Source organism: Canis lupus, chromosome 1, assembly GCF_048164855.1.
Source record: "Canis lupus baileyi chromosome 1, mCanLup2.hap1, whole genome shotgun sequence".
In the NCBI taxonomy this organism is placed as follows: domain Eukaryota; kingdom Metazoa; phylum Chordata; class Mammalia; order Carnivora; family Canidae; genus Canis; species Canis lupus.
The window spans coordinates 28,768,315-29,324,244 of record NC_132838.1 but is presented as its reverse complement, the minus strand read 5'-3'; the positions used below and the strand labels follow the sequence as shown (position 1 = coordinate 29,324,244).

General features: G+C 37.1%; 3 protein-coding genes, 3 long non-coding RNA genes and 1 pseudogene across 65 annotated transcripts; 4 read left to right on the top strand and 3 right to left on the bottom strand.

Annotated features, from left to right (window-relative positions):
* Positions 1-93,864: 93,864 nt before the first annotated feature.
* LOC140632534 (L-lactate dehydrogenase B chain-like) lies at positions 93,865-261,207 on the bottom strand. Of its 31 annotated transcripts, none has more exons than XR_012030175.1 (12): positions 260,859-261,207; positions 254,802-254,981; positions 236,117-236,159; positions 215,501-215,574; positions 212,918-213,001; positions 211,773-211,866; positions 204,186-204,248; positions 203,587-203,705; positions 111,536-111,659; positions 109,386-109,464; positions 96,957-97,102; positions 93,865-96,624 (listed from the first exon to the last, which is right to left on the bottom strand). XR_012030175.1 is itself a non-coding variant. In XM_072824699.1 (10 exons), exon 10 carries the CDS (start codon positions 201,568-201,570, stop codon positions 200,584-200,586), a length of 987 nt encoding a protein of 328 aa, XP_072680800.1. In that variant the 5' UTR covers positions 201,571-201,986; positions 203,587-203,705; positions 204,186-204,248; positions 211,773-211,866; positions 212,918-213,001; positions 215,501-215,574; positions 236,117-236,159; positions 239,669-239,757; positions 254,802-254,981; positions 260,859-261,189; the 3' UTR covers positions 200,320-200,583. The 31 variants fall into 31 exon arrangements, 13 of the variants coding, with proteins under 13 accessions (XP_072680800.1, XP_072680752.1, XP_072680768.1 ...); XR_012030177.1 differs by having other exon boundaries at positions 203,587-203,632; XR_012030178.1 differs by lacking the exons at positions 93,865-96,624; positions 96,957-97,102 and adding exons at positions 104,389-104,572; positions 136,172-136,267.
* On the top strand, positions 182,777-227,732 carry LOC140632612 (uncharacterized). Its single transcript, XR_012030225.1, has 3 exons — positions 182,777-182,918; positions 224,721-225,130; positions 226,702-227,732. It is a non-coding gene; the product is annotated as an uncharacterized lncRNA (long non-coding RNA).
* Positions 260,712-459,714, top strand: AHI1 (Abelson helper integration site 1). 24 transcript variants are annotated; one of them, XM_072824484.1, is made up of 28 exons: positions 260,810-260,960; positions 261,857-261,919; positions 265,554-265,783; positions 266,379-266,446; positions 268,112-268,236; positions 276,522-277,087; positions 279,974-280,155; positions 288,689-288,908; positions 289,831-290,023; positions 292,862-292,957; positions 297,983-298,168; positions 299,717-299,869; positions 302,920-303,052; positions 306,694-306,817; positions 311,831-312,060; positions 314,487-314,593; positions 317,705-317,823; positions 320,398-320,528; positions 322,297-322,437; positions 335,188-335,384; positions 339,136-339,162; positions 349,891-350,005; positions 381,031-381,086; positions 413,110-413,272; positions 416,922-417,019; positions 437,050-437,108; positions 449,600-449,736; positions 458,880-459,714. In XM_072824484.1, exons 4-27 carry the CDS (start codon positions 266,437-266,439, stop codon positions 449,703-449,705), a joined length of 3,537 nt encoding a protein of 1,178 aa, XP_072680585.1. In that variant the 5' UTR covers positions 260,810-260,960; positions 261,857-261,919; positions 265,554-265,783; positions 266,379-266,436; the 3' UTR covers positions 449,706-449,736; positions 458,880-459,714. The 24 variants fall into 24 exon arrangements, 23 of the variants coding, with proteins under 23 accessions (XP_072680544.1, XP_072680585.1, XP_072680596.1 ...); XR_012030072.1 differs by lacking the exons at positions 260,810-260,960; positions 265,554-265,783 and adding exons at positions 261,347-261,536; positions 455,325-455,353; XM_072824478.1 differs by lacking the exon at positions 260,810-260,960 and adding an exon at positions 261,359-261,536.
* Positions 316,796-317,332, top strand: LOC140632606 (small ribosomal subunit protein eS12-like; annotated as a pseudogene).
* On the bottom strand, positions 334,189-337,658 carry LOC140632619 (uncharacterized). Of its 2 annotated transcripts, none has more exons than XR_012030237.1 (3): positions 337,267-337,658; positions 336,707-336,836; positions 334,189-334,324 (listed from the first exon to the last, which is right to left on the bottom strand). It is a non-coding gene; the product is annotated as an uncharacterized lncRNA (long non-coding RNA). The 2 variants fall into 2 exon arrangements; XR_012030233.1 differs by lacking the exon at positions 334,189-334,324 and adding an exon at positions 334,405-334,626.
* A 6,161-nt stretch (positions 459,715-465,875) lies between the features above and the next one.
* On the bottom strand, positions 465,876-549,613 carry MYB (MYB proto-oncogene, transcription factor). 6 transcript variants are annotated; one of them, XR_012030116.1, is made up of 17 exons: positions 549,338-549,611; positions 544,648-544,765; positions 542,604-542,675; positions 541,036-541,128; positions 540,568-540,788; positions 538,603-538,837; positions 537,265-537,345; positions 536,699-536,803; positions 535,164-535,418; positions 533,925-534,287; positions 532,257-532,399; positions 531,191-531,305; positions 530,974-531,099; positions 529,664-529,774; positions 527,655-527,762; positions 518,094-518,555; positions 515,122-516,414 (listed from the first exon to the last, which is right to left on the bottom strand). XR_012030116.1 is itself a non-coding variant. In XM_072824613.1 (16 exons), exons 1-16 carry the CDS (start codon positions 549,358-549,360, stop codon positions 465,910-465,912), a joined length of 2,400 nt encoding a protein of 799 aa, XP_072680714.1. In that variant the 5' UTR covers positions 549,361-549,613; the 3' UTR covers positions 465,876-465,909. The 6 variants fall into 6 exon arrangements, 5 of the variants coding, with proteins under 5 accessions (XP_072680714.1, XP_072680733.1, XP_072680719.1 ...); XM_072824613.1 differs by lacking the exons at positions 515,122-516,414; positions 518,094-518,555 and adding an exon at positions 465,876-466,140 and having other exon boundaries at positions 549,338-549,613; XM_072824618.1 differs by lacking the exon at positions 518,094-518,555 and having other exon boundaries at positions 549,338-549,606.
* On the top strand, positions 528,304-538,933 carry LOC140632615 (uncharacterized). Its single transcript, XR_012030227.1, has 3 exons — positions 528,304-528,537; positions 530,995-531,115; positions 532,276-538,933. It is a non-coding gene; the product is annotated as an uncharacterized lncRNA (long non-coding RNA).
* Positions 549,614-555,930: the final 6,317 nt, after the last annotated feature.

Genomic DNA, 555,930 nt, shown 5'->3' with positions numbered 1-555,930 from the left:
CATATCTTTTTTTCTATTTCCTCTCTAAATGCATAAGCAAAGTATAAAGATTAAGTCCCTAACAAGTCAGATTGTAAAACTATTTAAACTCTTGGCACTTTAAGTGGTCCCTTCCAATTTATCAACTACTTATTGAGCACTCACTTTGTACAGGTACATTTGAAATAAAAGGGGTTCAAGAAGATAAATTTCTCCTGCCTTTTACTATGGGCAGCTTAGGCCTGATATCAATGATCAGGATGATAGATAAAATATTCTCGGTGTATAAGAAACCATAAAGACGATTAAGGTATTTCAAATATCTTAAAAAGTCATCAGGCAGATATAATATATCCTAAAATTAGTGGAAATTTTCTCTCATTAGTATAAATTATATTTAGTTCTAACATATTATCTTTATAAGTGCAACAATAATTGCTGAGCAAATTTTGTAGCCAAATAGCCTTCTGACACGAAAACTGCCATTAAAATTAAAAAGCTTTTTTTTTTCCAGAAAATTTATAAAAAAGTTTACCAGACATCTAAAAGTTTTATTCAATCATTAGAATACCTGGATGCTGATGTTTATTGGTTTCTTCTTACTTACTTGAAATCCAACTAGAAACCATCAGGATTACAGAATTTTGAGAAATAGTGTCCTATCAACCATTTTCTTCCAGTTTCATCATAAAGCATAACCAAGGAAATATGGAAAATAACAGAATTATGATGTTTTCTTAGAACACAATCTCTAAGACTGTTTTGACAATGTATGAAGGGGGTGTATTTGTCAGGGATCCTACCCTTCCAAAACTCAATCTGTCATTTTGAGGGAGAAAATATTCATCTAAATTAAATAGCACCTCTGAAGAGAGTTTTACCCTGAATCTCTGCCTTTTTTTTTCTTTTTTGTCCTAAGTCTCTCTGAAAGTTCTCTTTCTCTACCTGGACGGGAACAGACTTAATGATGGCAGCTAAGCCTGCAAACCAGGGCTAGCTGATGACAGAACCGGAGGCCTTGCTATCTTTGCCTGTGACAGAGTGTCAGGGACACCCACAGTCCTAGAAGAATCATACACCTAGATCCAGGTCAGGGTAGAGAACACTGGAACTAGATGGGACTGGTCTGTCCCTTCACAGTAGGCTGAGCAGGTCCTGGAGGTGGAGATGGTTCTTTTCAGATGCTCACCACAGAATCAAGTCCCTATGACTGTGCTCCAACCAGGCCTCTAGGTGGTGTGCCGCTTGGCCATGGATAGCTCCTTCCAGAGCAAAGGGTTCTTCCTCTTGTAACGTTACGGCAGCCCAGGCCAGGGCATGGAGGTAGAAGGAAAACCCATTCCAGATCCTTATTGGGCCACCGATTCAGAATGCTATGTGCCAAGCTACTAATTGTCAGGATCCAGTCAACCCTTCCTGAGAGGGTATGTACAAGGCAGACATTGTTCTCAGTCAGACCTTGCATCAGAAGAAAAAATTCTATAGCATATCCACAGCCAGATTTCCTCCCTCTCTGAGATGCTATGCTGCTGCATCTGCGTCCTACGTGGGCCAGAGGAATCTTATTTCCTTTCTCGTAGTGTCAAGAAGAAGCCCCAGCACAATATGAAATGCATAGTTTCCTTGCTGTGAGTAAGGAGATGTTCTCTTATCTACCTCCTGAAACTGAAAGCAACTGTTTCAGGAAGCTTTCTAATGAAAACCTTAGGGAGACAGAAGGAAACTTTAAATTTTAATGATTTATTCCCCTCTGCTTTTGATTTTTTTGCAAGAAGCACGCATTATTTTGCAATAATAATAAAAAGAAGGTCTAGAAGGAATGAGTTTGTTGCACCATTTCACATAAAATCATTATTATAAATGAGTTGAAAGATACTAAATATAATGCATGTGTTTTATTGAGTGCTGAGGGAAGTGGTACAATTTAATTGAGGATTTCCTGTGCTGTCTGGAGCTGAGAATAAGGGATTGCATTGTGGCCTCTCTGCCCCTGCTTTCTCTTTCCCCCAGAGCCTAATCTATCAATCAAATAAAATTAGTGTAATTAGGAAGTGAACGAAAGTCAGAGGGGCTCTTCCTCTGAATTTTTCAAACGAAAACCCAAGTGCCATCATAAAGCAAACAAATTTATCTGTTCATTGAAACTAAGAGAATATGATCATTGTACCTTTAAGGAACTCAGGTAATTTGAGATTTAGAGCATTTATTTTTATTTTCTTTTAAGATTTTATTTATTTATTCATGAAAGATACAGAGAGAGGCAGAGACATAAGCAGAGGGAGAAGCAGGCTCCCCATAGGGAGCCTCATGTGCGACTTGATCCCAGGATCATGACCTGAGCCTAAAGCAGATACTCAACTACTGAGCCACCCAGGTGCCCCAGAGAAATCTGTATTTTAAATAGAGCATTTAAAATACAAATGAATTTCCAGAGAAGAAATACAGACTTTGATGACAAATGGCCAGAGGTTTTGTTTTTTGTTTTTTTTGTTTGTTTGTTTGTTTGTTTGTTTTTGATCATGGTAACTAGTGACTTCCAGGTATGGGTCATTTGTCCTTTGGATGACTCCTGCTCCCATCCCCTAACTCACTTCAACTCCTGCTGCTTCCTAACTCCACCGGAAAAGGTTGGTAATGGCGGGACCACTGGTGGGGCTTGCAGAGGGCTGTTCCTTTAATATCAGCTTCGAAGAAGGTAGACCCCTGTGGGGGGCTCTGGGGTGGTCCCCTCTCTTAAGTCTATGATGAGCCCCAAGCAAGCAGCTCCTTCCTCTAGCTGGATAGGGACAATTTCAAGAGAGTGGCAGGAAGTTCAGAAGGTTGAATATGAATAGGAATGGAGAAAATGGGTACAGTCAGAGAGGATTACATGCTCTTGGCTGCAGCAGCAGCAACTTAGTGGGGATGCCAAGTCATCATCAAGTTACCTTAGATGATGAATTTAGCATGTTTATGGCCTGAGGGAAGCAGTTAGAGATAATGGGGGCTTCAAGTGTCATGCTTACCCAGAATTTCCACTGAGTTACTTTAGATTACAAAATATTTAATCTGTTATCTACATAAGTTTAAGAGGTAGAATGAATCCAACAGATGGGAGCTCAATGCACCTCACTCCCAAAATGGCAGGAGCTGGGTCTCCATGGACCAAATGAAAAGACAAACCCTGGCAGTCACTCAGTGGCAAACAGTGACCAAAAAAAAAAAAAAAAAAAAAGAAAAGAAAAAAAAAAACCCACACACACAAAACAAAACAAAACAAAACAAAACAAAAAAGCCAACCAACCACAAAGCTTAGCATGTGGCTTTTAATATGATTTAAAAGTATTTTAAAATAATGTACTTTTTCCTGTGCTTCTACCCTTTCCCTATTCAATGCACTTCTAGTACTTTCAAAAGTGTCTGTGTTTTTTTCTTAGAACAGTACTCACTGTCCTTTTCTGAAACCAATAAAGCAACATAAAGCTTCTTTACAAATTCTGAAGTTCTTTTTGTTTTTCAATCACTGCTCTAAACAGACCACCGTTATGAAATGTGAAAGTGGGAAAGAATTAGTGGCTAGTAACTGCCTAACTATATGCTGATAGTACTAATTTTAAAAGAGTTTATAATTAGTGCTAACCAGTTGCTGAGGGATCTCTGGCTCATGACGCCAATTGGTTCATTTGGTTAACAAGAAATGGCCTTGATGTCTCTGCAAAAATATTAGCCAGTAGGAATTAAACCCTGGCTCTGCGGCTAGTGTGTTATCTAAGCTCCTTTCACTCCATGAAATGAGCATCACCAGGCTCATTTATGCAGTAGAAATCAGAGGCTCAGAAGCTATGAAACACACACAAATCACACACTGGCTGGTATGCATCAGAACAGGACTCAAATCCAGACATGGCTGGCCACAAAGCATGTGCCCTTTCCAGTATGCCACAGATCTGCCTTCTAAGGGAAGAAAGGGAAAGTTAAAGCACCAAAGGTTGTGCTGTGCAACAGCACAAATGGGCTTGTTTCAACAGGTCCCCTTTGGGATAATAATTCTGTACCAAAAAGCCACACTTGATTATCTAAGGACATTCTGGCCTAGCCTGACAGGGACTACTTAGATTGGTTGAACCCTGCTATTCATGTAAACTGATGGCTGAAATTCTTTCCCTTTTCCTCTGAAATTTCACCTGACATGCATGAAAATGCAGCTAATCCAGAAATACGAGATATGCTTTCACGCATCTGATTGTGTCCCTCTGTGACTTCGAAATCTTTGCAACTTCTGTAAGTCCTATTTCATATTCTAAATGGCTAATACTCAGGTTATCTGATACACTAAAATATCCCGCTTGTTCTTTCAGATAAAAATTAATGGTGGAATTAGAGTTGCATAGGCTTCATTAAGTTTCTACACTATGGTTACTGGATAAAAATTTAAATCTGGGAGTGTAATGTCCAGCATGGTGACTATAGTTAACAAAACTCTATTATATGTTTGAAAGTTGATAAGAGAGTAGACCTTAAAAGTTCTCAACATGCAAAAACATTGTTTCTGTGTGTGGTGATGGATGTTAACTAAACTTACTGTGGTAGTCATTTTGAAATATAAACAATTATCAAGGCATTATGTTGTATACCTAAAACTAATACAATGTTATACATGTCAATTATGTCTCAATTAAAAAAAAAAATCTGCCTCTTAATTAAGTTGGCCATGGCTATCTTCTTTGATAAGAGTTCAGTAAAGACTTACCTAATGAATGAACAAAAATCAGGCAAGCTTTGATATGACAGCATATTGCAGCTGAAACGATAATCTGAAACAATCATGCACTGATACACCAGAACTCTGCAAAATGGATTTTTTTTTGGGGGGGGAGGAAATAGAAGCGTCAATTGCCTTAAATAATTTCTAATTTCATATGATAGATAAGGACAAGAAAGTTTTGCATATTCTGACAGCACTCACTGTGAAAGTACAATTTTTAGACTTTTGCTACCAGATTGGCGTTTGCTGAAAATGTTTTCACAGTCTCCAGTCTTCACGCAACGGCCTTCTCTGATCTGTCAGGCATGGAGCAACTTTGCTGTGAAAACAAAACACTTCCCGAAGAGTGTTCTCAGAAATTCTAGAAACTTTAAAGGAGCATCCTAAATCCTGATGTTCTGATGGTTTCACAACTCTTGCGCTCCTTCCAAGTTCCCCTGTCCCTAATTTGTTCTGGTGAGTTTTTGTTTGTTTTCACTCAGAAGGTTTTCTTAACTGCACTCTATAGCTCATGTCAGCAAAGAGAGAGTCAAAAATATCCTCCATGAGTGCCAAGAAAGCAGTAACCACACACATACAAAATAGAACCGTTCTTCGGGCTTTTAACTCTACTGAAGTCAAAGCAAATTACTTGGAGGCTAGCTGAAGAATTTATAAAATCATTCTCTTCTACATAGGAAAGGTAGTTTAGTTATCTTAAGTCTTGTCTTTATTAGCAAAGAGAAAAACAAACAAAACAGGAATTGGTGAGTTTTCTTTTGGCTGCTCTTGGCCATTTATGTAGAACACATCTTATGAAAATAGCATAGGCAAAAATGTAGCCACAAATATGTTTTGAGAAATAAGCTATGGAGGATGTACACAATATGGCACATAATTACTATGTGGGAAAGTCAGACTCCCACTGAGAAGCTTTTGCATTTACAGTGTCAGTGATTGGCCTTGTGTCTCCTCCTCTGCTCCCTCCCAACTACATTTATTCCCTAGCACCCTACCCCCCACTTCACTCCTTTACTCTAATTGTGTTTTTATGGCAACCACCCCCAGCCAGACGGGTAAAAAAAGTAGCCAAATGGTTCATTCATTTACTATTTCAACAACTATTTATGAAACCGTTATTCCTTGTGGATGCTGCCTTGTGCTATGCTCGCTAAGCAGGAATGCACTTCCATACCTTGCAAACCTAGGTAGGAACCCACCAAGCAGAGCACAGTGCAAGCAGGAACAGAGGCTGGGAGGTGCGGGAAGCTCTCTCTCAGTCACAAATTCGGGAAATTGAATTTGGACCATGACTGTCATGTCACTAGGTCTGTTGTTTGCTTTTTATTTCTCCTCAATAATTAGCATGAATTTCTGTTTTAAGTAGAGAGAGAGCCATTAACTCCCCTTTGGTGCAGCAATTCCAGGGATGTGGCCTAGGTTCTAATCTGCAGTCAGCTGTGAAGACCAGCTACTCAGGGATAAGCTGCATCGCAGGGCCTTCAGGTAATATGGAAGGGTAAGAGCTTCTGGGGATGGCCTGGGCCACCAAGGGGTCCCATTGTCATATTGGTAGAAAAGTCTGCTCATGTACCTGACAGCTGAGCTTTACTTATGAATATTCAGTGACTCTTTATAAATAATTTTTTTCCTTTCTGAGATAGATGTCTTAGAGAATGTGTATTCAACTTTTGAATCAATTGCTGAAAAATGTAAAACTTAGAGGAAACTTCTCTATCATATTAAAGTTCCTATGCCAGGCACTATGTGAGATACAGAGGACCCAGAATGGAGTTATACATAGCTCCGGTCTTCATGCAGCTGACATTCAGGATGGAAAAGATAGCTGCACAACCCAACATACAAATATGGCTGGATTTAGCTTAATTGATTCAGTTTTCTGCTCTAATTAGTTAAGTTCAAGTTCTGAAAAACAGATTCCTTTGTGTCATAAGATGAAACGGAATATTTTCTTGAAAAGATACATATATTGATAACTTGTGATATCTTGCACTTTTCTTAAGTGATTATTTTTCTGAGAAATTCACGATCAATTTCTCAAATTTTCTTGGTGTGGGTGTGGTGGACAAGAATCATTCATTTTGGAAATTTGTTTGCTAAAATATTGAGAAACTAAGATTGAGAAATTTCACCCTGATTTCTTTGCTCATGCTTGCATCTTTTGAAGAGAGAAATAAGCTTGGATACATTAATTTGCATTGGGAAAGAATAATTTGACACAGCAGGAAGAAAAAGATGTCCTGGAAAAGTAGAACCAAGGAACCAAGGAAAAGAAGAAGGAGCAGAACAAGTTGGCACAATATACAATACATTCTATGAATTTAAATTGAGATTCCAGCCAGTCATGAGAAAAATTATTGATAGATTTGATATTAGGACAGTTTTTTTTCTAATTTGTTCTGCTCTATTTTTACTATGCTATGTTCTTATGCTAGTTTTTTAATACTAAAAGGTTAACATTTGGGGAAGCTAGCTTAAGGATCCACTGAAAGTCTTTTTTTTTTTTTTTTTTTTTTTAATTTATGATAGTCAGAGAGAGAGAGAGAGGCAGAGAGAGAAGCAGGCTCCATGCACCGGGAGCCCGATGTGGGATTCGATCCCGGGTCTCCAGGATCGCGCCCTGGGCCAAAGGCAGGCGCTAAACCGCTGCGCCACCCAGGGATCCCTCCACTGAAAGTCTTGATAATTTTTGTAACATTTTTGTAAACCTGAAACTACCCTAAAAAATATGGACAAATAATAGCTTCAAACAGAAACTAATGAAGCCAAGATTTGGATCTAAATATATTTGACCTTAAAACTACGCATTTGAACTACCATTTAAAAAAATTTTTTATCTTTATTTTTTTTATAGTAAGTGATCTATTTTTGTATTTTTCTACCAGGAACCCTAATTTAAGGAGACCCAACTTCTAAATTATGACCTCCGCTTATTTCTATGACTGGGTTACCTATTTTGGGATCTTCTGTCATCACTTACTATTGAAGCTGATTTACTCACCCCTACAGAAGAATTCTCTTCAATCTTAGACATAGTATTAGTTATCCATTGCTGTGTAACAAATTTTCCATATCTGTAATGACTTAAAACAACAATAAACATTTTATTATCTTTTTTTAACATTTTATTATCTTTGTGGGTCAAGAATTCAGAAATGGCTCCTCTGGGTGGCTCTGGTACAAGGTCTCCCATGAGGGTTGCAGTCAAGACATTGATCAGAGCTGTAGTTATCTGAGGGTTTAACTGGCACTGAGGGATCCATTTTGAAGATGGTTTGTTTATGTGTCTGGCAGGTTGGTACCAGGTGTGGGCAGCAGTCCCTCTCCATGTGGGCCTCTTTCAGCACTGGCTGATTGTATACATTATATGGAGTCTACATTCTCCCAGAGGAAGTGATCCACAAAAGAGAAAGTGAGGTGGAAACTATTCATTTTAAGACCTAATCTCAGAAGTCATGTAACATCATTTCTGCCATATTTTACTTGTTAGAAACAAGTCACTGTGTAGGGTCTATATTCAAATGGAGAGTAAATTGTATCCCATCTTATGAAAGAAGGGTTTAATGTCAAAGAATTTGCAACATATTTTAAAGTCCCTATTTGAGGGTTGTGGCCAAGGGGATAACCCATTTATCCATCATGCCATGGATACATGTGGCTATGGATTGGTGTTTCTAATTACTGTTCCTTCAGTTAATCTGTCCCAAGACTTGTTTCCATATTCACACCAAGGAGTTGGCCAAATTATCTGAATAGGACTCCTTATTTAAATGACTAATAACCCAAGCAATACTCATGTAGGACAAGTGGGCATTTATTGTTTTAGGTAACTCAAGAAAGTTGAAGTAACCAAATCTCAGGAAAGGCAGTGATCCAGAGAAAGAAGTGGAGCCAGGAGCTTGTATATTGATAGGACTATTCCTCCATGTCTTGTCCTTGCTCTTCTTTGGATGCCAATCTTAATCTTTTACATTGTCGAGGAGTTTTCCATGTATGGCAGACAATATGGCTGCCTATACCTTCCAAAATTACATTCCACAGCTTCTGCCATGAGAGGATTTTTCTTGTACTCTATTTGGATTCAAGCTCAACACACCAAAGGAGAGTCTAGGTTGCCCTAGGGGCCAAAGAAGAGACAGGATCCTTTAATCTGGTAGCCTCTGCAGTTACCACAATGTGGCTGGGGAGAAATGAATGGTCAACTTTCAGAGGAGCTAATTAGGAATGGTGTGGAGAGTGATGGAGAAACACAGGAGTCCTTCAAGGGTTTCTAGAAAAAATATCGATGTTGAGAAGGATTGATGCTGAAAGTAGAAATAGCATCTTATTTGCACTTATATCCTGCATCTTCCACTTAATATAAAAACGGTGATAGTGACAACATTTATGTGGAATCCGTATACTCTTTCTTTTGATGAGCTACATTTGTATGGCTATTCACAGTGGAAATTAGAATTAGTGTTAATGTATTTTAATTAGAACAACATGGTCACTAGATATGTTTTAAGATTTTTTTTAAGTTTTAAAGTTTCTTTTTTTAAGATTTTATTTATTTATTCATGAAAAATACAGAGAGAGAGGCAGAGACACAGGCAGAGGGAGAAGCAAGCTTCCTGTGTGCTACTCGATCCCAGGATTCTGGGATCATGCCCTGAGCTGAAGGCAGTTGCTCAACCACCGAGCCACCAGGTGTCCCTGTTTTAAGTTTTAATTTAAACTACCAAGCAAGCACTAAGGACTGATTCTAACCTTTTGTCAGTTATAAAATATATTTTCTCCCTTGAGCCTTTTAGCGATGTAAAAGATACTTTGACAGTATTTCCATCTATAGAAGGTGGACCTCATTTCCCAGAAAGGCAATGAACAAACTGGTAACACCCAATTTCCAAGAAGTGAAAACCATCAAACTTTTACAAAACAATAACTCTGCTATTAGTCATGTGTTTGTGTGTTAGGGATTGGGGAGAGTACTTAGAGATGCAACTCTAGGTAGTTGTACACACAAAAATACACCTATTTCTTTTTGAATTTTAAATAGTTAAGTATGATAAGTCAGTGTGAGGAAAAAAGGTCTATGAGTGCTAATTTCATAAATGTTTTAAAAAACACACACACATACTTCTTTGTATTTTCTTCATAAAATACATTTTCTTTCTTTTTTTTAAGATTTTATTTATTTATTTGTTCATGAGAGACACACAGAGAGAGGCAGAGACATAGGCAAAGGGAGAAGCAGGCTCCCCACAGGAAGCCTGATGTGAGACTCAATCCCAGCACCCAGGGATCACCACCCTGGCCAAAGGCAGACGCTCAACCACTGGGCAACCCAGACATCCCAAAAACATTTTCTTTCCAAAATTATATTTACTTTAGACATTTGACTTTTGAGCAGGCAGTTTCTTCAACTCTTGTTATGGCATGGTTCACAAGCATTGCCTCATATAATAGTTATTAGTCATTCTTTTTAAAAAAATTTATTCATGAGAAATACGGAAAGAGAGGCAGAGAGAGGGAACATAGGCAGAGGGAAAAACAGGCTCCCTGTGGGCACCCCGATGCAGGACTCGATCCCAGGACCCTGGGATCACAACCTGAGCCAAAGGCAGATGCTCAATCACTGAGCCACCCAGGAGCCCCAGTTATTAGTAATTCTTGAAAGGGGTAATAGCTGTTTTTAAAAATCTCTATACCAATCAACTGTTTCCCACTCCCAGCTCTCAAAGGAGCTTCCCAATATCTCCTCTTTCATTCGGATCTTTCCACAGATTCTCCAATGATTCCATGTATGTTTTACATTGACACCTCAGCATCCATTTCTGGTCAAAGCTTCTGGTAAAGCAATAGTTTTCTCTTAGACATGTCTTCTCAGCAGACCTGGTTTCTCTGATAGCCTACATGCTAGCTGTCTACTTCCTGGCTTCCTCTCACAGTAACTGATGTACACAAGATCGAGCTTCATTCAATACTTCCCATTCCATTCTGTGGTCCAGCTCCTACCAATTCCCAAAGGATCATATAGCTGTTGATTGTTCTTCACCTCCCTTATCCATTTACATTCCTGCCTTCCCACTTCAACTGGAACCTTAAATAATAAATTCATTCATTGATATGTAAGCCTGGAAATAATAGACTAGAAGGGGAGGAATGTTAACACATGGCAGAAGTATCCCGAATGCCCCAAACTCCTCAGAAAGGTGACTTTTTGCCACTGGAATATATAACATTGATGTTTTATAGTCATCAATTATAGAATGGATTCCACTTCTAAGAGTGGAGTCAAGGACCATAGGTCTAGCTCTCCAATTTCTCTCGTCTTGTCCTCAGGAAAATGGTCTTATAGAAACTTTGAGATGGTATAAGGCCTCTTTTCTCAACCACTGCTAAGACTCGTCTTTCTTCACAAGCACAAACAGCCTAAGGCAATTCTGTAAGGACAGTAAGGACAGTGCACTGAGAATGCTGTTATGTCAACCTGAAGAGAAGACTCCCATCCTCAAGATGTGGGCCCTTCATCTCATTAAGGAAAAGCTTCAATTCAGCCTGGGACCAAGCCCACTCCCACCTCCAAGTGGCAGCATTCCTAACCAAGTTGTTTCTTGGGTATGTTTTCAAGGGCAAGACAGACAAGGCCCTGGCTAGTATCTTAGCTCATATTCAGATGTATCTGGGGCTTCAGCTGCAGGCTTCTCCACTGACTGCCTGAAGTTGGGGGTTGTAGTCAACACTGCTTCACAAAACTGTCCTTGGCATGGTTAATGTGCTGGTTGGGGCAGGGAAATGTTTACTAGTTACTTCCTGGAATTGTTGGTCAAAGTCAAGATGGTATTTAAAGACCCCGAATATTGTGAGGCTGCTAACTCAGATTGAGGACCTCCTCTCCTGGTCTGGCTCAGGAATAGAGCCCTATGTCCTGGTCAGATATTTAACATAAACAAAATTGCTCATTTAGTCGCTGATTTATTTTTGAAAACCATATTGAGTAAATATTAAGTACACTTCACTGTGTGAGGTCCACAGGGGCTTAATCATTGTTCTCAGATGATTGTCCTAGGTAAAAGTAGTTCTTGTCACTCTCTAAATTCTTCTACCAACTCTGTCAGATCAAGGGGTCATTGTGTTCCTTTTCTGAATTCTTCTGCCAGGAGTCAGCTCAGGGTCTGGGGTCTCCTCACTGGCAGCCCACTTTGTTGCCTACAAAGTGCAATCTTTAAAGATAGTTTTGAGAAAAAACTGAAAAGTGACATGGCAAAGAGAGGTTCCCTTCAAAAATTATTTTTTGGGGATGCCTTGGTGGCTCAGTGGTTGAGCATCTGCCTTCAGCTCAGGGCATGATCCTGAGTCCAGGGACTGAGTCCCACATCGGGTTCCCTGCAGGGAGCCTGCTTCTCCCTCTGCCTGTCTCTGCCTCTCTCTGTGTGTCTCTCAAGAATAAATAAATAAAATATTTTTAAAAATTACTTTTGGTCAGGCCAGATACCAAAGAGTCTTGCCCTGTCATATGATAAACCATGACCCTTCTGCTACACCTACCCAACACCTCTAAAATATAGATCTATCCTTTTGGAAAATCTGGAAACTTTATGGACTTGGTATTGATACTATGGAAATATAAGCCTGTGTCCTTCCAAAAGCTTGCCCTGGGTGGTAAAAGTCTTTTTGTGAACCTATCAAATATAAAACTTTTGTTGAACATAAGACTTTTCACACACATTACTACAGTAAGGTCATTCAAAGTCAGACTCATCCATTTAACCTTCAGGTTTTAACACCCCATACTAATATGCAAAAACTTCTATTTCTAAAGCCACCAGACACTAATCAGAGATAGTTTAAAAGAAAACACATTCACAGTTATTATCAACAAACCCATTTATGGAACTGTCCAAGACATTTAGATAAAATGAATCAAAGAAAAAAAATGTTTTCATGATCTCAAGGAGGTTAGCCATACTAGACTGAAAACACTCACAAGGACATACAATGTTTGGTCCTCTCTTTTAAGAAGCCCTCAGGGTTTGGGTTAAAACACTGGAAAAAGGTCAGGGAAATCCTCCTTAAGCTGTGAGAACTAAGTATACCTAGGGTGTTAAGCCTAAGCCAGGGTCCCCAGAGAGCTCCAGAGGATAGGACAAGCATGTCAATAAATCAATTAAATAGGTTTTGGGCTTTCACATTTCATCTCTAATATGCTCTATTACCCAAGATATTACTTGCATGTAGTTTTAAAGTGTATTAATAATGTTAATAACTAAATTTATAGAATACAGATCACGTGTGTGACACTATTCTGTTTCCTATGTATGAATAATACAAGAATGAAGAGAGTGTCAGAAAGTCAGAGTGAGAAAGGGACATAGGACAGAATGTAGAGCTCTTGTATGGCCCGGAGAATTTAGAAATGGACATGAAAAGGAGAAACTTGGCAAGTATGAATTGGGTTTTTGTTGTTTTTGTTGTTTCAGTTATGTCCAACTTAATGTCACAACATGACTTAGACCTTCATGATGCTAAAGAATGATCTACCCAATGGTGTGATACTAGCCATGGAATACTGGAGACCTTCTTTAAAATGGTATTAAATGGGACACCTGGGTGGCTCAGCGGTTGAGTCTGCCTTCAGCTCAGGGTGTGATCCCAGAGTCTCTGGATTGAGTCCCACATCAGGCTCCCTGCAGAGAGTCTGCTTCTCCCTCTGCCTATGTCTCTGCCTCTCTCTGTGTGTCTCCCATGAATAAAGAAAATATTTTTTAAAAAAATAAGATAAAATGGTATTAAGTGATGGACAGATCTGGATTTTTCTGTTGAATCAGAAAGTTGATATTGATAAAGTCTAGGGCTAGATATAGATTTGGTGGGCAGAATGAAGCAATACTGCTTCATACTGGCTCACAAATCCTCTTGAAAATGGAGGAATTGGCTGAGTAATATTCCATAGAATATATGTACACATCTTCTTTATCCATTTATCAGTCAATGGACACTTGGCCTCTTTCTATAATTTGGCTATTGTTGATAATGTTGCTATAAACATCAGGGTTCATGTATCCCTTCAAATCAGTACTTTTATATCCTTTGGGTAAATACCTAGTAGAGCAATTGCTGGATTGTAGTGTAGCTCTATTTTTAACTTTATAAGGAACCTCAATACTGTTTTCCAGAGTGGGTGCACCAGTTTGCATTTCCACCAATAGTGTGAGAGATTTCCCCTTTTTCCACATCCTCACCAACACCTGTTGTTTCTTGTGTTGTTCATTCTGACTAGTGTGAGATGGTATCTCATTGTAGTTTTGATTTGTATTTCCTTGATGGTGAATGGTGTTGAGCATCCTTTCATAAAAAAGAATGAAATCTTACTATTTGCAATGATGTGGGTAGAGCTAAAGAGTCTTGTGCTAAGCAAAATAAGCCAGTCAGAGAAGGACAAATACCACATGATTTCACTCATACGTGACATTTAAGAAACAAAACAGATGAACATGGAGTGAAAAAAAGAAAGACAAACCATAAAACAGACTCTTAACTATAGAGAACTGAGGGTTTCTGGAAGGGAGGTGGGTGGTGGGATGGTTTAAGTAGGTGATGGGTATTAGGGAGGGCACTTGTGATGAGCATTGAGTATTGTATACAAGTGATGAATCACTAAATTCTACACCTGAAACTAATATTACACTATATGTTAACTAATGAGAATCTAAATAAAAATTTGGAGGAGAAAATATGCAATACCTAAATAAAAAAATAAGTCAATAAATAGGGGGAAAAAAAGAAAATGGAGGAATTGACACTAAAAAAAGAAGAAAATACCAAAAAAAAAAAAAAAAGAGTCATAACTGAAAGATAACTGTGTTGCAGGTGATGCTAGAAGACCTGTTTTCTAACTTTCACATGCATTAGAACCACCTGGGGAGAAGAGAGGTACTTGTTCAAAAGGTGTATTTCTAGGTCCCTCTTTCAGAGAATCCAATTCAGTTGGCAGTGAGTAGAGAATGAGGATCAGGAACATTTTGAACAAGTACACAAGTGGCTCTGATGCAGAGTTTTGATAATGACCACACAGAAATACTTTGAAAGCCTGAAGGAAAAAAAAGATAATAGAGTAAATAGTCATCATAAAGCATGAAGGAAGAAGGGCTGGAGAAATAGGGGATCCAAAGTCCACAGGAGCCTAAATAGGAATTATATTACAAAATTATATAATCAGTGGTGTATTATAATGAGTAGTTAAAATTTCTTATTTAGTTATTGTTTATCCCCTGCCTATGTCTATTAAAGCACTAGGAAAGAAGAGGTTATATATATATATGTATATACACACACACACACACACACACACACACACTTGGTAGAATAAAACATGTTATCTATTTTAAGAGAAGGTATCTAGGACAAGGGGAAGGAATGATGGAAAATATATCACCTGTTGCCCAGTATGACTGCCACATGCCTTAGAGGACTCCAGAGCCTGCTTTAATTGCTTACTTATAAGTCTACATTCCTGAATGATTTCATAGCTGCCGGGGGCCTGGGGTTCATCTCAGGTGTGTGAATCTGACTGGATCAAGCCTGGTAGGGTAAGAAACACACAAGAAAATGCATCACTACTGATAAAACTTGATATTTGAGGAAAGGGAAGGTAATGAAGAATTCACTTTGAAGAGTGTAAAGGACGGAATTTCTGTTTTAAAGTTTTCATTATTGGAAATATTAGATCCAATAATTACATGTGGTACTCTATAAACTAGATAAATTATTGGCTGTTTTGAAAAAATCAAGTAGTGATAAAAACAATGGGCATAATTATTTTGTCGCTGTTCATTTTGTAGCCTTTCAAGCATTGAACATGAAGAAATTCGCTACTCAGAGGAACACACAAAATGAATATAAATGACTGATTAATATGAACTAAAGGAATAATATAATGTGCTTAATAACATATTAACTAAGCAAAATATATTATTCCTTATATTTAAAAAATTTTTTCAAAATTCACATTTTTCAAAAAATTTTTTCAAAATTCACATCTCAGTGTCTGTTCTGTCCCATGTTTAGTGAAGAAAGCTACGGATATATTTTCTCTTAGAGTCTTCTTGGATTATTTCCCCAAGACTCACTACATAATGAAATAAAGTTCCTTAAGAAGTGCAACCAACCATACTTGATGGAAATAGAGGACAAACTGTATGAAAATATCTTAGAGTGGAAAAAAAATAGACATCAGTAAACTGTTGCCTTTTTAAGCATCATTTCCCCCTGTAATTCTAAATTCCTTTTCTGCTTTCTGACCCATGGGCCACTGAGCTGCCAGCAAGAGCCATAATCATGGGCAACCCAAGCCAGACACAGGGTCAGGGCAAGCACGTGGCCAGCAGAGGCTGATGGAGGGACTGGGCCTGGTCTCCCTGGATGAGTGGCTGCCTCCTACACTGAAGATTAGTAGAGACCTTATTTGAAAGCCAATTACTTGTGAAAGGGAAGTGAATGTGAAAGGTAAAGCTCAAGGAGACATGGAAAAGTAGTGACCATTGCTGCTGTCCCTTTTAATTTAGATAGCAAATACTTGAAAAAGGAAAATAACAAAAACACCACTAACAAAACAAACACGATAAGAAAGTCCAAGATGACCTGTATCTTAGGTCAAATTATTCTTTTAAAAAATGCTTTATATAAATAAAGAAATAATGAAAGTGCCTAGATTGAGAGTACTAGACACACCTAGATTGTGATAGAACAGAGTAAATGCGTGGGAATTAAAAACACGAAAACTTGCCCACCACTGATTTAAAACCAAGTGGAAATAACCAAGCAGAAGGGTTGGGCATGGTTTGGGGGTACAGAGAATAGTACTCCAGGGGCCACTTACCCTCAACCTATTTGCAAAACCTACTATTAGTGGTAAATGACAGGGGCAGGAGGTGGGCTGGAGCAATGTGAAGACTTTTCCCTTAACAGCATATTGGCAACTAATGTTATATAATTTCCTCCTACTGACCACAGAATAGCTGGTCATTATAACTTTTAGGCACTAGGCATTGCTGTTATCATGTAATATCATACACAATAGAGTTTACCACAAATACTGCAATGAAATTTTACACAGTAAAAATCCTAGGAAAATACTATGATTTGTAGAGTAACAGTTCAACAGGAAGGAAACATGTGACTTTCTCTGGGTATTTACAATTACTGGGAGACCATAATGATGATAAAGACCATTATTTGAAATGTACCTTTGAATGGAAAATTTCAAAATAAAGAATAGTAAATAAAAATACCATACATTAACATTTTTAACCACTTTATGCAAAAGTACTTATTTATACCAGTAATCTCTTACAATTCTGGGTACAAGTATGAATTATGTGAAGGTTTTCTCTCCTTTATCTTTTCTTTCTTAATTCCTTAAATATCCAGGTTATATGACCTGCATCCTACTCCCCCTAACACAGGCAGATTAAAGTTTTCCCTTCTGAAAAGGGATCTGAAAAGCTGATATGATAATGATCTTTATATGCTACCTATTTCAAAATACTGGCAATTTAAATTTTAGAAGGTTTAAAACAAAAGATTGAGTCAAAATGTTTTATGTTAAGATTTCCTGGATAGTTTCTTTGAATCTCCGGACACTTTCCCTATTGGTCTCCCCTTGCTGCCTTGATAGGATTATTACAGCTATAATTTCTCACTTTTCCTTTCCAAAATGCCAGTATACTTGGGGAGGAGCACTTATTATGTCTTATTAGCCAATAATACACAAGTTGGATTTACATGATCTTTTCTGAAAATTAATTAAAAGTGGGCTTGTTAGGAAACAAGGTGGTAAAATAATCTCTAAGAGGAAGGAGAGAGAATAATCTGAGAATGATTATTATAAGGAAAGCACAGTGCCATATCTATATGGTACAATGCTATGTACATTATTTCTTTCAGTCAGCATTTAGGTGGCATGGTATAAGTTGTTTCTCCATTTTATCAATAAGAAAATTGAGATCCAGAGAGGTAAATCTAATAGTTGATTGGAAATTCAACCCAAAAGATGTGTGAATTCAAAGGTCTTGCTTTTTTAAGGAGTACTGAAATTTGAAGGCTAGAGGCATGCAAGCCCCAGTAGAGTCCAACAAAGCTGGCCCTGCCACTTGTCCTCAAAACTGGACCAGGAGCAGATCTCCGATTTCCTGACTCCTGGCCAAGTGTTCTCTCTATGAGACCACACACAGGCTCTTATGCAATGATCAGGATCAGGACTTGGCTCTTTTGCCCAGCAGCCTAAGCCAATCTCCATGAATCAAGCCAGAGTTTTTTATACTGGTCTGGAGCAACCAGAGATAAGAGTCAACCTGTTCAAGTCATCTTCTGGAAACAGGAATTTGGCTCCATCTTCAAACACTTTTTAAAAAGTACCAATTAATCCTACAAGGCAATTGCTCTTCTATGTGGTTGTTGAGACATAGGGGTGTGTGGTGCACTTTTGAGAAGCATGGCATTGTAGGTGAGTCTTCATCAGTCATGGGATCATGGTCCTGAAAAGGACCATAGTTGAGAGACCATAAAATCTCACCCAAAGCAGGGGAAGGGAGAATTAGGGTTGAAACACTTGACGGGATGAGCACTGGGTGTTATTCTGTATGTTGGCAAATTGAACACCAATAAAAAATAAATTTATTATTATTAAAAAAAGAAACTTTTTAAATAAGTCACTGCATAGGAGTTAACACAATAGAAAGTCTAGAACAAATCCACTTTTTATTTATTGGTGTTATAAATCTTCTCCAAAATGTGTTCCCATAAATCAACTTCTTTAAGCCATGTAGTGTTACCAAAACATCTAATCAGGTTTGGTTTTTATGAAGTACAAAGGCAAGGTAAACAAAGAGGTTTCCTTCACCAACTGAACAATTGTTATCATTGGTTTTGGAGCCAAGCCTCTATTTCAATTCAGTTCAATCTATTTTGGATTGTGAGATCCAAATGGACTGTATTTTTTTCCTTTAACTTCACATTCCCACATATCCTACATATCTTTCCAGTATAATAAGTAACTTGTACTTCTTTCATCCATCTGACTCCAAAGAAGCTAAGAGTATTATATGATCCCTTTGCTATTTTTTTCTCCTGGAGTCTTAGACTGCTCTTAATTTGTACAAGCTCATCATATTTGACATATACTATTATGTATTATATAATAGTATATTATATTTCTCAGTTATCTTTAACACTGGGAATTTAAATGTAATCGATATTGATGTTTTGTAATTTCTTTAATGATTTCTAAGCTAAGGAAGTCCTTCCTACTGAGGAATAAGCTAAATATTTATCTATAGATGAATCTGTATTATTTCTTGAATTTGTGTGTGTGTGTGTGTTTTCAGCATCTCATTTCTAAATCCTAGGAACCAATCCTGAAATTTGTGTTGCATTTGGAATAAAGTGATGATACAAAGTGATTTTTAAACAAATAATTAAATAACTTTTAAACACTACTTACTGAATAATTGAGTCAACTTCCACAATGATTTATGATGTCAACTTTTATCATATATCACTATGTATATTAAGTGCTATTTCTGGGCTACATATATTTATATCCTTAATTTTTCTGAATCCTCTGGTACACTGATATAAAAATATATTCTCATATGAGTTTTGGTTTTTCATCTCTTTACAAAATTTTGTAATGCATTACTTTATTTTTCATGCTACAATATCTAAAATCAAACAATATATTCAACACAATATTAACAATATATAGTAGCTAACATTTGTTGAGAGTTTGTTTATGTCAGGCACTTTTCAAAGTACAACATACAGTACAGAGGAAGAGAGCTGGAGGTATCACAATCCCAGATTTCAAGATATACTACAAAGTTGTAATAATCAAAACAGTATAGTACTGACCCAAAAATAGACACAAAGATCAATAGAATAGAGAGCCCAGAAATATATCCAAGTTTATATGGGCAGTTGATCTATGGCAAAGGAGGCAAGGATATATAGTGGGAATAAGACGGTCTCTTCAACAAATGGTGCTGGGAAAACTGGACAGCAACATATAAAAGAATAAAACTGGACTACTTTCTAACACCATACACATAAATAAACTCAAAATGGATTAAACACCCAAATGTGAGACCAAAAACCATAAAACTCCTAGAAGAGAACACGGGCAGTAATTTCTTTGATTTTGGCCATAGAAACATTTTTCTAGGTATGTATCCATGGGCAAGGGAAACAAAAGCATGAGTAAGCTATTATGACTACAACAAAATAATGGCAATGTACTGAGTGGAGAAGATATTTGCAAATGCTATACCCAATAAGGGGTTAATGTCCAAAATAGATAAAGAACTTACACAAGTCAAATAAAAAAAATTCCAAATAGTCCAATTAAAAAATAGGCAGAGGACCTGAATAGACATTTTCCCAAGGAAGATATACAAATGGCCAACATGCACATGAAAAGATGTTCAACATTACTAATCATCAGGAAAATGCAAATCAAAATCACATTCTTACACCTGTCAGAATAGCTAAAATAAAAAAAGTCAAGAAATAACAAGTGTTGGAGGAGATGTAGAGAAAAAGGAACTTTTGTGCACTCTTGGTGGGAATGCAAATTGGGGCAGCCGCTGTAGAAAGCAGTATGGAGATTCCTCAAAAAATTAAAAATAGAAATGCCATATGCTTCAATAATTCTACTACTGGGTATTTACCAAGAGAAAACAAAAACATTAATTTGAAAAGTCATATGCCTCTCTATGTTTATTGCAGCATTATTTACAACAGTCAAGATATGGAAGCAATCAAAGTGTCCATCCACAGATTAATGGATAAAGAAGCAGCAGCATACACACACACACACACACACACACACACACACACACACACAATGGAATTTTACTCAGCCATATAAAAGAATGAGATCTTGCCATTTTTAACAATATGGATGGACCTGGAGGGTATTATGCTAAGTGAAATAAGTTAGAGAAAGACAAATACCATACGATTTCACTCTTTTGTAGAATTTAAGGAACAAAACAAAGGAAAAGAAAACAAAGTGCTTAATATACTGTAATGGTTAATTTTATGCATCAGCTAGGCTGGCTATGGTACTTAGCTAAATATATGAGCAAACACTATTCTGGATATCCCTGGAGAGTTTTTTGAATTCATTTTTTTAAAAATCAACACTTAAGTGGGTGGACTTTGAATAACATAGCATCCTTTATAACATGAGTGGGTTTCATCCCATCAGCTGAAGGACTGAGTAGAACAAAAGTCTGACCACCTCAATGCAGATGGCCTTCAAACTTGAACTTCATCAGTGGTTCTTCCCTCACTCTCTAGCTTATTGGTACACCCTGCAAATTTTGGATTCTCTAGCCTCCATAATCACATGAGCCAATTCCTTAAAATAAGTTTCTCTCCCTCTTTCTTTCCCTCCCTCTCTCCCCTGATATAAAATATATTTTTATAATATAATATAAAATATTTATCTATTATCTATTATATAACATGTTTTTAATTAAATATAATTTATCATATTATAAGATATAATAATATGTATGTATATATACACACCTATAGACTTATACACACATATATACATATACATCCTATTGGTTCTGTTTCTCCGGGAAATTGTGACACATGTATAAGGTCATTTGTTCATCACAACTAGGTATATTTTTACCATCTTTATTTTACAGATGAGGTCCCTGAGTATGGAAAGCTTAAATATCTTGTCTAATGTCATTCAAGCAGTAAGTGGCAGGATGAGGATTCAAACTCATTGCCCACAATTTTAACAATACAAATGTATTTTTTTCAGATTGGTGAAACTAACTTTTAAAAATTTCAAATAACAGGGATCCCTGGGTGGCGCAGCGGTTTGGCGCCTGCCTTTGGCCCAGGGCGCGATCCTGGAGTCCCGGGATCGAATCCCACGTCAGGCTCCCGGTGCATGGAGCCTGCTTCTCCCTCTGCCTATGTCTCTGCCTCTCTCTCTCTCTCTGTGTGACTATCATAAATAAATAAAAATTAAAAAAATAAAAATTTCAAATAACATACTGTAGATCCTTACACTTTTTTTGGAGATCAAAATATTGGAGAGTAAGTTCTCCAAGTGGTTATCAAAAAGCTCATGAATTAACAATATAGGTCTTTAGTAACTATATGACATATGACACCATTGCTTTGATATTAACAAGTAATGAACCTGTTTCTATTAATTTTGAATTAATAAATATTTTAAAAACTTCTTTTAATACAGTAAATAGTTTATTGATATAATCCCTGTAAACAAAAGCCCTTTGGTGTCCTAAATAATTTATGAATTTAAAAAGGTCCTGAGACCAAGAAGTTTGAGAACTGTTGTTTTAGGTTCAACATAAAAATTAAGACATTTTTGTGAAATGAGCACATTTATCAGTTAGCAGATGTATTTTTATTGTTTTTATAAAATTCTTTAATTCTTCTTATACTCAAGTCTGGGTAAGAGAGGGGGAAAAATAAACCTAAAATGAATCTTCACAAATATCTTAAATGCCATTTTCAATTTTTAATGTTTTTACTTGGCCATGGTCAGAATAACCTTAGGTCCCAGGTCTACAGTCCAGTCATAATTTCTACCAGTTTTATCCAGTTCCAGGTGGATACATGTTATCTTACCTTCTTAATGGTGAGTAAAAGACTTAACAGGACATTTTCCCAACTTCTTGAAATGTCCAATATCGGGCATTTGCAAGAGGGTGCACTGAAAATGCACGTAGTGGAGAAAAGATCTGCGCGCTGGTGCTTGGGTGCACGGTGACTCTGCACTTTCTGGTCCAGCTTCCTGTGGGCTGCCTGGGGGCGGTCCACATCCCCTGGGCATTCTCCCAAGGGTGGGGCAACAGCCATAACAATTTAACATCACTTTGCAGAGCATTTCAGAGGAGCAGCAGCAAAGCTGGGCAGAATGAAGGGAGCCTCCTGACCATTCTTAAGATCAATAACATCCTCTGGATATACAGAATGGCTCAGCTCTAGGGCAGAAACAGGAGGGAAAAACCCGTGTTCTCCCAGCCCACCAGGGACAATACAGTCTGAAGTCCTTGCCTCAGTGTTTTTAGGTGACTCAATGAGATGGAACAAAGGAATCCCAGGCTAACTCTTCAGTCTCACCACTGTTATGGAAAGCCTTGTCTGTCAAAATCAACACCATCATTTCTTATGTTTGTATGGAACCATCGTACTTTAAAAGCGCTTTCACACTGATTACCTCTCAAGGACACTGTGAAGTAAACCAGGCAAGTATTGTTATCCTTATTTCTTAGATCAGAAAACTGAGAATCCAGAGGGTCAAGCAATTTACTTGAGATCACAGGTAGCAAGAGCCTTGCCAAGACCTGGAAGCCAGCTCATCTGGTTTCAATCCCACATAGCGTCCACTGACTATGCAGATGGAACACATGGCAGGCTTCCTCATTATACCTGACATCACCTAACCACAGGCATGTTTTTTGCACAAATGTATTTGGAAGAAAGGTGGAGAAACAAAATGAAAAAAGTAAAGATGAAAAAGGAAGAGAAAAAATATCAGGGGGAAATGCACTTATGTAAAATGTATGACTGCTCTCATTTCTTCACTCATTACATATAGGAAGTCTGTGGTCATCATTGTCAACTTGAGGAGGTTAAAAGAATTTTGACTACCTACCAAAGTCATCATTTGAAGTAGTATGAAAACATCTATTGACACAAGTTTTTCTTACAGGTGTCAACGGCCAAAATTAATGGGGGTGCAGAGAAGACTCTCAGATTGAGGCAGGAGTCTTCCAGCATGTACCAGGATACTTCCTCGGGGTCCAGCAGCCCAAGAGGTGGCCACTTTGGGTCCACAGCTTGTGCTGAATGCAGAATGGCCTTCTGCAGGACGTGCTGGAGTTTCTTTAGCCATTAATTACTTTTACAGCTGCTGCTCTAAAAACAGAAGGGATAAAATTGCACTGTTTGTTCCACTGAAAGTGCAAAAAGGACCAGCATAAGGAAATTCACTGACTCTGCCTCGCAAATGAATCAAATGAGCTTCTCCTTTAATGTGTGTTTGTTTATTTGAAAATCACTTATGAGAGAGTACTGACAAATAAAATATGAACATACTAAAATTACTGACCACTAGACACTTCAATTTCTGATTTATGTGCCCATTTTTTAACCTCTTCTCTCATTAATTTGGCATAAAATAGTTGTTTACTGTTTATACAGTCAGACCTCTTTATGAGGTATACTGTAATACACTGACATTCTTTCTGTTCATGAGTTTACACCTTGAAATTACTTTGTGTTTACCTGGATTAAAAATAATGAATCATTGGATGGAGTTCAATACTTTCTCAATCATACCAAATTCTCTTTCTTGGAAATATGTTGTAGCCATGTTCTAGTGCATTAAATTGTGGTAATGGTCTTCAGATCACATATAAGTCTTAAAGAAAACCATGGAAACATTCCTATTTGACAGGTAAATTATAGCATAAATAAGCCAGTGTGTGAAAAAGAATGTCAGAATTTTCCTCATTTCTCCTCCCAGTTAGAATATTTTTTCAAATGAATTTAGAATCAGTTATTAAACACCATGATCAATAGTGGCTAAGAGTGTGGGCTCTGGAGGAGACAGTCAAAAGATACAATGTTGGCCTTACCACTTTGGGCTCTACGACCTTGAGTAAGTTCCTATGCCCTTCCAAATCTCTGCCTTCTTCCCTGTAGAATGGAATAATAAAGAAACCTATCTCATAGAGTTGTTATGGGTATTTAATAGATAAAACATATAAGAAACTTGGCACAGAGGTGGATACATAATAAGAGTTCATAAAGGAGAATTCTTGTTCTTAATTTTAATCTCCAGAATCCCTTTTTGTGCTTTTACTTACAGAGAGATGGCGGACAGTGCAAGCACACCAATTCTGCCCATTAATAAGCCTATATGTAAATATATATTTGAGAAATGGTAAAATGAGAGAAACAATCATATCAGGATCATTTAGTATAAAGTGTAAACAGCAATGTTTAAATTGAAGACAACAAGCAAAGAGGACATTTAAGTTGAGGAATATAAAATTTTGGTTCTGACCAAATGGTTTATTAACTATGACTTCTTAGTTATCTTTGGGGGTTTTGTTGTTGTTTGTGTATTTGTTTTCACTAATTCTTCTTATTATGTAATCTCAAAACCAGAATCCTTGCTTTTCCTTTCAATCTGTCACCAGGTTGTGTCAATGTTTCCTGACTGACATCTAACACTTTTTTTTTCATTCCCGATATTATGTCCCAGGCTGAGTCCCCACACTGCTACACCTGGATTAAGGTAATATTCTCCTAGGCATTCCCTCTGTCTTTCAATCTCTTCCTTCTAGTCAGTCTTGCATTTTGTCTACAGATTAATTTTCCTCAAAAACTTCTTTGTTTCAGCTCTCTGATTTTCCACTTCCTACATGGTAAGATTCCCTAGTTTAGCTTTAAGACTTGATACTATCCAACTCTAACCTACCATTCTAGCCCCATCCCCCCTATTTCCCCTCCCCCCCCCAACCCAGGGGAAGTGGTCTGGCCAAATAGGAATGTGGTCTCCAGAGCAGGCTGCCCATGAGTCAGCTCCAGCCCTACCACCAAACCACTTAAACTAAAAGTTCAGGTTTTCTAAATTAGGGAGCAAGCATTACACGTATCCACTGGAGGTGGAAATGTGGGCTTGACCCATTGGTAAGGGTCCTGCCTAAATCTGTGGAGTGGGCACCTAACCAAATTTCCATGTTTATACTAATCATCTAGATGGAGACTGCAAATGTTCCAACTCTACAGAGTTAGAGGATGGCTGGCAGCCAAAGAGGGATTTAGGGCACCAATAATGAGAATCTTTATTGAGTCTTTTCAACAAACTCAGGAGCTCTGCAGTCCATGGAGGAGGAGTTTGGGGATGGGGAAAGCCAGGTATGGTGGGACTGAGAGAATAAGCATGCTAGAGGGCTGAGAACCTGCCTCTACATTCTGTACTCTACTCTTCCTAGCCCCACACTTTCCCAGTGGAAAGGCGTGCCCCCAAAGTGCAAAACATAGGCGGGGTCTGGACTAGGCTGCCTGAAGGTTGCAGTGACTTGCTAAACTGAGGTGAGAATCAGTTGAGTGGGTGCTGATATCACAGGTCTAGGGAACCATCTGTTTGGATCTGAGTCTCAGCACTGGGGGCAAGAGTTTTCTCTCAAGCTCCTCAAATCCTGTGGGAGAACATTCCTCACTGTTCCCTTAATGCTAAAGACCTCAACAGTTCCCAACGTTCCTTGGCCCCATTGCATTTCCTCATGGATAGGCCTTGAGTGTAGTGTTTAGACTATAATCTACCTAGAATCTTCTAAGATTCCTGAATGACATTTATTATATTTTTATGTAGCTAAAAGTTTTTGGGTGTAGTGTTTAGACTATAATCTACCTAGAATCTTCTAAGATTCCTGAATGACATTTATTATATTTTTATGTAGCTAAAAGTTTTTGGAATAATGGTAACCTTTTTTGAGCCCCTACTGTATTTTAGAACTTAATCACATTGCTTCTAATCTTCAAATTATCAACCCCACTTTATAAATGAAGAAACTGAGGCTCATTTAGGTAGAGTGGTAGAGTCATGACCTAAAGCCTGAGGTCTTATAGGTTTCTTCACGGAGATCTACAAATCTATTACCTTTCTTTCTCATTTGTCCTCCCACCTAGCTTTGACCTTTCTGTCATCCCCAGCATAGTTCTTTTTTTTAAAAAAAGATTTTATTTATTTATTTATTTATTCATGAGACACACAGAGAGAGGCAGAGACACAGGCAGAGGGAGAAGCAGACTCCCTGTGGGTACCCCGATATGGGACTCAATCCCAGGACCTTGGGGTTGCAACCTGAGCCAAAGACAGACATTCAACCACTGAGCCATCCAGGTCTCCCCCAACCCCCACCATAGTTCTGAACTCAGTCAGGTTCTGGCTTTGAGCTGAGACATACTACATGAAATTTTCTGTTGCTCTTTCTCCACTCTCTGAATGTAGGATGGAATTAGAGGATGCTAAATGTAAACATTATATTTTCATGTTATTCCTTATAAAGATTTAACACAAAATATAGAAAGCAAAGCAAAGCAAAGTTAATAACTCAAGGTCATAACTGTTAGCTATAACAAAATAGTCAGTCACAGAATATAGCAAAAGCTACATTTTGAAGATAAATGCAAGATATTTACAAAGCACCCTCATAAAAAATTTATGCTGTGCTATTTTATGGCCTTCAAGCCAGGTATTCAATGTGTCAACAAATCTTTAGAGGGAAACTATTATGTGACAAGCATGGTGTAGGTGGCTGCTTTACATCTGCCTTGTTTTATGAGTTTCATCTTTCCTACTGAGTTTCTTATAAACTTTGCAACATTCCATAATCAGGTTAACTATTCTAAAATTTTAAATAAATTATGTTAAATGACATGCAAGCAGTATGAGTGAGTAGTTTTGTAAGATTCCTTTGGATTTATTCACTTTTATGACTTTCTGGTCAGGAAAAATGAGACACTTTTTCATGTATAATAAAATTCTTATAACTTACAATTTGGTTAATAATTAAATAATTAAATAAAGTTTAGAACTTTATTTCTTTTACTCAAAAAATGATATTTGGGTGCTAAATTGCTAATGGCTTTGCTGCAGCTCTCATTTTTCCAGATCTACCTCACTGAAAAAACAAACCAGGGGGCACCTGGGTGGCTCAGTGGTTGAGCGTCTGCCTTCGGCTCAGGTCGTGATCCCAGGGTTCTAGGATTGAGTCCCACATCGGGTTCCCCACAGGGTGCCTGCTTCTCCCTCTGCCTATATCTCTGCCTCTCTCTCTCTCTATCTCTCATGAATAAATAAATAAAATCTTGAAAAAATAAATAAAAATAAAAAACAAACCAAAAAAAGCCAAACACTATCTCTGTCACTAACATTTTATCAGATTAGTGATCTAAATCACCTCACAATGGGTATCAATAAACAAACAAAACCCTAAAGCCCCAATTCTTAATATGTTTTACCTATCAGAAAATATTTCATCAGCAAGCATCTTGTCTCATTCTTTAAAGTCAACTTTAACTACTTTATCCATGTGGTTTTTGTCCCTTTGATGCCTAAATTATCCACCTAATTTGGCCCTGTGCCAACATGCCCTGTAAAATCCCACTGAATGGCACTTTGACTGATGTTCTACTTGTCAGGAGGCATTCTCCTTGGCTCCTCTTTTTATCTTTTCTTGTCCTCCTGCCTTCCCAAGAGAGCTCTATGACTCTGTGTCAGGTTATAGAACCGAGCTACACATAGAATGTGCACACACACAAACAGGTGAGTGCTCCATCAGAACTGAAAGGGTCTTTCTGATCTTGGTTAAAAAAAAAAAACATCAGAACTTTTGCACTGAAAACCAAGCAGCCATCCAGATGTACACAGTTGCTCTTTTTTTTTTTTTTTGTATCCATTCTAAGAAGTTACCATTTCCATGAATGAGGTGCTTATTCCACCATAGAAATTTCAACTTTGGAAAGCATCTCTTTGTAGTTCTAATTTCTTTGAGGACAGTATTTTTCAGGCTTGTTTATGTCTTCCATGTTTGGACATCTGAGGTGTCCATGTTTAGACATCACTTTTTGAGGCTCTGCATCCTCAGCGATGTATCCCATGGCAGATATGCCAGAGCTCTGTAGCTAAAGTGAAAGTGGAAATGATTAGGAACCTAAACCTATTCATGCCAAATCCTGTGTTTCCTAGTTTAACAAGTTTTATTTTGCTATATCTCTAACATTGCTTCAAATCACTCCTTCATTTTGGAAGTGCTAATTTTTTATTATTTTTAAAAATTTTTATTTATTCATCCATGAGGGATACAAAGAAAGAGGCAGAGACATAGACAGAAGGAGAAGCAGGATCCTTGGGGAGCCCGACGTGGGACTTGATCACCAGATCCTGGGATCATGACTGAGCCGAAGGCAGATGCTCAGCCACTGAACCACCCAAGTGTCCCAGAAATGCTAATTTTTTATGCAGTGCTAATTTTTTATTTTTGCTTTTCCTGCAGAGCAGTGAGTGAAGTATATCTATTACAATATGGTTTATTGCTATCACATCGTTATACCTCCTCTAATAACAATCCCTAATATATTGGGTATTGCACTGAAAGGTACTAAAATATCTTTTTATAAATATTGCTAACAAGATAAGCTTCTGCTGATATATTATTCTGATATACGGTTTCTATCATTTTTAGATAACATCTTGAACATGAAATTATTTGTTTGATCCAAATCTGGGTTGCTGATGAGAACCCCAGCTTTGAGAATCAAAAGTTGCTTCATTCTTGTTAAGTAAAGCAATGCATTACTGATTTTGGAGTTAATTGAAACTGACATTTTCATGACTACTATGAGCTAAAATGTTTGCCATCCACCCAAATTTACATATGGGAGCCCTAACTCCCAGTGTGGCTATATTTGGAGATGGAACCTTTAAGGAAGTGATTAACAGTATACAAGGTCATAGGAGTGGGACCCTGATCCAATAGGATTAGTGTACTTAAAAGAAGAGCCATCAAAGAGCTCACTCTCTCTCCATCTACACATGCCAAAGAACAGCACCTAGCAAGAAAGTGGCTGTCTGCAAGTCAAGGGGGGAGTCTTCACCAGACACCAACACTAACCGGCACCTTGAGCTTAGATTTCTGTTCTCTAGGACTATGAACGAATAAATTTTTGTTGTTTAAGTCACCCAGTCTATGATATTTTGTTATAGTGGTCCAACTAGACTAATACAATGACTAACTTATTTTCTTGAAAAAGCTTAGCTAGTTTTTCTTCAATTAGGAAATGTACAACATAAAGATAATGCCATTATTAAGTTTTCCAAAATAAATTTCTATATTGGGGTACTTCAAAATTGGGATTACTTTTGGTTTTAGGTCTTTCTCTAAAATATCACTATATAATGAACATGACTGTTGAAATCTATTAAATCCAACTTAAAACAACTAATATAGGCATAGCTCAGCAATGACATTCAAGATTTGTCAGTTTTGAATGTTCAGATAAGGTGTAGCAAGACAGTTCATTGTCATATATAGATCTGTAGAAATTGCTAAGATATTGAAAGTAAGGAAAAATATTCATGTGTTTGAGACAGTTTTTTAAATAAAATCTTGTTTTCTGATATTTATTTATTAAATTATTTTGAATTAAGGAGTATCAGCTATATAGCATTATAGGTTAGCAATATAGTTATATGACTAAGTCAATAATGTCAAGCAAATTAAGTAACAATTGCACTGCCAGTAAGATTGTAGCTAAAAGAATCAGACAAAACTTGGAAGAATAATATTTTGTTTGATAAGGAAACATTTAGATTATTTAATTGTTATAGAATGCAGAATGATATCAATCCCTAGCATCTTGCACAATAAAACACTAAGTTTTTTCATTGTTTCTCCTAAAGAATGAATAAACACAATTTTCAGAAGGTCAAAACTTCTTATCTTTCAAGATGTCATTAGCATTTAATAACGATGTATTTTATCTGTGGACTTTTTTTGATTCAGAAAATAAGAATTAAAAAAAAGAAAATAAGAATTAACTTTGTACTTAATTATTGGAAAAACAACCTAAAAAATGATAGATGAAATTTTAAATCAAATTGTAATATTTGTAATCCAAACAATACAAACCATTTCTACTTTGGGCAAAAGTATCAAATCATTATAGTACTGTTCAACACCAGCAGATGGCCTGGGACTAAAAAAATGACACTGCTGTCACAAAGTAACTAGACCTGAAAATAGCATACCTGTAAAATTTAAACTAATTCCTGGCGTTAGATGAGAACTTGATTAATGACATTTCCATATGCGACCAGGTTTTTCTTCATGACATTGGTCCTCTTTGTAATTAAGTCATCATTTGTATAATTGTTTGTGTGACAAGATGCTCTACGCTCCATCGGAGTGGGACTACATCTGTCTTGTTCACAGCTGTGTCACCAGTATTTACAACAGTAAACACTCAGTAACTATTTGACAGATTCATGAACAAATGGAAGGGAGAAGGTATGAGCATCGATAGCTAAGTGGATCTATAAATGAATGTAAGTTGTAAATGTAACAGACAGAACAAAACAGAAAGAAGACCACACTTCAGGGTCATTGGGATGTTGGAAAGTGAAAAAACAAAACAAAACAACAACCAACAAGGACCAAGGACCTTCAGAAAGTGATTTATCCTTTTTCCTAAAGGAAATATCCCACTTAGTAAATTCAGTCTATTTCTTTTTTTTTTTTTGTCATAGGAAATACCCGGAGCTCCTGGGTGGTTCAGCTGGTTGAGTGTTGGACGCTTCGTTTTGGCACAGGTGGTGATCTCAGGGTCACAGTACAGAGCCTCCAGACAGCCTCCTTGCTTAGTGGGGAGTCAGCTTAAAGATTCTCTCTGCCCCTCTGATCTCTCTCTCTCTCTCCCCCCTCTCTAAAATAAATAGGGACACCTGGGTGCCTCAGTGGTTGAGTGGCTGCCTTTGGCTAAATGGGTAATCCCGGGGTCCTGGGATGGAGTCCTACACCAGGCTCTGCACAGGGAGCCTGCTTCTCCCTCTGCCTGTGTCTCTGCCTCTCTCTCTGTCTCTCATGAATAAAGAAATAAAATCTTTAAAAATAAATCTTTGTGCTCGCTTCGGCAGCACATATACTAAAAAAATAAGTCTTTAAAATTTTTTTAAAAAAGATAATAAAATAGCAAATACCCAGTTCATAACAAGTTTGGTCAGAAGGCATTCTGTAAGAATATTCTCCATGTTACTGTGTGGAGTGGCTACAGGATATACAAATATTACAAACAATTTAAATGTTTGAATCAAGAATTTAAAAAAATTCACAGCTGTAGCCACCTCCAAAAAACATGGCTTTCTAGACAGCTTAAAAGAGGACATAAAGCTATGATTTAAATATATTTTTAACTCACTAGATTATTAATTAACTTGATTTTTTGCAGGAAGATCTATGCTATTGAGAGAATTTTCCTGTGCCGTTGAGAGAATTTTCTGAATGAAAGCAGTGTGTTCCAAAGGCTTAAATTGTTTCTTAATATGAATAACAGAGTTACCGGTTTTAAAAAAATTCAGTGCAACTTGTGTTCAAAGGCATCTTGTAATAATAGAGATCGAGGGGATATTATATGCTTCATAAAGCATGCCTGTGGTTGTGCATTTTCCTTCTCATTATCTTGTTTCTCTTTCTGGTTTTTTATTTGCTTTTTCTTTTTTTCTCTTTTTGCCTTTTTTTGTGTTTGTTTTTGTTCTTTTAAAAATTGTAGGTTTTTTGTTTTGTTTTCTTTCTCTCGCTATAATTAATTGGGGCACTGCAATTTTTGTTTATTGTCCTAGGAGTCGATTTCATTCATTGATTAATGAATGTATGGTAAAGTCATTCATTCATAATGAATTCAACAGACATTACAGACACCTGTAGGCAGTATGAGTGATTGCGAGGTTTGACAGCACTATCAGCCCCTCACAGACCAGGTGGACATTGTAGCCCAGGGAAGCAGAACATGAAGATAGGCTCTGAATCCAATTCTCAGTGACAAATATACAACCACCACAAGAGGAATCTTACTATACATAAAGCTGCCCAACAAATGAGAATTCATGCTAGATAACTCCCCCGGATTTGCTTAGCTTTTTGCAAGTGATGAAAATTTTTTTGATATATTAGGAATTCAGCCTGGTAGGAGACAGTTTAACTTGACATGCAGGTGAACTTGAGTAATAGTTATGCATAATATCCTATGGATCGTTTTGAGTTTTCTGATTTTAGTAACTTTAACCCTTGAGTACATAGTCAATCACAAGAGCCCAGTGATTTCACCCAGAGGTACTACTATTCTGATACCCTCAGTCATTGACTACCGGAATCATACAGTATGTATTCATGTCTGGCTTCTTTCGTTCAGCATAATTTTTTGAAGTTTATTCATATTGTTGCATATATGAGTAGTTAGGTCTTTTTATTGGTGAGCTTCTATCAATATGTTGTATAAATATACTCCAGTTCCTTTATCCTTATGTGGGTATTTGGATTATTTCTAGTTTTTAGTTATTTATGAATTAATCTGCCTGGAACATTTTTGTACATCTTTTTGTATACACGCAAGAAAACATGTATCTTGGGCAAGTGTCCAAATGTATGATTGCTGGGTCATAGGGCAGATATATGACTAAATTTATGAGAAACTGCTAGATTCATTTCCAAACTGGTTATATGCCATTTTACAGCCCTACCAGCATGTACAAAAATTTCAGTTACTCCACACCTCCTCCAACATTTGGTATTATCCATCTTTTTAATTTTAACCATTTCAGTGGGTTCATTGTGGTGTCTTACTGAGTAAGAGACAGGGTAGGGAGAGATAGGTAAGGGGCCAGAGAATCAGGTTCACAAAAATCTCAAAAATGTGGAGATGGAAAGAAAACCAAAGATAAACAAACTAGACCACCCTAGATGTCAGAGGTGGGGTCTTGTTATAATAGCTACTTGTGACCAACAAAGATTACCAGGACACCAAAAAGGAAATAAGCAATTGAAAGTGTTATCACTTTAATGACTCCTTACTCAAAGCAGTCCTCTGAGTCCTTACTCAATGGTGGTATCAATAGAGATGTTAAGAGGACTTAGGTTCCCTGGTTAGCTTTCAAAAAAAGACCAACTCTGTAAGTCCCCAATGGCAACCCTGTTGGGACCCCTCTCATTCCCTAGAGCTTTTTCTGTATCCTTGCTTAACAAACTTTACTCGCTCTCCTTTGTGAGATTCATGCCTCGACTCTGTGAGAACAAAACCTAGCTCTCCTGTTTCTTACTGTGGTTTTAATTTACTGCACTGAAAATTAGTGAAACTGAGGACTTTTTCATGTACTTATAATTTTACATGCAGGATGCCTGGGTAGCTCAGCGGTTGAGCGCCTGCCTTCAGCCCAGGGCGTGATCCTGGAGTCCCAGAATCAAGTCCCATATCGGGCTTCCAGCATGGAGTCTGCTCCTCCCTCTGCCTGTGTCTCTGCCTCTCTCTCTCTGTGTCTCTCATGAATAAATAAATAAAATATTTTTAAAAATTAATTTTACATGCATGTATCTTTCTCTATGAAGTACCAATTCAAGTAATTTATTTTTATTGGGTTGTTCATCTTATTATCATTGACTTGTAGAAGGGTTTACATGTTTTATTTATTTATTTTGTATTCTTAAAAAGATTTTATTTATTTATTTATTTATTTATTTATTTGAGAGAGAGTGAGCAGGGAGAGAGAGAACACAAGTGGTGGGAGAGGCAGAGGGAGAAGCAGACTCCCCACTGAGCCCGATCAGGGGCTCAATCCAGGGACCCCAGGATCAAGACCTGAGCCAAAGGCAGATGCTTAACCAACTGAGTCACCCAGGCACTCTATGAGTTTTAATTTTTGATATTGCAATTTTTTTAATCTGTAATATATTCTTTTTTTATTGAGCTTTCATTTCCCTATTGAGATTTATCATTTTCTTTTATCTTCTTTTCCCCCCTTTAAATCTTTGAGTATTTTTATAATAGCTTTCATAAAGACACAGTCTACTAATTTTGTCATCCATGTTATTTCTGCATCTATTTTTATTGAATAATTTTTATTTTGGTTATGGGCCACATTTCCCTATACTTGGTAATTTTTTTATTATACACTGGACATTATAGATGCTTCTTGTTGACTATCTGGATATTACTGACTTTCTTACTAGAATGCTGGGGTTTGTTCCCATAGACAGTCAAATTACTTGTGGTAGAGTTTCTTTCCAGCCCTGTTGCTTGGGTAGGTCAAAGGTCACCTTTTCTTTAGAACTGGATGTACCCTACTCCTAAGGCATAGCCCTTCTCTATTGAATCTGCATTGCTTTCATGTGGCAGGTCAGAACACAAAGGTCTTCCTGCTCCTCTAGCTGTAGGAGTTCAGTCCTCAACTCTTTAGGATGTGTTCTTTCCTAGTACTATGCTTTGTCTCCCTTCAGAATTTCAACCTGCATCTACACTGCTTGCTATTCAGCCAAAGATTCAAAGGGATTCCTATTCAGATTTCTGGAATTCCTTCTCGGCACAGCTCATGTCTCTCCAGCAATTTGCCCTACAAATCCCAACTACCTCACTGGCTCTCCATTCTCACCTGTGTTTCCTTGGCTCAGGGAGACTAGTGTGCTCTGTCTAGGCTCCCTGTCCCTGAGCCGCAGTCTAGAGCGTGACACCAGGCAGGAAGCTGGTATAATTGCACAGCTCATTTATTCCCCTTCCTCAGGGATTGCAGTTTTGCACTGCTTTTCTTTTCAATGTCTAAAAGCAGTGATTTCATATTTATTTTCTCATTTTCTAATTGCTAATGGTGAAAGGCCTACTGATACCAGCTCCTTCATCATAGTTGGAAGTACAATTTATTTGTTCTACTCCTGTTTAATCCTGACAACAAACAAATCTACTTGCATATATTATGTTTTTAGAGGCTTAACATGAAACCAAATGGAATCAACTCCACAGCAAGCAGAACCACTTAAAATCGTTCTTTCACCCCCTTCCCCACCCGAAGGCTGCTCACGATTTGATAATCAAGGGCAGAGTTATCTGAATGCTCATTTATATGTAAATTTTTATTTTGTTCCTTTTGTTCAGCTCAGTGGTTGTCAAAATTTACCGTGCATAAGAATGACTATATGAATCAATGAGCCCCTACTTAATAGGATATTTAAAGGTTGTTCTAGGATAGTTTTGACTATAATGTATTCAAGTTCAATTTTAGCCTCAATGTAAAATGTGGATCTATTGTATGTCTTTCATGGATATTAGGGTTATTTGATTGCATTTGGATTTGTTTATTTTGTGAGAATTTTCAAGGGCAACTCAGTTCTGTGGAAAGGATATGGAGTGAAGTCATGTTGTATAACAGAGAACCTAGAGGGGGAAAAAAATCCAAAGAGAAAACTAAAACTGAGACACTAGGATGGAAAAGAAAATTTAATCTGTGTTTTAACTTTTCTTTCAATTTTGATTTCAAAAATTAATATATATAAATAAAATAACACACACACACACACACACACTCCACTCAAGTAGTGTTAAAGATGGTCTCAATTTAGTTTGACATAAATAGCATGAATCTTAAGAAAAATCACAAAAGTAAAACAAAGAATTCTCTTACACTTTCACTCAGATTCCCCAAATTAATATTTTATCATATTGCTTTCTCTCTATGATGGGGGAACATGGCTAGCTGAGGACAAGGCATGAGCTTGGGGCAGCACACTGACAAGTCCTTGAAACAGGCAGAGGGACCTTCCTCTACAGACTCAATGGCCTTGGTGTTCATACTTTGCTAAGGGCAAAAGGCAACCTTAGCCTGATCTCTGGGAGCCTGTAAGTCTACTTTTTTTTTTTTTTTTAATTTTTATTTATTTATGATAGTCACAGAGAGAGAGAGAGGCAGAGACACAGGCAGAGGGAGAAGCAGGCTCCATGCACCAGGAGCCCGACGTGGGATTCGATCCCGGGTCTCCAGGATCGCGCCCTGGGCCAAAGGCAGGCGCCAAACCACTGCGCCACCCAGGGATCCCTGTAAGTCTACTTTAATGTATAAAAATTCCTTTAGAAATTTCCATTTATCTCTAAACCCCTGAGATATATGTTGGCAATAATCATCCAAACACATGGCCCACCGATATACATCTGAAGGGTCTCATGACTCAGGTTTTATTAGATGGTAATAAGTGACCTTTTCCCAACAATAACCAGCCCCCTCAAGGTCCTGGAAACCTTGCTTCCAAAATTCCTTACAGAGTGCTCTATCTTCAAACCCCTCCCACCTCCCAAGTATATAATCAGCCACCCCTCACAGGCCTGGGGCAGCAGCAACTCCTGCCCACGAGTCCTGTTCTCGTGCTTTAATAAAACCACCATTTTGCACCAAAGGCGTCTCAAGAATTCTTTCTTGGTTGTCAGCTCCAGACCTCACCTATATTCCAGAACTTTATCATGTATGTGCGTGTATGTGTGCGTAATTTTTCTGATTTGAGAATAACTTACAGAAATAATGACACTTTGCTCCTAAATACTTCATTCTGTTTCTTAAAAACGAGCACATTCTTTTATACAACCACCATAGGTATGGATCCAGGATCCAATCCAGAACCACAATTTACATTTAGTTGTTTGTGCCTTTAATCTCATACAGTTTCTTAGTCTTTTATGGCTCTGGTGATCTTGCTACTTCTGAAGAGTATAGGTCATTTACTTTGCAGGATGTCTCCCACTTTGGCATTGTCTGATGTTTCCTCATAAACTCAGGTTATACATTTTTGGCAGAAATAGCACAAAAGTGACCTTGGTGCATTATGTTAAGAGGTTGTGAAATGGTGATTTTTTTGCTGATTTTTAAAAAAGATCTATCCTTATCATGATTTCCATGGTCCTACATGATCTGGCCTCTGCTTACCTGTTAGATTTTGCTCACTAAACTACTTCTCTCATTATGTGATCCAATGGACATATCCATTACTTAAAGAAAAATATTGCTGGAAAAATCCAAGTTTTACTATATTTGCCATTTCTAGTGAAAGCTGACATATATTTTGATTTGGTTCATGGCATGTTCAATGATGGTTGCTTGTCTCATACAAGAAATAGAGAAGAAATATTTGGGCACAGAGAAGATGATACCTCCTTCTGTCTTATAGTATGTTATGATGTCATTTTCTGTGAATCCAGTCAGATAGACTGGTTTTTTTCTCCTTTGGTGGAGTGGAAGTAGGCTGAAGTCATAGAAGAAAAGTGTTGATATGTGTGTCTGGTACATTTTTTTTGCTTTTGTTTTGCAAGAAGAGTTGATTTTTTTTTTAATATAGTTGACTTACAATGATATATTAATTTTAGGCGTATGACTTAGTGATCTGACAAGTTCACACATCATGCTATATTCACCACAAGTGTAGCTACCATCTGTCCTGTTACATTGCTCTTACAGTGTCATTGACTGCATTCCTTATGCTCTGCCTTTTATTCCCGTGACTAATTCATTCCATAACTAAAAGTCTCTATCTCCCTCTCCCCTTCAATCATTTTGCCCAATCCCCATCCTTCTTTCCCTCTGACAACCATCAGTTTGTTCTCTGTATTTATAGGTCTAATTCTGCTGTTTATTTATTCTTCTTCTTTTTTTTCTTTTTTAGATTTCACTTATGTGTGAAATCATATGGTATTTGTCTTTATAAGTTATAACTCAGTCTGAGTTATATGACTTAGTTAAATGTACCTTCTAGGTACATCCACATTGTTTCAAATAATATGATCTCACCCCTTTTATAGCTGTATAATACTTATATATATATATATATTAAAATCATATATTATATGATTTTCCTTATCTATTCATCTATTGATGGACTCAGGTTGTTTCCATATCTTGGCTATTGTAAATAATGCTACTATAAACATAGGGATGCATTATCTTTTTGAATTCATGTTTTTGTATTGTTTGTTTGGGTAAATACCCAGTAGTGAAAATTGGATTATATTGTACTTCTATTTTTAATTTTTTGAGGAACCTCCATACACTGTTTTCCACAAGGACTGCACCAATTTACACTCCCACCAACAGTGCACAAGAGTTTTGTTTACTCCACATTCTCACCAACACTTGTTATCTCTTGTCATTTTAATTTTAGCCATTCTAACTGGTATAAGGTACTACCTCACTGTGGTTTTGACTTGCATTTCCCTGGTGTTTAGTGACCTTGAACATCTTCTCATGTGTCTCTTGGCCATTTGTGTGTCTTCTTTGGAAAAATGTCTATTTGGATCCTCTGCCCATTTTTAAATCAGACTGCAGTTCTTTTGGTAACATGAGTAAACAATTGAAAATGTTTAAAAAAAAAAAAGTCAGGTTCTCTCTCTAAGATCCTTTGTGTCTATGGTCTACCTGAGATACTCCTCTCTCCTCCAACTTCCTCCTCCTTTCTATTCCTGCTTAGATACTCTCTTGGTGGAACTGACTCTGAAGTCATGGGGTTTTATCTGTCGAAGGTAAAAGTAAATACGTGATAAATGCCAGCTCTAGGCACAGTAATGATTAAGCAAAAGACAAAAAGGGGGTTATGACAAAGGCCACTCAATCAACTTTGTGATATCACATTTGATGTGCTGCTTCCTGAGTAATATATGCCTAATCTGATGTTAGGATTGTCTGGCTGGAATCTTTAGTCTCTGTATCAGAATATGTATGTATGTGAGATAGCATTGCATAACATGGGGATGTAAAATCACGGGCTCAGAACTCAAAATGCTTTTAAGACTTTGGACATATAATGGGGCTACCTCGTGTGCCACAGTTTTTTCCTTTTATCTCTAACATGGTGATAAGAATAGTTCCTGGTTTATAGGATTGTGAGGATTAAATGTGCTAGTCTATGTAAATCACTTAGCCTAGACAGAGTAAGTACTCAAAACTGTTAGCTATTGTTATACTGCATGTGAGTTGTATTTGAGTTTGTATATGTATGACTACAGGCTCTCTTGTCTTCAATAATGCCACATCATCCAGAGACATCCTTGCTTTTCCATTTTATGTTAATATCCTGGTCTAGTGCTTTAGTTACAATGAGACAATGTGTAGATTGCATTCTCTCAAATATGCTCATTTAGGGATTTAACCATCCTTTAGCAGAGAAGCACTATATTTTTAAATGCTCTGTTTTGGATACAGTAGAGGCATCTGATTGGAAATATGCCACATTTTCTGTCATAGGCCTATAATCAGCATCTGGCATTCTTGGCTAAATATTTGTGGTAATGTTAATGTGAAGTCTTTTAATGTTTAATAAACAAATAAAAAGATATAAATAAATTCAACTTATGGAAGTGAATTATTTTAAATAATAAAAAAATTACTTCAAGCTTATTTTCTGAAATACACATTAATCTAGTTGAACACTGTATACTTAAGTTTACAGAATGTAGCTTTTTTTCATTCTTTCCTGCTAGAAAGAAAACATTTGGGTATGCTTATTTCTATGCTTTTGGGAAAATATTTGTCTTCAAATCGGCCAAGATTACATCCAGTAATTGTAATCACAGCTAGTTTGTTTATTAGTTCTGAGAAAAAGGTAACGCTGTTTCTTAATGGGTTTAGTAGAACCATTTCTGTATACACAATCTTCTGTTTTTACTGTTTTGAAAAGAATTATATACTTTTTACAATTCCAAGAACTCAACTGCTGTGAAATACTGTGCTCTGAAGGAGAAAAAACAAAACATGTAGAGATTTTTACACATTTGCCAATTTATATTAATTTCAAGGGAAATTGTTTCAGACAGTTTTAAAACATTAAAATTGCAATGAAATCACCACAGGGGGAAAAAAAATCTTTGTCTTGCTACCATACTTTTGATTCAGGTTGAGTAAAGAAATAGAAGACAGATTTTCTAAAGCAAATTTCTCATCTTGTGCTTGCAGAAGTCAGTAATTCCCAATCCTAGTTCTGTATGCTCAACAAATGTTAACAGCACTGGGATGATTTTAGAATTAACTATATTTATTATGTCCAAAATATGAGGATGTATTTTTTTAATAAATTAATTTTTTATTGGTGTTCAATTTACCAACATACGGAATAACACCCAGTGCTCATCCCATCAAGTGTCCCCCTCAGTGCCCGTGACCCACTCACCCCCACCCCCCGCCCTCCTCCCCTTCCACCACCGCTAGTTCGTTTCCCAGAGTTAGGAGTCTTTATGTTCTGTCTCCCTTTCTGATATTTCCCACACATTTCTTCTCCCTTCCCTTATATTCCCTTTCACTATTATTTATATTCCCCAAATGAATGAGACCATATAATGTTTGTTCTTCTCTGATTGACTTACTTCACTCAGCATCACACCCTCCACTTCCATTCACGTTGAAGCAAATGGTGGGTATTTGTCGTTTCTAATGGCTGAGGAATATTCCATTGTATACATAAACCACATCTTCTTTATCCATTCATCTTTCGATGGACACCGAGGCTCCTTCCACAGTTTGGCTATTGTGGACATTGCTGCTAGAAACATCGGGGTGCAGGTGTCCCGGCGTTTCATTGCATCTGTATCTTTGGGGTAAATCCCCAACAGTGCAATTGCTGGGTTGTAGGGCAGGTCTATTTTTAACTCTTTGAGGAACCTCCACACAGTTTTCCAGAGTGGCTGCACCAGTTCACATTCCCACCAACAGTGTAAGAGGGTTCCCTTTTCTCCGCATCCTCTCCAACATTTGTGGTTTCCTGCCTTGTTAATTTTCCCCATTCTCACTGGTCTGAGGTGGTATCTCATTGTGGTTTTGTTTTGTATTTCCCTGATGGCAAGTGATGCAGAGCATTTTCTCATGTGCATGTTGGCCATGTCTATGTCTTCCTCTGTGAGATTTCTCTTCATGTCTTTTGCCCATTTCATGATTGGATTGTTTGTGCTGTTGAGTTTAATAAGTTCTTTATAGATCTTGGAAACTAGCCCTTTATCTGACACGTCATTTGCAAATATCTTCTCCCATTCTGTAGGTTGTCTTTTAGTTTTGTTGACTGTATCCTTTGCTGTGCAAAAGCTTCTTATCTTGATGAAGTCCCAGTAGTTCATTTTTGCTTTTGTTTCTTTTGCCTTCATGGATGTATCTTGCAAGAAGTTACTGTGGCCGAGTTCAAAAAGGGTGTTGCCTGTGTTCTCCTCTAGGATTTTGATGGAATCTTGTCTCACATTTAGATCTTTCATCCATTTTGAGTTTATCTTTGTGTATGGTGCAAGAGAGTGGTCTAGTTTCATTCTTCTGCATGTGGATGTCCAATTTTCCCAGCACCATTTATTGAAGAGACTGTCTTTCTTCCAATGGATAATCTTTCCTCCTTTATTGAATATTAGTTGACCATAAAGTTCAGAGTCCACTTCTGGGTATAGATCCTTTACCTCTTTGGTTAGGTTTATTCCTAGGTATCTTAGGCTTTTGGGTGCAATTGTAAATGGGATTGACTCCTTAATTTCTCTTTCTTCAGTCTCATTGTAGTGTATAGAAATGCCATTGATTTCAGGGCATTGATTTTGTATCCTGCCACGCTACCAAATTGCTGTATGAGTTCTAGCAATCTTGCGGTGGAGGCTTTGGGGTTTTCTATGTAGAGTATCATGTCATCGGCGAAGAGGGAGAGTTTGACTTCTTCTTTGCCAATTTGAATGCCTTTAATGTCTTTTTGTTGTCTGATTGCTGAGGCTAGGACTTCCAGTACTATGTTGAATAGCAGTGGTGAGAGTGGACATCCCTGTCTTGTTCCTGATCTTAGGGGAAAGGCTCCCAGTGCTTCCCCATTGAGAATGATATTTGCTGTGGGCTTTTCATAGATGGCTTTTAAGATGTTGAGGAGTGTTCCCTCTATACCTACACTCTGAAGAGTTTTGATCAGGAATGGATGCTGTATTTTGTCAAATGCTTTTTCTGCATCGAATGAGAGGATCATATGGTTCTTGTTTTTTCTCTTGCTGATATGATGAATCACATTGATTGTTTTACAAGTGTTGAACCAGCCTTGTGTCCCGGGGATAAATCCTACTTGGTCATGGTGAATAATTCTCTTAATGTGCTGTTGGATCCTATTGGCTAGTATCTTGTTGAGAATTTTTGCATCCATGTTCATCAGGGATATTGGTCTGTAATTCTCCTTTTTGGTGGGGTCTTTGTCTGGTTTTGGAATTAAGGTGATGCTGGCCTCATAGAACGAATTTGGAAGTACTCCATCTCTTTCTATCTTTCCAAACAGCTTTAGTAGAATAGGTATGGTTTCTTCTTTAAACATTTAATAGAATTCCCCTGGGAAGCCGACTGGCCCTGAACTCTTGTGTCTTGGGAGGTTTTTGATGACTGCTTGAATTTCCTCCCTGGTTATTGGCCTGTTCAGGTTTTCGATTTCTTCCTGTTCCAGTTTTGGTAGTTTGTGGCTTTCCAGGAATGCATCCATTTCTTCTAGATTGCCTAATTTATTGGCGTATAGCTGTTCATAATATGTTTTTAAAATCGTTTGTATTTCCTTGGTGTTGGAAGTGATCTCTCCTTTCTCATTCATGATTTTATTAATTTGAGTCTTCTCTCTCTTCTTTTTAATAAGGCTGGTTAATGGTTTATCTATCTTATTAATTCTTTCAAAGAACCAACTCCTGGTTCTGTTGATCTGTTCCACAGTTCTTCTGGTCTCGATTTCGTTGAGTTCTGCTTGAATTTTAATTAACTCTCTTCTTCTGCTGGGTGTAGGGTCCATCTGCTGTTTCTTTTTTTAGCTCCTTTATGTGTAAGGTTAGCTTTTGTATTTGAGTTCTTTCCAGTTTTTGAATGGATGCTTGTATTGCGATGTATTTCCCCCTTAGGGCTGCTTTTGCTGCATCCCAAAGATTTTGAACGGTTGTATCTTCATTCTCATTAGTTTCCATGAATCTCTTTAATTCTTCCTTAATTTCCTGGTAAACCCTTTCATCTTTTAGCAGGATGGTCCTTAACCTCCACATGTTTGAGGTCCTTCCAAACTTCTTGTTGTGATTTAGTTCTAATTTCAAGGCATTATGGTCTGAGAATATGCAGGGGATGATCCCAATCTTTTGGTATCGGTTCAGACCCGATTTGTGACCCAGTATGTGGTCTATTCTGGAGAAAGTTCCACGTGTACTTGAGAAGAATGTGTATTCAGTTGAGTTTGGATATAAAGTTCTGTAGATATCTGTGAAATCCATCTGGTCCAGTGTATCATTTAAAGCTCTCGTTTCTTTGGAGATGTTGTGTTTAGAAGACCTATCGAGGGTAGAAAGAGCTAGATTGAAGTCACCAAGTATAAGTGTTATTATCTAAGTATTTCTTCACTTTGGTTAATAATTGATTTATATATTGGCAGCTCCCACATTCGGGGCATATATATTGAGGATTGTTAAGTCCTCTTGTTGGATATTCTTTTAAGTATGAGATAGTGTCCCTCTTCATCTCTCACTACAGTCTTCGAGGTAAATTTTAGTTTATCTGATATAAGGATGGCTACCCCTGCTTTCTTTTGAGGACCATTCGAATTGTAAATGGTTCTCCAACCTTTTATTTTCAGGCTGTAGGTGTCCTTCTGTCTAAAATGAGTCTCTTGTAGACAGCAAATAGATGGGTCCTGGTTTTTTATCCAGTCTGAAACCCTGCGCCTTTTGATGGGGTCATTAAGCCCGTTCACGTTCAGAGTTACTATTGACAGATATGAGTTTAGTGTCATCATGATATCTATTCAGTCCTTGTTTTTGTGGATTGTTCCACTGAACTTCTTCTTAAAGGGGAATTTTAAGAGTCCCCCTTAAAATTTCTTGCAGAGCTGGTTTGGAGGTCACATATTCTTTCAGCTCCTGCCTGTCTTGGAAGCTCTTTATCTCTCCTTCCATTTTGAATGAGAGCCTTGCTGGATAAAGTATTCTTGGTTGCATGTTCTTCTCATTTAGGACCCTGAATATATCCTGCCAGCCCTTTCTGGCCTGCCAGGTCTCTGTGGAGAGGTCTGCTGTTACCCTAATACTCTTCCCCATAAAAGTCAGGGATTTCTTGTCTCTTGCTGCTTTAAGGATCTTCTCTTTATCTTTGGAATTTGCAAGCTTAACTATTAAATGTCGAGGTGTTGAATGTTTTTTTTTTAATTTTTATTTATTTATGATAGTCACACAGAAAGAGAAAGAGAGAGAGGCAGAGACACAGGCTGAGAGAGAAGCAGGCTCCATGCAGGGAGCCCGACGTGGGATTCGATCCTGAGTCTCAGGATCGCGCCCTGGGCCAAAGGCAGGCGCCAAACCGCTGCGCCACCCAGGGATCCCTTGAACGGTTTTTATTGATTTTGGGGGGGGGGGATCTCTCTATTTCCTGGATCTGAATGCCTGTTTCCCTTCCCAGATTAGGAAAGTTTTCAGGTAGAATTTGTTCAAATACATATTCTGGCCCTCTGGCCCTTTTGGCGCCCTCGGGAACCCCAATTAAACGTAGGTTTTTCTTCCTCAGGCTGTCGTTTATTTCCCTTAATCTATCTTCATGGTCTTTTAGTTGTTTGTCTCTTTTTTCCTCAGTTTCCCTCTTTGCCATCAACTTGTCTTCTATGTCACTCACTCGTTGTTCCACCTAGTTAACCCTCGTCGTTAGGACTTCTAGTTTGGATTGCATCTCATTCAATTGATTTTTAATTTCTGCCTGATTAGCTCTAAATTCTGCAGTCATGAAGTCTCTTGAGTCCTTTCTGCTTTTTTCTAGAGCCACCAGTAGCTGTATAATAGTGCTTCTGAATTGGCTTTCTGACATTGAATTGTAATCCAGATTTTGTAACTCTGTGTGAGAGAGGACTGTTTCTGATTCTTTCTATTGAGGTGAGGTTTTCCTTCTAGTCATTCTGCTCAGTGCAGAGTGGCCAAAAGCGAGTTGTATTGGGAAAAGGAGCAAAAGAGAGGAGAGAAAGAAGGAAAGAAAAGAGAAAGAGAAAAAAGAAAAAAGGAAGGAAAAAAAAAGAAGAAAACGAGAAAGAAAAAGAAAAAAAGGAAAAAAAAGGGTGGGGGAAGGAAACACATCAAAAAGCAAAACAAAACGAAACAAAACAAAACAACAACAACAACAATGACAACAAGAACAACAACAAAACCACGGGGGAGTATCTTCTGATTCTGTATACTTTAAGTCCCTTGACTTCCCCTGGAACTTGTCCCTTTAGTTGGTCTTCTGGGGCAGGGGCCTGTTGTGCTGATTTTCAGGTGTTAGCACTTGGGGGAGCTGCTCTGCCCCTGCCTGGTGCAGGGCTCAGTGGGGGTTGTTTACCCTGTGAGGCCCCAGGAGGAACAACCCCAGTGGCGGGGCCAGCTCTGGAGCCCTGGAGTCAGCCCCCGCAGTAACTCCGGAGCTCTCGGTCTGCAGGGCCTGGAGGCTCCGGGGCGGGGCCGCTGATTTGCTCAGCTCGGGGCAGGAGCGTCCTTGCTGTCCTGGGCCCTCCCGGCCTCTGCCTGTCCCGGGGGGAGGCCGGATCCTGGGCTGTGTCCCGGTGCCCTGTGCTCCGGGGCCTGCGCTGTTGGATTCGTGCTCCTGCCCCGCAGCCCCCTCCGTGGAGATGCGCAGCCCCCTCCGCACGGAGCCTCTTCCTCTGCCCGAGCCCCCCCGAGCTGCTCCCACCCCGCAGCCCCCTCCGCGGAGCCGCCGCCCGAGCCCCTCTGAGCTGCTCCGGGTCCCCCGGTGCGCGCTGCAGCCCTTAGGGAGCTCGGCGCACTCTCCCGGGGCGTAGGTGTCTGTTAGTCCCGGGGAGCCCGAGGGCATCCCCGCCCTCCTGGGTCCTGCTCCAACTCCCTGCGAGCCCCTTTCCGCCCGGGAAGGTCGGTGCAGCTCCTGCGTCTCCGGGACGGGGCTCTCCTGTCCTGGGGACACTCGCCCCGGCCTCAGCCCGGCTCCTCGCGGGCCCCTCCCCCTCGGAGGCCTTTTGTTTCTTTCTTTCTTTTTCCCCGTCTTCCTACCTGATAGAAGCGCAAACTCTTCTCACTGTAACATTCCAGCTGTTCTCTCTTTAAATCTCAGGCCGAATTCATAGATTTTCAGGATGATTTGAAGGTTATCTAGGTAATTTGGTGGGGACAGGTGACTTGGGGACCCTACTCTTCCGCCATTTGCCCCTCCTCCGAGGATGTATTAATGAGAATACTTAGTGGAGTTTCATAGTTTGAGTTATTTTGCAACCAAATATTATTGCTTTAAAATGCAAATACAAAAACACAGGCTCTACAGGATTTTCCACTAATGAATAATTAAGCATTAGTTAGCAGAGTGATAGGTACTCTTCAAAACATGTTATTTTGGGACGTCTGGGCAGCTCAGCAGTTGAGTATCTGCCTTGGGCTCAGAGCATGATCCTGGGGTCAGGGATCGAGTCCCACATTGGGTTCCCTGCGAGAAGTCTGCTTCTCCCTCTGCCTATGTTTCTGCTCCCCCCCGCCCCCCCTCGTGTGTGTGTGTGTCTCTCATGAATAAATAAATAAATACAATTTTAAAAAATGGTATTTTGACAAAATAAATAGCTAAAAACCTAATATTTTGATGCAAATCTATATATATACATATATATTATATAATATATAAATATACATATATATAACATAACTCTCCTGCAAATACAAATTTATGTGTGTGTTGAGAACAATTAGCATTGGTTAAATTAAATTCCAGCCTTACTGAACAGAATTATTATGCCCATATTTTCTAGTCAGAAATAGAGACGTATATTGTGTCCTAATGAGTCAGGCAAAATGTTTATAGTTTAGAAATATGTCAACCATAAATTTAATTTATCTGTGATGACAATGCATTGTTGGGAAATATGTATTTGTTAGTAAAGTAGACAATCCTTGAATACACAGGCTTTGGAACATATAGACTTTTTCTGAACATTTTAACTAATTTGTGAAGATCATTATTTCAACCTGTGGAATAGGTTTAATAGTATGAATAAGCTCTGCCTTTTACTAAATTCAAATTGGGTGTAAAAAATTAAGCTTGTTATCTCTTTAATTATAATTGAAATGGGTCATTTTTAAAAACATATGATGATAAAAAAGGCAAACAAAAATTATGATTAAATTTATTTGCTTAATTTTTTTAAATAAAGTTTGTGAACTCATTATTTACAACTCTTTCCCAATGAAATTACATAAAAATGTATGTTACAGTGACTAGCACTTGATATTTTACAATTTTCAAAAGAAAATTACATATTTTAGAATTTATAATTCCACTTGATTTTTACCACAGCCTTTGGAGTGAGCCAGGATGGATATTGTTAGCTAGGTTTTATAGATGAGTACACCATTCTGGAGGTATATGTTATTTTCCTCCCTAGCAGATGTGTGTGTGTGTGTGTGTGTGTGTGTGTGTGTGTGTAATACATATGTAAATGGCAATTCATACTACCGTAGAAATAACTGGAATTATATGACAAGCAATCCTGGATTCTCCAAATTCCACCAGCATTAAAAAAATATTCACCACAAAACATTTAGGTTAAACACTTATTCTACCAACATTTATTACTGAGAGGCCAAAACTACTTTTGCTGTATTTAGTGAGAATAAAAAGATCTATTAAACTCCTTACACTTATAGAAATAAGGAAATCTCCCGGAATCTGTAGAAAGAATTCATGCATGAAAACATGATCATAATCCATTCACTCAGTCAACAAATATGTTTTGAATGCCACCTCTGTACCAGGTAGTATTCTAGGCACCAGGTATATAGTAGTGAACAAAACAGACAAAAATCCTGGTAGTCATGGACTTTGCATTGTTTCTTGATCAAAGTTGACAAAGGTGATTTTCTGGGAAGTGTGTCTATGTAAGGGATCAATGTAAAAAGCTTTAGACTCATGATTCCTATTTTTTCTAACTGGTTCCCTAGCAGCCCTAGGAAAGGAATATTCAGGAGGAAAGAAATAAACAAAATTTCACTCCATTTATGTAAACATGCAGATTGATTTCTGCACATGGAGCAGAAGTGGCAGTGTTTCAGGAATGTCACAGCAAGGCATAAATTTAAACACTAACAACTAATAAATGGTATTGAAGAAAACTTCATTCTTTCTACAGTTAGAAAATGGAGTCTGTGAATATCATCCCTCATCCAGAAACACCATAACGTAAAAAGTCCAATCTATGTCCCATTTCCAGATGTAGGATCATGTTAAATTTCATCTCAATAAAGGAAGTAATGATCACGCACGGTCTGCAACAATTTTAGTTGGACATAGAAATGGGAGACATGAGTCTCCCTCAGTTTACAAACATCTTAGTTATTTACAAGAACAAAGCATTTTTATCAACAACCTAGCTTCCAGAAGGAAATGTAGATACAATTAAGTGTCCTTATTTTTTTTTTCTTTTTTTTTTTTTTATTAAGTGTCCTTATTAACCTGCTGCCCAGTGACAGATAGTTGAAGTGGACAGAGTGTAATGTTCCTCCAGGAAGATCCCAACTATCTTCATGTTAATGCTTTGCAAGAAGTTAAAAAGACCTTAACTTGACAATAGCAAAGCCTCCAGTATCCTGTGAGTCTACTTTAACTTATGAAAATCCTTTTGAAACTTCCCTTTTCCTTACTTACCCCAACTCCCTAACAATCTCGGGGCAGCAACTCTTTCTGCCCATGGGTCCTGTCCCTATGCTTTAATAAAACCACCTTTTACATGCCCCACCCAAAGAAAAAGAAAAAAGAAAATAAATGAAATGAAAGACCAGATCAAGACCTTCCCAACTGACTCCATCATTGGGCTAAATATTTGGAGATATTTTAAAGGTCCTTTCCCAGGAGACTCCCTATACAAATAAAAAATTATTTTAAAACATTGAATGAAAAGATAATGAAGATATGTCTGATTTGCTTAGAAATTGTTTCTAATCACAAAGGACAAAAATGAAAGGAGAGACTATTTCTCTATGATGTTTATTATTTGGCCTACTTTGGGGGCTCTAATCTCTGATATGTATGCTCATAAATGTTCCTTCCTCCCTTCTCTCCTTCTTCATCTTAAACTATTACCATCTTATAGTAAGAAGTGAAAAGTCAGATGGAAGTAAGTGACGAGTCCACTTTATGCCAGGGCCACCCAAGCTCCTGGAGAGAGATAAAAGCCCAGTCTATTAAGAAGATCAAAAGGAGCCACATAAACCTTTCTTTGCAATCTATGGTAATATTTAAGAATTCATTAACCTGAGAAAGTTAGCCTTATATTTAACCTAAATTTCCAATTCTGTTTATAGAAGCAGAAAATAGCTGGTTCTCATGCTCCACATAAAAAAACAAATCACTTTTTTAGTGTCAAGCTGAGTAATCTTGTTTTCTTTAAACTTTATTGTGGAATATTTCAGAAATGCCAAAGGGCAAAGGGTACTGTAATACACATCCCCAAACCTACAATTAGTAAAAAAATAAATTAATGTTACCAATATAATCAAATATTTTTGTGTCCATCTGTCTCTGGATATTATTCTCTTTCCTCCTTCCCCTAATATAAACACTTCTGATTTCATGTTTATTGTTACATGCATATTTTTATTCTTATATCTGTATGTATCCAGTAAAAAATGATGTAACTTCAAATGTTTTTCAACCATAAAAATGATATCATACCAAGTGCATCTCCCTACCACTTTTTTCTCCCCCTCAATGTAATGTTTTGGAGATATTTGCTATTAAGCCAAAGTGTTCTCCAAAGTGGTGGAGACATTTTATACAACTACATCTTTCTTTATGAATTTTTGAAAAATTTCAGTTATCTAATACTGCTCATGTTAAATAGGAAAAGAGAGGCAGTTAGAACTGAAAAAGAAAGACTTTTATTTCCCTTTTATCTTTTCTTACTTGATTTAACTTATTGAAGGAGAGGAATGGAAGAAAGATGACTAGGGAGTAATGCCTTCCTATTGAATATTAAATTTTCTGTCTATTTGGTGCTTACATTCCTAATGATTTGGTCTCAATATTGAAACAAAACAAAATCAAACAATAACGATCAAGAATCTTATCATTGAAAGTGACATTGAGATGTCATCTGGTTCATTTTTCTTATTTAGATTACATATCTCAGGATAATAGAATAATGGTATTTGAGTCCGTTGTGCCTGACTAGTTGAGTTGCTACATATTAGTGATATGAGTTGTTACATATTAGTGATGTGAAGACAAAGGCCAAAGAAGCTAACGGACAACATTTTCATGTCCACATGGGACAAGTACTTGAGCCACTGCAAAAAAAAGACAAATGCCAAATTTATATTCCTGATTAAACAATCAGTGCTATCTATAATTTCTGATTTATACCTTTCCTTTGTTCAATGGTTCTTAAATTTATACATTCCACTCAAATGAGTCTAGATTCAAAATATGGTGAAATATATATTTGTGATTTCTAACATGTTGTTTGTTATGTGTTCATTGAATAGCTCACTAGATGTCTTTGTATTTTTGCATTCCTCACACGCAAGATTATCATTACCACTCCATATTTTTAAACAGGATTTTTGATCTGGTATTTCCTAAGATGATTTAGAATTTTCACAAGAAAGTGTTAATCCATCTTTGGAAGCTTTTACTCCTAGTATAGGAACAGAATAAAATCAAAGTAACTTTGGGTAAACTTGCACATTTGGAAGCATTTAGCTTTTTAAAAAAATCTTAACCCTGGAGGCTGACATATTTCTAATTTTTGGCTTCTTTGGCTTTGCAGCCCCCAAGAAAAATGGCCCTGCCCATCACTAGCCATGAGAAGCATTATGTTCTAATGTTTATATTGTATTTGGGTTGCTTCTGAGCTACTCATCAAAACCTTGACTTTGTGGTTTTAATATAATTTTCATAGAAACATTAAGAACAGATGTATGAGCCAATCAAAAGGAAATATGTAAATATGGCAATTAAATCAGCATAAATAGGAGTAGTCTGCATTTTTTTCTGATTACCACAAAGAAACATAAGATTATTATTTACTCAATGGTATAGAAGTATGCTCTGAAATAAAAACAAAAGTAACATGCCTATGTTTTTCATACTCTTATATAATTCAATGGTATTAATGGAAATTATTGTAACTATATGCTAGCTTTTCCCTAAAATGTAATCAGTATCAACTTAGTTTTAAATGATTCCAATGTCATGGATCACATTTTAGATATTCAAATTAACTATCTACCTATATTTTAAAATGTCTGAATAAAATTTGTTTAGATAATGTAATAAACTCTCTAAGTAAATTTGCATCAAATGTGCATATTGGAAAATACTTGTTTTTTTTAATAATAAATTTATTTTTTATTGGTGTTCAATTTGCCAACATACAGAATAACACCCAGTGCTCATCCCGTCAAGTGCCCCCTTCAGTGCCCTTCACCCATTCACCCCCACCCTCCGCCCTCCTCCCCTTCCACCACCCCTAGTTCGTTTCCCACAGTTAGGAGTCTTCATGTTCTGTCTCCCTTTCTGATATTTCCTACCCATTTCTTCTCCCTTCCCTTCTATTCCCTTTCACTATTATTTATATTCCCCAAATGAATGAGACCATATAATGTTTGTCCTTCTCCGATTGACTTACTTCACTCAGCATAATACCCTCCAGTTCCATCCACGTTGAAGCAAATGGTGGGTATTGGTCGTTTCTAATGGCTGAGGAATATTCCATTGTATACATAAACCACATCTTCTTTATCCATTCATCTTTCGATGGACACCGAGGCTCCTTCCACAGTTTGGCTATTGTGGACATTGCTGCTAGAAACATCGGGGTGCAGGTGTCCCGGCGTTTCATTGCATCTGCATCTTTGGGGTAAATCCCCAGCAGTGCAATTGCTGGGTGAAAAATACTTTTGGATGCTCAATAAGTGGTAATACTTTTGGTATTACTTTTCTTCTACTCTACATAACAATTTCATGTAGTCAAAGAATTATAAAAGTGAAAGTCCTTCGAGAATAAAATCAACTACCTATTTTAGGGGTCAGAGAGTTGAATAGTTAGTAGAGAAAGGAAAATACAGATGAACTGACCTCTGGTTCTTTGGTACCTCTTACTTAGTGCCTGTGAAAGGGAACAAAATAAATTTCTGATGATTAAATTTCACTCTTTGATCACAAGTCTAATAGCTTGTTTGTTTGGTGCCAATGAGAAAAGTTTCAATTAAACTCCTTTACTGTTGTCAAGTATGAATTAAACATTTTTATTGTTCTCAAACATGAATTCAGTCACTACTTTCCATGCTTCCTGTTGATACAGATGAGAGGAATGAAGCAAAATAATGAGACTCAGTGGCCCTTAATTAGTAATCAAAACCAGAGGGCAGAAATAAGAAATACTTACAGACAAACAGGTCCTTTAGTATTTCTCTGTTGTCTACAACAACAAACTATGTTTACTTCTAGAGTCACATGCAAACAAAATGATCTGTTCGATTTTTTTAAAATTTACTTTCAAATTAAATGTGGGCAACCTCTTTATACCTGACTGATTTTTTTTAAAGATTTTATTTATTTATTCATGAGAGACATAGAGAGAGACAGAGACACAAGCAGAGGAAGAAGCAGGCTCCCTAAAAGGGGAGCCTGATGATGGGACTCAATCCCAGGACCCTGGGATCACGACCTAGCTGAAGGCAGATACTCAACCACTGAGCCACCAAGGTGCCTTGTTGATACCTCACTGATTCATTACATCTGTCCTATTTCAAACTCAGTTGCCAAACAATTATGATACTTACTATATACCATGAAGCTGATCTGACTTATCTCAAGAAGGCAAATTCCAGCAAATTTCATTGCCATCTCTCCATGCATTGTAAATAGTCTGAAAAGCTGCAAATTGACAATTTTAAGTACAATTACTTCATGCCACACATTGTGGGACCCAAGGAATTTAACAAAAATCCCCTATCCCTGGACAAGCAGAGCAGGACTAACTCCATTTTGTGCTACACCCGCCATCTCCTATATGACCCCTACATGACCTGGTTATTGCTTAAGGCACTCCCCACCCTAGTCAAGCCGCTGAGCACACCCTTACCGGAAACCGGCTCATAAGAATGTAAACCCTGCCTTTTGCTTACCAAACCTGCACGCCAATTCTAACCAGAGTGATAGGCTAGTTCAAAGGGTCACTATAGGGTAAATTGTAATTCAATTGGCCACCTGCGTGTGGACCGATATGACTGTGCAACTTTCTGTGTGTGCCACTGACCCCTATAAAACTGCTATGCTTCTTAGCCTCCGGGTCCAAGTCCCTGCTCCGCTGTGTCGGGCATACTTGGACCCAAGCTCCAGCTTGTTAAGAAACCCTCGTGTGCAGGTGTCCCGGCGTTTCATTGCATTTGTATCTTTGGGGTAAATCCCCAACAGTGCAATTGCTGGGTCGTAGGGCAGGTATATTTTTAACTGTTTGAAAGGGAGACAGAACGTAAAGACTGCTAACTCTGGGAAACGAACTAGGGGTGGTAGAAGGGGAGGAGGGCGGGGGGTGGGAGTGAATGGGTGACGGGCACTGGGTGTTATTCTGTATGTTAGTAAATTGAACACCAATAAAAAATAAATTAAAAAAAAAAAAAAAAAGAAACCCTCGTGTACTTGCATCGGTGTTGGCTCCTTGGTGGTTTCTTGGATACGTAATCTTGGGCACAACAACATGTAACTGTCACTATCTAAGACCCTTGGGGAAAGTGGTGACTTTATTTGTAACTAACATGAAACTTTGAAAGATATTTATTCATTAGTATTTTGGTGAGGGACTGCTAGGGAAAGAGAAAGTTAAAGATACTAACTGCCTCAGATAAATGTAGATTTCTTCCAGATAGGCAGTTTGAGAGTCCAATAATAAATGGCAATATTAGCTAATACAGAATATTAATTTATATACATTTTTATTATGAAACATTCTATTGTATTATGATTTTTTTAAATCAACTTTATTGAAGTATAATTTTTATATCAATAAAATGTGCTCATTTATGTGTCACTTGATGAATTTGACAAATGTAGCATTCATGTAACACTACTCAAACCAAATTATGGAACATGTCCATCACACCACCAGGTTCCCTCCTGCTATTTTGCACTCAATTCCATACCTCCCTTTTCTCAGCCCCAGGATAAAACTGGTAGGCTTCCTATCACTCTAGTTTTGCTTGTGGTAGAATTATATTTAAGTGGAATCACAGAAGACAGACTCTTGAATCTGGGCTCTTTGGTTCACTGTAATGACTTCAAGATTCATCCACGTTATTGCATGTATCAAAGTTGGCTGCTTTTATTGCAATTATTTCATTATATGAATATACCAGAAAATCTTTATCCATTTCCCTAATGATAGACATTTGAGTTGTTTCCAGTTTGGCTATTGTAAATAAAGTGCTATGAATATTCTCAAATAAGTCATTTAGTAGACTGAAGTTTTGGGTAAATACTTTGACGTGGTCATATAGCAGGTTTTATTTAGCTTTATAACAGACTACCAGAGAGTTCTCCAAGGTGGTTGTAAAAATTTACACTTAGACCAGTAATGAATGAGAGTTCTGATTGTGCCATATCTCTTAAACATCTGTGTTGATATTTTTTTCCCCTAAGTTTTAGCCATCCCAGGGGATGTGTGGTGGTATGTCATTGTGATATTAATTTACATTCTCCTGGGACACGTGGGTGGCTCAGTGGTTGAGCATCTACCTTCAGTTCAGGGCATGATCTCAGGCTCTGGGGATCAAGTCCTACATCGGGCTTCCTGTGAGGAGCCTGCTTCTCTCTCTGCCTATGTCTCTGCTTCTCTCTCTGCATCTCTCTTGAATAAATAAATAAAAAGTCTTTTAAAAAATTTACATTCTCCTCATGACTAAGAATTAAAACCATCTTTTAGTGTGGTTATTAGCCAAAGGTCCCATTTTTCTTTGTTCCTTCTATTTTCAATTAATTGAATATTTTCAGTATTTCATTTTATCCTGTATTAGATTATTAGCTCTACTTCACTGTTTTATTTTTTAGGTGGTTATTCAAGAGATTACAATATTCAACCTTTGATTTTCATGATCTACTATCAAATATTATACCCCTCCATGTGAGATATATTTCTGTTTCTATCCTCTTGTCCTTTGTAGTATTATTTTCATATACCTTAACCTCTAATACAGATTTATTATTTTTAATGTAAACAGTCCATTGCATTTTAAGGAGGCAAGAAAAGGGAAGAAGGTATTATTTATTTACATATTTATATTTCTGAGGTTCATTCCTTTCTATAGATCCAAGTTTCCATCTGGTATCACTTAACCTGAAGAAGAGTGTCACATTCTCTCAGCTTTTGTTTGTGTTAAAATGCTTTTATGTTGCCTAATAAGGGCATTTTAACTAGATGTAGAATTCTAGGCTGACAATTTTCTTTTTCCTTTCATTACATTAAAGATATTACTCTGCAGCTTTCTGGTTTATATTCTATTCCATGATTACTCTTGTTTTTGTTCCCCTATATGTAATATATCTTTTTTCTCTTTCTGTTTAAGATAGTCTCTACATTACTGGTTTTTGAAAACTGATGAAATGTGCCTTGTATATAGCCCATCCAGAGTATTTTTCATTTCAGCTAGTTTTAATTATAGAAATTCTATATAATTATTTTTATAAATATGTTTCATTTCTTTCATAGCCAAATAAAATTTCTCCCTATTTTTTCCCACTTGGCCAAAATGTCCACTGCTTGAAAGAAGAATCTTAAAGAATATGCTAATAGTTAGCATTATGTTTTTATTTATATGTTTGTTTTGCCAATTGGAATTCCTATCTATTGGAGTCAGAAAACCTGCCTGTGGTTTCTGGCTCAGACTCTTACTATTTATTTGATCATGGACAATTTAACTTAAGTTTTAGTATGCAAAATGAGTCCACAAAATCTCATCCTGGCATGCTGATTCATTGCAATAGTGTGTGTGAAAATATTTTGTGCAAAAACGAAACAAGTATTGGCTATTCATTTTCCAATAAAACTTCCTAATAAAATATTTACAATGAATAACTTTCTATAGAACTTTTTTCTACTTAGAACATACCGAGTGTGATTGCTAGCTATCCAACCACTAAGGAATTGCCTGAATATTAATATTAGCTTTCATGTATTGCCAGGGAAAAAACTAAATAATATGAAAGGGACTAAATAATATTTCCAAATATAAAATTACTTCCATTGGCACACTCTAAATCTGTATGTTCCTATCATGAGTTTTCACGTGTCTTGAAAATTTTAAATAATTCTCCTTATGTCCAAAGAATACCAAACTTTTCTTGGGGGATGCTGTAAGAGGAAGATTTCTTGCCACTTCAAAAGAGTTTTGAACACATATTTCTTCAATGAGAAGAGATTCTATATTCTATTTCAGTATTATAGAATAGTGAGAGTCTACAGTCTAGGAATAGGGTGATATTGATGATTTTTACATTTTTAACATTTGGTCCATTATTCTTAGATAAGAGAAAAATCCCAACACAACTTGCTTGCTTACACAGTACCTTTTCATTCTTTGTGGAATAAGGTCTTTACACACACACACAGACACACACAGGGCATACACAAAATGATATTTGAAAGAATATCTTAAATGTTTAAATAGATCTTCAAATTATTTGAAACAAACCAATTTATGTACTTTTAAAAAATTTAAAAATATAAATTTACTTACACATAATTTATTTGTTAATTACAAATCACTTTTACCAGTCCTGGAGCACATAATTCCTACAAGGATCTCTTATTTAATAAATTTACCTGATTCCGACTTGCTCCATAGGTTGAAAATATTAATTCTTCCTCTCCCAAAATACTTCTTTTTTGTCAAGTTATGTAGATTTTGTTAACCTTCTTGTTCCCACCCTTCATTATTTTCCCTTTTAAAAGAAAAGTTATCGGGGCACCTGGGTGGCTCAGCCCCATTATTTCCCTGGATCTCTGCTTAAGGGATAATTTCTTAATTGTTACACCGGGTCCTAGCATAACCCATCAGGAATCAAGGAAGTCAAATTAAGAAAATGAAACAGCGTAAGCGGTGGAATCTATGAAGTTTGACATTGGAAAAGAAAGAAATATCTTAGAATTCTATGTGGAGGTCCTCTGCAGGTTCCTGAAGGAGGTCTGGGCTGTATCACAACAGGCTTAGAATTAAACCAAACCCTATGTGAGTTCAAAATGAGTGAATTCCTGTTTAATATAACAATGAACATTCTTCATAAAAAAAAGAACAGAATCTAGAATATCTAAGGTGTATTACTTCTTTCTAATGTCCAGTGTTCAATAAACAATTCCTAAGGTATACAAAGAAATAGTGACCCATAATCAAGGGGGAAAAAAAAAACAGATGACAGAAATTAACCCAAGACTAACAAGATAATGAACTTGATAAAAAAGTTAAAGCTGCTTTTACAAATATGTTCAAAAATTAAAGGAAAATATGGTAAATAATTAATAATAATTGGCTTACTATCCAATAAAGCTGCCAGAGGAAAAAGGACACATTACATGTAAGGGAAAGAAATAGGTTTATTGCATATTTTCATTAGGAAAAAATGGAGCCCATAAAACAATGAAATTACATCTTCAAAGTTCCAAAAGAAAAAAACTGCCAATAGAGAATTCAACATCTGGGAAACTTTTCTTCAAAACAGGATGAAATAGGGACGCCTGGGTGACTCAGTGGTTGAGGCTTGTCTTCGATGTGGGGGCATGATCCCGGAGTTTTGAGAGAGCCCCTCATCCGGCTTCCTATGAGGAGCCTGCTTCTTCCTCTGCCTATGTCTCTGTCTCTCATAAATAAATAAATAAAATCTTAAAAAAAAAAGAAAAAACAGGATGAAATAAAGATGTTTTCAGATAAATGAAAGCTGAGCAAATTTTCCACCAGCCAACTGCATAGCCAGAAATTCTGAAGGATGATTATAAGGCCAAAAGAAAATATATCCCGGGATCCCTGGGTGGCGCAGCGGTTTGGCGCCTGCCTTCGGCCCAGGGCGCGATCCTGGAGACCCGGGATCGAATCCCACATCGGGCTCCCGGTGCATGGAGCCTGCTTCTCCCTGTGTCTCTGCCTCTCTCTCTCTCTGTAACTATCATAAATAAATAAAAAAATTAAAAAAAAAAAAAGAAAAAGAAAATATATCCCAATAAAACTTGGATCTAAAAGAGAGAATGCAGCATCCCAAAAAGGATAAATAACTGCATAAACATTAAAGATGAGGTTGGCTTTCTTTTCACAAAGTAGTTAAAATGTGGCTATATTAGTATCAGACAAAGTAGACTTTAAGACAAAATACACAATGATAAAACACAAACATCCTCAGTAGGTGAGTGATTAAAGAAACTATGGTATATTCACACAATGAAATACTACCCAGCAATACAAAGTCCTACTTCCACATATGAAAACATAGATGAATCTCATAGGTATTAAAATGAGTGAAAGAAGCCAGGCAGGAGTGCCTGGGGGGATCAGCGGTTTAGCACTGCCTTCAGCTCAGGGCGTGATCCTGGGTCCTGGGATCAAGTCCTGCATCGGGCTCCCTGCATGGAGCCTGCTTCTCCCTCTGCCTGTGTCTCTGCCTCTTTCTCTGTGTCTCTCATGAATGAATAAATAAAATCTTTAAAAAAAATTAAAAAGAAGCCAGGCACAAAAGAGTATATATTGTATGATTTCACTTATGTGAACGCCTAGAATAGGTAAAACTATTCTATAGTAAGGAAATCTTTGGTTTTGGAGCAAAAGGTAGTGGATACACTATAAAAAGGCACGAAGAAACTTTCTGGGTATGTGGAAATAGTCTATATCTTGATTTGGGTGATGGGTGCACAGAGGTATATACTTGTCGAAAGTAAGTATCTTTTCATATAAAATGTATGAATTTTATTGTATATAAATTATACCTCAATAACATTATTTTTTAAAAGTAGAGTATGGGAGCCCTGGTGACTCAGCGGTTTAGCGCCACCTTCAGCCCAGGGCGTGATCCTGGAGACCCGGAATCAAGTCCCATATAGGCCTCCCTTCATGGAGCCTGCTTCTTCTCAGCCTGTGTCTCTGCCCCTCTCTCTCATTCTGTGTCTGTCATGAATAAATAAATAAAATCTTTTTTTTTTTTTTTTAAAGTAGAGTAGAGTAAGAAGAAAGATTTCGGTTGATAAGCTCTCATAGAGTGCCCACAGGTTTTGGTTAGTATCCAGTTAGAGACAGTCGAATGAGATTTAGCTCTTAACCTACTGTTAACCTACTGTCTGGTAGAGGAGGCAGAGAGCAGAAAGAGTGATTTCAGAAGATTGCAATAAACATTAAGAAAGATACAGACAAAGGCAAATCTTTATCAGCCTGGGACATCAGAGAAGCTTCCTAGAAGGAAATGTGTGTTTAGATGTTGAACTCAGGTGCTGCCAGTAAGGATGAAAACAGATATGAAATATATCAGCTGGCTAAACTTTGAAGATTTGAGTGGTTCATCCAGTGCACTAATGTGGGGTATTACTTGAACAAAACAGGAGAAATCCTATTCCTCAAAGCATCTTACCATTGCACTAGAGAGAGATTAACATGAAATTCTAGTTCAACATGATTTATGTAATAGATAAACATGTAGAGATGCAAGAGGAACCATCTCAGCAAGATTCTGAAGGATAAATGGGAGTTTCCAAGGACCAAAGGAGCAAGCACGTTTGAGGGAATGGAAAACCCTAGTCAAAGTCAAGTTATTGTGAGGATCAGGTGAGCAAATTTAGAGGTACTCATGATAATAACTGGCATATAGTAGGTACTCAAAAAGTATGCTATTTTAATGGGGAAAGTTTTCTCTCACTAGACTGTGAAATCCTTGAGAGCTGCTGGTTTTGTTTGTGCTAAAAGCACTCTATAAGGAGATTCTAGCCCATATTAGGCAACAACTCTTTGAAAAATGTGGATATTGAATTCTTATGGAAGGAACTGTTGTTATCATTCATATTAATAATATTCTCAATTGTTTACATACTCCTGGCTGAATTTCAGGTAGGTGTTTAGCAACTACAGCATAAATGTAAGACCCAAACTGCACAGCAAAATATCTAGATTGTTAGTATTAGAGGGATCAGTTATAGCTTTGTCTAAAAATACCAATTTATGTCCCCAATATATGCCTAAATTCAGATTTTGACACATGAGGATTTGGCAAAAAGATCATTAAAAGCTCTAATCTCCTGGCACCTAAGATAAAATGTCTAATGATAGTCTTTAAAGAGAGAATGCTCAAGATACATACTTTAAATGGTAACTGTTCTTTTTTAGGACAAGAAAATTTTACAAGCATAGTTATCATCTTAGACATTTTAAATGGTTGCACTTTGTGTTTGCACATTCCTAACAGAACTCGCCCAAGACAAAGGCTCACCTTTAGCAAATATAAGTTTAAGAAAAATAATTTCACTAGTAGGCTGCATAAAATCATAGAATATTTTTATGACCTGTGTTATGGAGAAAAAGTGATGAGTTTTATGTCAGAACATGTGACAAAATAACATGGTGCTTCCTGGACAACGGCTCCTCCCCAGAAAAATGGGATTTACATTTACAGCTTCAATAGGCATTCATGAACAAAATACAATGACATTTTAAAATTGCTAGGACAAACACATGCACAAAGCATCACTTCATTTACGTTTACTCTTTCCTTTATAGGAAAAGAATTACAGAGTTGTATTTATTTATTTTGCTTTAAGCAGCATTTTTAAAAAGCTGACTTGCATGAGAGAGTAACTCACATATAAATTTAATGGAAATTGTATAACCATCTATTTAGTAAACATTCTTAATATTTTGCATTCCAATTGCCCCCAAATTAGTTTGATTTTGTTCTAAGATTTTAAGTCTAAAAATTAAGAATGAATACTTTTAATATTTTTAATAAATAAAAAATATTAATTTATGGCTTTTGGTAAGATCAACAGACTAAAATGTTCAAAGTTACTCTGAGACTTAACATTTTCTCAAACTCTATAGTGCAAAAAAAGGGATCTAGTTCTACCTCCCAGGGGCTTCATGCTGGGCATGAAGCCTGCTTGAGATTATCTCTCTCCCTCTGCCCCTCTCCACCCCTCTACTTGCATGACTCTCTCTCACTAAAAAATAAATACATTGATAATAATAATAATAATTTAAGGCAACTAGCAATGAAAGACAGATTTGTATAGCAGAAACAGAACAATAAGATTCTGGAGAAATTTTTAATATTAAAATGAAAATAAAAAATAAAATAAAAAATAAAAAAGTAATTGGGCATAAGTAAAAAATTGGCTTTGAGGGAATGAATTGCTTCTTTTTGGTCATACACATACTTTCACTAAATTTACTGTACCCATAAGGGGACCAGTGAAATTATAAGATTAAAATCCTAGAGATGGCTAAGAGAGATTCTCAACTGTATTATAAACTTTTGCTACCTAAAGTTGTTCTATGACTACTTTTTATTTTCTCAAAACTTTTCTGGTTTCCTCTTGTATTATGTATCAAGAGATGAAGTACAATCTTAAATATACCTGTCTAGCCCATAACTGACTAAATGTCATCAGAAAGATGGTTTTGAGAGGAACTCTAATTATAGGAAAGACACAGAGATGTGGTGACATAAGGAGAATATGTGTTGAACAGGTAAGGCTTGTCTGGATTGAATTTCTATTTTTTAAACATACCAACCACAATGAGTAGAAAATTAAATATATAAAAAATCCCACTATATTAATGAATTTAGCACCTACTTTCTATTTATATTAATCAATGGATTTTTCAAGGGATGAAGTTCCTAATAGGTTACTCATTGCTCTGATAATGAGGTAGATTATGTTTTCTTATGTTATGTATCCTTGATTCTCTGGAATTGGGGCCTTGCTGACTGGGGAAAGACTACCCCTCCCAGGACTAGCTAATTCTTAGAGATAACACACTTGAGCATATCTTTGATATACAAACCAACCAATCCCAAGTTTATACCCCCACCTGCTTCCTTGTGTTAGAATCCTGGGGTTTGGGGCACGGTGCCTCTTGCTGTAAATCACCTCCAGGTTGAAAGTACTAGACAATCAGGAACCACCCCGGTAGCTCAGGTTTAGCTAAAATTATTCAAACTACCCAATTCTAAACTTGCTCAGCTTGCTTTACTCTGCTTCTTCCATTCCTTCTTGCAAAAACCACAGCAAAGTCTCTCATTCATACTTTCTTTCCCCTCACTTCTGCCTCCTGACTTGGTTCTTCCCTTGGTATTTGGAGTGGTGTGCCCACAGAACCTTCCTGGAACTGTGCATTTCAAACTATCTTTTCAATGACAATCATGCACTGATCTGTTGGCCTCAGCATACCTGAAAAAAATTAAAATCCTGGGTATATTTTATTTTTATTTATTTATTTATTTGAGAGAGAGAACAGAGGGAGAGGGAGAGGAAGAAGCAGACTCCCTGATGAGCAGAGCATGACACCTGGCTCAATCCCAGGATCCTGAGAAATCATGACACAAGCCAAAAACAGACAATTAACTGATTGAGCCATCTAGACGTCCCCAAAATCCTGGGTACATTTTAAAACCTTAAGTAAAGCAAAAGAAAACAGAAGATTTTCCTTAGTGATAGGCAGTTTCTCAGTGGATTTTTTTAGTATGATGTGTTGAGGCAATAGGAACATACCTTTTGTTTGCTAAGTTTTGCAATTCTAGGACAGTAAAAATAAAGAGATGTCTGACATTGTTTCTTTCCAATATTGAGTTTCCAACAAATTCAAAGATAAATCAGAAAAACTTGTAGAAGGCAGGTAAGAAATTTGTAGAATTATTTGATACATGTTTATGATTTGGGATTAGATGGCTGTTTGCTAAATCTTCTCTGTCCTATAAATAATCCAGAATGTGTAGACAGCTATGAAATTTGATTTTTTTTAAATGGTAACGTTATAAAAGTGTTGCTTTTTCACAAACAGTTGCCATCATAATTGATATAGACTCTGTCCTCCCCCATGGGAGGAATATTCTCAGCCAGAATCCCTTCTGGTGCCCTGTGTTTACTGTGTTATTAGTGGCAGATTTCCCTTGGCTCTGATGAACTGAGTTAAACTGAGTTTAGGCCTTTGAGTCTACAGGAACCTTCAATACAAGAACTAAAGAAAAATGATTTGGAAAAGATCCCTAGAGTTATAACAAATGTACTCATAGTTAAGTCAAACATGCCACCTAAGAAATTTAGTTCTGTTCAAAGACAGAGCTGTAAAATATCACATTACACACAGAGTCAAGCCAAATTCTGTCTTTAAAAAGATTCATGTAAAGTATAAAATTGCTTTGTATCTTGCAAATGTAGAATGACCCTTGATTGTATAATAAAAGGAATTAAACCATTGCTCTTTTTATTTGAACTTATATGATCTCTATCTACAATATTGAATCTCAAATACTTCCTACATACTGAATCTGAAGTACTTCCTACATTACTTGCATATAAAGATTATAATTTAGTTAGAAGTTGAGTTAATTATTCCTATTTGTAACTCTGTGTCTTCCCAACAATTTTCTTTTTTTCCTACCATCTGCAGTCCAATCTCAAAACCTAAAGCTATATTTTTGTTTTTCTTTAAAACATTATATTAGGCAAACCTGCATGAGTTCAGTCCTCATCCATATGTCAGATGCTCCGTATCTATCTGTAGATTGATTGGTTGAATGACGTGGAGTGTTCATAGCATAGAAGCATAGAACTGTTGCTCTGCAAACCTCCATGCTCTGTGCTTGATCATGCCAGCTGAGTTACATAACAAAATATCGCTGCAGCACCAATGGACACATGTTCCAGAAATTCTCTACTGGGCATCCCGCCTTGAGATTCGGCGCTAAGATCTGCATGTAGGTGATGATGGGATCTGTAGCACTAGTCAACATATCTTCAAATCTTCAAAGCCTGTCTGGCTTTTCGAGGCCAAAGTTATTTGTATGACAGTACCAGGCTTAACATTTCTCTGCTTACACAAAGTAACATTTAAGAAAATATTTCTACTTTGACTCATCAAATAGTATCCCATTTTTGTTTTGAATTTCATATCTTTCCACTGGCAACACTTCTGAAAATGTTGATTAGTAATGCATGTTTATCTTCCTGCTTTCAAAATATCTATCAGAGTAGCTAAAGTACTTCTTTAATTACCTTTTCTGGTGTTCACTCATATTCCCTATAATATTTTAATATGGGAAAGCAATGAATCAAAAAGACTGAGTATATCAGAGATGCATGTACATTTGAAATCACAGAAAAGCTACTGAGTGAATTTGAAATTGCCCTGTAAAAGAACTGGCCTTGGATTGGACTCCCCTCGGCCAAGTAGCAAACTCTAGCAACCCTCCTTCTCTCCTTCATTCTTTACCTGGTGTTCCTCTCAACTGATGCAGCAACTCTGGGCCTTTGCAGAGGTAAAGAACATCCAAGCATGGTTCCCTGGCTTCCACCATTGGACCCATCTCTGGGATTCAGTTCGATACTGCCTCTCCTCTCCCCTCAATCCACACATCCATAGCTGTAGGCAAGAGGCAATTCTGCTTTTGTTCTAGGGCCAATAGGGAACCTTGTTGCATGGCTCACTTAATCCAGCCTCCTCATCTGGGGTAGGGAAACCAAGCCAACACATGCTTATTGATGTATAGAAAATCCTTAATGGCTAGTCAGATTTGGGGCATTAAATGTAAATGGATCACTTAACTAGTATTATCATATAATCAAAAAGGTATTATAGTGGTTAACTGATAGTATAAAGGGCAAAATGGAGTATATCAGGAGGGAGTTCTGAGAACCCTCTGAAGACCATTTTATTCACAGCTCAGGGTATTTCAGACAATTGAATTTACTTATTTTCCAAAAGAGGTGCTTCTTAGATGTAGTACTGGCATAACAGATGGCACCTTTGATCCATCATTTACTTTAATGAAAATATCATTAATGTTTCACAAGTAGGAGATATGTTGCCAGAGTCTTCTTGAGGTTAGTAATGCTTCCCTTTTCACTCATTTCCTGAGTTTTTATTAAGTCAAGAGTAGTTGTTATCTTATAAAATGCTTCATGCTCTTTTACATACATTTAAATGATCATATAATTTGGTATCAGTAATACTAGATATAAGGAAAAATAAAAGAGATATTTCAAAACTAAAATAATCTGGTTTGTGAGAAATTGGGGTAAGACAGAAGTGAGGATGAGGGAAAAGATGGTGCCAGTGATGCTATTCAACATGTTCTTAGAAAAACACTGAAAAAATTATTCAATTGTAAGAGATTGGTTTACTGTATCATGAGGCAAATAAGTCTGTTATGTTAGATCACAAATAAATTAAATATCTTACTTATAGTCAGTCACACAGCTAGTGACCTGAACCCAGAAAATTTTGTCCTGTAGAACGTATCATATCCTTAACCACTACTCTATACTACCTTCTATCAAGAGGACAATATTTAATCAGTAAAGACACAAATATATATTTAGCAATCTGGCTTAATGTTCACAATACACTGTGAAACAAAATAAGGATTTTTTGACATTTATAATTATTTCATAGTATTATACCTTTTATTTTTTTATTTTTATTTTTTAAAGATTTTTTTTTTAATTTTTATTTATTTATGATAGTCACAGAGAGAGAAAGAGAGAGAGGCAGAGACACAGGCAGAGGGAGAAGCAGGCTCCATGCACCGGGAGCCCGACGTGGGACTCGATCCCGGGTCTCCAGGATCGCGCCCTGGGCCAAAGGCAGGCGCCAAACCGCTGCGCCACCCAGGGATCCCAGTATTATACCTTTTAATAAAAACATACTAATATTTACATAGGAAACATGTAGAAGGAAACAACAGCACCAAAATGAAGAATAGATAATGAGAATCAGGAATGTAGAAAGTTATTTGGATTAGTCAGTTTAAGGTGTATATGGTAGTTAACAAATAACCCGCAAATCTCAGTTGCTCCCCAAAATACAGGTTTATATTTCATTCACTTTTGCTCTAAGAGTACTTTATTTTGAGGTCAAGGCAGAAGGTAGCCCCTCTATAATATGCTATTCTAGAAGAGGAGAGGACAAAAATGATGGTATAACCAGGGAATTACTCCTAGGATTCTGCTTGGAAATGTATCATATTACTTCTACATATATTTCAGTGACTCAAAGTATATTGCCAAACCTGAAGTCAATGGGGCAGGATGCATAATTTTGGGGCTTAGAGAAGAGCCAGGTTAAAGACCCGGTAGGAAAAAGCGGCACATTATTTCCACAATAATACAATCTATAAAATAATTGCCAGGATTATCTGACTAATTTCCTGGAGAATGTTCCTTTGTCTTGGATTCAGTTTTTTGATCGGTTAGACACATAAAGATAGATAGCATCTTAAAGGACATAAAAATTAAGTTCCTTTTACAGAATAACTTATTGAAGACTAATTGGCAAAAAAGATCTATGACACACATTATAAATGCATCATAATTATCATAAGCTAAATATATATAAACATAAATACAGGAAAATTTTATTTTATTTTATTGAATCTTCTCCAGGATAATTAGGCTGTTTCTCAGCTTTTCTGATTGAGTGTTCAGGAACTCTCTTTCTCACATCTAGGGTTAGAGTTGGAGTTAGAGTTAGGGTAAGAGTATGTGCCTTGTGTCAGAGATCTCTCCACGTCGTTAGGTTTAGGGATAGGGCTATGGTAATGGTTAGAGTTAGAGGTTGGTGGTTAGGGGTAGAGTTAGGATCAGATTTAGGGTTAGAGTTAAGGCCAGTGTATGTGCATGGCATCCTGGAGTTCAGTCTCTCCAGAGACTAAAACCCTAGACTTCTGCTGTGGTGAGAAGCAACACGGCAGGCATCCACTGAGCTTAGGTAAGGAGGGGATGTGTGACTCTAAATACGCTTTAAATTACAGGATAATTTTAAACCAAGATAGGAAGAAATAAACTCAATACATCTATAAAATTTGTATCACAAATTTTTAAAGAAAAAATGTACTCTGTAAATGGTGTGCCATGTCCTTTAAAGATGTCAAAAATATGGACCAGATCTTAGGAAGTTCCAAGATTAACAACAGTTTAAAAATGATTAAAAGTACAAAAATATACAGACATACATGTAAAATAAAATCCCCTGAAGCATTTGAATAGAACATTGCTAGCATAATCAAAAGATCTATTTGTTAGAAAGCATTAAATCTAGAACTGCAAGTTTTTGATGTAATATATGATGCATAGACAACTGTTACTAGATCTTCCATAAGATTAATGTGAAAGTAAAATATAACTTTCATATCTAAAAATATCTTCTTTATACTAGAATGTTATTACATTTCAAAATCATCCAACTCTTGATCCTACTTATTAATAATTTCAAATTTATGTCAATACCTGACAGAAATATTGCTTGTATTTTAGAAATGATAGAATGATCATTGAAAACAGCAAAAGATGATCTGGATTATCATAGAGATTTCTGATATAATGAGCAAATTTACATGCTAAGCAGGTAGCCAAAGCTCCAGTTCACACAAACATTATGAAGGCTTATATAATATGGGCTATAATAATAATAATACAATATATAATATTATATATCTCAGAAAAGATTATATATAAATATATATGGAATATTAACCATAAAAAAGAATGAAATCTTACTATTTGCAATAAATGGATGGATCTAGAGGGTATAAGGCTAAATGAAATAAGTCAATCAGAGAAACACAAATACTATATGATTCCATTCATATGTGGAATCTAAGAAACAAAACAAACAAGGGAAAAAAAGAAAAAAAAAAAACAGACTCTTAAATATAGAGAACAAACCAGTGGTTGCCCAAGGGGTGGTGAGTGGGTGGATGGAAAAAATGGGTGAAGGGGAGTAAGAGTACACTTATCATGATGAATACTGAGTAATGTACAGAATTGTTGAATCACTGTATCTTAGACCTGGAATTTTTTTTTAATTTTTTTAATTTATTTATGATAGTCACAGAGAGAGAGAGAGAGAGGCAGAGACACAGGCAGAGGGAGAAGCAGGCTCCATACACCGGGAGCCTGACGTGGGATTCGATCCCGGCCCTCCAGGATCACACCCTGGGCCAAAGGCAGGTGCTAAACCGCTGTGCCACCCAGGGTTCCCTTAGACCTGGAATTAATACTGTGCATTAATTATGGTGAAATTAAAAAATAAATAAAAATATTATATATTTCATATATATATAATAAAGAGACCCAAACTGTGTGGAGCTGATTATTACAATTGAAAAGTAGGAAATTTATTATAGGCTCCACGTTTTCACAAAAACTCCTGATCTTAACACATTTTTCTTTTCAAACCTTTTCTCCTGTGTCCCCTCTCAATAAGAAAGGCACCTTCTCCACTATTCAGACTACAAAATGTGAGCTTATCTCTTATTTCTCCTTCCCATTTGTTGCCTTAATAAATCACTGGCCAAAGCTTGTTGACCCTATTTTGGAGATATTTTCTCTTTGGTAGAAGACTCCCACTTGTTTCCTAACTGGTTTGCTTTCCCCCAAGGTTTTTCCTCCTCTCCAGGTAATCCTACAATTTGCTGCAAGAGATCTCATTCTATAATTCATCCGATACATAACATATATCTAATAATCTTTACTAGGTCCAGGCTGCATATGGAATGAATCCAAGTCTCTTTGGTTTAGCATTCAAGGCTCTCCACCATCTGGCTACAGGTTATGTTTCTGCATGTATCTCTTTCTAAATCCTGCCTTCTTCCTACATCCTCATTCTTAATTATGTGGGAAATCTCACCTTTTAGCCCTATTCCACCCACAGTCTCAGCCTCCAGACCTCTACTTATGCTATCCCATCTGAATGTCCTTCCCCAGTCTCTGCTTGTCACTGTCCTTTTCAGACTGCAAAGAGCAATTCAAAACTTCTCTCCCTCAAATGGGTTTCCGAGATTTATATCAGAATTCTTCTTTCCCCACTAAATATAATGAAAAAAAAATTTTTTTTTAAATTTTTTAAGATGTTATTTATTTATTTGAGAGAGAGAAAGAGTGTGCATGAGCATGGGGGAGGGGCAGAAGGAGAGGGAGACGGAGAGAGAATCTTAAGCATACTCCATGCTCAGTATGGAGCCCAACCTAGGGTCCAATTTCACAACCTTGAGATCATGACCTGAGCCAAAACCAAGAGTCAGACACTTAACTGACTGAGCGACACAAGCATTCCCCCAAACATTTTTAACTGAAAAAAAAAAAAATTAAAGGGCATACTAGCTTCACTTCAAATACTTTGTTGGCTGTTACAGCTATTAGTGTACATGCTACAGTATTTTGTACCTATCATATTCTCAGTAAATGTTTTCCAAGATGAACATGAGGGAAATAAGACCACCTGGGTTCAAAACTCAGTCCTGCTCCTTAACAGCAGTGTGACTTTGCATTCCAGTTTCTTACTTACAGATTTACCAAGCTAATATGTTACATGTTACATTAGTTTTTGGTGTTTTTAGATATTTGTTATATATACTTTGAAAAGCACCAACAAGGAAACAAAATATTCCTTCTTTTGAATAATCCAAAAATTGAGCACAGTTGAAAACTGGAAATAAGACAATAGATTGCCTTAGGAAACTAGTCAATTTCTTAAATCAAAAAACACTAAATAAGAATATGAAAAGTAACAAGAATATCAGACAGAGCTCTACAATTGGGGAAAGAACTCCCTAGAAAAACAGATAACTAACTGGCTTTCAACACAAGTTTCATTAACTATGAAGTATAGAAGAACATAAAGACAGTAAGAATGTAAGAATAATAAAAAAAACTAGCTTGGAAGCCAGTTAAAAGAAGGGGAGTCCTAGGTACAAAAGTGACGCCAACATTTTGTCTCTTAGGCTTTTCTTTATTGTATTTTCTTTGACTTCCTCTTTTGCCAAGTAACATGTGTCATGATCTAATTCTTGTTCTTGTCTCAGTCTCATTTCCTTTGCCAAATATTGAAGTGGAAAGTTTCCTTCGGAAGTTTCAGTTTCCATATGCTCCATAGTGTCATGGTTAAGTTTCTGAACCTCTCTGCACTAACCATAGACTTTGCCTGAAATCATGACCTTGACAGAGTTCATATCATAAAGGAAGACTCCCACTGACTTTATCTGCTGTCGTTCTAATATTGTTAATGACTTGTATATAAAAAAAACTCACCATTCTTATGCTCTATCCTCCCTAGAAAGATGCTGGAATGAGGAAATAAAGTATAGAATTCTCTTAGGAAAAATAGTCTTCTAAGAAAAATAAAAGGAGGCTTTTTTTTGAGGGGGGGGCGGGTAATATTGACAAGGCAACAAGGTGAAAGAGCCACCAAGGCCAATGAACAAAACATACTTTTTAAAGTTCACAGAATGCTGCCAAGTAGCTTTTCTGAGTGTGTTGAGCCATGTTTTCCTTGTTTCATTTCATTTTCTGTCTGTACATTTTGTGCCTTTTATCCCCAAATGCATACCCATCATTGAAACTCCAATAAAAGACACAATTTTAAATTGAGAAAATATCTCCATGGTTAAAGTTTTTATACACTAAATAATTACTAAATATTTACAGCTCACATTTTCCTCTTTACTTGGCCCACCCTGCCCCATGGGGATGCTCTGCCTATAAAATGGATGAGCTCACCATTCTTTTCTACTTGCTCAGTAGAGACAATTATTTAAATCATCTGATGGGCAGCTGACTTTAGTAGGTACTTTCTCCAGTTAAAATGGTGTCTGTAACTATGAGTCTAACTTAGAAATCAATTTGTTGAAAATATTTCCTAGGTGTTTGTTGTTCAGATTTGTGAAGATATCTCTTCTCAAAAGTGGGTACCATAACTGTGATCCAGGTTGCAAAAATCAGTGAACCGGTAATGTAATTTAGATTTATTTCTAGTAGAAGTAGGCTTAGTTCAAGTCTCCTAATGGTAGAAGCACACTTGTCCTGGGTAAGAATAGGAAGGGGCAGAAAAAAGTAGAGAGCAAAGAGCAAGAAGAGATAAATGTTGGAATTTCTCTCACCTTAATTAAAACCCATCTTAGACAAAATTTTGAAACAAGAGGCTGATGTGCCGCCACTTTGTGTTTTTTTCTCAACTCCAGTCCCAGTTTTCATGCTACCCTAAGAATTTCCCACATCTTTGTGCCTTCCGATCCTCTGTGGTCTCTTTCTCTCAAATTTAGAACCTCATTTTTTCAGTGGATTATCTCAGGTAGGAATTCAGATAAACCAATTGCTGAAAATAATTTATGCCTATGGTAAAGTGATTTATAAAATTATTCTTGACTGATGATATTTGCAATCTTACAAGAACACATTTATTAGTCTAAATGGTCCACTAATTTATGATGTTTCCACTGATGTAATAAAATGGATATTTCAAAATTTATAAGCTTTTTCAAGAAGACATCAATCTCATTTTAGAGCTAGAAAGAAAGTTGCTATCAGGGTGTGGCTGGGAACAGAATGGGGGCAATCAAATTATGGTTCTTTGAAAACATCTGGAGTTTGTTAGTAAATAATAGCTCATAAATCATTTCAACATAAATACTTATGTATTCAGAAGGCCCCTTTTGGCCCCTATTGGCACTTTATAATGGGGGGAAAGGGTATGGAGGTTTTTTCAAAGACCAAAATATTTCTATTCTAAAGGTAGAATTGGAGTCCAGGGGAAAATACAATCAATATAGTGATTTTCTAGGCTTAGAGATGGTTGCTTATATTTTATTGGGAAACTTTTAGAGAACATCTAGAGTAAATCTAAATTAAAATACTAAAGAATGGCTAAGTATTATCCTCTTAGGGATATATGTATCTTAATAGAAAATGAGTAGTCAATCAAAATGACAAATTCTCAATTGTAGTATTTAGGGCTCACAGTGTTTGAACCTCTTATGGTTGTGATGGCACCTGAAATCATCCCACCTATGTAGCTGTGTATTTAATCTACTAGTAGAGTATCCAGGCTGCTGTATTGGTCACTTTTATAAAATATTTTGCATCAGTCACCAATAATGCACTCTATAGATTCATTATGATTTTTGCCAAGCCCTACAGCATTAATGATGTTTAACTTAATTGACTTTTATTTTGTGTTAGAAATACCCTGTCACATGGATTCTCTAGTAATATAAGAACAAGAATCTTTATTTAATAGGAAAACTTTCTCTACAGTGCTTTTGCAATTTATTTTTCCAAACCAAAACCTGGATCTAATACTATTTATTCTTAAAAACTTAATCTATCATTGATACATTCACTTCATTTGTATTTTAAAAATAAGAAATCTGGCAGATTTTCTTTTTAAGAAACATTTAACTTGCAATTGCAAATTCTAATAGATGCCGGACAGAAACCTCATCTAAACATTTCTGTCTGCGGCTACCCAAATTTCAATTCTGTTAATACACTTTCAAGTTTTGTGTTAAAAACAAGCTAATTTTCTTGTTACATTTCTCTACTTTTAGTAGATTCTATTCCCAAAGAACTTAGATTTTAGAGAAGTCTGAATCAGAGACATAAGGTAAAAACTGATATTTGCCAGCAAAGTTCAATGTAAGTATATTACACGTCACTGATTTCCTTACTTTGGTAATTAAAAGCAAAGTTCTGGAAAATAGAATTTTGTTATCTAATACTGAGGAAGGAGGAGAAAAAAATTGGTATCACTTTTTTATGGGAAATTATTTCATGAAACAAATTGAATTACAATTATATCTTATCATTTTCTTTTCCTTCAAGGGAATCCATTTTTTTAGGGCACAATAGTAAAATGACATTTTAAACTTTGACTAGCTCAAGTCAATTTCACAAACATGGAGCACTTATTATGTGCAAGGTACCATGAAATACCCTACAGGGGATTCAAAGATAAGACAAAATCCCTGCAGCTAAAGAATTTACCATCTACCAGAGAGAACAAGAAAAGCACAAAAATAAGGAAACATAGGGCTGACTAGAAAGAGCTATTTGGCTTACTGCAAAAAGCATGGTCTTTACACCCAAACTTTTCTTTTCTTTTCTTTTCTTTTCTTTTCTTTTCTTTTCTTTTCTTTTCTTTTCTTTTCTTTTCTTTTCTTTTCTTTTCTTTCTTTTCTTTTCTTTTTTTTCTTTTCTTTCTCTTCTTTTCTTTCCTTTCCTTTTCTTTTCTTTTTTCTTTTCTTTCTTTCTTTCTTTTTTCTTTCTTTCTTTCTTCTTTCTTTCTCTTTCTTCTTTCTTTCTTTCTTTCTTTCTCTCTTTCTTTCTTTTTCTTTCTTTCTTCTTTCTTTCTTTCTTTCTTTCTTTCTTTCTTTCTTTCTTTCTTTCTTTCTTTCTTTCTTTCTTCTTTCTTTCGATTTATTTATTTGAGAGAGAGGGCACCAGCCAGAGAGGCAGAGAAAGGCATCTTAGGACGACTCCACTCTGAGCATGGAGCTAGAGGCCAGACCCACATCTCTCAACCCTGAGATCATGACCTGAGTAGAAACCAAAAGTCTGTGGCTTAATCGATTGAGCCACCCAGGTGCCCCATATACCCAAACATACCTGCTTTCAATTTGGCCATGACATTTAGTGACAGTGTGCCTTTGCACAAATTACATAAATATTTTGAACATAATTTTCTTTTTGAAAAATATTGCTATTAATTATCCAAAAATTCTTATTGCAAGACTTTCAGGGAGTAATAGGTGTAAAGCACCCATTGAACAGTAGTAGATGTTCTAGGTTGGTTTCCCTAGAAAGAAGACCCTGAAATGAAAATTTCCAACTAGAAAGTTAATTATGGTGTGCTCTCAGAATTGACAGCTGTGGAGGGAGCAAAGGAAGCAGGAATGGGCAGAGGGAAAAGGTGGGCTACAGAACAGTTTCAACAAAGGCCTTGGCTAAGTACACAGAGAGCTCTGGTGCTGGATCATCCTGTAGCATTCTCTCAGGCTGGGACAAGGGAGGAAGGCCATGGAGTCCTACATCTATAGTCATTGCAAGCATACTTTCCCAAGGGAGTGTGACCTTGGTAAAGGCAACTCTCTTCAGTGGCAGCTTTTTTTTTCAGTGAAGGGCAATTGCTGGAGTGGAAGCTTTCAGCTGGGAGCAAACAGCCTAGAGCCCCTTGAGTAGCAGGGATATGACAGCTTAGGTCCTAATAGATGAGACCACTGGGAGAGGAAGAAGAATCTGGGTGGCATACCACACAGTCTATTTTAAATGTTAGCATCAATTTTCCTTACACTAAAAAAATATAAAATTTGGAAAATATAGGATGCACAACATTTAAAAAATTTATATCAGTCACAATCCCACAACACCATTAACATTTTGGTCCATAACTTTGTGATGTTTTTTAAACATATGTGTTTTCTAGAATATTTACTCTCTGAAATAATGGCATTATACTGGAAAAATTGTTTTGTGTCTTTTTTTCATACTGAGAATATTTTCTTACATAAATATTCTTTTAAGAGATTCTTTTGGTTTTATTCTCTTCTGTTATGATATTCCAAATTTTGCTGAACTAAAACTATATTGCTAGACACTTAGGTTTTTATAATGTGTTTTTGTTTTGTAAAAAATGCTGTAATATGTGATATTATATATATAATATATATAATTATAATTATATAATATATATATATATATATTTCTGGCTGTTTCCTTAGGGAAAAAATATAATAGAAATGGAAATTGTTATGCAAAGACTTTTTAAGGTTTTTTAAAGGTTTTGATACATGTTGCCAAATTATACTCTGAAAATTCCTACCAACAGTGTTTGAGACTTTCCCTTCCCTCACCCTTGCCAACATTAGGAATTGTCATTCTTCTTCTCTGTTCTAGTTTTAAAAATAAAATTTTATCATTGATACATACAAATGCAATGAGAGTAGCAGAAGTCAAACAGTATCTATGGAGATTTAAAAGTGGAAGAGATTACGACAAATCAGAGCGAATGAGAAAAGACTTCCAAGAAAAAAAGACAGATGATATGGGCTGTAAATCATAGGATTTCAATGAATAAAAATGGAAGGAATCCCAGATAGAGAAAACATCAGGAATAAAGACAACATTCAGAAATAGTGATTATCCTGGTTTGATTAGAATGTAAGCAAGAAATGAGCCAAAGTAGAATGAGACCATAATATAACACAAAAAAGGTAAGTCGAGTTAACAAGTACACTCCTTAATCCCCATCACCTATTTAACTCATTCCCCCACCCATCTCCCCTCTGGTAACCGTCAACTCTCTGTAGTTAACATAACTATTTCTTGGTTTGCCTCTCTCTCTTTTTTCCCTCATTTGCTCATTTGTTTTGTTTCTTAAATTCCACAATTGAGTGAAATCATATGATATTTGTCTTTTTCTGACTGACTTATTTCACTTAGCATAATACTCTCTAGCTCCAAGCACATCATTCCAAATGGCAAGATTTCATTCTTTTTTATGGCTGAATCATAGGGCAGTTTTTGGTTTCTCATTTGTTTGTTTGTTTTTTAGAGACAAGGAGGTGAGTGAGGGACAGAGGGAGAGGGAGAGAGAGAAAGAATCTTAAGCAGGTTCAATGCCCAGTGTGGAGCCCATCTTGGGGTTTGATCTCACAACTGTGAGATTATGACCTGAGCTAAAATAAAGAGTCAGACACTTAACTGACTGAGCCACCCAGGTAGTTCTATTTTTAACTTTTTAAGGAACCTCCATACTTTTTTCCAAAGTGGTTGCATCAGTTTGCATTCCTACCAACAGCGCAAGAGGGTTCCCCTTTCTCTGCATCCTTGCCAACACATGATGTTTCTTGTGTTGCTGATTTTAGCCATTCTGACGGGTGTGAGGTGATATCTCATTGTAGTTTTGATTTGTATTTCCCTTATAATAAGTGATTTGAGCATATTTTCACGTATCTATTGGCCTCTTTCGAAAAATGTATGTCTTCTTTGGAAAAATGTTTATTCATGTTTTCTGCTCATGTTTAATTGAATTATTTGTTTTTTGGGTGTTGAGTTTTATAAGTTCTTTTATATTTTGGATACTAACCCTTTATCAGATATGTTATTTGCAAGTATCTTCTCCCATTCTGTCAGTTGACTTTTACTATTGTTGATTGTTTCCTTCACTATGCAAAAGCTTTTTGGTTTGATGAAGTCTCAATAGTTTTTATTTACCTTGCCTCAGGAGACATATCTGGAAAGAAGTTGCTAGAGCCAATGTCAAAAAGGTTACTGCCTGTGTTCTTCTCTAGGATTTTTATGGTTTCAGGTCTCACATTTAGGTCTTTAATCCATTTTGAATTTATTTTTGTGTTTGGTATAAGAAAGTGGTTTAATTTCACTCTTTTGCATGTTGCTGTCCAATTTTCCAATGCCACTTGTTTGAAGACTGTCTTTTTTCCCGTCGGATGTTCTTTCCTGATTTGCTGAAGATTAATTGGCCATATATAGTTGTTGGTTCACTTCTGGGTTTTCTATTCTGTTCTCTTGATCTATGTGTCTATTTTCATGCCATTATTAGCATACTCTTGATCACTACAGCTTTGAAATATAACTTAAAGCCCAGAATTGTGATGCATCCAGCTTTGCTTTGCTTTTTCAAGGTTACTTTAGCTATTCAGAGCCTTTTATGGTTCCATAAAAGTTTTAGGAGTGTTTGTTCTAGCTCTGTGAAAAATGCTGTATTGGTATTCTGATTCTTAGCCACTTATTTCTCTAATAGAAAAAGAGTTTTGTTACTGAACAGGAACAGTGGTTCAATGAGTTCCCAGACTGACAGCATCAGCATCATCAGGAACTTGTTAGAAATCCAAATTCTCAGGCCCTGTCTCAGACCAATGGAATCAGAAACTCCAGGAGGAGGTCCACAGCCCTTTTCAACAAGTGATTCTGATATATTTTAAAGTTTGAGAGGCACTAAGCTAGAAGATGGGAGGATCATTGGGAACCTGAAGTAGGAAAGAGAGATACTGATTGATTAGTAGAAGTGAGGAAATAGATGGAGCAGGAAAATAAAATTTGTAGGAAAAAAGGGAAATGTTAGAGTTTGAGATATTAGCAGCAAAGTAGTTTTAAATGATGAGATTTAAGTTATGATTATAAATAGAATAGCTAAAGTGAATGGAAATGGAACTTGGCTTTTATAAAGATCATAGAGGTAAGACTAGAGAGTTGGAAGAAAAACCAAGACTAGTATTGAAGTCATTGTGTTAACAAAATGAATGAAGATTGGGCATGTGCTCTGTATTGAAACTATGGAGAAATGGTGGTTCCTGGGAAATCAACTGATTGTGAAAATCAAGGATAAATATTCTCATGTTAGATGGAATTCACTTAGAAAAGTCTGGGATATTCAGGATGTGGAGGGACAAAGTATTCATGAAGATCATAAGAACCTCATTTCCATGGTTCATGAGTCTATAAAAAAGAGACAAGAGGTTTCTATTTGAAGATTTTTATAATATCGCATGATATTGAACATTATAACAATTTTATTAATATTAAGATACTGATTATTGATACTTGTTATGATTATAACATGATATTGATTCCATTTTATTGTAAGCATAATAATAATTTTGTATCTACTGAACATCAATAGTTGAAAACTATAGTTAATGTTTAATGGGACATGTTAACCAAATAGATGCCTTCTCCCATCCATTGATTCTCATTCCCTGTGTTTCAGATTTTCAATAGTTTAAAGTTTAGGGAAAAGTTAAAAATAAAAAAGTTGGAAAATTGAACTATTTCTACTCTTAAATATTATTCCTTCAAACACCAAAAATTTCCAGAGGTATCTTGTTCTGATATATGTTATCAGATCCTTGGTTTGTGCCTTACTATTCCTATATAAGTGGCCCAATTAGAATACTCTAATGATAATCCTTATTTTAGACCTGAGGGACTACTTCTTAGAAAGACATCATTTATAACTGAATTCTTAATCTTTAATTGTTAAAGATTTATAAGAAAAACTCCAGTAGTGTATGTGATAGGTCTGGGTCAATCACCAAAAAGAAGCAAGAAATAAGTGTGCTACAGCATGGCAGCACCATCCTCTATCAGGGGGTTAGTAACATGGACATTGCAATGTTCAAAAATCCACAAAATGTCACAGTTTCAGGCAAAAGTCTTCAAAATGCAAACTGGCTGCTGTGGATTGTAAAGAACATTTTAAAAAGGAGAACCACCAAAAGTTTTCTTCCCCAAAGACTATGGAGCCAAATTTTCAATGCTCACCATCAAACAGTATATATAAAGACTGCAAAATCAACCCTGGAATTAAAAAGCAAATAAACAAAACACTTTATAGGACCAAACTCAAAAAGCCTGTACTGTTCTCTGGACAGAAGTGAGGCTGCAGGCTGGTATTTCAAAAGAGCCACAAATTCTCTATCTGTTCCAAATGAGAAATAATAATTTTATTGAGTAATAAATTAAAAATGAATCCACTTCTTTCTCCTTATAACTTAGTATTTTTGACGTAGTTTTTGTAGCCAGAGTGTAATTCTTCAGTTAATGAATGAAAGAAATGTGAGTCTGTGTATACAGTTATCCAAAATGAAAGAGTAGGAACAAAGAGAAAAAATATTTCAAGAAACTTAATTTTTGAATAAAAACCAAGTTAACATTCTTTAGCATTTCAAGTATGCTGGTCATGTTGGCATTGCCCTATAAGATATTAGTTTCCATGAGCAAAAAGCACAAGCAGTTATGAGTACCTCCCTATCTCCATTCACAAGAGGAAAATATAAATACATTTCTCAAGATCAGTTTAGGATTTTATTGCTTTTGGCTAAAGACCATTTGAAGACTTACAGAGTAAAAAATCTATGTCATGTAATTATTTAAATAAGGATCAAGAAACAGCACAGTTCAATTCTTCCTTAATAGGTAGTACTTCAAAATGCATTTAATGAAAAGGACTTATAAATGAACAAGTAATTACACCATTTACCTATAATATGAAATTTCTATTCTTATATTTAAAGGGGTCAGGGTATACTATATTAGAGAATTTTGATAGTATGATACAGGTCTTATCATACAGTAAATAACTTAGCTTTTCTGCTTTAGTTTTGAGCAGATGCTAATTTTATTTACTCCCATGAATATTCTGTTGTGTTCCAAATGTACTTAGAAAACTAAAATTTAATGTAAAAGGCCTGCTAATGCAAAGAATTGATATAAATTCAGCATCTCTGAAATGAGAATTTTGGAGACATCTACTTTGAACAGAATTTAGAACAGGTTACTTACTGAGGGACGCCTGGGTGGCTCAGTGGTTGAGCGTCTGCCTTTGGCTCAGGGCGTGATCCTGGAGTCCCGGGATCAAGTCCCACATCAGGCTTCCTGCATGGAGCCTGCTTCTCCATCTGTCTATGTCTCTGCCTCTCTCTGTGTCTCTCATGAATAAATAAATAAAATATATTTAAAAAAAACAAAACAGGTTACTGGAAAGTAGTTTTCTTTAGGCCTTGGGAGCCACATAACAGTGTGAGAATTTGGTGAAAGATATGAATCCTCTTCTAAGAACAATATATATGCAAACACACATGTAATATGTAACATTGTACAGAATGTTTCAAGGGGTTAACAAATGCTTTGACACCTACCCATGGAGCCCAAGTACTCCAGGTTAAGAATGTCTGATGGTTTATCTGAGTTCAAAATATCAGATTATCTGGGCACTTAGGTGGCTAAGTGGTTGAATGTCTGCCTTTGGCTCAGGTCATTATCCTGAGGTCCTGGGACTGAGTCCCACATCAGGCTCCTCACAAGGAGCCTGCTTCTCCCTCTGCCTACATCTGTGCCTCTCTCTCTCTGTGTCTCTCATGAATAAATAAATAAAGTCTTTTTTAAAAAATCAGGTTATCTAGATAGGATAATCTACTGAAATATATATTCATTGTTGAAAATTTAGAAAATATATTAAAAAGCACAAATAATCCCATGTGAATCCACGTGAATGGTAAAATCACCATGATCCCATCACCCACAGATAAACCTGCTTAACATTTGTATACCCTTCCAGTCTCTTTTATGAGTAAAAATATATTTTTCCACAGATAGAATTATACTGCACATATTTTATTAGAGCTTTTTGATTTAAATATGATTATATCTCCATGCTATCAAATATTCATTAACATCATTGCATTTTATCAAAATGCAATTATTTATTTAACCAATTTTTATTATAAAGCATTAATTATTTATTTCTTAAAATATCATTTTTAATTTTTTACTCCTGTAATCACTACTGGTATGAGAATAATTTCTTTAGGGGGGAGGGGATAATTTCCTGTATTACTCATGCTTATTTACCACAATCACTTTATCTTACATCTTATAAAATCATCTTGCCCCAATTGCCAACCTATTAAACACTGGGTTTTGATCAAAGTATTTGTTACTTATTCATGAAATATCATGTAATTGTAGGAAGGAATATAGCTAAATTTGTCTGCAGTGCTTTAACCTAAAGATTTACTATTTTAGGCATAATATAAATTGGACAGCAATTCTCATGGATCACTTTGATGCATAAAGTGCATGGCAGGATGAGCAGGATGTTTGGTTGGTTTGCTTTGGTTTGCTATAAATGGTTAGGATTTTGAATTATGTAACCAACTACTAGTAGGTTCTAATTGAGGGGGGGGGGTTCAAACTCTTTACAAATTCAACTTCCTATGATGCTGAGAAATAAATGTTGACAGGCAGGGAGACAGGAAACCTGACTTAGAGTGAGCCTTAGGTGAATCTTAAGGGCTTTCTCAGTGCTAAACATCTTTTTTTCTAGACATAAAGCAAATTAATATGCCAAAAGATGAACACTAGTTGGTTCTGGGTAGGGGGGTATCTGTGATATTTTCTTTCTCTTTACATGTGTATTCTTCCTATATTTTCTAAATGAGTTTATATTAAGTTGATCATGAGAAAAAATACAAATGAAATATTTAAGTGCATTCTATGACCCTACTTTAACAATGTTAATCTTATGTTCAGTTGCTCTTTTGGTTTTAATGCCTCCTAGTCATTCAGTCCTAATGTCTCCTAGGGTCATTTTTCAGAAAACTCATGTTTTACATTCTTATAAATGGACAGAATTCATAAGACCAAATATCTATCCCAGCTTCAAATTCCCAGAATAGGTCTGTCCAAGACACCATGGCAGAAGCCAGGAACCACTAAAAGTAATCACAATATGTCTGGCCCTTTCTTCATTTTATGCACATTTTGCATCTGAATGAAGACATAAGAGATGTAAGAGATGAACCTGAAAACTCATGAACAAAAACAAGAAAGATTTCAACTTACACAAATGGCTTGTCCTAGGATTTAAAGCAGTTTCATTCCAATATGGCTCATTCATTCTCTCATTTATTTTGTATCATCTGGGGTGCTAAGTAGTATGCTAGGTGCAGAGAGTATAAAATAGAAAATAAAGTTGACATTACCCCAGCCTTTATGGAGATAATATTTTAAGCAAATAAGTGTGCATGTAAACCCATATTTATAAATTCTTATTATAGGAATGGATTACATTGCTTAAATGCTTACCAGGCACCACGAACCATATCAAGTACTTTAAATAAATGATCTCATGTATTCTTACCAATTTCTCTCTGGGATAGGTATTATAGGCCAGAAAGCTGAAGCTTACAGAGTCAAATATTTTGCCCGGAGTCACACCATGGGACAGGGTTTGAATGCAAGTTGTTCGATCTCCAAATCAGTGTTGTGATAAAGAATAGGGTGCTGTGAGAGAGAGTGAGAAGGGAAAATAACTTTTCTTGGGTGTCTAGGGAAGCTCTTCAGAGGAAATGGCATTCCACTGAGGCCTGAAAGATGAGGAGGGGGTTAGGGAGGCTAGCTAGCTGGTAGGGATTGTGTACTCATGCAGCATTCAAAGTGTTTCTGACCTTAATTTCATCCAAATCAATTATTTATAAATAATGGATACAAGTTTTTCTGATACAAGTCTGAGATTTATTAACCACAATGAATTTGGAATAATGAGTCAAAGAAGTCTTAGCTTTGGAGTGTTCTTTTATTCCTCTTGTTGCTGTGCTTTAAAATAGTGTACTCTACAAGGACAGCTGCCTGCCTATAGCCCAACCAGCCACATCCTTACTGACCTGGTGCTGGGGCACAATGCCATCAGAGGCCTCTTACATTCATAACAAGTTCTGTCAATCTAGTGCTCTGTATCCAACTCAGCACATGTACCTCTATCCTGTAGGATCCAATAAATAGTTGGGTAAAAGGATAGGGAAAAAGGATGGTGGGTATGGGTGATAATGACCTGAGGAAAAACAAAATCTGTTAAATAGTCACATATGTCGAGTATGCTGATATCAAAGAATTTAGGACTGTCTTTCTAGAGTCCTATAAAAAAAGTGAATTGATGGATATAGAGACATATAAACAAACATTGACTAGAAAAGAATTTGCAATCTCTCATATGCAGTTTCTCCAGGTGAAAATATAATACTCGTCACAGACTATAGAAATCCATCACAAATAGGCAAATGTTAAATAATCAAATGCTCCATTTTTTAATGCCAAGGTTCTACTGTATATACCATAGAAAGCAGGTGTATCCTGCTTTTCTTCCACTAAATGCTATTTTTTTTTAAAGATTTTATTTATTTATTCATGAGAGACACAGAGAGAGACAGAGACACAGAGACACAGGCAGAGGGAGAAGCAGGCTCCACACAGGGAGCCCTATGTGGGACTCGGTCCCTGGACTCAGGGATCACACCCTGGGCCAGAGGCAGGCGCTAAACCACTGAGCCACCCAGGGATCCCCTAAACGCTATTTTGTAAACATTTTTCTGTGTTACTAAATAGTAGTCTAAAAGTTCCATTGTGTGATTTTATAATGTACTTATCAGCTGTTCTATTATTGCAAATAGAGGTTTATTCCTAGTTTTCATTTATAAATAAAAATTTTAAAAGGTCTTATGGATAATTCTTGATATAGTTTTTTAATTGTTTCTTTGGGCTGGATTCACAGTGAGTCAAAAGTATGACTTTTTAAAAGCTTGCTTTCTAGAAATGATGCACAATTTCTACTTCTGGCAGCAACGTGAGAAATAGTCACATTACTATAATCTTGTCTGAATTAAAAGTATTACTCATATTTCTTATACTGACAGAGGAAAAAAATAGAACTTTGTATGCATATTTTTCTTACTAGTGAGCTTAGATCCTTTCTATTTAATGGATTTTGTGTTTCTTATTTGAATTATCTATGTTTTTAGTGGGATATTTGCTTTTTATCAATTTGTAAAACTGTTGCCATATCATGTTTAACCATTTGCCACTCATATTTGTTGCCTTTTGTATTTTGTTTGTTTGTTTGTTGCATTTAAGTCTTTAAACAATTCTGGAATTAATTTTGTTTTGTAATATAAGTTGAGAGTCCAATTTGATTTTTTTCTAAAAGGCAATTTCCCAGAATCATTTATAAAATAATCTTATCTCTTCTCATTGGTAATGATGTGGCCTTTATATAGTCAGTACATTTCAAGATATATTACAAATTTGTAGTAATCAAAGAAGTATGCTACTGAGAAACAAAATTGCCCTTGTTTGTGATGTTAATGGTTCTAATCTTCTATATGCCTTGCAGAAACAATATATCATATAAACTTATTAATTATTCAAATGCCCTGTTATTCTTTATTCTATTGAATCTTCCAAAAGCTGAGACAGGTATATTAGAATCTGCTGAACAATTTTGTTTCTCTCAATTTCTACTTGTTTAATAGTCTGATGCTAAATTACAGTTCATAATTTATATCATTCTGAGTCATAACTTGATATGATAAAATTACTCTCTATCTCATTTTAGTGCTGTTTACTTTCATTTTATTTTGTCTAAAATTCATTGGTGTTCAATTTGTCAACAAATTGAATAACACCCAGTGCTCATCCCGTCAAGTGCCCACCTCAGTGCCCGCCACCCAGTCACCCCCACCCCCACCCCTTCCACCACCCCTAGTTCTTTTCCCAGAGTTAGGAGTCTTTCATGTTCTGTCTCCCTTTCTGATATTTCCCACTTATTTTTTCTCCTTTCCCCTTTATTCCATTTCTCTATTTTTTATATTCCCCAAATGAATGAGACTATAATTTTTGTCCTTCTCCGATTGTTTTGTCTAAAATTCAAAACACTACCACTGCTTCTTATTGGTATTTCCCAGGTAAATATCTCTTGAACCTTAATTTTTAGTCAACTAGGGGTTTAACATAGAGATCCAGCCTAGGATAGTGGTCATCTCAAGAGTGCTAGAGTCCCGTGACCCACTTTTACATTCTGGCTCTGAGGTGGAAGTAAAAGAATGTGTATGGGGGAAAAGCCTTAATAAATATAAGAATAAAGGGAACTTCCTTAACCTGATAACATTTATTTTTAAAATGTACTTAAAATTGAATGTTACTGAGCAGTCCCGGTGGCTCAGCAGTTTAGTGTCGCCTTCAGCCCAGGGCGTGATCCTGGAGACCCTGGATCGAGTCCCACATCGGGCTCCCTGCATGGAGCCTGCTTCTCCCTCTGCCTGAGTCTTCTCTCTCTCTCTCTCTCTCTCTCTCTCTCTCTGTGTCTCTAATGAATAAATAAAAATCTTTAAAAAAAATTGAATGTTACTGATATTCCTTTTAAAATCAGGAATAAGACAAGGCTACTGTCTATTAAGAGCTGAATTGTTTCCTTCTTCCCTCCAAAGTTCATATATTGAACTTCTAACCTACAGCACTTCAGAATGTGACCTTATATAGAGATAGGGTCCCTACAGAAGGAAGTTAAAATGAGTCCACAAGGGGGCCCTCTGGGTGGCTCAGCTGCTTAAGCGTCTGACTTGTGATCTCAGCTCAGGTCTTGATCTCAGGGTTGTGAGTTCAAGCCCCACACTGGGCTTCACTCTGGGCATGGTTCTACTTAAAAATAAATAAATAAATAAATAAATAAATAAATAAATAAATAAATAAATAAATAAAATGAGCCCATTGGGGTAGATCCTAATCCAACATGACTGATATGCTTATCAAAAGGGGAAATTTGGAGACAGACATGTAAACGAGGGAGAAGACTAGAATCTTGGTTTACAACCAACCTTGTCAATGCCTTGATCAGACTTCTGACATTCAGAAATGTAAGATAATAAATTTCTGTTCTTTAAGCCACTCTGTTTGTGGTACTTTGTTACGGCAGCCCCAGCAAACTAATATACCCTTTATCATTGTTTCTACCAAAAGTTTAACTGGGGAGGTGTCTGGGTGGCTCAGTCAGTTAAGCATCCAACCTCTTGATTTCATTGAGGTTATGAGCTCAGAGTCGTGATATGGAGCCTGGAAACTGGCTCTGCATTCAGCAGAGAGTCTGCTTGAGATTCTCTTTCCCACTCCTTCTGCCCCTCCCCATCATACTCTCTGTCTCTCAAATAATAAATAAATACATCTTAAAAAAAATGTTTAACTAGAGGTACTAGTCATCCCAGTAAGAATAAAGAAGAAAAATGTACAGATTATAAAGAACCATAACTTCCAGTTTTACAGAAAATATACTTATATTCTTAGAAAACCCAAGAATTATCAAAAGAATTACCAGAATTAATACAATTGGTTAGAGAGTTCAATAAATGGAGGTATAAATCAGTTGAGAAATCCATTACATCAATAAAAATCAGCAACAACAACAGAAAATGAAATGTTAAAGACAATAATGTCATTTATCCTAATGAATTATAAAATACTTAGGAACCTACAAATCTTTACATGATCTTTACAATTTAGAATTCACTAATTTGCAAAAAAAACCCCCCCAAAAAACAAAACAAAACAAAAACCAAAAACAAAAAACAAAAAACCTCTTTTGCAAGTCATTAAGAAGACAAATGTCATTGTGAAGATTAAATAAAAGAATCCACACAAAGGGTTTAGAGAAGATGCTGACCTGAGTGGGCACTCTGCAGGTAATTGCTATTATGTTTATTATATTATGATGGTTGTGATTTCAATTAAATATATAAAGTCCTCTTGTTTTTGGTGTGTTTTTTGTAAGCAGTAAAGAGTTGCTATTCCTTTGTTTTTTGGTTTTGCCAAATTTGTGAATCACTTTTCCAGATTTATCTACCATCTAATGCTAAACCCTTTAGATAAATATTTGTTACATCCCACAAACATTTATATAGGCTATAAAACAATACTTTCTAATGCTTAAAAATACATATAAACATAGCAAAAATGGAAACAAACTTAGGTTAGTGTAACTCTCTGTGCAGGGAAGGAAACAATCGGAGAGAGAAGAGTACACAAGTGGTCCAACTGAATGTACAGCTCTATTTTTTTAAGCTGAGGGTGGATATCTGGGTATTCACTATTTTATTCTTCTTTGATGCTTTATATATCCAACATATGTCATAATAAGTTAATTGTAAAGAGGTGTGATAACAGTTCATTCAAAACAAAGGTGGGGGAACTCCCTTTAATGATTATGAGTCAGTAAGATGTAGTTTTACAAAACTAAGGCAATCTTGGGCAGCATTAAGACAAACGCTGTCTCATTCAAGGATGATACTAGGGACTCTATTTTTTACAGATTCTCATTTATTTTCTTCTGTTAGAATGTAAGCTTGTAAGTGTAGAAATCTTTGTCTATTCTCGGATGTATCTAAAATTGTTATGCTGCTGCTTGTTACATATTAGCTCAAAAATATTTGCTAAATGATGAATGATTTTTTTGCATATGTATATAATACAAATCTATTTTTGTTGAATTCAATTTGCAAATATTTCATGTAGCATTTCTCTGTTTCATAAATCTTATTCCTTTCTCATACTGTTTTCATCAAGTGTTGGTATTAAGGTTATTTTAGCCTTTTTTCCTCTTTCTATTCTCTAGAATAACTTATGTAAGATTGGAATTAGGTGTCCCTTGACATTTGGTAGAAGTTGCCTGTGTAATTATCTGGGATGTGTGTTTTGCAATGGAGGGGATTATAACAACAACTATTCAAAATATTCTCTAAATTTCTAATGTTTCCCTCATAGTTTTCTTCTATTCAGCATTAGTGTAAGCAGTTGGAGGTTGGTCTAGCACCTATCCTGGATAGCTTTCTTCCATTTTTTTCGATTGCATGGCACACCATCTAAAATTTCTTTACCTTCAGCTGCAAGTGAAAGCAAGCCAAGAGAACCTTAAAAAAAGATTTTGAAGGACAGTCTTGTGATTATACTCATTCTTGTCCTTATTCCACTGCTTAACACCAGACTTGTGGCTTCAACCTAACTGGAAGGCAGGTGTATTTCTAGGGAAAGAAAACAGCCTAGTGAGTATTCAGTGAATCTCTGTTGCATGAGCGATTTCAGTTTCTATATTAATTTTAATTCCATTTAGGTCTTTCATTTATACTTGTGTCGATTTTGTAATTTTATCTTTCTAGGAATTTTTTTCTAAATCTTAAACATTGACATAAGGTTGTATCATATTATGAGAGGGTAAATCTTTGCTATTTCTGTAGTTATGTTGCACTTTTTATTTTTAATATTGTTTATTTGTGCCTTCTATTTCTTTTTTCCTTTGCTCAAATTTATTGCAGTTTTGTTTATCAGTCTTTTTTACAAAAAGAGCTTTGGTGTTGTTTTCCAATTCTTTGTCACATACCGAATTGGTTTCTGTTCTTACCTTTATTAATTCAACTTCTCCTGGTAATTTCCATTGGTCTTTTTAAAATTTCTTTTTTTTTTAAGGTTTTTTATTTTTTAATTTATTCATGAAAAATACTAAAGAGAGAAAGAGGGACACAGAGACACAGGCGGAGGGAGAAGCAGGCTCCATGCAGGGAGCAGGCGTGGGATTCCATCCCGGGTCTCCAGGATCGGGCCCTGGGCTAAAGACGGCGCTAAACCGCTGAGCCACCCGGCTGCCATAAAATTTCTTAATTTAAATGTTTATCTCATTAATATTCAGCCTTTCTTCTTTTCCAATGCAATCTCTAGCTCTCAAAATTTTTATAATTTAGCGGTATAACAATGTACAGTTCTAAATGTTTCTTAAATTCCATTAGGATCTGTTTTTTAACTCACAAATTAATTACAAATTCTTAAATGTTTGTTTCCAAATGAATAGGTTTATTTGTCTCCATTATTTATTATCAATTTGATTGATTAGGTAATCAAGTCTCTGTAATATAATTTTTTATATTTATTATGATTTATTAATGAAAGTAAATGATAACATCTTATAAATATCTAAGATGTGATTGAGAATAATATGTATTGCCTTATTGGGGACTATTGGCTTTTCTAGAAATCAAGCTTATTAACTATGTCGTTCAAGTTACTTAATTTTACTGTTTGAATTATCAATCATTAACAAATCTGTTAAAACTTCCTAGGATGATGATGAAGTTGTTCATTTTTCTTTGAAATTTGCCAAGGCTTGCTTTGGAAGTTCCAAGGGTTTGTTGTTAGGTATGTAAAAGCTTGAAATAATCATGTATTTAATTAGATTATATTTTTAATCATTATGTGGTGATTCTCTTTGAACCTAATAATTTTTTACCTTCAGTTGCTTGATCTGATTTTAATATAGCTAACCAACAACATGCTTTTATTAGTATTTTCGAAGTATGCTTTTTTCTTTAATTTTATTCTTAATTTTTTTAAAGATTTTATTTATTTATTCATGAGACACAGGCAGAGAGAGAAGCAGACTCCCTGTGGGGAGCCCAATGCAGGACTCGATCCCAGGACCCCAGGATCACGCCCTGAGCCACACCCTGAGCCGAAGGCAGATGCTCAACTGCTGAGCCACCCAGGAGTCCTATTCTCAATCTTTTTGTTTATGCTTTAGATACATCACTTGTAAATAGCTATAGCTAGACTCTACATTTTCATTCAATTTGGCAATCATTTTTAGCTGTTGAGGTTTGATCTATTTATATTCTTATTATCACTACTGATGCACTTGAAATTATTTCTACCACCTTATTTTGTAATTTCCATTTCATCTTTTTTTCTGTTTTTGTTTTCTCTATCAATAATCTCTTAGAATTTGTAGAATTTTTTATTACATTTTTCCTTCTGTGGTTAGAAAGTTATATATCCTATCTATTCATTCAGTGGTGTTCACAAAAGTGTAATATGCACAGTTCATTAAGTAAATTAATCAGTATTTCTACTTTCCTCCCAAAAAAGGACATTTTAAAATAGTTTAGCTTCAAATGCCTTACTCCCTTCCTTTACATATTGGTATCTGTATTAGTTTTCTATTGCTGTTGTAACAAATTATCCCAAGCTTAGCAGCCTACTCAAAATCATATCATTTAAATTCTATAGAGCATAAGTCTGACACAGATCCCACCAGACTAAAATCAAGATTTCAGCAGACATGTATCCCCCTCTATAGGCTATGAATGGCTTTCTTTTCTTTGCTTTTTTCAGCTTCTAGAGGCTACCCTTTCTTTATTCCTTGGTGCATGGCTCTTTCCTGTGTTCAAAGCTAGAAATGGCTGGCCAACTCCTACATTACTCTCACTCTTTATCTACAGTTACATCTCAAAACGGACTCTCTTCTCTTTCACCTTTATTTTTTTTCTTTTTTTTTCTCTTTCACCTTTAAAAACTTTTCTGATTACATTAGGCCACAGAGGTAATCCAGGATAATCTCTTTTAAAGTCAGCTGATCAGAAACCTTAATCCTTTCTGCAACCTAAATTTCCCTTTGCCATATAATGTAACATTTCCAAATATTAGGACATGGGCATTTTCAAGGGTTCTGCCTACCATAGTTATCTTGTCTTTTTCTTACCTTCCAAAATTATATATTTTAGAATACGTTTATTTAGCCTTGCCACAAGTTTAGAAGATTTCTTTGTTTCCTCTTCTTGCATCTTAGACTTTTCCTCTGGAATTATTTTTCCTCTTTCAGAGAAACGTTAATTATAAGAAGTTGTTAGTAATAAACTTTCAGTTTGAGTTTATCTGAAAACGTCATAGACAGCCCTTCAATTCTGAAAGTTAGTTTTCTGAACATACTAATATAAGGTGATAGCTTTTTCTTTTCAAAAGTTGAAAGATATTTTTACACAATTTTCTGGCTTCCATTATTGCTATTGAGAAGTCAGGCCTTGGTCTAATTGTCAATCTTTTATAAATAATCTCTTGTCTTTCATTTTTTTTGAAGATTTATTTATTAATTTTAAAGAAAGAGCTTGCAGGGGAGGGGCAGAGGGAGAGAATGTCGTAAGCAGACTCTATACTGAGCACAGTGTCCGACATGGGGCTCAATCTCACGACCTTGAGAACAGGAATCTGAGATCAGGACCTGAGCCACATCCACGAGTCAGGTACTTAACTGACTGAGCCACCCAGGTGCCCCAATCTATCTTATCTTTCCGACTGCCTAAGATTTCATTTTTGTTTCTGATATTCTGCATAATTTATCATAATAATTCAGTAGGATATGACTTTTAGATATATGCACTTCTTTTAGCTTGTCCTCTTTGGAATTTGTTCTGCTTCCTAAATTGAGGATTAAAGTCTCTCATTGCCTGTCCTAAATTCCCACTTTCTGAAATACTGAGGTGTTTATTGCACCAAATTATTTTTTTTGTGTGTGTGTGTCCCTTAATCTCTCTTCCAAGGTTTCTATGTCTCCATTTCTTTCTGGTGCATGCTGGAAAAACTATTTAAATTGATCTTACATTTCATTAATTCTCTCTTCAACTAGATCTTATCTATTTAACCTACTCAGTGGAGAATTAATTTCAATAATAATTATTTTTTTTAATTTCTAGAAGTTCTATTTGGTTCTTACATATGTCAGTCTTTTTTATCATACCATTTTCCTTTCTAATGTTATTAAATCCCTATATCTTTTACTAAAGTATTTTAACATATTTATATTTTAGATATAGTAAATACAATATCTAAAGTCTTTGGAGTCAAATTTTGCTAAACAAGCTCAAGGTTGGTTGTTTCTCTGGGTAAGCTTGCCTTTGTATTGCTAAGTCACGTTTTTATGGGCTTTTATCTATATGAATGAATCCTGGGAGGCCTAAATTGTAGGTGTATTTCTTCAAGAACTGGTTAGATTTTGTTTTTCTATCAGAAACTTTGGGACACTACCGGCTAAGTACTGCCTAAATAAATGCCTCCATTTGGGGTTTCCAAATTGCCTGACAAGAACAAGCCTGCTGTTACCAAATTTTAGAAGGGGATTTTCACCCATGCATACTCCATGTGAAGACAAACAAGTTTCTTTCTCTTTTGCCTTTATTAATAGTCCAAATGTTTTTGTTTTGGCAATCCACCATTTTGCCGACTCAATACATAGATTTTGGAGGATTTTGGCTTTCTGCAGGGATACCTTTTGCCTTGCACAGTCCTAAAGTCTTGACTGCTTACATATATGCATCCATTAAAATCCAAGACTTTAGGGTTACTGAGACTGGTTTATTTTCCCAGCATAGGAAAGTATGTTGAGTGTCAGTTTATCGTTCTAATTTCAAACTTCCTCTTTAATTTTTTGCTCTGTGGAAAGTTACCTTACTTTCTTGCATGACCAACTGTGCATTTAAGAAGAAATTTGTCATATTCTATCCAGCTTTCCAATATATTGTTGGAAAGTTTCTAGAATATCTCATCCACCCTATGTATGGAAATGGAGCCTTCCTAAGATAAGGTATTAATCTTCTGTAATCCCTATTATATATTCTTAAATATTTTTATATTTTTATCATATTTGACTTGTACTATAAATGTATCTCTAAACATCTTTGCATCCCTATGCAGTGGTTAAGTTTCTTGAAAAGAAACAAAATGAAAACCAATGGTTTTCATTTATTTTGCTAATTTTAATTATGAGTGTGGAGAAGTGAATGTTTGCATCTATTTCTGAAATGTTGACATTTTCAACTTTATCATTCTATTCTTGGGCATTTTAAGCAGAATTGTTCTGCTCTACAATTCAAATGATGCCAGAGTACAGATCCCTAGAGAAGAAATATTACCAAAGACTAGTTCAGGATGTGGAAGAAGGCCAGAGAAAGGAGAGTTCTTTATTCTTTCCAAATACTGAACTTTTATTTGATACAAAAATTTGACTAAGAAAAACAAACTTTGCACTGATAGCTTGAAGGCAGGTCAAGTGAATCTCTATTTTATATATGCCCCACAGCCAGGCTACAATCTAAATGCTACTTTTGTTCCTCTCTCACATAGATATTTGTGATATCAATATTCCATAAGTATTTAAATACATACACACATTTGCATGAAAGACATATGTAAGTTAACCACACACAATGTGCTTATTCTCAGAAGGACTTTTTGCTTCTATGATAGAGTCTTGCTTTCCAATACAACCTATAAGACAACTGTCAGCATTTCCTAAGCTGAACTACAAAGTGGGCAGGCGTTTGTTAAGCAACAAGAGTACTTCAACTGACTGGGACTTAAGCCATTGACGTCAGCACACATTAGTCAAAATATTTTCCCTTGTCTGTGGCCTCAAACTGTAAACACCCAGCTTGTATGCAGTTTGTTTGACTACTTCAAGAGTGGCACAAGTGAATCTGAAAGATGCTCTCCCAGCACTCGGCCAGGTTGCCAGAAAAGCATCTTCATTCTCCAAACTAATGCACATAATTGTCCATCTCTACTGGGTGCACAGCATGCAACAGAAAGATAAAAATAGAAAGAATGAAGTTCAACATATATGCAGGATGATCCTAGGAACCAAAAGCCTGATGCAAACAGAACAATGCCTTTCCTTTTTTTTTTTAATAGATTCTTTTTTAAAAAATTTTTATTTATTTATGATAGTCACACAGAGAGAGAGAGAGAGACAAGACAGAGACATAGGCAGAGGGAGAAGCAGGCTCCATGCACCGGGAGCCCGACGTGGGATTCGATCCTGGGTCTCCAGGATCGTGCCCTGGGCCAAAGGCAGGCACTATACCGCTGCACCACCCAGGGATCCCAATGCCTTTCCTTTGTGAGCAAACATCATTCATTCATTTCAATGTTCCTGAATTTTTCCTTTTTTTCTTTTTAAATATCTTATTTATTTGACAGAAAGAGAGAGAGAGAGAACAAGCAGGGGAAGTGGTAGGCAGAGAGAGAGGAAGAAGCAGTCTCTCCTGTGAGCAAGGAATCTGATGCCTGGCTCGATCCCAGGACCCTGGGATCACAGCCAGAGCTGAAGGCAGATGTTTAATTAACTAAGCCACCCAGGTGCTCCCTGAATTTTTTTTTATTTCCCTTTCTGCTTTAATATTTTAACACATTTATATTTAAAAGATGAATATATTTTTTTGCTTCTATGCAGCCTGATTTATTTCCTATAGGATTTTTATTATTTATTTATTTATTTATTTATTTATTTATTTATTTATTTTTAAGATTTTATTTATTCATGAGAGAGAGAGAGAGAGAGGCAGAGACACAGGCAGTGGGAGAAGCAGGCTCCATGCAGGGAGCCCTATGTAGGGCTCAATTCCGGGACTCCAGGATCACGCCCTGGGCTGAAGGCAGGCGCCAAACCTCTGAGCCACCCAGGGATCTCCCCTATAGGATTTTTAATCATAGCATTGCCTTTGTATAAGAGACCCACAGTAGGAAATTCTTGGTTTGTGGTTCGGTGCAATACAACAAAGATTACATCAAATTTGCAGGTACTTTACATAAGAATGGCTCTTGGGCCACAAACATGGAATGAGCTGCTGGAAACCTAAAGGTATGGGCCAGAAACTAGGAAGGTCTCAAACCTCCCAATTTTCAGAGCTCTAGATGTGGAAAAGGCCAAGTGGTTATTATCTATAGTGAACTTGCTCTCCCATAGTCAGGATATACCTCCTACAGCCATCTGCCCTGTTGGGTATGGACCAAAATCTAGCCGGTATGCAAACAAGAGTAGAAAGCAGGCAAAGAGAGAGAAATCTACCACTGGGACATTTTCTTTAATATCAGCTTGCTAAAAACATACCATGTTTCTTCTCAAACATTTTTGGAACTTTTTGTAAATAAATATGAAACTCTTCTTAACTAAATATGCTAGAACCAAATCTAATACACAAGGTCAGGACAATGTATGGAGAATCAGAAATTACATCATGCTGTTTTAAAAGGCTCACAAGTTCTGGAGTTAGAATCACAGCTCTGCGTCTTACTTCCTCTAAGACCTTGGGCAAGCAACAGACCTGCTCTGCTATTTAACTTATAGTTTGTAAAATGGGGATAATGACCCCTAGAAATGTTAATATGCATATGGAAAAAAAAATTCACGTCAGTATCTGGCACACAGCACATACAAAATAATTGATAGATTTTATTGCTATTTCAGATATCAACTGTTAATAAATTATGTAAAGTTCTGAAATTTTTTTTTATATTTGAGGCATATCTCCATCATATAAGGGTTCTTGAACACTTGGAGAGTACAAAAGCAAGCCAGATTCCCAAAGTCCACTTTAGAGATTGTGAGTTCATGGTCTGGGGTAGAGGCCATGAAGCTGTATCTTTTCGTTAAGCTAGTCATTCCTGCTGACTAGATAAGTTTTGGAACACCAGGATAATGGATCCATGCGAAAACTAAGCTCCAAAATTTGGTTTTCAGACAAAGACAGAATTCAAGCAAGTCATCTGGGGTTATAGGTTAGAGTTCAACCTTGATTAATTCAGTGCAAAAGTTAATTATATTCATTAAGGTGATTTAATTCCTCTCAAAGGGCTCATTTCTAATTGAGTCCTTTTTTCATTAATATAATCATCTTGCTTAATCGTGGCAGCCTAAAAACTAGCATACATGCCTCATCCTCCGCTCATGAAAGCTATACACTCTTCCTTTGAAATTTCTAGAAGAATGGCATATACCTCAAGCCTGTCACTGGTACTGTATTATTAGTACCTTGCATGATTTTCAAGCATAATTATGACAGGTAAGAATATGAATTTTAAAATGTTATCAGCTGTTATTACCACTCCTGGATATACTATGCTAGGGATCATGTTGGATTCAGATCTTTGTTTATATTTTTTTCTCTATGTTTCTACTTTCATAACTTCCTTCATCACCACTTGGTTAAAATGCTTCTTCTAATTCTATCTCCTGGCTTTCCTGATTGTCATTCCCTTCTAAAAGATTCCCATCTTTGATCACAAATCTGGAATTAATGAACTTCTTTTATTCTGAATATCTCAAAGTGCTCTGCAGGCATTAACGTTTACATAATTTTAATGTAGTAAGTGATAGAGTAATAGGAGTATTGTCATACTGTCATCCCAGGTTACAGGTTCCAAGATTGGATGTAAGATCCAAGCAGGTCATATTTATAAAAATTAAACATTTTAAAACACGTATTATATGTCAAGTAATTATAATGGAAAGTTAGTTCAATCCATAAAAGAAAAAATTTATTTTAAACATCTAGTTTCATCAAATTCTTAAAATGTTAAAGAACGTTTTTGAGTCCAACTATTTATGTTTCAGATTCTTGGTCTTTTTCCAATAAAGAATTGTTTTTGGAAAATTTGAGTAAGATCTATTTAGCAGCTTTCAAATATACCATGAGCCAAAACAAAAAATGAACAGGGATGCAACAGGATGATTCAAATCATATTTTTTAAAATGACACTTTGAGTGTAGAATTATTTCTCAAAGGAAATACTCTTTTCTTCTGAAGACCAGAGACTTTTCTTTTAAGGTGAGATTTAAGGAGTCCCATCTGAAAGTACACAGAGGCTGAATATATGAGGCAGAATAATAAAGCTGCTCTTATTCCAAGTTAGCATTCAAAAAAGTGTAAGACTCTTTTCATGCAGAAGTGTTAGCAGAGAGGCCATTTGCTATCAGAAACATCTTGCCTTTTGTACAGAATATTAATATGGATTAACAACACAGATTATTATATCTAATCAAAATTTTCAGGAAGATTTAGAGCAAATAAATGTTCTAGATTTGCACTTGAGCAACTTTCATTAAGTAAGAACAAATTTTGGATTACTTCTTGAACTAAGTGTTCAAAATTTTTAACTTAAAGCAACACATATACACACACACACACAACCACACATCCAACATAAAGTCTACTTGACAATCATAGGTAAACATCCAGGGCTATTTAAGTGTTTCTTTTGGCTTCAATTCTCATTCACTATAAATGCCATATGATGTGAATTGCATGGGAAGTCCTGTGGGTTTGAGTTCCTTCCAAGTTGGTGCTATCACAATTGATCAAGGGAACCAAAAGAAACAATTAGATTTTATACTTTTTTTTTTACTTTTATCCTAAGAGTACTTTTTAATACTTTTAATAACTTTTTTAATAATAGTACTTTTATAACCTACAAGAAACAGAAAAATATGTGTATATATTTATGTAAGTTGGAATTTACTCTTTCCTTTAATCACTTCTGATGCTACCAAATGAAATGTATAAGAAACAGAGCTAAGCCACTAGAATCATCATAAAAAGGCTAGAGAAGCTACTCAACTTCTTTTAAAACTTTTTCCTTTTAAAACTAATTATATTAAAAACATTATATTGGGGCACCTGTGTGGCTCAGTCAGTTAGGTGGCTGTCTTCAGCTCAGGTCAGGATCTTGGGGTCCTGGGACAAACCCTATAGCAACCTCCCTGCTCAGCGGGGAGCCTGCTCTCCCTCTTCTTCTGTCCTCCCCCTGTTCCTGCTTTCTCTCTCTGAAACACATAAATAAAATCATTAAAAATATATATTAAAATAATGACTAAAATATATATAGAATAAGAGAAAATCACCCATGTTTTCAACAGCAACTGCAAATTGGTAACATTTTCTCATATTTGCTTTTCTCCCCTCCAACAAATACTACAGATACAGTTGAAGTTCTTTTCGACCACAACCCTCCCACCTCCCTCTCCCAACCACTACCATGATTTTGATGGGCCACAGTCTGGCCCTCTGGGTTTCATGGCTCCAAACTTGGGCTTAAATTAGAGCCTTGGGGATTCTGCTCGACACAAATTGTGCAATTTTGAACTCCATATAAGCGATGTGGGCCAGGCTTCAGTCCATGGTGATTCTTCCTCTTCATTGAGTGGATCTAATTCAGCAATCCCCTCCTTATAACACTCTACCCCCAGCTTTACCCTGGTGGTTCCCCTGTGGCCCTTTACTTCCTCCAGCATACATTCAGCTCCTCCTCCTGAGCAGACCCTGAAACCCCAGACCTTATTGCCTAATTTGGTGCTGGCTTGCCATTCATTAGGCACATAGCTTTAGCTCCCACTCTAATGTACTTTTTCTTCTCTAGCCTCAGGTGATTTTCCTCTTTTTTTCTTAGCAGAATAGTTTGTTTTTGACATTTGTAAAAATAATTCTGTATGCTTTTTGTTTGTTTGCTTTTGGGGTGTAACAGGTGGTTTTAAATATATCTTCCCACTCCATTTTTGACCTTTATAACTCTATTATTATTATCTAAATGATTAAAATGAGTTTAAAAAGAAATAGGCACAGTAAATGCTAAATTGTACTCTTGAAACTTATATTACACTATATATTAACTAACTAGAATTTAAATACAAACTTAAAAATGAAACTAAAAAATAGGAGAAAAGAAAAAGACTTAGAAACAAAACATCTCAATTTTTTAAAAGAAAAATCTATTGTACAAGTGCTATAGAAAACACTTCTCATTCACTACATCAATATATATGAAATGAAATATATATACTATGAAATACATATATATATATAGTATATATATATATATATTCTATGTTTCAGGCACTTAGTAAAGCAAAGGAAAAAACTCCATTTTCTTTCAGTGGGAAAATATAGATGATAGATGATAGGTCGATAGATAGATAGATAGATAGATAGATAGATAGATAGATATAGGAAAAATATGTAGAAAAAAAGAAGGAAATTGGAAGATGCTGGGGGTTGGAGAGAACTTTGCGATTTCACATAAAGTGGTCAGGAAACCTTCAATGAAAATGGTGAAGGAGTAAGCTTGGCATCCATGTGACAGAAAACAATTTTAGGCAGAAGAAGCAGCAAGTGCAAAGGCCCTCAGAAAGGAGCTTGCCTGGTGTGTGAGAGAAATGGCAAGTGGCCAGTATGAGTTACAGAATAACAGGAGGTAAAACCAAAGAGTTTAAGTGGACAGACTCTAGGGAACATTTTACACCACGATAAAGACTTTGACTTTTACTCTGAGAACGATGGGAAACCAGATGAGAATTTGGGGGCAGAGAAAATACATATGATTTGACTTATGTTTTACTACCATCACTCTGACTGCACTTTTTGAGAATAGACAGTACAATGGTAAGTATAGAAGTAGGAGACTGATTATGTGCCTATTATTCCATCTAAGCGAGAGATGATGCTAAACTACCTGGAAGCAGTGAAGGTGGTGAAAAAAAAAAGATTCCAATATATTTTGAAAATGGAAAAAAGATTTGCTCATAGATTAAATGTCAGGTATAAGAAATAGATCAAGGATAAAAGTTTTTACCCAAGTGCCTGAAAAAATGGAGTCAGCATTTAGTAAGGTAGAGAGATGGTAACAGGTTGACATCTGGTGAAGGAAATCTGAAAGTCAGTTTGCAATGCATTAATTTTAAAATGCCAAGTGAGGATATTAAGTAAGTGATTAGAAAAGTTGGGGGCCTGAGAGAAGGTTTGGTTCTGAAGATGAGAGAGAGTATAGATAGCATGTAAAACCAGGAGGCTGGAAGAAATTACCAAGGGTAATGTAAATTTAAAAAGGAAGCCCTATACAGACTAACACCTAACTAAAGGATGTTAGAGCATTCAGAAGTTAGACAGATGAGAAGGAACAAGCACAGGAGACAGAGTAGAAGTAGCCAGTGATGTAGGAGAAACACCAAAGAAAGTGGTTTCTGAGAAACTAAGTAAAAGAAAGTATTTTTAAAAGCAGGAAGTAATGAGCTTTGCAAATGTTACTGATAAGTCAGATGAGAACTGGGACTCTACCATTAGATTTAGCAATATGGTATTCATGGTGACAGTGATAAAAGAAATTTTAGTAAGAAGATAGAGACAAAAACCTGTTTGGAGATGGTTCTAGAGAGAAAGGGAGAAGTGGAATGGCTAAAAGGAAGAAAGAATACAGAGTTTTATAATGTTTATCTGTTAAGAGAATGAGCAGATAGTTGAAGAGGAGAAATGAGATCAGGGGAGGGATTTCTTTCTTAACTGGATGAATATGAAAGTTCTCTTCTGATTGATTTCACAATGGTAAGAGACGGACGGAAGGCCACCAGCTGAGGATGAGAATGGGGAAGGAGTTTAGTAAAAGGATAAGGAATATTGACCAAGAATAGTGAATAAATTTAAAGTGAGACTGGTCAACAGGATTGTAGTTATTCCTCAGCTGTATTCATCTTGGAGAATATAGGTTCAGAAGAGGCAGAATTGAATTTTTCCAGGGTAGGGTTTTACCAGGTGAATAATATAATGTGAAAGCAGGGCAAGAAACTTGACAGTATGTACAAGGAATGGTGAGCCATGAAATCTAAGCTGTTTAAAGAGGGGGAAATAAGGAGAATGAGTTGCAATATTAGAGAATGAGATGTTGAAAGCTGATATTATGGGTGGAAGATCACAGGTAATCATAAATTCTAGGGTGTGACCATGGGAATAGGGTCACTAAATTAGAAAAAAAGAGTAAAATATTTGGGGGAGAAGAGATCAAGAAATTGAGATGCCACCACATGGGGAGGATCATTTAGGTAGAGTCTGAAAGTGTCTAGGGCTGCCTCCTAAAAAAAGAATGAATAACATGTAGATGACTGTCACAAGGTTAGAGCAGTGCATGGAACAGGCTGATAAAATTAAAAGCTAGGGATTTGGGAAAGGAAGCTAAAAGAATCTAGAATAGTGCTTCCATACAACTTTGTGCATTGATGAAAATGTCCTATATCTGTTCTGTCCAATATAGTAACCACTAGCCACAAGTGGCTATTGAGCACTTGAAATGTGACTAGTTGGGGTGCCTGGGTGGCTCAGTTGGTTAAACATCAGACTCTTGATTTCGACTCAGGTCATAATCTCAGGATTCTGGGATTAAGCCCCATGTCAGCTTCCACATTCAGTGGGAAATCTACTTGAGGATTCTTTCCCTCTCCCTCTGCCCTTCCTCTCCCTCTCTCTAAAACAAAAATAAATAAATCTTTAAAAAAATGTGGCTAGTAGAACTGAGGAACTGAATTTTTAATATTATTTAATTTTAATGAATTTAAATTTAAATAGCCACTTGTGACTAGTGGCTGACATATTGGACAGTGTGGCAATGAGAAGCAAAATGGATATCTTCCTTAAGATCAATGGGCCAGGGATATAGAGAGAAAAGAGTTTGTTCTTGAGAAGCCTGTGGAGGAAGCCATGTCAGATGAGAGCTAAGCTTCCATTAGAGAAAGATTGAGAATATAGAAAATACTTTTTTATGAGTGACTGTGAACTTCAGAGGGCAGAGTGGAAGAATTTCAGGAGTGGGAATGGGAGGATAAATAGGGAAAGAAAAAGAGGTATATGCATCATTCTTTCCATATGTGTTCTAATTATTGTGGTTTTTGTTCCTTTTGAGATCAAGGTTTATACTTCATTAATTTATTGTTCCTTAGAGAAACCAAACACTCATAAGGTATGTGGCATTTATTTTATTTTTTTTTTTAATTTTTATTTATTTATGATAGTCACAGAGAGAGAGAGAGAGGCAGAGACACAGGCAGAGGGAGAAGCAGGCTCCATGCACCGGGAGCCTGACGTGGGATTCGATCCCGGGTCTCCAGGATCGCGCCCTGGGCCAAAGGCAGGCGCCAAACCACTGCGCCACCCAGGGATCCCGGTATGTGGCATTTAAAAGTATTAAATCTGTGGCAGATAAGGGGATTCTTAATTGACAGCCTCTAAAATATAGAATCTGGGTGGCTCCGTCAGTTAAGCAGCTGCCTCCGGCTTGGGTCATGACCTCAGGGTCCCAGGATTGAGCCCCATATTGGGCTCCCTGTTCCTTGGGGAGTCTGCTTCTCCTGCTGTCCCTCGCCCTAACTTGTATGCATGCACTCACACACTCTCTCTCAAATACATAAATAAAATCTTTTAAGAAATAAATAAAATAAAATGTAGAATCTGGACAATATTTGAATCTTCCTCTATACTCATTGTCCAGGTGATAAATGATAGATAGGATCTCAAATGTTCATCAAAGTTTAACTACATCAACAGAAGGTAGCAATTAACTCTTGGAGATCAAACAAAGTTGTTTAGGAAGCAAATACCTAATGAGATGTAAAAAAATAGAAAACAGTTATTAAATACTTTCTACATGCCAGTTACTATGCTTTAGAGATATTATTCATTTAATTCTCCTATCAATCCTACGGTAGGTGTTAATATCCACATGTTATAGAGGAGACTACTGAAGCCTAACAATATAGTCATTTGTATAAAATAGCATATTTAATAAGGATAAGAACTAAGATCAAAAGCCAGATTTTCTTTCCTTTCTTTTTTTAAGAGATTTTATTTATTTATTTGAGAGAGAGAGCAAGAGAGAGGGCAAGCCAGCCAACAGAGGAGGGGCAAAGGGAGAGGGAGAGAATCCCAAACAGATGCCCCAAGAGCATGGAGCCCTATGCAGGGCTCAGTCTCACAGCCTTGAGATCATGAACTGAGCCACCCAGATGCCCCTAAAAATAGATTTTCTATTGCAAATGGTTACCTAATGCTTCATAGATAATTAAATCAATGTTCTTATTTTTAGTATATTCTGTGGCCAGAAAAGAAAGTGTAAAAGAGAAAAGAAATACATGAAGAATGTAATTTTTGTTCTGCTGTTACTTGGCCTTTACAGTCATAATAGTGATGAAATACAAATAATATTAGTCCATGTTTGGTAAAGTTAAAAGAAGTTTAGGATTTCAGATAAATCAATCAAATACAATCAGTTTCCAATAACAGAAAGTTATTTATCACCATATTAACCCAAATAACTGAGTAATAATATTTGCAAAAAATTAAATGTCAGATTAAGTCATATTCAGTAAAGGTCACTGCATGAATTAATAAATCAGATCCTACAGTTCTATCTTGAAAATACTTTTCTATATGCATATTTTCCTCTTGTGAGAAATTATAAAATTACAAAGCAAAATAAAAGGTAAATGTTCATGGAGTCTCTAATATATGTTCCTAGCATTGAGCTGGCAACTTTTGTCATGATTTGCCACTAGAAACTAAAGCTCAGCAACTTTTCCTAGGTCAGAAACTATAAGTTTCTGAGTCTAGATTTAAACTCAATACAAAAGCCTTCTCTATTAAAATACAGTTTAAAAAATCTTAATGCAGATGGATAAAGAATAAGCATGTTCAAGGACTTGTTTTCATGTATCAATTTGGCATTTTCTGTATAGTGCCTATTTTGAGAGGTTATAACTTATAATTTGCTTACTTGAGACAACTTTTGGCAATCTACAAAGTCTTAGGGAATGAGAGAATAATTTCCTGCAATGAGCTTGTTACTTATCTAGGTACCCAGAGCCTAATATAGTGCCTGGCACATTGGAAGCACTTGGTTATTAGATGGATAAGAAAATTGGAAATATAGTCACTGGATTTGGTGATCCAGTGATCCAGAAACCATGGTTTCTGTTCTTGTTCTGCCAATTACCCTTTTTTTTCATTTTTCATTTCTTTTATTTTGCATTCATTTCCTTCTTTCCAGCCCACCTTCTGCAAAATAAGAGTGACTTAGACAAAATGGTCCTTTCTAATTCCAAAGCCCTATGACTTTAAGTACTGCCTTTGATTCTACATGCTATTTAGATAATGAAGAAACTTAAAGATCTTCAGCTTTGACTTTAAAGACATATGAAAACCGCTTTGATTGGAGATTCACTGATATAAAAATATTACTTATAACAAAAATTATATCCAATATCCCTGAGTTTAATTTGCAATCAAGATGTTTACCCAAAGTGGGGGTGCCTGGGTAGCTGGTTGGTTGAGCATTTGACTCAATCTCAGGCTTTGATCTCAGGGTCAAGAGTTCAAGCCTCCTCCCCTTAATTAAATTAAGAAATTTTTAAAAAGATGCTTACTGAAAGTGAATATTTGGGAGAATCTAAGAAAGCTGATTTTTTTCCTCTCTTAAGTTTTAACCCCAGTTGAAGAATGAGGGTAAAGTGAGAGACATGAACATATAAAAGCCCCTAAAATGACTAAAATTTTATTCCAAAGTAATTTATTTCTAAAGCATTTATAGCTTCCCCCTCACTCTGGACTGTTTTTTGTTGTTGTTGTTGTTGTTATGTCTATATTTCCCCTGTCCCCAACTACTGTAATAGTTGCTTTCATAATTCAATAATTCATAATCCAGATTTTTTTTATTATTGCTGTCATGTTCCTCCACTTCACCCTACCCTAGCCCCAAAGAGACCATTGGGCCATACATACCTCTTCCAGTCACTCTGTACCTATTATTCTTTATTCTTTTCTTTATTAAGTGCCATGGACATTTATCTTCTTTCTTTACCTGCTTATTGTTTTCTTGCCTCTCCCTTCACTTAAATGTAGCCTGCCAAAGCTCGGAGTCTCTGTGTGTTTTTATTCTCTGCTGCATTTCCACCATCAAATAAGCACATGCCCATTAGCAGGTGGTAAATAAATATTTTATTGAATGAATGAATTTCTCAAGAGAAGCAGCCTTATTCATCTTTGTATTCTGATGCCCAGCACAGTACCTGGCACATGATGGACATCCAATAAATTCTTGTTACCTAGAAGTGCCGTATTAAGAGATAATCCTAAGAGTAATTTTGAGTGAAGATAAGTATATATATTGAACCAAAGAAATAATAAAATATTATTTTGGAAGGTTTTTTTTTCCATCCTTCTTTGGAAAGAGCAAAATTGATTTTATTGAAGCAAAATACTTCTTTCTTTAAAAGAAAAAAAGTTTATTTATTTACTTGGAAAGGGAGAGAGAGCAGGGGAAGGTGTAGAGGAGAGGGAGAGAGAGAATCTCAAGCAGACTCTGCACTGAATGTGGAGTCATGACCTTGAGATCATGACCTGAGCAGAAATCAAGCTGGATGCTTAACAGCTGAGCCACTCAGGTGCCTCGCCTCGCAAAATACTTCTTCCTTAAGTGTGAAGAGCTAAGAGAAAAAAAATTAATTTCCCATAATTATCTCTACGATATAAACAATTTGGTATACAAAATACAAATTATACTTACAACTTTAGTGTTACTCTTCTAGCCCTTTTTATAGTCATAGCACCTTTTATTTATTGAGCTCAAACTATGTGCTAGGTATCAGTAGGCACCTTACATTTATTATACAGAATTATCTCATTTAACCATAAAACTCCTTAAGGTGGCAGTAATTAACCTTAATATGTGGCTCAAAGAAGTAATACAGTCAAGGGCACATAAATTAAGAGAGCTTGGGTTCCAACTTAGGTCCCTTCATGCCACAGACCATTTGCCCACATGAGGTCCATGCTTCAGAGTTAGATCCTCAGAATTCTGTACACTCCACATAAACTGATTTCTGCAGTTTTTCTTAAAAGTGCTCTGTTCATCATCCTACCTCCAAAAAGATAAACGGCATAAAGCAATTGAAAGGGAAAATACCAAAGAAGGAGCACAAGGACAGTTTATAGTTGACAAATACTAATACCTCCTCTTCTATCTACTGCTTGAAAATCAGTGTATTTATTCAAGAATTAGATCTCCTTCTCCAGCTTTCAAAGGTCTTTCTGACCAATTATACCTCTTCATATGATTGCAACTACTCCTTAATGTGCTACCAGTGACCCCACCCCCCACCCCTGCCTCCACACCACATTGCCAATAACTATCCAAGTTTATAAAGGCGTGTCTAAAGTTGAACTTGGCATCTTCACCCATAAAGTGTCATGCTCCCTATTTTTTATACTTTGGCCCATGGCATTGCTGCATAATCAGCATTGAAGCTAAAAACTTTAATAGTTCTTGAGTCTTTTCTATCCTTAGGTTTTAACATCCAAACATTCACCAAATCTCCAATCCATTCCACTTCCTAGATATTCCATTTATTCACTCAAAAACATATGCAATTATGGAGCACTCATTCTGTGTCCAAGATGCTGCCCTGATCATCTCTATATGCCCTCTGCTCTACACATCGCCTGCCCCCACCCAGCTGAAGGTCTTCACGGCCATTTCTTCCAATTTATAAAATATCATCCTAGCTTGTGTACAAACTTCCAGTTTCCTGACATACCCCATGTATATTTTCTGTACATGTATATATACATACCCCATGTATATATACATACCCCATATATATATAATACACATACCCCATGTATATTTCCTGACATACCCCCTATATATTTCAGAAAATATACATAAATTACTAAAACAGAAATATACATAAATTACTTAAACTAAAATCTAATTTTATAACTATGGCTTGAAAGCATTCCTCTCTCCCCTGGAGTCCACAAGATTACGTTTAGGACAGCATTCAAAGTCCATTACACTTTGGTTCCAACAGTTCTTTCCTAGCTCATCTTCTGCCCCCACCCTCTTATGCTCAAGCTTCTTTAAAAGGTCACTGCTTCCTGAACTCATCATACCCTATCTGCTTGTTTCTTTGAAAATGTTGTAATCTCAGGTAGCAATTTCTTTTCATATTCCTTTTACTTAGGCTTCAAGATTAATCTCAAATATTGCCATCACTATAAAGCCTCTTCAGATACTCCCAGTTATGATTAATCACTGTTTTCATTATACTATCAGATTGAAGGGTGTGTCTCTATATTATTTATTACTGAGAGACTGAATATATAGATGATGGCCAGATCATATATAAAAACAGAACTTTGACCCACAACCTGACTATAAAACCAACCCCCTTATCTATAATAAATAGTCCAGGAAGTGAGCCTGCTATAATTCAGACTTGTAGGAAGTTTTTAGTAATAATCCCAGGAAGTTAAACAATTACTTCACAACCAGCCCCAAATGTACAGGACTTGATCAATAACTGACCATTTCCTTTATTTTTGTCACTACTTCTAACTTAGGACCAACCAGAGAAAGCCAAACTTGCACTCCTAACCAATCACATAGATGCTCTGCTTCTAGGTAGCCGGGCTACTGCTTCCAATTAGGATGGACATGAAGCAAAATCTTTTTTCCTTTTTTTTTAATAATAAATTTATTTTTTATTGGAGTTCAATTTGCCAACACACAGAATAACACCCAGTGCTCATCCCGTCAAATGCCCCCCTCAGTGCCCGTCACCCATTTACCCCCACCCCCCGCCCTCCTCCCCTTCCACCACCCCTAGTTCATTTCCCAGAGTTAGGAGTCTTTATGTTCTGTCTCCCTTTCTGATATTTCCCACACATTTCTTCTCCCTTCCCTTATATTCCCTTTCACTATTATTTATATTCCCCAAATGAATGAGACCATATAATGTTTGATTGACTCATTTCACTCAGCATAATACCCTCCAGTTCCATCCACGTTGAAGCAAATGGTGGGTATTTGTCATTTCTAATGGCTGAGTAATATTCCATTGTATACATAAACCACATCTTCTTTATCCATTCATCTTTCGATGGACACCGAGGCTCCTTCCACTGTTTGGCTATTGTGGACATTGCTGCTAGAAACATCGGGGTGCAGGTGTCCCAGCATTTCATTGCATCTGTATCTTTGGGGTAAATCCCCAACAGTGCAATTGCTGGGTCGTAGGGCAGATCTATTTTTAACTCTTTGAGGAACCTACACACAGTTTTCCAGAGTGGCTGCACCATTTCACATTCCCACCAACAGTGTAAGAGGGTTCCCTTTTCTCCTCACCCTCTCCAACATTTGTGGTTTCCTGCCTTGTTAATTTTCCCCATTCTCACTGGTGTGTGGTGGTATCTCATTGTGGTTTTGATTTGTATTTCCCTGATGGCAAGTGATGCAGAGGATTTTCTCATGTGCGTGTTGGCCATGTCTATGTCTTCCTTTGTGAGATTTCTCTTCATGTCTTTTGCCCATTTCATGATTGGATTGTTTGTTTCTTTGCTGTTGAGTTTAAGAAGTTCTTTATAGATCTTGGATACTAGCCCTTTATCTGACACGTCATTTGCAAATATCTTCTCCCATTCTGTAGGTTGTGTTTTAGTTTTGTTGACTGTATCCTTTGCTGTGCAAAAGCTTCTTGTCTTGATGAAGTCCCAATAGTTCATCCATAATGATTTCCCACTCCTCTGCCTGTAACTGAGTATCTGCCAAAACCATTGACAGTGGGGCACCCAGATGGCTTAGACATTAAGCATCTGACTCTTGATTTCAATTTAGGTCATGACCTCAGGGTTGTGATCAAACCCCATGTTGGGCTCTGTGCTGGGATGGAGCCTACTTAAGATTCTCTCTCCCTCTCCATCTGCCCCTCTGCCCCCTAAAAAAATGCAATTGACAGTGGCTGACTCCCTTGGTATAGCTAGCTCTGAGTAAATAGTCTGTTTTTCTCATTTGGTTGGTCTCCATTTATTTCTATCTTGCCAAACCAGGACCTGACACATGAAATTCCTTAATAAATGATTTGTTTGTGTTGTTGTTATACTGGCTTTTGTCAAATGGCTACTGGATACTTACCACAACAATATATTTTTGCTATCATAAATTTTTAAAATAATGTTCCCTTATCATTCAGTTAAAGTCTATAGGATCTGTAGTGATGTCTACTCTTTAATTCCTGACATTGGTAATTTGTGTCTTCCCTTTTTTTCCTTCATCAACTTAGCTAGATATTTATCAATTTTATTGATGTTGTCAAAGACCCAGCTTAGAACTTCATGAATTTTCTTATTGCTTGTTTTGTATTTTTTAATTTCTTCTCTTACCTTTTTTATTATTTTCCTGTCCTTAATTTCTCTTCTTTTTCTAGCTTCTTATAGTGAAGACTCTAATAAACTTAGACAATTTATCACTGATATTTTTTTCATTCCTAATATATATATATTTAGATATTTTTGAGGCTTGTTTTAAGTTTTGTTTGGGGAAAAAAAAAAGTTTTGTTTGGGGAAGTCTAGAGGAAAATTTACTTCAGGAATAATGCAAACTAGTAGTAAAGTACAGCAGTTTCTGGAGTCTTTACAACATACCCCAAGTGATCAATAAGAGCTCTCCATTTTATTTGGTGATAATGCAAATGATTCCCAGGCTTGTGTGACTTATGGAAGCCTGTTCCACTCACAATCTCCTAGTTGTTCTTTGCTCAACCTTATAAAGTTTCACCTTATTTATGCATGTCTTAATATTTTCAAAGACTTCTGGGACTTTGTATATTTCTGGCACTCTTTTTCTATGTATTTTCTTACTCTGAAGATGTTTGAATCACCATTTAAAGACATTTCAAATTTCCTATACATCAAGCTCTATCTCTTCAATTATGTAATAACTGTTCCCTTCTTGGAATCTCCCTCTCTTCTTTGTAGTGTGGAATGTGCCTCCAGGAAGGAATCCTATGCAATTGTAGGACTCACCTTATTTCCCTTCCTTCAGGATTCACAGTCTTTTGCTGACTATTATACAATGTCTGAAAAGAATTACTTTTATATGTTTTGTTCAGTTTTACAGCTGATTAAGGTAGGAGGGTAAATTGAGTCTCTTTTACTCCTGGTTATAAGCCCTGCCTTCACTCTTGACTCCCTCAACTAAATTTTCCATACTGCTTTTAGAAGGATCATTCCAAAATGCAAATTTAAATATACCTTTCTTGCTTAAAGTTTCCAACAATCCCATAGCCTGACCATGTTCATAATCCCAGATAAGTGCCAAAAACTTTAGTATAATATGGAAGATATTTGTGCTTCAAACCCTGCCTTCCTGTCTAGTCTTATCTCCAGCCATGCACCCCCTCTATCTTCTCCCCTCATACAGTAAACTTCAACCATAGCTGTAGCTTCTCAAATTCTTACCTTTCTTTTTCTTTCTTTTTCTTTTCTTTTCTTTTCTTTTTTGTCTTTGGGCCTTTATACCTTTTGCCGCTCCATTTATCTAGAATACAATATACCCATTTAAAAAATTATTTACTTATTCATGAGAGGCACAGAGAAGCAGAAACATAGACAGAGGGAAAAGCAGGCTCCCTGCAGGGAACCTGATGTGGAACTCGATCCCAGGACCCTGGGATCACGCCCTGAGCAGAAGGTAGATGCTAACCATTGGGAAACCCAGGCAACCCAATACACACACTTTTAAACTAACATGTCAGAACTTATCTTAACTATTAGTTCTTCTAGGAGGCATATCTGAGCCCTGAATACTATATTCATGGTCCTTTCTACATGCTTTCACAAAACCCTGTGATATTGGACTAGAATATCTGTTATAATGTCCCACAATTATCAATGTTCTCTCTGAATTCACTATGTTACTATAAGTTTCTTAATACAATATCCTTATCTCATTTATTTTTCTGACCGAGCCTCACACATATCCAATTGTCAATAAATATCTGTTGAGTAAATGAAAAAGTGAATTATTCTATCAGTTAAAATAGGCATCCAATTTCCAGGAGGCAAGCTGGTTTGAGAATATAGAAGGAAAAGTGGCTCTAAAGTATCAGTCAGCAAACATGTGTAAAGGTCGAGATGTAAATATTAGAACTTTGAAAGTCACATACAGTCCCTATCCCATTTTATTTATTTTTTATTTTTAAAAATATTTTATTTATTTATTCATGTGAGACACAGAAAGAGAGACAGAGACATAGACAGAGGGAGAATCAGGATCCTCGAGGGAAACCTCATGCGGCACTCGATCCTGAGACTCCGGGATCATGCCCTGAGCCAAAGGCAGATGCTCAACCACTGAGCCACCCAGGCGTCCCTATCCCATTTTCTTTAACAGCTAAAAGTGTAAAAACATTCTTAATTTGCCAATCTCTATTCCAGAATTACACAGACCTGGGTTTAAATCTTGACTCTTGGGAACCCTGGGTGGCGCAGCGGTTTAGCACCTGCCTTTGGCCCAGGGCACGATCCTGGAGACCTGGGATCGAATCCCACGTCGGGCTCCCAGTGTATGGAGCCTGCTTCTCCCTCTGCCTATGTCTCTGCTTCTCTCTCTCTCTCTCTCTCTCTCTGTGACTATCATAAATAAATTTAAAAAATTTTTTAAAAATTTTAAAAAAATCTTGACTCTTAATCTTATTAGCTATGTAAATATGACCTCTTACCAAACTTCATCTGCTGCATGAAAATAGTAATAATACTTATCCTCCAGTGATATTGTAAAGATGCAGTAAAATCATGTGTGTTAACAGCACAAGAGTGCTTGGTGATTGGCCCAAAGGAATAAGGAATGTTCCATACCATATCTGTGTGTGGTTGTCCAAAAGACATTGGATGAAGATTCACCAAATGAGCTCCATATATTTTAACCTATGTATTTGTCACAACTTTCAAAAATCTACAATTAATGTGGATAAGAACTAGCCACTGATTGTCAAATAAAGGTATAAAACTGCAAAGAAAAAAAATAATATCTAACACTCTGTACCAAGCACTGTTCTAAGTCTTTCAAATTATTAAATAATGTAGTCATCACTACAATCCTGTAAGACAGACACAATAATTACTCCATTTTACAAATGAAAAGAAGAAGGCAGAAATTAAATAACTAGCAGCAGTAATTAATAAGTTGTAAAAATGGCATATAAAATTAATTAGCTTTATCTTCTAATCCTTTGATAATCAATCTAAACTGTTCTTGCATTCCTGACTATCAGATTGTGTGAGATTTTAAATGTTTGTTTTAAGCTGCTAAATTTGGATTTATTTATTTATTTATTTTAGATTTTATTTATTTATTCTTGAGAGACAGAGAGAGGCAGAGACACAGGCAGAGGGAGGAGCAGGCTCCACGCAGGGAGCCTGATGTGGGACTTGATCCCGGGATTCCAGGATCACGCCCCAGGCCAAAGGCAGGTGCTAAACCACTGACCACCCAGTCTGCCCTTGGTATATTTATAATGAAGCAATGGATAGCTAATACATATATCCTTTGCCCCTCCCCACCCTCCACCCCACAACTTCCCAGAGTATAGATATATCTCTAAGCTCACCACAAAATCACTGCTTGCTTTTCTGTTGGCTCCACCTGTAGGGACAATGAACTCACATAGCCTCTAAAGCAACAAGTTGGAGAAGAGGAAGAGGTCAAGAGAAGTGATGTAATCACTATAGGTTCTGGTGGAAGAGGGAAAAACATGCGAGAAAAAATATGTCAGAACTTTCCTTACACAATTCTCAAATTGCTACATTAACTTTTCTTGGAACCTGCTGACTTGAACATATCTAGTTGGTTTCTTTCAGGATACTTCCTACCATTTACTTCCTCAGTTTCATTCATCTTCTTCCTCCCAACACAGGTGGTACATACTTTTAGATAAGAGCTGGAAATGTGGGAGATTCAGGGTTTATATAACATTGCAACATCAACAAAGAAAAAGGATGCTAGCATAACTAGCTATTTTTTTCTAAACTGCATCCTTTTCATAAATATGTAAATTTTGTTCCAATAAATTTCACCATACATATTCTGGGGTCCACAGCCAACAGGATATGTAGCATTCAACACTTTACCTTATAAAGCCTTCATGTTCTCTCTCTCCCTCTCCCTTTCTTTCTCTGTCTCTCTCTGTCTCTCTTTATCTCTGGGTCTCTCTCCCCCTGAACACACACACACACAGCCCACTTACCACCCCCATCTCCAGCCCCATCTTGTGATTTGGTAGTATTAACTCTGAAAAATTCTTTGTCCCTCAATGGAACTGCACTTTTAAAAAATTATAGAAGTTTTTCCAAAGTTCAAAACTGACAGAAATGTATTTCATACTGCTAAGGGCCATTCTGAAACATACAGGAAAGCATGGAACTTTAGAATCATTCCCTGTGACTTTTTTTTTCCAGTTTTTTTACTACTAGAAAACAATGCTCCCCAGGTGTAATTTCTGCTGAGACCCACACATCATAATTTGCTCTTGGTTCAGCTGCTGTTTCACCTGACAGAAGAAGGAAGCTAGCAACCTTGTTCTTGCCATTATGATTTGAAATCATACCTAAGCCAATAGAGCCCTTATTCAGAGTGCCAGAGATGAGGCTGCACTCATGTAGCCACCAAACTGCTACTCCCTTCCATCCACCATGCTTTTGGGGCTCTCACCTAGTTTCTGTGTCTAAGATACTATTTTGCTAGCAAGACCACCAATCTTGCTTTGAACTCTTACCTGAATGATTAGAAACTGATTCTATAAACCAGGAGGATTATGCCTACTGCTGCATAACTGGTATTCTTCTCCCGGACATTTTGCCCTCCTATCAGGCTGGTTCTAATGCTTATGCTTATGCTCTTGACATCCTGCTTTCAGATGCAACATAGTAGAGGCCCAGTCTCTGAGGCAATCCAGGGATCCTAGCTCTTGAATCTCCCCAAATCTGGGTTTCTCCCCACCCATCACAAAGTTCTGTGATTGAGTTGCCAGCATGCTTTGTACCCAACATAATTCCCATTACCTAAATATTTACCCAAACCCAAACTGCCTCTTGTGATCCTTCCACATAGAGACTGGGCACAAAAATTTAGTCATTTTCCCTATTGTCCTTTTGATGTTTTGCTAAAGAAAGGGATTTTTGAAATAAAGAGGAAGGTAAAGAAGATAGAAGTAAATATAAGCAGTGCACATTCTCTTTTAACAAGATTGTTGCATTAGTGAAACAAGAGCACAGAACAATGTAAGCCCTCCACTGCCACCACCACCTCCCTGGAAAAAAACTTTGAAAGCCAAAGCGTGTCTTCATGTTACTTGATTATTTTATTGTTTCTCACATGAGGCATGTTTCCAAATATCATCAAAAGGGATAAAAAATAATTATACATATCTAATTAATAAACATTTCTATTGTAGTAATGTTTTATCAGCAGGAGAGTGACCTGCACGCATCTGCTCACAAAGTTTCCATAGCTTACAACTGTTCACAGCACAAAAAGATTATGCCTCTTCATGCCTCCTTAGGCCTCTGATAGGTTCTGACTCATCTTTCTTGCCATTCGTACCCTCCCATACCCACCAGGACCTATGCTTTTAAACACAGAATGATTTGTAATTCTCAAAAGGTACCATACTCTTCTCTGTCTCTTGGCTTTTGCATACTCTGTACTTTCTGAAATGCTCAACCTTGCCATCATTGCCATCCTTCCCAACCCCACCTCATTTAGCTGGGAAATTCACTCAGTCTTCAAGGCTCAGCTTATGAATCATGTCCTCATCTAATGCTTTCCGGACACTTCACACTCTAACCAGAGAGAACTGAACTTTCCCTCGTATCATCTTTGTGCCTGATGCATGCCTTTAAATACATACATGCCTCCATTTTAATCAGTGAGACTATCTCCTAAGGTCAAAGCTCACACTTTACTCTTATTTGTAGCTCTACCAAGAGAAACAGTGGCTGGCACAAAAAAGTGTTCAAATGGCATTTAGTGAAATAATGCATGGATGAATGGATGGATAAATGATGAGCATTAGGAGTTTTCTAGGGTTTCCCAAAGTAGCAGAAACTGTGTTAGGTTCTATATAAATGCCTTTTAAATATGTATGCTCCACAGGAAGATTTAGAAACTGAGGCTCAAGAAAGGTATAGTCACATGTTCAAGTTGACACATTCATAAGTAGTAGAGTTGGAATAATTTGGACCTGGGTCCTGTTTACTGTAGTCCTGTAGTCTGCTTGACTACAAAGCCCATGGCCTTTTCACAGCACCATATTTTTTTTATTCTACTGACTATAGTTATGGCAGAATAATGTATTCACCAGGATATCTTAAAATAGAAATGTCCCAAGAAAAACAATTTAGGGAGCTACCCTATCTCAAAGAAGATGGTTAATACTTAAACACCTTTGCTTTTGCATCTGTTCACACCAAAACCCTACCAAACTATTAGGTGGCCTCCTAAAAACTTACCCATCAGGAAATCATACCTGGAAAGTGACTGGTGTCTAGTTTTATCTCTTACTACAAATTAGTATATATCTTATAGCCGAGCACACACAAGTTACTAGTTTTTAAATCAGGTTTGTTTGTCTCAACACAAACTGGTAGCATATAGGGTCATCGACAATATAAGAACTAAGAGCAGGATGAGGCTGGGGAAAGAAAGAGTTGCCTAGTTTCCAAGGCTGCAGGCCTAAGGACTGTGCTCTGGATCTACAGGATGTCACCTGAGGTCTGTCTGAGAAGTAAACCAGTGGGCACCATTCTCTTCCAGGGGCAAAAGCTTTTAGCTATAACAAGCTGGAGGGCCATGAAACAGTGGTCAGCTGCACTGCAATTTGTTTCTAAGATGACAAGGAACAGAAAGTACAAACAGGGTAAGGTTGGAGACCTCAGTTAGAGGCACTGGGCGATCCCACTGTTGCTGGGAGGCTGAACTTGGTAGCGTAACTTCTTTGCTCAGAAGCCCTCAATCAAGCAGGACCTCTGAGGCTACAGCTGTAATTTCAAACCACAAAAGAAAACAGAACCCTCTCAAACTTTTATTTTGCTGAGGAAGTGGATGATTTAAATAAGTCTGTTTGACACATGCCTATCTGACTTCCCAGTTCCCTTAGGTTTCTTGCAAATCAGCCATAAAGCTATTCCCCACTTGTTCTGACAGGATTTATGCATTCTACATCTGGTATTCGGCAAGCATATTTTTCTTCCTTTTTCATTGAACTTCTGCCCATACACACATACAGGGTCTCATTTTAATAGCGGGATTATTCCCTGTGTATTTAAATACACAGGAAACAGGAAATCATCTAAAAGAACACAGTGATCTCATGGTTATATCACTTTTCCCCACAAGCCCATTTGAAATCAGAGACAAAGACAAGATTCTGGGGCTTATAGCTTAAGAGTTTCTCAACCTGAGAGACTGACTGACCTTAAGTTCCCTCTTCTGGTTCTTAACAGAGTACAAATTAAGAAAATGAAATAGCACATTTATTCCAAGGCACAGGAAAGAAAAGATTTTTTTTTTCAAAATAAATCCATATTCAACTCTCAGAAATGTAAGAAGTAAAAAAAAAAAAAAAAAAAGAAATGTAAGAAGTCACTCTTATATTTGGTTGGCTGACTAAAGCAGGGGTCAGAGGGTCTGGGGAAAGCCCTCTGCTGGGGAAGCAAGGAAGTTCGTAGACATTCAAACAGCTCACACTTATTTGGAATGTAGAAATTTATATTTATTGAGCACCAGCGTGTCTTGACCATATTTTATTTAATCCTCACAAAACCCATATGAGGTAGTTATTATTTTTTTAAAGATTTTATTTATTTATTCATGAGAGAGAGAGAGGCAGACACACAGGCAGAGGGCTCCTCACAGGGAGCCCCTTGGCGGGACTCGATCCTGGAACCTGGGATCAGGCCCTGAGCCAAAGACAGACGTTCAACCACTAAGCCACCCAGGCATCACTGAGGTAGTTATTATTATCTTCATTTTGCAGAAGCTGAACCTGGACTCCTAAAGACTCAATGTATTGCAAAGGACAGCCTTTCTCCCAATTAGAAGTTCTGTCTATGGAATAAGTTTTCCTAGGATGCTTTACACTGCAGCCTTGGGAAAGGGGATGAGAACATGATCTTGTTAGAGCACATGGGGAATGGAACTTCCCATGCTTCATCTCCAGCTCTACCAGATTAGAGACCAAAAGTGCTCAAAGTGATAGCTCTATGAAACGACAGTTCTAGAAGTCCTTTCTCCATCATATAACAAATAAATTAGGTTCTGTATACTTGTTGTAATTCTGTTCTTTAAGCATTGATATCTCTTTATGCTACCTATGTCAACTCTCTGTTAACTTGAATGTTTGATTAATCTGAATATTTTATTCTCCAAACATGTCAGAAAATAAAGCATTTGTGAAAGCAAGAGGCCTTTGTTTCAGCCAATGATCCTATTCCCAACTCTTCAGGAATGCCAAAGTTTCCCTCACCTTCCTTGCATCAGACATTTTGCCAGTTCTTACCCTACTTCATTTTCTATGAATGTTCTCCTGATCCATGCATGTGAAATTATAACCATCAAATCTTTGTCAAGGTCTCCAGTATTGGCCCCATATGGATTTTAACTCTTTAAACATGCTCCAAAGCCTTGGAACTAGATTACTTTGTACCTATTCTTAACACTTTTTAACTAATCTCTAGTCATTTTCCCTACAACATTCTTTGTTTCCCTAACCTTTGCAGAATAGAACAGCATCCTTACTATTTTAAATCTTGATATAGAGTATGCTTAAAGTCACATACACCCAGTGGAGTGCTAAAGCGACCTTATGCCTGCTCTCAAGAGCCTGTTGTATATATTATGCTGCATGTCTCTTCCCAACTTAGTTTTCAATGATATGGAACTTGGCCATTGTGGGAATATTTATATCATGGAAATTAGCAACAGATCAAAGCTGTGTTTTCCTCCTTTAGAAAGCCACTTTACTAGCACAGCGTCCTTGATATTCAAAATGTGGTTCACAGACCAGCAGCATCGACATCACTTGGGAGCTTGCTAGAAATATGGAACCCAGCATCTCCATCCCTTGCCTCCCAAATCAGATTTTTGCATTTTTTTTTTAACAAGAGCGAGTCTTTGGTGATCTGTTTGCACATTAAAATGTGAAATAGGGAACTTCTAAATTCATCTCTTAAAATCTAGAATTGGTTCATTTTACAGACTAGGCTCAATAAATTTACAACATTGATGGAAATCCACAGTGTGAAACTGTTTCAATTCTCAAGGCCACTTGCCATTTGCCAAGGGCTGAGATGTATTTGTCCTATTTACATAGTTATTGCTGTAAAATTCTGAATAATTAGTTTCTAAAAGTTTGAAATGGAAAATGTCCAATAGCTGGGAGATATCTGGATTTTTAATACTAAATTAAGGACATACCAAACTAATAAAAGAAATTAAAGGATTTTTGGATATGCAAACAGGCAAAGATTTAGGAAGGGGCATGGAGAATCTTTTTTTCTTTTTACATGAAGCTTTGATGAACTTATGCATGAATCAAGGAAATTTTGAGACCATGAGCTAAAATTGATAAAGCAGCTGTATCATGCTTTATAACTGGCTTCTCTAGTGCAGTAGTAGGAGAGTAAAAATCCTGGGTAAAATATTAGGAATAAACCCAGAAGCACATACGAAACTTGAAATATCAAATTCTAATATATAGTAACATAAGTTTCTGAAAAGCTGTATCAGTTGAATATTTGTGAAAGAAGTCTAGATTATTGACAAAGCATGAACTTTAAGGTCAAGCTGCTTGATTTAAATTCCAACTCTGCCACTTATGAGGTGTGGGGCCCTGGGAAAGTTTCTCTGTACCTCAGTTCCTTACCTATAAAACAGAAGTGTAAGAACATTACCTACCTCATTGCATCCGGCAGTTGTAACAACCCCACCCATTGGTCACCATGGTTAAGCTTACTGACTCTGGAGCCAGAGTGGCTCATTTGAATCTTGGCTTTAACCCTAAGTGTGTGCTCTTGGGTAAGTTCCCTCATCTCTAAAATGGGGAAAGAGTAAATAAGTCAATTTATATTGACAATGGTTGGAAGAGCTCCTGGCCAAAGTAAGGGCTATGTAAGTATATTACCAGGCAGTTTTATTTAATATATATATTTTTAGAATTTTAATAATATCTGTCATCAAACAAACCAACTTGGCTTAAAGTTTAAAAAGATATATATATCCACATTTCTGCAGCTTCAGAATATCAGCTAAAACAAACAAAACCCCACAAATTTATAAATGTTTTAGGTAAATATATGAGACTATTACACCTTAAGACACTGGTTCTCAATGTTTGCCATTCCAAAATATGTTTCTTGGTATAAGGATTGTTTTAAGCTGATTATTTTCAAGAAACAGCAGACATTGTAGAAGCTCTGAAAATAATAAAAGTTACCCTTTTATAAGAAACATTTACATTTATAAGGGTGTCTCCCTCTCAGTACCAAAAGGATGACTCTAAATCTCTAGAATTTATCAGTGCAGAAAGCAACAACATAAATCTACATAACAATATTACCCTTGCTTCTTGCCACCCATTTCCTCAAACTTTCATAATTGGCGTTCTTTCCTCCTACCCCAAACCCCCAACATCTTGTTTCTCTCTTTAGCTAGAGATGTTTCAGAAAGTTATTCAGTTTTCCTGGGTATCTCCCTTATATTGAGAAACTATACATGTTGGCTTTTCCTGTTAATGTCTTTTTTTTAAGTGGGGGGGGGGGGGAAGGAAAGAGAGACTCTTAAGCAGGCTCCAGGCTTAGCATGGAATCCAGGGGCTCGATTAATATCAGGACCCTGAGATCATGACCTGAGCTGAAATAAAGAGTCCGTTGCTTAACAGACTGAGCCACCCAGGCATCCTTCTCCCAGGTGATTCTAATATACAACCAGGATTGAGAACTATGGGCATGATCAAGCAGATATAAGAAATAAGCATGTAGTACTTTGGGGGGAGCAGATTGACAAAATGGAATGGACTTTGTGTGGCAGTTATCTTTTCTGTTACTAGGGTTGGCCTGCTAGCTCAGGAGGTCTGGAATCTTGATGATCATAGGTATATTCAAAGCCAATCAGCTTGGGTGTGGGGATGTAGGAGAGGAGGTCACTACTTTACACAGCTTGGATTCACCAAAGACTGATTTGACTTTATTTATTTATTTATTTATTTATTTATTTATTTATTTATTTATTTATTTTTAAAGATTTTATTTATTTATTCATGAGAGACAGAGAGAGAGAGAGAGGCAGAGACATAGACAGAGGGAGAAGCAGGCTCCCTACGGGGAGTGTGATGTGGGACTCCATCCCGGGACCTGGGGTTAAGCCCTAAGCTGAAGGCAGATGCTCAACCACTAAACCACCCAGGTGTCCCTGATTTGACTTTAAAATCAATTAATCATTTATAATAGTAGGGAGAGATAGGTAGGGAGCCATGAAATCAGACGCACAAAACAAAATCCCAAAAATGCTGAGATGTAAGGAAACCAGAGATAAGGGAACAAACCAGACCACCCTGCCCTAGGTATGAGTAGGGAAGATTTTTTTTTTAATTTTTTATTTATTATTTATGATAGTCACACACAGAGAGAGAGAGAGAGAGAGGCAGAGACATAGGCAGAGGGAGAAGCAAGCTCCATGCACCGGGAGCCCGATGTGGGATTCGATCCCGGGTCTCCAGGATCGCGCCCTGGGCCAAAGGCAGGCGCTAAACCGCTGCGCCACCCAGGGATCCCGGGAAGATTTTTTTTAATGACAGCCACCTGTGACCGACAAAGACTAACCAGATCCAAGAGGAAGCCGTTAAAGATGGTATCACCAGTCCTTACTCAAACCAGGACATCACAAAAATGATAAGGCCACAGGCTCCGTGGTCAGTTTTAAATAAAAGACTGTCAGTGGGGCCCACACTAGCAACCCTGTCCGGACCCCTCTCACCTAAGAGCTTTCTCTGTATCCTCACTTAATAAAACTTCTATTGCTTTACTCACTCTCCTTTATGAGATTCATTCTTCTACTCCATGAGATAAGAGCCAAGCTCTCCCACCTCAATACTATCTCTTCCTAGAAGGAATACCTACTTGGGAAATGAAGCTAACATCACAAAACTGTTTAATAAGCCTATGAAATCAGAAAAGGGTCCAAAAGCCTGGAGGAGGGGCATGACTCCGAAGTAGTAATAAAATTGATTCTAGATTCTAGACCAATGGTTCTCAAATTTTGCTGCATATTAGCATCACCTGGCTTGTGCCATACTACAGACCAACTCAGTCAGAATCACTGGGGGTTAGACCCAGGCATCAGTACATTTTTAAAACTTTCCAAATGATTCCAAAGGGCATCCTAATTTGAATTATCAACTAGATTATTCTTCTTCCCACAATGCTCTCAATTTACTCTTTTCAATGCTTCTGTTTATCTGATAACTTTTAAATTTACATTAAAAGTAGTTAATTGACATAGGAAATGTGCTAATATGCACTAATCCACCCCCACCCAAATATCTACAAGTTTCTTTTTTTATACAGATTCTAGATGAGAATGTAATTTTTTTAAAGATTTTATTTTATTTATTTATTCATGAGAGACACACGGAGAAAGGCAGAGACACAAGCAGAGGGAGAAGCAGGCTCCATGCAGGGAGCCTGATGTGGGACTCGATCCCAGGACCAGGATCACGCCCTGAGCTGAAGGCAAACGTTCAACCGCTGAGCCACCCAGGTATCCTGAGAATGTGCTTAATTACTGAAGTTATATAATCCATATGGAAGAATTCCAATTATCAGAGTTGTGGGAAGTATTAGTTCGCATCTGATTTTTAAAAGACAGGAGTTACTTGAAGTTAATTTGCATTTATAGCAGGTATCTTATAAAACTAGAGAAAAAGTGAAGTCACAAGGTTTTGTGATTCCTTTTATGACTCCATATTGCAACTACAAATGATCAGAGAATTGGCATGAACAATTAGCAATGCATCATGTCACCTGATTAAAATGAAAATGCTCTTTTCTTTGAAGAATTGGTAGAAAGAAGAGAGCTTCTGCATCTCTGTTATGTTCATTGCTAAGTGCAATGAATTGAAAATAATAGGTACTCAGTAATGCTTTTAGAATGAAATTGCCTCAAAACCTTTTCTTCTAAGACTAAAGCAATACCAACAAAGCAGATCTATCATTGTTATGACTTGGGTTTTGCTCCTTGAGTACATTATGAATGTTAAATGTGCACATTATTTGAGTAATGTCAAGAATGAGCATTTGGAATTCAGTTTTAGAGTGCTTCATATGGTCTACACAGAAGAGCATTTCCTCTGCTCTACTTCAATGTTATTGATTAAACTCTCAGAAAGTATCAGAAATATAGACCTCTCAGGCTGCCTGGGTGGCTCAGTTGGTTAAGCATCTGCCTTCTGCTCAGGTTGTGATCCCAGAGTACTGGGATCAAAGTTCCATTTTCATAATGGTCTGCCCATTGTCCATTTGAATATTCAACCTCCCATTAAGAATTAGGAAATTCAGACAAAAAGTTTCTTAAACTTGATTGGGAATTTTAGGCAAAATGATTACCTTTAGTTATTTATAATTTTTGTGAAAATACATATAAAGATGGAAATTTTGAAGAGAATGAGCAGTTCTCATTTTTCATCCTTCATATCCCATCATTACTTTCTCATGAATTTGTCTGACATTACAAAACAACTAAATAAATGACCTTTGTGAGCATTGATCTTCAACTGCAAGTAAATAAAGTGATAGATTTTAGATATATTATATTTACTATATTATATTCCATTATATCTCATATCTCATAAAAATATAGTTTTTAAATGTTTATAACATATTTTATTCAACTTAAGATACATAAAGTATTATCATTTTAATCACATTCAATATAAAAATTGAGATATTTTACATTCCTTTTTTGGTACTGATTCTTTGAAATGTAGCACATATCAATTCAGCTTACCCATTTTTCTTTTTTTTTAAAGAATTATTTATTTATTTTAAGATTTTTAAAAATTTATTTATTTATTTGAGAGAGAGTGCATGTGCAAGTAAGGGGTGGGGCAGAGGCAGAGAGAGAGAGAGAAAATTTCAAGCAGCTTCTACAGCCAGCATGGAACCCAATGACCTGAGCCAAAATCAAGAGTCCCATGCTCAACTGACCCAGGTGCCCCCCTATTTCTTTATTTCGGAGAGAGAGAAAAAGAGACAGAGAGTGGAGGGAGAGGCAGAGGGAGAGGACAGAGAATCTTTAAGCAGACTCCCTGCCGAGCACGGAACCCAATGTGGGTCTCAGGACCCTGAGATCATGATCTGACTCAAAATCAAGAGTTGGATGCTTAACCGACTAAGCCACCTAGGCACCCCAAAACTAGCCTTTTTCTAGGGTTCAGTAGTTTCATATAGCTAGTGACTACCATAATGGCTTTAGTCTATTTAGTGCCTATTCTTTGGGTCTCTCAGCTTATTCTTTTCCTCCTCCAGGGAGACACTGCTTCCTATTTTGCCATGGTACTGATGTGGGATCCCTTCTCTCTCTCTCTCTCTCTCTCTCTCTCTCTCTCTCTCTCCATCATTAGGGCAGATTTTTGTATATAGAACTAAGGGTATACATCTTATATCTCTACTATTATACCTATCGGTAGGTACCAGATACATATTTGTGGAACAAGTAAGTGGTCCAAGATCACAGAGCTAGTTGCAAAGCTGAATAATAATGTCATGTGTGGGCTCCCACCACAGAGCTCTTTCCAAGATTGCCACCCATTAAGATCATTGGTCATGGAATATTTACTATGAACTGACTACTTAAAAAGATCAGTTTCCTTTCAAACATTTCTCATTAACATCAAAATCTAATCCTAACTATGAGTCAGTCAGTACATAGAGAAGGTCTGTTTTTGCTGATTTTTGCAGGCAAGTCCATGTAAATTTAGTCCAGTATAAATGGATTACAGAGAAAAGTTGCATGACTTGCAGAAGATGCAGGATTTTATGTACTGAATGCCACTGACAACTTAGGATCTGGCGGGCTTAGGTCAGTTAATTGTAGAAAAAAATCAGGAAGACAAGATTTTAAGATAAAAATCCTTCTTAAAAATGAATTAAGGTCCTCATAGCACAAAGAGGATTCTTTGTGCTGTGAAATCCAACATGAAGTGAAGGATGTTGATTATGCTGTCATACTATTTTAAAAGAATTATGCTTACTACTTTGTTCAAATTATTAGTGTGTAGCTGCAGTTAGAACCCATATTTTAAATATAAGAAACTTTGCAAATTTAAATTTCATTTCATATGTGTATATTTTTTGAAAGAGCACACGCATGTGCACATGTATGCTTGGGACATGAAGCGGAAGAAGGAGAGAGAGAATCCGAAGCAGGCTCCACGCTCAGCACAGAGCCTAAGGCAGGGCTTGATCTCACAACCTTGAGATCATGACCTGAGCCAAAATCAAGAGTCAGCCACTTAACCAACTGAGCCACCCAGGTGCCCCTCAATTTTATTTTTTAAAGTATAGCTGCAATCAAACACATTTTTTAATCTACAGTTTACTATGAAATTTCGTCCCATGTTTTTAAAAATTAAGTTCATTTAAAATGCCCTTTATTCTGGTATAAATTATTCTCAGCTAATAAGACTGCCCTGGTTTGCAGGTGGCTTTTTCTAGGCCCAGAAGATGGGACTGGAGGATGGGGCTAAAGTCAGAGTCACATCCTGGCTGGTTACCAAGCACTTTCTCTGCTCCTTCTCTCCATAGGCTGTGAATGACACCAAGAGGAAGGAGGTAAGGATGTAGCTGTTCTATGTGCACCAGACCTAGAAGCCAGCGGAGCTGAAGAATGAGCTGAAGCTCAGGCTGAAGCAGATGAAACGGTTACCAGGTGAGAGTCAGGACTGTATGTATAGGGTGCCTTGAATGTGACACCTTCCTCTAGAGACCCAACTTAGGAAAGTGGCTTAGGGCAGAAATCAAATAAGCCCTGGGATATTCTCTGCTATTTTAGTAATAATGGAGAAACTGGACACAACCAAACTGCCCAAGACTTTTTAAGACTATTTTTCAGAGCAGTTTTAGGTTCACAGTAAAGCTAAGATGAAGGTACAGAGATTTCCCATATGCCTCCTGCTCCTGTAGCTGCTCCCCATTATCACCATCACCCACCCAGGGTGATACATTTGTTACAGTTGATAAATCTATATTGACACCTTCTTATTACCCAAAGATCATAGTTTAGATTAGGGTTCACTCTTAGTATTGTACATTCTATTGGTTTGGACAACGGTATAATGATATGTCCCTATTTTATGGTATCATACAGTATACAGTATTTTTCACTACCCTAAAAATTTTCTGTGCTCTGCCTATTCATCCCTACCCACACCCATCCTCACTCCTGGCAGCTACTGATCTTTTTACTGTCGCCACAGTTTTGCCTATTCCAGAGGCAAACCATATAGAATGTAACCTTTCCAGCTTGGCTGCTTTTTCACTTAGTCATAGGCATTTAGGTTTACACCATGCCTTGTCATGGCTTGATAGTTCATTTCTTTTTAGTAGAGTAATATTTCATTGCCTGAATATACCAGTTCATTTACCCATTAACCTTCTGAAAGGCCATTGTGATTGCTTCCAAGTTTTGTCAATTATGAAGAAAGCTGCTATACACATCTGTCTGCAGGTTTTGTCTTTGATGTAAGCTGTCAACTCCTTTGGGTAAACACCAAGGAGGGTGATTGTTGAAACTTATGGTAGGGGTATGTTTAGTTTTGTAAGAAACTGCCACACTGTCTTCCAAAGTGGCTGTGTGGTAAACATATAGTCAATAAAATGTAATGTATCAGGCTCATCGAAAGCAATTAAACCTAGAATCTCAGGGCAGAAAGGGAGGGTAGAAAGTGAAAACCCAGAAATCTGTACTTTTATAAGCTCTTTAAGGTAAGTCTAATTTATCAAAAGTTGAGAAATTTTAATAAAATGCAGTATCCTGCTTCTTTTATCTAAGAGTTTGAATAGAGCATTGGTGGCACCAACATCCTTAATTTTTCCATTATAGTCACATATTTGGATTTATAGAGATCAGAAAGTTACTTCTTCCCTTAATACAATGTTAGAAAGGCCTATATTTTCCATTTGGAGTAGAATTATAAATAACAGCAACAGAAAGCTAAAAGGAAGCTTAAAATAGCAGAGTTCATCTCACTTCCACCATCCCATCTTAAGGAGTACAGGTGAAAAAAATTTAAGGAACTTTAGAGAAGTTTTCAAAATCTTTTCCAGTAATATATTCTGTAGCTAAGATAATTTAATTTAAAACAGTTTACTTATGTTAACCTCATTTCTTTTTTTTTGTATCCAAAATTCTCTGAGTTTAAAATATTGCTTTAAACAAACATAAAATCCAATATCTAGGCCTTTATTGAAAACAGGGAAAGAGAGCATTGACCATATCCTTCCCTTAAACAAATCTGCTCTAAATATTAAAATACAAACATTTCAGAAGTCATAGTTTCCAAAGTTCATTTCTTTGCCAATGTTAAAGCATACAACTCTCTAAGGAAAAAAATTGCAAACATGGACTCCAGGTGGCACACAGCATAATTGTAACCTGCCCCCAGAGAGCCAACAAGAGGTTCTATCAGGGCTTTCAAGAAGACAAGTTGGATTAGAGTGTGGGGTGAAGAAAGCATGAAGTACACAGGTATGATGGGCCAGATAATGATGTATTTTGAAGTCATTAGGTTTTAATTCACATTTAATCCAAGTTAGATAGGTCCACTTTCAGATGGTAGCTGGCACCCATCCTTTTAAAACCAAGATTCATGGTGATAATGAAGTTTCCAGAGAGTCTTAGAAGGAAATTTATAATCAAACAATGACACAAAAGGAAGGGGCTGAGTTTAGATGGCAATAAGTGGTAATGAGTTAACCAACACTGCAGTTTTTCCCTCTAATTACAATAAAGTATAAATTCTCCAAGAGAATCCTAATCGAATATGTTGTCTACAGTAGTGACATGGATAGGAGACCAGTAAGAATTCCAAAGTAGTTGAAGACTACCTACTTTGTGACATGGGTAAGTTAATGAATCCTTCTGTATCTCAGTTTTCCCACCTGCAAGTGGAAGATAATAATTATAGCCACATCATAGAGTTATTTAGCTACTAAATGAGATATTTGTGAAGTATAAGAATATAGTATGACATAAGGCAATTATACAATAAATGTTAGCTATTATTTTTATTGATGTGATATCATCCAATAGGTTATAAAGATCAGGCTGGAATTAAAATATTGTACCATGTATTTTACCAACAAAGTATGAGGGAGGGGGAGTTGGGAAATGCCCAAAGTATTTGAATTTAGAGGTGAAGTTCATTTACATACACTTATGACTGGAAAGGACTTAACCTTACCTGAATTTTATTTTCTTTATAGACTCTGTTACTATAAAAAGATATCCCTTAAATTTCTACCAAATTACACATCCAGGACTCTTTAGAACAGTGTGTTATTTCTAATTTGAAGGTGCCCTTGGGTGTTCCCATGTTCACAGGCAAAGCCAAAGACCTCAAAAGTGTTCAAGGCTTGATTGGCTGCTTCCCGTTGGAATGTAATTTGCATCCCATACCTTCCTGAGCTCCTATGAACTGGAACTCAGAAACATTTCCCTGTGAAAGTAACTCAGAATCAACTGCTTGTTAGTTCATTTACTCAGGACCAAATTCTAAACAGATATCCACAAAAGTTGCCAATTTCCCCCCACTGGTTTAAGGAAGCTTCTTTTGTTGGCACAAACACATTCCTTTCAGATTTTATCTATCATATTAATTTTATACTGCTTGAAATAAAATTTTCTGTTCCCCTTCAGTAACCTAGGACCTTATATGAAATTTCTCTAGCCTTATAAATTCATGAGTCAAGAATAAAATGAGTAAGCAGAAAACAGAAAATGAAATTCAAAAAAATCTTGTTTGTTTTCCTGACTGGCTTGGATCCTTTTTTATTTTAATCTAAATTACACATTTTAATATAAAATACTGTAAAATTATTATTAATTCTAGCATATGTTTTCTTTCAATCATTCTTCCACTAGGAAGTATTTATTTGGATGTCCAGATATGTATACATCACTATGGAGAAATCCAAGAAGCTTAAGAAAAGGCCCTAAATCTCAAAAATTTTATAATCTCACTAGAATACAAATAATAGCCTGAAAACAATTTTAACTGAATATGATTAAGTATCAAATGGATGCCAAAGGAGTTCCAATAAGGAACTAATTTGGGGTTAATTTGGTCCTTGGAGAGCAAAAAACATGGAAGAGCTTACCTCTAGCAAGCCCTCAAATCCTGGAAGGTTAGAAGAAATTTGCAACAGGCAGAGATAACTGGAGAGATTGTTCAAAGTGGAGAGAACAATAGAAACCAAAGAGTAAATATTTGGATACTAAAAAGTAGTAGATAGTTTTCCAGTCAATTAAACACAACATTTCCAAACATATAGAAATAAAGACAACATGTGTTTTCAAATTTTAAGATATAGTGGAACTCAAAAGCAAAAGAAGGAAATCCCCACATGCTAGAAATATAGAGAGAATGCAGGAGAGATTACAGTCTCAAAGCCTGTTGTCTCATGGCCATTCAAAGCTGGGACCTAGGATAGGAGGGCAACATGTGTGGGTCTCTGTGTACACAGCAGGAATCAGAACTAGGTTCTCTGTACAAAATCAGCAGAAACTCCCCACTGCACAAACCACAAAGGATTCAGAACATCTCTGCCTGTGTATCCAAGGTAGCCACTGGAAATGAGCCAAGATCCCCACCCCGTGAGTAAAAAAGTCTTCCAGTAATATTAGAACCATAAGACTAAGCTGTCCACGGGAATAGGAACTGACTTCTCATTACCAATGCACTCTGAAAATACCAGGCTAAAAAACAAACACAAAAAATAATTCAAAATGAGTATTTCTTGAAGGTACTGATAGACACACCAGAGGAAATCTCCCCGGAGTGGTTATCTGGGTCTCTAGAAAAAATAATTTTCTCTGAAAAAAAATTCACAAACAAAAATCCTAAAATAGAACACTCAACATGAAAAAGACATTCACAGGACATGAGGAACTAGCAATAATAGAACAATATGAAAGGGAGTTTATAATAAAGGATGTTTAAAATACAAAGGAATAATTTGCACCTGTAAAATAAAAACAGGAAGTTACAGAACAAGTTCTAAAAAGACAAATAAAATTATAGTCATTATTTTTTTTTATTTCAGCAGATTATACAGAAAACAAGTCATACTTAAATTCAAAGATAGAACAGAATATATCTGTAGCATGGTGGAGAAAGACAAAGCAATGGAAAATATAAAAAAGAAGTTAGGAATTACAGAAACTCTAATATCTGCCTCACAGAAAGTCCAAAGATGTGAGCCAAGAGTGAGACAGACAACATTCTAAGATGTAAAAATGGAGAATATTCCAGAAATAAGAAGATATAACGTTTCAGATTGAAAATATCCAACAAGAATCAAGTAGAATAAATAGAAATATAAGGGGAAAAAGATCTAAGTGAGGCCAAAAAGAATTGTGTCAAGGATTAGTGAGAAATGTGGTTGAAAAAGTCATTTAGTGTCAGACTACTAAAGATCTGGGTATCAGACTAAGGAGTTTCAACTTCGTCTTGCAGAAAATGGGTGCTATTACATGTGTGGCTGGGCTGCTAAAGCTATGCTTTAAGGTATTTGAAACAGGAAGACTGCAGTGATATTTTCCATTAAAGAAGAGCTTTCTATCCAAATTTTTGTTTTATAACATTTTTATGATCTATTTTATCATATATAAAGAGCTAAAAAGTCTTCCCGAACATTTTAAAATGTTATTTTAAAATTTATATTTACAAGAACTATTAAATTCTAAAGATATAAAAAAACAACAAGAAAAAAGAATTTTAAAAAATACAAATGAAACCTTAAGATGTCCTCTGGTCTGGATTCATTGACCAAGTATTTTCAAATGAATCAAATAAATAGAAGTCTACTGCTTTTCACAATCTCCACAAAGGGGTATTCATGAACTTGTTAATAATAAAGCCAAGAACCAAGTATAGGGCCAAGGTCTGAGGGAACTGAATTGATGAGCCAGTCCCTTTCCCCAAGGTGCTTGTGAGGAGACAACCAACACATCCATTAATACTATAATGTGGGGTAGGCACTATCAGAGAAGTATTTTGCTGCAGGGTGTCAAAGGAAGACTCCTCCCAGACTAGCAGGTGTCAGGGAGACTTCTAAAGGGAAGTTGCGCTGAAGTTGCAACTAAAAAGTTGAGTTAGCTAAGCAGAAGGCATTCTCGACCTCCAGGACACTGCAAGTACAAATCGTTTGTTATGGCTGACGCGCATGAAACAGACGGACACATCCTGCCAAAAGAGCTGGGGAAAGGCAAGAACGAGCCAATCATGAAGGCTTTCTAAGTGCCATTCTATGAAGTTTAACATTACACTAAAGGGGATAGGAAGTCAATAAATGCCTGTTGAAGCAAACGCCAGGATTGGATTTATGCCTGAGAATGGTCACTTTGGGAGCAGTGTAGGGGGTGGGTTATAAAGGGAGGATGAGACAGGGGGAATCGATGGGAGGAACAATAAAATAATCCAACCAAGAAATGATAAAAGCCTCTTAGGACTAAGGCTTCTTAATATTGTAGATGAGGAGACAAATGTTTTTGTTTCCGTTTGTTTGTAGTGCGAAGTTTTGATTCGCAAGTGAAGTCTTATGATATGAAACAAATAATGGCAGAGCTGGGTGAGCTGGTTGAGCACAGGCCCTCTGTGCTCCTGCCTCGCATCCTGCAGCCCTTCCACTTGCACCTGAAGCCCCTCTGAGAAAGAGTTTGAAAGCCAGTGCACCAGAGAAAGAGATTTAAGAGGTAAAATCAGTGTTTCCACCTGTTTCATTTGATAAACTCCTCCAGTGTCTAATAATCTATGTCAAGTTGCTCTTTACTATCTAAGGTAAATCTCTGCAGGAGTTCAGAAGAACACTTGCTTTATTTCCTTAGGTGTCAAATAAATATTTCACTCAATAAATCTCTCAGTGTGTTTCTAGCCTCTGCAACCATACATCAAAACCCAGTTAATTATAGTCTTGTGTAAGCAGACATTCTGACCCTCTATTTCCTGAATCATTTTGGGGATGATGACTGTGGTTCCAGATTGCATAAACAATTCAACATTTTTCGATCTCACCTCTTCTCATTCTATGTTCTCTCTACAAAAATCATCCATCTGCATATTTTCAATCTCTTGCTGTACTTGTCTGATTGCATATAAATATCAATAGTTAGACCTGGCTCTGTTTTGAGCTCCAGACCTGCAGTTACTATTAGACATTTTTTACTAGGCTCTCTAGACACCAGTACTGGCCAAAAGGAACTCTCTTATCACTCTCTACCCTACACCTACTCCTCTGCCCGTTTTACTCACTAAACTGTGTATATTGGCACCACCTAGTATTTACCCAATAGTCATTTGTGCCAGTCTCTCTCACTCCCCACCACATTACCTCATTTGTTGTTTCTAACACCCTAAGACCTCTCACAGCTGCCTGCCTCTTCTTCAGCCCACAGCAGCTTTTATCTACTTACCTGAACTTACTGTGGCAGAGACCATGGTGCTCAGCAAGCATTCCATCTGCTTTCCCCCATTTTCCCAACCTCCCATGCTTAAGCTGAACCATGTAACTAGTTATGACTGCAGGAAGAAATGACATGTGTCATTTTCATCCCCAAACATAAAAAAGCCATTGCACAACCATGCAGTTGTCTTTTTCCCTGTTTTGGTAACAAAAAAAGCCATGTGTCTCAGATGATGCAACTGACACATGGTGGAGCCGGAGTGGCTGAATGACATTGTAGAACAAAGCCCCCACTGATTTGTGTAGGGCCTATAGAAAGAGTGGAAATTACCCTTTAAATGCACTAAACAACTGACATTGTTTGCTACCACATTATAACCTAACTTATGCTGACTAACACTTACAGATTGGTTTCTTCATCTTCAGGATGGCCCTGCTTCAATCTTCTACAAAACCTCAGAAGGGATCTCTCTAAAGGAAATAGATTATGCCACAAATACTCACTCCCACATCCTACACAAAACTCTTCCGTGGCTTCTAATACCACCTAGTTATATTCCAGAGTCTCTGGCATGATCTATGAGGGGCTCATCTGGCACAGCTTTCCTTATAGCCAATATCTGCCAATAACCCTCAACACATTTGCTGAGTACGCTACCTGCACATCCTCCAGTGAGTTGTTCACTCACTTCTGGGCCTTGAAGGTACTGCTGCCTGCATGTAACATTCTCCCCACCCCCACCATGGTCTTCCTAGTGACCTCTTATCCCTTACTCAGGACTCATTTTTGGGTGCATTTTCTTTGTGGATGCCATTCCTGACTCCAACAGGTGAAGGCAACCCTACCTTAGAGGGAACCCCACAGCATTTTGTACTGAGCTCCACCACATATCATGCAGAAACATAGTCCTTTTTTCCTTTCTTTTTCCTTTTATTCCCTATTCCCTTGTCTTTTGGTCTATTCCATTCTTACCACTAATTCCCAGTCACACAAATTCCTTATAATGAGTGCCACAAAAACAACCAATAAAAAAATAAATAAATATAACACAAAATCAATACTAAAGCTTTTCTAACTGCATTTTACCAAGTAACCTAACAGGTTGTTTTTCTTTCTTTTCAACTCGACTTGTTGAAAATAAGGAATGTAGCTACCACAGCATAACTCCATATACATTAGATATTTAACAGATATTTAGTTCATTTCTTTTTAAGAATGAGCATAACTAAATAACAGAAGAAGACAAGAGGAAAGAGGAATTAACTTTATGTCTAATTTTGCTGCTGATGTGCAGGTAAATCCCAAGCAGTTACCATAACCTACATTTAAAATTAATTTTAAATTAAGACTAAAATGTTTTTTATTCTCCTGTCCATTCTAATTACCTTTATTAAAGAAATAACTTAGTTTAAAAAGTACATTCATTTCATCAAACTCATTCCATCACAAAAATGTTTTGTGCTTTTTAATGAATATGTGTAAAAATATGTCTTGGGCCAATTAGAAGAAATTGGTTTTTTGCCTTATTCTGATCAACCAATTATAAGGACTATAACCAAGAAATTAATTCTTTTTCCGCTTTAATTTTCTGACCAGGCACTCCTAAGGATTTCTTTGCAAGGGATCCTTAAAGTCACTTGCTTTCAGTTGCAAAAATGGAAAAGTCTTTGAAATGAAAGGTTTTATGGCTTGAAAATAGTCCAAAGACTCAAAGAGCTATGATTTTGATTTTTTTATGTTGTTTGACTCCAATGCAAATACATAGCAAGCAAAACTTTGAAAAACTTCAGAAAGAAGGAAAAAACAATTTTAAAAAACTAGTTGATTTCTATTAACTGGTCAGTGAATCAGCTGACACAATGTTAGCACCAGCTAAAATTAAATCATACCATGATGTGTGGAAAATTGTAAATTTAACAAAATCTCCTCACTGTGGGGATGAGGCAGGGCAGGAACCCAGACCCAAATGATAAAATTGCCCTGATTTCTTACTTCTACAATTTGCCATTTGCCTACCTATTTATTTTGTCGTTTATTGACCAATTGTATTACACAAAACATTGTGATGGGTCCTTTAGCTTAAAGAACAGCTGACCTAGTTCCAGCTTGAAAGTTAAAGGCATTCTTAAGACATTAATACATAAAGGCTTAAATTCTCAAATAATTAATCTAAGATCATGCTGAAGAAATGTCAGTGAAAGAGCCAGTGACCCCCATCTGCTAGCTCTCCATGGTATTCCTGATTTTCTATAGTTCATCCATTTAGCTGTAATTTACAAACCTTCTCATTAGCTTGGACCACTTTGGCAAGGATCTGACTTGGCAGCTTAACATATAGCCCTTTTCTGCCCTTAAAAATGTAATATAGTACTCTGCAGCCATAGTATATAACCGTCTTTCATGACCCACATGAAATATGTGAGTACAAATGTAAACGAGTTGGAAGGAGATGGAAGGGAAGAGGAGTGGATATTGGGGAGAGAGCATATCCACAACCCTCCTCTCTCGTTCTGAAATCTAGGCACATGAAAGAGCCTTGGGCAGGGTGGGTGCCAGCTGGCTAGCAGCACTTCTGACTGCAGAGGCAGAGGCCACTCCACAGACCTGCATCCTCTCTAATCCCACGGCTCATTATGCAGTCCCCTCACTTGGCCTTCCTTATGCTGTTTTCCTCATTTCAGAACAGAGGAAACCAATGCTAAAAATGTTTTCTGCATATAACATTATCTTTATTTAATTCTAATTTACCCTGCTGTCTCTCTCTCTCTCTCTCTCTCTCTCTCTCCCCCCTGGAGAAAATGGAATGTAGTTTGTTTCTCTGGTTTGTTTCCATTAAGCTCTCTGTTCTCTATCAGGTCACTTAATCCCAGGAAAGTTCATGATAGGTGTATGTATACTACTTAATGTTATTCTGTACCTTGTCACCTTCGTTTCCTTTTTGAGTCATGTTTTGTTGGTCCTACTTCACATTATGAAACAGATTGCTCCCCAGAGTGCATGACATCATGCATTTTTAATGAATGTGACATGGAAATTAAATGCTTTTAAACCTTTCTAAAACAGTAGTAAGCTGGATCCATTACCATGCTGGTACCATTGCTAGTAGAGCATTTAATTTAAAAGTTTGTAGCAACATGTCAGTAAATGGCAGGCTTCCAGTTAGTTCTTGTGGAAACCACTTTCAGGAGAGAAAAAAAAAAATGTGTGGACAGCAATGCAAGATGCTCTTGTTAGCCTGATCATTTTCTTGTTGTGTATGGCATACAATAGGTCCTGGAGAACTGAAAACTACCTTTTTCCTTTTCCACAACTTCAACATATGGCTCAGAATCTAGAATGCAGGAATGCCTGGGTGGCTTAGCGGTTGAACATCTGCCTTCAGTTGAGGGCGTGATCCCAGGGCCCTGGGATGGAGTCCCGCATCAGGCTCCCCGGGGTGGGAGTGGGGGAGCCTGCTTCTCCCTCTACCTGTGTCTCTGCCTCTCTCTGTCTCTGTCTGTGTCTCTCATGAATAAATAAATAAAATCTTTTAAACAAAAGAATCTAGAATGTAGTGAGTGAGCAATAAATGTTGACTGAAAGAATAAAAGAGTAAAAAGATGTAACATACAAACTTGAATACTTGCTTATTGGTGGCAGAAATGATGAAGAATTCTCTTCTTTCATCTTCTCAAGGTAAACACCTTAATATGATAAATGTTTTTCTTCCAGAAAATGATAATTTATAGTTGAACAATTTCCATCTCTCTGATCTTTCTGGATAAAGTGTCCTTTGGCTACCTCTCTGACCTAATTCCCTACTGCACCCACCCTACCCAAAATTAGTTCCAGGCCCCTAGCCTCTTTGCTGTTCCCTACAAACATGCCAAGAACACTGACACTCAAAAACCTTTGTTCTTCCTGTTCTCTTGTCTGGGACGCCCCTCCTTCCAGTATCCCTCTGGCATGCTTCCTGGCTTCATTCAGGTCCCTGCTCAAGTGTAACCTCAGAGATGTTGCTCCTAATCACACTAATTAAAAAGTACACTTTTCCCATCACTTTCTCTCCAGTATTTGTTGCCATGTGACATCATAGATACTTCATTTATTTTCTGTCTACCTCCTGGGATATTAAGTCCTTGAGAGCAAAGACTTGTCTATTTTGCTCACTGTATATCCTCAGCATCCAGAACAGTGTCTACCAATAAATATCTGGTGAAGGAATAAATACATTTAGTACTGTTTGGGTAGCAAGATGTTTAGTAAAGAGGTAACACCAATGGTGGAAAGATAGCTAGCTTGGGATGAGAAGGATTCAGTTCTACCATTTACAGGACCTTGGACAAATTATTTAGCCTTACTGCGTCTCAGTTTTCCCCTCAATAAAAAAGGTATAATGGTTTCTGCATTGAGAGAACACAGGGGAGCAGCAGTCTCAGGAAGGATCAAGACAGAATGGACATGTTTTCCAGAGTATGAAGCCATGCCTAGCCCAGGGTGAGGAATACTGGATTAGGAATAGAGAGAGATATTTCAAAATCTATATCTTACCTATCATTTGGCGTCTTATTTCTCAGTTTTCTTCAAAGCAATTAATTATGATAGCAAATAAACTTAATTTAATAATTACAATTTAAAAACTGCAAAGAGGGGTACCTGGGTGGCTCAATTGGTTAAGCAGCCAACTCCTGATTTCTGCTCATGTCATGATCTCAGGGTCATAGAATGAGCCCTAGGTCCTCCATGCTGAGCCTGGAGCCTCCTTGAGATTCTCCCTCTCCTGCTCCTCTTGCCGCCCATGTGCTCATGCTCTCTCTCTCTCTCTCTTTCCAATAAATAAAGATCCTAAAGAAAAACTGCAAAGATACTCAGAAAACTTCAAAATATCCTTGCTTTCATCTAACAGCAAGAAGTGCAGGGCACACTTTATCCCTTCTATGTCCCCTGAATCCCTTTAGCACTTCCTCCATCCCACTGCATGAGGTTTGAGGGGAACTTTGAACCTGACTCCACTTTTCCACTAAGGGATGGGCATGTGAACTGGGCTGGCCCATTAGCAGCCTTTAATCTGGGACTGATGTTAGCATTGGCAACAAAGTAAGTCTCTCTCCTTCTCTTTCCTTCTAGAAAGACTATGCATGCTAGTGGCAGTACTTTTTCAATGCACGGAAAGGACCAGTTTAAGTAGGAATGATGCCAACACAGAGAAAGTAGAGTTGAGAGATAAAGAGAAAAGAAATTCTGATGACATCTAAATATGTCTGAAGTCAGCTCTACCTTTCATACCTTTTAAGTTATGTGAACCAATAAATTATCTTTTCTTTAAGCTAATTTGAGTTGTGAGAGGCTTAAGAAATACAGGAGGATATGGAGAAAACAGCAGTAAGATTGAGTTCTGCTTTGTAGAAAACAAGAAGACAAGGTTTGATCTAAAACCCAAAAGAAAAAAAAAAAACCCAAAAGCAATAGGATAAAAAATGCTTAAGAAATTCCTGCATTTCTTAGAAGAAAAATCATTTTTCTGATCACCTACCCCAAGTCCTTATTTTCATCATGTTCCTGCTTCTGGCCCCAGGCCAGGGGAGCCCCAGTAGTTGGTCAGAGCTGAAGAAATTCTAAATTTCCCGGGCTGGTGAGGAGTAATGCAGGGACAGAAGTTACAACAGTATTGCTAGTCAGCAAGAAAAGTCATTTCCTGTCATCCAGGTTTGGACTCTGGATACATTTTCATACACAATCATTAACACTCCAAATAGACTGATTCTGAAATACTATTAGTGCAAGTCAATTGAGTTCAACAAGTAATCAGATTGCTCATATACAAACTTTGAAACATACTACAATTGGAGATCATCAATAATTTATACCACTGTAAACCTGTGTGCAGGGTATTGAGATTCTCAATAACTTTTAAAGTATAATGGGTTCCTCAGATCAAAAAGGTTGATCACTGCTACAATAGAGGAACCATTTGAAGCCATAGGTGCTACCTCTTTATTAAATGTGTGTCATGTGTGTGCCTGATGACTAATTGTTCATTCTCAGTTACAAAAGAGTAACAGCTTTTAAAGTGTGGCACAGAGAACCCTAGATGCCCCTGTGACCTCTTCAGAGAGTCCTTGATGTCAAATGTACTTTCATAATAATTCCAAGACATTATTTACCTTTTTAACTCTCATTTTTTTTACATGTATACAGTGAAGTTTTCCAGAGACTTAATGGCTTATGCTATCACAACAGAGGAATGGAGAAATAGAAAATAATCTAGTTGTTTCCTATTAAAACAGACATTTACAAAATTATATCAAACAATGGCACTCTTTGGAAATAACTTTTATTTTCCATTAAGCATGCGCTATTTATATTGACTCTTAAATGAGTAATAAATGAATATTTTTAAATTTCTCAGTTTTCATTTATTTAAGCTGATAATTATTGATGAATGTGAACCACGATCATAAAAGAACTTTGAGATCCTCAGTTACTTTTAAGAGTGTAAAGGGTACCTCAGATCAAAAAACTTGACAACTGCTATAATAGAGAAATAAGTTGAAAATATACTCAGTAAAGTTTGTAATAACTGGATATTGCACATTTTCTCTCAAATCTAAACTCTACATATATTTTAAAATGAAAGTTATTCGTGGCAATCCTCAGGAAAAATATTTTATTTTATCTCATTTTATATTTTTAGAGAGAGGGAGGGAGAGAAAGCATGTGAGCAGGGTGGAGTGGCACAGGGAGAGGGAGAAAGAATCCTAAGCAGGCTCCACACCCAGTGCAGAGCCCAACCTGATGAGGGGCCAGATATCACAGTCCTGAGATCATGACCTGAGCTGTACTCAAAAATCAGACACTTCACTGACAGAGCCACCCAGGCATCTCAAGGGAAAAAATATTAATTTATTAAAATTCTTAATATTCTTAAAACCTGAGTTTTTCAGTCAGTTGCACTCTATAAATAATAAATAAATAAATAAATAAATAAATAAATAAATAAATAAATTCTTTTAAAAATAAAAATTAATTAAATAAAATGGGTATTTAACATGTCTACATTGATTTTAAAGTCTGTGAGAAAATACTGACTTGCCATGGAATGTTATCTTTAGCACAACTGTACTCATCAACAAAATATAGTACTGTTATAGATGAAGAGGTTAGGTCTTTTTAGCAGCAGCATCTAAAACAGGTGTTGGCAAATTTTTTGCAAAAAAGGCCAGGTTGCAAACATTTTCATCATTGCAGAACATGTGGTTTCTGTCTCAACTGCTCAGTTCTGCTACTGTAGCATTAAAACAGCCATAGGCAATATGTAAATGAATGTGGTTTTCCCAGAAAAACTTTAGTTATGAAAACTGAAATCTGAATTTCACATAATGTTCACTTGTCGGGAAATATTATTCTTCTTTGGGTTTGGTTTTGGTTTTGGTTTTTCCAGAGAGGGAGGCACAGAGGGGCAAAGAGGGGGAGTGAGAGAATCTTCAGCAAATGCCATGCTAAGCTCAGAGTCTAACATGGGGCTCGATCTCACAACCCTGAGATCATGAGCTGAGCTGAAATCAAGAGTTGGACACAACCAACTGAGCCACTCAGGCGCCCCTTTTCTTTGGTTTTTAACTGCTTAAGTAGCTCATAGGCAGTACAAAAATGGGTGATGGCATGAATTTGGTCTGTGGGGTATAGATGGCAAACCCCTGGCCTAAAGTACATTCTACAGAATTTTACTCCTTTGAGATCCTCTGTGACAAAGTGTTCCATGACTATATAAGTTTGAGAAATGTTGCAGCAAAGATTAAAATTATACATGATAACTTAAAGCCTCCGCAATGCCTTTCAAAAAAAAATTTGTTTCACTCTGTTTATCAAACCCTAATGGATCACAGAGACATTTTTTTTTTCAAATAATACTTGCTTATTGTTCTCAAACTACTGTTCTATGCAATTTATACTGAGAATTATTGCTCTAAAGGATCCCAAACTCAAATGCCTGGGGTACAATTGTGTGCTACCTATGTAAGATGTGAGTTCTATGTAAGAATATAGGTATTAATCTGCCCAGTAACACTGCCTTTAAATCATGTGCAGGACAAACAAAATGACCAACAAAACATATCTTCATTCTAGCCCTTACACACCAATTTGCAACCATTGGTATATAGATTTATATGTAGTAGACATGACATTAATGTTTCAAAATTTCTTACACAAAGGAATGGACAGGATGCTTCTCTTGATATGAATGATATCATATTCCGATACATCCTTAGAGATTAATCTGAGAAGGTCACAGTAAAGATATAATCAGAGAGGATACAGTGTACTTTTGCTTTTGCCACTACATAGCTAATTCTGTGTGATTTTCAGGGTGTTTCTCAGACTTTAATGTACAAATTATTTGAGAACTTGTTTAAATGCAGATTCTGATGAAGTAAATCTGTGTGGTACCTAAAAGTCAGCATTTCTAACAAATTCCTGGTAACACCGATAATCCATGGGTTCAGGATTCAGGAAAGGACTTCTTGAGCTGCACAAATTCAATAAAATCCAATGACCTACTGAATAGAAGAATTTATGTGTTCACAAGATCCCCAGGCAATTTATATGCACGTTCAAGTCTGAGAGGCGCTGCTCTAGAGCCAATATCCATGAACATATATTCTTGGTGCATTGGAAGGTCAGTACAGCTGTACTAAATAATCTCTACCAATAATGAAATATAGTGTGAGTCTCTTTGAATAAGAAAGAAGAGAAGAATATTCTTTCTTCCTAAGACTGTTAAAGGAGTATTATTTCACATTGAAAGTCCAGAAATGACTTACGAGGTAACCCTTGCCTAACATCTACTAATGAATCCACATTCATTTCCAGGAAACAAAAAGGAATGCAGGATAGCTCAAAAGTCAGTTATAAAAACTTCTGATATCAGGGATTAGAAAAAAGACTACATAGTAGAGCTACAAAATATCATTTCAAGAATGCTAACTTTTTATGGAAATACACCCATTAATGAAAAATGGCAGGATCACAAGTAGCAAGTAATCAGTAAAGTCACACCCTATGCCTGCAGCACATCCTTTGGGGAGCTGGCATGAAGTGGATAATCAAAAGCTTGGTGTTCTCTCCCAACCAAAGGCCACAGAAGAGGGACACACATCCCAGAAGGCTTACAGGTATTATACAAGGCATGTACCCAAAACAGAAACCATCTGAGGATACTTGATAAATATTTGTTGAATGCGTTCAAGAATATCAGACTTGTGTTCTAAATAAAGAGTTGTAATTTGTATGCTTATTGTCCTCATTTTTGGGTGACGACTGTGACATTCCTTGGACTCAGAAATACTGCATTTTTGGCTTTTTGATTTGGTGGGTAGTGAAGGAGGAGCTTGGGATGGATATTTTGTTTGTAAATCAAGTATTAAAAATCAGCAAGAAATGTTGGGACACCATGCTAAGAGGCTAGGGAGGGAAAGGGCATGTTCCTGTTGATAAGAATACTGAAAGTTCAAGAATGGAACCAAGAAGATTGAGCTGTTGAGAATTATGAACAGTACACAAAGGCACCCACTCAAAGGAAAAAGCAGCACAATTACATTTAGCTCAGTGTAGCTTGGCAGAGTGGTGCCCTTAGAGGCCACTCGAGCCCTAGAGAGCTTTCCCTGGGCACTGCATGAAGGAAAGGACTTGGTACACATGCTTTGTTCACAGACCTGGCTTCCTCAATCACCGAACTTTTTTATTACCTTTCCCCTCATTTATTTTTTTCATCCCTTGGCTTCAGGCCTGGCTTCTCTCCCAACCCATCACAATTATGTTTTTATCCTTAGTCTTGGAGCACATTCTATCTGTTCTGGCTATGACCCCGGCCACTCACGATAATAGTTTTACTTCCTCATTTTTCCAATGAACTCATGAACTTCTTTGGGTAATGCCTCTCTTTATTTCACCAGCCCTAGAATCATTTGGTACTTAGCATCTGGTCCACCTTTATAAGCAGGGTCACTACATTCCAGGTCTGAACAGAACAGACCACATTTAATAGTCTGACCATTGTCCTTGGTTGACCTCAGTGTGCATTCTGCATTCTTTCATATGTATTTTCACTCTTTCTCTTGAGTCCACCACTAGATCATTTCTTATGTGGGAGGAGGTTCTTTTTTTACTTCTTTTAGTCCTCACAGAAAGTCCTATGGTCACCATGTATTTACCAAATTATGATGATTAAGTCTTAGGAAACAAGAAATGTAGACTGAATGCCTTATGCTCTAATTGATAATAGCTGCATGGACTTTGGCCAATATATTCTCTAAAACAACAGAGATCACTCATTCATTATGAAACAATACACACCGACAAGTAGCCAACACATTTTTTACATTTCTTACCTGGGTTAAAATCAGACAGACAGCTAGCTAACTTTAGGCCAGTAGATTTTACAGTTCAGATGACATATTTTATATGTATGTTCATTAAGAGAACAAAGCCAGTGTAAATTTCTTTGTATTTAGTTGAATGGAATCTATTGAACCTTATTCATAAAATAAAATATCTCCAGGTTTTTTTTTTATATAAGATTTTATTTATTTATTGATGAGGGATACAGAGAAAGAAAGGCAGAGACACAGGCAGAGGGAGAAGCTGGCTCCATGCAGGGAGCCCGACATGGGACTCGATCCGGGTCTCCAGGATCACACCCTGGGCTGAAAGTGGCACTAAACCACTGAGCCATCCAGGGTGCGCAATATCTCCAGTTTTTAGAAGAGATACCTTTTCTAGATATGTCTAGTCATTTTTATACACATTAAATTATTTAATTCTCAGGGTCAAAAGGTTACAACTTTACCATTAAAATACAAAATTCTAAACGCAAGAAGGTTTATTCCTATTAGTCAACATCTAATGAATCATACCATTTCATATAACTTTAGCTTATTTCTAAGCTAAAGTCAATATTAAACTTATTTTGTATAACAAGAGAGTTTTACAGCTGTGTTACTCTGAGTATGTGAATGAATGAATGAAGATAGGTTGATAAAGCATATTGCTCATCACTAAAACTGAATAAATTTACCTATTGTGTAAATAAATTAATGATTACAAAATAATTAGAAGCCTATTTACAATTTTTTAAAAATCCTAAGATTGTCTTTGAAGTCATTTGCTTTTGTTAAAATTTAGTATTACTGGGTAATTTGCTTCTTTATAGCTCGCTTGGAAGCTTTCGGGAACTTGAAAATATTCTTATAGCTTTTGATGCATTTGTCCTGATATATCTGGACAAATACAAACTATTTTCATGATGAAAGTTACACCTTTCCCCTTTCACACCCTTACCCAACTTGGTGTTGCATTGCCAACACCCTCCTTTCTCCATCCTAGAGAAATCAATAGATACTGAAGACATCAAGATAACAAAAATCTCCATCTTTTAAGCATTTACTATATACAAACACTTGCATTATTCTAGTGAAAGCACAATACAGCAGCTGTCTGGAAGGTTTTATCATTGTACATATAAATAAACGGAGACTCAGAAATCTTAGCTGCTTTATCTAAAATCACACAATTGGTAAATGATGAACAAGTCAGGCTCGTGCCTGACTCCAAACTACAGTAATTAATGACAATAGTAATAACAAGAAAAACAAGTATTACTATTACCTGCTATTTTACTAAACATGTTTTCATATTATCCCAATTCTCACAACAGCAGCAGGAGATAGATTAATTTTAAATCCCAATTTTGTGAATGAGAGGCTTAGGTATAGAGAGATTAAATAGCTTGTGTGAGTCTACACTGCTGATTGGAGTTCACATAAAGATTTGAATCAGGTTTGTGGAAATCTACTGACTACTTGCTTAATCACAATACTTAGGAATATGTATTTTAAGAATGTATCTTAAATTATTCACCTAGCAATATACTCTTGATAAAATTTATATGTATTAAAATGAGTACTTTATATAATAAATTCATTCTTAAAGAAATGAAAATATGTATGTATTAAAAGTAAAAATATTAAAATGTTCTCTAATATTTAGTCAAATATTTATCATTTTTTATTCTCTTCATTGAATTCTGCAAATTTAAGGTTCTATCTGGTATCACTTTTCTTCAGCTTGAAAATCTCTCAGCATTTTGGGTAGTATAGATTTACTGAAAACTAATACTTTCAGCTTTTGTCAACTGGAAAATGTTTCTGGCTTTTTGTTTTGTTTTTTGCCTTCAACTACTGGGATATTTCTGTCGGACATTGAATTCTAGATTGATTTTTTTTTTCTACATTGACTGACTTTAAAGATATTTCAAGATTTTCTGGCCTAGATTTTTGGCCATCTCTCATTGTTCTCCTTTGTAATGTGTTTTTTTCCTCTAGTCATTTTTTAAATTTGTTTTTAATTTTTATTTTCTTCTGTATAAATACAATGTACCTAGAAATGTATGACGTTCTTTTATGTTTGTCCTGCTTAGGATTGTATTGGGTAGTTGGTAGAATGCTTCTAGGGAATGTGTTGCACAAATCCAAACATATTAAATAGAAGGTAGAAGAATTTCTGGTCTAGGCCTTACAAATCCAGGTTTATTTTACTAGAGGGTAAAAAACTCCTGTTTGGCTCAATAGGTCTGTGAAAATCCCAGGCTATCACTACCTCAAATCATAGTGGCTAGTAACTTCTGGAAAACAAGTTGCCATTTGGAAAAGATGAGACTAAACTTTAAAAATGTGTTGATCTTAAATTACCACCAGAAGAATGTGAAGTCAGACAGGTAATTTAAATAAATAATTTGCATATCTGACATTCTTTGGGGGATTCTCTTTGTTTTGATTGTCACTAGTTCAGCCCTTGGAACTAGTGAGAAAAAAGCATTACACTTCCCATGAGCATAGTAGGTTGTTCTAGTCAAAATACCCCAACAACTGGTGTAGTCATGTCCAGGCAACCAGCAGGGAGCTAGCCATGAACAGCCATAGTAGTGTCTCAGCTTGGAACTGTAGTATATTGAAAGGAAGAGGAGATGAAGGAGGGATAGAAAAGACCTTAAAAGGCATGTTCCTTTCTACCTTTGATTTTGGATTCCTCCCTGATAAATACCTACCCTGCTTTTCGATAATATAGTGGGGGAATAAAACCTTATAGTCCACATCAGGAGGTTAATTTTTAAGCTTCATACTTTAAATAATTATTGATCACATCTCGACAACCTTTCTTTTGAAATTACTAGTCAATCTAAAGTATTTCAAGCTGGAATAACAATATTCTTTAATTTTGCCAGAACTACTAATTAATTTTTTTTTAAAGTCTTGACATAGATCCAGTCTGAAAGGACTGAAGCCAAAGTGAACATCCTGTGAACTCTGGATGAACAGTTCATTTACATCTGGATGTTCTGATTGAATCTAAATAGTGTGTTCTTGTATCCCAGGAGAAAAGAGCTAAGTTCATGTCCATGCTGATTTGTATCCAAACTGAAAAGAGAATAAATATTAATTTTGGCATACAAATGCATTAAAACTATATATTTAGGCATTTTTCTTCATAGGAAACAGTGATTTCAAAATGCCATCTCCTAAATAATAGTAAGAGAAATAAAACTATAAAATGATCTTCGTATTTTTCTTGTACGTTTTAAAACTGTCTTACAATAATTAATGGGCACCAAAATACTCAACAGCTGCAAAGCTAATCTCAAATCAATATTTATATTTGCTCTTACAAATAAATGGGATGATTTTTCATGCTAATAAATTCAAGCCACGGATATTTTTATAACTTAAAATTTCATGTTGTTTGTTACTTTGCTGTGTATTGAAGCTGTATTTTATCACATAAAGCTTACAACACACAAGAGATGGTGGGGTAAAATTTCAAATGTTAAAAACAAATTTGTTTACTGTAAAAAGTCTAATTTTTAAAAGACTAAAATAGAAAATTAGGTTTCCTTTATGTAATGCTTATAGTCATCCTATTCTTGAAGTTGAGAGCAATAGTATGAAAGAAGCAAAGTAGTGAATTTAAGCATTCATTCATTCATTTAACTTATTTATCCCGCCAATTGTTTTTACATGTATTAATGCTGGAGATAAGGGAGTAAACAATAAATATATCCTCTGCCTTCTAGGAGAACTTGAAGTCACACTGGGGATAGATAATAACCAACAAAGTGTGCGATTAATTATGAAATTAGAATTGTGGTAAGTGGGGGTGCACTCAGTTGGTTAAGTGTCTGACTTGATTTCATGATCTCAGGGCATGAGATCAAACCTCCAGTTGGAGGCTCAGGAGGGAGTCTGCTCGAGATTCTCTCTCTCCCTCTCCCTCTGCCCCTCCTTACTCTGCTCGGTGTCTCTCTCTCAAATAAATAAATAAATAAATAAATCTTTAAAAGAATAATTGTGGTAAGTGAAATTAGGCAGAAGTACACAGTACTGAGAAACTTCCAGCTTCTCTGGGAAACAATGTTTTAACTCAGATCTAAGAATGGGTAGAAGTGAGATGAAGTAGTAGTAAGAGGTACATGGGCAAAGGCAAGCTGGCATGAGCCTCAAGTGCAAAGATTAGGAGATTCCGATTAGGAGATTCAAGGGTCTGCATGAATGGAATGCAGTGAGGAAAAGGGAGATGTCAGAGGTGAGGCTTGTGAGGTTAGCAGGGGCCAGATCACACACATCACTGTATGCCTCATTAGGGATTCTGGTCTTTATTTTAAGAGCATTGCACTTATAGTTATTAATGAATCTCAAGCAGAAAGAGGAATGATTAGATTTTGTATTTTAAAAATCACCCAATTGGCAACATATTGAAGAATATATTGGACTGGTTAATAGTAGATAAGGGAGATCACTTAAGGTCTCTTCTGAAAATTCAGCCCAGATAAGGAGAATAGTTGGACTATAGGAGAATAAAAGCAACGACCAATTTAATGATATTTAGGAAGGAGAATCAACATGAATTGGAGATCGATTAAACATGGGGGTTAAAGAGATTGAGTAAAGAATGACATCCAGGTTGCTGATGTGTGCAATTAATGGATATTGGTCAATTTGTTGAAGCAGGCAACACTGGAAGTGGCTCACAATCTTCTTTTTTGAAATGAGTGGTGAGGGAAGAAGGGACACATCATGAATCTGGGTTTCAGCATATTGAGTTTGATATGCTTATAAAATGTTCAAGTGGAAACAGTGAGTAAGCAACTTATATGCCCAGAACTAAGAGGAGGCATATATTTGAAGGAAGATAAGTGAAACCATGACAGTAGGTGAGACTATCTCAACAGGCTTTCTCCATTAAAATTCTGCAGAATCCTAGGGTCTGTGAAATATCACCAGGGCTCCTATGTGAAAGAATTATTGAAAAAATATTAAACATCAGTTTTTGAGCTTCATATGCTGCATGATGTAATGGGCTATGACTGAAAATTCTTATTAGCAATTTTGTTACAGAATTTTCAGCCCTTCCCAGAAGTGGGTAGGGGGAGAGTGTTCATTAGGATGAGTCCATTCTCACATTTTGATGTCAGGTAGGGAAGGCTTTTGATGTCTGATGACTGCTATTGTTGCACAAAGTAAAGTTAGGTGGATGAATGACATCAACCTCTTCCTCTCAAATTGCCTTCCCACCTCCCTTTATGCTCAACCAACTGACTGGAAGCAAATGAGCTTTATTGGTGTAATAGAAAATCAAAGGGAAGTTTTCATTCTAAAGACAATTATACACACCAACAATAAACTGCCCCCTGCCACCTGCTCTTATATTAAATGCTGCAAAATGTGGATTACATAGAGTAAAAGTAAATTGTATTTGAGGTTTTAGTATTTCTCAGGATTTTCTCACTTTGTTACTGTGCCTTTCTGTTTTATACTTTATTTGCATTAGTGTTTCAAAAATATGTCTGATGGACAAGTCTGGTGATGTCTGAAGATGATGCAAAGATGCAAACAAGGTGGAAATGAAGGTTCTAGACTTAGGCCTATGGACAGTTTTGATAAGGTTAATGATGAGAAATTACAATCTTCTGAGTCAATTCACTGCACCAATGCAGCAAGGGACCCAAAGGAAGTTCATCTTTACGACAAAAACTACTTAATGAGTTTGACATCCAATCTGTCTTATGTATGGAGCATTCTGTGGTAAACAACTAAAAAAGCAGCAATAACTCTAGCAAAATTGGAAAGACACCTAAAAATCACAGCCATCTGACAAAAAAGATGTTGATTATTTTAAAAAGCAATTTGAATCTCAAACAGAATAAAGATTTTAGTTGAAAAAAAGATTTAGTTGAAAACATTCAATGAAATGGCTCAGAAAGCAAGTTACTTAGGCATTATTTTTTTAAAGATTTTATTTATTTATTATTGAGAGACACAGAGAGGAGAGAGAGAAAGAGGTAGAGACACAGGCAGAGGAAGAAGCAGGCCCCATGCAAGTAGCCTGACATGGGACTTGATCCCGGGTCTCCAGGATCAGGCCCTGGGCTGAAGGCAGCGCTAAACCACCTGGGCTGCTCTACTTAGGCATTATTAAAAGCATAATTTATAACCTAGAAAAAAATTGCATGGTTGATGAGAACTTAAGGGTAGCAGGCAAAATTATGATTAGTAAAATGTGAAGGTGAGATTCTGCACAAAAACTGAAAAAGTTCCATTCTCAACCAGTATGATATGTTGACCTATTGATGATAAGTCACACAAGGCTAAAGAGATTTTGTATAATAAACTGGAAATAAACAGCTTCTCTCTAGTTTGATAAACAAATTTTACAAATAAATGTCACACTGTAGAATTTGTAAGATTTCTACATGACAGTGAAATTAAAAAAATTTTTCTACTGCAAAATGTTGCTCAAAACAAGTAAAATACAAGATACATTTGATGTTTATGTGCATATCTGAAAACAGAAGTTCTATTTTGTAAGCACTGCTTCAGTAACTGTGTTGACGATGCCAACCCAAAGTCTATATTCACACTGACATCAAAATATACTGATTTCTTTTCAGAGAACTACTGGTGTCAAAAATGCTTGAATATGAAATGAAAACATATATGGATGATATTATAAAAATTATTAATAAACAAAGACCAGGGGGGCACTTGGGTGGCTCAGTTGCTTAAGCAAGCCTGCCTTAGACTCATGATTTTGGGATCCTGGGATTGAGCCCCTTGTTGGGCTCCCTGCTCAGAGGGGAGTATATTCCTCCTTCTCCCTCTGCCCCTCTGCCAGCTTGTATTCTCTCTCAGATAAATAAATAAAATCTTTTAAAAAATAACAACACCAAAAAAAAAAAAAAAAGACCAATTCACTAAAGATAGATTTAAGATAGTGTAAAAATCTGGAAAGGGTACCTATGCCTCTATATACAGAAATCCAGTGACTTAACAGAGGGGTCGTTTTCAACAGTGTTTGAGCTGAAAGGAAATTATAGGAGCATTTTCCAGATATTATTAGGCCAGATTTTGCTGGATGCTTTGAAGATGAAGAATGGCTATAGAAATTAGCCTACCTAGCAAATATTTATCATATTATCCAGTTGAACAAGTCTTTATAAGATCCAGGAACATGTCTTCACTTCAAATAACAAGATTCTTGAATTTAAAGAAATCATATCTTTAGAAAAAACATACTGCAACAGGAAATTTTGAAATATTTTAATTGCTACTTGGGTTTGAGAGGGAAGGGCATAGGACAAGTCTCAAGCCATATTGAAAAACATCCAGAGAACTTCAGAGTAACACTGAAAGTATTCTCCCTTTCAATCCAAGTGTATGACTGTGTGAGAGATCCTTTCTCACTATTTCCTTTCAGAATGAGAACTTGACTTTGAGAGAGGATGAATAACTTTGAGTTGAAGTTTGCTTAATCACGCAAGATGTCAGCTAGTGCTCTGCCTTAAATAAGTTCTGGATTTCTGTATAAATAGAGAATCCTGCCCCTTATAGGGAAATAGTGAATATTTTGCTGTGGTTTTAACTTCTTTCACTTATGAGTGTTTCTGACTTCAACCAGCATCAAAAACAAGGACAGTAGTTTTCTGCTTACAGTGGAAAATTAAATACATGTATGCTTATCTCATATATTTGACTCAGAATTATATATTTTTGCAGCAAAAAAACAAGCAGTTTCATATTACACATGTATATTTCATTCTTTTTTGTTCAAACAATTTTTTATCTAGATATAGGCCTATGAAAGAGATGGAGGAACCGACACATACGCATAATAATATTGCAACTGCTAAACCTATATTTAAGCCTAATCATCTCATTCTGTAAGAAACTATTTTGTCAAAGTCTTATGTAAAAAAGTTTGGCTTTTATATATACTAAGCTATATTTTTATTTACAATGCTTTGGCTTATGATTTTGGGAGGTCAGCATTGACAATAAATCTTTGTGTTGTAATTAACAACTAAAATCAAGTTACTCTTAAAGATAGAGAACAAACAGGATTGGAGGGAGATGGGTGGGGGATGGGTTAAATGGGTGTTGGGTATTAGGAAGAGCACTTGCTGTGATGAGTACTGGGTGTTGTATGTAAGTGATGAATCACTAAATTCTACTCTCGAAACCAACATTACAGTATATGTTAACTAGCTAGAATTTAAATAAAACCTTGAAACAAACTTAAATTAAATTGATCAAGTCTACTTTTAAAAATTAACTCATTAATTAATTTTTTAAAAAGTAAACTTCATTTTGTCTGAGACCAGTTATTTCATAGAATTTATTTTTTGCCTTATGAGTTTTAAAATTTTATGAAAATAAGTAGATTTTTTAAAGGTAAGTCAAAGTTATTTATCCTTTTTCTTTTTAATAAAAGAAAACTAAAAGGTCATTTATAGTCACAACAGGGGAAGAAACTCTTGCCATATACTACACATCATATATCACATCTTTTTTTTTTTTTAATTTTATTTATTTATGATAGTCACAGAGAGAGAAAGAGAGGCAGAGACATAGGCAGAGGGAGAAGCAGGCTCCATGCACCGGGAGCCCGATGTGGGATTCGATCCCAGGTCTCCAGGATTGCGCCCTGGGCCAAAGGCAGGCGCCAAACCGCTGTGCCACCCAGGGATCCCCATATATCACATCTTATTAGCATCTCTTTAAGTAGTAATTTGTGATGTCTTTCAGGTCTTCTAGGATGAGATTTGAAAAAATCAAGCAGAAAAATTTTTTAAAAAGGGAAAAAATTAAAGTTTTTATTCCAAGTTGATATTTTTGGTGAGAAGGGGAATCACACAAAATGAGAAGGCTGATAAGTTGGCCAAAATAAACATATCCATAGAAAACTATCGTTCTGAGGAGGGGCAAGGTGGCGGAAGAGTAGGGTCCCCAAGTCACCTGTCCCCACCAAATTACCTAGAAAACCTTCAAATTATCCTGAAAATCTATGAATTCGGCCTGAGATTTAAAGAGAGAATAACTGGAATGCTACAGTGAGAAGAGTTCGGGCTTCTATCAAGGTAGGAAGACGGGGAAAAAGAAATAAAGAAACAAAGGCCTCCAAGGGGGAGGGGCCCCGCGAGGAGCCGGGCTGAGGCCGGGGCGAGTGTCCCCAGGACAGGAGAGCCCCGTCCCGGAGGAGCAGGAGCTGCACCGACCTTCCCGGGCGGAAAGGGGCTCTCAGGGAGTTGGAGCAGGACTCAGGAGGGCGGGGATGCCCTCGGGCTCCCCGGGACAGTAACAGACACCTGCGCCCCGGGAGAGTGCGCCGAGCTCCCTAAGGGCTGCAGCGGGCACGGCGGGATCCAGAGCAGCTCAGAGGGGCTCGGGCAGAGGAAGAGGCTCCGTGCAGAGGGGGCTGCGCGGCCCCGGGAGCAGCTCGGAGGGGCTCGGGCGGCGGCTCCGCGGAGGGGGCTGCGGAGGGGGCTGCGGGGCCGGAGACTGAATCCAACAGCGCAGACCGGGAGCACAGGGCGCCGGGACACAGCCCAGGATCCGGCCTCCCCCCGGGACAGGCAGAGGCCGGGAGGGCCCAGGACAGCGAGGACGTTCCTGCCCCGAGCTGAGCAGATCAGCCGCCCCGCCCCGGAGCCTCCAGGCCCTGCAGACCGAGAGAGAGCTCCGGAGTTACTGCGGGGGCTAACTCCAGGGCTCCAGAGCTGGCCCCGCCACTGGGGCTGTTCTTGGGGCCTCACGGGGTAAACAACCCTCAATGTACCTCACAGTGGCCTCACCGGATAAACAGGATACACATTACTCACTGAGCCCTGCACCAGGCAAGGGGGAGAGCAGTTCCCCCAAGTGCTAACACCTGAAAATCAGCACAACAGGCCCCTCCCCCAGAAGACCAGCTAGACGGACAAGCTCCAGGGGAAGTCAAGGGACTTAAAGTATACAGAATCAGAAGATACTCCCCCGTGTTGTTTTTATTTTTTGTTTTTTTTGTTTTTGTTTTTTGTTTTTTTGGTGTTTTTTGCTTTTTGATTTCTGTTTGCTTCCCCCACCCTTTATTTTTTCCTTTCTTTCTTTTTCTTTCTCTTTTTCTTCTCTCTTTTTTCTTTATTTCTTCCTTTTTTTCTTTTTTCTTTCCTTCTTTCTCTCCTCTCTTTTTCTCCTTTTCTCAATACAACTTGTTTTTGGCCACTCTGCACTAAGCAAAATGACTAGAAGGAAAACCTCACCTCAAAAGAAAGAATCAGAAACAGTCCTCTCTCCCACAGAGTTACAAAATCTGGATTACAATTCAATGTCAGAAAGCCAATTCAGAAGCACTATTATACAGCTACTGGTGGCTCTAGAAAAAAGCATAAAGGACTCAAGAGACTTCATGACTGCAGAATTTAGATCCAATCAGGCAGAAATTAAAAATCAATTGAATGAGATGCAATCCAAACTAGAAGTCCTAACGACGAGGGTTAACAAGGTGGAAGAACGAGTGAGTGACATAGAAGACAAGTCGATAGCAAAGAGGGAAACTGAGGAAAAAAGACACAAACAATTAAAAGACCATGAAGATAGATTAAGGGAAATAAACGACAGCCTGAGGAAGAAAAACCTACGTTTAATTGGGGTTCCCGAGGGCGCCGAAAGGGACAGAGTGCCAGAATATGTATTTGAACAAATCCTAGCTGAAAACTTTCCTAATCTGGGAAGGGAAACAGGCATTCAGATCCAGGAAATAGAGAGATCCCCCCTAAAATCAATAAAAACCGTTCAACACCTCGACATTTAATAGTGAAGCTTGCAAATTCCAAAGATAAAGAGAATATCCTTAAAGCAGCAAGAGACAAGAAATCCCTGACTTTTATGAGGAGGAATATTAGGGTAACAGCAGACCTCTCCACAGAGACCTGGCAGGCCAGAAAGGGCTGGCAGGATATATTCAGGGTCCTAAATGAGAAAAACATGCAACCAAGAAATACTTTATCCAGCAAGGCTCTCATTCAGAATGGAAGGAGAGTTAAAGAGCTTCCAAGACAGGCAGGAACTGAAAGAATATGTGACCTCCAAACCAGCTCTGCAAGAAATTTTAAGGGGGACTCTTAAAATTCCCCTTTAAGAAGAAGTTCAGTGGAACAATCCACAAAAACAAGGACTGAATAGATATCATGAGGACACTAAACTCATATCTGTCAATAGTAACTCTGAATGTGAACGGGCTTAATGACCCCATCAAAAGGCACAGGGTATCAGACTGAATAAAACAGCAGGACCCATCTATTTGCTGTCTACAAAAGACTCATTTTAGACAGAAGGACACCTACAGCCTGAAAATAAAAGGTTGGCGAACCATTTACCATTCAAATGGTCCTCAAAAGAAAGCAGGGGTAGCGATCCTTATATCAGATAAACTAAAATATACCCCGAAGACTGTAGTGAGAGATGAAGAGGGACACTATCTCATACTTAAAGCATCTATCCAACAAGAGGACTTAACAATCCTCAATATATATGCCCTGAATGTGGGAGCTGCCAAATATATAAATCAATTAATAACCAAATTTAAGACATACTTAGATAATAATATACCTATACTTTGTGACTTCAATCTAGCGCTTTCTACACTCGATAGGTCTTCTAAACACAACATCTCCAAAGAAACGAGAGCTTTAAATGATACACTGTACCAGATAGATTTCACAGATATCTACAGAACTTTATATCCAAACTCAACTGAATACACATTCTTCTCAAGTGCACATGGAACTTTCTCCAGAATAGATAGACCACATACTGGGTCACAAATCAGGTCTGAACCAATACCAAAAGATTGGGATCATCCCTGCATATTATCAGACCATAATGCCTTGAAATTAGAACTAAATCACAACAAGAAGTTTGGAAGGACCTCAAACACGTGGAGGTTAAGGACCATCCTGCTAAAAGACGAAAGGGTCAACCAGGAAATTAAGGAAGAATTTAAAATATTCATGGAAACTAATGAGAATGAAGATACAACCTTTCAAAATCTTTGGGATGCAGCAAAAGCAGTCCTGAGGGGGAAATACATCGCAATACAAGCATCCATTCAAAAACTGGCAGAACTCAAATACAAAAGCTAACCTTACATCTAAAGGAGCTAGAGAAAAAACAGCAAAAAGATCGTACACCCAGCAGAAGAAGAGAGTTAATAAAGATTCGAGCAGAACTCAATGAAATCAAGACCAGAAGAACTGTGGAACAGATCAACAAAACCAGGAGTTGGTTCTTTGAAAGAAATAATAAGATAGATAAACCATTAACCAGCCTTATTAAAAAGAAGGGAGAGAAGACTCAAATTAATAAAATCATGAATGAGAAAGGAGAGATCACTGCGAACACCAAGAAAATACAAACGATTTTAAAAACATATTATGAACAGCTATACGCCAACAAATTAGGCAATCTGGACTAAATGGACGCATTTCTGGAAAGCCACAAACTACCAAAACTGAAACAGGAAGAAACAGAAAACCTGAACAGGCCAATAACCAGGGAGGAAATTGAAGCAGTCATCAAAAACCTCCCAAGACACAAAAGTCCAGGGCCAGATGGCTTTCCAGGGGAATTCTATCAAACGTTTAAAGAAGAAACCATACCTATTCTCCTAGCGGCTGTTTGGAAAGATAGAAAGAGATGGAGTACTTCCAAATTCGTTCTATGAGGCCAGCATCACCTTAATTCCAAAACCAGACAAAGACCCCACCAAAAAGGAGAATTACAGACCAATATCCCTGATGAACATGGATGCAAAAATTCTCAACAAGATACTAGCCAATAGGATCCAACAGTACATTAAAAAAATCATTCACCATGACCAAGTAGGATTTATTCCCGGGACACAAGGCTGGTTCAACACTCGTAAAACAATCAATGTGATTCATCATATCAGCAAGAGAAAAACCAAGAACCATATGATCCTCTCCTTAGATGCAGAGAAAGCATTTGACAAAATACAGCATCTATTCCTGATCAAAACTCTTCAGAGTGTAGGGATAGAGGGAACATTCCTCAACATCTTAAACGCCAACTACAAAAAGCCCACAGCAAATATCATTCTCAATGGGGAAGCACTGGGAGCCTTTCCCCTAAGATCAGGAACAAGACAGGGATGTCCACTCTCACCACTGCTCTTCAACATAGTACTGGAAGTCCTAGCCTCAGCAATCAGACAACAAAAAGACATTAAAGTCATTTGAATTGGCAAAGAAGTCAAACTCTCCCTCTTCGCTGATGACATGATACTCTACATAGAAAGCCCAAAAGCCTCCACCCCAAGATTACTAGAACTCATACAGCAATTTGGCAGTGTAGCAGGATACAAAATCAATGCCCAGAAGTCAGTGGCATTTCTATACACTAACAATGAGACTGAAGAAAGAGAAATTAAGGAGTCAATCCCATTTACAGTTGCACCCAAAAGCATAAGATACCTAGGAATAAACCTAACCAAAGAGGTAAAGAATCTATACCCTAAAAACTATAGAACACTTCTGAAAGAAATTGAGGAGGACACAAAGAGATGGAAAAATATTCCATGCTCATGGATTGGCAGAATTAATATTGTGAAAATGTCAAAGTTACCCAGGGCAATTTACACGTTTAATGCAATCCCTATCAAAATACCATGGACTTTCTTCAGAGAGTTAGAACAAATTATTTTAAGATTTGTGTGGAATCAGAAAAGACCCCGAATAGCCAGGGGAATTTTAAAAAAGAAAACCATAGCTGGGGGCATCACAATGCCAGATTTCAGGTTGTACTACAAAGCTGTGGTCATCAAGACAGTGTGGTACTGGCACAAAAACAGACACATAGATCAATGGAACAGAATAGAGAATCCAGAAGTGGACCCTCAACTTTATGGTCAACTAATATTTGATAAAGGAGGAAAGACTATCTACTGGAAGAAAGACAGTCTCTTCAATAAATGGTTCTGGGAAAATTGGACATCCACATGCAGAAGAATGAAACTAGACCACTCTCTTTCACCATACACAAAGATAAACTCAAAATGGATGAAAGATCTAAATGTGAGACAAGATTCCATCAAAATCCTAGAGGAGAACACAGGCAACGCCCTTTTTGAACTCGGCCACAGTAACTTCTTGCAAGATACATCCACGAAGGCAAAAGAAACAAAAGCAAAAATGAATTATTGGGACTTCATCAAGATAAGAAGCTTTTGCACAGCAAAGGATACAGTCAACAAAACTAAAAGACAACCTACAGAATGGGGGAAGATATTTGCAAATGACGTGTCAGATAAAGGGCTAGTTTCCAAGATCTATAAAGAACTTATTAAACTCAACACCAAAGAAACAAACAATCCAATCATGAAATGGGAAAAAGACATGAAGAGAAATCTCACAGAGGAAGACATAGACATGGCCAACATGCACATGAGAAAATGCTCTGCATCACTTGCCATCAGGGAAAGACAAATCAAAACCACAATGAGATACCACCTCACACCTGTGAGAATGGGGAAAATTAACAAGGCAGGAAACCACAAATGTTGGAGAGGATGCGGAGAAAAGGGAACCCTCTTGCACTGTTGGTGGGAATGTGAACTGGTGCAGCCACTCTGGAAAACTGTGTGGAGGTTCCTCAAAGAGTTAAAAATAGACCTGCCCTATGACCCACCAATTGCACTGCTGGGGATTTACCCCAAAGATACAGATGCAATGAAACACCGGGACACCTGCACCCCGATGTTTATAGCAGCAATGTCCACAATAGCCAAACTGTGGAAGGAGCCTCGGTGTCCATCAAAAGATGAATGGATAAAGAAGATGTGGTTTATGTATACAATGGAATATTTCTCAGCCATTAGAAATGACAAATACCCACCATTTGCTTCAACGTGGATGGAACTGGAGGGTATTATGCTGAGTGAAGTAAGTCAATCGGAGAAGGACAAACATTATATATTCTCATTCATTTGGGGAATATAAATAATAGTGAAAGGGAATAGAAGGGAAGGGAGAGGAAATGGGTGGGAAATGTCAGAAAGGGAGACAGAACATAAAGACTCCTAACTCTGGGAAACGAACTAGGGGTGGTGGAAGGGGAGGAGGGCCGAGGTGGGGGTGGGGGTGAGTGGGTGATGGGCACTGAGGGGGGCACTTGATGGGATGAGCACTGTGTGTTGTTCTGTATGTTGGCAAATTGAACACCAATAAAAAATAAATTTATTATTAAAAAAAAGAAAACTATCATTCTTTCTTCAAAGGAGCATTAACATTATTATTGGTTTACTATATCTACAACTTACTGGTCATGCTAACATATCAGAAGCTTTAGATATAATACTTTTTACTTAGGGATTCCCTGAGACCAGGAAACTATTAAATAAGTTTGATCTTGGGAAAGGAGAAGAAGCATAGGATTGAAGCTTGAAGGAGTTCAGTGTTTACAGTTAGGTGGATAAGGATTTTCTGGGAAGAGAGAATGAGAAGGAGAAATTAGAGAATTAACCAAACATATGAGAGGATCTAGTATCATGGAAACCAAGCTAGCAAAGTTTCCCACTAGGATGGAATAATCATCTGTATTATTCTTTGATATGAGGTCAAGTGATATGAAATTTCAGTAATGTGTGCTGGAATTATCATCAATCAGAGAAATGACTGGTGATCTTAGTTTACCCTTCCAGAGGAAGGCTGATTAATAAATGTGAGCTAAGGAAATGGAGCCATTGAGTAACGACAACTGTTTCCTTTCTATGCTATTTTCTGTGTGCAGGTAAAGAAAGGGAGAGTTAACATGGTAACTGGAGGTAATAACTTTTTTTTAAATGAAAAGACTGTGTATGTTTAAATGCTGATAGGAAGGATACATTAGAGAGAAGATGAAGATGCAGAAGAGCAGAAGGCTAATAAAAAGAGAACAAGAAGGCGATGGGATTCTGAGCTTGCTGGGAGGAGAATTGACCCTTTGGTAAGAAGGGTCATCCCCTCTCCTGCAGTGGGACCACGAGGAAACAATGGATACAGAGGTAGGTAAGCTTCTAATGAGGAAGGAGGGGTGGATTTAGTCTACTGGAACCACATCTTTTTAGCTTCTAATTCTGTGTTCTCTTCATTATGCCTAAATGTAAATTAAAACAAAATTTTCAGGTTTAAAATAACAGCATTTTACAATATTCATATCCCTCTCCTTGCCTTCTCTCTCCCACTCCCCTACGATGCCTCCCCTTGTCCCCAAGGGACCAAGAACAATGAACTCTTTTAGGGTTGTTAAATAGGATCAACAATTCAAGCCCTTTGTTGACTTTTGTAGTGGTGAACATATCTGCCAGGAATCATAACCACAAATCAGGCTTTGAATAAAAACAGAATCCATATGCCACTGCTCTTATCAGGCATTAAATCAAACGAGAGGGGGAAAAAAGCTCTGAATTCAAGAATATACATGTCTCTCCCTATTCTAGCATCATTCTAATTTCCTGTTCCATATGAGTATATATTGTGATTGCTTTAGAATTTAGGAGGTTTCTGATAAAAGAGATTATTTGTGCTTTTGAAAGAACATAGGTAGGGATATAGGAAGTTAAAGATTAATTACTTCTTCCAAGCAGGAACAAAACCCAGGCTACTATTCAATCCTCACTTTACTTTTGATTCTAAATTGTCATTTCAAATCACAACAAAGTGGACAAATAAGTAATTCCTTGTTACAGCACAGGGCTTAAGAATTCATTTGTTACTCTAGGATACTTAATAACAAAAACTTTTCCTCCAAATAGTCTGTATCAGTGCTTACAGTTTCATTATACAGAAGTATTCCTGACCCATAGAATTTTAAATTTCCAAGGCCACAAATTTTCTAATTACAAATAAATACAAATTGAAAATGCATTCATTTTGTTTATACATCTAAAACTTTATATGCAATTGAAAGCTCTTTAAAGGAGACTGTTTCTAAATAAGTTGAGCCATATAATTTTTTTTTAATTTTTCAAGCTAAAAAGACTGGACTATTAATAGTTTCATAGGCTTCAACCTAATGTTAGAAGTACTTGGCACATAATAGGCACTTGATAAATTCTTCTTAATGTATGAGCCTGAGAAGTCAAGCATGTTTCTACTTTACCTGGGAAATGCATTATCGAAAAGAATGTCTTTCATAAAGTCAACTTCAAATATTCAACAAAACAATATATGATTGCAAATTAATTACTATACAAACATAAAAAATTATAATTATTGAAAGAGTTGTTGACAGTTTCTGAAAGTGTCAGTGAAACTTAACTGGGGAGAGTCCCTAATAATCACTTGGTTGGCATTCTAGAAATGCCAGAGTTGTAAAGGTCAATGAAACATTAGCCAAACAGAGAGAAATCCCTGCTTAAGGATTTACCTTCAATTACTGAAAATAATTTTTTTTCCCCCTCAATTTCATTTTCAAACAGAATGAAAATAAAACACCGGAAAAAAGTCCAAGAACCCTAAAATAAACAAAATTTAACTTTCCACAGGGAAATGTTGAATTTAAATTGGAATGTTATTGTACACCTTCTGGCAATTCTGAAGTTAGACATACTTTATAGAAATCAGTTTTCAAATTTAGGCTTCAGGACTAGCTCCCAGTCTACATTGGAGAGCACCACCCTCCTACACAGCCACAGCCCAGTCACTATCACATCACTCTATTTTTTATAGTATGTATCACTATTTAAATAAATGTTTGTTGAATAAATGGGTGGATTTATCATTTTAAAAATATTCATTGAACCTGCATCTTGTAAAAATACTTAATTATCTGTTTCTAAATCATAGAACTTGTTTAGTGATAGCTCTAATTCAGGATGCAGAAAATTTTTGTTCTTTTGATCTCACATTGCAAATGTAAACTTCATATGTGATAAAACTTGATTATATAAGTCTTATTTTATTTTTTTTTAATTTATTTTTTCATGAGAGACACACCGAGAGAGAGGCAGAGACAAAGGCAGAGGGAGAAGCAGGCTCCATGCAGGGAGCCCGATGTTGGATTGGATCCCGGGTCTCCAGGATCAGGCCCTGGGCTGAACGTAGCGCTAAACCGCTGAGCACCCGGGCTGCCCAGCCTTATATTTTTATAAAGCCATCATGAATTACTAACTTTTAACAAAGATTGTTAAAAAGTCAAAAAATAAAAAATAAAAAAATAAAAAGTCATGTGTGTCCATTTTCGCAAGCAAGACTGTGTTGAGAGGCCTCAGGAACTCCTCAGTAACTATAATTCATATCAACGCTGATCCCATCCTTGCCTTTGATCTTTATATTATATTTCTTCTTGGGGATAAAAGCTCATTCCTTTTTCAAAAACTTGATGTTGTTCTAACCTCACTGGATGCCACCAACACCAGGAGAGGTGGCAGGCCATCTCAGGGAAGCCACACAAATCATGGTCCTCTTCCCTTCCCCTAAAAGAGACATGCTTAAATAATGTAAAAATATATTTTTCCCTATAGGCTCACTCTACTTCTTGAAATATGGGGGCTTTTACCAAGTGTAAGAACCTCAAAGGTTTACCTAATTTCCTGGGCCCCTTTCACAAATCCTTCTCTGTGCCTCAGTTCTGTGTCCCACTACAGTTCTCTTCAACTAGAATGACTGTACCCTTCCATCAAAGACAATTCTATGTCTTTTCTCCTCATTTCTTCTCAAGACTGTCCTTCTCAGTGTAGTGATTCCTAAATGGCCTTTCCTCAACTCTTGTCACTACTGAGGGCACTACCAAGCTCTGAGACTACTAAGGCAGAGTCCATCTCTATTACTCTCCCCTGAATGAGTCGGCATTTGTCTTCTCTACCTTATTAAATTGGACCCCCTGAAAGTAAAGGTTCTGTAGTAAGTGTGTTCTCCATAGTTATTGAGTCCAGACTGAAATTTGAGAAGTGATTGTATCATTTTGCTGAAAAGCAAAATTCTGTTGACAGGGTCACTAAATTCTTTCCTGCTTTGGATGTTTGCTTTTACTGGCTGCCTCACAGCCTTGTGCCACCTCCAAAACCAGGAAGCACATGGTGTTTCCTGTTCCTTCTGCTACCTTGCAGGAAATGCCTGGTTTTGGGTCATCCGGGATGCACTGGCTAGAAATGCCAGCACAAGAGACAGAAAAGGAGCTGACACCAAATCTGGACAGTGGAGGGACTTTGGCCTGGCCAGGTGTCTGACTTTCTCTACTTCTGCCTGCTGTTTCTCCTAGAAGTCATGTCTACAAATTAATAGTGACCTTGCACACATGAATATGAATTTTATAAATCCATTTAGAGGTGAATTTTAATATTAAATGATGTTAAAATACTTCCACTTACAATATTCACTTCTTAGAATTCTTCAATTTTAAATCATGACAATCCTGCTAAAATAATGAGTTATTTTATAACAGGAAGATCATTTCTATTTTCCCATTAGAAAAGAACACAAAAAAATTCCAACTCACTTTAATTCTATATCCACCAACAGAAAGAAACCATTCACAAAAAAAATAAAATAAAATAAGTAGGAGACATGGAGGAAAGAGTAAAATAGCTAACATTTAAATAAAATAGCTAATATTTATTCACTTTTATTATTGTGTCGTTCAGACCCTTCAGGAAGCAGATGTCAAGGCAGGATTAGATGGGAAAGAGGTCTGCTGAGGGAAAACCATGTGAACGATTAGGGGCAGAGGAGAGAGTGAGGATGAACCTCTAGACTATATTGCAGTTCCTACTTTTCTTATTTGGAACTGAATGGAATCCTCTGAGTTTTAAAAACATTTTGTTTCATTTCTGATAACCTTCTTTTATTTCAGATTAATCAAAAAATAGCTAGCCAGTTTATCATAAAAATTAGTCATATCTGATACTAATAAAAGAATTTATTTTTAGAGTAATTTCAAAACTAACATTAGCACTCAGATAATCTTAGAATGAAAGTAACTTTGAGTGTCCAGATCCTCCAGGTCATCAGATCCAGCTTTCTAGCCAGAGATGGGTGTTCAACTCTTCCCTGAACATTATCTTTCTCAGGGACATAGCTTTACTACAAGGCAATCCAGTTTATTAGTGGTGAACTTTAATCATTAGAAAGTTCCTCTTTTTATTAATTTTTACATAGCCTTTAGGAATATCTTCCTATAACCTTCCCCTAGAACTTCAAGTAGAGATTACATAATAGTAAAGTTGCAGGAAACTCCATCTTCTATGGCCTGGGATAATGAATCTTAGCTCATCTTAGCATTTCTTCTAGAATATTGTCCCCAGAATCATAAACACTTTAGTCACCCTCCTCCAGATGTGCTATTAATTTTTCAATATACTTCCAAATATATGGCATCAGAACTTGATTGTCCAGTCAAATGAAGTGACTAATGCTGAAGACTGTGGGATGATTAACTCTCTGTATCTCTCTTAATAATTAGATTAATTATTATTATCTTAATAAATTAGATTTGGGGCATCTCATGTCACAGCACTGCTTCATGTTGAATTTGTACTTAGTGAAAATCTCTAAACTACAGAACTATAAAATTAAGTCCAGATAGAACCTCAGAGATAATCTTATTCCAATATCCTCTTTGTCATACAAGGAAATTAAGAATCTAAAAGATTTTGTGCCAAGTCACACAGTTTAACTTGTGACAGAATCAAGCTTAAATTTTTTAAGTCCTAATGCAACACTTCATTTTATTTATTTTTATTTTATTCTCATGCAAAGTGCTATTGATCTTGTCCTCTCTCCTCATTGTCCACTTAAGTACTTAAGTAATTAATCTCTTAAGCTAAATGCAAATTTGTATATTTATCCTTTTGCATGTGATATTTATGGCTTTGTGGAAATCTCCACATTGGACCCTTTTTAAGATGAAGAAAATTGAAGAGTGATGCAGTGGAAAGCCCTGAATCATTGTATTAAAATGGTTTTCTGACCCATTCAGCTCTCTAGTCTTTCTATGCCAGCTGATTTGCCTGGGCCAGTTCTTTTGCCTTGACCATTTCTTAATCTTATAGTAAAACACCTGGGTTTACTTGATAACACTTCTCACCCACTTCTTTTTTTTTTTTTAATTTTTATTTACTTATGATAGGCACACAGTGAGAGAGAGAGAGAGAGAGGCAGAGGCACAGGCAGAGGGAGAAGCAGGCTCCATGCACCGGGAGCCCGATGTGGGATTCGATCCCAGGTCTCCAGGATCGCGCCCTGGGCCAAAGGCAGGCACCAAACCGCTGCGCCACCCAGGGATCCCTTCTCACCCACTTCTTAAACACCAATCATCCTTTCCTTATTGAATATGTGTGTGTCACTTTTGAAAGGATTGCTTCTGCTAACCTTGAATCCTTAAGTATTATCCATATAGTTGAGATCTCAGCCTATATTCTGACTGCCTCTCCTAGTAATGACTGGCTATGCCTTTTTACTTGTTCATTCTACCTTCCCAGAGGGCTGAACTTCAACACCTCCAAGTGGAGCTCAGAGGTTGGCACCATCATTTCATCTGTTTATGTCTACCTATTCATGCCTATCTACATTTTCTTAATTGTTTGTACCATGTCTACTATATGTGAAGCACATGTCAGCTGTCACGTTATTCATTCAGTACTTTGTTTTGACTATTTAAACCTATTGTTAAAGCCTGCCAATTTCTCCCAATTAATATGCAAGTATACATTAAATCAAAGAAAACCAATGTTCTGAAGATAAGTATAGAATGTATACATCTTAAGTGTATATAGATCTTTTGCATCTAATTGCAAGTACTGATTTGCAAAGTATTTAATAGTACTCTTATTATAGCTCCTTGCTCTAAGATACTGATCAGAACCACCCTATAATAACATGGCTTACAGAGCTTATATATTAAGCCATCATTACATAGGTCTCACTTACTAACTCAATAATTTAATTTTACTTTCAGTATGATTGTTGTTGCTGGTTGTTGTAGTTTCTGTTCCTCTTTATATTCTTAGTCCTCCACTGAAAATAATATGGAGATTAAATTATTCCACATTTTATGATAACTGTGGTTAAGAAGGAAAAAGAAAACTATCTAGATAGGACCCCTCTTGCTCCAATTCCTCTTCCCTGTCTGTCTGTTAAGGATTGGAGGGGACAAAGCTTTGAAAGAAGAGCAAATCATTTAAAGATTGTCATTACTTCCTGGTAGCCACAATGAATATCACAAGTCCTGTGTACTTCAGCTCTCTTCTTTCACTTATCCACTCATCCATCTACCCATCCAAAAGCAAACAAGCCTTTAAAAGGGGGGGGGGGGCATCTGGGTTGCTCAGTGGTTGAGTATCTGCCTTTGGCTCAGGACATGATCCCAGGGTCTTGGGATTGAGTCCCACATCAGGCTCCCCACAGGGAGCCTGCTTCTCCCTCTACCTATGTCTCTGCCTCTCTGTGTCTCTTATGAATAAATAAATAAAATATTTTTAAAAAGCAAACAAGCAAAAATATTTCAGAAGCCTCTATGATGGGCTCAGCAGTTTGATCTAGTTAATTTAAGGAAATATTAGGGTGATGGAACCTTTGAATGCTCTGAAATTTAGCATAAATCACATAAGAATGCATGAGAGTTTTTACTTAGTTTCAGAAAAGGGGGGTTCATATGAAAACTTTTAATTACTGGTACCTGATTACATGTAAGAATCCCAGATCAACACAGCCCACACTTGGCTGACATTGCCTGGTGTACTCTGATATGCCTTGATATGCTTAGTGTGACTATTCATCTTGACTTAACTTATCCTCTAGATGGAAGCTTTGTCACTGCCCGTCAGTGCGCCCAAGGAATCACCTGAAGTGTTTAACTGGTCTGGAGGAAGTCAAACATATCAAACACAGTAATTACAAAGCATTTGACACTAAACTAATTCTGAAATCATGAATATATGTGGTTATTCACTCTTTGCAACAACTCAAGATAGTTTTGTATAGGGCAAAGAGTCAGGCTACCTGCATTCAAATCCTGGCTCTGCCACTTACATGTTGCATAATCATGTACAACTTTTTTTAACACTTCTCTGTCTCAGTATCTCTGTCTATAAAATAAGGATGGTAACAATACCTACCTATCAAGGGGATTAATAAGTGAACATATATAGAAAACTTAAATAGTACATGAAAAATGCTATGTTAGTTATCTTTATAACTTAACCTCAATTTTCTAATGATAAAAATGATAACATAGACATACTCCATTCTGTTTAAACTCCACAGTTTGTGAATCCTGAACAGTGATACTGAGATACCGTCTATCTTTGGTTACAATTCCTTGACCTATCTGTGCCCAGACCCTACTCAATATGACAAACCAAAGGATTTTCTCCTGTTAATGAAACTGTCATCAGGCCAGTGAGGCACAAAATGTCTGAAGCTGCTATTCCATGAACATAATGTTTATTATAATTCGTAAGCTTGTAGGCATATAAATGTCTTTCCTTTCAGGGTTCAAGTTTCTAAGTTCAGTGCTGAGTGGGAAACTGAGGCAATCATACAAGCTTGGCAGAATAGTGAAGGGCAGATGAGAGAGGTGAGATTATGATTTTAATTAGTTTATTAATTCCAGAGCAAGGAGGCCATTCTGGAAAAGCTTAAACAAACATACTTAGAATAGCAACTAAGAGGAAACATTTTAAACATGTTGGACTAAACTAAAAATCAAAAAACAAACAAAATTTTTAATTAAAATTAAAATTATTATAGTTTTTATAATTATATATTTTATAATTATTTATCAACTAATTATTAACTGAATACTTATAGTATTTCAGGGACCTTGGTAAATGCAAATAAAACATTATCAGTGTCATAAAGTATTTACTACCTTGAACCTACAAGTATTATTCCATCCTTCAGGTTCCCAAGCAATACATATATTTAAAGCAGGGAGCTCACAAGAACCACAATAGAAAGGAAACAGCTGGTAAGCAGCTGCAGAGTAACACCACAGGCCAATTTTCATTTAAACGAAAAATAACCCATTCAATTAGAGCCTAGAAGCTCAACTTCATATCATTAATTATTTCATGGATAAGTAGGAAGGTTCTCCCATATTTTATTCCCTTCACATTTGGCCTAATCCTGCATCCTTAGATTATAGGTACAAAAAAAAAGACATGAATTTCAGTCATGTTACCTGCTTTCTAAGTCAAAAATTAAAAAATTTACATTCAAAGTAATTATGCACAGCATGTCATGAGAGAGAGTGTTCTGTTCAAAGAACCAAAAGAAAGCATGTTAATCATAATTCATATTTACAGGACACCTAAGTTAGGAGGAGTTCAAAGCAAATGCATGTGTGGCAAAGGTCAAAGCCATTGCCAAACAGGAAAGCCCTGGAGCTTCTTTTCCATTCCAAGTCATCCATATAAGGTGGGGTTTCCTTTTCTGTTTAAGTTTAGACATCATCAGAAAAGTCAAACCACAAAAGAATGATGAAAGTTGTGTTAAAATGTGGTAGATGCTATGTCTTTTATACTCCACACAACCCTTTGCTGGAGAGCCTGTTTTAGCTTCTCTGAGATTTTATTATTATGTTACATAATCAGAAACATCTATTACTAAACAAACAAACAAACAGCAACACCACACTCAATAAAGCTCAGCTTGATACCTAAAGATCCAAATAAATCATTAGTATGGTATACAAAAACTAGTAACAATTATTTAAATCCTGAAACTGTCAATAGAATAATAAATTTGAAACTATTCTTGTTTCTTTCTGATAACAAGGGATAGTAATCATTTAAAAACATGAATTTATGGAAAACTATTGATTGACCACCAATTTTTGCTAGGCACTTTGAGGAATAGCTAGATAAAACTCAAAATTCAAGATGTCCTTAAGATAAAGTAGAGAGCTATCATTTGTATAACCAGAATACAAGGATCTAGCACTATGTGAGTTAACCAAAAAATAGACTTTGGTTCTGTGGTGGGAGAGGTCAATTATATCCTCAGCCCTGGAAGGCAATTCATATACAAAAGATAGAGAAATGGAAGAGAATTGGAAAGAACTTTCAAGGAAGGTGGAATGACAGATAATATGACCACGAAGTAAAAAAATAAAGAAAAAAGTGCATAAACAGATCAGTGAGTTATACAACGTTATGTGTCAATTAGATCTCCATAAGGGCGGAGGGGAAGAAAGAGAGCAGTAAGTGACCCACTGTATTTAAAGATAAGTTAAGGTAAAAAAATGATGACAAGGAGTATAGTATCAGACTTGAAGGTGAGGATGTGATCCCAGCTCTAATGCTGAGGAGTTTTGTGACACTGGATAAGTTATATAATCTTCAAGCCTGTTTTCTTTCTTCAATCAATTGGAGCCAATAATAATACCTATGTCACTTGATATCTGCAAAAATTAAGTGAGATAATCCATGCGATGCTCACAAAGGCAGAATGCATGTTATATTTATCTTTATATGACCAGAAACAGGCACTGTTCTTGAAACAGAATACTCAATAAATGTTAGTTTCTGGATTATTATGAATTTTTTGGCAAGACTAGAAAGGTAGTTATAACAGACCTCCTAGACCCTATCAGATGAAAGGGATTTGTGTTGTGTATACTGAAAAATAGAGAGACACTCATAGGTTTTGAGATCAGAACATTGTTAAAGTTAAGCCCAGAAAATAGATTGTAAGGAAACTAGAGGCCGGACTATCTTTGAAGACATTAATGAGACCCTAAACTAGACTGATGCCTATGAACATGGAAAGAGGAAAAAGGTAGGAGAACTAGCTCAGAGGACTCAGGAACAAACCATAAGAAACTCATAGAACATTCTCGGTATCTTCATAAAAGCAAAGGGCTACATGCAGAAATGACTTAAGCTTGACATTAAACTGACCACTGGGATAATGAAACGAACTCTAGGGCTTAGAAATCCATAATATAAATTCCAGATAAATTAGACTTTTATTGGCAGGAAGTTCCCATCTTAACCAAGAAAAAAAAATCAAGAAAACAGACTATTTCAATGACTTAAATCTAAGTCGTAAGGGAGACATTTATTTAATAAAGTAGTTAAGAGTGTTGACTGGGTAGCGAAACTTACAGGGTTCAATCTCAGCTCCACCACTTTCCAGTTATGTAACAAGTTACTTATAACTACTGCATGCCTCAGTTTTCTGTATTTGTAAGATACTTGTGCCTACTGGTATCTAATTAACACCAGTACCTATTTCAAAAAGTTTTTACGATGACTTATTTAATATACTTTAAACACTTAGGATGGTGTCTGGTATATAATTAGCCAGTGATAAATGTTAGTTATCTTAATTCTTGAGTTATTCCTGGTCTGAGCTGAGATTTACGGGTTACATATGGATCAATCCCAAATGCTATGGTACTTTCCCTATAACTTGCAATGGTTGACCCATATCCCACGATGTACCCCAATAAGACTAATTTTCCACTCCTCCCCATCTGCCACAAACCAAAGGTAAAAGGCTTGACAGTTTTGCATACAATTTGAAATATTACTACTCCTTTCATGCATCATGCTTATCCATGTCATGTAGTTGAAGGATTGTATTATGACTTCAGATGATTAATAACAAACTTATTAAAACAAATCCTTTATTTGGGTACAAAAATCTCAAATACTTTCAATACTTCTATGACTTAAGAAGTGACTATTTCAAATATGCATTACAGAAACAAACTCCATATTAGAAGTTCATTCTGTATAAAAAATTAAAAGAAAATGAACCAACTTCATGTTATTTTCTTGGATAATGACTTAAAATAATACAAAGTGTTCTGCTGTTTATCATCACACAGTAGGCAGATACTACAGAACCATTGTATAAAAATACAAATATAAAATGTAGATAATGAGTCCATACATATTAAAATGTATTTTACTATTTATTGACACATAATTACTGTATAAAATATAAAGTGCATGTTAGTTCAAGTATTTTATATTATCATTCTAACACACAAACTTTTCATTGCTTATTATAGGCCTTTTCAAGCCTTCAGGGATTAATTACTATTTAATGATGGACCAACCATGCCAAACAATTCACTAGATTGAAACTCTTCCTCAGATTAATTCAACAATTGCTGAGTTTTTAACTACCCAGAATTATTTAGTGTCATCATGGACATGCTAAATAAATTAATTCCTTCACCCGCTATTGGACATAAGCTCAGTGCATTAGATATTCCTATTTCTTAATATCTGAAAAAAATAAGAAAGAAAGAATGGGCTACTGATTTAAAAATAACATTCACAGGAACTAAGAGTGGATTATTGCAAGCAACCACAACTCTAATTTCTAACAAATACTTTATTCCATTAAACATTCTCATTTAAAGTAAAACACAGTTAAATGTATTTCAACTTGTGCTACATTGATCAGGAAGTGACAATCATGAATGCCCAAAAAAACCACTGGAAGTCAAGATGACCTTCCCAGAAAATATGCTTGTTATGTGCATAATTATTCTGAAAGTCAAACAAAAAGACCGTTCATGATTATTTTATAAAAACCACATCTGTCCAGATAAAGCAAACCATGTTTTTATGTCAATCCATAATATTAGAAACATGGTTAAAAGATTACATCTAGTTATCATCTTATTCTTCTTTGTCAGCAAATAAAAAGAAAACATGAAAGAAGTGAATTGATCTTTAACCAAAGGAGAAGGGACAATACTCTATATTTCCCTTATCAATACTGGCATACATACTGCAAAGCTCTAGACTCAAGAAACTTTACAAGCACTTGCAACTAAGGGACAGTAACAACTTCAAATTCCTCCTGACTAGAGCTTCCCAGATCTAATTATCTCATTACTTCTTGGAAACAGGATGCATACATCATGTTTGCTGTGCCAGTTCAATCCCTCTTGCTCTTCAGTGAAGGGAAAAGGCAGAAAGCGGGAAAAGTCCTGGCTAAGAACTCGAGCTTACAGTTAGAATGCTCTTAAGTTCAAATTTCAGCAGCTCAACTTACTGAATGGGGAGCCATTTCTCTAAACCTCAGCTCTTTTATCTATAAAACAGATGCATGTAAAGGCGTTTGAAGAAGTGAGAACATACCCTGGGACAATGTAATAAATGTATTGATTACTACTGCAACTGATTTCCCCCCAAATATAAAATAGAGCCTTTTTGGTTGCACATACTCAAGAGTGGCAGCAAAGGCATGAATGATGAGTATAGTTGTATGAGTGGATAAAGACCTTGAATTAGTTGCTTTCAATTAGTAGAGACAGACGTAGAAAGGTAAGCAAGGCCAGGATTCAGTTTTTAGGTACAGAAAATAAAACCTATTGTTATTGAGCAGACAATAATTTTTTTTAATCAAGGAAGTAACAATTCTTGATAAAAACAATTGCAGCCACAGGTGAGAGGATCAAAAAATGAAGAAAATCTTGAAGCCTAGAGGTCAGTCAATTGTAATAATTTAAGCTAGAGAAGCTTAGGACCTGAACTAAAGCAATGTAAGAAGTTTAGTAAAATGTGAAAAACTTCATGCAACTTCAGCACTCAATTTCTTATTAGATTCTGGGTTCTTAGCCTCAAGCCTATGAGGGAGGTTGGTCTATGTTACATAGAGAAAGGAAAGAAATATAGCTTATAGCAAAACTCATTTTAGCTAGAGCAATCCTAAAGAATTCCCCAGTATTAACTAACTTTACAATTAATTTAAAACCGGTACTCAAGTCTTTTTCAATAATACGAATAAAGAGAATAAGTTAATAAAATGGTACTTTAGTTATATTCTCTGTAAAATGAGAATAATGGTACCTACCTTATCATGTTATTGTAAGGTAGTGTAATTCTTCTAGAATCCATACCATAGGGTAATATATATACATATAAAAGAATTCCAGAACAAGAGCAAGACAAGAATCAATATTCCAAGAAATAATAGGGAAAATATTTCCTGATGTAACAAAGAAAGAGTTTAGTCTAAAAAATAAGAGTACACATTGTATTTTAGATGCATGTAGTAAAAACAGAGTTACTCCTGTATGAATTCAGAAATAACCCATATTTTTCAGGAGCTGAAGTTTTAGTAGTACACATGATCCTGGACTACTCACAAATGGACAAGAGATTACTGAGCCAGTAATCATTTGTGCTACACCCTATATACGTTCAAACCATCTCAGGTTCTTCCTGGAATGATTCAGAATAACAACATATGCATGTGTATGTATGTGTGTGTGCACATCTCTTTAAAAATTTTTAAAGGAAGAAAAACTACAGACCAACATCTTCATGAATGTAGTTGCAAATATTCATAACAGAATATTAGCAAATTGAATGCAGCATTATGTAAAAAGATAATTTGCCATGACTAAACAGTTTATTGCAGGATTTCAAGGTTGAATAACATTTAAAAATCAGTAAGTGTAATTTAACACATAAACATAACAAAAGAGAAAAATCATATGATCATCTTAATTGGTACAAAGCCAACACTCCTTCATGATAAAAACTCTCAGCAAACTAAGGGTTGAAACCAGGTTGAACCTAGGGAACTAGGTTCCTCAACCTGATAAAGGGTATTTATAAACTCTTATAGCTAACATTATACCTAATGTCAAAATATTTTTTTTAATTTTTTTTTAATTTATTTATGATAGTCACAGAGAGAGAGAGAGACAGGCAGAGGGAGAAGCAGGCTCCATGCACCGGGAGCCCGACGTGGGATTCGATCCCGGGTCTCCAGGATCACGCCCTGGGCCAAAGGCAGATGCTAAACTGCTGCGCCACCCAGGGATCCCACCTAATGTCAAAATATTAAATTCTCCCCCCACCCCAGCACATAACTGAGAACAGGAAATGATGCCTGTTTTCACCACTCCTATTCAATGTTGTACTGGAGAACTAGATCAATAACAAAAGAAAAAGAAATAAAAGACTTTCATATTGTAAAAAGAGAAGTAAAATTAAAATGATTTTGTTCACAGATGACATGATCATGAACACAGAAGATCCTAAGGAATCTATAAAAACCAAGTAGAATTAATAAGTGAATTTATTAAGGCAGAAAAATGTAAAGTTAATATATAAGAATTACTTTTGTCCTCTGTAGAGGACTGACATGTGAGAAAGAGCAGCTAAAACACAACAGCAGAGTGCAACAGCATATACCAGAAACACTTGCTGAAGCATCAGGCCCTAGGCAGTGTATGACCTCTTCTTAATATAGTATTACTCTCAAGAGCAGAAAACATACAAGGTTTCATAATATGCAAAAGGCAGAAACCTAGACATAATAACAAGAAGGAGGAATTCTCCCCAAAGGAAACATCAAGAAGAAATCACAGCCAGGGATTTGCTAAAAACATATATAAGCAATATACCTGAACAAGAATTTAGAACAACAGTCATAAGAATGCTAGCTGGGCTTGAAAGAAGCATAGAAGACACCAGAGAAACCCTAGCTGCAGAGGTAAAAAAAAACTTAAAAACTAGTCAGGATGAAATAAAAAATGCTATAATTTAGATGCAAAACCAACTGGATGTAATCACAACAAATATGGGAGAGTCAGAGGATCAAATAGGTGATACAAAAGATAAAATTATGGAAAATAATGAAACTGAAGAGGGAAAGATAATTATTATATTATGAATACAGACTTAGAGAACTCAACAATTCCACAAAGCACAATAATATCCATATCATAAGAGTCCCAGGAGAAGAAGAATGGGGAAAAGGAGCAGAAAGTTTATTTGAAGAAATTATAGCTGAGAACTTCCCTAATCTGGGGAAGGAAACAGGCATTAAAGTCCAAGAGGCACAGAGAACTCTCCTCAAAATCAACAAAAACAGATCAACACCAAGACATATCTAGTGAAACTTGCAAAATACAAAGATAAAAAAGAGAATTCTGAAAGTAGCTAGAGACAAAATATCCTTAACCTACAAAGGTAGAGATGTAATATTAGCAGCAGATCTGTCCACAGAAACTTAGCAGGCCAGAAAAGAGTGGCATGATATATTCAGCATGCCAAAAGGGCAAGATACGCAGCCAAGAATACTTTATCCAGCAAGACTATCATCCAGAAAAGAAGAGATAAAGAATTTCCAAGATAAGTAAAAACTAAAGGAGTTCCTGAACACTAGACCAGTTCCACAAGAATACTAAAGGGATCAAAAGCAACAAAGATTAGAAAGAAAGAGAGACAATCTACAGGAACAGAGAATTTACAGGTAATACAATGACACTAAGTTCATATCTACTAGTAATTATTCTGATTGTAAATGGACTCAATGCTCCAATCAAAAGACACAAGGTATCAGAATGGATTAAAAAAAAAAGACCCACTGATATGCTTTCTACAAGAGACTCATTTTAGACCCAAAGACCCCTCAGATTGAAAGTGAGGTGGTGGAGAACCATCAATCATGGTAATGGACATCAAAAGAAAACTGGAGCAGCCATACTTATATCAGACAAACTAGATTTTAAACCAAAGACTGTAAAAGAGATGAAGAAGGGAACTACATCATAATAAAGGGGTCTGTCCAACCCAAGAAGATCTAACAATTGTAAATATTTTTGCCCCCGACCTGGGAGCAGCCATATATATAAATCAATTAATAACAAACTTAAAGAAACTCATTGATAATAATACAATAATAGTAGGGGACTTTAACACCCAGTCACAGCAATGGACAGAAAATTAAGCAGAAGATCAATAAGGAAACAATGGCTTTGAATGATACCCTGAACCAGATGGACTTAACAGACATATTCAGAGCATTTCATCCTAAAGCAGCAGAATATACATTCTTTGCAAGTATACGTGGAGCATGCTCTAGAACAGATCACATACTGGGTCACAAATGAGTCCTCAACCAATACAAAAATACTGGGATCATATCATGCATATTTTCAGACCACAGCACTATGAAACTTGAAGTCAATCACAAGAAAAAATTTGGAAAGACCACAAATACATGGAAGTTAAAGAACATCTTACTAAAGAATGAATGAGTTAACCAGGAAATTAAAGAAGAAATAAAAAATACATGGAAGCAAATGAAAATGAAAACATGACAGTTCAAAACCTTTGGAATGCAGCAAAGGTGGTCATAAGAGGGAATTACATAGCAATACATGCCTTTCTTAAGAAGCAAGAAAAATCTGAAATACACAACCTAACCTTACACCTAAAGAAGCTGGAAAAAGTAAACAAAGCCTAAAACCAGCAGAAGAAGGGAAATAATTAAGATTAGAGAAGAAATAAATGATACAGGAATTAAAAAAAAAAAAAACCAGTAGAATGGATGAACAAAACTAGGATTTGGTTCTCTGAAAGAATTAACAAAATTGATAAACCTCTAGCCAGGCATATCAAATAAAAAATAGAAAGGACCCAAATAAATAAAATCATGAATGAAAGAGAAGAGGTCACAACCAACACTATAGAATACAAACAATTATAAGAGAATATTATGAACTAGATATGCCAACAAATTGGGCAATCTGGAAGAAATGGATTCCTAAAAACATATAAACTACCAAAACTGAAACAGGAAGAAATAGAAAATTTGAATAGATCCATAACCATTATTCAAGAAATTGTATCAGTAATCAAAAATCTCCCAACAAACAAGAGTCCAGGACTGGATGGCTTTCCAGGAGAATTCTACCAAACATTTAAAGTAGAATTACACTTATTCTTGTGAAGCTGTTCCAAAAAGTAGAAATGGAAGGAAAACTTTCAAACTGATTCTATGAGGCCACAATTACCTTGATTCCATAACCAGACAGACTCCAGTAAAAAGAATTACAAACCAATATCCCTGAGGAACATGGATGCAAAAATCCCAACAAGATAACTAGCTAATTGAGTCCAACAGTACACTAAAAGGATTATTCACTATGATACAGCAGGATTTATTGCTCTGCTGCAAGGGTGGTTCAATATCCTCAAATCAAGCAACATGATACACCACATTAATAAAAGAAATTATAAGAACCATACGATCCTCATAATAGATGCGGAGAAAGCATTTGACAAAATACAACATCCTTTCTTGATAAAAACCCTCAAGAAAGTAGAAATAGAAGGAACATACCTCAACATCATAAAGATTATATGTGAAAGACTCACAGCTAATATCATCCTCAATAGGGAAAAACTGAGTGCTTTTCCCCTAAGGTCAGGAACACCACAGGGATGTCCACTTTCACCACTGTTGTTCACCATAGTACTAGAAGTCCTAGCCTCAGCAATCTGACAACAAAAAGAAATAAAATGCATCCAAATAGGCCAGAAAGAAGTCAAACTTTCACTCTTTGCAGACAACATGATGCTCTATGTAGAAAACCCAAAAAGACTCCACCAAAAAATTGATTGAACTGATACATGAATTCAGCAGTCACAGGATATAAAATCAATAAACAGAAATCTGTTGCATTTCTATATACCAATAATGAAGCAGCAGAAAGAGAAATCAAGGAGTCAATTCCATTTACAGCTGCAAAATCAAAAGATACCTAGGAATAAACCTAACCAAAAAGGCAAAAGATCTATATGTTGAAAACTATAGAACATTTATGAAAGAAATTTAAGAAGACATAAAGAAGTGGAAAAACATTCCACACTCTTGGATTGGAAGAACAAATATTATTAAAATGTCCATACAACCCAAAGCAATCAACATATTCAATGAAATCCTTATCAAAATAACACCAGCATCTTTCACAGAGCTAGAACAAACAATTCTAAAATTTGTATGGAACCAGAAAAGACCCCAAATAGCCAAAGTAATATTAAAAAAGAAAAGCAAAGAAGGAGGCATCACAATTCTGGATTTCAAGCTAACAAAGCTGTAATCATCAAGACAATATGGTAGTGGCACAGAAACAGACACATAGATTAATGGAACAGAATAGAAAATCCAAAAATGGACCCATAACTGTATGACAAACTAAACTTCAACAAAGCAAGAAAGAATATCCAATGGAAAAAAAAAGTCTCTTCAACAAATGATGTTAGGAAAACAAGACAGCAACATGCAGAAGAATAAAACTGGACCACTTTCGTACACCACACAGAAAAATAAATTTTAAATGGGTGAAAGACAGAAACATGAAACAGGAAACCATCAAAATTCTACAGGAGAACACAGGCAGCAACCTCTTTGACATTGGCTGTAGCAACTTCTTAGTAGACATGTCTCCAGAGGCAAGGGAAACAAAAGCAAAAATGAACTATTGGGATCTCATCAAGATAGAAAGCTTCTGCACAACAAAAGAAGCAATCAACAAAACTAACAGTCAACCAGAATGGGAGAAGATATTTGCAAATGACATATCACATAAAGGGTTAGTATACGAAATCTATAAAGAAATTAATAAACCCAACACCCCCCAAAACAAATAATCCAGTTAAGAAATGGGCAGAAGACATCAATAGACACTTTTCCAAAGAAGACATTCAGATGGCTAACAGACACATGAAAAGATGCTCAACATAACCCATCATCAGGAAAATACAAATCAAAAGTATGATGAGATACCACCCTATACCTGTCGGCATGACTAAAATTAGCAACTCAAGAAACAACAAATATTGGTAAGGATGTTGAGAGAAGGGAATGCTTTTGCATTGTTGGTAAGAATGCAAACTGGTGCAGCCACTCTGGAAAACAGCATGGAGGTTACTCAAAAAGTTAAAAATAGAACTACCCTATTACCCAGCAATTGCACTACTAGGTATTTATCAAAAGGATACAAAAATGCTGATTTGAAAGGGCACATGCACCCGATGTTTTATAGTAGTATTATCAACACCAGCCAAATTATAAAAAGAGCCCAAATGTCATCAACTTATGAATGGATAGGGATCCCTGGGTGGCGCAGCGGTTTGGCGCCTGCCTTTGGCCCAGGGCGCGATCCTGGAGACCCAGGATCGAATCCCACATCAGGCTCCCGATGCATGGAGCCTGCTTCTCCCTCTGCCTGTGTCTCTGCCTCTCTCTCTCTCTCTGTGACTATCATAAATAAATAAAAATTTAAAAAAAAAAAAAACTTATGAATGGATAAAGAATGGATATATATGTATATACATACACACAATGGAACATTACCCAGCAATCAAAAGGAATGAAATCTTGCCATTTGCAATAATGTAGATGGAGATAAAATGTCTTATGCTAAGTGAAATAAGTCAGTTAGAGAAAGACAAATACCATATATGATTTCACTCATATGTGGAATTTAAGAAACAAAACAGATGAACATAGGGGAAGGGAAGGAAAAATAAAACAAGATAAAAACAGAGAGGGAGGCAACCCATAAGAGACTCTTATAGAGGGAGAAAAAGTTGAAGGTTGCTTGAGAGGAGGTGGGTGAGGGATGGTCTTAAATGGATGATGGGCACTAAAAAGGGCACTTATTGGGATAAACACTGGGTGTTACCTGTAAGTGATGAATCACTAAATTCTATTCCTGAAACCAATATTACACTGAATGTTAACTAACATGAATTTAGATTTTTTTTAAAAAAGAAGACATATGAATAGCCTGAAAGCAAATCAAATGTGTTCAACATCATTAGTCATTAGGGAAATGTAATTTAAAATTCAATGATATAGGTACACACTGGGATGACTAAGATTAAAAAGACTGACAATACCAAGTGTCGGTGAGGATGTAAAACAACTGGAACTCCCATATATTTTGGTTGACAGAGCAAATGATACTATCATTTTGGGTATCAATTTGGCAGTTTCTTGGAGTAAGCTCAGAAATTCATAAACAATCTATGAAGTCCTCTTCCCAAATCTCTCCCTCTATACTATCCCCCATGCCCACCCCACCCTGCCCACTTTCTGTCCCTAAAGCTCTCCCCTCCAGTTCTCCAACTAAAAATCTGGCATTTTGCTTACCCCACCCTGCCACTCATTCCCTGTGACCACATCCACAGCTGGACCAAGTGGGGAGAGGATACAGAGAAAAAAATAGCAGTAAGAGTTTGTCCTACTTTCTTGGGACCATACATCCTCCAAGCAAAGAGAAAAGTGCCCCTTTGAGGCATCTCTGAACCCTTCACTGTCAGCCTTAGCATTTGCAGAAGACCACTTTCTTTCACCTAGAGTCTAAACCAGGAAAATTCTGGAGCTCTAGCTGATACTCCTTACAGTTTTTGGCTGCCTTGAATCTAAGCCAGAGAACTTAAGGGGAAAAAATGGTGAAATTACCATTTGGGATCTCATCTTCTTCCCTACCATATCTGCTTATTTTTTAGAGTCCTCAAATATTTGTTCTATGCATTCTGCCCAGGATTTACATGTACATTCAGTGAGAAATACAGAGTAAAATGTACTCTAAATGACTCTCTCCATATTTATCCTCATCTCTGCACTTACAAAAACATGGCAACAAAGAGCTATACTTCTACTAAGTATTTTAATGCTGCTAAATGATGCTAAATTTTCATCTTAGGGAATAGAAACAATCTGAATATTCACCAAGTACAACCATGTACAACAGCAATTAAACTGTACCCAAACAAAACCCTCTAGCCAACAAATATTTAATAAAAAATTACAAGTAGACTATTGTGGGAGGGGAGGTTCATTGGGAGTTCACATAATTTTTTTTAATTGTCAAAATTTGGCTTACTGGTTAAAATATAGTAAGTCATTTTGTTTCTAATCAGTAATAATTATTTTCATAGTGTGACTTGGTCATGCAGTAAACTCAGTCTGGTGGCACTGATATAAAAAATATGTAGTGTTTAATGCCACTACTTTGTCAATAAATGCCTCAAGATGCCTCCTTTTCACATCACAAATAAATACCATTTTTTTTGTTTTTTAAAAATTTTTTAATTTTTATTTATTTATGATAGTCACACAGAGAGAGAGAGAGAGAGAGAGAGGCAGAGGCATAGGCAGAGGGAGAAGCAGGCTCCATGCACTGGGAGCCCGACATGGGATTCGATCCCGGGTCTCCAGGATCACAGCCTGGGCCAAAGGCAGGCGCTAAACCGCTGCGCCACCCAGGGTTCCCAAGTAAATGCCATTTTTAATTCTAGAGCAAGATTCTGAGGAAGAGGTGGAAAAAATTTGAGAAAGAACCTGCTCCAATACATCTCCAAATTAGGTGGCAAGATTAAACTTTTCCAAATGCAGAGTCATTTCTTTTGACTTACATCTCACTGCTTTGTTGATAACCCAAAATCCATGGAGCCAAGTTGTTGAATATCCAGTAGTTCACCGCCCAGACCCCCACTTTGGGATGAGGCTGCTGAGAACATCCACTGTCTTGCCCAAGGCTTGACCCATGTGGGACAGCCCACCTTGATCTATGAGCCAACGGTCAATGGATGCAGGGCAGAGGCAAAAGGGGGTAGGAGACCCACATCAATTCAAGAAAATTCTGTAGTGCCACCTGAGCTCCTGTGCTGTCTTTGGGATGACTGAAGACTGTTAATGCATTGCAGTTCTTGTTCTGCTCAAACTCGCTTCCAGTGTTGCTGCTGAGAGTGTTCCCCATTAATCCTCTTGCAAATAAATCTGCCTATATTGTCTGTTCCACAGAATTGGTCTAAGACAATTGAGCAAGAGGGAAGGAAAAACTCATATAAGCTAACAATATCCTTTTGTGAATAAGTTTTTCACATCACTTTTGGCTTTATAGAAGGAAATTAGGGCAACCCAAAGTACTAAATCACTAAGAGGCAGAGTGTAGGTGGAAATGCAAATCTTTGACTCAGTAATTTAACTCAAGATGATGTATCTAAAACAGTTACCAGAAAACGACACCAACATTCAGTTTCAAGGATGTTTGTTGCATCATTGTGAAAGACATGAAAACAATCTAAATGTCTAAGAATGGGGTATTTATTAAATAAATTATGGAAATATCATACGATGGCTGTTCCATCAAAGATCACGTTACATACTGTTAAGAGAAAAAAATTAACTAACATAAAAGTTCTCAATTACACTAAAAATGCTTATTTATAGATATCCATTTTTAAGGTAATGATGATTGCTGTCTGATGAGAATATGAATAATTTTTATATTCTGATTTTATGAATTTTTACAACGAAACTTGTTATAACCAGAAAAATCATTTTATAAAAAACTTGTTTCAACAGATACATATCTACAGAAAATTTCTTAACAATTATAATGAAACATAAAAATATGCCTCTTAAATGTTCATCATACTTTTTTGATGAACTTATAGAATATTTTTTTTCTTTTTTTTTTAAAGATTTTATTTATTTATTCATAGACACACACACACAGAGAGAGAGAGAGAGAGAGAGAGAGAGAGAGAGGCAGAGACACAGGCAGAGGGAAAAGCAGGCTCCATGCAGAGAGCCTGATGTGGGACTCGATCCAGGGTCTCCAAGATCACGCCCTGGGCTGCAGGCGGCGCTAAACCGCTGCGCCACCGGGGCTGCCCAATGAACTTATAGAATATTTCAATGATTGGAATTCATAGATACAAATTAAGAGAAGATTTCTTGGTTTATGGGGCTCAGGGGAAGCTAGCTCTATTTTGAAACTGAATTTTCAAAAAATACAAATATTTTTGAGTTCACAAGAATTTCTTTGGTGGCTAGAGCAGTCTGACACTCATGGTTTTAAAATATAGGACAGCCCAGGAGGCTCAGCGGTTTAGTGCTGCCTTCAGTCCAGGGCCTGATCCTGGAGATCTGGGATCAAGTCCATGTCAGGCTCCCTGCATGGAGCCTGCTTCTCCCTCTGCCTATGTCTCTGTCTCTCTGTCTCTCTGTGTCTCTCATGAACAAATAAATAAAATCTTTAAAAAAATAAATTAATTAAAATAAAATACAGAAGAATAAGCACTCCAAGTAACGACAAAATTGTATTAGGAATATAAAAAGACAGGGACAAATTCCTTATGAGATAATCTTTTATATGATTGAATAAGAATATATAAATAAATATACATTTAGGAATTGTACACATTTGTGCATATAAAGTATCAATAAATAAGAAAGGTGCAAAAATGGACCTGTGTTCTTTGAACTGGGTACATAATAACAAAGACAAAATATATTAAATAATGAAAAGCAAATATTATATAAAATTTATGATGATGACCATTACTTAATACATTTGAAATTACAAGGCTTATATACACACACACACACATATATGTGTTTATAGTGTGTGTGTTTATATATATAATGTTTTAAATGTTTATAGTGTGTGTGCATATATACATATACATATATAAACATATATGTATATATATAAGCATATATGTGTGTATATATATACACACAAATTATATATATGTGTGTGTATATATATATATATATATATATATATAATAAGGATATTCTTTGGCACAATGAAAGTCAGTTTTGCTTGAAGCTTAGTAAAAGGTTAAAAGACCAACAAAAGTGGGGGCACCTGGGTGTTTCTTTTTTTTTTTTTTTAATTTTTATTTATTATGATAGTCTCACAGAGAGAGAGAGAGAGAGAGAGAGGCAGAGACACAGGCAGAGGGAGAAGCAGGCTCCATGCACCAGGAGCCCGACGTGGGATTCGATCCCAGGTCTCCAGGATCGCGCCCTGGGCCAAAGGCAGGCGCCAAACCGCTGCACCACCCAGGGATCCCACCTGGGTGTTTCAATGATTGAGCATCTGCCTTCAGCTCAGCTTGTGATTCCAGGGTCCTGGGATGGAGTCCCACATCAAGGCTCCCTATGGGGAGCCTGCTTCTCCCTCTGCCTGTGTCTCTCATGAGTGAATAAATGGAGAAAGAAAGAAAGAAAGAAAGAAAGAAAGAAAGAAAGAAAGAAAGAAAGAAAGAAAGAAAGAAAGAAAGAAAGAAAGAAAGAAAGAAAGAAAGAAAGAAAGAAAGAAAGAAAGAAAGAAAGAAAGAGAAAGAAAGGAAGGAAGGAAGGAAGGAAGGAAGGAAGGAAGGAAGGAAGGAAGGAAGGAAGGAAGGAAGGAAGGAAAGAAGAAAGAAAGAAAGAAAGAAAGAAAAGAAGAAAGAAAGAAAGAAAAAGAGAGAAAGGAAGAAAGAAAAAGAAAGAAAGAAAGAAAGAGAAAGAAAGAAAGAAAGAAAGAAAGAAAGAAAGAAAGAAAGAAAGAAAGAAAGAAAGAGGAAGGAAGGAAGGGATTTTTTTTTTCAAATATTTTATTTATTTATTCATAGAGACACAGAGAGAATGAGAGGCAGAGACACAGGTTGAGGGAGAAGCAGGCTCCATGCAGAGAGCCCAACGTGGGACTCGATCCAGGGTCTCCAGGATCACACCCTGGGCTGCAGGCACGCTAAACTGCCGCGCCACCGGGGTTGCCCAAGAAATGAATTTTTTAAAATGAATTTTAAGCATATCACATATCCTCATATACAACTGTTTTTTCTTGTTTTACTTGTGGCAAATGAATTGCCACATCAAAATGGAGAAAAAGAGATAGCAGGGAAGAAATGTGAGTGGCAGCATATAGCCAAATTCAGGAAAGTACAGGATACATTCATTGAAAGAAAGGAAAGGTCTTAATTTCATTGAGACCCACGGAAGCTGTAAAGCAGCTAATATGCAACATCACTACTTCTATTTACACTGCCCTAACTGACGTGAGACGTCAAGATCATTCTCTTTAATAGAAGAAGCAGGATAAAATTCTCATGGAATTAGCTGTGGGTCACACAGAGGAGTGATTCAGAAAAACAGACTAATGATGGTACAGCAGTGATGAAGGAAACAATGAGACAATAATAGAAAATGTGATTTTGCTGTATCTTAGTGGCAATGGATTTGTATTTCTTAATTCACTTAGCTAGAAAACTTTGGCTCATGGCTGAAAAATAATATTTAAGTTAGGAAATGGATTATGTCTTATCCTGTTTTATCTAAAAACAATTTTGTAGAGTACCATACAGCATCAGTGGATTGGAGCCACTTTTACATAATCATTTTAAGAAGTTAGTGAATCCAAGTTTATGATAAAAATTGCTCTTCATTACTAAAAGTGTGCTAACAAGTGTGTGGCTATTTCCATGTTGGTAGTGACTTCCAATCTATCAGATCTCTTGGTTTGCCTCCTTTAAGGTGTTTTTCCTTTTTTTCCCTAATGATTACAAATGTTTGGAATATCCACCAAACCAAGAAAGAAAAAAAAAATAAATGTGAAAAAGAAACAGAATGTCAGTGAGATTGACTTTTAAACTGGGAGACGGGAAGGTTTTACATAAGTAAACCTAAGCCTCAGCTCCAGAATTTGCTCTAGAATCCTAGAATGCAGTAAATATAAGGTTCTACTGAATAGAGCCTTTATGAGAGACCCATCCTAGTGAAGGCCGCATAAAAAGCTACTTCATTTTCACTGTGTTTTGTGTCACATTTTCTACTCATTAAAAATTAGCAAAAGAAATATTTCAAAAATAATTTCTAAAAAATAGTGGCTCTGTTGGTTCAGCATCTATCTCTTGATCTTGGCTCAGGTTCATGATCTCGTGGTTGTGAGTTCAAGCCCCATGTTGGGCTCTGTGATGGGCGTGGAGCCTACTTTAAAAAAAAAAATTCTCAATGAGTCTGAAGTCATGGAAATTCTAAGAGCTGAGAACATATTCTGACATGTGAATGACATGATTCTTTAGTATAAAGGAATTAACCAGAAAAAAGTAGGTATTCCTCTGCATGGTAATCTCCATTTACAATGAAATAAAGTATGGTCAAAGGGATAATTTAAGGATCAGAGGCTCATCAAGCCCTTCTTTACATGGAAGCATAATCAATTTTCTATGACATCACACTAGGGAGATTCTCTTAAAAGTATACACTGCATAGTGACCTTAAAATAGCAGCCTAAAGCAGCTGACCAGAATAATTCACTGGTAACCAGCCCAACAGCTGTCTGGGGTTCTAGATTTACAAGGTAAGTATAAACATGAAAATGTTTGTGAAACTCTTTCAGCCTAGAGAGCATTTTAAGGGAATTTTTCAAAACAAATAATTTCGAAGTTCTGGGAGAGAACGCCATGAAGAGCTTCAGTAAAATTTAGTTGAGACTTTTAGTCCATTAGTAAAAATTAAAAGTGATTTTTTTCTAGTTTTATTGAGGTATGAGGTAACAATTGTACGTATGTAGGTTGTACAATGTGATTTTTTTAAGTTGTACAGCATGACGATTTGATACACAATGTGAAATGATTACATAACCAAGTTAATTAACATATATTTTAACTCATATAGTTACCTTTTGTATGTGATTGTGGTAAGAACACTTAAGAACACTACTCTCTTAGCAGATTTCAAATATACAGTACAGTATTATTAACTATAATCATGATGCTGTACATTACATCCCAAGTACTTTTTCATCTTATACTTGAAAATTTATATTCTTTGATTAACATTCTCCCCTATTTCCTCTATCCCACCCCCAACCCCTGACAACCACCAGTCTACTCTCAGGCTCTATAACTTAGACTTTTTTAGATTCCAAATATAAGTGAGATTATATAGTATTTCACTTTCTGTGTCTGGCTTACTTCACTTAGCATACTGTCTTCTGGGTTCATCCATGTTTTTGCAAATGGCAAAATTTCCTTCTTTATTATCACTAAATAATACTTCATTGTGTATAGGTATTACATTTTCTTTATCCATTCATTTATCAACTGACTTGTAAGTTGCTTCCATGTCTTGGATATTGTGAACAATGCTGCAATGAATATGGGAATGCAAAGAGCTCTTTGAGGTGCTGATTTCATTTCCTTTGGATTGATATATCCAGAAATCAGATAGCTGGGTCATATGGTAGTTCTATTTTTTTGTAGTTCTGTTTTTAATTTTTTGAGGCAACTCCATGGTGTTTTCCATAGGGGTGGACCAATTTATGGTTCCCATCAACAGTGCACAAGTTTTCCCTTTGTTCCTCATCCTCACCAACACTTGTTATCCCATCTTAATGACAAGTCTCTAATAGTGAGGTGATATCTCATTGTGGTTTTGATGATGATTAACAATGTTGAACACTCTTTCATATACCTGCTGCTATTTGTGCATCTTTTTTGAAAAAATGTCTATAGGTCCTTTGCCCATTTTTTAATCAAGTTACTTGTGGGTTTTTTTTTTTTTTTTTGGCTGTTAAGTTGCATAAGTTCCTTATATAGTTTTTATATTACCCTCTTTTCAGATATATGGTTTGCAAATATTTTCTCCCATTCTGTAGGTTGCCTTTTCATTTTCTTGATTATTTCTTTTTCTGTACAGAAGATTTTTAGTTTGATATAGTTCCATTTGTTTATTCTTGCTTTTGTTGCTGTACTTTTGGTGAAATAGTGGAAAAATCATTGCCAAGATTGATTCAAGGAGACTACTTGCTGTTTTCTTCTAGCTTTATGGTCTCAGGTCTTACATTTAAGTCTTTAAGAAATTTTGAGTTAATTTTTGTATATGGTATAAAAGTCCAAATTCATTCTTTTGCATGTGAATAACAAGTTTTCACAACATTTCCCTTTTCCCATTGTACATTCTTGGTATCCTTATGAAGGATAATCCACCATATATGTGTGGATTTATTTCTGGACTCTCAGTTCTGTTCAACTAGTTTGTATGCCTGTTTTTATGCTGATACCATATGATTTTGATTAATATAGCTTTGGAATAGAGTTTGAAATCAGGAAGTGTGATGCCTCCAGCTTTTGCATTTATTTGTCCTCCTTCTTGTCCTTTCGGGTCTTCCTACTAGAGAAAAATTATTCTGGACAATGCCTTAGCCCCATCGGCTGTCCTCCTCCAAGGTAAAAAAATAAAATAAAATAAAATAAAATAAAATAAAATAAAATAAAATAAAATAAAATAAAATAAAATAAAATAGCTGAAACTTTGTTACCTAATAGTGGATTAAAATGAAAACATGAAACGCATTGCCATGGTATATAGCTATTCATTTTGTAAATATTGTATAATATTATATAACTATTGTATAAAAGATTAAGCCAAGTCTTCCAATATGTTTCATCTTTATGGGTAGCCTGAGTGGCTCAGTGGTTTAGCGCCACCTTTGGCCCTGGGCATGATCCTGGAGACCCAGGATCGAGTCCCAAATTGGGCTCCCTGCATGGAGCCTGCTTCTCCCTCTGCCTGTGTCTCTGTCTCTCTCTGTGTCTCTCATGAATGAATAAATAAAATCTTTAAAAAAAATTTCATCTTTATGTTAAGGCAAAATATGAGATATTTAATTCATTAATATTAATTAATAATAGCATATTAGAATAATATTATGCTGTGGACTACGTAGGTTTTTTACTATTCCATGAACATAATTTTTGCTTTTCCATGGTTCTGCTTTTGTTAATGTCATTCCAGTGCCTTGGTGTCACAGAGACTTTCAGAAAAAGCAAATGAAATTATAACAATCCTCATCCCCATTTAACTATATGGTAATTGTGTTTGTCTACAGGAAACTGAAATTTGGTAAACATATATAATAAGTCCCTGATTACAGTAGTCAGTATTTTTTAAAGAATTTATTAAGTGCCATTTCTAGGTCCTTTCTGTGCAGTTTCTCATTTCATTTTTATAATATCCTTAAAATGTAGGTTCTACTTATATCCTGTTTCACGGATGAGGAAGCTGAGGCACCCAAATAAATTTATCTTGCTTAAGGTCATACAAGTAGTAAGTGTAATATTTGGAGTAATATTCGAGTAATTTGGTTCTGGGGCTGTGTACTCAACTACCTCACTATATTGCCTCTTCCATATGTTATTACCTGGCATCTCACAAATCCTGAAGATATCTTCAAGACATCAGTTTTGCTGTATCCCCAGTGAATACTTTTATAGTCCTACCCCATTCACACTGCTATAGAGATGAAAAACAGCTCCTTTGAGGCAAATGGGTACTTTGTCTATGGAATGACACCTTCATATGTTAAATAAGTCTTATTAAAACATCCAATTAAATTTCATACATGTTAGATAATACATATGAATCTTGTCTTATTTTATGTCTTTTCCTTGCAAAGAAAGAGACATTAATCATTTTGTATTGCTTTGTTATATATAAAATATTATATGGTCAGAAACTTATGAAAAGTTTAAGGAAAACAAATGCCACCATCCTTCAACCCAGCAATAACCCTAGAGAGAATCACAGATTCTCTGATTCCATATATTGTTTTACATAAATCACAGATGTAGAAAGATACATGTCACTTACAGATGACAAAAACATACTGGTAAATATATTTTTAAAGATTCATTCTGAGGGGTGTCTAGGTGGCTCAGTCACTTAAGTGGCTGCGTTTGGCTCAGGTCATGATTCCAGGGTCCTGGGATGGAGCCCTGAGTTAGTCTCCCTGCTCAGTGGGCAGCCTGTTTCTCCCTCCTCCCTCTGATCCTCCCTACTGCTCGTGCTGATGCTTGTGCTCGTGCTCGCTCTCTCTCACTCTCACTCTCTCAAATAAATAACTAATCCAAAAAAAGTTCACTCTGATATAAAACAGGAAATACACTAATATACTGAGCAATCATTTTTCATTAGGAATGTTAGTAAAATGACATATAATTCAAGATAAGTGAAATTTTGCAGTAGAAAGATTATTTTAAATTGGTGGAAGTATAAATTAGTACAATAATGGCATTTATAGGAGTTCCTCTTATAAAAATTACTAAAGGGGCACCTGTGTGGCACAGTCAGTTAAGCCTCAGACTCCTGTTTCAGTTCAGATCTCAGCTGCCATCAAGGCTTCACTCTGAGGGCAGAGTCTTCTTGAGATTCTCTCTTCCTCTGCCCCTCCCCCTCCTGCTGTCTGTCTGTCTCTCTCTCTCTCTCTCTCCCTTTCTGTCTGAAATAAAGAAATCTTTAAAAATAAATAAATAAAAATTATTAGAGATACATGCAATGCTACATGCACTAAGATGGTCATTTCAGTTTTATTTTAAATAACAGCAAACATTCAGAAACACTTTAAGTATTTTACATGTTTAACAAGTGGAATGGTTAAAATCTAGCAGATCTATATAATGAAATATAATGTGGCCATTATCATTTATTTTATTTTTTATGTCTGAGGACAGATAAGAGCTTCACAAAACATATTTCATTGAACCAGGATTCTTAAAATGTGTGCTTTTTCATGGACTCCCTAGTCCCTCAGCAAATAGATCCTTGAGAGACCAATGCAGATTTTTAGGCATATCTCAACTTACAGGAAAGACATACACAATAGCAAAGCCTCAGGAACACATTTCCCCACCCATCATCTCCACTCCTAAGAGTTCTAATTAAATTAAGCAAATGTTTTTAATGAACATACAGAATCTATAGAAATTTAGTTCACTTGAAAGGAATACAATACACCACATAAAAACCAATTTAAAATCAATTATATCACTAATACTTGTGAAAATAAAGAACTTTTATGCCTACAGTAGTTCAGTGTTCAAATTACAGGTTTTTAATATAACTTTTAAAGTTACAAATATACCATTTATTAAAATCTGCTACAAAAGAAAAACACAAAGTAATTTGCACACACACATCCCCACGCTAATCTTGTAAAATTACTAAGTAAAACTTTCATACTGTTCTGAGTACTTACTGGTTAGTGTTTGTCATTATTGGACATATTTATACACAGGACTGTTGTTTTGACATTAATCATTTTAATAATAGCAGTTTCAATGGAGGAAGTCTTTTTTAAATACTATGAATTGAATGCTACAACTTCCCTGGTTTGGAGCATGTACCATAAAGAACCATGATGGAGAGAAGGCAGCCTGGTCAGATAGAAAGTGCTTTAGAGAAGGAATGAGGGCTGAGAAGATGGACTAGGAGTTGAGATGGGCATTCCATCTCTTGGGTAAGTTGTTAAAAAGCCTTTGAGTGTCCATTTCTTCATCTGGCAAATGGTGGTTACTGATACCCATTCAACCTAGGTGACGTGATAGCAGTGCTGACCAAACGTGACAATATTATGAAAGCATTTTGTTCAACTACACCTATCAGGTTTTATTAACCACCGAGCTAGAGCAGAAGCCTACTCTGAATTTCAGTTTCTTCATTGATACACCGTGGAGATGGAACAAATTAATTTCAAAAATTATTTTTGCAACAGAACTCACTTTTTAAGTCAAATCTCATACAGAACTTTGAAATACAGAACCTATGGAACAATGGTCTCAAATCTGCAAAGTCTGTCATTTAAATTTGGATTTTTCAATAAAAATCAAAGAATTCTTCATCTCCTGCATGCCTGTTTCCTTCCCCATAGTCTCTCATTGCTTGAAATAATAAAATAAAAGTACCTGCTGCTCTTTTGCTTTTTAAAAGATAATATGGCTAGTTAAGTTTTAAATTAATTTTCTTACTTTGTACTCAAAAGCAGAAAATATTTAGGGGATCTTCAAAGTGTATAATAAAATGATTCTGGGCAGCCCCCGTGGCACAGCGGTTTAGTGCCGCCTGCAGCCTGGGGTGTGATCCTGGAGACCCAGGATCAAGTCCCACGTCAGGCTCCCTGCATGGAGCCCTGTTTCTCCCTCTGCCTCTCTCTCTCTTTCTCTCTCTGTGTCTCTATAAATAAATAAAAATTCTTTAAAAAAATAATAGTAAAATAAAATGATTCTTAGAGAGTTTTATATTTAGCTATTATTCATGAGTTTACAAATATCTGCATTAAAATAGCAAATGCTCTACATACCTTTGGTTGATTAATGACTCTCATGCTAGAAGGAGGGTCAGTCATCAAAGTCATGTGACAAATGAAAAGTGTAATGAGAAACAAATATTTTCTGACTTCTAACAATGTTCCATTCATCAAATCAGACTTACTTTTTTTATTAAGAATGAAAAAAGCATGAAAAATGTGGAATCCTTTCCAAACTAGGCTTCTCTAACTCCAAAATGACTTTACCATAAACCCTGAAATATTTCCTCCTTTGAGAAAACCAAGCAAGCACAATTTTTATAGAAACCATGGCTGGGTATATATATATATGTGTGTATAAAACAGTGTAAAAGTGTCCATACCTGCCTTACTAATACTCTACTTTCTATACATTTGAATTTCTCTTACTAATTTTATTAAGTCATGTCCCTTTGCTCAAAAGGGAAAAGACTATTATTTGTGGTGTGACTGGATAAATCTTTCCTTTTAGAACTGCAGCAATTTGCCATGGAATGTTTTGACTTCACATTACACATTATTGTTACCCATGTATTTTCCCCAAGCTAATTATAATGAAATCCTCAAAGAACATTTCCAAGTATTTACTATTATAAACAATTTAGTGATTAATATCCTTGCACTCAGAGATGATATTCAAAATATATGATAGGTCCAAGCATCAGGGATCCCTGGGTGGCTCAGCAGTTTAGCGCCTGCCTTTGGCCCAGGAAATGATCCTGGAGTCCCGGGATCGAGTCCCACGTCGGGCTCCCGGTGCATGGAGCCTGCTTCTCCCTCCGCCTATGTCTCTGCCTCTCTCTCTCTCTCTCTGTGTGACTATCATAAATAAATAAATCTTAAAAAAAAATAGGTTCAAGCATCAATCAATCAAAAATGATGTCAACTATGAAATATATATATATATGTATATATATATATATATATATATATATATATACACATACAGATAAGATAGTCTTACGTGTGCAACTGCGTCTACATTAGCCTGGATTAAACTTATGCAATTTCCCACGTTTTAGTTATTATTTTCCTGCAATAAATTCTTAAAAATGGAACTGTTGGGTCAGAAATACACATTTTATTAAAAAGAATTTTGAAGCACATTCCTAAAATATCTTTCCAAAGAGCTTATTATTCATTTACACTCCCACCAGCAATAGGAAATAGGAGTACCAATTTTCTAACACTCAACAACACTGAATATTTATTATATAAGCTCTGTAAAGAATACTAACCGATGTGTAAAAGATGATATATAATAGATTATGATGATCTCAAGTCTTTGTTGCTGCTTAACCATGTCCTCTACCATGTGACTTTGCAATCCCTCCCATTAAAAGATAAATTTCTTGCCTTTTGATTCTGAGTTTGGTCATGTCTTTGCTTTTCTCAATGATATGTTGGCAGGTATGACCCAAGCAGAGGCTTGATACACAATGACTTGTCCACCTGGGCTTGCACTCTTAATACTTTTACCATTGCCATAAGACAAGTACATGAGCTGGCCCACTGATCCCTCTCAAAAAAAGAATGAGAAATACATGGAACTCTAGTGGAGTATGAAAGACATAGGGAGCAGGACTGCCCTAGCTAAATAATCCCAGGCAAGCCTCAACTAGATACAGGCACCAACTACATAGAAACAAAAGCAAGACTAGCAAAGACCAACCCAAAGCAGGCAACTCCCAGTCAACCAAAAAAAAAAAAAAAAAAAAAAAAAAAAAAAAAAAAACAATGTTTTTTTTTAGTCGCTGGATTTGAGAATGTTATACAAAAATGGTTAACTGATACAATATCTCCTTTAATTTCAATTTATTTGGTTAATTTTTTTTGTTTGTTGTTCCTTTACATTTCTTCCTTTATGGTTTCTCTGCTCATGCCACCCATTCTTTTGGTTTAGGGTAGTTACTTTTTTTATTATTGATTTGTAATATAGCTCCTTATGTATTAATGGTATATCTCATCTATTATATATGCTGTAATATTTTCTTAGCTTATTATTTATATGCTGATTTTAGCATACAAAGATTAAAAATGCATGTACTTAAGTCTATCTATATTTTCCTTTATTATTTTACCCTTGGTGACCTACTCGGAGAGATCTTCCTCCTACATCAAGACTTAAAAAATATTTACCTACATTCTCCTTTAATACTTATATTGCTTCTGCTTTTATAGTTAAATATTTATTATAGCTGGAATATGTTGTGGTAAAAAGTTATGAGATAGGGAATCTAACATTAATTTTTTTAACAGATAGTTGTTCCAATATCATTTGCTGAATAATTTATCTTTATTCCATCAATTTGAAATAACATATCCATCATGTACGAAATATTCCCAAAATGCTTGGGTTTGTTCCTAGTTGTTCTATTTCATTGATTTATTATACATTTCTATTCAAGTGCCCCAGTGATTTATATATTATCAGTTTATACAATTTTAAATCTTGATGAGGAAGTGTACATCTATTACTCCTTTTACTACACAGAAAAAATTATAAAGACCATTTTAGAAATGTATTCTTCCCAGTTAATTTTAGAAGTATTTGTAGGACTTCTCTTTCCTTTTTTTTTTAAATTTTATTTATATATCCATGAGAGATGCAGAGAGAGAGAGGGAGAGACATATGCAGAGGGAGAGGCAGGCTCCCTGCAGGGAAGCCTGATGCGGGACTCGATCCCAGGACACTGGGATCATGACCTGAGCCAAAGGCAGATGCTCAACCGCTGAGCCACCCAGGCACCCCTTAGGTTTCATTTAGATATAATTAATTAATCTAATTAATTTAGAAAAAAATGTCTATTTTAGTCTTCTCATTTAGAAATATGGCAAATTATTTAAATATCATTAAATCTGTATCAACATTTTGGAGCTTTTCATCATCTGGGTCTTTGGTATCTCTACTTACATTTTTTCTTTTCTCTTTTTTTTTAAGATTTTATTTATTTATTTGTGAGAGGCACAGAGCAAGAGAGAGGCAGGGGGAGAAGCAGGCTCTACGCAGGGAGCCCGATATGGGACTCGATCCCGCATCTCCAGGATCACAATCTGGGCTGAAGGCAGCGCCAAACCGCAGAGCCACCTGGGCTGCCCCTCTACTTACATTTTTTCTTAAGTGATTCTTTTTCATTAAAATATGGATAGTTATTGCTTGTATAAAGAAGATACTGATTCCATAGCCAGCCATTTTACTAAACCGTTTTTCAACAAATTTTCAATTGATTCTCTTGAGGAGACAACTATATAATCTTGAGGCACTCCTCTAAAATAATATTATAAATAGAAAGGATGTATTTTTGTTTTAAAATATGAAATACTTTTTTCACACTACATATTCCACATAACTATTTTTGGAAATCAAAAGCAGAGGTTAATTCAAAGATTTTCAGTATTTTCTTAGTTATAAATCTTGAAAATATTCTTCATGATTTTTTATTCAAATTGACAGGATCTTCTCCTTACAAAATAGTTGAAGCTTTTGGTGAAGAATTTTGCAAATCTTTATAATTCTATTTTAGATAATAAATCCTGCTGGCAAATACTGAAAATCTCTTGATCTTGAAGCTTTACTAATATCATCCTCTCAGTCAAGAGCTTCTCATCTATATTCCAGTAAAATCCTCCCTCTAGGTGCCAGTAGACAACTTTAAAAATTCAGATCCACTCAACTGTTATCCCTAATATTAAAAAGAGAGCAGGATCCAGATTGCAGGAAGAATGTAAGTAAATGTATAAAATATCTTCCAAGTAGTATTTTGGGGAGCCTGATGTGGGACTCGATCCCAGGTCCCCAGGATCACAACCCAATCCTAAGGCAGATGCTCAACCACTGAGCCATCCAGGCACTCCCAAATTTTATTATTTAATAACATGTTAAGAAGTTCTGTTTATAAAAATTAAACTTTAAACCTTTATTAAACTAAATTTAAATAATTAAATAGAACAGAATGGAGAAGGCTGATTTCTATCATTTTTTGTAATGTACAGAATTAAAACTGTTTTCACTTTAACTATATATTGTCCATAGTAGTAACATTACACTGAAAAATAAGTGAGTGAGATTACATTTAAAGATAATAGAGGAGCTCAGGAGTTTATGTTATTATGTGACATTTTATTAAAAAAAATAATCTATCTCTAATTTAGACTTTCTTAAGTCAATGGATGTTTTCAGAGTTATCAGCTCTTTAAAAAATTAACTGATAATTAGGAACTATTTCCCTTAACATTGTCCACTGACCCAAAATCTCACAAAATTTCATTAATTTAATACAATGACAGAACTCCTTTCTCAACTCCTAGAATAATGGTTCTTTACTTCACCATTGGCTTATAAGCATTTTAAGACTATTGAGGTGCAGAAATCACACCATTAATGATTTGCAGGGGATTCTAATACACAATCAGAACTGACATTGCCTTCTAGCTAGACCAAACTTTAATCTGGATTATCTGCATTAAAATCATATTGTTGGAGCACCTGGGTGGCTCAGTCAGTTAAGCATCTGCCTTCAGCTCAGGTCAAGTCCTGGGACTGAGCCCCACATCGGGATCCCTGCTCAGCAAGGAGCCTGCTTCTTCCCCTCCCTCTGCCTATAGCTCTCCATGCTTGTGTTCCCTCTCTCTCAAAAAAATAAATAAAACATTAAATAAAATAAAATCACATTGTTTCTGTAATATGCATATTCCTGTATTCCACATCATATACAATGAATCTGAATCTGTTCTGGGCTTGGTCATTTTTATAAGCTCTCTCTCCTTGCTATTCAAATTTCATCCACAGGCTAGTAGCATCAACATAACCGAGCTGGTTGTAAAAGCAAAATCTCAGGCCTCACCTCAGAACTTCTGATTCAAAAATCTGTTTTAATAAAATCCCCCCCGGGGAACCCTGGGTGGCGCAGCGGTTTAGCACCTGCCTTTGGCCCAGGGCGTGATCCTGGAGACCCGGGATCGAATCCCACGTCAGGCTCCCGATGCATGGAGCCTGCTTTTCCCTCTGCCTATGTCTCTGCCTCTCTCTCTCTCTCTCTCTCTCTCTCTCTCTCTGTGACTATCATAAATAAATAAAAAATAAAATAAAATAATAAAATAAAATAAAATAAATAAAATAAAATAAAATAAAATAAAATAAAATAAAATAAAATAAAATCCCCCAGATGATTCACATGCACGTAAGGTTTGAGAAGCAGGAGTCTAGGCGATTCCAATGCGTAGTCAGGGTTAAGGATAACTACAATTAAGAACACATCTTCCCATTCTGCAATTTAGTAACAGAAATTATTGTTTCTTTAAAAAGATTCATTTTGCTCCCTAAGATTGAACTTACCATAAAGAGACAAAAGGAGGAAAAGGAAGACCCAAAAAAGAGAACATCTCTCACTAAAATCTTAAATAAATATTAAAATATCAGAAATAAATTTTTAAGGTTGGAGTATCCAACTAGGATACTCCCTTAATTAACTTTATCAGTAGAAATTTCTAAATATCCTTGAATTACCAATATATTTACAACCTGGATCACTTAGCTTGCTTAGTTGTAATGACTCCATTATCTTTCCCTTTTTCCACAAGTTCCTATGAGTTAAAGACCCTTAATGTTTTGTATTACCCTTTCTCCCATCAAAAATACCACAAAATGTTCTCAAGCTTTACGAGAAAAGCACAGCTAAGACACAATGAAAAGAGAGATAAGAGCAGCAGTCATAATTGAGAGACTGTGTGTGTATTTATTGTTTGTTTTCTCCATAGGCTCAAGGGTATTACTCTGTGCTAATGATATTTAATTATTTTTTAAGTTTTTTAATTTGTTCTTTGTTTTTAATCATGGGAAGCCAAACTAAACTTAAAAGATTACTTTGCTAAGCACCAGCATTTTAGAATTTTGCTTTGTTCTGTATCTGGAAAGGTGAACTGACCTACGACCTTTTGTACAATCTGTAACTCTCCAGAACCTGTATGAAAACCGCAGAAACAACCACATTTACGCACATCAGCACCACAGTAAATCCACGTGAGCTACAGGGTGGAAATAACAGGCTTGGGCCGGTGCTGCTGGGATGCATTGTGATAAAAAACATCCAGAAGCATGGTCCTCCCAATAAAGCCCTATGAACAACATTTAACTTGTAGCATATTTTCTCAGTAACATGCTCTAACATAAAGCTGGGTTCTGTGTCATATTTATTATAGTCTTCCTCCTTCAGAGTTTTAATAGAAAATTAACTATGAACTCTTTAACTGATGCTTAATATATTAACAATTAAACTGGTCTTAGCTGTATTACTCAGCTTCTCCAGGTCATCCACAGATAAGTCTTTTCTTCACTATGCAAGAATGTCAATTTTGTTGTTTCTGCCATCTTTGTGAATAAAACCAGTGTTCCTTCGACAGATGAATGGATAAAGAAGATATATATAATATATATATATATATATACACACACACAATGGAGATATATATATATATATATATATATATATATATATATATATATACCTACATATACAATGGAATATTACTCAGCCATCGGAAAAGATAAATACCATTTATTTACATCAACATGAATGGAACTGGGGGGTACTATGCTGAGTAAAATAAGTCAATCAGACCATTATATGGTTTCACTCATATGCAGAATATAAGAAATAATGCAGAGGACTACAAGGGAAGGAGGGGAAACTGAATGGGAAAAAAATCAGAGAAGGAGACAAACCATGAAAGACTCAACTCTGGGAAACAAACTAAGGGTTGCTGAAGGGGAGATGAGCAGAGGGATGGGGTAATTGGGTGATGGGCATTAAGGAGGGTATGTGATATGATGAGCACTTGGTGTTATACTCAACTGATAAATTATTGAAAACTATATTTGAAATTAATGATGTATTATACATTGGCAAATTGAATTTAAATAAAAAAGAGAGAAAACAGTGTTATCAAACTGGGCAGTTGATACTTGAAAGGATAGAATTGGGGCCTAACCAACAGAGAGTATGCTAGGTAATCCTCTGGTTATTTTGTCTAGATAAAGCAGTCTGTTATTTGTATAATCCTGTTCTTGATCAGATTGCTTCTTGGTTCTTGGCTGGGTGCTCTATCAGTTCCCCTGCCTGGGATGCGCTTTCACTGATTTTGCACAAGTGCTTCCTGCTGGCCATCTGGGTCTTCCCTAACTGCCTACTCAAAAGGAGCTCCAGGTTCCTCCCTATTAAAGAACTTTGCTTTATTTTCATCAGAGCACTCATCACCATCTGATACATATAGTTTTAAATTTTAAATACTGTCTAGCTTTCCCGATGAGAGGGCTTGCTCCAAAAGGGCAGGGACATCGTCTGTCTTGTGACCAAGTATATGGTTCTCAGAACCATAAGAGAGCTTGACCCCTTCAAAGGCCTTCAGTGAATATTCATTGAATAAAAGAATGAGCCTTGAAAGCCAGAAAAATCACTATTAGGAATATCTAATAATCTGTATGTCAGATATTAATATTAATCTACAATGAGAAAGTGGCAGTCAGATAAAATAATGTATTCAAATAAAAACCTGGGCATTTATAAAATCTACCAGGCTAGATCTACTTATTCCTCATGGAAAGAAAGAAATGCTTCAGATCCAACTATTAAAAACTTGACTCTGTGGTTCTTATGCCTCAGGCTAATCCAGGGAGAAATATATCAATTAAAAATGCAGGAGATAGGGGATCCCTGGGTGGTGCAGCGGTTTAGTGCCTGCCTTTGGCCCAGGGCACGATCCTGGAGACCTGGGATTGAGTCCCACGTCGGGCTCCCGGTGCATGGAGCCTGCTTCTCCCTCTGCCTGTGTCTCTGCCTCTCTCTCTCTCTCTGTGACTATCATAAAAATAAATAAAAATTAAAAAAAAAACAGGAGATATTTTGTTGATGGTTTCCTTTGCTGTGAAAACTCTTTTTATTTTGATGCAATCACAATAGTTTATTTTTGCTTCTCTTCCCTTGCTTGAGGAGACCTACCTAGAAAAAAGCTTCTACAGTCAATGTCAAAGGAAGTTACTGCCTATGTTCTCTCCTAGGAGCGTTATGGCTTCAGGCCTCACATTTAAGTCTTTGATCTCTTTTGAGTTTATTTTTGTGTATGGTTTAATAAGAAAGTGGCTCAGTTTCATTCTTTTGCATTTAACTGTCCAGTTTTCCAGCACTATTTATCAAAAAGTTTGTCTTTTCCTCATTGTTTATTCTCGTCTCCTTTGTCACAGAATAATTGACCATGTAAATGTAGGTTTATTCCTGGACTCCATTCTGCTCCATTGATCTATGTGTTTATACTGTTTTGGGGACTACAGCTTTGCAGGATATCTTGAAATATGGAATTGAGATAGTTCGAGTTTTATTCTTTCTCAAGATTTCATTAGCTATTCAGGTTTTTTTGTGGTTCCATACAAATTTTAGTATTGTTTGTTCTAGTTTGGTGAAAAATGTTATTGATGTTTTGATAAGGATTGCTTTCTACCTATAGGTCACTTCGAGTAGTATTGACATTTTAACAATATCAATTCTTGTAATCTATGAGCATGGACTGTATTTCCATTTCTTTGTGTCACCTTCAATTTCTTTCATCAGTGTTTTATATAATTTCAGCCTTTCACTTCTTTGGGTAAGTTTATTCCTAGATATTTTATTCTTTTTGGTGCAATTGTAAATGGAAGTGTTTTCTTAATTTGTCTTTCTGCTACTTCATTAGTGTATAGTAAGGCTACTGATTTTCTAGATATTAATTTTGCATCCTGCAATTTTACTGAACTCATTTATTACTTCTAACAGGTTTTTTTGTGGAATCTTTAGTTTGTTTGTTTATTTGTTTGTTTAGTATAGTATCATGTAATGTGCAAAAAGTGACAGTTTAACTTCTTTTTTACCAATATGGATGCCTCTTATTTCTTTTTCTTGTCTGCTTGCTGTGGCAGACTTCTACTACCGCATTGAATAAAAGAGGTAAGAATAGATATCTTTGTCTTTTCCTGACCTTAGAGGAAAAGCTGTTTTTCACCATTGAATATGATGTTAGTTATGAATAGATATTTTTCCAAAGAAGATATACAGACAACCAACAGGTACATGAAAAGGTGCTTAACATTACTAATAATCAGGGTAATGCAAATCAAATGAGATATCATCTCACACCTGTAAGGATGGCTATTATGAAAAAGGCAAGAGATTAGTGTTGGCAAGAACGTGAAGGAAAGGGAATTCTTATGTACTGTTGGTGGGAATGTAAATTGCCATGGCCACTATGGAAAAACTGTCTGAGAAAAAAAAAAAAAAAAAAAGGAAAAACTGTCTGGAGGTTCCTCAAAAAATTAAAAACAGAACTACCGTATGATCCAGCTATCCCACTTTTCTGTACCAAAGTAAATGAAATCACTATCTCAAGGAGATATTTGCACTTGCATGTTTATTGATGCCTTAGTCACAATAGTCAAGACACAGAAACAACCTAAGAGTCTGTCAATGTATGGAAGAAGAAAGAAAATGCCATATAAATATATATTATATGCCATATATATTTATATATAATTCAGGAAGAGGCAAGAAGAAATCTTGCCAGTTGCAACAACATGGATGAAATTTGTGGTCATTATGCTAATTAAAATAAATCGCACAGAGAAAGACAAATACTATATGATTGCACTTATACGTGGATCTAAAAAATTGAACCCATAGAAACAAAAAATGTAAGAGATGTTCCTATTTTTGCAAAATATTCACTGGTTTCCAAACAGATTTTCATATGAAATTTTTAAAAATGTTCTCATATTTTGGGTGCTTACTTTTATTACCTTATAAGTTTATAACCCTCTATAAATGTATCTATTTCCAAATTTAAGTGATATTTATTTGATTCCAAAACAAATTTATTCACTACACAACCTTTCAATCTAGATCAACATTTGTCAACTGTTAAGAACCTCTGTGGTAGCATTTCACACTGCAGAAGTGTGAAAAGTAGCTTCCCCAGAGAGAAATGAACCTTACTAAGACAGAATTTAATTACCTTTCCTGCTCAGTTGAGGCACCACAACTTGTCATTTAATACTTGGTGCAGTCCACATGACCCAATTATCCACAAATATCAGTAACTGAAAATATTCCATACCTTGCTAATTTGCAAATAATAACAAAATCTGTTGCAAGATGCTAAATCTGCACTCCAAAATGTTCTCTACCCAGTCATACTCCCAAAACTCTGAGGAATATGCTATAGATAATGATGGGTTTCCAATGCTCTTCACAAAATATTTGATAATGACCTTTGGTGAGTTTGAAAAGACAGTCTGTCTACACAGTGATTAAGAATGCAGAGTCTGGAATCAGTCATCTGGGTCTGAATCAAGCCCTGCCAGCAGTTTGCCACAGGATTAAGGAAGTTATTTGGTGCTTCTGAACATCAAGTTTCCAAATGAAGGAAATAACAGTGCCAACCTCAAAGTATTATGAGAATCACACATACCAAGGCACATAAACTCCTCAGCACAATATCAGGCACATACTGAGAAAGAAAGAAATGATAACTGCTTTGTGGCCAATATTTTTCAAATTTGGAGTTTATCTTTTTAATCATATTGATTACTTTGGTAATATACTGAGATTTTCAATTTGTACCTTCAGATGTGTACCTATACTTCCTAATTTCTCAATCATAATGATGTCCAGATAACTATGAGTACCAGTGGAGGGCTTAGTCCTAACATCATTTGGGTCCTTTCTGTGCATCGTATCCCTTGTTTACTCTTGTCCCACTCTACTGCACTGTCTCAAGATCTTTGTGCTCTTTCTCTCCATTTTACTCTTTGATCGCTCACCATCATTAGGTGGTGAGTCTGCATCAACCAATTACCATGGAAGGTTCTGGGTCCTGCTGATACGCTCTGTACCCAATAGTCTCACTCAGTCTCTTCCCATGAACAATCTGTCTTCTCATAATGGACAGGCCCATGTGCTTTAGCCACTGACTGAACCTGACTTTTTACAAGAGTGTGGAAATGGAAAGGGGGATTGGTAGAATGACACTTCTTTCAGTAGAAAGAGACATTTCCTGGCTGAAGCTAGAGCTGAAAACAGTCTCTACCTGCCCCCACTCCCACAAAAGTGAATGTCGTAACATTTCCTGTATGACCCATTTAAGTATCTATCTATCTGCCCACAGCAACTTAGGATGTTGCTGTTGGTCTGCTACTTGCTTAATGTCCTGTGATCTCACTCATCATGGATTTGACTACAAATAAGCATGGGCTCATTAGTAGCTTCTATAACCACCAATGACCTATATACATGACCAAGAGGTGGGAATTTTGCTTCTTATTTTCAGGAGTTTTTAGAAAGACCAAGAATTTTCAGTTTCATAAGTATGAGTTGGTATTTTTAGTGAAAAAATATAAACAATACAAACAAGATCAGTTATAATTTCTATTCAGATAGATGTAATAATAATAACTTTATAGTGTAAGTTAATACCAGGCATGGGTACAAAAGTAATACATACTTGTTGTAGAAAATTTTTACATATACAAAGTATTACATATAAGAAAATTTAAATACCTGGCTTTCCTTTTCCCCTCTCTTAGACCATGCCCACAGTTGGCCACTGTCAATCCTTCTAATTATAAGTCTGAATTGTCAAGCCACAAATTTGGGATTTTCTTTTCTTTTTTTTTTTTTTCACACTACAATAGTTAATTTTATTTGTTCAAGGCTCATATTGCAAGCATTAAACCAAGCATGGGCTTTGATTCTGTGAGCCCAGATTCACATATTTAGGAAGATAAAAGCAAACTGTGATCCATGTATATGGATGAAAAACTAAAGGCTCACAGTTAATCACATCATGGTTTTAAATTTCTATAGCCTAGAAGCCAGAAGTCACATCACAGATCTTTTAGGGCTTTCTGGATGTCCCACAAGGTATCCGCACTTTTCTTGAGCTGGGCAAACTTATCATCCTTCAGCTTCTGATTGATCACACTGGTTAAGCCCCGAGCGTCCAGGATACACGGAAGACTCAGGAAGACTTCGTTCTCAATACCATACATGCCCTTTACCATTGTTGACACTGGATGAATCCTGGAGAGATTTTTCAACATGGATTCAATGAGATCAGCCACACTTAATCCAATAGCCCAGCTGGTATATCCTTTTAGCTTGATGACTTCATAGGCACTTTCAACCACCATCTTATGCACTTCCTTCCAATTTTCACTGTTGTTGTCTGTTCCCATTTCTGGATTCAGTTCCTGAAGAGAAACACCTGCCACATTCACTCCACTCCACAGAGCCACACTTGAGTCGCCATGTTCTTCCAAAATCCATCCATGGCAGCTGCTGGGATGAATGCCAAGTTTTTCAGCCATAAAATAGTGAAATCTAGCAGAATCCAGATTACACCCACTTCCAATCACACGGTGCTTGGGTAGTCCACTTAGTTTCCAGGTAACATATGTAAGAATATCCACTGGGTTGGAAACCACAATTATGATACAATCAGGACTGTACTTGACTATCTGAGGATTAACATTCCTTTGCACCAGATTGAGGCGGCTCTCTCCCTCCTGCTGACGGACTCCTGCAGTCACCACCACAATCTTAGAATTGGCAGTCACAGAGTAATCTTTATCTGCCACAATTTTAGGTGTCTGTAGAAATAAGCTCCCATGCTGTAGATCCATCATTTCTCCTTTGATTTTATCTTCTAAAACATCCACAAGGGCAAGTTCATCAGCCAGAGACTTTCCCACAATGCTGATGGCACATGCCATACCAACTTGTCCAACACCCACTACAGTGATCTTATTGTTTGGGATCGTGGCCTCTTCTTCTGCAACTGGTGCAATCAGTTTTTCCTTAAGAGTTGCCATTGTGCCCTGAGACCAGCGGCTGTAAGGGTCACACGAAGGAGACCAGGTTAGCTGCCTGCGTCTCCTCCGGCATAGGATCCGCTCTCCTCCGGCGCAGGATCCGCCTCTTTATTTTCTTGATCACTGTTTTAAGCCTTTTTGGTAGTAGAAACATAATATTAACCAATAGATGATATTCTTAGTTCATTCTAATTTTTTTCCTTCATAACATTAGAATTTTACTGCCTATCTTCTTTTTTTCTTTTTCAGGATTATAGTTGCACTTAGAGGTTTATGTAAGAGCAAGATATCTGGAAGGATGTGGGATGTGGCAGTTGTCTGCTCCTCAGGCACATTGTTCCAGGACAAATCTGATAGATGCTGCATGCTTTCCACATGGCCACCATAGAAGGCTGCTGCCAGGAGCCAATCCTGAGCTGCCCCCATTCAAAAGAAGAATACTTAGAATATTTTTGTTTCCCAAAAAGAATGTCTTAGTTTGAGTTATCATGTCTGGAAAAGAATGAAGGTGCAAACCAGAATAAAGTGGTCTGAGCCAGATTCCATTCCAAAGAGTACTAGTGAAAAACCAGGAAGAATGAGACAAGGAAGGATAAAAGTTCAAGATAAATAGGTGTTATTGAGATTAATGCTGTGAACGGTGGCTCTTCAGAGAGAAAAACAGCCCCCAACAGACAGGACTGGCCTGGAACTATCAGCTAGACTTTGGTTTTGCTAAGAACTGGCCTGACACTCACAGCTAGGTCTCGGTGTTCTGTTAGGCAAGAGTAATTTCACAGACCTTCAGCATCAGAGAAGGGCACTCTGATTGTAATGATTAGGACAAAAAAAAATCATATTATAATTATATCTTAAAACAGATAAAAACATGAACATTGCCCAAGCCATTAAAAACAACCAAGTATCTTCCTAACCATGTTCATATGAGTGCCTGCTACTTCTTTACCAGTTACAGATATAACCTCACTTTATTCCTCCCATCTTATAGGTAAGATTTAAGATACCCAATCATAGAATCAACCTTGCTTCCTGACCACATTCAATCCTGAACAAAGAACAGTTATCTTGAACTCTCCTCCAGAATATCTAACACAGTTTAAAATGTGTAAATCATTTTTAACAGTTTCTTACATAGATGTCCCACAGTTCCCTATGCGGTACTTTCTCTGTAACAAACATTAGACCAAATTTGTTCAACAGCAGATGTATTCTTGCTGGTCTTTGGTTGTAGGGTATTGAGACATTCTTTTCTGCTGGTACCTCTTGATGAGTTTACAGAATATATCATAGACTTGTCCATTTGAAGGAGAGAGGCAGAAGTTGTGCATGGACTCAGACCAAGCAAGTTCCTGCCACCTTTTTTGGTGATGGGGGAGACAATGCCATCACCACAATCCCCGCTATCTCTCAAATCAAAGGTATGAGTCTCCTCTCCAATTCTCTTATCAGTGCCTGCCATAGCATTCTGATCTTCCATAGGTGCTTTAAGCAATGTGGAATTCCATTGGACACAAGAAATCAAGAAGTTGGCCTGGGCCAAATAGAGTTCTTCTCTTGCTCAAGCCTTACTCAATGCTGGCACATTTTTAGGTTACCCAGTTAATAAAATGGGCAGTACTCCAATAAGTGGAATAAATTGCTGCCAAAATTTAAGCAAGCCTACTAAATGTTGAAGAGTTCAGCAATTCATTGTTTGTGAAGCTATCTCTTTTCATGCCCAAGATTCTTGGATTCCAAAAAATTCGCTGAAGTGTCAGACCCCTGTGTTTTTAGAAGAAGAAGAGAAGAAAAAGAAGAAGAAGAAGAAGAAGAAGAAGAAGAAGAAGAAGAAGAAGAAGAAGAAAAGAAGTACATGTATACTAAGGCACCTATCATACAAGCAAATTTTCTTGTCCTATCGACTGATATTATCAATGTAATAAATGGCCAATGCCCCAGGAACTAATTGATTCACTTAGTGAAAAACTAATTCTTTTGGTAACTTCTATATATTGACATTAAAAAAATACTACTCACCATAAAGAAGAATGAAATCTTGGCATTTGTGACAACATGGCTGGACCTTGAAGGTATTAAGCTACATGAATTAAGTCACAGAAAGACAAATACCATATGATTTCTTTCATATGTGGAATCTAAATAAACGAAACAAATAGACGAAACAATACAAAATCTAATAAACATAGAGAACAAATAGAAGATTATCAGAGGGGAAGAGAATTGGAGGGTGAGCAATATAGATAAAGGAGGTCAATTATATATGGTGACAGTAAATAGGCTTTGGTGATGATCACTTTGTAACACAAATGGATGTTGAATTATAATGTTGTACACCTAAAAGTTATGTAATATACTAATTTTATCTCAGTTTATTTATTTTTTATCTCAGTTTTTTTAAAAAAAAACTTCTAAAATGGATAATTTTTTTAAACTGGCAAAGCAAGTAAATGTTTTTTTTTTTTAACTTATGGTCGAACTGTAAAATGACAACCACTTTGGCCAACAGTTTAGTAGCCTCCTAAAAAATAAAATATAAAAGCAAAGAAAATGTGGGCCATTTATATGCATGCACATAAACCAATATTTCCTAAAATTTAGAATATAAACGTACTTACATAAAAAATAAAGCCTCAGAAACACTCCAGAGTCATCTATAGAACAGCTTTCAAAGTATCATCCTTGAAAAAAAAAAAAAAAAGTATCATCCGTGGAAAAGATTTACCTAAATAAATATATTAGAAATATTACAGGGATCCCTGGGTGGCGCAGCGGTTTGGCGCCTGCCTTTGGCCCAGGGTGCGATCCTGGAGACCCGGGATCGAATCCCACATCAGGCTCCCGGTGCATGGAGCCTGCTTCTCCCTCTGCTTGTGTCTCTGCCTCTCTCTCTCACTGTGTGCCTATCATAAATAAATAATTAAAAATAAAAAAGAAATATTACAAATGAAAAGATGAGGGCAGCTAGTTTTGACAAAAATAAGTAAAAATGCAATATTGATTTCAGGTAATATAAATTTTATGGTAAAATACACCAGATTAAAAGAAGAATATCAATATTTATAAGTAGGTTTAATCAAGAAAAATATAGTTTATGAACCTTCTGACTGAAAAATTTTCTTTAACATTTCTTGTATAGGTCTACCAGCAACAAATTTTCTCAGCTATGTGTGTATGTATGAGAGAGAGAGAGAGAGAGAGAGAGAGAGGGAGAGAAAGAGAGAGAGAACACTTCATTTGCCTTCATTTTGAAACAAATTGTATTATAAAATTCAAAGTTTTTTCCTTCCAGAACATTAAAGTTACTTTTAAAAAAACAAAAGTAAAGCTATCTTTTAGTTTGCATGGTTTTTGACAAGAAATCTGTGATAATTCTTCTCTTTGTCCCTGTACATGATGAGTCTTTTTTCCTCTGGTTTCCTTTTATATTCAAAATTGGAAGTATATCTGGTCCCTTTTTGCTGAATATTTTTCTGTTTCCCACCCACCTTCACATATGACTCCAATTACATGTATATTAGACAGCTTAACATTATCCCACAGGTCCCTGATGCTCTGCTCATTTGTCTCCGTCTTTTCTTCCTCACTGTGCTTTTCCTTTTGGATAGTCTCTATGGCTGAGAGCTTGCTGTTTTCTGTGCTGTCTAATGAGCTGTTGACCCTAATCAACTGTATTATCCTTTTTGCATATTGTACTTTTCAGCTCTAGAAGTTCCATTTGGGCTATTTTTCTCTTTTCATCATGTACCCTTTTTGAATATATCGAGCACATATATAATTATTGTTTTAACATCCTCATTTGCTAGTTTCATAATCTTTTTAATTTCCAGGGATATTTTCTAGATTCATTTCTATTTTCATGTAATTATAATCACATGTTCTGGGGGTACCAGGGTGGCTCCGTCAGTTAAGGATCTGCCTTCAGCTCAGGTCATGATCTCAGGGTCCTGGGATCAAGCGTGTTGTTGTCGGGCTCTCCACTCAGCAGGGAATCTGCTTCTCCCTCTCACTCTCCATCTGTGCTCTCTCCTTCAAATAAATAAAATCTTAAAAAAAAATAATGATCACATTTTCTGCTTCTTTGCATGGCTGGTTAGTTTTGTAGTTGATGCCATTCATTGTGAATTTTATGTTGTTCTTTGCTGGGTTTTGCTGTATTCCTTTAAACAACATAGGATTTTGTTCTGGCATGCAGTTAAGTTACTCGGAACGGGGTAAATCATTTTGAAGCTTAAAGGTTTCAAGTTTTATAGAGATATGTCAAAAGCAGCCTTTAGCATAGAGCCAATTTATGACCACAACTAAGCTGAAACTCTTCTAAGCATCCTATCCAATGCCTTTTGTATGACAAATTATTTCCACTTGGATGGTGGAAACATAGACTATTAGCAGCCAGTCTGAGCTCTAAGAATTTTTCGTCCTAGTCTCTTTGTGATATGTTCCCCACTCTGATTTCAGACAGTTTCCTCTCATGCATTATGGAGATGAGTATTCAACCAAACACTTGTGGGAGGTCTCTGCATGTCACTAGAGCTCTATCTCTGTGCTGCTTCCTCCTCCTGGTACATTGTCCTGCAAATTCTAGCTAATTTGGCTTTTGTGGGTTCAATTCTCTTTCTCCTCATTTTAGCAAGCTCTCTGATCTCTGACTGCACCTTCCATAAGCTAAGCAGTAAACTAATATAGTTGTAGACCTTACTTTGTCTCTTTTCTATAGGATATCACAGTCTTGTGTTATCTTTTGTCCAATGTCTAAAAACCATTGTTTTATAAATATATTGCCAGGTTTTCTATTTCCTTCAAATGACAAGTCTTTATTACTCCATCTTGGATGGAAGTAGAAGAAACACATGAAAAGCTTTAACTGTGTTCAAAAACATATATTTCTATTAATTTTATTTCAGTGGTGAAATGCAGGAATAGATAACAGGCCCAGTATTTTGAAGGCCTGGGAAGAGAAATATATTGAGAAACAAGAGAATATGTTATACTTGGTAAATCATCCCTTCAAACAGCCCAGTGTCTAGCAAAACCAAACAGGGTGTGTTTAATCTAATTTAGTTGTTTAAGGGAATGTGGATATTTCAAAGTATTTTTTTCCCTTTAGTCAAATGACATTTCCCCACACTCTGAATCCCTACTTATTAGAAAAATTTCTTTTGAATCAAAGAGATTTAAAATTAGATATCCTGCCTAATTAATTGTTCTCCTCCTAGAAGGAGAAAGACATTTCTAGGAATTCACTTTTGTTCCATCTTCCTCATGGAATCAATTAACTGTTGCACCATGACAAAATGAAAGTCATTAACATAATATTACTATGTCCTGTCTAGCTTCCTGTGTTCCTCTCATGTCAAAATTGCTGTCTAAAAACAATGTATAAGTCTGCCTCTTTCAATTAGACTGGGCAATTTTACCCTTGTGAATTACCCAAATTTAGACCCCCAGAGACTTGTGAGTGACTACATGTTCCCAAAGAGTCATTAAATTCACCAGCATTCGCTCATAGTAACCCATCTTTCTTGCCAAGCCCTTGCTGAGTAATTCATCTCTATAGTTGTTCCAAGATAAAAATTGCTTTGAAAGGTGTTTAGCCCTGTTAGTCTTGTTTGCCAAAATTGTGCCACAACTGCGGCTATAGCAGTAACCACTGTGAGATGGCACTTACTCTCATGGCTGTATTGTTGTTTTTTAGAATGGTTTTAAATGTGCGACAGTATTTCATTTTTCTCACAAAAGTCCCACATGCACAAGGTGGCTAATGCTGTTTGTTTCTCTCCAACTGCAATCAATAGAAAAACACAAACGAAATCTTGCCTCTCAAAAATAAAAACTAGATGTGAACATATAAATAGAAAAATTGCATGTGTTACAAAAAAGGAAAAAAAAAAAGGAAACCCAGAAGCATAGAAATCTTAAATCATAATTTTTTTTAAAAAGTTGAGTATTATAACTCTAATAATATTGTACAAGTAAATAGCATTTGAGTGTGTCTCAATAAATGCAGAAGTCACTAACAAAGAAATCAGCCATCAATAAAATAGCTTGTTTTAAAAAATGAGTTAAATACAACCTCCATCACTCTTCAAATTCACAAGCTTTCCTGTAATTTTATGTAAACTATCACTGATTACCACATTATTTCTTCAAAGTAAGTGACATTGTAAACTTCACCAAAGTGAAATATCCTAAGTTATGAATTAGCAATAATCTTACTACAACAGTTTGAAAATGCTTGAAGATGTTGCATTTTGAATATACAAGAAGGAAATTACATTAAAAAGACAAGTTATTAATCCATCTTTCTAATTACAATAGAGAAATTATATTGGAGTTCAACTTCCAGACTTACCTTTGATAATTTAAATGTACTTGAAATAATTTAAATAGTTATGAAACAATTTATTTGCCCATGTTGTATGAAGCAGTAGCTCCCTATCTCATCACAATGGTAAACCCAAAAGAAGGTTCACATGCAAACATATTTACGTTATTGGGCCATTTTTATTGACCCACTGTAAAGAATGGATTCTGATGGGGTGCCTGGGTGGCTCAGCAGTTGGGTGCCTGTGTTCCGCTCAGATCCTGATCGTGATCCTGGAATCCAGAATCGAGTCCTGCATGGGGCTCCCTGTGAGGAGCCTGTTTTTCCCTCTGCCTATGTCTCTGCCTCCCTCTCTCTCTGTGTCCCTCATGAATAAATAAATAAATCTTAAAAAAAAAAAAAAGAAACTGGATTCTGAAATCATACAGTCCTTGGTTTGCTTTATTGATGATACATTTACTTACTATGCTGAGAATGATGCTTGGTATTAGAGCTCACTAAATATACATAAAATTAGGAAAGAAATGTTCTGGGGAATTAACATACTATCCCTTTCCTATAAAATAGAGATAATATTAAGTAATTCTCCGAATGATATATGATAAATCATAAATAATGCTTGAAGAGAGTTCAATACAAATGCCCAACACTGTTAGTACTCAAACATAGTTTCTAAAAACCCACTTATTGGGGCATAAATAACTAGCACCTACTAAATCCCATAGTTAACTGCTTTCTTTTGTCACCACTCTTTTTACCAAATCCCCCCCTGTAAGCAGACAGACTTGCTTCCAACTTTAAATAGAAAATAGAGGCCATTAAACAGGAGGTAAGAGGCCCCCATATGGTTGACTTGCCACCAACCGTCTATTTGGTCTCCTAAAATAATAATGCTCTATCAGGAGTTCAGCATTGGTCTTGGTTACTGACAAGTTGGACATTCAGAGGCAGCAGTAAATACATAGGCCTTGGTACATGGGAGAGCTTTCTATTGGATCCAGGTATACCCCCATCTCTAGCATCATGGCCACTCTGTTCACATTCCAGAGTGTTCGTATCTATACCCCATCAGTTCCAGAGTGACTGATCATAGGGACTGGATATGATCATGCCAAATGGCCAAGTCATTTTGTCTGTTTGGTTATTTAGTGCCACTTCCATGGTGTATTTTCTATTAGGCATTAGGATCTGGGAAAAATCTTCACGCCTTGTGAGGGACCACTTCCCTTAGCCTTTGTATTCCTTCCTCTAGTGTCTGCCATTTCCACTTCACTCAGGTGATTGTTTCATCTGGTTTCTAAGATCCAACAGAACAGTAAGTTTGTTCCACTGCCAGGGGTCCTTGCTAGAGTGTTAAATCCTACATCACATGGAAGCAACCCCAGGTCAAAAAGGTTTTTTTATACAGTCTTACTTCTGGGGACCCCTGATTGAGTCTCATCAAAATCCAATCACAAACATACTCCTCTGGCTCCTGCCAGTACATGTTAAATAATTCTCGACACTCCTTCGGTGTGTTATTTCTTTCCTCTCTTATCAGGCTCAGCATAACCCCAGTGGGGTTGGGTTTGGGATTTAGATTACCAGCTTCATAACTAGGAGAGAGGGTGGGGAATTCCTGAAAGGAACACTTGTTGTCTTGTAGGGTAGAGGCTTCTGGAACATCTTCCAACAAGAAAAATAAATAGTCCTTGCTAAGAAGAAGGGGACAACATCTATAAATTCTGAGGGTTTGGGGAACTGTGAAGCCAAAAATCCCCAGAGACATTCTCCTAGATGTCTTCTAATCCATGTACTGAGGTCCCCGGACCTACATTGGCTGAGCATTTAAACGTCTCTGCAGCTCTGTGACTTTAACTACAAAATCCTGTGTCTGCTCCTTGGCTGGGTATGGTCTTCCACTGTAGAAGATATGGGGCTGTTTGTAAGCTGCCAGAAATTCCCTGTGGTGCTTACAGTTAACTTAACTATTTGTTAACCATACCTTAGTTTCTCATTATCTCTTGTAGAACATCAATAGAACTTAGCAATAATCAGCCCTCTGGCTGTCTGGTTCCCCAAATCATAAGTGAAACCTTGAATAACTGGGCCTCCAATTGCACCAGGACCCACATTCTTTTCAGGATAAGGTTCTCCTCACCATCTGAGCAAAGAACAAGCCAAACCCCAAATCCTATCTTAGTTTCTGTTTTCTCAGACCCCTCCCAGACTCCCTGTGCCAATTTATGTCCTCCAAGAAGCAGGTGCCAAGATGAGTTCAGACATGAAGGTATAAATTGGGGTTAATGTCTGCAGGGGATAAAGGAAGATGGAGCAGGAATAAGCAGGGAGAGCATTCAGATTGGGATGCCAATCTGACATCTATGAAAGAAGAGAGGGAAGGAAGGACTAGATAAGAAATCCCCAGACCACAGCTCAGTTGTGAGAAAGTTTTGACCAGGCCAACAGGGATGGGCATTCCTAAGCAAAGCCTGCTCATTTGGACTAGGGCAGGAATGAGCCCTAAAACCTCTGCCATGCTCAGTCAATGGCTAAGAGCAAACCAGGGGAAGTGTGGTCTAAGCCTCCCACAAGAGCAGCAACTAGAGATGACCCCTATGCTGCCTAGAGCTAGCTGGCTCTCTCAAAGGATAACTGATCAGTGCAGGTCCATGGCCAACGCATTTGATGTGCTTGAGAGATGAGAGGAGATCTGCATACTGAGAAATGAGAGGAGATCTGGACTTTGGGAATAAATTAATGATGAGTGCATAGACAGCTAAATTTGACAAAGGCAAGTAGTAGAGAAAATGAAAAGTTGTACTAGAAAGAGCTGTCACAATTCACTACGGTTCAGGTGATGAGTGATACTGAATGATCATATCAAGCATGAAATTTAACCAATAAAATTACCAAAATGATTTAATCAAATCTACATTGTAAGGAAGGCAAAAATACGAACAATGAGTGAAGTGAGTGGAGGAAGAGACCAGAATTAATATTTTACATATATGAAGTCACAGAACAATTTTTCTAGGAATAAAGAATCAAGAAATAAGAGTATAAGCATTTTATTCAAAAATTTAAAGTAAATGATAGAAGTAACAAAATAATTGAAAGTGGTGTCTCTAGGGAGCAGAATCTGTGATGGAAAGAGGTTTAGCATAGGACTGCTGTTTTTCTTTTTAAGCCTTTGGTATTATTTGACTTTTTAAACTCTGTCAATATTGAACTTTGATTAAAATATTAAAATTAAATTTTAAAAGGCAAATAAAGTCTACCCCATAGTTAATTGTAAATTCTAATGAATTATTTATGCAATTTTCAGATACTATACTGTTGAAAAGTACATTAGAACTTATACTTAACTCATACTCACTAAAGGGACATATGTTTACTCTCACTTCATATTTCACCAGAAGTGTTTTAGCACGCAAAATTAAAAAGACCATCTACTGTGTTGTTAAGAGATTTTAAAAGGAATGTTTTTAAGTCAGTCAGTGGGGAATTTTGTGGGGTTTTTAGCTCGTTTTCTGATAATATACACTTGGCTTAAGATCCGCATGTGTCAGCTGTTATCAGCTGCCTGTGTGCGTCACCGAGTTGGCTTTGTGGTATTATCTGTAGCCAAAGGAAACACAGAGGAAATCATCACAGCAGCTCCACACATTTTAATCAGTAAAAAAAAAAAAAAATCTGTTCCCCCACTGGTATTTTCATACATACCTTCAACAGCAAAGCCTATTACAGCAATAAAAAATTGCAAAACAAAAAATTGTATATGGATTCTAAGAGCTGCTAATTCAGTCTTAAAAAACATAATTTAACTAAAGTCAATAATTCTAGAAAACCTCCTAGTCTTAAAATTTGCATTGACCTTTTCCACAACAGTGTCACTTACTTTTTTGCTTAAGAGCTGTTTCCACAATCTTTCCTTCTTGCTTTCACACCTGATTCAGGAAAGCCTCATCTTCCAGTAGGCAAAATCAAAGCCCCTCCCCCCAAAGGAAAAATAGGACATGTAAAAATTAATTTTGAATGGAAATTGTAAGCAATATCCTTCATCATCATGTACCAAGCATAAACTGTCCCATAACATGAAGCACTGGAATTATTCAACTTATCTTCCATATCAAATTATTCCCAGATCTGAGCCTTCACTCACCAAGGTAGGGAAGCTGCTGATTGTATCAACCATCATTAGTATTTCCTCCCATGCCCTTCAAAGTGTTATACAAAGACTCTGGGATCCAGAGGAAATGTGAAGTTCCCTGGTTCGTATTGCATTGTGGTTGTCATCTTAACTGTTCCTTCTTTGAGCACACATTGTGCCATGGTGCATTTATCCTTCATCATTGGGCCTGCTGACAGAGCAGCCTCTAGAGATTTACAAAGACAGCTCTTTCTAGCTCCCTCAGTGGGCATCGCCTTAATCACTGGAACTCTGATGGCTTCCAAGACTTTGGGATGCCTGGGTGGCTCAGCGGTTGAGCATCTGTGTTCAGCTCAGGGCACAATCCTGGAATCCAGATAGAGTCCCTCTGATGCAGGGAGCCTGCTTCTCCCTCTGCCTCTTGTCTCTGCCTTGCTCTCTGTGTGTGTGTCTCTCATGAATAAATAAATAAATCTTAAAAAAAAAAAAAAAAAGACTTCCAAGATTTTGCCTTCACAAATGCCTTCATGACAATCCTCCATGAGACCAGCAAGCTTCTGTTTCTTTTCCATTCTTTTTTCAATTAAGTCTGCTCCACCAGGGCAGAGAAGAGGTGGGGCATGGGGGAGTTGCTCCATTAAATTATTAGTACCTTGTCCTACCACAGTTATTAAAATGATTTCAGTTACTTGTCCAGTTTTCCTTAAGGTAATGAAGAGTATATAAATGCTTATTTTCATGCCTGAAATAATTACAGTAATCCTTTGCTAACCGTGCTCTCAGAGCTGACAAAATAGTTGGTTGGAAATACTTTTTCATAGAGAGTAAAAGGTTGGACAGGGAAAAAAAAAGTATATATATATATATATATATATATATGAAACAAATCATACTTATCATTAAAACTTGTTCTGGTAGAAAATCTTCCCTGAGCTCCTCTTTCAATTGTTCTACAACCACTGCTGCTGTCTTGTGATCTGTTGAGGCAGATGTACTCATAAGCTTGATCACTCAGTTAAAGGGATTGAAAACCATCACCTACTTGCTTGAAAATTAATGTCTTACATTTGCCTTCTTCTTCTATATAAAGCCAAAGGCCTTACCCTAAACAAGCATGAAAGGCAACTCAAAGAAGAAATTCATATAGATAGATCTTCACAACATTAAAGGTGCTATACCTATAAAACTTATTTATTTTTCTGGTGATGCATCAGGCTCCCTTCTCCTTGATAAGATTGCTTCTCCCTCTGCCTGATGTTCCCCTTGCTTGTGCTTTCTCTTTCTGTTATATAAATAAATAAAATAAAATTTTAAAACTTATTTCTTTTTCTGAATTTAATAATGCCTGACTATGGCTTGCCACTCACCAAGGATGGCAACAATTTCTACATTACTTATCATTAGTGCTCACCTATTCCCTTTCACAAAATGCTTATGACTTTTAATAAGTTATCAAGATGATTAAGAAGTATTATTTTCCCATACTAGTCTTCTCTGCATTTGTTGAAAGGATAAAATTTAAAAGATCTTTTCTCTCTGGATACCCCTATTGATCTATACCCAGGTCTGAAAGAGAAAAGAGAAATCTGAAGGTTTGGTATTCTTTTGCTGCATAAGGATCCCTGAAGCACCTGTTAAAATACTAATTTTTGGCTGCTGTTCCTGGATATTATGATTTAATGGATCTGGAGTAGGGCCCAGAAATTTGTATTTTGTGTATTTATGAAGTTTAGTAAGTGATTTTGATAGAACCAGATTTTGGAACACATGTAAAGAACTGAACTAAACTTACATATGTAAAAGATCTCAGACTTTAAAAATTTGTTATAAAAGTGTAAATCACGATAAATGTACCCTAGAATTCTAAGAGCTGTGGTTAATAAGAGATTACTATAATTTTATGAGATATATTTTTTATATATGGCTCTCTGCTTTTTGTTATTGTGGTAAAATACATATAACATAAAATTTACCATTTTTAAGTATGCAGTTAAGTACACTCACATTGTTGTGCAACTATCACCACCAATCATCTCCAGAACCCTTCATCTTCCCATCTCAAACTCTGTATCCATTAAACATTAGCTCCCCATCCCCACACCCCTGCCCCCAGCAACCACCATTCCACTTTCTTTCTCTATGAATTTGATCATTCTAGGTACCTTAAGTAACTGGAATAATACAGTATTTGTTCTTTTGTGATTGGCTTATTGCACTCAGCATCATGTCCTCAAGGTTCATCTTGTGTTGTAGCATATGTCAGAATTTCTCCCTTCATAGATGGTATAATATTCCATTGTATGAATATAGCACATTTTGTCTATCTATTCATCCACTGATGAACACTTGGGTTGCTTCCACCTTTTGGCTATTGTGAATAATACTGCTATGAACATGAATGTACAAATGTCTGCCTAAATCCAATTCTGTTGGATATATAACCAAAATTGGAATTGCTGTAATTCTTGTAATACTCCTAATAAGCTAGAGGAATGTGTGTGTGTGTTTGGCAAAATAAATGCCTCACATTTATTTTAGAGTTTCATCTCTACTTGCTCTTTCCTTTCAGGTCTCTGAATCTCAATATGTTTTAATTGTTTTCCATCTTCAACACACTCTCTCATGACAAGTTTATTATTCCCATGACTTCAGTTATTCTCACTAGCTGTTAGTTAGCAAATTCATCATCAAGCTCTGGACTATCTGCTCCAATTCCTATTGCCTGATGAGCCATATCTTTGTGAATGAATAAGCTATCTTCCGAGAGTATTGTTCCATTAGCCTTTCCCTTTCTCTCCTGGCCCTTGTCTTCTCTATTTCAACTAGCTGTTTTCCCATAGGCTATAACTCTGTTTAAAACCAGAAGGAAACTCCTATCTTTAAAAACAAAAACACTCAAGCCTACAACCCTGTTCATGGTCTACCTCACCTATTTCAAATGCTGAACACAGGCACATGCATGCACTCACACACAGAGGCTTGGCCTTTGCTCTAATTAATGCAAAGGATGGTGTGTTCACCTTATACTTTGCCCTAGTCAGTAGACTCAGTAACCAGGAAAACAGTCCTAATTTTCAACCAACACAGAAAATAAGGTCTTTAGCTAAAGATTAAAAGCAAAAAATTAGGGCTATATTGTTTGCCCAATATTACTTAGACAACAAATAGGATTCCAAACCCCATTACTTCCTTTGCCAATGTGCATGCATGAACACACACACACACACACACACACACACACACACCTTTCATAGATGGCAGTGTGTCACAGACTTTCCCTCATTTCTGAAGTACAGTAAGTCCCTGGCCAGGCCCTCTGTCCTGCCTGTTGCCAATGCAGAAGCAGTTGAATTACTTGCTCTAATTGACCAGTGGCCAAATGGCCTAAGGCTGTTTGAAGTGAGGCCTTCCAAATACCAAAAATTATAAAACATGCTTCAGAAAAAATCTACTGGAGTTTCCAAAGCCAGACTTACAATTCAAAGGTTCCTTCCTCACCAGACAGTGCTCAGCATCATTTCCTGGACTTCCCATGCTTGGAGAGCTGTGGCTGCCAGAGAGCACAGGTAGGTTCAGATTAAGCTTCACATGAGACCATATCTTCCACTACCACACACAAAACAGTGTTATGAAAACAAAAGTAATAAATCTCTTATTAAAGTGGCAGGTAGTAGAGATTGTTTCTTTACTTCCAACAAATTCATAATAAAAGCATAGAATAGGCCAAATTTTAAAACTCAAATCTAAAAAGTAGGAAAATCCTGTTTTGTTTTGTTTTGTTTTTTATTAAAAGCCCTTTCACACTGTACTCCACACCCAGCTGGAAAATTTCATCTCACACTCGCCTTACCTTTTACTGCTAAACATCACCAGAAAAGCCTTGAATCTCTTGCTCCATTCTCTCTAACCACAATTGTATCTTTACAATGGTACTAGACTTACTCTGCCAACGCCATCAGTTTAAAACAAAACACGGAAAAGTACTATTACATCTATTGAATTGGTTTATTTTGGTGGTGGTACAGTGAAACTGGCAATTTCAGACATTGCCAATTGCACTCTGAAAGTGTATAATCATTTTCTAGAGCAATTTGGCTATATGTGTCAAGAATCATAAAAAAATCACACATTTTACCTTAGTAATTATACTTCCTAATAATATAATCCAAAGTGGGTAAAAAGTGCTTATTTATATGTACATTTATAAATACATATTCATAGTAGTGATATTTTAATAGAAAAATGGAAGACTGTTCAATAAATGAACCATGTTTAAGCAAGTTACACTATGTCTCTGCCTTTCTGTGTCTCTTATGAATAAGTAAATAAAATCTTTAAAAGAAAAAGACAACACAGTGTTGCAATGATTATGAATACAATTATCTAGCACTATAGTAATTTTAGTTTCTTTTTAATGCATATAGATTTTTTCATTTGTAATTCATCTAAGATGATTCCAAACCATCTAAAAACCTAATGCATTTATTCGATTTATTCTACTAAACCAGCGATTTTATAGTCTATCAACCAAATGGATGTCTCAAATGTGTGCAAATGCAACGGATTTTGAAGCTCATTCAATTCCTAACCATATATCCTTTCTTAAAAGATTTTATTTATGTATTTGAGAAAGAGAGAGCATGTGTGAGAGAGAAAGAGAGAGTACTAGCAGAGGGAGAAGCAGACTCCCTGATTTGGGCTCAATCCCAGGACCCTGGGTTCATGATGTGTCGAAGGCAGATACTTAACCAACTGAGCCACCTAGATGCCCCCAAACCACATATCCTGACTGAGACTTGCAGTTTATATTATTTTATTTCAGATACTAATGAAATGATTTTGACTGTGTAATTTTCAACCAGACCAAATGAAATCTTCACAAATTATATGGCTAATACTCTTATCACTACATATGTGTGAGAATAAGAACAACCAGCAGTAGAAAATATGAAAAATAAAAGGAGTCTAGAACAGAGGTGAGAGATTTTATCCCACTGATTATATTCTGGGCAAAATAAGCGCAAAATGCAAATCAGCTGAGAAGTACTTTTACTTATTTAAAGGTCATAAAAAGTTAGTGCCATATCAGAACAAATGCATGCAATGTCTCATTTCTGTTTGCAGATAATGCTAATGAAAGATGCATCCTGATCAGAGTATAGTATAGGACCACATAGTTTAAAACAAGCAAAAGTTGTGTGAAGTGGCAATTTAGAAAGGAGAAGAATTTGCAAAAGTAGTGAAATCCCTTTTATCGCTCACTCATTCCCCACCTTTTCCCTGAGCTAGAGTAAGGAATGTTCCTTGCAGAGTGGCAGTGAGTTTCTAAGCTGTCACTTCATCTTTTGTAAATGAGTTGTCACTCTCAGAACAAAAAACAAGAAGAAAATGTTTGTGTTTAAAGCACGTTATGGTGGAGTTTCGGCAAATTTCCGTCTGTTTCCTCTTTGCCAGTGAAAAGCTTGGTTGAATCCAGTTTGACATGTCCTAGCCTCTTTATGCCCTATCTGCCATTCCCACAATCACTGGATAACTAGACCACAGCCAAAATGAGGACATGGCCTTTCCTTCCTCAATGTCCCCTGAGCGGCAGTCAATTTAAATTATTTTACAGCATGTTTTAGGATTTTATGATACTTAGTCTCATGGTTTCATCTAAAATTTTTGTTGGTGGTGGTTTCGAGTATTTTTCCAAGAGTCAATTTAAATTTGTTGTCAAAAGCTTACTATTACATCAAATTGAAAGTGATCACTGCACAGTGTTGGAAGGGGCTTAACAGATATCATTTTGTAGATAACAAATCTGATATTTAAAGAAATCAAGCAACTAGCTTAAATTCTGTAACTATAACATTACTATTAGCTGTAATCCATGTGTTCTAGCCTGCAATCCAGTATTCTTTCATCTGTGCCACCCTGTATCCCATTCTTAACCCACACTGGTCTCTTTTTTCTAGTGATTCTTAGTAGAATCACAATGTCTGAGACTGGTTGAAACCAGTGTTATTGCTTAACCCCATGCTTCTTCCTTTTTTAAAAGAAGGAGGAAAGTTCTTCTTAGCAATTAATTGAATTATAGAGTGGTACTACTTTTACCCCAGTCTGTCTCTGATTATATATAATGGTTTAAATGCATTCTCAGTAGGAAAATCCTTTTGTTGAATGAACTCTAAATTTGCTTTCCTCATTAAAATAAGGAGCTGGATAGAACTTAGGTTTATGTTTTTAGTTCTTTTGTTCAGAATGAAACTCTCCTGTCTTCACTGGCTATAAAATAGAACCTCTTAGGAAATAGAAAACAGCATAGGAAGCATAAAGAAGAAGGTAAGAATCACCTATAATTTTACACTTAGAGATTACCATCATCATTTTGATGTATATGTTTATAATTTTTAAAACATTTAAATTTATATAACATATATATGTTGCTATATATATGTGTATATACATCCATACACAAAAAAATTATCAATTTGATCACATGAAATTTTAGATATCTGTGTGGCAAAGAAAAAAAAAACACAGACAAAAGCAACTTAGAGAAATAATCTACAAAATGATAAATGATTAATCTCCTTAATTAATATAGTTATTTAAGTCAAATTGAAAAACACCATAGTCCAATAGAAAAAGGAGGAGAGATTTAATTTAGCAACTTGTCATTACATTGGGAATTCCCTTTGCTACTTTTCTTTTTTTTTTTTTTAATTTTTTTTTATTTTATTTATTTATGATAGTCACAGAGAGAGAGAGAGAGAGAGAGAGGCAGAGACTCAGGCAGAGGGAGAAGCAGGCTCCATGCACCGGGAGCCCGATGTGGGATTCGATCCCGGGTCTCCAGGATCACGCCTTGAGCCAAAGGCAGGCGCCAAACCGCTGCGCCACCCAGGGATCCCCCCTTTGCTACTTTTCTGTGATAAACTCCTGTTTCCTGGATCCTCTTTCTTGATTTATCCTGTCATTTTCAAAGAGCACATCTTCCATTGGGTTTCTGAAAAAGGGTATAAATATTTTGAGGTAAATATTTTGAGTCTGTGGAAGTCTGAAAATATCTTAATTCTATCATACATTTGATTGATGCTTGGATTTCTATGCTTGAAAAAAAAATCATAAATTGAAACAAATAGTTTTATTTCATTCTTTATCAGCCATAATTACTATTAATGGGATGTGCTTGATATTGGGCACTGTACACTTCTCAAACCTTAGAATCAGAGTGGACATTGTCACCCCTGTTTCCTCTCCCACACTGTTTTTCACAGAGTACCTTCTTCACCCCAGTTTTGCAAAGATGATACCAATGAAAGGAATATAGTTCAGTCTGAAGTTGAAACTATGAACTACCTCAGTCTAGTATTTCACAATATATCCAAGACATATCTTTATCACTGGGGTCTACCTTAAAAGTAAAACAGCTGGTTATTTTACCAGTAAAATGGGTCTACTGTGGATAGCACAGGAATTGCAATTCGGAACATGTAAGTTTGGCAAACCATTGGCAAGTCTGGAGATCAAAGGAGAAGAATGTTACTTCATAGAGAACAGAAGGAAGTTCAGAGGGGTTACTTTGAATGAAAGGCCACTGGAGAAAAGTAAGAGATCAGACAATCTCTCATTGGCTGAGTTGTGGTGTTTTCTTATTGGCTGACTTTGTTGCTGGGCGAGTAGACAAGGTACATCTTTTTCTTTTGAGTCTGCAACTGAGTGGGAGTGGCAGGATGTGAGAGCTCCTCTTTCTGGCCTTCCAACTCCATTTTATATGAGTTTTACTTTATTCATTTTCATAAATGCATTTTCCTGAATATTTTTTTGTTTTTTTTTATAAATTTATTTTTTATTGGTGTTCAATTTGCCAACATATAGAATAACACCCAGTGCTCATTCCATCAAGTGCCCCCCTCAGCGCCTGTCACCCAGTCACCCCCACCCCCCACCCCCCACCCACCTCCCTTTCTACCACCCCTAGTTCTTTTCCCAGAGTTAGGAGTCTCTCATGTTCTGTCTCCCTTTCTGATATTTCCCACTTATTGTTTTCCCTTTCCCCTTTATTCCTTTTCACTATTTTTTATATTCCCCAAACGAATAAGACCATATAATGTTTGTCCTTCTCCGATTGACTTATTTCACTCAGCATGATACCCTCCAGTTCCATCCACGTCGAAGCAAATGGTGGGTATTTGTCATTTCTAATGGCTGAGTAATATTCCATTGTATACATATACCACATCTTCTTTATCCATTCATCTTTCGATGGACACTGAGACTCCTTCCACAGTTTGGCTATTGTAGTTTCCTGAAGATTTAAAAAATTCCAGTGATACCCTGTGAGTTTACTCTAGTGCTCTGAAGAATTTCAGTATACAGTTTGGGAACTTCAGAGCTAACTATTAGGGAAAAATAAAGTTAGATCCCTTTATTATGTATTTATAGTTTAAATACCTTCTTTGTGTTTGTGTGTGTATACACTAAATATACTTACTATGCCCTCACACACATATATACATACACAAATGTATGCCATTTTTTTGTGTATGGATGTATATACACTAAATATAGCAACATATATATGTTATATAAATTTAAATGTTTTAAAAATTATAAACATATACATCAAAATGATGATGGTAATCTCTAAGTGTAAAATTATAGGTGATTCTTACCTTCTTCTTTATGCTTCCTATGCTGTTTTCTATTTCCTAAGAGGTTCTATTTTATAGCCAGTGAAGACAGGAGAGTTTCATTCTGAACAAAAGAACTAAAAACATAAACCTAAGTTCTATCCAGCTCCTTATTTTAATGAGGAAAGCAAATTTAGAGTTCATTCAACAAAAGGATTTTCCTACTGAGAATGCATTTAAACCATTATATATAATCAGAGACAGACTGGGGTAAAAGTAGTACCACTCTATAATTCAATTAATTGCTAAGAAGAACTTTCCTCCTTCTTTTAAAAAAGGAAGAAGCATGGGGTTGAAGCAATAACACTCTAAGAAAAATATAGGAAAGATATATGACAAAAAAATAGACTTAAACCCACAACACACACCTCAAATATAATGCCACAAAGCTGGTAAAGACTCTAAATAGTCCTCTTGGGTAGCAGGGGACTTAATGAAACAATGGTCTCTAAAAATACTAGAATATGGTTGGAGTGGTGGCGGTGAAGGGAAAAAGAAGGTCATGACTAAAATGAAAGTCACATTTGGAAGCAACAGAAAGGAGAAGAGAGAAAACAAAATCTGGGTCATGGAGGGCATGCATGAGAACATGAGCCAAAACAAATGAGTTTAAAATGACTAGAGAGAAAACTAAAATGATAGAAGATAAAGGAATTCAAATATACACTTATTTGGAGCTTCTGAAAAAGAAAACAATAAGACAAAAAAAGTATTTAAAATATAATTCAACATTTTTTTCAATTTTTTCCAATTGAATTTTTTCAATTCAGTCATTTTTTCAATAAATATCTGAATCCACCAATTCAAAGGTGACATTATGTCAGTAAAAATGCATGCCACTGATAAAACTGGTGAAGTCTCTTTCCTGGTAAAGATACTAATATGCAAAAATAAGGAAAGAATCTATGAGGAGTTGTCTATGAGGAGTATAAATTAAGTAAGCTTCAACTTTCCCACAGTCACATTATAGTGCTGAAAGATGATGGGGAAATGCTACATCCTCAAGGAAAAGATCATGCATTCCAGAGATTTGTATTGTCAAAGCACTGTCCAGACACAAAAAGATGAACATCAGACATTGACAGCATGGATAAATTAGGAAATATAGTCCCATGAGTACTTCTTAAGGAAACTATCTTTAGGTAATCAATAAAAAGAAGCAGCAGCTATGGTAAAAGTGAGCAATGAATCCATTTGAATGTACAACTGAGATTGAACTACTCTGATGATGGTGGTCACAAGAGAGCCCATGGATTTCATTGACCAGGACAATGGCTATGACCCATCCAGGAGGACAGGTGGTGTGAGAGAGCATGAAGGGCCAGGGGGATGAACTGATAAATATTGTTTAAAATACACGATTCATGTACAGTCTAAATAATATTCTTTGTATACTATTTTTATGGTATAAAAAGACCCACTAGAAACCAAAGAATGTACCTCCTTTAGAAAAAATAAAAGGAAAAAGAAAAAGAAAAAGAATCAGATAAGATCACATAATAAAACATGGTGTGCTGAAAAGCAAAATTTAAAACAAAGTGACACAGTAAAGTTGAAAACAGAAGAATCAGCAGAGACTTATCTGGCAAATATAAACCAAAAGAAAGCATGGTCATGATAGCAGTATCAGACAATGTTGAACACCAGTCGAAAAGCATCAAATACGGCAAAGAGTGGCACTTTAGAACAATGTCTATATTATTTAGACTGTACATGAATCATGTATTTTAAACAATGCAAAAATAGATCTGACAGTCATGCATATTTATGCACCAAATAATAACAAAATATTCTTTAAAAAAAATACAAATGACCTTATCAGTTAAGTTTCTTTGGCTACAAGCAGCAAAACCCAACTCTAGCTAATTTAAGACTAAAAAAAGTATATTGAATCACATAGCTGAAGCTTCCAGAGCCAGAAAGGTTTCAGACAAACCTGACTAGGACATCATCCTTAGGGGCTTCCTTGATGGTTCCTGACATCCCCAGGTTCTCACCTGAGGCAACAGAGGGGATAATCAGCTTCCTCAAGAGCACAAAGGCCCAAACGTTTAATCTTGGCTTTTGTGCTGAAGTAGACACTACAATTATGGGAGTAAAACCATACACTGATGCTCTAGGTTAGGGTCAGCTGGCTTTTTCTGTGAAGAGTCAGAAAGTAAATATTTTTGACTTTGACACATGATCTCTGTCACAACTACTCACAGCTACTCTGCTATTGTAGCACGAAAGCAGCCATAGATACATGAAATGAACATGGAGTATTACCATAAAACTTTATTTATGGACCCTGAAACTGGAATTTTGTATAATTTCCACATATCAAAGCCATTGTTAGCTCATACTTAATAAAATAGGTGGCATACAGGATTTGGCCTACAGTTGCTAGTTTGTCAACCTCTGCTGTATGGTGCCCACAAACTTGAACCTAAAAGACTCAAGAATAAGGAAGAAGCTGGTCCCTCAAAGCAAATTAGGGTAGTGAGTGCTATGCAGCAAACACAGTAAATGTTCACCCTAGTACCATGATGCTTTACAGTTTTGATCCCGAAGGACTTAAGGGGGTATTGCCCGCTGAACTCAGATAACTCATCCCAAAGCTAGAAGTATATCAAATGACCCATCTCCGGCTCCTAATGCCCTTTCACCCACTAAAATTGCCAGGAGGCAGAACCCATGTGACTGTCCACTTTCTGCAGCATCAACAAAACAAGCAAGTCACCAGTCAGGATAGTTCTGCACATTCTCGGTCAGTACCCAGTTCCCAGTGTTACTGACACCAAGCAATCGAATGACTTGGGATAATTCACATGTTCTTTCACTTATTCATAAAGGAGTTAGCTATTGATCACCACCCATTATTCTAGGCTCTGGGGAAAAAACAAAAAGCAGAGGGGTAAAAAAGAATCTGCTTTCCTGGACTTAATTAACTAGCTAATTAAAGGTAAATAGAGAAAACAAAAATAAAACAGGGAAAGGAATAAGAGGATGTTGGGTGACATTTTAAATAGGTAGTCAAGGAAAGCCTACTGTAAAGATGACATTCAGGCAAAGATATGAGAGAGTATAGGGAGTGAGCTCTCCAAAAATCCAGGGAAAGAAAACTTTAAGCAAATGACTAGCTAGCAAGTGCAAAGGTCCAGGGGCAGGAGTATAATTAGTGTTTAAGGAGGTTGGGATGGCTGGAGCCGTGTGAATGAGGAGGCAAATAAGAGAAGATGAAGTCAGAAAAGTAATAGGAAAGGTAGCACACATCATAAACGGCCTTGGAGGCCATGATACTTTGATTTTTACTCTGAGGGGACATACAAGGGTTATGAGCAGACGAAACATGATTTGACTCACTCCCTTAAGTGACCATTTCAACTGTTGTATTGAAGATAGAATTTTGAGGGGCAAAGGCAGGAGACAAGGAGACCAGTTAGGTTGCTCTAATAATTGAGGTGCCTCAGCCCCCACTCTCAAGCAGAAAACATTCCACTGGTCCAACTACAAGTCTGTCTTCAAGCCTCCAAGTGCAACTTAAAATAAACTAAAGCATCCCATAGCTTTGCAGAACAAATGCTAGTACTGCTAGCTCAGACATTCACCCCTCCAAGCTGCCTTCTCTATGAGCAGACATGATCAGGGGAGCCCCAGCTGACACCCCCTGGGACTGCACACAAGGAATGGAGAAAACAGTGGATCTGTGACCTCTTGCCTTGCGTAACCCTCAGCCTCTGCAAATCCACTACTCCATTTATTCTAGAATATGTTTATCCTACGCTTCGGTTCAAATGTCTACCATCAGCATTTACCTAGGCTCTCCACCAAGTTGCCTTTCTCACTGTTAGGACTGAGCAAGGTTAATCATCAGGAATTGTATGTGTGTTAAGAGGTAGCAGAGATGCCACTAGTATATCGTCATCATAGATGGGAGTCCCCTTCCTTATCCAGCAAGCATACAACTTCTTTGAGCTACATACTCTGAACAAATACACAGACATTAACTTTAGGCTATTTTCTTTGACCTTGAAAGAGCCCTACACTATTTGTGGAAAGAAGGGAGGAGATAGCGCGGGCTGCCTCAACCAGTATTTCCAAGTCAAATATGACCACCAGCTCAGCAGCGCCACCTTCAGGGATGCCCTGAGAAGTGCATATCTGAGAGCCGGAAAGAGACTGTGTTTACATCCCAAACACCCATATGATGCCAGAAATGTTATCCTCGAGTAAAAGGATTCCAAGATGGTCACAGATATTTGATGAATCCTGAGGCTCACAAGATAATGGCAGAAAGTCAGCCCCAATTTCCCCAAAAGACCAAAGGTTTGAATGATGCTTCACTTCCTCTTCAAATTTACGGGCTCTGAAGTTCATGTTTCCCACGGACCAGCTGCTCAACTACCCTAACTCACTCTGACCCTAAGCCTGTGTTTTTAAGATAAGGTACGTAATAGCATCACGGGAGGAGAGGGTAAAAAATGCCAATGCTCTTCCCCAGGCAGTTGACTCAGAATTTCTGTGAGTGAGGTCAAGCATCACTGGAGTGATTAAAATGTGCAGACACGGTTGAGAACCTCATCTTTAAGGTATTAAAATTAATTCCTTGGGGCACCTGGGTGGCTCAGTGGTTGAACATCTGCCTTTGACTCAGGGCGTGATCCCTGAGTCCTGGGATTGAGTCCCACATTGGGTTTCCCGCATGGAGCCTGCTTCTCCTTCTGACTGTGTCTCTGCCTCTCTTTGTGCGTGTCTCTCATGAATAAATAAACAGAATCTTTAAAAAATAATAATTCCTTAAGTTGGGGCCAAAATCATTCAGGAAAGTCCAAGGATAAAACAACCTGTGTCCCTGAATCTACTAAACAGAGAAGTGGCCCTGGGCAAGGTCTGTTCTCCCTTTTGGGAATGGGAGTTGTAAGCTACCAAAATTCTCTTTGAGATTCAGAGGTACTTCCCTTTGCCTTTGCTCTGTAACATTGCAGTCTAGGTGAAGCTACAAATCCAGCATCTCCTGTATGCTTCCCTACTCGAAAAAAAAACTGGTTCTGTTTCTCTATCTGCTTCTTGACAAGCTGCTTGGTCATTGGTGTGCTTATAATCCCCTCTTCTTAGAACACTCCCCTTTCTGCAGTGCACTTCACTCCATTCTCTTCTTCACCCAACTAACTTTTGCTCAAGGCAATAAACCTTCCCTACTTATGGGAAATGATCTCCTGTTTGCTTCACAGCATTCTCTGCTCCTTGCTAGTATAGCACTTAGCACACTGTGTTATACTGTTTCTCATCAAGTCAGAGACACTATCAATTAGGAGATACATTATTTCATGGAACACTAAGGAACAAAAAAAGCTGTCAATAACATTATAACAATGCTTCCTTAGAACTTAGAATTTTCAAAAAAAAAAAGAATTTTCATTTCATACATATTGAAAGAATTCTTTTGGTGTAATTTTGAGTTCTATCGAAGAGCCAAGGGACTTGTTAGCATTTCTTCTTTAACCAACTAATAGTCTCAATTTTTCCTCTGTTGCTATGCCACAGAAAGTTAGGCAGTTCCTGTTCAAACCCAGCAAAAGTTGCTTTCTTTCTTCTTTTTTTTTTTTCAGCAAAAGTTTCTGGTATTCATGTTTGACACCTGAATGACAGTTCTGCAGGATGAATGAATGGATTGGTCACATCAACTCCTTGTTATTTTGAAATTTCTTTAATCTTTTCAAAGGGATTTGCAATTTCTCCTCCCTTCAGTTGAATTGCTTGGCATGTAATACTGCTATTTCTCAGAATTTAATACGCACATGAATTACCTGAGAATCTTCTTAAAATTCAGATTCTGACTCTGTAAGTCTGGATGGGAAACTGAGATTCTACATTTCTCACCACAAGTTCTCAGGTGATGCTGATGGTCTTTGACTTGGAGACCACAATTAGTATGGCGAAATGACAGGCAATTCTTTGCATATGTCTCAGTCACAACACCTTATACAACTTATTCTCCTTGTGTTTTCCTTTCTTAGGATCCATCAAGCATCTTATTAATTTGCAAGAAAATAAGAAGAGGAATCTTCCCTCCAATGATAAATATTTTATTTCACTAATACCAAAGAGACAACCCACTGCACTGTTTCTATCCTTTCTGCAAATGTAGTAACTTTTCAATCTAATGCTGAATGATAGCATCACCTTTAAAAGCATTAAAAATGGCAACTAGCTTAACTCACTGTAGTATCAACAATGTATATATTGGTGAAGAGAAGAGAGTATGAACAACCCTGATCCAGTTTGTACCCACACAAACCAAGACTACTTATAACTACCACCTTGCCAACAGCATTTGTAAGATGCCATCAATTGGAACATGCAACCTAATTTCAAAAACATACGACTGCAGAAAACCAATGTATGCCTCAGTATGGATGCAGTAGTGTAGTGGCCCATGGTCTTGTCTCTTTTACTCAAATGTACTGTTACTTAAGTGCAAGAACTAGGAAAGCCTTTGTCCTAAGCTCAGGGTCAAGGTAAGGATGTGTGGTGCAGATGCAACCTTAATGCTCTTCCAACAATGTCGTTTTAGCTGGGCCACTTATTTGTAACATGCATATTTGAAATCTTCTCTGGCTATGCCCACCCAGGGCTTACCGGGAGTAACCTGGGAACACCCATGTGCTTGTCAGCTAACACTAGCCCAAGATGGTGGAGTGGTTAGTAATGGTACAAAAAAGGCTTATTTACTGTGTGATTTCTTGAGATTCTGGTAACTGTAATTTGCGTTTTCATACACTATGACTGGCTTACTCCCTCACTCCCACTCTCCTAGCTGGCCTGCATTTCATTTCTCCTTTTTATTCTGGGTGATGGCTCAAATCAAATAGAAACGTAGTGTCCCTGGGGCACCTGAGTGGCTCAGTGGTTGACTGGCTGCCTTTGGCTCAGGGCATGATCCTCAGGTCCCGGGATTGAGTCCCACATCAGGCTCTCTGCATGGAGCCTGCTTCTCCCTCTGCCTGTGTCTCTGCCTCTCTCTTTCTGTCTCTCTTGAATAAATAAATAAATATTTAAAAAATATATTGCTGAGGAAATCATGCAAAGTCTTAGTAACTGTAAAATTAGATTTTTATGATCTGATTTTTTAGCTTCAAAAACCATGACACAAAGGACAGCTATTCAAATAAGAAAAGCTCTTCACCTAAAGCAATCTCATTGGAATAGAAATGGACATTGTATAGTCCAAAACATGAGAATTTAAATAAAGTCATTACATTTTCAGACTTGAAAGGACTTTATTTTCTTTATTTATTATTTATTTTCTTTTAAAGGTTATATTTATTTATTCATGATTCTGGGACCCCAGGATCATGCTCTGAGCCAAAGGCAGACGCTCAACCATTAAGCCACACAGGCGTCCCTTGAAAGGACTTTAGAAATCATGTTTAAACCTCTTTATGTTCATAGGGTTGGGATCTTTATAGGCCTTGCCATCCTTATGATTCTAATATTCTTGATAATCTTAACATTTTATTCATCTGAAAGCATGAGAGTGTTCAACACTTGATTCACAACAATAAAACTTTGTTTTGTATATGTTAAATCACAATATTTTAAGTTAAATATTCCTCATTTTGAGAAGGAAAATGAAAAGAGAAGTTTCTATCTATATTCTCTGTCCCTATATAATATAGAATTCATTAAAAGATGCATCTAATGACTCTGACTAGGCAGATATACAGCCAATAATCTTACTACTCAAGGCTTCTAAAAGTAACATAATTTCTGTTAAGATCTGGGGAATGGAGAAATCAAAGAATGATACCATTTTTATGTTAAGGTAGTATGTTTATAAGGGTTGGGGAAAATGCTTTTATAAGTGGTAAAAATATTCCCAAACTTTAAGCTAATTTTTTTCCTAAGCTTTATTTCACATTTCTTTCTTTTAATATTCATATTTTCTATAAGGAAAATTGAATTTATTCTTAAAAATTCTTTATAGGAATCTGACTGCCTACATCTAAAAATCTTCCCAACAAATATTTAGATCCAGCCCCAATGTCCATCACTGAGAGTACTTTTAGTATTTCTTCACTCAGTATTATTCCCCAAGCAGATATTTATTGCATGCAAATGTCTTTGATATTTCTCTTCTATCATCTTGGTATGTGTGAGAATGTGGAATAGCAACGCAAGGCCTAAAAAGTCCCTCTGTACCCTGAAAAGGGTCTAATTTATGGATAAAGGAGCCTAGTTATTGAGGTTGGGAGGTGCCTGTATTGTCTTTTCCTTTCTTTTCACATATAAATTATATTAAAGAACCATTTTTGTGAAGTTCATACAATCGATATCCTTAAAATAGTTAGTTAGCTCATACAGCAGATGGCTACAAAAGTCCATAAACTGCTTTGGCCCTAACTACTTATCTTCATGTCTAGCTGGAGCAGACTGGCAGATCTGCCTACTGTGTAAGCAGAAAATCAGGAAACAAAATCTTTTTCAATTCCTTTGCTGGAAAGACAAGAAGTCATAAAGTCATGTTCCATAAAAACTAGAAATTTGGTGACCTCTTGTGGGGTAATTTATTAGCAGTTCATAATAAAGCAGTCCCAGAATGGAATCTGAGACAAGTTTTCTTTGTAGGTTCGTTACACTGACAGGCCTGCTGAGACCCAATGAGCCTGTTATTATTTTTTTTTTTGTAAAGATCTTTTTTTTTTTAAGATTTTATTTATTTATTCATGAGCGACAGAGAGAGAGAGAGAGGCAGAGACACAGGCAGAGGAAGAAGCAGGCTCCTTGCAGGGAGCCCAACGTGGGACTCGATCCCGGGTCTCCAGGATCACGCCCTGGGCTGCAGGTGGCGCCAAACCGCTGTGCCACCGGGGCTGCCCCCAATGAGCCTGTTATAACCTAGAAATGTCTATACATACGTAAAAGTTATCAATGCAGGGCAAATAACTGTATTTGGTTATATATTCAAGATAGCTTATCTATATATAAACACACATAGGGAGTGATTTTTTTATTTTTTTTGGGGGGGAGTGATTTAAATAAAGTATTAAATATATTAAGACACCCTAGAATCTTTTATTCATTAGATAGGAAGGAACTCTCCAATAACCCATTCAACATTTGATGGCTTTCTGCAAGGGATCTGATCATGAGGGAGTTTGGGAAGAGATTATGGATAATCAAAGCTAAACTACTAGGCATTGTAGAAGTGCTCAATAAATGAATTAATGAAAAAATAAAGGATCCTCTTCATACTTAATAGTTAACATTAATATCATGAGGCCTTTCATAAGGCCACATAGTTGGTAAGGAAGCATTGTTATTTTATAGCTCTACCCTGTGTCATTTGTGTAGATTTGTATATTACAATTTGGTGCCTAGTAAAAAATACATAGAAATACTTGGCATATATTTACTGGTATGAATGAATGATTTTATAGAAAAAAGATTTAACTGGACTTGTATTAAAGGAAATGTGTCTAAATCAGTCAGTTTGAGGGGAAATATTCATTCAGAGGGAAAAAAATGCATTTTGATTGTTTGAGAATTTGTACCAACATAAAAAGTGGACAGAAGAATAAGTAATCTTACTGAAAACATCAGAAAATAATGAATAGGAAGAACAGTTCTCTGTCCTATTTAAATAAAACATGCACATCACATACCCTTTAGTGCCTTTTGGTCCTTTTCTACTCTTCATCATTTATATGATAAATTACTTGCTTCATAGAGAGCATTGTAACAAGCAGAAATAGATTTCTGTGGCCCATTGCAATTATGGCTCATTGCAATTAGAGTTGGATAATACTGATTAGACAGTCCAATCTTGACTAAAATAAACTAGCATTCCTTCTCCATTGAAGGCATGGCAATTTGGCATTGGATGACTCCGAGTTACCTCACAAGTGACAACTGATGGAGGAGATAAAGCCATTATCCCACACTTAGAAAAATACTAGAATATTACCCCCCAAAATACAATGCTGTCCTTTGCTATTGAATGAGAAATAAAACAGCTAAAAGTGAATTGAATTAAAACATCAAACAATCAGATCTAGGGTTGTGATGGTTTTAGCATAACCACTTTCATCACTTTCATCACTGGCACTGTATCAGAATATATCTATTCTCCATATCCTCTGGATATCACTTTTCAGAATTCTCTCTTAAAAGTGTTTCCTTAAGAATCATACTTGCCCATAAATTCTTCATTGAAAGATCTGAAATATACATAAAGTTGCTTTTTAATTTTTCCTTTTTAGCTCCTTTTTAGTTTTTTCTCCTTGAAATCCAGTCAGGTATCAGTCTCATAACTCCGAATGCATTAAGTGGGAATCAGAAATGTGAATATTTTAGAAGATAGGTCAATAGAAATAAAGGCTTTTGAATACCATTTGAAAAACTAAGAACCAGGTTATCTGACATAGCTGTCCAAATATTAACAAGATTTCCTTTATTATACTTGTTTCAAAAGCTGATCATTTGTTTAGATGTACCTTGATTACAAAATCATTGGAAACTACACATAAAACCATATTTTCTGTTTTACAAAAGCTGCATTTCAACCTTGCCAAGTACAAGTCTGTTAATACTTACTTCTAGGTTTTAGATTTAAGGTGTAAGAAAAATAACAACTGATATCACAGAAATTCAAAGGATCATAAGAGACTGCTATAAACCAACAAAATGGACAACTGAGAAGAAATAGAAAATTCTTAGAAACATACAATGTACCAAAACTGAATCAGGAAGAAATTTAAAAATCTGAATAGACCAACTATTAGTAAGAAGATTGAATTAGTAATCAAAAATCTCCCAACTAAGAAAAGCCCAAGACCAGATGGCTCCACTGGTGAATTTCACCAAACATGTAAAGAAGAATTAATACCGATCCTTCTCAAACTCTTCCAAAAATAAAAGATTAGGGAACACTCCCAAATTCATTTTTTTAGGGCAACTTTATCCTGATACCAAAACCAGAAAAGGACACTAATAAGAAAGAAAAAAATGACTCACAAATATAAGCCAATATTCCTGATGAATATAGAGGCAAAGTATTCTCAATAAAATACTAGCAAACAGAATTCAGCAGCACATTAAAAGAATCATTCACCACAAGTAAGTGGCATCTATTCCTGAGATGCAAGGATGGTTCAACATATACAAATCAGTGCAATACATGATGTTAATAAGATGAAAGAAAAGAATATGCTCACCTCAAAAAATGCAGAAAAAATATTTGTTAAATTCAACATCTACTCATGATAAAAACTCTTAACAAATTAGGCATAAAAGGGACATATCTTAACCTAATAAAGGCCATATATGATAAGCCCACAGCTAACATCATACTCAATGATAAAAGGATGAGTTTTTCCTCCAAGATTAAGAGCAAGCTAAGGGTGCCCACTATTATCACTCCTTTCAATAAAGTCCTGGTAGGCTTAGCTGGGCAATCAGGCAAGCAAAGGAAATAAAAGATATTAGAACTGGATAGGAAGTAGTAAAATTGTTTTTATTTGAAGATGATATGAGATTCTCTTTATATAGAGAAAATCCTAAAGACTCAACCAAAAACCTTTTAGATCTAATCAATGAATTTAGTGTAGTTGTAGGATACATAGTTAATATACAAAATCATAGCATTTCTATGCACTAAAAATTTTTTTGAAATAGAAATAAAGAAACTGATCCCATTTGTAATAACATTAAAGATAATAAAATTGGGGGGAATAAATTTAACTAAAGAGGTGGAAGATCTGTACACTGCAAAGTAAAAGTCATTGGTGAAAGAAATTGAAGAAGACACAAATAAAGGAAAGGTATTTTGTATCCGTGGGTTGGAAGAACAATATTGTTAAAATGTCAATACTACTGAAAGCCATCTATAAATTCAGTGCAATCCTTATCAAGATTCCACTGGCATTTTTTCAGTAGAAAAAACACTCCTAATATTTATATGGAACCCCAAAAGACTTCCAAATAGCCAAAGAAATCCTTAAAAAGTAGAACAACACAGGGGTAAGACACTTCCTAATTTCAAGCTATACTATAAAGCTATAGCTATCAAAACAGTATGGTACTGGCATAAAAACAAACAGACCAATAGACCAGAACTGAGAGCACAGAAATAAATCCAAGCATATATGGTCAACAAATATTTGACAAGGGAGCCAAGAATGCTTGATGGAGAAAAGACAGTCTCTTCAACTGTTGAGATCATTAGACAGTCACATGTAAAAGAATTAAATTGGATCCATATCTTATACCCATCACAAAAATTAATTCAAAATTGATTAAATACAAATATAAGACCTGAAATCATGAAACTCCTAGAAGAAAACATAGAAACAAAGCTCCTCGATTTGGGTCTTTGCATCCCACCTAAAACACTTTATTTCTATTCCCACGTTTTTTTCATAAGGCTCACTGTAGAGATGAATAATAAATTATCATGTTGATGTAATATCATTTATTAATCATTTGCTTTATGGTTATATTAGTTGTTTGTAATTTATTTGCTATCAAATATAATGCTGTGGTGTTGCAATATATAAGTTTTTAGAAGGCTTTATTATCACCAATAGTTTGTGCTATATCTCTTTTGAAATAGTTTAAGATCTCTTAGGGCCCCAGCAAAAAAAAAAGAAGATGGTTGATTCCAAAGGCTTTTACTCAAGAAAGTTTAATGAAAGGACAGTTTACCAATGTGTGGGAAGGATTAAATGTACCAAGGTAGGTTAAATACATAGAGGCTAACAAAAGTAAGACACCATCACCAAGCCATTAAACCTGAAGTGCAAAGATAGGGAACCTGGTGAGAGGTGGAACTGTGGACACAGGTTGCCCAGTGGTAAGCTGTGGTGTTGGAAGAAAATAGCTACCGCTGAAACTATGATGAAGCTGGGAAGGGTGGGATAAATACTCCTACTTTTCTCTCCTCCTGTCTTCCCATCTCCCGCCATGTGGCCAATTGGCTGAGCCCAACTGGAAGCCATGGAGGGGTATGAGGGTAGGGAAGATACCTGATGGAATAGAGGTCAGCCTCCTGGGTCACAGAGAATGTATCTACATGGGGACTGGGATGGTAGGCAGAAAAAAACTAGTGTAGAAGGCCTGTATTTTATTAATTAAAAGTTGAAGAAACACAATATTCAAATATTTAAAATTGTAATTTTTTCTCAGCATTCCCTGCCACCTTTCCTGTTTTCTTTTACTCCATGGGACTTATTATCCTTTAGCATATTTTATAATGTTATACTTTATTTTCTATCTCTCTCACAAAAAAACTAAGCTCCTTGAAGGCAAAAATTTTGCTCATTTTCTCCACTGCTGTGACCTCATTATATATTTGTTGAATGAATGAATATATTAAGGGTACCTACCAAACCAGAGAAGAAATTTTTATATAGGAATTTTTTAGAAATAAAAATAACTAAAGATATAAAAGATTTACTCTGAATGTGTGAATATTGTAATATGGTTTTTCAAAGCAAACAACTTATGCTTTAAATGATTTTCAAATATTCTGCAATTCACAATAAATGAAACAAAGGAACTCAAATTTAATACAGCATATAAAAATAACTCTAATTAGTAAATGTGCATTAGAAAAAGGAATATAGTGTTTTCTTATTTAAAACTAATGGCATTGGGGATCCCTGGGTGGCTCAGCAGTTTAGCGCCTGCTTTCGGCCAAGGATGTGATCCTGCAGTCCTGGAATCGAGTCCCACATTGGGGTCCCTACATGGAGCCTGCTTCTCCCTCTGCCTGTGTCTCTGCCTCTCTCTCTCTCTCTTTGTGTGTCTCTCATGAATAAGTAAATAAAATATTAAAAAAATAAAATAAAACTAATAGCATTAATATAATTCAATGCCAAAGACTTAATGGTAAAATAAATAAATACTTTTTGTGAGTTAATTGTCCTTTAGAATGGCATATCTCTCAATTGCAAATCAGAACATATAAACCACATTTTTATGCTGTTGGTTTTCTGTGTAAACTTAGAGCTGTTGTTTACTTATGTTCTTCATTAAGGTTAAAACTTTGAGAGACTAATGGTACCAGCATGAAGCAGATGTGTAGTGCATATTCAGTCCCTACTATGTGATAATATTGCAAAAACATCATATACGTAATTTATAGCAGATTGATATTAACTGATGTGTTTCCCACTTTACCCCCACCCACGCTCCCATCACCAGACACTAGAATTTAAGATCCATAAGAATAAAGACCTTGTTTTCCTTGTACACCACTGTATTTCCAGCTACTGCACTAGAACTTGGCACATGGTACCTGCTCAAGAAATATTTTTTGAATAAATATTGTCTGTACTCCTCAGCAGCAAAACTATAGCAAGGAATTTATAGAGCATTTTGTTTATATAAGAATAGCAACAGATGGTCTTTCCCTTCAATGAGCTTACAAGGAAGGTTAAAACATCCTTGTGTAAGAGATAAAATCAAAATAATATTGGAGCAGAGGAAGTTGAGTCAGATTACTCAGCTCAGGATGCCCAACTCCTGACCTGGAGACTATTTGTCCTTAGGTACAAACTTTTCCTTACAGTATCAGCTTCAGTGACGTTAAAATAAAGTCATAATGGCACACACTTCACAGGGCTCTTGGGAGATTTAAATGAAATAAAGTATATAATAAGCTTAGCAAAATATTAACATATAGCAAGAACTCATTAAATGCCAATTGTTAGTGTTTATAGTTGCTACTAAAAAATTCTGTGATTTAATTAACTGCTATAAAGTTGAAAAAATATTTGCTGGTATTACCTCTGATAATTATAGCTCATTCTTATTTAATTAGTTGTATTGGACAAAAAGTAACCTGCATCTGAAATTCATAGTATATGCCTCAACAAACAAGAAATTTATTAATCATGAATTAACATTATGAAGTAAAAGAGATTCTATAGGAATGAGCAACTTTCTCAACCAACTTCTTAATCATCCAAATTACGGGGAAGCAGGGGTTTTTAAAACGATGTACAATTGTTAATGAAACTAGGAACTTTTGCTAATCTGTGTAAATTATCTTTAACAATGAGAGTTTAGCTCACTAATCTGTAGACATGTCTTTTATGTAACACTATTTCCCATTTACTTGCTTCTGGCACTATTCAAGACTATATGCCTTTCTCCACAAGGCGCCTATGCTTTGATCTGTAAAATATTATCTTTAACCACAAATGCCTGAGTTAAGTCTTACAGAGCAAAATACTATAAAGAATATGTTGAAATAGAATTATCTAAAACTTGGATCATTTATTAGTACTTGAGCAAGATTTTCTCCTAGACAGTTAGTCATACAGGTTTTTACATTCATAGATGTAACATTTTTATGTATAAAATCAAAAGGCTGGTATTTCTAATTCAAACATCACACAGATATATAAAATAATGAAAGAGATTTACCTAGTACACCAAATATTTCAATCTGTTTTCCACTATAACGTATCTGAAAAACAAAAGACCCAAATCCTAATTGTTCAAATATGAAATTAAAATTCAACATTACAAGTCTTCCAAAAGAAGTTTGATAGTGACACACTTGGCTATACATTTATATGTATACACACATATATTCTGTCTCTGCATTTATCTCCTTCACAGCAAGGGTGTTAGAATATGTAAATATGTGTTACAACTGCTAGAACTCTGGAACAATATTGTAATCTGAAAAGTCAATGCTGATTTATTCCAGACATCATTTGACAAAAATGGTACATCAGAAAGAAGTAAAATATTATGAGATTTTTATTGCAAATAAGGTTCACATATACTTTCAAAGAAAATGAGTGGGAAAAGAGAGAATCTTTAAAATGCCTTCAAGATTAATGCCAAGACACTCTGAATTGGCCATGTCACAGAATAGCAGAAGGATGTTAAACTTAACTACCATCTTCACAGACATATGCTATAGTTTTTAGAGACAGTTTTCACTTGGGCTTATTTATTCAGACAGTATTATATTCCCAATAATAATGTTTATTTCTTCATCCTGTTTAAATCAGGTTTAAGCACACAGCCGTAGCATGTTGAATTTTTAAGAAACAAAATCAGTCCAGTTTCATGAGTTTGGGCTTTTTATTCCATATTTGAATTTATTTTTCCTGGAAAGGAAAAATAGTTATAGCAGCACCTGGTATGGTGCCATGAACATAGTGGAGGTTTAATAAATATTTATCACTGTTGAAGTTAAAAGAAACACTGATCTGCACTCTGCGTGATAGGTTGGAAAGGACCATACTGCTTGCAAAAAGCATAAACATTTGGTGAAGAATGTGAATCTTGGGCAGCTTTTGAAAATGATTATTTTGCAAGTAGTTTATCTATTACAGAAAGGATAAAATGTTACCTATAACTATGATTAAGAATCATTAAAGTCTAAAGAACTATTTAAAAAAGCAGATTCTACAGAATGCTGAAAAGTCTTATTACTCTTTGTGTTGTGATCTGGTTGGCCTTAGCCACAGATTCAGAAGAGAACCCCAGCTGCAGGAGAGAGGGAGGTAAAACAAGTGGGGATAGGGCCAGCCTAATGGATAGGACTCTAAAATTCCTCCCAATTTCACCTTCTAGGGAGTCCAGTCCAGCTTAATGTTGATAGTCATCATCTGAAATATGCCAGGTGAGAGCATGTCACCAGAAACTGGTTAAATGGGAAATGCTATTATCTCAATAGATGACAGTTTTATGTTTGGAGAGGGAGTGGTTGTCTGGGTTATAAGAGGGCCTTAGCCAGTGGACTACAGACAGGAGAACGGTGGGATAGGATCCAGATCCCCCAGAGAGAAGGGGCTGGCAAGAGTAGTCAGCTTTCCAGGCCCAGACAATATGGCCAGGGTTTGGGGCTGGAATCCATTACCAGTAGAGAAGGAAGTTCAAACACAGAAGAGAGGCAAGAGTCTAGGTGTACAGTAGGATTGGAATTGGGACCAAAGAGCTTAAGGTTGCTGGCCACATAGTCATTGATACAGGCTCACTCAGCAGCAGACTTAGGGCAATAGATAAGTTCCAGACACTTTTTGTTGATAGGAATGAAACTCCTGACAACCTGTGAAGCTTGAGTCTCATCTGAGTAACAATTTGATGATGTTGTGTCTATAGGTTGATGTTAAAGTCCTATCTTGGGCATGGCTATGCAAGAAATGTCAGTTTTAAGTATTAGATTTTTATTTTGGAATAAACTTAAATAAACCCAAACCTATATTAAAATTGACCATTCACTTATATACTGGAATGTCAGCTCCACAAAAAGCATCTTTGTCTCTTTGTTCACTGAAGTATGCCATATGCCTAACTGGCACATAGTTAACATTCACTAGTTATTTGTCAAGATAAACAATAAATTAGCCGAATATTAAGTGCCATATGAATGACCTGAAAGCTTCAATGCCCTGACAGAGACCCTTATCTCCTGTAACAGCAGTGCTGAAATCGTGAAAAATCAAGCACAGAACTTTAAACTGCAACTAACTGAATTGCAATACAAGTTGAACTCCCAGATTTATGGAGTGTCTATTGCCAAAGTCAGGGCATTTACTAGGAAGGGATGGGATCCTAAAAGTTGGAATGTGCGAAGACTCTGTTGATGCTGGGAGCGCTGAACCCCTAAATTCTGATGAGTCTTCTTTGCCAGTGGAAGCAGACCCTCCACCCAAATTTAATGAGGCCTTTAATGAGGAGAGAAGAGAACTCTCCACCCTAGTCTGAGGGGATTAATCCTAAGAAAACTATAGCAGCCTCTCCTGAAGCACTTGCCATGCAAGACAATGCTTAGTCTCCTCAGGACCAACCACTACCACCCCTCTTTGCTTCTAGACCTAATACGTGACTCAAACCACAAAAGGTCCCCAAAATCGAGGTTACAAAGTGTGATCCATAATATGTGTGCTACACTCTCCCCAAATATTTAAACATTCTAATTTATAGGATCAGAAATCTGGAGGACATGTATGGAAATAGATATTGAGGATGTGGAACAATAGTGGAAGGAACATAAAACTAGATCAGGGGCTGATTTTATTCCTATGGGCTCACTAAGCAGAAATTCTGTATTGAACGTTACAGCTTGGGGAGTTAGGAAGGGCTCTAATTGTTTCTTTGATTGGTTGGCTGAAACATGGACCAAGTGGTGGCCCACAATGAGCAAGGTGGAAATGCTGGACATGCCTTAATTTAATGTAGGAGAAGGGTCTCAAAGACTTAGGAAGATGGGAATATTCTAGTGGATTTGTCTTTTAAGACCTACTCACTCACTCACTCCAGAATACGTACCTTTCATCAAGACTGAGAAACAAATTTGTGAGAAGATCTCTAGCATCTTTGAAGATGTGATCACCTTTCTCTGAAAACCAGACCTTACAGTAGGGATGACAGTCACTGAATTGGGAAACCTAAATGAAATCAAAGTGGATCCTCATGTGGCAGGGGCAGGGGTAAAATGAGTGCACTCAACCATCAAGGCAATATGGGCATGGTTATGATAATAGACAGCAGAGTCAAAGCAATAGTCAGAATAGTTCAACTCACAAAGACCTATGGTGCTGGCTAGCTGATTATGGTGTTCCTATAAATGAAATAAATAGGAAGTCTACTAAATTCTTATGTGATCTGTATAAGCAAAAAAGTTCCAAATCAATTGAATAAAAGCCTAAGTACAATCATAAAAATAGAGAGCCGTGGTCTCTCAATCATTTCCCACACTTGAGCTAGTTTACAGACCCAAACTCCTTGAATGAAAGAGAGGCTACATTTCCATGAGGATAGACCCCACTACACTGTTAAAAATGTATACTGTTAATCTTTTTCTCAGTCTTTCCTGCAGGGATTTATGGCTCTTTACCAGAGGACCTGTGCACTAGGGAAAAGGAAATAATCAGGTATTTCAGGGATTACTTGACACTGGCTCTGAGTTGACACTAATTCCAGGAGACCCAAATGGTGACCCAAATGGTGTCAGACCTGAGACTGTCAGGACTCCTTCCTTCTGATTAGCTCCAAGCTTTTTCTTGTCAGATTTCACTTCTTTCTTTTAGCAGTTCTAAGGATCCCTAGAAGAGAAAGACTACTTATGAGGGCTGCTGGCAAAAGACCTTTAGCATGAATTCTAATGCACCTCTAGAAGCACAGAGAGGGGAAATACCTTATGGAGAATACTTTATTTCCTTATTATTAGGGCTCTGAGCACATCAAAGGGTGTTTAGAAAATCTGAAAATTTCCCCTTGGGAAGCCCTGGTAGCGGCACAGTGTGTTGTTTTTCCAGGATAAGGAAAGCACCACAGTGATGTGCTAAAGTTTTCCTTTCTTCTCCAAATAAAACCCAAACACTGGGAACAAAAAAAAATCACTGTGGTCACCAGCCAGAGTAAAAGCTTATAAAAGTCAGGTGGTCAATGGAGTTTCGGGCCAGATCCACCTCACAGTACGCCCAGTAGGTCAACCAAACTCCAAGGGCAGACCAAAATAACCCAGCTTTGGAACTCATAATTAGAAGAGACATACTTAATAGCTAGCAGAATTCCCACATTCATTTTCTGACTTGTAGAGTTTGGGTTGTTATGGTAGAAAAGGCCAAGTAGAAGCCCTTGGAATGGCCTTTACCTAGAAAAATAGTAAACCAACAGCAACACATTCCTAGAGGGGTTGTAGAGATCAGTGCTACCATCAAGGATTTAAAAAATGCAGAGATGATGAGTCCCATCACATCCCCTTCAACAAGCCTATCTGATGTGTAAAAAAGACGGGTGGATCTTGGGGAATAACCGTGGACTACTGTTAAGTCTAAAGATGTGGTTACTTCAATTGCAGCTGCTATACCAGATGTGGTTTCATTGCTTTAGCAAATTAACACATCTTCTAGCACCTGATATTCAGTTATTGATCTGGCAAAAGGCTTTTTCTCCATCCTTGTCACTAAAGCCCACCAGAAGTAATTTGCTTTCAGCTGGCAAAGCCAGCAAAAGACCTTCCTATTCTACCTCAGAAGTATACCAACTTTCCAGCCCTATGTCATAATTTAGTTCATAGAAATCTTGATCACCTTTCTCTCCACAAGATATTACAAGATAATACTGGTGTATTACAGTCTGATGATATTAGACTGATTAGATGTAGCAAGCAAGAAGTACTCTAAACTGATTAGGAAGACATTTGTGTGTTGGCGAGTGAGAAATAAATCTGACAAAAATTGAGGGGTCCAGTGATGTGGGGCATCTCAAGAAATCCCTTCCAACATGAAGAATGAGTTACAGCATCTAGCATCTAGTCCCCTACAATAAGAAAAAGAGGCACAACACTTTAAGGGCCTCTTCAGAGGCCCTTCAGGTTTGGACGCAATGTATCCCTCATTTGGGCATGCTACTCCACCCATTTACCAAGTAACCTGAAGAGCTGCTAGTTTTGTGTAAGGCCCAGAATAAAAGAAGCCTCCCTTCCCTCTGATATCACATAATACCCTAGAGTAATCATCCTGGTAGCAGGTTGATTGCACAGGGTCCCTTCCACTATAGAAGAGGCAGAGTTTTGTTTTTACTGGGATAGATGCTCTAGCTATTGATTTGCCTTCCTTTAATGCAGTGCTTCTGCCAAAACTACCATCTGTGGACCTAGAGAATGTCTATTCACTCTTATGGTATCCCACACAACATTGCTTTTTCTTCTTCTTTTTTTTTTTTCCTACAACATTGGGTGTGGGTGTGTTTGAGACAGGGGTTTCTTTTTTTTAATTTTGTATTGTTATTTTTATTATTTGTAATTTAAATCTGACGACTACTCGCACAGTTGTCTTTCCCCAGCTGGAGAAGCCCTGGTGCTGCCTTCCCTGTGGGGGGCGGGGCAGGAGGGAGGAGTTGTGGGGCCGGGAACCAACAGCTGGCACCTTGGCAGCCACCAGGACCGAGAGTCCAGCCCAGCCTGGCCAGGACGGGTGGGAACTGGCTTCCCCAATTCCACCTGGACTCCGTGACCTCTGGGAACCAAGCCAGACCCCCTGCCCCCCACCTCCAGGGCCTCGCCTTCCGGACCCCTCCAGGGCCCATCAGCCTCTGGACCCTGTCTTCCTGCCAGAGCCCCGCCCTCCCCCAGGGGCTGTCAGTAAAGGCCTGCAGCCCCCCTAGGGCCCTGAGCCCCGAGCCCCAACCCGAGGCAGGGACGGAATAAATGTTTGTATGGATTTTAAAAAACAAAAAACATGGGGATCCCTGGTGGCGCAGCGGTTTAGCGCCTGCCTTTGGCCCAGGGCGCGATCCTGGAGACCTGGGATCGAATCCCACGTCAGGCTCCCGGTGCATGGAGCCTGCTTCTCCCTCTGCCTCTCTCTCTCTCTCTCTCTGTGTGTGTGACTATCATAAATAAATAAAAAAAAAAATTAAAAAAAAACAACAACAAAAAAAACCTCACTTCACAGTAAATGAAGTGTGGCAATGGGCCCAGGTTCACAGAATTCCCTATCTTACTATGTTCCCCACCATCCTGAAGCAACGACTTGATAGAACAATATAGGATGGCCTTTTGATGACTCAGTTATAGCAACAGCTAATTGCCAATACCTTGTAGGGCTGAAACAAGGTTTTCCAGAAGATTGTGTATACTCTGAATCAGTGTTCAATATATGATATTATTTCTCCCCTAGCCAGAATTCATGGGTCCAGAAATCAAGGGATGGAAATGGGAGTAGCAGCACTCAGTATTACTCTTCATGACTCACTAGCAAAATTTCTGCTTCCTTTTCTTGCAACTTTATGTCTGCTGGCCTAGACGTCTTAGTTTCAAAGGAAGGAATGCTTTCACCAAGAGTCACAACAATGATTCCACTGAACTAGAAATTAAGACTGTCACCTGGCCACTTTGGACTCCTTGTGTCTCTGAATCAACAGGCAAAGAAGGGAGTTACTGTGCTGTTTTGGATGAATGATTCTGACTGCTACTAGGATATTGGACTGCTATTCCACAATGGAGGGTAGGAAGAGTATATCTGGAATAGAAAGATCTCTTAATAATCCCATGCTTTGTGAGAAAACTACAAAAATTCAATCCAGGCAGAACTACTAAAGCCCAGACCTTTCAAGAATAAAGGTTTTGGTCACCTCATCAGGTAAACAACCATGACGAGCTAAGGTGCTTGATGAAGGCAAATGGAATACAGTAGTAATAGTAGAAGAAGGTAGTAGAAGAAAATAGTAGAAGAAAGTAGTTATAAATACCAACTATGTTGGTATTTCTGAATAGTTACAGAAATAAGCACTTTAATCATCATGAGTTTTTTCTTATTTTGTTGAGAATATGTATGCAGTTATATTAGTGTGTATGTGTGTATCTTGTTTATTCCCTCTTTTATTCTATTATGTAACATAAAATGTATTGACTTTATATCATAATACTTAAGGAGTGCTCATTTTACATCATAGTATTCAAGTTACAGAGCATCAAGAAGAATAGAAAACAACACTCAAGGACTTTACCTCCTCTTCTAGAGAAGGGGGCATTTTCACTTATACACAGTATAGCTGTATTGCCTTAAATGAATTTATACTTGTTATTGTCTTCATTTGGAGAGTAAGTACAGTTTAAAGAGATGGCTATAGGTGACAAATTGATAAGGAGTGAACTCATGATGGTTAATTTTAATTGTCAACTTGTCTGAGCTATGGGGTGCCCTGATATTTGGTAAAACATTATTCTGAGTGTCTCTATTAAGGTGTTTTGGGTTAGTTTAACATTTAAATGCAGAGACTGAGTGAAGTATATTGCCCTCTCTAATGTGGCTGGGCCTCATCCAATCCATCAAAGCCATAAATAGAACTGAAAGGCTGACCCTCAAGTAAATAAGAGGGAATTCCTCCTGCCTGACTGCCATCAAGCTGGGAACTGGAACTATACCATTAGCTGTCCTAGATCTCCAGCTTACTCACAACAGATTTTGGAACTTTGTCAGCTTCCATAACAGCATAAGCCAATTCCTTACAAAAAATATACAGAATATGTATGTATTGTACAATTTCATATATTTCCTATTGATTTTGTTTCTCTGTAGAACCCAAATACATGGAGTTGCAGACTGGTTAATTCAGTGGCACTGAAGTATTAAGGAGCAGTTTCTTGCCACCTTCTCACTCTGCCATCTTAACATCCTGTTTATCATCTTACGCTGGTTCCTCGCATGGTCTCAGTGGCTGCAGCAGCTGTAGACATCACTTCTTCACCCAGCCACCCTGATAGTTGGAATGATGTTACTGGTTTTTAACATGTTTCTTTTTAAAAGCAAGCCTTTCTGAGAAATAACTGCAGGAGACTTCCTTCATCAAAAGATGAAATGAGAATTGGACAGAGAGATCACACACTGCTTCTTTTTTTTTGTTTTTTTTTGTTTTTTTTTTTTTCACACACTGCTTCTTAATCCAGTCTCTGGAGTACAGAATAAAATTACAATGATTGTTTGACAGTAGTCAGGTTTATCCCCTTGAGACAAGGGATCTGATCACTTTCTCTGAGCCAATGGCTACACACACAGCAGGTGAACAACTGAACAAGTTTTAACAGCAAGAAAGAAGAGGAGAAGAAACTTGAAAGCAAACATCAGGATCTGCTGTAAGTATCCTGCCCTAGGATAGCCCTCCATTTCCATGTAGATGGGAAGCTGAAATTTCCTAATGGTTCTGAATCTCAAAATCAGATGTTCCCACTAAGTGATTAAGAGCTGTACGGAGTCCATAACTCAGGTCTCCACCCACCCCTTCAAGATTGAAGCAATCACTGCACCAGCTGTTGGGACTACTGGCATTTTCAACTTTTATCTGATTCCTCCTTGGGAACTGACTTTAGCTGAAGAAAGAACCCTCCATTCACCAGGTTGCAGTGGGGTGGAAATAAAATACTGACCCAGCTAGGAAAAAAAAGGTGCAGCCCCTTTTGCCTCAGTGCTAAGGTCATCCCAGCTTCACACTTCCCTGTAGCATTGGTTGAGGTCTTTATTATGACAGCATTCTAGTTCAATCTCTCCTTTCACCCATACCTACTTTCTTCATTCACCACCTTCCACCTCACTCCCAGGCATAAATGCCAAGAACCCTCCCAAATACATTTCCCCATATACAAATCTTAGAGTCTATTTTGTGGGAAAACCAATCTGCTCAGGAGCAGACCACAGAGAGGACTGGGCCACAGTTGGGATATTCAGGCATGCTCCACTAGTGGAGACTATGTTCTGACATCTTCTTCAGAGCAGGAATTATGTCTGTGGTGAAATACATTTCAATGTCTGTAACTTCTGTTTTTCTGAATTGGTATATGAAGTTCAAATTTAAGATCAAATTTTTTCCTAATCTAGCTGTGGAGATAGATACATTTTTAAAAATAAATAAATAAATAAATGTCTAAAAAAGTACTCCCTTTGTGCTGGTATCTTTCATAAAAAGGCATGGCCATCTTTGCATAAATTGCTTTAAAAACAGTGATCAAAATAGATTCATCTGTTCCCATTAGAAAGAAACATCATTACTAAGCAGTGCCTAGGATTTTAGAACTATTTGGAGATATTTCAAAGGATCTCCCATAAATAACACCTATAATGTATAAGGAATAGTCTTGGAGATATAAAAAAGAGTAAGAGATATTGCCTTAAGGAGATATACCCTAGTGGAGTAGAGAAGTGGAAAAATGTAGTGTGAAAAATGCATGAGGGTGAGGGAATTATGAGATGACCTGGCCTATCACCCCATTCAGCCTACAGAATAAGAGAGACTTACCAGAGGTGAGTCAGAAGTGCACTTAGCAGAAGGTACACGTGCAAAAAGGAAGGGAGTTCCTGGAACTCCCTGGAAAAGAGGAACATATGTATAGGCCCACATATAAAAGCAAGTAGGAATCATTCTAAAAACTGAAAGTATTATTATTACCATATTCCCAGTACCCAGAAACAGTGCCTAACAAATGCCGAACCCTCAATCAATACTTGCTAAGTAGATGAATGAATAAATGGAGTAGTTGCACTCAGTTGACACATTGAGAATAAGGAAGGAAAGGGGTAAGAAATGATGTTATAAGGGTACATAGGTATCAGATCATGAAAATTCTTCCTAATATGTCAACTTAAAGGGTTTAAACTTTATTCTGGAAGATGTGGAAAATTTTAAAATTCAAATATGGTGGCTATGAGCAGAGTTGCTGATAGTCATACACAAAATAGATTTAGAAGCACAACTGAGGTAGGTAAAGAGACCATCACAGGAATCCAGGCAAGACATAGCAAGGGCTTGAGAAAAGGCAACAAAAACAGAGAAATCATAAAAATCAATAAATCGTGGAGATATTTTCAAAGTACTATGAACAAGACTTGGGTAACATTTTTGATGGGGGTCTTTGGTGAGATACAAACACCATTTGCTTTGAAAGATCTTAGGAATTTTACTGGCCATTTAGTGTCCACTGGACAATGTGAGTTAGTTGTCCTAATTGATCCTATGTCTGGAAGTGAAACTTTCACAGAGTCATTATATTCCCCAATAGTATCATATATTCTCTGGTTTTCTCTGTTCTAACTCCTTCAAGTTCCATGGTAACCCACGTAAGTAATAAAGGTAAAAGAAAGAAAGATTTCTGGTGTCTATATTCTTCACGGCTCTTGATTTTTCTTGATGCTTCAAAAAGTAGTCCTTGACACCAAATTTTAATTATTCTGAAGAAATAACAAGTTAGCTAAATATTACCAAGGGGGAGGAAGATATATTTTGTACCTTTCCTAATCTATATTCTTCTTCGAGGGAAGCTGTAGCTAAACCCAAACTAAGATATTTATGGATCTTAATAAAGTTCCTAAGAATAAGCTGGGATATATAAAAGCAACAGGAAGGCCAGGCTACCTACTCATGTTATGCCATCCTGAAGAGATGATCACAGTTAGTAAAGGCAACAGGGGAGGGAAAAAGTAAGTTTTGTTCTCTTCCAACTTTACTCCAGTTGTGGACTTTTAATATTAAATCTTTTTATGAGTAATACCAACTCTCTATAGTCAGTCTCAGGAATCTGCAAACTTAATTTTTTGATACTTCTACATAATGCCATTCATCAATAAGTCTGAGATAGTGCAAAAGACAATAATTTCAAGAAAGGCATGATATGAGCTAGAATAAAGTATCACCATTATTTTAGTCACATATTAACCACTTTTCTCACAGATAAGTTCACAGTAAAATGAATATGAAGGAAGAATAAAAACTTTTCAACCCTTGTCCCAAAGCTATGTTCTATAATGTCACAGATCTCTCCATGACATCCTTGCTACTCACATCACTGGTTCTAGCCATCCTCCAGTGCAAACACTTTTGTCTATCTCATGATATTGCTGTTTGTTCTGCTCACAGAGAGCCATGCTGGGGTGGAACAGGAGCTCCCTGTTAACAAGAGGGTCTGGGAAGCAAGTGCCCTATAGTCAAGGATCCATCTTCTGATTTGTAACAGGAAATTCCCCCTCAGTCCTTCAGAACTGAACCAATACTAAAGCTAACTCCTGTCCTGCAAAAAATAAAATCTAGAGGAAAGGAAACAAAGGTGATAGAATGAGCAGTAGGGGCCCCCCCAGGCTTCAGTCCATGCTACCCCAGAAGAAAACCACTGGCCTTTCCAGAACGTCCCATGGTGTTCTGGCTCAGCCATGCAAATAGAAAGAAAGCTTTGGCCTTATTATGAATTTCTAAATGTCACCATCATAACATTATTTACTTAAATGTAGTTATTTTGTTATCTATTTTTTTTAAAGAGAGGGGGAAAAAAAACCCTGTATTTTCCTGGTGTAATAAAAAGGCTCAGAATGGTAATATTTAAGCAATTTTAAAACATTTATTATTTACCTACAGACCAAATATGATACATCTGTTTTATTTATTGTGTGTCAATCAACAGTATGGAACTATCATAATGGTATTACAGATAATGATTTTAAATATTATGAAATTAGCACAAAAAAAAAGACAGTTCCAATAATCCAGTGGTCAGGACTAATTTATAGTCTCTTTGGAGTGTTGTCATCAGACTAATCACCAGTACCTGGGCTACTCCATTCAAGATTTAATTTCCAGAGAGAGAGTTTATTGTCCTTGCTTAGTTCAAGTGTCCATATATCCATGTCTTGGCCTTAAAAGAGTAGGGCCCATTCATTGACATCCCTTTGAAGACCACATGCAATAGGAGAAGGATTATTTTCCATATGAAAATCAAAGTATTTTTACCAAAGCAAGAAGGAAGAGGTGCTGGGTAGGAAACACACACACACACACACACACACACACAGTGTTAAGATATTATCAATTAATCAATAAAATTTAAAGTCCCTTTTCAAAAGAGTCTGTCCTTGAAAAGCAGAGCCTTTGCAACAAGGTTGGTATTAAGACAGTTACATTACTTTGTCAGAAAAGAGGCTAAATAGAACACAATAGAGCCTCAATTCTGCAAAAGGACTGGAATCACTATAAGAAAGACTAGAGACTGGGGAAAAGCAGGGTGAAGAAGACCCATGGGAGGAAGGTTAAGATGCAGGAAACCCAAGAGTTAGGAAAGAAGTAGCTATGACTCAGAGAGCAAAGCCAGGATGTGGCCACCCTGGGTGTATTAACCAGTAGTCAGCCCCCAGAGGCCCTGGCCAACCACTTCTGTCCTCTCATGTTACTCTCTGCCTGTCGACCGAGTCCCACAGTGGGTTTGGGTCTGTTTAGTCATGTCTTTCTTTTGTTAGGATTAGCTCAGTAATTGGGGATCAGTACTTATTGATAGACCCAGATGTGTTTTTTCAAGAGATTTTCAATTTTTCCAAGAAATTCAATTTCTTTAATTTCTGAGAAGTAGAGGTTAAAATAAACTAATGGGGAAGGGACTTTGAGTTTTTATGGCTTTGACATTTTCTGAGCAATATGAAGATAATGGAATTCAGGCAAGTTATACTTAGTGCCTCCTGTGTGCAGAGCACTGTGATAAATACTGGAAATACAAAGATAGGCAGCTGTCATCACTGTTCTCAAGGTACTTGCTATAGACTGGAATGCCTGTGTTTCCCAAAATTCATGTGTTCAATCCTAATATCCAATGTGATGGTATTTGGAGGTGGGTCTTTGGAGAGATGACTAGCTCATGAGAGATGACTAGAGCCCTTGTACACAGGGTTAGTGCCCTTACAAAAGAGGCTCTGGGAGCTCTCTTGCCCCTTCTGTCATGTGTAGACACAGAGAAGATGACAGTCTGCAACCAGGAAGCAGGCTTTCACCAGGCATCTAGTCTGCCAGCTCCTTAATCTTAGATTTTCCAGCCTCCAGAACTGTGAGAAATGACTTTGTTGTTTATAAACCACTCAGTCTCTGGCATTTTTGTATAGCAAACTGAACAGATGACGATGGTACTTATCCTACGGTGGGGGGGGGGGGGCGGTAAAGAAATACCAGTGTTTACTGTATATAAAAATGCAACATGTTTCAACGGCACTAGCACATAAGTATCTAGTTTACAGTGGGGAATTGGGGACAATGTCAAAGGAAAGGTGACATTTGCAGGGAGATTTGAAGGAGAAATAGGACTTTGACAGGCGGACAAGGTAGGCGATAGCATTCTAGTCAGAGAAAGTAATATATAAAATTATGAATGATATGGCATGTTTCTCCTTTAAACATGGGAGAAACTGATATCTTCCAGGAACTGCATATAGCACTCCTGGTCAGAGGATGGGAGAACTTTGGTGGGGCTTGAAAGGCTCACTGTAGGCCATCTATATCAAGTAGTTGAGGCAAGCCTTTGAAAAATTCTGATCAGGAAAGTGACATGCTGAAGAGCCTTGTAAAACCGTGAAGAGAATGGATTGAAGAACTATGAGACATTCTGCTCTCAAGGGCTTCTGGATCATCCAGATAAGACTGATGGGAGTGGATGTGGAAAGAATGGAATGGATATTTAGTAGGTAAAGTAAACAGGCAACTAATATAATAACATTTAATGGTTATAGAGCTCTATTTGTCATTGGCATTGTCAAATGACTAAGGATCCAGATTCTGGAATCCAACCTTTGGAGTCCAAACATCACGTTTCTATCCACCTAGTAGTCATCATGAGCAAAGTGTTCAGCTTCCCTGTACCTACTGTCCTTATCTGTAAAGTAGGACCTACTTATTAGGACTGTGAGGATTAATTAGTTACTATATGAAAAATGCCAATGCCTGAAATATAAGTATTCACAAATATTAGCAATTATAACTATCCCACTTTACAGATGAGTAAACTGTAATATACTTAGATCAAGGTTGGATAACTAATATATAAAATGCATTTCAAACTCTTTGTCTAATTCTAGAGCATAAGCATATAACTTCTAGCATGACTCTGGGTCCTCTGGCCAACAGACTATGCTCAGTGACAAAAGCTTGAAAGGAAGGAGAAAAGATTTTCTATGACCACATGATCTGTTTTTGATTTAAACATTTTTTTAAACTTTGATTTCCTATAGTTTCAGGTTTGGGAGTTGCATAATCTTTAACTCTAAGGGTTCATTACGAGATACCTTCCTACCCTATTTTCTTTTAAAAGATGATGCATTTTTTCACTGATAGTCCTTGATGTTCCCAGTTACTATGAATTAAACAAGGGGTGGACAACAGACCTAGAGGCTGTGCTAGACCAATCAAATTCTCTTTGTTGAAAATTAATACTGAGAAAATTGGTGCTGAATGATAACAGATCGTGCATCGAACAGACAATTTAAGGGGATCTTGTTTCAGGTTAACAAAGTTAAATCACAGACAGAATATGGAAGGGTTTGAAATGCAGATGAGAAGTTCTGATTTTATTATACTGGCAAGGGAAAACCAGCAAAGATTTTGAGTAGGAAATCACTTTGATAAAATAAATAAGGATTTTGAATTTATAAGGTTATATAAGGTGAACTGAAGGTCAAAGAGGTGAAGTTTATCGGGCACAAAAATTCTTAGGGCAGACTAGTGACAACTATTATGCAAAGTAATGGATAGTGCAAAAGCTTTTCTAAGGAAGAATTTAAGGACTTAGTGATGGACAAAATATAAAAGGTAATGGGAATAGAAGAACCAAAAGTCAACTAAAAGATTTTGAGTTTAGAGTGTAAATTATTAGAAATACAGAATCTAAGACGCAAAGATGTTTAAGGCATTGACTTAAAATTTTAACATGTTGAGTTTCAGGTAATGATAGACCACATCAGTAGAAATCTGTACTTGGGTACTTGATATTAAAAGATTTCAGAGATGGCAAGTATCTTAGAAGTTATTATAGTCCAATTGTAGAAGGATAAATATTTATTCAATATAACACAAGAAATTAATATAGAACTAGAACTCAAGACTTTTGGCTCTCAAACCAATGCTCCTTTAACTGATTGGTTAGGGCAGAAAATATGCCAGAATTATAACATGGGAAGTCTACAGTGATATAATATGCTGAAGTCATGAAATTTTTAAGGCAGGAAGATGGCAATTTTCAACTTACATGCCAGCTCCAATAAATTAGTAATAACAGGGATACTATATTACAAACTATTCTGAATCTGTGTCCAGATTTATTGAGAAGGAAGAATATGGCCATCAGTGAACCTGGCTAACAGCAAGACTGGAGAAGTGTACAGCATATATGCCACTTGCTGCTATTGCTAGTCAAAAAGAATATTGCAGTCATAATCATGAGATGGAACTGAAAATATTTGAAAAGATAACAGCCAACGAAATATCAGGTTTGAATAATAATATTCAGGTTTGAATCAAGTAATACAATTTCCTTTCTATTATTTGGTTCCTATCTTAAATGCAAAGTATTAGATAAACTGCCGAAGACTTACTGGAAATATGAAGTGTTTGAATATTTGGGAAGTCATGATGGAAGAAGTTGAAAAAGATTAAGAGAGAGAAACAACTGTTAATTGAACTGTTTTAATAACCTGGCTTATTTGGTTTGTATGTTCCCAGACTTTAGCTCCACATCACACACATATATAGATGTGTGTATACATACCTATAATATATACAAGTATATACATAGACTCAATAAAGAGGACAGAAAGTAGACCACCAGCAGACAAGAAATGCCATCAATTTCTTAAAGAGAATAGCAGTTAGGAGAGTGAGATAGTGAGTTAAATGGTGTCTCCCAAAAGATATGTCCATGTCCCAACTCCCAGAACCTGTAAATATCACCTTATTTTAGAAAAAGGGTGTTTGCATGTAATTAAGGATCTTGTGATGAGGAGACTATCCTTGATTTTCTAGGTAAGTCCTAAATCCAATGACAAAGGTCCTTGTAAGAGGGAGATTACACAGATAGAAGAGAAGATAGCCCTGTGAAGACAGAGATTGTGTGTGGTGTGTGTGTTTTCTTTATAACTATTTTCTAGATTATTGGAAAGGGGAGGAAATAGGTGCGTGTGGTCAGTTTACAATCTTGACTTTGGTTCTTTCCTTATTCGCTTTTCCCTCAGCCTTGGGAGTAACCACTGTTCTCTGCAGTTACTACCTCTATATAGCTTAGACTTCTCTTTCACCCCTTTTATTAAATGTATCTTTCACTTAGCTCACAACTGTGGAATTGTATACAATTTCTGGACACCAGAGACACCATTCCACTCTTCTTTCTAACTAATGAACTTTTGAACTGAGCCCTATACGGTATTGTTATACAAGCAGTTGCTCATAAAATCCAACAGAACAACTAATATTTGAACTGTAAAATTGCTGCTATGAATTTTATAAGGGCAAAAAAGTTAACTAATACATACAAGGAATAGTTATGTTTAATAGCACGTAAAAAATAATCAGATAGTAATCAAAAGTGGTTCAATCAGTCAGCACCAAATTAGCAGGGTTTTTGTTTTTTCCTTCCTTTTTTAAACTAAATCTTGCAATTATCCCTCCCTTCCTTTTCATAAAAAAACCTCTTGGTTTCCACATATGAGCTGGACACTTTTCTGGTTACTCCAGAATCTGTGTTCTGCAAATTGCAATTCTGGGACCCCAAAAAGTGCTTTGTTCTTTTTCAGTTTCCTCCTTTTCTCCATTGATGCAATTGTACTTGGTTCACAATCATTTTCTCTACACAAATTATTGTGGTGATTTTTGTTCCCTGACCAGACCCTGGCTAACACAATAGTCAATAAGAGTTTGAATCTTTAAAATCCTGTAAAAATTAACTCTAAAGATTAGGTGAAACTCTCAGATAGCTGAAGTAAAATTTTCAATAGATGCTTAGAAGACCAAATTGAGAAAACCTCCCAGAAAATAGAACTAGCTAAAAGATGGAAGATATTGGAGGTGAGATTGAGGTGTGGGAAGGGTAGAGAGGGAAAGAAAGGTAAGGTTGCCAATATTTTCACCTTAAAAAGTGGAGTGACCAGAGGTGATATATAGTTGACAAAATAAAAAAAGAGTTAAGTATATTATTTACACTTACAAAGATAACCAAGAAAGAAATTAAATATAGTAATTGTAACACTTGTTTAGTGCTTTAAATGTATTGACCCATTTATCCTCATAATAATCCTCTGAGGAATGGATGATTATTATCCCCATTTTATAGATGAGGAAGAGGGTTCAGAGAGACTGAGCCACTTGCCTGAGGCCACACACCTGGTAAATGGCAGAAACGGAGTTTCAGAGTGCGTGCTCTTATCCATTGTAGGCTACTGTGTCCTTACATGACTTTATTGGGAAGAGATGGATAAGGAATGTAGAAGGTGATTCAAATGACTTAATTCGTAGCAATAGATAAAGGAAATTCTTAAAACTGATGAATTAAGCAATGATTCTAAGAGAGAGAGCGGTAAGCACCAGAAGAAACAAAAGCAGAAACTGTTTAAAGAGATTTGCAGTAGTCTTCCTTCACCCATGAGGAATATGTTCCACAACCCCTAGAGGATGCCTGAAACTGCACCTGACACTGCAGATAATACCAATATATACTGCTTTTTTTCCTATATGTGCACACCTGTGAAAAAGTTTAGATTATAAATTAGGCACACGAAGAGATTAACAACAGTAACCAATAATATAATAACATTGAACTATAATGTAATAGAAGTTATGTGAATATAGTCTCTCTCTCAAAATATCTATTGTACTATGCTTTTTGTGTGTGTGTATGTGTGTGTATGTGTGATAATTTGAGATGATAAAATGCACAGAAAATGTGAGGTGAATGACACAGGCATTGTGATGTAGAGTTAGGCTACTATTATTGACCTTCTGCTGATTTGTCATTACGAGGATCATCTGCTTTCAAACCCTGGGTGCCCACAAGTAAATAAAAGCCTGAGTAGCAAAACAGGGGAGAAGAAGGAATTGCTGTACTCTTAGGACCAGCACTTTGGGAAGGAAGGGGTGAACCAGGGATTTTCATTTTATCTCATAAGTATCTTTCTGTCTTATTAACATCTCACTTTAATAATAATTTATTCTAAACATTTTAAAAGATATAAAAGATACAAAATTATCTCAGGTATGGAGAGAAACAAAATTGGACCATGAAGCTAAATTATACAAATTATGTATTTTGCAATTTGACATACTAATTATACAAAGAGGATCATAAATGTGAAAACAGGGAAAGCCCTTCTCACTTGTGGTGGAGATGTGTAGCCCGAGTCCCTCAGAGAAGGAGGCTTGATAATGACTCACAGCAGGGCTTGGGAAGCCTCTATTTTCACACTTTGTAAGAGAAATAAAGCTAGTTCTTAATCTCATAAACATATCATTTGAATGAGAAGATGAAGATTTAAGCATTAATAAGCACAAAAGGGTTACAACGCAGAAATGGAAATGAATGTTTGATATGTAGCTTTTGTCCAACCACAGGACCTCACATCTTAGGTGGAAGATAAGCTTCCTAGAGAGTGGTCTTCAGAGAGTGGATTCTTGGAAGTGTTGCTAGACAGCCTAGTAGCACGAGCACCATTCTGTACTGTATTTATTCATCTGGAAACTACATTTTTCAGACCTTATGTCAAATATACCTCAAGCTATTATAGATTCAAAGCAATATATTAAACACAATTAAATTAAATGGTTTGGATAACAAATGGGTGCATGATAAGATGCAATAAGGCCATACCTTTAAACTGGGATCTTTCAGGCCCCAGTAATGACAAATGTTGATTTGCTGCCATCTAGTGTTCATTGCTTTAGAGACTTAAATTGAGGGCATGCTGAATTTTTTTGTTTCTTTCCTTGTCTCTGAAGCAGTTCCCATTTTTTCATAGGGCCTTCTGAGATCTAAATTAAAACACTTTTCCTAAAAAGAAAACAACAAATCCATAAAAAACAACAAATCCATAAATAGCTTTATACTTTGTGGGAAGTTCCATGAATTCTGATCTAACACATATTTACAGGTTCATCAAGTTTTCATAGCAAGTTACCTCACAGAAAGTTTATAAGGAAGGATCAATTATTTCAGTAAGTTATCTGTTAAATTTGAATGGCAGTCACTATTGCAATTAATATTAACTCATAAATACAATGCAATATGTGTTAAAAGTAGAGTGAGAAGGAATTCTTTTTTACCCAATATGTCAAAGAGATACACTGCTGTGAAAAAAAATTCTGAAAATCAGCTAGAAATGTGAACTGAATTGCATAGTGAAGGAAGTTCCCAAGGAGCCAAAGAAAAAATTGAAACAGGAGTGGTAAGCAAGGACTACTTAGTGGTGTTCCTACATTAGAGGTATCTGCTGATTCCCTAAATGTAGTTCTAGATTGGAAGGACTTCCCAAACATAAGATATGAGATCATGTTCAGTGTGGAAATTAAACTCTTTGCATAAAACTGGGACCCTCAAGAGATTGCACCAGCAATGGGAGACAAGGAGTCTTGAATGTGTGAGCTATAGTTTGAAAAGTAGAGTAGAAAAAAAAATTTCCCCTTCAAATTATAAACATAGCCTCTTTTATGTGAGATTTGGGTTCAAATCAGTATTAATCTGATAGATTGTATATGAAGTATAAGGAAATGAGAAAAGTCAAAGACTACTCCAAGGTGTTTGATGTTTGGCTTGAGTAACAGGAAAAAAAAATGGATTTGCCATTATACAAAATGGAGAAACTTCAAGGGAGAGGTTATCTTCAAATGGGGATTAGGAATTTGATAAGTCTGAGATGTGTATTTGACAACTAAGTGGAGGTATCTAAGTATGCAATTGCATGTATGAGTCTGAAGTTCAGAAGTGAAGAATGGGCTGTGGAGATACCTCTAGGAGTAGTCTGTATGCATGGGGCCATAGAGACTGGAAAACATCGCCAACTGAGTACATATGGATAGAGAAGAGGTCCAAGGGGTTAGCTCTGGGATATTCAATATCAAGAGATCAGGGAGATAAACAAAAATTAGAGAAAGAGACCAAGAAGGAGGAAAAGTAGCAAAACACACAATCACCAGTTAGCAAATATAATGAGAGAAATTAATGAATTCAAAACAACACCAAAATTATATAAAATACTGAGGAATAAACTTAGTGATAATATGAGAATTACATAAAAGCTCTCTTAATTAAAAGAACATCGTATTTGTCCTTTTTATTATAAATTTTATTATAAATTGATAAACTGGAACAAAAATGATAAAGCATGAAGCCACTAAAATGAATGAGATGGAAGGATATTACTGACATAAAAACCCTTCTAGGATGGTGATACATGATAAAGCCCAAAACAAGGCAACAGCAAAAAATCTATAGTATGAAATTGTGTTTTTAGTTGAGTATATATATATATATATATATATATATATATATATACAGACACACACATATATATATACTAAATATATATATATATGAAGGAAAGTCTGTAGTAATGTATAAAACACTATTATCAGTGATTAACATATGGCAAAGTTTCAGTTTCTACAGTATAAATGATGATTGATTGAATTTTTACTATAAGCACATATGAATATTATTAACAAGCTTAACTTTTTTAAAGATTTATTTATTTAGAAAGAGAGAGCGCATATGCACATATGAGTGTGGGGAAGGGCAGAGGGAGAGAATTCTCAAGCCAACTCCCCGCTGAGCAGGGCTCTATCCCATGACCCATGAGATCATGAGATCATGACTTGAGCTAAAACCAAGTCAGATGCTTAACCCACTGAGCCACGTAGGTGCCCCAACAAGTTTAACATTCTTAATGAAGTTTATATGGCATATATAATGGCAAATGAAATTATAACATAGTGTTAATTCAACAAAGCAGAAATAAATATCCTATTTACAATATGACCAAAATCCAAACACGCATGGAAAACAGACTGAAAACAAAAATTGCTTTAAAAAGCTAATTGAGACTCTCTTTATGAAGTAGTATTGAATATTTTTCCCTTTTTCCTGTGGTTCTATGTCTTTCAAATTATCTATGAGTTTTCCTACTTTTGTTTTGCCTGCTTAAAACAAAAATTTCCAAACACACAGAGAAAAAGTATAATAAAATACCAGATAGCTATTAGCCAGCTTCAATGACCATCAAAATTTAGTTATATCTGTGTTATCTTTCTCCCAGCTGTTTTTTTTTTTTTTTTTTAATTTTCTGGACTATTTTAAAGGAAATTTCAGACATTATATCATGGTATTCTATGGACTTAAGAAAGGCTTATTCTTACATAATCACAATGCTATTATTTCCTTTACACAGATATAAATTAAAAATTCCTTTAATATCATCTAATACTTAGCCCATACTGAAAAATCTCATTGCCTGAAATGTCTTTATGAAGTTTGTTCTAAGTGAGAATCCAAACAGTTCCAATCTTTGCATTCTGCTGTACTTCTAGCACAATATCAGCAGTGTTACAGGCTAAATTTTGACACTCCCCCTAAAAATACACGTTTATTTATTTATTTTTATTTTTTTAATTTTTTTTAAAAACACATGTTTAAATCCTAACCCCTAGAACTTCAGAATGTGACTATATTTGGACAAAAGATTTTTAAAGAGGTAATTACATTGAAATTAGGTCGTTGGGGTGAGCCCTAATCCAATATAACTGTTGTCTCTCTAAGAAGAGAAGATTAGGACCCAGGTAAAGAGAGTAGACTATGTGAAGACACGAGGACTATCTATAAGCCAAGAAGAGAGGCCTCAGAAGAAACTAACCTTGCCAACATCTTGATCTTGAACTTCTAATCTCCAGAATTGTGAGAAAATAAACTTTCGTTGTTTAAGCCAATCATTCTATAGTACTTTGTATGGCAGACCGAGCAATGTAATACAAGCAATTGAGCCAACATCTGTTTTGGTTGATTAATGTACATTTTGTATGGGGGGATAAATATTTTGTCTATCAGCCATACTATGTTTTATTCAATAAATTCACTATTTTTTTTAAATTTATCACACGTTGTGAATACCCTAAATTGATTTCATGAATGGTTGGCCAATTTTATGATTACTTCCACCGCTACTTTTAATTGCTTGTATCTCTAAATATCATTAAGGTGAGCTCCCTCTTGTACACTGAACCAGTGAGAGAGAAAGCAGCATATCTGCTTTCTCCAGTTTGAATGGGGATCACTTATATGTTTGCTGTATATCTGATTGCCTTTTTGATATATCCTACTGAAACTATCTTTCCTCTATACCTGCTCTTCCTACCTATCCAGTTAATTAGCCATTTTCCATCCAGTTACCTAAGCCAGAAACCCCAGTACCTTTAAAACATTTTTTATTCTTTTAAAATACTTTCAAACTTACAGAAAAAATTGTAATAGTTCAAAGAATTTCTATCTTTGCCCAAATTCTCCAACTGTTGACATATTACATTTGCTTTATCACTGTCTCTATACATACTCATATTTTACGTATGTTTATATATATTTTTTTTCTTGAACCATTTGAGTAAGTTGCAGACGTGAAGTTTCATGATCTTTAAATACTTCAGTGTGTATTTTCTGGAAACAAAGGTATTTCCTACATGACCAGACTAATAGTTATCAAAGTCAGGAAATTAACTTTGTTGAAATACCATCTAGTCCACAAACCCAATTCAAATTTTGTCAGTTTTCCCAGTAATATCTTTTACAAAAAAAAAAAAAAGGATCCAATGCAGTTATATGTTCCATTTAGTTGCCATGTCTCTTTAGTTTCCTACAATCTGAAAAAGTTCTTTTGTTGTTCTGTTGTCTTTCATGACCTTAACAAACTTTTTAAAGAGTAAAGATCTATGATTTTGTAAAATGTCCCTCAATCTGAGGTTGTCTGATTCTTCCTCAGAAGAATTGCTTAATGCATTTTTGGCAGGAAAATCACAAAAGAGTGTTCTAAGTGTCTCTTACCAGGTGGCATACAATGCTGATTTGTCCTATTACTGGGGATGCTAACTTTTCTCACCAGTGCCAGATTTCTGCACTATCAGGTTTCTATTTTTCCCTTTGTAATTAGGATACGGCCAGGAGATACTTTGAGACTATAATGTTCCTTTTAAGATTCTTACCCTCTAGTTTTAGCATATGTTGATGATGCTTGGCTGAATCCATTTTTACTACAATAGTTGCCAAATGGTGATATTCCTACCTCTATCATTCCTTCTACATTTATTAGTTGCCAATGTAACATAAGGAAGAGTGAGTGTTTATACCCACTTAAAAATACCCATGTATTTATTTCAGTATAGACTCAAGTATTCCTATTTTATTTAGCAGATCATAATCTATTAACATTATGATAATGGTGTTCAAATCGACCCAGATGGGGCCAATGGAGGCTCCTTCAAGCTGGCTTCTCTTTCCCTTTCATATCTTCCACCAGTCTGTAAAAACTTCTTTAATTTCTGGTACAACAAGATTTTTCAGGCTCATGTTGTACGTCCCCTGCTCCTCTTCGGAATCAATCATATCCCCAAGAGGGTCTAGTTTCTTTTAGTAGAGAATGGTGTTTAGAAACCAAGATCTAGGAACTACATGCTCATTGCTCCTTACATCTCTTTAACAGAGGGCTCTAGGGGGGAAAAAAGTAGATGGATTCCAAGTATGGACAATGTTTGGGTCTGATATGGAAGTGTAAGAGTTCACAAGAAGAGATTTTTCATGGGGCACCTGCATGGCTCAGTGGTTGAGTGTCTGACTTTGGCTCAGGTCCTGATACCGGGGTCCTGGGATTGAGTCCTGCATCGGGATCCCCGCTGGGAGCCTGCTTCTACCTCTGCCTATGTTTCTGCCTCTATCATGAATAAACAAACAAAATCTTTTTTAAAAAATGATTTTTTCAGAGAAAGGAAACAATATGTACAAGAATAGGGACATGAGAGGGTATGGATTCCTTTGCATGTTTCACATAATTCAATACTGCTGAAGAATGGCACTGAAAGGAGGCAATGAAAGAAGAAACTAGTCAGGTAGATGGAGTGTCTTATATCCTAGGCAAAGTAACTACATTTTCTCTTACAGATAATCCTTTGAAGAATTTTCAGGACAGTGGCATTATCAGATCCACACTTTCAGCGAGATCATTCTGGTAGCAGTATGGAGGATGGCATTTGGGAATCAAAACTGGAATCAGGGGACTGGTAAAGAGGCCATCTCACAATAATAGAAGTGATGAAGGCTGGCATGAGGCAGCTGGAGTCAAGATGGCTAGGCTACATACTGGGGGTGTTAAAAGAGTAGAATGGATATAATTTGGTGCAAGAGGCATTTAGGATGCTCTGCAGGTATCCAGAACAGTGGGAGGATGGTGGTGGCTTAACCGAAACAGCCATCCAGAAAGAACAGTAGGTTTTAGGTGGGAAGTTGAACAGTTCGGTTTAAGATGCATTGGATTGGTAATATTTGTCACCGAATTTTCACAGGATTTGGAGAAACAAAGTGGAACATGTTTTGTAGTGCGGTGATGCTAATAGAAACAGAAAAGCTGGCCTCTAAAGAAATATGCACAACACTCTCACTTCACAAACTAAGCAACAGGTTATAGTGTTGTGCAGAACTGCAACCGCGGGACACTCCAGAGCCGGGGAAGGACCTGTCTAGTATTTTTCCATCCTCGGTGACTCAGAGCTAAAAATGGCGCCGGTGGCAGAAAATAGAAAGTGGGAGGGGGCACTGGGTGTAGAAAAGATGCGCGTTTTCTTTCCGTTCCGCTCTAAACACATAGCGCGGTAACTCAGCGCCACACGCATTACCGACCTTCCTTCCCCCCGCAAGGCTGGCCGGTCTGTAGTAAGACTATGCTCCGCGCCTAAAGGGATGCTGCGTCTGGTGACGGTGACGCGTCTGCCGCTTTGCCAGGTTCGTGCTGCTCGGCCCGGGCGGGCGCCCCTCTCGTTCCGTGCCGGCGCCGGCTACAGTTCTGAGAGACCGAACGCTTTTTCGGAGGTGACGACCAGGGGGACTCGGACCCTACGCATTCGCAGGGCTCCTTGGCGCTCAGGGACGAGAGTCCAGCCTCGAAGGGCCACGGCCTCGCGCTGTCTACCGCGGGCACGAGGAGGCTCGCGCGCGGCCGCAGCCGGAAGGCCCGAGGGCGGGCGGGCGCGCGCACCACCTCCGCAGGCGCCGGGCGCAGCAGCTCGGGGCGTCGGCGCAGGCGGCGGGGGCGGGGGCGGGGGCGGGGCCGCGGCCGGCCGGGAGGGCGGGCCGCTTCGGTTGCCACGGGGACGGCGGCGTAGGCAGGTGCTGACGTCAGCGGGCGCTGCCCGCACTGCGGCACCAGGTCGGCTCTCAAAGCCCTAGTGGCTGGCGGGCGGGAGGCTGCGCGAGTGCCTGGCGGGGAGCCGCTTCGCACAGTCGCAGCGTTGGCTCCGGCAGGACGGGCTGTCGGCCGCTCTGGGCTCTGGTGTCCGTGAGTACGCCGCAGGCCCGCAGGTAGCGGACCCGGGCCTGGCGCCTGGCCTGCCCCGGCCCTCTGGAGGGCGGTGGCGCGGGGGGGGGAGGGGGGGGAGCGCTGCTCGGCGCGCCGGGGGGCGGGGCGGGGCCGCCGAGGGCCGCGGAGCCCTGCCGTGTAGTGTCTAAAGAGCACCGCCGAGTACGTTCCCGCGCCTTTCCCGGGGCTCCTGCCGCCTCAGTGCTCAGCGCGGCGTCCTGATCCGCCGTGGAGGGAATGCAGGCTTTGCTCCGCCCACTCCGGATTCTGGCTTAAAAGCGTTTAAGTCAGACACGCACTAACTACGTTTATTTCCTTTTAGGGTGTCAACCTGGTGCTGAATTTCGAATCTGTGAAATGCCTTCTTAATTACATCCGAGAAAAGGTGATCAGTGTGCTACATTTATCGGGGTCGTGTACAGATAGAAAAAATTACCCTGTAATTTTTAACCGCTACCAGCCGTTGTGCTGTATTTCAGCATTACTGTGAAATCATAGACTCACTGGAGTATATGCCTTTTACTTTTTTGAGAAAAGGATGCTAACATTTTTTTCACCTGTTGCATTAACTGTTGCTTGGACTTCCTGGGAAAAGATTGCTCGTTTTGAGAACGCTGGGAGATTTCTAAGAAATATTTGAAAAATCCCAACACCCAAAGTTTTTTAAAACCATAATTAGAATCTTGTTTACTTATGGAGACTATTTGATTAGTTGAATTATGCATACAGGGTTTTTGTTAGTTTCTTTTTTTTTTTTTTTTCCTATGCTATAACATTTGGTTAAAGGGTGAATTATCCAGGCCTCTATAGCTTCTCCCCTTGATCTTTAGACATTTATTGGTCGATAATCAGATGTTTAGAGAAAATGAAAAATGAGATGAAACGTAGTGCAGTTGATTTTCCTTACTAGTATTTCTTAGCAGCTCCTATAAAAGGGTTTGTGAGGGAGTAGCTTTAAAATGGCATTATGTGAGGGCAGCCTGGGTGGCTCAGCAGTTTAGCGCCGCCTTCAGCCCAGGATGTGATCTGGAGTCCTGGGATCGAGTCCCACCTTGGCCTCCCTGTGTGGCGCCTGCTTCTCTCTTTGCCTGTGTCTCTGCCCCTCTCTCTCTCTCTCTCTCTCTCTCTCTCTGTCTCTGTCTCTCATGAATAAATAAATAAAAATCTTAAAAAAAAAAAAAGGCACATATGAGGCTCAGGGTTGTCATTTTAAGTTTGAACTTAATTTTTGTCAGGAATGTTACAAATCAAATATTAGTCATTAATTTTATAATGTATTTGCCTTGGGACACATTAATGGAAATGATTACTTCTGTAATGTATTTGCTATATTAAGTAATGTTAGTGTTTATTCAGCTGCGTTGAACTAATAGTAAATGTATTTAATTTACTTGATGTATTTTACTTGTTGTATTATAATAGACATAAAGTAATTTTATTGAGCATCTACAGTGTGCCAGCCACTGTGCTGATCACTTTGCTTTTCAGTATTTCCTTTTCTCCCTACAATAAATAAATAAATAAAGTAGGTACCTTTTTAATTCTGGGTAATAGGACATTTTACTAGGGTGAAAATAAAGGACTAAGGTCAAGAGAGAGTGCTATGAAGCTCAAGGCACTGTGGGAATGTAGAGAAGTATTTAACCACCCCTTGAGATTATAGAGTGCTCACAGAGAAGATACTATTTACATTTAGCGTTAAAGGATAGTTAGGAGTTTCTTAGAGATAGAAGAAGGGCATTTCTCAGGAGAGACGTGTGTGTGTGTGTGTGTGTGTAATAGTACAAAGGGAAGAAGGAGTTCGGCACAATTGAAGGCCTGCAAGTAGTTTCACAGGCTAAAGTTCAGAGTGTGTATGGAAATGTGGCTGGAAAAGGGAAGGTTTTAAAAAAAAAATGGTGGAGCACCAGGGTGTGTCAGTGGTTGAGTGTCTGCCTTTGGCTCAGGTGGTGATTCCAGGGTTCTGGGATCGAGACCCTCATTGGGCTCCCCACAGGAGCCTATTTCTCCTTCTGCCTGTGTCTCTGCCTCTATGTCTCTCATGAATAAATAAATAAAATCTTTTTATTAAAAAAAAAAAAAAAAGAAAGGAGTCATTTCATAAGTAGCCTTGAACTCCAGCGGTAAGGACTTCCTTTTTTTTTTTCCAGTGGGTGATTGAAATCTAGTGAGGATACTTAAAGAGATGATACCATTACAGTTACATTGTAGGAAATTTCTTCCGATTACAGTATAGAGGATGATTTATTTTTTAAAAGAATTGGGTGATGGGAGCGTGGAAACAGTCTTAAAAGTATAATCTTTATGTAGTCTTTTTATCCCTCAAAGATGCTGTGTCATGTCATTGCCTTTGAGGGTGGGGGAAGACAGTTGGAAGCAGAATTGTAGAAAGAATTATCCACATGTTTCTTCTATAGGTCTCACCTTCCATTCATTCCTCCACCTGGGGCTGCCAGATTTTTGCCCCTTCACAAGCAGCTTTGCAAACATGTGACTTCCAGACAGCAGATCCAGTGAACACTCTTCACAACTTGCAGCACTCTTGGTACCACACAGTGATAGAAAACTTCTTTCTTAAAACTCTTTTACCTTTGGGGAGTGCCTGGGTGGCTCAGTCTATTAAGGGTCCAAGAGTCTTGATTTAGGCTCAGGTCATGATCTCAGAGTGGTGAGATCGAGCCCTGTATGAGGCTCCACGTTCAGTGCAGAGTCTCTCTCCCTCTGCATCCCCCCCCACCACCCAAAAGCACAACTCTTTTTCCTCAGTTACTTCTCTGTCACATCTTTCACATATCTCTTTGATGTCTTTTTACTTTATTTTTGGTTTCCCGGAATTCTGTCTTTGGCACTTTTTTTTTCCACTGAAACCAATACAAATATAAAGCCTAGATCTCAAATCTTCAGCCTCATCCTCCTTGCTGCATTACTGTTTTCTATTGCCTATTGAACATAACCTGATTATACACAGAAACTTGTACTTATATATACAATGATAAGAGCCGTCATTTTCAAAGGGCTTGCCATGTTCTAATCATTGTAAGTTTTATTTGCATATTCTCATTTAATCTTTACAAAAACTTAATGATCGATTTACTATTGTTATTCTCTTCTGAAAGATTAGGAAATTGAGGTCCAGAGATTAATTTACTGTCAGGTAAAACTGGGATTTGAATCTAGGGATCTGACAATGGAACCAGTGCTTATAGCTGGGGTTAGTGCCCCTCAGATCCCCAGCTCAACATATCCCACTAAGCTCACTGAGTATCCCCATCAGCAGTATCTAGTACAATCATAATAGATGTTTCCTGGTGCTTTTTTTTAAAAAGGCATTATTCTAAATCATTTAACCCTTATAACAACCTTTAGAATATACACTGGTAGACTAATTTCACAAATGAGGAAACAAATGCCTAAGGTCACACAATTAACTATTTGATACTAACTCTAAGACTTGGGTTTTAAACTTCTTCACTATACTTGTCCTGTATGCCAATTAATGGTATTACTGGCCTAATTATTCTACTTCCAGAAAATGAGAATTATCCTTGACTCTTTGTTTTGCCCCACAGTATGTATTTAATCTTTCTGAAATGTCTAAAATACCATCAATTTTTTTGTTTAAAGGAAAATGGGTTGAGTATAAGTAAGCCTTTTCTTAATGACTCATAGTCCCATAGTTGAGCTATTTTCCTATAAGTTGAATGACCATGAAATATATAAATATTAAGACGTTACTTTGGTTTTTCTCTACTTATGCGCTGTCAGGTTTCAATTACTGATGCGCTTGCCTTTACATCTTCTCTCTTTGCTAATTTGGGGTAGATTGGAAAGTAGATAACCAAACTTATTATATCTATATCTACTAGGAAGAGTATATTCGGGTTCCCATCCATAAAGTATAGGAGTCTTAACTGTGAGAATTTAGTGATAATCCATTTTGTCTGTGTACCAAATAATTGTTTTATATAAGTTAACCCACATAATTAGGTATATGTGTATAATTATTCTTTCCTTTTTAGCATTTCTTCTCGAGACTTTTCTGTCCAGAGTACCCATAATATTGGAGGAAGATGAATGTTGATCCCCAAGGAGCCAAAGCCTTAACTGATAATTGCTGAGCCAACTCAAATTATGTTTTTCTTATTTTTTTTTTTTTACAATCTTCAGTTTTACTCTTAAAAATGTGTGAATATTGTGTTCTAATGTGGAAGTTAATATGTTTGTTTTGGATACGCACCCTCATCACTAAGTAAGATTAGAAATTAAAGAGTATATATCCTGAATTTATCCCTGGGTTTGGTATATAATAATACACACCCAGATATTTATTTGAGGAAGATGGTACAAATGCTTGTACTTTTAACCTTTTCTGTTGTTGCAAAACTTTTAATGGCAGGTACAAAAATGTTTAAATTTATTATCTGTGAGTATGCTACCTACAAGCATATTTTATTAATATAATAGCATATGTTCTTGGAAAAGTCAATTTTGGGGTGGAGTTTGTTTTCTTAAAAGTACATTGTAATGTATAATCTTTACTTAAAACACTTGTAAAACGGCATTAACATACCAAGTACATATTTATTGCCTTTCAAGGTTTTTAAAAAGTTTTTGTTTCAAATATATAAATATCTTATTCAAATACGATCCAGGTTTCTTTACCTTTTTTCAGTTCTAAACTGATTCAAATACATTTAATTCATTTGCATAAGACTGGGTTAAGAGAACTTTATTGGTATAAACTTATGTAGTAGATGAATCATCACATAATCTTGTGTGAAGAATGTTATATAATTTTTATTTGTAAATTCCATGCTACAAATAAATTCTCTTTGTATTAGTAGGATCCTGATTGAGGCAGTGCTTTACATTACAATTCAATGCTCTCCATAAAGCTGAGATATGCCCACTGGTAAGACTTTTATGAAATTTATATATGCAATACATTTTATTTGTTTATTTATTTATTTTAAACTTTGAATTATTTCAAAGTTCTTTGACCTCTTCATGAATATATTAACCAAATATTACATTCAGATATTGTCAGTTTTCTATTTATTTTTTTATCAATTTTCTATTAAATGTTAGATATTAGTATTAAGGTTAGTAGGTATTTAATGGATAGCAGTTTAGGACTCCACTGGATAAGGGAAATAATCATTACAACATATGGCTAGTTTGTATTCTTTATCATCAAAATGGATGTTTTACTCTAGAGCAGGTATCGGCAAACTTTCCTAAAAGGAAATCTAGTAAATATTTTAGTTTTATTCTCTGCCGTAACTGCTCATCTCTGCCATTGAAGCATGGAAACATCGATAAGAATTCTTAAGGGTGGATATGGCTGTATTTCAGTAAACTTTCATTATAAAAGAAGGTGACTGCCCTGCAGGCCGTATTTGCCAACACCAGCTCTGGGGCAATCACCCATTCATTCACCATTTATTGAGTAGGTACTCTGTGCTAGATCTCATGATAGTAGTAGGGATGATAGCTAGTACAGTGGGAGAGACAGAGACAATATATTTGTATAGATACACAAATAATTCTACAGTTTCAAGTTGGATTAGGTGCTGTAAAGAAAAAACTGCTGTCTGAGGCATGGGGAGATTTAGATGAGGTTGTGAGGAAATGTTCCACTTTAGAGGCAATATTTGAACAGGCAGCTTAACACCAGGTAGCTGAGAAGTTTAAAGGAAGTTTGCATCAAGTAGAAGCAGTTTCACATGGGAGGGTGCTTATTCTGGTGAAGGAGTGAGAAGGGCAGTATGGCCCGAATATAGGGATCTAAGGGGCTGTTTCTCTTGATTTCAAGCTGTGGAGGTAGGCAGGCCAGGAAGTGAGAACCCTGTAAGGCATATGAAGGACTCATTTAGTTCTAAGTGAAATGAGAAACTCACAAGGTCTTGAGCAAGGAAATAACATGATCTGACTTAAGTTTTAAAAGAAAAAATAACTTTTCAGCTTTTCTTATTTTTTAAATACTGATTATTGACTAGGTAATGTTAGCTATTCTTCACACAAATGATCTTTAACATAGGATTATTCTGATTTTACAGATAACGAAGATGAAGTTTAGAGTTAAGTAAATTGGGTAAGGCCACATAACAGTAGTAGATGCCTCCATACATCACAAGTAGAAAGTTAGTAATAGAAACTTTTAGAGAGAATGGCCCAGTAAGAGGGATACAGGTGAATGTGGTGTCACCAAAACCAAAAGAAACATTTTTTAAGAAGGAAAGCCCGAGGGGATTCCTGGGTGGCTCAGCGGTTGAGTGTCTGCCTTTGGCTCAGGGCAAGATCCTGGCTGGGATCCTGGATGGAGTCCCACACTGGGCTCCTTGCAGGGAGCCTGCTTCTCCCTTTGCCCGCCGCCCCCCCCCCCCCAGTGTCTCTCATGAATAAATAAATAAAATCTTTAAAAAAAAAATTTAAAAAGATGGAAGGATTGGTCAGTTCTAAGGTAGCTAAAGAACTCATGCAGGTATGTACAAGACTGTGTTCTTTAACATGATAATTATGCAGGTATATACTATAATAGAGTTGTTTAGCAAATGATGAGTCTTTATCTTTGCAGTGGAGAGTGAAGCCAAAGTAAAAACCAGAGTTCGCTTTGAGGAATTGCTTAAGACCCACCATGATCTCATTCAGGAAAGAAAAAAACTGAAGAAAAAAATCGGCAAATCTGGAGAAAAAATTGCAGTGAGTAGTTGATCATTTGATAATGATGACTTACATATCTGCATGAAATTATGACTTTTATATTAAACCTCTGAGGAACTTTGGAAATTGATAAATCTATCTCATGGTCGATAACACATGGTAAAATAAAGCTTATGTTAGAATCCACATGACTCTTAGGGCACTGAGTTCAGTTTTCAGTGGTGATCCTACAGGAATAACATATACAAACTGATGAGAGTGGTGAGAGAATGGGCAAACTCAACTGGCCAACATGTTACTCATTTTTAAAGGAAATTAAGATTTTCAACCCAGAATTGTGATGAATTTAGGGAATAATATCTTAAGATATTCAGTGGCTTATCTTTATTTAGACTTACTCATCTGAGTCTACTCAGCAGAACCAGGAGAAATCAGTGAAATCTTAAGGCAATAATTATCCTTTTATACTTGAGACACACTTTCAAATGATAGACTTTTTGGCAGCACACTTGAAGATTTAAAAATGCAGAACTCAGAGCAGTACTAAACAAATCAGCAATTGACTACATCCTGATTCCAGAGTATTATAGAAAGTATGTAATGGTATCCACAATGTACTTTTCACACCTGTTTCACTGTATTACTTGAAACTTGTACTCCTTTGACCATAATCTGTTATACACACACACACACAACAGGCACAAATAATTTCATGCATGCTCTGGTAATTAGTGCATGGTATTTCTTTGGCAAGAGTTTTATGACTTATTTATAACTTATATTTTACTTGTAACAAATTTTACACTGTTCTGAATTTTGCCATGTGACCTCTTCTAATATTCTTCCTGGCAGCCATCAACATGATAGTACATATTCTAAGCGAGGCAAAAATAAGTACTAACATTGGCCAGAATCCAGCTGCACACACGTGAGAAGGTCACAGTACAGCTGTTTACTATGGCATACCAATTTAGAACTACAGACGGAATGGGGCAGATTAGGTTTCCCATAGTAGATGCTGCCCTTTTATAGAATGTGCTTCTTTTGGTGGTATCAGTGTGAGTATGGTGGCAGATGGTGGATGAAACATTGCATATTAGTTTCTGCCCTCCCTTTTGGTAAGGTGGTATACATTAGACAAAATCAGAAAGAACCCTGGAAACAGTTGAGGATATTTTTATGGACTCAAAGTAGAACCTCATATTTTCTCTTACTGTTAGCACTGGGCTTTGTGAGTTTAGGCCAGGAATGCTCAATTAAATGGATAACCAAAAACTGGGCAGGAGAGCCAGCCATTTACCTATTGTCCATTTTAGATGTTCAGAGTACACAAGTGTGAGGTGACTCGACATAATCTACCCAGACTTTTTAGGTACATAGCAGGCCATGCAAACTTTTTTTTTTTTTTTTTTTAATTCAGGGATAAGTATCCTAGGAAAAATTATTGAGGAAGAGATTTTTCAGCTGAAAAGAAGGGAATGTTCCTGGAGGACTTGGAGAAACACAAAATATTTTTTAAATGATTTACTTTAAAAATTTGAGGAGGAATACCTGTTTTTATTTGCTAGATAACAGTGCTTTCTATCTTTCAAGAATTTCTAAACATTGTATATACACTAATTTTTAATACAAACAACAAAATGATGAGGTTTTATCTCCATTTATAGTTGAGGAAACTGGATCACAAAGAGGTTGAATAACTTGCCTAAATTTGCATAGTTAGTGGCAGAACTAGAATTCAAACTCTTAACAGTTTGACTACAGAACTCACTCTCTTAACCACAACCCAGTAGGACCTCTTTGAATAACGTATGGAGAGATGGGACCTTTTCAGAACAAAAACACGTACAGACAGGCTGAGACTGGAAGAGAACCAGGCTGAAATAAGAAAAGGAAGCAAGGAAAAGGCTGTAATAACAGAACTCATAATAATGGCAGATCCACCTTATTGTTTTTCAGCAATCTGTTAGGCACTCTGATAAGAGTTTCCCAAGTGCTATTTCTGATTCTCATGTTAATCATGAAATGTAGGTTTTGGGGCTCTTATTTTGCATGAGAGGTTTTATAACCATCAGAACAGAAAAACCACTTAACAAAGATGTAGGTTTGCCAGAGCCATATAACCAGAAATAGAGTGGGATTTAAAACCACAGTCTCTCCATATTCTGCCTTTAGTTGCTTTTTAAAAACTATATCTTAGGCCTAAAATAGTAGAATTGGTTCCATGGAAAAATCTAATTAGTGGTAAGGAAGATAAATTTGAGGCATTCTTCATGAGAAAAAATGGCTAAAAATTAAAATGAAATAAGTAATGAGGACATATAGAAAGAAATACTTGACCTACATTTCCATATGGTGTTAATGGAGCAGAAACAGTAGAAGGAGCATGATTAGGATGTAGGAAGAGATGAGTCTATCTTGCATTTTAGGTAAAATTTATGAGATGAAAACTATATTTAGAATTTTTTAATTTCAAGAGAAAAATTAATTTTGCAAGTATCTCAACAGAAAAAGAAACACCTGGTACATTTCTGGCTTCTCTTAGGAAACCCTAAATCTAGATAAAGCAATATCTACATAATATTGAGGGAAAAAATTGTGTCACAAGAAATCTGGCCACCTAAGTGTCATTTGTTTGTGAGGTCAGTAGTGAACATGGAAATTAACAGAGAATTACTACAGGAGTTAAGAATACGATTGAAGGTGTATTATTTGAATATGTAGTATCATTTCCAGAAAGAGGAATCAAAATTAAGAATTTAAGAATAGAGAAATTATGATCTGAAAATACATTTGCAGAGTCTTTTGAGACCAGTTAAACATATAGAACTTTCTTTATTATTTTTGCCAAAAATAATTACTGAAGATTTATATTAGATAATGTACATATGATAATGTGAAATAACAGAAACATTGTTCTCAAACGTTGAGCAAAGGTTTCCTAGCTTGCAGAGAAAGTCCTATAACTAGTACTTTTACCTAAAGTGTAGTCAGAAGTTACTTCATCTTGGAGTTTAAAATAAGTGAAACAAATAATATGTAAAATAGATTATTATATTATTATTATGTTATTATACTATTATAATAATAGATATCATAATATAATAGATATTATATTATCAAAGTCATCAGAGGTCAAGAAAAAATAACAGATTTTTTTTAAAGAAACAAAAATAACGAAAGAAGAAATTTAAGAATAAACTCTTAGTGTTCCCTGGGTGGTTCACTCAGTTGAGTGTCCCAACTTTTGGCTTTGGCTCAGGTCATGATCTCAGGATCATGAGATGAGCCCCAGGTCAAACTCTGAGTCAGGCTCTCTGTTGGGTATGGAGCCTGGTTAAGATTCTCTCTCCCCTTCTGCCTGCCATCACCCCCCAACCCCCACACGCACACACATTCTCTCTCTCTCTTAAAAAAAAAAAAAAAGTAATTAAAAAAAATATTTTGGGGCACCTGAGTGCCTCAGTCAGTTAAGTGTCTGCTTTCAGCTCAGGTCATGATTCTGGGGTCCCAGGATTGAGCTCTGAGCTCTGCATGGGGCTCCCTACTCAGCAAGGAGTCTGCTTCTCCCTCTACCCTTCACCCTGTTTGTGCTCTCTCTTTCTTACTCTCTCAAATAAATCTTTTAAAAGAAAAAGAATATCTTAAAAATTGGCTATCATTCAACATCAGTAAATCAGTACAAATAAGTTGAATAAAAACCATATGATCGTATAAAAATAAGGAGAAAAGCCATAATATTTTATTTGGAAAAGGATATTAATGATTTTTGAAAAAAATAATTTGGTGTTCACATAAGTGGTAATTATGTACTCTCTGAGATATTATTGTAGATGATTTTGGGAGTTCCCAGAGTCCCCTTTGAGAAGAGAGGATAGTCCCTGGATGAACCTATAGACACTTCACCAACAAGTACTTCCTTTAAAATCAGGATCCATAAGGAAAGATCTCTTTTCACCCATAATTAATATTCTTGAAGTTTTAGTAAATATAATTAGACAAGAAATGTAAATAATGTTAGTGATTTTCTTCACCTGATATTTGTCCCTACTGCATGCCAGGGACTATGCCAAGTGCTCTGCATGTAAGAATCCTGTCATGGGGAGTACAGCTTGGAGAACTGGGGCACAGAGAGGTCAAGGAACTTACCAAGGATCTTATAACTAATAATAGTGAATCCAGATCCTTATAACTCCAGAGCTTTATTCATGACAGTTGATTGGTGCTGCTTCCCCGATATGCCAGTGGTAGCGTGAACAAATGTGTGACTCTTAGCTAGGGGGGTAAGTGCTTATTATTGATAGTCCAAATAGTAATGTTCTGAGAAAACCTGTGTGAATCAATTGAACGTGAACAAGGTTAAGTATACAAAAATCATCTGTTAACAGCCTAGAAACCATGAATCAGAAAAAAATACTGCGGGACAGAAAATAAAGATTTCATATATAGAAGCCACAAAAGTCCTGCAAGATTTTAAAAATAAATTGTTTGAAAATACAGATTCTATATTAGTAGGTATTTCAGAAAGCTTGAACTTTATATATGCTGGTTCTTTTAAGGTTGGCCCAGCAATAGCAGTCTCCAGTAGACTACTTTTTTCAGTTGACAAAATGAGACTAAAGTTATGCAGAAGAATAAAAAAGGAAGATTAACTAAAAAATTTGAAAGAAAAAAGTGAGGGAAGTGTAGCTTTTCCAGATGTTCCAAGAAGTTATAATACAAGAACTAGTATTGGTATGTAGTTGACTCTTGAACAGCAGGGGTTTCAGTTGAAATTCTTCTAATTTTTGACTTCCCCAACACTTAACTGGTAATAGTCTCCTATTGACTAGATACTGATAACAAACAGCCCATTGACACATAGTTTATATGTTACATGTATTATATACAGTATTCTTACAATAAAGCCAGAGAAAATGTTAAGAAAATCATAAGAGAAAATACATTTATAGTACTGTATGGTATGCATTATAAAAAAAAATCCACACGTAAGTGAACCCACACAGTTCAAACCCATGTTGTTTAGGGCTAATTGTAGTTGCTTTTGCTTCGGCGGGAAAAGGTCAGTTAGAGCCTCATTTTATTGCACATACCAAATTACATTTCAGACATCTTAAAAATTAATAAACATTAAAAATAGGAAAATAGAAGTAGCTGATTCAGTCTTCCAGTGTGGAAAGATACTCTGATCTTATAAGGGATAAAAGATATCCCAAGTAAACCAGTCACAGAAACCAGTTATACTGTATGATTCCATGTATGTGAAAAATTCTAGACAAGACAAAACTACCTTGATAGAGAGCAGATGAGTGCTTGAGTGGGATTAGGGCATGGAAGACTAGAGGTTGACTTTGTACAAGAATGTGTGGGATGATGGAAATGTTTAACATCGTGATTATGGTAGTGGTTGTATTTACCAAAATTTACCAAATTTACCAAAATTCATTTAATTCTGTACTTAAAATTGGTGAATTTTATATGTAAGTTGTATCTCAGTAAAGCTGATTTAAAAAACAAACTGAAGCAAAGATGCATATTATTAAACTTGTTTGATTTCCTCCTGCTTAAAGAAAGAAAGACAAAAGGATGAGCAAAGAGATAATAGAACATGAACAGATGTATTTGGAGCACTTCAAAATTCAGTCATAATCTAATCCTTGAAATATTAAAGTCCATAAAATAGTTTTTTTTAACTATAGTACAACAAAACTAGAAATAACAAAATTGAAAATTTAAAAGCCATTTGGAAATTTATAAATCATCCCATAAAGTTGTTAGCAAGAGAAAGGAATGAAAACAACCAAAAGCTGGATATTTAAAAACTAATAAAAACATCAGTACAGTGATGTGTAATGTATGATTTACTACCAAAAAATACCCTACGAATTGTATTTATTGTGTGGTTTTAAAAATTAATTGAATAAAGCCAAAACATGAAAAACAAATGTAAAGTCATAGTATAAAATTTAAATAATATTAGTACAAAGGTTGACTGACAGGTAAGTGGAAGAGAGTAAATAAAAAACTGAGCCTCCTCTGATTAAACTGTCCCATAATTCCATTTTTTAAATCTTCTAAACCGTAATTCTTCCATTTCTAATTCTTGGTTATCTTTTTCCAATTATTTCCTTCAGGAGTGTCCTCACCATTTGTACATATTGCCACTATATTTCTGGTACTCACTGATAAAGTAAAAAGATTTGTATGTACTCCATTTTAACATAATGGAAATTCAAAGTTATGAGGTATGAGTATATTCATAGCAAGGAGACAAAAATAAGTCTCTGAAAAGATTAGCAATGATTTTCCTTGTGTAAAGTAAGCAGAATTGAGCTTTGGGTCTTTTTCTCTTTACATATTTTCTAGTTCTTTTATTTTTAATTTTTTCTTTCTAACTGTTTTAAGTTAAGCACATATTGCTTCTAGAAACAGAACATGTAAAAATAAATTTATTTTTAAAGAGAAATCATTTTTATTAGATTTGATCAGGGAAGATGTTTTAAAAGGTGTGGCTCCATAATTTAATCTTTGAAGAATAGGTAGAATTTGGAAATCTATTTTAGGTAAGCAAAAGAGTCTTGGAGATGGTAAAATATTGGATATATATTAGGATACTAATCTTTTCAACATTTCTCCATCTTACACATGTATTAGATATTTTCCAACTACTTTTAAACATGAGGATTTTTTAAAAATTGAACTTTAGTCTTCATTGATAAGCTGGTCTATTTCTGAGAGTATTCTTCATTTTGATACTGGCTTCCATCTTCTAGCACTTTGGTTTGCCCATTGTGTTTTTCTTTTCTTTTTCTTTCTTTTTTTTTTTTCCATTGTGTTTTTCAACACATCTCCTAAGCTTTTATTTCTGTTAGTCAAAATTTTAATTCTAACATCTGCCGGTTTTCTTTATTCGATATGCTTTTGAATTACCTTGATATTAATTACATTTATTTTAAGTTCTGATTTTGTATGTGCTCTTTTTTTTTTTTTTTTTTTTTTTTTGTTTTTTTTTTTTTTTTTGTATGTGCTCTTAATTCATGTTCCCTCCTTATTAATTTTTCTGTTTTATTGAGTTTATGACCTTTCATTTTGCAACTTCAGTTTTTATTAGCTTTTAGATATCTAGTCATATTTCTATTGGAGAATCTCTCTTCTCCAGCCTATTGGTTGTTTACAACATAATCTACTTCTGTCATGGGTGAGGGTTGAACCTACCTGAAGCATGCTGCTGTGTCTCACTATGTTCAACTGTTTTATCCTTTGAATGAAAGTCACCATCTAACACAAATGGAGGTAGGGGACAGAGCTGTCCCTCCCAGCTCCTCAATTGGTCATCCTCAGGTTATCCCCTCCTGGGATACTTGACTTTGGGCTTACTTGACTCTGGGCTTATGGATTCTTCAGAACCACCCTTCTCTAGAAAAGTCTTTTCCTATGGACTATGTTTTTTTCTACTAATTTCTTTTTAATTTTTATTTATTTATGATAGTCACGGTGGGGGGGGGGCACTGGGGGCAGACACACAGGCAGAGGGAGAAGCAGGCTCCATGCACCGGGAGCCCGACGTGGGACTCGATCCCGGGTCTCCAGGATCGCGCCCTGGGCCAAAGGCAGGCGCTAAACCGCTGCGCCACCCAGGGATCCCTACTAATTTCTTAATCTAATCCTGACTATATTTTATCCTTGGGAAATTTCTCAAAATATTTATTTTATTACTAGTAACATTCCTCTTTGATTTCTAGCATTTTTATTTAAAATATCTCATTTAAAATAATTTTGATTAGAGAAAGATATCCAGGTGTGTTTAGTCTGTGATTTAACATAATTTTATAATATTTGGCAGCATTTTCGGTGATGTATTTGGATTAATTGTAGGATAATTCTAAACTACAGACTTTTGATTTTAGAATGTGATTATGAATTAAGATAAATGACGTGGGTGTGTTTTGGGGAACCTGAAGTGCTTTAACTCTGGCTCTTTTAGCAATTTCTCAAATATCTTATAATTAAAGTATGGATCATTCTGCCAAAGAGAAAAATAACATTTGAGATTTGGGCAATTTATTCACTTCTAGAAAGTCATTAAGTATTTTTCCCCATGTTAATGATCTCATTTAATCTGAAGTTACTCTCAGAAATTACGAATCTAATGCCAAGAGAATAAACTAGGATAGTGCTAATGAGACAGTCTAGAATGGTATTAGTATGTTCAAGTAAAAAATGAAATGATTTTCCCAGTAGTACACACTGAACTGTGATCATTGTGTTTTATATCACTGAATTGTGCTTGGCTGAAGCTTTGTCACTGTGTCTTCTTTTCCTAGCTTGATACTGTTAGAAGCAATCTTCAGAAAAGTAAAGAAACTAAAAGTGATGATGTCAGTTCTTCAAACACTACTAACCTAGAGAAGAACATGCCAGGCACTAAAAGCAAACTAAGGAATTCCCAGTCAACACCTGAAAATCCAGATGATGTTACTGTAGAGGAAGACAGGCAATGGAAGGCAAGTAAAAAAGTTATTAAAACGGTACTCCAGATGACTGCACAAGGAATGGAACTGGAAACTCCCATGAAGAAAGTGGATTCCACACATCAGAAAGCACGAACCAAGTCACAGCCAGGGGTTGCTCATCAGAAGAGCGAGAAGGCAGATGAAGAAAGAGAAAATAATAATGTAGATGAGGAAGAAGAACTGATGCAAGTATACCAGCTCCAAGTAGCTGAAGAAATGGCAAAGGAGATTAAGAAGAAAATAAGAAAGAAACTCAAAGAACAGTTGACTTACTTTCCCCTAGATACTACTTCTTCATTGCATGATGGCAAATTGAACAGTGAGAAAAAAATAAAGAAAAAAAAGAAAGTTCCAATTTCATCTAAAGCTGAAACAAGGTACTTTGCATTGAAAAATATGAAGTGTCCTCTTTAAAAAAAACACTCACATTCTCAGCTTTTGAGTGATGTCTGTAGTTACACTAAGAAAATTTTTAGACTTTCTTGTGGATACATTGCGAGTACAATAATAACAGTTACCTTTTCCATTGCACTTTAGTGAGTGCTAAATGCTTTACAAGAATTAAGTCATTTATTCCTTGTAACAACGTGAGGAATACTATTACCCTATTTTGCAGATAAGGAAACTTGAAGGATTTAAGTCACAGAACCAGCAAGAAGCTGAACTAAAACTAAAACCTTAGCAGTCTTATTCTAGGGTCTCTACCCTTAAATACTTATTCAGGGAATGCCTGGGTGCTCTGTGGTTGAGTGTCTGCCTTTGGCTCATGTCGTGATCCGAGGGTGTGGGATCAAGTCCCACATCAGACTCCTTTCAGGGAGCCTGCTTCTCCCTCTGCTTGTGTCTCTCTGTCTCTCTCTCTCTCTGCCTTTCATGAATAAAAAAATAAAATCTTTAAAAAATAAATAAATACTTATTTAGATCTGGTTATTAAATAATAGAAACCCAATGTATTTCTCTTTTTTGAATTATAAATGCCTATTTGGTTATATGAATATAGTGTTTTTCCTTTATTATACAAATATTTGCTTATTATAGAACATACAACAAAGACACAAAGAAGAAGGTAAAGTAACCTAAGCATCCAAAGGTAATCATAAGCATTTTGGTATTCTAGTCTTTTTATGTATATGATGCTTATACATATATGTTAGTATATGTAATGTGAGCACTTCTGTGATCATATTCATATTTATATATCTCTCTGGGGAAAACAAGATAAAAAATGTCTTTAACTTTGCTTTCTGTAATCCACATTTATGTAAATAACTTGAGGTAGGAATATTCTATATTTGATTATTTCCCAGTGTTTGGGGACAGTTTCCTTTAATGTTCTCATCTAAAAATAATTTCCCTTGGGACACCTGGGTGGCTCAGTGGTTGAGCATCTGTCTGTCTTTGGCTTGGGGCGAGATCTCAGGGTCCTGGAATCGAGTCCCACATTGAGCTCCATGCGAGGGGTCTGCTTCTCCCTCTGCCTATATCTGCCTCTTTCTCTGTGCCTCTCATTAATAAATAAATACATACATACATAAATACAAACAATAATAATTCCTCTTACTAAAAGCTAGACTACCAGAAGTAACAAAAAGGAGAGCAAAGAGTTGCTATATGAATGTGTTCATATATGTATTAACCATCTGTTACTGCATAAGAAAACTCCAGAACTTAGCAAAACAATGAACATTTATTGTCTCACAGTTTCTGTGGATCAGGAATCTGAGCATGGCTTAAGTGGGTACCACTGACTCAGCTACTTTCAGGATGTCAGTGGGGGTATAGTCATCTTAAGGCTTGGCTGGAGGAGGATCTGCAAGTGACAGAGATGTTGGAACACTTGGAAGATCCACTTCTAAACTCACTCATTTGGTGCTTGGCAGGTCTCAGGTTCTGACTAACTTTTGGCCAGAGACATCATCGGTTCTTTGCCACATGAACCTCTCCATATGGGCTACTCACAATATGGCCACTTGCTTTCTCAGAGAGCTGAGAGAGAGAGAGAGAAGTCAGTCTTTATGGAACCTAATCGTGGCTTGGAAGTGGCATCCATTACTTTTGTCATATTTTGTCTATAAGAAGTGGGTCACCAGACCCAGCCCACAATCAAGGCGGAAAGGGTTAGACAAAGATACTAATGGTAGGAGGTGAGGATCATTGAAGGCCATCTTAGAGGCCACTTGCTACAGTATACCATAAATCAATCTTAGAGCTGTCATATCTGTTACGAACTGTTAAGCCATACTCACTATTAAATGTTCATGAATTTTAAATAAAACCATGGGTTCCATGACTGTGGCATGCGACAGGTAGTTCTCTTTAATAGTATTTGGTGATGTGATAAAATAGCTTTCAAATATTTTGGAATATCTCTTTAATATTTTTATTTCTCAACCTCTTTTTAAAAATATGACTATATTAGAAGTGAGTTTTTTATTTAGATGCAGATTTTTTACTTGATAAATTACAAACTTTATTTATTTATTTATTTTTAAAGATTTAATTTATTTATTCATGATAGTCACACAGAGAGAGACAGAGAGGCAGAGACACAGGCAGAGGGAGAAGCAGGCTCCATGCAGGGAGCCCGACATGGGATTTGATCCCGGGTCTCCAGGATCGTGCCCCGGGCCAAAGGCAGGCGCCAAACCGCTGCACCACCCAGGGATCCCAAATTACAAACTTTAATAGGCTGGTTTCTCTCTACCACTGAGTATAATAACTCTATGCTGCTATCCCATACCATTTATTAGTTCATGTGATGCAGATTTTCATTTCAATAATAGCCTTCTGAAAATGTAGTGGCATACCAGCCACTGGAAAGCACAAGCAATTAATTGTTACCTAGAAATAAAAAGTTGAATATCTGAAGTCTCTTGAAAGCAGAACAAACTTAGAATACTTTTTTGCTTTTAAATGATTTAGAAATTTGTTCATTAATCATTTGCTTAGCAGCAAAGTTGAGGATGTTTTGATCAGTTCTACAGAAAAACAGGTCTATTGCTCATAAAATACAATTTCATCTTTTCTGGGAGTTTAGAGCTCAAGTTTAATTTGGCTCATGGGTATATAACTCATCACCAAGTATAAAATAATACCCATTGATACCTAATTTGACATGTCACCATTTTAATGATAATAATGTGTCCTAACAAGAAGTAATACTGATTTTAGGATTATCCTTAACTCCCTTTACTGTTCACTTTGCTGCATCATTAAGAAGAAGAATGTATTTGTAATGGTTTGTACTTGGATTGTATTTGCAGTATATCGAACATCTCCAATGACACAGTTGAAGGTGAACAAAAGAAGGGATCTCCAGTTAGAACAGTTACCTCAGATTCTCATCAAGATGGTAAAATAAGCTCAATGGAAGACAATGTAGAAGACAGCATGCAAGATGACACAAAATGCAAATCAAAAAAAAAGAAAAAGAAGGCTAAATCAGGTTTGTTATCCAAATTAAGAGAAAAATGTGTGACTTGGTAGAAATAACTTGATTTTAGGTGAATCCTTAAAACTAAAAATCTAGTCCCAAAGACTGATTTTAGAAATCCAGAATAGAATACAGTTGACTCTTGAACAGCATGGATTTGAACTTTCCACAACCACTTAAACAGATTTTTTTTCAATAAATAAGTACAGTACTATATAAATGTATTTTCTTTAGGACTTTCTTATAACATTTTCTTTTCTCTGACTTGCTTATAGAGTAAGAATACGGTATGTAATACACATAACATGCAAAATATGTGTTGATTGACTGTTTAGGTTATCAGTAAAGCTTTTGGTGACCAATAGGCTGTTAGTAAAGTTTTGGGGGAGTTAGAGGTTAAATACAGATTTGCAAACATGCAGGGGTTTGGCTCCCCAACCCGAGAATTGTTCAAAGGTCAGCTATATTTGGCATTTGTTCTGGACTCACGTATAATAAATCATTCATTTATTTGTAACTGTGGGTCTCTGTGGTGAGTTAATAGTACTTAAGTCATCTCTAATTCTTGACTTAATTTAACTGAACCCTAGAATGACATTAACTTTGTAGTTGTTGTGCACAGATTTCTTTTTTATGCCATTGAGTTTAGAATCCCTATATAATTAAGACTCATATTTGTTAAAAGCTATAAATGGGCAACAACAGCCAGTAAGTATTTCAGGTGTGTAATCTGTCACACATGATTGCCTTGCCACATCCTTAGCCTAATTCAGCTTCTGTCTTTCCTTCTTGCTTTCCTTCCCCCGATCCTTGCTTTCTATCTTCCTCTTTACTCATTTCTTTCCTCCTATTTTTCTCTGTTATTGCATTTTCCCTATTTCTTACATCTTTTCCTTCCCAATTTCCATCTAATTGGTGAAAAATTGGGACCAAAATAGGCAATTTTAGAATTTATGGTAGTTATTCATTGGATATGCTATTGATGATGCTTCGTGGTTCATTACTACATGTTTGTAAAACCTTTATAGAAGTGTGATATACATAAAGAAAAGTGTACGTGTTACAGGTATCCACAAAGCCACTTAGTGGATTTTCACAAACTGAACACGCCTATGAAATTGTCATCCGAATCCAGAAACAACATCATGAACAAAAACCCCTTCAATCCCCTTCACATTCATTGCTCTTTGGGAGTAAACATTATCTCGACGTCTAACACAGCTTATTTTTGCCTGGTTTTCTACTTTAATGTAAATAGAAGCAGAAATACTGTGCTGTTTGCACCTGGCTTCTTTCACTCAAAATTGTTTCTGTGAGATTTTTATACTGTGTTGTATGTAGTTGAGCTAATTATCAGTTCTGCTTTTGCACTGTATTAGGTATCCATTGTGTGAATATACTGCAATAATTCACTGATTGTACTGATGGACATTTAAGCTGTTTGTAGTTTTAGATGATTACAGATAAAGCTAGTATATTCTAGTTATGTCTTTTAGTGAGCATATATATACATTTTTGTTGGATATCTATTTTTTTAGCATAGAATCCTTTGTGAAATTCTTGTGTCTTTTAGAACTACTAACAGGTGGGACACAGCTTGGAAAATGCTACTTGGGAACATGGCTGTGATTCCTTAAATCTAGCATCAAAAAAAAAAAAACAAAACTTTGAAAGTATTCCTAACTGCTTTCTAATATATTTATTTTGTTGGGCATCTTCTTAGGAGAGAGTCGCTGTCAGAGATTATGAGTATTTTTCACTTTAATAAATTCTTCCCATTTTATGGAGTTGGTGTACCAGTTAATTTTATTAGCAGTGTTTGAGGGCTTCCAATGTGAGCATTTTCTTCATGTTTACTGTCTGCTTGGATTTATTTGTAAATTTGTCTTCTGTGTGTATTTTTAAGAAATAGAATTGTCTTTTATAATTTATGAGAATGTTTTATATAGCTTGACATCAGTCTTTTCTCAGATACGAATACATATAGATATATATTGCAGACATTTTCCCACTCTGGGTTTTACTATTACTGAATTCTTTTGAAAAGCAGAATTCTAAAATTTGATAATAGCCCTATTTATCCATTTTTTCCTTTGATGCCAAGTGTTTTCTGTGATGTAAGAAATCTTTCCCAAGTCATGAAGATGTTTTTGTATGTATTATTTCTAAGTTTTTTGTTTTGCATTTCACAATTAGCTCTGCAGTTCATCTGCAGTTGATCCCTGTGTATGATGAGAGAGAGGTAGTAGTTAAAACCCTTTTTTTTCTGCTGTGAATGTGTAATTGATCTAATACCATCTACACAAGAGAGCATCTATTTTTCCGCGGTATGGCAGTGTCACTATTATCAGAAGTAACATGACTATGGGAATGGATCAGTTTCTATTCTGTTACATTAGACTGTTCGTATCAACACAACTATTATTTAATTACTATAGTTTATGATAGATCTCACTATTCAGTTATGTATGTACTCCAACAGTTTTTTCTTCTTAGCATTATCTGGGCTATCCTTTGCCCTCTGCATTTCCATATGAATTTTAAAAGCAGCTTCTCATTTCTCCCTCTTCCTTCCTCAACCCCCACAATTATTTTGATTCAGATTAGGTGAATCAGAAGAGATTCACAATTCAACAAATATCTAGATAGACTTGATATCTTTACAAAGTATGAATTCTTGCCATCCATGAAATTGGTATGCACCTCCATTTATTTACATCTCCAGTTTATCTTGGTAATATTTCAAGTTTCAGATGAATCTGTCCTTAGATTTATTCCTAGGTATTTGATGTTTCTTAAAGCTGTCATAAGTGGCATTGTTTTTTAAATTTTTATTTTGTTTGTTGCTGATAGGTATGTTTGCATACATGCATAAAAATATATGCAAAGAGAAATGGAATTGATTTTTAAAAAATTAACATTGTATCCAGTGTTCTGGCTAAATTTATTTATTACTTCTAAGAGCTCATTGTTTTGAATTTTTACATACACCGTCATATCATCTGTTAATAATGATTGTTTCATTGTGCCTTTTTTTAGTCCTTATATCTTTTCTTTCCTCAAAACACTGGCTAGTACTTCCATTATAGTGTTAAATACCTTGGGGAAAAGCTTCCATTAATTCACTGCATAGTGTAATGTTTGCTGTGGGCTTTTCTGTAAATATCTTTATCAGTTTATGAGTTACTTTGTATTCTAATTGGCTAATGGTTTTTTAAAATCATGAAGAGATACTGAATTTTACTACGTGCTTTTTTTTGTATCTTTCAACTTGGTTATTTAAATTTTCACCATTTTTTTCTATTAATGTAGTTCTTAATATTCAAATGTTTCTATTTGAATATTAAGCTATCTTTGTGTTCCTGGCAGCGATTAGAGGGACCAGCTGCTTGATTATGATGTATTCTCTCTCTCTCTCTCTCTCTCTAAATATATATATATATATATATTTTTTTTTTTAATCTGTTACTGGATTTGATTTGCTGATACTTTGTTTAGGATTTTTTATCTGGGGTCATGAGAGAGAATGATTTGTACTTTTTCTTTCTTGAAATACCCAGAGTTTTTGATATCAAGGTTTTTTGATAATCTTAAAAACAATTGGGAAATTTTTCATCATTCTCAGTTCTGTGGAAACATTTGTATAAACTGGTGTTATTTCTTCCATAAATGTTTGAAAGAATTTACTAATGAAACCTTTTAGGCCAAGATTTCTTTGTGGGAAGAATTTTAAATAAGATTTAGTTTCTATAATAAATATCATTCTTCATATTTTCTGTATCTTCTGTCAGCCTTGAGAGACTGTATTTCTTGAGGAATTTGATCATTTAATCTGCACTTTCAAATTTTGTTTGTCTATAGTATCTTGAAAGCATGTCTCTTATATTGATAATTTGTTTTTTCTCAATTTCTTGACCAGTCTCAGGATTTTCAGTTTCCAAAGAATCAGCCATTGGCTTTGATTTTATCTTTTGTACATTTGTGTACTAATTTGAATATTTTATTTATATTGGTTTCTTCATTTTGTTTTCTTTAATTTGCTGTTTCTAGCTTTGCAAGATAGATTTTATAAGATTTCAGTCTTTATACATATTTAAGACTTGAACTTCTCATCTAAGTACATTAGCTGCATCCCACATTTAATATATCCTATCATTCAATAAAAACATTTTTGAATTTCTGTTTCAATTTGTCCTTTGATCACCCATTTTTAGAAGTATATTGTTTCGTCTCAGCCAGGAGGTCATTCTCTAGTTACCATTTTGTTTTTGTTTCTATCTGCTATTGTTGTCAGAGAACATACTGTGCATGATTTCAATCTCTGAATTTATTGAGGTTTTCTTTATGATCAGTTTATGGTCAATTTGATAAATACTCCATGTGCACGTGAAAAGAATGTGAATTCTGATGTCATTGGGTGCAGTGTCCTGTGTTCATCAGATCAAGTTTATTGTGTCCATCTCATCATCCTGAGTTTTTTGGCCTACTTACTCTATCCATTTGTTGAGACAAGTATTCAGATTTGCACTGTGATTTTGGGTTTTTCTGTTTCTTTTTATTTCCGTTAGATTTTTTAAAATACATATTTTGAAATTATGTTACTGAATAAACTCATGTGTTGGATTGTTATATCTTCCTATTAAATTGACTCTTCCAAGTTGTCTTATTAATCATTTAGGCTGCTATCACAAAATATCATAGACTGGATGGCTTAAACAATAAATAGTTATTTGCACAGTTCTGGACCCCGAAAAGTCCAAGATCAAGGCACGCACAGATTTGGTGTCTGGTGAGGACCTACTTCCTGGTTGTAGACTGATGTCTTTCATTATAACCTCAGAGTAGCTCTTTGGTCTCCCTTTTATAAAGACACTAATCCCATTCATGAGGGCTCTACCCTCATGACCTGATCACCTCCCAAAGGCCCTACCTCTTAGTACTATCGATAACACTGGAAGTTAGGATTTGAATATGAATCTTACGGGACACAAGTATTCAGTGTATAAAAGCAATCATTATACAGTGTTCTTTTTTATCTCTAATAATTTATTTTCCTCAAACTCTACTTGCAGTTTGAGTTTGCATAGTACAGTTTTTCCTATCCTCATTTCTTTGTCATTACCCACAACACATTGCCAGCTAGTGCCAACTTGGTGGAGGAGGGGTAGCCCTCATGTCTTCAGGTTTGGATAGAGCTTGCCATTACTCCATTTCTCACCCATCCTACCCCCCAGCCTTCTTGCCTGTGCCTACTTTGCATCCCATTTGTTTGGAACACAGTGTCTCTGCATTTCCTACCTTTTTTGCCTTCACCTCTTTTCTTTCCCTACCCTAGAACATGGCGGGGGTGGGGGCATCTCAGCCCCCAGCCTGTGAGCTCCTTGGGGGCAGACCCTCAGTAAATGTGAAAAGCAAATCTTATTTGCAATCTTTCTGTGTTCTTATATTTATTATCTCACTGTTTTGTGTATGATTCTCCTGTCTTATATTCCTTTTTCTTCTTGTCTTCTTTTATCATGTTATTTAAAATTTTTTCTTTTTATATTAACTTGTTAATTATACATTCTTTTACAGTTTTTTAATTGTTATCCTCAAGTACATTAAGTTTATTCTTGATTTATTATGGTCTAATACAAATTAATTTCCTAGCAAAACATACTTTCCCAACACTGCCAGAACATTAGAATAGTTTAATTCCATCCGTATTTTGTCAGGTGCATTTCCTGCATCTTTCTCCTGCCTCATGTTTCTTGTCAGGCATTTTAGTACTGCATGTATTTTAAACTTCACAGCTATTATAGTGACTATTTTGTACAGCTGATATTAATATTTTTAAAGATTTTATTTATTCATAAGAGAGGCAGAGGGAGAAGCAGGTTCCCTGTGAGGAGCCTGATGTGGGACTTGATCCCAGGACCCCGGAATCACCCCCTGAGCCAAAGGCAGATGCTCAGGCACTGAGGCACCCAGGTGCTCCAGCTGATATTAATTTATATTCACCCCCAAATTTATTGTTTTGTTAATGAATTTACATTTTTCTTTTTTATATCTGTTTGAAGAGTTCAGTTTAGTATTTCTCCTAGTATGGGCCTGCTAATTCCCTCAGATTTTACTGTGTTAAAATGTCTTTACTTTCACCTTTGAACCCTATTTGCTAGCATAGAATTTTAGGCTACAGGTTGGTTTTGTTTAGTACTTTGGAGAAGTCATACAGCTGTCTTCTGGCTACCATCATATTTCTGTGTCCAGCAGTTATGTTTCATTAATGGGATTGTGACTTTTTTTCCTCTGACTTATCTTTAGATTTTCTTTTTGCTTTTGATGACCGTGTTTTATCACATTATGCTTAAATATAGCTTTGTTAGAATTTACCCTGCTTAGAGTTTACTGGTTGATATCATTTATCAGTTGTGGAAAATTCTTGGCCATTACTTTTTAGATTGTGGCTTCTTTATTATTCCTTTCTCTTTTTCTAGATTATGAATTCACATATGTTCTTTTACCTGTGACTGCATGTTTCTTATGTTTTTTCCCTATATTCTTTTTAAATTTTTTTCCATTATGCTTCAGTTTGGATATTGATACTGATCTTTTTTCTACTTCACTAATCATGTCTGTCCTTGTGTCCAGTATGCTGTTAAACACCTCTATATATTGAGTTATTAATTTCAGATGCTATTTTTTTTTTTAAGTAGGCTCCAGGCACAGCGCTTTTTTTTTAAGTAGCCCTCCAGGCACAGGGCTTGAACTCACAACCCTGAGATCAGACCTGAGCTGAGATAAAAAATCAGATGCTCAGCTGACTGAGTCACCTAGGCACCTCTCAGATCCTGTATTTTTCATTCCCAGAATACCTGTTGGGTGTTTGTTTGTTTGTTTCAATGGATTCCTTCTCTGTAGAGTTTCCATTTTGATACATCTTTTCCTTTTTTTCTTGAACATATTAATAATCATAGTTATTTAAAGTCTTTGTATACTAACTCCAGTCTGAATCATCTGGGGGGTCAGCTTCTATTTGTCAGATTCTATTTTCTGACTTTTCTCCTGGTTGTAAGTCTTGCCTCTTTTATGTCTAGTAACTTTTTATTATATGCTGGATATTGTGTGTGCTAGAGGCTCCAGATGATTTTATCTTCTACTAGAGGAGGTTTCCTCTTTATTCTCTTAGGCAGATAAGATGGAAAGCTGATTTTAATCCATCAGGAATTGAGCTATGTCAGGGCGGGATTATAATTTTAATGAAGACTTTATCTTTGATTTGCCCCATTTGTAGGTTGTGGCCTTCCAGGAGTTTTGAGCTGAGACTCTATCAAGTATTTTTGTCTCCTTAGCCTAAAAGACTGTGGGAGATTCAGTTTTGCCCTTCTGAATTTTTTCAGCCTGGTCCTTTAGCCCTCCTCCAAATTTGGCAAATATCTTGAAGGGGAGACTGGCTATGTATTTGAGGGCCCTGAGGTCTCCAGTGTTGTCACTTCAGCTCCATGTGAACACCAAAATCTCTGCTGACTTCTTTGTTCTCTAGTAGGGGCCCTCTGCTGGGGCCATGCCTGTATTCTCAACCTCTAGTGGTGCCCAGAATTGGTAAGTGACCCCAGATAAAAGTAGCTATAGGTGGAGATTGACCATGCCCTCTGAGGCTTTATTTTGCCTGTTTTGTTTTAGGCCCCTCCCCCTGGTGGGTCATCGTTTCCTAGTGTCACAAGCCTGGGAGATTTCACTACCTCCTAGCCTCTCACATAGCCTCAGAATTCCGTTTTTTTTTTTTTTTTAATTTATTTTTTATTGGTGTTCAATTTACTAACATACAGAATAACCCCCAGAATTCAGTTTTGTGGGGGAATATCAGTTACATGTTTGAAGCTCCTCAATCTCCGATTTGACTGCTGCTGCCCCATCAACCACTAAAAGTTTGCGGGTACCCTTCCTCCCAGTGGTGACCTTTGTAGAGGCCAAACCCTGATCCTCAGCCCACACCCTGAATCAGCAAATGCCCCCAAAGACTAAAACAGCTGCCAGTCCATCAGCTTACCACTGAATGATTCTCCCTCTTGGGAATTTTAGTCTGTCTGCTGTACATTGTCTCTGTATTGGCCTGATGCCTTTAAAAATAGGTTTTTGTAATTCATTTGGCTTTCTCAAGTTGTTACAAAAAGCATTGATCTGCCATATGCTATTACATCCTACGGAGAAGTAGAAATTACAGTTATAAATTAATTGAGTGATGCATATTCCACAGGAAATCCTTAGATAAAAATCACTTTTTTGTTTTTTGGTTCTCATTGTCTTCTTTTTTTGTATTCTTGGTCCTTGTTAGGGAAAAAAAAGATTCGTCACCCTATTTCAGTGCATTAATAAATGATATTTTATTCTTAGAGTGCAGTCTGCTAATGTCTGGCTTTTGCTTTCTTTTCCTTTGAAGTTGCTTTGTTAAAGATAAATAGTCATGGATTTTAAGATTAGATTGTGTGTAAATTCAGTATATACTGTTGAATTTATTGTTGTGGCAACAGTTAATTACAGTGTTCTTTTTCTTCCATGCACTTAGTTTCTGATAATAATGAAGACACTGATGGTGATGGTGTTCATGAAGTAACAAGCCGAGATAGTCCAGTTTATCCCAAATGTTTGCTTGATGATGATCTTGTCCTGGGAGTTTACATTCATCGTACTGATCGACTTAAGTCTGATTTTATGATTTCTCACCCGATGGTAAAAATTCATGTGATTGATGAGAATACTGGTCAGTATGTCAAGAAAGATGATAGGTAATTTTTTTAATTGCACAGCCAACCCTTGAAATTGAAACTGTCTACAGTAGAAGTCCTCTTTTCTGCCCTTGAAAGTCAATGGAAATAAAGCTAAGGATTTGTGTTAGAGAATAATTTACTGGTTATAGGTGTTCATCAACCATTGATACTGATCAGTATGTTTTATAGGAGAGATAGAGAACATCTGTTAATTTAGTGATTCATTTGAAGTAGAGGGGGTTCGAGAGAGCTTCTGCCAAACTTAATGACTAATTTATGGCATTGAACTTGCAGTGTAAATCACTGTGTGTTTGCACTGTACATGCTTTAATTGTCTAGCTTTATATCTTTCTTTTGAAGTTAATGTTATTTGGGCCTCAGATGAAGACAGTGAATCTTTAATTTTTTCTAATATTATTTCTATAGCTGATACATGCTTGAAGCTTATAAATAGGAAGCAGAGTAAAATAAATGATTATACTAGAATCTGAAAAAGTCATTTGCTTGGAAAAATTACAGGGATGAGGAACATGAAGATTATCAAAATTAAGTTGTTCAGTTATCTTAGGGCATACAAAAAATATGGCACAGTTGAAAGCGTTTGCAATTCTATTATGCTCGTTTTCTTTCAATGTGTACTGTACTATTACAAACTCATTTACGATAATGAAGGAGTCTAGCTCTGTATGCTGCACTCTCACTTTAAATTTCTATAATAAGATAATTCTGTGAAACCAATCAGTAGTAAATAAATACAAGATAGTAGGATGCTACCACTTCTACATCTTAAAATTTGTAATTTTCTCAGTGGACAACGAAAATAATTTTTCATTATATATCATGACTATTCATTATTTCTTCACCTTGAACACTATATTTTTTTCTCATCTCAAAATTATCATAAAGAAATGTGTTAATGAAAGTATCTTTTTTTGGACAGTGGACGGCCTGTTTCATCTTACTATGAAAAAGAGAGTGTGGATTACATTCTTCCTATTATGACCCAGCCATATGATTTTAAACAGTTAAAATCAAGACTTCCAGAGTGGGAAGAACAAATTATATTTAATGAAAACTTTCCCTATTTGCTTCGAGATTTTGATGAGAGCCCTAAAGTCATCTTGTTTTTTGAGGTATGAATAGAATAGACCAATTAAAACTAGATTTTGGTTAATAGTTTAATAGCATAAATGTAAACTATTGTTTTTAGTAGTTTAATAATGCAACAAAATAGTGTGAGGACTTAATCTCTAGGATTTAGTGTTTGTAATATGCTATGGAGATATAATTGAGAAATACAGGTAATAGCATATTTGCTGAGTATTTACCATTGTGAGTAATTAGCCGTGTAATTCACTCTGTATTATTTAATTCTGATAGTAATGCCATGACTGTAAACTTAAGTGATGAATCTAATCTATAGCTATACAACCCTCCATTTTTAACCCATTTTACAAAATGTAAACTCATTTATGTATCAGACCCCCTTAGAGTTTATATACAACTGAGAGAAATAAAGGTAAACATACACAGATCATTTGACTAACATAATGTAATATATAACCAAAATGAAGTAGAGCTTCCTAGATAGGGGAGGGTGGATGGAGGGTCAGAGCAATCAGGGAAAATTTTATGAAATAGATGGCCTTTGAGCCGAGTTGTTATTCTAATGTTTTTATGACAAAGGAAATCAAGGTTCAGAATATAAAATTTACTTACCCAAAGTTACTCCAATTTTAAGTGTAGGTAATTTGTAGGTGGTTTGAATCTAAAATACACATTTCTCTACTTTGTGACATCTCTCCCTAAGCAAAGAGAAGTGAAGAAAACCTCAGTTTAAGCAAGATGAGGAATTTTAGCATTGGAAAGGCAGGGGCATGACTAACGCCAAGGATTGATTTTGTGGAATGACTTGTTTTTATGCTCTTTTAACTTTCAGATGATCTGTATATGTTTGTGATACGAATATTCCACCATTACATCTGTGATTATGTTGTATGATTTATACAGAGCTGTGATTTTTTAAAGAGTGATGTAACTTGTTTGTCAAGGAACTTTTTCTTTGTCAGAGAAATTTGGTTATAATGTTCACATTCATTTTAGTAATATTCATAAATTTAAGAAAGATTGTTGGAATATGACATTTTTTTGTTGCTTCTTAAGGTTTTTTTTTGGGGGGGTGGAGTTTTGTTTTTTTAGTTTTAGGAATATAATTTAGTGATTCATCACTTATATATAACATACCCAGTGCTCGCCCCCAACAATTGCCCTGCTTAACATCCATCGCCTTGCTTAGTCCACCCTCCTCCCCTCCAGCAACCCACAGTTTGTTTCCTGTAGTTAAGTCTTTTCTGATTTGCCTCCCTCTGTTTTTATTTTATCTTTTCTTCCCTTCCCCTATGTTCATCTGTTTTGTTTCTTAAATTCCACATGTGACTGAAATCATATGGTATTTGTCTTTCTCTGACTTATTTCACTTAGCATAATACATTGTAGTTCATTCATGTTGCACATGGCAAGATTCCATTCTTTTTGATGGCTCAGTAATATTCCATTGTACTTGTTTGTGTGTGTGTGTTTATACACACATACCATATCTTCTTTATCCATTCATCAGTCAGTGGACATTGGGCTCTTTCCATAATTTGGCTATTATTAATAGTGCTGCTATAAACATTGGGGTGCATGTGCCCCTTTGAATCTGTTTTTGTAGCCTTTAGATAAGTACCTAGTAGTGCAGTTGCTGGGTCATAGGATAGTTCTATTTTTAGAACTTCTAATACTGTTTTCCAGAGTGGCAGTTGCTTCTTAAGTTTTAATATAATCTATTGTCTACACAACTACTTTTGATTTCAGCTTTTAAGGATTTATTGAGGACAACTTGATATCTATAAGAAGTCTTTAAAATCATTATTCCACTTCTAAGTATTTTTACTAAGGGAAAATTTACATGAACACAAAGACGTGTGCAGGAATATTTATTTGAATACTGTAACAGAAAAATTTTAGGGAGACAAATCTCTTCCATCAGAAAAGGTTTGGTTATATAAATAGTGGTTTTTATTAGATTTATGATATTTATAATACCAAAGTATACTAGGCAGACATTAACATGATGAAATACTTATATGTGTATTGACATGAAGAAATATTCACTACATAGTATATGAAAATAGTTTGCAAATTAGCATTGGATTTATAGTAACATACATATATTTAGGAAAGCACAGAAAAAGGTTTAGATGTGGTATAAACCAGATGTTAATGTTGATCATCTATGGATCTGGATTACAAGTTGTTTTTACTTTGTTACATATTTTTATTGTATTGTTAGTATTTTTTCACTGAGCATCTATTGTGTCCGAAGACAGATTTAAGTATATAAAGAAGAGGGATGAATGGAGTATGTATTATTTTTTAAAGCTATCTATAAAGATTTGTTACCTCAGCTGAGCTTTTGAGAAACACCAGTTAGTTCAAAGTTATAGTCTCTGACAAGTATCTAGAATACAGATGGTGTCTGTGGCAGCTTTGTTCCAAATCCATGAGTTTTAACATCCAGATAGGATGGAGATACGAAAGAAATCCTCCTGAGAAACCTAATGACAGCATATATCCAAAGAGAAAATCCCCAACTTCAGGAAGGTGATACAAGGAAGGACTCAGAGATGTGATCACGTGTTTTTTAAAACAATCGTTTGAAGTCTGCTCTCATACATAAAATAAAAGATTAAAGCTTAAGAATTCTAAACCTGATGTATTTGTGCTTCGACTATGTTTGAGGTAATTAATACTTTGTCTTGGATGTGAAATAAATCTTAATAAATGATTTATTAATAAAAGAGAAACTCTATGAAGAAAATACATTTTACATTACAAATTATTTTTTAATTTCAATAATATGTTACTAGAAAATGTTAAATTTTAGGTAGGTAGTATTCTGTGAAATAATTTTTTATACTTATTTACAGATTCTTGATTTCTTAAGCATGGATGAAATTAGGAATAATTCTGAAATTCAAAACCAAGAATGTGGCTTTCGGAAAATTGCCTGGGCATTTCTCAAGGTACGTTTTTCACCCATTTGGGATTCTTTAAAAATAATTTTCATGGCATGCCTGGGTGGCTCGGCAGTTGAGTGTCTGCCTTTGGCTCAGGGCGTGATCCTGGAGTGCCGGGACCAAGTCTCACGTCGGCCTCCCTGCGTGGAGCCTGCTTCTCCCTCTGCCTGTGTCTCTGCCTCTCTCTCTCTCTGTCTCTCATGAATAAATAGGAGAAATCTTAAAAAAAAAATCTTCAAATCTGATTGGCTACATTTTCCCAAGTTGATTTGGTTTCATATAAGGAGTTATGATCTAAGATTGTGGCTGTGAATAATTGTTAATTCAAGCTAAGGTGATACTCAGATTCTTAAGTCTCTATGAGTGTCTAATGTTTGCCAGATACATTATTTGGTTCTGAGTGTGTAGTATTTAAAAAGATACAAGACAACCCTGCCATCATTTATTCAACTTAAAAGATACTTATTTAATTCTTGTGTGTCCCAGCAGTAGTTCGAGTCAGTAAACAAATAAACTCCGTGGCCTTGTAGACTTCATGTTCTCACAAGCAGAGCAGATATAAAACCATTATTATACAATTTATCATTTATTGCAATTTTTGTAAATATTTTGTGGAGGTCAGGGAAAGATTTCCTAAGGAAGGGACATTGAACCTGAGTATTAGCTAGATGGTAGCAGTGGCTAAATAGAGGGTACCACATATTCAAAGACCCTGATGTTGGAAGGAGTGAGATACACTTAGGTAACCAAAAGGCGGGATCCCTGGGTGGCTCAGCGGTTTAGCACCTGCCTTCGGCCCAGGGCGCGATCCTGGAGACCCGGGATCGAGTCCCACGTCGGGCTCCCGGTGCATGGAGCCTGCTTCTCCCTCTGCCTATGTCTCTGCCTCTCTCTCTGTGTGTGTGTGACTATCATAAATAAATAAAAAAAATTAAAAAAAAAAGATAACCAAAAGGCCACTGAGATAGGGGACAGAGACTAAGTGGGGAAATGATGTCTGAAGAGATTGCTGGGTGGACAAGGTCTTGATTATACAAGATCTTTGAAGCCATTATAGAATTCTAAAGAACAATGGGAAGCCATTATAGGATTTTAAACAAAAGGGCAGAATAATCTGACTTAATGTTTTAGAAAGATTACTTTGCTTGGTGGAGAATAAATTAGAGAGGGTATACATATGTATCCTGGAAGGTTAAGGTGGAAAACTTCATAGGAAATGATGGTATAAAGACATGATAAGTTGATTTTTACAAATAGAGAAATTTTAATTTTATAATTCTTTTATTTCTGGTATCTTTTATTTCTGACTTCAAACATAAATGATTTCTAAAATGTCTTGAAATTAAAAAAAAGTCTTGAAATTAATCTATTTTGTATGATTTATAAAACTTCTCCATTTGTGTATCCATCCATTCAATAATATTAAGTGTCTAGGAAATGGCAGGCACTCTGCTAAATACAGAGCTTTCATAGATAAATTAGATGTTGTTCTTATTCTCCAGTTCAGTGTCTATATAAACATGTTACTTACGTGATTATGTGCTATAGAGTAGATGCTATGAAAATCCAGGTAAGGCCCTTAATCCATATTGAGAGGTTAGAGAGAGACTTTAGAAGAGATGCAGTCTGAGGCATATGGATGGCTCAGTCAGTTAAGGGCCTGACCCATGATTTCAGCCCAGGTCATGATCTCAATGTTGTGAGATCCAGCACCCCATGTCAGACTCTGCGCTGAGCATGGAACCTGCTTGGGATTCTCTCTCCCTCGCCCTTTGCCCCTACCTCACTTGCATGTGCTCTTGCTCTCTCTCTAAAAATAAATAAGTCTTTAAAAAAAAAAAAAAAAAGTGCAATCTGACTGCTAAATGGAAGCCAGAGTGACTATGGAAGGAAGTAGTTCTAGAGTGGACTTAGAAATGTCTTCATCCAATGTAGCTTCCAAAATCACCCTTTTGTAACCTGTTATAATTTTTTTATATCCCCTTCATACTGATTTAGAGAAAAAAAAAAGCAAGAGCCAAAAAACCACGCCATTGTGTGGTCTTACTAGAAAGCACTTTTGTTCCTTTTAAAAATACTAAGACTTGCACAGAACTGCAGTAATAACTACAAACTACACTTGGGAAACAATGTCTTACAACATTTTTACCTTTAAGTGTATATAGATTTTTATTTATCCATTTTATGCCATTGGCAGAAATGGCATGTCAGGAATTCTCCCATCTCTGGCCCTCCAAAGGGTAAGTGTTCTGTGTACCTCCTCCACCTTCATTAGGTTGTAAGTTCTTCAAAGGCACCGGTGACTTCTTTTTGACAAATCTGTTAAACATATTTTAGTCCTTACTTTACCAGATCTCTTTGCTTCACTCTCTTGAAACTCTCTTCCATGATTATCACCTGCTCCCAGCATATTAGCAGCACACAGAAAGTGTCCAGTGAATGTCTATTGAGAGAAATAGCAATGTATGGAAACAGTGACTAGGAAAAATCCATCTTTGAAAGTAGCATGAGGGCACCTGGGTGGCTCAGTTGGTTAAGTGGCTATCTTTGCCTCAAGTTAGGATCCCAGAACCCTGGGATCGAGTCCTGTATCAAGCTCTGCACTTAGCAGGGAGCCTACTTCTCCCTCTGCCTCTCCCCTCCACTCCTGCTTTCTCTCCCTCAAGGAAATAAATAAAATCTTTTAGAAAGTAGCATGAATCAAAATAAAATTTAAGCATGTTAATACCTGTACCATTGGTTCCAGGAATGTCCTAGATAATTGTAAAGTTACTGTAGTGGTCCAAATAAACCCCAAAAGACCCTTATCCAAATAATTGAGACATAATTCTCAGCTAGAGACACTTAATTCATTTAGTGCACATATATTACTATTAAGTTATAAAATAATAAAATCTTTTTACACTATATAATTGTAACCATAATGATAGGATCTTGGCCGGATCTTACTCATTTACTCATGCTAAGCATCATACTCGTGTAAACTAGATTGCCCAGTGAGTATGAAAACCTGTAGAAAGTATGATTTAGAAGTTGGGAATAATATCTCCTTAAAATATTACTCCCTCATGATAAACTCTGGGCAGATACGAGTAGGGTTTATGAAGGAAGTCTTGAGGGCTAAATATTCAGTTGCTGAATGCTTCTATTACTCTATTGAAACTGTTCTTTATCCCTGTATATCATAACATCAACTCTCAGCTTATGACCTCCAATTTGACTTAACATCCTTCCCTAGAAGACTAGGGATGAGATGGGCTATATTTTTGCTAGCTCTGTTTATTGATGCCTCATTCCTGAACACACTGTAATCTGGATTTTGTTTCAGCTATAAAAGTGTCTCCAGATAAATCATCAGTGACTCTTAATTTGCCACATTAGTAAGTGAACATTTTTTAGATCTTCTTTTATCCACACCCGTGTGTGTTTAATACATCACTCTCCTGAACCTCTGTTACCTGGATTTTCATGACATCATCTTTTCCTGATTTTCCCTCTACCATTCCTTCACTTTCTTTCATGGTCTTCCTCTTACCTCTTTGATATCAATCGTACTCATGGTTTCAGCTTTATTCTACTTTTCTTAAACCACTTTTCTTGCCTCTACCTTAGATTTCAGATATTTCAACTTAGACAACCTATAAATATCTCACACTTCCCCACTCTGAGCATCCTACCTAAACCCTTTACCCCTTCTCTATCTGCTCCTTCAGTTGATAGCACTGCCATCAGCCCAGTCTCCCATATTTACAGCCTTAGGAGTTGCACTGTTCATTTTAGTAGCCACAAATCATACATGGCTATTTGATTTCAAATTAATTAATTAAAATTAGATATAACTAAAACCTGAGTTCCACAGTTGCACTAGTCACACTTCACATGCCCAGTAACCATAAGTGACTAGTGTATCTTGTTTTGGGAACCATGAGTATAGAACGTTCTCATCATCACAGAATGTTTTTTGGACAGCATTGCCTTAGGATCTTTCCTGAATCTTCCTTTCTTTCCCTTTCCAAGTTGCATCAGTCGGTAACAACTACTGAATATATTCCCTGCCCTCAGCCCCTGCTCTCCTAGGTTGTCACCTTTGTGTTCTGCCTGAACTGCTGCCAAAGTACCCAACTGTCCCCTAATTTGTAGAGGACATAAAGGCTTAACATGCATTTTCTACTTACTGTCATAATCTAATGAAAGAGGACCTATTTTGAGTTGAGATTGTTATTTTTCTCATAAGCATGTCCATTTATTTAGTTTAAATATAACTTGCTTTAATGGGCTTTTTATTGAATAACCTTTTTTCAGAAAGTAGACTGAAATTTTTTTAATGTAATTAATGTTTTGAGTTTATGCTAATCACTCCTTGAAAATGATTTTGACTTTTTAAAAATTAAAACATTAGAATGGTACCATTAAAGGGTCACCTGTGTTGCTCAGTCGATTAAACATCAGACCCTGATTTCAGTTCAGGTCATGATTTCAGGGTCATGAGATTGAGCCCCATGTCAGGCTCTGTGCTAGATGTGGAGCCTGCTTAATATTCCCTATGCCCTCCTGCCCCCCACTTGTGTGCATGCTCCCATTCTCCCCTCCCCCATGCATGCACAGTCTCAAAAAAATTTTTTTAAGTTACCATTAAAAATACTGATACTAAACAAATGGAAGATTTGCTTCTGTGTTCAAATAATGTGCATTTTAACTTTATCACTGTTATCCAAACAAAAGGTATCTTGATTACCTCTGTGCCAAGTAACATCTGGCACATAATACAAATGCTTTACCAACAGCCTGAATTATACAGGCCAGACAGCTATCAGGAAAATATTTAAAAAGTCACTTGTGTTACCTTTTCTCAAAAATGATCTGGAATTGTGTTTAACCAACATTGTCAATGTTCTTTGCTTTATATATTTAAGGAATTTCAGCATGCCATCTTTATCTTTTTAAAATGAGTTTTTTGACTTTGTACTCTTGCTTTATTGGATGTATTTATTTTCAGTGAAAATAACATTTTAATGGGATTCTTATTTTAAGCTTCTTGGAGCCAATGGAAATGTAAACATCAATTCGAAACTTCGTTTGCAGCTGTATTACCCACCTACTAAGCCTCGATTCCAATTAAATGTTGTTGAAGTTTTTGAATGGTGGTCAAAATATCCAAGAAATCGTTATCCATCAACATTGTACGTAACTGTAAGAGGATTGAAAGTTCCAGAATGTGTAAGTTAATAGCACATAGAAATACATGCTCTCTTTTGTTAAAATTAAATGATAGAATTATCCATTTCTAAAAATATAAGGTCTCTAAAATTATTTTAATAGATTTCTAGAATCTAAAAGTACTTTCAAGAATTACATATTAGGGATCCCTGGGTGGCGCAGCGGTTTAGTGCCTGCCTTTGGACCAGGGCGCGATCCTGGAGACCCGGGATCGAATCCCACGTCGGGCTCCCAGTGCATGGAGCCTGCTTCTCCCTCTGCCTATGTCTCTGCCTCTCTCTCTCTCTCTGTGTAACTATCATAAATTTAAAAAAAAAAAAGAATTACATATTAAACCTGATGTATAAAAGATATTTAAATGAACGTTTAAGTACTAAATATAAGTTTCAATGTTAGGAGAATTTTTTTAAAATAATATTGGTATTTAAAAATAAAGGTAAAAGGAAAAAATAAAAATAAAAAAAATAAAGGTAAAAGGGCAGCCCCAGTGGCCCAGCGGTTTAGCGCCACCGTCAGCCTGGGTTGTGATCCTGGAGACCTGGGATCAAGTCCCATGTCAGGTTCCCTGCATGGAGCCTGCTTCTCCCTCTGCCTGTGTCTCTGCTTCTCTCCTCTCCCTCTCTCTGCGCCTCTCATGAATAAATAAAATAAAATCTTTTTAAAAAATTAAATAAAATAAAGGTAAAAGAATGATGTAAAATAGATGTTCACAAATATTTTCTGTAAAGCTCAAGAGTAGTTAATTTTTTAGGCTTTGGAGGACATACAGTTTTTGCAACTACTCAGCTTTGCCTTTGTAGTGAGAACATAGCTACATAGACTTATGTAGGTGATGCTAAACAGATGTGTGTGGATGTGTTCCAATAAAACTTTATTGGCAAAAACAGCAAGCTAGATTTGACTAAGGCATTTGCAGTACCATGATTTGCAGGCACACTCTTCATAATATTATTCAAATAATCAGTAAATAATGTTTCTACTACTGCTTTCCATAGATTTAAAACTATGAATGATTTTAGCAAAGAATTGGTTCTACAGCAAAACTTTTGTTTTGTGTTACTTGCAGTAAGACATTTCAGGACAGTATCCTGTAAGTGATATTATAAGTGTGACCAGATGGTTGGTTTGTATTAATTTGAATGGAGTTAAATCTCTTTTTAAGAAAAGGAAGATTTTAAAACTTTAGGTCTTTATGATATTAGTTTTGTGATATTAAAGCAAGGGATATCACAGTATATCAGAGCTGTGACATAACATCTGGTAAGTATTGATTGGTGAAGAAGCAGAAACAAAGGGGTAGAATTATTAAAACCATTTCATGTGACCATTGGAGTTCTCTTTTTTCCATCCAACTTTTAAGGCTTTTTGGTAATAGAACTGCAATTTAAGCACCTTTCATCTTATTCAGCATGATGTACATAAAAGTAGAATGTTTCTTGGGTTACCTTTCCATGTTGTTTGTTTCAATATTTGAAAAGTCCTATATGCCAGAAAAGAGAAAAGGGTTAACTTGATATTTACATTTTCTCATCTTCTATACACATTTAGATAAAGCCATCTTACCGTTCTGTGGTTGCTGTTCAAGAGGAAAAAGGTAAACCTGTGTATTGTGAACGACACCACGAGACCAATTCAGTAGATGCCGAACCTGGACTAGAAGATTCCAAGGAAGTGGTGAAGTGGAAACGACTACCTGGGCAGGTGAAGTGCTTGATCATTCTCAATTCATTTAGAGATGTCTTTATTTATTTTTAAAGCTCCAACAGTCCTGAGGATAACTAGCTTGCTACTTAAAACTCTCGGATTACCTTTGTTTTGGTTCTTTTTTTTTTTAATTACCTTTGTTTTTAACCACAATCTTGTCTTTCCATTAACTTACTTGATAACTAATAATATACATATCATGTGCATAAAAGCACTATCTTGGGTTCTTTCTTTGGGGACCTGGGTTAGTTTTATCCGTTAGCTGGAGCTGTCAGAAAGGAATACCACAGACTGGGTGGCTTAAATAACATAAGCTTACTTCTTCATAGTTTTGGAGGTTGAAGTCCCAAGGGTAAGTTTACAGGGTTGGTTTACTCTGAGGCCTTTGTCCTTGACTGGCAGATAGCTGCCATCTTGCTGCCTCTTTATGGTCTTTTCTCTGTGCATGTAGATCACCGGTGTCTCTTCCTCTTACAAGGACAGCAGTCTTATTAGATTAGGACCCTACTCTAAAAATAGCTCTTTAAAGATTTTTATCTCCAAATATTGTTGCATTCTGAAGTACTGAAGTTAGGGCTTCAACATTTGAATTTTGAGGGACACAGTTCAATTCATAACAGCAATAAAAAAAAAAAAAAACAGATTCTTGATAATTTAAGAGGTAAATGTCCTAAGAGGGTTTTCTTTTTTTTTACTTGAAATTCAATATATAGTATATCATTAGTTTCAGATGTAGTTTTCAATAATTCAGCTTTGCATAACACCTAGTGCTCATCACTGATGGGTTTTCTTAGTAAAATGGATTTTATTAAAAAAATAGATGGCACAGCGGTTTGGCGCCTGCCTTTGGCCCAGAGCGCGATCCTGGAGACCCGGGATCGAATCCCACGTCGGGCTCCCGGTGCATGGAGCCTGCTTCTCCCTCTGCCTGTGTCTCTGCCTCTTTCTCTCTCTCTCTCTCTGTGTGTGTGACTATCATAAATAAATAAAATTTAAAAAAAAATAGATCTTTTTAATGGATTCATGAGATTTTTTTATAGTCCTCAACTTTTTCCTGAATCACATTTTGATGGAAATACATATATGTATATTTCTACCACAAGTTGAGCAGTGTTTAAGCTTTTACTAATGTTTTCCTTCTGGTTAACTTATTTTGCAGTGGTGAGAAGCATTGCAGATACAGTTTTGCAAACCTCTTACTTATTTCCACAAAAATTAGAGTGGTTCATTTTGTACATCTGAGCCATTGTACATCTGAGCAGTTTATCCAAAATCTTACTTTATCCAAACATTCAGTAGTATAAGAGGGTAAAGTGATATGATTGATTGGGTCCACATCATGGAGTATCTTTAATGGTAGCCTAATACTTCATGTGAGATATGAGAAATAATGGAGAGTCTGAGTAGGAGAGAAGTGTGATAATAGTCGTATTTTAGAACATGTTAATGTTGGCAGTGGCATTTTGGAGATCTTGAGATAGGATACATCAGAATGAGAGAAACTGTCAAGATAGTAGCTATAGTCAGTAGTGAGGTGAAAAGGGTCTGTCTAACCTTGGAATAATTGTGGTAAAAATGAAAAATAAGAGATGAATGCAAGAGAGAGATAGAATGAACAAGCACAATGTAATGACTGGCAAGATAGTAAAGAAGGGGAAAGAAGGTCCCCAATGTGTTCAGGACCTTTATATTAAATGTCCATTGAGTGTCTGTTCTGAGTACAGTGTCAAATCCTGGGCAAACAGAGAAAGTGATAGTGGCATCAGTGATTTTTTAGCTTCGGTGGTGAGGCAGAGTTTTCTGTGTTCCTGCTCTAGGAGCAAGCAGCAGCACATGCTTATAAAACCTAACCTTTCCTTCAATTTTTTCTCATCTTTTTATTTCTCTCTTCTTTGTCTAAATCATCTGGGTGGAGAATGAAGGGAAAAGATGGGTAGCATGGTGTCCCCTACCTTGTGGACACCTAATAAATGTCTGTTGAATGTTTTACCTTCCTAGTAGCTGCTTATAATGTTTCCTGCTAATAATAATGCTGCTGAATCCTAATGCTACTTGTGAAACACCTGGTCTAGAAAGCAAACTCTTGAACTAAGAATCTTTGACTAGACCCAGTAAGGTGGGCTTGACCCTCTCAATAATCCTTATTAGTTTTATATAGAAATAATAGTTACTTACAGGGTGCTGTGATGAATATATGGAAAGACATTTGTAAGGAAGTACCACATTCATTGCATATAGTAAAGGACCAATATATGTTTAATTGAACTTTCGAAATAATAAACCCAGGAACTAAGGCTCACTGAAATTTGGAAGAGGTAGAATTAAGACAAAAAAAAGTATTTTCTACAGTAGATATTATACATGGAAAGTTTGGGTTTCTTCTGGTAACAGGAAAGGAAATCATAAAAATTACGAAATTTTAATGAAATTAGTGAATGAGAAACCAACAGGAGGTGATTGATTACTTTGAAATACTTTTCAGAAGGCAGCCACAAATGATAGTTATTTTATGACCTAAAAAGAAAGAGAGAGAAAAAAAAAAAAAAAAAAAAAAAAAAAAAAAAAAAAGAAAGAGAAATGAATATTCATACATCCCAGACTTAAGTTAGGCCCTAAAGGGCATTTATGGTCTCAGAACAAGTTTATGGCTCAGCAGAAATCACTTATTAGGTGCTGACATGGAATAAGGATGTGATACGTGTGTGTGTGTGTGTGTGTGTGTGTGTGTGTCTATATATAGTGTGTGCATGTAATTGTGTCAGCTTTAGAGTACCAGATATTGAAATTTTCTATTCATATTTTAGATAAATTAAGTACTAGCTAGACATGGAGTATAAATTGACTTTATTTTATGGAGAACTGATTCTCTCTTTAGGAAGTAAAATAATTTACTATAATTTTCCATCGTTCTGTTTATTTTCTCTTTCTCTGAATCACAGTAAAGAAACTTAAAAAAATAAAGCTCTACCCACTGCAGTAATTGAATTAACAACTAGCCTTCATATTTTAATATTTCTTAATTTATTTTTTTAATGTATGTTTTTTAGGCTTGCCGTATTCCAAACAAGCACCTCTTCTCACTAAATGCAGGAGAACGAGGATGTTTTTGTCTTGCTTTCTCTCATAATGGAAGAATATTAGCAGCAGCCTGTGCCAGCCGGGACGGATATCCAATTATCTGTTAGTAACAATTCTGTTTAATCTAATTGAAGTCTATGAGGACAATTTTTGGTTTTTAAAATTCATTGAAATCTTAATTTGAGTAATCCCCAGTTTTTTGTTTTTTGTTTTTTGTTTTTAAAAATGTTACTTATTTATTCATGAGAGACCTAGAGAGAGAGGCAGACACAGGCAGATGGAGAAGCAGGCTCCATGCAGGGAGCCCGATGTGGGACTCAATCCCGGGTCTCCAGGATCCCACCCTGGGCCAAAAGCAGCGCTAAACCACTGAGCCACTGGGGCTGCCCCTCCCCAGTTTTTTAATAATAATTTTACAATATTCTGTAAAATATATTTCGGAAGTAGGATGAGAATAATCAAATAAGATGGTAAGCTTATTCTTAAAACATGCAAGAGGATTTTTGTAAGCATTTTCTATTTTAAATGCAGACATTTTGAATCATGAAGAGATTAATAAACTTCATGAGGAATTCTATCCCATTGTGGTCAGTTGATAGCAGTGATAATTTAAATTATGAAAGCCCTCCAATTTCGTATCTACTAGAATGGTAATAGTGCAGGAGTACCTAGAGGATTTCTCATTATAGTAGGGAAGGCAGCAGAGAGGCCAAAAACCCACTTTCAGATTGCTTTTAAAAAATATGGAAAACTATATTAAAAAGAAAAATTTCTGTAGCTGAAGAGATTTTTTTTATGTGAGCACTGCCTATTCTTTTAGACTGAGAGGCATTAAATACTTTCCCTTGTTTCTTGCATAATAATGAAAACCAGCAGGAAGTAGCCTACTCCTCATGAGCATGTGCCCTAAGTGCTATATGGTATTGAACTTCCCTCAGCTTCACACAGTTTATTTCTGATGATTTACTCTTTTCAGCAAGGACTCCTAATTGGCTTGATTAGCATTTATTCAAAAAATATTCCTCCTCATGAAATAATATTAGCTTTAAAAAAATACAAAATGATTTGTGTAGTTTGATTATGATCATGCTATTTTAAAAATTCACTGAAACATGCGTGGAGGAAAAATGACTCTTAGAAAACATGCTCCAGAATAATTTATTTCTTTTGGGCAGTGAAAGTTATTTTCATTCTGGTTTATGTTTTCAGCATTTCAGTGATAAATATGTGTTACTTTATGCTTAAAAAAATCTTGTTCAAAATGCTATATAAATTTAGATATTCTCTCAAAAAAAAAGAATATTTGTCTTTGGTTTCTGATTGTTCGGTTATGATGTATCTACTTGGAATTTGTTTAGTTTGTTGGAGTGTGGATTACTGTTTTTCACAAAATTGGGGAGTTTTCTGTCTTTATTTCTTCAGATTGTTCTCCTTTCTGTTTTTTCTCTTCTGAGGCTCTCATCATCTCTGTTGGTACACTTGGTCCCATAGGTTTCTGAAGCTTTATTCTTTTTCTTCATTCTTTTTCTTTCTGTTCCTCAGACTACATAATCTCAAACGACCTGTCCTCAAGTTGATTCTTCTGCCAGTTCTGATCTGTTATTGAGCCCCTCTGGTGAATTGTTTATTTCCCTTGTTATACTTTTCAATTCTAAAATTTTTATTGGTCTTTTTATAATTTCTGTTTCTTTATTGATACTTTTTTTGGTGAGAATTATTCTCACACCCTAATTTTTAAACATGGCTTTCTTGATATCTGTGAACATATTTGTAAGAGTGGATTTAAAGTCTTTGCCTGGAAAGACCAATGTTTTTGCTTCCTCATGGACAGTTTCTGTGGACTGCCTTGTTTCCTGTGTATGACCATACTTGACTGTTTCAGTTTTTTCATGTGTCCATATTACATGTGTGGCAGGTCTGGACATCAGATTCCTCTCTTTCCGCCTCCTCTCCACCCACCCACTCCGGATTTGTTGTTGCTGAAGTCTCTTTTCAGTTAACTTGGTGGTCAGCTATGGTGAAGATTTTCTAAATACCTTGAGTGAATAGATCTCCCAACCTTTACAAGGATATGGTGTTTTGGGATATGCTCTTAACACTTCGCGGCAAGCAGTCTGTACCTCTGCCTTAGCCTTCACTTCCTGTTTGCACAGAGCCTCCTCAGGTCAGTCAGAGTGAGAGAGGGCCTCTAGTCTTTGGTTCACATACATATGTCCTGCTGGGTTCTCAGGAGTTTGTTGGAATTTGTCAAAGTCCCCTATGGACATCTCATTTCAAGTTTTTTCCTTTTACATTTTTTTGCTCAGCCTCTCCTTAGCCTCAGTTGGTATCACTGCTCAGTTAACTGTGCCACTGATTATTTCAGCAAGCACCCTAGGGTTAGGGCTGTTCACACAGAGCATGCTCTGAGGCAGGTGAAATAAAGCCTAGCCCTGGGAATGGAGCTGTTTAGGGAACTGCCTGCCAGGCTGTCTTTTTTTTTTTTTTTTTTTTTATTGGTGTTCAATTTACTAACATACAGAATAACCCCCAGTGCCAGGCTGTCTTAATAGTGATAAGTCTTGGGGCTGGGGTTTTGGGGGAGCTTCCTACCTCTTCTGCCCCATCCCATGGCTGCTAGGCTGTTGGCTTTAAGTTGTGAGGCTATTGGTTTCTAAAGCTACTGTGGAGCTTGGGAGAAGGGAATGGGAACATGGCAAGTTAAAACACCACAAAGCTCTGGTTCTTACCAAGATTAAGCTGTTTTTCTTGAATAAATGCTCCTCATGTTGCAGGCCTTTATTTAATTTCTAGAGCTCTGAAAAAGTTAATTTGGATAATATTTACAGTGTTCTCTTTGCTTTTATCAGGGAGCAGATACTCTGGGGTCCTCCTGCTATTCTGGAAGCAATTCTGTACTGCTTAGTATTTTAAAGAGCATTTGGTTTTACCACTAGGTGGAAGTAGAGACTTGCAAACTTTGTTGTTCTGAATTAAGTCACTATCTGAAGATTTCATTTTGAACTTAACTTATAGCAATACCAGAATGCCTTGTTTATCAGATTGGATCTTATTAATTCTCTAATTATATCATTTTTGTATTAGAATTTTCTAAAAAGGGGTGCCTGGGTGGCTCAGTCAGCTAAGCATCTTCCTTTGCCTCAGGTCACGATCCCAGGGTCCTGGGATGAGCCATGATTGGACTCCCTGCTCACCAGAGAATAGGCTTCTCCCTCTGCCTCTGTGCTCCCTGCCCTCCCCCATTGTGTGCTCACTCTTGTGTTCTAGCTATCTCAAATAAATCTTTGTTTTGTTTTTTTTTTAAAGAATTTTTTTTCTAACAATAGCACAGTTTAAATTTCTTCTCTAAATAATTAAAATTTTGTTTGGAATTTAATTGATTTTTAGGTAAAGTAAAATCTTATTCATGAAAGCCCAAATTATAGAATCTTTGAAGTAAATTGCAATTTTAATGTGGTTTATTAATTGATTAATAAATTGTCGGCAATTATTAGGAAAGTTGCTTTGAAGAGATGTGAATAATTGTAGCATATTGTAAAATTTTATATGTGTAAATTCTTGTATTTGAGAAAATAAACACTATTTTTAAGTAGACTTTGACATTTTTTATGCTGAAAATATCTTTGGTGATAATATTCTTAATGCTTGCTTTGTATGCAAATTATTATAAGCTGTGTTTTTTGTCTGTTACTGGATTAAGGACTCTGTCTAGAAACCCACTAATTTTTGAATATTTTCATTAGTATATGAAATTCCTTCTGGGCGTTTCATGAGAGAATTGTGTGGCCACCTCAATATCATTTATGATCTTTGCTGGTCAAATGATGATCGTTATATCCTTACTGCATCATCTGATGGCACTGCCAGGTTAGTATACTTAAGAAGTACTTTTTGTATATGTTGTATGTTGTTTGCCATCAAGGAAAACAAAGAGAATATAAAGTGATACAACTATTCTTATGCTTCAATAATATTTTGCTTATCAAGGAACTGTCATACAGACTAATTACTAGTAGTAGAAAACTTTTTCCTGACGATGTTTTTATTAAGTATATTTTATTTATGTAATATGGAATGCTTCTAGTTCTCCATGTCCTTAAATGAACATTATGTACATTGTTTAATACTGTACACTGTTTGACATAAGATAAACAATTGATATTTTTCTTAGAATATAAGCTCTAAATGGTAGGGATTCTCTCTTCAGTGCTGTGTGCAAGGACCAGGCCACAGTGATGCACAGTGCTTGGTATGGGGCAAGTAAAGGTTTCCTCTGCTGTACAGAAGTACAGCATTCCTATGAAACCTTTCCTAAGATGAAATGGCATAAAGTGAAGTAGTAATTAACTATTAATTGATTTGGAAATTTTTTTAAGTGTTCCCAGACCCAAAAAATAACCTCCTTTGGAGTTTTTGATACCGTAGGACACATCTTGCTAAGGGATGCACAAAATAAATTGAGATAGAGCACAAATGCTCACAGTTTAGAGCTATGGCAACTTGAAGTTGAGGTGCTGAGTGTAGTACCTGGGGAAGAACATGGCAGTGCCACTCTCGCTGCTGGGGATGTGCACTGCCTTTGTAAGGACTCCCTGCAAAACAACTGCTGGACCCTTTTTTTTTTTTTTTTTTTTGCTTTCTCCTTTTTTTCTTTAAAGAAGAAATTCTCTTCAGGTTTTTTTGGTTAGTGAAAACAGGTACTAATGTAGGTCTTAGGTAAAAAACAAAGTGGTGTAATGCAAACTTTCGAGAAACAGGGGATACCTGTAAGTGTAAGTGAATATGTACCTTGTGCTTTAAGAGTTTTATAGATTGTCAATATTTGCATTTTTCAGAATGTCAGTCATAAAGTAATTTAATCCCTTCCAACTTTTATTAAGTATCATAATAAAATTTTTAAAAGCTACTTTGTAAATTTCCTTGATATTGTTTTAGCTGCTTGTTCTACCTTGCATATATTAGGTAATTTTTCAAGATGCTTTATATTATATATGTAATTTAATTTGATTCCAACAAATGTGAGTGGATACACATAAATATTTGTTATCTCTGTACACCGAGAAGCTGACATTTAGAGTAGGTCTGGATACCCTCTGACTTCACTTTTCTGTATTTCTGCTTCTGGCTTTTTAAACACACTTTTTAACAGACGCTTCTAGTGCCTTGGTCCCCTCTGTCAATCTTATCAGCTTCCTTTTTAATATAAAATGTCTAATGGATTAAGATGTTGTCATCACTGTTTTGTTTCTGTTTAAATGCAGAAGATAGTAACTGGTGAGACTTGATTTCCTTCCCTCTGTAGCTGGGCACCTGCTGTTAGTCCCCCTAACAGCATCCTCCAGGACCCTCTCAGCATAGCCATTCTATCTGATGCAGGGTTGTACTAGAGAATAGTGCATAACCTTGCAAGGCCTGACTGTGGATTTTCAAGTCTTGAAATCACCTGAGCTCCCATCACAGCTGAGCAAGCTTTTTCCTTATCTTTATTCAGATATCTTTTCCCATTCTTCTGGTAGCACATCCTTACAGCACTTGGAGTTCCCTCCGTGGAGTTACATATTCCCACTTTCACTAGCTACCTTCAACTTACAGTGAAATTAAACAAGACATGAACTTCCTGTATCTCCCTCTGCTTTCCCACTCAGTATCTATAAATGTACCCAGCTTTATCTCTGTGGCTCCTAACAAAGATGTATGGGTAAAGACACCTTTCCGGCCACTCCTTGACATGTGCTTTTAATCTCAGTCCTTCAATCTACGATTCTGCTTCCTATACCCCTCTCGTCTCTTCTATATCTTTCTCTCTGTTGATTTTGTCGTCTCATATTAAAAATGTGCTCGAATCTCCTTAAGAAATCTTTTTCTCAGTTCTTCCTGGTTTTCATACTATCATATTATTTTTCTTTCTACACCATCAAGAATGTTCTACACACATGATCTTTAGCCCAACCCAGTGAGTCTGGCTTTCACTTCTACCTTGCTAGAGCAACCTTCTTTAAGAGCTCAGCAGTTTCTTGCTGACTCTCACACCTGGTGGCCAGTGTTGGTCCTTATCCTGTTTGCTTTCACTACAGTAATTAATTGTTGATCCGTTTTAAAAGATTTTAAATTAATAGTTTTATCAACAGCCTCTTCTTTTTGCCTTTTATGAGCCTGGCCAGTTCTTGTTCTCTGTCTCTTGTTCCTCTTCCTCTGCCTGTTCTCTATAGATGTTTATTCCCAGAATCTTCCTACTTGATCATCTTCCCTGGTTTGCTGTGCTCATCTTGGTCTCTCTCCTCTTCCCCAGCTTTGAATCTCACTTATATGAGCTGACTTCTAGTGCCCACTTTTTTTCGGAGTTTCACTTACTGTTACACACTTCTCTCTGGACTGCTGGTAGCACCCCAGATCCAAACCCAGACTTCCTAATATCGCCAAACTTTGCTTTCCTTTTTTAGTCCTCTTGTAGGTTTTTCTTTTTCTTTTCTTTTTTTTTTTTTTTTTCATGACCTCCACCCTTTCTCCTGAGGCAGGAACTCAGAGTAGCACTTATTTCTTTTTTGTTTCCACTGTAACTTCCCATATCCAAGCAATACCACAGTCTATCAGTTTGCCCTCCTAAAAGGCTCCCCATTCTGTCACACTTTCTATCTTCACAGCTGTTACCTTCATTCAGATACTTGCTATCTGCCTCTTGGTTAAACTGTTGGTGCTGACCTTTCCCACTGTTCAGCCTTTTGTTCCTCCAGCTTTCCACAACCATCTTTCATACTGCCCTGGTTTTCAAGTCTTTGATTCCCATCACCCTTTTGAAAATGTTCTAGTTCCTTAGCATGGCATAATAGGCATGTTTCTCATTGACCCTACATCCGTCTCCTGTGTACTTGCCATATACCCTCAGCCTCACCCACACAATCTTTTTGAAATGCCCTTAGCATCTTACCCTCTTTGGTATCTCTCCATGCCTCCTCTTCCTGTACTTAAATGCCCTTTTTCTGGGCTTCCTGCTTAACGCAGTCACTCAGCAAACATTTAAGTGCCTTTTGTGAGCCTCTGTGGGCTCGTAGTCATCATTTAAAAACCAGCTCAGTTTTAACCATTTCTTAAAAATCTCTTGGATTTTTCCACATAGCATATACTATGTTGTAGTAAAATATACCTCTTTATGTGTCTTTGAGATTGATACTCTTTGAGGGCTCTTTGTATCATAAAAGTATTTATTTGTATAAGATTAACTAAGTGAAGGAAGAAACATTGCGGCTAGAACCAAAAAGAGTGAGATTTTGAAAGAGGTAAAGATTTTGAATAAGCTAAAATTAGAGGAAAAGAATTAGAGTTGCTAATGCTCCAAGTGGCAGAAGCATGGGCTTCTGGCCGGGTCTTCTGTCTTCCTCGTTAAGTATTAGTAGTGTCTCCTGAGTAACTCCCACTGGTTCTTGCCTATTGTATATTATTTCAAATAATAATACTAAGATTTTTAAGCAAGCAACTGAAATTTTAACAATCTTTTAAACTATATTCTTTTTATTATTTTTAATTTTTTAAAACTCTTCTAACAATCTTCATTACAAATTAGTGATTTTGTTCTTTCAATAAGTACTGTATTTCATGTAGCATATATTCATTCAAAGTATTACTATGGTAAAAGTGTTTATGCAGTGACACACGTGCTTTATTTTCACTTGAAAACATGTTCTTTCACTTCCTTCATTATTAGTTTGGATTCTTAGTAATTGAAGATCAGATCCTGTATTTGAAGCAGCTGCTGAGAAAACTCATAGAATGTTATTCTTAAATGGCAACTGTATTTTTTTCTTTCATCGATAATTTTGAAAAGGACTTAATTTGCTTTAGTTCTTAGGTTGTGATTAAAAGAATGAACTCAAAATCCCCCTATTAAAAATTAATATATTTTCTAATTCTAATAATTTAAACAAACTGTTTAAAATCTAGTGTTTCACACTCATTTAATACCTTTCTGTTACTAAATTTTGCCTATTTTTATGCACTGACTAGAGATGCAGAGTAACATAACAGTTTTAACTCATAGGGTTTACTCTTTTGTAAGGACTGTAGCAATGACAGTAATATTACTTTTTTAAAAATTATCCATTATTTAGAGGAAGAGATAGTAAAACTGTTAAGCATAAATTGAGTGTTTAATGCAAGTCTGTAATGTAGTCTGTTTTCTATCTGGTGGGATTTTGTGTGTTATGATTGTACATATTTAGATTTATCAAAATATAATTATCAAAATATAATTATCAAATTATATCAAAATATTATAATTAATACAATCAATCTTATATGATTATCAAAATATTATAATTAATTCAATCTTATTTTATTCAGGTATCATATAGTAATTTCAGTATAGCTTTTAAGACTTTGAGATTGTGATCATTATCTAAGCTTGGAAATTACAAATAAAAAGTTAATAGATTATCTTATTCTCTAAACCTCTACTAGTGAGCATTTTGCAAAAGCAATATATACAACCTAAGCAGAGAATAAAGTTCTTCCTATATTTTATTTTTTGTATGTAATGTACTAAATGCAGTGTTTTACCAAACTGTTCAGTGTGTGTTTAATCAATGTCAAAAATAGGTTTTTAAAAATATATATCCAAATATAATTTTTCATTTTACAGTATAGATTAAAATTAGTAGACAAATTAACCATTATACTTGATAATAACTAAGAAATAGCTTTGTCAAGATGTACAGAACTCCAGCCATCAAATATTTGATCACATTATTTTTTATTATTATGAAATTTAGTTTACCATTGGTTATTGTCATTGCTTACTTCAGTTCCACTGGCTGTGCTGGTCTTTAGAGAAAGTTTTAGAAACTTCTGCCTTTCAGAAGCAATATATAACTTTCTATCCTTTTCTAGGATATGGAAAAATGAAATAAATAATAGCAATACATTCAGAGTTTTACCTCATCCCTCTTTTGTTTACACTGCCAAATTCCATCCTGCGGTCAAAGAACTGGTGGTTACCGGATGCTATGATTCTGTGATACGGGTATGGAAGGTTGATATGAGAGAGAATCCTGCTGTATTGATCCGACAGTTTGACACACACAGGAGTTTCATCAACTCTCTCTGCTTTGATATTGAAGGTATGTCAGAACATATTCCAAATGAAGAATTTTTAAAAATATTTTGTTCACTAAGAATTTTTCTAAGCTTGAAGGGATTTTGTGTGTTATGATTGTACATATTTAGATTTACGTGTATTTGCGGATCATATTGTAAACACAGGCACAGATTTAGCAGTGAGGGCATTTTGTTTGTAATTTTAAAATCATTAAATTCTGGGGTGCCTGTGTGGCTCAGTTGGTTAAGCACCTGAATCTTGATTTCGGCTCAAGGTCATGATCTTAGGGTCATGAAATTGAGCCCACATTGGACTCTGCGCTCAGCATGGAGTCTGCTTGTTCCTCTCCTTCTCCTCCCCACTGTGCATGCTCTCTCTCTAAGAAATTAAATAAAATCTTTTAAAAAAATCATTAAAGTCATTAAATCTTAAACATTTAGATTCAACTAATCTTTGCTGTAACAACCAGTCAGATACCAAATTTTATAAGTATATTTCATTGGATTGATGATTATCCCCTCAGTAAGTTTCTTTTCTTTTCTTTCCTTTTTCTTTTTCTTTTCTTTTTCAGTAGGTTTCTCTTAAGTGGCTTTTGAGTTAAAAGGTTAAAATGATGAAGGGGGGGAAATGCCAAAAGAATATTAGATAGATAGCAGGGGAAACCTGTATTTATACTATGTACTGAGGGCACTGTGTGCTGGGCACCTTTGCATTCAGGTAACAGTTAACAGGTACATGTTATATAGTTGTCTGATTGCATCTTAAGAAATGTTCTATTATTGGCAATACTTAGGATGTTTCCAGCTTTCTCCTACCATGAACATGATTTCTGTGAATAAAATACACAAAAAAGTATATATAAAAGCTGTATGTACAGCTTTCTATATATACAAAGCTTTGTTGCACTGTTTATGATTCTATTCTCTTTTTTTTTTTTTAAGATTTATTTATTTATTCATGAGAGACACAAAGAAAGAGCCAGAGACATAGGCAGAGGGAGAGGCAGGCTCCCCACAGAGAGCCCACACGCCCTGAGCCAAAGGCAGACATTCAACCATAGAGCCACCCAAGCATCCGTATGATTATTTTCTTAACATAAGTTCCCAGACTGGAGGTTGCTGAGTCGCATATTTCTGGAGTCCTTGCTGTGTGCTGTGATGTTTTAAGTACATGTGTAAACTAACTTATTCCCCACAGACCCTTATGAGAATATAGTCACCTTTACTTTATTTCAGACACTGATAGGTAGACTAGAACTATAATTAATTAGGATAGGGTCCAGATAAAAATGACAGTACTGCTAATATATTCAGTTTACTACAAGGATGTTAAGAAGTCAGAAAAGGAAAAGTCAACCAAGGATAGAAAGGTGTGCAAACTTTGTCTTGGTAAAAATAGCTCAAATTGAAAAAGAGGGATGAATTTCTTCAAATATTTGACTAAGATACCCAAATGTGAAACAAAAAAATAATCAGTCTATGTTGCTCCAGTAGGTAGAGATGGTACCAAAGCCACTGAAGACAGATATCTGTTGTTCAGAATTAGAACATTCTAGTATATAGGGTAGTTTATCAATTGACTAGCTGCTTTGTAAAATACTAAGTTCACAGTTACTGAACAACCATCTGTTCAAGATGGTGTGGAAGATATTCATGAGTGGGTATAAAGTTGAATTTGATGCTCTCTGAGGTCCCATTCAACTATAAGATGGTTTGACTAAGAATTTATGTTAAATTGGAACATCTGCTATTTATCATTTTATTCATTCCCTGATCGTTTATTAACTTTCTACTAGTATCAGGTATTTTGCTAACAGTATATATTAGAATATAGGTGTTTTTCCAGGAGTATAAAACAGATTATGTAGGTTAATAAAGGTGGGCAATACAGATATGTATTGAATAATTAAAATTATTTGTTTGGCTTTAGAATTTGAACCATTTACAAATGTAGTGAGATGCTCGTTTCTTTTTGTATTCAAATTCACATAAGTGACAAAGGGAAATAAGTCATCAAAACTAATTCAAAAGAGTGAAGAATTCATTTAAGATAATTGGAATTTGATTACTAGTTGTATTTGGGATTTTTTGTGCTTTTCTTCTTTTTTTTTTTTTTTTTACTAAAATATTTTTTTTTATTTTTTTTTTTAATTTTTATTTATTTGTGATAGTCACAGAGAGAGAGAGAGAATGAGGCAGAGACACAGGCAGAGGGAGAAGCAGGCTCCATGCACCGGGAGCCCGACGTGGGATTCGATCCCGGGTCTCCAGGATCGCGCCCTGGGCCAAAGGCAGGCGCCAAACCGCTGCGCCACCCAGGGATCCCACTAAAATATCATTTAAGAGCCCTCTGATTCTTTGTTATACTAGGATGTGTTTTCCCGATTTCATATTACTTGTTTCTACCTATGTGTAGTATTCGTGAGTAATTTTATTTTTTTTTAAATAGGTCATCACATGTATTCAGGAGATTGCACAGGGGTGATTGTTGTTTGGAATACCTATGTCAAAGTTAATGATGTGAAACATTCAGTGCGCCACTGGAGTGTAAATAAGGTATAAAATCATATTTCATATTTGGGAATTAATTAAAGAAATTAGAAAAAATTGAACCTAATGACTTTAGAAATAAGACATCAGGACATTATTTCTCTCCTCTCAAAAAAAATGAAGTTTTTCTCAGCCCCAGCAAAGTCAATTATCATTGATTAATTATGTAGTCTTCCTGATAGCTAATTGATGACACAGCAACTTAGAGAAAATTTTAATTTTGGCCAAACTTAACTTTCTTATTTTTGAACCGTAATTTGTGATATGACATTCAATGATCCATTGCTGGAATTATGCTAAAGTGAGGAATATGTTATATTACCATCTGTAAGTAATACCTTATATTTTCTGCTATTCATGTTCTTTTTTTTTTTTTTACCCCATAACATTACTCTAAAACCAGTGTGCTCAATGTTTTGTTAACAGTGCTGCCTTTCACATTTATGTAATCAAAAGTATGTAATATGAGTCGGTCTATCATTTATTCACAATAATTCTTTACATTTGAATTGTACTAAGTAGGCAGGAATGAACGAACTCTCATTTTTGGTGTAGAGGGTTTTTAAGGCTGTTATATTAAGCAATTTTATTGGTGCATATTCAGTATTTTTTAACTAAAAACACAAAGTGAATTATTAAACCTGAGTTTGTTTTACGTAAGTTGATATAGTTTCTGTCTTATATGCTGTACTTTTGTTCTTGTAACAATTGTCCTCGTTTGAGAAAAAGACACCGTAAGTGATAAAGGATTGTACAAACTTTAGTTAAATCTGTTGAATCTGTCAGCTCTATTTTTAAAACTGTTCTATTTTTAGTCATTTTTATCTAGTCTGTCAGATTAAGAATTGATGGCTTAGGATTCATGTTGTAGCCTAGTTTCACACATTTTGAAAAGAACTTTTTTTTTTTTTTTTAAGATTTTATTTATTCATGAGAGAGAGAGAGAGAGAGGCAGAGACACAGACAGAGGGAGAAGGGAGCCCAGTGCGGGGAGTCCGATCTGGGACTCGATCCGGGACTCGATCTGGGACTCCAGGATCACGCCCTGGGCCAAAGGCAGGCTCTAAACCGCTGAGCCACCCAGGGATCCCCTGAAAAGAACTTTCTAATGACTTATATACCTAAGGGATTGGCAAAACTCCAAAGGCACCTTTTCCACTAATTTGAGTGTACAGTGCAGATTCTACTATTTGTGTTAAAAATCATTTGTTTCCTTACCTCAATATAGTAACTAAAAGGCAAACTTATCTTCAAAGTCTGCCGCCTGGTGGTTACTTGAGACAGTCCAAAATAAAAAGTTAGGAAATGAGCTGGAGTCTCTTTTAGGAGCTAATGCCCTAGGACAAACTGTAGACTGTGATTTCTTACCTAGTTCTCTTCAGCCGGCAGCGTGAGAAATGCTAAATTATACTCACCTGTCCCTTAAGATGACCTGTCCATGTGCTATGGCCCACACAGGACATGGACTTCAAAACTAAGGCTTTTTGTTTTTTGTTTGAGTGTGAATATGATAAAGAAAAGTAAAGGGAAGTCACTAACAGATACTACAAATGCTAAATTTGCTGGCACTTTTGTCAATTTCATGCCCAACACTTTTTAGACAGTTTTGTGTTTTGATTTTGCACTTTTGCATTTGTGTGTTGCTCAGACTCCCAGCAGTGCATCGCATCCCCAGACTGTTGTAGTTCAGTCACTATAACGTTACCCCATGTGTACTGTCAGTGCTTTTTTTTCTGTAACTTTAGAAAAGCAGCTAACAGCAGGCTTTGCAGCTTGGGCTCAGCTGTTGATACTCGGATCATAGCAGTTTGTTCTCCACCACTGCTGGTGGCAAACTACCTCTGAAGGGGAGGAACATCCTCTCAGAGAAAGAGACAAAGCATGCTAACAGGTCATCAAAGGAAAAGAATTCACTATTCTGCCTGAAGGTTAAAGCAGACTTTCTTCTGACTCTCTGGACTTTAGTCTAAACAGTTTTGTATTTATGAGTTTTTTTCCTTTTTTCCTAGTAATCCACACAAAAAGGACCTTTAGTAATATTTGCTATGTGTGGCTCATCCAGGCAGATTTTCCTTCAGTACATAGGTCTTTCTTGACATCCTAAGTCAGGCATCTTCTATAGCTGCCTTAAATAATTATCAAAAAAAAAAAAATGCTGGAGGCTCAGGTGCACTAAAGATTCGGCTCCACCTGTGGCCACCCTCCACCATGGCCAAGGAACGCATTGCTGCTGGAGCTGTAGTGGTCATTAATGCTACTTGACAGGAGGTGCTGAAGACCACCCTTGTCCACCATGGCCTCGCACAGTGGATTCGCAAAGCTGCCAAAGCCTTAGACAAGTGCCAGACCCATCTTAGGTGTGCTTGCATCCAACTCTGATGAGCCTCTGTAGGTCAAGTTGGTGGAGGCTCTTTGTGCTGAACACCAAATCAACCTAATTAAGGTTGATGACAAGAAGAAACTAAGGGAATGAATGGGTAGACCTCTGTGAAACTGACAGAGGGGGGAAAACTCCATGAAGTCGTTGGTTGCAGTTGTGTGGTGGTTAAGGACTATGGCAAAGAGTCTCAGACCAAGGATGTCATCACAGAATACTTCAGATGCAAGAAATGATTCTTGTTGCTTAAAAAAAAAAAAAAATTCCCTAAAATTACAATCTAAATTACATGGTCTCAGAATAAGATGTCAATAAGATGCCATACCTTTTTTAGGACAACGCGGGGATAAATGCATGAAGACATAATCTTAGACTGAAATAGAACTTAAAAGTCAATTCTGTACTAACTTTTGAAGTCATAAAGATTAGCAGCTTTCTTATATGATGGTAAGCAAGAAAATACAAAGAAGTTGTGTTTTATGAAGTGCTTATTTGGGAATACATTACAGAAATACTAATTAAATGTGGTATTACATAACAATCAAAAAAGACATACTGTCAGCTGTATTTTCAACCTGTAAGTGAAGTTACTGGAATTCTTTTTGCTAACAATTTAAAAAAATACTTTAAATTACGATAAAAAATGACTTCCTTAAATTAGTTTTGTACTCCAAAAGGGGCTTTATATTAGACAATCTGTTAAGTGATAATATTTTTATAATCTTTTTAAATCATTTTAGGAAATTAAAGAGAGTGAGTTTAAGGGGATTCCCATAAGTTATCTGGAGGTTCATCCCAATGGAAAACGATTGTTAATCCATACCAAAGACAGTACTTTGAGAATTATGGATCTCCGAATGTAAGTATATTTCAGTATTGACAGGTCAATACTGACTGACTCATAGAATAAGAAATGAGTTAATTCATATGTATAAAATGAAGCTGTGGTTCTCAAGTAGACAGTTTGTCCTCTCAGAAGACGTCTAACAATGTCTAAAGGCATTTTTGAATGTTAGTATTTAGTGAATAGAGATCAGATAGTATATAGTGGATAGAGACCAGAGATACTGCTAAGTATTCTACAGTTTATAAGACAGTCCCTCCACAAAGAATTTTCTGGCTCAAAATGTGAATAGTTCTGGAGCTGAAATATAGTCAGTTGCTTTTTGTTGTTACAATTTAAATCTTTTTTTTTAAAGATTTTATTTATTCATGATAGAGAGAGAGAGAGAGAGAGAAAGAGACAGGCAGAAGGAGAAGCAGGCTCCATGCAGGGAGCCTGACTTGATCCTGGGACTCTAGGATCACGCCCCAGGCCAAAGGCAGGCGCTAAACTGCTGAGCCACCCAGGCTGCCCTGTTGTTACAATTTAAAAAGAAGAAACTTTTGCCTTAGACTATCTTTTATCTCTATGATAATGGTATAGCATAGTACTATGATATAATATCGTAACAGAATGAGATGGTTTTTGATCAATATATCCTTGTTTTCCTTATTTTGTTTTATTTCTAAATTAAAAAAGGAAATTTCCTAAATATAAAAAGCAGAAGCAGAGTTCTGAAAAAAACAGCATGGTCTTCTGGTATGCTTTTGTTTTGGTGTTAAGCATACCAATGAAACAAATGAGAACTCTAGTTTTATTAGATTTCATTATTGTGTTTAGAAAGGAAAATGTGATCTATACTGGTTTATTCTACAATTCACTTGTAGGGCTAACTGGTAAGGACTTCATTGTTTATGCAGAGCTGTTTAGGATACAGGCATCAGTGCAATTGGAGAATTCAGAGTAGTTCATCAGGAGTTTATAATCTAGTTATACTGCCTCCAGAATAACACAAGACATTTAATTAGGCTAAATATTGAGATCTTCTAAGACTGGAATCTGTTTATTCTTCTTTTATACATAATACCCATGTCATGCTTGGAAGATAGCAAGTGCTTGATATGTATTATTTTAATGACTATAAATATTTCATAAAAGGATTATATCTCTCATGGCAACAGGTAAAGGTGATGATGGCTATTCTATAGTCTTCTGTTAAAGGCTCTATGGAGAGGCTGGCCTTTGAGCTCAATCTGAAAGGATGGATAGAATTTAGGTAAGATAGAAGTGTTATCAGGAGGGTGGGAAATATGAAGATCCTGGAATAAAATTCCGAGGTAGGATAATAGAAGTTGTGTTCAAGGCAGGGTGAGTAAGTCTGTAGAAGCATTAATTTCTTGATAAGGAGTGCTGAGAGAGAATTTTTTTAGAAATGGATTAGTGCCATGTTTAAAAGGGTAGGCCTAAAGAATTTGGTTATTCTCTTTTTAAGTAGTGTACAGTATTCAGTTTAGAATCCTGCTTGAGCTTTGGAGGCAAACTCCTTAGAGTCAAATACTGCCTTTTTCATCCCTGACCAACTGATTAACCATTCTGTGCCTCTCTTTTCTCCTCACTCAAATGGGAGAAATAATAAACCATATTCATAAGGGTTTTGTGGGGAATAAATTAGTTTATACATGTAAAGTACTTAAAACATTATACCATATAGCAAGGACTCCAGAAATATTTGAGCCAGTAACCTGAGGTCTGGGAATTTATGTGAAAATAGTTATAAAACAGTGAAAAAATACATTTACACAAGATTGTTCATGGAACTCATGTTCATGGTAGGGGAAAGCTACAGACATCCTAAGTGTTGTCCCATAGTAGATGATTTCTTAAGGAATGTTTAGAGTGTGATAAAATATACCTACTAAACGAAAGCATAATCATAATCAGTATTTCCTGACACAGAAAGCCATTATTATGATTTATTGTTAAAAAAAAAAAGCATATGTTGGGACACTGTATGTAATGTCCTCTCTGTAAACCAAGGATGATAATAGTGCTTACCTGGCACATAGTGAGCGCTAAAATAATGTTAGCTATTATTCACAAATGAAAAAGTCTAGAAGGTTATATACCATATTTAATAGATGATTTAATAATATTTCTGTGTAATATTCCTGTAAGAATCCAACTACTCGTGTGATTTTAAAAATTTATCACATGGGAAAAATAGAATATAACAGTTTTGTACATTTTTAAGTAACCAACGCAAATACCACTTCTATAAAGGAAGCTCCCTCTTCACAGCTAGAAATAATCACTTTCATCCAAATCTCCAAAGTACTCATTTTGTTCTTTTGTGACACTTTCTGCATCCAATTTCTGTTTTATATTAATGCATTCTTTCTCTCTCCTGCTAAATTATAAAGTCCCTGAGCTCTGGGACTCCCTCTTCATTATTCTGCATCATTGTAGAATGTCTCCCACATAACAGATTCTCAAAAAATTGTTAAATGCAAAAGAAGTATTTAAAAAAAAAAGTTTTTAAAAGAGAAGGTTTTTTTTAATCAATCTTTTCAGTGAGTAAGGTTACATTTGTGAAATCTTTTTTGTTTGTAGATTAGCAGCAAGGAAATTTGTAGGTGCAGCAAATTACCGGGAAAAAATTCATAGTACTTTGACACCATGTGGGACTTTTCTCTTTGCTGGAAGTGAGGATGGTATAGTATATGTTTGGAACCCAGAAACAGGTAAATATTTCATTGATCTTAAAAATTTTTTTTGGATTGCTTTTGTTTGAAGAGGTGTGGAAACTACCATTTTGTGAAATAATTTTGAAGGAAATTCTGATTTCAGGTTCTCAGTTATGTTTTTCAAAATGGGAAAGCTGATAATGGAACTCTGCTGTCGCCTAAATTTATATTAACTTTGGCCTTTATTGCTTTGATATCTTCATGGATTTAGAATTTCACATTATAATTCAAGGCTTATTCTATCCTTGTGTTATAATGAGATATTATCAATCTTATGAGAAGTATTTTTCATTGTGGTTGACATGTGATATTAGTTTCAGGTGTACAAGGAACATAAAGATTCAACAGTTATATACATTACAAAATGCTCACAATAATAAGTGTAGTTACCATGTGTCACTATACAAAGTTATTTCAGTATTATTGACTATATTCCCTATGCTGTATTAAGAGAAGTTCTTAATCAAGATTGTAATACAAAATACTTATAAGCTGAACTTGGAATGTAAGTGGGTATACAAACGGCTAAACAGCTGTAATATATCTTTTTATTAGAAATAAACCAATTCCTCTCAAAGTTTTGCTGTCTGAAACTTAATAGCTATTTATCTGGGATGCCTGGCTGGCTCAGTTGATAGAGCATGCGACTCTTGATCCTTGGGATTATAAGTTCGAGCCCCACATGGGTGTAGAGAGTACTTAAAAGTAAAAATCCTTAAAAGAGAAAAAACAAAAGGGATTTACTTCAATTATGGTAATTAATATTTTCCCAGTACAGTAAGCTGTTACATTGGGAAGTTCATTGGTGCCTTACCTTTGCTTTTCAAAAGAAAAGCTAAAACCACATAAACATTTGTTAGCAATAAATTGAATTTTATAAAATTTAAAGTAACTTTAATCAATAGTTTGTGGTTCACTGTGTTTATTCTGTTGATATTTTCCCCAAGTTTTTATTTAAATTCCAGTTAGTTAACATACAGTGTAGTATTTTTGAGGTGTAGAATTTATCGGTCCAACACTTAAATATACAGTACCTAGCTCATTGCAGCAAGTGCCCTCTATAATGCACATTCTCTCCATCTTTCCTTTAGGCATTTTTGACTAATCAGTTCGCTCTGGGTTTGTTTGTTTTTTTTTTTTTTTCTTACTGAGTGTTGATACTTTAGTATCAGTTTGGAGGCGTTAAATCTCTTTTCTACTTCAATAAATAGATCTTGGGTTTTTTTGCTTTTTGAGCTCCAGTTTTCATATGCTCCTTAGACCTCCATTGCAGGCTTCTTTTAGCCATGAATAATCATGTATCTTGAAAGCAGGCGGTACCTCAGTTTTTGGAAAAAGTAGAAAAATGAATTACCTACCAAACTCCTTCAGCCAGTTTCTTCAGTTCTAGAATCCATAGCCTAACCACCCCCCCGACCCCCGCCCCAGTCCTCCTGGAGTTCTTTGTTATGAATTTGCATTTGCCCAGCTGTCACTTCTCAGAGTCAGGTACTTCTCTCCTGCTAAGCTCTTTTTAAAAAAATTTTGTGCCTTGAAAACCTCATTGAAGAGGTTGGGTTGAGAAGTAGAAAGGGGAGATACAAGACAATGAAAAATAATTGTTTAATATGAGTTCCATGACTATTTTTAAGTATTTGAGTTTTTCATGTAAATAATGCAAGCTTTGTTATTACTTACTATAACTATTTTTAGTAAGTTACAGAATAATCTTCTAATGAGAGAAATTTGAGATAGTGCAAATTATTAAATGTCTTTTTTTACTTAGGAGAACAAGTAGCAATGTATTCTGACCTGCCATTCAAATCACCCATTCGAGACATTTCTTATCACCCACTTGAAAATATGGTTGCATTTTGTGCATTTGGGCAGAATGAGCCAATTCTTCTGTATATTTACGATTTCTATGGTAAGTTCACTGCTGATAAGTAGAGTATTTCAAGTAACTTTTAGATGGAACCAAGAATCATGAGCTTTGTGACAACTATCAACCTTTGTTTTAATGAAGCTCTCTTGAATATGTTTTAAGACACAAACAGATTAAATAGATTACATTATTATTATATTAGGATATTTTATTTTTCCATAAGCACTGTTATGGAGTTTAAATGTCAGCAAAGGTACACATAAATTGTTGTGCTTTGTTGGAATCACAGAAAGGTAATCATCACTTTCTTTTTAAATTTAAATAAATAAAATTCGCCTAAAAATTATTTGAGAATGTGTTAACTACATTTAAAAGATATACAACATTTAGGAAATAAGGATCTTTAATGTTTTCATTTGAATATTTAGTTTCTCATTCCTTGGTTTTGTTTTTCACTAAAGCACATGGTTGTAATAAGTCACAGTCTTAAGAATCTCTTACCCTAGAAGGAAGGCAAAACCTCAAATGTCTATGAAAACAAGATCTGGAATTAGAAATTTAATGTCTTTTTCTACTCTAAAATTACACTATTCTGTCATTCTAACAAAAAATAAGGAAACAAAGACTCTGACTACATTTTTGAGGAATAATATGGCATTCTTAAAATTATTTGGATTTATGTTACTTTTTATACATTTCTTTAATTTCTGTCCTGAGGTTAGGACTTCATTGTTCTGCATTATTTGTACTAATAGTGTTGTCACTCCCAGAACCCAGTTCCATTTTCTTTATATATTAAATCTTGTTCAAAAATAAAACGGTCTTTAGTAGTCTCTGATTTGTTTAGGATGTCAAGTATCATCTTTTGCTGTTTTTGCTAAGCTAGGGAGATTCACATACAATGTCATAAATACATAAATACATAGGTAATATCAACATGGAATTATTTGGCAGAAAGTCTTAACTTTAAATGAAATGGGAGTGGTTACATTTATTATGTTAATACAGATATTGCTTAGCAGTTAATTAGTTATGGGTTAATGGTTGTAGTAAGTGCTAAATTATTAGACAGTTAAGTTCTAAACCTGAAATTGTTGATCATTTTATGAATTTTATTATGCTATCCAGGTAAATCATATTAGAAAAAAAATTTGTAAAATTGAGATTTCTTTTGAAAAATTTTACCAGGAAGAGATACAGAATTTCTCTAACACATATTCAAACCATTCATATTCAGACCATTCACTTGTTCAAACACAAACAGGCCATTCTTTGTGCATGCACTCACTCTTCACATGAAGGGGAGTCACACCTAGGCAGCGCGTCACTGGGACTATTTTACAGAAGCAGGCGGCACAGTTGTTTCCTCAGAACCTTTAGAGCTTTTACACAGTATCCCTTCAATTCCTAATGTGCTTTATAGGCTTTTGCAGTTTTCACTACAAATGCAAGTGGAAGTTCCATTCTTTATCTTTTTTTTTCCCCCCCAGTATTTTTTTTGTCACTGATTGAGGTTTTCATCATTAGGTTAGCCAGTTTGGTTTGCCAATTTGGTTTTTTGATAGTAGGCTTTTAGACTAAGAAGTCCATTCTAGAAATGTAAGCAGAAAGCAAAGCATTTTTAGGAGTTCAAAAACAGAGGTCTTAGGTTCAGTTCTGTTTCTGTAGTGTACAAGCCTCTTGCCTTCCTGAAGCTCCATTTCCTTATCTGGTAAGTGGCACAACTAATGTCCATACCTCTGCTACCTAAGAGAGTCATTTGTGAGGATACTGTGAGGCAGGGACTGTGAAAGTACTTTGCAAATTGAATATAATAAATGTAATAAGGACTATATTGAAACAAGGAAGAAGGTAAAATGGGTTGTTGTCATGCTCATTTAACCCATATATACTTTATGGGAACTGAGGTTTTAATATGCTGATAAACACCTCTATATGAAAGGGAATTGAGAAAAAGTTTTTCCCCACTCTTTTATTAATTCTGTTGGCAGCCCTTTATTTATTAGAGTGTGTACCTTTCTGGGTCAGTTGTATTAGGAAATAAGTGCATGAAGTTAAGGACATTTTATGTGTACTGTATTTATGTAGAAGAGGAAGGAATTCAAAGTGTTTCAGAAATTAAAATGTTCAAATAATACACATGAAATTAAAATTATTTTGTGCCATGATTTTAGAACACAATTTTCAGTATACTAACACCTTTACAAATAAAATTCAAAATGTTTCAACACATTTTCCTAACTCTTTACTGCCTATTTTTAAAATGAGGAAGCTTAGGAAGAGGTTACATAATGCCAAGTAATCCAAGATTTAGCACAATTCTTGTGAATGGTTAATACTGGTATTCATAAGAAAACAAAAAGTTTTAGACTCTAAAATATTTTACTCATAAATTCAGGCTGTAATCATCAATTCAATAGTATTTAGATTTTTCATTAAAACTTATTTATTATTAGCCTTTTACAGGTTTGCCTTATATTTTACTCATTTTTAATGCAAGAATATTCTGCCCAAACTTTCTTTTCTGAAAATAAAGTTTACATGTATCTTTACATAAATGTATAAAATTTGAAAGATTGAACAGTTACATGATTTTTAAATACTATTTATCTGAATGCTCATACATTTAGGTATTTTTCAAGGAAAATGGAGTAGACTCATTTTTTTGGTAAGTTAAATAAGCTGCTAATGAGACCACAGTGGTAGCTAAATGTATCATCTGTCTTTCAGTTCTAGCAAAATCTGTGAAGAGTCAGCAAGCGTCTTTCCCTGTTAAGCATATGTTCAAGTTGTGGTCTTTTGGGTCTTTCATTCTACTGACTTTTTGCTTTTTTTGGTAAGAAATACAATTTTTACTTTCAGAAGGCAGTTTTATTTGCCTGTTGTTGAAAGGGTTAATCATCTAGTAATACAAAATTTAGTCACAGAGTACCACAAATAATGTACTTTTAGGATTCCCATAATAATGCTAGTCAGAAGAAACGGCTTCTGCATTAAGTTTATGAAGCCAGACATCAGCAGTTAGGGTTAGGGTTAGGATTAATATTCGTCTATCTCCATCTCTAGGATCCTGTTCTACATGTAATGATAAACATAACTAATACTTACGAAGCACTTTCTTTGTTCCTGGTACTGTTTTAAGCACTTTACATATATTTACTTCATTTTTCACAATGATCTTAGTATAGGTACTATAATTATCCTCATTTTACATAAGCCAGGACTTGGATCCATACAGTCTGGACTTGGAGACTATTCTCTTATTTGCTACACTAACCTGCCTTTTTAGAAAATTTCCTGAAATACTAGCTTTTGATTGTCTGATAAGCAAACCCTTTTTTTTTTTTTCTGCAATACCATTTACTTTATGCCTTTCTGTGGAGTGATTTCTTTGTATCATCTGTACTTTGTAGGCAGCAGAGATGGAGACTTATTAATATTTTTATTACCCTTACCTATCCCGAATATATGTGTATATTCGGGACACACAATGAATATGACACACAATGAATATGACACACAATGAATATATGTGTAGTATTTTAAGTAGGATCAAGTGTTAGTTAATTTGGGAAGTTCTCAGCATTATTTTCTAATCCCAGGTGATGAGCCTAATTTTCCACTAGGTGGCAATCTCTTCTCTGAATCAGTGTTAACTCTGGATACTTCTTTAGTCATAGTATCTTAGACAAGACAAATTATTGAGCATCTATTGTGTGCCAAGTTGAGCAGGGCTATAAAGTCCAGCAGTCAGACTCAGATTACCATGCTCTTTTCCAGTCTTTTGTGCTTCCCAAGTGGTTGATGAAACCTGTGGCAAAATTTGTTACACTGAACAGCAGTCTCTACCATTGACGCTAAATGGAATTTATTCTATTTATTATATTTCTAAAATTTGTATTTGTTAACAACCGCCTACACCATTGTTGTTGATAGCTTTGTTTTTCACAGTGTGACATACTGTACCAGAGTTCAAGGCAATGTATATCTTTATGTTCCTATAAAAAAATTGTTATGTAACTTGCTCATTGACCAAAAATCCATGGTGTTTGCAATTCCTTATGTCTAACGTAGTACCTGGCACATTACTGATGTGCAAGAAGTGTTGGAAATAAGAATTTAAAATCCTATAGGATAGCATTTTCCCTTTGATTTTATAAAAATACAGAATGAAAGTCATGATCAGTGAGTAAATTGGGGGCTAATAATAATAGTGGTAGTACTAGCTAACATTTATCAAACATTTCTGTGTGTCCCCTACTCTTATGAACATTTTACGTACACTTTTCCATATAGTTCTTTCAAAGCCCCACAAGGTAGATGCTATTAATACCCTCATTTTGCAGATGATGAAACTGAGGCACAGGGAGAATGAAGTAATTTACATAAGGTCACACATTTGGTAAATGTTAAAGTTTACCCAGCTGTCCGAGTCCAGAGCCCATACTCTTAAAACAGTGTATTGTTTGTTTTCAATTTTGATATTTAGGGGGGGCCCTTAAGACTAAAAGGAATTTTCATTATCTAGTATTCTTAATAGTTCACTCTTTTACAAATGTTGCGGATGATTAAAAGGCATTAAGTGATTGTATTCTCCATATAACCCAAAATATGAATTAGCTTTATTATGTATTCAGTCTTAATGTTAACTAACTTTATAATAATTTTGCAACAAGGTAGTGTTTCTGGTTGAAACTAATTTAATATGCATAGTTGTATAATGTAATAGTGTTCTTAAAGTACTAATGACTAATGATTCAAAAACAAACTCAGTTACAATTCTCATACTTGGATAAGATTATGCAGTAGCGTATATAACTGATTATAGGTCATAGTTTAAAATATGTTCTTATCCTATTAGGAAAATTAAGAGATAGAAATGCCATATTAGAAGGCATGCTTAAACTACCTGTTTCTTGGTCATATCCTGAAGTCTTTATTTTAATATTCTCCATATAATGGATACTTTGATTTGAAAGGCTATGTCATTCAAGGATTCAGGATATATGAAAAACTGGCTTTGAGCATAAACCAGAGTCCTGAGTTCGTCATCCAGGCATTCTTTTTTTTTTTTTTTTTAATGCTTATATTGTGCTTTGAAAGTGCACCAAGAGGGAAGAATGGTACAGTGCAAAATAGCAGGATGGTGGGAAAGGCTGGAGTACGAGTTAGCTCATTGGGGTTCTAGACAAAGTGCAGTCACTTTCTGTTTGACCCTGGTCAAGTAATTTAGCATTTTTGCATCTGTTTTTTAACATGTAAAATAAAAATACCTGTCCTGTTTTATCTATGTGTTTCATCAAAGGCAAAAATGAAACTATAAAGTATAGCATGGAGCAGAGATATATTAAGAGCTCCTGACCCAGGATGCAGTAGAAATCCTAGCTGTTTTCTGTAGCAATATACGCGTCACACAGTTTAGTTGCATGGCATGATGTATGAAAATTGATTGATAATGGAATAGGAAATCAACAAAAGAATAATAGTATGTACATCAGCAATTTGGAGATAGTTTATTATATTTTGGTGTTCACTTAACAGATTACTGGATGCTGGTAGATGCTCTTGCTTTTGGTTGGCTTTGAGACATGAATCTGTTACACTTTCTTATAGAAAACTTTGGACAGTTTCGTTAGTCTGTCAATAGAACTTCTCTGGTCCATCCACATAGTTTCTTCAGATTAGCTGAAGCTGAAACAAGTCAGGCCTTGTAAAATACAATTTAAAAAAAGCATTATAAACCCTTGAACATTCTTATCCTAGTCCATTCAGGCTACTATAACAAAATACCAGAAACTTCATGGCTTGTAAACAACAGAAATTTCTATCTCACAGTTCTGAATGCTAGGAAATCCTTGAGATCAAGGCATGGCAGATTCAGTGTCCAGTGAGAGCTCACTGTCTGGTTCATAGAATGGTACCGTCTAGCTGTAACCTCACATGTAGAGGGGTAAGGGAACTCTCTGAGGCCTCTTTTTAAAGGGGAACTTAGTGCCCTTCGCATTCATGAGGGTTCTGCTCTCATGACCTAATCACCTCCTGAAGGCCCCACCTCCAAGTACCACCACTTTGGGCATTAGATCATGGGAATCTCAAGGGGACACAAACACTCAGACCACATAAATTACCTACACAGCAAATGCTAGAGGAAGGCAAAGAGGATGCTGCATAACTGCTGACTGCTAGGAACCTAGCACAGTAAACCTACTATACAGCTTACAGTAATACTATATTAAAAATAGAATCAGGGATCCCTGGGTGGCGCAGCGGTTTGGCGCCTGCCTTTGGCCCAGGGCGCGATCCTGGAGAGCCGGGATCGAATCCCACGTCGGGCTCCCGGTGCATGGAGCCTGCTTCTCCCTCTGCCTCTCTCTCTCTCTCTCTCTGTGACTATCATAAATAAATAAAGAAAAAATATTAAAAAAAAAATAGAATCATTTATAAGTAAAAGAATTAGGTATCCAGTAAAATGACTGTATGCAGTAACAGAACTATATTTAATAATAGGTCTTGAACAAAGGGATTAAGTGTTGAACCAGAAGGCAGTCTTAATATAAGAGGAAGATATTTTGGTTTTTGTTGTACTTTATTATTATAAAGTCAGTAACATAAGTAAACTTAGGTTTAAATAATAACAAACTTTGTATTCACTTCAAATGCAAAGGGCTCTTGATTAAAAATATCTTATTTCCTCTGTTCTTCCTCCTATAAAGATAAAAATCTCCTGAGAAAACCACGCTATTTCTTATAATTGTTTAAGGCCAGAACATACACAAAAGCACTGAACTTATTATAAATCAAAATTTGATTATCAGTTCTGAAAACATTGTACAATTTTTTTAATTGTGCAAAATTTAGAATCCCCAACTATAGCCAGCTGTAGGTAGATTTGGAAGTAATTTGATGGGTATAGTGTTCCTTTAAACAAATGTAGTTGCCCAGTCTATGTTTCTCAGCCCCTTGTGGATTCCTCTGCTACACCAGTTAGCACATAACAGTAATTTCTTGTTGACCTTCAAAAGATTCAGACCTCAAGTGGGGACCAGTGTCTTTGTATTCCCGGAGCCTGCTGTCTAAAAGTTGTGGATATGAGATTGTTAAAATTTTGAGTTTTATCAGGTTAGGTTAGAGTTTTAAATGTACAAAATTAAATTAGCCAAAGAAGACAAAATGACTAAGTAAAGAAATAGTTACTTAATTACAACATCATACTCCCAATCATGGCCTATAAAAAAATGTTTCAGAAAGCTTGAAATGTTAGAAGCACAGAGCTTGAGTGAATTTCAGAAAGCATCAATTATGACCTATTTTACAGTGAAATCTGTATAGTGTTACACAGATAGATGTATATACTTCTGGAGGATTAAGGAGGGATAGGATGCAAAAACTTGTAAGTAGCTTCTGTTTCTGGTATCTGAGAAACTAGGTCTTTGTGAATAGTTCTGCAGATTGTGTTTTATGGCTGCCTTCACAGCACCAGAAGTGTTAAAGATAAAGTTAGGTGTTAATGTGACTCCTTGAAATCCAGTAGATGGCTTTTGTATGGAAAATTCCCCTTAAACAACAGAAATAAGTATTCATAAATTGTTGGATGTTTATTTTTGTAATCTGCCTCTGTGTAGGCCATTTTAATTCTTTCTGAAAGGCATCCTAATACTGCAAAAAATAAACAAGTATTTAGGCAGTGCTTTTTGTTATTTTTTACCAGTTAAAAAATATAATACATGTTTAGCATAGCGTAATACTTAGAAAACACAATTTTGCAAAAAGAATAAGATAAATACCAAAATCCCGCTATCCTGTATAACTGTTTATACCCGAGTTTATGTCTTCTGCACATAGCCACTCACAGATTAAAGTGAAATCATGGTTGACTGATAGATAACTAGCAAGTACAGAAAAACAGGGAGTCAGGAAATGCCATTAAATATTCAAATCCAGCTTTACTTTCCCTTCATAACAACAAACAACAATGAAGTGTTCAAAAGGACAGTTTTGAAAAACAAATAAGGCAAAGATTGTGAAACATGATTTTCACCTGTTGATTCATTCATCCCTGGCCCATAAGCCTTCCAATTTCCAGTTCATAGAGCGCTTTTCTTTTACAGCTTCAGAGTTTTCTCTTGTTCTTTAAACAATCTTTGGATATTTGGGAGTGAATTGTCAGAGTGCTATGAAAGAAAGTCCAAAATATGTACTGAAAAATAGCAGTCAGACCTATGAAAATATAAATATAGAAGCAGCTACACTTCCATGTGAGAATAGTAATTGGTATTGAGGAAGGAGCATCTGTCTCTGAAAGAGTGAATGGTAAGCAGGTCTGAGGAGACCTCAGTAAATGTTCCCCGGTACTTCCATCATCAGGGTCTGCAGGAATAGAGTGCCTGTTAGTATGGAGCTGTGCATTATTTAGAGTGTATAAATGAAGTAGGGCATGAATATGGTGATCAGGGACCGAAAGTGTTTTATATGTGCTATCTCACATTCATGGTTGGTGCAGCTAAAGTTGGTGACTAAAAAACTGATCATCCTTTTGTGTATTTATTGTATTTAAAAACTATTTTGTCTCTGATTAATAATGCATTAGCGATATTTCATCATGGCAATTAGACTTCTATATATAACTTTAGTGGCTGAATTCCCTTTCATTAAATGTATACACCATAATTTATTTAAATGATTATTGTACAATTCCACTGTTAGATTTTTTTTTCAGTATTTTAAGCAGTACTTTGGTACACACCTCTTATTCAGTTCATTTCTTAGGAAAAAGTATCTTGAGGTATACTAGATCAGTTAAACAGGCCAAAAAAAAAAGAAAGAAAGAAACCATCACTTTCTAATTTGCTTTTCCCCCCCTTATTTCTTCTTGTTGGTGATGTTGAATATATTTTTATTGGCCGCATAGTTCTTTTGTGAATTTTCTGTAGTGATTCTTTGTCCATTTTCTGTTAGATTAGTCATTTTTAATTCATTTTGTGGAGATTCTTTGCATGTTAAGAATATTAACCCCCAGGGTGCCTGGGTGGCTCAGTTGGTTAAAAGCATCTGACTTTGACTCAGGTCATAATCTCCAGGTCCTGGAATGGAACCCACATCTGGTACCCCACTCAGTGGGGAATGTCTGTCCCTCTCCCTCTGCCCCTCCTCCTGCTTGTGCTTTCTGTCTCTCAAATAAATAAAATCTTAAAAATATATATATTAACCCCTTTTATCACTAGCTTGTCATTTGCTTTTATTTATATTTTTTTTGGTACGAATAGCATTTTTAAGGTATAATTGACATGCAGTAAACTGTATGAGTGTAGATATATTTAAACACTTCTGAGACCATCATCTCAATGAAGATAATAAACATATCCATCATCTGTAAGTTACTTTGTGTTCCTTTGAAATCTCTCCCTACCCCTCCTTCCCCCAGGCAATCACTATGAATTAATTTCCATTTTCTAGAATTTTATATAAGTGAGACCTTTATACCATGGAGCCTTTTTTTGGTCTGGCTTCTGTCACTCATTACTTGGAGATTTATCTATATTTTAGATTTTATCAGTAGTTCATTCTTTTTATTTCTGAATATTGTTTCATTTTATGATAGATTACAGTTTGTTTTTCTATACACTTGTTGATGGGTGTTGTGGTTGTACCCAGCTTTTAGCTATTAGAAATAAGCTGCTAAGAATATGCATCTACAAGTCTTTGAACACGTGCTTTCATTTCTGAAGAAATTTCTAAGAGTAGCAGGGCTGCATCCAATTGCAGATGTCCATTTAACTTCTTAAGAAGCTGCCAAACTGTTTTTAAAAGTGGTTAGGCCATTTAACCTTCCTACCAGCAGTATATAAATGTTTTAGTATCTCCACAGCTTTGCTAAATTTGAAGTAGTCAGTCTTTTTCATTTTAGCCCCTCTCATAGGTGTACAGTGCTATCTCATGGTGATTTCAATTTGCTTATCTTTAGTAACAAATTATGTTGAGCCCCTTTTTTGTGTACATATTTGCCATCCATTTTTCTTCTTCCGTGAAGTGTCTGTTCAAATCTTATGCCCAGTTTATAATTGGCTTGTTTGCTTTCTGACTATGGACTTCTAAGAGTTAGGTTTTCTCTGTACAAGTAGTGCTTTATTAGATATATGATTTGCAAATATTTCCCCCAGTCTTTGTCTTGTCTTCTAATTGCCTTCTTAACAGTCTTCAAGAACAAATGTTTGAAATTTTGATGAAGTAAAAAATTACCAATTTTTTTCTTACATCAATTTTTGGTTTTGTATCTATAAGTCTTTGCCTAATCCAGGTTCACAAAAATACCCTTCCTGTATGTTCTCTGAAAGGCTCTTATGGTTTTTGGTTTTACATTTAGATTCATTTTGAGTTATTTCTTGGACATGATGCAAACTATATATCAAAGTTCATCTGCTCACATATGAATATCCAATTGGTCTAGCACTATTTGTTGCAGAGACTATCCTTTTTACATGGAATTCCCTTTACACCTTGTCCATACATGCTAGGTTCTATTCTGTTCTGGTGATCTGTTTATTTATCTTTATGCCAATATGAAGTGTCTTGATTACTGTAGCTTTAGAGTAAGACTTGAAGTCAAGTTGTTTAAGTCCCCTTTGTTCTTTTCCGAAGTTGTTTTAACTCTTCTAGTCCTTTGCATTTCCATGTGGATTTTAGAATTTGACAATTTCTCCAAAAGTGACCTGCTAGAATTTTGAGTAGGATTACCCTGAATGTACACATCATTTGAGAGAATTGACATTTTAACAATAGCTATCATTTCAACTATGCACATAGTATATCTCCTCAGTTTAGTTCTTCAGTTTCAGCGTGTTTTGTAGTTTTCATTGTGCATGTCTTTCATATCTTTCATCAGTATTTCCAAAAGTGTGAAATATTTTTTATGGCATTGTAAGTGGTATATATCTTAAAAATTTCAATCTCTGACTTTTTGTTACTTGAATATAGGTATACAATTATTTCTGTGTGCTGATCTTGTATCCTGGAACCTTACCTGAAGTTGATTTTTAGTTCTAATGTTTTATTGTTTAGATTCCATTTGGATTTATTTACATAGATGTGGGGCCAGGACCTGAGAGTGAGAGAGTCTCTCTTTAAATGCTTTTCCTTATGTACTTCACTTGCCTCATTGTCATCTTAGTTCTACCTAAATGATTCTATCTATAAAGACAGTTTTATTTCTTCCTTTTATACATTCTATCCGATTTTTCGTTGTTTCAAGCAGGAGGGCAAATCTCTGGTCCCTTTTACTCTTATTTTGGCCAGAGATAGAACAGTATTACCTGTCATTTGCTTTTTAATTTTGAGTATTATAGAGTTGTTTTTTTTAATGAAAAGTCTTTAAATGTTTATGTAGCAAAATCTGTCCGTCTTTTATATTGGCGACTCTTAACATTTTCTGACTCATGCAGTCCTTTAACAAATAATCTGATAAAAGTTATGGATCTGATTTCCAGAAACATTTAGATACACATTTGTATTCCTGTATGTAACTTCAGTAGTACACAGAATTCTTGAAGGCTGGTCTATTGATTTCCTGTTACAAATCTTGATTATATCAGTTACTTTTCATGTTATGTTTAGAAAGGCATTCTATTAAAAATTATATAATTAAGGAAATACTTCTTAAATGATCACAGTATATTTTTTCTTCTTTGTATATACAAATAGATGCTTACAAATTTTCATATTCCTTTATTTTAAATGATCAAATAACGTAATGTATGTAAAATCATTCTAAAAACTATAAAGTACAGCATATATGCTGTTATCCTTGTTGTCATCATCATCATCATCAAAAACATTCACCCTTTCAGCCGTCTGTTCCAGCGTGGGGAATTAAATCCAAAGAAAGAATTGTTTTAAGAAGTAATTTAAGCTGTGAAAGTAGTCATTCACACATGGTCTGTAATGAGGAAAAACAGAAAACATTATAAATATTCAGTAATAGGAGAATGCATAAATAAATAATAGTGCTTCATTAGATGAGATGTTGTAAAGGATTTTATTATTTTTTTAAAAAAGATTTTATTTATTTTTCATGAGAGACATAGAGAGAGAAAGAGAGAGAGAGAGAGAGAGGCAGAGACACAGACAGAGGGAGGAGCAGACTCCATGCAGGAAGCCTGACGTGGGACTCGGTCCGGGTCTCCAGGATCCCGCCCTGGGCTGAAGGCGGTGCTAAACCGCTGAGCCACCGGGGCGGCCCTGTAAAGGATTTTAAAATGGTAATTACAGAGTAATAAAAATATGAAAAATATTTAAATTGAAAAACTTTACATTTTATTCACATGGTATCTTGCATAAAATGTACATATGCATAAAGACTCAAAGAAATAGAAGTATGAAAACAGTTGTTTTAGGGAGATGGGTTTGTAAACATTTTCATTGTTCTTGCCTTTCCTTTAATTCTATTCTGTTATGCCTTTGATTTCTTTTTTATATTAATTGTTTTCTGTATACACATATTTAGAGTTAGGCTCCCATCCCAGTTTGTTGTTTACCAAACCAAGAGATTGCATGGCCTTCAAGGCTCAATTATAATACTGCGTGACATAAATTATCTGTGAAATTGTTGTTTTTCCTTTTTTATGCTTTTATATTAGAGACTCCATATTTTGTCAGTCATGTTGTCTTATGATTACTCAGTTTTTAAAATACATTATTCAGTTTCTAATCATTTGTTTAATGCTACAATTTCATGGCTTAATTATTTCATTGTGTTTTTTGCTGTGTTGAGTTAAACTAATTATGGCTTTATTTTTCCAGTTGCCCAGCAAGAGGCTGAAATGTTCAAACGCTACAATGGAACATTTCCATTACCTGGAATACACCAAAGTCAAGATGCTTTATGCACCTGTCCTAAACTGCCTCATCAAGGCTCTTTTCAGATTGATGACTATGTCCACACTGAACATTCCTCAATGAAGATGCAACAAGTGAAACAGAGACTCGATTCTGTCACAGTATGTATAATGATTTTATGCAGTTGAGAAGTTGGAAATTTTGAAACCATTTTGATTCTGTTTTACATTGCTGTGCCAATAAATATTAATTCAACAAAGTTAAGTTAGTTACTTAAAAATAGGATTTCTTATGCTTTTATAGTTCCTTTGTGGTGTCTGTTCTAACATCACTTACTGCAGTAAGCAGACCAATTTAGGATAACCCTCATGCTTTCCTGACTTGATATTTCTGTAAAAACCAGCCCAAGACCTGTTTTGCTGTTTAAAATTGGAAGTGTGTATATTTGTGCATATGTATAACACACAAACACAAAAACACTGGGAAAGTATTTATGTAAATTATGTTAAAGGAACAGCCTCTTTAATATGCAAAACTAAACAATAAAGGAAAATAGACTTCCACAAAGAAATGGATAAAAGAAATAAGCACATACTTCCAAAGAGAGTAGATACAAACATTCCTTAAGCATATTTAAAAGGTCTTTTATCTCAAGTGCTGTAAAAACCAGGTATTGCCCATAAAATGAGAAAATAGATTATGAAAATGAAGAGGAGGATGCTTATTAAAAATACTGTGCTAAAAAAAATATTGCTATTCTTTCTGTTATAAATTACTGCAGTCTTTCTCAAAGATAAGGAGTAAAATGTATTGAGAAGCTTAAATATCCTTAAAAATATTTATGCTCTTTGACCATAATAGTTCTTTTAGTTAGAGTTAGTTTTGAGCTCCAGGAAGACAGAGACTGTGCAGGCTTGTTGCTTGTGTTCTCACCTTTTGGCACAGTGCCCGGCACTTATTAAATATTCCTCTCTCTCCTCCTTTGATAGGAATCTTGACCAGTTTTAATATATGTGCTGCTGAAGCGAGCACTCTTGACCAGTTTTAAACCAAACATATCAGGAACTACACTACTGAGGCACTTTAGTTAGGACTGTTCTTACAAAAGGTAAAAATCCAGGAGAGAATCTCCTTTTCTTCCTTGAGAAAATGAGAATTTCAGGTATATCAGACTGCCGGTTTAGCTGGAATATACGGGAAATATTTTGCTTTTTCTCAGTATAAATTTTAGAACATATACTATAATTTATTTCAGTGTTGTAATTTTGCATATTTTAGCATTCTAATTTTATTGAATAATATATGGTGTTCTGGATTTTAAAAGGAAGTACAAATAGATAAATTGAGTTTTAAAAATTAAAGAAAAAAGAAAAAAATAAAATAAAAAAGAAAAATGTTTCTTCACTGTGGGAAGAAAATTTGCCCCTTGTCTAAAATTTTACATGACAAAATGACTTTACAGATTTAAGAGCAAATAACTCACAGAAAATAAAAGAACAAGTTTCCTGCAATCTGTGGATCTTCATGCTATAAAACTTAACATCCTGGAATCACCTCAGTCTTGTATCTTTTCCGTCATCTTACATAGCTGTCATCTTCAGATAAATAAAAGACTATAAGAGCAGAAGAAAACAAATGTAAAGGAAAAATCAGAAAGATATTTTTTAAGATATGAAATCTAAGACATGGGGAAACACATTGATAATTTATTATGAGAGAAAAATTTATTTCTCTTAGAATCATTATTTAGCTTTTACCACATCTTTCTTTTTAAAAATTTTTTAGAATATCTGTTTGCATTGGGATTGAGGTAGATGAAGGCCGCCTTTGGAAATAAAAGCTCTCTTCGCTGTGTTTTTTGAAAAACCATGTTTTTCCCATGTTGAGACAATTCACTGAACTTCTTTTCAAATGTTATTTACAGGGTTTTTTTTTTTTTCATAATGTATATAGTATGTATGGGAATAAAAACAAAATGTCATCTTTATTCCTATGGCAGCTCTATTCATATTTTACAAACATTTAGATTGACTGGATTTTTACCTTTTGTCTTGATGCCTTTTTCTTGTTTCCTGTCATTTATTACTAGAGAAGACTTGATTACTTCTGTATTATAGAAGACTGCATTACTGGAGATACTTTTCTTTGTAACCACAATTGGAATTTTTTTAATAAAATACAATGCAAGTTTAGGGTATGGGTGTGTGTGTGTGTGTGTGTGTGAGAATTGCACAGCCAGTTCAGTTCAGCAGGCATTGAGTAGGTATTTACTCATTAATAAGTAAAGAATACAAAAATAGAGTATTCTGTGTTCTCCGTAGCTTTACTGTGCAGTCCTTAAGCTGTTTCCTACATAACAGGTTTGACTGTGTATTGCTGCTACAGCAGTCCCTGGAGGCATACAGCAGCCTAGATCCTAAGGATCTAGGTAGACAGTGTCTTGAGAAGACTGACAAAATTCATTCTAAGGATCGCTTAGGTAGACAATATCTTGAGAACATTGACAACATTCATTCTAAGGTTTCAGAATTTGATCTTATCTGTTCATCCAGACTTGCACAGAATCTGAGGTACCTACTAGGAGTAATCAGTCTTACAAAACATTGATTTATAAACTTAAAAAACAAATTATGGTGAAAGGTATATGTTTCCAGCTGCCTGAACACTCAAGATCACTCTCCCTTTTAAAAATTAATCTGAAACCCAGGTTAATGATTACAGAGTTCATTATTAAGCATAGTCATAGGAATAGGGATTAGATGGATTTATGCCAGTGTTGGAAAAAAGGTTAATTTTCTCTGCCCTACAGGAGATTTCACCTAGTAGTGATTGGTGGTGATTAACATCTATTTAATTATGAGTAACGACTGAATAATGAATTCCTGTGCTAAATGCTTTACGTCTTTACATGTTCATTGTATTTAAACCTCAAAACTATCCTATAGTGTGGGTGCTAGTATTACCCCCATTTTACAGAAGATGAAGCTGAGGTTTCCAGAGCCCACGCAGTATCACCCGTGTCACACAGGCAGCAAGCACTAGAGCTGAAATTTGGTCCAGGGAGTCAGATTATCATGTGCAGTTTCACTTTCTCCTTTTAGTGATCGAATTACTAATATTCTTCAGACACAATATCTGTCCCATAGAAATTTCTGGATAAAAAATTGATGTTCCTCTTTCAGTTCTCTTTTTTCCTAAACTCCACATTCATCATTACCGTTTTTCTCTGGTTCTGTTGTAGGCTGATGATAGATGCTAATTAACCTTTTTGGACTTGAGTATTTTTTATGTCTCCTTAGCAGCAAATTTTCAAATCACTCATGTGTTGACTTTTGCTAGTTTCTTTTTCGGAAGTGATCATCTCTTAGCCTTGTCCCATGAATTATGGGCATTTCCTTTCTGTAGCTCCTTCAATACTGATCATATACTTTGCCATTCAATAGTGTTTATTCTTAGATTTCCTCTGAAATAAATTACTAATGTGGGAGTTATATTTGTGAGCATTGTTATTTGGGAGATAATTATATATGGCAATTAATTCTGGGTGTGTTTTTGAGTCATGTTAGTGTTCTGGAGAATTTTTGCATTTACCAGTTTATTAAGTTTGTTACTTATTACGTTTATTGAGACTACATGTTTTTCTTGAGACAGATACATGTGGGCCCTCCAGAGTCTTATCCTCAGTGCCTTTTGTTTTGGCAGGTTAGATTTACCAAGAACTGATTGGGTCTCTTTCTTTAATTCAGCATTCTTTCCAGCTCAGAGTGACAGCTGCAGGGTGATAGATAAAGAAGTTCTCCCAAATGTTGATTTTTGTTATTAAAACATTAAGATTGGAATAGTTGAGAAGAGTTGATAATTTTATTAAAATGAAATTATGAATATTTCCTTACTGTATTGTATTTCTTTTAGGAGGTGATACGAGCTTGTGCTGCAAAGGTAAGTAGTTTTTATTAGACAGAAGATAACTTTAAAACCAAAGCTTTCACTGTGCTGCACCAAAGGATTGAAATATACCATTCATACTTTTTACAGAAGTTAGTCAGATGTGTATTTTCCTTATTTGAGCTCAAATTTATCGAGGAATTATATACAGGAATCTGAGAATTTAGCAAATACCTTTATATTTTTGAAGATTTAAGAATATTAAGTGATTAGGATATACTTTCAGTAAGCATGGTCATTTGATCCTCTGAGAAAAATATTATATGATACTTAATAGGTAAGATATATCAGTACAGTTCCAGTGGATGTATGCTGAGTAAACTGTATAAGTCTTGAGATTGCATGCAAGCTGTACGTGAATAGCAATGATATACTATGCTGATAATGTTCTTGATCATTTATACCAAAGTCTCACAGTTCTTTTTCCATTTAACTGTGTATCAATCCTGAGACACAGATTGGATATTGTTATTTCCAATTTTAGAAAGGAGGAAGCTGAGGTTTATTGAAGTTAAATGATTTGCTCAAGACCCCAAAGTTAGTCTAAAAATAGTAGCATATAAAAAGGCTTTTGAATATTAAACAATTTCAGTGAAATTGTATCCGAGATACTTTCAACACAGCAGTTTTCTTCCTTTTACAAGCAAGGTTATTTTACATCCAACATTTAACTCAGTTGTCAAGAAAATAAATTTTAATTTAAAAGAGTTGGAATAGTACCACATTTTTGTCCTTCCCTCTTCGTCTGTCCACTTCCAAAATTCAGTTGAATAATTAGACATTCATTCATTTACAAATGTAATTATATCTGTCACAAAGTAAAAGGGTGAGACCTTCAGAAGGGAATTAGATGGTGTTAGTATGTTCAAAGACTGCTTTATGTAATATCAATGCAGTGAAAGTATTTTTTTACTGAGTAGACATCTACTACCAACTGGCAGGCACTTGGAATACAGAAGTAAATAGAAGTCTATTGTTTCTTTTCACATGGGGCATCTTATAGAGGAAACATGTCAGAAAACACTGGGCTTACCCCATCAGTGAGCTGTCCAGTATCAGTGAGGACCCATCACTTTTTTACCTAATCATCACAAGTCAACAGGATATGGAATATAGACAAGGGGAAGGAAGATGGAGGGGTGGGGGAAGAACAAACTACATTCTGACTTGGGCTACAGATGTTCAGGAAACTTGTTCCTGATAGCAGTGATTAGTATAATGATTATAGCTCCAAGGTTACTAAATCTTCTTAAGTATACATAGTATATACAACTAAGTCTAAAAAATAATTTTCTGACTAGCAATTCAGAGCTATTTCTCTTTAACAAATAAATACACTTCTTTTGCAAAGCTGTCTGAATGTCCAAATAGTAAAGTGTTCTACATGTATTTGGCAAGGGCTTATAGAAACTGTCATCTGCTAATCTGGAATCTCTCTGTAGCTGAAGGATCTTGTTATATTCATCTTTGTACCCCAAGTACTTAACAAAATAGAATAAATGCTCATTTGAAAATATGGTGACACATTTGGAAATTAAGTATTTGGAAAGATTGACCTTACTAATATCTTTATTTTTTTAGAAGTTTTATTGAGAGATGATTCACATACCATAATATTTACCCTTTTAAAGTGTATACAGTTTACTGATTCTTATGCTGATAACAAAGTTGTGTAAGCATCACTACTATGTGATTTTAAAACTTTTTTATTCCCTCCAAAAAGAAATCCTGTTTCGATTTTGTAACCTTGAGGTATCTACAGGCTTAGATTTGGGCTTGCTTCCATTGCAGCTACTGTGGCATTAGAACTGCCTCAGACTCACGGCCTCCTGTTTAATTTAACAGTGGCAATAATGAAAATATAGGCAATGGACAGATTTGCAATATATTTTGGAAGTAGATTCAGCTTGATGATGAATTGGATGTGGTGTAAGTGAAGGAAAGAGAAATTGTTGCTTTCAACAATTGTATAGATGCTAGTATTAATGAGATGAGGAATGCTGGAACAGAGGAAGAAATTTTAAGGAGTGGAGTTTTGGATATGAATGTAATTGTATAGTAGGCAATTGGATTTCTGAGTCTTAAGTGCAGACAGGAAGTCAGGGCTAAAGTTCTGTATTTTTTTTCTTAAAGATTTTATTTATTTATTCATGAGAGACAGACACAGAGAGAGGAAGAAACACAGGGAGAGGGAGAAGTAGGCTCCTCACAGGGAGCCTGATGTGGGACTCAAACCCAGGACCCCAGATCATGTCCTAAGCCAAAGGCAGATGCTCAACCATTGAGCCACCCAAGCACCCCAAGTTCTGTGTTTTTAACGTGTGAGATTGGATAAGATCACCTGGGGAGAGATAGCTAAATACCTGAGCCACTCGTCCAAGAAAAAAGAATGTCAGGGAAGCCTAGAAGAGAGTATTTCAAGAAAGAGGAGTGATAAACTGTCACGTGCTACTGAGAGAATGAGTAAATGATAGAAAATTTATGATTGTATTTGGCTAGACAGTGTCCTTTGGTTACCTTGATGAAGCTATTTCAGTGGTAGAGACAAAAGCACAATTGAAGTAGGTTGAGGACAAAATGGAAGCCCATAAATTTTGACTGGGGAGTAGAGAAGCAGGAGCTAAAGAGGAATCTTAGATGGACAGTATTAAAGCATACTTACTTGCTAATTGGAATAATTCAGTGGTAATGAGAAGTAGGTAGTGTACTATGGAGGTGACAATTGCTGGACTCAAGTCTTTGAAAAAGTGAGAGAGGATGTAGTCCTGAATACTGATGAAGACATTGGCCTTAAGAAAAGGGTTTTTCATCCCTTCTGATGTGCACATAGGTGGAAATTGGGTAGATGCTTAGATACAGATTTGATGATGGGAAGTTGAGAGAGTTACCGTCTGATTGCTCCAAGATAGTAATTGGTATTGAAAGTCTTGCATTTATTTGCTCTGAATTGTTATAGCCCTAAAATATACATATGAATTTATAATTTACCAATTTCCTTGTTCTTTCCTTTGCTTGGGGTTGGATTAAAGTACGTCAGAAATGGTATTACCTGGAATCTGTTTCCATTAAGCTTTGCATTATTCCTCACAAATAGAATTAATTTGTTTTTCTCATGTTCCCAAACATATTTATATTCATACCTAGCATGTGATATAATTGGGCCTGTTCATCCTTAAATTATAATTAATTCTGCCCATCTTTTCCAGAATTCTATTGTGAATTCCCTCAGGGAGAAACAACTCTTTCTGCTTTCTCTTCTCCTCTCTTTCTTTCTCCTTGTTCTCCATCCCTTCCTTCTTTTTCAGCTTTATGTAGTATTGCCTCCACTTCTAATCTTACATTTTTTAATTTTCCACACTCCTCTGTCAGCTTCTTAAAGCCACATAACTCTATTTATTTGGTTTTTAAATTATTAATATTACCTACCCTAGATGAACATAAACTCAGCCAAGTTAAAGTTTATTGAATTATATTTAGTAGAATAATGCTGTAAAGGTAAAGTAATAATTAAATTATATTCAGATACATCTTAGAACATATTATTTACTGAAAAATAAAAGTTTTAAAAAACAGGGAATACAGAGAAAATAATTTTTTTAATCTCCTAAGAGAAGTTTGGATATTTTTATCATTAAGAGGGAAAAATTAAATTGAAATTTGAATAGAATAGTGGTTTACAGGTTTTTGGAGAGTTTCTTTTCAATAATTTGTTTTTAATGCTCATAATTATTTCTTCATGTCATTCCAAAACAATAAAAGCAAATTAAGCATTGTTATTTTGCCAATATTTGTGGGAGACTAGCTTGACTGTAGGAGTGGTAGGCCACAATCAGACACTAGAATTATGGAACTTTATTCCCGAAAATTTTAGAAAACAGGATAAACGCCTTGTGTTAGGAAAAGCCAGTTTTTCTCCCATGTGTCTCCTTTACTCTTGGACTACTTTCAATGCTCACAACTTTTGGCACCAGATGTGCTGTGGTTTTTCGCACACCAGGCAGTTCTCTGTGATACCAGCTGGGTGTCCTACAATTTAACTCCATATTGATACTGTCTGCCTTGGGATAGTGGCAGATTGGCAGATCCCACAGGTTAAGGACTCAGTCCCACAAGACTTCAAATGCCTGCCCCTCCCCCCCCACTCACCTCTGGCATTTCCGATGCCAGTTGCGGGTCCAAGCTGTTACCTCTGTTTCTGACCAGTCAGCTCTAAATTGGGAGGTCCCGTGACAATTCCTCTGACTCAGTTCACTGGAGCAGTTCACTAAGGATTCAGGAAAACAATTTACTTGCTATTTGCCAGTTTATTATAAAGGATACAGATGAACATCCAGATGGAAGAGATGTGTAGGACAAGGTATATGGGAAGAGGCCTGGAGTTTCCATGCCCTCCACAGACACACCACTCCTCCAGCATTCCCACATGTGCACCAACCTGGAAGCCCTCTAGACCCCATACAATTGGGATTTTTATGGAGGTTTCTTCAGGTAGGCGTGATCAGTTATAATTCTATTTCTAGCCCCTCTCCCCTCTCTGAAAAATGAGGAATAAGCTAAAACTTCCAAGCTTCTAATCATGGCTTGGTCTTTCTGGAGACCAGCTCGCATCCCAGAGTACCCTGAGAGTCACCTTCTTAGAACAGAGACATTTCTGTCACCAGGAAATTCCAAGATATATAAGAGTTCAGTGTCTGGACCCAGAGTCAAAGACTAAATATTAGAACAAAAGATCCTCCTAGTACTTTTATCACTTAGGAAAAGTACAGGTTTTTAGGAGCACTGTGCCAGGAACTGAAGTCAGAAATCTATATGATTTTTTTTTATTATTTCACACTATTTCTAGATTTAAATTTGAGTATTAAGCCTTGTAACTTAATGTGTTCCTTACTTTTAAGCCCTTTATTCTGTAATTTTTATCATTAAAAAGTTAGATTTGGGAAGTTTAAAGATAAAAAGGTTAAAAAAATAAAGATTGAGAAGATAATTTTTTTAATCTCCTAAAAAAAGTTTGGATATTTTTTATCATGAAGAGGTAAAAATTAAGTTTAGATTTGAATAGAATATTGGTTTAACACAAATACCACCTTAACTTTGGGCAAGATTTTAAACATACACTCCTTTCACACGTATATTAATTCATTTGACATCTATGCAGTTCTTATTAATGCTATATGAGTTACTTACTAAAGAAAGATGAACAAAAACTGGTCCTTTACCCTCAATAAAATTACAGTCTGGTGGGTGGTAATTAACCAAATAAATAAGCACACCAAAGTGTATCAGTGCTGTGATGATAGAAGATACAAGACCGTGGAGAGACGAGGGAGATATAAATTCTCCTGGGAGAATCTGAAAGGCTTTTCACACATGATGTAACACTTGAGCTAAAGCTTGAAAAAGGAGTTGGCATCCACCTGGAAGGTGGAGTGATAGGGTTGGAGAGCTAGGTAGTTGTTAGTATATTGAAGGCTTTGTATGCCACACTAAAAACTATAGACTCTATCTAGTGGAACAACTGATGGTGGGTTTTAACTAGAAATATTACTCAGCAAAATTAGCATTTCAGAAAGATCATCTCCTTAGCAGTGTAGAAGAAGAATTAGAGAAACAGAAGGTAGGGAAAACAAGTCAGGAGACTATTGCAGTAGTTTGCAAGCAAAGAGGAAGTCCTGACCCAAAGCAGTGACTGAAGAAAGAGTGGGATCAGATGTCAGAGCACCTGATTAACTTAGTGACTGATTCTCTGTGGAGTTTGAGATGGCAGTGTAGGGTTCCCACCTTTCTGGCCAGGCCAACTAGGTGGGTAGCAATAGCTTTCTCTGAGGAAGTAAATAGTAGAGGAGAAGTTAGTTGAGTCTTGAACCTAGTGATTGGAAGAGTTTGGAATGTAAGAAACATCAGCATAGAAGGCAAGGTGAAGTGATGAAAACAAATATTACTGCCCAGGGTAGCCATGTGGTCTGAAGGAAGAGCAGGCCCAGTGGGTGTAGCAAACAACCCTGATAAGCAGTGGCAGGATAAACCAACAGAAAATAGTTTCCCAGAAACAAGAGCGTGGTGGGCAGTGTTAGAGATCTCAAAGGCTTAAATAAATCTGCTAACTCTGACCATTTGAAGTCATAGGTGTGGTGACTTTAACTTCAGATTTAGTCTTCTGGTAGAGAAAAGAGCTTAGCTTGTAACTTGGTTTAAATTGAATGGTTGAGTTATATGGATAGCGGTTATGTGCTGTTTTTCAAGAAATTTAGCTTTCAGTGAAGCTTAGGGAACTTATGGAATCATTGTGAGAATTTTTGATTGTTTGCTGTTTGTTTTTATACTGAAGTAGAAAGATCTGTGCTTATAGCCTATAGGGAAACAGAGAATTTGAAAGTAGAATTTGGAAGAAATTTAAGTATCCCCAAGGAAACAGGTGGAAAGATAAATCTTGAACAGAAGGACACTAGAAGAAAAGAGGGTGAGGGTGGGGATGCAGGAGGTATATTCTTTCATAGGTTTGAAAATGAAGATTTCAGAGGGTTGAAGACCAAATTTTCTCTGTGAAGTAAGGAAATATAATGAGAAACGAGGCAAAGGTTTGGAGAAACCCAAAATATATTGAGGTAAGCTGACTTTGACTAAGACATGTTGTTGGAAAAGTGATTTGAACCAGCACTAAACCTTAATTTTAAGCTTTGCACAGGGGAATCCTATTACTCATCTTTGCGCTACCAGTCCTTAGTATAAATATCAGAGGCTCAAAAAATCTTCAGTAAGTTCTGTAAAATAAAACTTTGTTATAACTGATTCAAATTGGAATTCTGATTTTAGTTTATGTAGCAGTGAACTGATTTAGAGGGAGATTTTCTGACACCTTACCTCACTGTAGAAATTTCTCTTCAACAGGAACCATGTTTCTTCCTAATTCTTCATGTTACTGTAGTAATTTATAAGGAAAATATCTAGAGACTTAGAGCTCATGCTTGAATTTCTCTTCATGACACCATAAGCTACTCATTTGCTAGGTTTTGCTAATTTAGAAATCACAAGAATTTAAGCTGTTTTAAATTTATTGTACAAGAACGTTAAGCTACCTGGCTATAGTTGCCTTGAATCTCACTGTGGCTCAAGTTTTCTGTTTCACCTGTTCTTTAATTACTGGGATTCTTATTTTTATAACAGACATTTGATTTGCAACAGAACATTTTCTAGGTATTGAGGGTATTTTTGCAGCCAGAACCATCTTCAAATTAAAGTGTTATCTGCATTGTTGTTCGAATTTAATGGAAAAAATAGCCTTTTGGAGTGGAGAGAGAGAGACAAATTTGCAAACTTAAGTATATAGACAGTATTATCATTTTTAAGTTATAATTTAAAATCTGTTTGAGGTATCTTCACAGCTTGAAATTTTAAAAACAATTTTACCTCAGGTGAATGTAGCATATAATCTAAAATCAGCTAAGATTGCGGTGCCTGAGTGGCTCAGTTGGTTAAGCATCTGCCTTCTGCACAGGTCATGATCACAGGGACCAGTGATCAAGCCCAGCAGTGTCAGGCTCCCTACTCAGCAGGAAGCCTGCTTCTCCCTCTTCCTCTGCCCCTCCCCCTGCTGTGTGCTCTCACAGACACGTGTGCTCTCTCTCTCTGTCCAATAAAAAAATATTTAAATAAAATAAAAATAATCAGTTAAAATGATTAGGCTTATAAATAAATAAATACACACACACACACACACATATATGGAAATCAGTGTTCTGTATCTCCCAATGGTTTCATAGTTTAGCTAATCACTAAAAAAGAAACTAATGTTAGCTTGCTCAGTGCACTCAATTTTAAGTCAGGGCAATGACTTTTTAATATGAAAATTAACCTCCTCTTAGAGAATTAGTATTTGCATATTTTACACAAAGCTGCTTCTACTCTGAAAGTAAGCAAAAACATTTTTTTGAATAACAGCAGAAGTTCAGGTGATACTTTTTCTTTTTTTTCTATTATGAATTTCATTAAATGTTTGTGCTTTTCATTTTCCCCAGTTTGTACGTATTAAACTGACTTTGGCAGACTGTGGTTTTTGAATGAAGCAAGCTGAAAAGTGTGTTGTAAAAAGAGGCAGATTCGTGTAGGGTAGACTCTCTTAGCCAACCTTTCTGTTGTTGTAAAATTATTAAGCAATTCTTTTCCACAGCATATATTTCAAAAATAGATATTGCTTCACTCTATTTAATGGTTATTATTATTTTTCTAAGTAAAGTAGTGAATATAGGCTAGCTTTGAAAATACTTTGAGTGCTAATTTCAAGTCACTGTAGTAATTAACAACTGTCCAAAACCTTTGAAATCTGCTGTATGTTGCCACTTAGCACTTCATGGATATTAGTCTCAAGAAATGTGTCAAGAAAGAACAGAATTATAAAAATGTTTAGGAAGAAACTGTAAAGTCTGTTTGAGCAGAGACATTTGAGTATACTATTCTAGCTTTCCTGGTGTTCTTTTTGGTTTTAGCACAAGTAAATATTTGAAGAGGAAGACTAAAAAGGCTGTTTGTGTGTGTGTGTGTGTGTGTGTGTGTGCATGCACACCCGTGTGTGTGTGTGAGTGTCCGTCCCCAGCATACACCTGTTTTTTGCACCAGATTTCAAAATGCATTGTTGACATGTAGGATAAAAATTTTTAAGAACACAGAAGTAAAACTGAAAATGATTCTGAAAAGAGAAGTGGATTAGATTGTTAAGTGACAAATATATCACTGTATATAGTACTTCCATTTAAAAGCATAGCACCCTGAAATATTTACTGCAACATCATACTCAATTATATATTCCTAATTACTCTTTTAGTGATGTTAATAATAACTAATATTTCTGTAGCACTTTATGTAGTTCCATATGGCCTCCCTTTGCCAACGTATTCTGTGTAATCTGTTTTTTATTTAATACGTTATTTAGTGCTTTGTAATTTGTATATGCAAATGGAACTCTGTAATACCAGTTCATCTTTATTGCTCCTCCAACACATTCCCATTGAAGCATACACTATTTTTATTATGTATTTTTTTCATTTTTCTTTTATTTTTCTTATATTTATCATTATTATTTCACATATGTGAATAGCACTTTATAATACCAGTTCACCTTTATTGTTCCTCCAGCACATTCCCATTGAAGTATACATACTATTTTTATGTATGTATGCTTTTATTATTGTACTTAAAGTAGAAATAAAGCTCAAAGATGTTAGATGATTTCGTTGTTACTTTAGGTATTGTATTAATATAAATAGTCACCATTAGTTTTTGTCTGTGTTAAATAATGAATCTCGATAGAATTTTTAGAGCTGGATAATTTTTTTATTTCATTATTGTTTTAGATGGATAATTTTTTTAGCACTAATGTGGTATTTGACCCCATCTAACTACTCTGAAAGGTATTTTTTTTAGTAAAATGATATCACGAAATGTTTACTGTCTTTAGGACTATACTATCATATAGCCTTAATTAATGGACTTTTTCACCAAATATGTAAAAACCCTTTGCTTTAACAGAAAAGCTTAACCTAAGATACACCATTTACTGTCACTCTTTTAAAGAAGAGAAGCATTCACAAACATGTAAATGATGAGTCAGATAAAGGACATGTAATAACCACAATCCATGACCATGTAGACATCAAGAGGGAATTTTTAAATGCTAATACAGTGGTAGTCCTCTGTGTGGTTTTAATTACTTTTTACAAAGAGAGAGAAAAGGCGGCTATTTTCATATATTAGTATTTGTATGCCATAAACTATCATTTAGCAGTTTGGCCATTCACAGATTATATTTTGCAGTAAATTAGAAATTCAGATTTTCAAATTTTTCAGAATTAGGTCACATTTTATCGTGATTTTTGACCATGATGCTTCCAAAAATAATAAATATATAATAAATAATTTATTAATAATAAACAAGAGACTAGATCTTTGCCAAAATTAATTCTAAGTTACAAGATAACTTTACTAATACACATTTAAAATTTTTTTTGTGACCTGTTCTTTATTTTCCTACAAAAGCTGTAGTTATAATGTACTTGCTACAGGTTTCATTTCTGGAAGACAGTATTGTATTCAGACCATGTTATAGAGCATTGTATGTACTTACAGAAATTTTGCTTGATCATTATTATCAGGATTGTTTTTAACAGTGTCTTACTAATAAGGGTTTTGATGCAATGGGAACTATCTGCTTGGCAAGTGAGGTTATAGATATATTACCTGTGTCACCATGATATATGTTAACATGAATATTATAGGTGCTTTCTGTACAATCTGAAAAGGAAGGACCTGCTAGTTCACAAAATGCTAAAGAAATGTGGCTGTGAGACATTACAACTTTCTTAATTGAAAGTCGGATGTGGAGTCACTTTTAATTTTTGCATGTTTTTCCATAACTTTTAAGATCATTCTTTTTTACGTTATTATTAATGACAATTCCATGATAAGCAAATTTAGTTTGGTAATGCAGATTTACTTTCATAAAGTGATGCTTTAATTACCACTGTACTCCTTCCTTGATAAAAAACTATTCTGTTTTTAAACTTTAAAAACTAAGCATATAAAAAAAAAAAAACTAAGCATATAAATCATTACCATTTGTTTTGACCTACCATGTGTCCTGGTTTGCATTGTAAGCAAATATTTCTCATCCAGTTTTTGCATCAATAACCCAGGAAATTACACTTTGGTTCTGATTTGCCTTTCCTATTACAGGTCAACAAAAATCTCTCGTTTGCTTCGTCAACCTCCTCGCAGCAGTCTAAGTTAAAACAGTCAGACATGCTTGCCGCTCATCACATTCAACACCAGTTTGGTTTCACTCAGACCGGTGAGCCCCTTTCTTATTTTGAGTATTCTTTTAAATGGTAGATGCTTTTTTTTTTTTTAAATGAATGTCATTTATTTCACTTCAGAAATACAGCTCATAGCTTTGTAATGGTCATTTTTCACATTTGAATGATGTTGTTCTAGCATCTTTTTTCCTTAAAATCACTGAAGTTATTTCAAAAGCAAGTTTGAATTTGGTAACTTTGATGGTGGATACTCTCAAACTCTATTTTATTGAACCAAAAATAATTTTAAAGTAGCAAAACGTGAATTTTAAATGTGTGTAATATTAAATCTGATTTAATTTCCCTTGGATAAAGGAACCATAGTTGATGGATAATCCCATTTTATAATTCATCTCAAGGAAAGCCAAGATAAAATGCATTTGGGAAGAAACAGGGTACAACCTATCAGTGATGCTGTGTTTCTTCAAAGTTGGCAAATTAATAAAATATGCAAAGAAGCTAGTTACAAAAATCTACATGAATCACTGAGTTGAAACGAACTGTACAGTTGCAAATTTTTAGGCTAATGTTTTAAATTTATTTGAATAAGATTTTCAAAGGATGTCAAAGAAAAAGCATCAAGGTGAGAAATGTATATTTTGGTAATTAAAGATGACTATTTCTGTTCATTAAACTGTATGCGCAGTATTTTTCTATTGAATGCTTTTAGAAAGATGAGACAGCAGAGAACAAAACAATTATCTTTGACAAAGATTATAATAAACTTGAGTTTCAAAAGATAATTTATTTTCAAAATTTGGGGACTATATTACTGTTACTTTTCTACTTTAAAAGTGCTTGGAGTTTACATATGCAAGCTATTTTAATATTATTAAATATTTAATATTATTTTAATATTGCTTTATAAGTTACACATTTTAATGAGAACATACTTGGTTTAAGAATTGTTATATTCAGTCTTGGCTGTGCCTTTTAAATCTTCATTTGAAAGTGGAAATGATATTTACATATTTATATTAGATATTGTTGAAGTTCAAGTCACATAGGACATATGAAAACACTCTAAGCATAAGATACCATACTTAAAAACACGATGACTGTATGCATGCTAGCTTTGAAAATACTCTCAATTCTAATTGCTAATCACTATAATAATGAAGTATCCCAAACCTTAGAAATTTTAAATTTAAATTTCTAGTGTTTCATATGTGTGCTAGAAGTTGGAACAATGGCTTTGGTCATTCTTAGGCACAGTAGAGCACACATGTTGTGTGCCACCCTTTTAGTCTCTTATTCTCTATACCTTAACTAGATACTTGGTTTGGCTTTAGATCATGTCATTTTAATAAGTAGGAGGGAGAAAAGCAGTCTCCACCACTTGATTCCTATCCTCTTCGTGCTGAGGTCTAAAATTACTCTGGGAACAAATCTATGATTCCACACTTCAGGATCAAAGGCATAGAATGTAAATGGTTGAGTTAATATACTGATTAAAAGTCATTCAAGTGGTGTCTTAAGTTTGTCAGCAAACAAGGTGAAGATAATAGATATAAAATTCTTTCCTATTCCATAAAAGGAAAAATAAGGATAGATAGGAAGCCTTTTGAAATGAGAAGAGGGATTACCACTGAGACACATAAAGAATAAAGGCAAAGCCAGATATGATAAAGGCAAATCTTAGAAATTTCACCATTATACGTAAGTTTTGGTCCATTAACCTTCAGCTTTCCATGGCCATATAGCTCTTGAGTGTAGCATTTACATCATGTGTGTCTATGTGTGTGCACAATCTTAGAAGTATTACCATTAGGCCATATAATACATGGTAACGCTGCTTCCTTTGACTGTTTTAGTTATTAACATGCTTAACCTCCTTTTAAGGCATAGTCTTCCTATAAAATTTGTTTAGATATCATTGTATGGAAGCGTTGTAAAAGCAGAATAGGGAGTCCATTACAAAATGGCCATGATTAAAATGGATTAATTTTATTCATTAAGAAGTTTATCTTTGTGGAAAAGAGTTATGCAATAGGAAACAGGTGAACTAGTTTCTACACCTGGCTCCATCTCTAAGTGACTGTAGAATCTTGAGACATTTTTTCAGGCCTCAGTTTTTCTTATCCCTACAGATAAATGAGGGCTCAGGATTTAGGGAGTTTCTGTCTTTAAAAATTCTGATTCTATTCAGTATTCAAATGAGGTTTATAAAGGGATAAACAGTGTTCCTGACTATATGAGAAATCCATTAGGATCTGAAATATAAGACTACAAAAACTGGGGCACCTGGCCTAGTTGGCTCAGTTGATTAAGTATCAACTCTTGATTTCTGGTCAGGTCAAGATGTCAGGGTTGTAGAGGTGAGTCCCACTCCCACCCCATGGAGCCCCATATGGGGCTCTGTGTTCAACTCAGAGCCCACTTGTCCCTCTCCCTCTCTTCCCCCATACATGTGCATGCTCACACATGTGCTCTCTAAAATAAATAAAATCTTTAAAAAGAGGACTACAAAAGCTAATGTAGATAGGATGTTTAAAAATAAAAATCTTACTTGAAAACTGCATAAATATTCAAGTTCTATCTGTAGGTGTTTGGCTTTGTATAGTATAAGGAAAAGCTATTTAACACAGAAGCTAACCTGTATGGGCTCCCTAGTTCCCATGGTAGGAGGCTGAAGAACACGGTTTGATTTTCCTATATGTTACATATGAGTTTCTATGCTGTAAGGCTAGACTCCAAAGCAGGTTTGTGGTCTGCAGTAACTTCTGTTAACCTTGATGCAGGGTAAGTTCTAGGTAATGGAGACCGCTAGAAAAGTAACTTTTTCTTCTTTGGTTTGCATTCCTCAGAGTTTGTAGAACAATACCTTTTTTTCATTCTATAATAATTTTAAGTGACTGCTTTGTTGAAGGTCCTTTCTTAAGGATATGGACTAAATATTACTATCTCTACCCTTAAGCAGCCTCTAGTCTGACCAGAGAAAATAATAAGCATGAAACAAATTATGTGAGCATGTGAAAGGTTATAAAATCACAATATAAACATAAGTGTCATTGGTATAAAGAGGGAAAAAACAACCAAGGGCTTTCTCAGATTTTCTAAAAAAAGAGTTGTGTAATTATTTGAGAGACTGCACATGTGCATGCACATGTGGGGGAGGGAGAGAATCTCCAGCAGACACTCCCACTGAGTACAGGGTCTGACACAGGGCTCTACTTCATAACCCATGACATCATGACCTGAGCTGAAACCGAGTTGGATTCTCAACCAACTGAGATACCCAGGCGTCCTGTCCTGAGTGTTCTCAGATTTTATATGTCCAAACAAAACTCATACCCCAAACCCTTTCTTCCACCTCCTCTTTCCCTGCTACACACCACAGCTTCCCAGTCCCAGCACTCTGACCACATTTACCCAGTTGTTCAGGTAAAACTAGGAGCCATTTTTTAGTCATTTATTTCCCTACCACTTCCCTACTTCTGCTCTTATTTCTTAGTTCATTTTCCCCATAGCAGCTGAAGTGATTCTTTAAAAAATGTTACTTCCCTGCTTAAAACTCTTAAATGTCTTCCTGTTACAATTAAAATGATTTTCAGAGTGTTTACCCTGTCTTATAAAACTTTCCAAGATCATGCCTCTGTCTTGCTGTTGACTTTATCAGCAGAGGGCGATTAGGAGTCCATGCCAAGTGAGTAAAAAAATAAAAAGAGTAACTGAACATAGACTTTGAAGGCAGGTTGACTTGACTAGAGCAGTTGACTCTTAGTTAGCTGAAAGAAATGCTGAGGTGGATGTGTTTAGGAAGAACTGAGTCTGTAAAGGTAGACTGGGGTCAAATTCCTCCTGAGGAATTCATATTTTATTTTCTAGATAAATGAGCTGTCCAAAGGTATAAGTATGAAAGACATATGATAAAATCTTTTTTAAAAAAACACATCTGGTAACTGAGTGGGGAATGGGTTAGAGTGGAAAAAAGCTCAATACAACTCTTATGAGATACTTTAAGAACTATTCATTAGGCTATTACTACGGGTTCTTAATTACAAAGGAATCAATCTGGTAATCCTGTTAATCCTATTGAAGTTAAAACTGTAAATCTTTCCCTGAGTAACTTTCATGAGAAACAAAATTTTACAGTTTTGTCAGTTATACTTTAAAAATGTGGGGGGAATAAAAGAAAATTGTAATTTTAACATTTTAGGTTAAACTGTAGGATATAGGTCATAATGCCTCACCATGTAGAGCACATGTTTTACTAAATCTCAAAACTGTGTCCATACTTCTTTAGTGTAATGAAGAAGATCTCTAGAACAATATCAGGAACTTGTGTTTGTAAAAAAACAAAAACAAAATGATAAAGTACTTTCTCATACATTCTCATTTGATCCTCAATAAAACTTGCTGAGAAGTAGGGTAAACATTAAAATCATACAGAGTGGAATTTTTCTAGAGCTTCTAGAACCATAAAACTTTTGCTACTCAGCCCCTTTACAGTGAAAGTGAGAGGCAGAGGCTGGCTGGTCAGAGTCCATGTAGCTGGAATTATCTTAAAACATGATCTCCTCACTCATAGCTCAGTCCTTCTCATCCTACAGAACTAAACTGCCTACTCCCAGTGGAGGGCACGAATGCAAGAGGTGGAAAGGGCTGCCAGCTCAGGACCTTCCGTGAGGCTGTCCCTGGAGCCACTCCTTCATTCCTGGCCCAGTGACCTCCCTGTCTGCCCCATGGGCCCACTGGCTGTTGGTGGTGTCTTTTGTTACCAGCTTTGGAGGCCTATGATCTACTGTAGAGTAATAACCCGGCTGGTACTGACTCTGTGGAACAGATGCAGGTGTTAAAATTGAGGTGTAAAGCAAGTATTTCCTAAGGATTAATCAACCTATTTTTTATTGGACCTTTAAATATAATTCTGTATTTGCTAGTTACTAGGTTTTTTAAAGATTTGGTTCCAGTGAGACTGTGGTATTTAAGGCTCCACTCAAATCAGAGAAATTTTGTTCTGTGATCATTTATCTGAATCCCAGATCCCATTGAGTCATCTCAAGAGTTTTTATGGAAGTAAATTTTAAAACGTGGATCATTTAGCAAAAAGTAGAATGAATTCCTGTTATGGGGTGGGGGGGAAATTAACAGGAAGTGCTTATTCTGTTGGCAGTGAGGTAGTTGTATCATCTTTGCACATTTCTATTTGAAGGACAGCATGTTTGATTTTTTTGTACTTAGCAGGTCTTTTCACAGCATGGCTTGAAATTAAATTTATTTCATATTCAGTAGATCAGTTGGGTCATATAAAATATGAATCATTTTATTAATATGTCTTTATTAATATAATTTTTATATCATTTTAAATTGTGGACTTGGAGTTTGATGGGGAAAACAGAATGTGACATGGTTTTTAAAAACAATCAATAGCTTCTGTCTTCTCCATATTTTGTTTGCATCTTCCATTAGCCCATATAAACATATACTAAACTTTATAGCCAACCATTTAACCTCATCCTAAGTGAGGTTAAGTCAACCATTAATCTCATTCCAAATAGGCAAAGTATTTGATTTAAACATAATCAAATGATTCGGATGACTTCAGTATTGGTTAAGAGATGTCAAGTTAACTTTTGTGCATCTACATATTTTTGAAGAATGTATTTTTTCACTGATTTTTGCATATCTTTGACAAGGATACACTTACTCCCTTGACCAGTTCTTAAAATTAGGAGCCACTTTCCAGTTAAAATTTATTTTTAGTGTTTTCAAGATTTCAGTATCTCTTAAGGTTTTAATTTTTTATGGAAAAATACAAAACTTTGGGGGTGCTCGCGTGGCTCATTCGATTAATGTCTGCCTTTCAGGTCATGATCCCAGGACTCCAGGATCCATTCAGCCCCCTATTCAGAGCAGGGAGTCGGCTTCTCCCTCTTCCTCTTCCTCTGCTCATCTGCTTGCTCATGTGCATTCTTTCTATCCCTCTCTCTCTCTAATAAATAAAATCTTCAAAAAGAAAAATGCAAAACTTTTAATAATAGTATCACTGAAATCTAAAATGAATCCTGGGTCATAGTTTCACCAAGGTTTTGTGATATCATTATATAATCCATTTGTAGAAGGTACATTACATCTAAGTTGGAAACATGATGCTTCTTGTATTTCAAAATAAGGAAAAGAAAACAGTTTGGCAAAAAATGGGAGTTAGAATGACCCTGAATAAACATAGCTGATGGCAAAGGGGGGTTTCCATTTTAAGGAAGGTAAAACGAACTTCAAAGAACGTTCTTATGTTATCAGAATTAGTAGTTTTCTAATAGCATTACTTAACTTTAAACTGTTGATTGGAAGATGTTTTATTGAATTCTGATTTCAAACTTCCAGAATTCTAAGATTTCAATTCAGGTGAAAGGAATCAATTCACTGTCTCAGATAAAGATGTCCGCAGAGGGGATCCCTGGGTGGCTCAGGGGTTTGGCGCCTGCCTTCAACCCAGGGTGTGATCCTAGAGTCCCAGGATTGGGTCCCATGTCGGGCTTCCTGCGTGGGGCCTGCTTCTCCCTCTGCCTGTGTCTCTGCTCCCCCCCCCCCCCGTGTGTGTCTCTAATGAATAAATTTTAAAAATCTTAAAAAAAAAAGAGATGTCTGCAGAATTGATTTTCTGTAGACAGATGTCCATAAATGTGCTTTATGGTACTAAAAATCAAAATTGTTTTTACTATGCAGTTTTTAAAAGCAAGAAAACAACCACTTCTCTGAAGTCAGCACGTGTGCATTATGGTGCTGCAAAAAGCACTGGACCTGGGGTCCAGAAGAACAGGAGCCCTAATTGTACCACTTCCCAGCTGTTCTCTTGGCTAATAACTGCCTTTATCTCTTCCAGGTATATTAGCTCTGTTTTCTACTTCATATGAATTTTCTACTTCATGGAATTGTGAGGATCAGAAAAAATATTTTAAAACTTTGCAATCCATAAGAAACTCTAAGAATAAATGACATGAGATTTTATAGGAGATTCTTTTGATATTTTTTTGAAGTTTGAAATCATGCAGTTTGTATTGTGGTCAAAGGAATAGAGGAAGTCAAAACATGATTTAATAAAATGTGTCAAGTAATATTATAGGAAAAAGAATGTGTCAAAGAGGCAATAATGGATCTAGAATTTTCAGAAGCATGCCCAAAAAGACATTAAGATGAAGTAATTTTAAGAAGAAAATTTTCAAGCAAGCATCTCAAACTTAAATAATCCACTGGAACCCACTTAGTTTTTGAAACTTTGGCTTTTGGGCAGCCCCGGTGGCTCAGCAATTTAGCGCCACCTTCAGCCCAGGGCATGATCCTAGAGACCCAAGATGGAGTCCCATGTCAGGCTCCCTGCATGGAGCCTGCTTCTCCCTTTGCCTGTCTTTGTCTCTCTCTCTCTCTCTTGCTCTCTCTCTCTCTCATGAATAAATAAATAAAATCTTAAAAAAAAAAAAAAAAAAAAAAAACCTTTGGCTTTCCTCATAAGTACCAGTCAACACAAAAGCCCTGGGGATATGAGACCATTTTCATACTTGAATTTTTCTGGAGACTGAGCAAATGACCTTGATTTCATGGATTTTTTTTCTTTTTTTCACTATTTTATATTCCCCTTCCACAAAGACTGAGATATCATTTGTTAGATTTTTTGTTGTTGTTGCCTGTATTTGGATTCTCAAAAATTGATGTTTGATTGGTACAATAGAGATACAAGGTGCCATTTTAGTCACCAGTATCAGTATATTACTAAAATAAGTATCCAGTGATCCAACTTAACCCATTTGTTAAAGATTGAAACTTTATTAATTGTAACAGAAGCCCCTATATTTTCTGAGTAACAAATATTACTTGAATTATTAAAGTGTTTCTTTGTTGATAACTATTTCCTAGCCAATTATTTTCTAAGAAGCTATTTTACATCATATTTATACATATGGTGTAGGTTTCAACCTTACAGTTTTCAGCCTTTTTTATCTGTTAAAAATAGAAAATTTTAAGCTTTTTTTTTTTTTCAGTCACATCTCTCTGTGTGTGAGGGGGTGTATGTTTTGTTGAAGAATCTATTAAATTTAGTTGAAATAAATTGTAGCGTTTGCCCAGTAGGTTAATTTTAAAAGTAAAATAATTATATTAACATTCACTGAAAAGTAAAAGGAAGGCAACTGAAAGCCATTAACCATAAGAAATTAAAATGAGATCCCATTGGAGATGCCTGGGTGGCTCAGTGGTTGAGTGTCTGTGTTTGGCTCAGGGCATGATCCCAGGGTTCTGGGATTGAGTACTACATCGGGCTCCCTGTGAAGAGCCTGATTCTCCTCTGCCAATGTCTCTGCTTCTCTCTCTGTGTCTCTCATGAATAAGTAAATAAAATCTTTAAAAAAAAAAATGAGATCCCAACTCAACACCCAAGAAATAAACAATCTAATCATGAAATGGGCAAAAGACACGAACAAAAATTTCACCAAAGAAGACCTACACATGGCCAACAAGCACATTAGCCAATGCTCCGCATCACTTGCCATCAGGGAAATAAAAATTAAAGCTACAATGAGATACCACCTCACACCAGTCAGAATAGTGAAAATTAACAAGACAGGAAATAACAAATGTTGGAGAGGTTGTGAAGAAAGGGGAACCCTCTTGCACTGTTGGTGGGAATGTGAACTGGTATAGCCACTGAAAAACTGTGTGGAGGTTCCTCAAAGAGTTAAAACTAGAGCTACCCTACAACCCAGCAATTGCACTACTGGGGATTTACCCCAAAGATACAGATGCAATGAAATGCCAGGACACCTGCACCCCAATGTTTATAGCAGCAATGTCCACAATAGCCAAACTGTGGAAGGAGCCTCGGTGTCCATTGACAGATGAATGGATAAAGAAGATGTGGTCTATGTATACAATGGAATATTACTTAGCCATCAGAAAGTACAAATACCCACCGTTTGCTTCGACGTAGATGGAACTGGAGGGTATTATGCTGAGTGAAGTAAGTCAATCGGAGAAGGACAATCATACGGTGTTTCACTCATACAGAGAATATAAAAAATAGTGAAAGGGATTATAGGGGAAAGGAGAGAAAATGAGTGGGAAAAATTAGAGAGGGTGACAAACCATGAGAGACTCCTAACTCTGGGAAACAAACAAGGAGTAGTAGAGGGGAGGTGGGCGGGAGGATGAAGTGACTGGGTGATGGGCACTTAGGGGAGCACTTGACGGGATGAGTACTGGGTGCTATACTATGTGTTGGCAAATTGAACTTTAATATATATATAGAGAGAGAATATATATATATATATTTATATATATATATATAAATGAGATCCCATTTATTTATTAAAAATGAAAACTACAGGGGATCCCTGGGTGGCTCAGGGGTTTAGCGCCTGCCTTTGGCCCAGGGTGCGATCCTGGAGTCCCGGGATGGAGTACCGCATCGGGCCGCCAGCATGGAGCCTGCTTCTCCCTCCTCCTGTGTCTCTGCCTCTCTCTCTCTCTCTCTGTCTATCATAAATAAATAAATCTTTAAAAAAATTTTTAAAAAATGAAAAATACATAATTGTATCCTAATGCTGCCAGAGTACATGCCAGACCACTGAATTTGCATTTTATAGTTATTCTGATGTTTACCTTTTCTAAAACTTTCCAGTTGATGCATTAACAACTTCTTAGTCTTTTTTTTATTTTGAAGGTTTATAGAATATATTAGCATATAGCATCCTTTTTGAAAAGACCACGTGTAAATCTTTTGAGAGCATAGATAGTTAAACAGCTGCTATAGTATAGATGGCTCTGAAATATGAAAACTAATTTCAGAAGACATTCAGTCACAAACTTATATAGGAAGAAATATGTAAACTAACCACTTTTGTTATATATGTGACAAATACAATCATCACCATGCTTGAGCTTTAACTTCCTGAAAGAAGCTCCTGTATTTTACTCCCTGTCTTATTTCTGATGACAGCATTACCATTTTTTAGGTAGAAACTGCAGACCCATCTTTGACTCCTCATCCTTTCCTCTAACTAGACAGTCTCAGAGCCCTCTCATTTCTTTATTCTAAATCTTTCTTAATTCACCAACAGTCCTTTTGATCTTTATGATCTCATTCTTGTCCTGTTTGTTCCTTTTTTTCTAGTGTCAGAGTTTTGTGGGTATCATTACATCTTAAATCTCTCTAAGTTCTTTTCTCTGAATTCGTATTTTCCTCTGTGCTCATTTTCTTTTTTTTTTTTTAATATTTTTTTCTTTATTTATTTATGATAGTCACACAGAGAGAGAGAGGCAGAGACACAGGCAGAGGGAGAAGCAGGCTTCATGCACCGGGAGCCTAATGTGGGATTCGATCCCGGGTCTCCAGGATCGCGCCCTGGGCCAAAGGCAGGCGCCAAACCACTGCGCCACCCAGGGATCCCCCTCTGTGCTCATTTTCATCTATTTATGTATCCTAGGTCTTTCTTTTATGCTAGTGGTTTTTCCTTTATTTCTGACGATCCGTGGTATCTGTCTCTTTTTTAAAAATGAAGGACTGGGTACAAAGATGGTGTCCCTCTTCTGTTGTGTAAGTAGCTCTATTATCTCCCTTTTTTGTTCACTTTAGCAGAAACCCTCTTGAGAACTTTGTATATATAGCTAAAACATATTAACTGGCAGCTTATATTTAGGATAAGCAAGCAAGATAAATGAATTCACCTATGAGGCTGTTAGACTCATTGCCAGAATGAGAATAAGTGGGATAACCGTATTCGCTGTAGAAGACTTCATTCTTCCCAAATGGTATGTTCAATAATATTTTTAGGAACAATTCCACTGGTTTATTTTTTATATTTTAATCTTTTTTCCTATGGTTAGTGCTCAGCAGCATCCATTTTATATGGGTTCTGCAGCCTGCTTGGCCTTAGTGTTTTACATACAAATCTTCCAATTTTTTTCTCCTGGGTTTTGTTTTGTTTGGCCCCTACCAAGTACACTATTTGTGTGTTCACAGGTCCCGAGTTTTGTTGTCCAGATATATTATCTATCTACTGCAGCCCACCATAATGTTTTCAGGCATTAATTTCTAATCACTTTACGTCCTCTACAAATTTGTTGAAATCTCTAACCTGTTTTTTTCAGGCTCACCAGTGACTTTCACATTGCCCATTCCTATGGTCAGCTCTTTGTGTTTATCTTACTTGACCTATTGACAGTACTTGATACATTCTATGGCTTCTTAATACACTGGTTTCTGGGATACCACATTCTTCGTTTTCCTTTTATCTCATTCTGCGTTCTCTTTAGCTGTTTTCTTCCTCTTCTATGTCTTATTAGATTGTTCCACTGCAATCTGATCTTCTTTTATTCCGTATATATAATTATATATATGCACATTTCCTTGGTGTTCTCTTGACTTTAAATAAACCCTGTATGCCAATGTTTTATCCTTCCTCAACTCTAGGCCTGCAGAGTTTAAAATAGTAGCCTCTAGCCTCATGTACCCATTGATACTTGAAATGTAGCTAGGGTGACTTGGTAACTAAGTTTTAATTATATTTCATTTCAGTTTTTAAATATAAATAGCCATGTATGGCCAGTGGCTATCATGTTGGACAGTTCAAACTTATAAAATCTACTTCTATATAAATCTTCATTCTCAACACCAGACAGATCACGTTACAATATAAAATATAGATTACTGTTTTTTTAAATTTAAAACACATAATATTTTTAATATTAAAACTTCCTTGACTGTAATGTTGAAAATGTCATAGTATTTCATCATCATGATTGTAGAAAGGTTATTAATAAGCAGTATTGAGGTGTGGGGCACCTGAGTGGCTCAATCAGTTAAGCATCCAACTCATGATTTTGGCTCAGGTCATGATCTGTAGGGTTATGAGATTGAGCCCTGTGTGGGGCTCCCCTGTCAGCAGGGAGTCTGCTTCAGATTCTTTCCATCTCCCTCTGCCCCTCCATCTGTACACCCTCTCTAAAATAAATAAATGAATCTTTATAAAAATAAATAATATTGATGTTAATTTTAATAGGGGGTCTACAGTTTTCTTATTCTTCATATTTAAATCAATACATGACATTCTGCTTACACTTAGCTGAGAAGTCAGTGACACTGAACTTAGATCCAGATTCTGTTAGTTATGCTATGACCTGGAGCAAATTATTTCATCTTAGCGACTTGTCATTTGAAAATAGGGGATGGGAAAGTGTTTACTGCAAGTGAAAGTTTTTAAATACCAACTATGCTTGACTTAAAATGCACTAGGAGTTATAGATAGTATCTTTATGACTATATTCAGAGCTATTTTAATCATTGAACTTTTTATTTTAAATTTACCTAACTTCCCACTAAATTTTAGAAAGAAAAATCACTATGTTCTTAGAATTAGACTTAGTGAATGTCTTGTTAAAATCCAAATTCCTCTAGTACATATACATGTTTTCAAAATACAGTTTCTAGGCATACTGATTAAAGCGTTTCCATGACAAAAGTGATTTTTATTTTATATTTCTAAAGTAGGAGAATTAGAAATTTTCAGGTTCTTTATCAGAACATAATTTACATCATGATGAAAGTAGTGAATGTTTGTGATTTATTTACTGCTGTGCCTCCAGGGTAAAATGAAACTGTCAGTAATCAATTCACTCAAAGATGATTAAAGGAAGAATTACAGTTTTATTTGTCTGTACCCGTGAAGGGGAGAAGGGCAGGTTATAAAATGGATAAATTACTTTTGACCAGGGATAACTTTATTCTTCTACAGTTTGAGAATAAGACTACATTTAATGTTATTTAATATGAACCATAAGATGCATTTTACTATTTTTATAATCTCAAACCAAAATTGACAGTTTTTCCATTTTTAAGGCAGTAAGACATCCAAAATGATTTTATTGTAGGGTATATGTCCATATATATAGTTTTTAAAGTAGATTTTTTTCATAACTTTTTTCCAACAATAAACTTAATGGATGGCTTTGAAGGAAATAAGTACTCCATAATTTTGACATCTTTCTTCAAATGTAGATAATACTTTGAGTCTTTCAGTATTATAGTGAATATATCTGTATATCAAAATGTGTACACCTCTGATAATAAAAAAATATTTTTGTGTTTAAAATAAAAGGTCAAATTTGACTCCACATTAATCATATTTACTCATTCCTTCCCTTGATGTACCTATACATGTTCCACGTCACTGTTCACCTCAGTCTTCATGTTCTATGATGCTAGGGGAAATGATGAATTTTAAAAACTAGTAATTATTTTTTTATTTACTAACTTTGCTTAGTGTGGTCACTGCTTGGAACCAGGGAAACAGTTCTCCATGTTTACTCCCTAGGTCAGGGAGATGAAATGAAATCCCATTTATATCATAACAATAATAATTTTCGTTTCCTTGTAAATTCCAGTGTCCCAAAATAACTTTAAAAAAATTAAGTCTATGACAAAACATATTTCAATTTTTAAACATATTAGTTTGTGTCTACTAAAGGCCCTAGAAATTTAGAGGAAGACTAGAAATTTGGAGGAAGAAGGCTATCCAAATTATATTCTTATTCACTCTTAGCTTGTTCTATATAAGACCATATGCGGAATAGCCTTAAGGTTTCCTTTAGACTAGCTAAGTGCATACTTTTGCATTTTGTGGTTTAGTCAGTTTGGTCTGGATAGCAAACAGTCTGTGATATCATAGAATTTACTGGTAATGTTTTCTGGAAATGAATATCCATCACTTATTGAAAATGTCAGCTAACAATGGAAATTAGGTTTAGGAACCAGTCCTTCTGGTAATGATAGAGATGTGTAGATAATGTTGATTTGTATTTTCCAGAATTTTAAAAGTGTGTTTTCAGGAAGCTTTTTCCTTGAATGAAAAGTGAATGAAAATGTGAAGAATTACTCTCTGTGTTGTTCTTAGTCAGCAACTTGCCTGCAAGCCTGAGAGCAAAGTTGATGACAAATATAGCAACTAAGAAATGACTAAATGGAGTGACTGGTCATATTTTAAAAATAATTTAAGAAGTTTTTACATTGTAAATGTCCAATAAGTAAAAAGTAGAACATTGTTCTAATTTCAGGCAATTTCCTTTTTTTTTTTTCAACTTTCTCCCCTGAAAAATATTCAACTGTAATTTTATAAAGAATAAAAACTGACAGCGGTTTTTGACTAGTGTCCATCTTTTTTAGCAGAACCAGAAATACTGTATTTTAGCAGAAGAATCCTAACAAAACCTGTTACTCATTTTAAAAAGTAAAAACTTTTGTATGCTTTATCAAAAACTGATTCATACCGTTGGTCAACCAGTGTTTATAGAGAGCCAGTGTTTATGGTGTCAGGGACTGTGCCAAACCCTGGGAGAAATGGAAGATGAAAGACTGCCCTCAGAATCTTCCCAGTCCAGTTAAAGAATTCAGAGGGCAGAGAAATAGTTACAGTAAATGGAGTTGAGTTCAACAGGAGATAAGGGTAAAACAATAAGGGAGCACAGACAGGAATCAGACTGCTTAAATTTATCATCCTTATGAAATGCACTTAGTTTCATGGCCTTACTTAGAATTCCATGTCACCTATTCAATATAGAACAGTGTTGTCTATTTAAGAGTCATCCAAATGACAGTTTAGAACTAGGAATCTGAATTTTGATGCTGATCTTTTACAAGACCAATATGTCACAAGTCATGTAATAACCTGTATTACTATATCTTCAAATCTGCCCACCAGGGGTGTTCTGGGAATGAATGAATATTTATGAAGCACTCCAGTTTCTTTCCTATTAATATGTGTGGCTCTGTGTGTGTTGTGTATACTTCTTTTGAAAGGAACCAAGTCACATCTCACAGCTATTAAGTTTTGTCAAGGCAAAGTAGGTAGTGAGTAGGTGTATTTTGGCCAATTCAGAGTCAACAAAGTTTGAGGTGTTTTTATTTGGTGCAGGGATAGAGGTCTCTTGTTTTTCTATTTTTTCTTCTTTATTTTTATAGTAAAATTATGAGGCTTGATACTTAGTGTCATCTCAGTCTTTTTAATCTGTAGATTTTCAAGATTTAGCAGAGTTGAAAGTAAAACATATTAGCAACTAATATTAAAGGCAGTTATAAATGCACAGTATAACCGGCAAATTAATCTTAATATTCATGAAACTTTTATAGGGAAAAGGTTGTTGTAGCATAATAAGCATATTTTTTAAAAATGACTTTGCTTTGAGTTATGGAAGATGTCTTCTAAATCAACATGCTTATGTTCAAAATCTAAATTTATTACCTCTCCCTAGAATTTAAATTATATACTTTATGGATAGACCTAAGAAAATGAGCTCTCACCTTCCTACATTCTGAGTAGTAAAATAGATGAAAATATTTTTTTCTGTTATTAAATCTTTTCTCATTTTAACTTTGTTCTTTTAAGTTTTTTTGTTTTAGTTTTTAATTCTAAAGGATGTTTAATTCTTGTATGTGCAGATACTAGGAATGCAGGAGTCACTCATACATTTAATAAGTATCCAGTGATTACTTACTTTGTCTGGGGCACTGTTACAGGTGTTATATGAATGTATCAGTAAACAGAGCAGGTAAAAATCCATACCCTTGTTCACTTTACCTCCAGTGAGAGAGGCAGACAGTGAGGAAATAAGTATAGAATAACAAGCAAGGGAGGGAAGGGAGATAAATAAAGTGAACAAGGGAGTGAGATTATGTTGATGTTTTAAATACGGTCGTCAAGGAAAATGTCACAAGGAAGCTGACAGTTGAGCAAAATTTTGAAGAAGAAAAAAGGCCATATCATCTGAGAGAATAGCATCCCAAGCAAGATTTCAAGTCAGTAATATGCCTGCTGTGCATTTTGAAGAACAAAAAGGCCAATGTGGCTAGAGTAGAAGGAATGAGGGGAAAGTAGGAGACAGTGAGGCCAGAGAAGTAGCAGGGGGTCAGACTGCACAGAATCCGATCTAAATAAAATGCAGACTGATGCCCATTTTCTAGCACGGGCAGAATTCACAAAATACATTTTTTCTAAAGTGGAGGGTGTTTGGAATCTTAGAGTTTGATACTTTCTAAGTAAGAACAATGAATAGGGAACTGGGTGGCTCAGTGGTTTAGCGCCACCTTCGGCCCAGGGCGTGATCCTGGAGACCCAGGATCGAGTCCCATGTTGGGCTCCCTGCATGGAGCCTGCTTCTCCCTCTGCCTGTGTCTCTGCCTCTCTCTCTCTCTCTCTCTCTCTCTCTCTCTCTCATATGAATAAATAAATAGTAAATAAAATCTTTAAAAAAAAAAAGAACAATGAATAAAGTGAACTAGAGAATGCATATGGTATAGTGACAAATCCTAATAGAAGGCACTATTTAAACTTAACTGTATCAGATCGAAGACTAATAATCATAAAAGGTGTTGGAGGGGGGCGCCTGGGTGGCTCAGTTAAGTGTCTGCTCAGGTCAAGATCCCCAGGGTCCTGGAATTGAGCCCCACTTTGGTTCCCTGCTCAGCAAGGAGTCTGCTTCTGCCCTTGCCCCTCCCCTGCTTGTATTCTCTCTCACTCTCTCTCTCAAATAAATTAATAAAATATTTTAAAAATAAATAAATAAAAGGGGTTAGGGCATTCCAGCTAGGAAAGTGAGTTAAAAAGTTATTTTAACAATTGAGGTGGGAGAATGACACTGAAGTAAGAAAATAGAGATGTTTAATTATTAAGTATTAGAGATTTGAAATGCAAGTGATAAAGGATAGAGAGGTAGAATTTGAGGGTATCTTAGGCTTCTGATTTTGGCAATCCATTGGCAAAAATCCATTGACAATCCATTGACAAAAAAATCCATTGACAAAAATTCTAGAAATACTGGAAAAATAAGGAGTTATATTTTGGATATATTGAGTTTAAGATGCCTGGAAGACATCCAGAGCAAGGTATCTAGTAGCTTGCTGATTCATTTGGACCTCATTTATTAAATATCCTGCTATGAGTCAGGCTCCGTTCTAGGAACTAGACTGCATACTTTGAAATATGGGGGTGGAGTATAGAGATTAAGGAGTCAGTGGTGTATGTCTAGTCCTTGAATCCATAGGAATTAACAAGATAAGCTGGAAGAGGCTATTAAATGAAAAGAAGCCAAGAGACTAAGAACCATTAGGATGACCATGAGATTGATGGCTTGGATGCTTGCTACCCAAAAGATGGTCAAGGAAAAATTGAGGACACAGGCAATTACGAGAAGTTTCTTTTGGTGCTATATGTCTTTTTTTTTTTTTAATTATTCACTTCAGTAATAAATTTTAATTTAAAAGAAACGCCTGAATTATGATAGTATATCTTTTATCTCTTTTTCTTCTTTTTTTATCTTTTTTTCAAGATTCTATAACATTATTGCTAAAATAATCAACATTAAAGACTTAAAATATTAAGTTATATTTTAAGGATTAAACACATGGAATTAAAGTATTTTGACCTTGTGTATATAGCAAATATGTAACATAATTATATTAGAAACATAACTATTCTCAGATTGAATATCTAGAGCATGTCACAAAGGATATAATTTGGACATACTTCAGTCTCCTGTTAGAGTTTACTGGAGATATATGTCAAATACTAAAAATTACATGTGGGTTTTGGTAGTAAATAAGTTCTGTAGGATTTTGAGTGATATTTGGTTAGCACAATTAAATTATTTGGTATCAATTTAAAAGTTAAGAATACGCTAACATATATTCATTGAATCAATTTCATTTTTTATTAATATTTGGGAAAAAGTAGCACAGGTCATTGGAGACTGAAGAGATCTTTCAAAAAGGTGTGAGGCTTAAACTGAAGCACATAGACCGTAATTTAGTCTTTATGCTCACTTTTTTAGCAGGGCTAAAACCAGGAGCCCTATTGTCTGACAGATACAATCCACACCATAGAGCTACTCACTTATCCCTGCTTGATTTGTACTTCTTCAGAATCATTAATTTACCAGTCTCAAATGTTAGGGACCCCTTTCCCTCCTCAGTGCTCTACTCATTCATGTTTACATACCCTTGATGAGTGGGTCACTGTCTATTTCCATAACTAACACAGGAAAACCTACTGATTTGTGGTTTTGTATATTCACTGTGCTTTACCTCTGTGGTCTGTATAGGCATCCAGACTTTGTAGACTCAGGGCCCTCAGCCTTTGATGTTTCTGAGTTTGGGAGAATTTTTTTCATATAATGTATGAAACATAGTGTTCAAAGAATGTTCTCTTTCCACAATCTGAAATATATACCCAGTAAATAGATGGCTTCCCATAGGATCCTGAACAAGCCCAATATAAAATAAATACTAGCATTTTAGTGGACTAGGCGAGGATAAGTTACTTTAAGATTCACATTTATTAAAAATTTATTTTTAGCTGAATATTTAGGGAAATATTCAGAATATGGGATGATTATACCACTGGAGAATCTGTAGCCTGTTTTGCCTTAAGATATTTTTAACTCTTATTTTCTGTATTTGTGTATTCAGTCATTCAACAGGCCTTTATTGAATATAAACTGTATGACATAGCAACTGAAGATTTATTAAACATCGTAAGGAAAATACTGTGATGAAAGATTGCACAGGAGTGCTAAGGGAGGGAAGAAATGGGGAGGGGTATATGAATCAGAGTCAGGACAGGAGAATATCATAAGCTGGTTCCTAGAGAACATAATGTTTGACCTGAGCTTTAAAGGATGTCTAAGAAATAACTCAGCTTAGAAGGAGGTGTCAGAAAGGGAGAGGGCTTAGGTGCACTCTGACTGGAGTAAAGAATGTGAAGCTGGAAGAATGGCAAGAGTAAGTAACCACAAAGGAGGATGGTTAGTGAGCTAAGCACTAGCTATGTCCTGAAGGGCTTTCTGTGCCATTTTTTTATAAGCAGTTTGAGTTCAGCACTTGAGGAGCATTTTGACCTGAAGATTGTGCTGTAGAGTGACAAGATAACAATTTTTCCTTAGAATAGCCTTACCAACAGTGTGAGAGGTCATCAGAAAGCCCATGGAGCAAGTCAGGGGGTTTGGTTAGGAAGCTATTCCAGTAATCCCAACGAGGGAAAAGGGTCTGAGCTAAGTAGTGGGATAAAGAGGAGGGGGCATGTTTTTATATATACACACACACACACACACACACACACATACACATACACCTGAACACACACATACATGTATGTGTGTATGTAGTTTTTAATAAAAATCTTTTTAAGGTATGATAAAGTTCATTATTATCACCTCAAGTTGTATGAAGTAAGCCATTAAGTTCTCTAAAGCAAAGCTCATTGTTAGAATATCTAACCTGTCATATAAATAATTATAATGCTTACTGTATTTTATTCCTTTAAAACTTTAGTTGTACATGTATGTAAAGGCTGTTGAAAAATCTACAAATATAGGCTATTTTAAACATCAAAGTCAAATATACTACATGTGTATTTATATATATCTCAAACATATTGTATGCTAGGTACGACTTAAAGTATTTTTTTCCTATATTAGTTAACTAATTAATTCTCCCATCAGCCTATGAGATACATGTTTCCCCTTTACTGAATGAGGCAATGGAGGCACAGAGTATATAAATAACTCGCCCAAGGTCACATAGCTAATAATTACCAAAGCCAGTCTTCCAAAATACACAGAGTGGCTCCAGAGTCAGGATATATACTAGTAAATTGTGCTTTGAAATGCATTTTTTTCATTGTAAAGAGACAAAAACTAATAATAGAAAATTGTGACTCATACCTCTGAGTTGAGAAAGGAATTTACCCTGAAAATAATTATTTCTCAATAAGCATAGATTTATTGAGTGAAACTCTCAATATATAAAATATAAATACATATTGTAGTAGCTGTTCATTTGTGCATTAATTTGGGGGCTTTCTCTTATTTTTAAGAAGATACCCAATAAATCTAGAGTTGGGAGAAGTGTTTGGTTTTCATTGACTGTTTTTAAATAATACTGCTAAATTTTTTCATTGAGAGCCTAAACCCTATTTACTCTGCTTACGTGGAAGATTTAGCAATATTCAAAACCATTGAATATTTGCTTGCCTGCTATATAGTCATTAAATGTCTAATAAGAGTCTATAGTCCCCCAAATATATTTTGAGATTTTTTAAAACCACAAAAAAAGTTGAAAAAAAACAACTCCTAAATGTGCATCATTTGCTTCTTCCTCTCAAAAACTTTATTCATATATCTGCTAAAAATAATGATATTCTGTATATAATCATAGTACTATTATCACACCTAGGAAAATTAACTAGGATTCTATAATATCTAATAAACAACTCAAATTCAGATTGTCCTAATTGCGTATAAAATATCTTAAGCAGGGATCCCTGGGTGGCGCAGCGGTTTAGCGCCTGCCTTTGGCCCAGGGCGCGATCCTGGAGACTCGGGATCGAATCCCACGTCGGGCTCCCGGTGCACGGAGCCTGCTTCTCCCTCTGCCTATGTCTCTGCCTCTTTCTCTCTCTCTCTGTGACTATCATTCATAAATAAATAAATAAATAAATAAATAAATAAATAAATAAATAAATAAATAAATAAATAAATAAATAAATAAATAAATAATAAAAAAATATATCTTAAGCAGTTTTTTGTTTGCATGCTTATTTTGTCTAGCATCCAGTCCAGATTAACACTTGTACTACATTGATTGCTTTGTCATTTTAGTCTCATTTAATCTCTGCTAGACTTCTTTGTTATTTTTCATGACACTGACTTTTTTATAGTCTGCTGAGCCAGTTGTCCTATAGAATATCCAGTGTTTTGTTTTTATCTATTTCCCTGGTTAGATTCAGATTAAACGTTTTTTGGCAAGAACACTGTAAGCAATACGTACTATTTTGCATCACATCAGGTGGCATATAATATCAAGTTACCCCACTACTTACGTTGCTAAATTTAATCCTTAATTAACATAGTGAACACTAGATCCTATTGTAAAGATAAAACTTTTCCCTTGTTTCCCTTTGTTTGCTGGATATTCTGTGAGTTGATACTTTGAGACCATGTGAATAGCCTGTTGTACCCCAAAAACCTTACTCAGTGGTTTCAGCAGTCATGAATGATCCTGGCCTGAATTAACTGTTCACTGTTAGGGGGTTCAGCATGGTGGGTTTCTAACATAATCGTTGCTTCTACATTTATTGGCTGGTGTTTGGTCAAGAAGAGCCCTTCTGTTTTTTCTTGCCTGTCTCTTTGAGTATTGTGGGGTTTTTTTTTCATTCAACTTGTTATTATATTTCTTTATTATCATTTTTTTTGTGTGTGTTGCCAAAGATGTCCACCAATCTGACAAAGGAGAGCCCTTTTGTGTCTATTCCTGTATCCTTTGATATGAACCAGTTAGTTTAGATAGTACTTCGTACTTGCAGTATTCTCAGTGTATCGTGCACTTTCCTGCCCTAAAGCTGGGGTCTGTCATTTCCCCAAAAAGCCCTGGTACTATTTAGTGGAAAATGGAATTTAGAAACTAAAATTTGGGGCTAAGTACATTCATTGCTATTGGAATGTCATTGCTTCTGAGACCTTTAGAACTGGACATATTTAGGAAATCATGTTTTTTAAAAATCAGTGAATTCATACTATGATATCCCAATTAAATTTTAAATCACCCTTATTGTATACTTATATGTTTATATAATAGGGAAACTTGTCATCTGTCAGTAATATAGGTTGCAAATATTTTCTCCAAGTTCAATATTTGGCTTTTGGACTTGACAGTGCAAAATTTTTAGAAAAGGTTTCCTTATACCTGGGTTTGTAAACAGATTCCTCTGTTTTAAGATTGGTATAGCTTCATGTTTAGCATTTAAATCTGGCCCATTAAGAATTTATTTTCCTGGTTTATGGTATGATATATGGAGCCAGTTCCTTTTCTTTTCTTTTTTTTTTTTGTTTTTTAAAGGTTTTATTTATTAGAGAGAGAGAGAGAGAACAGGAGTGGGGGTGGAAGGGGAGGGGGGAAGGACAGAGGGAGAAGTAGACTCCCCGCTGAGGAGGGATTCCCAACGAGGGGCTCAATCGCAGGACCCTGAGATCATGACCTGAGCCAAAGGCAGATGCTTAACCCACTGAACCATCCAAGCACCCCAAGATCAGTTTCTTTTTCAAAACATCCATCGCTTCCCAACATCACGTATTAAAAATTATCTCTTCCTCTTCACATGTAATTTCCATATACAGTTGGATGTTTTTCTGAACATTTTAATATATTCTATTGGACTACATGTCTATTCATGTGTCATTAGTACACTGTTTTAATTGCAGAGGCTTTCTGTGGTATAAATTGATAATTAATAACGTTTATTTCCACTCATTGCTCTTCTTATTCCCCAGGATTTTTCTAGATATTTTTGCATATATTTCTGCATGAATTTTAGAATTAACTTGTACCAAGAAAAAAACTTTTTTTATTGGAATCACACTAAATTCATATATTATGTTGGAAGGAATGGGCCTTTATATAATATTACATTGTCTTGTTGCAGAATAAGGGATGTCTTTTTATTTGTTCAAGACTACTTTTATGTCTTTCAAAAGTATTTTAACATTCATATTGTTTCTTGTATTAAAGTATTTTCTATTGGGGGTATTTTTCATAAATCTTCTAGTTTTTTGTATATGTAAAGGATATCGATGTTTGTATGTTAAACTTTATATTGTGTTAACTTTCTGATGTATTAGTTCTGTTATTATGTTACTTTTAGCAGTGATTCTTTTGGATTTTCTAGGTATAAAATTATATTATCTGGAAATCAGTTTTGCTTCTCTTCTAGTCACTAAGAAAGCTTGGAAGCTCAGCACAGACAACTTTATATTAAATTTGGCAGGAGAGAAAGGACCTTACCTTCTAAAAATGTATTCTACTAGAATATAATAAATCTTAATTTCATTTTTTTCCTAGCTAAAAGTTATCAAAGCATAATTCTCTCTGCTTTACATAGAGAGATTCATGGTGATCTCCAGAACTCAAATAGGATGCATAGTTATAGTGTAGCTTGAAGCAAATGACTCTTAAAAAGGTGTCATGAAAGGGAGAATCGTGGTTCTCTTGTCTTTAGCACAGTGCCTTGTGCTTACTGGGCAGCTCATAAACACTTGATGATATATAACATTGCTGGATATATGTTTTGGCTTTAGAATTTCGCATATATTCCTGCCTTTTTTGCTTTTGCAATAAGTCTAATCATCTTTGTTCTTTTTTTCCTTTGATCATGGTCTTGAGTTGAAGGTTGGTAGAGTTGAGGGAAACTAAAAAAATAAATAATTTTCCTGTTTAGGTCAGTCAAGTACAACAGGGTAAAATGTCGTGTTCTAGTTTTCTACAAAGTAAAATACTTAACTATCTCCCAAAAAGCATAAAATTTTTCCATTATCTCCTGTAGAATGTGTAATATCTGGAAAATTAGGAAAATTTTCAAGTTACATATTCAGTTTTACAGTAAGTTTAGACACATTACCAGAGAAAGTAGTAAATTAACATTTCTGAAAACAGAAGATTAATTCAAACATTCTGATAATGCACACAAGTTATAGCACATAGTCCATTATAGCACATGGACTCAGTGAATATGGCATAGATTTCAATTACTTAGTTCAAGAGTTGAGGACCTTGTGAGTTTCTGGCATTTGAATTAGGCACTGTAGGTGCAAAGATGAATAAAATCTGGGCCTTACCACAGGAGCCAAACACCCAAATGGATGTAGAGTGTTTATGACTTAGATGCATGCATAGGTTTCAGATGTGGTACTGCTGCTCATTGGTTGTGTGAATTTGGGGATGTTACCCATCATCTGAGTTACTTTCTGGAAGCCGCTACTATTTTCTTCCCTTAAAATGGAGTTATCTTTGTAGTTTGTTAATTAACTCTCTTAAAACTCTTAATCGTTGATGCTCTAATTCTTCTTTCATCAGTGGCACTACCAGTTCTAAAAGGTTATCTGGTCATATTCAGGTTATTGAAACCCCTTATGAGAGTTACTGGTTTTCTTTGCATGCTCATGGTTTGTGGTTCCAGCTATACTGATAGAGGTCTGAGATACAGCAAAAAAGCAACCCCCCCGCCGAGGCACAAGGGTAAGTTGTTCTTCTCAAATCTCATCAGTTGCAAGTTACAGTCATCTCCCAGTGACTGGGACTGGGGCTAGATTCCTCTAGCTAGGTAGGTCCCTTTGCATGTAGGTCCTTTATAGGTCCATTGTTGGTGCATAAGCTCTGCCAGGCCCTTGATACACTACAGACAGTAAAATGACAGATAAATCCAGTTATCCAGAGCACTTAATAGTTTCTGCAGGCTGAGAGCCCTCAGTGAACTCTGAAAAACCCGTTTTTTGCCTACCCCTTTAGAAGAGACTTGCTTTCCCTGTACGGTCCTTGCTCAGCAGCAAGGAGAATAGAGACTCACACTCCCCTCCAATTCTTAACACACTGACACTGAGATTCCAGAAAAAAAAATTTTGTGTTCTGGTATATGCTCCAGGGTTTGCCATTCCTCTTGCCTTAGTCCTTGTAGGCTTCTAGAAAAAAAACTAAACTAAACTGCTTGGTTTCAGATTTTAAAATCATTAGACAAAGTGGAAAAGAAAATGCTCACCCAGAAGATTAAATGGAATGGTTATCATAAAGATAAAAGTTACAATGGTAAAGATGAACCGCAAAATTTAAAGAAACAGTAGAATAAAATTTCCCCAAGCAGATAAGACTCTGTAGATTAAAGGGTTTATCAAGTCTCAGGAAAGATTAATTATAGCCAAGACACATTTAGGTATACTCTGGTGAAATTCCTGATTTCCCAGATATATTGAAAATCTCACCAGTCTGTACATATGAGGAACAGTTTCTTTACCTGGAAAGAGTTGAATGAGTATTGGACTTCTCATCTAAAACTCTGGAAGCTGGTTAATAGTGGAAAAACATGTCCAGACAACCAAGATAAGGGATTTCTTATCCAAAAATCCATTATTCAGACAAAGTATCATACATCTGCCAACAATGGAAGGCACATTTGAACATACAAGGATTTAGAGAGTACTCTAATCAAATGACACCTAAGTTAGAATGGAAATTTCAAAATACAGGGGAAAATGTTAAATTTTTCTTTTAGGTATAAAGGAGACATTAAGTTTTTCTTACAGATTTTTTGTTTTATAAATTCATACTTACCTCTTCTACAGATTCCTTTGCACTTTTATCCATTTAAATGTAACTATAATTTATGTAAAAAATAGAGAAGTAAAAGCCTTCTACAAGCTTAATCTTGCGTGGAGCAAGGAGGTATTAGTAAATATAGTATCTTGGTTAGAGAGAGGTTTAGATTGTTTATAGTAATTAATAATATATTTATTACTGTCAGAATTAGGAAAGTAACCAATAGCAGCATTGAAATGGTGGTAGAAATTCAAGAAAAGGGATCCCTGGGTGGCGCAGCGGTTTGGCGCCTGCCTTTGGCCCAGGGCGCGATCCTGGAGACCCGGGATCGAATCCCACGTCGGGCTCCCGGTGCATGGAGCCTGCTTCTCCCTCTGCCTGTGTCTCTGCCTCATTCTCTCTCTCTCTCTGTGACTATCACAAATAAATTAAAAAAAAAAAAAAATTCAAGAAAAAAAAAATGTTATGTGCTGAAATTGACCAAAAACACAATAAAAGATTAAAAGCAACAATATAACTAAATAGAAATGGAGTTTTGCCTTCAGTTAGGATGTACAACCAATGATGATCATCACTCCTAGTGTAACATCAAATAGACCTCTTATAAAAAAAAAAAAGGCATCAGAGAGATGTAAACACATAGAAATGTACGTGAATTAAATTCCAAAGAGGACCTGCTCCATGAGGAAGTGGAGACTAGCAGCCACTTTAATACCTGGGAATATTATTAAGACAGAGACACAGGAGAGCAGAGTAGCAAGCCTTTCATAGGCAGAATGACTTTGCTAAAACAGAAATCAGCTGAATTTCTAAAGACAGGTGAGCTGACATATAGATTGGAATCCAAAAGACCCCAAATATGCATCAGTCCTCTCCACCCAGCACTTCCCCAATAAGCAGTGTCATAGGAAATGGGAAAGGCAGAGAAGAGAGTTCCCTTCTTCTCTAGATGCTTAAATTCTGAAGTTCTAGAGAGAGAAACTGATCTTATTTTTTGGATATTTAATAGATAGATATCCTGAAATTAAAGCAACAGCCCAGCCCCAACCCACGCCTACACAAATTTGAACACAAAGATCCATCCATTACTGTAGCTTTTAAGAAGAAGGAGTGAGCCCTTTCTGTGTTTTCTCTTTCGTTCTCTACCAGTATACATCTAGCAGATCTAACCTACCGTCAGAAATATAAAGCATATAAAGCATGTGAATGAGCAGGAATAGGTGTCCCATAATCATGAGGAAGAATAGCCAGGGCAGCCCCGGTGGCACAGTGGTTTAGTGCTGCCTGCAGCCTGGGGTGTGATCCTGGAGACTTGGGATCAAGTCCCACATCAGGCTCCCTGCATGGAGCCTGCTTCTCCCTCTGCCTGTGTCTCTGCCTCTCTCTTTCTCTCTGTGTCTCTCATGAATATATAAATAAAATCTTTAAAAAAATAAAAAGAATAGCCAGTAGAAGGAAACTACAGATGGTCAAAATGTTGGAATTTGCAGACAAGAACTTTAAAATAACCTTTGTACCTATGTTAAATAATTTTTGAAGTATAATGAAGAAATGGTATGAAGAAGAGTATGATGAAGAATGTCACCAGAGAAATGGAAACTGTAAAAAAGAAATAGTAATTCTATACCTGAAGAGTATAATAGATGAAATGAAAATTTCATTAAGTGGGCCTAATGGCTGATATTACCCATTAAAAGAAAGGATCAGTGAACTCAGAACAAAAAACTTACCAAATTGAAGCACAGGGTAGGAATGGGAGATAACAAAGCATCAGACTTCTGTGACTACATCAGATTGTCTAAACAAATGTAATTGCGGGACACCTGGGTGGCTCAGCAATTGAATGTCTGCCTTTGGCTCAGGGGGTGATCCTAGGGTCCTGGGATCGAGGTCCGCATATGGCTCCCTGTGGGGAGCCTGCTTCTCCCTCTGCCTATGTCTCTGCCCCTCTCTCTGTGTCTTTCAGGAATAAATAAAATCTTAAAAAAAAAAATGTAATTGGAATTCCAGAAGGAAAATAGAGAAGATAGGGTGAAGAAATAATGGGCCAAGAATTTTCCAACTCTAATAATAAAGACATTAATGTAGGAGATATAAAAAGCTTGACATACCACAAGAAGGATATATATAAATAAAACCTCACTTGGGTGCATTTTAATTAAACTGAAGAAAATGAAACCTAAAGAAAAAATCATAAAAGCAGCCAGAGGAAAAATGTGTCACATTCAGAGAGAAACAGTAAGAATTGATGCCTTCATCCTTATAAGAAATAATGCAATAAAATCAATGAAGTACTGAAGGACCGTGGCCATCAACCTAGATTTCAATACCTAGCAAAAATATGATTCATGACTAACATTATATGGTTTCATTCCTATGGGGAATGTAAAAAATAGCAAAAGGGGAAAGGAGAGAAAATGAGTGGGAAATACCAGTGAGGATGACAGACTATGAGAGACTCCTAACTCTGGGAAATGAACAAGGGGTAGTGGAAGGGGAGGTGGGAGCGGGGATGGGGTGACTGGGTGATGGGCACAGAGGGAGGCACTTGACAGGATGAGCATTGGGTGTTATACTATATGTTGACAAATCGAACTCCAATAAAAAATATATATATCCTTCATATATGAATACCTGCAGAAGACTTTAAAAAAGAAAGTCACCCACAGTCTATAAAAGGTTTATGAATCAAAAGGGAAATGATCTCAGATGAAAACCTGGATCTGCAGGAAGGAATGAAAACACTATCAATATATGTATAAATAAATATGTATATATGTATAAATACAAAAAGCTATTTTTTTCATTCTTAAAACAACTGTTTAAAACAAGTATGACATTATGTTGTGGGATTTATAACACATAGAGATAAAATACCACAGTAGCATAAAGGGTAGAAGGGTAAATGGAATAATACTGTTTTGAGATGCTTATATTGTTGGTGAAGTAGAAAACCTTAATTCAGGGTGTACAAATTAGAGATGTATAATACAATCTCTAACCATAAAAAAATATAAAATATAGCTAAAAATATAGCCATCGGGTATGTAAAATGGAATAGTAAAAGTATTTGATTATTTCAAAAAAATATGAAAAAAAGGAAGAAACCGAAATAGATGCAATGAAACAGCAAGATGGCAGACTTCAACACAGCCATATCAGTAATCACATTAAATATAAATAAACATTAAAAAGTAGAGACTGTCAGACTGGACAGTGTAATGGTAAATGTTTATTGACAGATGGATTTTTTATTTGGTAGATTGATTTACTTACAGATGTAATATTCTTAAGCTCATTCTGAAGTATTATTATTTTAAAATATCCATAATAAATTGGACCTTTTAACTATTACTGCACAGTTAATATATTTAGTGAACAAAAATTTAGAATAAATATAAACAATACTTACATTTTATTTACTGTTTGCCAGAAGCTAAGTGTATTAGCATTCTCCAGAGAAACAGAACCAATAGGATGTGTATATAGATTTCATTTGAGGAATTGGTTTACATGATTCTGGAGGCTGGCTGAAACAAAACCTGCAAAGTTAGGCTGGAGACCCAGGAAGAGTTACAGTTCAAGTCCGAAAACAGTCTGCTGGCAAAATTCATTCTCTTTCCAGGGAAGTCAGTCTTTTTCTTAAGGCCTCCAACCGAGTATGAAACCCTCTCACATTATGAAGAGCAATCTACTTTACTCAGAGACTACTGATTTAAGGGTTTATCTCATCCAAAAAAGACTTTCCCAGAAACATCTGAAATGTTTGACCAGATATCTGGGTTCTGTGGCCCAGCCAAGCTGACACACAAAAATAACTAGCAGAGTTGTTTATTTACTATGAGATTTCACTTATCATACCTTATTTACTATGAGATTTCACTTATCATCATACCTTAATAAAAGTGAAATAACATACAAAGAGATTTTTTTTAGGTAAAATTTACTTTAAAATGTTGTTAAGGGATGTTTTTTCTTAAGCTTATTCTGTTCTGTATATTCTTTACCAAAAGCTTGAATAAAAATGTATGATTATATTTCCAAATGATATTATCTCAATAGGCGATCTAAATTTAAAACTAAAATTGTATCTTTCGGTAATCCATCTTTAAAAATTTTAGTTATTACCACCTTCTTATCCTGAAATTGAAATATAAGTTATGTAGTTTTTTTTCTTTGTAATTATATAAGCTGAGGATATTGCCTTGAGGGGAGGGGTTTAGTTTTTTATTTTCAACATGTTGAAGTTATTTTCTAGTTGGATATGAATTTTAAAATCAGAATCAGCATATCTCAATTTTATAGCAGTCGGATTACAATAGTGAAAACACACATGTAAAATGTTGCAAATTCCTGAGCCTCATGGTGTGACCACTCTCATTTAAAAGCCAGTGTATGCCAGACTATTCTCAGTGGATGCAGCCAGAGAGAGTTGTGGGAGTGTGGGCGCTGGGGAAGTGGGAATTTCACCGTTTGTTCTATAAACCTCAGTATTACTAAAATTCTCACAGTAAGGATCAGTATTATCTCAACATTTTTTAATGTTTTCCTCGGGGTTTTTAAATTTTTTTTATTCAAGGCCAGTGTTAATCTATGAATAAAAATGTGTCTTTCCATGAAAATCACTGTAAAGATTGTATTTATTCTTAAGACTTTTAATTTGTCCTGTAGTTTTTTTTTTTTAAAAAAAAAGGACATCTCTGTTTTTCTCAAGTCTTGAGGTCAGAAATTACAATTTATCCTTTCTAATTTATCTTTTATCACTTATGCCAAATAGCCATTCAGTAAATATTCTTGATTGATTAGGTAGTATTTATGCTTCATTTGCTGATAATAGATGTTGAGAGAGTTTTTTAAATGAAACAAACTATGTTTTTTTAAATCATGTTTTATGGTACTTGGTTCATTTTTAATATACTCTTGCACAGTGATAAAAAGTGATTCTTTTGTGATACTCTCACTGAATCCCTTATGATACCTGAAGAAAAATGAGTTTTAAATGCCTGTAAATGAGAGAGCTAATGTTTGTTTCAACTAGAAATTGTGCTAATTGCTAACGGTACATTAAAGTTCTCACTTCTAACCAGACCTGCATGTGTCGGCCTGTACCATTATTTGAACAAACTGTTCTAATATCCTAACTCACATATTGGTTTGCTGATGGACAGAGATTATATAGTAAATGAGATCCACACCTGTGTTCATTTTTAACCTGAGCTAAACTTTGAACCAGTGTTCTTATAGATGAGATGCAGTGTGTTATATTCTTAAAAGCTATTTCTTACAAAGAAATGTGTTAGAGGACATTGGGAACAAAAAGATAAATCCACACATGATAAAAGGATTTTTCTGAAGTTTAGCAGTCAGTATTATTTTAAAGGAGAGAATCGGGGGAACTTTTTTTTTTTTTTTTCAGACGCTCCATGATGATTGAATAAATAGAATATGGCATGATAGGAAGTCAAATGATCAAAGAGAAATTCAGGTAGATTTATTTATTCTTTTTGAGAAAATAAGAAAGTGATTCCTTTGTGATATTTCTTTATGAAAATTTGACGACCTCAAGTCAGAAATAAAACTTTAATGGAAGAAACACAGCAGAGTGGAGATAATGGTATAATTTTTGAGCCAAGAGCAGGATATGGATGCATCTTGCACTATTGCTAAACACCACTTGAATGAGAAAATTTGCTCAGTTCATTCTGAGTTTGGTCTCTTAGTTAGCTAAACTCTCCAACTGTTTCTGACCAAAGAATTTATGATAAGACTTTAAAGGATCTTGCCATTCAAGTGAGGCTTTTTTCTTGTAAGCTATAGGGGTCACCTCTTACTGACTTAAGTGTTTTCAAAGTAAAATGGATAACTATAATAAGCAAATATTCACACCATCTTTTCTTTTCATAGGGATTATCAGCATGGAAAGAAAGCCTTGTAACCATCATGTAGATACAGCACCAACGGTAAGGCAGTCTATTTCTGCATTGTTAAAACGGATAAGCTACAAAATGATGCTGGTTATAGTGACACAGAATTCCATTGTAGAAAAGTTGTAATCACCCTTTTACCAAAAGTTATATCCCTTCCAGAAAATTAACCTCATGTTTTCTTACTTAATGAGGAAAACATACTAATTTTTGCCAAAATATAGGAAAAAAAGATAATGTCATTTTTACAGGTATTTGTATATATTAATGTTATAAATAAGAATGATTTTTAATTTAAAATACTTCATACTTTGAATAAATTAATATAAACCTTTATGCAAGTTGATTTACACTTTTTAAAATGAGTGTTATTTTGTGCTCTAGCATCCTTATTTAGAGTGAATTTTGTGAAAGAAGGCTATTATGTTTCATTTCTCTTATGGATTACTATGCTTTATTATTTTATTTTTTTTCTTTATTATTTTAGAAGTGAAATTTTTTATCCCTCTTCTATACTGCCAGATAGCAAGAGGCATTTAACCATTATAGTACCTATTTATACTATGTTAAAAATAATTATACAAGATAATGTAGAAAGAAAACAATTACATTTGAATGAAATATGTATCAGTTTCCAATTCCCACTTGAAAGACTCATAAGATAATAGACTAGCATATATCTTACTCTTCACCAAGCATAATCTTGTTTCTCTTATCCTTTCTGTACATTAAATCTTTCAGATATTCCATACAATTCATCATTTCTTGTTAGAGTTAGTAATATTTTTTTAGGAAAATGAAGATAATATTAAACAAATATTAAACAATATTTGAACCTTACTGATTATATTTTCCTCACTGGCACATTGGCTCCATTTTCTCTTTGGAATAATTCACATGATTGAGTCAGCATGTTTGATGATTTAATATGTGGAGCTCTGGGAGAGAGTAGTGTTTGAGGAATGAAACACCATTATAATCATAAAAAGTACTTGGCTATAGTGTGTGTTGCAGTTATACTTTAGTAAGTATTCTAAAAAAAGTAGTCATAACATTATGTAAATTGTATGCTTTGATATTTAAAAAAATAAGGCCTAGCAATTAAGGAAAATAATTTCTTTTCTCTTAGGTGTAGGTCTTGAAAGTTGAGGTGCCTGATGTGTGGTTTGAACCCTTTGCTTCTTGGGGAGAAACTCCATGTTTTACTTCTCACAGCTGCGGGTCGCTTTGTTAGAGTGGGGTTTATGGCAAAGTTGTATCTCATGCTCTCCTACATGCTTCCATGTGGTTTTCTCCTTGTTTGCCTGAGGTGCAGTCATCATTCAGCATGCCAACTTTTAGGTTTTTTAGGAGGATATTGTTCCATATGTAGTTGCAGACTCTATGTGTCTGTATAGGGAGGTAGGTCGAGGATCTTCCTCTTTCACTCTTGAACTGGAACCCCTTAGTGTATTTGAAAAAAGATACTTGCTGGGTTATTTTACATACTTTTAAGATTCGTTTTATTTCTATAGACTTTCCTACAGCACCTGTGTTTACATTTCTGGTTTTGTTGGTTTCTTGTACATTTTAGAACTCAGAATAGCGCAACCTGGCAGAGTTGTATTTTTTTAAGCCCCGACGTGAGGCTTGAACTCATGATCCTGAGGTCAAGAGCTGAGTTGAGATAGAGTCAGAGGCTTAACTGACTGAGCTACCCAGGAGCCGCCAGAGTTTTTGTTTTACCCCACAGGCAGATTGTAGGTTTCCATGTTAATTAAATAAGGAAATAATAGAACTGACTTCTCTTGCAGTCATGAGAAATAATGGCATTAATGTTTGCAGTAGTGCCCTCATGATCTCAGAATGCCTCCAAAGAACCAGGAACAAAATCTAGTACATTAGAGTTTAGGTATTGTTGATCTTTTGTTCATGTTTTTCCAGTTGGATTGTTAAATGATAGCTCCTAATTTAGTGATAACGTTTCCAATCTGTAAAGTCCATGTGTTTTGATATGCTTGGTTTATACAGGCACACCACACTTATTAGTTCTCCAGGTTTTCACTTAAGCCAACCTCCATTTTTGACACATTTTACTGAGCTCCTTCTGTCCCTTTACTAAAACTAAAGATCCTCTACTGCCCCTCACTCCCATATAGTCCCCCAGCTTGCTGACGTTAACCTTGGCCCTTTCTCCATGACCTCTAATTAGAATTACAGGCCTATTCAATACCCAATGTTTTCTGGCCCCCAGGACAGGAAAAGTCTGATTTTTCACAGAAATATAATGTTACCTAATTTCCATCCACTGTACGTGTGTGCCTTTTTTTCCCTTAAAGAGGTTAAGAGAAGAAAGTATTTAGAAATAAAATGAAAAATTCTTAAAATTTAACAAAGTAGGATATTTATAAGTTCAAATGTCTTTCTCTAAAGGGGAGGTAAGAGAAGGGAGTGGGGCCGGGTCTCTCAGTGACTTCCTAACCTGGCTCCTAACCACCAGTCTCCAGTCCCCACTTCCCTCTTGCTCCAAGTACTGACTATTGAGTATCGCCACGAATGGCTTGGGTCTAGGAGAATGCTAGATGCTAAGTACAGCTGTTCAGCAGGGGAAGAAAATTACTTTCTCAAGCCTCTGTCTGTAACAGGAAGAAAGCTGTGTTTCTTGAGATTCCAAGTTGGAATGAAGTTTTCAGTAAATACATGGTCATGGAGGGTAGATAGATCCAGTAACACTATAATGTGATACAGTGTTCTTTAAGTAAGTACAGGTTAGCCTAAGAACAAAACCACCGCTGTCTTTGTTCTGTGTTCTCTCCCACTCTCTTTCTAACTTGTTTCCTTCTCCTTTTCATTTATTATACGAGGTTTAATTTTTTTGTTTGGTATTTTTTTCTTTCTGATATAAATAATACCTAATGTGTTTTTGAGATGCCTTCAATAGAAGTAAACAGAATATCCCCACATGGCATGACCTCCTCCATCAAAAAGAATCAAACCTTCTTAAGTGGCTATAAGCCCTACTTTTTTTTTTTTTTTTTTTTTTTTAGCATTTTGAGTTGAATTTTGTTCATATCTAAGAGTACATTTTCAAGTTATTTTTACGAGAAGTATAAAGTGAGAAGTGTATTATCTGAGTCCACATACTTCAAAATATCTTTTAATAAAGACAGTTTTCCAGGGTTTTTGATTATTTGGATATAAACTTTTCCCTTCAGAATATTATGGAAATTGATCCTCTTTTGCCTCTTGGTACTTAGTGTTTCAAGAGAGACTTGGCAGCCTAACCATTCTTTTGCATAGGTAGCCTATTTTGCCTACTTATGTGTTGTAGATTTTCTTTTATTTTCTTTATACCTGATGTCCTAGTTCAGATTTGGTGGTTAAATGTGTGGCTTTCTTTTTGTCCTGAATGGTATTTAGCACACTGAATTTTTGTACTGAATGGTATTCACGCAAATACTTTGTTTACTATTATAGGAAAAATAAATAAGACATTTGACAATCATAATACTAGGTTATATGAAAATAATTAGATCATGCCACTTTAAGAACTAGTTGCTGTTAAGTGAAGGATAATATCAGACTCAGATTAATCAGAGGTCATTGTCTGACCCTGAAAGGCAGGTGTAAAAGTTAGTTAATAGTTAAGTCAGCACAGGCTTGAGTCTCATATTTCCTTTAAATGAAAAACTCATTTGCAAATCAAAGAAAAATTGCAACTAGCATAAGGAAGTCTCTAAATGTTTGTTCTTATTTAGGTTATTACAAACCTGCTCATAACCTGCTAGATGCATAGTAGTTCCCATAGCTTTTTACATTTCCAGGTAGAATTAAAACACGGTAAGCCATGCCGAATATATGCAGAATTTTTAGTGATTTGAGAATTGTTTTCAAATCTCTTCTAGTGAAAACTGATGTGTTAAAATTCAAACAACATTAGCACAGCCTACTGTAATCAATTGCTGATTTTTGTAAAGCTCCTGCATTCCAAACTTGTAACACTAACTAGTATTGCTCCTTTCTTCTTCTTTTATTCAGTGATCCCACAACCCCCATTATTGAGAACAATTTTTTTTAACAAATAGATTTTCTGGCAGTTTATAAAATTACAGTTTGCATTTTCACAGAAGCCTACACATCTGTCACAGCAGGTTGAAGCAAAATCCAGCCTGTCCTCATTAAGATTAATTATTCTCAGGTATGGGATACTTTTGCCACTCATCTAAATATTTCATTAGTTATCAGGAATTAAAATATCCTAGACTGATTGGAGTTTAAATATTGGTTCATTTTTCTTCATTGTTATAAGTTGAATTCAACAAAATTTTAATTAGTTCATTCTGCAGTTACACTCCTAGATTTTCCAAGGGTCTGGTTGATAAATTTTTGTCATGTAACTCTTATCAGTAGTAAACTTAAATATGTTTTACAATATTTTATGATTTTGAAAATATATGAGATGTTCATGATGTAGCTTTCCTATTACACTAAACTTAGTTCATAAAAATATGGATTTGAATCATTCAAATTAAAATTTAATCTAAGACTCTTTTGGACTATATGATAATCTATACTTATTCTACAACATTTTAAGTTGTCTTTGTTGTTAGGTTCATATCACTGTGCAGCCCACTGTGTAAGTTTGCAACATTAGGGCATATTCTGTTACTACAGACTAGTCTAGTATGCCTTATACATATATTTATGTAAAATGTATCTTTCACATTTTAACATAATATTTGGGGCAGTTTTGTTATGGAGGTGAAATATGTTTGATCCAAAGAAAGTGCCTTATTTTTTTCAGTCTGTAGAATTTTCCAGGAATTCATACTATGCAAGCTGAGGTGAATGTGCCCCTATAAAACTCATAAAATAGAACCTATGACCAATCTCTTCCTGTAGGTAATTGCAGGGTGGAGAGGGAACCGATAAAGTATAAGCTTTTATAACTTGTCATAAAAGAATCTGTTTTTACTTATCAATAAAGTAGCAATTCAGAGCAGTCCTGTTGAAATTCAAACACAAATGCAAAATAGATTTTCCTTTCAGATCACGTGTGAGTTGTCCATAATATAACTTTTTTTTTTCTTCGGGACATACACATTGGTTGTTTCTCCAAACACTGTAAATTATGAAGCTTTAGGTAGGTTTTTCCTGTTAGCATACTCCACTGACATACTCCACTAAGAAAAAAGTTTCTTAGACTTTTTTCCCCTAATTCTCTTTTGACTTGATGATTTTTTTTTAATTTTTTTATTATTTATTTATGATAGGCACGCAGTGAGAGAGAGAGGCAGAGACACAGGCAGAGGGAGAAGCAGGCTCCATGCACTGGGAGCCCGACGTGGGATTCGATCCCAGGTCTCCAGGATCGTGCCCTGGGCCAAAGGCAGGCGCCAAACTGCTGCGCCACCCAGGGATCCCCAGACTTGATGATTTTTAGAGAACAATGTTTTCAGTTTTAAACATGTTAAATTTCAGGTAATCAGAAGCCATGGACAAGTAGAAATGTTCAGAGAACTGAGAATATAGACTTGGATTTCAGAAGAGAGTATGAGTTTGAAGATCTGACTTTGCTGTGCTCAATAGAGCCACACTTCACAGCTGTGAAATCTAGAAGGGAGATGCAGGAGTCAGAAGGCTGAGGCATAGATTGTGGGAAGTCCTATTTATCATCATGGGCAGGGAACACAGATTCTTTACAAAAGATATCTAGAAGCCCCATGCAGGAAGGAGGCACATCCAACAAGCTGAATCAGAAACCAGTCTCCTCCTACTCACCTCCCAAATCCACTCTCTACAGAGCTACTTATCCAAAGTGCAAATGTCACACATATAAGATCCTGTAGTGGGGATCCCTGGGTGGCTCAGCAGTTTGGCGCCTGCCTTTGGCCCGGGGCCTGATCCTGGAGTCCCAGGATCGAGTCCCACATCGGGCTCCCGGCATGGGGCCTGCTTCTCCCTCCTCCTGTGTCTCTGCCTCTCTCTCTCTCTGTCTATCATAAAATAAATAAATAAATCTTAAAAAAAAAAAGATCCTGTAATGCACCTCATCTCCTACCAGTTGAAAACTAAGTTACCTAGCATGGCATTTGATGTCTTTTAATTACCTTTCTTACTTACTTCCAACATTTTCTCAATACTTTGAGCTACTTGCTATTCCTGAAACATATCTGGGCCTCTCACATTGTGACACAGTATTAGAAGAGGGGATGAAGAACACTTGAGTCCAGAAGCACATTACCTGGGTCCATGTCCTGGTTCGGTTACTTTTGCTACACATGATTTTAGGCAAGCCTCTTTTGTTCTTTGTGCTTTGGTTTTCTCATCTGTAAGTGGAGATAATAAAACCTACCATAAGGATTGTTGTAAGGAATAAATGAGTAAAGATGCAGTACACCCCACGCAATATATTTTTGAATGTTGAATATTATTTCATTACAAGAGATGGCCAAATATAAAGGACAAGAACATATCCCAAGTCTGAGAAGTAAAACTAAGTCACGAATCAAAGGGGAGGACCCCAGGGTCCCTGCTGGGTCAGGGACATCAGGAACAAGGGAATCTGATGACGGTTGCCACAATGGCCTGCCTGTGTTTTGACCAACATTCTTTGTTTTTCTGTGTTCATATTTTAAAGTTTGTTTTAGTATGTATTTATCACATATTGTGACTCACAAGGAGTTGATGTAGAACTCCAGTTACACCAAGATGACAGGCCTAAACTGGGACTATGTTGGGCAACCCTCAATGTGTGATTACCTTATTCATTAGTTCTGTAAGTCATAACAGCCAGAGTGATCTTTTTTGAATGTAAGTAATAATGGCTTATCCTCCTGCTTAACACTCTTCAATAACTTCTATGTTTAGAGTAAAACCCAAGGCCTGTAGGGCCTTGCCTACTCTGGTCTCTGCCTACCTCTTCAGGATCGCCTTATGATACTTTGCTCTGAGTTTCTCAAACACAGCCAACCTCTTCCCCACTCACCCATAGGCATTTGAACATTTGGTCTCTCTGCCAGGAATATACACAGGCTTTTTGCCTAACAAGCTTTTTCTTTAGATCCTAGGAAATGTCAACTTTTCTAAGGATTTTCCTTTACCACTCTATCTGAGGTAGATCCTCCTCTCTTGATCTTTATTATTGTACCTCACTTTTTTCCTTCTTAATATTTATCCCCATTTATAACTTTTTATTTAGTTCTCTTGTTAATCACCTGTCTTCCTCAATAGGATGTAAGTTCCATGAAAGTAGGGGGAAAAAAGTCTGTCTCACAATTGCTTTTATTTACTTTTTTTTTTAAGATTTATTTATTCATGAGAGAAACAGAGAGAGAGAGAGAGGGGGGCAGAGACATAGGCAGAGGGAGAAGCAGGCTCCATGCAGGGAGCCTGATGTGGGACTTGATCCCATATCCCAGGATCACACCCTGAACCGAAGGCAGATGCTCAACCACTGAGCCACCCTGGCATCCCTCACAATTGCTTTTAGACTGTCATTATATACTGCTTAGATGAGTAAATGAAAATATGCTAAAACTGTGGGAATAAATAAGAGCAAAGAGCCAGATTGGACCTGAGGGATATCCGTATTCAACAGATTGGAAGAAGAACCTTCCCAGAAGACAGATAAAGAGAAAAGAATGTCATAAGAGATCAAGAATAGTGTAGCATCTTAGAAGCCTGGGGAGTATGGAAATGAAGAGGGTTTTGTTCTATCATTGATAACTAGAAACTTTTGGGAAAATGGTAACTGAGCCCTAGAAAGGAAGCTAGACGATCACACAAGGAGGTATGATAAACCAAAAGAATTCAGAAAGCCTGTCACAAGAGGAGAATGGAAAATAGAATACAAATTAACTCAGCCTTGTGTGTACGTTGCTGACTTATGTCACAAAAAGAAAGTAGCATTTCGCCAAAAGGGCTGCCATAAAATGAACCTATATAGGGTACAAAGTAAATGTTTTTCCATGTTCTTCAAAAGTGAGAAATTAAATTTGAGTATTTATGCTATTGTATTACATTCAAAATAAATATTTCTCAGATAGAAGAAAAGGTCCAGCAATATAAATTTCTCTGCATGAGAAAGATGCAGACTGGATTTTAGCATTTGGCAAAGGAATAGGGTAGGGCAGTTGTGGCAAGGCCTCTTGCCAAGGGACTTACTTACCTAGCTGGTAAAACAAGGAAGGTTGAAGAAGTCCATTTTTGGGTCTAAAGTTCAATGAATCTTTGTCAGCTCCCCATACTGTTCGAAAAGCAGAAAAACTAAGTAAATCACAGTCATCCCTGAAGTGCTGACTCATCATTTCTCTCATTCATCTCCTTCTTGAGATTCAGTTAGAATTCACTTCCTCATATTATACACGTGGCATTTGTGCCCACCAAGTTACATAGCAAATGCCCATCACCATCATTGCTGTTAGAAATTTTCTATTGCTTAAGTGGTGGATGCAGGTTTGGTGTCTTCAGTAGATCAGAAACTAAGTCCCTTTCCTATTGGACTAAACTCTCCACCTTCACAAGTCCAGCACATCGTGAAAGGATGCCAAGCAATAAAATCTGGCATTCAGTTATCTGTGAAAGTTAGCCAACAAGCAGGCTAGAGAGCAATGTGCAGTACAGTGAGGAAAAAGCACTGACCAGGCTGCCTAGTGTTCCATTGAAAGAACACCCTGTAATCTTTTTTGTCCACTTCAAGCTCTTTCACTATTTCTCCTAACACAGGAAAATCCATTCAGTTATAGAGACCAGTAGAACTTGAGGAATCGGCTAATCAAAACCATGACTTAAGGACGATTCAGAAGAGCCTAAAAATGTTAAAACAGTACATCTAAAGCATTTGAAAACCAAAGAAATTAAAATCATTTTATGGTAGACACTAGGTGCGATACTTTCTCAGTTAAGCCAATGAGATATCTAGAAGTATGAACACAGAGTTCTGGTAAGACCTTCCTCTGGAGGAATTGTTTTCGTCCTTTCTCCCCTGCACGCAGCAAAAAGAGCAAGTGCTGGAAGGGTGTCTAGCTTCCGCTAGAAAGGCAGGGGCTCTGTTTAATGCCATAAAGGAGGTGTGGTGATGTGCCCTGCCCAAAACACTTGCTCAGCCCCGTAACCCAGTTTCTTTGGAGTACTTACTTTCTTGAGTGCAGTCTGTGTGTTTCTGTGATACCAGTTAGCCTCTGTACATTAATAAATAGATGAATGATGTCAGTATGAAAGCAGAGGAACTTTTTTCTGCATGTTTTAAGTGTTACAGCAATAAGGCCAGCATATTTCTCACAATCAAATGGAAAAAATGGAGCAATTTCTTAAAAGCTGAAGTACCTTCTTCAGTGGCTGCTTTTGTAGCTTCATGACCGCTAGTACAGATGAAGAAGCTGCTAAGACATTTACCCAAATTTCAAAAACTTGTCTTGTTTGGTGGATAAAGTCTAAAAACCTGGATTGGATTTTTAATTTTGATAAACTGGTCTCTATTAAATTAAATCCTTTTAAGAGCCTGCATTTCAAAGGAAGTGTCACTGAACCAGAGGTGTAAGGCTGCAAAGTCTCAGGGTTGACAGAAATGCTGGGTACAAAGGCCAGCAAAGATTTAACACCTTATCTGTACTCTGATTAGGATCCCTAATGTTTCTGTCAGTACCCTCATGATAAAGCTCCAAAGATTTTAAGTAGTCTGCAACAACCAGGTTTTTTCCATAAACACTGTTACATTTAATTCACAGTTTTGCAGAATGTGATGCCTTAGAGCAGAACAGCATGTAAAAAATAAAGGAGTTTATCTCCTCTAGTAAAATACGTAATGATCCATCAAAAGAAGGAGTTTGGTGTTTTGTTTTTTGTTTTTTGTTTTTCTTTTGGTTTGGTTTTTTGTTTTAGTACCTCTCTCTCCAATTTGGCATTTTTTAAATTTTACTTGAAATGTAAATGAAACACAATGTTGCATTAGTTACAGGTACACAACATTGTGATTCAACATAGGTATGCTGTGCTCATAAGAGTCCACTACCATCTGTTACTATAAACGTTATTACAATACCATTGACTATATTCTCTGTGTTGTACCTTTTTTCCCCATGATTTATTCATTTCATAACGGGAAGCCTATACCTCCTACTTCCCCTTCACCTGTTTTGCTCATCTCCCTACCCACCACCCCTCTGGCAACCACCAGTTTGTTAAAAGGGATTATGTATGATCTTGTTCAGCACTACAATCTGAGTATTCTACAAGGCATTGCATATATTATTACTGGCTATTATGATATTGCTGATTCTCATAATGATCCTGAATCTCCAAGAATTTTATCAAATTATTATTTAATTTATTAATGCTTTGTTGTGAACATTCATAATATACATCTATTAAAGACTTACTGTGTTCTCTGTATATCTATCTGCTTTCTTTCCATCTGCGTAATGCTCAGGTAGGTATTATCATTCCATTTCATAAATTATGAAACTGAGGCCCTGAAAAGTGAAGAGGCTCACCTAGCATCACACAGGTAAATATAGAGCCAAGAGTCTTTTCTTTGTAGTTAACATCAAGACTTTTCCAAAGATTTGCATTATCTCCTAATAATGGGATTTTGTGATAAAATTGTTGAAACATTTCTAATCTCTATACATTTGTACTTAGCATCAACATATGAGAAAGGTATGCCACCGATTACTACAGAAAAAGGCTCATGTTTCCTGAAAAACAAGTCTCTTGATAAAGAAAAAGTCTCTTTAACCTGTTTCTAAGATAGATAGATTGTTTCCTGGGAAATAAAAACTAGTTCTACCTTGTAAACATTGTGTTTTTCATTAATTACTCAAGTTTTGTACTTTACTGCAAATAACTGATATCTTTCCTCTGCTTCCAGACCATCGTAGTAGACCACATCAGGTTCCTCATCTATAAATGCAGCTCTTAAGATGCTTAAGGGCATCTATTTCTCTTGATCTTCTCTTTTTTAGTATATCCATTTTCTTCTACTTATCTTAATCTATGTTGATTCCATTCCAGTTTGTTCACACTGGGAAAAGTGGTATCCAGAATTGGACTTAATATTCTAATTGCAGTGAAAAAATGTAGTGATTATTATTGGTTTCTGTAATATGGATATTGCGTTCAATATTGAATTGTGACCTACCAAAACTTCCTTGAGTTTTAAAGATATTTTGTCAAAACATATTTCCCATTATTTACTGATCTGTACCTCAGTACCCTTATCCCTAGAATGGAGTTAATAATAGTACCTACCTCATTCAGTGTTGTTCTGTTGTTTAAAGTACTGAGTACAGTGTCCAGCACACAGTAATCTTTCAGGTATTCACTTAATATTGTCTAACCCTAAGTATAGAGTTGTCCATTTATCCTTGTTGAATTTCATCAATATATTTTTGACTATCTAGCCTGCCAAAATTGTTTTGAATTCTGAATTTTTTTCATGTTTAATAATAGCTGTTTCCCAAACTCTTTAACATTTATAGATTTTATGATGCTGCTTATTGTATTTATTTAAAACATTAGAAAAATATTGAACAGTGAACAAAATCAAAATAGCAACAATTTCTTTGCATGTGGGCAATTTAAGTTTTTATTTGGAAGTCATTTTGTTCGGGAGATACTATTATTTGAAAGCAATTTCAGTGTTATGTTACATTATATGCTTTAACAAAGCATTTACTTGCATGTCTTTTAAAATAGATTTGGTGATTACTTGAAATTTTCCTTCCAATCAGTATAAACTTTGATTCTTAAGGAAAGCATTAATATAGTCCGTAGCAGAAACCAGAATTTGAGTTGATCGTGCCATAAAATGAAGGAAGCAGTCATTTAGAAAAGAAACAATTTAACACTCATCACCTAACAATATTATTTTCCATTTGGGGAGAAATTTAATCAAAAGTCATCAAACTAGTGCTCTGTTTTCCCTGCCTACGAGGACATTTGCCATCTGCCACTAACAATGTTCCATAGATCCTTCTTCTGTCTTGATAAAATACACACATTCCGTAGATCCTTTTTTGTCTTGATAAAAATATACATATTCCTCTTCTGGAATTTATCCTGCTTTTTATCCTGCCATTATCTCAGGGTCCCCAGAAATCAGTCTTTGGCAGAAATAGCAGCACAGCATTCAGTAAGGCAGATACCTCCTGGTATAACCTCATAATTGGGTCACAGATTGGCTTGATGCATAAAGATTAAGTGAGATAAATCCATAGAGGAAATGAAACTTCTTGTTCTATGTCTTTAATGAAACTTCATAAAGTTTTCATGTCACCATATCTCTGCCTGGTATTCTCTCTAATGGCAATAAGAATAGACTTCTCTGAGGGCACTTTCTGGATTCAGAGCTTATTTGCCAAACCTGGAAATAAATTTTTATTTTGGGAAATGGAGTTGGAATTAGTAGATCTATATTTGATTTAGAAAATATGGTCAAATTCATAGTTGTGGGCATTCTACAGAAATATTTTACTATAACACCATTCTTCTATGATAACATGAAGAACTTTAGGAGTTGAATGATAATAATTATGCTTAACATTTATTGGGCACTTACTGTTTGCCTAGCACTGTGTAAATTGTTTTATGTTACTTATCTTATTTGAATATCATAACAGTTCTAGAAAATAAAAATATCATCATTTTCCAGTAAGGAAACTGAGACACTAAAGACCTTAAAGTGTTTTCTAGAAACATTTAAATTGAATATGTTAATGAATTATAGTAGTTGAACCAAAAATATTAACTCCTTCAAAGTAGAGGCCATTAATATGAATAAACCATTACATCCTAATGTCACTCAGTGGCACAAGGCAGATTCTGTGGAAATTGGGGGCAGGCAGTTCAGATAATGTTAACACCAGTAAAAAGTTTATGCCCTGCTATATACTATATATTATTTTATCTGATCTTTGTGTCATCACTATAACTTGTAACAGGATTGGGCAGGGATAGTCATGAAGGGCAGCTGAGCACTACTGGAAAGGCTGACCAAAATAACAGCTAAAATGGGTCATGAAGGCCTGGATTTGAGGAAAGGGCATAGCCAAATAGGACTTTTCCCTCTGAGTCTAACATGGAAGTTACCTAAGAAAGCCAATTTAAGGGGATCCTTGGGTGGCTCAGCGGTTTAGTGCCTGCCTTCTGCCCAGGGCGTGATCCTTGAGTCCCGGGATCGAGTGCCACATCAGGCTCCCTGCATGGAGCCTGCTTCTCCCTCTGCCTGTGTCTGCCTCTCTCTCTCTCTCTCTCTCTCTCTCTCTCTCTCTCTGTGTGTGTCTCATGAATAAATAAAATTAAAAAAAAAAAAGAAAAGAAAGCCAATTTCAAAAAAATATTTTGGAAAATATCCATCTACCCCCCAAGAAGTTTTAATCAGATATGATTTGAGGTTAGTGGATAGAGTCTTAGCGATTTCGTGGAAATAATTCAATTTTAATAGCTGTGGGTAAGTTATAGTCATATAAGTAGCAGAGAGTAATCTGGATGTGAGAGGGGGATCTTGGGGTTTGGTGGAAAGAAAGGGGCCCAGAAGCTGTGGTTTATCAAGTGCACTGGCAGAGTCACCTGTGACCTTGAGAAAGGAAATTACAAACACCTGCTGCACTTCAAACTCTGCAACCCACATGCCACAGACAGCTGTTTGAAGAACTGGAGTGAAGGAATGAGAAGATAATTGTAACTATTACCCAAGAATGAGGTGATTGGGCTTCATCCCTTTTTCTTTGAGACTTATTATAAAGCTCATTGTACACACACAAGTTTCAGCTGATACTTAAGTATGATTGACTCCTCATCTTACTCTTGTTCTATGGTCAAATTCATAGTTGACCTTCTTCCTCCATTCTACTAGAAAAATCTTTATAGGAAGTACTTAGGCTGTTAACAATTGTTCACCCAGAGAATCTGAAAATGAGTACAGCTCAATAAAATTCCCATTTTCCCAGGACCTTCATCAGACCTTTCGACTGTAATTTTCTGTTGCTGGTGCTACCAGCTGCTTAGTCCTTACCAGCAAAACCTTAGTGTTACACAAATTCAGCTTCTCCCTTTCTTTCATGTCCCACATGTATTTCTTTCTCTTCCGTATATTTCCGTATATTCCGTATATTTCCACAGTTGAACCTCTCTTGTCCATTTCCATAGACAAGATCTGGGTCTTTCCATAGACAAGATCTATGGTCTCCTCTGTATTTCTGCTTGTATCTGTTGTTTTATTTATCATAACCAACTTTACTTTCCATAACCATAATTTCTGGGATGCTCTTTTTTTTGTCACAGCTTTATTTGGATTTAATTCACATAGCTGTAAAATATACCCTGTTAAAGTCTAAAATTCAGTAGGTTCTATAGAGTATATTCATTGTCTGATTTTAAAATGTATTTGGTACCCTAAAAAGAAATCCCTTACTCATCAATAAACCCCTGCCATCGCCTTCTCTCTGTAGGTAGCCCCTGGCAAATACTAATCTACTTTCTGTCTCTATGGATTTGCCTGTTCTTGACATTGGATATAAATGCAGTGATATCATATGTTACCTTTAGTACCTGGCTTCTTTCACTTAGCATAATGATTTCAGAGTTGTTCTGTGTTGTAGCATGCGTTAGAATTTCATTCTTTTATATGGCCAAATGACTCTGTTACATGGATTTACCACATTTTATCTATCAATCTGTTGTTGAGCATTTGTGTTGCTTCTGTTTTTTAGCTATTATGAGTAATAGTATGTAAACATCCAAGTATAGGTCTTTGTGTGGACGTTTTCAGTTCTCGGGCGTATATTTAGTGGTGGAATTGCTGTGTCATATGGTAACTCTATGTTTAACATTTTGAGGAACTGCCCAAATATTCTCCAAGGTGGCTAAACCATCTTACAATCAATCCTACCAGCCATGTATGAGGGTTTAAATTTCTCCATATCCTCACTAACACTTGTTATTGTCCTTTTTATTATAGCCGTCCTGATGGAAGGGAAGTGCTATCTTGATTTGTGTTTCCTTAGTGACTAAGGATAGAGTATCTTTTGAATTGCTATTTGTGTATCTTCTTTGGAAATCTAGTCAATTCCTTTGCCCATTTCCTAATTGGGCAAATATTAATTATATTTTACTATATTATAAATTAGATCTATATTTTAAATGAGTATATGTTATATATATATATGTGTATAAATATATATATGTGTATAAGTACATGTTGGATTGAGAGCTTATTGTACCAAAGGTAGAAATGAATTCTTGTTTTTAGAAATAGAATTGACATTAGCAAATCTATATTTAATTTGGAAAATAGGACCACATTTATAACTGTAAACATCCTATATAAATATTACAAAATCCCTCTATAATAACTCAAAGAACTTTAGGAGTTAAATAATTTTAGTTATTCCTAACACTGAGAACTTACCATACACCAGGCTTATGATGTATAAATATTATACATACATCAATTGCATACTATATAAATTATATATAAATATATAAAAATATTTGTATTACTTATATCTAATTGAGTTTGTCCTATTGTTGACTTGTAAGCATTTTTTATATACTCTTAGCACAAGTCTTTTATCAAAAAGATAATTTGCGGATATTTCTCCCATTCTGTAGGTTGTCTTTTATCTTTCTTGATCATGTCCTTTGAAGCACAACATTTTTTTTTTAATTTTATAAAATCCAGTTTACTACTGTTTTGTCACTCAGTGTTTTGATCTCATATCTAAGAAACCATTGTCTGATCCAAGGTCACAAAGATTGATTCCAGTTTTCTTATGAGAGTTTTATACATTTAATTCTACCTTTAGTTCTAGAATCCATTTTGAGTTAATTTTTGTATATGGTGTGAATTAGGAATACAACTTTATTTTTTTGCATGTGGCTATCTAGTTTTAGCAGCACCATTCATTGAAAAGACTATTCCTCCCCCATTTAATGGTCTTGGCACCCTTGTCAAATATCAGTTGACCATGAATGTAAAGCTTTATATCTGGGCTCTTAATTATATTGCATATAATTCCATATACCTGTGTTTATGCCAGTAATCTACTGTTTCAATTACTCTACCTTTATAGTAAGTTTTAAAATCAGGGCATGTCCCCAGCTTCATTCTTCTAGATTGTTTTGGCAACTCTAGGTTTCTGTGTTTCTGTATGAATTTTACAGTCACCTTCTCAGTTTCTGTAAAACTTTTGATAGGGATTTTGTTGAATCTGTAGATCAAAATTAAAGAATTTAAATCTTTCAATCTAGTAATGTGGATCTTTCAATTTATTTAGATACTAATTTTTTTCAATGATATTTTGTGATTTTCAGTATATAACTCATACTTTTATTTGAAGTACTTAATTTTTTTCAATGCTATTGCTAATGAATTGGTTTTATATTCAGATTGTTCATTTATCAGGTATAGCAATATACTTGACTTTTTATATTGATGTTGTATTCTGCAACATTGTTGATTTTTTTATTCTAAAAGATGTTTGGGGGTTTTTGGTAGGTTCCTTGAGATTATCTATATACAATATCATGTTATCTACTAATAGAAATAGTTTTACTTCTTCCTTTCCACCTGAATGCCTTTTTATTCCTAACTTAATTATCCTAGCTAGAATCTCCAGTTCAGTGGAAATTGTCTTGTTCCTCATCTTTAGGGGAAAACTTTCAGTCTTTGACCATTAAGTATGTTGTTAGTGTATTTTCTGTACGTATCTTGTTTCAGGCTGAGGAAGTTGCTTTGTGTTCTTTCTTTGTTGAATATTTTATCAGGAAAGGATGTTAGACTTTGTTAAGATGCTTTTGCAGTATCTTTTGAGATAATTTGTCCTTAATGCTATTAATCTGATCTTTTAGGGGCACCTGGGTGCCTCAGTCAGTTAAGTGTCTGACTCTTGATTTCAGCTCAGATCATGATCAGGTTGTGAGATCAGCCTCTCACTGGGCATGGAGCCTACTTAAGAGTCTCTCTCTCTCCCTCTGCTCTCCCCTCTCACCCTCCCCAGAAAAATATATATAGTATTTTACATTGACTGGTTTTCATGTAAACCAACCTCTCATTCCTAGGATTTTTTTTAATTTATTTTTTATTGGTGTTCAATTTACTAACATACAGAATAACCCCCAGTGCCGTCACCCATTCACTCCCACCCCCCGCCCTCCTCCCCTTCTACCACCCCTAGTTCGTTTCCCAGAGTTAGCAGTCTTTACGTTCTGTCTCCCTTTCTGATATTTCCCACACATTTCTTCTCCCTTCCCTTATATTCCCTTTCACTATTATTTATATTCCCCAAATGAATGAGAACATATAATGTTTGTCCTTCTCCGACTGACTTACTTCACTCAGCATAATACCCTCCAGTTCCATCCACGTTGAAGCAAATGGTGGGTATTTATCATTTCTAATAGCTGAGTAATATTCCATTGTATACATAAACCACATCTTCTTTATCCATTCATCTTTCGTCGGACACTTGGTTATGATGTATAATCTTTTTTTATATGTTGTAAATTCTGGTTACTTGTATTTTATTAATGTTTTTACATCAGTATTCATAAGAGATTTTAGTTGTAGTTTCTTCTCTAGTTTTGGGATCACAGTCAGTAATATTGACTCCATAGAATGAGTTGTAAAGTGTTCATTTCTCTCTTATTTTTTGGAAGACTGTGAAAGATTGATCTTATTTCATCTTTAAACATTTGGTACAAAAAAAATAAAAATAAAAAACATTTGGTACAGTTCATCAATGATGCATACTGTATGTGGGCTTTTCTTTGTGGAAAGTTTTTTAATTGCTAATTCAATCTCTATCCTTACAGGTTTATTCAGATTTTCTTTTTCTTCAGTGAGTTTTGCGTCTTTCTAGCAATGTATTTGTTTTATCTGGGCTACTTAATTTTTTAGGATACAGTTGATAATAGCACTCCATTAGTAATCCTTTTTATTTCTCTAAGTCCAGTTCTGATGTCTCTTCTTTCATACTTGATTTTATTAATTTGAATGTTACCCACCCCCCACCCTATAGTCAGTCTAGTTAGTTTTATTAGTTTTATTGATCTTTCAAAGAACCAATTTTTAGTTTTATTAATTTTCTTTATTCTTTTTCTATTTGCTATTTCATTTACTTCCATGCTAGTGTTTATCATTTTCTTCCTTCTGCTCACTCTGCATTTAGTTTTATTTTTTAGTTTTAAAGTATAAGATTGGGGATCCCTGGGTGGCTCAGGAGTTTGGCGCCTGCCTTTGGCCCGGGGCACAATCCCAGAGTCCCGGGATCGAGTTCCGCATCGGGCTCCCTGCATGGGGCCTGCTTCTCCCTCCTCCTGTGTCTCTGCCTCTCTTTCTCTCTCTCTCTCTCTCTCTCTCTCTGTCTATCACAAATAAATAAATAAATCTTTAAAAAATAAAAAAAAATAAAGTATAAGATTGGATTATTGATTTGATATCTTTCTGCTCAATAAAAGCATTTACAGCTGCAGAATTTCCTCAGATCACTACTTTTTGCTGCATTCATACATTTTGGCAGGTTATGTTTATTTCTTTGTGTGTATCTTTTCCTAATTTCCCTGATTGATTTCTTTTTGACCCATTGGTTATTTAGTAGTGTGTTGTTTGATTTCCACATATTTATGTGGTCATCTTGTAACTGATCCAAAGGTCATCTTGTAACTGATTCCTTTTTTCATTTCATTGTGGTTAGAGAACATACTTTCTATGATTTCAGGGGTTTAAATTTTTAAAGGCTTATCTTAAGGCCTAGAATACGTCTATCCTAGAGAATGCTCTGTGTGCACGTAGGAAGGATATGTATTCTGCTTTTGTTGGGTGCAGTGTTCTACAGATGTCTGTTAGATTTAGTTGGTTTATAGTATTGATCAAGTGTTCTGTTTCCAGATTGATGTTGGGCCTAGTTCTTCTCACTGTTGAGAGATAGTGTAGTCTCCAACCATTGTTGTGGAACTGTCTGTTTAACATTTTACTTCTACCAGTTTTGCCTTATATACTTAGAGATATATGTACTTAGAAGTCTGTATTAGATACATATATGTTTATACATACTTATGTCTTCTGATTGACTTTTTGTCATTGTCTCTACTGACAGTTTTTGTCTTAAATTCTATTTTTAAGAATAGAATTACTAAAAAAAAAAAAAAGAATAGAATTACTAGAGTAGAAACCCCAGCTCTCTTTGGATTTCTGTTTGTGTGGTATAGTTTTTTCATCTTATTTAATTTTTTTTGTCTTTAAATTAAAATGTGTCCTTTTTTTTTAAGAATTATTTATTCATGAGAGACAGAGAGAGAGAGAGAAGCAGAGACACAGGCAGAGGGAGAAGCAGGCTCCATGCAGGGAGCCTGATGTGGGACTCGATCCCAGGTCTCCTGGATCGCCCTGGGCTGAAGGCGGTGCTAAACCACTGAGCCACCTGGGCTTTCCACATGTGTCTTTTATAAACAGCATACAGTTAGATCATTTTTTTCCCATGCTGATAATCTGTATTTTATTTGGAGTATTTAATCTATCTATATTTAAAGTAATTACTAATGGGGTAGAATAAAGTCTACAATGTGGTTTTGCTTTCTTTGTTTTTTTTGTTGCTGTTTGATCATTTGTTTTTGAGGGATAAGAGGATGGGAGGAAGGAGAGGAGCAGAGGGAGAGGGAAAAAGGGAATCTTAAGCCAGCTCCACATGCCCAGAGCATAGTCCAATGCAGAGCTTGATCTCACATATCTCACAACCCTGAGACCATGACCTGAGCCACAATTAAGAGTCGGACACTTAATAGAATGAGCCACCCAGGCACCCCAGTTTTGTTTTCTTTTTTGTTTTTAAGATTTTATTTATTTAAGAGAAAGAGCACACATGAGTTGAGGGTGGGGAGGGCAGAGGGAGAGGGAGAAGCAGACTCCCCACTAAGCAAGGAGCCTGGCAGGGCTTGATCCTAGTACCCTGGGATCACAACCTGAGCCCAAGGCAGATGCTTAATCAATTAAGCCACCCAGAGACCTCCCAATTTTGTAGAGTTGTTTATATCTGAAATATCTTTTTTTTCTTGATTCCCATATTCTTATTGCTCACTTTTTTTAGTTAAATATTTTTCACTATGCCATTTTAATTCCCTTTTTATATACTTTCTTTGAGTTGTTTTCTTAGTGGTTATCCTGAGAATTAACATTTTAACTTAAAACAATCTAGTTTGGATTAATATCACCTTAATTTCAGTAGTATATAAAAATTTTGCTGTAACACAGCTCTTTTTCTTTTTGTCTCCTTTGTGCTATTATTGTTTAGATTATATCATTGTACATTGTAAGCTTATCGACACATTTTTATAATTATTTCTTGTGGGCTTTTTTTTTGTTTTTTTTTGTTTTTTTTTAGAAAGAGATAGCAAGAGACAGCAGGGGGTGAGGGGAGGGAGAAGCAGGCTCCCCACTGGATATGGGGCTGGATCCCAGGACCCTGGGATCATGACCTGAACTGAAGGCAGACACTCAACTGAGCCACCCAGGCGCCCCTGCAAATTGTCTTTTAAATTAGATGGAGGACTTACAAAAAAAATGTAATATATATATATTATATATAATCTACTTATATTTATCTATGTAGTTACCTTTCCTACTGCTGTTTATTTCTTCATGTAGATTTTAGTTACTGTCAAAATGTCCTTTTTGTTTCAACCTGAAGGACTCCCATTAGTTTTTCTTGAAGGGAAGATCTGGTAGTTTGATATCTCTTATAATTTATCTGGGAATATGTTAATTTCTCCTTCCTTCTTAAAGGATAGTTTTGTTGCATATTGAATGGTAGGTTGAGTCTTCCTTCAGCACAAAATGTTGAAAGCCTGTTCCTACTAATTTTTGACCTGCAGGGTTTCTGATGAGAAGTCTGTTGTTAGTCTTCTTGAGAATCCTTTCTATGTGATGTGTTATTTTTCTCTTGCTTTCAGGATTCTTGGTCTTTGTCTTTCAGTAGTTTGTGATATTTCCAGATGTGGATCTTTTTTGAGTTTTTCTTGTTGGAGTTTGTTTAGCTTCTTGGATGTACATATTTTTCATCAAATTTGGGGAGTTTAGGGCTATTATGTATTCAAATATTTTTTGTCCCCTTTCTGTCTTTTCTCTCCTTCTGGGACTCTCATTATGCACATAATAGCACAGTTGGTGGTATCCCATGCATTTCTGAGACTCTGACATTCTTTTTTCTATCTGTTCCTCAGACTAGGTAATCCCAATTTACTTATCTTAAAAGTTCACTGATTCTTTCCTCTACTACTTCAAGTCTCTTGAGCCCCTCTAGTTATTACTGTACCTTTCAACTCCAGAATTTGTTTTATTTATAATTTCTGTTTTTTATTGAAGTTTTCTATTTGCTGTGATATAATTCCTATACTTCTTCTTTATAGATACAGATATAGGTATAGATATAGTAAATCTAATGTCTGGGCTTTCTCAGGGGCAATTTCTGTTGATTCATTTGATTCCTTTATTGCTTCTTTATGTGTATCATAATTTTTTGTTAATAACTAGACATTTGGAATGGTATAATGTGGCACACCTGGAAATTATATTCTCTATACCCATTCCCCATGGCTTATCATTTTTGTTATTGTTACTGTTAATATTTATTTAGTAAACTGCCTATTGAAGCAGTGAAAACAAATCCCAACACACACAGAGCCCCTTAGAAAAGGCTGCAAGAACTTGGTTCCAGGCATTTAAGGAAATTTCTGTTCAACCATTGGCTGACCACTAAGCTAATCAAATAGACACTTCAGTGGTCAAACAACACAAAAAATACAAACTTAATAGAATTACTCAGGAAAGTCACCAATTAAATAAATATTTGGGTTGACATTAGAATTGGAAATAGAGGGCAGCCCGGGTGGCTCAGAGGTTTAGCACCTGCCTTCAGCCCAGGGCCTGATCCTGGAGACCCGGGATTGAGTCCCGCATCGTGCTTCCTGCATGGAATCTGTTTCTCCCTCTGTCTGTATTTCTGTCTCTCTATCTGTCTCTCTCTCTGTCTGTCTTTCATGAATAAATTAATAAAATCCTTAAAAAAAAAAAAAAAAGAATTGGAAATAGACAAGCGTCAGTGTTTAAGATGAGCAGTGAGGTATTGATATCTGGCTAACAGCAACCTAAAAAGCTTTTCTCTTTACATTTATAAACTAATATTCAAGATTCTTTTGTAAAGTCTTTCCTCATTACCTCTGCCTCTAGTCATTTCAGTACCCTTAAATATAAACTACAGTAATCAGATGGGCCCACATGTTAATATACATATATAATTTGTCATCTTGGCCCAATTTCAGTTTCCCATATAACTTCCCAGTTTGGTGTCCTCAACAAATTGTGACTAAGAAGCTAATATGAAAAAAAATGCTTTGATGATCTTCAGGTGCCTTCTTTAATAGAAATACCAAGTTTTTAATTAATATCCTCCTTTCAGCGTAATCTTAAGGAAAGTCACAGACAATGAACCAAGCAGCTTCATATTTACTTAGTTCCTTGAAGGCATCTAACTTCAAAATTAAATATGTAAATTTACAGACTAAAAGCATAGGCTTAAGAGAAAAGCAGACCCACAATCTAGAATCTGCCAAGCTGTGTGATTTAGACAAATAATAATTCCTTTAGTTTATAATTAAAGAAATTAAAACCATAATAAGTACTAAATAGGAGAGTAGTTATGAATATGTGTGTATGTGCACAAATACACACACACACATATACGTAGAATATGCTTATGGGGCACCTGGGAGGTTCAGTCAGTGGGTGTCTGACTTTTGGTTTCAACTCAGGTCATGATCTCAGGGTCATGAGTCAAGCCCCACTTTGGGAGGGGGTGATCCATGCTCAGCAGGGAGTCTGATTGAGATTTTCTCTCCCACTCCCCCCACTCATGAACATGAGCACACTGTCTCTATCAAATAAACAAAAAGAATATGCATATATATACTATGCGCTTAGCACATCCCTGGCATATAGTAAGCATGAAATAAATGATAGATACATATATTTCTAGATATATCTAGATGAATACACACATACCTATAGCATAGCAGATTATTAAATGAATACACACATACCTATAGCATAGCAGATTATTAAATAACAATAGATGAACACTGATGCTGAGAAAAGACCCAAACTGAGGTTTATATACTTGTTTTAGAACTAATAAATTTAAAACCTTGGTTGAGTAAAATGAAGTCATCTAAATGAGGTATTTTTATATAAAATATTAATATTTCATAAAACAGAGCAGATTATTTTAAATGTATTCATTTCTGCTAAACTATAAAAATAGGGATTTTTAATGCATAATGTTTGAAATAGTATATTTTTCTTAATTTTATTCTAAGCATTTTCAGGTCAAGAACTGTAGGCTGCATTTCTTTGTATTTCCCATACTGTGTACACTGCCATATATATAGCACACACTGGAGATATTTACTATATGAGTATTAATTAATTCATCTTTTTAGAAATTGTGTATAATCTTAATGAATTCTGTTAATTTAACAAATATTTTTAGGAGTGCTCTTAAGTAGTTCTCGAAAACTTTATATTTTTTAAGGACTGCAACTCTTTGCACATAGAGTTGGTGCCCAGGAAATCCTGAAGGTGCCATTAAGCATCAAAAAGAGATTTAAGGGGCAGCCCGGGTGGCTCAGCAGTTTAGCGCCGCCTTCAGCCCAGGGCGTGATCCTGGAGACCCAGGATCGAGTCCCACATCGGGCTCCCTGCATGGAGCCTGCTTCTCCCTCTTCCTGTGTCTCTGCCTCTCTCTCTCTCTCTCTCTCTCTCTCTCTCTCTCATGAATAAATAAATAACATCTTTTAAAAAAGAGATTTAAATTTCATTCCTAAAAGACTTGTGTCCAGACCTTATGTTAATTTTAATATGTCTCATCGTTATAATGCATGTTTAAGCATAGAGACATACACCCATACTTCACTCTAAAAGAAAACAAAAGAAATTGCAGCTCACTTAGACATTTTTGGATTTGTATAAGTGCCTATTCAAGTTTAGAGAGGGCTTTTTCAAAGTAGTTTTGAAGCAATACGGGTCTATTTGAAGACTCCTAACTAACTTGCCTATGTCTATTTTTAAGTTTTTTAACATTTACATACTTATGTCTTTATATTATTAACAAGTTAACACATTTTTTCATTTAATATTTATAAATTTTCATGTTTAAGTATTTTTTAAAATTTTTTACTACCTCTCACAACCCTTATGGTTTACGGAAAGACCTGGTCAGGAAAGTAGCATCAACAGCTAGATAAAAGCAGATAATAAATGCAGTACAGTAAAAGGAAGAACATTCATTTATCTTAAGGGATATATTTTTATATATAATCTCTATAAATCACTGCCTTAAACTATGGAGTACAAAATTTATAACTACTAAAACTGTGTATATAAATTGTGAATAATATGTTATTTACAAATACTTAAATTTACTTTGTTTAAATATATTATCTAGGGATCCCTGGGTGGCGCAGCGGTTTGGCGCCTGCCTTTGGCTCAGGGCGCGATCCTGGAGACCCGGGATCGAATCCCACGTCGGGCTCCCGGTGCATGGAGCCTGCTTGTCCCTCTGCCTGTGTCTCTGTCTCTGTCTCTGTCTCTCTCTCTCTCTGTGACTATCTATCATAAATAATAAATAAATAAATAAATAAATAAATAAATAAATAAATAAATAAATAAATAGTCTGCAATATATTTGTCTTACTGATAATTTTTAATTTGCTCATAGCTCATGGTCTATTAAGAGAAATTTATTTAAAGATTTTATTTATATATTCATGAAAGACACAGAGAAAGAGACAGAGACATAGGCAGAGGGAGAAGCAGGCTCCCTGTGGGAGCTCAATGCAGGACTTGATCCCAGGACACTGAGATCACACCCTGAGCTGAAGGCAGACATTTAGCCATTGAGCCATCCAGGTGTCCCTATTAAGAGAATTTCAAGAAATTCACATATTTTTCAGAAGTAATTCATAATAAATTATTTTAGAATTTAATATGAGCATACATCCTGGTACTGTGTATTAGCAACTTAAAAGTAGATAAACAGAAGAGTAACTTGTACAAATATTTTAAATATCCTTTTTTTTAAAAAGGGCTGCCATACCAAAAACAATGAAACATCCATAAACAGAAGCTCTCTTAGAGCAGAGATTTTTGTCTATATGGTTCACTGCTATCTGCCCAACCTTTAAGAGTAGCTCAGGCACGGTAGGTACCTCATATTTATTGCTGAGTGAACAGATTTAATTTTTCAGTTTTGCTTGTTTTTCTATTTTAAAAATTTCATTAATCCTCAAGAGATTGGAGGAAAACCTAAGAAATGTTTGCCCTGACTCCTACTTGCACTTTGAGCATGTGCTTTTTGATAAAATGTCAAAACAGATGTTAAGTTACTCAGATCTGGAGCCAGTCTACATTTCAGTGAAACAAGAGGAAAATTAAGCAAGATAAGTAATAGGAAAGTAGGAACAGGTTTACTTTTTAAGTTTTGCCAGTAACACTTTGTTATAAGATTGGGCTGTTGTTATGTTGTTATGTTGTTTCTTACCTACCCGTTCAGTTGATAAGTGCAAAAAATAAGTGGGTGTGTTTTATAAAGTAGATCATTGAAATAAAGTATTAACTAAACTTTAGGTATGTTTAAGAATCACAGATTGCTGGGCCCATCTCCAGAATATATTATTTTAGTTGGCTCTGGAATGAGATCCAAGAATTTGCATTTCTAACAAATTTCCAGGTAATGTTGCTGCTCCTGGTCTAGAGACCACAATTTGAGATTCTAATCTCAACCAGTGATTCAGAATTTTCCCTTCGCTATCCCTATCAAGAAAGAAAAACTACACTGTCATTTTTCTTCACTAACAACAAAAAAATCTATAGTCTATAAAAATTTACATTATTCTCTTGATTTTTAAAAAACGTATCTTGATTAGAAAGATACATTTTGAAGCCTTTTTAAATGAAATACTAATGATTCACTGTAACAAAATGTATGCATTACAATTTCCAGTAAGAAAAGTTTTAAGTGAATGCTAATCATCGTATAAAATGAGTAGCTTGATTTGTAAAGTCCAAAGGTCAGGTCACTTATATTTGTCAGAGGAGTAGTGTTTCCAAATGGTAATTCGGAAGAAATGCTTTACTGTTGTTGTTCTTCGTTTATTAAAAGGAGGATTTCCTGTGTAGTGTTGGAAGCAGTCAGACAAGCTTTCCCAATTTATGGATGAGCACAAATAATACAACTACACTATTACCCATCAAATTAATATTTTAAATTTACTTTAAAATCTATGAATGCTGTTCTTTTGGAATAGTTATTTGAGTACCTGGTACAATAGAATTTTAAAGCTGGAGGGTATACCACATAGCATCTGGTTCAAACCCCTTAGTTTACAGATATCCAATCTGAGTATTTTATGATATACTTCAGCCTTGGAGGACCAAACAGGACTGGAATGCTCAACATTTTGATTCCAGTTTGGTATTCTTTCCATTACCTTAGTTACTTTACCAGAAGTAGTTGGAATTAAATATTTTCAAATATTTGATGAATTGTATAAAGTTTATATATACTAACACTATGTGGCAGGATAGGAACAGATAGTTTGGTACAGAGACAATAAACTTGGTGCAGTTATTTACTTTTTTATCTCTTTTTTTAATTTATTATTACAGATAAGATCAGTTAAAATAACAGAATCTTGGTTTCTTTTTTATAAATATCTTTAGCGTATCTTACATAGTACTTACAAAAATAATCATAAAAAAAATATACATTCCTACCACATGATGTTAAAAATAGGGCTGTATATTTCTTTATTCCTTGCATGAAATAAAATATAGGCCCAATGTCACTCTTAGTAAAGTAGTCTTTGGATATTCAGTAATCTGCTTCTGTGAAATTCAGAATTTATTGCTAAATTTGGTTTTCTGCTAACATTGTTTTAATCTGTTCCTTTCTATTTTAATGACAAAGACTAAATATTCTGTAATTGACATTATCGAGGAATGAGACTTTCTTAAACCTTATTTTACCTGTTAAATAATTACTGGGGCAGAGGGCAGGCATAGCCAGGGCAGGAAAGGGAGGCCCACCCAGAGGCTAGCTGGCTACAGTGCAGCACTGATGCTCAGGTGCATGGTGGTTGGCGACAGGGTGGTGGACAAGACCTGCTTACTCATGAGCCGTGCCACTGACACTTTGCTGGAGGACTGGTGCCTCCCCATCTTCAGTGCAGTCCGCATCAGTGTAGAGAGCAAGCAGTACCTCCTGAGGTTCAACAGCATAAAGTATGACCAGACAGGAAAGCTATGATCATCTGAGGACTTTATCTTATCCAGTGACTGTGGTCTTCCTTAAATGCTCCTCTCTGGCCCTATTTCAAGATGTAAAGCTTTCCAGTGACTATAGACCCAGCTGAAGCAGCACTAGAGGAGAAAGTACTCAAGTCTATGTGTTTATTCAATGTAACTTAGCCTTTTGAATGACTTGGGACCATTGTGAATATTGATTCTTAACTTACACCATAGTTGAAGTTGCAAGAAGCATCTGCTGCTGAACAGTACTGGTTAATGTTCCTTCAGTACACTGGTTTCAAGAACCATGGAGAATTCTTCAGAGACAACAATAGTAATGGAAAATCTCTCGGAAAATAATATAAAGAGGAGTTCACCTAAAAGTCTTGTAACATCCTGACAGACTCTGCTGTATTAGAGCAAGAAATTGTCTCTTGCAAGCACTGCTCTAAAGACTGAAAAATGAGTGTCAGGAAAAAATAAATAAATAAAAGCTTGCCAGTGACACTTCCAACATGACTGCACCCAAATAATTGGGCAAGCTTTGAGAAGAAGGAACTCCATTTCAAGGATGTGAAATGTGGACAAAATTTGACCCAAGTGGATTTTGTAAAAAAAAAAACAAACAAAAAAAAAAACTCATTTCCTAAATCTGTCACTACCAGCATGGACACATAAATTAATGTTTTTAGACTTCTTTTGCAGAAAGATTTCATAACTCCTCTGTAAGCTCAAAGATACTGCCAAGGATGTGCTGTCATACATACCTAAGCACCAGAGCACTATGTGCAAGGAATGGTACATTATAAAAGATACTCATCAAAAGAATGAATGGTCAAGATAAATGACAAGACTTACCAAAATAAAGAGAAAAAATAGATACATTATCAATTTAAAACAAACCTCTTGATGGGATTGTGTTTCCCAACATTTTTTTTAAGATTTTTTAATTTATTTATCTTAGAGTATAAGCAGGAGGGGCACAGGGAGAGAGAATGCGAAGCAGACTCCACACTGAGCCTAGAGCCTGACATGAGGCTGGATCTAAGAACTCTGAGATCATGACCTGAGCCAAAACCAAGAGCCAGGCGTTTAACCAGCTCTGTCACCCAGGCACTCTCCCAACATTTTTATGGAGCTTTCCTTTACCCCCAAAACAATGAGATAATAACAATATGTAATTGGAGATGGGGAAGACAATTTATTGCAGAATCCACTGCAAATCAAAGTAAGCAGAGAAGTTTATTGTGTATATTAAGATGTTCAGAAGAGAGTAAGAGGTCCTCAAATGAGAAGATGACATAGTGGTTAAAAACACACAGTGGAATATAAACAGATTATCATAAGCCTTGTAGCTTTTGTAACGTACCTTCAGTATGATGAAGGAATGGTCGTAGTTTCACTGCCAAAATGTAGACTTGGCAAGTGAAGCCTACTGATTCCTCACTGTGTAGCAACTTTGCACTTAAATGGCAGTCATGGTATGATGATGACATTCTCCAAAAACCGTTCCTTTGCTTTGAGGGATGTAGCCTCCTGAAGCACAACCCTCCTACGGATTTTGGTGACAGGGCCGTTGTTTCTACATCAGGAGATAATATTATGATAGTGTTGGACATAGTACTATAATCTGGTAAGGACCTAAAATGTATTACCCATGTGCGTGCCATGACCAGCAGTAGTGAGTAGTTACCACCATTCATCTGACACTATGAGTTGTAGAACTGTGTTAGTCTGCCAGGACTGCTGTAACAAAGTACCATCTCAACTGAGAGCTTAAACAAAAATTTATTTGCTTATGGTTCTAGAAACTAGAAGTCCAAAATCAAGTCACCAGCTGGGTCGGTTTCTTCTAATATCTCTCTCTTTGATTTGTAGATGGCTGCTTTCTCATTGTGTCCTCCTCTGTCCTTATTCTCTGTGCATGGGTGCTCCTGCTATATTTTCCTCCTCTTTATAAGGGCAACAGCCCTATTGGACTAGGACCCCACCCATATGACCTTATTTAACTTTAATTACCTATGTTAAAGGCCCTGTCTCCAAATGTCTCCAGACCTTGCTAGGGCTTCAACATATGAATTTTAGGGAGCATACAATTCAGCCCATAACAGAGATGTAGAACATATTTACAAGGACTAGAAGGGCATGTAAAACTGGTATGCTATATTTGATTGCATACAGAAGATAATTTGTAGATACTTTAATAGGAAAATTGAAATATAGGGTCTTTTGGACCCCAGTACCTCTGAAGGGATTCTTATCACCTGACCTTGGTAGAAAATTCAGGAAAGGTTTTCTATCTCCAGTTTGATGAATTCCAGATTATCAGTAATCCACCCAAGAACACAGGCTTGATGTGGGACTTCCTAAAGGATACTCTTGCCTAAGCCAAATCTCTCCTGCTCTTCTTCTCAGCAGCCACCCCTCTAACTCCAGAGAAATGAGCATGCACAGGCTTCATACTTCCATAAGATTCGTCAATGTTGTGCTGTTTAGTGTACGAGAGCCAGGATGAGGAACAGCAGGAAGAGATCCCTACAGTTTTCTGGGACTGGGTTTCAGATGTCTTGGAAGGAGCACACGGGTCTGCAGGTAGCCCAGGATTGGTAGTTCTCTCAGCACAGCCGCAGTAGTGTCACCCAAAACTCTGTCCAATCTCTCATGAGGGATTAGGATCTCTGTCCATCCCTTCCTCTCTGCTGCTGCTTCCCCATGTTTGATTCTAGACTAATATGTCCTATAAAAAAAAAAAGTGTAATTCATGGTTAACTTTAGGCAAGTTACTAAATTTCTCTGTGCATAAAATTCCTCATTTATGAAATTGAAATAAGAATTTGTACCCTTACAGGATTGTCCTACAGATTTGTGTAGGAACTTAGGTAAGCGACTAGCATTGTACCTAGAAAATGGCAGACACTCAGAACATTATCATTAGCTTTCTTCTGTAATAGTACCAGCTCGGAGGAAAAAGAAAGAAGAAAGGGAAGAGTTAAAAGTTCCACCTTTACATGTGATTTGGCATCAGTACACTAAAAGTTATAAGAGATTCGTAAACTTGAAACAACAGCCTGCATAACATGTTGTGAATTACAGAGTGTGCTAAGCAATACAGTAGGAATGGCATTTGTACCATTTGACTTAAATTATTATTACTGCCCTTATACCAGAGAGTGACAGCAGGTACTTCCAGATTTATCCATTCACATCTCTGGGTTAATGTGTTAATAAATATTGTAAATTACCTAAGAGGCAGCATCCAGAGTTTTGTGAACTGTTACAGAATCTCCTACTTTTTAAAACCCTTATCTCCTCCCATTGCCCATAGTATGAGTATGAGCTTCCACAGCATGCATGACCTGGCCTCTCCTGACACCTGCAGCCTCACCTTACCCCACTCAGCTAGCGAGGCTCTTACCTCTAATTCAGGCTCCCACCATATTGAACTATTTGGGGTTTCTCTTTGCTGGACTCTCACACATGCAGTATAGCCTTCCCAAGACACATTTTCCATCTCTTCACCTGGCCATTCCTGATTATCCTTTATTCTCCTGCAGAGCCTAAATGAGGGAACCCTTCTAGAAAGGACCCTATTTACTGTGGTATATTTAGCCCTTAGCCTAGTACCAATGGTAGCACATTAGGATTTCAGTAAATACTTCAGTGAATGAATCAGTTCTCAACCTAAATGCCAAGGATTATGATAATTTTCCAATATATACATAGTGGTATAATCTGTTTTTTGTTTGTTTTTTTGTTTTGTTTTGTTTTTTAATTAAGTAGGCTCTACACCCAGCGTGGTGCTTGAACTCAAAACCCTGAGGTCAGGACCTGACCCAAAATCAAGAGTAGGACACTTAACCCATTGAGCCACTCAGGCACTCCCTGTTAATTTTCAAATCCCATTTAAGTAGGAAAGAAGTAGTTTATTCTTTAGTGTACGTATTATGTCCTATGTTATTTAATGCGTGACATATGAAAGGGATTAAGGTCTGTCTCCTCCTTGTAACTGCTATAAGGGATTTGTTAAATTTCTGTGCACTCATTCATTTTGATTTTAGTTTTTAAAAAAGAAAAAAATCAAAACAATGACTACTAAACAATACAGAGAAGAAAACTCTTGTAGAAAGGCCTTTCCTCTTAAATTTGTATCTAGTGAAAATACCCTTATTAATAAGAGTATATTTTAAAGTAGTCAGAAGATTTAGATTTTTTATATAAAATACCAAAAAGCATATGTTGGTGGGGAAATAGATCTTTAAAAGAGACATCAAGTGATCACAATGAAGTTATGTAATCAGGTTGTTTCATTGCTTTTCTTTTTTATAAAATCGTTGACATTCTGAAGTTTTTTTTTTTTTTCAGATACATCTGCTTAGCGTAGAGAATAGGATCTGAAGGTAGTATAAAACAATTCTAAGAAAGTGAATGGTGTGTGAGCCTTTTTTTTATTTGCTTCACAAGTAATTCACTTGTAAAAAAAAAAAAAATTAACATCTGCTATTTTGAAGCTAATCTTAGTGTATTGAATGCTCTTAACCATTTCTCAATCCCACAGTCTTTTATCTTGCTTCTCCTGCTGTGTTCCCACCACCCCTGATCCCATTAGCAAACCTTGAGACAGCCTCAGACTTACCAAAGTACTGCTTTGGTTTCAGCTGCTCTTCTGCAAGAGGAAGTGAATGTTGGGGGTTTTCTCTGTGGTACAGTTGTGATAAAGCTGTGGTGGTCTTATCTCTCTTGTAGGTAGTGGCTCTTTATGACTACACAGCGAATCGATCAGATGAACTAACCATCCATCGCGGAGACATTATCCGAGTGTTTTTCAAAGATAATGAAGACTGGTGGTATGGCAGCATAGGAAAGGGACAGGAAGGTTATTTTCCAGCTAATCATGTGGCTAGTGAAAGTAAGTTTTATGCTCCCTTCCTGGTTTACTAATATGGTATAACTGATAGTCCAAGATTTTATCATTTACTACCCTTTAATTTACTCTCTTTGTAACTTTTCCTTTATGTTTACTATTGGGTATTGCTTTTCGTTGTCATGATGCAAAAATAAATAAATAAAAGGGGGCACTGATGCGATGCACCGAAAGCTGCTCCATTCTGAGATTGGAATACTTACTTGCTTTCACAGACTTATCCTGGGGGACCTTCCTGTCTAGCTACCAACATTCTTCTTCAGCCCCTTTTTGCCCACCATCTATTTCACACACAGTTATGTCAGTTCTTCTCTTGCCACAGTGACTCCTCAGTTGACAGGCACCTCAGAACCTCTAGTTCCCCAAGTCCCATTCTTTTACTTTGTATACCTCAGTTCCAGCTGGAACCTGCCAAAACAAACCTGCAATAGATTGCTTCATTCTCAGGCAAATTAACTCCCCGTTTGTGAAAGGCCTAGGGAATGAGCTGGAGAAGAAATTCTAAATAGGAGTTAGTGAGAGCTGTAGATTTACTACCAGGCCTGGAGAGGTGCAAGGAAAGCCTGGAGATAAAAGAACTTAAAAGACTCAAGAAAGGGGACAAGTATAGCAATGCCTCTTTAGAAGAATGCTTCCTATCAACAGCTGCCCTGGTAGTGTGGTATGAAAGCCCAGTGCTCAGGAATCCGGAAAATTCGCCATTAATACTGATATGCCTCAGTTTCCTCCCATAAAATGAGGAAGTTGAACTCTGTCATCTCTGAGCTTCCTTCCAGAAAGACTAAAATTGTGTAGTTCTGGTTTAAAATGTAGTATAGGCTGCCTTGAGGACACTCCATTTTGAATCATTATTGTGAAGTCTTTTGTTTCTTCAAAGAAGAAATTATTATAAATAACAGGTGACTTTCAGGCTTGTCTGTGGAGCCCCATTTAACCCAAACTGGTTAAGCAAAAGTCCTATTGATTCCTAACCTAAGTTCTGAATTTTGAGAGCAAAAAAGATGAAGGAAAACAGGAAGAACAATTTCTTCCATGAGTCTTGGGTGCTGGGCTAGGCACAGACGAAATGAGTTCTCTCTTCACTCTCTACCCCATCTGCCGAGTGCTGCCCCCTCCCCTGCCTCACACTCTCCAGGGCTTCTGTCTCTACAGCTCTTTCCCTCAGCTTATCTGCTGCTTTCGGCAAACTCCTCCCCTCAAAAGTGCTTAGTGTGTCAAAAATTACCCACTTCTCTCCCTCATAACAAAATTCTTCGTTTCCTCCATGCCACTGTTATAAATCTTCATCTCTGAGTAGTAAATAATTGATAGCTCTCAAACTATTTTTAATGTTCAAAAGAGGATACATAATGGAGAAAAATTAAGGCAGTGTAGAAGAAAGAAATTTTAGGACAAGTTAATTCCCATTCATTTTTCATAAGCTAAGTACTTGTAACTTCCAGATTGCCTCAAATATCCCAATTTCTTCCCTCCCCTTCCCATTGATGGTTTTCCCACTGCCTCTGTAGGTCTAGTTCAGCAGGAGTAGCTTCCAGTTCCAAATCAAGAAAGCTGGCTGCACAGTCATGGTGGCTCTGGAGTATGTCTGTAATTTTAATTAGATGTTACAATCCATTGTTTCTTCTAGACACAAGTGGAAACATTTAAACTTTTTTTTTTTTTTTTACTAGACAGTATAAAAAGATGATGTATTTATTCCCAGGCAGAATGGTATTAGAGTTTTAACTTTAGAATCTAGTTAGTTTGCAGAAACAACCTCTTAGGCTTATGAACCTTAAGAGGCTATAGATATTTGATCCACAGAGGGTTAAAAATCCATTAAATTTGTCTTTTGTTCCATGATAACCAAAGTGCAACATCTAAAGTATATCACAATGATACTTGGTGGCCTCATGCAGAAATTCTGTGTTTCAAGTAGTGACCATCTTCCAACTGCCAGAATTCCTTATTGTATCTCAGAAGAATTGATACTTTATTTTGGCATCAGTCACTGCTTCTTGAGAAAGACTTTTAAAGGCCAGAACAAACAATTCTCAGAAAACCTGAGAATATAATGATTGAATTCTCACTTCATCAGGGGTTATCTTCTTTTCCCTTTTATCCTCCTTTATAACCTGAATTTAACAAAACCTCACCTCAGTTTTAACATTAGGAGGGGAAAAAAGACCATCAGCAGCATATTCCCCTTTAAAAATAGTGGGAGAAATTGTCCTTTATCTTTATCCAAAGCCAGATATGCAAAACAAATGCTCAAAGGGAGTGTATAGATGGGAACAGAATCTCTACCAACCATTCAGTTGAAAGGCATGTCCTCTAAGTGAACAATGACACAATAGAAGTTCTCCATCATTATAAAGAATTTATTCCTTTTGTATCTTAAGCCACCAGGAAGAAAAAAATGAACAGGTTCACTTAATGACATCTAACATCCTTTCCAATAAGAGATAAACCCAGCAATATAATCAACGCATACACAAAGCCAATTAATATACCTAACAATTGTAGAATTTCAATCAGGCATAGTTTACCAATTTCTCTAAGTTCAGAGTTGCCCAGAGTTGTTATTTAACTGAAACAGAAACACATTTTCTTTTTCAGTCCTTGAAGATTTCCACATTTTAGAGTCCACATTGTGTGTAAAGAGATTATATAAATTATAGTCTCAAATTCGACCCTGTAAACAGATTCAAGGTTATGTATAGCTCTAGCCCCATGCTCATTTATTTTGTACCATCTTCCCAGATTATTCTTTGACCACGCCTTTGCCTGGCAAAATCCTACCTGTTCTTCAGAGACTGACACACCTTCCACTTCATGGATTGAGCATTTGCTATCTATATCAGAATCTGTCCTTATTATCTCTCTTTTGAATAATGTCACATTCTCATGTATGTTACACTTTTTTTTAAGATTTTATTTATTCATGAGAGACACAGAGGAGAGGCAGAGACACAGGCAGAGGGAGAAGCAGGCTCCCTGTGGGGAGCCGATGTGGGACTCGATCCCAGACTCTGGGATCACAGCCTGAGCCAAAGGCAAACACTCAACTGCTGAGCCACCCAGGTGTCCCATCATGTATGTTACACTTACTTGTGAACATATCTGTCTCTGACCAGGATTCTGAAATCCTACTAATGAAAAATTTCCAATCATAAATTATGTTCTTTTGATAACTAATGTGTGTAACTATAAATCGTTTTAATACTAAGTGCCAGGGGGATCCCTGGGTGGCGCAGCGGTTTGGCGCCTGCCTTTGGCCCGGGGCACGATCCTGGAGACCTGGGATCGAATCCCACGTCAGGCTCCCGGTGCATGGAGCCTGCTTCTCCCTCTGCCTATGTCTCTGCCTCTCTCTCTCTCTCTGTGACTATCATAAATAAATTAAAAAAAAAAATAAAAAAATAAAGTAAAATCCTTTCTAACCCTAACTTTCCACGAACTATAAAGCTTTCTCAGTCTTTAAAAAAAAAAAAAAAAAAAAAAAAAATACTAAGTGCCAGGTAGCTTATTGTTACACCAGAGAAGTGCATATCAAGATCCTTAGTTTCATATCTGCCCCCCTCCATCATTATTTATTTACCCTATGGGTCAGTGCTCCTCAGTTTGATTACATGAATTCCTTGTTCAATTCCAGCGTTATATCAAGAATTGCCTCCAGAGATAAAGGAGCGATCCCCTCCTTTAACCCCAAAGGGAAAAACCAAAACGGAAAAACCTTCAGCTCTTCAAAAGGTAGGTGTTTTCAATATGGATTGCATATGAACTTTAATTTTCACTCTCTCTAGATAAAATATTACTTCATTCTTCATGCTTATATACTTCATTGCTTGCATTATTTCTTTTTATATTGGCACCAACATTATGAAATATATAAGGCAAATATTATTTTTATAATTTTTATTAAAATATTATTATAGCCATTTTCCAGATAAGGAAACCAGGGAGGCTCAGAGAGATTAAAGTAGACCCCAAGTCACAGCCCAGGTGATGGAACTTGTGACTTTAAGTGAGATGCTATTTCCACTGTACATTTATTGCTATAACTATGATGCTGACACTGTCATGCATTAATACTAAAGGTCGTTGGAGCCCACAGAATAAACATGTTCTCTTTTCCTGGAGCATTCCTCTTACTTGTTAGTAATTCAAAGTGTTTTCAAGTTAAAATGAATATGGACATATTAGCCAGAGAAATGTCATGTTTTTTAGCCTGTGCCATCAGATCCCCCAGGGATATGGGTCAGTATTCTTTTGATGATAGTAGTACTTTGGTAGAAGAACTTAATAAGCACTATACCATCATATAAATTACTTATTAAACTTATTTTATTTAACATTAGCTCTTGCCTTAGATTGAATAACTTCACTTCTTGACCTCTTAGACTGACATTTTTTTTTTGTACAAATACCATGTCATGATACAGTTTTTTCTCCCCTGTAGAGTTTTTGACAGTTGAACCTCTTATGTTGTTCAGTCATTTAGCCTGTATTTATTGAGTGCTTCTTTCCATCCTGGGCATTCTGTTAGTCCTCATTGAAACAAGATTGAGTAGGCAAAACACTTGCCCATCAGGAGCTTGAAGGCTGGTGGGTGAGACACCCACAGACTATGTCAATTCCCATGGACTGTGGCAGGAACTCTAACGAAGATGTGTGCACAATGCATTGGGAGCACACAGGAAAAAACCCTATAAATGTGCCCCTGAGGAGTCCAGAAAGAGCTTCCAGAGAGGTTCATGTTTAAGCTGAGGCTTATAGGATGAAAAAGTATACGCTAGGTAGATGATCTTAGAAAAAACATTTTAACAGAGGAAATAACTTGAGGAAGGTGTGATATGGTACAGTCCTGTTTGGAGAGTTTAGGGTCTAATGGAGAGAAGGAGAGGAAAAATGCAAGAGCCAAGCCACGGAGAGCCTGGTGTGCTCTGCTGAAGTGCTTAGTTGTAAATCCTTCAGACAAGGGCATCCACTAGAGGAGGTAGTCCAGGGAGTGACAGGGACAGATTTGCATGTTAAAAATAAAAGGGAAGGTATAAGGTATAACTGACAGGATTTTCTGATTGATTAGATGTGATTAGGGAAGTTGGAATTTAGGATTGTGCTAAAGCCCTGGCTTATCAATACAACTGAATGGATGGAGGTCCCACAGAAATAATAAAAGAATAAGGAAGATTTGGGGATCTAGAGACAGGTAGTGGTAGGGAGTAGGCTGTGATGAGTTCAGTGTTAGGTATCTTGATTTGTTAGTGGTGTCTATAATGCTCCCAGGTACAAATATTCCCTAGGGAGTCAGACATGCAGGACTGGAATTTGAGAGAAGGTAGGGCTTCAAATTACATGAGGAGGAGTCAGTATATTCATTATATTATAGCGGAAGAGTTGAAGCTTATAAAGAAGGTGATGGGGGGAGGGGATGTACCCTGGGAAACAAAGAGTTGCAGAAAAGGAGGTGTGCGGAAGATGGAGTAACTGGGTGATGGGTACTGAGGAGGGCACTTGATGGAATGAGCACTGGGTGTTATACTATATGTTGGCAAATCGAACTTAAATAAAAACAAATGTAAAAAAATAATAATAAAAATTTAAAAAACGTTGTAGAGTTCTGAGAGAAAGGCCAGGGACAGAATCCCAAATGAACACTAGTGTCTGGGGATCCCTGGGTAGCTCAGCGGTTTAGCACCTGCCTTCGGCCCAGGGCGTGATCCTGGAGTCCCGAGATTGAGTCCCACATCAGGCTTCCTGTGTGGATCCTGCTTCTCCCTCTGCCTGTGTCTCTGCCTCTCTCTCTCTCTCTCTCTCTCTCTGTTTCTAATGAATAAATATATAAAATCTTAAGAAAAAAAAACACTAGTGTTTCAGGAACAATCTGAGGAAGAGGAGAGATTAAGAAAGAATAATCAATCAATCAAAGTGGAAGGAAGAACCAGAAAAAAGTACCCTAGAAACCAGGGGAGGAGAGAGGCTCAAGGAGGGTGTAGTCCTTATTGTCAGAGATAGCCAGTTAGGCTGTTTAAGCATTTAGTGAGCAGGAGAACCCTGGCACCTGTGTGGAAGTATCAGTGATTGATACTAGTAGGACAAGGATTGAAGAGTAGAACTCAGCACTCAGCAAGTGGACTCATGAACATCATTCCTGGAGCTTCACTTGGAGGAAAAAAAAGACCGATAATGCCTAGTGGGTAACACACTTCCAAGAATGACTTTTTATATGCTGGAGTGACATGTAAAATTATATATTAAGGAGACAAAACCAATGGACAGCTTCAGATTGGAGATAGATAAAGAAAGCACATATGGACCTTGGAGAAAGCAAGAGGTTTTTATCAGAAAGACCGGTTGATAGATTAGTCTTGGCTTAGAGCAGTGGTTCTCAACCTACGGTGATTTTGCCTCCCCGGAGACATTTGGCAATGTCTGACGATTTTTTTGCAAATATATGCATGTGGGGGGATGCTACTGGCATCTCATAGGTAAAATATCTAAACATGTAAAATGTACAGGGCAACTCACACCCCACCAAAGGATTATCTGGCCAAAAAATGTCAACAGTGTTGAATTTAGAGCAGTGCCCCCACATCAGTAGATAAGTTGATAGAGTGGAAGTCTGGAAAATAAGGCTATCATTATGTTCTCCAAAGCATAAAAGAGGTCCACTTCAAAAGTGAGAGTTAAAGGAGTCAGGAAGAATAATGGCCATTAGGGTACCTGTAAAGGTAGTAAGAGCAGGAGCTCATTTGGAACATACACAGAGGTTCCTGAGTAATGCTGAGAGCTGCTGTTTGGATACCATAAAAATGTAGGCAGCTTAATTCTGTGTAGTTGGATTTTTTTTCTTCAGTAGTACTCAGCATCCTGGCCATAGCAGTGGAGAGGGCATATTTAGTTAGATACATATTTGGAGCATTTGTGAATGTGATAAAGCACAAGAGGATAAGAGACTTGATAATGTTGTTAAGAGAGTTACTGGAGTGACAGACATTCCATGAAGGATCTGCCAACTTGGAAAGGACATGGAATCAGAAGACTAGCCAACTTAGAAAGCAAGGTTCTCTGTAAGGTTGCAGTAAGCCACACACACCCAGCTGGAGCCAGAGTGTTCTACACTAAAGAAGTTAACAGGCTGGAACTGTGGCCTTTAAACCCAGACTCTTTTGCTTATTTAATATTTCAGATGTCAGGCAACTTGAGTTTATGATAAATTCACAGAGTGTATAAGAGCTGAAGGACACATTAGAATTAAACTGGCCAAGGAACTAGGACCCAGAGTGGTGCACAGGTTGTTCCCTTGGATATTAAAATCCTGGGATGGTTGCAAGAGTTGGGATGAAGGGGACACTGGTAAACCAAGAGCCGAAGTCCTTCATTCTTGTGTTAAAACAGATGTCTCACCCTTGGCTTCACATTGAAATCACCTAAGAAATGAAAAAAATAAATACTGATGCCTGTCCCCATACCCACAAAATGATTTAATTGGTCTGGAATGTGAGCTCAGCATGCGTGGATTTCAAAAGCTTTCCAGATTATTTTAATGCAGCCAACATTGAGAACCATTATGTTAGTGACCACAAGATCTGAAGGTAACAGCTGCAAAGACAAACAGAGGATAGTCTAGCCAGGTGTCAAGACATCCAAGGAGGTATGTTTTGAAAGTATAATAGCCTGTGGGGCACCTGGCTGACTCAGTTGGTAGAGCATGCAACTCTTGATTCTGGGGTTGTGAGTTCAAGTCCCACATTGGGTGTAGAGATTACTTCTAAAAAAGAAAGTATAATAACCTAAAATTAGCAACAGAAAGCTAAGAGGGAACCAGTGTTACCAGACTCCTGGGGTTCCTGATTGGGTTATATGAGAACAGCCTGTGCTACAAAGAACTAAGGGAAAAAAGTGTTTCTAGGTGAAGCACCAGTTTCAAACATAGCAAGGACATATGGCAATGGTTGCCTGTGGCAGTATGGAGACAACAGGGGATACATTTCAAAGGATTGATATGCAATTTGGGCAAATGCTACATGTGTAACATTATCCATTGTTTGGAATTGAGCACCAGATTTTAGAATTTAGGGAGATACTAATGTAAATGTACAACCTGAAGACATTTAATGCAGTAAAAGCATTTATAACATTAACCCAGAGAGTCATTGTAACAGCTGCCAACATTCATAGCCTGTGTCATGAACTGCCCAAGATACTATGAAAGACAGAACCTTTACTTATAGCAACTTACTGGTATCCCTGACTCCACATCATGCTGACCTTTAAAATTGGGGTTACTCAACTCCCACTTCTGTGTTCAGTGGCCTTGAACCAGTTCTGCCTCAGCTGGAGGAGATAAAGGAAATTGGAATATCTTACTGGCTGCATGGGAAGTTGGTACTGCCCTTTCTGCCCCTTCCTCTTCCTGATGTGCCTGTGATCCTGTGGATAGAGACCTCTCACCTGCTTCTCAGATCCCCACTTCTCACTGTCTCTGCCCCTCCCCCTCCACTTAGAAGAACTCACTGCATCATAGTCTTAGCTGTTTTTTTTTTTTTAATGTTTTTGTGCTTTGCTTTTTCCTCTCACAGACTGATGTCCATACTTAAAATATACCTTTATTATTTATATGCCACCAGACCAATTCTTCAAATACCCTGAGGTCTGCCTCAGGCTAATCCCGCTGCTGCCAAACTCTGATTCTAAATAGATGTCAAGGAACTTGCAGACATGCAATGTAAAACATTTTTAAACTTAAATTAGGTAAAAAAAAAACAAACTTAAAATAGGTAAATCAAGGAAGTTGCAGAGGTTAGGACTCCATGTAGGCAAGGGAGAAGTAAAGTTCTCATAGTTGAGAGGGAACTCAAGTGACCTTTAGAGTTTAAGATTCATAGATTTCTTTTGTTGAAAAGCATGATTTGATCTGCTTGGTCTAATCCATGTGTTAAAATAGAATCCTCTACCTGGTTTTCCTCCTAGGGTTGTACCAGATGTATAGTTAGATAATGTTTGACTTTCCTCTGCAGGAAAATATCAAGAATGATTTCTGCTTATGTAAAAAGAAGAAACAGCAATGTTGTCCCAGGTAATCAAAATGCCTTGGGTACACTCTGAGTCATGATGCCAATAGCCAGCCCTTGAGAAATGTATCATTGGGCTTCCTTAGCACCTGGCATAGTTTTATTTCTTCAGTCGAGTTCCTTTATCAGAATATATATGGTTTGATTTTATCAAGATCCTGCCACAAATTCTATCAGATGTTTAATTTCATGTAAAGTTTTATATTTATCATCATATATATTAAAAAGAAGAATATGAAAAGTAGTCTTTCATAAGTACCTAGAACTGGGGAGGAGAAGGTTCTAAATTCTTAGAATTACAGAATTGGTGACTTGGAAGGAACCTTAGAGATCATCTACAGTGATTCAAGTCAATTCCTTCATTTTACAGATAAGGAAGTTAAGATCCAGAAAAGTTGTAAGAGTGTTGTTCAACCCCAATTAAGAGGGGTGCCTTCATGTTCTCAGGCCAGTGCCCTTTTTTCCCCCACTTCTCATCAGCAGCACAGACAGCTGTTACCTGCACAGCCAGCTACATTTTGTGTCACACTGGCTTTTATATTCCTGTTTTGTGTCTTCTTCATGGTACCCACCTCCATGTGGAAGTTTTTAGAATTATATTCTCTATACTTTTTTAAGGAAACCTCAGTAGTTTTCTTTCTTCTTTCTATTAAAATATATTTGAATACTGAATATTCAAATAGTTTCTATTCAAACTATAGAATAAGAAGTAAAATTATATCTTTTAGAAGCTTGACAGCTGCTAAATCCTTTAAGTCTGTCCAAGTGGAACACAACCTGTCCCATTGCTGCAAGCCCCCAGGTACCTCCCAGCTTTTCCTCAAGTTAACTGCAGTGTCAGTGGGTGATAATAGCATCGGGCTCTCCCAGGGCAGGAGGCAGGCACAGAGCTGGTCTCTCATGGGGAGTTGATCTGGGAGTCCCCAGACATATCCCTGGTTACCTAGACCTTGGAGCAGGAGGAGAATGTTTTCCTCAGGCTCACTCCAGAACATTGTTAGCATGATATGCTGTCAGTTTGCATCTAATAGAAGGAAAATATTGGTTCCATCACAGAGGGGAAAATAACTACAAAGTTCTGAAAAAAAAATAGTGCTGACTGTGACAGCCTTGGTTTATTTGTGTTGTATTTTGGACCTTATTTTTTCTTCATCTTTTTATTTTTGCTAGCCTAAGCATTAACCTATGTCATCCATTTATTTGGGGAGGAAAGTTTCCAATAAAACTCCTATTTAAAAAATTTTTTAATAATTTTAAGGTTTTTTTACTATAAAAGTAATATATGCTCATAGGCTTAAAAATTTAACCAATATAGTATAGTATAAATTAAAAATAAAGCCCTTCTGGTTAATATTTCTATTCACTCTAATAAGTTTCTTCCATGTCCTGTTAAAAATGTTTTCTGCAAATGTGAGCACACATGTCTTTATTCATGTTTGTTCTTTTTCTCGGTGAAACTAGGATCATACTTAATATTCCGATTTTTTTCTTCCACCAATATATCCTAGATATATTAGCAGACACTTAAAATAGATTTCTTTTTTAAGTTTCAAGATACTGAAATGCCCAATTTCCTTTTTGTTTTAATTCCTAAAATGCCCAGTTTTTTTAAGTTTCTGAAAATGCTTGGGTTTTTTTTCCTAAAAATGAAGCCTGGATTAATTGTGCTGTATATCACTATTTTCAAAAATCATGTCATACAGAAAAAAAAAATTCCATTTACTGGTTCTTGTATCAAGAGGTACACATGTCAGATACACTAGGAGAAGGAGAGTAAAAGGAGAGTGTATCAAGAGTGCATGGAGAATTATTTTTAACCACAGAAATAATTTTATTATGTTAAATCCAACAACCTGTTTATAATACATAGTGCTTGTTTTTTGGTATGTTTAAACAGATTTTCCAAATATCAAAAGTTAGTAAATGTACACTAAATCATTGAAAATACAATCATAACTTTATTGCCTCCTTCCTATTGTTAAAGAATAATACTGATTTATGTCTTTTCTTAACTTTAGTAATTCTTTTTATCAAAGAAAATACACTGTGATTTATCTCTGATTTGTTTTATGAAACAGATAAAAATTAACTTACGTTTGGATTTGTTTTAAAAATTCGGGAATATTTGGGGCACCTGGGTGGTTCAGTTGGTTAAGCATGAGCCTTCAGCTCAGGTCATGATCCTGGGGTTCTGTGATGGAGCTCCACTTGGGGCTTTCTGCTCGACAGAGAATCTGCTTCTCCCTCTGCCCCTCTCCCCACTCATGCTCTCTCTCTCACTCACTCTCTCTCCCAAACAAATAAAATCTTTTTTAAAGATTTCAGGAATATTTAAAGTTTTCTTCCTTTGTCTGAAGAGAACTAACCCAAAATCTTAACTTACAAGGTAAATTTTAAAAAGGTTCTTATTTTTGTCCCATGAAGAGTCTCAATGCAGATGATACTGATATGTATTTTTCTTCATTAATTTGTTTCAATAACAAATATTTTGAGAAAAAATATTAATTTCAAAAATCATTATTTACATTTAAAATTTTTCTATTAGTTGAGAGAACATATTCTGCAGAGAAAGTAAGTAAATCCCGATGATGTGACAGCAAAGCGAGTGGGAGTCACCTCACACCCACAGACTATGTTCCCAACAGTAATGTTCCTAAATGTTCTACATGAAGAAACGCTAAAAGCCTCCAGAATCTCTTACCTTGAAAGGAAACCACACAGTCTTGACCTTCTTACAGGTCCAGTGACCAGTTTTACTACTCATTCTCCTTTTACTCTCCTTCTCCTAGTGTATCTGACATGTGTACCTCAGCCCCTGCTCTGTCTCTTCCCCTCAGCAGCTATGTTACTTGCAATTTAGGGCAGTTCCCCTCTGTGTTTCCAGCACCCTCTTAACCCTCAGCACAGTGAGACCACACTGACAACTTGCCTTCTCAGTTTATCTAGCCTGGGCCAGGACCTAGATAAATTGCCAGTTTCAAAATAAGGGGGCTAGAAAGAATCCGTTGGGAGCCTCCACTGTATCTGAGTATGTAAAAAGTGTAAAATGAGTGATACTGTACTAGGCCAAACCTATGTTCCACTTGGCCCATTACTCTTACTGTAACTTTTACAGTTGTATGACAGAACAATAATAAGTTTGTTCTTCATGATGATATTTTCAAAGGTTAACCTAAATATCAGCGACATCCCTTTAATAATCTATCACAGATCTAAAATAATGTAAGATATTGTTGGGAGAACTTCCCACCAGTCATTCCTAGTTGTAAATTGTCCTTTAGATAGCAGCAGAATTGATTATTATCAGTCACTCTGTCTTCTGACTCTACTATCAGCATGTCTTTTTTTTCTGAAGGTCTCTAATACCCTAACGCTTCTGTTCTCTTGTTTCATCAAGCACTCCAGGCTTTCTTAACGTTGGCACACTGGCATTTTGGGCTAGATAATTCTTTGTTTGAGGGAATGTGTTGTGTGTGTATTGTAGGATGTTTGGCAGCATCCCTGGCCTCTATCCAGTAGATACCAGAAGCACTAATCCCCTCTAGTTGTGACCATCAATAATGTCTTCCAGACATTGTCAAATTTCCCCTGTTCAGTTGAGAACTACTGCTCTGTTTTAACTTTAAAAATGTATAATATTGTTATGTACAAATTACAGTTCTTATTTTAAGGTTACTGAAATTTTGCCTTCATCTTTCCATTTCTGGGAAGTAGTTAAGTAGTGGTGTTGGAGTTATAGACTGTCCTACCTAAAAACAACAGCTTCACATGAAATATATCCCGACCATGTGAGACTCAGCAGGGGTATATATAAAATGTCTCTCACTTACATGTAGATAGCTCTTGAGTACCATTTATTTCCTTTGCCTTAGAAATTAACTGTATGCTAATGTTCTTGTCATCACTTAGGAGTCTCAATAATGCCATAATGCTCTCTGATTTTAACACGGTTTTCTTTTAGTCAACATACAAAGGAATGAACTTTTTTTTAATTTTTTTAAAAGATTTATTTATTCATGATAGACATAGAGAGGCAGAGACACAGGAGGAGGGAGAAGCAGGCTTCGTGCCGGGAGCCTGACGCGGGACTCGATCCCAGGACCCCAGGATCGCGCCCTGGGCCAAAGGCAGGTGCCAAACCACTGAGTCACCCAGGGATCCCCCTTTTTTTAATTTAAAAGTCTCTTTTATCCACACAAACCCTGAATACAATACAACACATTGGAACAGATTTGCTTTTATCACTCTTCTATAGGCAGAACTTTTCTGGGCTTAATGAGCCTCTTCTTTCTTTTTACTCCTATTTATGCTTCCCCATCACTGTGGATATGTTGAAGTAGCAGCCTCTGTTATACACTGCTGTGTCTTACACAGAGAAAATATAGAATGCTTGATAGACCTCCAGAGGTTGACATCTCCTTTGTAAGAAAATCTTCTCTGCTCATGTGATACCAGCTTGCAGAGTCACTGACTAGAAAGCAGTATTATTCCCAAGATAGCTGTAGAAAAACATGCCCAGGCCAAGATCATGAGGCCAGATATTGCCCTATCCTTAAATTCACTGGCAAATGTAAGTCTAAATTACATTTCAAATTGAATTTTCCCATATGAACAGTCTTGTAATGTGGGTCACATCTTCTGTTACAACTTTTGTAATTATCACAAATACCACGTATATTCAGTCTATTATATCTAATAAATTTTACATTATAAATGTTAGAACGTAAGTGTGGTTTACTTTACGCTCAGGTATACGTAGTAGATGTAAACCTATTAAAAAGATGTAAAGAGCGAAGTTAAAAAGCAACCTCACTGAACAATTTTGTTTAAACTAATATGGATTTACATGCATATGTACACATGTTGAAATGATGAGGAATAAGGAATCATTCATTTAGACTGCAGACTGGCCAGAACCTCCACTTGGTCAGAGAAGTCTTCCCCCACCCCAAATCTCATGGCATATTGTTTGTGTCTTATTACACTTAGCACCTGCTACCTCAGTGCCAAGTTATTTGTACATACATTTGCCCTCTCTAAATTATGAGATACAGCCTCACTGTGTCTGTTTAGTATTGTTTATCAGGAGGGAAATTGAAACCTTGATGGGTAGTTCTGGTAAGAATTCGAGATTCAAACCAGAAAAAGGGAAGAAGACAAGAGAGGGAGGCGATGGCAACAGTCTATGCTTATTGGCTACTGAGCTGTACTCACTAAAACAGCTTCATTCACCCAAGTCAAAAATTAGTCTTTTGCTCTCCTACCCCAATAAATTGCCAATTTGATATGTGCCTGATTAATACTTCTCAAACTGCTAGGCCTCAGAATTATCCTGGTGCCAGATCCTACCCTAAATGTACTAATCTTTGGGAGATAGCCCTTTATTTTCTGAAAGCCTCTCACGTAGACATGAGAGTTATGGAATTTTGCTAGAGAATGCTCTTCCAGCCTCATTGGATGAATAACATATCTACTTTAGATCCCTTGATTGCTGGATATCAAGTCTGAGTTGACCTGACTCTACAGCAGCTTCTAAAGCATTGTGCACAGCTATGTGAACCAATGGGAATCAACTTCCCAGTAACTCTATTCCCTCCAAATTTCCTCACCTTTGTACATTACATATAGAATATTCTCAATAAATGTTTGTGATTTGATTGGGAGAGAACTCCCAAAAACTTCATAGATCTGTCAGGATCTGAGAAGAACAGAGAAGGTAGCAGTGAAGAACAGTAAAATAGTGATTTGGTGAATACATGGAAGCCATGCTGAAAAACACAGAGTAGATTCTCATTGTTCATAGTAGTTATGTTCTCTGAATTCACCATGAACATTGAATTAGTGACTAGTGAACCAGTGCTCCTAGGAAAAATACAGGATTAGGTTCCTGTGAGCCTCTGGTCACAACATTTTCATCAGCTAGTATAAAGTATAAGGACACTTTATTTAATATATATTGTTGATCCATTAAAATTGAACTCCTATCCAGCAGTACTCAAACTTGTGCCTAAACGAAGCTCAGTTGACACATATATTTAATCTAAGGCACATCAGCCTTCTTGCATGTAGTCACACTAGGCAATACTTCAGCACATTGCTTAGGGATCATTTTAAACCACAAAATCACCAGTAAAACACAAAAATGTGAAAACCAGAACAATAAATAGGCCACAGAAAGGATACTTATATACAACAGTATTTATTTAGAACATTTGAAACATGCCAAAGCATTAGAAGTTTCTAGTGTTCCAACCTCAACTAGGATTGTGTGCATCAGGCAGTTCAGATTTTCAGCACTCTGCGCATGTGCATGTGTTCAGTCGCTGTAAAAAAACACCGCAGGTATCGATCTGGGATTACAAATGAGAGCTGTGGTGTGAGAAGGCGAATTTGCAAACAGGCAATGCACAAATAATGAGGATCAGTTGCATTTTGAAACTTTATTAAAAGTTCATAGCTGTTTCAGAAAACCTGTTAAGTCTTTATAATAAAGATGAAGAAAAAAAAAAGATGAAGAAGGAAAAGTTCAGGCAAAAGGAGTTGGTTTAAAAGGAAAAAAAATATAACCTGCAACTTCTAGCATAGCTCATGTGTCTGACTTTTTTCTCCTATTTCTTTCTTCTTCACTGGATGGAAATAAAAGGGCTCAAACTTCCTTGAAGGCAGGGACTATGTCATGTTCAGAATTAAATTGCCAGCATCTAGTGCAAAGCAGGTGGCCAAAGAATGTTTATTGAGCAACAGAAGGAGCAGGTAGACGAATAGGAGCAGCTGTGCTGAGGTAACGACGACTCTCGCACGTCAGCCCTGAGCCCCATGAAAGCCCACAGCCTGGCATTGCATGCACTGGATATTCAGCAGTGCACAGGGGGCTGGAATGGCCTTCATAAAATGGTTAGGTCTCTGACAGTCTCTCCAGCTTCCTTCCTTAATCTCCCATCGCTAGGGAACAGTGCAGTCCCAGAAGGGATGGAAGATCCAGGTGATCCTGTAGTTTGCAGGAATTAAAGAAAGAGAAGTGGAAGTGGTGTTCTGATGCTTCCTGCCCTTCCTGTTATCTGCAGTCATTTTTCATTCTCCTTGAATCCGGTCTCTCTTGGGCCACCAGGAAATAAATGCATGGAAGCAGAAATTATTTACCAGTTTGATGCTGGACACATATAGTATTTGGAGCATGTGACTAAGCACGCTTTTTAAAGATTTTACTTATTTATTTTGAGAGAATGAAAGAGAGCGCACATGTGCACAAATGGGAGGAGAAAGGGGCAGAGGGAGAGAGAGGAGCAGGGAGCCCAATGTGGGCCTCAATCCAGGACCCTGGGATCATGACCTGAGCTGAAGGCAGACACTTGACTGACTGAGCCACTCAGGTGCCCATACCCTCTTAAAGATATTGTCAAGTCCCTAATTTCTTACTCCCAAGTTGACTTTGTCTCTTCTTCAAAAAAAAAATATATATATATATATTTTTTTTTTTTTTAATTTATCCATGAGAGACACAGAAAGGCAGAGACATAGGCAGAGGGAGAAGCGGGCTCCCCATGGGGAGCCCAAATGTAGGACTCCATCCCAGGACCCCAGGATCACGCCCTGAGCCAGAGGCAGACACTCAACTGCTTGAGCTACCCAGTTGCCCCTGACTGTCTCTTCTTGAAAGAGAAGTCATTAGACATGAATTTTCTCTACTTCTCATCTCTCTCTGTATTTCTGTTAGTTTCACCTTCCTTCTCCAGCTGCTTTCAAATCTCAATGAAAGAAGCACGTTTCTATAGTTGACCCCTCCACTTGTAATTTTGTTTTGTTTTTTTAAGCTTTATTTATTCATGAGAGTTACACAGAGAGGCAGAGACATAGGCAGAAGGAAAAGCAGGCTTCATGCAGGAAGCCCAATGTGGGACTCCATCCCCGGGACTCCAGGATCATGCCGAAAGCCAAAGGCAGACACCCAACTGCTGAGCCACCCAGGCATCCCCCTACTTGTAATTTTGGTCATTTTGCCATCCCACATTCTTCTAGCTCTCACCCCATCAGTGACCCCATCCTTATTCCTCCACTCCTTTGACATCTTCATTATTCATTTCACACCTGTGTGTTGAATGCCTGCTGTTTTCCCAGGCACTCTGGTGGGGTGTTGTCTGAATGGTATAAGAGCAAATTAAACAGAAACAGCCCCTCCATTTATAGAAGTTACAGTCTAGTGAGTGAAAGTCATTGTAATTAGTCATGAAAGGAAGCATATGAGCAGTGAAAGGACAGTGAGTATGTATGAGGCCATGTGGTGAGAGGTAGATGGTTAGTTTTTATGAAGAGGATACATTTGAGGCACCAGAAACCACGTGTGCAAAAGCCCTAAAGTGGCCAGAAATGCTCACCAGAAAAATTGGAAAGTCGACTCTGGTCACAGTGCGGGTAGGAACAAAGGATAAAGTGCAGAGTGGAGGAAAGGACCAAACCCAGCTGTTAATAGACCAAGTAAAGAAATACCCCCAAAGTTGTGGGTCATTACCACCACTGTCTCCCAGCTGCTTCTCTTTCCTTTTGTAACACTGCCCTTCCTGCCCCTTTCTCCTTCTCTGGCTCAGCCTGCCACTGTCATACAAGCCTTTTCCAACATACACGCTGCTGCATCTTTTTTGTTGTTGTTTTATATTTTTCTTTAACATATTTTTTCTAGATTATCTCTTCTACCCCCATAGTTGCAGATAATACTTTGGTATTTCAGATGTATCAAATTCTATATCTATAACTCGGGCTCCCTGAATCCCCAATGTGTATTTCTAATTGCCTACTAGAAATTTTTATGTAGATATCATTCTGGAATGTCTGATCTGATATGCCCATCATCTGCCTCCTCCTTTAGGGATTTTTCTCTTGAAAGAGCTGGCAGATAGTCAAACATCAGGGGGTTTTGCAGCACAAGAGGATGATAGACTTCTGCATGAAATGCAAGAAGAACAAATAGAAATGGTCCCTGACCTAAGCTTGGTGAGGTCAAGAAAGCTTTTCAGAAGAATTGATTTCCAAATTGAGTTTCATGGGAGGAAGGGCATTCCTGGTAGACCGAACAGATCCATACAAAGGCATGGTGTATTGGGGCCACCACAAGTATTTCATCATGGCTTGGGCTTGAGATGCAAAGTTTAAAAATAGAAAGTGCTGAACCTGAACAAGTAGACAGGATTAAGAAGGTTCCTATATGGCATGTTAAGAAGCTGGATTTTATCCTGAAGCTGGAGCCACCGGAGGATTTAAAGCGTGGAAGACAGCATGATCAAATTGATTGTTTCAAAAGCTCACTCTAGAGATGCCTGGGTGGCTCAGTCAATAAGCGTCCAACTCTTTTGGCTCAGGTCATGATCTGAGTTGTGAGACCAAGCCCATCGGGCTCTGTGCTGGGTGTGGAACCTACTTAGGATTCTCTTTTTCCCTCTCCTCCCCCACCCCCAAGCTCGTGTTCTCTCTCTCTCTCTCTAAAAAAAAAAAAAAAAAAAAAGGCAAAAAACAAAAGCAAGCTGACGTCAGAAGCTCTGAAAAAACTAGGGAAAAGCAGCACTAAAGGAAGTAAGACCAGGAGAAGCAATAATTCAAGCCAAACACAATGAGAAACTAGGACCTGGTGACTAAATCCATGTGAAAATAAAAGAAGAATCTAGGTTTCTGATGTGAACATCTTGGGACTTAAGAATATAAGCAACACTTCAATTGGAGACTCACAAAGTTGACAGTGTCTTTGTGGCAGCCAATTGCAGATATCTTTTGAGCATCTATGGAACTCAGGAGAGATGTGCTGAAAACTCAGACTTCCTAGGTAGTTTTGATGAAACGAAGTGAGTTTTCAGAAAAAAAAAAAAAAAATGTGTATACAGAATTTGCTAAAAACTGGCGATTGCCAAATAATTTTAAAGAAAACTTGAGATCTGGTTTCATGGTATTGATTTGGAAGTCATTAACCTAAACACACTGGTTAAATACATGGGAACAGAGGAATATAGAGAATGGAAAGGACAAAGGGCAGAAGGTAATTAGGGATGTCAGCTTTTTTAAAAAGTGAACAGAGAGGAGAGATCACAGGAGGTATATTGGCATGAAATGGCCCCCTGGTCCCTGCCTTTAGCAGTCTTCACTCTTCCATTCTCCCACCTTTGATCCACCTGTTCCCAGCCTACTGGAGATGAGATACTTTGCCAAAATAGAAATCAAGTCATGTGACCTACTGGCTCAGAAATCATAGTTGGCTCAACATTGTCTATAAGGTCCAAATCTCGTAAATGTTTATCTAGATCCCACACCTTGAAGATTGAATTGAATTCTGACCTACTTTTCATCTTCTCATCCTCCTGAGTAGGCTACCCTGCAGACATTCTTCAAACCTTTGCTCACCCTGTTTTCTTGAACTGTAGAGTTTTTTTGTGCCTCTCCAATTACCAGAATTGCAATTCATCTCTTAAGATCTTGCTAAATGCTCCATCCTCTGTGAATACTTTTTTAAAGATTTTATTAAAAAAATAATAAGATTTTATTTATTTATTCATGAGAGACACACAGAGAGAGAGAGAGAGAGAGGCAGAGACACAGGCAGAGGGAGAAGCAGGGAGCCCAATATGGGACTTGATCCGGAATCTCCAGGATCAGGCCCTGAGCTGAAGGCGGCACTAAACCACTGAGCCACCCGGGCTGCCCTCCTCTGTGAATCCTTCTCAAAAACCTCAAGTTACAATTCAGGGCTTCTGTTCCTTTATTTCCATACATTTCCTTTTTTACCTTTATCATAATGTTTGTCCCCCTCTGCTTTGTTGGTTGTATCCACATCTTTCCCCATTATATCATAAACTCTTACAGTCTACTCAGCTTATACCCCAGGATGTGTAGCACAGTGCCTCACTTACAGCGTAGCATTTCATAAATATCTGTTGTTGTTGTTGTTGTTGTTGTTGTTGTTTTAATTAGTACTGAAAACTACAAATCGTGAACCAAGGTGAAGACCTTCGCATTTTGTTTAATATTTTTTTAAATCCAATCTCACAATCCCTCTTTTTTTTTTAAGATTTCATCTATTTATTCATGAAAGACACAGAGAAAGAGGCAGAGACATAGGCAGAGGGAGAAGTAGGCTCCCCACAGGGAGCCCGATGTGGGACTCAATCCCAGGACTGCGAGATCATAATCCGAGTCAAAGGCAGACGCTCAACCACTGAGCCATCCACGCACCCCGCGTTTTGTTTCAAAACTGTGTCTTCATGTAGGGAAATATTTTGTCCTTAAGGAAATGCATCATAATTTACATAATCAATTACAAATAATCATAAACCAAAGAATCAACAGCAAACATATGAATATATAAAGTTGTAAAATTGTGCTCCTGGAAACAGTTTTAGCAACAGAGGAAATCTAGGCGAGCTTGTCTAGTCCAGTTGTCTATAAACTCTTTTTTGTAGAATCCTATTCTTTAGGGCTCTGGGGAGTTGGGCTGGGAAGACAGGGTTTGCCAGACCACCAAACCTAGCTTCACTTAGAGTAATTCTACATTTAAGTGTTTATATATAAGGCTCTCAAACAAAACTGTTCTGAAAAAAAAAAAAAATAGTTTGTTCTTAAATCAGTTTGAAGAAAACAGAACTGTACCCTTCAGGCTACTTCTGTAAGCTTGGTGACTCTGGGCCTCCATTTCCTCATCTGTAAAATACAAGAACAGTGCTACCGTAGAGTTCATGCTTTTATTCTGAGCGCCGTCTTGTTCATTTTCAAGTGAAAAACAGATCCCAAGAGAAGTTAAGTGGCTGTGCTCATTAACAGAGAAAGTTAATGACAGAGCCAAGACTGGTGGGTGGTGGTTTTCCTCTTTTTTTAAATTCCTTAAAGTGAGTATAAGTAAATTACAGATATTAATTATATGGGCAACGGAGAACTATCAGAAGGTATTATAAACAGCATGTAAATATAGAGTCCTACTGTATCTTAAATTTGCCTTATTTAAAGCTCACTAGTGTGCTAGCTACAACAGACATTGCTTGAACATTTACCTAATTTTACATTCATTCTTCAAGTTTACAGAAAATTTTGGGTGAGTTGTTTGCATGGCTCATTTCTCTTTTACAGAGCTATTTATGAGTTGTTTTCTTTGTAAATCTCCATGAAATCAGTGGAGGCACTTAAAATCATGCCATTAATCATTCCTTTCATGTTTAAGTCTCACTGCATCTAAATGTAAAAGCATCATGGAGAAGCTGTGAGGGTTTGGGAAGCAGGAGCCTCTGGATTCTGATCCTTTCATTCATCTCCTTTGATTTGCTCATCTTCCTCTCTTCATCCCCTCCTCTCCAAATCAAGGGTATCCGTGAAGAGGAAACAGAGTCACAAAAACTGAGTGGTGTGCGTGGACAGGAGGGAAAGAAGGGTAGTGGTGCTCCTTGGCCTTGTTTATGGTGGGGGTGGTGCTTACGGGCTGATCGTGTTCTAGCCTTGGGGGCTTTTATGTTAAAAGAAAAAAATGAAACAAAACAGCTCACAGAGACACCTCCTTCTTCCCCCTCCTTCTGCCTCCATGGGTAACTACCCATATGACGTGCTGCTGCTGAGACCAAGGAATGAGTGAGTAAAGGTGTTTAGAAGTGGAATATTGGTCCGAATTAAATAAGTGTCCTTTAACAAATAAGTATTAAAACTTTGTAACGTGGATACCCTGTTAACTTGGGATTCATAGGATTTGAACACAAGCCATGAAAAAGGACTTGGGTGTGCCAGTCACTGTAACACAGTATACAGTAGGAAAGAGCAGGGACGGTGTCAAACCCACTTAAGACACTTTTTGAGGGCATGACAGCACCCATTTTACATGAACAGTCTATTAAAAGCAGGTCTGGTAAGACCTGCATGTGGCAATACACTGTTACTCATTTGTCAGGGTCACAAATAATTAAAAGTAACATTGACTTAACAGTGATGTATTATTATCTGTCTTCTTTTCCCTCAACCTTTGGAGTAGGTTCCGATTTTTATTAGAGCTGTTATGTTGAAGGTTTTTTTTTTTTTAATCCAGAGTTTTACAAAGTTTCACACATTATACATACATTTATGATAAGATACTGGCCTTGCCATGGGCAAAAAGATAGAAGTAATACTTATTAGACCATATAAAAAATAAAATTAGTATTAATTAAATTAATTTGCTGTGTTTGGAATTTATTTCATAAGTCTAGGGCAAAACTAAAGAAATTCAGTTATAATTGATGCTGAGTTTAGATTTTGATGGCTTTCTTTACTTCTTACTCTGTCAAGTTGAGGGCAAATAGACTGTTTGTAGTCTGAATTAGTCCTTAAATTGAATTTTTTGTGTGTTTGTATTTTTTTCCCCACATTTTAACTGAGTCCGATCATCTTCACCTGTAGAGAAAAATCAAGGTGTTACTTATTCTTTTGTTGTTTTGTGAAATTGAGTCACTTGCTACAACATCCACCTTTCACCACAGTCTTCTTGTTCTTTTATTCTTGTTTTTATCCTATGCTTGATTTAAAGCTATAGAGATAGCAATAATATGACATAATTATGATCCAGAAAACAATATCCTCTTGAAATCTTTGTGATGATAAGTAATACCTGTTTTAAGATATTCAGTGCAAATCTTGCAGAAATCTGATTGTGAAGGAGGAAATCTACAAACCGAAATAAGCTTCGGGAAAGATAAGGCTTGGAAAGCAGTAGTTGCTCAGACAACTTAACCCTGAAAGAAAAGGTTGTACTCCTTTTCTTTCATTTTGGATTTTTTTGAGATTTTTTTTAATTTAAGTAATTAAATAGATATGGTATATCCCTTTCGTTTGTATATAACTCAAAACTTTAACATAGGAACAATGTATATTTTCTATGTGAATTTTATTTATTTTTTTAAGATTTTATTTATTCATGAGAGATACACAGAGAGGCAGAGACAGGCAAAGGCATAGGGAGAAGCAGGCTCCATGCAGGGAGCCTGATATGCCCTGGGCCGAAGGCAGACGCTTAACTACTGAGCCACTCAGGTGTCCTTCTATGTGAATTTTAAAGGAATCTTTCCATAACATGTAACTATCTTAAAAAAAAAAAAAAAAATTCGTAGTCAATTTTATAGCAACATTGGGCTGATTTATTAAAGACTATCTCATATCAGACACCATTTTCCCACCGTATACTTTCATCTGGAGTTAATGCTTGAATTCCTGATGAACCATCTAACACGATGCTCAGTATAATCTGGCACCACTGGAAGTGCTTATTAATTTGTTTTCCCCCAGGAAGGTGCCATTAATAAAATATATCCTGAACAAATTTTGTAGAAGACTGTTTTCAGATCAAAATTTTACATGATATCATCAAGGTGAAAATATAAACAGTTGCATGATATCATCACTGTGAAAATATAAAGTATACCGAAAAAATGAGGAAGAAAAGCTGCAGTGTTGAAAGATAAATTTAGAACTTAAGCGATCTCCCACATAGTATGTCTAGATTAATTTAGACTGATTCACACCTGACTTTTTTTTGCCACATACCTGAAAACTGACTTTGGGTATAAGTGCTCAGATGATGTGAAGAACCATTTGGTTTTCCATAAGAGTAAATACATGTTTCTGATAGACAGACATGTTCTCTCCTCATTCAGCAAGTTGTGACTATTGCCTGCATTATCTTCTCCAAGTCTTGCCTCACCAATTGTTGTTCTTCTTTCACAGCAGCCAGTCATTAAGGACAAGTCCCAGGATTTCAGACTGGGCTCAGAGTCCATGACACAGTAAGCAACTTCTCCTCCTAAATAATTTGTGGTGATAAATAGTTGGGTTTGGTTTTTTTTTTTTTTTTAAGGATTATTTCTTCATTTCTCTTTTTAAGACATTACAACCAAAAGTTAAATTTTAGATCCCTGATTTTGAAAGAGGTAAGCTAGATTAAGGAGAATATTTTAATGGTTGGATATTGAAGATATATATAAGTTACAAGAAATAATAGTAAATAAAATTAAAATATCACACTAAATTTTTGTTTTTGTGGGCCTGTTTTGTCTTTTATTTTTGAGTAACATTTTACTTTTTTTTAAATTTTATTTATTTATTCATGAGAGAGAGAAAGAGAGAGAGAGAGAGGCACAGACACAGGCAGAAGGAGAAGCAGGCTCCATTCCATGCAGGGAGCCTGACATGGAACTCCATCCGGGTCTCCAGGACCACACCCGGGACTGAAGGTGGCGCTAAGCCACTGAGCCACCCAGGCTGCCCTATTTTTTTTTTTTTTTTAAAGATTTGATTTATTCATTTATTTGAGAGAGAAAGGGCTCTTGCATATGCACACGTAGGTGGGTGGGGGTGCAGAGGAAGAGGGGAAGAGAATCCCAAGCAGACTGCCTGCTGAGTGTGAGGTCTGACTCGGGGCTCAACTCATAACCCTGAGATCATGATCAGTTCAAAACTTCTGATGCATTGACAATCTAACTTACAGAAATTATCAAATAAACTCATGTATTATCTCACAAGATAATGTTTCATTCTACAGATGAAAGACAAACATGATTTTTAAATGATTTTTAAAGAGTCACAAAATCATGACCTAACAAGATTCCTTAGAAATTCTATATCCCGTCTGTTTTCTAGTCAAGAAAACTAAGGAGAAAGGCCTTGCATAAATTTCACAGGACATGTCTGTATCAGTGCACAGACCAAGACCAAAGGTTCCCAGACTACTGGGGTATTTACTTTTTAAATTATATTTAGTATGGTCAGGCTTCTTGTTAAAATAACATCTTGTTGGAAGCTTAAAAATTTTTCTTTCTGAGAGAAAATCCATTGATGATGATGTAACTATCTATAGCCTCGTATCACTTTGGGGCATGCTCACATTATCACATCTGATTCCCACCATTTCCCTGCAGACCAGTATCCTGATCCCTGTCTTACCTATGGCGAAACAAGATCTTCAGGGCTGAGACTTGTTTCAAGTCACTGTGGGTACTAAGTGGCAGACCCAGTTCCAGAACACAGTTCCTCTGTTCCCTAATCTACTTTTCTTTCCAGGCTTTCCTGTTGTGCCATTCATAGGATACAAACATACATCCCAGGTCTTTCCAGTTTTTGTTCTTATTACATCTGCCAGGAGAGTTCTCAGTTCATTCTCTAAAAAAGTGAATTTTTTTAGAACAGTTGATAATGCAGTCATTGCCCCTAAGGAGTAGTATATATACTCAATGACTTTATGCTAATGACTATATATATATATATATAGTACTCTGGATCAGTGAGGACAAACTGTTTCAACAACCAAAAAATAACCATCTTTAATATGTTATGACACCACTGCTCTTGGTGTTTTTGAACATTAGTTTTATAAAAAAAATTTCAGGCTTTTACCTAAAATGCAAAATGAGAGACTGTAGTCACTCTGACTGCATTGGATACCTATTTTCAAATGATACAGAGATCATTCCACACCATACTCTACTTATTAAGGTTTAAAAAAAAAAAAACTCACAAAACATCTCAGCTTCTAAAGGCTGTTAAAGTAGCTCAACTTTTCTTTTTGAGCATAGAGTACTTACGAAGCTTCTCAAAATAAATTTTTCATGAGAAGTTCAGATATGTCTAAATGCTCAAGTTCATCTGCAGCCTTTGGGCTTTCCCTATAGTAGTAATTTCTTAGAAGTAAGGATGAATTAAGATACATTTCTCATGACCTGAAAACTGTAGGCGAGTCCAAGGTGGAAATATTACAGCCCAGTATGTACAAAAAAGTCATTTCTTTATTTCTTTAATTTACCCAAATGAGTCCATAGTACCCAAGTAAATGGACACAGACCAGTTTTTTTGTTTCTTTGCATTCTTGCCATTCAGTTTGCAACATCTACTTATTTAGTTGGTTGACCAGAATATATAAATAAGCCATATAGGACCACCTCTTACCACTTCCACTTGAATTTGTCTTGTTTATTCTTTATTTTTTTAGAAATGTCAATCACTTCTGTGCAAGTAAGTTTTACACACTTTAGTATTGCACTTCCTTTTTAAGATCATCATGAAGAAACTCCAATAGGTTAATTTAACAAAGGCATATTCTTAAAGGTCTCAAACTTTCACCTTTTGTACCTCATACCCCTATGATGTTATTATCTACTGCCTAGGTTAGAGTTTGTAATGAAATTTCTGTAAATAAGTTACAGTCCTTAATAAGTAGTATTGGTATTTCTTTGTCATTAATGTATTTTTAACTTGAATTTGTTCAGGTTTTTTTTAAAACATAATATGTTTTATTTCATTAACAGCTTTGATCAAAGAAAACTTAATTCAGATGGTCAGTCATATTAAAGTCCTTTATTTAGGAACACTCAAATGTGAACTGAATGAATGAATTAAATCTCTTGTTAATATAGTGAAACCATAAGAGTTAATTCTAAGTATCCTGTCAGTCTTCCACTATGTATTGATTCCATCTTTATAGTAATTCTATTCCAGACACACTCAGTTTCTCTTTCTGTCCATAAGAAAGAAGTAGTTTCTTTTCTCCCTAAAACACCCTGTTGTTTGCAACCTCTTTATTTTTCGTTTAAGTTCTTACTCTATTCATTTTTCAGCCTTTTTCCTTCTTTCTTTTTCTTTTCTCCCCTTTGTGAGATCAGACCCATCCATTGTCAGGTGTGTGACGTCACAATGTTCTTTATATATTTTAAATATGTTCTTCATCAGATACGTGATTTGCAGATATTTCCCTTTTGTTCTGTTTTTTCTTTTCATTCTCTTAACAGTGGCTTTCAAAGAGCAAGCTTTATTTTGATGAATTCCAACTTTCCAGTTTTTTTTCTTATGAGTCATGCTTTAGTTATAGTATCTAAGCAACCTGGCCTAAAGTCACAGGAGTTTTCTCCTATGTCTTCTTGTAAAAGTTTTATAATTTCAGGTTTTATGTTTGAATCTGTGATCGGTTTTGTGTTAATTTTTTTATATGGTGTGAGGTTTGGATCAGAGGGTTTATTTTGTTTTGTTTTACATTTGTGTATCTGGTTGTTCCAGTACCATTTGTTGAAAAAACAATCCTGCCTCAGATGAATGGCCCTTGTGCATTTTTGTTGTCAAATCAGTTGTCAGTATATGTGTGGATTTGTTTCCAGACACTCTGTTCTGACCCATTGCTCTCCTTTTCTGTCTTTACATCAATAACACACCATCTTGATTACTACAGCCTTATAGTATGTCTTGGAATTAGGTATTATTGGTCCTCCAACGTTGTCATTTTTTAATGTTGGTTTAGCTATCCAAGGTCCTTTTTAAGTCTGCATGAATTTTAGAATAAGCTTCGTAGCAGCCTTCTAGAGCTCCAATTGGCATGCCTTGAATCCACAGATCAGTGTGGGGGGAACTGACATGTTAACAGTGTTCAGTAATCTGACTCATTTAACGTGATATATTTCTTCATTTATTGAGGTCTCCTTCAATTTCTTGCAGCACTGGTTTGTTTTTTGTTTTTGTTTTTGTTTTGTTTTGTTTTTCCTTTTTTTTTTTTTTTTTCAGTTTTTAGGGTATAAGTTCTACACGTTTGGCTCATTTATTCCTGAGTATTTCATATGTAAATGATACTGTTTTCCAGTATCAGTTTATAATTGTTTGTTGCTCATTTATAGAAATACCATTGACTGTTGGATGTTGAACTTGTATTACGCCATCTTAATGTCTTTTTAGTTTTAGTAGCTTTTTTTAGTATATTTTACTAGATTCTCTACATAGACATTCAAGCAAATAGAAAACAGGTTTAATTTCTTCCTTTCCAAATTGAATGCCTTTTATTTTTATTTTTATTCTTATATTTTTGCCTTATAGCATAGGCTAAATCTCCAGTACAGTGTTACAGTATCAAATAGAAATGATGAGAATACATAGTGTTACCTTCTTCATGATCTTATGGGTAATGAGTGGGAAAACATTTAGTCTCTCACCATCAAGTATGATATTATCATAGATGTTTTTTATAAATCTCTTTTATCAGGTGGTTAATTTTATTTCCCAGTTTGCTGAGAATTTGTATCAGGAATGGATGTTGGATTTTTGTCAGATGCTCTTTCTGTATCTATTAAGATAATCACATGATTTTTCTTTATTAATTTGTTAGTATGGTAAATTACACTGGTTTTCAAATTTAAACTAACCTTTCATTCTTAGGAGAAACCCTATGTAATCATGGTATGTTACCATTTTTATAAATTGATGAACTTGATTTTCTAAAATTTAATTTAGAGCTTTTTGCATTTTGTTCATGAGGCATAGGGTCCGTTGTTTTCTTGTAATGTCTTAGTCTGGTTTGGTATCTGAGGAATTCACCTTCGTGGAATGAGTTAGGAAGAATTCCCACCTCTTCCATTTTCTGGAAGTCTGTGTAGCCTTGGTATTTTTTCTTTTGTAATTTTTATTTCTTCACTGATACACTCGATTTGGTGACATGATTTTTTTTAGTTCTTTGAACATACTTCCAATGGTAGATTCCAAGTCGTTGTCTACAAAGTCCAATGTGTGGATTTCTAAAGGCACAGTTTCTGTTGATGACTCTTTTCCCCTTTGTATGGGCCATACCTCTGGTTTCTTTGTGTGTCTTGTAATCTTTTGTTGAAAACTGGACATTTTAAATACTGTATGACAACTCTGGAAATCAAATTCTTCCCTTCCCTGGGATTTGTTGCTGCTACTTATTGTAGTTGTTTTTGTTTGTTAAATAACTTCTCTGAATAAATTCTGTAACACTATAACTTATGGCCACTGAAGTCTCTGCTTGGTTAGATTAGTGATCAGCTAATTGGACAAAGATTTCCCCAAACACCTGGAAACCGGTAAGTCTCCCAGTCTTGCTAAGGGGTTCTCTTGGGGTATTGTGTGCAACTTCAATATTTAGCCAAGCAGTCGTGCACACTGTCCATATTTAGCCAAACAGTTGACATCTCTGTCTTAGCTTTCCTTCCTGTTAGCACAGAGCATTAAGATCAGCCAGAAATGAAGGTGTAAGGCATCCTTAGGCCTCTGCTGTGCATGCACACAACCCTACTACACATGTGAGACCTTCTAGACTCAGGACTATATCCAAGCTTTTTAAAACCCTATAGACGTCTCCCCAACTTTTCCTTTTCAGCTTTTTAGTCTGTTGTTTGACTGTTCTCCATCACTGAGGCAGCCTTGAAGTTAACTGTAATTGTTTTCAACAAGTGCCTCCCAGAGAAAAGGCAACCCCTGAGATAGGTCAAATACAGATAGCCTTACAAGTGTTATCTTCCAAAGAACCACCAGACAGATCAAGAAGACAATTCTTTGAAAATGAGGCTTTGAAAGAGCTCCATCCCTGTTCTGTGCCTTCCAGTAGCTGCCAAGGCTACCTGCTTTCACCGTAAATGCTGGCTATTCTGTTCCAAGGTCCTCACAGAGCCAACAGTGGGGGATGGGACTCGTTCTGGTTAAAATGCCACAAAGCTTGAAAGATCTTACCAAGATTCAACCATTTTTCTTGAATAAACATTCTGCAGTTGCCACAAGCTTTTGGTTATTTCCAGAATTCTGAAAAATATTGATTCTAACCATTTTTGCCAGTTTTCTGCAGAAGTCCTTAGCTCTACCACTTTCACAGACATTTTATTTCTTCTTCGAATATTGGGTAAACTCACCAATAAAGCTGTCTGGTCCTGGAATTTTCTTTTTTGGGAGATTTTTAACGACAAACTCAATTTATTTAATAGAAATAGAGCTATTAAGGTTATCTATTTTTCTTTTTTTAGTATAGACTTTGATAGTTTGTTTCTTTCAAGGATGTATTTCACTCATGGTTGAATTGATTGACATAAAGTTGTTCATAATATTCCCTCATTATCTTTTCAGTATTAATAGAATCTGTGATAGTGTTGCATTTCTCTAATCCCTGGTGTTGATAATTTCTTTCTTTTTTTCCAATCAGCCTGGCTTATGGTCTTTCAATATTATTGATCTTTTCAGAGAATCAGCTTTTTGTTTCATTGATTTCTGTTTATGGTTTTGTTTTTAATTTTTTTTATTTATTTGAGAAAGAGCAGGAGTAGGGGGCAGAAGGAGAGGGAGAAGCAGACTCTCCACTGAGCAGGGAGCCCAATGCGAGGCTCAATCCCAGAACCACGAGACCACAACCCGAGCCAAAAGCAGACATTTAACCAACTGAGCCGCTCAGGTGCCCTGATTTCAGTTTATTATTTGCAGACGTTTAACCAACTGAGCCACTCAGGTGCCCTGATTTCTGTTTATTATTTATCTATATTCTGTTTCATTGATTTCTACTCTGGTCTTTATTTCTGCTTATTTTGGATTTAATTTGTCCTTTTCCTAGTTTTTTAAGGTGGAAACTGTGGTCATTGATTTCACACCTTTCTTCTCTCCTATTATAAACATTGTAGTACCATAAATTTCCCACTAAGCACTCTTGAATGGCATTCCACAAAGTTTGATATGTTGAGGTTTCATTTTCATGTCTTTCAAAACATTTTTTAATTTTCCTTCAGATTTCTTCTCTGACCTGTGGGTTACTTAGAAGTGGGTTATTTCATTTCCAATATTTAGGAAGTTTCCCAGAGATCTTTCTGTTACTGATTTCTCACTCCATTGTGGTCAGAGAACATACTCTATGTGAGCCAAATCTTTTTAAATTGATTGAGAATTGTCTTACGGTTCTTAATATGGTCTCTCTTGTAAAAGTATTTAGTACTCTTGAAAAGAATGTGTATAATGCATTTTTCTACATGAAGTGTTCTTTTATAAATTAATTGGATCACATGGGCTAATAGTGTTGTTTATGTCTTCTGCTGCCTTACTGATTTTCTGTTTACCTGTTCTATTATTGAGAGTTGAATATTGAAGTCTTCAGCTAATATTGTGGGCTTGTTTTTTTTTTTTCATTCTTGTAGCTGTTAGTTTTTGTGTCATGTATTTTGAAGCTCTGTATTAGGTGTCCATATGTTTAGGATTGTTATGTCCTCTTAAAGGATTGACACTCTCATTATTAAATGACTTTTTCTGATCATATTCGTTGTTCTGAAATCTACTTCATTTAATATTAACAAAGTCTAGCTTTCTTTTAATAGTATTATAATGGTGTATGTGTTTTCCTACTTTAAATATAAAGATGCAAAGAGGTTGAGAATTAAAGCATGTTTCTTACAGGCAGCATATAACTAAGTTGTGCTCTTTTTATCCAATATGACCATTTCTGCCTTTTAATTAGAATAATTAGACAAACATCTATATTTAATACAATTATTTAATATGGATGAGTTTTAGTCTATTATACCGCTTTTTGTTTTCTAGTCGTCTCATCAGTTCTTTTTTCATTGTTTTCTGCTTTCTTTTAGATTATGTTTTATCTGTTTTTCATGTTAGCTTAGTATCTGTAATGCTGTGTTTTACTATTTTAGGGATTTTTTTTTTAGGGTTTAAAATACGAATCTTTATCACAGTGTATCTTCAGAATCTTTAAGATGGTACATTTCCACTTCTCCCCACCTGACCTTCATGCTTCTATAGTCATACATTCACTTAAGTTATAAACACCTCAGAAAAAAATAAAAATAAAAAATAAACACCTCAGGATGTTGTTATTTTTGTTTAAACTGTCATCTTTTGAAGAGAATGAATAAAAAAATATTAATATTTGCCCATTTTGTTTCCATCTTTGGTATTTTGTAATTCCTTTCTGTAAATCCATATCTTCACCTGCTATCATTTTCCTTACACCTGGAAGACTCCCTTCAACATTTCTTGTAGTTTTGGCTAGCTAAATATAAATGCCTTCACTGAAAAGATGTCTGAAAAGAACTAGATCACTTTTGTTTCTGAAAGCTATTTTCACTTGGCATAAAATTCTGTGTTGAAAGATTTGCACTTTTTTTCTGGTACTTTAAAAATGTTGCTTCATTGCCTTCTCACCTGCAGTTTTTATGCTTATCTTGTTCTTCTGTACATAGCATCATAATTTTCTTTATGTTTCTTGTGCTAGGGGCTGGTTGGATCTGTAGGTTTATATTTTCCTCAAATATGGGACATTTGGGCCTTTTTTCTTCAGTTTTGTTTTGTTTTATTTTGTTTTGTTTCTGCATCTGTCTGTTTGGGGATTCCAATTACACATCTGTTAGGCCACATAAAGGTGTCCCATGGCTCACTGATACTTTTTTTTTTAATTCTTTTTTTCAGAGCATCTTTTCTCTTGCTCTGTGTTCCATTTAATTTCTATTAATAGTTTCTAATGCTATGTCTTCAAGTTATCTGATTCTGATCTTTTTTCTGCAGTGTCTGTTCTGACTTTAATCCCTTCCAGTATATTTCTCACCTCGGGCATTTTAGTTTTCATCGTGGCCCTTCTCGATGTCTTCCATGTGTCTACTTAACCTTTTGAGCAGGTGGAATATAGTCTTAATAACTGTAATGTTTTTTTCTAACATTGTTTTAATAATTCTAACATCTATGTTCATTTCAATTTGTTTTATCCTCATCGTGGGTTGTACTTCTTTGCCACTCCCCCCCCCTTAGTAAATTTTTATTGGGATGCTGTACATTGAAATTTTTACCTTTGGGTTGCTAGATATTTCTATATATCTATAGGTATCCTTGAGCTCTATTCTAGAATGTAATTAAGCTACCTCAGAACAGTTTGATCCTTTGAGGTCTTGCTTTTAAGATTTGTTAGGTGGGACCAGAGCCATAATTATTCCTCACTACAGACACAATCCCTCTGGGTACTCTATGCAGTGTGTTCTGAGTTGTGAGGTTTTCCAGCCTGGCTGGTAGGAACAAGTACTGTTCTGGCTTCAGGAAATTTCCTTAGATGCATCCGTTCATCAGTACTTGCTGAATACTTGAAGGGAACCCTTTGTAGAACTTCACATTCTCTCGCTGTGAAGCTTTCTCCTCCCTGGCACTCTGAACTGTAGCCACTTTCATGTCCTCAGACCCTCAGCTGTCAGGGACTCCACCAGGACCCATGCAGGCTTCATCTCCCTGTGCTATGGCCTGGAAACTCTCAAGGTAGTAAGATGGGTGACCATCAGGTTCATCTCATTTATTCTCCATCTCTTGGGTATCAGTGTCCTTTGTTGCCAGTGATTCATTGGCTTGAAAACTGTTGTTTCATATATTTTGTTCACTGTTTGGGAGGGGCTTTTGGTGGTGGTGGTTTTAGGCAAGTGGTATATCTAGTCTCCATTACTCTATCTTGGCTACAACCAAAAGTCTAGATGTATATGTTTTCAAGGTAATTTTCTGTTAGATTCTAATCTATATAGAATGGGACACTGGTGGAGAGGATCTCCACAAAGGTGGAGAGGATCACAGTTTGATTTTCCCACAGTGCTCAGTGAAAGCCAAATATATAACACAGTGGGATGCCTGGGTGGCTCAGTGGTTGAGCGTCTGCCTTTAGCTCAGGGCGTGATCCCGGGGTCCTGGGATCGAGTCCTGCATTGGGCTCCCTGCATAGAGCCTACTTCTCCCTCTGTCTATGTCTTTTCTTCTCTCTGTGTGTCTCTCATAAATAAATAAATAAAATCTTAAAAACATAAAAATTTAAATAAAAAAATATATATAAGACAGCATTAGTCTTAAAGACCATATTGAGACAGGGTGAACAAAAAGAGAAGGGCCTAGGTGAACTAAAGTGAAAGTACCTGGGGTACCCTGAGGCCGGCACATGCTCTGTGGCTGGAGCAGAGATCAAGAACTAGGGCTCACCAGCAAGATGCAGTCCTAGTATCCTTGGTTGGGTGTGTGTGTGTGTGTGTGTGGGCGCGCGCGCAATTTTCAGTCGCCCAAATACAAAAAGATTTCACATAAATGCGGACTTCCAACTTCTCTTGAAGATAATCTGAAGTTTTGGACCACAGTTTCACAGTGTCCCATGGCATCCAAGATGGAGCTGAGGCAGTGGATTGCCTCCCCTGCAATGGTCATCCACTCTCTGGTTTGCCAGTTTACTGTATTACCCCTCACATGCTTCTCTCACTCGCCGTGTTACTCCCCCGACCCCCAAAGAGACCTGAGTTTGTACTTTAATGCCAAGGACAGGTTCCCTGGAGTGAGATTAAAATTATCAGTGCTTACTTTTTTAGAACTCAGCCTTTCCTTTCTCTCATCATTTGCCTCCTTTTGAAATATATACTCCATTCATTCTTTCATCTTTTAATTTCTGACCTTGTCCTTCTTAGCCATCTGATCTCATTTTGCTTACCTTTTATATCTCCACATCATCTTCTCAGGCTGCCATACAGTACCACAGACTGGGTTGCTTAAGCAACAGACATTTGTTTTTTCACAGTTGTGGAGGCTGAAAGTTCAAAATCAAGGTTCCAGCAGGATTGATTGTTGGTGAAGCCTCTCTTACTAGCTTGCAGATGACCACCTTCTTTCTGTGTCCTCACATGGCCTCTCCCCAGTGCATGTATGGAGAGAAAGAGCTCCATGATGTCTCTTCCTCGTATAATAAGGACTACCAGTTCCAGAGATTAGAACCTCACCCTTGTGGCCTCATTTAACTTGAATTAATCTCCTTAAAGGCCCTGCTTCCACTTTGGGGATTAGGGTGGCTTCAACCTGTGCATTTTGAGAGAACACAATTGAGTTCATAACAATCTCTATTCAATCCTACATATGACTTGATTTTGAAATTCTTGCATCTGTGTCAAACTCTTCCACCATTCCCAGATATTCTAGAAAGGAAACACTATATTCCACTCTAAATTTCCCCTTTTTTTTTTTTATCATTTTTGTATTTTCTTTCTCCTAACATCATTTACACTACTCTGCACTCATTCACAAATATTTGTTTTATATTTTCCTCCTACTGTTGAACTGTTTAAAAAACTGCATTCCATATCCCACAGGTCAGAATATCACAGCTTTTTTTTTTTTTTTTTTTTTTTTTTAGTATAATTGACTTGCAATGTCTCATTAGTTTCAGGTACACAGCATAGTGATTCAATAAGTCTATGCTTGCCACTAGTGTAGCTACTGTCTTTCACCATACAACACTATTACAACCTCAGTAACTATTTCTCTCTGTACCTTTTATTCCTATGACTATTCATTCCATAACTGGAAGCCTCTATCTCCCACTTTCCTTCTTCAATTTTGCTCAACCCCCCACTCCCCTCTGCTCTGGAAACCATCAGTTCTCTGTATTTATAGGTCTGATTCTCCTTTTTGTTTTCATTTGTTTTTTATATTCCTCCTGTAAGTGATATCATGTGGTATTTGTCCTTCTCTGTCTGACTTATTTCACTTAGCATAGTACCTTGTAGCTTTATCCATGTTGTCACAAATGGAAAGATCGTGTTCTTTTTTATGACTAATATTTCATTGTGTGTGTATGTGTGTATATATGTGTGTGTATATATACACATATATACATACATATATACACATGTGTGTATATATATATATATACACATATATACTACATCTTCTTTATTCATCTAACAGTGGACACTTGGGTTCCTTGCATATCTTGGTTATTGTAAAAATAATGCTGCAGTAAACATAGAGGTATATATTTCTTTGAATTTGTGTTTTTATTTTCTTTGGGTAAATACCTAGTAGTGGAATTCCTAGATCATGTCACAGCTTTCTATGTAGAAATTTCCTTCACCTGGGGTACCTGGGTGGCTCAGTGGTAGAACATTTACCTTTGGTTCAGGTCATGGTCCCAAGGTCCTGGGATCAAGTCCCACATTGGGCTCCGTGCGAGGAGCCTGCTTCTCCCTCTGCCTATGTTTCTGCCTCCCTGTGTGTGTGTCTCATAAATAAGTAAATAAAATCTTTAAATATAAATAGATAAATTTCATTTACCTTCTTTTTTGTCCCTAAGGAATCTCCTGTTATTTCTATGCACATGCATTTTTCCATCTACTTTGATAAAACTTTCTTTATGTATAATTATTATTATTATTTTGATAAAAACTTTGTTTTTTCCCAAGCAGCTGATACTTTTCTGAGAGAAGTAAAATTTATTTTATTCTGTCCTTTCATCATAGTAAAGAAGGAGCCCAACCAGTTGAAGGTTCATGTCTCTGCATTGTTTTAAGCTACTCCCTGCCGCTCACCCCCTAGTCTAATCACTCATATAGTGCATCAAATGCTCTTTCATACCCTCCTGTCGATCTCCCCTTGTATTCCTGTTGTCCTTATCCTAAATCAGAGCCTCATGTGAGCTGTTACAGCAGCTTTCTCATGGGCTCTTGTTTCTCTTCTTTCCCTCCTGTAGTTCTGAAGTGGGCAAAGAGCAGAGCCGTGAGGACCAAGGACAAGCACACAAAGTGGGCAAAGAGCAGAGCCATGAGGACCAAGGACAAGCACACAAAGAAAAATGAGCAAGCCAGCCAAAAAGTCACCCTAATAGAGGTAAGAGGAAAACCAAGAGAAAGTTGTATCATAACATCATGAAAGAAAGATTTAGGGAAGGCATGGTCAAGCGTGACAAATCCCAAATAAGTCATGGAGATGAAAAGTACGGCGTAGAGGATACAATCAGTAATATTATGACACCATTTTTGGTGACAGGTGATAACTCCACTTACCATCATTGAGTAAAGTATAGCCCTGTTGAAGCGCTGTGTTGTACAGTTGAAATTAATATAACATTATATACTAATTTTACTGCAATTATAAATCAATCAATCAGTCTAACCAAACAAACAGTGACAAATGCCAAAAGGAGAAGTAAAGTACAGACTGCAAAGTACCCTTTGGGATTTGCAGCCAAGAGACCGTTGTGACCTACAAGAGGAGAGTTCTGATGAGAGTCCTGGAAGCATGAATCAAATTGTCTCCATTGCAGAAGAAAAGATGTGATCAGAATAGATGGCTTCTCCAAGAAGCTGCACTTCAAAGGAAAGGAAAAGCTGAGCAGTAAGCAGTGGAGAGCACAGGATTTAGGGACCTTTATAGAAAGTAATGATGAGAGTAGGTACAAACTAGGAGGAGAGAGCCCTGTGAGAGGAGCCACTCAAGTTACAGAACAAGGGGAATGATCCCTGGGGACTGGAGGAAATACACACATTAGAATGTGGAACAAGGAAGGGTCGCTTTTCTACTGAGATAGGCCAGTGAGGCATATCTGTTTAAATGACAATGGTTTCTGGTAGAAGAAGGAGTATAAGAAGGCCTCTGTTTTCTCTGTCAGGCACAAGTGAAGTTTGCTAGAAGTGAAGTGTTCCAGCTGTATCATGGCCACTCTTACAGAACTGTCATCTTCGGAGAACTAGATTCAGAATTTTCTTTTTTTTTTTTTTTAAGATTTTATTTATTTATTCATGAAAGAGAGAGAGAGAGGCAGAGACACAGGCAGAGGGAGAAGCAGGCTCCATTCAGGGAGCCCGACGTGGGACTCGATCCCAGGTCTCCAGGATCATGCCCTGAGCTGAAGGCAGGCTCTAAACTGCTGAGCTACCCAGGGATCCCCCTAGATTCAGAATTTTCTTAAGTATTTGTAGATTTTAATTATAAAAACAAATGCTCATTATGCTGAAAGCATATAGATATATAATCATGGGTTAAGGAATGACTTTTTATCCTTGGTAACAGATTCAGAAAACATTTTGAAACATTTTAATAATAAAAAACTATGAAATGGGAAATGTCAAAGAGAAAAAACACACCATAAGCAAAATCTAAAAACAAGTAATAACCCAGGATGAGGAAGAATGTCACAAAATGTGTGTCAGATAAAGAAGTAATACCCCTAACACACATTAAAAAAAAAAAAAGAAAAAACTTAAAAATCAGAAAAGAAGGAAAAGGGCATTCAGAGGCCATTCTTAAATATATGTAAATGGCAATGAACATATATTTCATTGTCCATTGTCCAGTGATCCACCTTCCAGTGATTAGATAATAGAAATTAAAACAATAAATGATAAAGAATGTTCCCCCTTGACAAAATGGCAACAAGTTTCAAACTTATAAAACCTATGGGGTTTATAAGTTCCTCCTACACTGCTGGTAATTATATAAGATTGATCCATTCTTTGTGGGAGATAGCTTGGTGATGCTATTTTTTAAGTTTTGAAATTGTTCGTCTCTTTTGATCTGACATTTTTACCTCTAGAAATCTGTAGGAAAATAGTCAAGTATGCATGCACCAACTCAGTTAAAAGGCTGTTCCTTCAAGCAATGTTTTAAAAATAGGAAGATACCAGATGCCTGGGTGGCTCAGCAGTTAAGTGTCTGCCTTTGGCTCAGAGCATCATCCCGGAGTCCCACATCAGGCTCTTTGCAAGGAGTCTGCCTTGTCCTCTGCTATGTCTCTGCCTCTCTCTCTCTGAGTCTCTCTGTCTCTGTCTCTCTCTGTCTGTCTCTCTCTCATGAATAAATAGTCTTTAAAAAAAAATAGGAAGATAGAGGTGCGCCTGGGTGGCTCAGCCAGTGAGTGTCTGCCTTTTGACTTTAGCTCAGGTCATGATCTCAAGGTCATGAGATCAAGCCCCAAGTCAGGCTCTGCACTCAACAGGGGGTCTGCTTTTCTCTCCCTCCCCCCCTCCCCCTCTCCCTCTCATGCTTGCACACACTCTTTCTCTAAACTAAATAAATAATGTTTTTAAAAATAGGAAGGAAAAAATTGAATTTCCATGAATATAGAATTAAGCTATGAAACATTTATATGAGAGAATACTATGTGATATTATTCATTACATTATAGAAGTATTTTCATAGACATGGAAATATGTATGATAATTTATGAGTAAAAGAAAGATAATTATAAAATAGTTTGTATATAACATATACAATTGACTCTTGAACAACACAGGGGTTAGGGGTGCCAACCCCCAGTCCATACAGTTGAAAATCCACATATAACTTTGGACTGCCCCAAACACTTAATAGTAACAGCCTACTGTTGACTGGAAGCCTTACTGATAATTCTAAATAGTTGATTAACTGTTTTGTATGTTATATGTGTTATAAACTGTTCTCTTATAATAAAGTAAGCTGGAAAAACAAAAATGTTACTAAGAAAACCATACAGAAGAGAAAATTTATAGTACTGTACTATATTTATCAATATTGTCAGTTTATAGCATTTGTGTAAAAGATGAATCATCTGTGTCTCCATCATTATCTATGTCATATAGAATACTGTAGATGTATTAATAATACTGACATCAAAAATGAAAAGATAATGTGAAGATTTTTTTTTTAAAGATTTATTTATTCATGAGAGACACAGAGAGAGAGAGAGACAGAGACACAAGCAGAGGGAGAAGCAGGCTCCTTGCAGAGAGCCCGATGTGGGACTCAACCCTGGATCCCGGGATCACATCCTAAGCCGAAGGCAGACGCTCAATCACTGAGCCACCCAGGCGTCCCAATAATGTGAAAATTTATATTTATTTACAGGTATAGCTCTTCATGCACTGATAACAAAGAAGCAGCAATATGGTTGCTTTATGGTGGCCTAGTGTAATCAATGTAATCACTTCCCAGGCACCTAGCCTATATAAGAATGAATGAATTGTTGTGGCATACAGTGTTGTAGTACTATTTCATGATACTGATGGAAAGAAACATTGTTACATTTTTTAAAAAACAACCTATGTGTGATGAAAGGCTGATAAGCAATTTCTCTGATTGGGGGAGATAGAGCCATACTATACTATAATTCTTCAAAAGCAAAGTTATGAAACAGGAAGAAAACTAACACATTATTAATTTTATTGCCTATCACTGCCTACCTAAGGATAGTCTGTCCGCTTCCGTATAAGTGTTACACGTAATGTTCTACACAGTGAATACTATGCAATGATGAGATGATGACACAGTTAGATTTTCACACACAGATATATATATACATATACACACACACACACACACACTAGATGTTTATTGGTTGTATGGCATGATTATCTACTATTCATTAAGTAGAAGTGGATCATCATAAAGGTCTTTGTGCTTGTCATCTTCACCTTGGAGGAGGTAGAGAAGGAGCAACTGGTGCTGTGTCAGGGGTGCCATAGGTAGAAGAAGAGGCAGGAGAGGCAGGCACACTCAGTAGAACTTTACAGAAATACATTGTAATTTCTGACTTTTTTGCTTTTTCATTTCTCTAAAAATGTTTCTTTATAGGGGGCACCTGAGCTGCCAGCTTTTGATTTCGGCTCAGATGATTAGGGTTGGCAGGTTCTGCACTCAGCAGGGAGTCTGCTTGAGATTCTGTCTCTCTCTGCCCCTCTCCCCTCTCTCTCTCTCTCTCTAAAATAAATAAATCTTTTTTAAAAATGTTTTTATATGATACAATGCTTTTTCCACCATTTGCTGTAGTTTCATTACCTATATCATAGAAGAATCCCAGTTGTAAAAGAAGTCAAAGTCATCTTGACTTCTGCTGGAATCCTTCTGCTGGACTGTCTACTGTCCAGTGTCAGTTGTCTTCTGGGACTGGTTTTTACATCTTTCCTCATCGCCTGGCACTGGTTCAGAGGCATTCATTTCTATCAAGTTGTCTTCTGTTCATTCCTCTGGTGTGGTATCTATCAATTCTTGAATTGCTCCAAGATCCATATCTAGAAACCGCTTCACACCCCCCTAACTTCTTTGCCATATCTACACTCTCTTTCATGATTTCCTTAATTGGCTTTGCTATAAATCCTGTGAAGTCATGCACAGCATCTGGATACAGTTTTCTCCAGCAGGAATCTATCATTTGGGCTTTGACGGCCCTCACGGTTTCTTCTCTAACAATGATGGCATCTTCAGTGGTGTAACCTCCCAGATTTTCATGATGTTCTCCATGTTGGGGTTCTCTTCCATAGTGTTGACAGTCTTCCCTTGAGTAATGTGTGTAATGAGCTTAAGGGTCCTTATGGCCCCACTGACCCAGAGGCTAAATTAGAGACATTGTGTTTAGGGGCAGATAGAGCATTTCAGTCCCTTCAGTGTTGAACCCATGGGGTTCTGGATGGCCAGGGGCATTGTCCAATATCAAAAGAACTTTAAAAGGCAGTCCTTCACTGGCAAGGTACTTTCTGACTTCAGGGACAAAGCATCAATGGAATCAACCTAGGAAAAGGGTTCTCCGTGTTCAGGCCTTTTTGTCATACAAGTAAAACATTGGCAGTTAGTCTTTACCCTTTCCCTTCAAGACCTTGGAGTTAGCAGCTGTATAGATGAGGGTAATCCTAATCATAATCCCGACTGCATTTGCACAAAACAGTAGGATTAGCCTATCCCCTTCTTGCCCCCCTTCAATCCTGGTGCTCACTTCTCTTCCTTACTAATAAATGTCCTTTGTGGCATTTTCTTTCCAAAATAAGGCATTTTCATCTGCATTAAAAATCTGTTTGACAGATATCCTTCCACCTCAGTGATTTTATTAGTGGCATCTGAGAACTCCTCAGCTGACTCTTGGTGGGCAGAACTGCTTCTGTTTTCTTGTCATTTTTAAGCCAGACCTCTTTGTAAATTTATCAAACCATCCTTTGCTGGCATTAAATTCTCCAGCTTTAGATCCTTCAACCTCCTTTTGCTTTAAGTTGTCACATAATGACTTTAATTTTCTTGAATCATATTAGAGTCTGTAAGCACATCTTTCTTGCATCTCTCCTACACACACATAAAAACTGCATTTTTCAATACAAGAGAAAAAGATATTTTGCAAGGTCACCTGGGTGGCTCAGCCAACTAAACATCTGCCTTAACTCAGGTCGTGATCTCAGAGTCCTGGGATTAAGCCTCCCCAACAGGAAGGCTCCCTGCTCAATGGGGAGTCTGCATCTCCCTCTCCTTCTGCCCCTTCCCCTGCCCATGCCTTCTCTCTCTCTTTCTTTCTCTGTCTCTGTCTCTCATAGAGAAATAAATTTTTTTTAAAAAAAAGGCATTTTGCAAAACATACAGGATTTTCATACTTGGTGTAGCTGCAGTAACAGCCTCATCAGTTCCTTTTCCTTTTTTACAATGGTCCTTATGCTGCGTTCATTTATTTTGAAAAATGGCAGACAACCACAGCGGCAGACCTCAATCTATGGTACGTATCAAGCAATTTGTGTTTTTCTTATAATGTCATGACTTTCCTCTGCTTCTTGGGAGCACTTCCAGCATCAGTGGTGACACTTTGTCTGGGTCCCATTGGGTTATTCAAGGTTTACAGTATTGCACTGAAGAGAGAGAAAAATAACCCGAGAACTGTGAGAGATCACTTTTTACTGCAGTATGCAATTTACTAGAGAGATAAACTGCTCACACGTATATATTGCTGTATACTTTATGGTGGTAAATGATAAAAGACACTAGTATCTACATATATTTTATGTATTCCTGACATATCTTTCTCTTAGTTTTTTTTCTTTGATATTTCTAAGCCAGTTTTCCAGTTTTTTTCAAATTATCATAAATTCATAAATCTCCAAAAACTTTTCAAACATATTTATCAAAAAAAAAATCTGGGTCTGACTGGACTTGTGCAGTTCAAACCTGTGTTATTCAAGGGTCAACTACATGCATAAAATATTGAACCATATACATTGAAAAAATTGTCAATAGTTCCCTCTGAGTGGTGGTGGTGTGATGATTTTTTTCTTTCATTTTACTTTGTATATTTTCTAATTTTTCTACTCAACATATATTGACATCCACCACTTGGTCATTTCTTTTAAAATGAAGGTATTTTCGGGCACCTGGGTGGCTCAGTCAGTTAAGTATCTGCCTTCGGCTCAGGCTGTGATCTTGCATCAGGCTCCCTGCTCGATGGGGAGCCCACTTCTCCCTCTCCTTCTGCCTCTCCCCCTGCTTGTGCTTGCGGTCTCTCTCTATCAAATAAATAAATAATATCTTTTTTTAAAAAATTTTAATGAAAAATAATAATTATAGTAATTTTCTAATATGCCCATTCTTGGTACAGTAGAAGAAAGCAAGGTTTCAGAGTCACAGGTAGGAAGTGCCTGAACTAGGACTTGATCTTCTGGCCCCAGGTTCAGGGCTGTTTCTGTTCCACAGTACTCAGCTGTGAGTAGATGGCAAGTGCCTACAGGCTGGGGCTCTACTGTGCTCTCCTTGTCTCTCCCCAGTGCTTAGCCTGCTGTCTGGCCAAGTAGTAAGCCTTCAGGGAATGTTTACTGGGCTGAATTTCTTGCAGGGTGGGGCCCGTGGGGCCCGGTATTTTTATGACTCTTACTTTTCACACATAACATACACAGACATGAACCTGGTTTCCTACTCATTTTCTAAAAGCTCACTACACACATTTTCCTTTCTCTTTTCATATGATTTCCCTTGAAAAAAAAAAAGGCCCCCACTTTGTATTTCTCTACCTGCATTCACTTAGGGGCTGAATCAGGAGGAGACACCTCAAAGAGAGACCTCATTTGGATTTGCTCTGGAGTCTTTCGGTTGGGTGGCATCTCTTCCCTTTCAGCAAATCTCCATCCACTGCCCCAGCTTCTCTAGCCCATGCTGTCAGCACCTGTCGTGCTCACACACCACTCCCGTGTCCTTCTTCTCAGAGCTGTGGACTGGTTGTCAGTCCTCCTTTCCCTTTATTCTGTCCCTTTTCTCCCTCTCCCAGGTGATCTTTGTCATTCTGTGTCACGGGCCCCTTCCTCTTCTTAGTCTGATTCACTTCCCTTAAAGATGTTATCTACACTGCCTTCTTCTGCATGTTCTAGTTACATTTCTCTAGAGGGTTCCCTCTCCTGCGGGTCCTCTGGCCTCACTGTTTACTTCTTAGAGGGCAACCTCCACCTGATAAATGTCATCCTCTGTCCTCTGCACGTGCAAGATCCAGCTCACTCACTTCCAGCTGTTGTTCTCTCCTTCCCTTTTCTGTTTTTCATCTTTGTTTTTGTTACCACTTTTATGAATGCCTCCTCCCACTCTGTTTTGCCTTGTTACTCCTCTAAGATCCTATTTACCTTCCTCGAGGCCCCTTGCCATTGTTTGTAGGATCTCTCAGGTACTGGTGCCCAGCGTCTGTCTGAGCCTTTGCTTCTTTATTTCCCATTTGTATTGGGCCCTAATTTGAGACAAGGTTTGTATGCTCTACATGTATACACACAGGGGCAGAAATGAATGGGATACCCTTTTTCGGCTCCTCATGCAATTGTAGGTTGGCACACCACATCTGTACCATTTTACACTCTAGTTCTGGTGAGCCTCACTTGAAACATTTTTGAACTTCTGCATATAATCCCAGCTTGTCTGTGCTGGCTCTGTTCAACAAAGTTAAAGTCAGGAAACACGGACTGACCAAGGATTTTTTTCCCCTTGTCAAAAAAAGATAGCGTAACTATTTAAGATGGAGCCTGTCCCCGAAGAGCACAGATGTTGTCTATACCTCCTGTGCTACCAGGGAAGGACCTGAGGAAAGGGCCAGCCTACCCTTTACTTTTCTCAGGAGTGTTCAGTGTAATTGACCACCACCTTAACCAGATTCTTAGCCCGCGTTTGTTTTTTCAGAGCAGTCAAGCATTAAGTCCTTTCTCTTCAGAGAAAGGACATTTTTATTTAAGTCTAGTAACTTACCAGTGGCACGTGAATAATTGCATTAAAGAGTGTCAGGTTCAACACCACTACGTAGTTTTTTGTGTACTTCCCACATGATCTCTAAGAAGCTCCTTGTTTCATCTGCACATTGGATCTTAATTTTATTAATGATATTATTTTATTTATTTTAGAGCTGCATTTAGATGCGTAATTAACCATCACTATCTTCGTTAAAAATGACACCTACCATTTTTTTTTATTTATCCAAAAAATATATTTAAACAACTTGTAAAAATAGACACCACCATTGATCAAATGGAAGAATGCTATTTCGGGACGCCTGGGTGGCTCAGCGGTTAAGCATCTGCCTTCGGCTCAGAGCATGATCCTGGAGTCCTGGGATCGAGTCCCACATCAGGCTTCCATGGAGCCTGCTTCTCTCTGCCTGTTTCTCTGTGTGTGTGTGTGTGTGTGTGTCTCCATGAATAAATAAATAAAATATTTTTAAAAAAAGAAAGAATGCTATTTAATAGGATGGTCTATATTCTTTCCATTTACTAACCTTTTTTTCCCCAATAAGTGAAGAATTTTATGAACCTTGATTGCCTGTTCTTAATTTCTGGAAGTTGCCCCGGGTTTAGGTACTTATTAGTGTCTGTATTTGAGAAGTATATTTCTTTTTCACTGGTCAGTGCCAGAGCAAGCCTTGTGCATCTGCTGATGGTGCTGGGAGATGTTAACAGTATGTTCAAGAAGCAAACTAGGGGGGGTGGGAGTGAATGGGTGACGGGCACTGGGGGTTATTCTGTATGTTAGTAAATTGAACACCAATAAAAAATAAATTAAAAAATAAAAAAATAAAAAAAGAAGCAAACTAGGAGTTAGCTAGGTGATTCATACTCTGGTCTTAGGTGTGTGTGTGTGTGTGTGTGTGTGTGTGTGTGTGTGTGTGTGTGTGTCAGTCGCACAGTATGTTTATTATCTGCTCCACTGCAGGACCATACAGAGATTTGGTTGTGGGCAAAAGACCTTGTTTGAGTTCATTGAACACATTTTGTGTACTTTTCTCCTAGTAAAGAGTTGAAGGAGAATGAAGAGACAATCAAATACACAGAAATGAAATGGCAAATGAAACCAGTTTCTCTTCAGACTTAAGAATTTTCAGATCCTAAGGAAGAAAGGAAGGACCCACTATGTCTTGTCCTCATGAGAGCATCTAGAAAAATCAGAAGCAAGGTATGAGTAGAAAAATGAATGTGGCCTTTTGGCCTTCATTATTATAAACCATTGTGATTGTTGTTGATCAAAGTACTGGCACTTGTATTTATTAGTAATTACATCAGAATTACATGACCACTGTTGGAAAACCCATAAAGAAAAAAAAATAATTGCTTAAAAACAAAACAAAAAACGTAATTGCTATTCAACATGAAGGAAAAGTGTTTACTCTGTTGGGATGTCCATTAAGCAGTCGTTTAATGTTATTATATCTGTAACGTGATTGTGTGATGTTATGTTCAGAATATAAAGTGTATGCTTTTGAAATTTAACTTTAAGAGACAAGCAGCTTCACAATATTGTATATTTTAAATGGTCCCAGTGAGAAAGACATTAAAAGGGAACAAATTTTGTTTGTTTTGAATGAATCATATATGTAACTTGTTACATGTAAACTAAATGCCCTTTGACTTGATTGGTAGCAGTATTTCAAATATCTTTACTTTTAAAAAAGAGCATTTCATATTTAAGCATATAAGTCATTTGTAGACTTCCATTGTTGAATATTTATTTTAGTCTTAACATTTGTTCTTAAATTATTACATTGCATTATTTATTCCTTGAGTTCCTTAATTAACGGTGTCATTACAATATGACTGTTTTATTAAAGTGTTATGTTATAATATAAAAGTTCATTTCTTTGTTTTTTTCTTGACTCTTTTCTCAACAATGTGATTATAAGTCTGTCAGTAAAATATTTAACCCCACAAAGGTCAAAACTAATATAGTATCAGAAAACTTATTTACCAAATTAGAAATTGAATTGATTAAAATAAGAAGTGAGAAAAACAGAGTTGGGCATTGAGGTGTAAATTTTGCCCAGATGTATACCCGATGTGAAATTCTTCTAGTAAAAACATATTTGGCTCTTATCCCTGCACATGTTGTAGAGGCATGAAAATTGGTAAACATGCCCCTGCTGTGTAGAACTTAATGGGGGGGGGGGGGAGCATTTTTAAAGGTGGTGAGTGGCACCAATGTCAGCAGAAGCCCTCAACCATCAGCCCCAAAATCTTGTGTGGTGGCACCGAGCTCCTGTTGTCCTGGATGCATGTCTGCTGGGCCCAGGCAGCTGGAGTGACCATTGTGTGAGCTTGTTTTGTCTGAGTTGTGAATGTACTTGATAATTATAAAATATGCATCTCTGCAGTTTTAGCTTATAGTTTTGAGATATATATTGCTTTTCTGATTTAGGTTTTAATCACAAAGGATTTCAATAAGTTGCTCATCTACTGGAGATTCTCTCTTCCCCTCTCTCTGCCCCACCCTCCACTTATATGCTCTCACTCTCTTTTCCAAAACTAATTAAATAACTCTAAAAAAATTAAGACAAATGAAATATGTCACAGGAGCTAAACATTTGCTGAGATCTCAGTGTTCATATGAAAAATAAAGGGGTTTTTTGTATTATAACTAATGAAGACAAAAATAATAATTGAGGCAAACCAAGAAAAGTTGGTGTTACTCAAGACCCAGTCCTTTCCTCTTTTGTCCAGTTGACAAATAAGACTCCAGTTATGTTCATGAGTAGATTAATAAAACATCTTGATCATACTCTCAGACATGGGATGGGGGCAGAGGACATCATAGAAGTACCTTCCATGTAGAAGTCCAAATTATAGTCAAGTAGAGGAATCAGACATGAGAATCTATTTGAAGATTCTGATACTGCACATCTTCTTAGTAACAAGTTAGTTTTCTTTATCTTCATTCTGAAATTATTGAATTTTATCCCATTTTATGAAGTCTCCTCCAAATGAGTAAGAGTTTGACATCTTTTTTAGATCTAAATATTTTTAAACCATTCTTAGAAATTTATTTCCCAATTGGTTCTACTCTATCTTGGATATTGAAGTTTCTTCAGTATCAAAACTGTACAGTGAATAAGATTTGCAAAGCTAGAGAAAACATCAAGTTTTTAAAGATTTAGGATATGAAACATTTTACACCGTGATGCAAATTTATGTTTAAAATGCACATTTTATCTTTTTTAATTTTTATTTATTTATGATAGTCACAGAGAGAGAGAGACAGAGACAGAGACACAGGCAGAGGGAGAAGCAGGCTCCATGCACCGGGAGCCCGATGTGGGATTCGATCCCGGGTCTCCAGGATCGCGCCCTGGGCCAAAGGCAGGCGCCAAACCGCTGCGCCACCCAGGGATCCCTAAAATGCACATTTTAAATGAAATCCGTGTTTTTAAATGGCTAACACTTGGTACCCTTAAACCTTGTCTAGAAAAGCAAACACTTGACCTTAATTTTATTTTTAAGTTATAGTAAAGTTTTATTAAAGGAAGACATTTTCTCCTTAGGAAGTTCAGCAAGAGTATATCTGGGAAATAACTTACCATGTCACTCTAATTGTATATTTAACTCACATTTATTTAATATTTTATTTATTTGAGAAAGAGAGCACACAAGCAAAAATATTCACAAATATTTTTGAGAGTTAGAAAGTTCTAGAACCTATAAAATCCAAGACCTTACACTTTTATTTATAAATATTTAAATAATCTTTGAGGGCCATATATGTTAAGTAAATTATGAGACCATTTTTCAACAGTCCAACTGTTTAAAGCTATATATTTGATGATTTCTGCTTCATTGAACTTAGTAACAGAAGATATCCCCCAAATCTTCACTTTATGTATATGATCTCATTTACTCATCACATCAGACCTATGAGGTAGTTAGAATCTTCCCTGCCCTACAAATGGGAAAACCCAAGATTTTGAAGGTAATTTGTCCATCAGCGCTAGTTGTAAATGGAGGCTGTCAGACTCCACTGGGAGGTCTCAAGTGCTGGATCTCGTTCTATATAGAGGAAGCCAGTAAATGCTCATTGTTGGAGACTCCAGCACAGCTAGAATAAAGAAGCAGTTTAGATGTACCTACACCACACTCGGACCAGAAAGATCCAATATGTCTTTAATGCAGCAGGCACCTAAATAAAATATGAAATATAGCTGAGTTAAAAAAAAATTTTAAGCTGATAACTTGTTTGTCCCATAATTATTTCGGTAAATCTTTTACTCCATACTCTAATTCTTACATCTTCTTAAGAAATAGAATCTGTAGAAGAAAAGTAATACATGTACAGTAACATATTATTCAAGAAACAGGCGCCATTCCAGTCATATAAAAGATAATAAAAACATCAAGAGTCATGTCAATCAAAAGGCTCTCTTGACTGGCAAACCCAATCTATGGATGGACCCAATTATCTGCAGGAGAATTGATGTCAGCATCATTTAGGGTTAACAATGGACCAACTAGGCAGAAGCAGACAGCTACTCTCTGTAGAGACCCAGAAAGCAAACTTGGTAATGAGGCACTTCATTCATCATATCCTTCTGCTCTAATTATTAAAGTGAATAGGAAATACTTTAAGTTAAGGCGGGAACTGGATAACATAAAAACATTTGTTTTGTAAATACAAAGGATGCTTTTTTCTAATGATCCTCTTCAAATTTACATCAAGCATATGTTCTCAGTACACTACTTACTAAAGTTGCTCTTCTAACACCTCAAATTCATTCTCATTATGGATGGGTTATTTTTGTCATCTCAAAAAGAGAGGTTAAGATTGCTAAGAATCTACTATTTTAATTTCTACTCTCAATCTAAAAAGGGAGAGGGAAGAGTGATAAGCACATATTTAGCCAAAGTGCACGTTCCACTTCCATCATTTACATCAAAATGGCCAAAATCTATATACTGCAGTGTCATTTCTAGTCCTGAAGAATCTAATTTTACTTATTCTGGTCCATTGTTTTCTTAATTCATCACTTGATCCTTGTCAAGAATTGTGGAAGAATATGGTAGAAGAAAATGTAGGAATGGTTTGTACAACCTTCATGTAAGCTCTTGTATTGCCAGTCATTTAAAATTGGCTTGGAATGAAAAATGATTTGCTTAATGTAGATAAGGGAAAAAAGTCCAGAAGAAGGAAAGAGCAAGAAGGTGAGGAAAATAACTGTTGCCAGAATAAAAATTAACTGAAGCTTGAGAAGAGTGATCATAAGACCAGAGGGAGGTTCCCTGGAGAAAAGTGTGGTAGCTTCAGTTTGGTTTTTCAGTATTTTCAACTGACAATCAGTAGTTAATTTTTTTTTCCTATTAAATTTGTTCACAGGGCCATTTTACATAAATGTGGCACATAATTTTTTCTGAGCTGTGGTTCTTAAATTTAAAGTAAATGGAAGATGGTTAAGCATGGTAATGTTTTTAACCATCCTGACTGCTCTACTGGCACTAGTATCAGAAGTGTCCGCAGATGCCACTTATAGCAACTAAATATTTCCATGGTGGTAAAGAAATGTCAGTAAAATCTATGTACTTTAAGAACATCAAATTCTTATTATACTTATCATGTGTGCAGGCGGAGTACATAATAAACTAGTCCATAGCAGCTGTAAATTTCTGAGGATTTATCTAACCACAAATACATTGAAATGGGGAAATAGGCTATATTAAACCATGCAAGATGCTGCTGGAGCTTTGCCCTTTCTGCAACATCCTGTAATTAATTTATCATGACAGGTCTGGCAAACTGAAACACCCAATACACTTGCGACAGTCTGTTACACTGTAGTTGTTGGAGACCCTGCAGTCACATAAAATGAAGGTAGATTTTTCTTTCAAACATGAAGATAGTACTTGTATTTAGAATGCCTTGTAGCCACGGACAGACTTGTCACTTTTGAATTTCAAAAAAGAACATCTAGAATATAGAACAGATCTTGGGCTGAGATAAGGTATTTAGTCTGTCCTCTGCACTTTGTGGTCTTTTCCTGAAGAGGGAAGGCCCTGCGTAGGAGACATGCAGTCGGGGCCACCATTCCCATGCATACCTGCTGCTGACCTGATCGGTTTCTCTCCTGGGACTTTTGAAGGTCACTTCCCTCCTGGTAGTCTCTCAGACACATCTTCTTCCTGGAAGGAAGATTCACAAGACCACCTCTTCCATCCAGGTGTCCTCCTCTTCTGGAAGCCCCAGTGCTGCCATTTTGTAAACTTAGAGCACAGTTAAATTCAGAATTTATCCCTACTCCAACCCCCTCCAGTCCAGAGAAAGAAAATAATGTAATAATGCGGTGGATTTTTTTTTTTTTTTTTTTTTTGGCCAAAATAGATTTTCTTCTAAAACTGAGATCTGGGGTAACTGGCTGGGGACTGGTTAGTCAGTAGAGCATGTGACTCTGGATTTCAGGGTTGTGAGTTTGAGGCCCATGTTGAGTGTAGAGTTTACTTTAAAAAATAATAAACTCTTAAACAATGAGTTCTTTGTCAGTTTGTATCAATGTAAAAGAATGATCCCCTCTTGATGTGTCATCTGATACAGTGTTACCGTGGTTGATGCTTAGGGTGGATCTTAGTAAACAGGCTCCTTGCTAGAGGAGTAGAGATACCACCCCTAAAAATGAAATCTACTTTCAATCAGTGTCCACAGCTTTGCCCATGCCCTTTGGAAGGTCAGAGTTCTCAGACCACAAACAAGTGGACCCAAGGGGGAGTCTTCCTTGAATCTGGAAGTCTCAGTGAGAGGGAATAGGTCCCAGGTAGTAGAGAGTAAGAGTGTTGCTCAACAGAAACAGGTAAGAAGTCAGGCAAGGATAGAGGTTCCAGCCCAGTCACCCAAGGCTAACTGTAAACATTTATGTTCTTTATATTTTCTCCAGTCCTTACTAGTTCTCTTGGTCCTTACTTTAGAAAATGGATCCTATCTCAGAGGACCTGAGAAACCTGTTGCTTCGGCCTAAGTTTAAAAACAAACAAACAAACAAAACAAAACAAAACAAAAAAAACAGGGGCAGCCCGGGTGGCTTTGTGGTTTAACACCACCTTCCGCACAGGGTGTGATCCTGGGGTCCCAGGATCGAGTCCCACGTCAGGCTCCCTGCATGGAGCCTGCTTCTCCCTCTGCCTGTGTCTCTGCCTCTCCGTATCTCTCATGAATAAATAAATTAAAAAATATTCAAAAACAACAACAACAAACTGGCATTCCCCAAACTGAATGACCTGAAAGAAAGTGAACAAGAACAAATGTAAGAAAGCATGTGGACCCTTCCACCCCCACTGCCTGAAAAGCTCCCTCCAGAGCTTTTCTATGGAAAGCTTTGGAAATGGGATGGAGAGTATGTATGTGTCCAAAAAATAAAACAAAGATCCTTCTTTTACACACCCATTAGGTAACTTGTCCAGGATCACAGAAACCAAAGGCAGGATTGTGCCTTCTGCTGATCTCCTCCCCTAGTCCTACTGCTGTTTACTTGGTAACATTCTTACTTCACTTAAAAGTTGTATCACTAGGGTGCAGGGCTGGCTCAGTCAGTAGAGCACACAACTCTTGTTTTCAGGGTCATGAGTTCAAGCCCCACATGGACTGTGGAGCCTACTTAAAAAAAATTTTTTTTAATCTGTATTGCTAAATCCTAATTTTGAAAATGCCCTAAATCTTCTAAACCTCATACACAAGTAAACATCCCATGTAGAGTACGTTCTACATTCAGAGAAATCCCCTTTAAAACTAGTTTATTAAAAGTGATGAATTTGAATGAGTGAGGGTGGGAAGAAGTTAAGGGAGTCAGGAGAAGTGACATTTTTATCCATGCATGAGAAGAGAGGGGTGTGTGTGTGTGTGTTTTTACTCTTCACAATTGGATACAGAGAGAGACTAATTTTATTTAATTTGGGATCATCAGTAATTTTAACACTTTTAATATTTCTTCAAAGTGTGTGTGTGTGTGTGTGCACAATATGCACACCTTCACTTACTCAACAAGAGCTGGATGGACATTTGAACCAGGAGCCTCAACTCTTCTCACCTTGAAAATATCACATGTCTATTGCCATTGTCACCCCACAGTGGTTTACAGAGGACCTCCACAAACATTACCAAATTTGTACCTTCCTTACATGGAAAAGGCATGATTCTTTTGTTTTTCAAACCAGTCAGAAAGAGTTTAAATGATTTGCCCAACAACTGTTGATCGGGATTCAGCTCTCCTCCTCCAAGCTTTGTGTTCTTTCCAACCAGAAAACTCACTGGCATCTGAAAAATACGGAAATAAATTATGTGAAAAGTCAGTAAATGTATTCTATACAAGAGGCAACTATAAACTAGCAAGACTAATTTAGATGTAGCTTTTGGAATGGATGGATGATCTCCTTCTGTGGTCAGTTATCAGGTGTTTGTGTTTTTGCTGCCTCCTGTATTTATAAATTTTAAATGCAAGAACTTAAAAAATTAAGTTAGCCCAAAGAACATGTAAAATATTTTTTTAGAGACGCCTGGGTAGTTCAGTGGTTGAGTACCTGCCTTCAGCTCAAATAGTGATCCCTGGGTCCTGGGATCGAGTCCCTCATTGGGCTCCCTGTGGGGAGCCTGCTTCTCCCTCCACCTGTCTCTCTCTGCCTCTCTCTGTGTGTCTCTCATGAATAAATAAAATCTTAAAAAAAAATTTTAATTGTCTTAAAGAGGCAGAAGATATACAGAAAATGCCAGAGTCTCTTTTCTAAAACCTTTTCATGAACCAAGTAAAACAAAATCATTTCAATCATTGTATATTTAAGACAAATGATTATGGTTTATATAAGTTACACTTTAAAGGGCAGTAATTCCCCATTTGACCTAAAACTTGATTAAATCAACGGAGCAACTTGGAGGTACACAGAATATTTCGTAAAATGCAAACCTGGCATATCATGCCCTGCTAGAAACTCCACTGGCATCCCCATCCACTGTCACTAAATCCATTCAACTTTTCCTGTTTGCTTAGAATAATGACTATAAATCAAGTCCCATGCTCTGATCATAGGAAACTCTCAAATGAAATTCAGTCACCTTAGAAGTGACAGCAAAAGTAAGAAAGTTGGTTGAGGAGTCTGGGTAGCTCAGTTGGTTAAGCAACCAACCCTTGGTTTCATTCAGCTCAGGTCACGATCTCAGGGTTGTGAGATAGAGCCCTGCGACAGGGAGTCTGCTGGAGATGCTCTCCCTCTCCCTCTGCCCCTCGCCCTTGTGCGTGCATGCACTCTCTCTCTCTAATAATAAGCATTAAAAAAAAAAAAAAGGCTATCTAAGGTTATCTAAAAGTCCAAGCAGCTGAGCACAGCACAGACTTCCATGATCTGTCCTCTGCTGCTTCTCCATTTTGTAATTCATGTGGAGATCCTTTTCACATTACAGCAGGACTGCATACTTCCCTCCAAGCATCATTGCTACTTCAAGCCCTTGGGTTGTACTCTCGACTTGAAAACACTCTCTTCTACACCATGCCTTTGCCAAATATTGCCGTTCAGGTTTCATCTCAAATGTCACATGCCCCAAGATTCCTTTTCTCATTACTAACGGTGGGTTAGTGACCACCTCACTGTGTTCTCATAGTGTCCTAAAAATAATGTCTATCAAAACACTTAGCACCTGACATTAAAACTGATAGTCTATTGACCAATGTATTTAATTATATTATCTTACTAGTTATTTAACATTCACTATTATATAATCTATTGATCAATGTATTATCTCCTATTTCTGCATGACTGGATAATACTTATAAATCTGTGCTTATGCTCAATATCACAGGATGTTCCCAAGGAATATAATCTTTTTAAAAATTCTAAATAGTGAGCAGGAGTAGGGAATTTATTGAAGGAATCTAAGAAAATGTCATTTGTCTTTCTATAGCACCTTCATGGTCATAGCCATCTTTTGTCTCTTTTCATTGTCTTCCCTTTCTCACACTCCCTCTTTTCTTTTTTTCTGGCTCATTTTTGTCTTCTTCCCTGCCTGACATTAGCCAGTGGCATTCACTGAATTCAACATTAAACATTAAAATCGGGATCCCTGGGTGGCGCAGCGGTTTGGCGCCTGCCTTTGGCCCAGGGCGCGATCCTGGATACCCGGGATCGAATCCCACGTCAGGCTCCCTGCATGGAGCCTGCTTCTCCCTCTGCCTGTGTCTCTGCCTCTCTCTCTCTCTGTGTGACTATCATAAATAAAATTTTAAAAAAAATAAAAAAATAAAAAAAAAACATTAAAACCATGACTGATCACTATCTAAGTGTGCTCCCAAAGCCAGGGACTCCGAGATGGAGGACCCATCCAGGCAAGGACTTCGACTCAAGCTCCCAGGGGCATTCCCAGCAACACTTTATTTACATCAAAACACAATCTTAAAATGTGGATAGAGCCTTCCTTTTATGTCTTTAACATTTTGTATTGAGGCAAATCATCCAGAAGATTAAATCTGATTTGCATAATATTTTGCATTCCCATTCATCTGAGGGTAAAAACCCTTCGGAAAGCTCCTAAAATTTGTATATATCTGAACCTTGTGGCCTGTAAATCTGATAACCCGACCACTCTTTTCTTAAAATTTCGGTAGTTTTCTGAGAGAAATGACTCCTCAATTCATAAAAGTCCACACAATGTTGCTAAGTCTGAGCAACTTCCCTTAAGTACTCAGCTTCGTGTTATCTGTTTTCAGGCCTCTAAGTGAATCCAGTCATTTTCATCACCCATATTTTTATCATGTAAAAAAACCCTAAGTGCTTCAAACAACGCTTTGTTCGACAAGCAAGCCTGATACCCAGCCCAGCCATGTTTACCTAAAAAATCTCAGGAGCTGCCAGGAGACCTAGGGCAGGGGGGCAGGAGTCACACACAGACCCGGCTGCCTGGAATGTGGGGTGGGGGCACATCTTTTGGCATGGGTCCAGCTAAGGCAGGTCTGCTTGTGGTCATGACACTGTGCACTTGGATTTCTATGTGACTGGTGTTCAGGATGTTGCTGAACACCTTTAACTTTTACTCTTGATGTGCTTTCAACTTTTGATCTTTTCATTCTCCTTAGGATTAGTGTAAGTACTCCTGAGTATAAACAAGAGTCTGGTCAGCTTCTTGAGAATGTGGGCCATTGTGGGTAACCTCACTGTGACAGTCTGTCTACACAGCCAGGAAAATGTGATTTTGACATTGATCCTATTAAATAAATTACTCTTCAGCACTACTGGGTTATTTCGCTCAAAAAATTTGGAACCATTTTAGTAAGCTGTATCCATTAAATTCACAAAACAATTATCATTACTCCCATTCACTTTGTTCTATGTGCAGTCATAATTTATCTGGAAAAAGAAAAGTATTTTTATTATAATTATTCATGATGATAGGCTAATATCAATAATACCATTTGCTGCTCAGAGGCAAGGTACAACAATCCTTGAATGCATTAACTCCTTGAATTTTCAAAATAAACTTAAAAGGTAGATATCGTTATTAATACTCCCATTTAAAACAAAACAAAAACCCTAAAGCTCCAAAAGGTAATGCTCTGTATCTCAGATCACACAGCTTGTAAACTAGGGTATCAGGATTAGATAAGAAAGTTAAACATTTAATACTTTCCAAATATCTAATGCCCTTTGCAAAACAATCTTCAATAAAATAGGTTGCTCAAAAAGGAATCTCGATGTGTGTTGCCTTGGAAATATTCACATCAACCTTTAGCATTTAAGTAAAATGTACTTCCAAATTTCATATGCGACACAGACATTATCCTAGTCCAAGGGCATGACTCATAAAAGACCACCCCCGATACATTTCACACCCTTATGGGAATTGTGTCCTTTGGGGTTGCTTTGAGGGTGAAAGAAACAAATGATATTCCTCCTTGGTGCATCCTCTCTCTGGTCTCCCTTCACGACCCTGGGGAGACAGGGCTGGCCCACTGCATCCTCATGGCCCAGGGCACAGCTCTTCCATGGGGCCATCTCACTGTACGCATGAATTTGCTGTCTGCATGTCGCGTTGATGATTGATTGATTCTGAGGGCTTACCTCAGTGCATGGCACATAGTAGGCAAATCACAGGTCCAAAGGCTTATTTTCTGTACATCAATAATTTGAGGGTGAATTGTATGTATGTAGGGATGTTACCATATCATGGAAAATACGCAGCGGTATCACACCATCACAAATTCCTGTGTATTTTTCTATTTCCTCTAGTAAATTTGTTTCTTCTCTCCTTTTCCCCCACTGCAGGACTCAGCTCTCAGCACTGCCTTTTAAACTCTTACATTTTCTTTATTTACAGTCAAAATTGTTTGCAATACTCCACACCTTCTGGCTTCCAGCTGGTACTTGTATTCAGGTGCAAACAAAAGCAAGACAAACACATATTGCATCTGTACCTTGAAACAGCCTCAACTCCAGGTGGTTGAAAGGACTCCCTGGGGCACCTGAAATTCAGGTGGGGCCTTAGCAGTGTTTCAAGTCCAGCCCACCTGTAATTCCCCTTTCCTCTTTGCTGCGGGGCAGTGTGCAGAACAGATCATTCAAGTTCTATTGGGAGGGCAGCAGTGAGTGGGGGCTGGTTTTCCAAAGTGTGCCCAGCCTTGGCTTCCCTTGAGGTCACAGCCAGAGGACTTCACGTGTCTACCACTGTTTCCCAAAGAGCATTCTCCTCCTGGACTGACAGGGAAAATCCAGTTGCCTATGGTTTTTCTCCTGAACTCCCGTGCTAGGGACAGTCTATGTATGGAGCCAACCCTCTAAGAACCAATGTACTCAGTCCTTGTGGGCCAGGTGGGGGTTCGGACTGTCCCTGTCACTGCTCAGGGTTACCCTGGAGCACCCACGTATGTCAAGGCATGTCAACACTTCCATTACAGGCTCTCCTGCCACTGATTCATAACATCAGCACAAATAATCACCTGGCTTCATCCTGGCAGGAAGAAAAGATCCCAATAGCATAGTTAACAAGGAGGTAATGTGTGCAAGTAGTTACGTATTCGCTAATTGTTTTCTGACTGGGAGAACCAGATACACTGTGGCAACACTGTCTCTAGCCCCACTGCTTTCAAACTTTCCTAAGTGGAAATGAATGTGAATCAAAGAGGAGGAAGGGTTAATTGAGCTACCTAAAAGATGAAGTGGGCTTAAAACAGAGAGGTCTTCTTTTGGTGTTTTACTTGAGTTCCTTTCTGCCAAGACATGAAGAAAGCTCCATAACACCTTACACAACACTTCCCGTTTTCTTAATTCTTCTAAAATTCTTTTCTTTAAGGTTCAGTTTTTAAAATTGGCAAATCAATTAAGAAGGAAGTCCATTTCCTTATGGCACAGCTTAATAAGAGACCCAGGATAAAAACTCCAGTCTTCATTCCCAGGATGATGGGGGGGAGGGGACTATGCAAAACTTCAAAGAAAACCCCTCCCTACACACCCCTCCCCCCTTGCGTGGGTGTTTCCTTCATCCCACTACCACCAGTGTTGGTTTTTATGTGAGCATAATTGTGCTTTTGTCTTGAAGTTGGCTCACCCCTCTACACTCCAGCCTGAGATCCCCTGGCCCTGAGCCCGGGGTGGGGCTTTGCCCTCAGAACTGTAAATAATGGTAATTACCTTTACAAACTTAAATTTTTTTTTCCCCCAAGGCCAAGAATACCCAAAGTCTAGAGCATTCTATATAACCCCTTGTGCGAAAATCTGTTAGCATGAGCATGATAACTAAAAAGAGGACCTTCCTTGTGGATTGACCAAAAGGACAAGAAAACCACCAGCGCTCAGCTGCCCACGGATTGCTCTGGGCTGGGGTGTTCTTTGCTTCCACTGTCGTGGTGACGGAAGTCCAAATAAAAGGAGTAAATATTGAAGTAAAATTTAGGATTTGTTCTCGCTACTCCCACAGAAGATTTTATGAATTGGACTGAAGCAAAAGCACATTCCATATGCCTGCTTAGAAACCCCTGTGGAGAAGAGTTTTGCCGCCGGAATGTCCAAACTGTGTGATTTCTGAGGCATTACTTCCTACAGTATCTCTGCTTGACAGCACCCATTGTTCTGTTAAGTTGACAGACATCCAAGCTTTTGCCTCATTAGATTATCACCATGGTGCCGAGGCTATAATTTCTGCACAATCTTGGTATTTTATTTCATACGCGATCACTAGCAGCTGCGGTCCATCTTCAAGATCAAAACAATTACTGAAAATTCAAATTTTAAAATGCAATTGCTTTTGGCCACACAGTAGACCAAGACTCATAGAGAAGTTTTGATATGTGAATGAGAGAGACTGGCTTCTAGGCCACAGAGTTCCTTTGATTATTTTACTTCCAGATTAACTGGTTTGAGGGTGGAGACCTGAACATCTGGACAGATGCCCTCAACCTAGCATGGCTTCGTTTCAAAGCCCATGTTGAAGCCAAAGACCCAGAGTAGGAAGCTTCCGGGGCATGTGTGATGACTGGAAATTTACTAAGACTCCTGAAGTGTCAGAGTTGTCTGCACATCATTTTTTCCACTCGGAGGTCAAACATTGCTCTATGACCATGGGGGGTAAGGAAGTCATGCTTTGTGCCCATATCATGGTGTGCTCTAGGCATTTAAAGGATTAAGAATGTTCATCTGTGAGGTTTCTGGTGTTGAGACAGGTGATTTATAATACACCTCTCAGAACATGAAGCCATCTGAGCCACAAACCCATCCCTTCATTGACATTCTCTTTCCCTTGGCTCTGGACTGCTGAGGGGTCCACCCTGGGGCTCAGGGGAACTTGTCATGTGGCCTAACAGCCATCCCTGTTTAGGAGCCTCCCTTGCCCTTGGCCTCGTTCCAAACGTTCCAATCTGGTGGAGGTTCTGGGAGCCGCTGGTGCCCCCCCCCTGGGTTGGTTCCTGCGTGCGCTGAGCCCTGCAGGCCCCGGGCTCCCTCAAGCCAGCCCCCGCGAGCGCCCGCAGGCCCCAGCTCCTCCCGGGAGGCCGACGCGGCTGCGGGTCAGCGGCCCCTCTGCCACTCACCCCACAGCAGCTCGTCTGGTGGCGAAGGAGAAAAGCTGGGGGCAGTTGTCCCTGGGGGCGGGGGGCGCCCCTCGCAGGACCTCGGGCCGACCCGGCACAGGCCCAGGACAGCTGGCGGCGCGGCCGACTCGCTCGCTCCGTCCACCGAGGGCGGCGCCGTCCACCTCGGGGCACCCCCGGGGCGGGCAGAGGGCCGGGACTTGTTCTCAGCCTTGGAGCGAGCCTCTGGCTCATGTAGGGGACGAAGGGGTTAACTCCTCTGGGTAAAACATTGTCAATCACTGGTGACTGCCACCAGATGAAAAACAAGCTGCACCTGTACACGGCAATTGAGGAGACTCTGGGCAGCTATTTTTCTCTGGTGCTTTGTTCTGCCAGCTGCCTCTGCGCCTTGGATGCAGGTGGAAGCATGGACTTTGCTGTCTATAAAAAAATTTAATGGTGAAGATCAACTTCCGCTTCACCTCCCCAGGGATCAAAGTTTTGGGGCTTTTTTTCTTCCTTGCCCTGAAAGACTAGTAGAGCAAAGCTCGGTGCCCACAATGGGTATGTTGTCCAGATGCCCATTCTCCCCAGAAAAGTAGCAGGAGCTCTTTCGTGAGTCATAGGTTTTCTCCCCAATTTGAAGGAAGTAAGGGGAGCAGGGAGATGTCTGCCTTCTCGGGGTGGAGTGAAGCATCTGCTGGAAGGAGGGCCAGCGACGGCAGCTGGGAACCTCATCACTCGCACTGCGTTTCCTCGGGGCCACCATCAGGAGCCGGTGGAGACCACGTGGAAGTGACAGGCTCTGTGCCTGGGAGCAGGAGGGATGCCCTGACAGACACAGGGCCTCATCTCCTGGAAGTGGGGTGTCACAAGTCTAATATCTGGTCAGGTTACTGGCCAAGACAGGATCAGTGGCCGATAAAATGTGTAGGTAGAAAAGAAGCTTCAAAGGCAGACACTCTGGATTAGCTACTACAAGAAACTCCGAATGGCAGACCTCACTGATGACACTGTCCAAGTTGCTGTGTTAATTCAATATTTACTGCCGACCAGGTGCCAGGCACAAGAACTAGCTATTGGATGTACAGAGGAAGTTCTTATGGACTGAATCGTGTCTCCCCAACATTCATACGTTGAGGGACACCTGGATGGCTCAGTGGTTGAGCATCTGCCTTCGGCTCAGGGCATGGTCCTGGGGTCCTGGGATCGAGTCCCACATCAGGCCCCCTGCATGGAGCCTGCTTCTCCCTCTGCCTGTGTCTCTGCCTCTCTCTGTGTGTCTCTTATGAATAAATAAATAAAATCTTTTAAAAAAATCATACATTGAATTCCTAACCCCTAATACATGGAAATGTGACTACAGTTGGAGATGGGGCCTTCAAGGAGGCAAGCCAGTTAAAATGAGGCCATTGAGGTGGATGCTCATCCAGTCTGACCGGTGCCTTTCTGAGAAGAAGATGGCCACCTGAGCCGCCCATTACAGTGGTGACCAAGACGAGGGCCTCACCCTCACCGAGCTTGCACTCTATTGAAGAACTCACAATCTCATGCCCATACAAGCAAAGGAAAAAGAGAGGTGACTTTTAAACCTTGCCTAGGCAGCCAGAGTCAGTAAAAGAACCAGGACCAAGAATTCCAGCTGGAATTTGGATGGATTTTGTTATGGCACATATGGCCATTATCCTTTATTTCTTTTTTTTTTTTAATTTTTATTTATTTATGATAGTCACACACAGAGAGAAAGAGAGAGAGAGAGGCAGAGACACAGGCAGAGGGAGAAGCAGGCTCCATGCACCGGGAGCCCGACGTGGGATTCGATCCCAGGTCTCCAGGATCAAGCCCTGGGCCAAAGGCAGGTGCCAAACCGCTGTGCCACCCAGGGATCCCTATCCCTTATTTCTAAATTAAGAGTTAAACAGTATTATCGCTCTGCTTCAACATGAGAAAGCAAGAAGTCCTGATCTGATCATGCAGTGGGGGAGGGAGGAAGTCTAACACATCTGACCTAAAAGGTTCAATGCAAAAGAACTGTGTGGCCAAATACACATCACGTGCAGACATATCACAAATATGTGGGCTTAAGCATTACCAGTAGAAGCAGAGGAAATCTGTATATTTTTATAATCACTACACAGTTACTTATTTTAGATTGTTTTCTTGAAAGTTGTTAGTTATTTCTTTTTAACCTCACTGGCCCATACTTACTGCCTCAAAGGAAGCATAACATAAGATAAAAATACAGAAGTTGCTATCCGGAGTTCAACAGGTTAAAAGAGAGCTGAAAATAGCCCCTAGGCATGTCATATGGTTGGCTGACTATTTAATCCTGTGATATGTAAGAGAAATGGAAATGATCTAGTCTGAACATCTACCAACTGTCCAAGAAGCTCTCCTGTTCGAGGGATCTTTGAGCATGGTCACCGGGGGGACGGAGTTCAGTATTCCCAAGGGCGAGAATAAGGTTGTTGTATGCTGACTGGATAAAACTATGACAGAACGCGGAATTCCTGTTGTGCGGATAACACGCTCACTCTATGTTTGGATATTGTGATTCTGCCCAAACAGACAAGAGCCCCTGTTGTATAGAAATGGAAATGGGTAGGGTCTCAGATAAAGGAAGAAGTCATGACTTAAAACTTAGACTCCTATAAAAGCTTCACCACACCACTTAGGGAGGTGTGGAGACCCAAGACTAGAACCCAGAATGAGGACTGGGTGAAAGGGCCTGATGCAGATGACAAAGTAAAATCTCTTTTTTGGTCTTAAGTACAGTTGCCAGGTAAAATTGGAGCTTCCCAGTCAAGTCTGAATGTTAGATAAGCAATTTTTTAGTTATAAATATATCCATGCAACTTCTGGAACATGCAATATTTGGGATGTACTACACTGAAAAATTCTTTGATATGTATCTGGGATTCAAATTTAACTGGGTGTCCTGTATTTTTTGTTTGTTTGTTTGTTTTTTGCTCCTGTGTTTTTATTTGCTAGACCTGGCAATGCAATCTTAATGGCAAATACCAGCTTCCTTGCAGAAAGGAAGTAACATTTGTTCCCTGTTTGTAGTGATGGGCCTAGAGCTGGTTCATGTCATCTGTGAAACTGTACTCATCTTTTGGGGTTCGGTCTGAACCATCTCTCTACATGGTATGTGGTACGAGAAGCACAGTAGGTCTAGAAAGATCAAGAAACCAAACAGTATAAACCCGATAGCTTATCCTTCTTGAGCTCTCTTGGTGTTCTAGACTTTTCTACTCTCTTAGCATCAAATGAAGTATTCTAGAATTCTAGGCTGTCTCAGCTGCTAAGGGGACAAACCTAAGGAAAGGATTTGAGCCATACTACAGCAGAAGTGGTAAAAGCACATCCTAGTACCCCAGGGGACAACAAGTGGTGAAATCAAGGAGACAAAATTGGAGCCATTTGGCCAGCTTCCCCTTCCTACCTGGGAGGCTGTAGCATTTGCTTCCCCAAGTGTGAAGAAATCACACAGAAGGCAGAGGCTCCCTGGTTCTGTTGTAGCTACTCCTTCCATCTCCAGTCAAAGGATTTCTCAATTAGTCAACTGACATTTAGAGAGAACCCACCATGGACCAAGCACAGTTTCAGTCTGGGGATTTAACAGCCTCAGGCATTGCCTGCACCACAGAGAGCCTCTGGCCTCACAGGGATCCCCATGCTACTCTTAGACTCAGCCCTGGCCTGGACCTTGCTGTCCAGCCCACCATCTGCCTGACCTCAAAGAGGCTCATTCAGTTCCTATCTATTGCCCTTCGGTGTGGAGGAACCAAGGAACGCATTATAGACACTCATATTGTGCTTGGATTCCGTTTAATAATTCACATAAGCCCAGAGTTCTTTACTTTCATCCCAGCTTGTTCACCCAGGAGCTCACCCTGCCCCTCACCCGAAGGCCATCCAGTTCATTCCCACAATGCCATGCGTTCCAGGTATATATGAATTGAATAACCATGTCCAGTGTAGCCCCACTCCCTGTCACTATCACATTGCCCTACTTCATGCTCCTCACTGCATTATATGACTATCTGCAATTATTTCCTTTTTTTGTTTGTATGTTTGCTAATTATATCTTCCTAAATTAGAATGAAAGCATCATAAAAGAAGTGAACACATCATTCATTCACCATTGGACCTCCAGAGCCTAGAATAGGACTTGACATTGGTAGGCACTTAACAGTTTATTTAATGGATAAGAATCTGAATGAGGGATGCTGGGTGGCTCAGTGGTTGAGTGTCTGCCTTCGGCCCAGGGCGTGATCCTGGCGTCCCAGGATCAAGTCCTGCATCAGGCTTCCTGCATGGAGCCAGCTTCTGCCTTTGCCTGTGTCTCTACTTCTCTCTGTGTGTGTCTCTCATGAATAAATAAAATCTTATTTATTTATTTATTAGAGAGAGAGAGAGAGAAAGGCAGAGACACAGGCAGAGGGAGAAGCAGGCTCCATGCAGGGAGCCCGACGTGGGACTCGATCCCGGGATCACACCCTGGGCTGAAGGTGGCGCTAAACCGCTGAGCCACCAGGGCTGCCCAAATAAATAAAATCTTAAAAAAAAAAAAAAAAAAAAAGAATCATTGAATAAATGAGGGATCCATCATATCGCTTATTCCAGGCAATCCGTGACATGCATGGGGTGGATCTAACGCACTAGAACCTGGCTGCACTTGGAGGATGTTAACTGTGTCTTGTAAGGATGATGAACACATGCTCAGTTTCCTCAGGGGCACGTCTGGCACTGTGTTTGTCCTCCTTATTGAGGTCAGGGTCACCAGCCGGACACCTGCAGCGGGAGCCTGGGAATCAGCCTTGTCACCTCCTTTTCTATTTTCTTCCCTGTACTTCGAAACTATAAGCAGTATTGTTTTTTCTACTCAGTTGTGAGGACCTAGAAAATGACCTTTCTATCTCCATCCCCACCTCCTCCATGTATACTAGCCAGGGTTCTCCAGAGAAATAGAACTAACAAGGTCAATAGGATGTATGTGTATATATGTGAGCCTGCTTCACTTGCCCTCCCCAAAATTTTTGAGAGAACCCAATACCCTACATTATGTCCCCTTCTAGTTGAAAACCCTAGAGAGGTCACCTCCACTCACCCCACTCCCAGTTTTATTGCCATATAATTGGCATTCAGCACTGTATAAGTTTAAAGCATGGAGCATAATCTCTTGATTTATGTATGTTGTGAAATGAGGCCACAATAAGTTTAGTTAACATCTATCACCTTATATAGATACCAAAAAAAAAAAAAAAAAGAAGAAGAGAAAAGTTATTTTTTCCTTGTGTTGAGAACTTTTGGGATTTACTCTCATGGCAATGTACAAAGATATACAACAGTGTTAACTATAATCACTGTCTTGTGGATTACATTCCCAGGACTTATATATCTTCTATCTGGAAGTTTACATCTTTTGACCACCTTCACTGGGGACCTTAGTCTTTTCTCTTAAAGCCTTCTACTGATTGGATGAGGCCACCCACGTGATGGAGGGTAATCTGTTTCAGTCAAAGATTTAAATGTTAATCACGTCTAAAAAATATCTCCACAGCAACATCTAGAATGTGTTTGACCAAACATTGGCACCATAGCCCAGCCAAGCTGACACATAAAATGAACTGTCACAGATGACTCTGTGCCTCCAACCAATCTCCCCCAGTATGCCTTCAGTATTATAGTGAATGAAAAGCTAAAAACTATTTCTAAGACTCCCTTGCAGCTAGGGTTCTTAACAGGGCTGAAACTAGAGGGATCCAAGAAAGGCACCTCACTCACAAAATTTCAGGTGACATCAAAAAACTTATTCCAGACAAATAATGCTAATGTGATGTTTCTAAAAATTAAAATGTGATGCACTATTACATTATGTATTATAATATTATTATGTTTCCTTTTGCCTTTGGCTCCAACATGGCTTGGCATGTCACAAGCTTCTTAACCTTAATTTGTTTCACCAATAGGATGCACTCATATGAAATCTGGAAAGCAGAAATGACATGGAAGATATCTTGCTATGCTAGTTTCTGTTGGCAAGCACAATTATGCTCCAACACCCAGCCAGGCACTCGCTGCAATTGAGACTGGGCTGAGGCCTGTATGTTTTGCTGTGCAGATGGAGAGGATGCAGCATGGCTCTAGAACCACTGCTTGTGACAGCAGCTCCTATTACAGCTAGGGTTGGCTCTTGCTGAAACTGAGAGTGCTGCATGTGGCCTTCTCACTCCTCTCTTTTCTTATTGAGATGGGGATAAAATTCCCAGGCAGGCCATTTTGCAATGTTATTCATTCCTAGAGGTTGACCTGGAGTCTGCTTCTTCCACCTTTCCAGAAATGTTAGAAAGAACCCAGTTCCCTACATCATGTTTCTTTCTGGTTGAAACACCTAGAAAGGCTGCTGTTTCCTGTGCCTGAACCCCAACCAATGCCATCACCTCTCTTAGATCCATTCCATCCCTCCCAGCCCCACTATCCTGCCCTTATTCAGATCCGCTTTTTAATCTCCCCCACCCCTCTAATATTGTTTTCATTTGACCTTCAACTCACCCCCTTTACACATTTCTTTTTCTGCATTCTCTACTCCCCATTCAGAATTGTCCTCTTCCCTGAGGGTCACACTTTGCCATGTAGATTCACCCTGTTGCTAAAGATTTAAGTAACATCAGCACATCTTATGGGAAGTCTGGTGTCAAAAATCCAATATGGAAGGTCTATAGAATTTCTTTAGATTCTCAAGGAGCTTACATTCATCTCTTATCTACAGTCTCCACTGAATTCTTCATTTCTTGATTTTGCACATTCCGTATCCTCTCACAAAGTTTTTTTATGCATAGAAGTTCTTACTGAACACTTACATGCAAAGCAAACTCTTTTTAAAAAGTCCTATATCTTCTCTGCCATGCTGCTCAGCAATTCCAGATTTCATCCTTTCTTGTCTATTTGCTACATCTCCCCAAGAAAGCAAGCAAAATTCTTTATTTTTCCAATTTTCCAGAACACTTCATTTCTTCTCCCCTCTCTGTATAGATTTGGTCCTATTGTTCTACATTCAGTTGGCCAATCAACATTTTCTTCCTATAAAGTGCCATTACTTCTCAAGGAAAACTTCCTCTAGCGCTTAGTTTGGGAATATGAGTTGGTAAGAGCTAAATTACTGCAGATAATTGTATTAAAGTGCTAGAAGTTCATGGGAGCCTCCTGGGAAAAGAGGCAAGAGACGCAGGTGAGAAGAGGAAGGACCAGGAAAATGGCTAGAAGCCAGAACACTCCATAAGGTGGTCTGCCCTGTGAAAATGGGGAAGGGAGGTGGAGAAAGAACTTCCAAGAACAAAAAGTCTGGTGTTCAACAAAAGCCCCACAGATGGAGATTGTGTAGCATCTGAGTCTCTGACAATACTCAGAATTCAACTCTACCACTAACTAGCTCTGTGACCGGTAAATCCCTCAACTTCTTTTACCTTCCTTTCCTTTTTAATAAAATGAAGGTAATAATTGTTTTTTTTTTTAAAGTTTATTTCCTATGATTATTGAAGGATTAAATAAGATAATATATGAAAACCATCTGACAAAACAAGCCAGTTGTCTGGAAATGCTGGCTCTGATGATGACATAAACAACACTGAGCAGATGTTATTATTGCTGCCATGTAAATTGGCATGATCTCCCAGAATCTTCAACTAAAAGTCTGTGAGTTTGTTCCAGAATATTAAAACAACTGAATTCCCCATTCTGGTTGAAGCAGTCATGAAAATATGGGCAGGAAAATCCATAAACTGGCTGAATGCAAGCAGAATCCATTGCTCCTGGACACAAACATGCAAGCTCCTGGGGAAGTAACCAAAGCTTGGGAGTTGACTTTCCTAAGGCTGGGGGGGAGGGAGGGGTCAACTGCACCAGATCTGAAAGGGCAAGGACAACCCAGCTGTCACCTGAGTTAACTGTGCTTTGAGCAGTCACTACAGAGACGCCTGGCCACCCAGGCTGTCCTCTGACACTTGTGGTTGTCACTTGCAGCGCTTCTGTGTTGAGAAGAATTTTGAAGAGTTGCCTAACCTCAACCTGAGCTTGTAGGACCTTGACTGATTAAGGACCCCTGTCTTGACCTGAAGATGTTCCATCCATGTCTAGAGTCTGCAAACTAAAGTCCATGAGCCAAATCCAATCTACCACTTGTTTTTATATGACCCATGAGCTGAGAATACTTTTTATATTTTCAGATGGTTGAGAAATTTTATAAAAGAATATTTCATGGCACATGAAAATGGCACAAAATTCAAATTTCAGTGTTCTTAAAGTTTTGGATTTGGTTAATTTAAAAAGTGGAAAAATACTCTTTCACTTTTGTTATTAGAGTGCCTACATAACATTCTAGATTTTATCACTTGGCCCAGAAAGCCAAGTAAAATATTTGCTATCTGGCCCTTTACAGAAAAAATCTGTCACCCTGCTTTACATAATCCAGAGGAGTCCAAAATATTGCTACACTGTGCCTTCCCCCACTCCCTCTCAAGGCTGTAGTTATTGTTTTTCACTTGGTTTTATCACATAAAAATGGTGGGTGGGAGCCCAAGAGGCCTATGGCTTGATTTCCTTTCTTTTGGTAGAAAATTTCTTTTTTAAATTGTCCCCTTAGTGACAAGTAGGTGGTAAGTCAATACTGCAAGCCCAATTGACTTTTTTTTCTTTTATCAAATGCTAAAAATAAATTAGTAGCTCTCATCCTTCTCTGCTTTAATGACTAAAGGATCAAGTAGAACCACATCATTCTCATGTGAGCCTCTCAGTGTTTCTTCTATTTTCCTGGTGACTGCCAGGTCTACCTTACCTAGCTTTTATTTTTATTTTTTTAAACAAAATAACAACAGCAAAAAAAGATTTCTTATCTGCTCACTACACCCACCCCTCCTCTCTGACTAATTGCAGACACCTGAAAAGGATTTGCTTTCTCAGTAAGATCTAGCACTTGGCTGCAGTAGCTGCCAGATGGGTACATTGTTCTCATGTCTATGGCCTTGCACATCTTCCCTGTTCCCAGAGGGTAGGCACCTTCCCCTTCCCCCTAAAATACTGGGTGCCCTTTCCCCAGAAAAACTGTGTGAACTTTGAATTTTTTCAATGTAATCATTTCCCTGATAATTACATTATAATACCAATGGAGCTTATCTTCATTTCTGATAGCTCTTCAACTGTCACTGACTCCTGAAACTTTTTCTTGCCACCCCCCCTCCCCGCCCCCATCCAGTGCATGGTTAATCATCTGTTAAATGTGTAAGAGCTTGAACGGAGTTGCCTATTTATTTATTTATATTTTATTTTTTAAATATTTTATTTATTTATTCACGAGAGACACAATGAGAGAGAGGCAGAGACACAGGCAGAGGGAGGAGAAGCAGACTCCGTGCAGAGAGCCTGATGCGGGACTCAATCCCAGGTCTCCAGGATCATGCCCTGGGCCCAAGGCCGGTGCCAAACCGCCAAGCCACCCAGGGATCCCAAGGAGTTGCCTTTTTAAAGATTCTTTCGGAGGAGAGAATAAATTCCTTTATAGAGTGAATAATAATACCCTAATTATATGTTCTGGGCATTCTGATTTTCTTGTTCAGATTTTCTTAGGGTTTGCACCTCAGTAATAATATTCCCTCTTCTCTGAAAACTTCTCTCCCGAAGCCTATTTGTTCAATCACCTACCATTTACTTCATTTTTCTTAATTGATTTTACAAAGGCACTGTAAGCTCTTTTTGACAAGTCCAACAAGAGAGTTATAAAGAAAATCACTCTTCCCTCCTTCCTCCAGTCCTGCTCGCTTGGTTAACTAAAGATTGAACTTAGGATTTCCTCCATCCAGTTTGCTACATTCAGATAGACGAAAACAAATATAAGGAGCTGTTTTTTCTAACTTCCACAAAAAGTAGAGGCATATCACTCTGATACATGTGGATCTAACTCATTCTTCTTAGATAGAACTAAGATATTCTTATTGTAGAACTATTGATGATATTCCATTGTAGAACTATTGATGTCTTGGGAAATAGACTTTCAATTCAACAAACATTTACTTTGCACAAAATAAATGCCAGACCCTTTGATAAATGCTGGAGAGAGGAAAATGAACAACATATCATCTTTGATGGGAAAGTCAAGTTCCCATCTGGGAGATTAAACAATTGCATGTGAACATGAAGTGCTACAATAGAGGAGTGTATAGTCATACAGAGATGGAACAGACAACTTGGAGGGAGATTCAAAATATTCTGGAGATAAAAGCAACAGAAAAGGGGGGAAGGCCCAGGCTTAGGGAACAGCATGTGCAAAGCCAGGGAAGCTTGAAGGAGCATGGCACCCACAGGGGAACAGGCTAATTAATGCACAGTGTGGTGCAGCTGGAAAGGGGCAGAATGGTTGGCTGGCACCAAAGTGAATGGACTTGTATATCAAGCTAATCTGGGTTCAACTAGTAGGCTAGGAGTAAAGGGGGGATGTGTAAGGGTTTTAAGCAAGAGAATGGATCCTGTTTTCTGAAAGATGTTTGGAGAGCACCTGCGGATGAATTTGTGAGGAAAGATCAGAGAACAGTAGATGACAAGAAGCAATTGACATAATCTAGTCAAAAGAGGGTGATGGCCTGAGGCAAGGCAGTGGCCAGAGAATGGAGGGCAGAGGATAGGAATTAGCTTTTTGAGGTGACGCCAGTAGGACCTGTGGGTAGACTGAAGGTGTGTCAGTCCAAGAGGGCTTTTAGCTTGGGCAATCAAAGACAGCCCTTGAAGGAAACACAAGGGAGGCAGATCTGCCGAGGAGAGGTGACCACTTCAGTTTTGCACATGCTAAGTTTGAGATGCCTATGAAAACATCTTGGGCTTTTTGAACATTTTCCAAATACATGACAATGATGACCCTCCTAAAGTATTTCATTTAACTCTGTGATTGGTTTTCCCCCTTCACAGAGAAAAAGGAGTGAAATGACTCAGTAGGGTTCCAACCACAGAGTCCAGTGTCAGGAGATGGGAGCTATGCAGCAGCAGGGACTCTACTACCACACTCAGTGCCTCTGAGTGAATTCACAAAGGGCCTCCTCCAGCTGGAAAACTGCAAAATGTGACCCTCTGGGTAGATCAGAAGTAGATGGTATCTTTCCAGTGGGTTGAGGCACACGTGCCAGAAGGCATGGCTAGGACAATAGACTGTGAGTAGGATTCCATGGTGCCACCCCTGGTCAAGCATTTGTGTGCAAGTCCCATTCTGCACATTTATAGGAGAAGCCCCAAAGGTAGCCTGTCCCTAGTGAATATTTCTTCCAGAGTGACCATGGTCACCAATGACCTCTTAATTGCCTAATCTAACCAATATTTGTCATTCTACATCTTACTTCATTCAGTAAACACGCAACATTCCACTCAATGACAAGCACGTGGATGTCAGAGACACTGTAAAGAACAAGACTTGCCCTTAAGATATTCTTGAACCAATAGGGAAATCTGAAGGGACAACCTCCAAATCCCATTAATACAAGATGAATGCTTCCATGCCAATAGATACAAAGTATAGCAGTGTGACAAAAATAAAAGATACTTCGGATGGAGGTATGGAAAGCTTCAGCGACTTTTCCAGGGTAAACGGAAATCTCCAAGATGGACAGGGTTCCCTGAAGGATCTTCCACTGAGGGGAAGCCTGTGGTTGCCAGACACAGTCAGGGGATGGGCTCCATCAGAACCACTCATAAAGCTTTTTAGGGCCCCAACAATGGGGATCTTTGCGACATAAAAAAATCTGACAAGGGAAGGAAAATCACAGAATTTATCCTTGGAGAATACCATTTTTTTCTTTTAAGGACATTCACTATAATTTTTGAAATACAAGACCCAGGAGCTGAGTTAGAGGGGGAGACTGATGCAAACGGCTAAACCACTCTGCAATGAAGGGGTTACAGAGGAAGATGCCTCTAATTCGGGCACCTTCTGGATTGTTCCCAGAGGAAGACCCCCCAATAACAGATGTTTTGGAGGGTTGGAGAGGAGGGAAATTGTCTTATCAGTTTGGGCTGCTGTAACAAATTAGCAGAGAGTGGGTGGCTTAAACAACAACCATTTATTCCTCACAGTTCTTGAGGCCAGCAAGACTGAAAATAAGATGCCAATTCTTTTGCTTCTGGTGAGGGCCTGCTTCCTGTGTGGAGATGGCCACCTTCTTTCTTATCCTCACTTGACACTTGGAAGGACATTAATCCCATCATGTGGCTCCACGTTCCTGACCTCATCTAAATCTAATCAACTCTCAAGACCCAACTCCCATATATATATATTTGTCACATTAGGGGTTAGAGCCTCAACATAGACATTTGAAGGGAACACAAACATCCTGCTGATAGCAGGAAGGAACTTGAAACTGGGGTAGAGAAGGTGAGAGAAGATGGGAAGAAGGCCCTCTGGGGCAGGACATGGGTAAGGTCAGGGCATGGATAAGGTCAGGGAATAAGGATATGACATACCTAGTGATAAGCATCCAGTTACTTCTCTAATGGTGAGAAAGGTCATGTCATTTTAGGAGCCATAGTGTGTGATAGTGAACATTATCTGCTTTCCTATTTTGCACACTCTTTAGTCTTCCTCCAATTTAGGTTTATTAATCCTTAATGAAGTGCAAACTGGTGGTGGTGGTGCCCTGGGGGAAGGAGTGAAAGGGTCCATTGGAACAAAGAAAGGATAGGCAGAGACCAAACAGATCAAGGAAAATGTCCTTGCTCTAGAGTTGCTCTAGAGTTGGGGTAATGAGAAAAAGATTAAACAAGGAAAATCTTGAAACCTTCTTCCCTTCAACTCAGGATACCTCAGAGCCATCTAGGAGGGAAATTAAATTCCTGTGGAAATAATACATTATGGAAGCTTGAGTTCTTTCCTGTGGTTGTAGTTATTTCTCTGAATCCAAAAAGCTGGAGGACTTGAAAAGTGAAATATAAATACCGATTTCCTTTCTGTGTCTACTGGCTCCAAAAAATTCTGATTCCGAAGGTTCGTGGTAGGGTCATGCCCAGATGGCTCTGATGGGTTACTAGACTCAGGGGCGATGGCCATCAGCTTTGGAGACCAGTAGAGTTTCAAGGAGGCGTATTTTGCCTTAGAAAGCTCACCTTGGAGCTGGATGATGGTGGGCTGACGGGGCAGAGGTTGGAGTGGGAGGCTCAGTCAGGAGAACGCACGGGCCACCTGACCCTGGGCCCTCCCCAGGCTTCCTGCGGTGCACACTCTCAGGGCACCTGTCATTTGTCCTGCCATTTTGTCTTACCACTTCCTTCCTCCTAGTGAGCATTCTCCTTGGCATCGAAGTATCTTTCATTTATAATTCCCACTGTTTTTTGCTGAAGGAAAGTAAAACCCAGCATGTTCATCTTTCATCAGCGTGCCACCTCTGGGAGACAAGGACAGAGCCAAGGCCACATGGGCCTAATATCTGAGTCCCAGCTTTGGAATCCTGCTAGCTTCTACCTTTTATATCTTCTTAGAACATCAGGAAATTGCTAAAATAAACGCCCCCTTTTTGCATTAGGCTAGGGTAGGCGTAACTTGAGTTTCAAAAGAGGAGCCTGGCTTCTTCCCCAGGCAAGTACTCCAATATTTCCCTACTTAACAGTAAAAAGCTGAAAAAAAAAATTGGATATTGCTATGCTTACAAAATGACATTTAAGATGTGTACTTAATTACAGCTGAGAACAGGCAAACTGCTTTAGGGGATTTTCTCCCCTTAGAAGTGCGTCTTGTGCTTTTAATTTGAGGGACAAAATGTAACAATTACTGAGCATAATACAATTGTCTCCTGACCCACGCAGCCTCCACCCCGTGCATGGCCCTTTTTAATGTAAATGTGGGCAATACCAGGAAATGCGCAGGACACAGTATTTGTGCTGTCCGGTATCTCCAGTCTGTCTATTTGGAGTCTTAGGTAAATATGCCCCCAGCCACGGAGCACGGCCACATGTGAGTGCTGCAGCCTCTTGTACCAAGTGCCTCCTCCCTATGTTCTGATTAGCATCTCTCAAATCCACTGTAAGGTTGTGGCGTTCGAGAACAAAAGACACTGTACCGGAACTTTAAACAGTAAGTGCCTTACCTGGGAAAAACCATTAATACATCATTCTTTTCCAAACATCAGGCGACTCATATGTAAAGGCTCATCCCACTCTGGTCATGATCACTTTAACACTTCATATATAATATGAAGCTGTATACAGCATAGGCAGTGCATATATAAACGTGGTTTCCTTAATAGTATATAATCCTCTGCTCCCATACAAGGTAATACGTGTATTACATATAAATACATGCCTCATTATTTGAGTGTTACATATCATGCTAACATTAGTACTCATAATAACTATATAGCATTCAAAATGCTAATTGTCATTTTTCAGAGTCCAAGCATTTGTTTTGGGAGAACAAGGCCACAGCTCTTATTGTTCTAACAGTGTGGCCAGCAGCTGGCTTTACCACAATGAGACCCATTGTTGGGTAAATGGAGTCCCTCAGGTGAATGTAATTATGCAAATCCTTCCCTAACTACCAGCACTCTCTTGGCTCTCTCCCCGGTGGCCTCCCACCAGTGGGAACACTGTCACATTTCATTATGGGAGGCCTCACTTGTTTGCTGGGTATCCTCCCCACAGTTTTAGGCCTGATGGCCAGAGAGAACCTGCCACTGGCCCTGCCCCCATAGGCCTTCTAGGCCCACTCAGGAGCTCACCAGAAGACCAGATCCTTTCCATCAACTGACACATTTCTTCACATGAGCCAAATATTGAAAAACATACCTTTAATTCCCCAAGGCGTTGTTTACCCCCGAGTCAAGGCAGGTAAGGCAGGTCTGCACACAGGCAATTCTTTTTTTTTTTTTAATAAAATAATTTTTTATTGGTGTTCAATTTACCAACATACAGAATAACACCCAGTGCTCATCCCGTCAAGTGTGCCCCTCAGTGCCCGTCACCCACTCACCCCCACCCCCCGCCCTCCTCCCCTTCCACCACCCCTAGTTCGTTTCCCAGAGTTGGGAGTCTTTATGTTCTGTCTCCCTTTCTGATATTTCCCACACATTTCTTCTCCCTTCCACACAGGCAATTCTAATGCCAGAGGTGAGAAAGGTAAGATAAGGTAGGATAAGGTCCTTTGCTACAGATGATGGGAGTTATGTGGACACATGGTCAGGTGTTATACAACACACACACACATACACACACACACATATGGTTACTCTTCATTCACTCCAGAACACTAGCTTCCCCAATCCACAGACAAGAGAAAGCTGAGCTATATTGCTTATTTATTAACACAACTGTAGACATACCTAGAAATAGGGAACCTGGACAAAAAGATCTCTTGAAAGTCCTCACCTTTTTAAATTTACATGAGTCACTCAGAGTGCAGGGGTCATTTTTTCTACATTTTTTGGTGATTTCCCACCATCACCAAAATAGAACGCTGCCTATAAGTGGATCCCACCAAGCTGAAACTAACCTCTGTTTACTTTCTAGAACTAGTTCAATGAAATAAGAATGTTGGTTTAGTTATCATATATTAATGAATAATATTTCATTTCTCAACATTCTGTTTGTTGTGCTCCCTGCTGAGTAGTAATTATTGATAAGAGAATGAATGTCAAGTAAAATAGAATAACAGTGAACCAAATAATGATTTTCTGGACATCTAAAGGAGTTTTAAAATGTGGATCCACTAATTACAAAATATATTTACTTTACTTTTTTTTTAAGTAGGCTCCATGCCCAATGTGGAGCCCAACACAAGGCTTGAATTTATGACCATGAGATCAAGAACTGAGCTGGGATCAAGAGTCAGAGGCTTAACTGACTGAGCCACCCAGGTGCTCCCAAAATGTATTTACTTTAAACCTAACTTGATGGAGCACCTGAGTAGCTCAGTCAGTTGGGTGTCTGCCTTTGGCTCAGGTCATGATCTCAGGGTCCTGGGGTCCAGCCCCACATCAGGCTCCCTGATCAGTGAGAAACCTACTTCTTCCTTTCTCTCTCCCTCTGCCTCTTTCCCTGGTTGTACTCTCTCTCTCTCTCAAATAAATAAATAAAATCTTTAATAAATAAACTTAACTTGACCATAAAATCCTCAAAGGTGATCCTCAAAGAATGAGATATTTTAAATCCCGGAGGCTCTGTAAAATATGTAAAACTGTCATTAAATGTATGAAACTGAATTTGGGTTAGCAGAAGGAGAGGGGTCAAATTTAGTGGATGAGAACTCATAATTCAGGGCAAGACCAGGCATGAGGGAAATTAGGAGGGAGGACATTTGCTTGTCCCTTCTGTCACACAAAAACTGTATAACTACTGTGGCAGGCAGTGGGAAGAAGAAAGCTGTGTGGGGGTAAGAGAATAGGGTTCTGTGTATTTTTAAGGTTTTTGGTATCCTGTAGTTCCTTTGTTTATTTGTTTAAGATTTTTTTTTTTATTATTTATTCATGAGAGACACAGAAAGAGAGGCAAAGACACAGGCAGAAGGAGAAGCAGGCTCCATGCAGGGGGCCTGATGCAGGACTTGATTCCAGGACCCTGGGATCACACACTGAACCAAAGGCAGACACTCAACCACTGAGCCATCCAGTTCCATTTTTAAAAAAAAGAAAAAAGATCAGGGCTCTGGTCATAAAACAGTTTTGCATAATCTTCCATAGAAACCTAACGTATCCTAGGTTTAGGTATAAGAAATAGGAACAAATTCATGTATTTGAACCTATTAAAACTATATTCAAGATTTGCCGAAAAGTAATACCTATATCACAAGTAGGAAATATAAACTAAGTTCTCTAACTAAAATGTTTAATCACATCCAAATTATGATAGCTTGAATTCGTCATTGTTTTTAGCTGTGATCTGTTTAGTCCTTTCCACTGGCAATATGCTGTGGCAAGTACTTTATTCATTTGAACATCTTCATTCTTTAAATAATCACATGAGCTAGGAGTTATCTCCATTTTACAGAAGAGGAAACTGAGGCCCAGCTAGATCAAGGAAGAAACATAAACGAGAAAGGAAATGAATCCATCAGAATGAGGTCCAAAGGTGGAGCGGATCCTAGGGCCCCCTGCCTTTCATGGCCTCTTCTCTGATTCTCCCTCGTGGAGACCTTGGCCTCAGTGACTCCACGGACACAGGTTTACAGTCCATGAAGCCGGAATATCAACTGTTGGGATTCTAACTGAAGATGAAGACTTCTCAGCTCTTGCTGGAAAAGCCACCAGTAAAAGCTACCAAGATGCTCTGTCGTGGGCACATTCTGCACTCCCTCCTAGCAGTACCTGGCATGTTGTGACATGTTTACGTGTGGGATAAGGAAAAGAACTAAAATAACGAAAAAACCTACTATTACACAAAATACTGCCTCAGTGAAGCAGACAAGGAGTCCCATCCGATGTTCTGTATATAAAACACAATTTTTTATCTTGTCGACGGATGATGTATATGAATTTTAAACAATCTTGGCCACAGAACTCAGCTGACAGGATCCTTGCCCTGTTCCAGTTTATCGCTCATATCAGTTTCTGTAAGAGAATGCATTCTTTGCCCCGCACCAAATCACATCGGCTGCACAATACAGAATAGCCAGTGACCCCATAGGATTAAGCCAGATCGGCCCTCACAGCATGCTTAGGGCCCCTCGTTATTTATATAGGATTCTTAGTGTTGTAACACTTTGCTAACTATCAGCCACTGCTTTCTCCAGGGCTCCTTTCCAGGGCCGGTGGCACTGCATTCTGGGCAGTCATGGCCATCAAATGTTGTCTCCAGAAAGCTAAGTCAAACCTCACCTTGCAAGATATTCTAAAACCATAGATGTGAGCGCTTAAAAAAAGAACACCCCCCCCACACACACACACACATACACACACCACCGCATCTCAACTTTAAAGATTTTTAATAACCTGCCAAAAAGACAGTTTTGCAACTGGAGGAGTAGGAGGCAGGAAATAGAGATCTTTTTCTTATGTTGTAGTTTGGGGCTTAAGTATTGAAAGGAAACAGGCACTTGTAGCTTTTCACAGCTGAGGACGCAAAGCGGGTATGGCTGTAAATCTGACATCTCTTCCGCCTGATGTTGTCAGCTCACAGACACTGCTGCCCATTGATCCCAAGCCAGAGCAGTGGTTTCTTGGGTTGTTTGAGGGGTTTTTTTGTCTGCCAGGCTGACAGCCATGGAAAGCTTAGAAATGACAAGTGAACAATAGACAGGTTCTATCATGTTGTTATTAATCACAAAAAAGGAAAGGCTGTGCCCTTATACCAGTAGGGCAAACCAACAGCAGGGGCATCCGTTCCTTTGCTTCCCTATCCTCTGACCAAACTCAGGAACCAAAGCAATCAGACAAGTGGGAGAGGGCTGGGAAGGGGGAGAAAACCAGTCCAAAGGCCAGATGTTCCCATTTTCTTAGAAAAAGCATCTTTGTGGCTAGGGTGATGTACATTGCTATCAGATAAAGGCTGGTATAGCAGCATGCTCAATGGAATGACTAATAGATAGTTTATTATTTGGTGGTGATTAATGCAACAAAGTGCCAATAAGTAACTCAATACTCAATCCCAATTCAGAAGATTTTATCAGTGCTTTTTTTTGAAGCTTGCATGAAAATATGAACAATCATTTACCTGAATAATCTTTTCTTGTGTGTATACACAAAGTGGATGCTCTTACGTATCACCTGGCTTAAAAAAAGAAGCAAATAAAGCAGTCTCTTTCAGTTTTTTCCTACTCTTTTGTTATTTCTCTTCCAGAAACTTCTAGGGTCAATTCAAAGCTGCTGTCTCCCCGTCTGTGAACAATGAAGAATGGGGCTACCTGCCAGCCTGGAAGTGTTCATGACTGACAACCTTTCTCCTGACGATTAGCTGTTCTTTATTACTGGTGGTAAGGATACAAAGTAACAGGAAGAACATGTGGAAGACGGAGAATAAATCCCAACTATTTTCACATTGGAAATTTCCCTTCTAATCCTAATGATATGCATGCTCATTTTTGCCTGATAGTTAATTTAATATGTGCGAAATGACACATCCTGCTTTCTTTTTTTTTTTCATCCTGCTTTCTTTTACTGAACGTCATATGGTAAGCATTTTCCTTGCATTTTGTAGGCTACATGTTAGTTCAAATGGCTGCATTATGCCATAATTTAATTAATGCCTTATTTTTTTCTTTTCTTTCTTCCTTCCAACTTCTTAACTTCCTACCCACTTCCCTTTCTTCCTTTGTTCCTATCATAAATACTATTGCTTCTTGTCTATTTTGGCTGTTTTTTACACCAAGTTTTCAGACCTGGGATTACTGTGTCGAGGCAAACAATGACTTTTATTACTCTTTATATGTGGTACTAAATTGCTTTCCAAAATGTTTGTAGCCATTCCCACTGTTAGCAGGAAAGACAAGTATATCCAATCCCACAGGTCTTTTCTAACAGCGTGAAGTATGTTTGAATTGCCAAAAAAAATCCTTGATGCTATTTTTATGTATGTATTTTTTTAGCAAGGTTACTAATTTTAAATCTTTTGTTAACTATGTTTCCTCCTTTTCAAATCTTTCATTTGTCCACTGAATTTTTTTATTAATTCTTTAAATAATAAAGAATTTGCTGTATTTGGCACCTGGTTGGCTCAGTCAGGAGAGCACACTACTCTTGATCTCAGGGTCGTGAGCCAAGTCCCATGCCGGGCATGGAGCCTAATTAAAAAACAAAAGAATTTGCTGTATTTATCATATTTGCTGTATATGTCTTTTCACAGCCTTTGTATATCTATTTTAGTTAAAGAAGGTATTTTTGGAGATGTAAATGTTTTCAAAGTCTCTTTAACTAAATCTATTGACTTCTAGTTTTGTGAGCCAATCTTTTACTTCTAAGGTTAATAAAATAATCCAGAATTTAGATATTAGATATTCAACTCTTTTTCTATATTTGGTTTTTTTAAATTGTATTATTTAGTGTGTGATACAGGTATAAATGGATTTTCTGCTCCAATCACTAACCACTGACCTCTGTCCCTTTCCTTCTTGGTCATTTTATGAGGCCTTCTTTGTGATATATTAAATTCTTATTATTATGAAGCTATCCCAACTCAGTGCTACATATGTATTTTTGTTGCTGGCTCCCTTTCCTAGTCTTTTTCTTTTCTAGAAGGCTCTTTGATTTTTTTTTTTTTTACCTATTTCTTCTCTGAAATAAAATTTAAAATGGTATTATCAGATTTAAAAACATCATTTTGGGATTTGATGGTAGTTTCTTTAAACCTGAAAAATTATTTCTTCTATTACTTGCGATAAGATAGCATATGATAACTGAGATATTTTAGCAAAATTTATCTGGAGCTAAACAGGATTCCATGACTTATTGCTCAGAACAGCCTGAAACAGATATGAACTGAGAGGCCTACATAAATTATAGCCAAGGAAAGGAGTCCAGGTCTATATCTGAGTAAAATGTCAAGAATTAGGTCCAAGGGGAGAAAGTCTTAAAAGGTAGAAAGGGTATTAAGAAATCTAGAACCCAGGAGAGCAAGAATAAATCAGAAAACAGACATTATTTGATCAGTGAGGAATAACCAAATCCTTGGTTCTTCCTCTTGATATTTTTCCACAAATGGATTGCATTTTCCTTTGTGTTCGCAGTGTATCTGGCCATGCATTTTGTAAACTAGAAAGACACTTTTGTAATCCTGGGAAAATGGTCTCAGTGAAATCCAAGCATCTGTCAGATTTCCATAGTGTTTGATGTGTTCTGCAGGAATCTTAACCCAAATTATCAGGGAATCCTTCATCACAATTACCTCACTACAGATTTCTGAATAAGCTAAAGAAACATTTACTTTGTGATATCCTGTGATATTTTGTTTTGGAAATGTGTATTCTTTTGGAATCAACTGTAAGTCATAATATTTACCTTTAACTATCTTCCACCTAAAAAAATTTTTTTTTAAATCAGAAAGACCTATGATACCCTCTTAGCTATAAGCGTCGTTTTCCAGGAAATAAAATACTTTCAGCAACAAATTTTAGGTAGAATCTATTTCCTGAAATTTAGGTTAAGATAACAGATACTAAGATGCCAGATCAGTTCCCCATAAACATATCTTTACTCAAACATTGCTATGAGTTCAAATACATTTTATTTATAAATATTTCTGAAATTTTCTTTTTATTAGAGACTTCTTTATAAATGGCATCTCCATGAGTAAATATCATTGAAGGAAAAAAGATCATAAAGAACAGCATGTTGCATCCTTTATGATACTATATTCCAGTTTAGATCTCAGTACCAAGATTCCTTGAAGCTTGGAAGTTATCTACAGAATTCTGGTTGAAAATGCTTCACTGTTGTTTAATATTGGGGAGTAGCTATTGAAGACAATTCTATTTATCCATCTATCCTATTCCTTTGAGAGAGCTTCTGCTTTCCCTAATTCTAATTATGAAGTCTAAATGCTAACAGCCATCATTTGTGTAATCCCATATTTCGGCCATGGTGACTAGTCAGGAGGGAGAGTCCCTGAACCAGCTAAAGGTACCTAGAATCTCAAGGCTCTGATAACAGCGCTTGCTCCCGGGAAAGCCTCGTGTAATAGACACTTCTGGTTCTTTGTACCAATCCCTTCAGGTACTTTTATCTGTGTGCCTGTGCCCTGGCTTTGATGCATTTTGCATTTAAGAGCTCACATTTGTGACTCTCTTCTGAGCCTGTCTGCAGCTAGTGAGATGCTTTGCTTTCACGTATCACCTGCAAAGCAAATGCAGGGAGTCAGAAGAATCTGGAATTTATGCCTCTTGGGGTGACATAGCGGCTAGCTGGTGCGGGAGTTTGAGAGTGCCGCAAGCTTATCCTGTGTCTGGACGAACTCTGAGCACCATTTGCACCTCAGAGCTTCTGGCAGGATCAGGCTGAAACTAGAACTTCTCCTAAAATCACACTTCCATTTGGTTTCTTTTTTCTTTTCTGTCTTGCCCCTGTTCCTGTTCTCCCGAGAACACTTGTGTTATAAATGACTGGAGCACAGTCTCTTCACAGACGCTGCTCCTAGAAAACCTGACCCACTCAGGCTCGGACTCCCACTGGGTCAGTGAGCGTCTCTCCCTGAGATTTTCGCACCTGGAGCTGGGACCTAGAAGCTTGGCAAGAAGAGTCTACAGCTGCTGTGGTCTGGAGAGAATGCAGCTGACCAACAGGAGGCCAGAGAGACAACCTGTAGTGGGTCTTCCTGCCTCCAACCATCCGGAGGGCATCTCAGGCCCCCCGCAAGGTGTAGCTGAGATAGAAAATGTGTTCAGGGACACCTGGCTAGAGTTCAGAATGTGTGTGGAAATGTGGCTGGAAAAGGGAAGGTTTTAAAAAAAAAGGTGGGGCACCTGGGTGGCTCAGCTGTTGAGCATCTGCCTTCGTCTCAGGGCATCATCCTGGGTCCCGAGATCGAGTCCCACATCGGGCTCCGCGGAGGGAGCTGACTTCTCCTTCTGCCTGTGTCTCTGCCTCTCTCTCTGTGTCTTGAATAAATAAATAAAATCTTTTTAAAAAAAAAAAGAAAGAAAGAAAGAGAAAGAAAGAAAGAAAGAAAGAAAGAAAGAAAGAAAGAAAGAAAGAAAGAAAAAATGTGTTCAGTTCTTGTCCTTTGCATGCCCCAAATTCCCAACTAATATTGCTGAAATTGGAGTGCTCTCAAATTCTGAAGACCCTCTCCATGGAAAATAGCACATTACCCAAACCTGGTTACATAATCTCAGGGGTTCACATTTATGGATTCTTTATGGTTCAGCCTCAGCTATGGTTCACTCGCAGCACATGCACACCTCTGATTTTATGAGGATTAAACGCTCTCTTACTCCTCCTGGCAAGAGTATTTGCCTTGCTGGGTAATCTCTGGGTAATTTTGGAGAAAAATAGTAACTACGACCTTTGCCTTGGATTTTTTCCACCAGATAAACAGTTACCAATATAGAAATTACAAATGATCAAGCCGATAAATAAGGAAGTTAAAAAAAAAAAGTGTGCCAAGCCAAGTACATATTCAAAGCTGTGCAAATGTCCCCATGAACAGAAAGTTCATGAAATCAAGTGGACAGGACAGGGAGAGATGGTATTATTGAACTATCATCTTACATTGACTGCGGTACTTCCTTGATTGGGGAAAAGTGTTTATACTGTTGCCAGATCAATAGAATGCTGTCTTAAGTTCCACAACTCATCGACCTGATTTTATGTACGTTTAGTCAGTTCTCTCCTGACTAACGGTGTGTCCAGATGGAAACAGAACAAAACAAAACACATTTCCCTCAGGACAGCTAAGAGAGCACCTGTCTTCTTGCTGCCCTGTGCCCCTCCCTACACACAGACCAGTACATAGGAAAGATGAAGGGGCCTAATGCCACCAGGCCCATAGTGGCAGCGCCATGGACAGGACCCACATTTACTGTTTTAGTCCTGGACCTGTGCTTACAAGCACCACTTTTCTCTGAGTCCTCTCCTACGTTCCTCTGGCCATCAAGGTACAGCTGTGTGTGTGGACCCGAGGCCAGCGTGAAGTGGGGCCTGCTGGCAGGTGCTTATGGCACATGGCCTCCCCATCCCTTCATCTCACAGCGAACACTCAAGAACTTCCTGGGACTCTTCTTTTTTTTTTTTTTTTAAAGATTTTATTTATTTACTCATGAGAGACACAGAAAGAGAGAGGGGGGCAAAGACACAGGCAGAGGGAGAAGCAGGCTCCATGCAGGGAGCCCAACATGGGACTTGATCCCAGGTCTCCAGGATCTTCAGCGCTGGGCTGAAGGTGGCGCTAAACCGCTGAGCCATCGGGCTGCCCATCTGGGACTCTTCTGCATCAGTTCTTTGCCCCAGGTAAGCAGGCAGGAAGGCAGTGTTTCCACGGTGCCGGGCCGGGGAGGGTGCCACGAGGAGGCAGAGGAGATGGCTCTGCCTGGCGGGATCCTCAGGCCAAGATGCCAGTAGCTTCCACAGCTGTCGTCTTTGTCTCTTTGGGGAATTTTTGGGGGCCTGGGAAGTTTTACCCAGGTTATCTTCTGCTTTCTGAAAAGCTGTTCTTATAAAATGTAAACATATTTACATATCCCTTGATTTTATGAAATAAGAGAAAGAAGGAAGAAACAAAGAAAGAGAGGGGAGAAAGAAAGAAGGAAAGAAAAGAAGAAAAGAAAGAGAGCAAGCCCTACATTTAATAATGGTATTTGTCAGCACCTTTCTCTTAATCATATCATCTTCTCATTTTGACAGTTGCGTTAAACTTGAATGCTGCCTCCATCTCTGTGCCTAACTGAAACCTGATTTTGCCTGATGACAGTTTTCCTTCGAGCCAGTTCTCAAGAATAGGCCACTCATATCCCCCTCTGCTTTTTTCAGACGTCACACCTTCCAACTGCATAGGCTCACGCAGCTGCAGGACACATTACCACAATCATAGCAACTTCAAACAACACCCATTTATTCACTCACAGTTGTGTGGCCAGCAGCTCCAGGAGGGCCTGTGTTCTCTGCTGAGGGCCTGGCAGGCACAAGTCAAGGTGTTGGCTGGACTGAGCTCTGATCCAGAGGGTCTGGAGAAGAACCTGCTTCCCAGCTCACCCGGGCTATGGGCAGAATTCAGATCCTCATCATCGGTTAGGACTGAGGTCCTCATTTCCTTGCTGGCTGTTAGATGGGGACAATTCTCAGCTTCTAGAGGCTTCTCTCTTCTGTGAGGCCCCCTACGTCTTCAAAGCCAACAATGGGTCTGAATCCCCCTCACGCTTGGAATCTCTCTTACTTCCTCTTTGGCTACTTTCTGGAGAAATTTCTCTGATTGATTGATTGATTGATTGATTTACTACTTACTCGCTTACCTTAGGTAGGCTCCCCATCCAGCGTGGAGCCCAACTCGGGGCTTGAACTCACAACCCTGAGATCAAGACCTGAGCTGAGATCAAGAGTTGGATGCTTAACTGACTGAGCCTTGCCCCCCACCAAGCACTCCGTCTACTTTTTTTTTTTTTTTTTAAGATTTTACTTATTTATTCATGAGAGAGAGAGAGAGAGAGAGAGAGGGAAGCAGAGACACAGGCAGAGGGAGAAGCAGGCTCCATGCAGGGAGCCCGATGTGGGACTTGATCCTGGGTCTCCAGGATCACGTCCTGGGCTGAAGGCAGCACTAAACTGCTGAGCCACCTGGGCTGCCCTCCATCTACTTTTAAATAAAGGGTTTACCTACCTGAGTCAAGCCCTCAGTCACATATTTATTAAGACTGACTGATTTGGGACTTTAGTTAGGTCTTTAAAATTCTTTCATAGCAGGCCCTAGATTAGCAATTGATTGAATAGCTAGGGCACAGGAATCTTGGGGGTGGGAGCATCTTTAGAGTTCTGCCTACCATGACTACCGGCTTAGAAGCACTTTAGACTGAGTTGAGGGTCTTGGATTAATGTGGCAGTCTCCACATTCCAGAGCTGATATGAATTATTTTCTCCTAGGTAACTCAAGCTTTTGGTTAAATTCTAAAACATTCTTTTAAAAATGTGCCTTAAAATATATACAAAATCTAGTTATGTTCTTTTTTTTAATATTTATTTATTTATTTATGATAGACATAGAGAGAGAGAGAGAGAGAGGCAGAGGAGGAGGGAGAAGCAGGCTCCATGCCGGGAGCCTGACATGGGACTCGATCCCGGGACTCCAGGATCGTGCCCTGGGCCAAAGGCAGGCGCCAAACCGCTGAGCCACCCAGGGATCCCCCTCTAGTTATGTTCTAATAGGAGGATATTTGGGGTGCCTGGGTGGCTTAGTGGTTGAGAGTGCCTTCGGCTCAGGTTGTGATCCTTGGGGTCCTGGGATCGCGGCCCGCATTGGGATCCTTGCAGGGAGCCTGCTTCTCCCTCTGCCTAGGTCTCTGCCTCTCTCTCTGTGTCTCTCATAAATAAATAAATAAAATCTTCAAAAATAATAATAGGAGGATATTTTAGAGTATATAATCTTCTATAACAATGAATTCAATGTCTACTGATTCTTGTGTGTGTGCTTACCAATGGCACATGTTGGTTACTAAGCAATCAAGATGGATACCAACCATGAATGTTCAGTGGAACTAAAGAGCAGCCCTACTATCTAAGAGGTACTTTTAACATGCTAAGGGAGATACAAAGATGGATACGAAAACAAGATGGGACCAAAAATTCTTGTGAGGAAGATGAGCTATGTATGTATATAAAATAACATGAAGAAATGTATAGGTGTCAAAGGGAGATACAAATAAAATGTTCTGTAAGGTCAGAGGGGAGAAATCTAATTTTCAGCTAAGGAATCTAGAGGATCTGATGGGAACATGGCTAATGAAGTGAGCCTGTGGAGACCAGATATCTGAGGCCTTTCATAATTCCATCTGGAGAAAAGCCATTTATCAAGATCCTGTTGGAGAGCCCTCTATACATGCCTGTTACTGTGCTGCTTCTAAACTGTAGAAGATACTTTCCCAATGTAGGAGTAACTGTTTTTCTGAGCTAGATTTAATTTTGATTATTTAAAAATAAACCATGACACCAAGACATCAATGTCATGACATCAAAAGACTCAGAGACTAAGAGATTATCTATTGCTATTTTATTCTCCATCCAAAATAAAATTGTAAAATATTCAGATATCATTGCATTTGTTTTTCACAGCTCACAAGATATCTTTGTTATTGGTCTCTTATCTTTTCATGGGCAATCCAGAAACAGAGGATTTGATCCACATTCGCACATCTGCCTCAAAAGGGAAGATGTGCTGACACTTTTAGTAGCATCTTCCAGGGTAAAAGTGATCCAGTTGGTGATTATTTTGATAAACTATTTGCAAACATGGCTATAATTATTCTGCTCCCTTTGTGATGTGACTTTGTAGTTCTTCCCATCAAGAGATGGGGTCTTTTTTCCTTCTGCTTGACTCTAGGCTGAGCATGTAACTTGCTTTGACCAATAGAATTCGAAAGAGGTGATATCATGCCCATTCTGAGCCTGGGTCCCCAGAGACTGTGCCCACCTGCCAGCTCTTTTGGAACTCTGCTGAACCACCATGTGAACAAGCCCAGTACCCCATGGGGCTAATTCCAGAAGCAGAGCTGGATTCTAGGTGCTTGAGGAGACCCAGCTGAGAAGAGCAGAAGCATAGGTTCACAAATAATTAATGGCTGTTATTTTAAGGCACTAAGTTTTGTGTTGCTTTGCTATACTATCTTAGTTCCACTTCTCTTCTGAGGCAGGATAGAAGGGCAAGTCCCTCTCTGATCCTTAGTAGCAACACCAAACAGTGACCTGGGACAAGGATTTCTCACAGGAATTTTGCAAGCATGACATATTTAATTAGTTTCAATAATGTGCAAGTCATCTTTCTGTGGTAATACAGATTTTGTGTAATTTACTTTTACAGTTAAAGTTCACAACATTTTATTTCCATCTTTTTTCCCTCTAAGAGTGAAAAAAAAATATTAAATGTATGATGGGTTTCAGGTGCATCAGAAGAAAAATGGTGAGTTTGAGAATCTCCTGAACCTCCAACCTTTTTTTTTTTTTTTTTTTAAGATTTCTTTCTTTATTTGAGAGAGAGAAAGAAAGAGAAGGGGGAGGATTCAGAGGGAGAGAGAGAATCCTCAAGCAGACCTCCCTGCTGAGCACGGAGCCCACCACAGGGCCCAATCCTAGGACCCAGGATCATGACTTGAACCGAAATCGAGAGTCCACCAGCCAACCAACTGAACCACCCATGCACCTCTGGACTTCCGACCTTTCAAAATGCAGCAGTGGTGCTATTCACAGAGCATTGGCCAAATTTTGAGGGGCTAGTCTGAAACATTAGAATAACATATTCTTTTTAATTCTTATGGTTGATTTCTTTTTATACGTAACTTTATCCTCTACAGACTAATTAATTCTTTAAAGAGCAAATGCTCTTTGAACCTTATAACTTTAAGATGTGTGAATCCTCACCAGCACCACCCCCCCCCAGCCCATTTTATACTTGAGAAAACTAAGGCTCCAAGCGATTAAATAACTTGGCCTATTGGAAGGCATGGTATGTTACCATTATCATCTGACACCAAAAGCTATGCTTTTATCCATGTGTTAATAAATTAGTGGTTCAGAATTTGCTAGTATGTTACATGTAAGGTGTTCAAAATGTTAATCCCTTCTTTTTAAATATGACATCCATGTCTTTCTTTTTTTTTTTTGACATCCATGTCTTTAACTTGGAAAATACTGAGTAGGGAAATAATAACTATCAATAAGTCATTTAATTAAAAAAAAAAATGCCTCCACAGTCTTAGTTGCATGTTCAGCTTTCAAGTGTCCGTAATCTACTACTAACCTCACTGCTGAAGTTGTAGTTCTTTCCCTCATTTTCCTTGTGAATATTTAAACATCCAGAAAAGTTGAAAGAATTTTAAAGTAATACCCATATGCTCACTGCTTGAATTCTATAATTAATATTTTGTAACACTTGCTCTATCATACCCATCTACCTATTCCTATCCATTCCTATCTATCAATCAATCCCTCTATATTCTCTTTTAACCAAACAGTTTTGTAGCCCAGAATAAAACATTGTTAAGAACATTGCTTTGTGAGCAAAGTTTGTCACTTCACCTTGGCACCAGGGTCTGCAGACAAACCACTGATGATCTGAAAGTCAACTTCAAAGGAAGGATGCCAATAAAAGCGCCAACTGCAATCAGTTTCAAAATGACTCACATAGTCTGAATGGAGGCATTGCTTGCCTGCTGATAGGAAGGGTTGGCGAGAATGCAACTTCTGCCTGCTGGCCCAGAGAATGTTCCTTTACTGCAGCTCTGAGTCATATTTTGGGCTTGCTTCTTTTTCTTTTCTTTTCTTTTCTTTTCTTTTCTTTTCTTTTCTTTTCTTTTCTTTTCTTTTCTTTTCTTTTCTTTCTTTTCTTTCTTTCTTTTCTTTTCTTCTTTTTTTCTTTCTTTCTTTCTTTCTTTCTTTCTTTCTTTCTTTCTTTCTTTCTTTCTTTCTTGACTACCCTCTCAATAGTGATACAAACAAAAATGAAAGACATGGAAAGGAATCATGGAATTGTGGAATGTAGGACAGGAGACCAGACCACGTTGTGGCTCTGCCAAAGGGCCCAGATGTCCAAGATGAAGGGTAAAGCTCCACGAGCACAAAACACTAAAAAACATGTACAGTGATGGAAAGAAGAGACAAGGCAACTCTTGAAGAGTGATACAGCTGGATATCAGGAGGGAGAGCAGTCAATATGTGCTTTGGGAGCCAGGAAAAGAGGCCCCAGAAATATTCTATTGCTTTAAAACCATAATGCCCACATAGCCCAATAACTGATATTCTGTCCCTGGAACATACTACTTCATGCCATGCCACTCACTTGATACAAGTGTCAAACCAAAGGAAAATTTCAGTCTTACAAATGAATTCAAAATTTATGGCATTGGGTACCCCACAAATTCCAATGCAAGCTACTAGTTTTTGTTTTTGTGCGTGTGTGTGTAAATTGGGTGGGGGAAATTCTATGGCTGCTTGACTGGCTGCTGGGAGTTTCTCCAGTAAGTAAAACCCCAGTGACTCTTCCTCTCATTGCTAAAACCACAACCACTCAGTTTGGGAATTAGCAGATGTTTGCACACTGTTACCACCCACCCAGAGAGCACTCAGAGGGGTGTGTTTAGAGGATCGGAAAGAAGGAATTTTGGAGGAATTTAGGCAACTGCCCTGCTGAGTAAAGAGTAAGGAAATATTTTACCCCACCTAACTCTATTACTGGTGTAGTACATTATAATTTTTTTAAGGAAACTCCACCCCCAACATGGGGCACGAACTCACAAGCCCGGGATCAAGAGTCCTATGCTCCACCGACTGGGCCAGTCAGGTGGCCCAAAGTAGTAAATTATTCATGGATTTCCTTAGGGAAAGGATTATCTGGATTTTGGCTTGAGAAGTGAGGGTCTCTGATGATAGAGTCTGTAGAAAACGATTAAAAAGTGAAGCCCAGGATGAAAACCATCATGTCATCCTAACTGGTTCTGGAGATAAAAAAGGCTATAACTGTTGCAAGGAAGGTGGATAGGGGCTGGAGGGAGCACATGTCATGGGAAGTGCTTTAGAACCAGAGTGGCTGGAAGAGAACTGCAACTGAGCCATGGGAGTGGAAGACCATTTGGAGCAACTGGGCCATCCACAGCTGCCTTGATATCCTGGACAAACGTCTTGTTCTCCATAAGGCCTGGGTCTAAATGTGTCCTTGGTCTTTGCAATCTTGAGCAGCTTAGATAAATGAAAATGGAGACCTCTCTCATTCTAAGACATCCTGGCATTTCAAAAGCTATATGTATGTGAGAGGAACAGAGGAATGAGCTACATCGTCTTCAATCATCCCTCCATGTCTTTCCTCCTACTGTTTTAGGAGCTTAGATATATTAAAGGCAATATAATATTTATTTGATGAAATAAGCCTATGTTTATTAAGGTAATTAAGGTTAAGTGAGGTCATAAGGATGGGGTCCCAATCTGATAGGACTGGTGGCCTTATGAGAGAAGAGGAAGGGGAAGATGAGTCTCTTGCTCTCTTCACATGCACACACTACAAAAAGGCCATGTAAGGATACAGTGAGAAGGTGGCCATTTACAAGCTAGGAAGGGAACTTTCATCAGATCCTGACCATGGTAGCACCCTGATCTCAGACCTCTAGTCTCCAGATTGTGAGAAAACAAATTTCTGTTAAGCCACCCAGTCTGTGGTATTTCATTATGGCAGCTCAAGCTGACTAATAGAGGTGGTAATAAAACCAAAGTAGGAACAGTTCTGACTTCTGGCCAAACATACGTTTTGCACTTTTTAAAAATCTATCCACCAGCTTGCTTTCATTCCCATTCTCTCCCTCCCTCCTCCTCACCGTCCACCCCCCCACCCATGTATTTTCCCAAATGAGTGTTCTGTTCTTAGATTCCAGTTGACCTAGTGATGATAAACCTTAGCAACATGGAATTTAAAAGAAGCTTCTCAGAGGGCCAGGAACCATTAGGCCAGGGGAGTTCTATGTGCTGCAATAGCATTCCGCATTTTTCTTTTGTGATATTTATATTCACCCTTGAAGATCTCTTTTTTTTTTTTTTTTTTGGGTAAGATCTCTTTTTTCTGAGGGTTTTTTTTTTCACCTATTTCACAGAGATGTCCTCACTCCCCTCTCCCCTAAATAAATCATCAGATTTTCTAGTTAAGAGTCTCCTGGGGTGCCTGGGTGGCTCAGTCAGTTAAGTGTCATGATCTCAGGGTCCTGGGATCAAGCCCTGCATTGGGCTCCCTGCTCAGCAGGGAGTCTTTTTCTTCTCCCTCTTCTCTTCACTTCCCACTTGTGCTCTCTCTAGGTCTCTCTCTCTCAAATAAATAAATGAATCTTTTTTTTTTTTTAAAGAGCCTCCTTTTATGTTTGTCTTTTTTTTTTGTTCATTTGTTTTGCTTCTTAAATTCCACATGAGTGAAATCATATGATATTTGTCTTTCTCTGACTTATTTTGCTTAGTATTATACTCTCCAGATGTTGCTGCAAATGGCAAGATTTCATTCTTTTCATGGGAGAGTAATATTCCTATATATATATCCATCAACAGATGAATGGATAAAGATTTTTATCCATTCATCTGTTGATGGACACTTGAGTTGCTTCCATAATTTGGCTATTGTAAATAATGCTGCAATAAACAGGGGTGCATGTATCTTTTTGAATTAGTATTTTTGTATTTTTTGTCACCCCTGAAGTTTTGTGCTTTTCCCTAAAGCATAAATTCCATGAGGACAGAGGCTGCTTGTCTTGTTCACTGCCATATCCCTAGCATCTAGCATAGAGAAGTCACTAGCTTTTCCTTCAGCCAATATTCTCTAATTTCTGTTCAACAAACATTCATGAACACCTTACTCTGAGCTAGGCACTGTGCCCAGGAAAGATACTAATCGAACAGTGGTTCTCACAGTGTGTATCCTAAGCGAGTGTTGGTAACATGACCTGGGACCTTGTTAGAAATGAAAATTCCTCAGCCCTACCCTAGGCCTACAGAATCAAAAATTGGGGGTGGGATCCATAATCTGTGATTTCACAAAGCCCTTCAGGTGATTGATGCAGACTTATATGGAGGAGTGGTTATCCCCATCATTCCTTATAATTGCCCTCATTCTTCTATCTAGGTAGAAGGTGTTCATAATACCCAGCAACTAGGTATTGCCAAAAGCTCTTCATAGCTCAGGGGTGTTCAAGCCTGACTGCTCATTAGAATCACCTGGGGCACATCCAAAATACCAAATGCTGGGCTCTTCTCCTAGAGAGTCTGCTTCAACTGGTTCTGTGTGTGACCTAGGCATTGACGTTTTAAAAGCTTTCCAGGTGATTCTGATATGTAGCCAAGGTTGAGAATCACTAAAATAGTTGGAAGCCTACAAAGGGAATGGGGAATTGAAACTGAGCAAAGTGAAGGAGCCTGAAGTACTAGGTTGAGTCACATGAAGTTGCCATATTTGTAGTCAAAATCTGTCAAATGTTGGTAGTGGTTTAACCTGTTAGATGTTCTCAACTACCAAACAAAAGCAGTCATGGCACGTAGCCAACAAAAGGGCCCAGGAGAAATCAGGTCAGTCTAACTGAAGCAGAATCCATTATCTCCAACACTAATAATAGAACTGCTGCTGTGATTTTTCCTTTTGTTTTTAAGATTTATTTATTTATTATTTGAGGGAGAGCGAGTGAGTGAGCATGTGCATGTAGTGATGGAGTCAGGGGAGAGGGACAGGGATGGAGAGAGGGAGAATCTCAAGTGGACTCCCAGCTGAGCATGGGGCCTGATGCAGGGCTCAATCTCACCACAAACCCTGAGATCATGACCTGAGCTGAAATCAAGAGTCGGATGTTTAACTGACTGAGCCATCCAGGTGCCCTGCTACTGTGATTTTCAATTGTTTTTCCTCAAGGGCTAGGGTCACAAACTTTTCCTATAAAGGGCCTGATAATAAATACTCTAGACTTTGCAGGCCATGTGTTCTCTATCGCAACTACTCATCTCCGCTACTATAGTGGGAAACCAGCCACAAACAACATGTTAATAAAAGGGCGTGGCTGCGTCCCAATGAAATTGTATTTACTAAAACAGGCAGTGGGCCAGATTTGGCCAGGGGTCATAATTTGCCAGCCTCCATTCTATGACAAGCATTTTTCACACAAGTGCTAGAGAGTAGATTTAATATTTTTGCATGATGGAAACAGCTGGTTAATTGATTCTAGTAAAGTTATACAAATTAACTATAAAACACACAGAGAGCTTCCATATATCAGTAGCATTTAGGTGACACAACAGATTATTGTTGAGTTCCTTGGAATAAAGGACTCCCATTTAAGCAGCAATTCCAGGCTTGCGAACAGAGATGGGAGGACCCCCAAAGTATAGAAACTCCATTCCTCTTCTTATACAATTGGTGATTAGCAAATGTTCTTGTATATTTTGCTAAGGATATCATATCAAAGTGCCATAGAGTGGAGTCTTAACCAACAGCAATTTATTTTTTCATAATTCTAGAATCTAGAAGTTTGAGATCCAGGTGTCGGGCAGGGTTGTTTTCTTCTAGGACCTCTCTCCTTGTTCCGTAGGTGGCTATCTTCTTCCTGTGTCTTCACATGGGCATTCTGTGTGTATCTGTGTCCTAATCTCCTCTTCTTATAAGGACATCAGTATATGACCTCATTTTACCTTAATTACCCCCATTCAAAAGTCTTTATTGTATATACAGTCACATTGTGAAATGCTGGAGGTTAGGACTTCAGCATAGGAAAGCAGAGGGAGGCATAGGTTAGCCAGCAGTTATCAAATGCATTACTTTCATGAACAATACACCCACCCAATAAATCCTCTACAATGACTGTAGTATCTCATGTGCAGCATCTTAACAACTTCACCTACTTGGAGATGGGTAGAATGGGAAGGAGTCTATAGCTGAACTCATCCATACTCATTTTATTGCTAAGCAAACACAGACCCTGCAAGATGAATTATTTGACTATTTTCATAGGTAGGTCATGAGACCATGCAGGGATGCTAACTCACATTCTTTCATGGATTTTCCAAATATGTAGTAAGCACCTTCTATGTGTTGGGCATTGGGTTAGACACTAAAGATAAAAGGGGAATCCCGCCCTGGAGTGGTTTAGACATGCTCCAACCATGAGCCACAGGTAAGCATGTGGCTCTGATGTGCTTGTGAAAAGTGGACAAAATTTGTGGGGGCTGAACACTTGTGGATTTTATTACTAAAAATTTGTAACTAAAGGGGTCTTTTTTTTTTTTTTAATAAGTTCTATGCCCAACATGGGACTTAAAGTCACCACCCATGAGATCCAGATTCATATGCTCCCCTGACTGGGGCACCCAGGTACCCCTAAAATGTTAGTCATGGGGTCTGGGTGGCTCAGTCAGTTAAGCATCTGACTTAGGCTCAGGTCCTGATCCTGGAGTCCCAGGATTCAGCCCTGCATCTGGCTCTCTGCTCAATGGGGAATCTGCTTCACTCACTCTCTGCCCCTCCCTCCACTTGTATTCTTTCTCTCTTGCTTACTCTCTCTCTTAAATAAATAAATAAATAAAATCTTTTTTAAAAAGTTTGGGAGTCTTTTCAGAAATTTCTGCCTGTAAGTTCTAAGCTTTTCCTTAAAAGACTCTATGGAGTTAATAACAATTTTTAAAACAAGATAAATCAGGCTATGTTAAAGACACACCTGATGTCAGATATGCTAAAACATGATAAAGGACATTTAGTCTTAAAAAAATTTGGCTTATAAAATAGCAAATCTGAAACAGACCATTTTCTTAGTACTTTTTGGGGGTATCCAAGACAGTGTTGCTCTGTCAGTAATCTGAAAATTATATATATGTATAATAGTTAATTATAATATATATTATATTATATATCAATTATAATTAATTATAATATATATAATTTATATTCCATAAATTTGATCTATATCAAATTTATAGAATTTTTGATTCTGCATTGCTTTGAAAGTACTCAATAAATGTTTGTAGAATAAATGAATAATTTAGACTTTTGGCCAAAAATCTCTTACTTGTTTTCTATTCTCTTTGACTTGTATATTTGTGCTCCTTACTTTGCCCTTCACTGTCATTTGGTGGAATTTCCCAACGAAGTGGCATTTATTTATGACTTTCATTCACTACGTTTAACCAGGATACATGTTTCTTAACATCTGTCCCCAAACACAGGCTAAAGATAATTTGTTAACTTGCAAATTCATTTCAGAGAATGCTTTCCAGCAGGAAAACCTCACTATTCTATCTTTCGTATTCCAGTGTCTTTGGGATACTCACAACTTTCTTTGAATTTTATTTGTCTTTGATCTGACAACCTCCATGTGCTTTGTAACTATATACAGGATTAAATACTTCCTGCATTTAAATAGAAACCCCAAAGTACAGAGGTGTAAAGTGACTAGAATAAGCTTTCAGCAAGTTGATCAGAGACTGGTTTAGAACAAGGGACTTCTGGATGGAAATGGTGTTTTGTATTTTGTTTATGAGCTAAACTTTTTTAGCTATAAATTCCCTTTTGATAGGTTGTGTGTAATAGAGCCATATTATTGAAAAGATTCCGACATACTGTAAAATTATCCTTTCCACATATTGTAAAAATCAAACAAAAGATCTGATGGCTAAGTTTAGCTTTAATTACCAATATCTGTAATATAATGATTTTCTGGATTTAAGAAATTCTATTTATAGTGATGGGCTTAATATTTTTCTAATATTCTGTAGATCAGTGGACATTTTCATGAAGAATTACGGGCTCCACAGGAATTGAAATCTATGAGGATATTAATAAGGAAAGCACAAGGTTTGGGGGAATAAAAGGTTTTTCCTAAGGCAGGGTTTCTAGTGTGGTCCCCTGAGATCACCTGCATTAGAATCACCTGAAGCTTGTGAAACATTCCTACTTCAACACCTGACATATGAATCAGAATCCCTGAGAGTGAGGTCAAGAATCTCTGTTTTAAACAAGTTCCCAGTATGTTTCTGATGCCCAAAAATGTTTGAAAATCACTGGACTATATTAATGTGTTCTAGATTAAAGAGTAAAAGAAAATAAATATAAAAGTAAGCTGAAGACACCTTCAAGAACAAATATTGTCAGGATTCCTTAATGAGCAAGAATTATACCATATTTTAAAAATTCAGTGGAAGATTTGGCTTTTGAAAATGACAGGGAAAGTTATGGATAAATTACTGGTTATTGGTTGAAAATATACCCCTCTTAAAGGCAAAAAGTCTTTTATGCAAACAAATTTTCCTATACTAATTATTTAAATACTATAAAATGTGAAAATAGCCTTGATGAACTTCATAGCAAAAGGTATTTTTCAATAAGATTTTCTGGGATTAAAGCACATTCCTTTGAAATTAAGACACAGCAGGAAATGTACTGTGTAAACCCCAATGAACTGAGTATAAAATTTAGTTCCTGCAATTGTTTGGCTCTGTTAACCTGAGGTTTCATTTTATGATATCTTTATAAAGAGGGATTTGAACAGAATTATTTATGTAAGTCAGGTATAAATTAATCATTTTATTTCCCTGCCTAAAGCAGAGAAATTCAACATTCACTGGCTTCCTATGTCTGTAAGGACACAGTTCAAACTTTTTTTTTTTTTAAGATTTTATTTATTTATTCATTCATGAGGCACACACACACACAGAGAGAGAGAGAGAGAGAGGCAGAGACATAGGCAGAGGGAGAAGCAGGCTCCATGCAGGGAGCCCGACATGGGACTCGATCCCAGGACTCCAGGTTCATGCCCCGGGCCAAAGGCAGGCACTAAACCGCTGAGCCACTCAGGGATCCCCCCAGTTCAAACTCTTTGAGGGTGGTTACAGACTTCACTCGCTCGCCCCATATTTTTCCTGGGTCCCTAGGTTTCCCTTTTGTTTTCCCCTCACTCTGATCTCTCAGACATCACCATTCTTCTTCCCTCTGCTAGGACCCTTCCCTTCCTCTCCCTTCTTCCCTAGCATATCATGAGCACTTAATACATATTGTATCATTACTAATAATATCATTAATGGGACACCTGGGTGGCTCAGTGGTTGAACATCTGCCTTTGGCCCAGGGCGTGATCCTGGGGTCCTGCATTGGGCTCCCTGTAGGGAGCCTGCTTCTCCCTTTGCCTATGTCTCTGCATCTCTCTCTGTGTATCTCTCATGAATAAATAAATAAAATCTTAATTACTGACAGTGCAGAAATGTGACATGTTTAAGGTGGTATATTCTCAAGGTAGAGTCCTCAGATCACTCTGAGCAATAAGCTGTAAGGAAGGCTGACAAGGTAAAGGGAAAAATCAAAGATGACCATTTTTGGCTTGGGAAATGAAGAAATGAGGGCTAACTGATGCAAATGAGAATGAGGACAAATGAGAAAAATAGAAGCTTTGAGTGATTATGAGCTTCATTTCATTCATATTAAATTTAAGAGGTTTATGTGGGGAAGATGTTAACATGGAATAGGGTACAGGAGTCTGGAGTTCTGGAAGGGGGTCAGGGCTAAAGATACAGATGATAATTAAAGCCACAGCAGTAATAAAGTCTCTTGGGAAGAATGATGGAGAGGAAGGAAGAAAGGGCCACTTGGAGGCCAAGAGGAGAAGAGTATCAAACTGTGTTAAAAAGAAACAACAGGTCCAACATGGAGTCACTTATGCTAAGTACCACCAAGACTTAGTAAACCTCACTGCAGTTTCAGCCTCTCCCAGGAGTGGAATTTTAAACCACTCAGTCTGGAATTTCTTGATTAGCACCAGGGAGGTCATCTGCATCATCTGCATGAAGAGACCTCCTGCAAGCTCCTCCTAAGGTAAGATAACCTTGCCTGAAACAATTTTCACTAATAACTTCCTTGTCCTGCCACCACTCCCATCACCCACTCTCCACCCCGGCCCATATATGCCTATAAAAGTTTTCTATTTGGCACAATTCCTTGGAGCTCCCTTCTATTTGTTTGAAGAAAGTCGGTTAGATCTTTAAATTTGCTCAGTTGAATTTTTGGTCTTTAACTAGAGGAAACCAGTAAGGAAGGAGGGAAACTGAGAGGGTGGTGCCCTAGAGCTAAGAGGAGAAAGGAGTTTAAGAAAGTGGGAGTGTCAATTCTGTTGATGGCTGCCAATAGCTGAAGTAAAATGAGGCCTATGAGCAAGAGCAGAGTTTGCAACATGGAGGCCATCAGAGACATTGACACGGGTGAGCTTGGTGGAGCAGGGGCAATGAAAGTTCACACAACGTGGACTGCTGGAGAAGGCAACATGAGGAAGTGGTGGCCAAGACCATAGAAGATCCCGTAAGTAGTTTTGCTGAGAAGAGCAGATAAATGGGGCTGTATGATGGTGATATTACTGCTGGGAGATGTAGACCATATTAATGTGATAAGAATGATTCAGGAGAGAGGAAGACATTATGATACAGGAGAAAGATCCTATCTGCAGGATGAGGCCCTGGAGGGTACAAGGATATAAGCTTGCAGAGGCCAAACAGAAGGGCTGGTCTCTGATTGCAACCGGGAGTGCTTATCCACATTAAGAGTGCAAGGACCTTGGCACATGGGTTTTTCTAGGAACAGGGTTGGGGTGGGGAGGTGGATGCTTTTATCTTCTCTCTGATGTCCTAAGCCAGGACATCAAGAATATACTAGAGAATATCATCAAGTGGAATTGCCTGAGTGCCCTCTTGCAGTTTGTCATCATGAATTTAAAGTAAGACAAGTCATTATATTTGGGTATTTTTCTCCAGGAAATTTCAGATATTTCCCTCATCCCGATGGCCCCTCCAACTCCAGCCCTGCTCTAGTTTGGCTTTATTTGTCAGTCCTGCTACAGGCCAATTCTGCAGGAAGGCTGCGCTGCTCCTCCAAGTCTAGATCTAGTGCTCTCTTGTCTCTCTGACCCCAGATATGACTGACTCTACTGTCATTGTCCACTGACTTCATCTGTATCTCCCTCCAGAATGTAAGCTCCCATTTGGCAGGGATTTTCAGCTCTGATGTTCTGAGAACTCTAACCCCAACCTCAAACACAGCCCTTAGCACACAATAGGTGCTAATTGATAAATATGGTCCATAAGGCAGATAGCAGTCTTTCCAATTTTCTCACTTACATCAAGAATTTTTCCATTGAATGTTAATGAAAAATAATTATTGCTTATTTATTACCAAAATACTAAGCTTCTTTAAGATTTATAGTTCAGCCTCATCTTGCTGCAGTTCTCAAAGTTACTATATATAATTATATACAAGGCAACTTTAATTTCCTATTGAGAGAGAGAGAGAGAGAATACAAGCAAGGTGAGGGGCAGAGGGAAAGGGAGAAGCCGACTCCCCATTGAACAGGGAGCCTGATGTAGGGCTCGATCCTGGGACTCCAGGATCATGACCTGAGCTGAAAGCAGATGCTTAACCGACTGAGCCACCCAGGCACCCCAAGGGCAATTTTGTTTTTAAAAAGGGGTTTGCATTTTATCTTTTATTTTTTTTTAAGATTTTATTTTTAAGTAATCCTTATACCCAACATGAAGCTTGAACTCAGCCCTAAGATAAAGAATCTCATGCTCTACTGACTGAGCCTGCCAGGGGCCCCTAAAAAGAGGTTTGCATTTTAGCTGACTTCCTTTCCACTCTGCTCTCTAAAAACAGCAAATAAGGGGGAAAAATTGTAATAGTGGAGTTAGAGAAGAAAAACAAGTAATAAGCTTGAAAATATTTTAAGTGTGGTATAAGAGGCCTGCACATCATATTTTATCTACTGTTTTTATTTTTCAGATTAGAAACTAATGAGTTTGAGGGAAAATATGCCCTGTATTTCCCACAAACATTTGTATGAGAAGGGAAAACCCATGAAATAATGACATCTGAGAGTGATTAGAAATATTTTAAGAAGATATAATTTAGATTTAAAGTTAGTTTGAATACAAGGAAAAGATTTAACACAACCAGGGACATGGGTCTCAGTGGTATTCACATTTCCATTGCTAGGTAATAGACATGATTTTTTTCTCTGACTGATCATAAGTCAGTGCTAATCAGTAGGCACTGCAACATTTTACAAAGATGCCAGAATGCGTTTACTCTGTCACGTAATCTTCAAAATATCCTACAACCTTGAGATGTACCTTTATGTCCAATATAAGTGAAAACATACTATAAGTAATATGAAGCTTGGAGAGATTCAGTACAACTTACATTAAGTCATAGAGCTGGGAAAAGGCAGAGTCTGAATTCAATTCAGACCAGTTGGTTGGGCTCTAGGAGTGACTAAACAGGAGAAGCCCCTTGTGATCTCTGCAGTCCCTTCCAGTTATAATATTTTATAATTTGAAAAGAAACAAATAAATTTCCCCCTGCACTTCCTTCTCCTCTTGAATTTTTAATCCCATTATCAACTGGGAGACAAATCAGAGTCATCTTGGTATCTCTTCTATTCTCCAGATGTGCACATGTGGACAAAAGCCTTACAAAGAGGAACGCAAAAGGACAACCTTTCCTTTGAGTAGTAAGAAATGCTCTTTCCATTTATTTTACTAGCTTAATCTCTGCTATGGAAAGGAGAATGCCTAAAAACAAAAGACCAGGACAAATATATGTCTTAGAGATGCTTAGGAAATGGGTGTCAAATGAGTGTATTTGTACATATAACCTAAATCTGCACTATTTTTCATTTAGCTTCCAGTTATTAGGTCGCATGCTTGTTGGAGAAGTAAATATTTATTTCAGTTCTGTATAATGCTGGATTCACTCTTGCCATTAATTTATTTTATGAGCTATAATCTGACCTCTACGTTTAACTCTGTAATCAGCAATGCACATCATTAGATGAACATCTGGCACACGACATGGCATGCATTACTTAATTATGGAAAGCATATGTAATAGCAAACACTGGGATAGTGTGTTACTTCACAAGATTTCATTATAGGAATGAACTCATTGCACAGATGAAAAAAAGGTCTCAGAAAGGTCAGTGACCTGTCAGAATTCAAACTGCTGGTAAGGGGCAGGGTCAGCACATAGCACGTACATTGGAGAGTTCATGAATACAAAAACACTGTCTTGGGTCACCTGGATGGCTTAGTGGTTGAGCGTCTGCCTTTGGCTCAGGGAGTGATCCTGGAGTCCAGGATCAAGTCTCACAACAGGCTCCCTGCAGGGAGCCTGCTTCTCCCTCTGCCTCTCTCTGTGTGTCTCTCATGAATAAATAAATAAAATCTTAAAAAAAAAAACTGTCTTAGGGATGATGTATTAATACCTCTCAAAAAGATAATCAAAGAATATCAAACAGTTTTTTAATTCATTCTTTTGTTCCTAGACAGTCCTAGAGCCTAGTGTTGGGGGTAAAAAATCCTTGGCTCTAGAACCACTGGGTGCATCATCCACGTGACAATACAAAGGCTGAGTTGGACCCCAGTGACTAGAGAAAATTGTAAGGAATCTATGTGAAAGGGTGATTGTAGCCCAGGGCAAAGATCGGTGAGCAGAGAGATGGCAGAGCAGTGGAGGCCATCTGTAAAACAGGAAGGTAAACCTCATGGGTGACTCTACTGGGATGCCCTACTCTTGCCTCAACAGATAAATGTCCTCTGGCTCTGCCCTCACAGGCTGACTGGCCTTACATCTGGGTGTTCCTTTGCCCTCTCGCTTCTGGTTGGTTCTGCGAATGAGGACCCTTGCCAGAGATGGGAAGGATAGAAGTCAAGTCAGGCATTACCCTTGGCTGTCTCCCTGTGGGGACCCCAAAGGTCAAAGCCCCTCCTGCCCACGGCTCTCCATCTCCATATGACCATGTACCTCAGGCCTGTACCCATGTGTGTGCACTAGCCCTGTGGTCCTCCTACTCTGCCCCACATCTGTAATAGCAGTACACATTATCCCAGTTCCAGTGCTGCTGGAACCCTAATACGTTTGCAGGATTCCTCCCAGTTGTCACTCTGCTGGTGGTTACCTCGTAAATTATTGAACCTGGTTTGCTGGTTCTTCTTTCTCTAAAGTAAGGACCCTTGGCTCCTTCACATGAAACTCAAGTGGGGCACAAATTACTATCACAAGAAAAGGGTTCTGAATTCACTCCATTTTCTTAGAAGTATAACTATCATCCACAATCACAAGAGAGAAGCCAAAAGTAAGTAAAATAAGGACACAGCTTTATTTCTCTACAAGGCAGTAAGTACACTGTCATATCAAAGTTCAGTGCCGACCATCTTGCACCAAATATTCGTAAGGCAGCCACTGGCTATCGACCCTAGTCTCTTGACTCCAGCTGCAAACACAGGCTGTATGGCAGTTCTAAGACCATACACCCAGAAACCAGGGGGACGCTGATCAAACACATAACCTCTGAATTAAAGAACAGTGAGAGTGAACTCAAAACAAAACACAGGACATCAACAACACAGATCTCCCAAAAAAGAAGTGCAATGCATGCTCTTATAAACCAACAATAACAACAACAAAAAACCAGTAACAACAACAAATGCAAAATCTCCCAAACAACTTTTCCAATGTATTACAAAAGGGGAAAAAAAGTACATATATATATATAAAAAATAAAAAAGTTTGAAATACTAGTGCATAGTCAATTACCTAACACCAAGTTTCTTTTCTTTCCATCCAAAGCTCTACTGCCCCTCTGATACTAGCAGCATGTCTACAGGCTAAAACCATAGCAGCAAAACACATTTTTCATTTGGCATTTACAAAATTAAATTACTGAATAAAAATATAATTTTTATAAAACTATTTCATACAGTAATAATTTTTAAAGCAAGCTAACAAAAAAACTCATAAAATGGCTTAGTACAATAAATGTACCTCCAATGTTATTAACCATAAATGAGCATTTACAATCTTGATTAATGATCCCATGGTATTAAGCCAACATTTACAGTAATGCATTGTGTTTAGTGGTTGAGAAAAGTGAAATATTGGAGTACCTTTTTGTGTGTAAAATTTCAAAAACCTCATCACAGGAAAAAAATACTGGTTCGTTGGATCCTCTAAAATACAGATAATTCATTTTATGTTAAAAAAATCCGCATTAGGATATTAACAACTGACTACAATTCATTACCTAATAATTTAGGTAAGACTGTTTTTATTTATTAATTTTTAAAAAATCCTTTTAGTTGGGTGAAATCCGAGATTTCATCCACCTAAATGCACTTGGTGCTGCTCTCAACTGTTGTACCACAACAAAAATAGGCTCTTCTCCCATTCATGAAAAGTTTCATGTAGAGGAATGATATATCCCAAGTCAATCTGAAGTGTTCTGAAAACCATAATGCTTGTTGAGAAACATCTCACATGACCAGAGTCCGGGTTGAGAAGGCATTCACATATTTCCGAGCCTGACCAGAGGCCGTCATCTGATCTTCCATCTTTCCACAGGATGCAGCTTCCCAGGCGCCCCCACAAGGCTAATGGGGAACAAGAGGCCAACACTGAGATTAGAACAGGAGACCCCTACTTCAGCCCCCAAAGGATTCCCAATCCCAGCAAAGCCAGCGGAGGGAATTCTGATGTTCGGATGGCGGGGGTAGACGCCAGGGAGCTTGTGTCAGATAACGTCTGAATTCTCTGACACCCCGGACTCCAGCGTTCTGAAGTCATATTAACAACCAGAAATCATCTATTGCCGAGAGAGGAAAACCCACCTCAAGTAAGATCACAAGCTACAGCTGCATCTTCACCCTTGAGTACCTTTTGTAGATTAGGGTGATTCTTACAAAATTGGAGACAGGAATGGGCATGATCCTGCCAATACCTAAGGTGTCCCAGGCCATTTATTCACTCTGCAAACTGGTGAGCGCTTTGGTCCTCTGAGGGGAGAAGCTCTCACGGGTGCTGGAATTGACTCACACCTACCAAACATGGTACGGTATATATTTTGTATTCTCAATGAAGCATCGATTAATGTAGAGATCCTGTTGACTGAGATCGCCATGCTGGAAGACATGGATGAGCTAATACCTACCAGGTGGCATTGCTGTCTGGGCCCGGTGTTTGGCACATCACAGTCACCACCTCACTGACACAGCACACCCTGAGGGGGAGGTTCCCTCTCTCTTCAACAGAGATTTGGAGAGTGGCCATAACCTGCTCACAGCCACTCTGAGGGCGAGGAGTGGAGAGCTTTCAACCCACGTCTGTCTTCTGCACCATCCGAGGCCCTGCCTTGCTTCCAGCGGAAATATGTACTGTTTTGCTCTACTTCATTCCCAAAGGATTTATGATGCTCACAAAATAAACATGAGGTAACAGGGATGAAACAGTGGACGAGTCAGGGTCATGGGTAAATATGGAAAAAATAAATAACATGCTCAAGGGGTGATATTTGTACGTAAAAAGTTTGTCACGAAGTACAGCGTGCCAGCTAAGTGTAAGCCACAAGCCTATCCAGGAACTCTCTAGCAACTGGTATAAGGGGGGACACGGAAACACAAACAGATGGAAGATTTGGGGTCCGTAAGCTCAAAACCAAACCAGTGGTTTAGTAAAACCACAACTATTCCTTGTAATAGTTGGGTAAGCCCAAGAGAGATTTTTCCATGGGACAAAAGAAGCCAGGAAGGGCCTCTGCTTTCCAGAGCCTCCAATGTCCTGTAGGGGACGAAGTGAAGACACATGAAGCAGGTGGGGTGACAAGAGACAGTGTGGGAGGTTAGTGGGGCCTACCCAGGTGCAGGGGGTGGAGTGGGGGGGGGTGGCACACCGAGGCATTGCCAGGGAAAGGGAAGGAAAGGTGGATTTAAGTGGGCAGGTGAGAAAGGGGGAGTGTACCCGGGGTGGAGAAAGAGCACAGGAGAACCAGCAAGCCGCGACGTGTACACCACTTGCGGGAGGGACCGCGAGACAGGAAGAGCTGGTGGGACAGTCAGCGCGGGTCCGCACGTGCCAGCCATGCTTTCAGGCGCTGCACGTCGCTCGTCTCGTGGGATTGTCACTCGGCGTGCCCGAGGCACCTGCCGCGTCAGTGGCCCTGTTTACAGGCTGGCCTGCGGTAGCGGACGGAGGATTTAGGCAACACCCTCAAGGTCATCCAGCTAAGAAGTGAGGAGGCCGGGCTGAGCGCAGGCCCTGGAGTGCAGGACGCTACCTTCCTTGGTGTCCTTCACAGTGAGCTCTGGGGCTCCCCACCGAGGTGCTGGATTGCAGGAGGAAGCGTTTAGACGGCGAGGCCAGAGTCATCAGGCTGCTAGCAGAGAGGAATCATTCTGAATGAACGTGGCGTTTGTATGGTGCTGGGGTACCCCAGCCTGCTGGCTGGGGCCAAGTTTCCGTGACAGAAGGCTCACGGGGCCGTGTTTCTAACTCGGGCGCTTTCTCAGGACACAGAGCGGGTTTCCTGGCCTCCATCCGCCGGGCGCCTCACGGCTAACGCAGAGGCCACTGTCCAAGTGCGCACGTTTGCTCTGAAGGCTCAGAGGCTCAACACGTGACACGAAATACTACACAGCAGGATGGATTGTCATCATATTTTCCTGGAGCCGTGTATCACAAAGATGACAGGCACTTGTTTGGGGCCGACTTCTGCCACCGGGTCACACTGAATCATTTCCTAAACAAAATCACCAGGGTAGTTACAGTATTCTTGGAAATCATTCTGAATAAACGATGTTTCTCCGGGTTTAAGCAAGCAGATTAAATACGCATATTTCTCTGGTGTATCTCTGTCCTCACAGATTCTGTATTTCAGTTAAGTTGGTTGCTTGCATGTTGTTGCTGAAGTTTTCAGTGCAGCACTGAAACACCAAATTGATGCGTGAAACCCAATTAAAAAAATAAAAGTTGATGTTGCCATTTCAATTACTGAGCTGGCACCTGCTGTCACTGTAGCAGTGTGACCTATAACTACTCGAGAGTGAAGAGGCAGCTGTGGGATATCTGTGCCGCACCCGCCTACAAAGTACTGTGCCAGTGCTCAGAACCCATGGTGCACGTGGGTCAAAGTGCACAGATCTTAAAAACAAGTGACTAAAGAGGTAGCAGAAGGAAATCCCTTCATACACTAATATCTTCTAGGTAAATCCCAAATCACATAAAAGATACATAGAAAACCCAAAGATACCTATTTTGAGAAAATCCATACAAACGGAGGGGAAAGGGGAATGAGGGAGCGAGGTTGGAGATAAAAGCGTGAAGCAGGGACAAATGTTTCTATTCTTCTCTGGTTAAGACTTTCCCTACTTAGCTGTACTTCAATTAATATTGACTTAATTTTCTAAAAGTGCAAATTGTTTAAAATACTATGTAGAAACAATCTCCTGCCTGCTTTTACCACATCTCTTGGTAAATGTCAAGTTCTGCCCCTTTGGCCATACAGTACTTAAGTTAATTCAGGATTCTTAAAGTCTGTTCAGGAGAGAATAGTGAGTATTATCAGTTTCACATATTCTTTCTTTTTTTTTTTTTAAATTTTTATCTATTTATGATAGTCACACACACACAGAGAGAGAGAGAGGCAGAGACACAGGCAGAGGGAGAAGCAGGCTCCATGCACCGGGAGCCCGACGTGGAACTTGATCCCGGGTATCCAGGATCGCGCCCTGGGCCAAAGGCAGGCGCCAAACCGCTGCGCCACCCAGGGATCCCAGTTTCACATATTCTTAATTTGAAATTTGGCTGTGTTCTCATTGGATCTCCCACATGGCTCACCACTAGATTCATGCCTGGCTTTTTCTCCAGGGCAGATATTGAAAACAAGATCAATATAAAAAAGGTACCATATATTTTTAATTAGTATTTTTAGTAAACTCTTCAAACAATCAGCTTTTCCTAAGTCAAAACAGAATTTTCTAGGAAACAGATTGAAACATCTAGGAAACAGATGCATCTCAATTTTCTAGGAAACAGAGCATCTCAAAGGCCTATAAGCCCCGAAGCTCAGAGCCTAGGAAGGGCAAGATATTTGGAACACCTGAATCCCCCAAGTGCAGACAAATGCCAGTAAAAACCACTGTGTATAGAACAGAAAGGGCAGCAGGTGAGCATGAATGGTGCACGGTGTGAGTACTTCTTGCAACAATAAATGAAAAACCTGATCAGAGCACACCCAGACCTACAGGGTTAGTTAGGGAAGAGCAGAAAGTCAAGTACTCAGATAAGAGAAGAGGTGCTCAGGTCCAACAGCTGAAATGACAGCGGCCTCCTTTTTTGCTGGTTCCTTCTCTCTCTTTACCTTGAAGCCCTGGAGCCTTTGGGCAACTTTTCAAGCAGACAGAACAGTTTTGACAAAGGGGGATTAAATGTCCCTGTGCTAGGCAAATATTTTTTAATACTGTCATATGGATCTTTGTGCCTTCTTATTCCTTCTTAAATTTTAGTTTCATTTACACTCAAGAACTGATAAGAATTATGTATTTCTGCACAAGAATTCTTGTGCTAATGCAGACCTGTCACTTGACCCTAATTCATTTCAACATTAATAATCCTACTGCACATCCTCCTTCTCTTGCCTGAGAGTCACCTTGTTTATCCTGTAATATGCCTGTAACTGCCCCCAGGCAAAAGTGAACTGTAAACAGACTGTCAAAGCTTTAACTGGGATATCCTGCTAAGGCATTTTAAATAAATACTTGGATCCTTTGTGGAAAACAGAAGAACTAAAATGAGACAAGACCATGTCCACAGGTGGTTTTCTGTCCGAATTAGATTATTTTCACATTTTCGTTTAGAATATTGTTTTTTCATCACACTGAACAACTGCTATTATCATTATTGTCATACTGCAACTTCACACAATAGCTGATGTCAGAAACCGTGGCAAAGTATGTGCTTCCCAAGTTGTAGACCTAATAAAAAATTTGTATCAGTCACAAAAATAATGATTTTGTAAAACCAAAACAGCTCATGAGATAGTACTGTATTTTTCTTTTGTTCTGTTTTTAAATAATAAATATAAATGAATAGTGTCCTAATGAGTAAGAATGATTTTTCTATTTAACCCATGTGAAGAAAATACTTGCTCTGGACTAAAATTCTAAAAGTCAGAATTCCTTCCCAAAAGGCCATCTCTTTTAAATATGTATCAATTTTATAAGAGAGAAGGTAAAAATCTTGAAAACTGTTAAATCTTGAAAGTCAGGGATAGACCTGAGATAAAATGTCACTTAGGTAAGGTCAATAGCCAACTTCTCTCACTCATGAATGTCTCTTTCTGTCTGCACAAAACAGTGAAGTGACCCCAACTTCAGAGTTTTTAAGTTCTCATAGAAAGAGCCTTCAAAGTTAGGGAATTATAGGTCTGGACCTACCAGGGCCTCCACTGCACACCCAAGCTTAAGTTAACTATTGATTATGTGGATAGACTTCTCCTCAGCTTGGAGTTTGTCCTAGATGTTTCCAGAAGTCACTCTCCACCTTACATGTTTATAGATTTTACAAAGAGTTGATATTCTGTAACCTAGGGTGTTACAATTTTTGGAAGAATAGCTCTTTTCTTAGTCACGTATTATTTCAGACTATTAAGATTAAGACAAGTGCCAAACTGCTCTCAAGCAATTCTATCTTTGCTGACCCAAGGAAGAGTCAGTATCTTAGTGTTTGTCAAGGTGAACCAAACAAAAAATCCACATTATGTAATGTCTGGGGCAGAGCCCTCTAAATTTGAGCTTGATATCCTTTCTTCCTTCCCATTTGGTCTTTCCTGTGTCAACCCAAAAGCTGTGCACAGAAAACTTGCTTAATTTAGAACATATATATAAAAGCAGGTCGCTGAAATATGACCAACGGCCATGTGAATTCTTGCTGGGGCAAGTGGAAAAAAGTGACCCAAGGGAGAAGCAAATGAGTACAGAGGTATCCCAGGGAGCATGTCAAAAACAGCACATGACATTAGGAAATGCCCCGAAAGACCTAAGGCACATGTAGACAGATTGTTTTCCAGGTCTGTTGACATGCCAACACAAGCAGTAGAAAAATAGAGAAAGCTAGTCAATCAGTTGTTTCATCTCCATCACGCCAAAGGTAGATCTGACTACCTTTATTTCAGGAATCAGTTGAGTCAGCTATCTCTTTGGGTGACCCACTGACACAGTTCTGCAAGAGTGGAACAGGGAATGAGAGCGTGCTAGAGGAAATAGTACACCACAGGGCAAAATGCCCTGGCTGTAGGTGAGGCCTCCTTGCCTGTCTTTCTGACAGAGACTATGCACAGCCTTTGCCTCATACTAGATACCACCAATGGACATGGGCACCTGTGCTGCCATTTTGAGAGCAATATTATGTCTGTTTCATCTTCCTACCAAACCTGTATGATGAGAGGAAGACATACTGTACAATTCATGGATGAGAGCATTTTGGTCTAAAGAGGTTAATGGATTGAGATCACACAATCAGAAAATGGTCTAGACTAGAACCCAGGTTCCTATTGTCTGCATGCTGGTTTATTGTGCTCTTCAGATGCCGATCATACAAAAAGCATTTATCCTATTTTTTTTAAAAAAATTCATTAACAATTTATAGAAAGATAGAAGCAATCAAAAACACATAGAGTGAGTGAGTCTCATCTGCTTGCAATAATATTTTAAGATTCTTCAATGTTGTGCAAATATGTTTCAATAGTAAGGGCCTGGGAAATTCACTTAAATTAAATTCACTGTTTTACAAAAAGTAAGGCCATGACAAGCCAAGTCAGGAAATTAAAATTTAAGGCTGTCATTCTGTGGTTAGAAAAAAAAGAGGAAAGTGAGTGAGTAAAAAAGCATATGAACACATCTTTTACATTTGGGTTTTAAATAGGAATAAAAGGAAATTATAATTTAAGAGAAAAATACAGAAGTTCAGAAGGCTTATAGCTTATGGACAGTTTCGGATCTGCCAATGAAAATGTCTACCTCCAGAAATGTGTATTAGCATAATATGTTTATTTCAAAGTGGAATACACATTGAGGGAAACAGGCAGCTCTTTCTTCCTTGCTGAGGAGGGGGCTTTGCGTCTATATGGGTATGTGTGTGTCTGCCTCAGCCTCTATTAGGGTAATTTTTGAATAGTGTTCCACCATGAATCTCTTTCCTGTCCCAAACTGCAAGCTTTCTAAGCTAAATTTTATTTCCCTAAATTTGATAATTTTATATTTTTCTAGACTCCATCCACTACCCCCACACAACATGGGACAAAATGGTACAAAATTGTCCAACGTGAAAATCACATATTCTGAGCTACATGAAAGACACAAATATCAAAAATGTCTCAGAACATTTTTATTATAGGAGTCTCTGTTTAATGTTACAACTTATAATTAAGGCACCTTTAGGGATCCCTGGGTGGCGCAGCGGTTTGGCGCCTGCCTTTGGCCCAGGGCACGATCCTGGAGACCCGGGATCGAATCCCACATCGGGCTCCGGGTGCATGGAGCCTGCTTCTCCCTCTGCTTGTGTCTCTGCCTCTCTCTCTCTCTCTCTGTGACTATCATAAATAAATAAAAATTAAAAAAAAAAAGACTCTTTACTCCTGTCCTTCTCATTACCTTAAAAAAAAAAAAGGCACCTTTAAAAAGAAAAAAGAAATCCAACAATTTTAAGATTGTGCAGCTGTCACAAATTCCTTTTGGAAGAAGACTGAGCATAAATAATTTTAAAAACAAATAGAGCATTATTTATGCATAATGGCTCATATAGCCTCTATGTAAGTGTTATAGTTTATGGACTGTAATTCAGAGTTCTGAGTTGTTAAAACTCACTGCTTCTCAGTGACCCCCCACATAACACATGGACATACCTAGCACCCTGGTTTTTGTCTCTACATACTGTTTCCCACTGAAAGGGTTAGAGATCTTTGGGGAAGTGGTTAATTCCAGGACGAGAGGAGGGAAATGTGACATTAAGTTAAAGCAATGCAAATTCAAATGAATTTGAAAATTTTGTTCCTCAGTGGCACAGCCACATTTCAAGTGCTCTAGCCACATACGACCAGTGGTCATCACATTAGACAGCAGCATACTGCGCTTTTCCATAACTGTAGTTCTATTGGACAACACTGGTCTAGGATTAAAAGAGATTTAAGAGACTGAACAACAAAATGCATTGTGTGCAACATGCATTAGAGATTTAAGAGACTTAACAACAGAATGTATTGTGTTTCATTTCTGATCAAACAAATAAAAAGATTCTTTTTTGGACTGATGGGGAAACTTAAATGCAGCCTGAGAATTAGAATATTAAGGAATTATTGTAAATAACAATGTGTGATGACAGTATTAGGTCATATATAAAAGCACCTTTATTTTTAGAGATACATCTGAAAGTACATAGATGAATAAATATAATTGTGTCTGGAATTTTAACACACTTCATAAAAAACAGATGAAGTATATATGGCAAAATGTTGATAACTGTTAAATCTAAATCATGGAATATTTTCTATACTTCTATGTCTGTTTGAAACTTGTCATAATAAAATCTTAAACTCATAGCTTCTTGCATTTCTAGTTTTAGAATATCAAATGTAATTTACACATATTTACATATATGCATGTGCTTTTCTATGTACATCAGAAGCTAGAACCATAAAGGTCCTCAAAAATAGTAATTGGGGCTCTGTCTAAAGTGTCATTGCCATAATTAAGTCAGGTTGATTAAAATTGAAATGAGAGAACATAGAATTACCATAGTCTTCAATAAACTGTTCTTGTGGGCAGCCCAGGTGGCTCAGCGGTTTAGCACCGCCTTTGGCCTAGGGTGTGATCCTGGAGACCCGGGATCGAGTCCCATGGTGCGCTCCCTGCATGGAGCCTGCTTTCTCCCTCTGCCTGTGTCTGTGCCTCTCTCTCTCTCTCTCTCTCTCTCTGTGTCTCTCATGAATAAATAAAATCTTAAAAAAATAAAAATAAACTGTTCTTGTACCTAAGTTATTTAGACACCTGGATGGATAGACAATTAATTGCCCTATACAAGTGGGAGATATTTTATATTTTAGAAGTGTCAAAAGTTTGAAATATTTTAGGAACCATATTTAGTTGTTTTAATTAGAAGCACTATGATAAAAATATCTAGATTGTTTGGCTAAAATTCCATTCAATATTTGATTTCATATAAGTACAAAGTATAAAAGTTAGAGGTTATATAAAATACTCTTAAATTGAAAAGCCGGATTATGTAAGAAATGCATTTATTCAGTAATACTATTCATGAACGATCTGCCTAAGTCAGTGAAATTGAATTATCAGTGGAAATACATGATATATTATGTTCTAAACAAAATTACCAAACTGCATAAAAACGTGTGTAAATATTGTTGAATCAGGATTATATGAAATATAAACAGAATGTTTAAATATTTAGATTAAAAATATTTAGATTCATTTGATGCATTTTCCAGTATTTACCACAGAAGTTTAAAAGATTTTAGAAATCACATATTTCTACTGTATCAGAAGCTAGAGTTCCATGACATGAAACAGTGGAAATACTTGGTGTGTACTTTTCATTAATTTAATGAGTATTTCTTAAAATGAATTAGTTACCTATAAGTCAGTTAACCATTTAGTGCAGATAGAAACACTGACTCTAAAATAAATTTTTGGATCTTAGTTATTTCATTTAGTGGAATTGCAAATCCTGCCTTCACCACATGATGTTATGGCTTTAATCCCAATAGGCAGACATTAGAATCTGTAGAGTGCCATATATGACTCCTTTATAAAGTAGAAAATATAGATTAATAAAAGAGGGCTACTACTTAATTCTGAGTTTCAAAGATAACTAATATTTCCATTAAATAATGTTTAAGTAAGTATGTTGACAATAAAGTTCCATCATTTTTTAAAAAATGCACTGACAACTTGCCAATTTCATGTAACATACATTTTATATCAGTACCATGTTTAGCTCTAATGGTTTTGGCCAAACTCTATTTGGTTATGCCAAAAGCTTTTAGGATTCAATTTTAGCAAAGTAATCAGGGGTTTTCAACTTATGTAATGACAACTACTTACACCATGAAAACTGTCCTCAAATATACTTATATGTTTGCTCTTTGAAATTCAGAATGCCTTTTTTCTATACTACTGTAAATACAGGTTGAATTCCAGACTAGGTTATAAAATATATGTAAGGTCTATTCTAGTTTACTGTACTATCAGCGATAGTCAAGTTCTATGCTCTAGAAACCCGGGGCCAAGTATTTAGGAAGGAAGAGGGAAAGAAAAACAAAGAAAGCATTGCCCTTCTGGACCCAAGATCAGAGCTAGATAAAACTTTGAAAAGGCTGATCTTTGCCTTGACATCTGTCTAACCTGCATCCTGTGTCCCCCTTCTGCCTCGATGGGAGTTTATTCTCCTGTCCCAATTCTTGGTGATGCACAGGCCACCTACCCAGGCCTGATGGACTCAAGAACACTCCAAAATAGCCCCCAAACACTAGCTTTTTCCTCTTCCATATTCTACACTCCAGGCAACAGTCAATCTCACACCAAAGCAGTTGGATCCAATAGAGGCCACAGGAAAGGAATTGGATCAAGAAACAAAATGTGCCTACAGGGCAGCCTGGGTGGCTCAGTGGTTTAGCGCCGCTTTTGACCTAGGGCGTGATCCTGGAGACCCAGGATCAAGTCCCACGTCGAGCTCCCTGCATGGAGCCTGCTTCTCCCTTTGGCTGTGTCTCTGCCTCTCTCTCTGTGTCTCTCATGAATAAATAAATAAAATTAAACAAAACAAAACAAAACAAAATGTGCCTACAGCCCTTCTAGCCGTATTTGTATTACCTAAAAAATAATACTAGGTATCACAAATACTTAAAAAAGGGAAGTTTTAAGATTCTCACAATTTGGGGGGAGAAAGCCTACCACAATGATGGGGAAGCCCTTAAGAGAGAGAGAAAGAAAAAAGACAAGTTCTCAAAGCACGCCATCCTGTCACAGGGCCTTTAACTCTCAGTACAAATAGCAACTTGCTGTTCTGAGTCCAGGTTCTCTATGTGACCTGGAGTTTATGAAGTCTCCCTCAGTGTGCCTCAGAGGGATGGAGGGGAGGGCTCTACAGATGGCTGGATATTGGGCTATTTAACATAGGGAACTGCTTTAAATAATTTAGGGGAGTAAATTTGCATTCTTATTTACATTTGGCTCAGGATTAATCTGAAATTTGTTGTATTTCATCAACATACACCTACTCAGAGTTATAAGGGAAATCTCTCTTGATATAAAACCCAGTAGCAGATGGTCAACTATGGCTTAGCCACACCACACTGGCAGCTGAATTTCTTATTCTGATAGTTAAATATATTGCAATCATTTTCCAACTAGCTCATTTGAAACATCATCTAAAATCCAAACAGCACCTCAGTTTTGATGGCTTACTAATTAAGTGTAAAAAACAAAAATTTTAAAACAAAAAAAGAACTATACCAATAAACTTTTTATAAAATATTTAAGAGCAAAAGAGGGAGATACTGCCATGTGTAATCCATGATCTTGCCCCCAGTCACAGCAGGAAATGTTTCACTTCATCATGCTTTGAAAACCTGCTCTAATGAAAACTTCTGGTGCATCTCATGTGAGCAGCAATAAGGAAAGTTAGCAGATTTTCAGACATCAAGAGTTGCTAAACTCCTCTATAACTCCTCTATAACTCAAGTCTTAAAAAAAAAAAAAAAAAAACCCTCCAGATGACAGTGTTTTGCGAATGGCTTTTAAGACACCAATGTTGGAATAGTAATTACCTGTAAGGGACTCGCCAGGGACCTGTTTTTAGGTACCGTAAATGCTTTGAGAACATTGTCTTCATCTTCTGATACTGGCGTCATTAAAACGGAACTTGTAAGAATATTCTAAAGGGTAAGAACAATTTGAAATTTAAATGAGCCTGGAGAATATGAGAGCTGACACAATTTTGATACCATAGACAGGAGATTATTATGAAGTGATACACATGACTAGGAACAACGCAGGGATCTGCCAGAAACTCTTCTTGCTGAGCTTATGAAAGACCTTACCTATGCACCAACCCTAGTCCCATTGTGGCAAACATCACTAAAACAAAAAGCTTTGGGGTCTGACACAGTTCTAGGTAGGATATGGGCACTCAAAAAAACATCTGTTAAAGGGATTAATAAATCCATGCTTTTAAGAATGAGAGATTGGGGTGCCTGGGTGGCTCAGTCAGTTAAGCATCTTACTCTTGATTTCAGCTCAGGTCATGAGATCAAGCCCTGATTTGGGCTCTGAAGCTCAGTGGGGAGTCTGCTTGGGATTCTCTCTCTCCCTTTCCCTCTACCCCTCTTTCCATTCATGCTCTCTCTAAAGTAGATAAATAAATCTTTAAAAAAATGAAAATGAAAGACTTACTTAACTCTAGTTGGAGAACTATTTATTTTGTATATTGGTATCAAAATATTCTAGAGCTACAAATCCATGGCAGCATAGTATAATGGTTAAAAGCATGGAATTTAGAACTAGACTTTCTGAGTTCTAACCCAGAGTCACTACTTATTAGGTATATAATATTAACCAAGTGAGTATGCCTCACTGTGCCTGTTTCCCAGTTGGTATAATGGCAATGATAATGTTACCAACCTTGCACAGCTGTTGTGAGGATTCAATGAGGTAATGCATCTAAAGCTCTTAAAATAGTACTTACCACTTAGTACATATTGAATAAAAATTAACAATTGTTATTAGCTCTGATTCTCCATAAAGGACAACCATTCACCAATTGCAAACTTTAAAAATGGTGGTCACTAAGTGCTAAAGAGAAAGGAGCTATCAAGCCATGACAAGACATCACGGAAACATAAGTACATATTACTAAGTGAAAGAAGCCAGTCTGAAAAGGCTACATACTGTATGATTTTAATTATATGAAATCTGGGAAAAAGCAAAACTATAGAGAGAGTAAAAAGATCAATGGCTGCCAGGGGTTGGCAGGGGTAGAGATGGTGGTGGAGGGATGACAAGGTGGACCACAGAGAATTTTTAGGACAGTGAAACTACTCTGTGTGATACTACAATGGTGGACTTATGTCATAAATTTGTCCAAGCCCATAAAATGTACAGCCTCAACAGCATACCCTAATATAAACTATGGACTTTGGGTGATGAAGTGTCAGCACTGTTAGCTCATCCATTTTAACAAATGTCCCACTCGAGTGGGGAATGTGGACAATGGGAGGGCTACACATATGTGGGGGCAGGAGTATGTGGAAAATCTCTGTATCTTCTGCTTCACTTTTCCGTGAACCCAAAACTGCTCTAAAAAATAAGGTTTATTTTAAAAAATGGTGGCAACCAAAGTAATGCGTAACAGGAATGATAAAGGGCATCTACCATAGACAGGGACTGGCATTATGCTAGATGCTGCATAAAACCAAACAGGAGACAATATAGCAAGGAAGAAATAACTACTTTTGGAAGACAAGAAAATTAGAAGAAAATGTAAAATTAACATTCTCCTCTCATGGAAGTACATATTTTCATGCAGAAGATTTTTTAAGTGGTAAGGACTCTCAAATCATAAGAAAATAAATAACAAAAAAAATCTGCATGGAAAATAATCTATTTCTAATACATAAAATTTCTATATTCAACATTAATAATCATAAGGAAATAGTCATGTAACAGAGAATATTTAGAAATACGATGCATTAAATAGTGCTAAAACCCCTTTAGCCTCACATACCATGCAGAAAATTCTGTGAGGCACTAAGACCTCATAACATGGGCGTGTACTTACTGGCACATCTGCCACAGGTGATGCCTGTGTGAACAGCTGAGTGTTCAGACTCTCCCCTTCCCAGTGGTTGGAGCAGAAGAAGTTTCCTGCTTTATCCGTTGGAGATTCCACCTAAAAGCAAACAGGAAGTGCTTTGTTGTTTCTAGAATTAGAACTTCCCATGGAACACCAACACTCGAGAGTAAATTTCTATGAGTAATATCTAAGGATTTAATGTATAACATGGCAACTATAGTTGGTAAGCAGAACTTAAATGTTCTCACAAAAAATTTTAAGAAGGCCAACATATGAAGTATTGGATGCGTCCATTAAACTTAGTGAGGGAGAATCCCTCCACAATATATATGTATATCAAATCATCATGCTGTACACCTTAAATACCTTACAATTTTGTCAATAATATCTCAATAAAGCTGGAGAAAAAGAGTAAATTTCTGGTCAGTCTGTTAAACATTTATCCTTATATGAAAAAAAATTCCAGAGGCACTCTATCTACTTTTTGGAAATGCTTCTTGCCACTCAAGCTAGAATTTTGATCCTTGCAAGTCAGTCTTTTTCTTTTATAAGTTGGATACTATTATTTTAATTTAAATTTTAATTCTCCATGAAATCTGAAAATTAAAAATCTATCCATTTGTGTATTAGTGATAAAAAAAAGTACAGTAAAGGGGCGCCTGCATGGCTTAAATGGTTGAACATCTGTCCTTTGATCTCATCTGATGTCTTGATCTCAGGGTTGTGAGTTCAAGCCTTGTATTGGACTCCATGGTGGGCGTGGAGCCTACTTAAAAACAAACAAAAACAGGGGATCCCTGGGTGGCGCAGCGGTTTAGCGCCTGCCTTTGGCCCAGGGCGCGATCCTGGAGATCCGGGATCGAATCCCACATCGGGCTCCCAGTGCATGGAGCCTGCTTCTCCCTCTGCCTATGCCTCTGCCTCTCTCTCTCTCTCTCTCTCTCTCTCTCTCTCTGTGTAACTATATAAATAAATAAAAATTAAAAAAACAAAAAAACAAAAAAACAAACAAAAACAAAAAGTACAGTAAACAGCCATGCTCTTTTTCCTTTATCCTTTCTAATATATTTTCTGTTCAAACATGAAGTAGGTAGAAGTGGCCTGGCTTCCCAAATGTAAGGTCACATGCCTCCTATACAGTTTGGCAGTACCTCTTAGCTGCATCTTGTAGGAAAATCTTGTATAAAAAGTGGTGTTGTTACATAGTACTGATGCCAGACATATAAAGCTGCCCACAAGGAACAGAGGCAGCACAATTCACATCTTACTCCTTCCAAAGGATCTCATGTGTTTACCTCTTGTTTGATCTTTTTCAGTAAAGGTGGTCCATTTTCTTGAAACTCAGCAACAATTCCTGGTTCATCTGATTCCTGCTTGATCACATCCTGTAGATCTTCTACTAGATGAGATGGTGTCTGAGGCTGAAAGGAAGAGTGGGTATGTTCACATCAGAGAACAATTTCTTTCTGTGCTAATAAACCAGCTAACCTCAAGAACTTAGCCCAAACTTACTAGCATCTTCAGAGGACCATATTTAATTTCTTGAGCTGCCAGGGCATGTTTGAAGGGTGTAGGAGTTCTTGGAGAGCTTTCTAGGATTGACCTTTTGATAGCTGGAGTTCTAAAACTTTAAAAAGAAAACAAGTACTGAAATATTCAGTATGTAATATTTTTTTAGTGAATAAGCTCTGTTATTGATATGTGAATTAATCCTATATGTGTTATTAAGAAAAAGATAATATACACATTTCATATTCCCAAGTACTTCAAAATATTATACTCCTAAGAGCATTAAAATATTTTTTCATCTTTCTTTGATCATTCTGAAGACACATATAGTACTTGTAGGTCTTTGTCTTTATAATAATCATAAACACTGTAAAGATTTGTTGTCATTTATAAATCAATTTGATCTATTCATTAAAACAAGCCCACAATAGAAAACACATGTTAACCTTTTGAAATGGACTTATTGTAACTGGAAATAGTAAGATATAATTTTTAAAAGGTTTTCTCTAATTCATATTGATGTTTTCTGCCATTTCTTTGAATTGGGTAAGACTTTTTTTAATATAAACATTGCTTAATCACTCCTTGGCTTCTGATCCTATAATATTCTTTGGGATTTTAAAATAAGTCATAAATATATAAATTTCATAAATTTATACATAAATTTCATAAAAGAAACAAGATTAAAAAAATATGAACTAAGTAAAGAGCCATACCATTGTTACTCTAAATTTTATTATCAGAGAGGAAAGGGGGTTGAAAATCTTGTCTTCAGTGAGGAAAAGGCCTTATCAAGCAAATGGAAAAACTGAATAGAAAAGTTATGTGAGGACTATCTCCACCTGTAGTTCTACATAGTCCTTCAAAATAGGAGATTTTACAAAAAGTTATTTAGTATATCTACTGACTTGCCACGTCTAGGTAGTTGTGACATGCTCAGGACAGGTACAGGCAATGTGAGACTATACGTGATTATATACTAATGGGTCAGACATTTGGAGGCTATATTCCATTAATTAAATATCAGTAAATAAGAATAAATAATTTTATTCTTGAAGTAAGGACTTACATAGTATTTTCCTTTTGAGTTTTCACAGTCTGGTCTCTATGAAATGGTGTTGTAACAGTCAATTTGTGACCATTGAGAGGAGTAGAAGTCAAAGAAGCCATTTCCAAGTCTAAGTTTTCATGGTTACCAGAAGTGTTTAAGAACTAAATACGGGAAGAAAGAAAAAAAATACTTAAACAGTGATTCGTTATTCAGCCCAACTTAAAAATCACACCATGATACATATAAGTTAAGTATGTTTTACTGACCCTTCTTGTAAAATAATAAAGATGCTAACAAGCACATAGTATTGGACATATTTCGGTATGGGACTTATTTCGGTTGGAGTGCAATTTGGAGTGTAATTTCCAAGAAATAAAATCCAGGGTCACTGCTGAAAAACTCACAAACTCTTACAAAAATATTCTCAATAAATGCCATTAAAGAGAACGGGATGTAATCTTTATTAAGATTATAAGCATCAAAGTGATATTTTTGGGAAAGTAATTATTGTATTTTTATGCAATTTTTTCTCTAATGATCTATGAATGATTGTGATAGAAGGTTTGTATTATGTAGAACATTCCTGAATAATAAACTGTGTTTCTCAGAATGTCATTGTTCTGGGGAAATAACAGGTGTTCCTTAAAAAGTTCCAAGGTCAAATAAGTTTGGGAAACATACATATCATAATCTCCTCCTGGAAATTCATAATGTGTATCAGTGTATTAAAAACTCTGAGAGGTCCTGCAGTAAAGAAACCAATTTTAACTCTGACTTAGTGTTTCCCAAACTTATATTTTTATACATTTAGATTTTTTTTGAACATCTACAAGGTCTTGTAGACCTAATATCCTCCAGAACACAATTTGGAAGATACAAATAAAAAAAACAAGATAATTTTTTTTGGTGGGTGCTTCATTTGTTCATACTTAAAGCTGTTCTTAAAATAAACTCAACAGACATAACTGGAAAATGTTTTAAAGTGTCAAGTTACCTACTAACTTCCATTAGTTTAATAATTAAGGAATACGAATCTCTGATAAAAATTATAATTTCCATTCCTTAAAAAAATTCATGAGATGAGAATATTCATGGCAAAGACCGTGTTGATAAAATAGTATGGCACAACTCAAAAAAGCCAATGTTAAGAAATTAAAATTTAAAAATAAGTGGTTTTTCTTAAGCATCTGTTCCTTATGCTTTTCCAAAACTTTTCCACTTAAGGATGGATTGGACCCTCTAAAGTTTCTGGTTGCAACCCAAATGCTCTCCAAACATAGTTTGGTCCCCTCCTTCCCTGGGTCAGTGAATCACAAAATAATAAGTGAACAAATAGGCAAAAAGTTTGCTAAAGTTTTTAAGGAGCAGGAAAGAATGGGAGAAAAGGAAGGGAGAGAAATGTTAAACTCCAGCATTGGAGGAAATAAAAGCACATCCCATGCAACTAACAGCATTTCAAATCACCAAAAAGAAAAAAAGAGAATTATGACAAAATCATCAGTCAGCCTACAGACAGCTCAAACTTGGGGAGGCAGTATGACTTAGCAACAGCTCGATTCAACGACGGAATGAAATCAGCAAGGGCAGCACTAATTAGTCATTTGTTCCAAAGGATTAGTTTCTAGATTATTAAGGCTTTAGTGTCTGTTGAAAATTAGTAATAGCTCTGCAGAAATCATGCTCTACCTGCGAAGGGGAGAAAGGTAGGCTTTTGACAGGGGAGCGCTTGGGAGTTGAGCTGCTGACGTCAGCAAATACGAAGGAGCTAGAGTCTCCAGTGGCCAAGGGGCTTGCCTGGCCCCGCTTTTTTCGTAGGATGACCAGTGGAAATGTGCTGTGCCTCGAAGGAGGTAAGGGCTTGAGCAGGTCAAGCGAACCCTCCCTCAACTTGAGTTTGTTCACCCTTGTGCTAGGCTCTCCCGCAGCTCTATTCACACTGCCCTCTCTTTGCAGAAGCTGAAGGGCTTTGCCTGCGTGATGTTGGCTAGGTGAAAAATCTGCTTCTTCACAGAATTCAAAACTGCTGAGATCACACCATGATGAAGAATCCTGAAACAATGTGGGAGGCACAGAACTTTGAGACAGTGTGTGCATGATGTGTGCCATCACCTGAAACACAGCACTGAGAAAGGCAGAGAAAACACCTGGCCCTCTTGAGAAATAGCTTCAGGATTAACAACTGTTCTGCTACGCTGCCTGGCAGCTCTATCATGCCGCCTCCAGATTGGCCCTACATATGTGCCACAGGGACATCCTGGTACTCTCTCCTTTGCAAGCAATCCAAAGCCAAAAGAAAAGCTTTTTGAGATGGCACATTTTGGGAAGCTTCTTCCCACTAGATGGATATACAATAAATACTTTTTAGCAACAAAGGAAATGAACTGAGTATCTATGTCCTAGGTGCTGAACTCAACGTTTGTTTCATTGATGGTTTATCTCAGTGAACCAATCGGGACTGGCAATCCATAATCAATGTTCTTTGGCAAGAGCCATGTACCACCAATGAACTCATGACTGCTTCAAATACACTGAAAGACTGTGTTAAATTATGAGTAAATACAATTCTTAATGTGCTATCCAAAAGCAAAGCACAATTCTAGAGAAATGTAAAGAAGTAACAAAGTAAAATAAGTTAAAAAATAACTCAAACATCATTCCACAACCCAGGATCTACTTGTAGGTCATTAACTTTATTTTAAAAAAATATGCATTTTGAAGGAAATGCATGAAAGGCTATCTTTTATCTGAGTAGCCTATAAAGTCAGATCTTTGACAAAACATATATATGCAAAGGCTAAAATCACACTTTTATAGTAATATATGCAAATAAAATGATATTTGCTATAGAAAAATGGCAATCATTTGAGAAATGGGTTTTGTCATTCACCTTCAAAAACATTAACTTGCCTTAACAATTCTACTTACAGAATCTATAAATTGAAGTGTTTCTGCAAATTCTAAGAGGTTCTTAACATTATCCAGAATGGTGCCTTGGTGGACGATCATGCACCTCGCTGGCGAGGCACTTTCTTCAGGTAGGGAGCCAGGATCCACAGGCAGAGATGGAGTGGAGTGGTGTTCTTCCAAACAGGAAACAGGTGCACTGTCCCCATGAGGTCTGGTGTGGTCAGCGATGGTAGTGCTGTGCCACCCGGGATAGCTGCACGTGTGGTTCTGGCTCTGAGGCGGGGGCAGGGGGAATAAAGAAAGAGCAGGGAGAAGAAAGGGAGAAGGAACTTAGCAATGAAGTTGCACAAGGTATCAGATGCTGTTGGAGGAAAGATAAAAGCAGTTGCATCATCCAAAACTTGCACCCATGAAACAGTTGTCAAGATGTTTCCTTTTATCGATGCAAGACCCTTTTTAAGAGTGGTACTGTCTGTCACCTATGTGAATACCCTCGCTGTCATCATTTTGCTAAAACTGCAAACAGAGGGACTAGGTCACAAAGTATAAGCCTCACATGGACCATCCAAAAGATCTGCTTTCATGTAACTACAAAAAAGGCCATACGTGGTTGCTGCAGACTAAGAATTACCCTGTTCTTCTAATCTATGAAAAGGCCAAAGGACTCAAGTCAGAGTTGCTTAATCTGCATATATTCTTGTTGCTTCTAAGCCTTCTTAATGTTACAGATTGCACTGATGCACTGAAGGGCTGCCAAATCAACGTGGTTAGGAAAGCAGAAGAGCACATTAACAGAAGTCTCCTTTCAGCATGACCGCGCAACAGGAGAAATTGCAAAACATTAACTAAAGTTAAAAAGTGGTCGAGCAAACATAGGCACCTAATCATCTTATTATTTAACCCCAAAGAAATTCACTCCTAAGGATCCCTACTGGGTATCACATCTCTTTTATCCTTTTTATTGCTTAACTCCATAGGTTACAAAGTACACTCCACTTTCTCTGTCTGCAGCCCAACCACCAAAAAAAGATGTCAAAATTCAGTAATGGTCTGCACAACTTTCATAATGCAAACAAAAGAGAGCGGCCATGTTATTTACTTTTTTATATATCTTATTCACATGTGTAGGTTGAACATGCATCAAATCATACGTGAAACTATGAAGTATGAAAATCTAGGTTAAGAAAAAAAAGAAAAAGAGAAGCATCAAATGGATAGGTACCATACAGATACGGAGCTTTGTCAAAAATGCTGATTTTTCCTTCATTTATATCTGTTAGTCTTTGAGTTGATAACAGTCCCGAGAAAACAAGAAAATTGATGGTGGCCACTAGCAGATTCTGAGTTTCTGCTGCTGCACAAAAGGGCTGCTTTCAATTGGTCAGCATTCACTGTGATACCAACTCCATTTTAGTAGAGGCAACTTGTGTTCAAACACTGTTAATGGATCTATAGTCTTGATTAGTGTAATAGTTAGAAGAGAAGGTAAAATAGACAGAGGGCCCTGGGGTGAAGCTGCTGGCCCCCCATTCAAGCACACAGTCTGTTCTTACCGGTGACGCCTGCTGTCCTTTCAGCTCATTCTCAGTTGACATGAGGAGCAATTCTAATTCCTTTATTCGCTTTTCTTTCTCAGGATCTTCATCATTATAGTGTCTCTGAAATGAAAAATGCAGGGAGAAAAAAAAAGACAAGGGCTTGAATGGAAGCTGCCATGGCCCGTAGTCCTGAGGGACCATTCAGCCCAATAAGCCTCAGTGTGAAACCAACGCCAACTGAATCTGGCCCCCGTACAACTCTTTGGGAGTGTTAGTCCAGACCTAAGGCAGTGATGTGAAATCTGAGGCTCGAGTGGCTGCTGACTGATGTGCTGGTCCAATTTATCAATCAGAGAGAATCAGAGAACTCCTGAGCAAGTTTACTCTAGAAGTGAAGATTGGTAGCTTACTGGCTAGAACTTCACCCACCCCTCCACTATTCCTTTTTTTTTTTTTTTTTTTAACTTCAGTTGGTCAAGTGAAAATAACTGTTTAGATGAAAGAAATGAAGCATGTCTTTAAAAAGTTTGCTTTGAACAGTCAATGAATTTCTTTACAAAATGGTCTTCAAATGATCTTACCTGAATGGCTGCAGCAGCTGGCTGAGGGACATTGACTATATTTACATGTAACGCTACAGGATACGGGACATGACTGGAGACCTAGATCAAAAAAGGCAGACAAACAAAGGCCGAGTCATTCATGGTCACATAGGCTTTAGGGGACGTGGCTTCCTGAGGTTTTGCTCTGACTGAGGGAAAAAAAACACAAAACTCTACTGATAAAATTCATGCACAGAGGAAAAACAAAACAAAACACCCCTTGAATTTGAAATTTTAGCTAGGCCTTATGGCAAAATAAATAGCTCAAGCAACATAAAGAGATTGAGAGTGCTCATTGATCTTGATGAGAAGTATTCCTTAATTAGAGAAAAACACAATAAAAAATAAACCTAAAAAATATTTGTGAATGTATGAAAGAAGTCATAATGGGAAAAACTGGATGGCTCTAGCTGGTGATAATAGCAATATTTTTCTTGGAATAATTAAGAGTTTTAGTAAAGAGCACAGTAGCGCCTATGATACTTCATTCATCTGAGACTTTTCTGGAAAGGCTATAGTCAAATGAATGGAACAGAGAAGACTAAAAACTAGGAATACATTTTGAATATAATTTGTGTATGAACTCCATATTCTTGGCTAAGTTTCACCATCTGTTATTGTTAGTGGTAAGATTAAAGTTTATCGATTTTGTCTTTATTCTCCTTATTTTTCTTTTTCTAACCATGATGGAAATTTCTTTCCCTGAATAGAAATATCTGGCAATTAGGAAGAAATCACACTGATCCAAAGCAGGATGAAAGGAGACATCAGAAAATGGTGTCACAAGCCTGCTCCTGACTCAGAGTAAGAAGGGAAACATTCCCAGAAGGAATAAATTAACACATTTCTGCTAGATCACTACCAGAATCAAACTTACAGAATCACACCTGTTGAATTTCAATGTCAAACGATCTCCTCTGTAAATGTAATACTACATTCACTTTTCATTTTGGAAGAGGAAGACAACAGCCACAAATGCATCTCCATTCCCCCTTTCTTCTTCTGCAAGAGCTTAAGTAAATTGACATTCAAAAGCTAATCTGATCTGAGGCATTGAAGTTAGAATCCAACAACCTGGACTCCAGTCTGCACTGTGAGCTCTGCGACTCTTGGCAGATCACTTCACATCCTGGCTTCTGCATACGCACGCATGGATAACAATACCCCCTCTACCTGGAAGGCTGTATGCAGGTGGGGATCGAAGGTGATCATATTTATGGAAGTTCTCTGAAAAGTATGAACGTGTGATGTATTATTGCTACCTGGACTTAAAATCACCATCTCTCTCAGTAAACTAAATTCTCAGAAATGGCTTACATTTTGTGCTTCAGAAATGTGGTAATAGGAATAGTCATTGTTAACTGAGGGCTGGCCAGCTGGAGGGAGATGAGCTGAAGGGGGAGCATGAGCAAAACCCATCAAATGACTGTTCTTCTGAAAACTTGTGGCCACTGCTGGTGGGCTGGCTTTAGAAGACTCCTGCAGATAACCTTCCTGCTCGACCTTTCGACGCATTGTAGAATTCCAGTGGTTCTTGATAGCATTATCAGTTCTGCACAGAAATATATCACATAAGAATTTTACAAACAAAATTTTCAATTCAGATTAGAGTTAATTGACAGAAAACTGTTTCGAACAGAGACTTTCTTTTGTGTGTTTTTTGTTTTTTTTTTTGTGGTTGTGGTTGTTTTCATTGTTTTAGTCGTGAACCTCTGAAAATCATGCTTCCCTTGTTACCTAATTGAAAATCCATAGATTTTTCTCATTACCCCATATGGGACATATGTGGATTTTTAGAAATCTTTAAATTCCTTAACCACTTTGTTTCCTTGATAAAAGAGTATTTTCAGTACAACCACTTTTCATGTTTATTCTGACTGTTCAAGACTCTCATACAACTTAGAGATCCAGCTGTTCTAGAAAATTACTCCTTTGAGTGTGGCTTAGCAGGGCCTACACACCACAACAGGCGCACAGTAAAGTTTGGTGAATGATAATGATGTCGCCACTGCCTCACTGTCTGCTCTTTATCTCAAATAGCAATGGCCAGAAATTTGGAGTAAAAAAAAAGAAAAAAAAGATTAAAGAAAAAAAGAAACTCCCATCTTTAGACATTCACCTCAAATTGTTCTAGAACTGGAGGTGAGAATAGAAAATGGGATCCAGAGGGGAAAGATGCTAAGTCCCGATATATTTTCAAACTGCAAAACATTTTTTACTAAAGTCTTTAAATTCTCAGGAAAACAGTTTCTCAATTCAAAAAAAAAAAAAACGTTTTAAGCCTCCCTTTGACTATTCTGATGGGGGTGGGGGAATGTATGCTAAAGAAAGAGGAAGTTCAATCGCCCCTTAAATTTTTACAAGAATCAACAGCATATCCTCTCAGGCCAAATGGGAGAAAAGGCCTCCATTTGTCAACTTCTTGGATTCTCTAGGCTGATACATCCATAGGGAGGAAATGCTCGGGAACACCACACAAGAACATGACATAACCCATCAGAGCCATGGCCTTCTTTTAAAGGACCCTTTCTCCAATTTCAAAGCTCAAGAATAAAACTTATTAAATATTTTCTATTTTACATTAGTTACATAAGATTTATAATGAAAAGTATCTTCCAAGTTAAAGAAAGCATGTTTATAAACTGTTCAAGTGGGGTAAGTGGGACAAAAATGAGCTTTTCTAGATATCCCTCATTATGAGGCCATTTCTGTGCCTTGTTCATTAAAAGAAAGCATAACACTGACATTATTTAAAAACTGGAAGCAGTATGATAATTCTAGAAATACTCCACTTCTTCAAAGGAAGAAAAACTAAGCCAAGTGGTATAATGAAATGAACGCTGGTAACAGGAAAATGATAGCTAAGCTACTTCTGGTCTACTGAACCAGCTGCATGAGCTCAGACCAGAGACAAAATGTCTATCCTCAGTTTCCTTCTATGTGTTTAGAGTTTTATAGTTTACCAACTATTTCGACATTCATTTTATTTGATACTAACATTGGCTCTGTGAAGTAAGCTATTACTCATTTTTTAAACAGAGTGATTGAAGCTGGGGAAGGTTCAATGACTTGGCTCAGAGCTCACTGTTGGGTGGATTCTGGAAGTCCTCAATCAGATACACACTAAGAGCTCCTCCAGTTTCAAAATCTACGGATCTGGTGTATCTAATGAAACACGATCACTGCAATGTAATTCACTCACTCACCATACATTTAAAACAAAATGTTCAATACCCACTCCCTCATTCTTCCCAATCAATATATTTTTTGACATATTATTACCGTCCAGGCAGTAGCTTTGCGATTTCTGCCCATCTGTTCCCCAGTCTCTTGTGTGCCTGGTAAATAATTCTGTCTTCCTCTTCTGTCCAGGAGGTTTTCTTAACTTCTGGATTCAAGTGGTTATGCCACCTCTCCCTACATTGTTTTCCAATTCTCCCCTTTAAGTGCTTGGCAATAACAGACCAACGTTTCGGACCGTATTTCTGTACAAGTTCTATCACCTTCAGATAAACACACAAAAATAACCTATGTTTTAATGTTATGTAATGACTCAGCGTAATCATTCTTCAGTGTTACAAGATCTTTAGAAAATGTCTAAGAATCTGCTTTCATTCACTGGAAATATGGGAATAGAGTCCTCTGCTTCCTGACACTTTACCTGTTTCCTCAAGTTGGGAAACATTCAATAAAGATGTCTGGGGAAATATTCTTATTTGTGATTCACACACCAAAGAGAAAAGAACTTACTCTCTGATCTTCTTCTTTGGTCCAAGGACCCTTGATGAGTTCAGGGTTTAGTACCTTCTGCCATCGGTGCTGGCATTGCACATCTGTTCGATTCTAGACAAATAATAAAATATGCACTGTCATATAGATAAGATATGATAAGCACAATAAACACATTCAGGAACATTTTAGGGCATGTTTGGAGAGCCTACCCATCACTCATTACTTACAGCTAATGAACATACAAAGAATATATCAAAACTGCATCTAAAATTAGAAGCTCTGTCTTCTTAGTGAAATAGTCCTGCCTTATGAACTGAAGGACCTTCATATTGTACACATGGCTATCAGTTTAACCTTATCCTCCGCATGCGGCAGTATCTCTATGGACTGAGACTGATACTTGTTAGTGATTCCACATGACGGTCAGAGTTTCCTGGAAATCTACTCTAAATGATTGAAGTTTGCTTCCCATTCAAACCAAGAGATATACTTCAATTTAGGGCCTCAAATATTAATATTGCAGAATAAAGATGAATAAAGATAGGCCCTAACTTATAAAAGAGTATAATCTAGAAAAAAAAGACAAATATATAATTAACTAACAGAAGGCAGAATTTGATTCATAAGCAAGAAGAAACCAAAACAAAACGATATTGGGCTGGGAATAGAAGCATCTCCTTAGGAGGAGAAATTATGTTTCCTTAGGAGGAGTCTGGAAAAGCTCTTGATAGCCCCTTGGAAGGCTGAATGGAACATTCTAGGAGGTGACATCACCAGAGACAAAAGCCCAAAGGAGGGAAAGCAGAAATGAATTCAACCAAACGTGCTGACAGAGGAAGTAGGAAAGAGAACCGGAGTTGTATGTTGGGGCCATGTGAAAGCACCTTTGTTTGCCAGCTCAAGGCAGTACACTTAATTTGTGAGACTCTTATGTCATTGCTGTTGTTTTTGAAAAGTTAAGGTACAGCTGCATTTTAGGACGCTCCGTGTACCAACAATGTTTGGGGTGATGGAAGAGTGGAAAGCTACAAGTAGGGAAGCCAGTTAGGAAGCCACTGTAATAGTCCAGAGAAAAAGGATGGAGGCTGAATCTGTGAAACATCAAGGAGGATGGAAAGAAGGGGCTGACTGACAAAGGAATTCCAGATTCCTTAGTCACTGCTTGGATGTAGGGTATGGGAAATGGGGTAAATAAAAAAGGACAAACCAAAATTTTCAGCCAGGGTACACAAGTATGGCTTTGAACTAATAAACAGGAAATTTAAAAGAAGTTACCTTGGATATAGCATGATTTTAGTCATCCTACCATATAACAAGTCATCAAAATGCTAATTTATACTATCCTAATAAAAAGATAAAACAAGAGGAAAAAAATTCTTAAATGTTGTAAAAATCTTTTAACAATCTGTTTAGAACCCTTAATTATATGCATTACAATATAAACTAGAAGTTATGGATGAGGCATTTCTCCCCCTACTTCTTACATATGAGCAAAATGTGTAATGTCTTAATATCCTCTCCCAGAATATCTTACTTAAATTGTTGGGGAGATTTCATTTTATAGAAAGAAAATATTATGAACTTACCGGAAGATAATTGGCAATAACTTTCCAGTCATCTGTTCCATTCTGTTCCACCAGCTTCTTTAGTTTTTCATCCTAAGACATTTAAAGTTAGTCCTAGGATATCAGTCATTTACTGTATAATTTTATTCAAGTTAGAGTAAAAGGGAACAAATCCAATAATCCAATCCAGGAAAAAACCCTCAAAAATATTTAAATACAACAGATATTAATGTAATCTACTGGTTTAGAGCATAGATTTATATAGAACCTAACAGACCAGAGTTTGAAACTTGACTCAGCTATTAACTAGTTAGATAGGCTCAGGTATATCATGTTGCTTTTCTGGGCCTTAATGTTGTCATCTATGTGGTGGGACTGCTGATGTCAATGTGGTTATTTGGGGATTACCTGAAGTAGCTATGCAAAACATTTAGCATAATCCCTGGCTTACTGAATGTTTATTTTATTTATTTTTTTAAAAAGATTTTATTTATTTATTCATGATAGTCACACACAGAGAGAGAGAGAGAGAGGCAGAGACACAGGCAGAGGGAGAAGCCCTCAGGATTGCGCCCTGGGCCAAAGGCAGGCGCTAAACCGCTGCGCTACCCAGGGATCCTGAATGTTTAATATATAATAACTATTAAAAGTTTTGCTTGATGGGAAAAAAAATGATGTACTCCAATGTTAGAGTTAATAGACATTTATGGCAATAAATAGGATCTTGAGTAAGAAACAGCTCAACCTCTATTTTAACATTTAGTTAGTTCAACCTCTTTCATGTAAAAAATGGAAGATCACTTTTTTGATTGAATTTGAAGGCATGGATAATGTAAGAAAATAATTTCATTTTTGCATCAATATATTCACAATTTAAATGAGGCCAAACTTATTAAAACACAGAAGACACGAAACATCAGGCAGAAATCTTTCAGTTGACAGGTGTCTTTCTAAACATGTACCTTCAAGTGAAAAAGAACCACTATGTTTTTGCAAAGGTAACTTTCACAGACAATGTGGGTCCTTGTAGGACACAGACACAGAAATTAGGAAACCAGTGGTAACAACAGAACTTCTGTATCTCTCAGGATCATCGAAGATCACAACTTATGGACCTCACTGGCAATCCCACTTGCCTATCCACAGGGGGATAGGGGCTCTGGTTTAAGTGAAGTAAGATAGAATGAAACTGAGGAAGAGTCAATACTATTTATTCTAACCTAAAATCCTCTAAAATCATTTGCAAAAATTTTTGAAAACTTTAAAGAAAAAGCATTTCCCTCCATGCATTAATAAATAATTTTGTTCCTTAAGTATTTTTTTTCCATTTCTACAAAGATCAAGCTTTTGATAGGCTAGCAGGAAAAGAAAGGTGGGAAGAAGACACATCTCTATCACTGAATGCTGTTAGAACATGAATATGGCTCTGTGAAATATTATATATCACGAATGTTAAATCAATACGTTATGACAAGATGAGTTCTATATTTTGTTTCATACTTTTGTTTGGGGAAGTAGCAATTAATTCATCAGTACAGAGAATACTTACTAATATCTCCCTTTGTAACAAGTGATTCTGGGCTCAGGGAACGTCAAAATGAACAGTTAGCTCTGCCGCCAGTAGATCTGTAGTCAGTCTACTGGGGGAGGCATTCCTGTTACAGCAGTAATAAATAAGAATGTGTATCCAGTGCCTGGAGGAGGCATCCAATCTGCCTGAAAACCAGGGATAGCCTCACAGAAGAGGCAATACCTTCACAGGTGTCGAAGAAGTAGTAAGAAGGAGTGCAGCAGAAGGACAAGAACAGAATAGGCAGAGAGAAACACAGATGAAATCTAAATTGAGAAGAAGGGGACATTCAAAGAACTAGGAAGAATTTGGAAGTGAATGGGATAGTGTACACTCAGGGGAGTGGTGAGAGGTCAGCACGTTGCATAGCAGGCTAGGATAAGATTTCAAAGAGCCTGCTAATGAGTTTGAGCACCCGTAGTTCAGCTGAAACATTTTTTTCATAAATTGATACACTCTAGGTTTGTTCCATGTTTTGATGACACAATTAGTTACCTCTTCCCTGGTCCACCTAGTTTTCCCCAAGTGACGCTTTCCAGACTTAGGCAGCAGCCCATCATAGTCATGATCACACATCTCAATGTCTTCATCATCCTCGTCACTACTGTATATGCTGCAGAAATAAAAGATGGGCAGACGTGGACTGAAAGCAGAAGACTTAAACTACTAGATTACAAAATTTACATGAAAACTCAATCTTTGCAAAGATCATAAAGATAAAAGTTTGAATACTTGCACAAGATTGTTTTCTGCCTTCTGTTGCTCTAGTATTGTAAACTGGTTCTGCTGTTAGTGGTATCCACAGATACCGCCAAGGACCTGGCACTTTCTTATTGCTCTGCATGTTTAAACCTGCTGAGATTGTTAGGCCAGTGACAAGTTACACACTTGGCAACCTTCCCACCAATGAAGGTTTAAGTTGAAAACTTAATGTTAAGGACAATAAAAGAAACAAGAGCCTATGTCCTTTTATAAGTACACACTCAAAATCTTTGGAAGAAGTCATGTCATTTAAATAATATTTCTCCAATACAATAAGCAACTCAATTATGTTACTCCAATGAGGCTGGTGTTTTATTGAGAAAGAAAAAAATTCAAGAAGTAATACAACTGACAATACAAATAGAGTCATTCCTTAAAGATTAGAAGACTAAGAGAATGTAAGACAAAAGGATTTTTAAAAAACCTGAGGAAGGAGAAGACTGAGTGATCAGACTGCTTTGTACACAACATTAATATCCAACAGCTCGAAACTCCAGGTCAGTTGATCCAACTTGTGGCAGAGGTGACAATACTCAGTTTCCTAAGTAACTTAGTGAATAATTAGGCCACTTGGTAGCCACACTCTTGCTTATTTTTTGTTTTTTGTTTTTCTATTTATGACTGAATGGTATTTGACATCTCTGAAAATGTTCCTAATTCAAAACTGAGGGATTCCCCCAGATGAGTTTAAAAAGAATGCATTAGTGTTTTGAAGAGAGCTTTTTCTTTTACCTAGTAGACCAACGCTATGAATGTTGATGACTCTTCAAGTAACTCTACATTTAATGTTTATTAATCATATACTAAATAGATGACAGTAATGTTACAGCTAGTAAAATTTACAATTTACTTTTAGTTATAACTTTACTTATAAAACATAATATGCTGTCTTAAATTATACTTTAACATAAGATATAAATTTAATATAAATATACCTTAAATTACACCCTCTTAGAAATCTCACTAAAATTTTTCATTGTAATATTGAGAAGTCTACCAAACTGAGAACAATAAAAATAATGATATAAAGCAACATTATAATGCAAATTATTATTTTTAAGAAGGAAATTTATATTTATATCAGATTTTGTCTTCCCAAACTAACTTATATTACTCATCCCTTACAAGTCAAGCAAGCTTTCCAAAAATACTGAATTTGAGGTTCTTAAAATTTAAAATTATTATTTTGGGCAACAATTTGAAGGCCCACGATGGATGGTGACAAGTAGGATGTGATCCAAACTCCAAATGCCACCACAAAAGAGATCCCTAAGCTGTATTTATAATCTATAATAATTTTTTATTTAGTGTCTGTTCTTTTAAACAAGAATCTAATCCTGTTCCCCAATGTCAATAAGAGGCTCTAAACAACTTCTGATTAATAAATACAGCAGTTTCCCTTTAATAAAAAACACAAGCATCAGAGATTTAATAAAATATAATCAATCCCAAGGCTGTCCCAAGGTCAGCATCTTTCTTTCTTTCTTTTTTTTTTTTTTTAGATTTTATTTATTTATTCATGAGAGACACAGACACAGGCAGAGGGAGAAGTAGGCTCTATGGAGGGAGCCAGATGTGGGACTCCATCCCAGGACCACAGGATCACGCCCTGAGCCAAAGGCAGACGCTCAATCGCTGAGCCACCCAGGCACCCCATGGTCAGCATATTTCGAAAGGTTCACAGGGAACTCCTTGGAAAGCCCCCAAATGAAGTGACACCCATATTAAATATCAGGAATACCAAGCAAACCAGAGTAATCTGGAAAAAGAGTAACAGATTCAATTTACTTTAACGTTTTAGGTTTGGTTAGGTCTGGAGATCACATTTTCAGAAGTGAGAACTATATTTTCCAAACTAGTATACTGGGCATCTTTCTCCTGGAAACAGCAGCTCATCTCTCAGGAACAAGCAACAAATCCGGCCGCCCATAGGGGGCAGCCAACTTCAGGTGAGAAAGGACAGGCATCAAACAGGACTAGAGCTCTGGAGGCAAAGGTGCCAGTCCTAATTCTGCCTCCAGTTCCCTGCTTGAATTGGACAAATCACTTCCCGTCTCTCCGGACCTCAGTTCCTCACCTATACCTAAGGGCTTGGATTCTATTAGTAAGGTACTTTCCAGGGCAAATAAATGATGATTTCGTGTCTTCTGTGCTCCTTCAAAATTCAGCACAGAAGCAGAGATGTGCAGAACCAGAGACTTGGGGGAAAACGTGGTGTGGGACTTCCGCAGGTCCTGAAGAAACCATCAGGGGAGGAGGGTGAGCTCAGGGCTGCTCCCAGGCTGCTCCTGGGGCCATCAGCAGGTGCGGCACCAGGGCTAGCTTGGGAGCTTTGCATGCGATGCCCCTGCTCTAAGCCGTGCCGGTAGCCAAAGCGCGACTAATTTTTACTAAGGACCTGAAATAACTTTTCCTTTATCTGCTCTGACAGGCTCTCGGACTCAACAGTCAGAGGACTTTCAAAGGTTGATTTCAGGCTTGATGCACTCGACTCCCCCCCCCCCCCCCCCACCTGCTAGACCTGGTGTGGTTACAAGAGTACAACTATGAATATTACATTCTGTCAAGGAAACACACCGTGCAAAGAAACGAAAAAGAAAAGAGACGGTGGGGGTTGGGAAGAGGGAGGGGAGCGGGAGGAAGTGCCTTGTGGCCGCTACTGTGATTCTAGAAAAGGGGTTCAGACTCATTTCGCTGACCTGGTTAATAATCCCTGCCGAACTGACGCTCGCCTGGCAAGAAACGGCTTTGAACCCGCAGCCGGGTTTCTCTTCCCCCTGAGGCAGGTTCGAGGCTCCCGCCCCTCCCGGCCGCCACCCTTCTCCGCTACCTGGGAGCTGCAGGGAACCTGCGCGGCCCCGCCCCGCCCAGCCCGCAGAGGTCGCGGGGCGCCGGCCCTCCACCGCGCCTCCTCCCAGCACCCCTTCCCAGCTTCCTTCTTCTCCTCCTCCCTCCCAGTTTCTGCTCTCAAAAAAAAAAAAAAAAAAAAAAAAAGTGGCCTCTGCTGTTAAGTCTCAAAGGCGAAGGTGAAACCACTTCAGGGGCAGCACCGCCGCCCCGCGTGGCCGGGCCCGGGCGTGGCGTAGGGAGCCCAGGAGCCCCGCAGGTCGCCTTCTCCTTTCCCCCGGGGCCCAGCCCTGCCCGGGCGCTGCTGCCCGCCTGGCCAGGCCCGGGCCCGAGGGGCCGCCGCGGGGCCCACACCCACGCTCCTCGCAACTTCCCAGCGCTTGCGCGGCGACAGGCGACAGCCGGTTCAAAGACAAATACGTGCAAGAAAAGCAAACAACCCGAAGGGAAAGAGGTTGGGTTTGCTTGGCCCCCGCGGGCTTATCCCAAGGCCCCCGAGCGAGGGCCCGCGCGAGCCCCGTCCTCCGCCCGGGCGACCTTAGGCGGCGGGAGCAGGGCGTGGGGAGGCGCCGCAACCTCAGCCGCGTCCACGTGTGCGCGCCGCGCCCGGACCTCTGCGCCGCCGAGGGGCCTCGAGGACCGCGTCCCGGGGGCTGCTCGCCCCCGCCCCCGTCCTTTTCCGTTGAGGGGGCAGCGGTGACGGCCGCCGAGCGGGTCCCCGCACCCGGCGGCTCGCGGGGAGCTCGGGCGCGGCCAGTCCGCGCAGTCCCGAGGCCGGGGGAAGCGCGAGCGCCAGCGGCTGACAGTCGGGACGAGCACTTCCCTCCTCCTCTCCGTCTTCCCCTCGCGCGGCCGCGACGTGCGGGGACTTCACCCCTCGTCCCGCGGCCTCCCCAAGTGCGAGGACATGTGCGGCGCGGACGCGTGCGAAGGCGTGTGAAGTGCTTGCATAAGAAATAAAAGCCTCCCGGGGCACTGGGGCTAGAGCCTTCAAAACCGGGGCTTCAGACAATTTGCAAAGGCGGAGAGACCCTTTTCTTCCCTAAAATCTTCTTCGCAGCCGCCTGTCAGCTGCCGCTCTTCTCCGCCTCCGTAAAGAATGAATGAAATTTAAGGGAGCTACCTGCAGCTACTAAACAATCCGGCATCTCCCCTACATCTGCCATATGCTGCGCGCTCCCAAGTCCAAGCTCATCGCAGTACGTCCAGCCGTCCCGCTGCGACTCCCTCGCCGACGCCCGCGGCATCGAGCCAGGCACCCGGTGGGCTCCCCCGGGCCGGTGGGCACCGCTCTGGCCCCGGCGGGGACGTGCGGCTTGCTTGCCCCCTAGAGCGAAATGTATCCCCGTGCAACCTGCAGGACGAGCCTCGGGGCGTGCTTCCTGACGTCCGAGACTATTTCCCGCACGGGCGCTTCCATTCATCAGTTGCCGAGGCAGAGGCTCCGGGTGCTCGCGGGATCTGACAGCCCCACAGAAGATCCGGGGACGCATTCCCACCTGTTCCCCGAGCGCCCGGGGCCCCGCGCGCCCCCGCGCGCCCCCGCCCGCGGCCGCCCGTCCCGGCTCCCCGTTACCTGTGTCGGGGTCTCCGGGCCATGGCGCGGCGGGCGCGGGGCTCAGCTGGGAGCCGCTGGGACCGCACGGGGCTGCCGCCTCCCGCTGCCCGCCGCCTGCCTGCGTCCGTCCCCGGCTGCGCAGCGGCGTTCCGCACCGCCCGGGCGAAGTTTCTCGGGAGAAAGAGGAGAAGGAGGAGGAGGAGGTCGCGGAGGAGGAGGAGAAGGAGGAGGAGGAGGAAACAGGTTGATATTAAAATGTAAACTCTGTAAACAGAGATGCCATCAAACAAAGAGCTTTGGACACTCCCCCTCCCGCCAAATCTGGCGCCCCTGCAGTGCGCACGCGCCCTGCCCGCCGCCTCCGCGGTCGCCTTGGCTGCCGCCCGCCGGGCCGCGGGGCTGCCGGGCCGGCCGGGCCGCCGCTCCCCTCGGGCTCTCGCGCCGCCGCGCAGTGCCTGGCGCGCAGCGAGGCCCGGACGGCGCGCGGGCGGGGAGCCCGGGGCCGGGGAGGGCGGCCGGGGGCCGCGGAGGCGCCTTTTCTGGCGCAAACCCCGCTTTCGGGCCGCGGCCGCGCGGGCTCGCGCCAGGTCCCGCGGGGCCGCCCCCCCTTCGGGCGGCCGCCACCCGCGCCCCACGCCCGGCCCCCGGCACCAGCGCCCGAGCTCGCCGGGCTCCGACGCGCTGTCGCGGGGGCGGCGGCGGCCGGGCCGGGGCCGGGGCCGGGGCCGGGGCCGGGGGCACCTGGCGCGTCTGGGGTTGGAGTTCAGGCGGAGGGTGAAGGCGGCTCCCTGCAGGTGGGGGAGCGGGGTGCGGGGGAGCAGGGGGCCAGAGCATGTGTTTTCATGGGACGTCTGGCTGTGTTTGGGTTTTGGGTCTAGTATCTCTAATTTAACTTGTTAATGACAAAGGACACTTAAAGACCAGGGGGCTGGAGCTAGCACCGCTCCGCATGGGGTATCCGGGCGGAGCTTTCACGCCTCTCCCGGATCCTGGAGCCCACACAGCCCCGTCGCCACCCCCGTATTGTCACTAGCACTTCACTGTCCCCCGGGCACACGCCCGGCCCCACCCACCGTGCGCGGCCAGGCCCCGGCGGCGCCCACCGCACCCCTCTGCCCCCGCGCTGCCCCCACTCCGACGGCGGCGCGCCCGGGATCACGCACCTGCGAGATCCAGGGGCTCCGAACAGCCCGCCCCTAGCAGAGCTCAGGACACCCCACGTGTGCTTGCGTTGGTTTTAAAAGTTAAGCAGTCTGTGTGTGACACGGAGGTCGGTTCCCAGCCTTAGCGTAGTTTGGGAACTCTCGTTTTACGAGATAAAAATCTTGAAGACTTTTGTGTTCATTTAACTAGGGGCTCCCGAAGAAATAGAGGGAGAAGATAAGTGCTGAATTTATAAGGATTGATGATTGGGGGATTTTAGGGGAGTTTTAGTTTTACTTCCGTTTATAGACTTGTAGCATTGGGGATTTTTTTTTCATTCTCTGTACACACTAATTTATTTTTCCTTTAATCTTATAAGTTCGAGACTTCTGCTGACTGGGTTTGTGGGTGTCCCATGTGCCCCGGCAGTTTAAACTTAGCTCAGAAAGCATTTTTCTTACTAAAAAAGCATTTTCTTACAGAAATGAGTCATAATTTTATTAAATGGTGAAGCATGGTAGGTTTCAAGGCTTTATCTGGTGTTTTAAACTTTGTTTCTTAAAAATTGTAATATAGTTTAAAGCCTTATCAAAAATGTTAGTTGCTAGCAAGGTTTTAACATTACTTTCTTCGTGAGAAAAAAATAACACTGAGACAAAAATTATTGTGAGATATTTCGGTTCACAATTCTGAAGGACTAGTCACTTGCAAGGTAATACTTTAAAAAAAAAAAAACATTTTATTTATTCATGAGGGACACAGAGAGAGGCAGAGACACAGGCAGAGGGAGAAGCAGGCTCCCCAGAGGGAGCTGGATGTAGGACTGAATCCCAAGACTCCAGGACCATGACGTGAGTGGAAGGCTGATGCTCAACCACTGAGCCACCCAGGTATCCTGAAGTTAATACATTTTTAAAGCCAGTATTTATTTCTAGATTCTATAATAAAGATTTTTTTCTACACATCATAAATAAATAAATAATGATTATAAAGAACAAACATGTAAGAAATTACTCTGAAAGGAATTACATTCTGTCTTTCGGATTACTTTATGAATCTAACTGTTGTGATTCCCAGACTGAGCCTCTTTGGCACAGACCCTTCTGAAAATGAGTTCATAACCTGTTTCCCAAGATTCTTAGGACCTATAACTGCTCTATGATTCTTAAACTCCTTTTTAGTAGAAAGATATCAAATGCAATTTTATTCCCTTTGTTCACTTTGTGCATCATTTTTCTGTGTGTTTTGAGAATTTATTATGATTTCATTCCCCAGACATTCTGGGATATAGTTTTATATTTTTCCTCCTATGTGTAACGTAAGTCAAGCATAGTCCAAAAAAGAGTATACATGCAGTGATTCTTAGGAGGCTAATTTGAGATATATTGCCACCTGATAAGTACATGGAAGGATAGAATCAAATGGAATTATCATAAATTCCTGTATAGATGAAAATAAATTTTCAAAGCCATTACAGAATGTTTGCTATCACTATGCATTTCTCCCCTGTACTTAAAATGATTACAACTGCATTTTTTAAAAAAAGATTTTATTTATTTATTCATGAGATACACAGAGAGAGGCAGAAACACAGGCAGAAGGAGAAGCAGGCTCCATGTAGGGAGCCCGATGTAGGACTCGATCCCAGGACCGGGATCATGCCCTGAGCAGAAGGCAGATGTTCAACTGCTGAGCCACCCAGGCGTCCCTAAAACTGCATTTTTTTGATGAGAACTTTATATATTTCATCACTCTTAATTTTTTTTTTTTTTTTTAAGATCTGCCACATCAATCATTTTAGCTGTGGCTGGGTTGGGATAGGACTAAGTTCAGATACAGCCTTTTATTTGCATTGAGTTGCATTACATAGGGATCAGCAACTTTTCTGTAAAGGGCCAGATAGTAAATGTGTTAAACTTTGTGAGCTATATTGTGTGTTCTTTTCTTTTCCTCTTCTTCTTTTTTTTAAAATATTTTTTGAAAATGTAAAAGGTTTAGTTTGAGGGCCATATCCAGCCTGCAGGCCAGAGTTGGCCGACACTAAAACAGTAGTCTTTAATCTTTACTGTGTATCACAAACACTGAGGGTTCCCATGAAAAAATACAGTCCCAGGCAGTGTCCCTGGAGACTGTGATTCAGTAGGTCTGATACAGGGCCTAGGAATCTTCATTTTAAACAAGTACCCAATCTGCACTGAAAACAAGTAGTTTTCATAGAAGTGGTTTCTAGACCACTCATTGACAGTCTCGTTATAAGGAAGAGGACAGAAGGGTTCACTACACTTTTACCTTTGCCAGTTGTTTCTCATCACCTTCTCCCACCTCATTCTCTTTTGCTTCAGATTCAGTCTCTCCAACCCAAAATACATAAGTTCATTTCTCTTGTGCTTAGAATTCAGTCTCTCCAACCCAAAATACATAAGTTCATGAGAGAAAGTTGGTGCCAGTGACCACAAGGCTGTGGCAGCCTATTCTTTCGTCCTTTGCTGCTAAACTTCAGCCTCAGATCTGAACTTGAAAGGAATCACATCACTTGCTGATCATCATTATGATTTTCCTCCTTGAGAAAGCAAATGTTTCGAGCATTTTGTTTTACACTAAACATCAGGGAATGGCTGAAGGAAAAAAGATGTGTAAAGGGTACAAATGTCAGCTTTTTTGCTTCTGACTGCTCAGAAATCCAGAGCATGTGGTGGATCTTCAGTACCTGTAGTCAGTGTCCCAAAGACAAATGAGGTTTATCAGTGGTGGTGACAGACCGGGCTTCTGGGGCTCCGTGTCTCTCCGTCCCACCACTCCTCCCCTTCTCAACACATTTCAGTTCAGAGCATTATTAAAAAGGAAATAATTACAGTAAACACCAATGGTTACAGTACAGACAATTCTTGATCATTTCAGCTAATGAATGACAGCTGTAGCATATAGAATTGAAATCCATATGTTTGAGATAAACCTCAGGTCAGCTCACTGCAAAGCTTTTCGTAACACCAATGGGGAAAGTGCTACTTTGGTGCAGTATGTTTTATTGAGTGTCTATATTAGATAGTGACTAAATACATTTTTATCTTTAAATGATTTTTGGGTTTGGCATTTCATGTGGCATTTCCACCTTCCAGATTATATATTCCTCTGACAAAAAAAAAAACCCTTCCTATTTTCATCACCATTTGAACTGAGTCTTGATTAAAAAATATGAGTTTTTCCATGAAAAGGGAAGGACATTCCAGAGGAAGAGAAAACTGAGCAAAACCACACAATCAGGAATCACAAGGCATATTCTGAGCATAGGAAACAAGGAGCTGTCCAGATTGTCTGGGGCAAGGAGAGCTTTGAAGGCCAGATTAGAAGATTAGCGTGTATGTGCGTTAAATGAAAGAGCTACATTTTCAGAGCTGTGTGTTTGAAAGATTAACAGTGTGTCAGAAAGACTGTAGTCAGAAGAAGATGAAGGGGAAGAGTTCGGTTTATTGGTCTGGATTGGGATAGTGACCCGAACTAGAAATGAAAAGGAGGGGGTAGATCAGGACACTGTCCAGGCCGAACCTTCGAGACTTAGCAACTGATTGGATGGCTATTGGAGGCATCATTCATAGAAATAGGGAAGTCAAGAGGGGAAGAGAAGTGTGCCCTATGGAGATTCAAAGAGGAAAGTAAGTTTAGATTTCAGTATGTTAAGTTTGTGGTTTCTTATGGAAGGGATCTGGGTACAGTTGTTCAGCAGGTGGTGGGGAGTGTGGGATCCCAGCCTACTGGAGAGGTCAGGCAAAATTTTGTGAGCCAGTTGTTAGACACAGACATGATTAAAAATTAAATGTTATAAACCTACAATTAAATATATTGTATTTCAAAAGGTAATAAACATTCAAAACTCATAATCCTCTAATTGTTTTATTATATTTTACTAGTATGTATACTCTTGGGGTAATTTCCCCAATACATGTGCATGATGGAAATACTATGTAATGTAGGCTAATGTGCATATCTTCCCAATCTGGTGTTCAGTGAAGTCATTTGGGTAGCTAGGCTTGGCTATGGTTGTAGTACTTATACCACAAAAAGTGGCAAATGCTACAAATAGGGGCTCCCCAGACCCCAGAAAACCCGTTGCTACACATTTACCAGGGCAATGCTGGAGAAATACTATATTTAAGAGCTATCTGCATGAAGGCAATAGTTGCAGTATACTGAGGATTCACTAATATGCATTTGTATAGTGATATGGTCAAGGGAAAGTCTTTGGAGAATAAGTTAAAAAAATGAGTTTGGGAAAATGAGTGTAGGGGCTAGTTGAAGAGATCTGTTGGAGAGTAAAAAAGTTTTCTAGACATGCATAAATAAATATTTTTGTCTTTTCTTCTTTTGATAGAATTCTGTATTTTATCAATTGATTTTGAAAGGTTTAATTTACTTTGAGAAAAATATTTATTGGACAGTGTCTTTCAAACATCTTTGCCTGTGACTCATAATAACAAATCCATTTTATATCCTATCTCAACACACATGCACACACACACACACACACACACACAGCTAAAAAATGTTTTCTAAACCAATATGCACCTCCTACTACTAACCATGCAGTTTATTCTATTCTATTCTATTCTATTCTATTCTATTCTATTCTATTCTATTCTATTCTATTCTATCCTATCCTATCCTATCCTATCCTATCCTATCCTATCCTATCCTATCCTATTCCATTCCATTCCATTCCATTCCATTCCATTCCATTCCATCCCATCCCATCTTATCCATCTCATTCCATCCCATCCTATTTTAAATACATCTTGATCATGAACCCTACCTTGTTTTTGTGCCCTGCTTATGGGTGGTGAACCATAGTTTGGAAAATGCTGCTGAGAGGAAGAAGGCCTTATCTCTTTCTGCTTTAGGAAATTAGGGATAGTCCTTTCTTTTCAAAGCTTTGAGGAAATGTCCGAAAACCAGTTTACAGAAGTAATTTTTCTCCCATTTCTTCTCACAACTGTTCCAGCCAACTCCCCCTCCCTCTGTCTACTCCCTCCACATGTGTTATAAAAGTAAAATAGCAGATTTTAAAGTCAGTCCACAAAGTAGCAAGCTTTTATTAATAGTGATCTTAACAACAACAACAACAACAGTAACACCTCCAGGCTTACTGGGGTAACTAAGTAACAAAGTATCCAAGCCAGGTTCTTGTCATGTGCAGGCAGGGACACAATTCTGAGCCTCATATTACAACATTTCAAAATGTGGAGATTGCAGTAGAGAGTTTTAAAGGTGCTTCCAGCCCTTAATTCTCTGTTTCTCCCTAAAATACCCCGGCTGCCCATTTTGCCTCTACATACTTCACAGTGTTTCTAGTTTCTTTTCATTGGTAAACATACAGAGAGTGTTTACTGGGCACTGTGTGAGGTGTGGGCTTGCAGACAGAAGAGGGCCTTTGCTCGAGGATCCTGGCACTTTCGGGGCCTCTTTCCTGCGCCCAT

Excerpts from the sequence above, each read along its gene's own strand:
- LOC140632534 (XM_072824699.1), bottom strand. The coding sequence starts at position 201,570 with ATGGCAACTCTTAAGGAAAAACTGATTGCACCAGTTGCAGAAGAAGAG.
- AHI1 (XM_072824443.1), top strand. Across the intron at positions 288,909-289,830 it reads TATGTCAAGAAAGATGATAG|TGGACGGCCTGTTTCATCTT; the intron begins GTAATTTTTTTA and ends TTTTTTGGACAG. Across the intron at positions 322,438-335,187 it reads GTATATTTACGATTTCTATG|TTGCCCAGCAAGAGGCTGAA; the intron begins GTAAGTTCACTG and ends TTATTTTTCCAG.
- MYB (XM_072824613.1), bottom strand. The coding sequence starts at position 549,360 with ATGGCCCGGAGACCCCGACACAG. Across the intron at positions 544,766-549,337 it reads GCCCGGAGACCCCGACACAG|CATATACAGTAGTGACGAGG; the intron begins GTAACGGGGAGC and ends TTATTTCTGCAG. Across the intron at positions 531,100-531,190 it reads ATGGTCCTCTGAAGATGCTA|CCTCAGACACCATCTCATCT; the intron begins GTAAGTTTGGGC and ends TCTTCCTTTCAG.